This window comes from Dermacentor variabilis, chromosome 4 (genome assembly GCF_050947875.1).
Source record: "Dermacentor variabilis isolate Ectoservices chromosome 4, ASM5094787v1, whole genome shotgun sequence".
NCBI classification, from domain to species: domain Eukaryota; kingdom Metazoa; phylum Arthropoda; class Arachnida; order Ixodida; family Ixodidae; genus Dermacentor; species Dermacentor variabilis.
In genome coordinates, this window is record NC_134571.1 from 60,331,647 (window position 1) to 60,816,646 (window position 485,000).

The 485,000-nt window shown below is 44.2% G+C and overlaps 7 protein-coding genes across 30 annotated transcripts; 3 read left to right on the forward strand and 4 right to left on the reverse strand.

The window, feature by feature from the left end:
* Positions 1–54,673: 54,673 nt before the first annotated feature.
* Positions 54,674–72,159, reverse strand: Vps36 (vacuolar protein sorting 36). 2 transcript variants are annotated; one of them, XM_075689236.1, is made up of 13 exons: positions 71,565–72,158; positions 71,374–71,436; positions 71,240–71,310; positions 71,068–71,182; positions 70,944–71,012; positions 70,734–70,850; positions 69,156–69,233; positions 67,742–67,876; positions 67,111–67,176; positions 66,369–66,433; positions 64,880–64,964; positions 63,882–63,958; positions 54,674–54,849 (listed from the first exon to the last, which is right to left on the reverse strand). In XM_075689236.1, the coding sequence occupies exons 1-13, from the start codon at positions 71,658–71,660 to the stop codon at positions 54,753–54,755; spliced, it is 1,134 nt and encodes a 377-aa protein (XP_075545351.1). In that variant the 5' UTR covers positions 71,661–72,158; the 3' UTR covers positions 54,674–54,752. The 2 variants fall into 2 exon arrangements, with proteins under 2 accessions (XP_075545351.1, XP_075545352.1); XM_075689237.1 differs by lacking the exon at positions 54,674–54,849 and adding an exon at positions 54,909–55,537 and having other exon boundaries at positions 71,565–72,159.
* A 3,247-nt stretch (positions 72,160–75,406) lies between these two features.
* Positions 75,407–145,688, reverse strand: Taf1 (TATA-box binding protein associated factor 1). Of its 8 annotated transcripts, none has more exons than XM_075689241.1 (39): positions 145,670–145,688; positions 144,859–144,970; positions 144,550–144,697; positions 144,095–144,208; positions 143,010–143,084; positions 140,481–140,767; positions 139,783–139,998; positions 138,150–138,329; positions 133,878–134,018; positions 132,772–132,859; positions 132,486–132,581; positions 131,592–131,701; positions 131,344–131,472; positions 127,983–128,174; positions 125,938–126,030; positions 123,836–124,126; positions 118,333–118,506; positions 116,463–116,653; positions 113,212–113,326; positions 108,509–108,650; positions 107,669–107,799; positions 107,201–107,281; positions 106,972–107,121; positions 106,029–106,151; positions 103,259–103,337; positions 102,143–102,363; positions 101,443–101,542; positions 99,216–99,280; positions 98,712–98,848; positions 97,945–98,007; positions 97,767–97,863; positions 94,565–94,627; positions 87,442–87,603; positions 86,085–86,336; positions 84,172–84,349; positions 82,808–83,244; positions 80,927–81,109; positions 76,259–76,522; positions 75,407–75,759 (listed from the first exon to the last, which is right to left on the reverse strand). In XM_075689241.1, exons 2-39 carry the CDS (start codon positions 144,958–144,960, stop codon positions 75,451–75,453), a joined length of 5,979 nt encoding a protein of 1,992 aa, XP_075545356.1. In that variant the 5' UTR covers positions 144,961–144,970; positions 145,670–145,688; the 3' UTR covers positions 75,407–75,450. The 8 variants fall into 8 exon arrangements, with proteins under 8 accessions (XP_075545356.1, XP_075545357.1, XP_075545353.1 ...); XM_075689242.1 differs by lacking the exon at positions 145,670–145,688 and adding an exon at positions 145,537–145,659 and having other exon boundaries at positions 125,938–126,009; XM_075689238.1 differs by lacking the exon at positions 145,670–145,688 and adding an exon at positions 145,537–145,659.
* A 430-nt stretch (positions 145,689–146,118) lies between these two features.
* On the forward strand, positions 146,119–327,515 carry HERC2 (E3 ubiquitin-protein ligase HERC2). 6 transcript variants are annotated; one of them, XM_075689247.1, is made up of 74 exons: positions 146,119–146,328; positions 146,885–146,964; positions 147,067–147,166; positions 150,629–150,790; positions 152,553–152,769; positions 154,092–154,352; positions 164,226–164,411; positions 166,788–166,893; positions 168,439–168,603; positions 168,913–169,095; positions 171,696–171,841; positions 173,222–173,367; positions 174,084–174,212; positions 175,025–175,196; positions 176,544–176,790; positions 183,628–183,825; positions 184,944–185,175; positions 194,321–194,466; positions 195,442–195,611; positions 196,382–196,590; positions 200,878–201,033; positions 203,653–204,030; positions 207,535–207,626; positions 210,180–210,450; positions 211,984–212,224; positions 219,693–219,864; positions 220,986–221,181; positions 221,301–221,434; positions 222,073–222,198; positions 224,714–224,850; positions 229,836–230,028; positions 232,650–232,818; positions 233,515–233,690; positions 237,526–237,715; positions 240,545–240,727; positions 241,057–241,301; positions 242,756–242,906; positions 242,991–243,193; positions 244,261–244,479; positions 247,287–247,431; positions 248,970–249,283; positions 252,721–253,084; positions 256,007–256,185; positions 257,931–258,086; positions 260,097–260,397; positions 266,644–266,752; positions 266,914–267,050; positions 267,817–268,028; positions 269,012–269,209; positions 270,082–270,372; positions 271,022–271,103; positions 273,950–274,090; positions 274,177–274,267; positions 277,085–277,262; positions 283,274–283,527; positions 287,006–287,150; positions 287,691–287,916; positions 293,360–293,546; positions 294,305–294,533; positions 300,925–301,074; positions 301,140–301,322; positions 303,549–303,702; positions 303,795–303,902; positions 306,070–306,357; positions 307,003–307,151; positions 308,059–308,184; positions 311,385–311,659; positions 312,113–312,743; positions 314,987–316,184; positions 316,275–316,409; positions 316,492–316,654; positions 322,854–322,959; positions 324,218–324,430; positions 325,788–327,515. In XM_075689247.1, the coding sequence occupies exons 1-74, from the start codon at positions 146,310–146,312 to the stop codon at positions 326,118–326,120; spliced, it is 15,057 nt and encodes a 5,018-aa protein (XP_075545362.1). In that variant the 5' UTR covers positions 146,119–146,309; the 3' UTR covers positions 326,121–327,515. The 6 variants fall into 6 exon arrangements, with proteins under 6 accessions (XP_075545362.1, XP_075545366.1, XP_075545363.1 ...); XM_075689251.1 differs by having other exon boundaries at positions 260,097–260,379; XM_075689248.1 differs by having other exon boundaries at positions 260,100–260,397.
* On the reverse strand, positions 326,587–346,788 carry Pgk (phosphoglycerate kinase). Of its 2 annotated transcripts, none has more exons than XM_075689257.1 (12): positions 346,524–346,788; positions 346,047–346,097; positions 345,833–345,985; positions 345,464–345,608; positions 344,857–344,960; positions 344,214–344,333; positions 343,686–343,800; positions 343,431–343,610; positions 342,733–342,809; positions 342,017–342,117; positions 340,006–340,104; positions 326,587–335,030 (listed from the first exon to the last, which is right to left on the reverse strand). In XM_075689257.1, the coding sequence occupies exons 1-12, from the start codon at positions 346,583–346,585 to the stop codon at positions 334,855–334,857; spliced, it is 1,383 nt and encodes a 460-aa protein (XP_075545372.1). In that variant the 5' UTR covers positions 346,586–346,788; the 3' UTR covers positions 326,587–334,854. The 2 variants fall into 2 exon arrangements, with proteins under 2 accessions (XP_075545372.1, XP_075545373.1); XM_075689258.1 differs by lacking the exon at positions 326,587–335,030 and adding an exon at positions 338,489–338,739.
* A 137-nt stretch (positions 346,789–346,925) lies between these two features.
* On the forward strand, positions 346,926–374,985 carry LOC142579245 (palmitoyltransferase ZDHHC15B-like). 8 transcript variants are annotated; one of them, XR_012827369.1, is made up of 13 exons: positions 346,926–347,185; positions 347,607–347,633; positions 347,752–347,846; positions 347,954–348,074; positions 351,281–351,350; positions 352,481–352,634; positions 354,398–354,527; positions 355,708–355,834; positions 358,422–358,502; positions 363,054–363,104; positions 365,406–365,518; positions 371,054–371,156; positions 374,396–374,985. XR_012827369.1 is itself a non-coding variant. In XM_075689261.1 (13 exons), the coding sequence occupies exons 1-13, from the start codon at positions 347,050–347,052 to the stop codon at positions 374,424–374,426; spliced, it is 1,167 nt and encodes a 388-aa protein (XP_075545376.1). In that variant the 5' UTR covers positions 346,926–347,049; the 3' UTR covers positions 374,427–374,985. The 8 variants fall into 8 exon arrangements, 7 of the variants coding, with proteins under 7 accessions (XP_075545376.1, XP_075545377.1, XP_075545374.1 ...); XM_075689261.1 differs by lacking the exon at positions 371,054–371,156 and adding an exon at positions 366,506–366,536; XM_075689262.1 differs by lacking the exon at positions 374,396–374,985 and adding an exon at positions 366,506–366,536 and having other exon boundaries at positions 371,054–371,145.
* A 3,697-nt stretch (positions 374,986–378,682) lies between these two features.
* On the forward strand, positions 378,683–417,895 carry LOC142579243 (uncharacterized). 3 transcript variants are annotated; one of them, XM_075689256.1, is made up of 20 exons: positions 378,683–378,917; positions 379,677–379,741; positions 379,850–379,900; positions 382,037–382,081; positions 382,170–382,229; positions 385,410–385,466; positions 385,914–385,964; positions 389,782–390,675; positions 394,289–394,759; positions 396,250–396,357; positions 398,015–398,036; positions 400,032–400,094; positions 400,811–400,985; positions 402,617–402,696; positions 403,965–404,083; positions 405,564–405,646; positions 406,962–407,145; positions 409,941–409,994; positions 410,738–410,834; positions 417,701–417,895. In XM_075689256.1, exons 1-19 carry the CDS (start codon positions 378,838–378,840, stop codon positions 410,830–410,832), a joined length of 2,757 nt encoding a protein of 918 aa, XP_075545371.1. In that variant the 5' UTR covers positions 378,683–378,837; the 3' UTR covers positions 410,833–410,834; positions 417,701–417,895. The 3 variants fall into 3 exon arrangements, with proteins under 3 accessions (XP_075545371.1, XP_075545368.1, XP_075545369.1); XM_075689253.1 differs by having other exon boundaries at positions 410,738–410,824; XM_075689254.1 differs by lacking the exon at positions 385,410–385,466 and having other exon boundaries at positions 410,738–410,824.
* Positions 417,896–435,348: 17,453 nt separating this feature from the next.
* LOC142579247 (proton channel OtopLc-like) lies at positions 435,349–470,703 on the reverse strand. The gene is made up of 7 exons (XM_075689267.1): positions 470,342–470,703; positions 449,339–449,745; positions 445,260–445,386; positions 443,630–443,828; positions 442,471–442,625; positions 441,313–441,529; positions 435,349–437,905 (listed from the first exon to the last, which is right to left on the reverse strand). Exons 2-7 carry the CDS (start codon positions 449,665–449,667, stop codon positions 436,950–436,952), a joined length of 1,983 nt encoding a protein of 660 aa, XP_075545382.1. The 5' UTR covers positions 449,668–449,745; positions 470,342–470,703; the 3' UTR covers positions 435,349–436,949.
* Between the last annotated feature and the right edge of the window lie 14,297 nt (positions 470,704–485,000).

Here is a 485,000-nt window from a genome sequence, read left to right on the forward strand (position 1 = left end):
GGGAAAATTAACAGTGGTTGCCCATAAAAGTCTAAGTTGTGCACCTTTATAGGAGTTAGCACGTTTAGCGTTCAGATGCGACACCAAACACACCCGTGCAGACAAACAGAATTATCCGCACGAGACATAAATTGGTAATGCCCGCAGTATCAGTAAGTTATGGTTTACTATCCATAACCGTGGCTTCCAGACTGTAAACATTTGCGTAGCCAAAATTTTTGCATTTTAAGCTGAACTGCAACACTCACGACTCTTCATTTTTTTACACATAGCAACTGTTGCGAATGGTATACTCAGCAGGGACCTGAATCATGAATTTTCAAACAGCTTCCCAGTCCATAACTAGTCTAAGTCAGCACGCAAAAAAGTCATTATGCTGAAGCCATTGTATATCCAGAAGTGAAGGGGCAATATCCCAGGCAAACATATACCTATTTTTCGACCGAGTTGGTTCACGGTGGTCACCAATACCCAAATCAATGAATACAATGTAAAAAATCGGCAGAAGCCATCTCACGATTACTGTCTACGGTAATGCGTTTAGCATTGAATCAGTATAGCGAAACAGCGTGTTGCCGTCATCTAAACCAGTTATGTGTGAGTACTGCGGCCGGACTCCTTTTTCGCGCTTCCCTAAGACCATTCGGCGCCATCAGGAGCCGCTGCCGCGAAGCCTGCACATGGCCTCCGAAATACATGGCGAGCCGGTGCGTGCGAGCGCTGAGAAACGCGACATGAGGCAACGGGGCGCCTCTCTCGCACTTCTATCTGGGCACGCTGCGCCATCTAGTAGCACTACTGAGAAGCGCGCGCGTGGCCTCCAAGACAAGAAGCGCTGCGCACCGGTGCTTGCGAACGCTGACAATTGTTCCCTCGCTTGCCACACACCAAGTGGCACATACTATGTGACCCAATTTGGCGAGAGGTTCGTTTAAGAGCGGCACATGGCCAGGACATTCATGGCGCAGCTCGCTAAAGCATTCGCGTGAAAGACGTTCATTTAAAAGCGGCACATATACAAGTGCATTTGTGGCGCAGCCTGCTAAACGTCGGGTTGCTCTCCTTGAACAACCCGTGTGTCGTGAGTTCGATTGGTTCCAACATCGGATTATTATAAAGGGGGCATAATACGTGATGAAATGACTTAGCAGCTTTAATCTTTTTATCATAACATATTTTTTTTAAATCTCCTGTGGCAGCATAATTGCGGTGTAATGCATCATTGTATGCCTTATTTGTTCAACGAAACGTCTTCTTATAAGCAGCGAGCATGAATTTAACTGGAGCGTCGGTGCATTTTGTCGCATCGTTTGGGAACGCATATCTCGGAACTGCAGCCGGCCTCAGAATTCTTTCTAACTAGGTATGCCTCGCGAACTCACCGGCTCCGATTCATAGATTGCAATGTGTGCCTAAAGTGATTAGCAATCAAAGGAGACAGGGAATCGCATAAAGTCATACACTTGAAATGATTAGTTAGACATTTATTTTGTGAAATCTGTTCATTTGTCAATTACGAATATTGATTTCTCGTACACGGTACATTCGCATCCTTCAGTAATCCGACTTCGGGAATAGAGTTGTGCTATCTGGCACGAGCGAGTTTTTTTTTTTTTTTTATTCTTCAAATATGTTCTTGAGTGCGCAACGCGCATCTCAGTACACACCCCTGAATGAGTCGCCAGCCATTCGCGGGAAGAGATGCCGCCTCTGACAAGGATTAGGCACGCATCAATTTATTGGCGCATACAGAACGGCCGTGTGATAGAGACACCGCTGCGCGTGCTGTGTTGCATGTTCTTGAGTGCGCAACGCGCATCTCAGTACACACCCCTGAATGAGTCGCCAGCCATTCCCGGGAAGAGATGCCGCCTCTGACAAGGATTAGGCACGCATCAATTTATTGGCGCATACAGAACGGCCGTGTGATAGAGACACCGCTGCGCGTGCTGTGTTGCATGTGACCCTCTTTCTATAACACCCGTGAAACACGTCGTGAAATGTACTTAACCATCGATAATAAGTCGAAGTACACTGCAAATTTTCTTTCGAGGCTTCGACCAATTAAGCGCCAAGGCATATACAAAAAAAAAAGAAACTTCGCTTTTTGGTACTCTTCATAGGCTCTGTAGCCACGTCAAATAATTCGTGATGTGGTTTCCGCTTTCCGCGCAAGACTCTCTTGAAGAACGGCGTCTGATGTTCGCCCGAGACAACATTCGTGCAACATTGGTGTATGAGGCAAGGTCGCCCGTTCTCGCTACAAAAGTTTGTTGAGTTTCTAAATCGGACATCCTGTGAAGTGGTTAGGTTGTTAAGAAAAGCTCAACAAGTTCGTAAACATTACCTGCAGAGAGAGAGAGAGAATGAAGAGGAAAGGCAGGGAGGTTAACCAGATATGAGTCTCCGGTTTGCTACCCTACACTGGGGATGGGGGATAGGGGTTAGAAAGATGACAGAGAGGAAAACGCAAAAAAAACGAACGCGTACACATGGAGACACACACACAAAAGGCGTTCCAGTTAAAGTCGTTCACACAGGCCGGTAGACCGCAAGAAGCGCAAAAGCGCTTGCACGGCCTTCTTCTGTGACGGTAGGTCCTTTCGATGTTGCAGAATTCTTTTTTCGGATAGCGGTTGGTCGTCCAGTTGGTCAAGTTCGTGGCTAAGGCATGCCCTCTGTGGACTGTACTGCGGGCAGGTGCACAAGATATGGCCAATTGATTCTTCATGGCCGCAGTGGTCACAGGTTGGGGTGTCGGTCATCCCTATGCGGAAGGCATAGGCTTTAGTAAAGGCAACGCCCAACCAAAGTCGATATAGAAGCGTGGCGTCTCTACGGCGAAGCTGTGGTGGCGCTCGAAGACTTAATGTTGGATCAAGTGAGTACAGTCGCGGATTTCTTAAATGTGGCTCATTCCACTGCGACGCGGTGCACTGCCGAGCAAGTAGGCGGAGCTTCCGTGCCGCGTCAGTTCTAGAAAGAGGAATTGGGACGTGGCGCTCCTCAGTATGGGCTGAGCGGGCAGCGTGATCCGCCCGTTCATTGCCGATGATCCCGCAGTGACATGGAAGCCACTGAAAGGTTATTTCGTGGCCTGCATCACTTATATGGTGTAATGTCTCTGTAATATGGAATATTAGTTGTTCGTGCGGTCCGCGTCGTAAAGGTGACAGTAGAGACTGCAGTGCCGCCTTCGAATCGCAGAATATTGTCCATTTGTGCGGCGGTTCATCACCAATGTGATGAAGAGCAGTAAAGAGCGCTGCGAGCTCTGCTGCCGCCGATGTTGTCGCGTGGGTCGTCTTAAATTTGATTGTTGTAGCTTTCGCTGGTATGACGATTGCCGCCGCGGAGCTGCTTGGAAGGACAGATCCATCAGTGTAAATATGCGTAGAGTCACGGTAGTTCTCGTACAAATATAGTAGCGTGAGCTGTCTAAGGGCTGGTGATGACAGATCAGCTTTTTTCGAGATACCAGGTATTGCGAGGTTGATTTTTGGCTGAGCGAGGCACCATGGAGGGATCGAAGGTCTCGCAGCCGGAGTGAAACAAGCTGGCAACGATTCATCATATGCAGTTATCGTTTGGCTGAAAGATGTGTGTGGCCTGTCCGCTGGTAGAGAGGCTAAATGGTGACGAGGAGTCCTGGCTAGATGCCTTATATGGGTCCTGAGTACTTCAATTTCAATGTGGGCCTGGACAAGGTGGTCTCTAGCGATTGCTATCGTAGCCACTGTTGAAGCACTCTGAGGCAGGCCTAGACAGATCCACAGCACTTGACCCTGAAGACTTTGTATTGTGCGTAGATTTGTTTTGCCGGTGTTGTTTATTGCTGGCAAGCTGTATCGCAGAAATCCCAGAAAAAGTACCCTGTACAGTTGTAACATGGCACTAGGCGACATTCCCCAGGTCTTGCCAGCGAAAAACTTGAACAGGTGGCAGATGCCTGTCAACCGTTTTTTCACGTAAGATATGTGTGGGCTCCATGACAAGTCCCTGTCGATTATGATACCTAGAAACTTGTACGATCGGACCCGTCGTATTATTTGGCCATTTATCGTTACACTGTAGTTTGCCATGGGTTTGCGCGTAAATGGCACTAGTGCGCATTTCTCGGAGGAAATTTCCAGGCCTCGATTACGGAGGTAGATAGCAGTTTGTGTCGCGGCTTTCTGAATTCTCGCTCGCAGCTGTAGGCGTGTTACTGCAGATGTCCATATGCAGATGTCATCCGCGTACATAATAGCCTGACTGTGGTTGGCACGTGCTCATGGAGAGCAATTAGATTAAATAACACGGGGCTAAGTACACCGCCCTGAGGGACGCCGCGGTAGCTATAATGTAGAGAAGTATGGCCTTCCTCGGTGCTTACAAAGAAGGATCGCATGGATAGATAGCTCCGTATCCATTGAGACATCCGACCACCCACTCCTACCTCTGCGAGAGCAGAGAGGATGGCTTCATGCGTAACGTTGTCATACGCCCCTTTAACATCGAGGAATAAGGATGCGCAGAGACGCTTACGGCGTTTCTCATGTTGAATGTAGGTCACCAGGTGGACGACGTTATCGATCGATGATCGACCGCGTCGGAAGCCCGCCATGGCATCTGGGTAGGTGTTGTGGTACTCCAAGTACCACTCCAGGCGTCCTAGGACCATCCTCTCCATTACTTTGCCCACACAGCTCGCCAAAGCGATCGGGCGATATGATGAGAGCTCCAACGGCGACTTGCCAGGCTTCAGCAGTGGAACAAGGCGACTTGTCTTCCAGGTTGTAGGTAGCGTACCATTTCTCCAAGATTCATTGTACACCTCAAGAAGAACCCCTCTCGCTCGCTCTCCCAGGTGACACAGAGCTCGGTAGGAAATTCCGTCAGGTCCTGGCGCTGATGTGCGGCTACACAAAGCTAATGCTGCCTTAAGTTCGTGGATCGAGAATGGTAGATCCAACCGGTGATCACGTGGTGGCGGACAGCTGCTCGAATGCGATGGAATGTTGGTAGCTGTGAGTTGGCCGGATAATCTGGCGCAGAAATCCTCTGCCACGTCAATCTCCGATCTCTTTTGAGAGAGGGCAAGTGCCTTGAATGGGAATCGTTGTACGGGAAGTGTCCGCAGTCCGCGCACCGTTCTCCATAGTTGCGATAAAGGCTTGCGTGGATCTAGCGACTCACAGAAGGCCGCCCAACGTTGCGATTCGAGCTTGTCTAACCGGCGCTGTATCTTCTTTTGCGTGCGCCTGGCGGTCCGTAGATCGTCCATTGTTTTCGTACGTCGGTATCTTCGTTCAGCACGTCGTCGGATTGCTCGAAGTCGTTCTAGTTCCACATCAAAATCATTAAGTTTCGAGGAGCATGTTAGAGTACGCATAGCGTCTTGCACCACGCTCTTGATTGCCTCTTCCAAGTCGAAAGATGGATTGGCGTCGCAGTGTGCTTCCATAATAGACTGAAATTTAGGCCAGTCCACTCTTTGGATCGTATCCCGTATTTTGGAAGCGGTCAATCCTCTGATCTTGATGTCCGTGGGGATATGGTCGCTTCCGTGCGTCTCTATGTCCGCAAACCACCCTGCACGTCTGACTAGGCTTCGTGAGACGAAAGCCAAGTCAAGACAGCTGCTGTACGTGGAGCCACGTAAGAACGTAGGACTTCCATCATTCAGCAGCCAAAGTTCATTACTGGAGGCGAAAGATACCAGAGCTCTGCCTCTTGCGTTGATGTTCGGACTTCCCCAGAGTGTATGATGGGCGTTGAAATCACCAGTGATGACCCAGGGAGTGGAAGTTGAGGAAAGGATGTCTCGTAGTCTTTTGTAATCAAATCGACTTGACGGAGATAGGTAGGCGCCTACAAAAGTGAAGGCCAGATTCTTTTTCCTTACGTTTAGGCATATATATTGATTACTGTCATTAGGTGGTGCAGGCTGATGAGTGTAGGTGAGGTCCCGGCGAATAAACACCAAAACCTTACTGTTTTCATAAACAGCTGACGACATAAATGATTCATATCCAGAAAGACTGATTTTGTTCGATAAGTTCGGCTCGCAAATGACGATAATGCGAAACATATTGGCGAACACGAAGCGACGGAAATCCGAAAGGCGCGCTCTGAGTCCGCGGGCATTCCACTGAAAAATAGCTGCTTGTCGGACCTCTTCCCTAAAAGACCGTGGCTGTGGAGCCATGATCTACTCAAGGGTTGCAAGCACCGGACTCAGAGCGTCCAGTACTTGAAGCGCACTTCTGGCAGACGGTGTGTGCATGTTGCTTAGCAGCACGCGAATGGCATTCATTAAAGGCCTAATAAGTGCTATCACTTGCTCATCTGTTTTCCGCGACTCCTCGGATACAGCACCTTGCTGTATTGGGGGCGGCTTCTTCTGCGGATCTTCCGGCGGTCGTGTACGCGGAAGTGGCGGCCATTCTTTTGTTGAGAGAGATCTGGCAGTTTGCTCCCTTCCAACATTGGTGTTCTGAGTGCTGGAAACGTCCGCTGATGATGATGCTTGACGAGGGGACTTTTCCTGAAAGCTTGATATGTTTTCCGCCGTGAAGACCTTCGTCGGTGACGTCGTCGTCGTCGTACTTTCACAGCGGCCTCTTTGTGGGTAGAGTTGTCTCTCACCATTTGTTTAAGAATGGTGATCTCTTTCTTGATCTGGGGACAGTCTTTGGAAGAGGCGCAGTGATTACCTTGACAGTTAGGACACTTGAACGTGGTTGCGCTGCAGTTGTCTTCTGAGTGGGGTTCGGCACATCGAGGGCACACGGCCGAATTTCTGCAAACAGCCTTCACATGTCCAATCTTCTGACAATTGAAGCATTGCATTGGTCTTGGAATAAATGGTCGAACCTGGTGGCGAAAGTGGCCGACCTTCACGTAGGGTGGAAGGCAGTCGCCTTTGAAGGTTATCCTCACACAACGTGTGTTGCCGAGGCGACCAACATGCACAATCACGTTGTGTTCGCTTGCTGGTTTTATGAGAAGTGGGAGGTCTGCATTAGATATTTCATTGTCAATGTCATAGATGACTCCTGTTATTGTGGCACCATTCATTGGCACGATGGATCGGACCTTGATGTTTCCCAGCTGCGTTACATGTTGTAGTATGGTCAGTGCACTCGGGTTCATCACATCGATTGCCAGGATGTTTCGCCTAGTATTTATCCTAACATCCTTGATCTCATTTGGCATGGTGTTTTCTAGATACACGGAGAGTGCTTGCCTGTTGAGGACGCGCAGGTTGTCGGTAGCGTTCTGTGGCACAAACAGGATGGAGTGAGCGTCGTAAGCGTCGTGCCACCTGCCCCCGTTGTAATAATAGCAGTATTTTGTTGATTTTCTGGGTGCCTCCGCTCAAGACGAAACAAAACGATAGTACAAAAAGCGAGAATCTTGCGAGAAAAAAATTTTTCCAATATTATTTGTGACTTCACTGCCCTATAATTACGAAAAAAGATCACTCAAGGACATCAATCCACAACCTTTTAAGGTCGTGTATTCTTTCTATACATTCCCTCCATTTTACGTACCGTAAGAAGTTTCTGCTTACCCTGACCCCCCCCACCCCCCCCTCATTCCCGCCACTGTGTACCTCATGCCCGATCACCTCAAGCATGCCTGAACCATCGCGTGCTTCCTATCAATAATCTAATTAATTACCCGCGTACGCCAACTTTAGCAACGTCCCTCTCATTTAACATTTTATATAGCACTAATCCCTTCCACCGTTCATCTTCCTTTCGTTCTAAAGCCAAGTATCTTAAACACTCGACATTACAAAATACATTCCAAAATACAGAATGCGGAGCGGCCGCACCATCCCTATAGCTCCCGCACCGACCACCACCGTTCGCGTGGCACGCACGGAAGAAGATAACGCCGGCAAGGTACCAGGGCGATCAATTTCCAGCAGGAGCAACGGCGTAATGAAATCACGCCGCCCAGTGCTCCTCGCAAGCGCAGCGGCCCGTCCGGGGGCGAGATAGATGGGGCCAGGCGCGCTCACTGTCTGCCTTCTCAAGCTGCACTGCACCCGCGCCTGCGCCACCACAGCTCCGAGGACTGCTCGTTGTCGTGGCGCGGGCAGTCAGCTGTAGCGACGACGGATCGGCCGATGGCGTGAGCTTCGCCTTTCACCTTCTGTTGTCGATCATGCGTCGCCCGTGGCAGAGGCGACGTCGAGCGACGCCCGCGATGAAGAGCGTGCGCCTCGCGACGTGCTCGTCGCGTCGATGCTGCACCACCTGAACGAGATCGATGGAAACTCACGCACCCGCCGCCACCGCCGCCTTTCTGGGGCGCTATGGCCTTCTTGGGCCTGTTCGTATTAGAAGACCGAGCCTACTGCGCGTTCAACAATCACCGACGGTGTTCTCCGATCACAACACGGGCCTATAGCTGTCAATCGAAATGGCGTGCGCTGAAACTTCGCGTCTCGCGGTAAACGCGGCGGTCACAAATCGAGCATCAAACTCTCGACATCGTTGTCTAACGCTCTTTTACGCAATCTATCCAGGCACCTGGAGGCTGTTGTATTTTGTGCATAGCAACGAAGAAGACGCCAAAGCGATTTCCGTTTACCGTCCGGGCTTGGTGCCAAGTCCACGAAGTTCGGAAAACAGACGGCGCCCCCCGTGATGAACAACACGCGCTGTTCGATGCCCCAACGCATGATGACCACAATTAAGAAAAAGGTGTCCGGTGTCATACACAACCGTGGCACGAGGCTGGAGAGGCGATCAGTGATGCGAACACCGCTTGTCGTTTTTCGGTTTCGGCAGCGCTGCCTTAGCAATCTAGTGGTATATTGTTAATTCTAACTTTTTCCAGAGACGTAACACGATTGAAGCATAGAGTTTATTCTCTTCGGTGAAGTCCAGCAGCGATCTATAGCGTGGGCCAGCGGTAGATCCACAGGTAATAGATAGCCAGGTGGGCGGCTTGGATGTAGCCCCAGTTTCAACGGCCATGCAATGGCGCCTTAGGGAATGAAGTCCTGGACAACTCCACGAGAGCATTTTTACAGCGAAGCTGTTAAGGACTGCTTTCCCCACTATTGTGTCCACGTGTAGAAAAAAATCCCGAAGTTAGGGCAATGCCGGGCCAACCTGCGGCGGAGGTTGCGCAGGCGTTAAGCACTCCCCAACCGTGGGCCTATCCCGAAGATAGTACAATACCGGGCCGACCCGCGCCGGAAGGGAAGCAGGCGTTAAACACTCCCCGTACGTGAGCCGATCCCAAAGATTGTGCAATGCCGGGCCGACCCGCGGCGGAGGTGCAGTTCGCCATTAAGGGGCCCGCATACACAGCTTTGCTGGTCATCCTTCTTCACACAGTGGAAGGGCACTGTGCGTTTTTCTAAGCAGCCCTTGTGGCATACAAAGCGTTTAAAATTTTTTTCTGAATCAGTCATCCAGCTTTTGCAACTATTGCATCCGGTTCTTGCGATAGCTAATAGAAGATCACGCTGGCGAGTGCCGCAATTTCGGACACCACGCCGATGTGGCGACAGTCGATCAATTCCTAGACAAATGATTCACTGAAGTATTTATCGACTATATAGAGTAGAAATGTAAGCTGGTTAGCTGATACAGGTTTTTAATTATGACCAATGCTCCAAGGGGCAAAGACAACAAAAGACGAATGGTAGCGTTATACTTTTCGTCTTTTTATGCCATTTCTGCATATTACATGGCTTGTTGGCTACAATCATTAATCACCTGCCGACCGCCTTGTCATCCTGGCACAAAGCGAAGCTACACGCTGGTAGCTTTGCTGGTCACCTACATCTTTACGTTCGGCTTTTATTTGACTTTGACCGGCCGCAGTGGCTAAGTGGCTAGGAAGCTGCGCTACTGAGAACGAGGTCGCTGGTCTGATTCCCGGCGACGACGGCTGCATTGCGATAGAGGCTTCTTACGAAAACGCTTGTACACCCTGCACACGTTAATGTATCCCAGGTGGAAAAAATAATCCGGTGCATTATACTACACAACGTTCCCCATAGCACATTGTTGCATGCAGCTTTGGGAAGTTAGACCCCGCGATTGAAATTTGGCTTTACACAGAGAAAAAAGAGAGAATGAAGAAAGGCAGGATAAATTTCCGATTATTCTCCGATGATCACGGCCTGTCGCGAAATTCTGTCCTTTTCAAGAAAACACAGCAGCGCGCTCTTTGAAAACGTTGGTATGATTTATGCATTGCTTCAACCTTTTCGCAGCAATGAGGCCTGCTACCGACCGGCACACTTTAAGCGAACACTGCACTGGTACTTTGTCCCACGAATCGAACGCAAGCTTGTGTTTGCACTGGATAATCGGTCTATCCTCTGTACGGGTTAAGTGTGCGAAGCGATTTCAAGCCGCCTGAAACTGGAGCGAGTGTGGAAAACAACAAAACAGGCCAGCTGACCCGCGATCTGGGGAAACTCCCCCTCCTCCCCGTATCGTCCTCCTCGGCGAGAAGGGCACACCGTCTGGACCCGGCAGACCCGCAAGGGCGCCAAGAAGAAGAGCGCGAGCGTTCACTGGGTCTGGCCATTCATAATGCAAGTATGCGCCATCACGTATTTAAAAGAGCCGAGGGAGAGGGAGCAGCAAAAGAGGACGATGGGAATGTATGGGAAGGGACGGAATGGGGGAGGAAAGGAAAATAAAGGGAAAGAGGAAGGGGGAGAACCGCGGCGGGAGGTCGGCTTCTCCGCCGTCGTCGTGTCCTACGAGGCTGCCGCTGCTGCTGCAGCAGCAGCAGCAGCAGTCGGCAGCACCTTCGGCGGCGGCGCTCTCGCGCGACCCCCTCCTCGCATATACATAAGTAATCGGCCCCCACTTCAATAATAAAAATACGACGCATTTCTCTACGGGAAGGGAGAAGGCAAGGGATTTCCCCTCTGTGCCTGGGTACAAGCGGCACGCTTTGCCACCCCCCTTCCCTTGGAGGCCGCGTGCCCCGTTCGTTCCTTCAAACGAAGCCCCGTTTAGTTCGTGCTCCTCTGACCGCACACTGACAGCTCTGTGATGCATAATGAAGACTCCGAGAGATTCTCCTCCTCCACTTTCGCCACCGAGAGAAAGAGACGCGGAGATTTGCTCTCCTCCCCCCCCCCCCGCCTGTGGCCCTCCCTCCTCGGCGACCTCTGAGGCGTTTTCCTCGGTCTGCAGTCTCAAAGCGCGACCGCCAAGTGCGGTGGCACCAGCCGCAGTCAAGACTGGCGAGGCAACAGCTTTAAAAGCAGCACTTCAGCGACAATACCTGTCTCGTCTAAGAAGAGCTGGGTGGCAGTCGCATCAGTTTACGTGTTAAGATAGCCTCTGCTCGGTGCAAGTTCTGGATCGAATGGCTCTCCCTCGCGTAATGAAACAGCCGGTCAGTCTCTAAGCCCTGAGTACCGCTTCTCTGAAGTCACAATGGGGACGCAGACCAGCCTGAATATTGGTCCACATCATCACAGCCTCGTGAAGTGTTTGCTGAACTATGTTTGTGGGAACTGTCTCTGCTGCTCCAGTGCCCTTTGTGGATATTGGGTGAACAAGATCTTCGGACGATCATCGGACCGTGGCCGCTTACGTCAACGATTAAGAAAATGTCCTTCTTTCCACCCCCGTGCGCACCCCTGCTGTTCTCGTCGTAACCAGCTGGAGCGGCCGCCTTTCACCGAGTGAAGAACGCTTCAATGTGTGTGCGTGTTTGTGTGTGTGTACGAGGGGGGGGGGGGTGCGGATTTACCATCTCGCCCATTCTCCATGTCCTCCTGGTCCTCTTTGTGTAGTATAGCTAGTGACAAGCAGTTTCAAATAACGTCGAACTGTTTTATTCAGCCTGTTTGGAATGCCAAGCTAGAGCTTGGCTACTGCTTTTCACAATTTGAAGAATGGGCAAGCCACATTCGCAACTGACGATCGATTCCGTTTGCATTGATTGCCTTTTCTTACGCCATGCCTCTGAGAAAGATTTCAATACAGGACCCCATTTGGGGGATCGCGCCGCACAGTGAGCCTATTTGATATTTTCGATTGGCGTTCTAATGCTTGACATATTTGCAAACCGTTCCTTCTTTATTTTTTTCGTTGACTGCGACGACAAGGCACGCGGGGTGAGGTTTAGGGAACCTAACACCGTGTAATGCGTTCTGGATAAGTGGGATGATGCTAAATTGTACCTCGTATTCAGGTTTCCTAAAGCGTCGTCATATTTAGGTCGCCCTCTTAGGAAGGACTCTGCCTTTATGTAGTTTTAACATGTCCCTAATCCTTTCTTTAGCTGCATACAACCCAGAGGCGAATACAAAGAAAGCGCCTCCCTAAAATCCTGTGACCTCATAGTGGAGCGTTGTGCCCACGCAAGATGCTTAACTTATTTTGTGTATCCGTAGCCACAGTACGCCTCTCCTTACTGCCAATGTCACAAGCGTAGAATCACCTATTCCATATGATGTCGCCATTCGATGACGGTTGAGAGGTCCTGTCTACTTTAGAAATGTACTTGCTAAAAGCACAAAGAAACCAACGACTGATGGAGGGAGGAGGGGGGGGAGGGAGGAGCAGGAACTACGGCGAACGAACGGCGTGCTTTCCGACCAAACTGAAGGCTAGTTGAAGCGTTTTTTCATCAGAGGCTGACCTCTCAGGCGGTGCTCCTCAACTTCCGCTGCATATTTGTCCCTCGGGGCAACCTACGCCCACCATGAAACTGTCCGAGAACGCGCGCCTGCAGCAGCTCCATCCTCATCGCGAGGGCGTCGACCGCGTCTCCGAGGCGCACCTCGTCCCTGCGAAGAACGGCGATGGGGCACTTTGAGCGAGCCGCCATTTTGTCCGCTTTAGAGAGCCCCCCAGAGGCCCGTCACGAGAACGGCGCCGTTTGACCGGAGTCGCTCGGCGACTGCGAGGCTCCCACCCGCACGAATGACGCCTCTGTGTGTTCACGTCCGCTGGGGCTGCTTCTCTGCTGCACTTGTGTCGTTTTGCCGCGTGCCAGCGACATACCATTTTCTTTCTCCTCCCGATATAGGTTCTCATAGGGCTACACAGACGTGACGCCAGCACAAGTGGCGTGCCACTCAGGCCTATGAAGCTGAAGAACTATGTAGCATGTTTGTCTTGCGGAGAAGAGGAAAGAGTGAGAGAGGAAAAGGAGGGAGAGAGGAAAAGGAGGGAGGGGTGGTCACCCTAAGGAGGTACGTCACATGACAGAGTCCTTTTGATCGTGCCTTATTCAGCTTTAGCTCATCGAGGAAAATGCTCTGGTAACTCTGCCACAAGTCAAGGAGAAGGGAAAGCGAGGCGCCATTGTGAGCTATCCAGGTCGATACATGCGAGTGAGGTAGCTTGTCAGGCACTTTGGTACCACATTGGCCGTAATGGGAGGAAAAACCTGAATACTAGTGAGATCGGGTGGCAACTCCACCGTCACTGTAGAAAGGTATTGGCGTAGATGTTGTAGGGCTAGTTGTGAAGTTGAGCAGTGTCTGCGCAGAGCTTCATCTCATTTCTAGAGCCTGCATAACCGTGGCTTCGAGCAGTGGAGTGTCGCCTGCGTGATCCCATACGCTAGTTTCGAGTTGCTTATCAAGCACGACTGCAATGCACTTTCATCAACGCGCTTCCTCACAGTTGTTTCTCTCTATGTAAATACGCCGTCACCACGAAATCTTAGCGATTACAACTGCCCCCAACCACGCCCCCATCGCCCATCCACTCCCCCCTCCCTCCTATTCTCACAGTGTTTAAACTGTTGCTCACTGCTACCAGCAAAAAGCCGGCGACATAGCGCAACTTCTTGTAAATTGCGGTTCCTGGGTAGAAAATGGAAAATCTGCGTACACAGTCAAACGGTTATAGCTGCCTTGTTGCATAAATCGCTGCCACGGCGACACATAACTAGCCAAGAAAACGCGGCTTCAGTCATGCTACATATGTACGGTTTAAATTTAGTCGCAATGCGAAGTGACTGAAAGCCTTCTTCGTGAAATAATTTACTTCCTTGCAACGCTTGCCGTGGCGAGGAAGCGCACTAAATCATTCTGAGCAAGCTCGCTCGTTTTGTTTCATCGATGGGTATGCTTGCGAAAAGACATTCAAGTGGCCTCGACTAAACCAGAAATGTACATTTGGAATGACAGGCAACGCAATAGCCACAAGTGCGCCATTCCTGTTTGTTGCGCTAATCGAAACAAGAAGACCAAGAAGGAGGAAGGGGTGACGGGAAGGAGCGAATATTGAAGGACTCAAGTTTCAAGTAACATTTTCGCAATGTCCGTCATGAATTTATAAAGATGATCCGCATTTTTCATGTAAACGTTAATGAACAACTTCTTATTGCCATGCCATGTTAAACTTCCATCAACGACGTCGGCCGAACATATTATTTTTCTTACTGACAAAATAAATAGCCGTCGCAAACTGTTTGAAAAACCACGCGTATACGTAACAGCACTCACAAACTGTCCGAAGAGGGAACGGCCACAGCGCTGCTCCTTAAGCGGGCCTCATGTGTATGTAGTAACCTATACTTTCTTTCAGCAAAGAAGCGCTACAGACGGAAGAATAACAGCAGCGGCGCTACAGCGCAGTGCGTACATCTCTACCGACGCGCATGACGAAGCAAGATACCCGAGCACGCATTAACAAGCAGTCAAATGCACGCATTACCATCGAAACCTCGTCAGTGGCGTCCATTAAGATGCAGGTTCGCGATACACAGCGGCCTCCTCGTTGTCTCGCTGGCAGCGCCATACTGCCCGTTTTTTGATGGTGCAACCGCGAATCGTTGAGCCTTGGCGGCGACAGTGATCACCGAAACGCAGACCGCATTGTCTTTCTTCGTGTAGCGCACGACGATATCGTCCCCTCCCTTCCCCATCCATCGACAGGCACACCATGCAACTCACTACAATTGACAGTGGCCACGTTACGCATTGCGCGGCGGCGCACCTGCTATAGGCACCCTCCTGATCGGACGCACTCTTCTTACGCTACGACACAAGGGGAAGCATAAAATCATTGGCGCTGGTGTTATTTTTTCTGTCATCGCAACCAGAACTGACGACTCAGCAGAGTTTCATTGCGCATTCAAGGAATAATCGTCCAACTCACGCTCGATAGCCAAGAATATAAAGCAAGCTTTCACTTGCTCTATGTTCAATATAGTTGTAATGAACAATGATTCGACCGGTGCCGTTAAAAAGCTCTATTTGCATTCATTGGTTCTCTTCCGTGCTCGCGCGCGTGTATTCCTATTCTAGGCGCACTGAAAATGAGATTGAATGCACTGTTCGTCCTAGAAGTCATGCCAGCGATTAGTTCGGAGGAAAGGAGAACAAGTTAGATTCTGCAAAAACGCACGTGCCGCAGGTAACGTATAAAATCGCTGTCACCACAGTGAAATTCAGCAAACGACCCACTTCTAAATTGTATCTCGACTGCAAAATGTAAAGTGATACGGAGTACGAGTACCAGGCGTAATACAGTTCGTAGTGGACCTCTGTAACACAAACCCTCGAGAGAGTCAAGCACCAGTGCCGCGCCTAATATTGCTGGTTTTTACTACGGCATTCGGCTAGAAGTTTGCGCCATCCACATACAGTAGATTCTTAGCGAGCTGCCTGCAACGGCAAACAAAATGACAGCTTCGCTAACAAGCTCTTCTCGTCGGTATAGCAAATATACGAATATGACCTAGATATGCAGTGACTGTCAAGCCATTTACATTGGGAGGCCGAACAATGGCGTCCGACACATATGTACATTCAATTTCGCCAAACTTTACGCAGAGCAGAATTTGTGATACCACATAGAAGATATGGCTAGCTTAACTTGTCAGCCACGAAATTTTCACGTTCGCCCACCTGGTGCAACTCTGTCTCACTTTGCGAGACGAAGACGCCTGCCAGCACTGACTCAGGGTTTTCACATCCTCCGCATAGGCGTAAGGATGTGACAGCAGGCTCATGTTTTTTCACACTCTTTGCTGGCTTCACTCCTTCTTAGTTTGTTCGTTTGCATGCTTGCATGCGATTGTGCCTCCACTACTGCGTCAATACAGTGAAAAGAAAAGAAAAACACTACAAAATGAATATTCCAGCGAGGATGTAGAGAATACTATTTGCATGTGCAACGCAGATACGATGAGGTGCCAAACTCCTGTTTGTACGAGCGTGCTATGAAGTACCGTAGTGTCGCAACGATCGTGCAATGCGCCGAGGCGACACTGCACAACTCTGAGGGCAGCTCACTCGGCGAAGGGGCACCTCGTGATTAATGTCCCCGCCCCGCACCCCCTATCACGCCTCGAGTATCAGCGTGTACGTACACCGAACTCTGCTCAAACCGACACGCCCATACAGGCTCAAAACCGCTTTGGAATACACTTCTTCCCCTGCAGAACAGTAGATTGATTGTCGGCCCTCGTTCATTTTGAAGTGAGTAAAAAGAAAACAATGCAAACGTATTCGGTCGCCGGCTGTCCGCCTAAGCGCGGAGCACAAATGTTGGTCGCGTCGTTTCGCTACGCTAAGCGCGCCGATAGGGATCAGAACACGACTGGCGCGCTCGCAGAGCGACGGGCTGACGCGGAGGCGGGATCGGGCGCGGGGACGGCGTGTTCTGCGGATCGAGTGAACGCGCAGATGTCGCCGAGGCTGCAGCGTCGAATATGCGCCACGGATCGAAACACGCGGCTCGTGCTGTTCCAGCAGATGTCGAAAGGCAAACGTTTTGTTTAGTTTTTCTTCAATATTAGGTACTCAGAGGAAAGCTTTTCCGGCCGACTGAGCTGCTCGAAAGTCTATTTTTTGTAGTGTGTGTGTGTGTGTGTGTGTGTGTGTGTGTGTGTGTGTGTGTGTGTGTGTGTGTGTGTGTGTGTGTGTGTGTGTGTGTGTGTGTGTGTGTGTGTGTGTGTGTGTGTGTGTGTGTGCGCGCGTGTGTGCGTGCGTGCGTGCGTGCGTGTGCGTGCGTGTGTGTGTGTGTGCGTGCGTGTGTGTGTGTGTGTGTGTGTGTGTGTGTGTGTGTGTGTGTGTGTGTGTGTGTGTGTGTGTGTGTGTGTGTGTGTGTGTGTGTGTGTGTGTTCTTGTACTTTCTTCTTTTTCTTCCTCTCTCTTCTGAGGTCTTTAATTTATTACATCTCCATGTTTTGCCGCGTTCGGCTTTCTTGCATACTACATGTAGTTGAGACAGAGAAAACTTTACAGGAGTACACGCTAGTGGCGAGACCATTTGTAGCATTGTCGCAAACGCTGTCACGTGTATCCCGAAACGCCGTCAAGGATATACATGCATGTTTGTGGAGAGCTGAAAAAGAATCAAGACAAAAATACAGTAAAGCCAACCTGTAACCTTAGAGGAATGTTCGAGCGTGCATTCCCGAAGACCTGCAACTTCCACCCACTGTCTGAATCAGTGTACTCGTTGAATTATGGAAGATGGCATGAAGAGAACCATGTGGCAGGTACGCGACCTGTGCGACCAGTGAATACGCGGGTGAAATCTGATGAGCTGATTCCTGTGTCGCAGCGGAGCAATAAATTCAGGATGCTCGCAACGTGCCGTACAAGATAACATGAAAAAATCAAGCAGCTGAATATAAAAAACAAAGTTTAAATAGGAGAAACGCCAGCCATTGCAACAAGCAGAAAAGGGAAAACTAAGGACGTCCTGTGTGGAAGCACTCCTGGCGCTTCCCTCGCGCTTCCCTCGCGCTTCAATAGAAACAGCGTACTCGACAAAACGTCGACAAAACGCTGAGCCAGCTTCTTCACATGTGAGCTAACACATCCCAAAAGCGAGGCAAAAGCTTGTTTCTCACACTGCGGAAAGTATGTTCACTATTGACCACACAAGTTTCAACCGTGTTCTTAATGTGCTACCTTTTGCGTACATCCTCGATCTCATGGCATCTGCAAACAAACCAAGCACGGCCGATTTTATCGACAACCTGCAAACACTAAGCAGCCGCTTCTCACTACTACATTATGCTAACACTTTATCTTGCACTTAACTTTTTCGCTTTCCTACGAATCGGCACAGAACCTAAGAAATCATCGGAAGAAGAATAGCAAAAGGATGGAACGGCAAACACTACAACATGTTGGGCAACCACAATGACGCAGAAAAAAAATTGAAAAGGAAAAGAAACTAGACGAAGGCATAGCCAACAGACGAACCCCTCCTGCGGTTCGAGGAGGCCGGCGGCGCACACCAACTTGGAGCGCAAGATGAGAGAGGGGCTCAACGCAACCGAAGGCCGATCACGACAGATTGGCTGGGCTCGGCACGTGGCTTCGCTTGGGGGCCCCAGCCTCGGAGATCGCCATTAGTCTGCCCGAGAGGGAGACAGCGAGCAGCGCATCTCGTCTCGGGCAACGAAAAGAAAAAAAAAAGAAAACAAGCCGAGACGAGACAAAAACGGGGCCATCTCAGTGGAAGGCAGAATGGAGTGACTGCGCGGGCAAGGCGGGAAAAGAAAAAGAAAGAGAAATGCTCCAGGAAATAGTACGACGGAAGAGGAAACGCGAGGTAAATCGTGTTATTACCGAGAAGCTCGGGAGGAGAACGGACGGATGGAGAAACTAATGCGTGTATGCGGCGGAGCTTACGCTAACATTCTAAAAACGTGCGGGCGTAGGAAAAGAGAACTAAAATAAGCGCGAGCGCATCGCAAGAGCTCTGGCTGGACACAACTCTGATATAGCAAAACTGCGAGAAATCCGCTTCGAAGCTTTGCTTTGTTGTCGCTCTTGGCGCGTCGTTTTCGTTATCTGACAATCAGCTGCTGGTGGTAACAGATTGCAAGAAACAATGCAGATATGAAGGATGTGTTTGGAATTATTTCAAACGTCTTAGGAGGGGAGTGGGTACCGTTTCACTATGTCAGTTGCCCACAAATAATCAATATAAGGACGTGCGTTTTAATTAACCGATGTAGCATGTCTCTTGATGTCATGTGATTAAGGAAAATGTGCCATAGCGACACATCGATAGGAGGACGAACTGGAGGAACGGAACACAGGCATCACAAACACTTTGTGCAGGGTTGGCGCCCTGACCTGTGCCCCTTAATCAAGGGAGGCCAACACGGGTCACATGTGCCACTGGTGACGCTGAACTTGCCGACGGTACATTAAGCAAATGATGTGACATGGAAAAATTGTATACACACCGGTCGTTCCAACTCAGTCTATTGATCACAGTGACAATATAAGTAAGCAGAAAGATGCCCTGCTAACAGCCATGAGAGGCAAGCTGTGGTATCAAACAGCGCAAGGCTTCTGATACAGCACGGCGCCCGTGTGTGCGCGCGCATGTGTGTTTACGCTGCACGTGCACTTGAGCGGCATGCGCGCGAATTGGCGTCCAAGCTGGCGCCTGCGAACGTGCGTGTTGCTCCTCTCCGAAGCCGTAGCCATCTTGCCCAACGCAACTGGCCTAACATCTCCTGCTCTAATCAGTTGTCTCCTCTGTGGCAAATACACGAGCTGCCATTCTACGTGCACATACAGCTACGCCAGACGTAAGGGGAGAGAGAGAGAGAGAGAGAGAGAGAAAGAGAGAGAGAGAGAGAAACTTTATTTTGGTTCCTTCAAGGATTTAGCGTCTCGAGGTCTCGGTCGTCTTGGGCGCCGGCGACTTGGAGCCTCTTCCAGTAAGGGGAAGTCCCGTAAGCACGAATTCGTTGCGCACGAACCGATGTTCGCGCGATCCTTGCTCTGCAGGACATGGGTGAGCCACGCACTGTTCGCTTCCTTTATTTTATTTTCTGTTCTGGCTTGATTCCTCGCCATAAAGAAAAAAGAACACGTCGACGACAGCCAGCTAGGGATCAATTCGTAAATCAACGAGTGCCTGCTGCATAAATAATGCGAGCCGCAGTACCGACACGCGCACGCATCGGGGCGCTTAACCTCCCTGCCCGCGTCTTTTGTTTGTTGCCTCGTCTTGCAACCATTTGTTTTTAATTCGCTTTACCTAAACCCAGCGTCGCTGTAGAATGTTTTCCATGCTTCACGGAACTGTATGTTTTCTGTCTTATGTACCTTCTTTCGTGTTCCCGTGTCGAATCTATTTCATTTCGTCTTGTCCGACACATGTTGGTTTCACAAGCACAACCGGTCTATTTCGCGGCTGCGCAAAGTGGACATCCGGCTTTTCTGTGGCTAATGCACATAAGACTTCGTATTGTTGACAAGAAAGAGAAAAAAATCGTGCAGCTCCTTTCCACTGCAAAGCCATTTGATATTGATATGATATTGCCTCCAAAGCAGGCGAAGAAGATGGGCTCACGTGCACGTAGCGCGAGAATAGAACACAGTTGCGCTATATCCATGCAAGTCTCGAGCTTCCAGACGGTCTACTTTTGGAGCTCCGACTTCTACAAGCCCGGGCGTCTACGAGAACCTGCGGCAGGTCGCGATCTCACACTGCGGTATCATTGTGGCTGCGCCTTGCTTACTACCTACACTGCCGGTGCTGCCTGGTACATCCTCGAATAGCGTGTACCCGACACTATCAATGACGACATCATCTGCACACTTTACCTGGACTTTACCACTGGACTTTATTTCAATCGCGTTTCGCACTAGAAGGGGGGCCCTGTAGAGGCGTGACAATCGCCTCCAAAGCAGGCGAAAAAGATGGGCTCACGTGCAGGTAGCGCGGTAATAGAACACGCTATTCCCCGCTGTAGATATGTGCCACAGCCACTCAGGACAACAACAACAACAACAACAACAACAACAACAACAACTACTACTACTACTACTACTACTACTACTACTACTTCTACTACTACTACGACGACGACGACGACGACGACGACGACACGCTAGCGCGCTCGACCTGAGCGGCCACGGTGTCGCCCGCACCTGAGATCACACTGCACCGTGGCAGGACGGCCCATATAAACCGTGGCTACGGCGGCTGCCTCTTCGCACCGCCGCGCAGAGTACCATAGTATTCTAGTACCCACATTTTTGTATGTTGTTGCTGCTGTTTTTGTTTCTGTGGCATGTGTGCAGCTCATCACGCCAGGATGTTTGCTTGACGTGCACAAAGGAGCACGAACATGTAGAGTAGCAATAAGATTATTCGCAACTTAGCGGCTCTCCAGTGCCTAAGAGGTGCGTTATTTTATTTCTAGTTTTAACGCTGTAATTCTGACCATGAAAAGCTTCAGATCACTGTTGTCTCCTTCGTTTCCTTACGACATATGTGCACATAGACTCGCATAATTTTGCACCTTTCGGTCCTATAGCACGGCTGTGCAAGTTGGTGGAACCTGTCGGCCCGCTAGTGTACTGCAGACAAGGTGATAGCACTTGCTTGCAGATGCAATGTACACTTAAGCATATTAACTATCGCATTACAATTTATCATCGTTCAGCAAAATTTAGTGTCGCAATTCTGTCTGACAACTCCTAAAGATTCCTCAACAGAAAAAATAAGCATTCGGACGCGTCTAAAAGAATGGTCCTGGTAAGAACTTCAATTCAAATATCACTTTCTTTTCTGTACACTTCCACACATTTTCAACAGGCACACAGACCCTGCGCGACGGCACAACCTCACGCAGTTTAGGATGTCGTGGTTTGTTCTGTTTATTTACTGCGACAGTATGGGAAGTTTGGCGACTGAAGAGATTGCCATCTGAATATCGTAGCTAGAAAAAATAACGCTGTACGAGGGAACAATATAAATGGAAAAGTTAGAAATAATCTAAAGTTTTCGCAACCTCTGCATTGAGAAACACACTACACATACTCTATGCAAACATGCAAATAAGTTGACATAAAGCTGCAAATGTATGGTTTGGTTCACATTATGCATGCAACAGTGTGGCGACACACCTCTTGCGGCACGGTCGTCTTAACCGGCGTACCGCTCATGTTGAACTTATGCGCACCTTTTCCCTCAACTTGCTTTTGCAACGTTCGTAAAAGTCATTGTAAGTGACAAACCTAATGTTGCTCTGTCCTCAGATGCTTATTTCAAAGGCGGAAACATACACTGACAGCCACTGCAGCGCAGACCTTTAGACTTAATAATGTATAATTACATTAATACGAAAAAACAATCATGGCAAATCGATTGCGCTACTGCAGACGCAGGACGAAAGCAAGAATATCAGCCAGTTCTCCACACCTGCGCCCAGCCTTTAGTTTCACTGCTACGACACAAAGGCCGTTTAGTCCTTGTGCTTAATTGCACAGTTTGAAAACATAGAATTACATCATCCAATTCGTTTTTTATTATTCACCTTCATGCAATCACTCTTCTGTTTCTCCGGTGAATTTATTTTCTGATTGCTCGTGGAAAGACGCGTGAGGAATGTGTGCCCCAGCAGAGGTGTGTGCCCTTGACTGGGCTAAGACCACTGTTCGTTCACCCAAAGGAGACGGTAGCCACTCCGGCTAATGTTGATGCTGACGCAAGGAGACCGTTCACCAAGTACACTGCCGTCTGGTTTGGGACCAGCGTCTGCTGAACCATAACAGAGAAAAACAGTAAGTATACACTAGCATCAGTACACTAACTGATAATCAACGCAAGCTACTCTCAAATCCCCGCGAATGGCAGTTGAGTTCGGTTTAAGTGGCAATACAGTAAGCGAAAAGAAAAAATCCCTAAGTCATTCGCGGGACAACACTCTGCGAACAAGGAGCCCATAAAATGTGCAAGGCGCCAAAGCAGGTTCGGGTCAAGAATCTGTGACAGGCGGGGCGGGACGACGTGGCGAAGTGGGAGAAACAAAAGACGGAGAGACAGAAGAAGAAGGAAAATGAAAAGAAGACGAAAGCCATAAGCGGTGAAATCGAAGCTGGAAAGTGTAGAACATCACGGAGCAGCCGGAGCGCAGGCAGCGCGACGGGGGGACGGGGATCGGGAGAGGGAGGGAGCGAGTCATGCAAAATGCAGGCGCCAATCCTGTCCGACGTAATGAAACAATTTCTGTCTACGCTTCACAGACAAGACCCATCTTTTTCTTTCTTTTTCTAGGCAACGACGACACGATCGGGGCCGCGGGGGCAGCTATGCGATGGCGTGAACTTTTCTGCAGTGTGCGCTATAGACCATCACGCTGCTTTTTAGCAACCCTGCCACCGCAAAGCCTCCTCCTCCACCCCTCCCTAAGCAAGTTACTCTCAAAGAACAAACGGGAGATATCGCGGAGCTCAGAAGAAAAAGGGCTCCCAAGAAAAGAATATGTCTATCCTTCCCCCCACCTTTCTTTTTTTTTTCACTGGCATTGGAAGGAGAAACTGCCTTCCACAACTTTGCTCCTTCATCGTGCAGCTGCAGGAGAAAACACGGGAGGGCAAATTCGACAACAGCGCCGAGAAGCGCGGGGGCAGATTGAGAGGACAAGAAACGGTGAAGATGGAACGAGAGCCTCCGGCAGATACAGAGAAGTAGGAGTCGGTGCAATATCCTCCGTCTGGGAGCTTTGCCGGCTTAATTCAGTGAAGAGAATAATAAGGGACCGGGGAAAAAATGGCCGCCGCCTCCTCTTTCTCCTAATCACATCCGGATTGACAGCAGATACTACTCTATTCGTCCTTCGCAGCGAGACGGCGAGGAACACCGAGGCTGCGAAGAAAAGCCTCGGCGGGTGAACGACGTGTACCGTGACCAGCAAGCTCATATACGTGGAGAAAAGGAACAGCGGACAAGAAAGTCTCCCAAGAGGATACCCGGACATCTAACACAAAAGATTGCCTTCGATGTTCTAGTGCAATCCGATGTGTGCTGTTTCCAAGAAGCATGGCCTCCTTTCCTGGCACAAAGAAAGAAGAAAGAAATCACATTGGAATGGGAAGAGAGGGACTGGGGCAAGCGAAGCTCGGACTACAGATAAGCACCTTCCTCACGCAGCGAGTATCGGTCAGAGATTATGAATGAAGGCAAAGGCAAAAGAAGAGACAATTCTCGGACGCAACCGTTGGGAGTCCGCACCCAGAAAGCGAGATGAAAAAATCTTTCGGCGGCTCGCGTCCCTGTATCAGAATTTCACGCCATAATTGGTCTAGCTTACGCCGGCGAAATGAAAACACAAGCCATAGCTCGTACCTTCCCTGAGTGTCCGTACATACAGTCAAATAATCCAAATGAAACGAGAGAGAGAGAGAGAGAGAGAGAGAGAGAGAGAGAGAGACTTTATTGTTAGACCAGGCTTCTTGAGCTCAAAGGTGGGTGGCCTCCTCAGTACAGATAGACGTGGCTCGCTGCCGCCGCCCGAGCCCTGTTCACCTACCGTAGCTGGCTGTCAGGAAAAGGAAAAGAAAAATTTTCAGTCCAATGCGAGTAATACATTGACATCTGCAACTTGATTCAAATATTGTACGTTAGCATACTTAGCAGTTTTACTCCTGTCGTGTCTTTATTTTCTTGCCACTTATCGCCACTACTGCCACCAGTAGCATCAGTGTGTTAATCAGCTTCACCGGGTAGTCTTGACCTTCGTCTTCAGGTAGTAGGACTCGCGAGGCACAGAAATTACAACCGGTTGTCAACGGTGGTCTACGAGCGCGCCACCATGCAGACGTCATGATAAGGCTATAGCTTCCGAGATCAAGTAGCGCAAATGCAACGGATAACCATAAAGACACTGAAAACGCTAGAAGAGGCGCATAACGGCTATTGATATAAAACCGTTCCTTTATAAGTACCACGTGATCATACGTACAAGTCGAGTTGAGCGCCAAAAACTACAAAGAGAAAAGAATGCTTCTGCTGCACATTACATAGTACAACCCACTCGTGTGTACTTTTGCAACAGTCGCCCATTCCTTCTCTCCCTGAGAGCTTCTTCTTTTTCCAGATGAGTGCGGCGAATACTAATAATAAACAACGCAACTGTCAACCGTGTTCGAGCCTACCATTTACGCTAGCGAACACCGACTGAAAGATGACCGCCATACGTGTCACTTAGGCGAGCCGATAGATCCACAAGTTGGTTCACATCGGTACGTATACAAAGAAAGCGTAAACAGCCATTGGGTTATCTGCGCTTTCCGCCTACCACGGTGACGCGTTACCGTTGCCGTGGTGGTGGCCGCCGCTGATTGTTACTTGTGTCGGCCACATTGCTACAGCGCCAACCCGCAAGGGAACACACGGCACTGACGAAGATATCTTCGCAGAAGACGACAGCAGCAGAAGCAGCAAGAACTGATTGTGTGCGTATGTGTGTGAACGCGCGCTCTCGGCGTTACGAAGACAAAGAGAAACAGATTTTTCTCTACTGCGCGCCGGCAGTCGTAGCAGCAGTGGTAGGAAAAGAAGGCGAACTAAACGGACAGAAAAGGTAAGGTCCGGCAAGATATCCAAGATTAAAGTTTCACCACACGTTGAAGAAGGATGCTGCAAAGGAACGGCAACAAGAAGGAAGGGAGCAGCTCGAAAAGAGGAGCTGCGTGGCACCGAGGGAGCGCGTCACAAGTGCGCGCCGGGAAGCAAGCAGCAGTGGCAGAAGCACTGGAGGATCTCCTCCGCTCCCTTCTCCTCCATCACCCTCCCTCCTACTGCCCTCTTTCTTACCATTCCAATCCGCAAAAATCTAAACAACAACGAAAATCACAAAGGAGACACGGACGGTTTTCTTGTCTCGGGGTCTGCAAAAGAAAAGAAGCCCGGAAAGGGGGAACAAGGCAGGCACCGGCGAACTCGCAGCGCCGCCGATACGCGAGAGAGATGCGCGGCGCGGATAACGCGACGGAGGAGAGAGCAGCGTTACATAAAATATTCAGCGTCCGGGTTGCGAGGGAGCGAGCGAGGAGCGCGCTGGTTGGCTGCCGCCGGACACTGGTAGCCAATTAGACGGCCGGCCTCCGATTCCGCTTCCGGTTGCCACGCCTATCTCTCCTGGCCTCCCTCGCCACTCTTCAACACTTCCTCTCTGTCGTCTCCCTCTTCGATCTTTTTTCCTCCCTCTCGATCTCTCCTCTCTCCCAATTCTGGCAGGTTAAAAAATAAGAACACGCAAGCTGCTCGTTTTCTTGTACGCTTCTGTTCGATGCGAGGGCACAGATACGCCGCCGGAGGGAGCCACCCATCACGAAGCTGTTGAGGCTCGGCGCCTGCTGGAATGCGCGAACTCTCGTGCAACGAAGAGACGCAAGCTTAGTAGAGTTCAAGCAGGACAGTGAACTTCATAGTTGTTATTCTCGTAGATGAAAACACCGCTCGCCGTTGTCGCATTGGCAGCTGTTGCGGTCTCCTTTGCGCAGTGAGCAGAGGGCACCGCCGATGTTACCTCATAGTCCGTCACCGTTTATACGCTCATTGTAGAATAACAGTACTGCCAAAAATAAACAAAATTGTTTCTCCTGTTCAGTTACTATAGTGTAGTGTGATCTTCGACGAGCGGAAGGAGAAATTTCGCGTATCTTTTCTTTCCTGTAAAGCTGGCTCTGTTGCAAGCATAGTAGCATTGCAAGAGTGCTTAACTTGGTGAAAGGATGTTCACAGAATCGCATGCACTGGGGGCAGTTCCGCAGTCAGTGAGCACATTATAAGGAACTTCGGGCACTAAGTAGTACATGTAAGCGTGTCATCACAAAAGCCGAGCGGTTATCTTCGAGTGCTGCGTTGCAAACTAGTTCGAAATGCGACAGACGTAGTATTCACCGTTCTTCGAATTTTGCAGAATCTTGCAGCCGGACAGTGTTACACACTGTGCGGGCCAGCACGATCAACTCTTTCAAAGTGAGCCGAGTGAGATTGCTTCTTCACCATGTCATCTGTGACTTTTTCGCGATCTTGAAAGAAAGTATACGATAAAATGGGCGGATACTGTGTTTGTGGTTCTGAATTTGCAGGAGAGAGATGTTCTGTGGCACTTAAAACAAAACTTAATAGAACTTTTAACTGTATTCACATAATTTAGAATGTTTTGTTACAATGAAACAATTTTGTAGAAATTAAGCCATACAAATGTATACCATGACTTTAGTGTGCGAGCGACAACAAAATGAAATGGTGCTTTGTGCAATGAATCCGATAAAGGCTGTCTAAAGATTGATCTTTGTTTTGCAGCAGGTGAATCATTACGAAACGGCTGGTTAATGCTCAGTCCCTTGAATAACGCTCTGCGTGAAATTGCACTCAAAATCGCAAGGTGCTCTTGGAACACCATCTGCGATGACTTCCTGCCAAATCGCAATCGTTTATTCAGTGAAGTGTGTCAGGTTTACTTCAAAGAATACTCGACCTTCCTATAAAACAGCCCTTCTAAAGGTCTTCGATATGCAATGATACTCCCGTCGTTATAAGTAGTTTATCCTTGCTAAGTGCTTGTCAGAAATTTGGTATGGCTAAGGAGGCTGATAACTACGAGCGTTATATAGTTATATCTGGTATACCACAAGCGGACTGCACCGTATAAATAACAGCGGTCATGTTTCAACCTCGTGTACTCACCGCTTATAGTGTAACTTGCGGCAAAACTCATAAGGAACGTCCATTAGCTCCACACCATTACGCTGTCAACGAACGACTCCGCAATATAGAGGCGATATGCAAACCGCGGCGTTGCCAGCTACGCGTTATTTTAGCACCAAAGAAGGCTAGTTACGGAATTGACACTCAGTGCAAACCTTTCTTAACAACTTTTATCGGTAGTAGTTAAGCCCTAGCGTGCAGTTGAGTTAATGTGGAGCCTCGCGAATTCACGAAGCGGGCGAAGTATATTTGACCAGCTACATGGATAAATATTACTGCATGTCCGCAACATGGAGCTACGCGTAACCGGGCATTAGAGACACTCCACCATCGGCTGCGACTTAACGTGGCGTACACAAACAGCTTCCTCTACCGCCTTGCATCTGTTGCGAAATTGCGGCTGTGTTGAAACAATCGGATATGTTAGACTGTAGCGCGTACAGTGATGAAAGGGACAAATACAAGTATAGCAACAATTTGTCAAGGACCTCTGACAGTAAGGTGCTTATTAGGTACCTGGCAAACTCCATCAATGCAGCATCAAGCCCTCGACTTCTTATTTTATTATCTTCAATCACTTGGCTTTCTCTCAAAACCTTATGCTGTTATTCGGACTACTACACCGCATGAAAAGCCAGCAGTGAAGTCAAGACGAATCATGCATTTGAAAAAGTAGGAGCAAAATAGAAATGACGCTATTAAGTGATTTTTTTTTTCTTGTGCCCTACCCCTCTTAGGGCATTTTTCTCCATTCTGCCCTTACGTTGTAGAGTATCATGTAGGCGAATACTTCTACGCCTGCAAACCTGTCTGCTTCTAAATGAGGATCTCTCTCTCTCTCTCTCTCTCTCTCTCTCTCTCTCTCTCTCTCTCTCTCTCTCTCTCTCTCTCTCTCTCTTTCTCTCTCTATGTATAACTGGGTCAAAAATAAATATCACTGAGCCAATAGAAATTCGCTAGAATCGTAGTTTGATTTCCCTGGAGCACAATAAGCAATATGTTGACCCCTTTTTCTATGTACAGTAGCCTGTAGGCGGCTACATACACGCCGACAGGATTCTTTGCCGATTCATTAGATATTTCTCTCTCAAAAGCAGGTGACGCGTTGACTGCAAAACATTTTATTTTATGTAAAATTATTCTCGGATATCCAGGCAAAGCACAATATTTCAAATAGTGTTTTTCACATTAACGAAACTTTCACAAACTTCAGAAACTATTTGTGATGCTGAATTATACAGTGAAATAAGGCGACCATTCACTAGGGTTTCAAATAAGCGTATGAATTGAATGAGGACCTCACCACCCAATCTGAAACAAGATCCTGCAAGTTTTCTTGTTTGTTTGTTTGTTTGTTTGTTTGTTTGTTTGTTTGTTTGTTTGTTTGTTTGTATATAGAACGAACAATAACAAGTAGTTCACGATCTTATTCACGCTCTGTAAAACCTCCTCTACTTCTTGTGCCAACGTAGATGTCCCCTAATTTTACATCAATCTGAGAAAAATTTATAGGAGCCTATGTCTCTGCGGATAACTTATAATAGAAGTTATAATAAGTTAAAAGTATGTAACTGCGACAACAAGTCTCCATTTACAACATGTATAACATGACGCCTGGCACTGAAGTTAGGTCTATACTGCCTTTGAAATTTTTATGACAATCCGAAACTCCGGGGTTAACGTCCCAAAACTGTACAGCGGATTATAAGGGACGCCGTATTGAATGGCTCCGCATTAGTATTTCACCACCTAGGTTTCTTTAACGCGCACCCTTCTCGAGCGGTTCTACATTTATCCCCCATAAAAAACACGGCCGCCGTGGCCAGGAGTCGAAGTCAGAAACTCGTACTCAGCGGAACAACGCCACAGCCACTGAGACACATGCGGAATTAAGGCTTTTTTGATAACGTCAACCTTCGTGCCTAATAAAAAAAGTAACAAAAAACATCAAAACCCACACGGTCATTCCGGTGTTGTTCGGCAAAGAGCCCCGTTTACCTACGATATTGTGAAAACGCGAACTTTGCATAAGTTATAGTGTTTAGAGTGTATAGGGCTGAAAAGGAGAGCGCAGCCGAAGTTGTGAAAGGTGTAGCTTGCTACAGCCTGACTACCCCACGTGCATCGCACGATAGTGCGAAGAAGCCACATATTTCATCATCATCATTATTATTATTATTATTATTATTATTATTATTATTTTATTATTTGCGTCCGAGTGCGGCAGCTTTCCATGCCGTGGGACGGCACCTCCTCGCGCGACCGTCCCGCCGAAGCCTATACACGGGCCGTGGCGGCCGGTCGCAACCCTCTTCCCTCCGTGCGCGCGCTGCAGGAAAGAAGGCGATCGCCCGCCGAGGCAAGCCCACTGCACCGCACCGGCGCGCCAACTTCATTAGCGAGCGCTCGTGCATGTTTTAACGCTTTCGGTAATCCGGTGTGTGCTCAATTAGATTCGAGCCGGCGGAGCAAGCGTGCAGCTACGCAGAGCAGAGCCGCAGCCGCGCGCGAGCATGAGACGGCCGAATTCCGAGGCCAAAGTGGTGCGCGGAGCGCAGACAAGGACACGCGCGCGCGCGCAATAAAGGCGCCACCGGAGAACGGAAGTCGAGCGACCTCCGGTAAATTAGCTTCGCAAGAATTTGATAGGCCGCAGTGGTTTGAGGCGACGATTTTATCGGGCACCGTCGTATCGTACAGGACGGCGGACGTCCTGTAGCACATACGCTATCTCGGTCGTATACGAACAAATTTAGAACTTGATACACTGAGCACAATGCTGACATTCCTTTGGTAGAGGAATGCTATGCAAGCTGTCCATTTTGGAAGCTCTATTTCATCGCGGAAGATCCAAGAGCGGCATCGCCGATTGTCTACATATAAGATTGGTGCGTTTCCTTCGGACAACTGCCTGTGTAAACAAGTGCGCACTTTTGCGTGTCTGTTTTTTTAGATGCGTAAGCATTTCTATGCTCACCCAACGAGGAAACCCGTCAGTCAGTCAGTCAGTCAGTCAGTCCGTCCGTCCGTCCGTCCGTCCGTCCGTCCGTCCGTCCGTCCGTCCGTCCTCCGTCCATCACGTAAGACGAGCACTTTCAAGATAGGGCCTGCAGCAGCGAGCGCACGGACCTTCGTGCTGCCTCTCCCTTCAACGCGAACTATGTGGCGAGAACACAGCGCACACGAAGCTATCAGCACTCGCCACACTGTCCCCATCGCAGATCGTTTTCAAGATAGGGCCCGGGCAGCCGCACCATACGCAGCCGCCGCCTGAGTACGTTTGATCACGCTTGATAATCGTTCGCGTCGACAGGAGGCGGCGTCATCGAGCATGTCTGAGTACGAGGCCTACCAAACGTGAGACTGTTCAATTGCGTCCCGTACTACAGCACGCATCGGGCAATGCTCATCTTCCACGAAGCAGCGGCATCATCGAAACGCACCATCATCCAACTTGAAGGAAAAGAAGAAACGCAACAAGAAGAGTCAAACAAGAGACGGTAATATATAATAAATGTTGTATACATTTGCTTCATTTAAAAAAATATCTGCCATCATTTCATCCCACATCCACGTCTTCTGGGAGTTATTTATAGCATGTGTGAGCATTGCTACTACTCGCCTCTTCATCGCCTCTCAGTTAGCATTTTAGCGTTGCAACTGGGCTTCTCCGTTTCACTATTCTTTCGCGGTGTTTCTGGCAGTTATACTAAACACAGCAGCATACGACGACGAAACAGCGCGCAATTAGTAACAAAAGCTAGCGCATCATCTAGATAGCTCCCATAGGAGATTCTGCGTGCATTTTTTTTTGTGCGCTTATTTTGAGCTTTTGCCAATGCTGCTGTGCTCGCTCTTTCCCGTTATCTTCTCTCTTTCATTTTTCTTCTCTCTGTGCGCAAAGTACCAAACGAGATATTGTGATCTGATCAACCTATTTGAGCCTTTGCCTTTCCCTTTGTTCCTATCGTTCTTTAAAGCTGATGAATGCAATTTAAGTGCAGCGAAACACGGAGATGATCGCGAGAGGAGGAAATGCAAGGATGACAGAAGCCAGGAGCGACGCTGGGTGATGAGAATGTTAAAGGAAAACTCTTCACTGCCCAACGCAGCGTTGATGTCAAACTTTTCTGGCTCCACAACTGACGCGCAATGCTTCTTACATTTAGAACTTGTAGGTTCCGACGCGAAGAGTTCGCACTGTTGTCTCATGCAGCTGCTATAGGAGCAGCGGCCAGCTGGCCTTGAAGCGCGTCGCAGCAAGCACTGCGTTTCGAGAGAAGCGTGAACTCCAGACTTTTCACGAACGATTGCCTCGCGCAGGCACTCGTATGCGTGAGGCTGCCGTAGTAAGATTTTCTAAAACATTGAAACACAGTACATTAGAGGAACATCCACTAAGCGAAAAATAAATAAATAATGACAGAAAGCGTACAGTTGAGTCGCACTTGGCTGCCTCGGCATCGCGTTTGCTACATGTTCTGCATTGAAAAGTATGAGGAGTGAAAAAAGCAAGACACGCAAAACAGAATAGGAACACCTGATTCAATACGTGGTACATGTAGCATTCAGGGTCTCTATGGATAGAGTATTCTAGGCCCATACCTTAGAAGCAGGTGGTAGAAAAAAATCCTCACTTGCAAGCTTACTAAGGAAAACAGGAAGAGCATAAATGTCTGGCACGAGAACTCGCATTCATTGAAGCATTGGCGATGCTTAACTTCAAAAAAAAAAAGAAAATTAAATTGTGGTGTTTTACGTGCCACAATCACGATATCATTATGAGGCACGCCGTAGTAGGGGACTCAGCATTCATTTTGACCACTTAGGGGTCTTTAAAGGGGTCTTCTTTTTTAACCATATTAGGATGTTCTCATCTTCAAATGGTATTAGCAGTACTGTCACCGGTAGAGTGGTTCAATTTGCTTAGAAATTCACCAACAATTTTAAATAACCAATAAACGAGATACCAAAACCGAAACGGGTAGCTGCTTCGTGTGACGTCGTGATGACTCCATGATGTCAAATACTACACAATCATAATGTAAACACGCAGGAGGCGTGCTAAACACGCAGTACACACGTGGCGCAAACGCAAAACAAGCGAAGCTGATGATGTTTCCTGGCGACACGGGGAACTTTTACAGATTTTCCGACCTAGAAGCGGCGATTTCAGCGACGATTTCAGCGACAGTGGTGGTGTAGCCTCTGACGTCACGAGCACAAAATGACTGGTAAAACATCATGAGTCGGGAACGCAACCAATGTTTAAAATTAACTTTCTGGAAAACTAAATGACTTGCAGCCATATTGTTTAGGACAGATAATCAGAGTACCAAAAGAGAACGTGTATTCAAAAATTTATTAGGATCAGTGGACATCGAAAAATCGCCGGAGTTGCCCTTTAACGTGCGCCCTATGCACAGTACACGGGGATACCTAATCTACCTGCCTCGCAAAGTCACTCGTCGTCGTCATCGACGTCCATTCATTCTTGTCGCTAGTCGCCTCTATCCGTGCATGATGTGTTTTGCCAAGGAATGCACTAAGTGCCTGACGCTTACATAAGCACCCGAGCTGTTAGGTAAAGGGGCATCTTCCGGCTCGCGATGACTACAGCGAGCTCTTGCATAAGTTCCAGTGCAACGCTTATTCCACCAAGCATGCAGTAATCAACGGTGAGAGCCCAATGAAATTCGTTGTATGTGTATAACAGCCTTGAATCTAAGCGTATACCTATCCGTTTTACAATGCAGATTTTGAAAAAGAAGATATATTGCCTCAAATTCGGTTAAATACGGTAACTTTTACTATACGTAGAGGGACTCTAAGCGAAAACAAGGAATCAGCATAGACAAGTAGAATATTCCGTCATACCTCGATATGTTACCTTTCTTCTGACAGGAAATGGGCCATCCCCCCTCCTTATTATCGCAAAAGAAAAAGGCCAAACTCCCCTTTTCTTTAATTGCGCACCAATAACGGTATAGTGCCATGTCATGGCCCATGATATCACACGTGACGCCCATGACGTCACAAATTTCTCAATATTTTTGCAAAATTGGCCGTTTTTGTGCATGCATAGTTCCACAATGTTACCAGGATGAGCCAAATCTCCGCTGTATATGAACGACAAACGTCCTGTAGCGGTGCTGTATCGGCTGTGCGGACCAATTTCTAACTTGATACACTGAGCGCAATGATGTTGGGAAAAGGAATGCTCAACAAGCCATCATTTCATGCACAGAAGACCCAGAGCGGCCTCACCGATGGTCAGCCCGAAAGACTGTGCGCTTTCTTCGTACAACTGTTTGTGCGAACGACTACACACTTTAGCGTGTCTTTGAGATACCAATTCAGACACCGCGGTTGAATTGGTTATAGCATCGCACGCGTAATGCGAAGACGTGGGATCGTTCCCCACCTGCGGCAAGTTGTTTTTTCGTCCACTTTCAATTCCATTAATTTATAATTTCTGTATTTCAATAAGTAAGTACAAGTAATTTCCCCCGTGTTGTCCTTGGTGCCTTTGTTTGTTGGCTTCTTATGATATGACTAAAAAAAATCGGGCCCCTCGGTTAGCCCCCTTTCTTCACGTTCACAAGAAAAGTAGGAAGATATCTATAAAGAAAGGGTGAGAAAAGGTGACACAATCTCTCCAATGCTATTCACTGCGTGCTTGGAAGAAGTATTCAAGCTATTAAACTGGGAAGGCTTAGGAGTGAGGATCGATGGCGAATATGTCGGCAACTTTCGATTTGCAGATGACATCGTCCTATTCAGCAACACTGGGGACGAGTTACAAGAAATGATTGAGGACCTTAACAGAGAGAGTGCAAGAGTGGGGTTGAAGATTAATATGCAGAAGACAAAGATAATGATGCATGGCCTGGAAAGGGAACAAGAGTTCAGGATCGCCAGTCAGCCTCTAGAATCTGTGAAGGAGTACGTTTACCTAGGTCGGTTACTCACGGGGTCCCTGCTCACGAGAAGGAAATTTACAGAAGAATAAAAATGGTTTAAAGCGCATACGACAGACTTTGTCAAATCCTGACTGGAAGCTTATTATTATCATTGAAAATAAAGGTGTGCAATCGGCGCATTCTACAGGTTCTAACATATGAGGCAGAAACTTGGAGACTTGGAGACGTGGTGGTGCAGCGGGCAATGTTGATGTACCTATTATACAGCGCTCTCAAACGTATCCCTAATTTGTGGGTAGGGATTCTGCAAGAAAACATCGTTTTAAACAACCTGATAATTAAAGTACCAAATTTGTTTGGTAACATAAATTTGTTTGGTCTAACATGCCCAATGTACGGAACTACGATGTCTATTTTAACGCCATAGCGTTAAGGGCCCCGTGTCGTAGAGAACCCGTTGTCGGCGTCGGCGAAGTTGTTCGTGAGCGAAAATTTCCGTATATATTTAGGTATATGTGTATGCCACACCTTGCTATATGATATGCGGTATAAGCGGGTTATATTGCCACACATTTCTGTCTCTAAAGTTGCTCATACCTTTTCCTACATTCTTGACAAATTTATCCCCAAAATTTTGAGAATGACAGCCCACAAACACGCCATGAAACAAACACCGATAGCGCATGTTTGTCACGTCAAATTTTCACATAATGAAGTATTAAAATAGCGAAACAATAACAAAAACCTAAATTGCTTTTTTTTTCTTTATTTTTGCGCGGCCCTGCACTACCTGTTGGATTCAGCTCCACGCAAGCGGCCGCGTTTCAACGAGAAAGCTCACTTTCATGCATAGCGTCGCGGCCAGCGTTTCTCTGTAAACGTTAAGGTTACATAAGCTGCAGTTGCCGGGAAGCGTGGGAAGCGGCCAGGGATCTTTTAATGCCATCAAGCTCCACTCTTAAAGGTGGAGCTTAAGCATCCTCCAAGTTCTTTTGGTGTAGAGTCACGAATCCGTAGACTTCTTGCTTCAATTCTGAAAAAATATACTTACTAATTTTCGGCAGTGTCATCAAAGCCCATGAGGCGCCAAATCAAAATATTCTGCTTGTACAGTCGATAGAACACAGCTTTCTCTATTAAGTGCAACACATTTCTTTCGTGTAGGTTCAGTGGTTATCTAATTGGAGCATTTCTGAGCTTTGAGTGTATCTAAATAGAAAGATCTGAGTTGGGTCCGAGGTGCAGCTCCTTCTTAAGGTCAGACTGAACAGTTTAGCAATCCACAAATGTCATCTGCCAATATACACTTTATAGTTATTTTAATGTCTCTTTGACGGGACAGTTTCTTCAAGTGCTTCGTTTTGGTACCACCGGTATGTCTGCAACACCCTCTTGGCTCTGAGGGGATCGTAGCGAATTAACGAACAAAAGAAATGCGAAGCCTCCGTTCATGTTGTTGTTGTTGTTGTTGTTGTTGTTGTTGTTGTTGTTTTTTCCTGAGTGGCTGTGGCGCATGCACACAGTGGGGGATTGGTCATGCATAGAGTGGTTAAATTAGGTGCATAAAAACAAGGGAGTTAACAATTTGAACGTGGGAGCTTAGAAAGTAAAATTTTTTGTGTGTTGGAAAAAAGCAATCAGAAGAAAACCGTGCATCAAAATATAATAACAGATATAAATAAATACATACATACATACATAAATAAATAAAAGCTATGGTGGGGAGGGAGGGCGATCAGTTTAACATGGTAATCGATTGGTTTCAATTAGGTAATTTTGGATTGTCAAGCAAAAATTTCTGTGACTGAACCCAATAATGGAGGCTCCAAAAGATAGGATCACCGGCACTGATAAATTTAGGCCAATACTGCGAAGCGGTATTTCCAGTAGTCGTTTTCTTATAAAAGAAAAACTCCTGCAAGACAACAAGAAATGGTCTACTGTCTCCGCTTAGCCACAGATTGAGCATGATGGTAAGGGGACCAGACCAGACCTGCGTAGATAGAAGTTCAACGTAGGTGTACGGCAGCGCAGCCCCGTGATGGGCACTTCAATTTTTCGTGCTTGGCAAAAAACTCTGTGCCGAGCATATCAATGTTGATAATCCACAGAGTTCGTAATTACGGAGCCTGATACTGCCTGCATAATGACACTCCTGCGAAATCTAGCAGCAGTAACATGAGCAGTCAAAGGGCAATAAGGGAGAATCGGGCCACTTATCGAGTCCTTGGCTACAGAATCTGCAATTTTGTTTATAATTAGTCCTTTATGGCCGGGGCACCCAAACCAAAGGCACGCTTCTCAAGTACCCAGGTACCAATGAATGAAACGTCCTCATTACGCGAGAATTACGAGAAGCAGTAAGAGATGAGCACAACGATAATGAATCAGTGATTATCACGGCTCACGTAATTTATGGTCCTAATTTGGGTAATGCCAGCACCACTGCCACAAATTCGGCTAAAAATATCGGTATAACATCTGGCAGCCGAAAAGAAAATGTCCAATCAAGAATTGTGGAAAATATTCCTACACCTGACTTCACATTGTGAAGCATCTGTCGCAGTTACGATGTTTGTTTGAAGGTTCTTCATATGATCTTGTTATATACCGTCTAGAATATGATGTGGAAGTAATTCTGCTTTATTGGGGAAAATATCATCGAATCGAATATCCGTGGTAACAGCTCTGTCGGGAATCGGAAGTATATCGCATATGCGCACGTCCAAAGAGTCAAGTAATTTTTGCACGAACGTAATTCGCGGAGTATGTGATCGCGGTCAGATGACACCAAAAAAACCGCGCAAGCTATGAAATCAGTATTGTTTGAGAATGTCGCAGCGGTGATTCATAAATTCTCAAGAACGCCTGCAATGTCAAAAGCCGGTACCTGTACGAAAGAGTAACGCGGGATTGTAGATAAAGAACTGAATTCGCAATAAATTTAAGAAGACATCAACACAAACGTAATGCTTCTCTTTCTAAGAGGATTAGAGGACGGGACTTGTAGGCTGGAGCTCCAGAGAAGAGCTTGAAACCAAATTCTAGTACAGGGCGAACGTAGATACGATATATAATTAGGAGTGTATCTCTTCTCAATCCTATTCTACCATTGCTCAGCCTACGCAATATGCCAATTGCACGGGTACCTTTTCCAGATACATGATCTATGTGTGGGAGCCAGTTGAGAGAGGCGTTATAAATCATTCCAAGGTATTTCATCATTCATTCATCATCAGTTCATCAAATCATTCCAATACTCTACCTGGGTTATGTCTTGAATGTGGTAAAACAATGCGACATGCATTGTGTCATATATCGGAAAAACTAGAATAGCACATTTGCTAGCATTGCGTAAAAATGATTAACATCTGAAAGGTAACATTTCAGTAGTTGGTACAGCGTGTGGATGTCGTTTGCAGATGTCAAAAAAGCAATATTGTCTCCATAAACATAAGCAGTTACTTCTTGATGACAGGGAAGTGTGATCACTAGAATATTAAAAAGCACCGGGGAAAGGACGGAGCCTTGCGGTACGCCTCCCGTTTGTTTATACCTAGAAGAAGAAAAGTCGCTTTTGTAGCAATAGAATTCTATTTCACAAAAAAAAAAAAGATGAGTGAAGCCACGCTACTATATACCCAGGAACACCACAGGAACCGATTTATCGATACAGTGTGCTCCACGGTATCGTATGCTTTAGCGATATCGAGCGTCACTAAGGAAGCGTATTGCTTATGACGTCGAGCGAGTTGTATTCTGCTTTCTGGGTCGACGTGGGCATGCCAGATGGAGCAGCCGGCCTTGAAACAAATCTGACAGGGACTAAGGATGGAATCATCACTAATAAATTTCATGATACGAAGGTGAAGAAGCCTCTCAATTAATTTTACTACGTTTGATGTAAGCACAATGGGCCTAATGTTCCCCAATATATACCCTCCCCCTTGTTTCTTAAGCACCCTTACTACTTTGGCAAGCTTGCACTGCAATAGAATCCAAGCATTCTTAATTTATTTATATGCCAGGGCTAAAAGAACCTTAGGCGATTCCTGTAACAGTATTTTTAACATTGCATTTGTGACTCCGCCAGGGCCAGGGGCTGTATTCGGCAAGTATTGGACAAATGATTTTGAATGACATAGGAAAATTATCACTGTTGGTTGCTGAGTAAACCGCTACTCACAACGAAACATTGATGCCAGTGGTACAAAATGTTAAATCTAACGGCGAACGAAAGTGACCTGTCGCAAATGTTACTTGTCCTGTGTTTTGACGTGAAAGGTGGCTATCAATAGTCCACACCCATAGTCGCTTATCACAAAAATCTGTTTTTAACCCCAAGGACACATGATGCGAATTAAAAACCCCTGCGAGCAAAATTTATTTTCTACAGGCAGCCACAGCCCTATCAAGTTGACGTGTACTTTGCACACCGGTGGGGAAATGAGCATTTATAATTGAAAATGAATGATACCCTGGGAGACATAAATCTATTGCCAAGATTTCGCAGTCGGAATCCATGATATGAAAAGAAATTCTTGCCTTGTGACATATTTTACTGGAAACAAGCATCAGTAATCATCCACCTCACGAGCGTCGATCTAATTGGAAAGACCAAAAACCTTTCAAATGAATTTCTTTTCTCTGGCGAAAGCCAAGTTTCTTGAAGTATGACACTTAGGTTAAGTTCATTAGATAGGCAAGATAAATCTGTAAAAGTTGAGAATATAGAGCGACAGTCCCGCTGCAGTTCTTTCAACTGACCAATGGTGTTGATCGCACAGCAGCGGTAACTGTCACCTTTAGAATACTTCCATTAATCATAGGAGATTGTTGACTCTTTTTTATTTTGGTTTCATATTTATAGAAATTTGAGATCCAATGCGTTTGGGAGCTCGAGCGTCAAGTTCCATATCTGTGACACTAACGGTGTGTGAATAAGAGGGCTCATCTTCGCCTGGTTGAACTAGCGGAGTAGTGTCTGTCGACTGATCTACAAATGTAGAAGGCGTCTCTGCATCGTTGCTAGGCATTAGAGGTGTGACGTTAGATACTAAGGACTACATCGGTGTCTTAGTGGCCTGCATCTGACTGGAAATATCCGACGAAATGATTTGCGCTAAGCGATCTGATAGGCCGGATATCAATTTATCCATAGCTTTAGCCATTGTTTTTTCCGCAGCAAAGTCAATTGCTTCCACGAGATTAAGATCCATGCTTGGAGTGTAGCGCGCTGTAAAAGCAGAGAATCCGAAGGTCCTGTCTTTATTAACTGCAACTGCATCTCTTCGGGAGCAGCGACGGCGGTCGATGTCGATTTTTTTCAAGAATTTGTATTTCTTGAGCGCGAGCTGAGCAGTTCGAATAGTCTGCTGGGTTTGTTCCCCTACAGAGGCAGCACGTTTGAGATTGTGCAGAGCATTCACTTGAAGGATGACCATCTCCAAAGTGTGGCAACTCCAGCTCGACTTACATCCTCCTGCGCTGTGCATGAATCTCCAACAATTCTGACACTGGATTGGACCCGACGTGAGTGGTTCTACACAGAACACAAGAGGCCACACCTTCATTTCTGACGGACATGGTGTGCCCACAAACGTTGCAATTACTGATTCCATCGGAATCCGGCCGTTATTTACCAGCCGATTACAACAGTAAATAGCAATGACGCCTGCTGCTGAGAGCTTGTGCAGGGTTTCAGTTGGACTTAAGTTGGAGTATACGCCCCGTACGAGACCCTCGGTGCACGCAAGGTGAGGAGGAATAAAAGCTTTCACTGGGATGGAAGCGAATGAAGTGCATTTCAGTAGGTCTTCAACACAGGTCTGGTCGTGTGACTGACACACTATACGTCCCCGTCCGAACACTCACACGTCAGTGATGGTCTGTAAAATAACTAGACATGGTCTTAAGTTCCTTCTGGACAGCTTGTGGGTTCGTGAGCCTGATGGAACCTCCATTGGTAAGCGCCACAGTGAGCGCAACAGAAATAGTGCTGACGCCACTGCGAAAAAATAAATCTCGAGGCAATTCATTAGGTGGCAGGGAAGCTCACCAGGCGGATCGCGCCTGGCCAGGAGTATTGGTCGACATCAGCCCAAGACGGCTGATGCAAGGAATGCTAATAAATAAGGGACTAACGTAAGATTAGTGAGACACCTGAATCCACCAGATACTCGGCCAAAACACTACTTCAGGTCAACTGGTTTGCTAAGTGTACAGAAGGACAGTCACCGGCCTCTTCCGTTGATGCTTACTGAAATGTATCAGTCTCTTCTCCTTCTTCTTCCCTTCTTTGCAGCTCAACGCACCTCGCTCCAACGCACGCTCTATGTCTCAGCTTGTTCCCTTCCCTTGTTTCTCCACAATGGCTGCTTTGATGCCGACTCCTTCACTTTTATGCTGCCTCTTGTTCTACTTGTCTAGTAGTGCAACCTACCCTGTGGCACATATCCGTTATGGGAGTATGGCCAATAATGTTCACATGCCCAGTGACGCAAACCCAGATGTAAACACCCAGTGGCCCAAATTGTATAACCGGCCAAACAGCAGCAGCCAGTAGCCGCAAAGCGGCGGGCGGAAGAGGAAAAAAAACGAAATTCGCTTTAATATCACACTGAGTAAGTTTCCTTTCTATCATAAACAGGCCCGGCTGTTGGGCTGCTGAGAACGAGGTCGCGGGATCGAATCCCGGCCACGGCGGCCACATTTCGATGGGGGGCGAAATGCGAAGACACCCGTGTACGTAGATTTAGATGCACGTAAAAGAACCCCAGGAGGTCAAAATTTCCGGAGTCCTCCACTACGGCGTGCCTTATAACCAGATCATGGTTTTGGCACGTAAAATCCCATAATTTAAATTTTTTAACAGGGCCGTTCTATTCAGGTCCGCGTTTGGTCTCATAGGTGATCAACGCACCAACAAGCTGTAAGTATTCCTGCTAAGAACATCCCTGCAATGACTGCTTCCGTGAAAAAAGAAAAAAAAGAAGGAGAACGAAAAAAAAATTACAAAGAACATTGTGCTCGCTGTAACTCCCCAAAAACACGTTTTTCTTTTGACTTTACGAGAGCAGCCAGGTTTAATTAGCCTTGGAAGGGACTTTGCTCCGACAAGCTCGCACTTTTTACCTCGTTTTTAACTAAACGGGCTCATGTAACGTAGAGCAGCACGACCACAAAAAACTATACATACATTAGAAAGGACGAGCATTATCAAGATTGTTGTGCGACCCGCCTGCGGAAAGGTTTGGTGCCGCACGATCGCTGGACGCCCTTTATTAATCCCCCGTTATCGCGCCACGCCCAAATGAACATGGTCAAGCGAGCCTCACAAACACAACGCAATGGCAACAACAAAAAAACGTTTTCTTGGTTTCGTTTTGTGCTTTCCTTTGTTTTTCTTTTTTCTTGCTCTTGCTGAACACTTTCACTGACGCTTAGAGAACCTGATTACGATGAACATGAAAGGGCGGAAAGCGTACTCAAGGAAAAAAAAAAGAAAAGCTGCCGGAGAATTATGGCCGTCACAAAACTACCCCGCGCTTTGCACGCTCTGGAGACAAGCCTGATATCTTCTGCGGACTTGCGTTGCTTTTTTTCTGAAACGCTCCGCGGTTCCTTTTTAGTTGTGGCTGTTCTTCAGCCGACAGGCTTTATATAGTGACAACTCATATAGCTGTGCTTTGGAAGTATTATGGGACGCCGGCGCGGTCGACATAAACTTGGAGCCTCGCGTGCATCATAATCCTGCGGTTTCATTAAGGACATCTGCATCGCAGCCGATCCAATCTGCGTCACCGACGCAAGGTGTGGAGGGAGGACATGTCCTTTTTGCTTCTGCCCATCGCGCGCTTATCTGAGACGGCGATGGTGTTATTTGTCGCCGAGGTAAACACGCCCTGCGACCGCAGGAAAGCGGCGGTGCTCTGGTAATTACCCACGATTACCGCGTGTTCAAGACAACAATTTTTAAAACGTGAAGAAGAAACGAACGAAAAAGAAAGCTTCATTTGGCTCTTGGTTGCCAGCTGATGTAGCTAATAATCTGCTTTCTTTTCCAAATACAAGACAATCAATCTTATGTAGAGGACGCCGCGCGGAGAGCAAACAATGGAGATTGAAAAAAAAAGTTACAGACACTCTTGTGATTGCTCATAATTAGTATTTTAGATTGTGTCACCACTTTGCGAAATTCATCTCGAAACCAACTTTCGGCTAACCCCGAGAAGACGTCGCTCTTCACTGTTCGGTAGAATGTAATACAGAAGCATCGCTGTACGTAATCACAGATCCATAGTACGAACCCGCCATTGATCTGTGACATGTACGAACACAATGGCAAGCAAAGAACAGCAACGTATTGCTCCAGTATATTTGCCTGAAAAGGGCACAAAAAGAAATAATCTGTCTCAACTACGCAGCATTACGGCCGAAAACCGCGCTCTGAACCCGCAATCTGTTCTTTTTAGAACGGCCGAACCACTTCGTTCTCGTCGACGTGCCCCAGAAGAGACATTCGTCATGGCTTCTTTATACTTTGCCAGAGAGATGCGCCTTCTCTAGCGCTGCGCGGGTCGCACGCCGTTCAGACAAAAGTGACAAAAGCGCCGTTTTCGGGCGCGTTTCTCCCAGCAACGGATTTTGATGACGCTTTCCCTCGACGACAGTATACACGTGCCTCTACGAGAGAGGAGAGCAGGGACGTTTGCCCAGTATATATGCTTACTACCTGTTGGAACTCACAACCAGCGTCTCGCGTCTCTCGACAGTCCCAGGGAAAATAAAGACCATGAGTATAGACCACCGCAAATCAAGACCGTGGATGACGACGCCGACGACGAGGGGGGGGGGGGGGGGGGGGGGAGACTAATCTCAATAAACCCGGACAAGACCACGCTGCTGCAAATCCGAGCCATTTCTTTCTCGTTATACTTGTTTTTTTTATTCGTTCCGCGACTGGCACCCTCTACGAGTCCTCCCCTCGATCCATCCCACTCAATTCGCGGTGCCGCTCAACAAACATCAAAGGCAATATAGCGCTCGACGGGGCGGGACGGACGCCGAAGAGAAGAAGCTACAAGACGACACCACCGCGTCGCGTCGACCGCATGCTTCTCTGCGCCTCCTACCGGCCTCCCTCCTCGAAACGTCTCCCGGCAAAACTGGCGTGTGCCACCCACCACACCGCAACCCCCCGTTGCAGTATCTCTCGTCTCGCCTTCTAAAGAATTCATGCGCGACGAACAAATATGAAGGGCGCGCTCACAGCCTGCGCAGTTCCGCGACGAATGGTCTCTCGTCAGTCGCTCGCCCACCGGCGTGGCCTTGTCGGTCGGTTTGCCTGGAGTCGGCCAGAATGGCGCGCCGCTGCTTTCAATCGCCGGTCGGCGCTCTATGGCGCCTGGGGGAGCGACCCATCTTGATTTGTCGTCGCGGGAGGAACCCCGTGCCCAAAGGCTCCTCGCTCCTGCCTGTGTTTGCCCGCCGGCGAGCGGTTTGCGGCGGGACTGGCTGTCGACGGCGTTGCTCGTCGGGCATTCGTCATCGACGCCGAACGAGCCCGGCGAAACCTGTCACCGGAAGGTGGTCTTTTTTCTGAGACCCGCGCGACAGTCGGTCGTCCTCGCACTGCAGCGCGAAGACGCGAGCTCCGTGTCGTTTCTCGCGACACCGGTCTCGCTGTCAAAGCAGTTCGAGCACCTTGTCGACGCCGTCGCCCGCCGTCTCTATTGCGACGAGTTTGCGCCCGTCGCCGAAGTTGCCACCACGCGCGCCGCGAAGCATAAATCTGGAGGACGTATAAATCGCGAACGACAGCTGCGTTGGCTTGATCGGACCTACAGGCGCTGATCTACGCCTAATACATCAAGCGATGCGGGCATCTTACCCAGAAAGATGCCGCTTTGAGTCGTTTAGCACTTGGTTCTCCAGCTGGGCACATGTGCTTAGCAAGAAGTTGGTACGCGAGGAGCTGCCAGATCCTTTCTTTAACATCCTGTATGTTTCTCGGTTCTCTTTTCTCCCGTTCTACTTTCCTTGCACTAGTGCTGCCCTATGGTCAGGTGGGCGCCGTGGGCTTGAGAGCTGCAGTGCAGGCTTTCTATGGCGCATTACGAGCGGTCACTTACGAGCGAACCGGTTGTTACAGGAAACATCAAGAAAGTGGTCGGATTCGCTTCATCGTGCAAGATAACGTGGCAAAGCTAAACATAAAGCTCAATTGGACGCGCGTTTGGCTGACTTTCTTACCTTTTTTTTTTTTCTAGCTCTCTCTTTTAAATGTTCACGAGCGAGTCACACATGTAAGGACATCTTAGAAGAATGGTCGGATTGTTCTCAACGCGCTACCAAAGCGGCCAAACTGAACTTTAAAAAGTTCGCGACCGAACAAACGGAAACCTTAGAAAAATCATTTGGAGGACGCTTAAAGGGACTGACAACTGGCCAGGATGTGCTGTGAGGCATTGGTGGAAATGAAATGACCATGATTTATAGTGATAGAATCCAGCACGCTGTTCGCGATTTAAGTAGGAATTATAATTTTAAATTGGCAAAGAAAGTCTCAAAAACCAGTAAGTGGCGAGGCCTGGCGGTGAAATCTTGGTACTTCGAATGTAGTCCATGAGATTACTGTACGTAAGTCGGCTGTTATTAGGTACAACATAACTATTGCTTAAAATTGCAGTTGCTATATTATTGGACACTTGCGCTTTATTCTATGCTTCGTTAACCAAAAGCGCATGCATGGCTACGGCAACACGCTTAGCTACGTATCACGTGTGAAGGCGTCGTTTTGTGCTCGATCCGAATGGTTTTATTTAGACCGGTGAAATACCAAAGAAGTTGGACAGGAAAACACGTAGCTAGTATCGCAACAATACTTTACCACTTCGGCAAACATGAATCGTAGGAACATCTATATACCTGATAAGCAAAATAATAATTTATCACAGTTATGGCAGCACTCGTCGTCTGCCTCCCAACTAATGCCGGCGCATAATCGCTATCGCGCTCACCTATCACCATTTTTAACACGCTTCCATAGAACGACTACATCATCACTTCAGATCGAAAAATTCTGATAAAAAATGTTCCACGGTGTTTCCCGCGTTACCACTTCATGATTAGACACTCTTACCGGTAAGCTTTCCATTGAATAAAAAAATAAAAGAGTAGGTACCATGAAAATTGGTTGTCAGTCCCTTTAGACTTCGCCTTTAAGAGTGGAAGGCCACAGCATTCAAAGACCCCTGACTGCTTTTCATGCTTCCCGGCAACTGCAGTTTATGTAACCGTAACGTTTACCGAGAAACGCTGGCGGCGAACGCTATGCACGAAGGCAAGCTTTCTGGTAGAAACGCGGCCTCTTGCGTGGTTCAATCTCCTGTTATTGTTTCGCACTTTTAATATTTCAATCTGAGAAGAGCTAACATATAAGATAGGCGCTGTCGGTGTTATTCTTTTTTTTTTTCGTCATTACATTTGCTTGCAGGCTACGGTTCTCGAAATTCCGAGGACTAACATTGTAAAGAATGAAAGACAAAGTATAAGCAACTTTGGTGGTAGAAGAGTGGTTGGGTATGCGTGATTCGGAATCTGGTTCGAAATTATATTTGCCGATGCGACGTCCGACGCGGGACATCAGATCTTTTGCGACACGGGGCCTCTAACGCTGTTGCGTTAAAATCGGCTTCACTTCACTATGCTTCTCGATGTGGCACAGCTGAACCTCGGGCTCATAAATGGTCTTGAGCGAACGAGGCAAGATGTCAGGGCATTTTCAGAAATTGGTTGGCTTCCTCACACTAATCTTACTAACGTGGCAAAGCCGTACTTCAAGGGGTATTTTCCCAGTATCGGGATTCGTATTTTGTGCCCCCCCCCCCCCCCCAGGAGCATAGGCGGAATATTTTCATTTCCCTGGGGGGGGGGGGGGGAGAGGCTGGGGCACGGTCAGCCTTCCGAACCACATTATATATATATATATATATATATATATATATATATATATATATATATATATATATATATATATATATATATATATATATATATATATATACACATATATATATATATATATATATATATTCACGTAGTGAGTGTGTGTGCTGTGACTCGTGGCGAAATTGCGTCGTCCGGACGGTCGGTGCATTCGTGTGTTATGTGCGCGAGTGTCGCTGTGTGGTTGCTACACCAGGGACATGTCCGGGACATACATCTGTTTGGGGAGATTGCGTGTAGACGAGACAAGTGTGGGTAATTCGCTCGTTTGCAGGTGGCGCCAGTCCCTTGCCTGGAGTTTATTGAGAGCTTTGTGTGGGGGATCGTATTCTGTTCTTTCGAGACGTTGGTCCTGTAGTATTTGCTGACTTGTGGTTAATAACTCGTGGGTCGCTCGTCGGTCTGTTGGGAGCTGAAGAAAGGTGTGGTCTGCCGCTCGGTTAGTGAGACCTCGAGCTGCGCAGTCCGCCTCTTCGTTGCCCCGCAGGCCTTCGTGCCCGGGGCACCAGACGATACCGTGGGTCCATTCTAGTGAGCGGTCCAGGATTCGAATGGCTCGTATAGGGAGTGTTCCATTCATGTATAAGCGACGCGCCGCTTGTGAGTCCGTAAGAATGCGGGCGGACCTTCGCTTGCTCTCGGCGTCGCGAAGTGCGAGAGCGATTGCTGCTGCTTCTGCTGGTGCGCTGCATGTAGCGCGGATGCAGGCAGAGGCTACCAGGTTCCCCTGATTGACGATGGCGATTGTGTATTTGGCCCCACGACGTGGCGACGAGGGATACAGGCTAGCGTCAGTGTAGTACGCATCGGGGTCTCTGAAATAGCGTTTGTGCACAATGCGGGCACGCGCTGCTCTCCTCTCTTGATTGTAGGTGGGGTGCATGTGCCTGGAGATAGGGCCTACTACAATGTTCTCTCTAATGTGGTTAGGCAGGAGTTGTGTTTCTTCTTTGCAGTACTGGGGTGTCAGCGGGTACCCTAGCCGTTGAAGAAGGTACCTTCCCTGTTGCGTCTTGTTGAGGCGCTCCCTCTACGCTAGGAGCGTGGCACTTGCTAACTCCTCAAATGTGTTGTATACCGCTAGCGCTAGTAATTTCTTTGTGCTTGTGCTTGACGGTAGCTGTAAGGCCGTTTTGTACGCCGTTCTTATAAAAGTGTCCATACGCTCGGTCTCGCTTTTGCGCTTGACTTGATACGGGAGTGCGTACGCGACAGTTAAGCAGTACGGCGCGCAAGAGTGGCACAATGAGGACAAAGCTATTTCACTATCAAAGTTAAGAGCGCCAGCTGTTAATTCTTCAAGCGATCGCCACAGACAGACGAGAAGACACATCGAGGTGAAGCAAACTTTAGCCGGTGAAGAACTTTATCGGAGTCTACGACGGTCTTTACGCAAACCTCTGTAGGCATGTGGGATCTTTATGAGAATTCCAGCATCAGGAAAATATTCCTCGAGTAAATCCTTGCGAGTTTTAAGGGTTCGTTTTCAGTTAACCTGTGTTTTACCTGTGCCTACTAACCAATTTCCTAAATTCGCGAAACGTTTGCTTCAAGAGTGAGCATTCTCGTTCATTTTTTTTTTCACTCAAAAACAAGGAAGTCGACTACACTGCCACCTACCCATGTCTCCAGCCGGTGCAGATAACTATATATACGACGTACGCGGTTAGGCTACCCTCCGCGAAACAGGTTCGTTAATCTCGCAGCAAGTAGCAGCAAAGTTCTCTTTGGCGCTGACCAGCCCTATGTGTCGTGAATCGTGAAACGGTGCATGTGGCGGTCCTTATAGCACCCCCCCTCTCCCGCCCTTTCTTTCGTGGTGCGCGGCGTGCGGCACGGACGGCCGTGTATAATTGGCCGCGGAACGAAGGCGTTAAGAGACCGTTAACCGGTCCGTCGATTAAAGATTCACGGCAGCGTCCGACACTGCTGCCGGAACCACTGACCGGCGATGAGCGGTCGACCGCACTTTCCCCTACGCTTGCACAAACAAGCGCGCGGACCATAAATTTGCCCGTTCGCGCCACCAGCCACGTTTCGAGTGCTCGATCCACCGCCGCTGGGAATAAATGATGCATGGCTAGAGTATGCAACGAGCCGGTGTGTAAGGCCAGTGGCGGTCCGATGTAGAATGGGTCGCAGCGCCATCTGCACGTGGCAGCTTGCACAAGTGGGTGGCGGCGGGCTAACACGCGGAGTGGCGCGTTACACGCGCCCTGATTGGATCTGAAAGGCCTGTTACGACATCGTTGCGCCCGATTAACGGCTTCTTGTGGCGCACGCTGGCACTTTTCGGTAGCTTGCCGTGGGCCGAGGCGCCGACGAGGTTGCATGCTTAGCACAACGCCATCAGCGTACACGATTACGACGAGATTGTGCGGGAACCGGCGTGGGTATACGTAAGCGAAGCGAAGTGCGAGTGAGAGGGAAGCTGGCCGAAAAATCGCGCATCGCGGTTACTATAGCAGTCCTGTTTAATTAATTAACATTGCCCGGACACGCGCTTGTCCAGAATATAGGCAAATCTAGCGAAACAGAAAGCCTGACATCTTTCCTAACCGTAGGCAAAGTTGTCTGTGGGGCACGCGAGCTATATTTTCTCCAATGTACGACACCGGTATACGGGGTGCTTCACTTGAGCCAAACCTTTAAAATACGCAAATGCTACGTAGCTGAACAGAAACAAGGTAATGTTGTTTTCCGTCGCTTGGAGATACTCAGATTATTTTTATTTATTTTTTGCATTCCGCCTAAGTAGATAATTAGTCTTAATTAGTTAATCAACTTGTCAAATATTATAGTTAGATGAAAAGTGCAAATGATAGAATTATAGAGTAACATGACAAACTCCCGATACAGCTTTCTGTTGCCCAATAGGTACTACATAAAATTGTCCGAGTGTGAAAGACACCCGCGAATACACGCTAAGTGCCTCGAGCGGCCAGTCGTGCGGTCGTTATAACCTATCGCTTACTATACCTGTAGTCTAATCGAGAGTTCGACGGAAGCCCGTCTGGTCGGGATGAGACAGGACAAAGAAAGACGTACACCGACCAAGTAAAAACTATTAAAAGACGAGACGTTCCGGCTTCCCTACGGAAGACTTGTGAACAAGGCTTCCGTAGAGAAGCCGAAATGTTTTTTTTTTCTTTTAATAAGTTTTACTTGGTCGGTGTACGTCTTTCTTTGTCGTATATCTGTGGTCGTTCTAAGCGAGTCGGACTTACTGCCTAAATCATGAATGTGACTTCCCCGCACCGCTTAGTCGTCTAGTGGTAGAGCTCACTGCGTAATGAAGAATAGAATATACAGGGTGCTTCAAGTAACTTCAGCCACAGTAGAATCTACAGGGTGGGCAAGGGAGGGGGGCGGGGCACTTGCTCCACCTGCCCACCTGATAGATATTCCTATGGTTCAAGTTGCGTGAAACACCCTCTATAAGTAAAACCTCATTCATACGTTATGGAAAAGAATACAAGACGTACTAACCGGGAAGATGTACGATCCGAAATAACTAAAATAAATATCATGAGCCATTCCACTCTGTGAAGTTCATCGACCAGCGAAGCTGTTTAGCACACGATCGACACGGACGTCACACGTAATTCTGAACAAAGGTACGAACTCATTTATTGTCTTGATGGGTGGTCACCGTGACGAAAGGTACGCACAAGCATTTATTGTCTTGATCGGTGGTCATTATTTCACTAGCAATTGCAATCACATTATTTGATAATGTCAAATGCGCGTACGCCGCTGGGTGGTCGGTTGGGCCGGATCGGTGTGGCATCGCAACGGATATGTATGCAACACGGAATGCGTAAACCGCTCCCTTTTCGGTACCGACACATACACATTGAAATCACCGACAACAGGGGTAGTGTCATCGCAGCTAATTCACACAGTGAGTAGCCATGAACCTTACGGGACTATGAGTCGTTGCATGTCTTTGCTTGCTTACGCGGCGGGGAGGGGGGGGGGGGTACAAGCCATTGCTCACGGGGGTATAAGCCACTGATGATGACAATTTTAGACATGCTGTTCTGTATGTTGTATGCGTGATTAGAAATAATGTAAGCACTGTTCACTTCACTTTGCTGAGTGCGTGTAGCCTCTGCTTTACGGGGCCATGAGTCATTTCATTTTTTGCTTGCTTACGGGGGTTTGAGCCATTGATGATGATAGTTTCTGTTCACGGAGAACAAAAATGCACGGAACCTTAGCCATATACATACAGCTTCGCTGTAAAACATCGACAGACTCAACTATTGTTGACATCTACGCAATGGGAAGCATCGCGCGGATCGTTGCGGCACGAGACGCCGACGCACGTCGAGCTGGTGGTGTTTGTTGTTTTCCTATTGCGTGGTGTTTTAAGAGGACGACGGGAAAGCGAAACGAAATCGAGCTGGTGGTCGACGCCGGATGCCGAAGCGAAACGTGATGCCCCCATCGCACCGCCTGCAGCAGGTAACGCCGGTGCATTTGGATTATCGCCTACTAAATGCGTGCAGTAGGCTACTAATGGCACTACCACGGCCGCTAAATGGAAACGCACTTGGTGCGGCCCGTCGCGTCGCGCCGGTTACACTGGGCGAGGGCGTGATGCGAAAGTTTACAGTTTCCGCCGTCGGGGCGCCACTGCTCCGGGACGCTTTGCAGGAGCAAGAGCGCCCGAGCGCCGCACAACCTTTCGGTCTCACGCGTCGCAGCGGGTTTCTTTATGATATACGACTGCCCTGCTGGGTCTGCGCACGTGTGTGATCGTGTACGGTGTGAACAGATGTTTTAGCACAGCCAGTGCCATCCCGCGCAACGGCTGTGTGCCGCTGTGCAGCACCAACGCAAGGAAAGATCCGACAATTCGATATCATGAATTTCCGTGCGATCCTCAACGGCGGGCAGCATGGTTTAAAACGGCCCGGGTGGAAAAGGCACGAGGTGGGTGCCAAGTGATAAATCACTGGTATGCTCACTGCGCTTTACGGACGCGGACTACAAAAAACGAACGAAACTGAAGATTCTGCATCCGACAGCGATTCCGACTGTGTTTCCGAACTACCCGCATTACATGCAAAAAGAAAGTGAACAAAGAAGAAAGAAGAGGCCACGAATTGACTGCTCTGCTGACTGCACGGCTCAAAAGAAAACAGAGCCCAAATGTGAGTGAAATGAACTTGATCAAGAGGCACGCACAGAAGTTGATAGTGAAAGGTACGATCTGTAAAAAAAAAAAAAAAAAAAAAAAAAAGCAAATAAAGAAACATAGACAGGTGAGGAGTTACATATTTGGTCATTCTTTATGCAGGTTGTAATTCTGAAAGCAGCAAAGGCAGCAAATGCTCCCATTAACTCCGAGGCGAAAGCAGCTGTTAAACTTCCAATTCAGGATGGTGAAACTTGTGTCTTGCCAATTGCCATTTCAGCTGCAGCCAGGGAGCTCTCGAGTAAGCTTGAATTCATCACTATGTGGAGTGAGTCAGTAGCTGACATAGAGTTAGCACCAATTGCATGCCTGGCCGGCTACGTTGCGCGTGCATGTGAGGAAAAGGTACAGTTGTTTTACAAGTTGAAAAAATTGAATAGGCATGAATTATGTTGTCCTTCGTTTAAGTGAGTAATTCATATATATACTGAAATATGCCTGTGGTTCATTTCATTACGAATATAATAGATTATGTTCTTTTAGTACCGTTTTTTAAGCTAAATTGTTATGCTTGTCTTCAGGTGGCTTGTAGTTCCTGCAAACTCCTTCTTCAAGCAGCGAGGCTAGCTGAAGCAATTTATGGATTGATCCGCAACGTTGATGATGGATGGCTAAGGTACCCACAATGGAAGCAGTTGGCCTGCGTAAGCTTGTTTGCACCTTCGTCACCAAGGTCATGAAGTACTCAGACATGAGACGAACCAGCAGGCTATGCAACACCTTGATGTCAGCACTACTTCCTCATTTCACACAATGTCCGGCGCTGACTTGTGAAAAAGAGGACCGCAGCTACGCTCAGGACCTCTGCAGAGTATTTTTGAGCAAGCTCATAAGGCCATTGTTGACGAACTGGGCTAGCAACCTGAATTCGACAGTGCAAAAAATTTTGCTTACACATAAACCTCTCTCGAGGAAAGTTCTGCGCTTGTAAAGCTTTCAGATTCCGTGTACTTTAACTTTAATTTAAATGAAAAGAAAAACTGGACTCAACCTACTGACTTCTGGCTGTATTGTTTTCTTTCCGACCATTGATGTAGGCTAGTAGTGCCCATTTGCAAAATATTTCCTGCATATACCCGTGAACCGGCTGAACTATAATGCTGTACATTTCTGCATGCCCAGAAACGTAAAACAGCGTTAATCATCGGCTCTAATTGTGGACCAGACTGATCAGAGTTCTGAATTCTTAAAACGAGCATTTTTATGCTAAGCAGTTAATTATATGGAACAAGTTAATATAGCGGATAACCAGCTTCGTGCGTGTCGAACGCGAATTACTGAATAGGCGAACGCTCGAAGAAGCGCACCTAAGATAGGTGAGAGCAGCATTCCGGGCAAGTTGGTAATCCATTACTTAAATGATATTGCGCGACAAAAAAAGAAAAACGACACGGACGTGAAAGATGACGAAACACCAAGCGGTGCGTCGTCTTCTCTCACGTCCGTGCCTTTTTTTTTTTTTTTTGTCGCGCAATATCATTTAACTAAAATAGGTGACTTCCGACACAAACTGTCGCTGACAACTACAGCGATGCTGACGTAATGCTATCAGTAGCAAATCGCCAGCTTGCATTACCATTCATATTTTGTGAAACACCGCTACACAGCTCTTTATCGGAACAAATCAAGCGCTGACCGCGCGGCCGCGGCGGCAGGAGCACAGCTCTCTCCCCGCAACTGTCCCGGAGCAGTGGCGCTGCGGCGGCGGCGATGGGAACTAGGAGCGTCACGCCCGGTCACGCCTACCTAGGTGTCACGCCTCTCTCAGCCGTAGCGACGGGCCGCACCAAGTGCGTTTCCATTGAGCGGCCGTGGCACTACGCACCACGCGCTGTAAAACAGACAGGTGATGATGCTCATCGCAATACGATTGACGGCGATAGCTGTGAATGCGGAGTGCGACGACCCGGGCAGAGCTTTGCTGGTACCGGAATAAGAAACTGTGCGCGCCGTCGTTGTCACATGAGTAGGGCTACGTATACTGCTCTCGATCGCGTGCGCCTCGCACCTTTTCTTGTTCACGTGGGATCTAGCGGCCGGAAAACGTATACGATCGCAGTCTACAGCAGGGAACGGCGGCGCGTTTCGGTTATCGCCTATTAAAAGCGTTCCTACGGTACGCGCTGTGAAACAAATAGGCGATGCTTATCTAAATAGGATTAGCGGTGATAACTGTAAATGCCGCATGCGACGACCCCGGAGAGGACTTGCTGGTGCCGAAGTGAAAAACCGAGTGCGCGCCCCGGCGTTTTCAAGTGAGACGGACGGGCGAGTATTACGGTGAAGCTGCCGCGGGGGGGGGGCAGCCATATACTGTTCTCGATGGCGTGCGTCTCACGCATTTTCTTGTTTACGCGGGATCCAGCGGCCGGAAACCGTTTCATACGATCGCAGTTTGGCGACGTACTGAACGTTGGTGCCAAAAAATATTTTCCGGGAACGTATGAAGGGGTAAAAATGAGCGTAACTGTTGGGTCATTTTTCGTTATCGATTGCGAACGTTGGCTCCAGGAAAATGTACGTAACGGGAGCGTATCAACGAGGTTCTATAGTATAGCGGGTGGGGGGGGGGGGGGCGGGGGGGTGCAGGGAATGCGTTGTATTCGGTGCAGGTCCGAATATAACACGAGATGTTTTGAAGGGCTGATTTTTCCGTGGGGATAACGTCTTACGCTACATTCGCGCGAATGCGGCATTTTTCCAGCTTTCTATGGGTCCTGGGAAGTATCTCAGAAATTTAGATCGTGAATTGTTGCTTTCACCTGTCGTCTAGGGACGTCTAGCTGCCTTAATTCTTCATTTCATTCATTCTTCATTCTTCATTTATTCTGGCCCACCCAATGATGACGAGTAGTGCCAGCTGTTTGACAGGGCTTCAGTGGTGAGGCCTGGGACAATGTGCGGAACATGTCACCAGTGTTCACAGAACGTCATAAGAGAGCTGTAAGGGCATGAACACATACTTGTTTAGTTCCTTGTTGTACTCTTCCACGTATACAATGTTGTACTTGTTACTTTATTTCAGCCTTCAAGCCACTTAAAGAAATTACCCTAGTCAAGGGTCAGCAATACCAATAAAAAATGCAAAGGGGAACTGCACTGTCAACAGAAATACTTTATCAGCTTTGCACACATCTTTACATTCACCCAAGTACACAAAGAACAGGCAACCACTTAATCCACCTTCTCCAGGAACAAGTTTGGGTAAAACCTGAGGCCTTCAACAGAGTCGTCCCGGCATACCAAGCCCTTCTGCTCAGCACAAATTAACCTGGACACAGAAATCAATAAAACACAGATGCATTCATTTAGTCATTTGCTTTGCTGCTTATTCATGCATTTGTAGTACACTGTGAATGTTGTTCATGTCTAATAAAAATGCATATCGAAACACATATGAAGGCTAACAGGAAGTGCAATTAATAAGAAACTCAAACAGATGTGGCAAAAAATTGCAGTCATTATTAATGTGAAAAATAAATATGCAATGAGGACATGGAAAATATGGCGTCACTGAGCGTGGATGTTGGTGCCCAATGTGTCTAGTAGTTAAAGGTGCAATGGTACTCAAAGTTGGTTTATGACAGCAAATTGGCCTCACCAGAATTTGTAAATGGGTCTGTATTACGGATTTCAAATTGCAGAACTACAGTGCAATTTCGTTTTTCAAACATTTACACACTAAAAGAGTGGCTAAGGCTTCAACAAATTTCTTTTCCCCCCATAGCATGGTACACCCTCATCAAGTACAAAAGCTACAGAAGACAACCATAGGCCAAACACTGCACAATGCAACAGCAGGGCGAGGGTGGCACTGAGACTTGATTTCTCTGTTAACTTCTGCCACTCGCAGCAGGTGAAGAGGGGCTCATCAGAGGCAACGAAGAGAGTGACTGAACAGCTTGCATAAATTTATTTTACCGGTACATCCATGATCAAAAGTATGCAAACAAGGGGCTCTGCAAAAAAAGAAAGGAGAGGTATTTCCTTGATGCCTTAACATGCAACTTGAAACTGCAGACTGCATTTCAGACATGGTATTGCACTAACGTTATAAATTTCAGGTTGTCAGTCTGAGAGGCCAAGAAATTATTTTTTTTTTTCACAAATACGCTTGTCCACCTACTTTTGACCACAGGTGTCCTGGTGTGTGGTTTTTTGGTTTTCTTAAGCTCACTGGGAGGGCTGTGTATCGTACCATTGACCTGCCTTATATGTGCAACGTGTACCCAGAAAGGCAGCTGCTGCACAATGTTCACAGTAGTCCTATACAAGTACAAACACTTTTCTCCAAGAGTCACTCGAAAGAACATTTCACAGCGCTGTCACTACCCAGCAGGTAATATTTGTGGCAAATTGAATAGTAACTGTGATGCAAAGTGCCAGTTCAATACCTTCTCACATATATATATATATATATATATATATATATATATATATATATATATATTGAATGGCAAACCAGCTCCTAGTAATGAAGGAGCAGGAGGTGAAGACAAGGCAATTTGGTGACGAACAGAAAATTGCATAGCAGCGCAGAGGTTGAAGAGAAATGCTCGACATGCTACACAACAGGACGACAGGTGCCCTGTACCATTCTTTGCCTTGATGATGATATGTGCTGTTTAAACGCACAAGGGTCAGGTCTGGCCAAAGAGCGCCATGCAAGTGTGTATGAGTATTTAATGAGACAAGGAAGTGGAAAGTATTGATGGAATACGGCTGACATAGGCCTAAATATAGAGTTGCTGTGCAGTGCGTAAAACAAATTTATTAAAATTATGACAATGGCTTTAAAGTGTTCAGAGAACGTAAAAGAGATGTTTTGAAAGAATGCGACTTTTAAGATATGTGCATGCCATAGGCACTGCTGCCTCATCAGAAACCTTGGATGCAAGGCTTTGGAGGCATGTGCCACACAAATACTACTATCACAGCAATAGCCTCTGTTAAGAGGTCATGCTACAAATTCATTGGGCGTAGAACTTGTAATGAATGAACATCACTTAAATATTGTAAAAGTGATTTGCTGCTGAAAAATGAGTCCACATGAAGGAACACTGCTGGATGAAGAGGAATATTCTGTTTGCAAGCTTGAGGAGTATTTTTTTCTTTCAGCTTCTGATTCACGGCACTCCATCAGGACATGTAGGATGGTCAGTGTCTCTCCACACTTAGCCCAACGGGAAGGTCACCACCAGACAGCAAGTAAAAGTGGGTCCCGTAGGTATGGTCTATCCTAAGTCGACAAAGAATTACTTCAGTTCGCTGTATTTTCACTGTTGGTCGCAAATTGCCCAATGGAGGCTTAATTAAATGAAGTTTATTCAAGGTTTCAGTGTCCCAAAATCGCTGCTAGTATGTCCTAATTTTTTTGTGGAGAAAAGGCTTCAAGTCTGTTACAGGGACAAGTATGAAAGTGTTGCTCACTTTCGCTGTAACAGATGTAGCCATCTGGTCTGCCAGCGCATTACCCTTGATGCCTCTGTGGCTGGGCACCCAGCAAATTACAAGCCAGTTTGACATGTACACAGTGCACAAAAGTGAATAAAGCTCGCTGAGTAGAGAATTTTTGTTTTTGCAGCAAAACATTAAGGACCTTACTACACTCAAAGAGTCGGTGAATATGATGGCACTGGGTAGGTTGGTTTTCCTGATACATTTAACAGCCGACATTACTTCGTATGCCTCAGCAGAAATGATACCTGTTTCCCGATGTAAAACGTCAGATTCTGAGAATGATGGACCAACTGCTGCAAAAGACACGACAACGTGAGACTTTGATGCCTCAATTTAAATTCTGGGCATGAGTACTTTAACTGGAGTTTTTAACTGGAGCGTGCTTTGTCACATGAATACACGACATGCCACATATAAGCTGCCATTGCCACGGCGGTAAGAGCTTTGTGGGCCCTTTAGACGAGGTTCTAAAAGTGGGAGGCCAGTTCCATCACTGAACTTCCTCACACACAGTGAGAAGGGCTCCTTCGCTGTGGGTAGGTTGTAAAACAGTGTGGTGCACACCATATCATTTATAGTAGTGTAACATGGATGTTCAGAGTTTGCATGTACCTTAAGAAAATATGTAAATCTACAGTATGACCTTTGCAAGTGAACATTTGTTCAATTCCGTGTGGAGGCTTTGCACTGGACTTGTCCTGAACGCACTTTTGACCAGGCAGATACCCAAATGGTGAATCGAATCCTGCATCTTCAACGAGCCCAGTACGGCAGAATGGCACACCACAGCACCATAGTCTAAACATGTAAGGTTTTCACGTGTAAGGCTTTTACGTGTAAGGCATACAGGTCCAATAGGCACTTCCTGTGGAAAGGTCCCGAAGAATACCAAAACGCCACGTCGTATCATATGCCTTCTACAGGTCAAGAAACACTGAAAGAAGGAACTGTTTATGTATAAAAGCATCACTGATGTTGGCCTCAATGCGAACAAGGTGGTCTGTCGTCGACCAACCTTCTCGGAAACCACACTGGAAGGGGCCTAGTATTTTGTTATTTTCTAAGAAACTGATTAGGCACTGGTTTATCATTTTTTCGAATAGCTTGCACAGACAACTTGTTAGAGCTATTGGTCTGTAACTGCTGGCTAGAGACGGGTCCTTCCCTTGTTTGAAGGGCCCCTCACCAGGTCTGGCCATTTTGAGCTGACAAGCGCAGAGCATACATAGCATGATAACGATCGTGTCTGCAAAGTATTACATCGCTACGCGCCACGGAAAGATCCTAAATTTTAAACCGAATGCCGTTTTTCCTTCTCCTCGCGGCCACCGCGCTCCAAGCCGGAGGATGACATACTCACGATCGTGTCTGCAAAGTATTACATCGCTACGCGCCACGGAAAGATCCTAAATTTTAAACCGAATGCCGTTTTTCCTTCTCCTCGCGGCCACCGCGCTCCAAGCCGGAGGATGACATACTCACGTCCCTGTGCCTATGTACTCAAGTCCACAGTATGACGTCGCTCGTGGTGACACAGGACTTCGAGAGTTATTTGAGGTACCATCTGTTATTTGTGTGGTCTGTTGCTTGAATTGACGAACTGAAGTTTAGAGAAATGATAAAACACACAAACGGAATGTCTGCATGTTTTTTGCTTTACTTTGCATTGAAGCAAAAGAGTTGTACTTCCGCTTCGTCTGCTTGTTCCTATGGTCGTGCAGTCACGTGTGCAGGTACCAAAACTATGCCATTTTCTACTATGTTCCAGCACATGATCATGCTCTGCGATCTGCTTGTTCTGCCTCAGTATTCGTGTAGCACTGAATTACATCGCTAGTCATGTGTCCTTGTGCACAGCGCACAAAATCGTGTGCGGTGCGAAACGATAACAGCTCATGCGCACCGCCGCCAGCGGAAGTGCGTATCACAAAAAAAAAAAAAAAAAAAAAAAAAAAATTTGAGGAGAACAAAAAAAGTTAAGGCGGGGCCTGTGACATATGTGTCACGCGATCCTCAAGTCCGGGATGGGAGAATGAAGGGAAGGAATTTCGCTTGCGAAAGCTACACGAGGCGAGTGGAGAGAAAGTCCCGCTATGCAATGGAGCCCACCTGCCGAAATCATGGGTTCGCGGCAGTGAAATATTTCTATCTTGGCTATTAATGAGCCGACTTGAAAAATTTTTGTGGCAGAACACTCCCTAGAGGAAACGTAACAGCTTCCAGTGTATAACCAAAATTTGCTATAGGGCCTGGTAAGGGCTCCTTTAAGTGTGGGTATAACAATAGCTTCTTTCCAAGCAGATGGAATGTATCCAGCTGCCCACAGCGTTCAAAAGAGGTAAAGTATTTTTAGAATTTCTGAGTGTATGTGTTTGATCATTTCATAAATTCTGCTATCACTACCTGGTGCCAAGTCTGCACAACTATTGAGAGATGCGTGAAGTTCAGCTAATCTGAACGGGCGACTGTACGCTTCATTTCTTCCACATTTGCGTTCAAGGTGCTGTCACTCTGTGTTTTTTCTGAGCCACAGGAAAGTGTGCGTGTAGTGTGAGGCACTCGAGATTTTTTCAAAGTGCTCACCTAGAAAATCTGCCTGATTTTCCAGGCCATCTCTTTCGGTATTTACTAGGAGTACAGGATGTGACTGTTGGCCTTTTAATTTGTTTACCCAGTTCCAGACCTTTCTCCCATCAGTGTATGAATTAATGCTGGATATATACTTCTCCCAACTATCCCTCTTAGCTCAACGATGTGTTCTTCCGCCCTGCGACTTTGCTTGTTTAAAATTAATGAGGTTTTAAGCAGCTGGGCAGTCACGTAGCAGACCCCAAGCTTTCTTTTGCTTTTTCCTTGCCTTTTCACACTTGTCATCCGACCACGGGGTGCGGCATTTGTTAGACAGTCCATTTGTTTGTTGAATGCATTTTGTGGCAGCGTCTATTATAAAATCTGTCATGTAAGCCATGGCATTGTCTATATTAAGACCAGCAATGCCCTCCCTGTCTAAACGTGTATGTTCTCGGAATAACTCCCAGTTCACCAAGTCAACCTTCCATCGAGGAGGACGTGGGGAGCATTCGTCCTGTGTTGCAAGATTTAGAACTATCGGGAAGTGGTCACTTCCGAAAGAGTTTTTAATAACATTCCACTCGAGGCACAGTAGGAGAGTGTTGGATACTACGCTTGAGTCAACTGAGGAGTAGGTGTTGTGCGCAACACTTAGTACGTCTGCTCCTTCTTACTGAGCAAGCATGCACCAGATGAATAGAGAAAGTTTTCAATTAACCGCCCTATTCCATCGCAACAGGAGTCTCCCTACAATGTGTTATATGGGTTTAGATCTCTAACAACAATACGTGGCTCAGGGAATTCATCAATGTAATTTTGAAATTTGGTTTTATGAAGTTGATAGGTGAGAGGGATGTATATAGAGCTGATAGTAACTAGCCTGTTAAACAAGATCGCTTGAACAGCAACAGCCTCTAGGGGCATATGGAGCTTTTTATTCGCGACAGGCTACACATCTATCGACTATAATAGTCATACCACCAGATGACGCAGCTCCATTATCACGGTCTTTACAAAAAATGGTATATTGTGGAAGAAAATTGGTTTGTGTGTATTTGAAGTGCATTTCTTTAACACACAGCACCCTGGGACTAAGTTTGCGGAGGAGTTGCTTAACGTCATCGAGATTATGGAGGAGATCTTTGACGTTCCAATGAACTATTTGAGTACCCATAACAAAAAGAGTTTTGTAGTGCGTGTTTAAGAAAAGAAAGTTAGTTTATAGAGGCCTTTACCAGCCCTGTGATCAGAGGTTACTCTCTTTTGGAGCAGTCAAAAGACTCTTGCCACTCCTTAGGCGCTAACTGCGTCATTTGGCTGGGAGCCGTGTCCACCACCTCTTGCGGTGTGCTGAACACCCACTCCTGAGCGCTGCATTTTCCATGAAGGCCTCGTTTCAGAGGACGAGACCCTTTCAGAGGAACAGCCCCTGAGGCTGATGGCCACTTCATCCGGGACAGTGGAGCAACAGTAGCTGCAGCCACCAAGGAGGCGGGGATGGCTTCACTGCCGGCTCACACTGTGTGGGCCAGACCGTTGCCGGGCGTCATTGTGGCACTGCCCCCTGATGCGCCACATCAGCAAAACTGACTTTGGGCAGGCGGGACACCCACCTGCACGCCTCCTTGAATACTATATTTTCTTTCACTTTTACGGTCACAATTTCTTTTTCTTTTTTTACAGGATGGGCACGACCATGAGTATGCAATGTGCTCCCCATTACAGTTCGCACAGTGGAGGGAGTTTTCACATGATTTCGAGAGGCATTCATTTGTGCCGCATTTCACACAAGTCTGACAGCCTTGGCGGCTCTGTGAACTGTGGCCAAATCGCTGGCACTTACAGCGTTGCAGGGGATTTGGGACATACGGCCTGACCCAGATCTTCACATATCCTGCTTCAATAGAGTCGGGCAGGATGCTTGAGCCAAATGTAAGTATTAGGTGTTTGGTATCGATTTCTTTTCCATCAAGCCTCATTTTAATTCCATTAACATTGATCACATTCTGATAATTCCAATCCTCTAGAAGTTCAGCTTCAGTCAATTCTATCAGATCAGCATCGGAGACAATACCGCAGGTGGTATTCATGGTACAGCTTGGGGTCACTGTTACTGGAACATCCTCAAAGGACACAAAGTTGGGCAGTTTTTCATGTTGCTTCTCATCACGCAGCTTCAGAAGCAGATCATAGCTTGCCATTTTCTATGCTTTGTAACCAGGCCCAAGAACTTCAGTCAGAGATTTTGAGACGATGAAGGGTGGAATCATTCTCACCGTCTTTCCAGGTTTATCAGAGTGGATTACGTGAAAGGGGGGAAGTTCTGTGTTCGGTTGCCGAAAAATTGAAAGACCTCTTCGGTGCACCCTCGTTTCTGAGGGCGATCATGAAGTGGGCAGAAGTTGCCATGGACATACATAATAAATTCGGCAGCGGCGCCAGCCACCCACCACGAAGCCCAACGAGGGGACCCTGCAGGACCGTGAAAGGCTAGGTCCTGCATACGCCAGCTGTACGACACTACTATAACCAAATATGGTGTACCCAAGGTTGGCTAACCAGAGAAGGTTAACCCTTGCTGCCTAGGAAATTAGAAGTAAAAGCAAATAAAGAGAGGACACAAAAGATTCAAAGAGAGAGAGAAAAACTAGGATTGGAGAGGAGGACAGGAAAAGGCAACTACCAATTTCCCCCGGATGGGTCAGTCTGGGGGTGCTGTTTACATAAAACCGAGGCCAAAGGGATGCGTTGCCTCCACCGAGAGGCCATAAAGATCCAAGCACTCAGCAGTGGCTCAACCCCCAGGATCGCCTCTTCCCTGGACACGGCTAAGCCACACACTGTCAGACGCGGGACGGTCCAATCCTCGTGTACTTGGGTACGTGCTCTCGCAACACACCAAATGCCTGCTGACGCAGACCATTCTTTGCCTTGTTGCATCATAAATGAATGCTTGTGTGGAGCACAACAATGTTCTCAAAAAAGCGAAAAATATTTTATGGAGTAATTGAAGCCTGGAGGACAAAATTTTTGTACTAAAGGAAACTATTGAGACAACACACAAGGAGTTGAGAAGCCTCTATGGCTACTTTCTCAGCATGATTAAAGCAGCACTGAACGATATTGACACAAGATGATTTCAAATTACGCGCGCCAGCCACTTCCTGCGTCCGTCCAGCTGTTTACTGCTTCCTGCGAAAGATAGTGGCAGTGAAACGGGCAACACGGGCTCGCAAGGCACGCACAATCGGAGAAACGTGCTGAGCGCGGGACACGAGGGAAGAAGAAGTGCAGGACTGCGGCGAAAGAGACTGTGGACGTTTAAGCGAAGCTCTCGCTTAGCTGTTTGTCGGGCACAAGTTCGCCCAAAGTAAAGTTATTAAAGTAGCGTCACTCAACTGTGCTTTACAATATACAGTAGAACCTCGTTGATACGTTCCTGCTATGTACATTTTTCCAGCACCAACGTTCGTAATTGAGACCAAAAAGTGACCCAATAGAGTTACACTCATTTTTTACCAGTTCATATGTTCCCGGAACACACGGTTTTTCAGCACTAACATTCAGTACATCACCAAACTTCGATCGTATTATATGTTTGCCAGCTGCTAGATTCTATGTAAACAAGAAAACGCGTAGGTGCGCACGATCAGGAACAGTATATAGCTGCCCGCCGCGGCAGTTTCACCGTAATACTCACCCGTATATCAACACCGGCGCGCACTCAGTTTCGAATTCCGGTACTGACAAATCTTCTCCGGGATCGTCACACGTGGCACTCACAGCTATCACTGCCAATCCTATTACGATAAGTATCTTCGCCTATCTGTATCACAGTGTGTGCTGCCGTTGGAAACGTGGTGCATGCTTTTAACAGGCGATAACTGAAACACGCCGTCGTTCCCTGCAGCAAACAGCTGCAGGGAATGGCGTTTCGCTTCGCATCACATTTCGCTTTGGCGGCATCAGGTGTCGCCCACTTAAAATACCACGCAATAGGAAAACAACAAAATGCATCTCGGGCCGCCGGAGCACCACCAGATCCACGCACGTTGGCGTCTCGTGCCGCAACAATCCGCGTGACGCTTCACATTATGCAGATGCCACCAATAGTTGATCCTGTCAATTTTTTAGTTACTTCGGATTGTACATTTGCTCAGTTAGTACGTTTTTCCTCACTTTTTTTTTTAACGTATGAACAAGGTTCTACTGTAATAGCATGCCATATGGTTCCCTGCTTCAACACTGATGCGACAAGAGTGTAGTGCTCACCTTTCTTTGGCCAATATGACTGAAATGTGAATGAGGGGTGAGAGTTGTTCAGCTGACAATGAACCATGCTCATCAATCTGGAAGAAAACAGTTTCTGAGACTTTAGTTGCTACAGTTCTTGCCTGTTGCAGTTGTGAAACACATAAAATGCAATACACGGTATAAAGGTCTATCAATACCATAACCAAGGGCTTGAATACCAGGGCTGGTTCACAATCAGAAAATATAGACAGTAAGCTCAAAGATGCAGTAACAACCCAACCAACCAATATTTATTCTTTCTTTTCTTTTTCTCATCAATTGTGAAGTAAGTGTGCTGTTGAGGAAAGGGCTAAGAAAACCTTAGAAGCTTACTATTAGTGCGTCATCTTAACAGTTTAGTTACCTCACATGCATTCTGACAGTTCCCACATGTCTAGAGAAGTGGGCAATTGATAAATAATTAGGAATTAATAGTAAACAAGAATACATATAAAGGTTCTCAATGGCATCTCATCCAGCACACTGTAGCCCATTACAAACAACAGTTAGGAGAAACTTCAGACATTGCAAGATGATATGAAAGGGCACTGCCAATAGCTTACAATGATATGATATTACCATACCACAATCAGCCATTGTCAGGAGCAGTTACTTTGAGGTAATAACCAAGCCAGAAACATGCTTCTCAGGCAGTCGGAACCATTTTGAATGTTACAACTGACAATGGTTTAGCCTTTAACCGGATGTTTGCTCATCATGCACACACATTGCGTTACTGTCCCTATCTCCATCATTGTCATCATTTTTCTCCTATTCTTTTCTTCCCTGCTCTCAGCGTTGAGTAGCTATCCAGAGCCTTACACACGAGGCCTACCTCATAGCTTTCTTTATATAAACTCTTCCGGTACTTTAACAGTTTCCTACAAAACTAAGAGCTACTTCATTTTCAAATAGACAGCTCTGATCTAGAACTTTATCGTAGAAAACCAACAGCATTGGAAGGAATGAACACTTGCCAACTGTCGTGCCTCTGCACTTGTTTTTTCGTCATTTTGCGTTGCCAGTTTCAGCACTGTGACTCCACTTCCAAACACATGCAACCTGTGGATAAACAGGTAACATACAACATGTTACAAAAAACAAAGTTCTCACACTTCAATCATCTCATACAAGTTGTGCCAGTGTAGAACCAGCTCAAGTTCCTTGACAAGGCAAAAGCAACAGTAAAATGGCTTCAATGATAAGAACAAGAAGCATTACAGATATACAAATCTGATAATGTTCCAAGCGCATGCTCAACTCATGCAAGGACTACCGAGCGTCAGTAGTCCTTACTGCTTTGCTGCTCCATGGCCAAGACAACCTTGAGCACAACACCTAGATAGGCAGCATGTGCATTTTGTCAGGTGATTTCTTAAGGGGTGCAACTCCTCAACACTGCTGTTGCACGATCTTTTTACCCTCCCCTTCCTGCCAATTAATCTTGAATGTTAAATGAGCTGGTCACAGTAAAACTAAAAAAAAAAGGGGGGGAGGGATAGTGGTTGAAACGTAAAAACTACAAGCTCTTAACTATAACTGCCCATCAATGTGATAAGGGTTACAACTGCTAGCATCACTTTCAGAAGTAGTGGGGTAGTGAAAGTCATCGTGAAATCTGTTTACTTATAGCATTAATTATGGCAGCAGATCACCTAGCTGCCTGTACTAATTTAGAGCAGATTTATTGGCCTTATTACACCAAGCTACACCAAACAGACTTGGTAGCCATGCTCATGTGACAGACACGCATATCCTTGCTTGTACCATCCTGTCACCTGGCTTGCGATAGCGTGAAACTATTCCACTCTGTTTTTATTCCAGATCCACCATCTGCCCTCAGCGATTGGTCAAAATGTTTCAGGCCGGGCCCATATGGGTATATATACCAGTATAGGCTGGCATAAATAGCACATAGACTTGTTTAACAGCCACATTAATGTAACACCAACATTCTCAAATTCAAGAGAAACATTCTGCCAAATACTTTAAAATTTTACTTGTATAGAAGCTACACCCCAATGTTTAGAGAAAGGTGGGTGTATAAAAAGCAGTCTTCTGGTAAGGAAAGCCTAGCTTATCAGCATTGAGCTGTAGATACAGTCTACATTGAATAATTTTGTATATCCTGGTGTTGGTCATCTCACTTCACATGGGTATACGTAGCAGCTTCATTTCATGACCGCGGACAGGTCAAGTTTCACTAAATATTTATGCAATAAAAATTGTGTTTCTATCCATGTAACGGCTGCACCTTAACCTTTTGCAGGAAATCTTGGAAAAGAGGGCGTGGATATTAGAGGAGCCTATACAATGTACACTCAGAAATTGTCACGGCATGCGAAACAGGGACGGTGTGTAAAAAGGCTCTCAAATGCACAATGTATCGCAGATTGAACAGCTCAGAGATCTTTTTTCACTATTAAACTTTACATGCTGTTAGTTTCAAAATGACGTGCTGTTTACCTCAACGGTAGCTGTAGCGACTCCATTACCTTGCATGCATTCAGAAGGTCCTCTGGTGATAAAAGCTGCATGGAAAGTAAAACACCACATTCAAGCACAGCGCTACATCCTGGGTACAGTACCATAGGTGCCTGTTCTCGTAAATAATTCTGCCTATTATCCCTAAAATGTACCGTACCAAAATGCTCATCAATGGGAATGTGGCCACCGTGGCCGAGAACCATATGAACAACCTGGTGCTCATGGCACTCTTCTGCCAAGACAAAGTCAGGGGTACTATTCCTGGTTGCAGCAGCTGTATTTCAACGAAGAAGGAATGCAAAACGCATGTGTATCATCTTTTGGGTACAAGTTAAAGAAATCCAGGTGGTCAAAATGAATCCGAAGCCTTTCACTACAGCCCCCCTCATAATCCATGGCAAAGTTTTGCTTGTGCAGTTGCATCTGTAGTTTCGTCATTGGTCTCGGTCTCGTCTGTGGTTTCATGTGTGAAATTTCAACAAAGGTGGAATGCAAAAACACACATGTACCATGCACGTTAAAGAACCCCCAGGTGGTCAAAATGAATCCAGAACCCTCTACTACAGCACCCCTCATAACCCACAGTGAAGTTTCGAGACATTAAACCACACAGTGTAATTTTTCTTTAATCAAGTCCGAAGTGAGCTCTCACAATTGGTCATTTTTTGTTTAAAAGAATGCTTCCTACAAGCTGCCAAACACCAGGCACAAAAGAACTCACCTCAAGGCCCCTTGCTCTGTTTATCCTACAGTAGACATCCGTTAGGGAAAGAATTCCTCCACTTTCCTATTGAAAAGAATGATCGAGTTAGTTTGCAATATTGTTTCACTCAATTCAATATTGTTTGAACTGAGTCTGACAATGACACAACCTAAATTTGTGCAGTAACCACAATGCCATGTCGGTGCATCTTACCAGCCAATATACAAACTGACACAAGAAAAACCTGACGTTCAGACACAATTCATGCCAATTATGCACAAGCTTTAGAAATGTAGCCAACAGGCCAGATGCCACATAAGATTGACATCAAAGAGCACTGCTCTTTAACAATCACAAGTATGTCTTGCACACTTTCTCTCAGTATGAAAATGACAGACAGTCACAGCTACTGCAAACAAAAATGTTAACATAATGGCTGCTCAGAAATAACGAGCTCCTAACCTGTGCAGGATAATCCCACATTACACAAATCAACAGCAGCAAGATGACAGCAGGGCAATTAAAAGTAACACAGAGAACACAGACTTTATCAATCAATGGCTCCTGAAAAATCTGATCATCAGTATCACTGCACCTGTGAAATGAAATGTTAGATCAACACCCAAGGAACGGCCTTTGAAACACACACCTGGACAGGTCCCTCCAGAACTTCAGCGAGCTGCTTGGCAAGCTCTTGGTAGTAGTTAATTCCAGATCCATAGGCACTTTTTGTGACTGGATCGCTGATTCCAAGAGACAGCAAATGAGACTTGAACATGATCGTCTGTGCAGACACAAGTAGGTAGCAAGAGTTGGTGACAGCCACAAAGGAAGAGACACGAGGAATCGGAAGCTTGGCATTGCCAACAAAACGAACATGTGACCAAGAAGTGTGATGAAAAAAACAGCGGCATGAGGGCTGTGCTAGATGGAATGAATGCATTCTTAAAATCAGGGTTGGTATAATGTGACGTCTCTATTTTCTTGATCCTCTTTTTTTCTTTTGATGTACCACTCACAAACAGCTGACCACAGCACAGACATGGTCCGTGTACTGCTTGGACCCTTGGCAAAGTGGGAAAAGAAGTAGCACTGTAACAGAGTCGTTATATTGTCTCTGCCCAGAACAATACACACACCGGAAGCGCAAGAGGAGAGAAATAGTGCCGTCCAACAACTGAAGGTTGTGCTGCGTGTGCTTGCAAGCATTTCTTTAATCAAACTAAAATTACTGTTACGTATCTTAAACAGTCAATCGCTTTACTTGACTGTGAGATACAGCTGCTCATTGATTTAATGTGATGCGTCTTACTGGCTCTGTGCCCAGGTTGGTTCTACTTTATTTATTTAGAGTTACTTCATATTAAACATTAAACTGTTGGACACCACTGTGTCCTGTGTTCCTTCTTTTGCGATGCCGTCCTGTAATTTACCCACTTTTTTCACTCATTTTATCAACACAAGAAAATGTGTGGGTGACAAGGCAACATACAATGCATCAGGTAGCATAATATGCAAGCTTCCATTCGTGTGCTTTGCTACTGAGAGGACAAAAAACCTGACCAGCAGGCATGCCTTGAAGTGCACACAAGTGCTTGAAATTGGCTGCCTTTTCCTGATAACTGTCAGCAGAAGAGACATGTCGAGTGCATGGAGCATCCTTTGTTGTGCATACTAACAAGCAGAAGTGCATAAACGGCACTATGCTGATGTAAACTTTCTGCGGAGATCTGTATTTGTCTTGAATATTTGTTTGAACGTGTTCAGAGTGTTACAAAAGCTTTGCTCTCCCTGTACGCCTAACCGTCACCACATTTTTCGCACATGTCAACACACATTAGATGCATGTAGACAATGCATGTTAATTAAAAAAATTATGTGTACGGCAAAAAAAAATATCTGATTTTAAGACTTGCTGAACAGAACTACTGTTTGACACAAACAAAAATGTAAATGCGTGAAGATATGGTTGTAGTGGTGAGTAGGGGTTGCTGCTAAAAGAATGAATGAACAACATCTTTATTGGAAAGGCTGGCACTTTGGCCTAAAGTGCTCATACTTACTTCATCATCAGTCAAGCTACTTCCTTTCTCTTTTAACTTCTGTGTGATACTTTTGGACAGTGCCACCATGTCCTTCGCCTGAAACGAAGCACAAAGAACAAAGTGACAGTTCCCTCCTGTACATGTGTGCATACGAGTTCATGCCCCGTTAACCAGAAAAATAGGAAATGCTGCATTCGACTATATTTTTGTGAAAGCCTAAAGGGACACTAAAGGAAACTAATAAGCAGAGCTAGATTTAAAGATTAGCCTTCCGTAACAATGAAATTGTCATTCGTAGCAAGAACAAAGGTTTTGTAAGCGAGAAAATGATGAAAATGAAAAATCAGAGTGACGTCACCTGTTGCAGACTATTGCCTCTCACAGGGCGTCAGCACTGGCTGATTCAGAGAGAGTGGCATACAGGGAGATCACATGAAAATTATGCCGACTTGTCCCTTTGGCGTGGGCAGTTCAAACTCGGGAGCAGCAGCAGGACCTTCGGCAGCAACTTTCTACACAACTTAGTGGTATATTAGCACAGAAAGTGTTGATAGACTTCTAGACAGTCTATCGGTCTAGCTCAACTTAATCCTTTAGTGTCTCTTTAAGCTGCAGTGAACTGCAGATACAATTAAGTTGACCATTATATTATTTGCAATGAAGCAAGACACGACTGGCACACAGAAAATAATGATAGACTTCCACACAAATAATCTATCGATCTAGCTCAACTTTATCCTTTAGTGTCCCTTTACCCTTTAGGTTGAAATGAACTGCAGACACAACTAAGATGACCATTATAATTAATTGAAATGAAGCATGACACAACAATCAACATTTTTTACTTAGTCCAGATGTTATGAATTTCAGAAAACAAGTAGATCACGAAATATTCAAATTAAGGCCCAGTTCCGAAATTTGTTTGTCAAGTACATGTAACAAAATGAAATTATAAGTTGTAAGCCCTAAATTTTACGTCAAAGCCGGGTGATATAAACAGAACAGTACTGCTCTGCCTTGAGGCATGCCATGCACAAACAATTCTAACTTTCTTGCTTCTTTTTATAAACCTCTCAAAACTAAAAAATATTCATCACATCAAGCTGTAGTCTTTGTTTGCACAAGTAATAATGTAAACATCCCAGGAAATTATAAAATGTTGAATGGATTTGACATACGAAATAACCTGCTGGTTTCTACATGCAACAAAGGCTGTACAAACAGAAGTTTCCCATTCACACTTTACCATAGAACTTCGATGCCTTGTTGAAAACACTTTTAGCTATAACAGCTGTGAAATAGGATATACTGAAACTGCAGCTTGCAGCTTTTATTTCAACATTTTATAAGTGAGTTTTCTTCGGTGAGAGAGAGTTGGCATGAATTCCTGTCTTTGTAATCAATTTCGTTCAGTGTCTTTGTGAATAAATGTCACATAATCAGTAACATGTGTACCATTAGTGTTTTCTTGTCTGCAGTATTATGTTTTCATCACATCACTCCATCATAGTTCATGACTACATACATTTGCGAATACACATCTGCGAGTACAGCCGTGACAGTATTACGAAAGCAAACAATGATAAAGACACTTGCCATTTCCATCAACTTGCTAAGGTCTTCGAAGGCTGCAGATATATTCTTGTCTGCTTCATCATGCTTGGCCTGGATCTGACGTTCAATGCCAACAATGCCAGTGCGAATCTTTTTGCCCTGTCAAAGTAAGTTGCTATGTTCCAAGGTGCTCTTGTCCCCACCTGGATCACTGTCACGCCCAGAAATTATGATATATCTGTGCTCACTCACTCGTGAATCCACTGTCGGCATCTTCAGCCAATCTTTTCTTTGGAGCGCTGCTTGCATTTCCTGGTAAAACTGATGTCACGAATTTAAGCGTAGCTCGCATACTACGCGCTATTGTGCGCCTTACCTCTGATGAGCCTCCACTCCGAAAGGAGAACCGCACATAGTCGAATGGACTGCTCTGCACGACGCCAGCATGTTTCTCGTCAGTCGGTGGCGAGACGTGGGCCACTACCTTGGCGCTGTGATGCGGCAGGACATTGGTTACACGACAAACAGGGTTTCCACAGCAGCCGTACCTTTTACTCCAGCTCCCACTCTGTTCTTCGATAAGTACGATGAGGCTCAGATGCAAGCTTATCCGCTGTTTCTGCATAAAAAAGAACAAATGAAAGTAAAGTGACCCTGCTAAGATGATCACGGCGACAGCTACCTCAGGTCCTGTCCAGTAGACTTGATGCGAAGTCAGCACCAACTCGCCTCCAACGAAAGGTGTCTGCAACAATTACACGTTAACGCCAGCCCCATCAATGGTAACTCGCGGCAGCATTTTTTTTTTTTTTCAAGCAATATTCATGACACAGCTGGCAAAGGGCGAGTTTCATCTCGCTGGGTGCACATCACCTTTCTCTCACCGTCGTACAGTGCTACACCCGGCTGTTGCCGAAGGATCACTTCGCCACTTTGTAGATTCTCCCTGGACCACACAAACCTATTCATCACTGCCTTCAAACAGGAATTGTCAGATCCATCAAAGTGTAATGTAAGAAAAATCTATGCACATTTGATCGCTGCACCACCGGCTGCACGGCACACCCACTGTACCCAAGACAACCAGAGACAATCATAACAAAGCGATCTCAACGCCATCCCGACTCAACCGAAGGCCTCAACGAGAAAGTTATAAAGTAGGAGCCAAATTTTGCGCTTATGTTTGCTTGAGTCATCCTGAAATTCTTAGCAGACTACAAGCGAATTCAACAACTAACAATTAGTATTTGTCGATCAGAGATGTTGATGCGCAAGAGGGCTTGACTCCGAGATAGCCACCAACTATACTAGTTTAGCTATGATAAGAAGCTTCCGAGAAGTAGTCGCTGGAACCTGTGCACCGGGTAAAAAATTCGGAAATCGTTGATCCTGCTCAGAGATAGCAAAAAGGCAACCCGTTAAGCATGTGCTTGGTTTGCGGTATACGCATGTAGGAATGTATGGAGGAAGTGAAAGGGCGTGCGCAGCGTCGTTCGTGCCACCTATGTCCGGCGCTACAAAGTAATATCGGGAGAGTGCATGCAGTTCATTCACCGTAATTTATTTACGTTTCTTCAGTAACCAATTACATGCAACCAGTTACTTTATTGATAAGACAAGCCGTGTAATGATATAGCTTAGGCAATAACTACTGTAAGACGCCTCGGGCCCTGAACCACTTTTTATCGAAGTGGAGAAATACATTTGAAGTGAAAATAGGCTATTTCAGAATCATTTTGCTGCAAAAAGTACTTCAATGCGTTCAGCAGAAGCGGAGTTATCGGCAATCAAACACGGCCTCAGCTGTGCTCCCCTTCCTCCTCCAATGCCTTGCACTGCGAAGGCTACGGCGGAGACGTCACCGTGGCGCGCAGTTCAAATTTCCGATTTGGTGCCTATGCCGCGCTAAACGTAAGCCAAGCGCGGCTGTTCTCAGAAAGCCGTAGTGCGCTTAGCCACTGGACTCGTGGTGGCACCTCGCGGCGGCCGCGGTGTAGCCGAGCGCAGCGACCAATAGCAGCCGCGTATTGGAGTGTGCTTTATGACGAAATAAAGCACACAGAAAAGAGCGAGGAGCATGGGTTTTTGAAACGAGAGCGTTTGAGAAAAAGGTGACTCCGTGCTCCGCTTGCGAGCTCCACGGCCCGCGTACGACAGCAGAACTTGGCTGAGATGTTCACAACAGAGAACGTATGCCACGCGCGGACTATGTTATTTCACCAAGCCCGAAGGGTGGTTCAGGGCCCCTTTAACGAAGCACTTCACTGCGCCCGTTTCAAGCAGTTACTATCATTGAAGTACACTGAATTGTCCACCTTTCCATTAATAATCGTGGATTTTCATTATTTATGTTACCCATGGCACACACATCAATGGCCTATTGTCCTCTCACATCAATTTGAGGTTGAGTTGACAAGCTTCTAATGCAGAGTCCCATCCCTTAGTTCTACTGTATTGAAAAAGAAACCACTGATCATTTCCTTCATTAGCGCCACTATTTTACCTCCTTGCACAAAATTTTCCTTCAACTCCCTCTTTGTCAGCTCGCATTCGCGATGTCTATACCAAATTTATTATAATTTGGAGCTGTGCAGTTTGGCCGCAGCCACAGGGCAATTTGCAATGCACGCCATAAATTTATAGAAGCAACAAGCTGGTTACATTGCTAGGAATTCTGACTACCAACAGTTTTAGCACGTTCTATTACTTACAATTGTTCTAAATGTTGCTATATTTTATCATAAACTAAATTTATTTTCTTGCTTTTTCAAACTGTTTTTGTTGTTTATAGACACTAACTTAATTCTTCACTTGTGTGGCCAACTCCTCTTGTGGGTATGTGCGATGTTTTTCAACATGGCACATACCCATAGACTCAGCATACAATGAAAGACAACAGATGCAAGCCCCCCTATCCCACCCACACACTGCGCTATTGCATAACCACGATCTATATCCCTTTCAAGTGCCAATTAATATTGTTGATTTAAAACTTACTTTCACCACATTTCTTACATCTTCAGAATAATAAATAACATACAGCTGCAGAATAGATTAACAATTTTCAATGCTTTAGCGAGTTTTGTCAAGTTCACAAAATGTGGACTCGATGTGAAAACTCACTTACAGGAACATTAGATATGAGAACATCAACTATTTCATGTCTAGCAGGCCTGAAAAGCACCTATATAGCCACTTGAATATTATGCCTGGTGCCACACATTGTGAAAAACAATCAAAGAAGTGAGCCTGCTGCATACAATGACATACTAACACCGAGCAAAAATGCCCTACCATCCACCCAATCATTCTGTTCTTGAGAACGCAAGATTCAGTAAACTTTGCTTTTCCTCTACTAAACGTACTTCCAGTCAAACAAAGCATAAAACTGCAGGTACTAATGTTGATATTTTATATTGCAGTGCACTTAAATTGCTTCATTAAGTGCGCTTGCAGCCTGAAAAAACTGCAAGTGCACTGGACAACGATGTCCCTAACAGCGTCTTCCTAACCTAACTGTGCCTGCCGTGTTTGCTCAGTGGCTATGGTGTTGGGCCGCTGAGCATGAGGTCGCGGGATCGAATCCCAGCCACGGCGGCTGCATTTAGATGGAGGCGAAATGTGAAAACACCCGTGTACTTAGATTTAGGTACACGTTAAAGAACCCCAGGTGGTCGAAATTTCCAGAGCCCTCCACTACGGCGTGCCTCATAATCAGAAAGTGGTTTTGGCACGTAAAACCCCATAATTTAACCTAACTGAGCTGCTCTCTCCCATAACCAGTGGCAACAGGTCTATTAAAAATGAAACAAGGTTTCAGTTTCATATAAGATCCATACTTCTTGTGACACATTCTTCCTTTCTTAGCTCCCTATTGTGGCTGCACTCTTGCCACTTTTCATGAAGCACATGGCTGCGTCGCGTGTGGTCATTTCTGCATAACCTAAAATATATTTTCATCTAAATGACAATGTAGAATTGTATACTGCTACCATGCCACCCAATTATTTCCAGCCCATATTTCTTTGATTAATGATTAACTATACTAAGTGTCATCAAAAACTGCCGCATCATGCCTAACTAGTATAAATATTTCAAGGTGGTACTTTATTTTATTTGCAGTTTCTGGCACAAATAGCTTCCATTCATGATAAACATTGCCTATTTGCAGTTCCTCAAGTGTATTCGACCACGGCTTGCATGCCGTGTGTTGGAGGTCAAGTGATCTGGTGTGGGTGTCAGGGTAAGCAAGCGAGGGTGAGCTGAGAAGGCTTGTGGCTTGATGCACCGTCTCCCCCATGCCCAGTGTTGGTGGTAATGTGATTTGCTGAGTTCCAGAGGTGAGGCACAGTTTAAATGTTGAAAAAAGCAGCAGTATGAATTGGTCATGTTGCGACAAGCACATGCACTTCCCACTGCTGGTGCTGCTCATCCCACCAGGACTGACTGCAAGTGCTCGCGTTCATGAAGTCAACTCTTTATGTGTGTATTTAGGAGCGTGAACGCCAAACTTGTTTATTGACAGGATGAATATTTACAGTAATTTATACTGCCTATAAAGCTACAAGCCTTACTTCGTGTAATGGTTTAATACACTTTACTATCGTTGTCAAAGCTTCGCCTTTCCGGCTAAGGCTTGACTTTTTTCGTACTACCTCAAGAATTTCCGTGAAGCATTTCTTCCAGATTGCACTTAGCAGGACAACATTTTATGATGAGACGATAAAAAATGATGTGTTTATTTTTATATACAGTATGATCAGAACCACAAGTCCTCTTCATCTTTTTCTGGTGCATCTTCAAGGTTCAGCAGATCCCCCCTATCTTCCGCTTCTTCTTCAGATTCTGAAACGGCCAGATCTGTGCTGATGACATTGTCCTGGGCTGCAGACGGCTCACCGGTCTCAATGCTTCGTACAGTGGTATTGCCATTCATTTCGTCATCTTCTCCTCCTACTTCCATGGCTTGCGGTGCATCATTTTCCATTGGCTGGAAGTGGTACTTGCCTTGAAGCAGGAACTCGGATGGGTCATAGTTCTCATCTATCATCTCAGTGTCTTCCATCACCTAGGGACAAAATATGTGCATGAAGGTCAACATGGCATAAAAGCTACATCACAGAGAAAACGCCATGTCTCGAGCAAGTTAGTTCCGATGCTCCATAAAAGTTCATCCTAATTTAGCCAGCCATAGGAAAGGCTTAATTAAATTTAAAATCAGATGTGTATCAATATTTGTTAAAGAGTGCTGATGGTTAACAAATGGCCTCTATCCAGTAATAAACTCATTGGCTAGACAGTACCTGAACCATCAGATACAGGTGCAATGTCTTGGCATCAGAATTTGTTTTCTTGGACAAGAACTTCAAGGTTTAGCAAATGGTTTGTGTTCAGCATTACATTCTACAGCCAGAACATGGCACTCAGACCTTCATATACAGGTTCCATGGTGCCATGTCCTGGCCTCAAAATGATGGGGTGCTTTCAGTGGAGCATGTAGATTAGCAACTGTAAGCCATGGCCAAGTGCAACCTCAATTTAACCCATGCTTAGTGGTGTCTTCTCACCTCTGGTTCCTGCACCATAGAGGCCCGTGTCATGAGCACATGGGGGTGGTCATCATCGGAGTCTCCTGTCATGTCCTCTTCCTCAGGCTCGCTATTTTCGGGTGTGATCTGCAGGTCCTGGTCCAACACACTCTTGTCTGGCCCAGTTGTGGATGACGGACACCTTCCTTCAAGCAGCGAAGTGTCACCTTCTTCATCTCCTTCCACATCTACAAATTCACAGTCCTCTGGGGCTCCACTGTCACTGCGCTTCCGTGACGACAGCTGCCGCATGCACAGGAAACACAAAGGCAGGACACGGTTAGAGGTGGATAATGCAGAGAAAATAGAGAAACATGACTATCTTTTTTGGCCCAGAACTAGGGCTGTGTTTTAGATTGATTGTTTTTGAATATTGCATCCACTGTTATATGATGCAACAGCCAGCAAAGTGCCTCACTGCCAATCAGACACACGTGACTACTACACAGCAGGATTACACAGAGGTACCACCCAAGAAACTTAATCATGTCTGCTTTGAGCAACTTGGCCAATGAGCATACATCATCATCATCATCATCATCATCATCATCATCATCATCATCATCATCAGCCTGGTTACGCCCACTGCAGGGCAAAGGCCTCTCCCATACTTCTCCAACAACCCCGGTCATGTACTAATTGTGGCCATGTCGTCCCTGCAAACTTCTTAATCTCATCCGCCCACCTAACTTTCTGCCGCCCCCTGCTACGCTTCCCTTCCCTTGGGATCCAGTCCGTAACCCTTAATGACCATCGGTTATCTTCCCTCCTCATTACATGTCCTGCCCATGCCCATTTCTTTTTCTTGATTTCAACTAAGATGTCATTAACTCGCGTTTGTTCCCTCACCCAATCTGCTCTTTTCTTATCCCTTAACGTTACACCTATCATTCTTCTTTCCATAGCTCGTTGTGTCGTCCTCAATTTGAGTAGAACCCTTTTAGTAAGCCTCCAGGTTTCTGCCCCATACGTAACTACTGGTAAGACACAGCTGGTTATAAACTTTTCTCTTGAGGGATAATGGCAACCTGCTGTTCATGATTTGGGAATGCCTGCCAAACGCACCCCAGCCCATTCTTATTCTTCGGATTATTTCCGTCTCATGATCCGGATCCGCCGTCACTACCTGCCCTAAGTAGATGTATTCCCTTACGACTTCCAGTGCCTCGCTGCCTATTGTAAATTGCTGTTCTCTCCCGAGACTGTTAAGCATTACTTTAGTTTTCTGCAGATTAATTTTTAGACCCACTCTTCTGCTTTGCCTCTCCAGGTCAGTGAGCATGCATTGCAATTGGTCCCCTGAGTTACTAAGCAAGGCAATATCATCAGCGAATCGCAAGTTACTAAGGTATTCTCCATTAACTTTTATCCCCAATTCTTCCCTATCCAGGTCTCTGAATACCTCCTGTAAACACGCTGTGAATAGCATTGGAGATATCGTATCTCCCTGCCTGACGCCTTTCTTTATTGGGATTTTGTTGCTTGCTTTATGGAGGACTACGGTGGCTGTGGAGCCGCTATAGATATCTTCCAGTATTTTTACATATGGCTCATCTACACCCTGATTCCGTAATGCCTCCATGACTGCTGAGGTTTCGACTGAATCAAACGCTTTCTCGTAATCAATGAAAGCTATATATAAGGGTTGGTTATATTCTGCACATTTCTCTATCACTTGATTGATAGTGTGAATATGGTCTATTGTTGAGTAGCCTTTACGGAATCCTGCCTGGTCCTTTGGTTGACAGAAGTCTAAGGTGTTCCTGATTCTATTTGCAATTACCTTAGTAAATACTTTGTAGGTAACGGACAGTAAGCTGATCGGTCTATAATTTTTCAAGTCTTTGGCGTCCCCTTTCTTATGGATTAGGATTATGTTAGCGTTCTTCCAAGATTCCGGTACGCTCGAGGTCATGAGGCATTGCGTATACAGGGTGGCCAGTTTCTCTAGAACAATCTGTCCACCATCCTTCAACAAATCTGCTGTTACCTGATCCTCCCCAGCTGCCTTCCCCCTTTGCATATCTCCTAAGGCTTTCTTTACTTCTTCCGGCGTTACCTTCGGGATTTCGAATTCCTCTAGACTATTTTCTCTTCCATTATCGTCGAGGGTGCCACTGGTACTGTATAAATCTCTATAGAACTCCTCAGCCACTTGAACTATCGCATCCATATTAGTAATGATATTGCCGGCTTTGTCTCTTAACGCATACATCTGATTCTTGCCAATTCCTAGTTTCTTCTTCACTGTTTTTAGGCTTCCTCCGTTCCTGAGAGCATGTTCAATTCTATCCATATTATACTTCCTTATGTCAGCTGTCTTACGCTTGTTGATTAACTTCGAAAGTTCTGCAAGTTCTATTCTAGCTGTAGGGTTAGATGCTTTCATACATTGGCGTTTCTTGATCAGATCTTTCGTCTCCTGCGATAGTTTGCTGGTATCCTGCCTAACGGAGTTACCACCGACTTCCATTGCACACTCCTTAATGATGCCCACAAGATTGTCGTTTATTGCTTCAACACTAAGGTCCTCTTCCTGAGTTAAAGCTGAATACCTGTTCTGTAGCTTGATCTGGAATTCCTCTATTTTCCCTCTTACCGCTAACTCATTGATCGGCTTCTTATGTACCAGTTTCATCCGTTCCCTCCTCAGGTCTAGGCTAATTCGAGTTCTTACCATCCTGTGGTCACTGCAGCGCATCTTGCCGAGCACGTCCACATCTTGTATGATGCCAGGGTTAGCGCAGAGTATGAAGTCTATTTCATTTCTAGTCTCGCCGTTCGGGCTCCTCCACGTCCACTTTCGACTATCCCGCTTGCGGAAGAAGGTATTCATTATCCTCATATTATTCTGTTCCGCAAACTCTACTAATAACTCCCCCCTGCTATTCCTAGTGCCTATGCCATATTCACCCACTGCCTTGTCTCCAGCCTGCTTCTTGCCTACCTTGGCATTAAAGTCGCCCATTAGTATAGTGTATTTAGTTTTCACTCTGCCCATCGCCGATTCCACGTCTTCATAGAAGCTTTCGACTTCCTGGTCATCATGACTGGATGTAGGGGCGTAGACCTGTACAATCTTCATTTTGTACCTCTTATTAAGTTTCACAACAAGACCTGCCACCCTCTCGTTAATGCTATAGAATTCCTGTATATTACCAGCTATATTCTTATTAACCAGGAATCCGACTCCTAGTTCTCTTCTCTCCGCTAAGCCCCGGTAGCACAGGACGTGCCCGCTATTTAGCACTGTATATGCTTCTTTTGGCCTCCTAACTTCACTGAGCCCTATTATATCCCATTTACTGCCCTCTAATTCCTCCAATAGCACTGCTAGACTCGCCTCACTAGATAACGTTCTAGCGTTAAACGTTGCCAGGTTCATATTCCAATGGCGGCCTGTCCGGAGCCAGTGATTCTTAGCACCCTCTGCTGCGTCGCAGGTCTGACCGCCGCCGTGGTCAGTTGCTTCGCAGCTGCTGGGGACTGAGGGCCGGGGTTTGATTGTTGTGTTCATAGGAGGTTGTGGCCAAGTACTGCACCAGGGTGGCCAATCCTGCTCTGGTGAGGGAGTGCGTTACCGGTTCTGGTCACCGGGATCAGGCCACACTCCAGGCCTGTTTGTGCAATTTTATCAACACGCGGATATTTTTTTTTTTTTTTTAATCCGGTGGAAAATTGCCGGCACCGGGATTCGAACCACGGACCTCTTGCACGCGAGGCGGGTGTTCTACCTCTACGCCACCGCTGCAATATGGACGTGAGTTAACCGTATGCAAAAGCACAACGTATAACGCCCGGAACCCTGTCGACCTACCAGTCAGGATCTCTGCAGCGGGTTTAGCTCATGCTTAACCTCGTTCCCGCTGTGACTTCGTGAACATTAAGCTGTTCCGGAATGTGAAGTAAATGTACCTTTCATCGGCATGGTACTTAGGTCCTCGTTGTACGAAAATGCAATAAAATGCACATTGAATAGAAGTCATGTACAATATATCTTTGCAATGACATTCCGCAACAAGTTTTTGCAAGGCAAGGCGATGCCGAGAGAACCTTGCACGTTAACATGTACGTACATGAGCATACAGTGAAAGCAAAATCATGAAGTGGTTGACCAAATATAATCACGGTGAGAGTGCTTTAACAGCCTACATTTTGAATAGGACACTAGTCAGCTTGTCAGCAGCAGCCATACTGGGCAATATTTAAAAGACTATCCACTTTAACTTCAAGCTAGAGAAAGAATGGTACACAACGGCTCAGGAGTGATCTAACAGCACTGATAAGAACCAGTGCTTCTGACTCCAAGCAACTTTCTTGCTCAAATATGTCACCCCCTACACCTCGCTAGAGCCAGAACAAATCCACCCAGTGATGGCTTGGTAATGATATGCACTTTTGTAATAAAGTTGATGCTGCTACAGTATATCCTACCCACATACCAATCTCCTCCTAAAAAAAGAGAACTTCCATAGAATGCTGCTTTAAGATTTAAATTGAAGATTTAAAGTCATAAATAGGAGATGTCCCTTTCATAAACCAAGTAAAATCTGGGCAAAGTGCTTTAACATTAAATGCAATGACTGAATTTATTCTACGGCATCAAGGACAGGTATCAGACAGCTGTTAACCGGATGGAGGAATTACCCTAGCAAGGCTGGTGTATGCTTGAGGATCTAGGTCATCCCGTGCCATGTCACTTTCAGCAAATGTGCTGTCTTCAGCAGGGTAGGAGTTTCCTGTGGCCACCGAGTCAGTGTCAGCTGCCTCCAGAGCTGCTTCCTGAGCCACTTTGATGGCCTGCTCAAGCTGGCTCAGCTGGCTGTCATGCTACGAAAAAAATGCAGTGTCATAAGATTTTATATTTGAGACAGTATGCTCTAATCATTTATATTCAGTAGCTTTGCTCAAATGTAGGCACACATGCACAAGCATTTCCAGGTCTTCGAAGGACTGTCTACACATTGACTGATGTACCCTTCAGTTGCTTCATCTACATATGGCACATCTACATTCTCTCCTTTCTTTTTTGATGGTTTAGGATAATAGCAGCAAGGAAACAATAATAAAATAATTACTGCATTTGAATCAGCAGCTTCTACAGATCGCATTACTTCAAGTTATGGCACCAAAGTACTCACAACACATTGATTCAATGAGACTGAATACACTGTGTACCTCATAGATGCAAGACTATTCGTCTGCGAATGTGCCACTAGCGACCCTTATTGTGCCATATCGGTTGAAATTTTTAACCAAAAAGTACATTCTTCCCGAATAAAGGTTTATCTCCTTTTCATCAAGCTGCTAAGCCTTGCTCAGAAAGCAAAATCAGGACTTCATTCTTAAATTATAAAATAATCATGCGATAATTATAAAGGTACATAATCTCAATGATAACATGCTGCCTAGATTCACACAAAAAGTGCACCACTTCTGTAAGCACTTTGCACAAACATTTGGGGTGTGGCTATTACACCAATAAACGTGAATTTTTCCTTTTTATCAATGGTAGCTTCACAATGGTTTAGCGTCGTGAAATGGTCAAATTACCATATAAACATGCTTGCGCTGAGAGAAACAAACACTGGCAAGTAAACAATGCGTTGTGTGACTATGTCCTCTGCCCGTTACAGAGAAACTGGGTTTGTTGCCTTGTTCAGATGCTATAGTTATAGGCGTGGCATATACACAAGTAAAATCTCTACACATTTTTTAAGAAGCTGTTAAATGAATCTAGATCGTAATATGCCTATCTATTTTATAAAGTTCAATTTCTTTTTTAGGGCTTAACACCAATGCTGCATGAAAATGAGCAACTAAGGAGATTTTGAAGCGCCTATTAATCATAACAATGACCTGGCCAGACAGCTTGAGTATACAGCTTCATCCAAATGCTTTTTGTAGTATTCGGTAAGTTGAATGTATCGTACAGTACTGGTCTATGCTGAATGATGTAATGCAAGGTGCAGTAAAGGGTTAACGTGTATAGTGTGTGGCCGAACTTTTCAATGCTTGATATCGTGAAAAGAAAAAGAAATAGGATGGGTGACCTGACACTGCATACAACAACCACAGACTAGGACTAAAAAATATATAAATAGAAACCACATGTACAAATACTAGTAAACCAAGTGCTTAAAGGTGTTTGTTCACTTTATCTGCCATTTCTGCTTCGCTATTCTTCAACTTGCAGTCAGCAGTGTGACATAAAATGAGCAAGTCCCAGCCCACTGCCAAACTTGTCTCTTGCTGTACCTCAACACATTTTTGGTATGAGGAAAAGTCCATTTCCAAAGTACCACATAAGGTCTAGAATTTGCTTTCTCTCCTTGCCTTGGTGCTTAGTGTTTAGGCCCACTGCACGATGAAAGAAACTTGTCATGCAATAATTCTGAATAGCCATGAAGTGCATTTTTCGGCTGACAACACAGAAAGAAGGAAGAGCTCTTGTTACATTTGTGCAAATGAGGCACATGTTAAGGCAACTTACTGCTGTAAGCTAACAAGGACAACAAATGCACACACCTCGTCAAGTGCCATACGGCACGCGTCAACAATTTCTTTAGCCTTTTGGGTGAACTGGCTGTCAGCGCCATTGAACTGCATGCTATTTCGGTAAAGCAGTTCAACATCGTTGAAGAACTCCTCTCGGCTGTGGTACTTGTGCGCCTTGATGTTCTTGATGATGGTGTCCAGATCCATGGGGCTCTTGATGACCGTGTAGTAGTCCTTTACAAACTTCTTGTTGACAGGCTTGTGAAAGGGCCACGACTCAGGAATGCTCTTGAGGTGGTCAGTTACGATGCCTTCCAGGATGTAGGACAGGGCCACCTGGTCGTCGTCGTCCAGTAGTGGGTTGATGGCTTTCTCCAGGCGCATGAGTTTATCCTCCTTCTCAGCAAAGCGCTTGATGCACAGTTCCAACATACTCTGTGCCGCCTGTGTCAATGGGCTCTTGGGGCCTGGGTAGAAATGTTGAAATCAATCAAAATAACAATTACAGATTACTTGTAAAAATGCTTTGTTTAAGTGCCATGCATGAGCATGGAGTGGTTGAACGTTTCAGAAGCCTTTTTTTTTTTTTTCTGAACACCTACGTGCAGCGCACCTCTGTTAAGCAAGGTCTTAAGAAACAGGTTACCGAGTTCTTTTCACATTTATCATAATCATGAGCAATACTGGTATGCTAGTTTCGTGCTACCTACTCACTCTGCTGATTTCACCTACACTAAGATTAAAGGAAAAACGTGGATTTGTTGTGAATATGCCTAGCAGTTCTCTAAACTCAAATTATGCTGCACTAGTTTCAAGTATAGACCATAAGCGAGTCTTCCATTGAGAAAGTCATTTCTTTAACATAGCAAGCCATGCTAGAAGAAAGGTGCGACTTTTGAAGATGTGAAATTTCCTGTCAGCCAGATAAGGATGTGCCATCGCACTCAAATAAATAGTAAAGAGGTAATGTGCAATGGCTTTACATGAATATCTATACAGAGATAAAAGCTTTTCTTCTGTAAGGCACCCACAACCAGGTAGAGTGCAATCTACTGTAAAAGGGAACACTCAAATGTGCAGCTCTCATTTTGCTGGCGCCCTAGCCACAAGTTGTGGAAGCAATGTCAATGCACTGCATAGGTGTGTTGGAAGGAGTCAGAGATACCAACTACATGTTATCTGCTGCAAATCTGGGAGATTTTACTCTTGCAAGGGAGGAAACTCCAGACATGCTCTGCACTCTAGTGTACCTCCTCAGTGAACCGCTCTGTACATAAGCAACTTAAGAAATTGATAAAGACAGCAAGAACAGCAATTGCAGGTAAATTCGCGGTAAAAAAGCTAGGTTAGAAATCGCAGCGAAACACAGGCAACAAGGGTGCCAAGAAACTGACCATTGTAGAGCGTGCTGTTCTCAACGATCTGATTGACATCAACGAGGAATTCTTCTCTGCTCTGGTAGCGCTTCTCGTGCACCTTCTCTCGTATCCGTTGCAGGTCCATCGGCACAGTGACAATCTTGTAGTAGTCCGGCACTACCTTTGCACTGACAGGATGCCAGAATGGCTGTGTCTGCACAATGAATGGAGCATACACTTAAGACTGCATATTTATGCATAACAAAGGCATGTCAAGAAAAAATAAAGAAAAAGAGGTGTCTCAATAATGCACTTTTCACCCATGTTAGTTACATTACAGTAAAACGTCATCAATTAGACCCTTGTTAACTTGAAAAATTGTATAATTCAGACTTGTACTCTAGTCTCGGTAGGCATATGCATTACCGTATTTACTTGCATAATGAACGCAGCCCCCACTTTTCCAATCAAGGAGTGTGTTTTTTTTTTCTTTTACTTGCATAAAGATCGCACCCTGAGCTTGCTGCCGTGAAGTAGGAGCCACACGGTGTCTGATGCTGCGTCTGGCGGGTGCAATTGTGTCCAACACCGTGTCGGATGCCAAATCGTACCGCGTCTCCTAATTTTATTGCGATAGCGATTATATGGACACTCCAGGTGCATTTTCGTCGCCGTCGCTGTGCGCTGCATGGTGTAGGTGTGAATGAAAGCGCGTCAGGGAAACCAACGGTCGCAGCTCAATCTCCCGCATACAAGGCAGGAAAGTGGGAGGAGCAGGGAGGGAGGCGCGGCGTGTTACTCCAGTAGCATCTGCACATTGTGCGGCCTCGGCACGCCCTATCTTCAAGGCGATCTGCGTCGGGGGCTGAGTCGATGGCGGCTCATACCTTTGTGCGGGCCGCATTCTTGCTGCTCAGTGTGCATTGAAACGAAAGTTTGCAAGTTTATACGGCTAATAAAACTACTATCCTTACATCGTGTAGCTGTCTACACATTTGCTCTCGCAATTGATGGTTCGTATTTTGGGTGAAACTCTTTAGCGGTGGCCGCGGAAAAAAAAAATTGCTCAAAATGTAATATGTTTAGCGGTCTTTTTTTTTTTTTTCGGGGTAAACCTGCATAATGAATGCACCCTTTAACTTTATGGATATTTTTTGGGGAAAAAAGTGTGTTCATTATGCGAGTAAATATGGTATTTAATGGCATCAAACTTTTGTTAATTCAGACATACTTGGCCGCCCACTGCTTCATTCAGACAACCCCCAGAGTGTGGTTAGTGCAGGGGGCTGCAAATGTGCGATGCAACAGAGTAAGAGCAGTGCCAGCGTCCAACCAAAATGAAGCAGCAGAGTCTGCATCGCCATAGTCATCAGTGAAAACTGTACAGGAATGACAGGCACAGCAGAACGCCTTGCACCTATTCGAGTCTTTGTTCTTGGTATATCACATTATCATCATGCATGACCCCGCACTGGCCGTGTGCCTTTAGAAATGTGTAGATGCTATCCATAATCACATTGATAGCGACTGTGGTTTCATACACAGCATTAGCGGCGAACCGTAGTTTCGGTTTGACTTAGTGCATGCATTGTCCACGTGGCTTCTGAACTGTGAGGTCGCCATCCATGATAGCATCAATCGCAACTACGTCTCATCCACAGCAGTTTCAGAAAACGGTAGTTTCGTTTCGACGCGGTGGGTATCTGTGATTGCGTCAACAGTTTTGTTCGCAGTGGTTGTGGCAAGCAGTACATTATCATTTTTTTGTATACTCCTATTTTTTCCACTTTTCGCTTCCAAGAAATATAATACATCTAACTTTTTGATGAGATGGCATAGTCCATAACTTTGGCCGCACCCTTGCCATACTACACAGGTTTGGTATGGCAAAGTGTAAAAGATAATGAGTTCAAATGAGAAAATGGTAATGACAACAAGTGCGCACGTACATCAGGCAGGTCCCGCATCTCATTCAGTATGGTTTCCAGGAGGATGGAGAGAGTGACCACTGGGTCAGTACGTCGACGGTTGGCCGACTTGTTTGGCTTGCGTAGGTAGTCACAGTGCAGGACAGTGCCTGCACGGCGTCGTTTCTTGAGGGCCATGGCCTCCTTGGGGAACTTGAGCACTAGAGACTTGCGCCGGATCTCATCTGCATGCTTGATAAGTTGCTTGGACAGCACCACACGCGTCTCATCCACCTGCCAAATCATTACAGTGAGGAAGTAAGTCCACTATTATAGGTGAGCGAACATGTGACGCCAACATGTGATGCAAACATGAAATGGCATAAAAATTTGCGAAAGAAGTCCCTCACAAATTAATCATTTCTGACTAGGACTACAAATATGCTTGAGAGAAAATCCAGTAAGGGGAATTTGCGTTTGTACTAGAAATACAAATTCCAATTATATTTTCGCTAAGCAATAACATAGGACAGCCACTTTATCAATGCAAACTTATGTTACTCTGGTACAGCGAAGCACAATGTTACTTAAAGCTGAGCTACTGTGACTGCATAGACACAGTTATAGGTAAAGAATAGCTGCTGTGTTGTTTACCCAATAGCTTCACTTGAAGAGTGGTTCTAAGTTTATCCCCTCCCATCACAACTTTTAGGGACTAAGTGTTCGGCACCAAATTTCACAGTTTCACAAGAATGGCCTTAAAACACCTTTCTTGTGGGAATCAAACATCCTACGACTTCACACCCACTGCTGCAACAAAATGGCAGTCAGTGACATAATTATCACCTCTCAGAATCCAAGCACATTTTAAAGTTCACAGGCTGTGCAACCTGCAAGAATGCATAATTTGTTAGTTTCAAAGCATGCTTAGTTTCTCGTACCTGAAGCATATTTGCCTAACCTCTACTACATGGATACTTCTGCCATTTTAGTGCTTTTCATGAATTTTTTAACACTACAACATGTACCAGTTTGTTCATAAACTACATGACTACATCAACTTATACCTTTTCTTGAAGTTAAAGCATTTCATTATGAGCCGCATTAAATGCATTGTTATGCTTAAGAGTTTATCTCGACTACATTGCCGACTGCAAAGCTACCTTGCAAGCTACCTTGCATACATGTACACATTTCCAAACTTCTTTTTATTTTCTGCCATCTTTTGGGCTGTCATCCCCTTTCTCCACAGAAGGTAGCTAACCACAATCTACTTTGATAAACTTATATGTCCTTATCTTGGTTTACTCGATATTTATCCCTCCATGCCATCTAACGTCACAAAAGTGGTCACAGTGCTGCCAGGGAAGCTGGAGCACTGGCAAATTGGCACACATGCCTTGACGAGGTTATCGTCCTGCAGTCCACAGCCCTCTTCTTCTTCCTCCTGTTCTTCCGTCATGGCCACTTGCACGGGAGGCAATGGGGCCATGGGCTGGTACTGGGGGCAAGCCTTGTTGGTACGCATGTGTCCGATAGCCCCACATGCCCCGCACTTTAGCTGCACAAAACCAGCACAAACATGCACACCAGTCATATGTAGCAAACAGTAAGGTAGTTGTAGTATATGCCCATACCCACATGAGGGCTAGAAGGGTCACTGTATATACGTAGTAGGCTACCAGCACTGTGATGAGGGTGTGTGTGTCATTGTGATGAGTATTTTAGGCCTGCTCATAGCCTGCTCATATTTATCAGAAACATGTTCTCATCGGTATGTAAAAAATTTTAAACAATGGGGAGTGAATGCAAAAGCACCTATTCAGTATCGCTGCCAAGGTATTAATCACCTAATGCTGCAAATGCCCTCAACTTATGCTAACAACGGTCTCTATCTAGCTTCCTTAAACTTATAATTAGCTGACATGAATAACTATTCTTTGCTTGTTATTTTTTTTACTGATTCCTTGACTAAAAGGACATGCATAAAAGGTCACACATTATTACAACAACAACAAAAAACGTTGAGTTAGGCTCTCTGTCAACAGTTCAAGCTAAATGGAATATGTTAGGAGCTTAAGTCCATGAATTAAACTGGTGCTTCATAAAAGTATGGTGAGCTGTGAACCATCGCAAGCACAGCATAGTACAATGCAGACCACCCTTTTATATTCTACAATGTAACAAGCCTTTATATTGATTTGGTTGGCTAATTAATTTGGGCTTTATGTCCCACAGCAATACACAAGCTATGAGGCATGCTACAGTGGATGGTCTTGGATTAATCCTAAGGCTTGGAGTGAAATTCACAGCTACCGAGCCATGAATTCCATTCCAAGCTGTAGCTACTAAGCCACCAAAGTGGGCTTCACATTCATTGCCGCACTCATTGTGTCCCCTTATCAAGTTGCTAAGCTGCTTTGTGATGGAACTAACCTGCCACACCGAATGTCTGAACTTACAGTTCAGAAAGCAGTGCACCAGCTGGTGAGCACATTCTAAACTGCATTGTTGCTACAAATTCCCAAGCATCATTATACACCACCTACGCCAGATGTTTAGATAATGCACTTGTCATTTAGCTAAGTTTTCTTTTTCTGTCACGTGTGAGAGGGCCTGCAAATATACATCTGATGCCTATAAGAAAAAAGCCAGTGAAGAATCTCTACAGAAAATGTACTCCACAATATAGCCTAAAAAAGTAATCTCTGAAGAATACTTTATTTACCACATGATCATACAGTAATTTTTTTGTGGATCTATCTAACGAAATCACCTCTTCTAACACTTCAGAAATGGCCCTTAAACCCTACATTTCTCACATACACGCCTATTTAATTCCAAGTAATCACTATTGTAATAATATCACTCGTGATTGTTCTGACAGCTGACACTGGCAAATTTAATGAGGACCAAGATGAGATACATACAAAAGCTAGTGCTCACTGATGCGTAACAATACCATATCACCCCTTATCACCCCTGGTTATGATTGTATTAAAACATTTGAAGTTTTTCAAAAGTAGCAGTAGCCTTCTTTGTGCAGTAACATAAGAAAGATGTCTCAGCAATCCCTCAGTAAATACATGCTTTCTGCAACATAAAAACATGGTAACAAGAATTATCTCATTCTCCTTGTAGTGCTACACAAGCAGAGGATAAGAATAGTGATTTGGGCAAGCTGGTATAAGTTCATGGCGTGATTTGCAGCAGGAAGCACTGAATTGCGGAGAGAAAATAACGAAAGGTTAGCAAAAGAAGGAGAAATGCGAGTGCCGACTACCAACTGGATTTACTGGTCAAAGAACACACACGAGTGCCAAATGCCAACTCGATTTATTGGTGAAAGAATATACAGATATATACACAAGGTGATAGGGTTATCACACACAGTATCAGAGACACACGTCGCCATCTATATATCAACGAACCAGCAGTAAAACATTTGTAAGAAGTTATGCGTGGCAAGAATTTCAGATAGATTAAAATCGGACTAGACTAGGGTTGACATAGGCCCAAAAGCATGAACTATTTATCATGTAAAACCACTGCTGGTTGACTCATGCACCTGTCACCATATTTCTTAATATAATAGGCCTCAGAATTTTCCCACGTTCTTCGATCGTGATGGTTATCCAGCACAATTTCCTTTTCAAACCGATGCTTATAGCTGCAGCCATAGCTGTGCTACACTATGTTAGATGTTCTTCCCTCCAGGACGACTTGTTCTTTCCTTGATATCAATATTCAGTAATTGCGAGACCATGTCTGCTGGGGATACCAACTGCGAAGTGTGAAGTCTCTTTTTAATTACATCTTTGGTCATTCCAAATTAGTAAAGACAGTGATTGCTTTGTTTGTCATTCGTGCAGGTTTAACAAAGCCTTGTTCATGCATGGCGGCGTACAGCATAAAAATACATATAGAAAACCTTCTCTTGGGGGGATTCCCAAGGTTTGTCATTTCATCAGTTTGCAAAGTTTGTAAAAGTTGTTGAAAATAGTAAAGAAGCGAGACCACAAAAACCAGAAGGGCAGAATAAAAGGACACGAGCAGCAGTTATCTCAGATTTCCACATCTCCCACGATGACTTGAACAAAGTCAGGTCAGTATACGGGATCAAGGTAGTTTTATCAGCTCCACGCAAGGTCAGACACATTTGTAGATGACGGACAAATGCTTTAGTGGGGCACCAAATAAAGAAAGCTGAATGTGTGCAGTTAATCACGAAAAGAGATTAGTGGATTGCTGCGTAGGGGCTGTATATTGAATACTATTCACATGTGGCCACAGTTGTACAGGCCACAATGTACAATCAAAATGCTGGGTCAACACAAAAATTATTTAACAAAAGGAGGAAGATATAATCTAGTGTTGCACTGCAACAGCTGCGTCTATAAGCCTCAGTTTGAAAAAGCAAATGTGCTGGATTGCCATCATGATTGGGGAACGTGGGAAATTTCTGAGGCTTATTACATATAGAAATATAGTGACAGGTGCATGAGTCAACCAGCAGTGGCTTTACATGATAAGGAGTTCATGCGTTAGGGCCTATGTCAACCCTAATCTAGCCGTGCATAAGACTGTTGGTTCATTGGCCTAACTATGTCAACGTGCGTCCCTGATACCGTGTGTGACAACCCTATCACCTTGTGTATATATTTGTAAGTTATTTCACCAATAAATCCAGTTCATAGCTAACCCTTTGTTATTTTCTTTCCGCATTTCGGTGCTTTGCACTGCAAATCATGCCATGAACATGTATAGAAATTTCTGCAAAATGGTGACATTACATTGTCCAAAACGGCACTCAAAAATGTAGCAAGACAAAAGATGAACACACACAGACTAACAAGCTAGCAACATTCTTTTTAGCAACAGGAATGAATCCAAAAGTTCAATAAAAGCAGCCTTTTACATTCAAAGACAAGGAAGAAAACGCAAACAATCCTTCCATAGTGCTTCATAAAGCTTAGGCGCGAGTATTGCAGCCTATCATATAAAAATCAGCTTGCTTCCATTTATCAGGTTGGCTATGCAAGCAAGCGATGTGTTTGTATACTACTTATAGTCTTACTCCAAACAAGACAGATGTTCACTAGGCGGAGGCTTGAAGTGATGAGCAGTATAATGTCACTGGAGCCAACATTTCAACAATGGGACTTATTGGAACGTTGGCTCCAGTGACATTCTTTGTTCGGCTACTGCTTGCTTCATAGAGTTTCATATTAGTATAACTAGAAGGAAATCTGGTGCTGCGATCTTCAACCATCATGGGAATGATGGGAAGTACATGCTTCGGATTGGTGTTCTGTTGACTGGCAAACTAGTCTACAAGTATTTTTTTTGGCTGTTTTGGTTTCGCTTCAAGCACAATTGCGATAACCTGCAGTGGGACAGTGCAACGCAAAGCTCCCAGCCTTTGTTATGTTGCCTGAAGTGACGATAGCGCGCTGGGCCAGCGGCTGGAACAATGTTTGTGTCATGGTCTGGTGTCGAAGCCCTGACGAGAAAGCGACGGCATTGTAAGAGATCGAAAAACATGTTTTGACACTTTGGACCTTGGTTTGTTAAGTGTGTTGGGTTGGCGCTTTAGCGTTACATGCTTTATGAAACTTCAGAGTAGGAAAAAGGAGCCACTACTGATACAAGACATAGACAGTTGTACTTCTAGTGGCTTGACAATCAAATTTTATTGAGGGCTTCATTATGCATGGCTCGTTTATCTGCTCATTGAAATGCATGTTTTAGTACTTTGAGAACACGAACTTACTTGTGGTAGGGAAGGTTGCTGCTTCCTGGCTGTAGTCTAGTGTCACATAATGGGTAAGCGCAAGGCCATGCCATAATGCTCCGGAAGCGGTACGTCAATATAAAATATGATGAAGCATACTCGTAGGAGGCCATTAGGGTCCTAGCTAGCACTGCAGCAGATGTGTTTAAAAGTACTTGAAGACGTTCAGCAATCGTGACAGCCGACGCAGCCTTTTGAAAGAGCGAGAGAGTTTGCAAGTGCCTGTCATCTGCGAGAAAAGTCTCGCGTTTGCAGTGAGCAGGCATCGTAGCAGACGACACTTGTAGCATTCCGCTCAAGGGCGCAACACTTTCTCACAATACAACATTTTTATTTCCATCAATGCTTGATGAGTATTTTTATATAAGTACATGCACGGTTGTTATTGCTGCTGCAAAAATAAATAAATAATTATTCTCTAGCGTTAAATCTGGAACAGTATCGCACAAGAATGCATACCCTAGTGTGCCCTGGTGATAAACTATAGTAAATTGTGCTTCCATCTCAAAGTCATACAAAGTTTATGTAGTGTGTTGTACATTATATAACATACTGCAGAAATAAAATTAGATTTTACGTGATAATATTTGAGTATAGCTTCGTTTACTGCGCCACAAGCAAGCACCACTAGTCTAAAGGTCGAAGTCAATCCGAAGCCTGTACTTCCCATCATTACCATGTAGGTAGAGGCAACGCCCATGAGAGCACCCGTAGACACTAGCACCACATTTCCCTCTAGGGTACTTAGTTAGAAACTCTATGGCTTGCTTATAACCTTACTGCGTGATTGAAGGCCAGTTGTTACGGTAATGTGTATCCAATCTTCAACTTGTCTTTTTTTTTTTTCTTCAAAAAGTGCTGTTTCCACAATTTGAGATGAGTGCTGAAATTGTGGATTGTAAATTAGGTAATTTATGAACCCTTTCCTGACTTTTGCTCATTTTTCGTAATTAGCAAAAAAAAAAAAAAAAAGAAACAGCCAGTTTACCCGACATCAGGAAATAAATACACAAGCCTAAAGTTTTTCTTTACTTTACCACTATGAAGTTAGGTATTTTGTTAAAGGTTTCTTTCCTACACAACACCTTCCACACCTTCTTGAGCAAGTTTGTGGCAGAATTTGCAAAAGGAGGAAACAGGCACACAGTTAAGATCCAGCAGAATGTCACATGCAATAGTGTGTGGCCAATACAGGATTATGTGTTATCAATTTATGTACAGCTAATACAGCTAGTTTTTTCCAATATTTTACAGTATTCTGATAAAGGATATTATGTTATTATTTTATTACTCTCACTGCCTTTATTTTTTCAGCACAGGCAATGTACATATACCTGTGCTGAGTTGTAATACAGTCGACTTCCATCAATTCAACCCTGACAGGACCAATGAAATTGATCAAACTATCCAGCAGGTCAAATTAAACATGATGCCGAAACAATGCCAAAACACACCATTAATTCATTAGGCAGTATTTGCCCTACTCCAACACGTCACTGAATCAAATTTGCACCCACTTTCTACGAGTACAAAGTAGAAAACCAATGTAGGGATGACACTAAAGTTCCCAAACAAGGTGTAAATGTAACGAGCACCTCATTTTCTAGCAAGAAAAATTGTTGCACAATGGCTGCCGGTTTCCTGGAGAAAGCTTCACCAAATCTTTCTTTAACTTCACCATATCTTTCTTTAAAAATCAGCTCCGTTGCAATACATTTGTGTTACATGGTAAAGCACAAGACAATCGCGAAGGCGATTTTAGTTTACTGTCTGATTGCACTGCAAAGGCAAAATTTGGACCAGACCATTTTTTTTTTAAAGAAAGGTGTGCGTTAAAATCAGGCAAATACTGTAATTAGGCATTGTGAGCTATAGTTATTGCCTGAAAATAATCATAGAGCAGGCCGAAAAGAGGTGTTTTCAATGAGAGATGACATTTGCCTGAGGGCTCTTGCTCTTTTCAGGGTGTTCAACACATTCATTGTCTCCTAAGCTCCACCAGTACTGACACTGCCACTAAAGGGATTGCTGTCAGGGTCACTATAGGGGTCAGGAATGTGTGTGCTGATTGGTCAAGTTCGAATTACCCAGCAAAGGGTAATGTTAGGATTGAAATAACGAAAGTTTGGGCCCATAGAAAGGTGTGGGTGCTGGCCGGGACCTTCGGTCAGGATCGAATTAACTGAAAAATCAAGCTAACTGAAGTCAAATTAACAGAAGTCTACTGTTTAAGTTGTGACATGAGTTGCACTTCCCTGTGCCAACAAACACAAGTGTAGTGATTAGTACACTGATTCATACGCCAATTCATTCATTAGTACACAGGTTACATGCAAATTCATTGACTTTACATAAACTGCCCATAGCACTGTTTAATTAAATATGGAATATAACAAAGATAAAAAACTTGTATGTGGTTATACAACAAAAGGAAATGGTTGCTTTATGTCTGCTTTCCAGTCCTTTGGTGTTAACAAATCTTTGTTTTGTGCACATTACGTCCACAGTTGTTTGAAAACAGTTACTCTAACAGCAGATTTGTGCCTCCAGTAACTAACATGCGGGTTAGGCCTAATAAAGAAACATGCTTGTGTCAACATTATGGTTACAATTTCACAAGTAGAGCCGCTTACTTGCTAATGTCAAAGCCACACTAATGACTCACTCTTTTGTGGCACCTCACCTAGCATTGTAAAATTAAAGGTGATTTGATATTGACAAAACTCACTTTATATTGTTTTACGTTGATGTTCTTTTGTGTAACCACTCCCTTCTGTAAAGCCGTACGATCCTGAAGGTACATAAATAAAATAAATAAAAAAAGTGGGCAACTGAAAACAGTTATTGCTCAATGAAGTACTCAAAACAAAATCTGTAGTCCTGATCAAAACAGAATAAGTCTGTGGTTCTAATTTGTGCTTGCAGGCAACTAAATGCATCATTTTAATATGAGTCGAACTACACTACATTGCTAACCAAATAAGTTCACGGAACTCCACCCAATGATTTGAAGTTCTTTTGACTCCTCCATCAAGAATGAGGGCCCTGCAGGAGCTTTTTCTGATCTGGTTTGTGACTCAGGTTGTGACTCTGGCCTTTGGAGGAAGAGGCACTTGCAGGGACCCTCAGTGCAAGCTGGCGACAAAGCTCCCAAGCTGCAGAGAAGCCCGACTGTGTCACAACCGAAGGTACAGCCTTTTCTGTTGGCTCTTCTCAGTCTTAAAGATGGCAGCAGCACCCTTTTCATTGTTGTCATCAGATGCCTCGGAGTGTTCAGCTGCCTTACTGAGCTGGTTGCCCAGGTGGCGGAGATCATTTTTGTGCTGCCTCAATTGTTCAGAAAGGCTTCTTTTTTTTTTTTTAACACTGTGAGGCAGTCGTCACAGGAGATTTTGTACATGACGCTTTCGATTTTCTAAGAGGCCGCTAACAGAAAATATGGCACTTATAATCAATGTTACAGTGCTTGCAGTGGCTAAACACCGTGAAGTGTCTGACCTTCACATCGATGGTGCCATCATCCTTGAGACCAAAATGAGCCTATGGAAGCAGCTGTGTTTTGGGGGGTGGTGGCACATGATGGCCACGGCTGGGACAATTAAACAGTCATTGGGAGCTTCACCACCTGCCTACATGCCTCTGCAAGGCCACATCTAGCAAAGACCACCACCAAAAACAGAGACCATATCAATAAGAAGCTGCTGCAGCTTTTCAACATCACCTCAAGTGAAGGAGTTCGAAGAACTCCGAAACGATAGGTTGAATTTAAGTCTAGTTGGCTGGCATTTGCATATTATTAAGCATAATTTCAAGTAGTCCCCAACCAAAGTGACTATTGCCTAATGTTTACCTTTGAAGGATCACTTTCTTTAATAATTCCCAATATGAACATTGCATAATGGTGCACAGTTAATTTCTATTTGCAGCAAAAACAAAGCAGCCCATTGGCTTGCTACAGTAGAACACTGCTGATACATTTCTAATGGGACCTTGTGATAATGTCATATAAGCCAGCAGAATGCCTCAGCAAAACATGCCACTAAAGACATGAGCAGATAACACATTGTTATAGGTTAGGTAACATGACTAAAATTCGAGCTCAACTGTAAAGGCCCCTTTGATTGTTCAACTCAACAAGACACAATTCTCTTTCCTTTGGTCATGCAACAAGAGAGAGTAGTGGCACTCTCACATGATGACACAGATGTTAATGATGTTTATGAAATGCACAAATTGCATTTTAATGCAGAATACGGTTTGCAAAATGTAGAAAGTGGCAGGAGAATTTGTTTGACAGAATGAAAATCTTGGTCATTATATACTGTTATACTGTTATACATTATACTGTTTCTTTTTTTCATGCTTGTTGTAAGGTTCTCTTCATCCAGCAACCTTGTAAAAGTATGCTGATAATGATCGTTGAGTATGCTCTGCATTAGGCAAGTGTTCCTCTGCTCTGATGGTTGTACTGTGCCAAGCATCAAGCTGTAACAGTGAGTGAGTATGGGGAGACGAGAGAGAGATTAATTTCCCTCACGTGACTATCACGTCTCCTAGCATTTGGCTTCCCCGCTAAACATACACTCGGCAGAGAGAGTCAGTGTTGTAGTTACGCAGCTATGATAAGAGAAGGCGCAAGTATCCCAGTGCTGATGTCACCTGACAGCGTGGATGACTGGAGTACAAAAGGGGTCTGCTTCCTTGTCTTCAGCTGCGGGACATTGGCACACATGGACTGACTGCACACTTGTTGGTGCACTCTGCCGGACTAACCCTCACAGGGCTACCTGTTCACCTTCATAGAGCAGGACCAGCATAGGCCAACATGTCTACTCAGACATGCTTTTGTACGCAGGAGTGCACCCACGAATGTCTCGGTTCCAGTGTCAGGCATGGGTGAACATTCGCTTGACAATTTTGCATGGTGAGTTGAACTTGCTAAGTTCCTTGGCATTCCATCAAGGAACCATTCTCCATATGTGTTTCAATTCCCTGGCATTCTTGTATAGAAGGTGCAAATAATACCCTTTTTGTTTATTGTTCCCACTACTATGTGTTATGATGAACACTTGTGACCCCACAAGTCGAAGTCAGTATTAAGAATGACCAAAAATTATTAACCACAGCTTGCTGACTCTCCCTCGCAAATGTTTATCATATCTAGCAAACGGTACTTATGCAGAGTTCATGTCTGCATGTTGGCACCAAAACAAAGTGCACTGCAAATATGAGCAATGCAGACTGTTATACTAATCACGTGCCTTAATTATGAACTGCTTTTGTAAGTACTAGTAGAAGTGACACCAATGTTGCTAATGGTCATCATGACAGATTGGTGGCATGCCTTGCCGTGCAGGCACTGCTGTCCCACTGCTGCTTTGCCATGCGATTATCCAAAGCTGTATTCCCAACATTTGGGATATGACTTTCAATGTGCATTGTGGCTAAGCCAGCAAAGGTGAAAGCTACGAGAGTGTCACATCTATGTCAATGTTATTGAGTGCATTGACAAGATTCCTGGTGCTTCAGTGAGGTGTCGTGCTGACCATTACTACACGAGGCATCCCTGAAAGTGGCCCACAGTGAATGTGGCCCCTGCAGTTTTCCTGCTTGCCACCCTTCCTAGCTACTTCTGTATTTCTACAGTGATTCATCCCACAGAAACTGGGTGGGCTGATGCTGTATGAGGCAGGAACATTACGCACAGGAGCCTACGAGCGTTATGCTGGGATTATGCCCTAATGATTCAACAATCTGGCAGGAAGTGGGCATGTACCAGAGGAGCTCTACTGCATCAGCACAGCAGCGCAGTTCAAGCAGAAAAGTAAACTCATGCACATCATAATAGCAGTATCTCAGCGCTAATTTTGTGCATCCATTCTGTCCCAGTAAACATAAATAAAAAATTAAACAGACCCCAAAGTACACACCTTTAATTGTGGTTGCTCCTTCTTCGGTTTTTTTCTCATAGGGATATGTTTCTCTTTCTCAGCGTTGCGTTTGAGTCGCCGCAGTTGCTCTTGAATTCTGTTTCAGAAAGGTTTGCAAATTAACTATGCACAAGTCTGCAGCAAAATTTTTCATGATCAATGTCAGGGAAGGACTTACCTTCTTCGCTCCTTCCTAATCTCCTCCTTCTGGTGCTCATCTAGAGTCGATGCAAATTGGCGTCTGCAAGCGGATGTGTGCATTCACATGCAAAGTCAGGCCAACGAGTTACGAAATAAAAGAAAATAACGACAGTACTGCTTCATTCCACAGTACAGTTACGACAGTAGCTGGAACCTCTTATAAGGACATTGTGTGCCCTCATGTACAGTCAAACTTTGTTACAATGATAGGTAATATCACAAAATAATGAAGCTAACAAATGGAAATTCCCCTTCAAATCCTCATGTGGATTTATATTGCAATAGATGCGATAATCAATATAACCAAGTAATTCTGGTTACCCTTTAACATCCTTATAACAAGGTTTTGCCGTATATTGAAGTAAGCATGTGACAACCTTATGATCAACCTGTGCAAACCTGTACCACTACTGAACCTATCAACCAACCTTCTCAGCTGATTCAAGTTACGTTTAATGCCCACTACACCACAGGCCAGTGTTTACGAATGTGGGCAGATTACATCAACTATGCTCAATGCCTTACGTCATTAACTTCCAGGGAAGTGTTCACAACAGCAGTTGCAGTAAAGTTAACCAAGCATGAGACAACCATTTACCAAAAAACCACAGTGAAAAAAAAAAAAAGAAATGTTTGATACTTGTTTTACCAATTGCCCTACACTACACACTATGAAAAAATCATGCATCAACGGCATTGTGAAAAGCCCCGCCCCCACAACAATGCTGCAGCTGAGTGGCTTACATGAAGTTTGGATCCTTGGTCGTACGTATTCTGACGTACGTGTCAATGACAGCTGGCTTTCGCACAGTCTCAATGCGGACATATTCCCGTCCCTTGGAATTTCGGAAAGTACGAAAGATCTTCAAGATTCGTCCATTCTGCAAAGGAAACATTATTTAGTGGGACAAGGAGACAGGAAAACAATGTACCAGACAAAAGTTACACCAAATGTCAGCATGGAGCACAGCAGCATAGTTGCACAATAGACACATATGACAGTGCATAAACTTTTCTCACTGTAGGGCTTGTAAAGCTAAATGGGCAAGATAAAAACATGATTACGCTTTATAAAATGTGAGTTGACAGCTATTATTCTATAATAACAATACATCCTTGCATGCAATTCCCTAAAAAATCTTTCTTCAGGGTCCCATCTACCTGAATGAGAAGGAGGGCCATGGTGTTCAGCTTGAGAAAACTGCAATAAAGCTTTCAGAATTAATGAAAAATGAAAGAGGAGCACACCTCATTAGATCGCAAACTTGCCATAGAGGCATTGTCATCATCCTTTTCTGACTTTTGCTTGCCATCTGTAAGTAGAGAAATATATTCAGAGTAACATCACACTCAAAACAGCAGTACTTCTGTCACACACATTATGCTACAGTAACGGAGAACTGGGTATGTTAAAATATGTTAATGTCGCTACAGCGAAAAATGATGCAGACAAAGAAATGTGAGAAGTTGTCCATCAACTTCTTGTCTGCCTTGTTTTCATGCCGTAACAATATGCTACAGATAACTCAAAATACAAGATGTAGCGAAACAATCTGGAATCATCAGGCATGATATGCAAGGACATAAAATGGGTTGCCTTCTGCGTGGTACACTGATCACAGTGAAGTGTTTTGTGATGGTTCACTGTAATAATGTCCACTAGTCAACAAAAGAAACCTTGTCAAATTGATTAAAAGTATAACAAAATGTGTTTTCCGACACTTGTGACTCAAAATATATTGCCTCCAACAGGACATTGCTGGAACTACCATGCACAGTAGAACGCAAGTGAACAGTTCTCAACTGTTTGTTGGTTTAGATTAAGAGAAAGGGCATGTTTTAAGAAAAAAAGAAAGATTCAAGAGACTTACAGGATGACTGAAAATAGCACAGGCAAAAGTATCTCTCAAGCAGTGCTGGTAGGGTGCATTTCAATTTGTCTTGTGGAACGCTAGTTCTACAAGACAAACACTGGTTAAAGTATTCTACATGCACTAGTGAAGTTGTGTACATCAATCTGAGTCCTGTGGAAGTATAAACAAAGGACAGGCATATAGGACAGAAGTGTGTTAATGCATTCAGCTTGCGTGATTGGTTATTAATAGAAGGAATGGAGTCATCTTACTTGTCCTTGCCATAGAAATTTTTTTCACAACCGCACCATTTCTTTTAGTAAAATAAACATAGGTAAGAACACATGGATCAGTATCTGCAGTGAGGTACTGCACAAGGTCATGATAACACTGACAACTTTGTTCTATTTTTACTGTTTAGTTTTCTTTCACACCAATGATTGTTGCTTTTTGACAGGTTTATGGAACTGCGTTACAAATACAAAGAATTTCAGGGAAAAAGGACAAACATTAAGCACCAAAAGCATTTGCTGATAGTATTAACTGAGAGTAAGCACTGTAAAAGTTATGACCCTACTTTTAACAAATGCACTAGCATACAAAATATGCTGGCAACACCAAAAAAATTGAGTTTTAGTGTTATAATGTAAACTAATTCAGCACGTTTCAGCAAAAGTGAAACAAATTTCTAAAGACCGTGCAGCAGAGAAGAAAATATAACATTTTTCATCCCCCATTATTAGTAGTAAACAGCATGAAGCAAATAAATAAATATAAACCTTAAATTAGCTCGAGGGCATGCACTGAAAGGGCATATTATATTTATTCAAACATAAGGTGAGGTGTTTTTCCCAGAATCCTTAGCCTCGAAGTGACCTCCCCGCCTTATACGCGAGGCTAATAGATTCAGTTACTATTTCAATATGGCGGCAGCAGCGCGTTATTTCCGGCAATCCAGATTCTAGACGGCAATGCAAATTCTAGCAAGTAATAAGCCTTGGCAGGTGAGGCAGTACGGCAATCCAGATTTTAGATGGCAATGCAAATTTTAGCAAGTAATAACTTACAAATTTTAACAGTAAAGATGGAGTGCAGTTATATGCAAATTTCCCCTTGAGGTGCAACTTCATGGCAGCACAAATTTTGCCTTGTGGTGTAGATTCAAGGCAGTGCGGGGTGCGCTATCATAAAGCCACACCATAAGGCGAAATGCACGCTGCCGCAAAGTCGCACCTCAGAGTGAAATTCGCATTTAAGTTGCACTGATTATTCTGATAACTCCAGGAGCTACTGATTATTCGGTATTTCGGGTAATACCCGCTGAGTCTGAATAATCCGTCGGTTATTCTTAATCACTACTCTTATTTTATACTTAAGTTCTTTTTCTCAGGTTTCCCAACTGCACCCTCACCTTACAAAGGAATAAATACGGTGAATAAATAAGCAGAGTTGAAGGTACTAGCATTTCGATGAACACAAAATTCGCAGTGTAGTGACATGAAATGACGTTTCACTGTTATTAGCTTACGTGGTCAAGACCGCCAACTCTGTTGAATGCGCACGCTCAACAGAAATCTTAACGGGTGTTATGTCGATCTCACAGTGGATACATCTACTACAACCTTTGTCCTTTTTCTTCTTGTCGTCGCCAGCACAAGAATCCTCTCCCATGATCAACTTCTGCAACTCTCGCCTTTCTGCCTCCTCCCTTTCGTGTGACAGCTGCGAAGTCAAACGAGATTTATGATCAGAACCAAATGAACACGACCGTTCCAGTGCAGCACAGGCCTAAATAGATTTGCTGACAGAAAAGGCTTACAGCAGTTTCTCTTCAATGCTGCATGCTTAGCACCTTGCTTTCTTTCTGTGTCTAACTGTGTCCTATTAAGTGACAACAATAAGCAACGCACAGAGGTAAGCTTTCTCCATATAACTGTGATAAAACTACCAATTTTATGAGACAATCAGTAGTCCAATTGTCATAAAGATTGTCACCACCTAGCACAATGCCATGTTCAGTGGCAACAGAACATCAAAGATAACTGCCAGTTGTTACTAAACTACTTGAGAGTTCATCAGAAGAGGTTCAAAAGCTACATTAAAAGAGTAAAGTAACCAAGCTGGAAGAGTTAGCATCACAGTAAAATTGCGGCAAGGGCTAGTGGTCAAAGTTCACCTTATTAAATTTAGAAGCAAAGCAAGAGACAAGATGCAATTAACTATGAAGAGACAGCACCAGTCTCTTCATAGTTCACTGTGTCCTGTAGTTCACGGTGCTTTTCATTTTTTTCGAAATTAACTGTTAGCACTGTGGCTACCCACCTGGGAGCTTGTTTTTTTGTTTGAAAGCATGTTCTCAATGTTCTTTCCCATCTCCTCAATGTCCGAGTCATCCTCTGAGCTGGAATCCTCATCTGTGGATAGCACCTCATTGGAAGAGAGGACCCTGTTCTGCAGGTCGAAGATGCGCTGGCACTCCTCCTTGTAGCGTTCCTGGTGCTCTGCTATGCTGAACCGGTTGCCCCGTGCAAACTTACTCATGGCTGCATTTGACATAAACCAGAAGGACGCAGAGTAAAAGAATGCTGGGATATCTGGCATTCGTACATATGCGCATATAAGACACTGCAGTAACAAGCTACTCTGAGGTTGCTTTTTACCTGCCACAAACACAACCACATTGCTCATTAAAAATCCAAAGTGCAAGTTTTTTTTCCATGTTAAAGATAACAACGAAAACCTTAGCAAAATAGACAATTGGGCTAGCTGGTACAGTTTTAAGTGTAGCGCTTTGTCTGTGCATTTCCTTTGTCTTTCGTCATGTCTACATCGCACGACAGTGCATCATGCTCCTAATAATGAAAAGTGCAGTGCCTTCCTTACCATACGTAGCAATAGTTTCTAATTCAAGGTTTTATTTATTTAAACACCTTCAATACATTTTTGGAAGACTTGGACTACAGCTGTACTACAAAAGCAATATTAATACAGCTGAACCTGGTTACAGCAAAGCTGTGTCCAACAAGAAAATGCCTTTGTTATATATCTGATATTCGTTATATGCATACATTCGTTGCATGCTAACAATTGTTGATAAAAATTTTTTGTTTATTTTGTTATATCCATGTCTGTTATACTATGTATATGGAGGTTAAACTGTACAATGAGACCATTAGGTCCTTCCACGGTTTCATTTCTAAGCATAAGTAGCACTCGTTCTGTGACAAAAGAGACAGTGGAAACTTGCATGGTGAAGTGCTCTGTTACAATCAAGTGTGACTAATTTGATAGTAATTTCTGAAATATATCCTATCTTCACAGGATTGACTAATGCCATAATCTAGTTTGCAGAAAGCGCAGCTACATGTGAAATGTCTGAGCTCTAGAGCCACCAGGTACGATTACAGCTTCATAAAATAAAAAAAACATTTGAATCACCTTCCTCTCCAGCCTTTGCCTGTTCCGTTGACAGTGTCCGCACAACGTCAATCACCTCCCATCGAGACAGTTTCTTGATCTGTTGATGCAAACAGAAAGACGAGGGCTAAGGCTTCCAGCAACAAGAGTTGAGTTACAAATTATGCCTCACATCGCCAATGTGTACGCATGGCAAACCAACATCACAAGGAACCTTTGCTACAGTAGAGCAAAGAAATGTCATTAGAAATTTTCAAGTTAGATGCTGTGGAAACACACAAAGAAGTTATTTTGTTATAAGCCAACATAAAGAGTCTAGCATAATCAGCAAGAATTATGATACTTATAATATACTTAGCGCCAAAGTGAAATACTAAACAGGCTTAACTTCTGTGAGATTCATGCAGAAGCTGACAAGGCACAATCACCTACTGGAACCTTTTAAAAGTAGCATAAAATCCCAATTCAAGTGCTACAAAACTTTCCTATTTACAATTCCTTTAATCTACTACAGTAAAACCTCCTTAATTCTACTCTCATTAATTCGGAAAATCAGACAATTCAAACTCATCATCTGTGCCCAACAGATTAGATGTATGCATTATTTAATGGTATCAAACTCTCCTTAATTCAGAGCTCAACAAGTGTGGAGCACCACAAATGTGCGAAGCAACAAAAAAGCGAGAATGGCATTGGCGCCCAACCGAAATGAAACAGCAAAGGTCCATCTAAATAGGTCACGAAGCTTGGAATGAAAAGTGTGCCAAATCCTATCTGCAGAGATATCAGTTGTACATGAATGAAGTGTGACTAGGTGTGGGGGGAGACAAACACTGAAACCAGAATAGCTATGTTAAAAAGATGTTCGAAAATTTTAAATCAGAAGTACTGTCATACGAGTAAATATTCCATTTCAAATATTTTTGCTCTACTAAAACAAGAAATCTTAGTTTTTTTTTATTTCACAATTTATTAGTTTGTTCTTGGTGACCCCCTACCAACCAGTTATTCTGGTGCAAGTCTTGGCAACACTGCAAACCAGCTATAATGTCATGCAGAATGGCATTGCTCACTTGAACACGGCAGTTTCATCCAAGTTTTTTTATTTGCTTGCATATTTCTTCAAAGTGTGGCGTGTGCTTCATTTCAAATTTTGCGTGACCTAGCGCACGGCACTCATTGGCAAAAGGTGTGAGTGCAGGTTTTTTATCGTGCAAGTTCACGCTGCTGCATCCAACATGCTGCGTCTTGTTGTGACGATAGATGCAAAACGCTCCGCAAAGAACCATCGTGCTTTGTTCGTTCACTCTAGGTAACACAGGCACTGAGTGCACCGATGGGCAGCAAAATTAGTAAGTCGAATGTTTCCTAAATGATAATGTCAGGCAATGTTGTCATGTCTGATAACTGTTCGAAATTAACACATGTAGTAGCGCCGAATTGCAAATGATTCTGTGAAAAGGTTTCAGATATGTTGCTACACATTACAACTGTGTGTTGGCCATAGTACTTTTCATCCATTGAAACATGTTTTGTTTGGTCAATTATACATTGGTTGCATCATTCTAGACAAACAAAAGTGAAGTTGGTTTTGAAACCTCTGTGGCACTGTCATTTATTTCCACCGTATTCGCCCATCTTCCTAAGCAACCTAGTGGGACGATTGTCGTAAATAACGGCCTAATTACGTTCACATTAAGACATATGCCACTCATACAGTTTAATGACACGCTGATACTTTAGCTAGGGCAAGTCGGAAGCTCGCCTCAGCCTCAAAAGGACAATAATTGCTGGCATATCTGTCAAAATGCCGGACGTTTAAGAAATTCAAACATTCGTGTCAAGCAGCGTAAGATCTTAACGTAACTGCCATTTCCGGTTGTAACATCACTTCTTATTTTTTTGCTTGCTGTTAGTTGTCCCCCCAATATGTAGATGGCGGCAGTTGCAACGAGCCACCATTTTATTGACATGTGGGTTTTTATGGATGCTTCACTACCAGTTTACATATACCATGGCAGAGTCTTCATTGCCATAGTCATCAGCAGAAATCGCACATGAACAGCAGAAATGCCGGAATGCTTCGTGCCTAATTATGCCTTTAAAGCTTTTATTTTTGTTTACCACCACACATGACACCATGTTGGCTGCTTGGCTTCATAACTGCACAGTCGCCATCCATGATCGCGTCGGACAGCCACCATGGTTTCGTCCACAGCGGTTGCGGCAAACAGTTTTGTTTTGACTTGGTTCGTGCGCTGGCCGTGTGCCTTCTAAGCTGCATAGCCGCCACCCATGATCATGTCAATAGACCGCTCCCTGTTTGTAAACAGCGCGACATCACTGGAAGTGCTCCTCCCATCTGCCGCACCTCCAAAGTCACCGCTGGTTGGCAAAAAACGTTCATGCGACCTGTTCTCTCTGCATAAGAGCGCTGCTTTTTGGAAAGCTTTCGCCGCTTAGGCATGACATCACGACAATCAGTCACGAGATGACGAGAATCGCAGCTACCGCACTGTTGTCGTGCACAATAAAAACAGGACTTGTCGATTTAGTCAGGAAATAAAAGCCTGTTGATGTGGAAAGCATGTGTTTGTTTTCTTAATACCCTCAATAATTCGACATTCTGTTAATTTGGACTTTTTCTTTTGCTCCCGTGATATCTGAATTACCAAAGTTCTACTATACTTTTTAAGGGAAAGCCATCTTCGTTCAGTATAAAACGCTCCCCCCCCAACCTCTCTTTGCATAACTGGCTGCAATCTGTACGTATCAGAAAAGCTGTGCACACCTCATCTTCAGGAACACCAAACTTTCTCAGCAATTGCTTGGCATTGCTGAGTGACAAACGCCGGAGATCTGCATCAGTACCCGTCACTGTCTTCTTCACTGGCTGCTGATTCGCCCCATCCTCCTGCCAAGAAAAAAGAGAGAGAGATGAGGGGTTAACACACTGTTTGCACCAAAATTTCCAGCCAAAATCTGCTCAATATGGCACCAAAAGTCCTACTAAAACAAACTCTAAGTGGGAATTCTGGAATGCATTGAATTAAGTACTCTAAGGGTCACTGTTATAACTTTTCATTAATGGGTTACAGGTAACAGTTGTGCGCATTTTCACATGTGTTCTTTTTAACCACAGCCACTGCATTTCATTTGCCACACTGCTACCCTAACATTCACAATGGCATATCTGGTGCTTGTGCACTGATTTGTGATGCATGGCTGCATCACTAAGCTATTGCATGCCGAAATTATCACCACTCATCCAACTCATGACATATGCTCTGCATGCTGCCACAGGGCTAATACACTTTGAACTCACCATCAGAGTCTAGTATGCACACACCATATGAGAATTTAAGTCCTCCTAGCACTTCATAATGATGACGGTCTTCAAACTATTTAGGACCACTACAGGACGAAGACATTTCCCAGCAATCTCAAATTGCCCTTTTCTGTGCCAGCAGCTGATTTCATCCTATTCCTATGAATTTCATCACATTCTTGTCCTCCGTCACTCTTGATTAATCTTGTCTCCCTACCCTTGGCCTGGTCCAGTTAGTCTAACAGACCACTGGCCATCTGTCCTACCCATAACAAGACTTGCCCAACTCCACATGTGCCGAATATTTCAAAAGATAAGCAGAAATCCTGAACAGTTTCTCTCATAAAATAATTCAGCTGAAGACAGTTTGTCTTAACGGTAAACTATAGGAAATTGTTGTCCCTGCCTTTGACTGCTGGGGCTTGTTTGGAACGCGCACATAGGAGAAGCCCTCTCCACAGCTTGTAGGGTCAGCTACACCAGTCAACTGCAGCAGGCACTTTCCTTTGACGGAAGAGATGAAGGCCCGTGTCGTGTTCCAAGGAGCTGCTTTCACCTGCACAGAATACCAAGCACCATTGATGCAGTACACGAAACGAGCAGGAGGAGATGTGACCACAAAGCAAAAGCCTCACCTCGTCGTCCATTTTCACTTGCATTTCCTCGTCGTTTTCATCTTCAGGTGCGAACAGAGACTTCTCCCCATAACCAGCATCCTTTAGAGATAAAGATCAACAGGTAATTACACACTTGCTTGTATATATGTCTTCTTCATTGGAATGCTTTTTCTTTGAGACCTTCATTGCTTTTTTTTTTCCACAAAAGTCAGTAGTTCAGTAAACTGCAGGGCCTTACCAATGCTCCCTTTGTTAACACTGTGTTGCTGTAAACTTACACGTTCACACTGTCTGTAAATACACTATCCATCAAAACATCTCTTATGTCGAAGAGCTGGGTTAGCCTGTCACCCTTGTGATTCATGCATTTGTGCAAAATAGTGCTGCATGTCATGATTTCATCGCTCCAGTAGCGAGTAATTTATACTAAGTCTTTTAGTGGCGACTGTACTACATGCAGCCAGTGGCACCAATCCGTAGGCTCACCTTGAGCCTCTGCTCTGCAGAGATCATGCTGTAGTAGGCACAGCACTGCTCTGGAGAAACCATAGCACGAATTTCATCCTCAGTGGGAAGCCGGAACTCTGGCTTGAGAACCCACCAGTTGGAGTCCATTCCTAAGCAGAGGATAAACAAGCAAGAAGTAAGCTTTAAATGTGATTAGCCAGTGTGACATTGTGAAGATGTGCAAAAAATTTTGCAGTTTGATTACTAAAGTAGTATATAAGAAACATGCACAAATAAATACAGCAGCTCAGCGTTAAGCTTCTGACACGGACCTTCGTCCAGGTCAAAAGCTGCTAGCAAATTAACATGGCAGTGAGGAAACCCCAGAAGTAGCATTGAGGGCAAATGAAGGCCAACAAGGTGTTGTAGATACTGTGAAATGGTAACTCACAGTACACCAAAACAACTTTTTATATACTATATGATTGCCCCCATGCTCCAGCCATTCGCTTCATAGTAAATAGCTAACCTATTGAGAGGGGAGCTGGTGACCAAGAGCTGTTAATAAAACTGAAAGGAAATCGAATGACAGGCACACAAAACTACAAAAAGAAAAGCTCAAGCAAATATAAGCCATATGATCACAAGAACAGCATGTGAACCAGAAAGGCAGATATAAAATTAGAAAGCAGTGAGTTTAAGACATATGCGGTTGCTGCATAGGTGATACTTTCTTTTTCTTTTTTTTTTTTTTTTGTGCTTGAGTATTAGTGCTCAATGAGTAATAGATGATATTGTCAATAGAAAAAGTAAAAAAACGTCTACTTAGCAGAATGCTCAGTGAGCATTCACACCATAAGTGCCTTGACCGAGACGAACCTGTTCTCTTGAAGTCTGCGCACAACTTGAGCCGCTTACGTATGCTGCTTTCCGAGTGAGAAGGAAAGGCCTTCTTTATATCTTCCATTTTTATGCGCCTTGGACTGTCAGTGCTTTTCCAGAATAACCTATAGATAAATACCTGGAAAAAGAAGAATGTGATAGCAGGGTATACCCAAATTCTACAAAACGTTCTATATTACGCATGGTGTTATAGGCATGATAACATGCGTCTGAAATTTTCCAAGTGAAAGAGGCACCATCTTCTTTATGGCATTAAATCTAAATGTGAAGCTTGCTTTGGGCACTTCTTATACACTTAATACATGTACATATAAGCATCCAGATGATAAGACAGGTTATTTACAGTATAAAAGGTTTGCCAATTTTGCCAGTACACAGCTTGTAGCGTTAGTGAACATGATAATATTTACGATATGCGGTACTAAGTTCTTGATCAAATCATATGTGAAGAAATAAATGGTATGAAAGTACTGCATATGGTTCCACTGTTAGCTGTGTCATCGTACTTACCGTATTTATCTGAATCTAGGCTGATAAATTTTTCAAATAATCGTATACCAAACTGTAGAGTTGGCTCAAATTCGAGGATCTTAAAATATGTGCCAGTTTTTAATTGAAATTGACAAACATGGTGCATAGCTAGTGCCATCTAGAAAAGTTAGTATCACAGCCACTACTAGCAATGCCAGTAGCCAACTGAAGTACACGCGCGACATTGCAATTTCGACCTGTGTTGTATTGGCGTGCTGCGTGGCGTTATAGTGATGGCACCAATCAGGTGATGCCACTATAGTGCCAATTTCAAACGAAAAGCTGTGCTAGCCACTAAGGTATCGTCATTTACTGAACGTGAACATGTAGTGCTCACTCTACGTCATCATCGCTGCTAGCCTCGTCGCTGTCTTCCTTATCACTGTCACCTCCTTGTTGCGGAACAACAACAACAACAACAACAACAACAACAACAACAACAACAACAACAACAACAACAACAACAACATCATCATCATCATCATCATCATCATCATCATCATCATCATCATCATCATCATCATCATCATCATCATCATCACCACCCTATTTTATGTCCACTGCAGGACGAAAGCCTCTCCCTGTGATCTCCAATTACCCCTGTCCTGTGCCAACCGTTTCCAGCTAACACCTGCGAATTTCTTAATTTCATCACCCCACCTAGTCTTCTGCCACCCTCGACTACGCTTCCCTTCTCTTGGCATTCATTCTGTAACCCTAATGGTCCACCGGTTACCTAACCGGCACATTACATAACCTGCCCAGCTACATTTCTTTCTCTTAATGTCAATTAGAATATCGGCTATCCTTGTTTACTCTGATCCACACCGCTCTCTTCCTGTCTTTTAATGTTATGCCTAACATACTTCGTTCCATCACTCTTTGCGCGGTCCTTAACTTCTTTTCGAGCTTCTTTGTCAACCTCCAAGTTACTGCCCCATATGTTAGCACCTGTAGAATGCAGTGGTTGTACAATGATAATGGTAAGCTTCCAATCAGGATCTGACAATGACTGCCGAATGAGCTCCAACCCATTTTAATTCTTCTGTAAATTTCCTTCTCATGATCAGGCTCCCTTTTGAGTAATTGACCTAGGTAAACATACTCCTTCACAGACTCTAGAGGCTGACTAACGATCCTGAACTCTTGTCCCCTTGCCCAACTATTGATCATTATCTTTGTCTTCTGCATATTAATATTCAACCCCACTCATACTCTCTTGGTTAAGGTCCTCAATTATTTGTTGTAACTCATCCCCAGTGTTGCTGAACAGGACAATGTCATCTGCAAATCGAAGGCTGCTGAGATATTGGCTCTTGATCTTTACTCCTAAAAGCCTTACCATGTTAGTAGCTTGCATACATCTTCCAAGCATGCAGTGAATAGCATTGGAGAGATTGTGTCTTCTTGTCTGACCTTTTTCTTTATAGGTATCTTCCTACTTCCTTATGGACAATTAACGTAGCTATGGAATCCCTGTAGACACTTTCCAAGATATTTACGTAAGCATCCTGTATTCCTTGATTCTGTAACGTCTCTATGCCTGCAGGTATCTCAATTGAATCAAATGCCTTTGCGTAATCTGTAAAAGCCATACAGAGAGGCTGATTGCACTCTGCGGATTTCTCGAATTACCTGATTGATGACATGGATGTGATCCATCGTAGGGTATCCCTTCCTGAAACCTGCCTGTTCCCTTGGTTGACTAAAGTCCACTGATGCTCTTATTCTATCAAAGATTATCTAGGTGAATATTTTATATAATATTGGAAGTAAGCTAATGGGCCTATAATTTTTCAATTCTTTAATGTCTCCCTTTTTGTGGATTAGTCTAATTGCATTCTTCCAGTTCTCTGGGACCTTTGAAGTCGACAGACTGTTTGTATAAAGGGCCACTAGTTTTTCAAGCATTATGTCTCCACCATCTTTGATTAAATCTACTGTTATTCCATCTTCTCCTGCCGATTTTCCCCGTTTCATATCTTGCAAGGCCCTTCTAACTTTGCCGCCAGTTATTGAAGGAGTCTCTGTAACCAGTTCATTACTACTTCGAATGGAGGTATCGTCGCTGCTTTGGGCACTATACAGGTCGGTGTAGAATCCTTCTGCTGCTTTTACTATATCTTTGAGATTGCTGATGATATTACCTTGCCTATTTTGCAGTGCATACATCTTGGTTTGTCTGACGCCTATTTTCCTTCTCACTGTTTTCAGGCTGCGTCCATTTTTTTGCTGCTTCCTCAGTCTTTCTCACGTCATAATTTCGAATATGTATCCCTTATTTTCTCCTTGTTGATTAGTTTTGACAGTTCCGTGAATTCTATCTGACCTCTTGAGTTGAACACTTTCGTTCTTTGTCGTTTCTTTATTAAGTCCTTTGTTACTTGGGAGAGCTTACCTACTGGTTGCCTTGGTGCCTTACTGCCCACTTCTATTCCTGCTTCTGAAGCCAGCCTAGTTACAGTTTCATTCAGTGTCTCTATGTTATCTTCATCTCTCTGTTTTAAGGCTGCATATTTGTTTACAAGTGCCAACCTGAATTGGTCTGCTTTTACCCTTACTGCATCCAGGTTGGCCTGTTTCTTCTTGGCCAATTTTACTCCTTTCTCTCTAGAGCATCTCTCCTCTAGCGTTTCTAGAATCGACGCCGTAGTTGCCAATTGCCTGTTCACCCACCTGCTTCTTCCCCACTTTTGCATTAAAGTCACCCATTACTACAGTATATCAAGTTTGCACTTTTCTCATTGCTAATTCAACATCTTCATAAAACTGATCTACTTCCTCATCATCGCGACTGGACATTGGAGCGTAGGTTTGTACTAACTTTAATCTATACATTTCATTGAGTTTGATTACGACTACTGCTACCCTCTCGTTGATGCTGTAGAATTTGTCAATGTTGCCCGCTACGTCCTTATGGATTAGGAATCCTACCGCATATTTCTTCTTATCAGAGAGACCTCTATAGCAGAGGGCATGGCCGTTATTTAGCAATGTGTCAGCCTCACCAGTTCTGCTAATCTCACTAAGGCCGATAATATCTCAAACCATGTCTGATATTTCCTCAAAGAGTCCTGCTAACCTAGCCTCACTCGAGAGGGTACGGGTGTCCTTAAGCTAATTTTGTAAAAATGTTTCCTTAAAAGGAAGCTTTAGCTTGGGGTCCAATCTAATAGATGGGAATGGAGAAATTGTTTTTTTCAGCGACCACTGCACCGAATTTGATGAAGTTCACTGCATTTAAAAGAAGACGTTAAAATTTATAGTGACCACAGGAAGCAAATTTTTCACTAGATCGTCTTTAAGGAAAATTAATTGAAAATTGTAAGATTGATAAAAAACTCAAGTATGAAGTTTTAACTCATCAATAAAAAACAAGATAAGAGCTCTGTAAGTTCCATCTAATATACATCCAAAGTGGACAGAATTGATTTATAATGCATCATTCTGGGAAAATATACTTCGACTTTGTGATTAAGACTTTTTCAAGACCCTCATTATCATCATAACATATTTACAAACTTGTAAACTGATGTACCAAATTGATCTGCTTCAGATGCTTTAACAGATGCAGTTTAAAGAACTACGATATCTGTTTTCGGTGCAGTGTTATGAATTTGTACACACTGTGGTTCTATTTTATTAATCTCACCAATTTTCAGCAATTTTTGAAAAAGCTTGGGGCCCTGAATGGAAATTGTGCTGTCTATGGTTGCTAGAATTTAACATTCTCCCTCAAATGCAGCAAATTTCATTCAGACTGGTCAAGCGGTTGTCTCATAAAAGCATTTCTGCATTTTGAAAGAGTATTTGAACAGGGAAATCAGTTGGCCCCAAGCTAACGCTTCCTCTTTCCTTCATTTTATAATAATTGTTTTTTTTTTTGGGCACTGATCACAGCCCACATTGAACGGCACATTCTAGTACATTGAAACTTGTGGTCCAGCCTGCATGTGTACAGCGGGGAACTTGCAGTAGTCTCTCCCAGTAAAATTACTATTCATGAACTAAATCATTGTTACCTATTAGACTGCGGTTGCTGTGAAAATCTACAGGCGTGCACCCCAGCACAATGCGTTTCACATTTCACCAACAAGGTAGCTTGTCAGAGCAGGAAAAAAACCTATGAGATGTCAAATTGAAAGCACCTGCAGGAAGTCTCGGACAAAGTTGTTTGCCCGCTTAGAGTTTGGACCTGGCACTTCAAAAAGTGGTAGCTCCTGGCCAACTGTGTAGATCGTCTCAACTTCCCTGATGTAGTAACTGAAAGGAGAAAGAGAATGTTCCACATATCCACAATTCACCTCAGAATAATCACTTAATGAGAGGCCATAACTCTATGCTCTAACTGCCACAGTGTGGCTATGAAAGAAATCATTTTGTCACAAAGAAAAAACTAAGATGAAGGAAAACACAGTTTTGCTGCTTATTAAATGATCATTCACTGAATACCTTAAAAGAGAACACACTGATGAAGTTTCTGCACCCTTCATTTTCAGTAGCCTAGTAAAGAGAAAATTATTGTTATTTAAGCTTATTTATGGTACTGAGTATTATTTGAAGCACGGTATTGTATGCACATCATGCCAAACAATTGTGGCAATTATACAAATGTTATGATTTGAAGCAGTAATACATTTTTTTAGTCAACAAAACAAGAGGGTAGGTGGCAATCAGAAAATCACTTGACCATTTTTCTTTTTCTGGTTTTTCATAGCATAGTGCAGAATTGCCAATAAACACGATTTCTCTTTTTCTATTTTATGAAGATAAGAATTCTACCATGTGACTTGGAGATAGAAAGTCATGACAAAAATGATTATCATGCGTCTCCACAAGTGACAGTAAGAAAGGAATGACAAAGCGCATGGTAATACCATATAAATTTGAATGTAGGTCGGCCCAGAATATAGGTCGACCCCTGACTGACTTCGCCAGATGACTCACAATGTGCTAAAGGCTACTATATAAGATGAGGGGCGACTTTAGAAGTTCTTTTTTTCTGGAAAATATCTTGACCTCTATTATGGTTTATAGGGTATTATGATGTGTTTGTACAAGTTACCAGCACCTTACAAGACAGCTGCATTAGAGTCTTTGACAAGAATATGAAAAATGCTCGTAAACTGGATTTTATAAGAAAAAAGACTCCAATAATTCTTTTACACAATTTATTCACACACTGATATGTGCGACAAATCCACTATACACCTAACAACAAAACTGCCATCATATGGGCCACGTTTAACCCAGTACCGAAATAAATCATTTTCACACATAATAAAAAAGAGCTAAACCTCGATATCAAGAAGTATTGAACTTTTTATAACTTCTTGCCCACAGAACACCATGTATCTTGAACCTGAATATAACGAAGTGTGCTTATACAAGATTTCAATATAACAAAATTACACTGCTGCCGCGAAAGAAACAATGGAAACTTCCGCAGAAGTGGATGGTCAAATGGTTGAATTACAAGCGGCTGCTTGTGAACGCACCTCTCAAATTGCATGCTGCATGGCTGAGAGTGATCGCCAAAGCAGAGCAGCACCCTGTTTTGTATAAAGTCAAGTGTGATAACATGCTATCACACCCCCTGTGTTGTACGCCTTAGGCGTAAGCGAAAGCATGCGAGGGTGAGACTAGAAGGTTGGTGGCTTGATGAGCGCCATCTTCCCGTGTAAGCAAGTGGAAAGCAGGGGAGGGGAAGGGTAATGGGGGCAGATTGGCAAGAATTTCCTTTTTCAGCGCGACCATGGCTGTGCATGGCTATCAGTGTGGCAAAGCACATACGCAGCCTGCATACCCTGTCTTAGAGGTAATCTGCTGCGCCTGCAAAGGCTAGGTGAGCTGAGATGGTGTGGCATCCTGCAAGGTCTTCCCCCCCATTTAGTGCTGGAGACTGCATAATCTTGAGTTTTGGAGACGAGCTGAAGTGAGAGACAGACGAAGTATTTGCACTCCACTGCTGGCACTTTTCATGATAGCCTCGTCCAACTGCGGGCGACACTATCAGCCATGGGGGAAAAATGGAAGCAAAAGTGTGGCCGGCTTCACTTTGACCGCCGATGTGAAGATATTGTTGACACAGCATGAAACCGCACCTTTCATTCCCGCTCTCAACTTCAACAAAATGAGTTTCTTTCTCATTAAAATTAGCTTTTTCCGATTGCATGATAATTCGAAAAATTTTGTGACCCCTTCCGTGTAAGAAAAATCCACTGGCGACTGTACTTACTTGCATAAAATATTGACTTTCAAGATAACGAAATTTCAATATAACAAACTGCGGGTTTTGCTGACTTCGTTATGTCGAGGTTCAACTATATGTACGCTCGGCGTCTGATTTTTCGGACTCCCTATGGCCATGAAAACGCCCGAAAAAGAAAAAGCGGGCAGTCCAAGAAAATTAATGCATGCCTTTTATTGCTTCCAAGGGCTCAAATTGCCATAGGTCCATCTGAAATGGCTCTGAAGGCTGGCTGGCACACTTTTTAGGCATATCGGTGTTCGTACTGTGACAGCAGATGGCAGGTGCATGAATATATAATTTAAAAATACATACTGTGTCCCGTGACAGTTGTACCTTTCTACTCTCGGTATGCATCACCGCAATATGTCACATATGCTTAACATAAAAGCATTGCTGTATTGCTGAAGTGACTTTTGGGAACAGGCATTATGCAACAAGCCGTGCTTTCCGCAGAGGATTACAAAGGCAGAGTTAGCGCCATTACAGACAATGGCAAATTCGTTCAATGAAAAACACAGAACCGAACAGCAAGAAGCCTTGTAGCAAACGTCAAAGCAGCTACGCCTAGTGCTGGTGTGGTGGTGGCTACGGCTGCCAGCGGATAATGTGCACGCAAGAGTGCCATTTTAAGGTGGCGAGGTAATCAAAATGGCAGCGATGGTGGCTTCAATTACTGCCGTTTCAGACCTGCGGTCATGGCAAACAGTCTGTAAAATTGGACGGTGAAGGGCTTTTGCGTCTGACATTTCAGACGTTCTTATACATTGATTCTGTGAGGTACGTGGCAGCACTGCGAAGGAAACCAAATTATTGGACATGTCCGAAAAATCGGGCGTACAGAAAATCGGTCGTTGACTGTATTTGGCGTCATCCCACCAAAACAGAAATATAACACACTTCAGGAACCATGTGCAGTATAATGTCGCCGATATGCACCTGGCTCGTAAAGCTTATCGGTTTGTTTGCTCATTGTGGAGAAAACAGCGAAAATTCTGCTTGGATCGTGGCATGCAGATCGTATGCATTTCTTTGACAATGCATGTTGTTTTTAAAACATCACTAAGTCCTCTGGTTTCGAAGAAATAAGATGGCGATGAAGCCTTTGACACAGTCCAATGCTTATACCAAACTACATTCAATACTTACTGCTGCCTGGTACGTATGACAAGGAAGTCTGTGTCTGGTAGGTTGTGCTCATATATAGGTGCTCGGAAAAGGTTGTTCTCAAAGGCCTGCAAGCTCTGGCCAGGTGCCAAGGAGCCCAAGAAGGGTGAGGTGTGCGCGTAAGCCGTCTCACCATACTTGTACTCAGGTGCTCCACTATCCTTGCCTGGCCGCTGCACAGTGGGGCAAACCAAACTGGTCATTCTGGAGTAAAGGCATGGCACTTCAATACAGTTTGGTACCGCACTAGAGAATGGCACAAAACATAAAAATACCACAGCGTCGAGTTGTAACATAATTTCTGCAGCAGAACAACATATAGAAATAGTTTGCATTCGGGAAAGAATGGAGGAAAGCTGAAAATCTAACTAGTGTTCATGATCATGTGCATATCACTTCTCCTGCAACACATAGTTTTTCTTGTGCATTAAACGAACGAACACTTATGCAGGACATAGTGGTCATCAACAGCAAGGATAAGTTTGTGTGTCATGAAGTGGCACAGCAATTGTACCATAGTTACAGTCATACTATTGTTGTATTTACATGATTGAAATGTTATGGTTGTACATGCTATCATGCATATATACTTTTAGGCAGCAGTGTCATGACCCCCTTACTTTTCACACTGCTCGTGCATGCATGGCTCCCCATACGAATTCTGGGGAATGAGCGGACCCACACCACTACTGCCCGAGCCAATAGGCACCACGTATCTCAACATCAGCTATAAAAGCATGCTGTCACTGTGATGGCAATGTAAACTTTGTGCAAAAGCATTGTAAAACAAGTAATGACCCTTTTGATACATTGTAACCATATTATCAAGGGTGTGAGAAACAAACACTCCAAGTAAGATAAGCGTGAGAATGCAGGCTTAGTTCTGGAGTATTTTAAAACATACTAGCAACTGCAACATAAATAAAAAATGGCAACAGAAATTTTTTGCTGCATCTGTATATTTTGCTTATACAGGTAATGTCAAGACAAAAAAAGAAAATGCTACGTGCTAGCAGTCCAATGTTAAAGAAAAAAAAATTCAAGCCAGTGACAGATTTGCTTTTCACTCTTTCCCACTACAGAGGGTGCACTCAACACCTCTATGCTCTTAATATTCCAAAGGCAGGTGGCAATTCGTTATGTTATTTATAATATGCCTGTGGCCACACCTCAAAGGTATTGTTAAACTGAAACAATTGCAGAGAAGCTGCCTGTATATCATGCTGCATGAATTGCAAAAACTAATAGGGGAGGGGGGCAGGACACTTAGTTGTGTTTTCACAATTACTAGTACGTGTGACACTGATGCAAATAATTTTTCAGTTGCCAAGTTTTGGGGGTACAGACATATTCAGTGATTGGTAACACAGTGAAACCACAATAAAATTGTGTAACAAGCACCATGCAAATGTTCAGCTTGGTTTGTTTTCTTTTCTATTTGCATTTCACACTAGCTTAATGCAGCCCTATGAACCTTGCAAGAACAAAATACTACAGCACTGTGCTAAGCTATTTTTCTGTGACAACTGAGTAGTAAACACAGTGAACACAGAAAACCTTTAAGCATACTTTTTCCTGCATTATTGTACACTGACACACAACTTCAATTATTGTTTATACCGTATTTTGTAGATCAGCCACAAAGCAAGATAAGACATAACTTCAAATATAACTCTGGCATGCAGAAATAATTCAAACGCAGGAACTCTGCTGCTCTGAGGCGTCTGGACAAGGTCGCCAACACATCTGGATGACCACTGAAGAGCTTACTGCGTCATTTAGAAGATTACAACGTGTTAACCAGAAGGAAGTAGTGCAGGAAGCTGCCATTGGTAGCAGATGGGTTGCGTACCCTCTTGTAGTAGTTCTTAATCTTCGTGGCCATGCCCACTTGCATGACCAGCGGAGGATGCTCTTCAGAGTACTCTGACAGAATCACCTCCCCATCCCGACCTGTCAAGTCTTCAGCAGTCCGCATGAAGAACATTTCACCACCACCAGAAGCTTGACGCTCTTGTTCTCGCATCTGTTTACAGGGAGAGAAAAGGTGTCAGCAGTGACTCACTGCTCATTGACCAGTTGGTCAAAAACATGCAAGTAAAAGTAATTAGGTTGCATTATCACTGCACTCCTAGCACTTCCTGTACATACAGGGCTTCACTGTACTCATACAGTTGCTTGAAGCCGATCATATTGAAAAGAGCTGCGAACTTCTTTATTATGATAACATGCACTTGAATGGTAATGCAATGCCCTTAACCTGTAAAAGGGATGTGAAACAGGTAATAGTACTAATATTTATTATGTAATTAGAGCATAAATTCTCAATACACACACATTGTTGCACAGTGAAGGAATGATGACTAGACAAACAAATATTGTAAGCTGATTTTACAAATACACAGTCAACCTTATATTTGCCACCAGACTTTGCATTAAGGGAGTTCAGCACGTAATATGCAGTTATACCATACCATGGCAACTTATGCTTGCGGTGCTGATCATCTGCTAGACTGTGATGCTCGTGTTATCTACAGCTGTCCCAATAATGGCCAGATCTGGCAAAAAGTACAGTGATGTTGCTGCTGCATTTAAAGTGCGGCCAATGATTGAAAGACCATCTATTGTGTTTATTCAATACTGCAGTCAAAATCATAATGACATCGTTTTTAACAACATATATGATATAACAATGAGGAACTCTTGTATGTGTTCTACAGTGTTTATATGTGGTCTAACTGCTTGCTACAATGCTCCCATGCCATGTTATCAGCTACTACAACAATTAAACCTGGCTACTGTGTGTGCGTGCGTGCACGAGTGTGTGTGTGCGTATATATATATATATATATATATGTATATATATATACAGTCTACGCTCGTTACAATGGACCAGCACACAACAGATTTTCAGATATAATGGACCATATTTCAGCCTTAGTTTGTTGTACCTGCTTTAGGAATGCAAAAAAGTTAACTTTTAATGGACCGTGCTACAACGGACTATCGGCTACAGCGGACGAAACTAGCAAACATGTTTTTCGAAATCGGGCATGTAAAACATATTTTTGTTTTTTTGTTGTACCTTCTTTAGGAATGCAACAAAGTTAACCTTTAACGGACCGTGCTACAGCGGACGAAACTAGCAAACATGTTTTTCAAAATCGGGCATGTAAAACATATTTTTGCCGTGTCGACACGGGCTGACGACTGATTTGCTAGGGTCAGGCGACAATCGCAGCTCAATATTGTGCACGCAAGGGAGGAAGGTGGGGCAGAAACGTGCCGTCTTCTTCCCTGCGTGAGGCACGGGAGGCGAGAGAGGGGGGGTTCTACTCCAATGGTGGCTGCTTACGGCGCGGACACCATATTTTGAAAGCAATCTGCAATGTGGCCAAAGTGCGCCCAGTGCCGGTAGCTTCGTATGTGCGGTGCTTTCGACGTTTAGTTCACACTGAAGCGAGAGACAGCACGAAGCTCAATTCACTTGTTGCTGCTGCTGCACTTATCTTGCTTAATTTGCTATCGCAATCGATGCTTCACCTTTTGGGCAAAACTGCGACTTTCTTGCTTTGTTTTTTACTTTGGACGGTCATCACTCATTCTTTGCCATAAAGTTGTTAGACATTGCAACAAAAGTTTAGGAAGTGAGCGGTACCGGATATTACGGACTTTGGATAAAACAGACATTTTTTTGTTGGACTATCAGGGTCCGTTAACAAGAGTCAATTGTACATATTTACAATCATATCACAACAAGCCAACAAACAAAGACACCCTTGAATGAAAACATAAAGGAAATTACTTGTGCTTACTAAGTGAATTAAAGAAATGATAAATTAATGGAAATGAAAGGGGATGAGAAAAGAATGTGCCGCAGGTGGGAAATGATCCCGTGTCTTCACATTATGCGTGCAATACCCTTACCAATTTAGCTACCACAGTGCCATTTTCCCATCCACTTCCTTGCGTATTTACGTTTTACCATACTACTAGAACTAACCCTGGGAGTGTTAGCCAGCGCGCCACTCACAAACTTTGGCGGCGTATGTGGAAGATCCTTTCTGCCACAGGCGTCACACTGCTGTCGCTCCTGCTATGAGCTCCCCCCCCCCCCCCCACCCCGCCCCCAACACAGCGTGCAAGGCAGCAGCAACAGCAGCCGTGGAAAAGTTGAAGGAAGAGGCAAAGAAAGCTTCGCTTTAAAAAATTAATTTTGCTGAATTTGAGAGTCGGTGACAAAAGATATGATTTCATGCCGTGTCCACAATATCGTCTGATCGGTGGTACGAAATGAAGCCAGCCACGCTTTTGCATCTCCTCTGCCTTTGTGGCTGTTAGTGTCATCCGCAGTTGGACAACGCAATCATGAAGAGCTCCAGCATCAGGGAGTGAATGCATCTCTGAAACGCGCAGTTATGCAACCTCCAGTACTAAATGCGCAGGAAGACAACGCACATAATGCCTTGCCATCTTGACACACACACTCTTTGCACATGCAGCAGATGACCTCTAAAACAGGGCGGCAAGCTGAATATGCACTCAGCCGCATTGACAGCCATGCACAGCGATGGCCGCGCTAGAAGCGGAGGCGTGCACCAACCTTCCCCGCGCTTCCCTGCTGTGCGCAATTGATCGCGCTACCATAAGCTCGCTCCATACCATCCCCTGCCACTTTCTTGAGTGGGAAGACAGTGCTCATCAAACCAACATCCTTCTCAGCTCACTTTCGCACACTTTCACTCGCTCCCAAAGCAGGACATGATAGGATCTTATTGCACTTGGACTTCATACAAAAAACGATGCTGCTCAGTTTTGGCGGTTGCTCTTTGTAGTGTGGCACGTCAGCCTCACGTGCATCTCTGCCGTTGCCCTTTCACCCCTCCAAACACGAATGGGCTGCCGTCGTAGCCCTGGGCCACGCCACCCTCCGAAACACAAATGGACCACCCTAACTGCACTGACAACGCTGCTGGCGCTGCTCCCAGATTGCTCACTGGGACATGGCTGGGCCTTCATTCTGCGCACTTACACTAACGGATTAAGTCGCTCGTGCTTGTCCTTGTTCGTTGCGTTGAAGTAATTCCTGGCCACGTAGTTTATCAGCCTCGTTTGACTCGTCGACGAAACAAAACAGGGCTGATCTGACCGCTGATCATTGGCAATGCATGACGTTGCCAGTGAAAAGAAAGCGCACTGCTATAGATTTAGAAACTAAGTGCTTCTAGCCGATGAGGCGATCGTCATGAACGTGCTCGCATAGCATAGCAACAGTGACAGCCACAATGGCAGCGCTGACGCGGTAGGGCAGGCTGCCTCAACATTGTCCACATGGGAGGTCCTGCAGATGATTCAGTCCCTCATGGGCTCGTTCTCGCGAGGGACCTTCCGCTTCACTACGTGGAGCACTGCATGTATTGGAGAAGGATGCTGGCAAGCTTCACGTAAAGCAAGCAAGTCTGACAGAGATGCGGTTTTCTCGTGCAAGTCAGTGGGAAGCATAGAAAGATGCTTGTGGCGATCTCACCCCATCCTTCCGTATTTCTGAAGCTGAGATGCTGCCGCGGCAACCTTCCTGCATTTTTTAAAAGGCACCTTTTGGGGCCACTAATGCAATGCTTTGGCGGAGCTTGTATGTCACTTGCTGCCTGTGAGCCCTGTTTGCATTTGTTATAGCTGTGCCATTCTCGAATGCTGACAGCAGTGGATTGTTAACACGCAATCACAGCGCGCAGGAAAATATGTTTGTGGGGATGCGCGACTCTCGCGCGTCCCCTGATACGTTTTTCCCGCATGGCGCGTCTCCTGTAATCCGGCTTCGCCGCGTGGCCTGCGTGATGCCCGCGGCAGTCGATGTGGTTGGGGCGCAGTGCGAGAGATGGCGCGAGTGTTGCGCTGCTAACGCCGCCTCACAGCAGGGTTACATGGGGGCGCAGGGGAGAACAGGCTGTCTCTTTCCCGGCGGGTCGGCGAACAGCGTGGATGACCCGCGCGCCGCCGACCCATGCTTCTGCGAGACCGCCTCGCATGGCCGCCTTGGAACGCGCCACCGTCCGCGTGACCGTACACGCGAATGACCAGGCGTTGGGATCCAGCATGGGGCGAACATATTCGCTCGCTATCCGGTCGCGGTGAGTCGGACTTCTAGATTTGTCGCGCGCCCATCGGCATGTTTTGTGGATAGCAAGTCGGCTAGCAGGCATTGATCTATGAAAGGTGCAATAAATGCCCTTGTGATTGTGTGCACTACTGTGTTGTCATTCCTTTGTCCCAAGAGCACGGAGGAGAATCCCACAAGTTATACAGTTAAATGAGTCTACACAGTCAGAAGCCTGATGGAAGGAGGTGGTGGGGAGGAGAACTGGCCTCCCCACCATTACAGTTTTCTCAGAACAGCTATGCCATCCCCCATTTTGATTTCTTTTTTCGTGCAACCTGGTTATAGCAATTATAATAATAATGAAATTTTTGTGGCACTTGAATATTGTTATATGTAGTTTTGACTGTATTGAGGTTCTAAATACAAGGCGTTCTATGGACAAGACGATATACGAAGCTAAGTACGTCGATATATAGAGAATTTCGTTATCCTAAAATTTGTCATGTCGAGGGTTAACTGTATATAATATATAGTGTAATGACAGTGATATGCTCCAGACCACGATCTGCTGCACTTTATCCTCAAGAGGTAGGACATGCATCGAATTAGCTCCTAAACAACACTTTGGAATGTAGAACACGGTTTAATTCGTGGACCTTGGACCTCAGAGAAGTGCGACGTAATGCTAGCACTTTTATATTGCATTTCCCACTAAACTGGCACTAAATTTTATCCCCTGGGCTTCGCATTCCTTTTTTTCCCAGCGCAGACACACAGTGGCTAGATTTTAATTGTTATAGCCAATAAATAATGCATCATGGGAACATGGTAGCAAGCGGTTTATTATAATACAGAACACACAAAAGTTCACAGTGCCAGGGCTACTCATTGTTACATTTGAGTATTGTTAAAACAGGTAACACTATAAGTGCGTTCAAATGTGCTTCTATATGTCTAATTAAAATGTTTGGATGTTTGTCCCCTGTACCTTTTTCGTGCAACCGCATTATAAGAATGGGGATTTTCTTGGTACCTGATTATTGTTATAGGAGTGTTCGACTCATTAATGCCTATGAGCTCGCATTTTGTTTTGCAGGCACAACTATGCAAATAAACATTTTGGTCATACACCCACTCAACATGCCATTTGTACTCAACAACAATGCCAATATCAGGTTCCTAAACTGCCAATACACTCAAGAAACTGCCCACCATTTGTGCATACAGACAGGCCCAAAGCATTCAGTGTGCCCACCTTGGCTTTCTTCTTGATGTGCTTGAGTAATGGAATGACGCCATGTGGTCCAGGTTGTGCCAAGGCACCATGTGAATAACGCTTCAGTGTTGGTCGGTGGAATGACCGGAGCTTGAGCGGCCCCATGTGAGTGGGAAAGAAGGGAGCACGGAGCTCAATGGCTGGAATTGAGTGCTGGATCAGGTTGCCACCCACGTTTGGCTTCAGGGCAGAATCTTGCGTCAGCTTAGGGTTGTAGAACTCGTCATTGGATATATTGTACGGGTCTTTCTCCATCGTTTGCACAGGAGGCTGTGAAAAACATGGAATGACAAATGTCAGCAAAATCAGATTTTTTTTCTATGTTACAGTGACTGTTGCGCATGTCGCCCTACAACTCGGTGTGATGCAGCAGTTACACCAAAGCAGAATCTAAAGCAAGACTCATTACATACCACATTTACTCTGTTCTAATGTGCACCTTTTATATTGGAAAATTTGATGAAAAGTTATATTTGCATTTATTCGTAACAGAGTACACAACCAAGCCCTTAGACACACCCTTGGCATTGATATTAAGTAAGCGCAGTAATCAGCACTTCCTCATAACTTTTTGCACATGAGCTCACATGAACACACACGTGAACAACTCCACACCACATTCATCTTCCAAATGTAGGCGCAGCATAATAAGGAAAGAAAAGCCAAGGCATGTGGCACTGATGTGGCTACCACAGCATGCTCGCCGGAAATGGCATGCCGACTAAAAGCACCTCATTGATAGAAAATGTTCTGCGAACACTTTCGCTGACTGGTCATTATTCAGGCAGTAGTTACGAACTATGATTCATTAATCACTGCACAAGCTGTAATTTGTCAGTGTAGCTCAGCTGTGATAAACCTAAAATAGCGGATACTTGTCCGCCACTTAGAAGACAGTGTACTGGCAATTTGTGATGCTCACATGTCGTGAATGTTTCTTTTTCCTTTTTTAAACCCTTTAGGTGTTGTGGACAATTCTCAATCAATGACAATTTCTTTCGCAACTACTTCAGACGAAGAATCTCTTTCATCCATGTGTTTGCACGCACTTTCTCCAATCAATTTTGACGTTCTGGTGAGTTCCCTCTTTGGTTGCTAGGGGGCCTACAGACTCTGTTCGTCAAGGTTCATCCAGTAGAGATTTAAAAAATGGCGGCTGCCACTTGTGCATTGCTGCACCCATCACGAAAGGGCAGCTTTCCTTTGATTGAGTCATCAAGCTTCTTAGATGATTTGCTTTTGCATGAAAGCATTGACAGTGACGGCAGTGTTTTCTGTACTATAGATACATACAGTGACTCTAATGTCGTCGGCTACAATGATAGTCCTGATATGGCATGGCAATGAATGAAGCTAGATGAACAGAACCTTCTGCCGGCATGTAAATTTGTGTATTTGAAGACACAAGTTGTGAATTTACTACCCCCCCATTTCATACATATTTCGGATCTGCAAGAAATTTGCTATCCAGATGTGCAATCAAAAACATTTAATTTTTTAAACACATTTTTGCATATTTGGCCGGCACTTAATAAGATAAATTTCAAAAATTTTTTGCTTTTCTGGAGGTGTTGGCATAAATATGTGCATGCCCTCATAAAAAGCTTTATGGAACCAACACATTAGATACGAAGATGGATTAGAAACAGGTAAATTTGATAGGATGTATGGCTTCTTTATAACATTAACATCCACATCACAGTGGCATGCAACATGCAGAAGCTACTCTAGTGACATTCTTAGTCTGCCTCCACAGATAAGGGAAGGACAAATGTAAAGTTCTAGAAGCATAGGCAGCATGGGCTATGAGCAGCAATTTTGCAATCCTGACTTCACTTAATAAGCACGTTCATCTAAACAATGCACTGAAGGTATTTTTCCAGAGTTGTGTTGGTTGGGTAGTGTAATTTCAATAGAATTTTTCTTATGATTCATTTGGTACAGGTTTGGCACTGTTTTCTGCTAAAATGTTATTTTGCTGCAAGAAACTGCAGAAGTTCGTCCCTACAAACAGCATATGTACACTCTCTTGAAATGTTTTCCCATGAAGACGGCAATAAAGACAAAGCAGAGAGGCTTACCGGGCTGGGAGGTTCTGGCTCAGCGATGACACCCGCTTTTCCCAAGAGGATCCGTGACTTGCGCACCATGTCCTTGCGAATGGAATTGAACAGCTGCACCGCCAGTTTTGTTACTACTAGCCACGCTACATGCATTCAATACCAAGAACAAAACATGCTGCAGTAAAAGCAAATGCGTATTCCTGTGAGGACATGCTCCAATACATCTTTAACCCAAGTCATAATTTGAAGCTGCACATATCTGAATGTGGTCTATGTGACAATGACATGTATGAATGCTATGGGCTCATGTGAAGCTTTTCTGATGTGGGCTTGCAAGACAGATATGTACACCCTCCTTTACATAACCTTTTGCACAATAACAATTACCAACTCATTTTGTACCATTCTAACTTATGCAGCTATGACAGTTCTTTTTCGCATGCCCTTGGAACTAAAATTGAAAATCACCTTTCAGTACATCTGCCCAGAAACATGCAGTGCATGCAAACATGCCACAAGCTCAGGAAAAATAACAAGTTCATGCGATCTGTCACAGTACAATGATGAGCATGAAGTCAGAACAGCTGTGAAGATGATCGTAACTCAATTTCCATGAGAAAATAGGCTGGGGCTGATCTTGAAGCCATCTTAAGCACCACTGCCTGCAAGCTGTCACCTGTCTCAAACTCCATATCTATGAATGTCTGATTTAGCAGTTCACACACACGAAATTCCAGTAACAAGTAGCGCCTGGCTACGCTATGTTAAGGGCTGCACAATCAAGTAAGCAGCAAACTAACTGCAATCACACACTTGCTAATTTTTTGTCCTCAAAAAAAGAAGAAAAAAAAGGAAGAAAAAATGACTGCTTAGTTTTCATTATCACCACCTCAAATTGAAAACCTACTTGAATTCTGTTGTTTGTTACCCTGTATGCTTTCTAGCTGATGTTCCTCTAAAGTCTCATTAGCTGAAGTAACAGTATTACTTTAACCTTTGGGCAGTGACCTTAGAGAAAGGATGAACATATCCACAGAACAATAGCCCCACTGAGTAATCTTGACTACTTCTTGAGTAACTTCCATATGAAGGCTGCCTTTTGATTCTGCCACATTTAACTAAGTGCTTAAGTAAATCATACTAATGCAACACCTAATGTGCTGGAAGAGGTTATATATACAGATCAAAGAACATGGAGCACATGCAAGAGATGAATAGCAAAAGGCAAAGCAGATACATACAAAAGCAAGCTAATGAAATCCATCTATGGAAAAATGAGGCCAGAGACCCTTAGTATGTTATCCATTGCAAAACTTTCACCAGAAAGAAGTCTTTTCATTAGGTGATACATATTTCATCAAGAAATATAACAGGCCAAACAAATTATTATGGCAGCTTCCGTTGGTGCTGACATACAAGAATTTTCAATAAGACATGTCATGACCAGTAGTCGCGTCGAACTGCCAGTAGGAGTCTTAGGCACCCATCACATATGTTAGCTACCTTCTTTTTGAATTCCTCCATACTGTACTCAAAAAATATTTTTTTAGTGTATGAATTCAGTAATTAAGTTTCACCTCTATAGGATACAAACAATGCAAAGTGCCTCATTATCTGGAGTTGCCTAAATGTGCAAGTGTTTATTAAACCAGTTGTATGATCTTACAGTATAGTTGAAAGGAAAAGCTTTGGGCTCTGAATTGTATACCTGAATGAACGATGAAGCTTAAAAGACAATAATGGCTTGATGCTATAAAAAGCTGCTCAACATCTTTTTTAGGCAACATTGCCTTTATTCTAGAGCGGCAGTTCTATGCAGATGATGCCTTTTGTCCTTTCTTGCCCCATACAATTTTTGAAGTTAGCATTTTTACAAGCTAGCACCACTACTACAGACGAGCTTTATGCCTACCAACAAATGCTGCACTTTCCTATACTGAAGTTAATGAGACACTTGAAATCTGTGAACAGTTTTGCAAGTGGACAACAAAGCTGCATCCCACCACAAAGGATGCAAGGAAGACATGCACACACAAGCAGCAGGTCCAGCATGCAAAGCTCACATCGGCCGTGACATAAGAGCGGCCGATTGGCACAAAAGCAGAAGCCGTGCCAGGAGGTTTGGGTGCCTGTAGGGGGACAGGCATGCGACCACAGGAGGGGCCAAGACCCCCAGAGCGTGCCGGGTGAAGTGCATAAGGAGTTGACAGGGCAGTCACACCTGACATCACGGGGACAGAGTTAGAGGCCAGTGCCTGGATGAAAACACAGCAGTGGCAGTGACGCACTTTCCCCTAGGGCTTCTCTAATGCTACTGCTTTATTGGCATTGTGAGCTAACATTACAGTGAAAAACAAAAAGAACAGGACAACGAGTGTCATTAAAGTACCATTACAGTACTAGTGGCTATAGCATTTTGCTACCAAGTATTCGGTGGCAGGCTTCATTCTCAGTCACAACAGCTGCAATCTAATGGGGGTGGTATGTGAAAATGCTTGTGTGCTCAGATTCAGGCACAGATTCAATCACCCGATAGAGTCAAAATTAATCTGAAGTTCTCCACTATAGCATCTGTCAAGGAATTGTGACACAATGCAATTTTAAATAGCCTCAGCCAATCAAACAAATTAGAAATATATCGTGTTAGCATGGTTATGTGACTGTGAATATGATACTGAGGCTGACCTTTAGATGCACAAGAAGATAGTTTAGAAATAATAAATCAATAATAAAAAAACTGTATGCTGGCCTAGCCAGTGGTTCCAAGAAAAGGAAAATGTGTGTGCACAAGTGGCAAGTGTGTCCATCAATGATGCATCTGTTCATTTTGCCTACTGCATTTGCTGAACCCTTTTGTACGGCCACCATGGCAACTTTAGCTAAAACAAGTGGAACACCTTTCGTTAACACCTCACTCTGACACTGTGGTAGCGACTGCACTACTTAGCCCTCTGCGTACATGGGTAAACCCAATCATGAAATATTGCACAGCATTTAAAGGGCTGGCTATCTTATAGAGCTCAGGCGCAAGCCCCCCCCCCCCCCCCCCCCCGCCACCGAGCTCAGCATGGCAATGTATTAAAATATAAGTTGCTCCATTATACTCTAAGCATGGTTCCAGAATAGCAGAATCTGCATCTTCAGACTGAAAATAATGAAAAATCAGACAGGCCATTACATTGGGCAAGTACAGTTATCCTCCTAGGCTGCTTTGATAAAGAATTTCAGTGGTTCACCATATCTTCTATCACTTAGTTATTACACTGTCCTTCTTTTCTCAATTATTGTTTTTTGTTGTACAGTCGAACCCGCGTATAACGATACCAGTTTTAACAATATATCGGTTACAACAATGAAAAGCTGCTGCACCGTCAACTTCTGTATGTTTTCTATAGGAAAATAACCCATTTACTACTATGTCCCCATGCTGCATTATCGGTTATGACGATGAAGTCTGGCTGCTGGTTGTCCGTGCCGAGAGGTAATGGAATGCGAAATCCTTGAAAAAGAAAAAGAAAAACTGAAATGCGAGCCGCTGCACAATAGCCCACCACCCCAACTGCTGCTGCACGCTTCTCTCTATGAGAGATGCACACCAGCCTCGTACGCATCTCTCCCATCGCCCTTCCACCCCTCCGAACATGAATGGGCTGCTCCCATAGCTCTGCACTGCACCACCCTCCGAAGCATGAATGGAATGCGCCAACTGCACCGAAAACTATGCCGGCGCTGCTCTCAGATTGCTCGCTGGGCCCTCGCAGTTGGTTCTTTATTCTATGGCCCTCATTCTACACAATTCTGAATAAGTCGCTCATGCTTGTCTTTGTTTGTTGTGTTGAAGTCGTTTCTGATCACATTGTTTCTCAGCCTTATTTGACTCGCCGCCAAAACAGAAGATGGGTGATCTGTTCGTTGATCATTTGCAATGCATGACGTTACCAATCAAAAGAAAGCGCACTGCTATAGATTTGGAAACAAAGTGCTTCTAACCGATGAGGCGACTGTCACGAACGTGCTTGCATCGGATAGCAACAGTGACAGCCACGACGGCAGCACTGATGCCGTAGGGAAGGCTGCCCGAACATAGTCCCTGCGGGAGGTCCTGTAGATGATTCAGTCCCTCATGGGCTTGTTTTCATGAGGGACCTTCTGCTTCACTACATGGAGAACCTGGATGCCTTGGAGAAGGATGTTGACAAGCTTCACATAAAACAAGCAAGGCTGATGGACATAAGGTTTCCTTGTGCAAGCCAGTGGGAAGTGCGTGGCGAGATGCTTGTGGCGATCACGTCCCAGCATTTCCTCTGCATTTCTCAAGGTGAGATGCTGCCGCGGCAACCTTCCCGTATTTTTTTAAAGGCACCTTTTGGGGCTACCAAAGCAATGCCTCGGTGGCGCTCGTATGTCACTTGCCGCTCATGACCCCTCTTTGCAGTTGTTATAGCAGTGCCATTCTTGAATGCCGATAGCCATGGCTTGTTAACAACAAGATCAGAGTGTGCAGAAAGCAGACTTAAACTGTTAAACAAGTTGACACATCAGAAGCCGGATAGAGGGAGGTGGAGGGGAGGAGAACTGGCCTCCCCACTATTATAGTTCTTTCGGAAAAGCTATGCCACCCCCCCCCCCCCATTTTGATTTTTTTTTCACGCAACTCAGTCATAACAATTATCGGTTATAACAATGAAATTTTCGTGGAACTTGAATATTGTTATAAGTGGGTTTGACTGTAATGGTGTTTACTAGTTCACATTCTAATGACCGCACGGCACCCAGATAAGAAGGTCACATGCAATGTGTCACGAAGATAGCTGGCACATCACCTGTGATTTTTTCAGAACTGCTGTTGTAGCAATAAGATATACATTCTTTTTGGCTTAACATGACAATGCTACATGTGATGTGTCACACAGCTGCATAACCTGCACAGAGTTGAGAAATACAGCACTGTCCACTTCCAATAAACTATATGCCCAAACTATATGAAACTTTAACTTCTTCATAAAGCCTGAAGCCTAACAAATTTCTCAAGGAAACAGTACACACTTCTTGCATCCAATGTACCTACCAAATTACACCACCAAGGACAATTTAAAGTTGTCCCAGCAAGCTGCAATTTATGCCCTCTCTTGTGTGAACCATTGCTCTTAAACTTGACATTCTGGTCACTGTCCACAAAACATTCCTGTTTTCAGGAGCAGGTAGTAAGGAAATGAGCACACCTTAAGGCCTGTTGCATCCGTAATATTCAAATGTGCTTTTCTTAAACAGCCCTTGACAATCCAAGGTTGCTTTCTCATGGATTTGTAGGCTCAGCACCTCCCCCTCCTCTTCTCATACAATTGCAGGTGCGCGTGCGCACACACGCACACACACAAAAATAAATTTTTATAGGAACACAGGAACACAGAAACAGGCCTTCACCTTTTTCTCTTTCACTGGTTCAGCATTTGCAAGAGAATTCGGGTCTGGATCATCAGGTACACCCAAGATGATGTTCTCATCATTAGGATCCAAGGTCAAAATCTGTGGCTCCGGCTTCTTCACCATGGCCTGTGGTAAGAATGAGGAAACAGCCAGTAGCTCGTATCATTTGGCACAAATCTTGCAGCATGCAATGTGCCCAAAATGAATCAGCGTGCAGAATGTTTAAAGACTCGCAAAATCCAGACCTGTGCATCCCAGATGACTTCGTCTTCCCAACAGCCATAAACGAGTTCTTCGTTTTCAACAGGAAAGATGGAGTACCACGTGTCGTCTCTGTCATCGCCCGGTTCTGACTCTGCATGCAGTGTGCATGTGGTCTTAGTCAATGATATTTGTGATCTGCCATCTTCTTTCTTTGTTTCCTATTTATTATCCTTCTTCTTATCTTCAACTTCTATTTCTGTGCTCTCCTTTCTAAAAAGTAGGCAGGCATTGTGCCCCCTTCAATGGCTGTTCCCAGCCTGCTCCCTCCCTTATTTCCTTGTCTATTCATTGCATGTATGTTTTCATATTGAATAACTGTACCCTGAACACAGGCTTGAGTGCAAAAAAAAAAAAAAGAAGGTGTTAAATCACCAAGTGCATGAGGTGGCCTAAGATTACAAACAAGTGGTTTTAAATCTGACAATAATTCCCATGTAAGCATCTAGTGTAACTTAGCCTACTCTTTATTGGTTCGTCAGACAAATGCTAGTGTCATCACAGGATTTAGAAATCCCGTGTACAAGACAGTTTATGTAGCCATAGCCGTAGTGTGTGTAGCCATGTAAGTCACAGTCCCCATGGCTTAGCCAGACATGTGCCAGCGGGGTTCTACTGTAATGTAGTGTTATCCAAGCCTCAACCAGACTTCCAACATGTCACCGTGGTTGCCATGCCAACCAAACACACCTTGCATTCCATGTTACCATAGGCTGCCCTTTTAACCTACCCTGTGCCATTCTCTGCGCTTTGCTTTATGTAATATTATATGGTTGCTCACTTGTGGTATCACCAAAGCAGAGTTTCTCAAATGAGCAAACAAACTTTCTGATTGTTTCATCCTCCGAAACAGAAAGGCATGAGAGAAGGGCACTCACTCTGCAGTCCAGACTTCGCCCCTGCCTTGGCTAGCATGCCTTGAGTCATGCCCTTCTGAGAGGCACCCAACAGGGCCGCTCCAGACACACTTTTGGCTGAAACAAGGAGAGTGAATTATGACTGCACCCTCTTTTAAGATGCAGTACAAGTACAGAGAAAACTTCATTGAAATGACCTTTAATAGGGTTTTGAAAGAATATTTCTCCAGTGTGACCTCATTCATTGTTGACCTTTAGCAGCCCTTTAATGTATCAAATGGACATCACTCAATGCCAAGCAACGCACCTTGCTGACTAAATGCTGACGCTGTTCGATTGAGGATTGAAGGAACCCAGCCTGCTGCATTGTTCTTATTGTTCAGCTTGGCCAAAACCTGCATATAAGACAGGGGCATGGTTAGAGAACCAGATGCATGCGAAAAGAGAACGGTCATAACCAGTGTTTTGGAACAGAACGAAAACAAAAACCGAAAAAAAAAATAAAGTATATTTTTGCCCAGAATGAAAACGTAACCAAAACGTTATTCATTATTTTGTTTCGGAGTGAAACCAAAATATTTTTTATCTGTTTTCTATCCAAGGGGAAAGTCGGCAATCCAAGTGATAACCAGACAAGCGCTCCACTAATCTAAGCCTGTCATTCGGAGCCTCAGTGCACTAACAGAATAGCATCGTAGCAAAACCCAGGGCGTGCCCGCCAAAGAGCTTATCATTTCGTTCGTTTTCTATGGCTAGAACACTTTGTTATTAAAGTTTCATCGTTAGTGTTCTCGCATTTCAGCGAGATTTTCTCAATATGCGAGTTATAAATTCTGAGATCATGCTTAGTGCCTTGACTCAAGGCGCTGAGCATGATCTCAGAATTTATAACTCACATATTGAAAAAATAAATACTATGTTTTCGTCATTACTTTCCTTCGAAAATTTTTGCAAGTGAACCAAAACCCTTGTGAGCCGTTAGGGATTTGATGTTCTTTTTCTTTCTAGAATTGGATCAGAATGGAGCGTTTCTCAGCGGAACGAAACTAAAACCAGAACGAAAAACATTTCGTTTCGACACCCTGGACCTAACTGATATTATGGCAGACTACCTTTTTTTTTATGCAGTGTGCCATATGTCTGTTAGAAGGACACTGAAAACCTGCTTGTTCTTGTGTTTACAGAAGCCCCCTGTATTCAGTATAATCTAAACAAAGGTCAACAAACTGGACAGCTTATCAAAAAAACCCTACTCAAGAGAAAGCTCTAGCATGGTGTGAAGTGTGATTTCCCTATACAGATGTATGGGAAATTAATACCTCCACTGAGTAACTGTTGCACATTTTGAATGAAATCTGCGACATTCAAGGAGAAAATCTCAGATTATAGTGAGCGTACACATGCGCTTCCCACCTTGTGTTTGATATCTTCTCCATTCCAGATGACATCGTCCTCCCACTGAAGCTGTGAGACCATGAGGTAGGCATCGTCAGGAAAGTCTTTCACTTCCTTTAGCTGCATTGTGTGTGGATACTGGTCCCTGTCGTCACACTCCTGCCAACACCAAGGTGAGAAAGTTTGCTGTAGTACGCAGTTCGAATTGATGGCAAGACAATGAGCCTACACTCTGGTTGCCACACTTTATTCTCGAGCTCCCCATGCTGCTGAATGGCTTTGTCTGTCCACCACCGTACAAGACACCCCACACCTGCCAGTCCCAGTACTGCAACCTGGTGCTCTGTCCAGCAACTACAGTCCCCCATGCAACACTTGCTCAATCATTTGGCGTTCCCCCTAACTACTCGGAGGTACACTGGCATTGCCACTTCCTCCTCACAATGTTACCACCTGCCACCGGCAGTGAATTCAAATGAATTTACCACCTGCCACCGGCAGTGAATTCAAATGAATTATCCAGTAGCATTATCAAACCAAAACAAAAAGTTATATGTTCGTTTGTGCAGCTCGTAAAAATGAAGAGTGTGGCAGCAATGTTAGACAGGTATATGCATTTTGGCCTACATTAAAGGGTATGTTTATGACTGGTCTATGCATACCATACTTCCCTTCTCCTCACACAATTTGATGCAACTGAATAAATAAAATCTAAGGTGAAATTACTTGCTCACTAAATAAACATACTGGAAATTGCTGCACAAATGTGCTTTGACATGTTGTTTATTAGACTGTTACTCTTCAAATATGTCACAAATAAAACTAATTTTTGTAAGACTGATGTGCGTTACACTGTATAAATGTGTACGTCAGTAAAAGCATTTATTCAACAACATGTAGCCCTTCTTGATATGCACCAGCACGCAGTTTGCATTCTTTCATGGGTTCTTCTTGCAAACTGCTCTTGAAGGCAGCAAGAGTTTCTTTTTACAGACACGTCAACAGGATGACGAGAACAAGTAGTCTTGTTAACTAACTAACAAACAGTAGCAAGGCTGTCCACACTTCGAACAGCTTACCGTATTTGCATGTAAATAATGCAACCATGAATATAATGCTAGAGGGAATTTCAGTCTCTCAGAAAAAAAAAAAAAAAAATATATATATATATATATATATATATATATATATATATGACAATCATAATGCAAAGTAATGCCACAAGGAAACAGGAAACGTTGCCTAAAAGTGGGTGTCCGCAGGGTTTTATTCATCATTAGCTGATGTCACTGCAAACTGACATTGCAAATGAAGTGAAATGAGGAGTCCTGACATCTTTGTCATTGTCGGCGAGAAGAGCGTCATTCTCTGTGGCACCCACCAACATTATTGAATAGCACTTGAGAAATGTTTGAGACACAATCAAACTACCAAAGCGTTTCACGGATTATGCGGTGATGCACTGCACTACTTCGAAGACCACCCGCTTGACACGCCTGCATAACGGCAGCGATCGTCTTGCTTGAGGTTGTGATTAATACACCATAATTACTTCAATGGGGGCACTAATTGCTTTCTAACTCAGGAGAAGAAAGGCCACAAAATGCACAGAGGCAACTCCCAGCTTCCCGCTATTGCACGAGGTGAAGTGGCAGCATGCTTGTAGAGCGCAGTAAGCAGGCAAAAAATAAAAGAAAAAAGAAGTGTGTTGTATTTGTGTGCCAAACCCGAATATAACGCGAGGTGTCTCCGAGGCCAGAAATTTGGGGGGAAAATACTCACGTTATATTCATGCTAATATGGCAATATATGTGTACTATTCTATATAAAACAAAAGCACTACCTTATTTTTTTTTTAATATATATAATGCAATGCAATGAGAAGGATATAACATATACAAGCGTAATGAACAATGTGGCGCCTATCTGTTACCCTTAGAAGAACTCTCGTAGACTCTGTAGTATCACAGTGGTGTCAAAAGTGCATATGTTCAAACCAATGAAAGTTAATCTGAATCATCAATGCCCAATTCTATAAAGCAAAACCATGGTTACTTTTAGCAGACATATAAAAATTTGTTAGTTAGAAATGTCCTGACTATTTGCAATGCAGTTGAAAGCAGTATTCAATTACTTGTGGCAATTATAATGACTTGAGGCCCGAATAACCTGGCTGAGACTTGTCTCCCATATTTTACGACATTCACACACATGCATGTCTCAGGATGCTGATTGGCCAATCAATTTCACAAATGCCGACTGCATTAGATGAAAACAAAGCTACCAGAAAGGGCGAAAGAAGGGAGCACAGACTTTTTGTTTTGTCCTGCCTGGTAGTGCTGTTTTCATGTAATCATGAACCAATTAGCCTGAAAGTAAATCCTCGCTCATTGCATATTTTTTCCTAATCAAGGTACAAAGTGATGAAGGCTTAGCTCTTTCATTACCACTAGAAATGTGCTAATTTTCAGTGCTTCTTTGTTTTAACATTTTATTTCAAGACATAGTAGTCACAGCAAAAATTGTAGCCTGATCACTGATGTTTTGAATGGATGTAAAGGAGTAATAATCAGTCACAGTTTTTGAGAATTCTTATGTGAAATTTCAAAGAAGCACCTCAAGGAACACAAATGAAAGTAATAATTTACTATTTTTTAGAGGTGTGTGAATATCATGATTTCCGAATACAAATTGAATACAAATACTTAGTTTCGAATCAAATATTGAATAATGATATGCACAGGCATTTATTAACAAGTTCAGTTAACTAACTTATGTTGTAAAATTGCAATTGCATTGCCAATGTAAGAAAACTAGACTAGTAGGCCTTTATACTAAAACACTGTGTATTTGGCTCAAGTTAACTTGCAAAATTTGGTAATTCCCACTAGATGTCCTTACCAGGCTGTGCCTTATTATACTGCATCAAATGCCTGTGTACTTGGAGGCATTTGACCCTGTGCCAGTCATTACTCATTGCACTTGCTGTCAAGCAATAAGCTCAGAATTGAGGGTGGCGTTGTAAAAAAAAAAAAGAAAGAGAGAGAGAGAGAGAGGGCACACTCGCTATTCGTAAACCCATGCCCCTTGCTACTGAGAGGCTGGCTTTCCCGCGCCGTTTATACGTTTAGTGGCGAAGTGTGCTTCACAGGCAAAATTTTGCTAGCAGCACGAAATTATCCGAAAATTCAGCTGAAAATTGCCCCTATCATAGGCGGAAAGTGTTAATTTTTCCAAAAGGGGGGGGGGGGCCTGACCAGGTTTCCGAACCCCCCCCACACACACATATATATAACCTAACATTTAATCACAGTTGCACTTTAAACTTTGTGTGACCTCGAAGAATTGTTCACTGAAGTGATGGCCTTATCCGAGTACATATACAAGACCTTCTAGTAGGAGAGAGTTCAATTTCACAGCCTGAGTCCTCTCGCCCCACCAAGAATCTGGCGTCTCTCGGTGGTGTAATCTTTCTTTGCGAAATTGTTTTATATTCCGCTATCACTAATACTGCTTCGCTGTTCCAGAGGTAGTGCAGGATATCTCTCTCTTTTTTTTCTGTAAGTTCGAGTATAAGCGCTGCTGCACGACTGCTGTTGACTATGCAAATACAAAGCATAAGTATGAATTAAAAGCTGTGCATGTCTGCGCCAACAATAATGCAGTAAGCTATTAGCCACAACAGAATTTTAAGTACGAAGGTCGAGGCAAGTCAAAAGAAACCTGAAATGATGTGGGTGACAAACTTCCGGTAGTCAAAGTTCACTCGTCATTTCAGACGGTGCTCTATGTTGCTAGCAGAAAAAATTCAATGGAAATGTTTGACAGTGTACAGAAAAGCTTTAGATTAAATCGATCCAATTCTATTAACAAAGGAACAAAAAAAAAATGAACACAAGGCTGCAAAATATATCTTAATTAATTAAATTCTGGGATTTCACATGCCAAAACCATGATATGATTATGAGGCATGCTGTAGTGGTGGACTATGGATTAATTTTGACCACGTAGGGTTATTTAATGTGCACACAATGCACAATACACAAGCGCTTTTGCATTTTGCTCCTATTGAAATGGGGGACTCGAACCCACGACCTCATGCCTAGCAGTGCAACGCCACAGCCGCTAAGCCACTGTTGCGGGTCATAAATGCCTTGCTGAAGCTGATATGCATAAATTATATGCAAGAAAATGGCCATTGTTTCATTTACATCTTTGAGGTTCATATTGACGAAGCTGTAGCTAAACTTATTAAACTATGAAAGAACTAGTTAAATCAGCTAAACTTACTTCTATGCATTTGAAGCCATAATCAAATGTGTCTCCAGTCTCTGGGATCCCATACATGTCATACCACAGCTGGGCTGGTCCATATCTCCAGTCCGCTACTTGCGGACACACATCAGATGATCGTGATGCTTCGTTCTTGTTGCCTGATAACTGTTCTTCCTCAGGCCGCAACAATCGCAACTGGAAAGCAACATCTATTAATGCCTGAAATATGGGCTGTAGGCCAAAAGTAAAGTAAAGGCATTAAAAATCCCAAGCAGGATCAATTTAATAGTTCAACAAACTGCACTAGAACATGTGTTCAATGCAAATGACTTACAAATAATTAACCACTTATTTCTAAATGCAGTGCAAAGAAGCAAGTGAGGACGAGTAAGACAGAACAAACCTTTGTGCACTAGCTAAAAAAAAATCTGTACACTAGCTGGCCTGTCAAAGATGCTTTTCTAGGTTCACGACTGCATCAAGCAGTAAAACCCCTCGTGCAAAAATCTAAGAAAGGAACACTAAAGACAAAATTAAAATTAGCTTAGACTGATAAAGCAACCTTTCAAAACTCTATTTTTTGCTAATTTTGCTGTAATATACTGAACACACACACAGACCAGAAAAAGAAAATGAAGGCCAAGTTTCCATTTTTTAATTTTGTGCTGGAACCTGGGTGCCAGTGCGTCAATATGACATCACCAGCTTCTGAGTATTTTCCCATATTTGGGCTGTTGCGAAGCAGTAAATGTTCTCGAATCTCTTCAAGTTCCTATCTCTAGCTCCTTTAGAATACAATGTAGTCCATTTTTACCAATAAAAGATTAACTAAGCTCATGCAGATGCCATCAAAATTGATAACTTCCCAGCAACCTGGGGCGGGAACTTCCAAGGCCTTGTCACCACCTGTCTTTTGTTTTCGCAACTTTTCCGGCTTACCAAGCCTTTTCCATGATATGAGCGACTTTTTTCATATTGTAAACCCATGATTTACCAATGCAGCTCACTAGCGTCCATTTAAAAGTAATTTTGCTTATTACCAATATATCAAGCTTGTAATAGATAATACATTTGCTACATCTTTCTTCAGATAATACACCTGCTGCTGTGGAAAGTCAAGGAATCGTGGGGTAAGAGACCAATGATGGAACCACTCTGAAAGTGCAGTGATTGTAACTAAATACAGTGACCATGATTGATGGACTGCCAACACCCACTTTAATGCTAAAGCTTTGTTTTTCCTCAAGACAGTCACGCATGAATGCTGTTGCTTGTAAAGACCACTCAGCATAAGCTGTGCCATGTGCCAGGAAAACATCCATCCCAAGACATATGACAGAATATAGCTTTAGTTATCAGTAGCTAAATCACATTAGAATGAATTAGTTGTTTCCTAAATTCAATTCTATGCAGCTTGAAAGCATCATAATGGCTGGCTTAACCAGCACAAAAGTTCAAATTAATTAGCTTTGAATTATTGAGCTCTCACTGCATTAGCCTCTGGGCACTTTACACTTATTGTTCTCAAATTCTGTCAAGTGCAAAAAAAGACATGAGCAAGCATAACATAACTTGCAAACGCAATAGCATGATAAATGTGCCATAGCCAAATAGATTTCCAATTTCTATTAAGCACTAGTTTTCTAACCTCGTCATCTGGCGCACACATATCTGGAGGTGGAGGTGAGGCTACGTCTAAGTACCACTCAAACTCCTCTGCACGGCCACCTCCTGCATCCTGCATTGCTCCACCTATGTCAGTAAATGGACCTTGCTTCTTCTTCTTTCTTTTACGAACTCCCCGCCAGATCTGTGGCAAGCTTGATGGCTTGCCTGGGCCGAACAGCCGCGAGAAACGCAGCACCTGTAAATAAAAGTCAGTGACCTAATTTCAGCTAACCGCACGCATCAAGTGTGCTGGCTCAAATCGAAAATCTATGTTAACACTGCCATGTGTACATGACGATGACAAGAATACAATGCAGTCACTGATCTAATAATGTCAATGTCACAATGCTACCTATCATGAGCCACTCCCATTTTCATCGTGGCAGCAGCGTCCACTCCTCAAACACTACTTTAAAACAAACAGCACAGTTTCTCAATATGGCTTGTACTTCAATACGCACTGCAGCAGCTCGTGCAAGCTAACCTTTAAGACTACTTTAATGTGTTTTCCACCTCTTTGGCATTAAAACTAAGACGATTTCGCTACAATTACATCCTAGAAGACTACAAGCAAAATAGTGCACAAAGTGTGTCCCAAATAACACAAGCAAAAATTGATGTTCAGATAATACAGACACCACATATTGTAGGCCAGTCACTGGTTACCTAGGAACTCACTTGGCCAGGCCGAAACTCTGGGAAGAGTTCAGTGACATCCAAGTCGGCATACTTGGATGGCAACATGGCTGCCAGTGGGGTGTCAAGGTTCCGTTTTCGTGCTGCCGATGCCTCATCGTCCTCAGCTTGTTCCTTGACGTCCTCAGTTCCCTTGGTACTTTTCTCAGCTAGCTGAGAGCCTGGCAAAGGTGCCGGAGCTGGTGGTGGTGGCATCAACTCCGCATCTTGGGACCCTTCCTTAGTGGCTTCCCCCTCTTCCATTTTTGCCTCGCCCTCATTGTTAGACTCTGTGCATTAAAAGAGAAATGCTTCTTAGTGTCTCTGTCACCAGTAAAGAATTTTTTTTATGGGGGGGGGGGGTTGAGGAAGCTATGGCCAGTTGGTACATTGACGACTTATTCCTACTGCACTTATAATTATGCACTTTATACTTTCCCCACGGTCACAAAAAGCCTGAGAACAGCAGGCATCCTCCTCACAACTTCTCCTGTTTCATGCTCAGAAAAAGAGAGGCTCCTTCTCCTTACCAATAGACGCTTTTCCTAATTTGCAAGTGCACTTCCCTGCACTGCATATATCCTCAACTAATGGCAGCACCGGTTATGGTTCACACGAAGACAAAGTGCTAGCTGCACAAGCTGGGGCCTGTCTCTTGTATGGTCCACCATAAGAACATCATCTCCCCCTCTAGTGATTCTACACTTTGGTTACATGCCACATAACCGAGACAAAAGTCTGTGACTGCCATAAAACCATTTGCAACAAGCTTTGTTTCCAGATAAACTGCTCATTTTTCTATCGTGTTGTCTGCCTATAGGCCACCAGAGTGCACTAAGTGAGTTTCGCTCACTCACACTAGTGAGTCCATGTGTGAACCTTAAGTTATGCTTAAACCTTAAAGATCAAACTTTCCCTTTTGAAATGTTTTACTTAAGAAGTCCTGTCGACAATGTCATTATGGGCACGCATATAAATTGTCTGTCTCAATAAACATTTTTCACAGGAAAATCTCTATTAAAATGTTATCGCTCAGCGCAAGGCGCAACTTTCTCTATCAGAAGTTTATCTAATCTCTATCACTGGTTCTAGCTGTTGACTATGTTGTCGCCGAACCTTGTGCAATCAGGTTGTATGTGCTATGAAAGTGTTGTACTTTGTGGAAGGTACAAGAGCCCGAGCAATTGCACTGGAACCTTTGACGCTTCTGACCTATACATCAGATCTCTATGATCGATGCATGTGCTCATCACTATTGTTCTGCCCGAGTGTAACTTATTTTTGTGGGCACTGGTTCGTCCAATGATGAGTTATTTTTGTGAAATTGTGCCGCAGTACAATTCTTCACCATCCGAACGGGACAGTGTGACGCCAGAAACTTAATAGTATCCTTGCATATTTTGGTCAAATGTGCCAGATTGAGCCTGTGTTTACCTTAGAATTCAACATAATCCTTTATTTGTATCTATAAACAATTACCTAGCCCCGAGCAGTGGCTGCCAAAACCTATGATGTAGCTTATAGCTGATGTGCGAATTTAAAGGCATCACCACTCATCCTCTGTTTTTGCACCATATTTGGCTTATCAAATTTTGCCCTCAATAAAACTGATATACTATTCATGTTTTTTTTTGAAAGCATAATTTACTAGTCTAAGCTTAATTTCTGCTGTCAGTGCCTGTTTCATGTGGCATCAAAGCTTTTTTGGAGTCCCTACATGCTGTTGCCGTTTTGATAACAGCAGATGCGTATCGGCACACCTTCTGCAGCTTTGAACTGAAAGAAACCAGCTTTTATTACAAACGGAACTGGAACATGACAAAGCTGCTGAAATACATGCCAACACCACCCATGCTACTAATCAATATAATAAAAAATTTGTATTTGCCCATTGATGAGTTAGTTAAAGAGTGCCACTTCTTAAATGCAAGTTTGTCACCCTCTTTCCTTCCTCTGTTCTGTCTCTGCAGAAACAGCGCAGTAAGAAAGTGTCACACGCTTGCCAAACTTCCAATACGCTGTGCATGACAAAGAGAAACTGTGTGCAATGAAGTGACACATCGGACTGTTCAGTGCAGAAACATGATTAGAAACAAATGCGGATTTATAAAGCATAAAAGAAAAGACATTTTATGCTGCAGAAAAGTGAACAAGGATGACATGCACACAAGATACACATGGTGGGCCAAAAAGCTAGTTCACAATTCACTTCTTAAAACATGATCTTGTAGTGTGCAGCTAAGTAATTTCATGGTTGCCTTGTTTAACATTCATATGCCTAGCTACTGCACGTCAGGCAAGCCTTCGCTTCCAAAGCAAAACAGGTGTGTATTGGCTTGAATACAACGCAACCATGAATATAGTGCATAGGAGGACTCTTGACAAATTCAACATGACCAACCACAGGCTCACTCATGCAACACCAAATGCATAAAGATGTAGACATTGTGCAGTGCATCAGGCCATAAAGGTCTTTGTCGTGCGCAAATGTTGAGGCAAGTGCAATTCAGTGCAAGACCACAGGATTAATACCTTGACTACGACAACCATACAGCATTTGGTGGAATGCACCCTCGAAACTGTCACTTTCTTCAGCCAGATCAGGGCCTAAAGAAAGACGTTGCAGCAGAAGCATGTTTACACACATGTACTAATGAAATAGATTGAGCAAGAGAACTGCACAGTAACATTTCTTCTTCATCTACCAAAATAACAGCATGTGTTGAAATAATTGTCTTGCAGCATTGTAAGCAAGTGATATCACTACTATGCATAATAAACATGCATAACAATTCAACCAAGAAAGCACAGGTATGAATTAAATGCATAATGATAAGCAAGTACTACTAAACTATGAGACATGTGCTTAGGTTGAGCACAAATGTAGTTATTGATTTCTGACTGTGTTTGTGAGTAATCTATGTACAGTACCCCTTGAGCAAATGAAAGGAACACCTACATTTCCTTCAAGAGGCCACAGTGGCAAAAGGTGTTCAATGACACAAAATTTTCTATGGAGATGCTGCTCATTAATGATTCTTGAATTGTGATGCATACTATATAGTAATTGTTGCTTAAATATGGATTCAGTGTTCTCTCTCACACTGCACACAACTGCATATTTTCCATGAGCTGTAAAAGGCGAATGCACTAGCAGAGCCAAAATTTATAGGAACCAGGCTCCACAGAAATTCCAAGATTTCTATGCAGTCTGGTCCACAGCCTACAAAACAGTAAATTACTGTGTTAGTTGTATGTATGAGAGCAGACAGCAACCCTGAAGTACAGGCTGTCTGCCCGCACTCTATGGACGCCCTACTACAGTGCAGACCATGCACCTCGTAGTATTTTGGTTACAATAGTAAGCTGATTATTTCACAATGACAACTTCTTATTCAGTATACAAAGCAGATTTATGCATATTTTGTGTGGTAAGAAGAAAGACAGTGCATACATTTCCTCAATTGCCAGAGAGTGAATGAGCTTTCGTAGATACCTTCATCAAAAAGAATACAAAAGCAGGGCATTAATGTAACGAGGTAGATGTAATATCTTTCATTCATATTCTATGCAATGGCATTTTTAATATGTAATCCTACAGCTCTACTATCTCTTACTTGCTGCTGGTGCATCAGAAACAGCCTGGGTCTCTTTCTTTTCGTCACCATCATCATCTGCAAGTTCTTCAAAATCGAAGTAGTCTACCGATGAGGGCAATTTTTTCGAATATTCTGCAAAAGATGCAGCAAAAGAAATGTCATGAACAATGAAACAGGCAGCCTTATGTACTATGGCAATTTAAATTTCAGAAAAGTGGCAGCGCAAATGCTTCGTCATAGTGCATCAAACAGACTAGTCAGGCAAGAAACTGCAAAAACAAGCCCATTATGAAAATACCTTTTGCATGTGGCTGTGGTATAGTAATCATATTAGTTCATATAAGGTGGTGTGCACTATGACAAGACTGTAACAGCTCAGTTAAGGAAGCCTGTTTGATTTCTGTCACATCTCTCAGCATTTTTCCACGTTTTGGCTGCTTACAAAGTAGGAAATATAAACGCATTACAGCCACCTTCATCACTATGTGTCAAGCCCTCGTTCTCATCGTCGTTAGCGTCATGTCCTTCTAGAGAACTGTCAGCCTCCGCATCCTCGGTGATCTCTTTCCACATACTACCGATGCCCAGATGGTTGAGCTGGTGAAGGTTTCGCTTTGATTCCTGCAACAGAGCCCTCTCTGAGTTCCAGTCCACAAACAGGCACTGCAGTTCCTAAGCATGTTCAATACCATTTGCAACACATGTATCACGCGCGGCTGTGTTTGCAATAAATTTTGAAAACTGTTGTGCCGACATACGGTAGTCAAGGGCGGCACTCTCACCGGATCAAGAAAGTCATTTTCGAGTCGACCGTGCTCATCGATGTTTCCAAACAAAAATCCTGTCAAGACCATATCTGGCTCACCATCTTCGTCGCTGTCCATGGCTTTCGATCTACAAAGCAATGAAATATTACGAGTTACAGTAAATACGCGGTGTTCTGTTAATAAACTGCGCGCTCGAACCTGCCGAATGTGTAACTGGAGCGCCGATCGGAAAGTGCTTGTTTAATGCCAAAAATTTCAACGTAAGTGGTGTGTCGAGAATGTTCAAGTCTATTACTGTCATATTCCCATTTTGACTGACCGCAACTACCTAGAGAACAAAAAAAAAAAAAAAATGAATTGGTCGGTTTTACCTTGGATCCCGTTACTATCCGCGAGACCGCGGTTTGTTTACATGTGCGCGTGTTTACATAGTTAAAAATGAAGCTTCAGCTTCACTGCAATTATTCTCAGCGGAGAAGTGCCAATGTGAGTGTTTCCACTAAATAATTAACACACACAGATTCTACGCAATGAAGGGAGACCAAATAAACGGTGTTCTCCGCACGATGTTCGTCGCGATTACAACCCAGCCGACAGATTACCTCTGTACTGGAGCTGATCAAGTAACATGTATGCAAAAGGATAGCTCAGAACTAATTTATTTTCAACGTGAGCACGTAAAGTTTATCTTACTGTTCACGGCATTTCTCCGCGAAAACTACGACAATTGTACCCGCAAGCGCGGATGAGACAGAATGCGCCAGCACAGTCTGCACTCCATTATACCGTATACCGTAAATGGTTGAATTATTCTATTTAGGCTTACAAATTTCTCGCCGGTGTCGCTCCCTGGCGGTTTTGATGTCATTGTTAATATGACTTCGTTGGAAGTGGAGCGCTGTACGTTTGCTGGGTTTGCTGTCTATTTTCAAAAAAGCTGAATAGATGCATTAATGCTTCTTTTACGTTTCCGATCAAAACAAACAAAAATACAAATAATAAAAATATATATTTTTGTCTGCTTTTCTTCTTTGCCTTGCATCAAAGAGTTTCTCACTATATGAGAAACCCTATGCCTTGCACCTTACCTACAGCTAACTCTAAACTCGTTTGCCTCGTTAGGTTAGTTTAGAGACTAACCGTTAAGCTAAAGCTTCTATAAATTTATATAAAACAAGGTTTAACAATCTTGAAGAGTTCGTTCGCGTCGTGATTTACCGTCTACTTGCTTGTAATCATTAGTTCATTCAATCCATTATTATCCATTTGTAGCCAGTAGTTTTCTGTTTTGTTTTGCTCGTGAGAAACCGCTGGGAGTTCATGGTGGATGCACTTTCAGAAGTCTTCGTGTTGAAAGCCGTCTCATCCCATATCATTGCTGCTGGTGACTTCTTCAGCGTCGGAATCATCCGAAGCTAAAGCATATAGTATGAAACGCCCGGAGCAGGAGCGATTAGGGCGGCAAAATGGCATCCTTAGCTCCATGTAAGTGACGCTTTCCGCACAGCTGATTGACTCGCCGAAATCGATTAGTTTCTTCACGCTTGCCTTAGCAACGTTTTGTGCCGAAGATAAGGCGGCTCAATATCACATGTTGGATCATCTGGTAGTTATCTTTGCTGTTCTTTTAACCTGGAAGTAAAAAGATAAGGCTATTAATTAGGAGCGTGTGTTCAACTAGCAGGCAAGCAACTACCGGCAACTCTGTGAACGAAAAAATTTGATCCGTTGTGGTAAAGTTCACGCCAAATGTGTAAATGGAAACAATTTCGCGGTCCCGCTTTGATTTCAGTTAAAAAGCGAAAATATTGTTACACGTGAACGAGATATTAACACAACATAGCATCACTACTCTTACGTTGAATTGCTGACGGCGTCGCTAAAATGCAAAGTTGAAAGGTAACTTCCAGCCTTACGGCATCTGACGTATCTCAGCGGTCACGTAGTATTTGCGCAGCATGATTCGTTCATTGTATTTCCAATTTTTGTTTTGACGCAGTGACTTCAATCGTAATGGTTTTTGTCTTCATTCTTCTCATAGTTAACATGCAAAACCAGCCTAAGTTTACAGTCAAGCCTGTACAACGCCTGGACAGCAAATGGCTTGCCAGGGATCTTCAGGTGAAGCTGCATTTCATTCAGCCTTTTTTTTTTTCTGTTCACTTTACAAAATATTGTACAGACTCGTGTATAGCATTTCTCTCTCCTTCGTATTATGTGCAGTGCATCTTCTCCTATGAAGGACTTGCACAGTCCTGGAATGAGCTAGTCAAAGATGGTGAGCTGCAGGCAGTCACCAACGATGCACTGTCACAAGGACGAGGTAAGGACATTCTTTTTTTTTTTTGCCAGCCATATAATGCGCTTCTAGAGTGATCACTCTCTCAAATTTTCTGCATGACATCTATGGCTATAGGTAGATGCACGGAGAAGCTAGAAAATCATGAAAGCTGAAGATTGTGACATATGCAAGTGCACATGGCTTATAAATATTGTAAATTTTATTTGTCAACTATTCTGCTGTCAAGATTTACATATTTTTAACACCAGGTTTTTTTGTTTTGAAGTCTATAGTTTAGGGCGCTCGGGGGGCCTCCCTGCATAGCTGATAACTCTTTTACCACCTGTGTAATTGGTTGATGATGACGACGATGTTTATTGGCGTCCCCTTTGAAACAGGGCGGGGACACATTGTCAACTAGCCTGCCTGATGTAATCTGGCTTTACTACTAATATCGCTATCCAGCTTTTTTGCCTATCTGATCTTGATCTTAGCTTTCATATTTTAAAACCTCCCTCACTACATTGCGCACCACATATGCTTGCAATGACTCCGGCTCTATCAATCTCTTCTCAGCTTTTTTCCACCAATACTCTAATCATATCTTGCTTAGTTATCTTGACTGCTGACCAGTTAATCATTTACCAGTTAAGCTTTAAAGATACCAGCGGGTGCTTTCTGCATGTGAACAGCTACACGGTACAATTGTGATTTCACTTGTGTTCATATGGGAGTTCTGCTTAAATTTCGCAGGCAGTGAAAGAGCTTAAATACAGTTGTTAAATGACATGAAGAGTGAGACCATGATGTAAACTGTGCTTGGTGAGCACGTTCTGTCTGTTCAGGCCATGATTCCACTATGCAAGCGTTATGGCTGTGTCAGCAACATGGCCTCCAAGGCTGCATCCTCTTGGAAGCCACGATAATGAATCCGCTGAGTAGTAGTGCTATCTACGAGTAGCTACAAGCAGATGATGGCAGCCAGGCGAACGACTTCCGGTCACGGTGCTTTCGAGTAAAACCTCGGACAGTTCCTGACAGCTGGATCACGTGTCTGACGTGCCCTTCTGTTGGGTCTGGTCAGACAGGAATCCATGGCTGGTTTGTGGACAGTCTGGGATTGCATAATCAAAGAAGCCCACTGTGATCCTGTGATCCATTTACCTGTTTAGCTATTTGCTTCGTACCCCCACCCGCCCCTCGTCCCTCCTGCAGTATGTCAATTACTCCTCCCATTTTCACCACAAGGTGCCACTCCTTCATTGTGTCCCACACGTGTCCCACTTGGCCTTTGCCATGACTTCCTTGACCGGTTTCCCCGGAAGCACACTCATTTGCACTCGCTCGTCTGCACCTATTTTCTCTCTTATCACCGTTTCCGTCCTGCGCATGTTCGAACAACCAACAAAGGAAAATTGTCATTATTTCTCCTCCTTGCCCTTGGAATTTCTGCATGAAGCTACAATACCCTCTCCTCCTTCCTTGTACTTCGCTTTGTTGTCAGTTTCTGCTTTCGCCGCCTCAGTAGTCCCCTTGCGGCTATCACTGATGTGTCCTTCACTGCTTATTGATGCGGTAGTGTTGGTTTCTTGCCCATTTCCCACTTGCACTAGCCTTCATTGCATTGCTATAATCAAAGTGTCCACCATTCCTTTGCGGAATAGTGGCCTTCAACTCTTGTTCTACTTTGGCTAGCTTATCTTCAACAACGTTCCTCTGCTTCTGCTCATTGCCGAGTTCGCTTTCTAGCTTCATAACCCGCTTCCCTAGCTTATCTTTCTCCTACTCTAGATGGTCCAGCCGTGAGCCCAGCACATACATCCTACAGACAAAATCCTGGCCCTTTGCCTCACTTACCAACTCAAGCCGTGTTTCATCCAAAGGGTAGAGACATATGCATTGCATACAAAGCACGCTAAGGCTCCTCCTTCAAGCCATTATCTGTTACTAAAGCCTTTGTGAAAAATAACAGTACTTGCAAGAAAACAAATAATTCATTCCTTATCTATGCTTAACAAAAGGGAGAAAATCCTAAAAGTGTGGAAAAACAATATTCTAGACTATTTGCTTAACTTAAATCCTCTAAGAACTGAATGTACATAAAAGAAGCCAAAAACTTATCGCTTAGGCGCACTGCTCGTGCTACGCTAAGAATCCACTCTGCTGAGACTGCATGACGGCTTCCTCCGGCTTCACTCAAGAGAGTAAAGACTGCCTCTGGCATGGCCTAACTGATGGTAGCATACTTTCTCTTATTCCTTCTCGTTAATATTTATATTATTGGGACTAAAATTCTGATTAGGACAGTCTGTTATACTTGGATGGCACAGGAAGAGCTAAAGGCCGAGCATAATTGTGGTTCCACATACTTAACTCAGAGTGGTTGAAGAGGCTAGGCATAATGCAGTGGCAGGTAAATAAGTGTGTGGGAACAGGCACAGCTTTTCAAGCTGTGCCTGTTCAGTTGCTGCTGGGTCTTTTGTTCATGTGCATTGCATGAGGCTTCATATTTTTATTGACAGGATCCTACATTGTTCATTGTAAGGTTCATAACAGTGGAACACCACATACAAACAAAATTGAGCTTAAAACGACGACACGGCACCGTGTCGTCGTTTCTTACCTTTCTTTTGTTCGTGTCTTGTGTTGCGCTGTTACGAACCTTACATTGAATTCTAACCAACTGGCCCAACTTGCCGTCTTTATCCTGCATTGTTCTTGGCCATGGAAATTATTACTACATTAGTACTACATTTTCATTGGTATTACAGCAAGGGAACGATCTTGCTCACTGCTGTAACCTGTGTAAATGTGTTTGTGCTTTACTTTCACTCTCTAAAGTTGGGTATACAGACGTATGAGCTCTTACTCGGAAAGATAAGAGTAAATGCACAGCATTTATGGAAACCCATATCAAATCCATTGACTTTCACTTTTCACCTCCTCATTGGATATTTTTGCTTACAACCTTATAAAGGAACACTCAAGATGGGTTTCTAAGTCTAGCTAGACTGGCAGGTGTCACTTATAGAGCAGTAAATGATTTGCTGAGTGCAGAGGGTTGGTATATCTGATAATGGTAGACAGTGTAATCACCTTTTTCATTTCCAAAGCTACTTCTTGTAAAACAGTGACTATTGTTGGCCAAAGTTATTTAATTGTAGATTCATAAAAAAATTCCATTTTTCAGTGAAGAGCTGAAAAGACACAGCACCAAACCTTCAGACTGAACGCCATCAGTAGCGAAATTTCATTTCTGTTTGGAGAGTTTCCCCTTCTTCTTTTTCTGCTTCGTAGTGAGGTGAAGCTTCATGATGAGCTTTGTTTACTATTTTTATTTATTTCCCTCATAAAGCATCATCATTAATGTAAGGATTGAAGAGAAGTTGAAGCAGAAGAAATAGGGACATTAATCTGTGTGAATTCAGCTGTTGGCTCTTGCTCAGAGAGGATATTTCCTGTATTTACTTCCATTTTCTTTTTTTTACTGTTTGCATGCTGTAGAACGAGCTGCATGGTGTACTTGTGGACCACAGACTGGCAGCCTCGGCTGTCCGTGCCCCTCATGCATTCCACCAGTTGAGAGGGAGGCCTCCGATCAGGAGAAAAGCTGTGTGGTCACGTCCAAATCGCTTATCGACGTCTGGGCATGGGGCCCTCAACCTTGTAAGCACTGTATTTTTGCTTTTGCGCTTGAATTCTTCATGCATGTGTATCGAAAAAGGTGATTGTGAATGTTTTTGGGCATAAATTATCTAAGAAAAAAAAAAAGATGCTGAGGCCCTGCTTTTAGTCTGCAGTTCGTCTGATGAGCCAGGTCGCAGACCTGAAAGTGTTAGTTGTCACACTTGGGTATGATCCTGGCCAACAGCTGGGCATCTTGACCACTGTTGAGTCCATGTTTACAGGACATTCATAACAGCGTGGGGCCAGGAGAGTGCATTTACAGTAGGGAATCAGGATGTGATGATATACGCATAGGCTTTCGTGGTGCTAGGGCTTAGTGCAGCCAAGTGCACCAGTGCAAAAGTCGCATCTCTGCATGTGATTATATATTAACTAAGGAAAGGATAAGGCCGGTGGACAGTTCTCTACTACTTCCTCTTTCCATGTGGACTTCTTATCGCATTCGCTTCCTGTGAACCTGTGCCCCATCCCACGCATACAAATGTGTACTCTTCCTCTAACATCAAGGTTGGCTTTCCAACAATATTCTGTCACCTAGTTCTTAGCTGCCACATTTTGAACGGCAAAAGTTTAAAGGAAGAAAATCTCATTATATTAAGAGCTTGAGAAAATGAGCTCAAGCTGGTGATAACTGCAGAGAAAAAAAAATAATTATGCATCACAATAATGTGAACACAATAATTTTCAACTATGAGAGGTTTAATTTGCTTTTCTTATGAACTTGCCTTACATTTTAATGTGCATTAAAGCCTACACACCCATTTTTGCCTTCCAATTTCAGTGTGAGAGTGGTTGCCACTTCCAGGCATTTAATGTGCAGCCAGGAGAAAATCGCAAATTATTTCTGAGATGCACCACCACACTCCGCTATTGGTATACCACAAGTGCCACTAAAGAGTGTAGATATTTTTAGTTCTTTTTTTTACATTTTCAATTATAACATCAACACATTTTACTTTATTATGTCACCGTGTTTAAATGATAATAAACCTATTTCCTGAATATAAATTGTCTTCAGCTGCTTTATCGCCCATCACCAGGAAGCTTTTATAGATCATCACCTTTCTTGTCCTAATCATGGAAGTGCTTCTATTTATTAATAATCTCAACCAAATGTCATGTCTGGGATTGATCACTGTTCAGTAGAACACTCTGTGAGTGGCAAAGAAAGAATGTTTGCCTTCACCTGCCTGTCTCTATCGCTGTATTTAATCTGTGCTGTCTGCACTGCAATAAATTTGGTGTAATGTTTTATATAGCCTGTCAAAATAAAAGTTCTAAACTCATTCTTAGCATAAGCTTTCGATTTTATCCATTTCCCTTTGTTATGCATGAGTGTGACACAAGACAATAACCTTAATTTGCTGGGAGTGTATAGGAGCTGAATGGTATGAAAATTTACCTGGGACCATGAGATGCTAAATAGAATTTGTACCATCATTCAAATGTTTTCTTACCTAGTAGTTTGAGGTTCACTTTGTAACAGAGGTATCCTAACAAGGTTGTAGCAAATATATGCAGTCAGTGAATCGTCATCATCATCAATTGAATATGGTTTGTTTACTGAAGGATGTTGCTTGTAATGGAGATTTGCTTGCTGTATGTTTCTTTTTATTCCTTTTTCTGGCTGCAATAATTGATGTAGTCTACATAAACCATCATCCTGTGGACTTTGACAGCATGGAAATATGTTATAAACAAATGAATAGAAGCCTTCTTCAATTTATGGCTTCTATTGCAGCTCTTGACCAACTGAAAGCATGCCTCAAGACTTTGGTATGTGAGCAGCATCAGCTCAACTGGGAGGCAGCTGCATCCACACTATCCTCAGTGAGACTGAAGCAGCAAATTGCCGTGGCCACTAGGTACTACACTGCACTGGTGCGTCACCGAAAGACCCTGCTGCCTGTTGAATCTTCGGCTTCCCATGTCATTTCTCAGAGCCCTGACATTCGCAGGTTGGTCTCAGATCTTGTTTACTGCTTTCGCTTGCATAGCTTATTCAGCACTGCTGTTCTTGCGTAGTAAAATTTGTTTTCCATTTTGGTACTATCCTTAATGAAGCAGCACAAGACATACCAGGAGAGAAGATTGAGCTAGTTTGTACAATAGTAAAGCCAGAAAAGGAGCATGAAAAACAGAGAGCAAGAAGCGTACAGAAGCACACACAAGCTTTGTCTAAAAACTTCACCTTGTTTACGCACACGTGCATATATGTGCGCCACTGTGTAAATAAGTTACAGGATGAACAGCACAGGCACAGTATCATGTTGTATTGTTCAAGCTGACAAAGTAAGATGGATTATGTTACACTTCAGTGCACTATGTACTGCCGTATTTTTTATTGGTAAGGTAATTAGGTGGTACACTGCAATGTCCTTCTCTCAATGATAAAATTTGTCCTGCTTCAGCAATCAGCTGCTAGATCTCATTTAATTTTTTGTTTATTATCTTTGTACTGTATCCTTTGTAATGCATCTTTAAGGGCCTTTTTACTGCCTTGTGTTCATTGTATACTTCTGTTCCTTTAACCTCTCATTAAGGTGGCAACAACTTTTGTTGCAAAACTGGAAGTCCTAGTGAGAGTAGCAACTGGAAGTTGTTACCATAATTTTTCTGGGAACATTGTAAATTATAAAAGTGTACGAAGCAGTAAATTTTGATAAAAACATAAGGGTAGGCTATTTTGTATGGAAGGACCAACAGTCATGGGAAACTAGGCAGCTTTAATTCAAAAGCTTGCTTTTTCATTAAACTAGGAAGTAAACTATCTTGCACGCTGGCATTACTTGTTATAAAAGTAATTAACTGTCTTACTGAAAAGCAATATTTTTTCGGAGGTCTGCCAGATATGAATATCTCGGCAATGAGGTAAGCAATAATGTCATTTCCTTGCAGTGACGCAGCCTAAGTCTTCCTCAGACGAATGAGATATTTTATAGTCTGAGGTCCTGTTAGCCTTTTAAGGAACTGCTAGTTTTGTTAAATATCCTCAGGTGTAAACTTGGATGTTATTGTGTGACAGATAACTGTTTGTCTATAAAGGTCACCCATCGCTTGCCAAGAGAATGGGAATGCATTTAAGGGTGGCACAAGACAGATGGATTGATTAGATAAGGAAGCTTTGCAGACATAAGATGTGGTTGGCTGACACAGGTCTGAGGTAATCGTAAATTACTGGGAGAACCCTTAGATCCTGCAATGCACTTTAAACAGACTGCCACTGGGGCTGCTATTGCTGCTGCTGATTATGACTCAGTGTTTTACGTCGTTCATGCAGGACCAAGCTTCCATCAGAACAACCAATGCAAGCATTGGCTCGTGTGGGCTCCCGAGCTGCTCTCAGCTTCGCCTTTGCTTTCTTAAAGAGGGCTTGGCGCTCTGGAGAAGACTCTGAGCTCTGTGGGGAGCTGCTGCGGGAGTCGCTAGAAGCCTTGCGAGCCATGCCTGAGGCCACCCTTTTCCACCAGGAGGCAGTCTCCTCTGTTTGGCTTGAAGTGGTTGAGCGTGCCGACAAATTCCTACGCTCTGTAGTGCTTGGGTATGGCATTGAAATTTGAATTTAACCAATCTTCACTCCCCTTTTTGTGCATGTATAGTGCAGTGTTTCTCAGTTTTAAAGGCATTGTAGAGCCATTTGTACCATTCGAAGTAACGGAAGATTCAGGAGCAGTTGACAGTGTTCTAGATGGGATACAGCTGCAAGACGATCAGTGCAGTCACCAAATTTATAAATAATTAAATGTGCATAACGAGCTGCGCATGGGTAATAAAAATGTTAGATTTTGACACCTAGTTAGTGAGTCCATTAATGTACATTTTGCCAAATTTGTACGTATAGATGAATTACAGCACACACTTCACCAAATATGACTGATAAGAGACAGCTGAGAGATCCTTCATTTGTGTTCTGACGTCAGCAAATCTGAGCTTGCTTGCACCACTGGGCATTTATCAGACAGGCATGCTGTTATTGAGTCCCCCTAATAATCTTATTTATATTGTTTTATTCATATTGTTTTATATTTTTATATATTATTTATATTTATATAGGTACAACACAGTGAAGTGAATAACAGTCGACGTGAAAATTGCGGTGGTACAAAACGTCGTTCTGGAGGACGAACCACCGTAACGACTGGTCAGTAAGCGCAGATTGAACTCGCTCAACGAGGGTCCACAAAGTGGTGTCACAGCATTGCTCATTGGCCATGTCCAAAAGTTGGCAGACAGAGAGAACGCAAGCTTAAGCGTCCATGTCATCAACGTTGGATGTGTCTACGGGGTAATGGGACAAGCAGTCAGCATCAGTGTGCTGGCCCCCTGATTTGTAGACCACCGAATAGAAATGCCCCTGCAGCTACAGAGCCCATCTCCCAAGCCTCCCTGAGGGGTCCTTTAAGGACAAAAGCCAATAGAGAGCGTGATGGTCTGCGACAGTACAAAAGGACCGGCTATATAGGTAGGGAGGGAATTTTGCAGCCATCCAGACAAGAGCCAGACACTGTCTCTCGGTAATGGAGTAGTTTCACTCCGAAGGAGGCAATAGGCGACTGGCATATGTAATAACCCGGTCATGACCACGCTGAACTTATGCCAAGACTGCACCGATTCTGTGGCCACTTGCATCAGTGTGCACCTGAGAAGGGGCTGAAACGTCAAAGTGGCCAAGGACAGGTGAGTTGGTGAGTAAAGTCATGAGACAAGAGAAAGCGGCAGCTTGGAAGGAGCCCCGTGAAAAAGGCATACCTTTCTTTAGGAGGTCTGTGAGAGGCTGTGCTGTGGTGGCAAAATCTTTAACAAAGCGGCGGAAGTAAAGACAAAGTCCTACAAAGCTGTGGACATTTCTAGCTGGGTGCAGCACAGGAAAGCCTTTGATGGCATGAATTTTTCCCAGGTCAGGTCGGATTCCAGAAGCGTCAACCAGATGTCCAAGTACAGTTATCTGACGGTGGCCAAAATGGAATTTTTTGGAGTTGAGCTGCAGGCCAGCCTTATGAAAAATACCAAGTATGGCTGAGAGTCGCTCAATATGTGCGCCGAACGTAGGTGAGAACGCTATAACGTCATTTAGGTAGCAAAGAGAAGTCGTCCATTTAAACCCTTGAAGTAGAGAGTCCATCATGCGCTCAAAGGCGGCCGGAGCACTACATAAGCCAAAGGGCATAACCTTAAATTGATGAAGTCTGTCCGGTGTTGTAAAGGCTGTCTTTTCACGATCAAGATCATCCACAGCAATTTGCCAATACCCGGACCGAAGGTCGATGGGTGAAAAGTACTGGGCACCATAGAGACAATCAAGATCATCATCTATTTGGAGTAGTGGATAGACATCCTTCTTTGTGATGCAATTGAGGTGCAGATAGCCAACGCAGAATTGCCATGTGCCATCTTTCTTTTTCAGTAATATGACAGGTGATGCCCAGGGACTTGATAATGGCTCAACGATATCTTTTGTTAGCATCTTCTCCACTTCTGCCTTGATCACTTGGCACCCCAGCGCTGAAACTTGGAAGGGTCGTCGATGCATTGGCTGAGAATCTCCGGTGTGGATACAGTTTTGACAAAAGATGTCTGGCCCAAGGGATGGTCATTTAGGTCAAAAATCTGTCTATAAAAATACAGTAAGTTATGGAGAGCTTCAGCGGCGCCATGCAAGAGGTCCAGGGCATTCATTTTTGCAATGTCCTCGTTAGAACAATTGACAGACTTGCAAGGCTCACAGGAGTCGTCAGTGGCAAAAGTTTCAATGCAGCGATATGGTAAAGCACTGATCATGGCCAGAAATATTCCCATTGGTAGCACTCGTTTTGTGAATGCAAAATTCACCACGGAAAGGCAAGTGCGGTTGTTGGTGGCAGTTAGTGCGGTATGAGGGACAGTGACATTGTGCGTGAGAACTACTGCAGTAACTGGTGCAGCGATGTAATCAGCATCTGGAACTGGCGGTGAAGGTGACAGTTCGATGTACGTCAGGACCTGCGGCGGCACATGAACAAAATCAGTCGGACTCAGACAAATCTTGGGTGGAGCAGGAGGATTGGAGAGGAGAGGCAGGTCAAGGTGGATAGTACTTGCGGAACAATCGATGAGCTTAGAATGATCAGAGAGAAAATCTAGGCTAAGTATCAGGTCATGGGGGCAGTGGGCAAGCACGGGGAAAAGCACGACAGTATGGCGACCAGCAGTGCTTACGCGGGCGGTACATATTCCCCCTATGGCAACCATTCTGCCATCGGTGACGGGTACGACCCGAGTGATGGCAGGTGTGTGAACTTTTCTTTAGGTGACGGCGAAAGTGAACGCTCATAATGGAGATGTGTGCACTGGTATTGATCAGTGCTATTACAGGTGGGCCATCTACTTGAATATCTAGAAGGTTGTGCCTTGTTAATAGCGTCAGTGGAGGATTTTGCGGCAAATCAGACGGTGCAGCACCACATCGAGGTGCCTCATCGTCTAGTTTTCCGCAGGGTGGATCCTTAGTATGGCAGCGAAGTAGAGCTGCAAAGTTGAGGCAGACGTGGCTGATGACGTTGGGGTGAGGGCGAGCGAGCGTAACGGCGGCCAGCACCAGAGGTGTCGAAAGTGCCAAGGAAGCGGCGGGATGAAGTGCTTTGGGGCGAAGTGGAAGGATATCAAACAGTGTTTCGGGGCGTAAGCATCCAACGACGGCAGCTGTGATAAGAACCGTGACCAATTCGGCTGTAGCAGAAACAGATCGGCTTGTCGGTGTGCGCCATTCGGATAAATTCCGATAATGGGGAGGAAAGAGCAGGCTGTGGTAGAGCGTGGTCATAGGAGGAGTCGTACTGGCCTCGGGGCAATTAACAGAGCAAGCTGTGGGAAAGCCCAGGTTATTGACTTCCTGGTGAACCACGGACTGGATTGAGGATATTGCGGTGGCGGAGTTGTCCCAGGGCGCCTGCTGTGGCAAGGCAGAGAACGCAGCTTCAAGTTCGTGACGCACAATGCCAGTCACATTGTCGCATGAGGGTGGCGGGCTGACTTGGTTGATGCAACAGGATGTCACGGCGGTATTTGCCAGGTGGGAAAATCGATTGGCGACACACCGGTTCTTCGCTAGTTCGAAGCGGCGGCATTCCTTTATGATGGTGTCGACAGTAGAAATGTTGTTAAAAACCAGAAGATTAAATGCGTCATCTGCAATGCCTTCGAGGATATGTCCTACTTTGTGGGGCTCTGCCCATGGACGTGTCGATTTTGTGACAGAGGGCAAGGACATCTTGAATATAGGAGGCATATGACTTGGTAGCACTTTGAATGTGCATAGCAGTCTGCTTTTTGGTGACTAGCTGTTGACCAGAGGGATTGCCAAAAACGTCGGACAGCTCCCAGCTTGTAAGTTCCTCTTCATGTGTTTGGAACCAAACGCACGAAGTTCCGTCCAAATCGAGAATGACATTGGCTAACAATTAGGTCAGATCCCACCTGTTCCCCTTGCTGACACATTCGTACATGCTCAGTCATTCTTCTACGTCCATGCCATCGAGACCGGAGAATGTGCCAGGGTCATGCAGATGTGGAAGGGCAAAGTACTGGGTCTGGGTAGCCGACGGTATCAATGCAGGCGTAGACTACGTGTCGTCCCCAGGAGGCATTGTCACAAGCTTGATGTGAAGTCCACTGCGGAGCTTCATTGCGAAGAAGATCGTAACATCGTAACAATATGGCTTACTGGGTACAATAAAGTCATGGGTTATTATCCACCAAGAGTTGTGCTCAGTGGTTCAACTGACAGTGGCCGTCATGCAGCTTTGTTTGCTTACGTGAGCTCCATGGCATAATATACTCACAGTTCACATCTCATGAAGGGTTCTTGCTGGCAGGAAGTAAATAAATTTGAAGATACTGAAGCTTGGCTCGCGTTACCAAAGCGACAGCCCCCACCACAGCCGAAGCAACCGCCGAGGCCACAGCTGAAGCCACAGCCGATGCCACAGCTGGAGCCACAGGCACATCAAAGGACACAGCGCACCGCAGTATAGTCCACAGCGCCGACTCTCGATAAACTGTGTGAACAAGACCAGCAAGCAGTTGTGATGAATCGGTCCCTCATAAATACCCTTCGTCTACTTTTCAGCAAGTTGCATACTCCGTCAGCGTGAAGTGCAGTGCAAGTGCTGGGTACTCTTAATTAAGTGCTTGCAAGTCTTGAGTAAGCCCCATAGCTCACCCGCAGCCTCCTATTCGTGCAATGACCGCTGGCCCTTTGGTCGTCCCAGATGTTATAAATGCAGATCACCAGCTATGGAGCTCCACTTTGGTGTCACGGTGCTTCACTATACACACAGTCATCACTTCCTTCCTCTTCTTTCTATTCCCCCCTTTCCCTCACACCCAGTGTAGGGTAGCAAACCGGACACTTGTCTGGTTGGCCTCCCTGCCTTTCCTCCCTTTGCTATCTCTCTCTCTCTCTGAAGATAAGCAACATAAAGCTTTAATAGTCAATTAACTGTTGCTTGTTAGTACATACAATGTTCACTACCATGACTTCCAAGAGTGTGCACATCATTAAGAACAGTCAGCTCAGAATTTGAGCATTTGCGATCCTGCAATTTGTCTACATTCTCTCTGACTTCACCAACTGTCAGTATTTCTTAGTAGTTTAACACATTAATAATATAACTAGTACACATGAATATTTTGATGGAATTACTGGGAAAAAGTACAATCAGGTAGTGCTGGATGTGACATCTGGTGAAGCTTTCTTCAAACTAAAATGTGCTAGAATGTTCCTTGGTTGTGTGACACATTTTGGGAAAGGTAAGTACAGTTTAAGGAACTTTGCACAACAGTAAAATTGTCTGCACTGACAGTTTAAAGGACACAGCCACAGAATGCAATAAGTGATCCACACGGTTCAGCTGAACCCAGCACGACATTGCTTTTCACACCCTTGTTAAAGTTATGCATCGCACTCAATGGTATCTCAACCAAAAGTATATTGCTAGCAACAAAACGCCAATAGAAAAACAATACTTATAACGAATTTTCTGAGGGCTGCTCTGACCTGGCATTTCACTCAATTGTACCCATATTGCCTAAAGCTTTCCGCTGAGTCCTCTGTTTCCCGCAAAACTGTTAGTGGTGGACAGTGGCGTAGCCAGAAATTTCATTCGGGGGGGGGGGGCACGGTCCGGCTCCGCCTCCTCCTCGTAGAATTTGTCGAGGGATCAAATACATTAATAATAACTGCATTGCCATTGCGAAAGATGCGGCAAACGAATAGTTGAACGCTACGCACTGTCCAGCTAGAGGAGCAAAATGTGTATTTTTTTATAAAATAGTATACTCGTATGTCTCAAAAATTGTTCCCGAAATAACTGATATCAATGCTTCCATGTTTTCTGTCTAGTTAATACGTAAAGAAAATATCACACGAACTTTATAGAACTATTATCAGTTTGAAACCAGCAAAGCAGTGCATGCCACTGATATGAAACATGCAAAGGCTATGAAATGAACAAGTTGAGGACGAATATTTTAATGAAACTTTGTTAACTTCCCTGCTTTTCTCTCATTTGCATCTCTTTATCTCTGTCGTTCAAGAGCTTTGTTTACATTTTTGTACACATGCAAAGACCAGGGAAAAATCTCAATGACACTGTCCTTTGTTAGAATGCATTGCGCAGGAGCAGCTGTCATCGGTCGTGTATTGTGAGTAATTTCACCGAAATTATAGTCGCAACAGAGAGCACATGTCTTACAAAAAGCGGAACTTCAAGGGCTACGAAGAAGTAGTACGGAAAGGCTGAAATTTTTTTATTTAGTTTTTCATGACAAAATTGGAATTGATAGGGCATCGTATATAAAACCATCGTCAGAATGTGCAATGCGCTTTTGTCACTCTAGGAAAGTTGCAGATTTTATAAATTCCACTGATACGTTCAAAAATTCATATTTCCGAGAACAACCCGGGAATGGAATTGCCTACCAGCTGATTTTGTAAAATGGGAAGCAGTCGAACTATTTATAAATGAGCTCAGGCACCAAACCTGATTTTTTTTCTTATTGTGCTGGTTGTATAATGATGCACTTCATTATAGATAATGCCATATTTCTCTCTACTTTTTTTCTTTGTTCAATTATTTTTCTATTTTTTTCACCATGTCATTGTGACGTTATATGTTGCAACTATTTTGCCAAAAAAAATTATGTACACTCCTGCTTAAAGCCTGGCACCCAGGCTATCAGTATGGAATAAATGAAATAAATATAAAAATTAGGAGTTCTGCCAAATGGACGAGGACGAGTCAAATGAAAGTCAGCCAATGCGAATATATCAATAGCGGCGTACTTTCTTTAAAAGTAGTCTCCATAAGCATTTAGACATTTGACCCACTGACTAACGAGTCGCGTGATTCCTGTCTCATAAGATTCCTTTGGTTGCTGCTTCAAAAAGTCTGTAACTGACTCTTTCATGTCATCGTCCGACACAATTCTGGTTCCTTCTAGCTGTTTTTTCAAACGCTCCAAAATGTGGAAATCACAAGGCGACAGGTCTAGGCTGTATGGCGAATGTTGCAGCGTTTCCCACTTTGCCAGTACTATGTTAACGACATCAGCGACGTGGGGACGGGCATTGTGGATCAAGATGACCCCATTCCTCAATTTCCACGTCATTTGTTTTTGATTGCGATACGCAGCCAATCCGACGTTTTGCAATATCTGAAACGATTGAGTCTTTCTAGGTTTAGCAAATTCGATCAGTTATGGCCCCTGACGACTGAAAAAACGTCAACAGCTTTTCGGCAGAAATGACGGCCTTCGCTTTTCTTGGGGGTTATGAATTGAAATGTTTCTTCTGTAAGCTTTGCCGTCGTCTTTCAGGCTCGTAGTAGTGGCACCACGATTCGTTCCCGGTCACAATTGCAGAAAAAAGTCGTCACCCTCATTGTGATACAGGATTAGATGAGTCAATGCAGCGCCGAACCTCTCCGTCTTCTGGCCGTGGTTCAAAATCTTGGGCACCCATTGCGCACACAAGAGCCAATAACCGAGATGCTCATGAATTATGGTGTGACCCGAACCATGACGGATGTTCACACGCCCTGCCAATTCACCGATGCTTATCCTCCATTTTTTTCTAATTAGCCTTTGCAATTGTGTTGGGGTGATTGCGCGGTGGCTTTGGCATGGTCTTGGATTGTCTTCGCAACTTTCACTTCCTTCTTGGAACCGTTTGCTCCAACGCTTCACAGCGGCGAATGAAATGCAATGTTCAACATACACGGCAGCCACACGGCGACTAATTTCTTTTTGCGAAACATCTTCAGCTGTCAAAAACCTCACGACAACATGCTGTGAAACTTTCTCAGTGTCCATTATGCCACGAAACCAAGTTCAACCCAATGTACAAGAGCATTAAAGGACTTTTATCCTCACACCTGCGTGTCACTTTCTTAAACGAGAGATGCCTCTGTGTTATGTGCATGCCTCGCAGATAATGAACCAAACCATTATTGCGCGGGGTGGGTTCACTCATTTTAATTTCACTCGCCCTCGTGCATTAGAAATGCGAAGATACAATGGAATATGCAAATGCAAAGATACAGCTTGATAGAAGGCAAAAAAGTGTCACTGGAAACAAAGCTCAGTGCTCGTATACATAAAACCTCGCAACAAGATATTTCAATATACCTATGAGTCTCCAATAATTATACATATCTAAGAAAAGTCACTATATAAAATGCGTCAAACAAGGCAAATAAACATGTTGTACAACCACAGATTCACAGGTCCCCCCTCCCTCGACTCCCTCTGATGTGTCGCGCGTGACAGGAGGCAGCGGGCTTCCTCCCTGCTTTTCTCCCTTGCGCACACAAGATTGAACCACCATCGTCGGCAAACCCACGCCGCCACCCCCCCCCCCTTTAGCTTTCACTCGCACATGCAGCATGCGGCGCACGGTCACGATGTTATTGCCCTTGGATTTTATACGGAACACGAGGGCGACGGCGACGGCAGGAATGCGCCTGGAGGGTCAATATAACTGCTATCGCAATAATATAATGAGTATCCGCCAACTGAAGCGTCCCATGGCCCATTACTTTCCGCAAAAGAAGAAGCAACAAAATCAAACTTTCACCATGCGACAATTTGCTGCGCCGCAACGATGTATTTTTTTTCTTTTGTAGGGCGGGGCAAGGAAATGAAAAAACGCAAGGAAGGCATGTTGACCATAATCGAATGCCTACTTTGGCGCCTAATGCGGCTACCGAAGGAATATAGAAGGAAACGTGAGACGATTGGTCCACGGATAACCATAGGCATGCTGAGCAGTATCGTATCCTAATTTTCTGGAGAAGTTGCACTCAAGCGAACGCGTTGCAGTCCATCAAGTCCCCGCAGTGATGGCGGCGAGTGGCCATGCATTTGTTTCTTTTTCTCGTCTGCTAGCGAGAAAGTGTCCAAAACTATGCCAGACGAAAATCCATTCGGTCAGAGAAAAACGAACGCGCATCGAAGTGCGCTGCGCGGGGATCGGGGCAACACGAGAAAAATGCATGCGCTCTGGCTGGTTCCGGCAGCCCGCGGGTAGCGAGAACAAAAAGAAAAAAGAAAGAAAAAAAAAATGAAGAGGCTCAATGTGTTCTCAGGAATGAAAGTCAAAGCAGAAAAATAAATAAGAACGTAGTTACCTTTGCTGGCTTTAGAACCTTGACATGGATGCTTTGGTGCAGGTGAAAAAAAATGTTGATATTCTTTTCTGTGACACTGCCACAAATGAACCACCACAACGCTTCGTTTTATCGGACCTCGCTGCGTGCTTTGTAAACTTGTCTGATAGTGTGTTGATTTGGCTTGTCTCGTTGTATGGTCTGATGTAGGACTTTAGAAAAGTCAATGCCCCTTTGGCTTCAAATGTTTATAACAACATTAAGCCCACAATGTTATGGAATTGAAAATCTAAAGCACGACTTTGGAAATGTCAGTGCATCTTTCCCATCAACAGTTTATGAGAACTTCATACCCATAAAGTTCCAGAATTGAAATCCATGCGCTCCGTCGATTCCACGGCCTCCGCGAGATGCCACGACGAGCCTGCTCGCCATGAAAACGTCCTTGAAACTTTGTGCTTGGGAGGGGCTCCTTGTGTTACGATATGTGACTCCCTGTGCATGGGCGTTGCCGCGAAATCCAGTCCGATTTCGCAATGTTCACGCTGAAATGTCTTTTCGAGCATGAAAAGGACATTCTAGACTAAATCCAGCATGATTTCCGGCGCTGGGGGTTATTTGGTTGGCGGCGCACAACAGCACGAAAAAATTTCGGGAGGGGGGGGGGGGGCTGAAGCCCCATAAGCCCCATCCACCACCCCTGGCTACGCCCCGGGTGGTGGATGCTTCTTCAGTCATGTGATCACATGCCAATCTTGTGAACCACGCAGGGACATCAATGTCGGTGTGGGGCAGCACTCACGTGGCTGCAGCCAGGTGCCTGTGCCTGACCAGCAGCTGGCACTGTCACTGCTGCTGGAGCTGTGCATTCAGCAGGGCACACTGGGTCGGCTGCTCAGTGGTGTCCTCTTGCTCTTGCAGCTGTGGGACAGTGGGAAGTACGAGCTGGACAACAGGTGAGTGCTGAGGGCAGTGAACAATTTTAGTGTCACAGACAACTTAATGAGTTGGTATGGTGATATATTTTAGTTCAAAAAGACGAAAAATACTGAAAGTGGGATATGACGGCTAGCACTTTTGTCATGGTGCCCCTCTTGTATTTGTCATTTCATTGCACTAAAACACTTAAACATTTGAAACCTTAGGTGATGGTACTGCAGGCTTCAGGCAGTGTGCATATCCAAGGACCAGTCTAGAACTTTGGCAATCTTTTGGGTTGGCACGCTGTAACCAGGCGGTGAGGCATATAAAAAAGAGAACACTGACACAGAGTAATATTAGTATAAGAATGTAACAATTTGTTTATGTTAACGTATGTGACTCGGTATTGTAAACATTTGAAACCTATTATGCCAAGTGTGTTTAATAAGGCAAGCAAGGAGGGATCATTTCTTGGGTGTGTTGCATGGCACGTAGCATTGTCTCAAGAGAAAAATCCAGCCTCTGAGCTGCTGGCTGCAACCCCTTTTCTAGAACAACCATCTTCGAGTATCTGATTTCCAAAAGTCAACTTGACTAATGAGCTTTGTGATTGGATGCACTTACAGTAAAATGGGTTTTAATACCACATACCTGCTGTAATGATACCGAGGATCACTAGTTAATGAAAAAGCCGTGCCTTCTTCCTATCAAGAGTAACAAAATGGATGCCTGCAGGAGCTTCTGCATGTATCTACTGGTAGTCTCCTGACAAACACACTTGCCATAGGCTGTGCATTAGTGCTGAATGAAGTCTTCACTTAAAGATTGTGTGGCTGCACCAGTGGGCATGAATTCTTGCCACATGGCAGCATGTCTACATTTGCTGTTATCTAAGCACACTACTGTGTACTTTAGCTACCGTATTTACTCGAACCAAGGCTGGACCCGATTCGAAGCCGGCCCCCGAATGTCCGAAGCCAGAAAAAATAAGAAAGCTTGCTTTGAATGTAAGACGAAGAAAAAAGTGAGGACAGCATTCACAAAATGAAAACAGCATTTATTTAATATGAACATGCCGAGCTCATTCCACGTCATGATTGCTGCTAGCCTCGTAAGCCGAGGCCATACGTACGTTTGTGGACGCACGGAAGCTCACGTCTGCGCACCTTGCGCCTGCCGTGTTTCATGAGGTATGTTGGTTTTCATCCACAAATATGTGCGACAGCACGCGCTCACTGAGCTCATTCACAGACGCCTTGAAAGACGCCACTTCATACTTTGTTATTGACAGTGTTTCAAAATGCTTCGATATCTATAAAAATAATTGTTATATATTTAGAGCTGTTATATCAGCACAAAAAGGAAAGATTGAGCACTTTCTTGCATGATATAAATCTGCTTCACTGAGAGTTGAATGTACTGCGCCGTAGCGGTGTAGCCAGGCGCGCCGACGTGAGGCAGTCCAAGTGCGCGATAACATAGACCAGCTGTTAACCGAGATCATGCTGCGTTTTGAATCATACGAGCTGTGCCGCACTGTCTATGCATGCGTGGGCACATGAACGCTAGCTTGCGTGCGTCAACAAGCATACGTGTGGTGCGGGCTGTACGCTTGCGGATGCGCACAAGCTTATGTTTGTGCGCCCACGCATGCATAGACAGTGGGGCACGGAGCATACCCGTCTAAACGCAGCGTGATCTCGGTGAACAGATCCTCTGTTATCGCACGCTTATCTTCCTTATCGCTGTCATCTCCTTGTTGCGGCACATGCAAAAAGCGCCTCCTGTTGCCACCTCCAACGACGGATGACTTTCTCATCGATGCTGAAGTTCCGCCCGGCTTGAGCATTTGACAGTGCCTCTGTGGCTAGCACAACTTTTCGTTTGTGGCATTGCCTGTTTAGTGCCATTATGATAATGCCATGCTGCACGCCAATATGACACAGGTCAAAATGGCGACGTCGCTTGTGTACTTCAGTTTCAGTTGGCGAGTAGCGGCTGCGATATCGACTTTTCTAGATGGTGCTAGCTATGCACCATATTGACTACTTTCAATTGCAAACTGGCGCGTTTTTAAAAATTCTCGAATCTAAGCCAACCCTAGAGTTTGGTATATGATTGTATGAAAAAAACAAAAAAACTAACGGCCTAGGTTCGAATAAATACGGTAATTGCTGTGTTGATTGTACTGGAGAAGTCAGTGGTGTCAACTCTCAGCATTATTTCTTTTTGTATGTGTGTTTTGCTGTCAGCTTCAAATGTAATGAACTTGTTGCTTGATAAGCAGGTTTACAGTCACCTGGATACATTTTTCACATGATGTGCAAATGGGATCAGTATTTCATTAAAAAGCAACACCTAGTTGAGTTTTGGTTATGTTTAGCTTTAATATTTTACATGTTTCCTTTCAGGACTGTTTCCCATGGCACCTGTGTGCCCCTGGTGACACTATTGCAGCGATTTCAAAGCATTAGCTGCTCTAGGCCAAAGCAGATGGAGAAGTGTTCATATGAAAATGTAAGTTGCTCAAGCTCTCTATGTTTGTCACTGGTGCCATCAGCCTACTTGTTCCCCTGTACGATACCTCTGTGAAGTGATTTACAATAAAAACTCTCACATGGCAGGAAGCCTTTCTTCTGAATTTCATCACATCACATTGGCTTCGCATTACACTCAAGTTCCGAGGTATTTAGTGGTTTATTTCATATACCAAGTGGTGGTTTCACTTTTGAAATATTTTGAAGTGATGGCACCTGTTGACAGTCAATCATTAGGACCTAAAATCGTGCCTTTTGACATCTGTACACCTCGCCCCTTCATAGCCATCTGAGGGCAGTGGAACTGACAATGACGGAATGTGTTATGTAGTGCTGACAAAGTTATAAAAAATAAAGACTCATTGTGCACATCATGCAAATCTTTCTTAAATTTTTCTTTGCCACATTAGGTTTACACAAATTTGGTTTTTCTTTCCTAGTTTCAAAAATGCCCTCTTATTAAAAAGGGATGCATATCATATGTGGGTGCTTACATTAAATATCATCTTTATGCGATTCTAAAGCATCCCGGACTTTAGCATGCTCATAATTTTATTACAGGGAAAACAAAGTAACTTGCTTCCAATTTTTGCAAGTGGAATAGGATAAAACCTACAGAATTTACCTCCGCAACTTCTTTTGCGACTCTTTATTCCTGCCAGTGGACCATTACATGTTATCCCTCATGCAGTCGATTGCATCTGATATTCTGCAATTCCCAAACTACTCTGCAACTCTCAAGAACAGAATTGTGGCCCACACCTCAACTAACAACTTTTCGCCAGTTCATCATGTGATCCCTGCAACTCTCCACAATGTAGAAAATGTGTTGTGGCTTTGCTGCCACCATCTTAGCATATAAAGTAATGTTCCTTTCAAGTGGACTTTTGTAATTATGGAGGAAGGAAAGTAATGAATATGATGTGTCATCATGAGCTTTACAATAGAACCAAGGGAAAAATTGTTTCGTCACCATCTTGTGATGACAGTGGCAATGACACTAGCTCTGGTGGTAGGCTGTTTCCAGTGCTGCAAACACACTTTTTGTGTCATATCCAATTTTAATGCTCGGGCAATTTTCAGACACATTTTCTCGGGGAAAATAAGTGCATGTCAAAATATTATAAATATAGTACTTTCACTCACCACTGTTGTATGCTTCATAGGTCCAGTGTGTAACAGTGGTAGCAAATTTGTATGCCAAGTGCTGGCTTATTTAACTTCTTGTGCATGGTCTGATTGTTGAGCGCTGTGAATATTGCTGTTGTGCTCTCTGAAAATACTAGCTGTATTCAGCCACATTTCTCGTGGTAGGATAATTTCTTGGCTTTCTGAGTGCCGCTTTGCTGCTGAGTCTAAAAAAATAAAATTTTGATTGTTGTCACAGCAGCCATTCTAATCACATTGTGGCACATGACACCTTACAGAGTTCACGACATGGCACTAGTTTTTTGGGCATTAATATTTGGCAGGGGTAGCAGCAGAGGCATTTGTTAATTTGTCTCATTACATTGGCGTTTTCCAGGGCGACATTCCTTTGGTGAACCCTACAGAGTGCTTCCTCAGCCTCCTGACATTGCCTGATGACGACTCGCTCTCAGTTGACCTCCAGCAGTGTGCTGTGGTCATTATGTGCCACCTGGACAGGCTTGCTAGTCCCTATTTGCCTCAAGTTGCTCGCCTGAGTCCTGTGAGTTATACTTTCCTTGTTTTGGAATGCTGTAAAACCATTTGTTGAAAGGGAAAAAATAGTTTAACGAACTTGTTCATTGCAAAAGCATAACTGAGGAGCTGCACTGAAGTCCACAAGATTGAATTAAAGTGCAGCATTAATTGAAGCAGTAATCAGAAGAGTCTTGTGGCATCCTTACAAGCATCATTTTGATGTGCTGCTACTGAGAATTCATTATCGCTGTCACTTTGGGGGCATGAGTGCAATGAACAATTTGTGAGCAACTTGGAAGAGATATAACAAGTTCTCAATTGCTCCTAATTTCAGAAATTCAGTGGTGGTCCCAGTCAGGAAGTGCTTGCGATCAGCTGGCTTTCTTGGGATGCTTCCGAGCCAGTGGCACTCGGTGAACTGTCAGAGCTCTCAGTCAGGCAGATCTGCTGCCTGAGCACAGGCCTCATCATTCTGAGTAGCTCGGGAAGAGTGTTCTTCCTGCGTCAAGACGAGTCTGTGAGTTACTTAGAATATTTTACAACTGTTCAAATTTTCTTCTTTTCTCATACTGGACCGGCCTTTATAGAAATTGCTGTAAAGAGTAAGATGCTTCACATCCATCTCTCATGTTGTCTGTTGCAGCTATCACTATCATATTTACCATCAACGTCTTTTCTTGGCAGGAGTCGGCACACGAAGAAACTACTATAATTGTTTTCATTTAGTAATTGATCTCAGGCTCACAATGCTTTACCTGTCGTGCTGTTATTGTGCCGTAATTGCATCATTGTTGTTGTTGTCATCATTGTGCCATATTCATCATCCTCAGTGTTGTGGTTATCGTAGTTGTCCTTATCATTGTCATCAGGCTAGATATTGCTGGTCTGGGTGAAAGCTTTCCTTTGAGTGACCTCTACAACCTCTTACTACAATTTTTTCTTTGTGCCTGCCACTAGAAGCTATATCCCCTTAATTGCATTGTCCTTGCTTCTGTTCTTTGGTGATGCGAAATCTCATAGCTTCCTGCTTTGACATAACTGAATGAGATGGCATAAAGACATAGCACTCGTTTCAAGTAGCATAGCTGATCAGCTTCACAGAATCAGCGTTTGGAACTATTTAGAATAAAAACAGGAACAGCACAACACAGGACGAGTGAGTAAAGAGCACAGGACAGAGTGCTGGCTAGCAACCAAATGCTTTATTTGCACAAGCAGCATATAAAGACATCACTGGATGTGACATAAAGAACAGAAAAAGAAGGATAAGAAGGATAAGCGTCAACCACGGAGATAATCCAGTTCTTTTGTTGAGAGCATGAGGGACACAGAACTGATGCACGCATCGCCACATTTGAATATGCAAAATGCCTCAAAGATTTCTCATGCATTTTGCCCATTCAAAAGTGGCGACGCGTGCATCAGTTCTATGTCCCTCATGCTCTCAACAAAAGAACTGGATTATCTCCGTGGTTGACGCTTATGCTTCTTATCCTTCTTTATCTGTTCTTTATGTCACACTTAATGATGTCTTTATGTGCTGCTTCTGCAAATAAAGCATTTGGTTGCTAGTCAGCGCTCTGTCCTGTGCTCTTGACTCACTCATCCTGTGTTGCACTGTTCCTGTTTTTATTCTAAAGATGAACCAACCAGCCCCATTGAACACACTGCTAACGTTCATTTGGAACTAACGGACAGAAGTCTGTCGGCATTTTTTTGTTTTTTAGCAAATTGCAGAATTGTCATTGCAGCATTACTCGTTAACACAGCAGATTACACACACCATTTGTGCTATGAATTGTTAGCTTTTGACCTTGGCACAAAGTGCTGCACCTAACACTCCTTGTCATCTTGCCAATCATAGGAGAGTCTGTTATGCCCCTCAGTCTGACCTTTGCGGCAAATTTCTTAACATGTATTACTTTGAGTTTGCATAAAAGTTATTTGTGGAAAGTTATACCGTATACACTCACCTAAGAGCCACACTCGTGTAAGAGCTGCACCCCAACTTCACAGCCCAAAATTAAAAGAACAAACACGCCTCGATTCGAGCTAGTCAATGCTGTGTCTTTGGACATTATTGTGAAAAACTTTAAAGTCACAGGCATATCTACTGTATCAGGGAGTGTGCTGCCACACTAAGCCTGAGCAGTGGTAGCAGTGACAACGGTGAAGACTAGATGGGCATCAGATGAATAATGGGCCCGTGTTAACAAGTAAATGCACTATAAAAGCAATAGTATTTACACTTTTTAAACAGAGGGGATCTTGGTGATGGTGCACACCCAGAAAGATTGGACCGAAATGGTCTGTGCCGTGTGAGGTCCGCACCTCCTCATTGCTGATCAAAAACAAAAAATGTATGACTCTTATGTTGAATGTGTATATTATTTGTTAGATCTTTCAAACACCACCTGAAACTTTGTAGACTAATGTTATAATGAAAGTAGATGACAAAAGTGATGTTGCCAGGGTGGTAGTTGATGTGTGCAACATTTTCGTCTTTATGGGTAACTGCTTCACAGGCACAGGGGTCACTTAGGCTAACTGTATTGTGTATCAAAATAAGTGTCTCTAGCATATCAGGACTTACAGGTAGTGAAATAGTGTGTGGCACATATTCTTGTATAGGGAAAATGAGACATCCACCCGTTCGTAGCAATTGCTACAAAGGAAACAATTGTATTGTATTGAAACAATTGTACCATTGTACACATTAGTGCACAATGGTGCACTAATGTGTACCATTGTACACCCTAATAAAACTTTTCAGTGCTTTTTCAGAATCCTATATATAAGTAACAACTTTTAATTGATGCCTTCTGCAGTGCTCTTAAACAAAATAAGGTACATTTTATAGCTTCATAGCATATGCTGATCTTTGAATTTGTTCAAATAAGAAATATCTAAAGCCACTGCTGAAGATTGCAATTTTTGCTTGACTAAGGAAAGAGCTAAACAACTTTTGCTTTAAAAATTTTGTTTTGCCACTGTGTTGTCACAGAAAAGCAATGATGCAGCATATTGATGGTGTACAGCACTAATTATTTGCATGACGGTAGAATAACGGTCGAGTTTGGCACCTTTATTAACAAAGTGTGCCTTGCATGTCTACAGGAACTGCACATGATAGAGGGTTTTGGCAGCCAAGGAGTAGTGTCCATTGCTAGTCACCTACAAGCAGACCATTTCCTGGCTCTCAACCCAGATGGTGATGTCTTCAGCTGCAGCAACGTCGTCTCTCTCCTACAAGATGATGAAACGTGAGTTCCTGCCCATCAATTTCTAGGTGCTTAACAACTGCTAACCTTGAAAACTGTCAAAACCTGGAATTGTCATGAGAATTTGTAGCACCTAGTAAAATGATGGAATTGCCTAGGGGCATGAGGGAGGACACGGAGGGACCATCTTGTGCTTGCGCTTTGAGTAATCAGAAATGAGATAGAAGTCAGTATTCTCGGCACTCTTAACTGGAAACGACACTTGCGAGAATGTCCATCTTAAGGTACTCAAGCGTGGGTGTTGTGAGCACGTGGCAGTAAGCTAGGCAAAGTGGAAGTACTGTACTTCCTAATTACCGCAGTGGCAGACGCCACAGAGCGAAGTGAAAAATCTGCTTTTACTCTAGCCGAGGGGTGGTAACACAATAAGAATTTTTTTTGGCGAAATTATGGAAGGTTGCAGCACAGCTGGAGTAATGTAAACTAACCATACCCATTTGGAATTTCTTTCCACCACCATATATGTGCAGTGGTGAAAGTAATGATAGGACAGACCCTCAGTCTGTCCTATTAATGTATTAATGTCGGAGTTTCGCCCAAAATTCGAAGCATCGGTTGTGGTAGAAAATTAGCAGACAGTTATACGAAGTAAGGATTGTAGTTTTATTGGTCATATAAATTTGGAAATATTCACTTACTAACTAAATTAGCAAGCTTGGTGTCAGTACACACAAGCAAACATGAACACATCACACTCAATGAGCACGGACACTCGCTGCAAAACTCTGGATGCTGGTGTGAGCAAGTGCGGCAGCAGCAGTGCAGTCTGTCTCTTCATCTTCATGCGGTCTATCACTTCAACGCAAGAGTGACGTTGAAGCGCGCACAAAGGTACGAGCAGCGCGCACAAAGGTACGAGCAGCATGCAAATCCCTTTCAAGATACAGCGTGTGCGACTGCGTACAGCTGTGCAAAGTACTTGTGGGCATAGTCGAAGCAACCTCCCCTCCCTCCCACGCTGCCGCTCTGCTTTCCTCCATATATGGCCCGTGAGATTGATCTGCGAACGTCAGAACCCCTTGCACCTGGTCGTGAAATGTGCAGTTGCTGACGGAGTGCAATGCTGCCTTCCCTCCTTCCATCCCCCCACAGACTTTTGCGCGATGGAAGACTGCGTGTTTGCTCTCCACTTTCTCCTTTGCGCTACCAGATTGAGCCACAATTCATGGCTTCCCTCGTGTGCTTTCACTCGCACATACAGCATAAGACGTGGGAAATTGTGGACCTCATACGAAACATCACGGCAACAGTAATGCCTATGGCAAAAACGCACGTGGAGTGTTCATATAATTGCTATCTCAATAAACGTATCATTGCGCTTTGCCATCTTTACCTTCTGACTGCTATATGTTACTCCGCTAGGTCCAAAGGAGCACCATTCATTGTCCGTGTGCTCAGTGGCAAAGGAGTCAAAGGGGTGTCATGTGGTAGCAAGCATTGTGCTGCTTTTACCAACAATGGACAGCTGTACGTCTGGGGAAGAGGATGCCGTCCCTGTCAAGACAATGGTAAATGACTTTTGGTTCGCGGTTTGCATCACCAGTATTCAGATATGGGGCCCTGGTTATTATAAGATCTTCAACACTGTTTCTCTAGTCTTCAGACCTTTCACCCTCTATTGAATTTATTACTATTTTCCTCTTGCTTGATGATTAGTGAAAGTGGAAAGTTGTTTTGATGTTCGATAGAGTCACATAATGAGAGCAGTTGCTTATTAAAATGCAGCTTTGCAGTGTAGCCACAGAGCTATAAATCAGCCAAGTGGCTCAAAGAGGTGTAGCTCAAAGTCAGAAAGTAATGCTGCATAGATTGCACAAAAGACAAAACACTAATAGGACAGACACTGTCACATAAGGGCTTGGGCAGTGCTGCCTTTAATTGCTTCCAGCTAGACCTAACACAGGCCTTAGTTAGGGTAACCCAATGTGTCCTGAACTATGTTCATTTGTATGCGTCAACAAGCGCACCAAGCGCATGTCCAGAATTAGTGGAAGCATTTGTCTTTTTATTGTTTCATAGCTTTTACCTAATTCTTCCCTGGGCTCCACCCACCATCACGTCTACTGATGCGCAAGAAGCTGCAGTCATACTTATAAATTATGAGCAGTGTTTTTGTTGTTTGGTTCCTTTCAAGTTTTTGTAAAATTAGGTGGCAAGTTGATGGCCTGAAGTTTCTTTTTCTGCTGTTAAAAAATTGCTTATTCTTTTATTTATTTTTTTCCAGCAGGGACTAGCAGTGACAGTGAAAGCATACCTATCAAGGTAACTTCCCTGCGAGGACACAGGGTTGTGGATGTGTCCTGTGGATGTGGAGAGTATGGCGGAGGTGAAATACTCATCGTCACTGATGCTGGTATGACTACACTCAAGTAGTGATCTGTATAATTCTTTTAAAAAGTTAAGGCACTGATAATGTTTGAATTTATCTTCCTTTGTCCTATCTACTTTTGCTGTTTGGACTGGTTGCATGGTTGGGAACATCCTAGATGCTACATTTCTGTGGCCTTGTTCAAAAAGATTCAGATTCAGAAGGCAGGATAATAAAGGGCCAAAAAAAGAGTGTGGAATTGATATGATATTGAACCCTGAAGGGTTCGAACTGGCAGATTATTTTTTCTGTTTGTTGTTCTAAATCTGCATTGAATAGGTTGTAGATAAATACAACCACAAATTTTTTGTTTTAGCCTGTGAAATCCTTGCCTTGTACTGAGCAGGTGTCACTGGATGCCAAAATGTGCTACACTAATAAATATTTTAGCACAGAGCTCAGCTGAGTGATTTTCTGTGGTCTGTTTGTATTATTATTATTATTATTATTATGTAACTAGATATTCTGTGTTGCATGTGTAATTGCACAATCACCACTGTTCAATCTCTGCTGAAGTTTGCAGATCAGTGCATTAGGTTAGATCTGTGATAAAGTAGTTGTGCGATCTGGGCTTGACTTATATGCAATTGTTTCATACACCAACACCACATAACATGTGATCATCTGTACTTACTGCTAGTGTTGACAGCTACTAACACTCTAGAAATATTCAAAGTAATCTATTTATCCTATCTGTGGTGGTGTTTTCTTGTCTACAAAAGTATGGTATGATATTGTTTTGATGCTTTCAAGTAAGTGGAACAATTGGTGACCAGAGGGAATATGTTTGTATGCAGGCTTGGTGTTCTCATATGGGCACAGTGATGGCAGCAAACCAGCTGCAAGCCTAGATGAGCCACAAGGCTGCCTGCGACTGGTGGATGGATTACACGGTGTGGACGTGACCCGCATCTTCTGTGGGGCCCATTTCAGTATGGCTCTGTCTCGTTCCTGTATGCTGTATATCTGGTGAGTGAAATCTGTCAATGAACATAAGCAGTATGAGGTCGTAGCTTGTAGTAATGACACTTCATTTTTTCTAAGAGGCCTGGTCACTAAGTGATCAATTGCAGTGTACAGACCACCTTGTTATGGTCACATAGTCGAAATGTCATTGCTCAGTGCATTGTTGGTACTCGCCAAAAAATCGGCAGACTGCGGCGTCTCTCTGATTTCCATAACTAACTGCTGCGAACAGCAATTATGAGCGCCCAACTCCTGGACACATTAGGGAATGCAATGTGGACGTTTGGGGAATCCTTCCCCTAACCTTTTTCATGCCATTCAGGAAGGTCTTGAATCTGACTGCGAAAGCTCGTAGGTCTGCATGAGGAGCACCATACAAGGAGCACTAAACAAGTTCTTGGATTGCAGAGCTGAAATTTCCATGTTTCGTGTCTGTACTGTTTCATACATAACAGGCAATGCTATGAAGGCTAGTCTACTCCCACTGTTTGCATCTGCGACCAAAAAGTAGTGCATCACATATGAAAGAAAGACATGAGGTATGCTCCATGTAATTCAATGTAAAATTAGGTCCTGTACTTTTAAACAAAATAAGTATTTACATGAAAGGCTTTGGAGATCTAAACTGTATATTTACCACCAAACAAGCAGAGTAACATGCTTGTGCGACCAACAATTAAGACATAGTACGTCACCTACAGAAACGCAAACATAAACAAGTAATGTCTGATTTGATGTAAACCTGTTTCTACAAGTTGTACTTGTAATATATGTAGTTACATATCATAAAATACATTGCAGAACAAGAAAGTCTGCATTGCAAAATGTTGCGGAGTGAGACTTCTATGGCTGCACTACTTCTATAGCTTTTGCAGCATTGCCTGCCATATATGAAACGGTGCATAGTTAGATCATGATTCCACTTCATTAGACTTTGAGTGGATGCTATTGCTTTAGATTTCAAGAGAACATAAAAAATATTCAGTGGCGATTGAGCTGTAAATGCGAGAGAAACACATTAGGCATTACGTTGCACCTCTTTGAGGTCCCGGATCCGTGATTTAAACTGCATTCACCACATAGCGAAGTGTTGTTCAGGAGCTCACTTGGAACATAGCGAGGAGCGAAGTGCAACTAACGGTGTACCAGAGCAGGCCGCCATCATTTGCACTGTAGATATGTATGTGTTTGTGTGTGTGTGCGCATGTGTGTGTACGCACACCATGTGACCTACCTCATGACTGGCTTCCCACACTTCACATGCATGCACTTTTTATACTTTGACACTCCTAATGCTGACTCATTAAAAAGTAAAATTGTTTAATGGGCACACTGCATTTTCCTTTACAGGGACAGCAACAAACAGCAGGATTGTGTCACTCGCCTTAAAGTTGTGGGTGGACTGGAAGGACGCACAATCATGGACGTGGCAATCGGAACTTCTCACTGTGCAGCGGTCACGCAGGAAGGCCAAGTGTTCATGTGGAACAGCAGTGAATGGACATCATCCAGCTGTGCTCCCGTGCCCAATATGAAGCCGTTCCCTCTCTGTCTACATGCAGGAAATGTTGCTGGCATAGCTTGCAGTGACACCCAGGTGCGTTGCGCACTAATTTTGATGCCTCTTTCTGCTTGTTTTTAACATGTGCCTATTTATATTGCTTAACATAAAACTTTGGTCAAGGGCAAAATATGCTTTCTATAAAGCATGTTGCATTTGGTGGCTTCCCTGTGGAAAGTGAAGAAAATTCTCACCTCTGCACTTAGTGATGAGGTTTGTATGTACAGGCCCCATTGAATCATTTCTGGGACTTCACTGCTATAATAGATCTTCTGAAGCATGAAAAGTTTACATAAAGCCTTCCTGTGTTTCAACTGTAATGCCATCGTCAATATGCTTTTGGACTGCTGTTCTGCTTATTGGTGGGCAGCCTAGGAAGACTAGTCTACTTCTAATACACTGATGTAGCCAATCAACATCCATTTCATAACTGAGGTTTTTAGCGCACGAAAAGGGACGAAAGACAGTGGCGAAACGAGGACACATTTCACTTTCGTGTTATCTTCAGTTTATTGTCTTCTTCAAATCCTATCTATTTGTATTATGTTGGTGAAAATTTGTCTGTATTTGTTTATATTCTTTTTCAAATTGGTGTGCTATTACAATAGAACCTTGGTAATTTGAACTAAAAGTGGGGACTGGAATTTTATTTGAATACAACTGAGTTTGAACTAAGGAGAGCCTCTTAAAATGTAACAACCGATCAATTGTGCAGTGCAACATGCAAAACCAAAACCATCACTGGGCTCACGCTAAAAAATTCTTATCTTTCCTCCAGCAGCACGATATGACATGTGCCGGAAGAAGCCTAGATTCTGTATAAAGTCCAAGTGCAATAACATAGTGCCTCAAGCATGCCGTTTGCTGTGAGTGTGAGGAAAAACATGCTAGGGTGAGCCAAGAAGGATTGGTGCCTTGATGCGCACCATCTTTCTGCGTGCACCAGTGTTGGAGATGACGTGAGCAAGCGTGTGCTAGGAAAGGGGGTGTAGGTGTGTGACATAGGGTAATGTGATCAGGCGCGTGATAGGGTACTCCTTGCTGCTCCTTTTAAGCCAGATGAGAAAGGAGGGCACATGCCACTTTACTTGCTCTTGTTCAGGATCAGCTCTCAGCACAACTTACCTTATCATTTTTATGGCATGCAACGTTACGGCAGCTACCAGCGCATCAACCATTTGTCTTTGGCTCGGATTTGTCAGAAAAGCAGTTCATGGGAACAAGAAATTTCGTTCAAAATAACCATTGCAATATACAGTCTATGCTCATTACAACAGACCCGGGTACAACAGACTTTCGGATATAACGGACTGTATTTCAACCTTAGTTTGCTCTACCTAGTTTATTAATGCAACAAAGTTCGCTTTTAACAAACCACGCTGCAACGGACTATTGGCTACAGCAGATGAAATTAGCTGCAATTTTTGTCAAAATTAGGTGTATAAAACATACTTTTGACGTGTCGACATGGGCTGGCAACTGACTTGCAAGGGTCAGCCGACAATTGCAGCTCAATATTGCATGCAAAAGGGAGGAAGGAGGCATAGAATCGCGCCGTCTTCTTTTGCGCTCAAGGCACTAGGGGGGGGAGGGGGAAGGGGGAGGTGAGGGAGAGGGTGGTTCTACTCCAGCGGCTGCTGCTTACGATACAGTGTACTTACAGTGCGGGTGCACGGGCGCCATATCTTGAAAGCGATCTGCAATGTGGACAAAGCGCGTTCAGTGCCAGTAGCTTCGTATGTGCAGTGCTTTCGACGTTTAATTCGTGTCGAAGCAAGAGACTGCATGAAGGTAACTTCATTCGCTGCTGCTGTCACACTTGTTCACACCAGCGCTTTGACAGTGAGTGTCTGCGCTCAATGAGTGTGATGTGTTCATGTTTACCTGTGCACGCGTGACACCATGCTTGTTAATTTAGTTGGTAAGCGAATGTTTACAACTTTATACGGCCAACAAAACTACTAACCTTACTTTGCATGGCTGTCTACTAATTTTCTGTCACAATCGATGCTTCACCTCTTAGGTGAAACTGCGACTTTTTAAAAAAAAATTATTTACTTTGGACGCTCGTCACTCACTTTTTGCGATAACGTTGTTACACATTGCGACCAAAGTTTCGGAAGTGAGCCGTTTTGGATATTACAGACTTCGGATAAAACGAACATTTTTTGTTGGATTATCAGGGTCTGTTGTAACAAAAGTCGATTGTACATAGGACTTTACCGGGGCCCACTGAGCAGCTCGAATTATTCATCAATTCGAATGAAGAGATTTCAAATTGCAGGGATTGCACCGTATTAAGCCGTGTTAACGTTTCTAATAGGGGTGTGTGAACACCGAGTAGTAGATTACGAATGAAATATTGAATCAAATCAAGAAAGAAAAGCCAATATTGAACCAAATAGCGAGTATCACAAAATGTATCGCAACATTTAACACTTGCAAATCTTGGGAGAGAAAGCACGTTGCTGCACATGCTTGCAGTGTAGCACGCTACCATAAACATAGGTGTGTCTAGGAATTAAGGTGTACAGTATGGTCTACATCTATGAAAGGTAATTCCAAATTAGTATGCCAGCACTGATTACAGCTGAGTTGTAGTATAAAAATATATAAATATAAAGGTCTGGAAAGTATTTGTTTATCATTAGAATGTCATATAGAATCAAATGCTATTTTCCCTTTAAAGCTAAAGAATTACTGACGTTATGTTGTACTGAATAACAGTGAGGCTCTAAGTTTAATAGCAGACCTGTGTTTTATGGCAAGCGTTTATTGCATAGAAAGTTATGCTTTCCTTTTTTCCTCCAGTATATAAAAGAGCTTTCCATAGTTATGACAGGTAGGTTAACATAAGGCCAATCTGTGGGACAGATGAAAAAGCACAATCCACACATCACGTGACTCACTGCTCCGTGCATAGCCATCGTTGGTGCTGTGTGAGTCGAACGTGGTCGGCAGTGACGGTAAATAGCCTTTCATTGTCAGGTTCAGTGTCATTTGCTGCCGGTAAAAGGTTCTGGAGTTGGAAGGGTCACAGCTAATTTACACCAGGTACCTCCCCTCTTCTTGTCCATCGGCCATCCATGCAAATGTATGCAGCCGGGCAGTCAGCACACCAGTCATGTGACACTTTCGCACCAACCATGTAAGCCTAAAGCTAGTCTTGAGAGGGGTTGTTCAAAGGTACAAAAAAATAAAATAAGGAGACTGATGTGCATCTGTGAACGGTGTGGGGGATCAGAGGCTGCCATAAGTTTGTCACAAACATGGCGACTGTGAGCAACTTTGTTGCCATCCTGTACACTCTCGCTCATTTACGAGGTGTTTTGTTGGCTATAAGACTGCCATACAGCTTCTGTGAATAGATTGGCGCAGATTTGGCACCAAACCATTACTTTAGTCGCCAACACCAGACAAAGCAGTGCCGATTAGGCCTAATTGCTTAGGCATAGTGTCTGATGAAAATACACTACAGGCCAGTGTGGTAACGGCCCCAAGTCATAGCGGAATGCTTGCCGCTAATAGGTGCACATGGGGTATTCATCAGTGATTGGTCGCAAGATCACGCATACGCATTAATTTGACAGCTGTTGAAGTGGCGTTCGTCTCCGCGTATGCCACACGCTCTGTGTACCTTTCGGCAGCTAATTGGCCCGATCATCGCACATGCTTTCACACTTCACGTGCTGCTTTTGCTGCCATTGCCTGTCTGCATCGTGCTATCATTTCAATCGGTCCTGTTGACCCGCACAATAACCTGTACCAACAAAGGTGGCCCTGGCCAACGCAACATTCTACAAATTGTGGCGTTCAGGCACTGTATGTGCGATGCCCGCATCAGGCCGACATAGGGTAGCGCATGCAGTTGGGCAGAGTGTGAAAAACAACCAAGTGAGGCACTTACGCAAGGCTCTCACTTGCGTGGCATTGAGCACGCCAGACTTTATGGTGCACACATCTCAAAACCACTTACAGTGAAATCTCGGTATAACTTACTTCAAGGGACTGTGGTAAATTGTTCGTTATTCTGAAAGATTGTTATATTGAAAGCCCCAAAATTAACCATCCCACACATCAGCACATCTGTTCATAAGTTGTTACCATATGACCTATCTACGAAAACATCGCTATTGGCTCTCAGCATGCGCTGTTGCTATTTTCCATAGATTCCGCTGCCACACACCACCAAAGTACCATATAATAAGAGTGACGTGCACAAAACAGATGCTGAGAAAACTACCTACAAAACGGTTGCTCCCTGTCGTCTCCAAAGCGCAATGTTTCTTGTTTTTTGTTTGTTTTTAACATTTCTTGCCGTGGACACCGCAATCGTCTCGCTCGAGGCAGACAGCTTAACTAAGTCAAATTGCAAGCGCACGTAAATGACACCATCTGGAAAGGGCAAAGTGTGACCGTGTGGCATCCCCGCAAGTACAGAGGTTACATTTCACCGTGTGGGTAGCTAGTACGGCCGCAGGAAGAAGCGTGAAAAAAAGAGGTGTGCGCAGAAAGAAGAGTAAAAGAAGGAAGAGACGCGCCTCTATTGCCAGGCGACACTTTCCTGGGAGAAGCATGCGCTCGCAAAACCTGATGCGTCGTCACCTCCGCACACCTGCATTCTTTCTTCTCGGGCACCGTCTCAGGTTTTCCAAATCTGTGCGCCACGATGTCCACTTTCTGTGCCTTGTCGTCTACTAGCCTACTATTTTGGCTGCATGAAGGATACATGGAAATCTGAGAATCCCCAGGTTTTGGCATATTAGCACATAGTATTGAGGCAGGGATACTGAATAACGATTGTTATTCTGAAAAGTTCAATATTCTGAAGTTCATAGTTCTGAAATATGTTGCTGACCGTTTATTCAGACCTCACGGGGACTGTGTAAATGTCCGAATGAACAGGTGTCCGAAAAAGCAGATTAAGAAAAAAGAAAGAAAGAAATCCTTTATTTCCATGCTCTTATGCAGGCTCGGCAGTAGGCTTGAATAAATTGTGAATGCGCCTTTGCACGCTGTTCTGTTTACGCGTAATCAGATAAGCCTAAATCTCAGAGAGAGTCGTAGGGTCACTGTGCAGCTGAAAGCACAGTCACTGTTTGTACATGGTCCGCATGCGACGGCAGTGGTAGCACATGGTGCATCATCTTCCGACTCAGAGTCATCGTTCGGCGGTGCAGCAGAAACCTGACAAATGATCTCGCCATCGTCGAGTTCTTTGCATGTCAGTACAGCAGTGTCAGCACCTTTGAAACTGTCAAATGAGACGGTGTCCGGAATCGCAATGCAACTGCTGCGCACGTCTCCACAGAACATTTTCGGTGTCAGTAGGGAGCACATCAGAAGGCGACAAATCCTAGGCCTCCCGGCACCCGCTTGCTGGCATGCCCCAGCGCAGTCTGCGCCATTAGACACTTGACACTATGTTTCTGTATGCCGCTTTGGATCACCGCAACCTCGACACAGCACACAAAGCAAACACCACCACGCCGTCACGCCGACACCAGTCGCACAAATGAAAAACGTGGCCTACTCACAGCGTCGTGCACGAAGAAACAAATCAGCTGCTGGATTGTCTTGACATGGCTTACTAAGCTGAGACCGGAACTGCTGTAGCAACTCTATCGAACCAGGCAGAAACGATGATGATGAGCGGGGATTCCCAGTAGCGCCACTTCGTGGGGCAGCAAGGAGGCTCCCTTCAAAACAAAAATGGTGCTCAGCAAGTCGAAACATGCACCGGTCAGAGTCGGTGCATCGAGTTGGCTCAAGGAGTGTCCGAAAAATCAGACGAGAGGTTGCAAGCTATCCGAACTTATAGCAGTTGTTATACGTTATGGTCTGTGGGGAGAATGGCAGTGCCACGAAGCAGACGGAATAATCGAGCATGTCTGTGGAGGGAATGGCAGTGCCACGAATCAGACGGAATAATCGAGCATGTCCGAATTTTTGGAGTCCGAAAAATCAGTCGGCGACTGTACATTGAAACTATAAGAGCAGGGGATTTCTGAAAAGTTCGTTAATCTGAAAAGTTTGTTAATGTGATGTTCGTAGTAACGAGGTTTCGCTGTATACAGAATATTCGAAAGATCATATATAGTAGGTATCCAATTCGGAAATCAAATTATTTAGAATGTTCACTATTCGTTTTGGTGACATTCGAGTATTTGCCCACCCCTAGTTTCTAATTCACTTTTTGAGGTGTAAACATCAACATCATCCTTTCTCTCTCTTTATTTCCCTGTTTTGATGTATATATCTTCTATGATTGCATAGTGTCCTTAAGCGATATTTACTATTATTACCTGTTGTTTGGTCAGGTTGCTGCCTGCCCACCCACAAGCACTGTGTGCTTAGGTGCGGCAGTAAACATGTAGCAGAATATTAGGAGCAATAAAGTATTATTATTATCTTTTGCCAGAACCAGCATTGTAGAAAATAACGTTGAAAAAGTCATGCATGCAACTAAATTTCTTAAAGGCACAGTTCTCACATTCACTGCTTTACAGAAGTAGAGTCACAAGGGAAAGCATGTGACATCTCATGTAAAATTTACCTATGGCACATGATCACCTTGTCGCAATAGTACTTTGATGCTGCAGCATTTGCAAGCACAACAGATCCTATAGTTTTTCTAATGCTGCTGGAAAATGAGCATCATCACAATCTTTTTGCTGTCACGGGCGCATGCCAAGAACAGTGCATTCAGGCAAACAGCATGCAATAAGCTCTGAATTGCCAATAAAAGGAAAGTGAATTTAGTCCCATTGTGTGCTTAATGTTAATAGGCACAGAACCTTTGCGCTCAAGGCGGTAATGTTAATCAGCACCTTGTTTTCCTCTTGTTTCTTTTCTCTGTATTCATTTGAACAGATGTTTGTGTGGACTGCTGTAGACCAGGGTTCTCTTAGGTTGAGAGAGCCTTTTGTAGTGGACGTGTGTGCTTCGACGATAGAACACATCGATGAGCTTCTGACTTGGGCATGCGAGGGGACTGATGTTGCCTGGCCGCCTCCTCCACAAGAAAAAGAGTGCATTGCCACTGCTGCACTGAACCTTCTCAGGCTTCAGGTACGATACTTCTGGGATCACATTTGGAGAAAATTGTGAAGCTTTTGTTAAGTGTGACATTATATTTATTACAGCTGTGGCTTCTTTAAGATTATTATTTATATTTTCTTTCTGTATTTTCTAGAAAGCACATATAATGTCGCAATATGTCCTGTTCTTTAAGTGGCAATCATATGCACTCGATATCCAAGCAACGTGACAAAGACCCTGTCACGTCGCAATGTAAGGCAACCACATGGTCGCAACATTCTGAAAAAAAAAAATTGTTATCTGAATAAATACAATTGTAAACCCATAAAACAACTTCAAATATGCCACAAGACAAATGTTTTAACCAATATTTATTAGATCTGGTTTTAATATGTGGTCATCACTAGTAAAAATGCTGTGGTGACCCCTCGTAGGCAAAAATCTAAACACTTTCGTGGCTCTCAGTGGCATCGCAGGCTTAATAGCATCAAACTAAATAAGTGATCTCAATAATAGCCTGAAAGCATTGCATATACTTTGTGCTCTATGAGAGATTAAACGAAGCGATGGCTGATTTTACCATTTATTCACAGCAAAGAGTAAGTAAAAGGAGTGAATTCAGATTCAGATCATACTGATTGCTACCATGTTGTTGTGCACTCACATAGTAACCAGTGGAAGCCACCGCGCAGACTTCCGGCTGACAAGAGAACTTTTCTCGCTGACCAAAAATCAGCAGCGCAACAAGTAACAGCGAAACCTGTTGCTCGTTGCCATCACTTGTTGTTGCTCAGAAATCGTGTGCAAGTTATTGCACCTTTAGCCTAAGATATAGCTGAGGTCAAGCTCTGATTAGCTTTAAATTCACAGGCAAAATGTCAGTTTGTCAAGTGGAAGTGAAGGCATTCATGCAGGCCATTCCTGGTAACATGATCTGCCTATTTTTCTCTTGCCTGGTTTGCAATTTCTTGTTGGAGGATCAGCTTCATGAAGCTCTCATTATTTCCCACAGAATGTTCCTTGGTCCTTAGTTTTCACACAATTTTTACACAAACACTAGCACACTTTTTAAACAATGTCTGGAAGCTTGAGGTCAAAGTGCTGTGATTATATACCTCAGTGCTTGCGCACCATTATTTGTCCTCCAGATTCAGGCAGCCCTCACAAACAGAGTGGGTGCTGACCGCCTGGGCCTTGTGTCGGAGTCCCGCCTGCTGTCCTCCCTTAAGCAGCGGGTGGTGACCCTGGCCAGTGGGGCCAACATCCTCCCCACTGTCCAGCGGGCAGCTCAGCAGGCCCTGCAGGCTGGATGGAGCTTCCTCCTTCCGACTGCTGATGAGCGGGCACGAGCACTCTCTCTGCTGTTGCTCAGCAGCACCGGTGGGTCACCTCCATTGAGCTCATGTAGTGCCATATTTACACAAAGATATAGCTTGAAGAGGAGCTTTTGATGACCCAGATAATATCACAATTACACTCGAACCTCGTTTAACGAAGTTGAATGGGCAGCCAAAACTACCTTGTTATAGTCGTTCCTTCATTATAGTATCCATTATTACCATTTATTGCAATATATGCCCAATGGGGTGCGCAACTGTAACTGTGGAAATGACAAGGCAGCTTTGCATTCCGCGGAACTGCTACACGGCCATGCATGCGACGAAATTTGAATAAAAGAACAAAAGAATATTCGGCGTGTATAACATGCGACTTAGCTCCTGATGCAACAGCCTTTAGATAGCTTTCTCCTCTTCCATTGTGATGGTCTTTCGCACCTGCTTTCCACTTGGTTCGTCGCGCTTCACTGTGCGATTGAGGAGGCAAGCGAACTTCGCCGCGCCAGCTTGGCTTGGCCGGCTTGTGGCCTCCGAGATTGCACTGATGCCAGTGCGAGTTCTGAGGCCACGCCCAGCTGCTAGCCTGTGCATCTCGTCACAGGGTGGGGGAGAAGTGAAGGCATGGCCTGGGCGTGACCTCTGAGTGTGCCTGGATGTTTCTGAGGCCAGGCTTAACTGTTGCTGCCTGCGCAGTGCACTGTAGAGAAAGAGAGAAGGGAATGCACAAATTTTCATACTGCTGTGAGTAGCCGCGCAGCGTGGTGCGACTTGCGTGCGACCTTCGAAATTGAGCTGGGGAAATCTCGGAGGCCACCCACTGCCGCACCTACCTGCGCAGCATGCAGAAGCGAATGCACTCATCTCTCGCTCCGGTCTCGCTCCGGCGTAGGCTCACGGTGTGGTGTGACTCGCGCAGCCAGGCACATGCAAGAGAGAGAGGTTAGTGGAGGAGTGTGATAGTAAGTTGATGCAGGTGTGCAGGTACACGTGGTGGTGAAAGAGACCTCTGTTACTCTATGACTTATTCGACATGGAGATGCAGGAGTTTTGAACTGCCACAGCGAACGAGGGCTGAACCCCGTGGAAAGTGATGCATTTGGTGTGCAACAGTCGGGTATTTTTTTTGTTTCAAAGATGAAGCTAGTTCGTTATACTCATTGGCAAGACACTTTCACTTTATTAAAATGAGGTTTTAAATACATAGATCTCTATGGGGATTTCAAGGGGAATTTTATTTACTTTGTTACATCTATTATACCCCGTTTCATTATAGCGATATTCGAGTGTAATAATGTTACAATTATAGTAAACACCTGTTAATGCCACTTTGCTTAATTCAGCTTTTTTCCAAATTCGAATGCACTGGAAACTTTGGGTTATACATATAAACCATTGCCACATTACAGCTGTTACATTATAATACATTGCTATGGCAGGAAAACTCATTTAGTTTGTAGGGTCTCTAACACCCGTGCTCTTGGGACAAAGGAATGACAACACAGTAGTGCAAACAATCACAAGGGCATTTATTGCACCTTTCATAGATCAATGCCTGCTAGCCGAGTTGCTATCCACAAAACATGCCGATGGGCGCGCGACAAATCTAGAAGTCTGACTCACCGTGACCGGAAGCGAGCGAATATGTTTGCCCCATGCTGGATCCCAACGCCTGGTCCTTCGCGTGTATGGTCACGCGAATCGTGGCGCGTTCGAAGGCGGCCACGCGAGGCGGTCTCGCAGAAGCATCGGTCGCCGCGCGTGCGGAAATGTCCGCGCCGTTCGCCGACCCGCCGGGGAAGCGCCAGCCCGTTCTGCCCTGCGCCCCGAAGTAACCCTGCCGTGAGGCGGCGTTAGCAACGCAACACCCGCGCCATCTCTCGCACTGCGCCCCAACCACATCGACCGCCGTGGGCATCACGCAGGCCACGCGGCGAAGCCGGATTACAGGAAACGCGCCATGCGAGAAAAACATATCAGGGGACGCGCGAGAGTCGCGCATCCCCACATCCCCCCAACCTTAAATCACTACATATTCCGGCAAGACATGTGACACGGTCTAACATCAAACGGTGCTTCGCGAACAAGGTAGAACATTAAACAGTGTCCGCGCCGAGGAAATGTCCACGCTGTCCATAGCATGCGAGCCGACATTGTCCTTGGGTGCACCGCTGGCGTCCGCCGGTCACAGCGGCAGCTTTGCAGACTCGACGGCACGATGCCAGGCCAGGACTCCGGAGACGACGACGCAGTAGTCGGTACGAACAAGCATCGCTCGCGCCGACGCGCCCTGCTGGGAAGAGCCGCCGTAGCTGTCGGTGACCGCCGGCTCTTTTGTCCACCGTCGAGGGTTGTGAGCTGGATGCAGGAGGCCGCCGAAGTCGCTGCGCCGAACTGGCCACAGCATCACCATCGCCCGGGGTGACTCGATCGTAGTCCGGGGCAGCAGCGCAGACGATGTGCAGGTGACAGCAAGCCAGGGGTGACTCCAATCACGCTGCGTACATTCAACACACTCGGCAAACACTAAAGTAGTGCAAGGGAGAGGAATTATGCATGCGCATCGCCCACGTGGCACGATGTTCAACTCGGCCAGCAAAAGATCGGGCAGCTACTCAAATGCTAAGTTCACGTGAACGAAGCTCGCTTTCTTGAGTCGAACGAGTAATTTCAATTCGTGCGAGGCTAACTAGAATGAGGGAAGCAACTTGCAACACCTCAACGCCACGGTCCACCAGGTTGTGTCCCTTCACGTGCGACAGGCAGCTTCGTAAAGCCTTAGGCCTAAAGCGTCGCTACCCTGACAACAACCGGCATCCAAAAACAACACCCAAAATTAGCGCAAAACAGGCAGCCGCGAGGAGACGTCAACTCTGTGAGGTGGTCCTACTCCGCTCGGTGCACCCAGCATCCGAGTTGACGGCGCCCACCGTCCCAGACGGTGTCGGAGCGCCCGGTGCCAGGCCGCAATACCAGTCAGCCCGTAGTGGCACCCGTGGCCCGCGGCCACCCGGCTCCCAGAGCCGCGACTTCATCCGAGTCAAAGAGATAGAAGAAGCTATTTACATAAGAAATTCGGACCACCTACGAGGCTTCCGTACTCACTCGCTTCAGGCTTGCCACTGCTCCGCGGGCGCTCAGCCTCGCTCTCCCAGGATGCAGACCACGTGGCTCTCGTACTGACGAATTTCATTAAAAGAAAACACTTGCGGAAAGGCTTAGCATGTTGACATGTTCAAACACACTACAGCCACCATCACCTCGCTCAAGAAAGCACGCCGCCGACGCTAGCGATCAAAATTCACGCTAGGCCTACGCTTCGGTTCAAACAAAGGTCTCGAACGAAGCAAACTGTTAAATCTATCGTCCGATGTCCCAAGAGGTCCACTTTGGGCAGCCAGATGTGGGGTCTCTCACACCCGTGCTCTTGGGACAAAGGAACGACAACACTGTAGTGCAAACAATCACAAGGGCATTTATTGCACCTTTCATAGATCAATGCCTGCTAGCCGAGCTGCTATCCACAAAACATTCCGATGGGCGCGCGACAAATCTAGAAGTCTGACTCACCGCGACCGGAAGCGAGCGAATATGTTCGCCCCATGCTGGATCCCAACGCCTGGTCCTTCGCGTGTATGGTCACGCGAATCGTGGCGCGTTCGAAGGCGGCCACGCGAGGCGGTCTCGCAGAAGCATCGGTCGCCGCGCGCGCGGAAATGACCGCGCCGTTCGCCGACCCGCCGGGGAAGCGACCGCCCGTCCTCCCCTGCGCCCCCAAGTAACCCTGCCGTGAGGCGGCGTTAGCAACGCAACACTCGCGCCATCTCTCGCACTGCGCCCCAACCACATCGACCGCCGTGGGCATCACGCAGGCCACGCGGCGAAGCCGGATTACAGGAGACGCGCCATGCGGGAAAAACATATCAGGGGACGCGCGAGAGTCGCGCATCCCCACAAGTTCTAACACGAAAGTATGTTGCATCGTTTAATTCAGTCCCAATCGGGACCCCCTCATGAGTGCTGTGATTACTAAAAGCTTGAACAGACAAAAAAAAAATATGCAGATGCCACGCACTGTGGGAGTCGATGTAAGCGATGCTTTCTGTGCTGTTGGCTTCGATGGGTGATAATTAGCGGTGATGTTGATAGCGAATGTTTAATTTCTTCAGCATTTAGTCCAATATTAGTGTGGTGAGTTGATGTTAAACACTATCTTGCATGCACCACTGCTGTTTGCCTGCATAGCACACAGAACACACAGGGAGACATGTTTGCTTGAGGCGTTGTTGTGTGCCATTGTTCATAATCTCAGAGAGGGTTGAGCATTATTATCGCCTCACATGGAACATCAGATCCTGGCAGAAGATTGAAACATTGAATTATGGGGCTGTACATGCGAAAACCACAATCGATTATGAGGCTCGCCGTTGTGACGGACTTTGGATTAATTTTGACACACTGTTGTTCTTTAACGTGCACTTAAACGTAACTGCATTAGCGCTTTTGCATTTTGCTTCCGTTGACATGCAGCTGCCGCACTTGGGATCGAACCCACGACTTCAAGTAATGCTATAGCCACAAAGCTGCTGCAGTGGGCACAGAACTGTTGATTTGACATGCGACAGCTTCTGCAGAGTGTCACCTAGACCCTATGGTGGTTTAATGTGGTTTTGCAACACCCTGCATCAGTTGTCCACTTGACAAACTTGCGTGATGTTTATTTTTCAGAAATAGGTGAAACGTACCGCACCGTACCTTCAGTTTGCCTGCAATCGCTCTTGGAACTATAGTAGTAGCATTTTCTTGCCTTCTCACGTCATCTGCCCCCCCCACCTTGTATTGGAACTGGGAAGAGTGGCAAGGCTTTTTGTTATTCACTCATTTCACGACTGTGTCAGTTCCACCCATTCTATGCCTCCTCCTCCTCTCTACCATACTATCTAACTCCTCTCTGGACTTGCAATTTAGTAAAAAGGTAAGCGCTGCAGTTTCTGCAATGCTTTTGCGGGGAGTTGTGTGTGGATAATTAGAGCTGTCAAGAGGCTAATGTGGTGATGCCCAAGCAGGTGCAGAGGGCATTGTGCACATGCAACACGATGGAACGGTCCAAAAAGGTTTCTCGCGTTGCCTTTCCCCTATGCCACACTCCTTCCGTGTGTGTACATGCTCTGAACCACTCCTCGATGCAGCATGCAAGGCAGCCACTGCTACAGCAGCAGCCGTGGAGAAGTCAATGGAAGAGGCAAAACAAGCTTCGCTTTAAAATTGAGCAGACAGTGCTCCTGCTTTACCTAAGCATGAGGATGTTTTATTTTTATTTTTTAGAGCTTTCGCAGATTGCAGTGATGAGAGTGAACCAGATGAAATTGCCAATAGCGCCCCACTGGAGCCATCGAGTGCAGCCGAAATTGAGCCTTGGCTCAACACTGCGGCGTTTTATTTGTCGTTTCAGTCCAACAATAAGGTAGCTTTTAAACATGTCAGCACTTCTCGCCACATGCTGGTAGAGCCGTGCTTCAAGAGCAAGACATCACAGACCACTCCAAGCAAAATAAGTAAATAAATAAATAAATAAATAAATAAATAAATAAATAAAAAGAAATAAATAAAATTTATTTATTTTGGCGTTGTTTATTAACTAATTCGACCAAATCTTGAGGTCCTGCAATGGTTGAATTAACGAGAGGCAAATTATAATGCAAACTACAATTCTGGGCAGAGGTTTTAGCATATGGTGATGCACGATTTGATACAGCAGCAGATGTGTGCATTGGACCACTCGTTCCTGTGCATGCATATGCCACTGTAGAAATGTGCAACGCTGCCGTGAGAGCCTATACAATCAACGTCTGATTTTTCGTACTCCTTAGGTTCCAGGCCTTGAGAACTCCAAAAAATCGGTCAGTCTGAAAAGATGAATGCATGCCTTTTACTGCCCCCAAGAACTCAAATCGCCAGACGCGTCTGAAATAGCACTGAAGACCTTCCAGTATACTTATTATGTGTATCGGTGCTCGTACTGGAACAGGAGACTGCAAGTGCACGCACGTATAATTAATGCATACTGTGTTTCGTAACAGTGGCCCCTTACCACCCTTCGTATGCTTCACTGAGTAACAGTTTTGTATTGCGGCGAAGCTGACTTTTGGGAATCGGCATTGTGCCACGCTTGACCTTTGGCTTGCTTTCTACGCTTCGAAGCCATCAGTGAGGATGACGAAAGCGGAGTTCATATCATTGCTTAAAGCGGCAAGTTCTTTCAATGAAAAACATGGCACCAAACAACAGGAACCTTAATTGGCAGCCAACGTCAAATAGTAGGCCTAGCGTTGTAGGAGTAGTAGCTACGGCTTCTAGCTGGTCGGTGTGTGAGAGTGCTGGTTCGAGGTTGCGAGTTAATCAAAATGATGGCCGTGGTGGCTTCATATAATGCCGCTTTGGACTTGTAGTTACGGCAAAAAGTCCGGAAAGTAGGACAGCAAAGGGTTTCAGCATTCGAAATTTCAGATGTTCTCGAGTACTTAGGACGTTCTGAAAGTAAGTTTTGTCATTTTTTTTAAAAGAGAAGGTGGTACACCAGTTGAAACAAACAATCACTATAAGAATTCACGCCCGTTACTAGTTCAACAATGAAAGAAGCGTCTGCGTAGGAGGAATGATGCACTTGCAGAGCACCCGAGTAGAGAGTTGCAGCAGACTGACGTGCCCGAGGTTATCAGAGTATAAAGCATGATGGCAGAAAGATGTGCGCTGACAACACGGTCCCCAATGGAAGTGCGTGTTGCTACTCAGTATGAATGGGCACCTGTTCCCTGCATTGAAAGCCGCACTCTCGGGACATCACTTCCAAAACACTGCTGAGGTGGAGCAGGCTGTGCAACAATTCCTTGCATCACCGGGCACAAAGTTTTACCAGAGTGGTTTCTTCAGACTGATCGCACACCATGACAAATGTCTGAATGTTGGTGGCGACTACCATAAAATACAGCAGAAGCGCCCAGTTTTGCACAAGTACCCAGTATTGACATTTCTAAAACTACAGGATTCTGAAAATTATATGTTAAGCACCCACCCCCTCAAAAGCGCCAGCATCAGACGAAATGTTGTCCCCACTGCGGTCGCTATGAGATCGCTAGGGGCGATGATGGGGATATTCGCTTCATTGAGGTGGAAAGGGAAAGACCGATGCAGGTGAAGATAATGCAGAGTGACAACGAACAGTGCTTGAAAGAGAACCCAGTGGTTGCAGAGCTTTTGTGAGACACATCTTGATAAAGCATGCGCGCTTCACCGGTCTGTTCACACAGGTCTGTTCAATTCGTGCAAGTGTCAGCAATGAATGCATTGACCTTCTATTCTGCACCAACTCGGAAGAGTCATTCGCTGGGTTTGGTAATGATGAGTAGGCGCTAGTGTATGCCATCCTTTACCATTTGAAAATAAACATGCTTTCTCCGATTCTGTAGCCACCCTAGGCCTACCTCGAGGTTTTTCATTGGCTGCCATCTTGGTTTTTACTGCTTTGACCGTACAAGCACCCATATCTAAATTAACCCAATTTTAAGTGAAAGTGGGGTGCTCACTTCCGCTGTATTTTATGGTATGTGGAAAAATAGTGCAAGGTGTATAGTTCACGATGCCATGGTGTACTTTCTTTTTAGCAGTAAAGTTTCCATGTGAAAATAAATGATGGAACTTACTTTCGGAATGTCCCTCGTATATTGGCTCTATGGGGTACGAGGTAACTATGAGGTAATTAAGTATGAGGTAATTATGCGGCCGCCTCCATGAAGGCGGCCGCATAATCGGTTGTGTCAGAAAAACCAGTTGTTGACTGTATGTGGATGCACAACAGGGCTGCTGTGTTTCCCCTATGGTCATCAGGTTGTGCGGGCCTGCATTGCGGTAGTGGACCAGTTCTTTGTATTGTGCCTGGCAAATTATTTACACAAGGCACATAATATCTACAGTTTTGTGTCTACTATTAATTATTATTATTATTATTATTATTATTATTATTATTATTATTATTATTATTATTTATACAATACTGCAGACTCACAGTCCAAGCAGGGTGGTCGATACAAATGCAAAAGAAACAGTAACGAAAAATAAAGCAACAATAATGCAGACTCGGAAAGGTTACTTCATAGTTTGATCACTTGCTTTTATAAGGCAGTTCCATTCACTAATGGTTCTTGGGAAATAAGAAAGCTTAAATAGGTCTGTGTGAGCAAAATATGGGGTTAAGGCGCTTTCATTGTGGTGTCGGGTGGGCCTGCTAGTTTAAGGTGACAAATATGTTGATACATCTAGCCCTAGTTTGTTTTCCAAGAGTTGGGAAAGAAATTCGAATCTAAATTATTGCCTTCGTGCCTGTAATAGGGGAATGCCATTTGCTTGCATTAAATCAGAAGGTGAGTCTAATGCTGAAAAGTTATTAAAAATAAACCTTACGGCCTTTCTGTTGCACTTGGTATGAGGATCCCATATAATACACGCATATTCCAGTTTTGGCCGCACAAGGGCAGTATAGCAGAGCAGCTTAACATTAGTGGGAGCGGTTTTAAAGTTTATGTTTAAGCACACAAAGCTTGCGGAAGGCAGATGAACAAGCATTATCGATATGAAGATTCCAAGACAGGTTTGAAGTGAGTGTTACACCGAGATATTTATAGCAACTTACTTGTAATGAAGAACCTAATATATGTAGGTATATTACAGTAGATTTTTTGGGGGGGAGACTGAAAGGCAGACACATTTGCCTGTGTTAAGGGTCATTCCCCATTTTACACACCATTGAAGTATATTGCCCAGACTAGTGTTGAGATCGTTGTAATCGTTAGTGGAACTAATTTCTTTAAGCAAAACACAATCAGCAAACAATTATTTCTACACCAGGGCAAACAACATCAATACCATTAATACACAATATAAAGATCAAAGGGCCTAACATGCTGCCCTGAGGTACACCGGATGTGACCGGAAGACTGCCAGATTTTTGACCTGCTACATCAACGTATTGTTTGCGATTATTCAAGTAGGCTGAAATCCAAACAAGTATTTGTGAAATGCCTATTGTTTCAAGTTTGAAAATGAGTTTACTATGAGGAACTTTATCGAAGGCCTTAAAAAAAGTACCCTGATGACTGACTACATTGTTTTAATGCTTTCCTTTCATTCCTCTCCAGGTTCTCAAGGGTCTGAAGCAGGCTTAACCCCTGGCAAACGATTCATGACAGACTTGCTCGTAGGGAGTTTGATGGCAGATGGTGGCCTGGAGTCATCGTTGCAGACAGCAATAAAAGTTGAAATTCAGGACATTGAAGATGCAATGGTTAGTATGTATGCGGAACTGGGCCTTCACATTATCAGTAAGGTCTCAATTGCAGTAAATTCTACATGGAGTATTCTGTGTGACTGTCAGTGGACTTTTGATTTTCCCTCTGAAACCATGCACAATAAAGCAAGGAAACATTTCCTGCTTAATAAGTCTCGGGCCAACTCAGCCCAACTGCGTTAAGGTGTTGCTGAACTTCTCAACCCTTGTTTGTATGGGCCTCCCATTTTGTTAGGGCACAGGTCATAAGATTATCAGCATCATGCAGAACTGCATAGGGATATAATTTGTTCTAGGAAAAAAGAATATAACAGAGAGCATGGTGTAGCTGGAGGGGACCCCCTTGTTCAAGCAGCTATGGATGCTGCACATAATTTTTCTTTTAGTACCTTTGAGTTAGGAAGAAGCCAGGAGCAGGAATGAAGGAAAGTAGGCATGTTTTTGTGATGTTAGTAGTGTTTGATCCATATTTAGCATACCCAACGTCCACTGCAATATGCGCAGCATGTTCTAAGTTCACAGTGTGCACAAAATGTTTTTTTTTTGTGTGTGTGTGGGGGGGGAATGTGATTTGCACTGACCAAATTTTAATTAAGCAAGTTTCACTATAATTCATGTGAAGTGTAATATGCCGTGACTAAATTACAGGCTTCACTGTAATGTTGTGCTCATGTGATGCCAGGGTAATTAATTAATGCTGCTCCTTAGCATGGTACTCCAGTCTGTTAATGTAATTGTAATCTAAGTTACAGTGCCTAGAGTCAACAGCATATCTTCCTGCTTTGCTCGAAGTTATTAATAATGTGTGGGGTCTAGCATTCTGCCCATACATGAGAAGTGCATCCAAGAAAAACTACCAGCAGCAAAATTTTATATTTATTGTAGTAAGATGTGACTAAGTGAGCGTTGGTGAGTCTGTGTGATGCACATAAAATTGTGGGATGTCTATAAAGCAGGCACCTTTACCTTCAGGAAAAGGAGACCATGCCAGACAGGCAGCTTTCGAAGGAGATGACCAGCAGCGGAGAGCAGCTCATGTCGGACCAGGCGGTTTTGGAATCGGAGACAAAGAGGAGCCAGGTGGTTTCAGAAGATGCATCAGCTGCAATTCCACTGCTGCACCTTGTCAAACAGCTGCTGAGGTAATATGCCATGCAATGATATACAGCATTATCATAGACTAGTGCACTTTTAAAAGAAATTGTTAGTGTGAGCGATTCCTTAGAAGCATAGATCCACTAGATCTCGCAAGAATGTTTCATGGTGGCTATGCCACTGTTTCACACCACATTTTAACTTTAAGTTATGTGTAAAAGGTTTTCTACCTGATCTCATTTCATTCTGGCCTACTTGTACATGTCTTCAGGACACTCATCGGTAGTGCAAGTTTTACTTGCAGACTTACCTGGCAGGTACTTGCGTTTGTTGCTTTTATATTCATAACAATTATGTTACTCCTCTTAACCTTTATAATGCCTGCACGAAGGGAGACCTGAGGTCTGAGCTGGTATACTGGTGATAATGTGCAGCCACAAGTTACTGCTCCTATTTGCAATATTCTTTATTTAGGAATCTAGGGCACCTGTTTCATGAGGTGTACATTATTTCTACTTTAAAGGTACTACAAGATGTAGCCTTTCTGTTTATGCTAAAATAATGAGGCTAATTGTTTTGTGATATGTAATTATTCAATGTATGATTAGATTGGATTCTTTAGACCACAGGGAAGAGTCTCATTGAGCAGAACTTGCGTTAGCAGATCTCATTGACATTTATATATTCATAGTCTTCAGGAGTCGACAGCAACTCAACAGTACGTAACAGAACAGAATTATGTAATTTGGGATCTTTTCCATTTGTGTTCTTCACTTTAACACGTGGGATATCTGCAATTCTGGTGCTTGTGGAACAGGAACACTGCTGTGCAGACCATGGCAAAGCTGCAGAGCTTTTTTCCTGAGAATGCAAGCTCTGGCTCTCAAATGGCTGGGTGCTCTCTGAAGCTGAACCTTGACCAAAAGGAGCGTTCTCCATCACTGGATCTTCTGCTGAGGTTCCAGAGGTTGTTGCTGGGCCAACTGTACCCTCGTGAGGAACAGGCGGGCTCCTCTGCAAGTCTTGGTATGTACTGTTGTAGGATTGGTAATATAGATATGCTACTAACCAGTTAATCGATTATGTATCCCCCAACATGATTAATCTTCATCAATGTCCACCTTTCATGTTGTCGACCTAATCGATTGCGCCTGTTCGATTAGTCGTTTTCAAGAGTTCGACAGGAGTGGCACGAAAGTGTTGAAATCATACTAGAATGGCAGTGCACGAGCAGTGACTGTGCGGCTGTAGTAGAACGACTGTCCCGAATGAGGCCATGCCAAGTGCTTCCCTCTCTTCCTCCATGCCGCACATGCCACCACACCAACCGAAGCTGCAGACTTCTCCTCGCAATTCAAGGCATACTATAGCAACCTTGTCATTGGTGGTTGTGCCACTCCCAGTCCACTAAACGCATGGCACATCATGCATGCTGATTTGGAGCATGTATTTGACACAGTGATGGAGTTCATGTCGATTCTAGCAAATCTATAATGTCCAAGCACGTATTCTCGCGTGCTGGCTGTGTGGTCATTCAAAGAAGGTGTCGGTTTCACCCAAAAATCCCAGCCAATTGACATTCTTTCGCTCTGTAGAAAAGAGCATGTGATTTAAAATCTTAAACCAGTAATCTTATTTTCCCCAGTGTATATTGCAATTTCTTGCATATTTCAGTTGGACTTCACCTTTCACTTTTGCCATTTTTCTTATTTCTTGTTTAACTGTACTGTACAGGGATTCACTAGTGCCATGTATCTTAATTCTACACTAAGTGCCATTTTATAACATATACAGTAGAACCTCTTTGATATGTTCCTGTACATACATTTTCCCAGTGCCAACATTCGCAATGGAGAACACAAAAAATGGCTCAATAAGAGATACACTCAATTTTTACCGGTTCATACGTTCTCGAAACACACAATTTTACAGCACCAACATTCAGTATGTTGCTAAACTGCGATCGTATGATAAGTATTCCGGCCGCTAGATCCCATGTAAACAAGAAAATGCGCAAGGCAAGTGCGATGGAGAACAGTATATAGCGGCCCACCGCGGCAGCTTCACTGCAATACTCGCCCGCTTGTCTCACGAGAAAACACCAGTGCGCACTCAGTTTTTCGTTTCAGTACCAGCAAATCTCCACGGTCGTTGCACATGGCATTCACAGCTATCACCGCGAATCCTATTGTGATAAGCATTTTCGCCTATCTGGGGCGCTATAACGTAAAGCTATTCCAGACTTTTCTATTCCAGTTATGCAATCAGTGCTCCGCGATTAGTCAAAAACATTTTTGGACCACCCCTATTTCGCCTGTCTGTCATGTGACGTCATGAAAACCGCGACTCTGATTATGCATGTTTCTACCGAACAAAAGAAAAATAATTATTTCTGATTCAACGCCTTTTTGCCATTAGCTCTCATCTATTGGTCAGAAGGTTTCAGGCTGCACCCACCTCACCACTCTATCACTCGACGTCACAAAACTGCGAAAATTAATTGCGTCAAAGTGATGTGTACGTGTTAAAGATGCATTAATATGTCGAACAAAACTGGATTTTTTTTTCTGTATAGCCGGAGACTGCGCCATTCCGAAAGGAATAGAAGATGACGGCCGCTGATCGCTCAGGCACTGGCCACTCACACTTGCCAGAGAGCATGGGTTTATTTGTGTATAAGAAAATTTTTTGGCTGGCCATATAACATTATCGAGCCCTTTTGGCACGTGTACAACATCGCTCTGCCAACTCTTCTTTGCTGAGGATCTGTTTTAGCAGCTTTTTTAACTCTCCGTTACATGCCGCTGTGATTTTAGACAAGCCACTGCAAGCTACCTAAGTAAAGGAAAGTGGACCAATCGCGAACATTGGCCACTGCCTCTTCATCTGGTGATCTATTTTCAGTGCGCTGGATCGGCCATATCTAAACTCTCTCCACTTGAGCGTGCTCCTCACCTTTTGTCAGCCAATTAGATAAGAAAAACCGCTCAATGTAGGCAATGTTATTAGTTTTGAAAGCAAACAAAAGTGACCTCCTATAAATGAGGATAGTGTTTGATTGGGCTGTTCAGGCAACGCTGTGGGTCACCACCTGATGCTTGCGTCGGCGGTTACATAAATTTGACATCAAGAGAGTGGAATAAAAACATATTGGAATTGTTTTATGTTATAGGGCACCTGTTTCACAGCATGTGGTGCCGTCGGAAGCGTAGCACACGCTTTTAATTGGTGATAACCTATATGCGACGCTGTTCCTTGCTGCAGACTGCGATCGTATACGTTTTCTGGCCACTAGATCCCACGTGAACAAGAAAAGGCGCCAGGCATGCATGATCGAGAACAGTATATAGCCACCCGTCTGACTTGAAAATGACGGTGCACACAGTTTGTTATTTCTGTACCAGAAAATCTCCATCCGGGTCCTTGCACGCCGCATTCACAGCTATCGCCTCCAAACCTATTGCGATAGGCATCTTCACTTATCTATTTTCCAGTGTGTGGTGCATAGTGCCATTGGTAGCCTACTGCATGCTTTTAGTAGGCGATCATCCAAACGTGCCACCTTTCCCTGCTGCAGGCAATGCGATGTGGACATCATGGTTCATGGTGACGGCATCCCGCATCACCCACCAGCTCAATTTCGCTTTGGTTTCCCGCCGCCCTCTTAAATTTAATGCAGTAGGAAAACAACAAAACGCGTCTCCGGCCACCCGGGCGCCACTGCGCACGTCGGCCGGCCGCAACGATCTACGCGACGCTTTGCATTACATAGATGTCAAAAATAGTTGAGTCTGTCCATTTTTTTTTACTTCGGATTGTACGTTTTGCCAGTTAGTACGATTCTTTCTCGCATTTTTTTCCAAAGCATATGGACGAGGCTCTACTGTATTGTTTATTTTTTCAAAAGCCACTTTGGTGCAAATTATATATTGTCTTTAACAAGTTAAAGATTATCCTTTATTAAACGTTTGTACACTTGCATTTCAAACTTGGTTCCACCTCTCAAACATTAATATATGGTCCTACAAAAGTTGATAACCATCTTTCAACCTCATTAAATGTGCCCGGCAAAAATTTTGATTAATCAATTAATCGATGAAAAGCCCTGATTTGAAAGCAAATAATTGATTAAGGACTAAAATGATGAATGATTAATTAATCGAACAAAAATATTAATAGACTACCTTGTACTCTTTACATTTATTTGGCCTAAATTGCCAGTATGCTTGGAACTGAGAGCAACCATTTGCATTATGTGGACAGTAGAGTGACTGGTGTCATTTAGATTGCTTTGCAAACTATGTCCACAAGATGTTACAAACACTTTATTTACTGATTTGTTGTACGTGAAGTAATGACTTCTACGTATTTATGCCCACTGTAGTCATTGCATTCTACTGTCAACTCACTGCACATAAAGCATCATCTATGAAAGTTTGCTCGGCTTCTTGCCTGAAGTTTCACTGCTCACCTGGATGTGTAAGGTGGATGATTTTAAGCAAGAGCTGGAGTGAGATTGTGCAAGCACCTCACTTTCCAAACGTTTGCTGTGCTTCCTATATCATCGGATAGGGGGTGTTCACCTAGCTAAGCATATGATCACTGGCTGCAGCGAATCACGAGAGTGCAAGCAAGTGTTCGTAAAGCGAGATGCTTGCACTATCTTGCCCACGAAGTAAATAACACAAGGACATGCTATATTATACGGAAACTTGATTGTTGTGGACAACACAGATGATTCTAAGTGGTGTAATGGGGGATTTGAAACTATCAGAGTACTGATATATCTTGTTGTTCTAGCCAGTGGACCATTACATTCAAGCAGTACTTGGATAAAGAGACAATAAGAAATACAGCACAATGCATTGCTGTGTATTTTCCACCCCCCCCCCCTTTTTTTTTGCTTGGCTTCATTTCTGTGCTTCTTTAAGTGTCATCAAAATAAATGTACAACTTTGGAATTTCATGAGCACACATAGTTCGCACATATGTGAAGAAGAATATGTTCAAGGAAAACTAAAAAGGTTGACACCAGTAGCCCAAGAGGGCAGTCACTGCCCATGCCATGAAACACAGTTTTTTTTACGAAACATCACAGTGCTGCTGAGACAAATATTATATTGCAGCTTTCCATTAAGTCTAATGTATTGTGTGTGAATGTGGCTGTCCTTGGCTATGTTTTAAGTTCATAGTGCTTTGGCCACAGGCATGTTAAGCCAGACTGTCCAAGACGTCACAGTGATCATTGATTATTTAATGTTCATAACACGTTTATTGGCGGCAGCATACTATGTCTCATCATTCCTGTTACAGATACTGAAACCTGTGGAGCTGCATCACTTCTTTGGAAGTATGTGAGCCTTGTTGCCTGCCATGTTGAAGATATCCTCTCTGTTGCTTCAGTTCTTGGCTCACTTTCGCCACACCACTTCGCACTTGCCGCTTCCATCCTTGAGCAAGAACTTACAGGTTTGGGAGTTTGTGTATCATTCTCATTTTACTGCTCTTCTAATGCAGCATGCATTGCTGCATTTCACTTGTGTTACTCGTTATATTGCTGGTATTGCTCACTGAAATGCCGACCTAAGCCTTCACAGGGTCTAAGCTCTGAAAGACATTAGCAGGGCTCTGGAATTATATTTTGCATGTTAAATTTCACAACATTTGTTAATACCGTGTGTGTGTTGACATAGAAATAAAACATAATCTTCATATTGCAAATCATTTAAATGCGAATTATACCACCATGATGGCTTAGTGGCTATGGTGTTGCGCTGCTAAGCACAAGGTCGAGCGATCAGATTCCGGCCGCAGCAGCCGCATTTCGATGGGGGTGAAATGCAAAAACACTTGTGTCTCATGCATTTGTGGCACATTAAAAATCCTTAGGTTTGCCAAAATTTTCAGTCCCTCACTACAACATGCCTCATAATCAAATTTTGATTTTAGCATGTAAAACGCTAGAATTCAATTCAATTCACTGAAATGTGAATTTTTTATCCAGCGCATTTCACTATTTCCATGAGCAAAGGATTACCTTCTTTAGTCAAATCCACTTATGATGGTTCCATTTATGACAAATGCTCATTATTATGGTGTGATTGTCATAATTTTTATGTCACTGATAGCACAATGTGCCGAGTAGAATGAGGGCATGCAAACTAGTACCGTATTTGCATGATTCTAACGTGCTCCTTTTTTTAATAAAAAGTGCATTGAAATTTGCGTGAACATTATAATCGTAACTAATTCTACTCAAAATCAAAAATAAAACCGATTCTCGCTCAAAAAGAAAAGCTTGATGCTAGCCACACTGTCATCAAACAGATGTTTTTTAATGTCGGTTTGTGGTCGTCATTTTCTAGTTTGCTGTAAGTGTGGCCTTTCTAATGCCTTAAATGGAACTGAAGATGACTTTCTGTGGTCGGTAGACAATGAAAAGGAGGTGTCATCGGACTACAGTAGCAACTAGCCGATAAGATTCAGCTGTGTGTGTGTCTGTTTGCCTTTGTATGTTCCATAATGTTGTTCCAACACGGTACACGTCGACTCAGATTCCATTACTTGATGTGTGTAGTAAAATTGGCACCAAGTTATTTTTTTAAATATTTGGGCAGTAATATAGCTGCGCTTTACAATCATGGCTGCGGTAGAATTCTGCAAATACAGTAACTAATTTAAGGAGAGACGCTGCTTTTTCGAGCTGAAAATTGGACAAAACATCTTTTTATGTTCCCTTGCTCTAAGCTGGGGCAAAGCATTTATTTTTCCCTGATTGGACTCCAGTGTCATCCTTGATAAATTTAGCCGTTGTCATAATTACCATGAACATGTCGTGAATTGTTTTTCGTTGTTATCTCAAAAAGTATTGCTGATGTAGTCACAGTTTTGAAGTGATAATATTTCTGGTTCTACTTATCCTATCACAATAATTATTTTTGTCAGAAAGGTATGCAATTGGAGAGTCCAGTAGGCCTATAATATGAAAAAAATATTATTACAGAAATTTTCAGAAAGTAATAATTTGTCCTGGGTGTACTATAGGTTCTTACTTTAAAAAGATTGCCATGCTATTACTTTGGCTCAAATTAGTCTAGAGCATTCAGTCTGTATCATTGCAAGCTGTGATCATTCATAATTTTTACATGTCTATATTTATTACGCCATATATAGTTAAGTAAACAGCTCATTTTCAAGCAACTTATAAAAAAAAAACAGATTTATTTTTAATTTCTTGGAAGTTGTTTACTCTGCAAGAAAATAAATGCACATCTTAAACTAGCACATTGAAATACTTAAACTCGGCAAGTTTCATCAGTATTTACCCAGAAATTAAAAAAGTATATATATTTGAAGCACAGGGTCACTTCTTAGAATGAAAGTACTACTAGCCCCCTTTCACTGGTCCAAAATATATACATATACTATTGTCAATGCATCCAGTCTCCTCCTCCTTCTCTTTTTTTCTTTCAGTTTTCATTTACCCTACATGTATGACCAAGGGCATGACTGAATGGGGCATGCAAGCCTGTCCCTCATAGTAGTGCTGACCTAAAGAGATCTGCTAACCTAAAAGGCTGCGTAGTTTATGTTAGACTAAGCTAACATAAACTATGCCGCCTTTTAGGTTAGCAGATCCTTTTCACCAAGTCAAGGCTTTACTTTTCTTTTTCGAATGTTTTAATTAGTGTTGGTGCTTGAATGCGTAATTGTAAAATGTTTTTTTTTTTGTATAGTATGACCAACCTAAGCATGCTATATTTTATGCCACAAATTTCATCATTTCATCATTGACTGCATAGGAGAAAACAGTAGAGACGAGGTAAAGAAAGTCTCGTTACTTCCCTCTAGGTCACCTGGTATGAACAGTCATCTATTTTTAAGTGTGAAGTTGCTAACCAATTCCTAGAGTCCGTAACATCGGTCGCAGAAACTGTTCCTAGGCCTATTATCATCATAACCGTTAATGGCACTGACTCCAGATGTATCGCACCAGTTCCTAAATTAATGGTGTTAAGAAAACAAGACCACAAACGGTTAGTGTCATTAACCCTGCCTGTATGGCATGGGCATCGCTTTCGCTTGCAGGTGTCCTGCTTCCAGAACTGCTTGTCTCCCTTGTTCTCCTGGAGAGCACTGTGCCCGAGATGATGCATGTTGTGGATGCTGCACCATTGTTGTCACCACTTCTGGAGAGCCTTGACTGCTTCAATCAACTGGCTCCAGGGACCCACCTAGAAGACACGCAGGACCTGTCGTGGCCAGGGGTTGGAGGAGGCACACTGACACCACCGCCACTGAGTCGGCAGGGCCCCACAGAAGATGTGCTCATGTTGCGCAAAGCAGACGTGGAAAACCATAACCGAGATGGGGGCCTCTGGATTGTCATTGGAGGCAGGGTGTATGACCTGCAAGAGTTCAGACTATCTGCTCCCTGTGGTGCTGATATTTTTGCAAAATATGCCGGTGAGTTCTGGTGTTGATGTTGATCTAGCTTGGAAATGTTTTCAGACCCTCGTTCTAAAGTAGTTGAGTACCACCAGGATGCTTCAATGGCAAACTGGATTAAAACTCTGGCTTTATAATAAGCAAGGAAAATTTGAACACCAAGGAACCTAGATATGTCCTCAACAACAAAAGCTTCTGAAGAGGCTAGCTTTCATATCAGCACTGTGGAAAGACTTTAATAAGCTCATCAACGAGCAGCAATTTTCACTGCCACAAGCGCAGGTTGAAAGATAGGTGCATGATGAAATTTTGGGCCAGAAAGAAAATCCATGTGAGTGGTGGTGTAAGCATAGTGCCAACTGTTGGCTTGGCTAACAAAAAGATACCTGCCTATGCCAGATATTAGTGTGTCCAGTGTGCAGTTGCTTTCAGTGTCTAAAGAAATTGTGATATGCAGAAGAATGTCACTGCTCCCCAAACATATTGAGCAGCTGTCCTTCCTTCATGGCAACATTAAATAACTACAGTTATAAGCACTGTTCAAAAAGTGTTGTACTAGAGAAATTTATTGACACGAAGCATAATTTTCATGTGCGTTATTTGCTGTGCTTGCTTGCTATTTTCCTTTATGCCTCTGGTTGATGAAAAACATTTCATTTTTGAAAAACCAATAATATTCATATTCAAAAGATATTCGATTCACACTTGGTTTTCCTTATTTGAATTTGTTTTGAAATTGAAGATTTGAAATTCGCACACCCCTACAAAAAAAGATTTAAAGCGATGCTTTCTTACGAATCTTCCTGCACTTTCCTGACCATGGCTGCTGCGTGCTGCTGCTGTCTAGCTGAATAGATCAAACCTTAAGAAAAAAATTATGTGCCCAATTGTGGGGTGGAACCGCTGTACTCTAGCACAGCAGCCCAATGGCCTAAGCATTAGGCCACAATCGCACATATATTTTCATAGTGCCAATGCCAGCTAGCTTATTAAAGTGATCGCCGCTTGTGTCACATGCATGTGCCTGAGAGCACATGCATCCGCACCAGTTTTCTTTACACCAATGATGCAGGAATCAAATGGGCAAATTTATAGCATTTGGTTAACTGCTTCACATAATAAATTCCGAGATTTACATTGGATCTACATACATTCTTTTACAACCTGAATGTACAGCCTGTATTGCACAATTTGTAGGCCATGCACACCGATATGGAGGTCAGCTCATGCAGGTCATACCATGCAGCAAGAACTGAGGTTAAACAGTGCGAAAAAGACAAGGACACAAGGAAACAAATACCACAGACAAGCGCTGACTACCAACTGGAAGTTTATTTGAAATTCACCGGACATTTATACCTTTTTCAGCATAGGCCTGCACACGCCAGTCGCAAAACATCTGCAAATCAGCAACATTATAATCTTTCATCCAAAAATGTTATTTCTTTTCCAGACAAGGCAAGAGAAGGAGTGCTTACACATTTATCTCTTTCCTTTTTAATGTGATAAGCCTCTACTATTTCCCTTTCCCTCTTACCTTTTCCTTTCCCCATGAATTTTGTCTTTTCAAATATGGTGCTGCAGTGACACTTGTTACAGTGTCCAGCTAAATGACTCCCATAGCCATTCTTTAGGTTACTGCTGTGCTGACGAGCTCTTTCATTGAAGCACTGTCCCGTTTGACCTATATAAGATTTTCCACAGCTGAGCGGTATCTGATAGATAATGTTGCGCCTGCACTCAATGAAATGAGTTTTATGATTTGTGGTGCACAGGTGCCTTTTGTGCTTGTTCATGCGATTACATATCGAGGAGAGCTTACATGCGGCACTGAAAACCAAATTAATATTATGTCTATTGGAAGCTTTCTTTAGATTGTGTGACTTCTGTAAGTATGGCACCACGTGCGCTTGTCTTTTGTCTTTTCTTTTCTTTTTGGGAAATTTCGGAACTTCTTTTCTCTTTCTGCAAAATGGCTTCGCATACTGAAGTGATCACAGAACTGGGAAAGCCTGCCTTCTGTAATCGCACTATCTGATTTAAAAAACTTTTTACTAAGTGCTGCCTTAATGCACGTTGTTACTATGCTTCTCTTAATGAATTTAGAGTGTGCGCTGTCGTAGCGCAACAAGGTTTTCTTAGATCTGGGGTGATATCCCCAGCATACATGCTCATCCAAACAAAAACAGAGGTTAATATCTAGAAACTGAATACGGTTGTTAATTGGCAATTCATACGTGAACTTAAGTCCTCCCGATGAGTTGATGAACAAGTCCAAAATTTCTTCCACCACGTCATGAAAACGCATTCAGGTATCTTTCTTCATAACAATTAAGTAGTCGTCAACATATCTAAACATTCGCATTACAGGCATGTCCACAAACTTAGCAGAAATTACATTGTCAACCGAGGATAAAAAAAAATTAAACTTCAATTAAACTTCCAGTTGGCAGTCAGCACTTGTCTGTGGTATTTGTTTCCTTGTGTCCTTGTCTTTTTCGTGCTGTTTAACCTCAGTTCTAAGTATGAACCAACTAGCCCTCTTCAAGATCTTACTCATGCAGCAAACTTTGGCGGTGAGGAAATTGATTGATCTTATGTCACTGGATTCAAGTCCCTTGAGCCTTAACAATGCAGTACATTTGTCACAGTTTCACTGATAGCTGACTTGTAATAATTTTAGCTACCTATGTAGCGATAGGAAATTTGCATTTGGGTCATTCCACCTCGAATGTCTCAAGCATTGTGCCACTTCATCCTTAATTTCAGTAAGAAAGAGTTTGGCTGTTTAGTGTAGCATGGATACTGTTTCCCCAAAATTGTTATGCTAAAAATGTTTTTTTCATTCTGAGACTGCTATGTGAAATTTGTGTTCGAGGACAAAACTGCGTCTTCCAAAAAAATTTATAAGGAATGCTTTTTCTTTGCTTTTTTACAACAGCAATTTTTATAGAATGTACATGCTATTTTTCTCTACCATCTACATACACTATGTTTTTGTTGTTTCTCAATTACAATGTCTTGTGCATTCATACATTTGTGATATTTATTAAAGCATGTTTCTATCTGCTGCTCTGTGCAAGTATTTTGGGGATTGTAGGGGAGTTGTACATTGCTGTTTAGAATCGTTTTCAGGCAGGATAAGGGTGAGAACTTTACGAGCAGAGAAGCTATAGGTTCCTGATTATATTGCACTTAGTGTTACACTGACGGAAGATATAACGGACAAATATTTGGTTATGAACATAGTGTTCTGGCCCATTTTTATGTCGAAGTTGTGCATTAAGGTTATCCAAGTAAAGATATTTCTGATCGAGCATAAAATAGAGCATTTTATTTACAAATTTATTTATTTTTACCAGCAATTGTTTTTAAACATGTAAAAATTGTTTCTTTAGCTGTGGTCCTGACGTCATCTTACATTGTTCCTGACAACTCAATGCAATTACTAATGCAAAGTTTACAATGCAGAAGCTTGTTTTGTATACAGATGCATGGATTAATTATTCTTATTTTCTTCAGGTCGAGATGCAACACAAGCTTTTGAAGCCGCCCACCACTCAAAAGAAGCTAGAGAAATGCTGAGCTCCTTTTTCGTGGGAAACTTTGTTGATGTAAGTTTACTGTTTATTAGGTAGGTGACTCCTGTTTTCTGTCATTTAGGAGCACGTCCTCAAATTTACAGTGTTGAGCACACAGCAACCTGTTTTATGTCTGTGCAATGACAAATTTAGTACATAGGTAACTGCAGTTTACGATAGGTAGTGAGGCACTGTAAGTGGTAAGGGAATACATCTACTTAGGACAGGTAGTGACTGCGGACCCGGATCATGAGACTGAAATAATCAGAAGAATAAGGATATGCTGGGGTGCGTTTGGCAGGCATTCTCGGATCATGAACAGCAGGTTGCCATTATCCCTCAAGAGAAAAGTTTATAACAGCTGTGTGTTACCAGTACTCACGTACGGGGTAGAAACCTGGAGGCTTACGAAAAGGGTTCTACTTAAATTGAGGACGACGCAACGAGCTATGGAAAGAAGAATGATAGGTGTAACCTTAAGGGATAAGAAAAGAGCAGTTGGGTGAGGGAACAAACGCGAGTTAATGATATCTTAGTTGAAATCAAGAAAAAGAAATGGGCATGGGCAGGACACGTAATGAGGAGGGAAGATAACTGATGGTCATTAAGAGTTACGGAATAGATTCCAAGGGGAGGGAAGCGTAGCAGAGGGCGGCAGAAAGTTAGGTGGGCGGATGAGATTCAGAAGTTTGCAGGGACAACATGGCTACAATTAGTACGTGACCAGGGTTGTTGGAGAGGTATGGGAGAGGCCTTTGCCCTGCAGTGGGTGTAACCAGGCTGATGATGATGATTATGAACTGCAGTCACCGACTGATTTTTGGACATGCTCAATAATTCGTACACTTTTGTGACACCGTCACGTACCTGATAGAGCGAATGTATATGAAATGGAAATTTTGGACATGGAAACACTTTGCCACCCAAATTTCCGGACTTGTTACTGTGACCGTAGGTCTGAAAATGCATTAATCGAAGCCACCACCGCCACCATTTTGATTATCTCGCAGGCTGGAAACGGCGCTCTTGAATGCCAATCCACTGGCAGCCGCACTCACTACCATGGCAAAGCTAGGCCTAGCTGCTTCAACGTTCGCTACGAGTTAAGGTTCCTGCTATGTGCCATGTTTTTCATTGGAAGAATTTGTCACTGTCAGCAATGGCGCCCACTGAACTGCGGGGAAGCATGGCAAGAGTCATGCATATGCATAATAATGCCGGTTCCCAAAAGTCAGCTTCGTTTCAACACAGCGGTGTCACGCCATGAAGCATACGTGATGTATTGCGGTGAAGCATATAGAGAATAAAAAGGGGCCACTTTTACAGGAAGCAGTATGCATTCCTTAATTATATACGCATGCACCTATCATATCCTGTCGCAATACGAGCACCGATACGCCTAACCAGTGTACTGACAAGCTTTCCAAGGTAGTTTTGACATGCGTGTGGCGATTTGAGCGCTTGGTGTCATCAAAAGGCATGCAGTCATTTTTTTCTGACTGCCTGAATTTCAGATGTTTTCATGGCCCCAAGACAACCTGAAAGGTCAGACATTGACTGTAAGAGGTTCGACATCTATTGGTGCTGAATCGGCCTTCTAGGAAAAAACTTACATCTTTGCAGTTGTAAAAATGAAACTGACGATTAAAAGACTATCATGCCTATCTTAGGCATTAAGGTGCGGTATTTTCTTGTTACAAATTTAATTTTACTTGGCATGTTGCACAAGAACATAGTCCCCTTATTTTGTTTACTCCTTATCATACATACTGTCGACTTGAACCGGAAAAATCATGCGTCATAAAAGACACAGAGTGCAGTTTGTCGGCTTTGTCTACAAAGGTGTTTACAAGATACTGATATCGTGTGGTTAGCTGTATATAGGTCAATTGGGCATGTGATGGTTGGCTGGCACATCATTTTATAAGCTTCAGTTGCAAGCCTTCTTTTGATGCTTGTAAGGTTGTTTGTAAGTATTGGGACCAGCTAACTCGTGAAATTATTGAAGCGTATCTGATTTTAGGACGTGGTCCACATTGTGTGAGCACTCCATCAGTGCTTTTGACTGCCAAAAAGATCAACTTCCTTACAAGTTGATATAGTTGCTGTCACGTGCTGTCAATGAAGCATATATTGACAGAAGTTGCTGTTTCCACGAGTAAAAGTTGTTGTAAGTTAGTGCTCGTTCCTTTCCTGTATTTTTTTTACCCACTTGCACTATTCAAAATCTTTACTATGGCATACCAACCAGCCCAAATTGCCACGATGGTGTCAACTTCAAGTTCCAGGTGGGACATGTTGTCTCAGCTAATGGTGTTAGGAAGTATGTTTGCATAGAAACAGTCAGCATTAGTGTAAAGGAAGATTAGGAAAATGGAACTCAAGAAAATGAAAGTCAGTGGGATGTAAGGTTAAAATGTAGACATTATTGAAATAGATTTGTGTGAGGGAGGAATTGCAAAATGGTAATGTATATCAAAATACATCAAATGCTATCACTTAGCAACACAACTGGTGACGCATTGTCAAAGGGTCTTTAGAAAATACAGTTTGACTCCTGCTATACGTTACTGCTCTCACGTACAGCACGACCAGGAGGCACCATTATTAGTGGACCCCAGCAGCCTGTCATCGCCACTTTGTGATTCGGAGCGCACCCTGGCACACCTACTTGGTCTGCATCTGCAGCAACAGGCCTGTGGGCCACCTCCCGAGTCCTTTGAGGCTCAACTGCAGCCTTGGCTAGAGAGTGCACTACTCCGTGGAGGTGGCCTGCTCAAAACGCTGCCACCTCACGATCCATTTGAGGAGGAGAAGGGAGAAGCACGGAGCACTGGATCAAGTGCTGCCACCCCTGGTGAGCCAGGCTGCTGCCATCATCTCCTGTTTAAGAGGGAGAGGCGGGCTAGTTGGTGGCAATATTGGAATGCATCATGTAACTGCGCAAACGACAATGGACGATATTGGAACCTGTCCTGTGTGTTTCTTTCCTCGTCCATTGTCGTTTGCGCGGTTACATGATGCATTCCAACATCTCCTCTGTCATACCCTGTTTTTGCAAAACATTCCAATGTGTTTACCAAAGGGACAAACGCTGGCATTCACATATTGTAATACAGTCGACTTTTGTTAATTCGACTCTGACGAGACTGACGAAATTGATCGAGTTATTCAGTGGGTTGAATTAAACAAAATGCAGAAAAAAAAGACAATGCAAAAACACCACTGATTCATTTGGCAGTATTTGCCTGATTCTAAAACACCACCAAATCAAACGTCTGTCCACTTTCTATGTGTCCAAAGGAGAAAACCAACATAAAAATCACATTAAAGCTCTTGGATAAAGTAGAAATCTGACATGCACTCGATTTACTAGCATGAAATATGGGCAAGGGTCTAAATGTGTGCTACACAATAGTGACTTGTTTTCTAAAGTCAGCTTCGCCGCGAAACACCCATATTATGCGAAAAAGCATACAAAGGCCGCAAAGGTGATTAGGTTTCGTGTCAATTGCCACACGCAGGCAATTTGTGGCCCAATCTTCTTGAAAAAAACAACAACAAAAAAACAAGAAAAGATGCATGTTATAATCGGCTAAATACCGTAATCAGATATTGTGAGCTACGGTTATTGCTTGAAAGCCTTCCCAGGGCAGGGCGTAAATAAGCATTTTTGATTGGAGATGACATGTCTTCACACATTCACTGTCGTCTAAGCTTCGCCGAGACAGGCACTGCCACTAGAAGAGTCATTACTGAGGTCACCCTAGGGGTCAGGTGCATGCGTGCTGACTAGTCAAGTTCGAGTTATTTGGCAAAAACCAATTTTAGTATTGAAATAACAAAACATTGGGCCCATAGAAATGAAAGGGTGCCAGCCGAGACCTTTGGTCGGGATTGAATGAACTGAATAATCAAATTAACCGGAGTCGAATTACCAGAATTACATTGTATTTGAAGTGACTTGATATGCTCTTGAATGCGTTCTTGGGCCTTCATGGCCCATTGCAACATAGCCTTCAGTGCAACATAGCCAAAGCAAGAAGATGCAACAAAAAATTTTGGTCTTGTGTTATTGATGTGGCAGCATGTGCACCAGTGCATCTGACAAAACTTTTTGTCAGACAAAATTCTTGCTGATGCTTTTTACTGGAGTTAAAATTAAGTAAGGCGTTTGTGCAAACTGCCTTTGTTCAAATTTTTTTCCCTCTAGTTTTATGTCAGACCGACATATTTCTGCATGGACTAGCCTTCTCCTCTCAGTAAACTTGCTGGACCGAATGTCTTTAGTGATGGGAATGGGGATCAGTGATACCTGGTATCGGCTCACTGTTATATTTTATGCACTAACATACCCTTTATACTACCTTGTTTGGGTACTTTGATTTAGTGTCCGGCATGACACCGACAGAGCCAAAGGTGCTGTCTGCTGCATCATCTGCCCCGTCACCAATATCCAGCGTTGTGGCCAGTTGGAGTGAAGACAGCCTGGTTGAGGCCATTGCTGAAGGACGGTTGGAGGAACCTCTGGTTTCTGGCTTTCTGCGAGCAGTTGACGCCTTTTGTGAGCAGCAACATCTTGCTTTGCACATGGATTTTGGAGCTGACCACCCAATTGAAGAAGTGGGCAGGTGAGGGCTAATTCTCTGTGAGTTATTAGGTCATAAGAAGGGGAAATCATTGGACAGGTGTTATATCCAGAACTTAATATACAGTCAAACCCCTATTTAACTAACACAAACATAATTAATTATTGGATGTAAAAAAATAAATATAAAATTAGCTGGCCATGCTTTCTTTCAGTGAGTATCTTACTGCTACAGTAAACTCTGAATTGTATAAATGTCAGTTTAACGAATATTTCAGAATAATGAACTTTTAGCAAATCCTCGGCAGTTTTTTTACGCATTCTATGCAAAAATCTTTCAGTTAAATGAATTTCTAAATAGCGAATACAGTAGAACCTGGTTGATACGTTCCCATTACGTATGTTTTCCCGGCGCCAACGTTTGCAATCAAGAACACAAAAGAAAGACCCAGTAGAGTTATACTCATTTGTTACTGGTTCATACGTTCCCAGAAAACAGAATTTTTCGGCACCAATGTTCAGCACTTCAACGAACTGCAATCGTATGGTACATTTCCCGGCTGCTAGAACCCATATAAACAAGAAAATGCACAAGGCGCGCGCGATTGAGAACAGTATATAGCTGCCCGCCACGGCAGCTACGCTGCAATACTCACCCACCCGTCTTACATGAAAACGCCGGCGCACACTCAGTTTCTCATTTTAGTACCAGCAAATCTTCTCCGTGGTCGCCGCACACGGCGTTCACAACTGTCACAGCCAATCCTATTACAATAAGCCTCTTCGCCTGTCTATTTCACAGCACGTGGGGCTGTCGGAAGTGTAGCGCACGCTTTTAATAGGCGATAACCAAAGCACGTTGCCGTTCCCTGCTGCAGACTGCGATCATATACATTTTCTGGCTGCTAGACCCCATGTGAACAAGAAAAGACGCAAGGCGCATGTGATTGAGAACAGTATATAGCCGCCCATCTCATGCGAAAACTATAGCACACGCAGTTCTTTATTCCAGTACCAGCAAATCTCTGCATGGGTCGTCGCATGCTGCATTCACAGCTATCACCATCGATCCTATTGTGATAAGCACGTTCACCTATCTGTTTTACAGTGCGTGGTGCGTAGTGCCATTGGTAGCGTACTGCGTGCCTTTAGCAGGCGAAAATCCAAATGCGTCACTGTTCTCTGCCACAGGCAGTGCGATGGGGGCATCACGTTTCACTACGATTGCATCTGGCATCGCCTGCCAGCTCGAATTCATTTTGGTTTCCCCTTGCCCTCCTAAAACATCACGCAACAGGAAAACAACAAAACGTGTCTCTGGCTGCCAGAGCACCACCAGCTCTACCCACGTCGACGTATCATGCCATACGATCTGTGCGACGCTTTGCATTATGTAGATTTCAACAAGAGTTGAGTCTGTCAAAGTTTTTTAGTTACTTTGGATTGTACGTTTTCCCGGTTAGTACATTTTTTCTCCCGTTTTTTTTTTTTCAATACATATAAATAAGGTTCTACTGTATTTCAATCGAACGAACTTGATCATTGGATCCTGGCAGCACTTCAAAGCAACGCTTTGTCAGAAGACTGTGGGCAGTGTAACAGTGAGCTCGTTACCGGTGTTGAACTATCAGACCTGAAAATTGTTTTCAGTGTTCGTCCCGAAGAAGAACAGTGTGACGAGGAAGCTGCAATGGCAGAGGCAGATTCAAATCTTTTAACTCTATCCGAGGCTGTAGGATGCCTTGGAAAGTTGCAAGACTTCGGCGTCTCAGCAGCAAGCTGTGCCAGAGGAAGCACACAAAAACATAGACTCTCTGGGCAGCTTTATTACTTCGTGTGCTTTAAGAGCAGCAGTGCAAATGAAAATTATATATTTTTTTTTTCAAGGTGAGATAGACAGCAACATAACTGTTATGCACTTTGTATATACAGTAAAACCTCTTTAAACAGTGTTTTGTATCCACATAAACCGTACCAGCTTATTGTGTACGTATCGGTTAACACATAGTGTTTCCACTTTCGGCACGCAAAAACGGCGGAATGTCGTCTCCATCGGGCGGCCGGGCAGAACAACAAGCCTCTGAGATTGGAACAACGTCCTCCCTGTGCGTTTGCGCGGGAAGCCACATCCACATCAACATCATTTGGCGCCGTGCCAGAGAGCGCTGTGGCGTCGTGCAAGTGAGGACTTGCGACATGCCGAAGCTCGGATAAAAAGGGCACCGGGTGCTCAGCATAGAAGAAAAATTAGACATCGTTCGTGCTGTTGAACATGACACGAAGAAGTCGGCGCTGGCACGCAACGGGGATCTGCTGTTGACTATGGTGTGTGGCATTTGGAATGCAAAGAAGTTGGTCGGCAGCGCTGCTGTGGCCCCAAAGAGATGTCGGCTACGAGCAAAGCCCAAGACAGTGCAGATGTTCGGTGCACGGGAGCGCGATATGCGTCTTGTACGAGCATCGATCTCCCGCAGCGAGTGCCGACTGCGTAGACGCTTTTCAGCGGCGGAACTGTGCTGTCGGCCGTCGCCGGTCGAAAATCCGACACACTGAGTGTGCCTGGAGCCGCAAGAGCTAATTAGAAGCTCCGCAGGAGCTTTCTAATAAAAAAAACACATGTGTTCAACTTTAAGGCCTGTTTTCTCGGAATGGATTTTTTCGCTAGTAGTGGTGCTGGGGAAGGCGATGTCTCAAGAACCGCTCTTCAGATTTGTATGCCGTTTTTTTTTTATTCTGTTCCTGAATGACTTTGCCAGGGGGTAACAGGCTTCTTTTTTTGAAATCTGGTGCAGTTAATTTATAATTAGCAATTAATTTTTGATGAATGTGGTAATTACTGGCTACATCAAATTCAAAGTTGTCTTAAAAATGTTTGGAGGGGAAATTAAAGAAAAGGGCTCTTTAGCCCCCTGGGATATCTATCAAGAGATCATCACAGTGAATTTCAGCTTCCTACGATGTCCTGGCATTTCTCCAAGCTCTTCCTCAGGCATATACATGAATCACCTAGTTAGACCTCAATAACTCTGGAACTAATAAACATATCTTCATGAAACTATGCAGTTCCTCATAGTTCGGTGGTGTGAACGTACCCTGAAAGTTTCATCTGGATATCTTAAAAAATAAGAAAGTTCGGTCTCCAGGGTAGCCTCCACCCTTAATGGGCACCCAATGCATGGTACACAGGCATTTTTGCATTTTGCCCCCATTGAAAGGCGGCAGCCGCGGCCAGGACCCAGGGGTGAATCTCCGCATGGCTGCCATTGGCTGTTTTGAAGCAGACGCTCTTTCGATGCTAGCGCCAAGGTCCCCTTCAGTTACAGCCCTAACAGGAGGACGATGCTTTAGCAAAATGGCGGCGCACATGATGGTTTACGTTGTCATGGCAACAGGAACAGCAGCCGCTTACTTTTCTTTTGCCTGTACGTCGCACACAGGCAAAAACGTTGTTTTCTTTTTTTATATCATGCGCGCGCGCTATGCCGCGCATTGGCATTGCTTGCGAGCTGGCGCGTGGTGCACCGTGGGCTATGTGTTGGCACGCATGCAGTCTTGCACATACTTATACAAGCACGTGCCGGGACATAAAAAAATTCCACTTCCAACACAACAGATCTTTGGTCTCACTTTATTGATGTCATTTCCGAGAAAAGATGTTTCTTATAATGTGGTGTGGTACACACTTAAAAGATGAACAAAAGTGAAAGGTGCATGACATATACATGAGTACTAAACACAAAGTTCACAGACAGTTAAATAACACATAAAAAAACACTAGAAAACGCGAAGGCCGTTTCATGTACACATAAATACAGTCAATCCCGGATATATCGAACTCGAAGGGGATTGCGAGATAGTTTGATACTGTATATCGATAATTTGAAATATAAAATATGCATGTCAAAAGCTTCTCTAACAACTCCACACATCTCAAGGCAGTTTCCTGATGTCGTGACTAATGGGAACTTACCGATCTGTGCCTCCAAGGCGCGTAAAAAAACAAAAACACAGTGCGATGACCAGAGCACTTTATTTCGTAAGAAAAAAAATCTGTGACCTTTGCTTGCTTTTTCTTCTGCACCATCAAGTTCATTAAGCTGTCCTGAAGGTTGTTAACAGTGTCCAAATGAGAAAGGCCAGGTCCTTCCATTGTGCCACAACAGCGGCGAATGATGCTGAATGCAGATGCTGCAGTGCATGGTGGTCGGTCCTCTTCGTCGGAACCTTCGCCGCTGCTCGAGTCTGCGTCCTCGTCACCCATGATGTCAGCCACAAACTCCGCATCAGCACGATCCGCTACAGCTTGCATGCCATCGTCAGTGCTGACGAAATCACGTGCTGTAACGCCGCCTGGAATGGTGCCTGGGAATGTCGAGAGCTTGCAAAATTTGCTGTCCAGGCATCCAGCGTCATGGGATGTGCACATGACACGCTCCAGGGCGACTGGACTGCACTGTCTTCAGCTTAACATCGGCTTTGTTGTTGAGGATCGTACTCGGGGTGTTGAGAGGAATTCCGAATGCCGCAGCTACCGACGACTTTTTCTCGCCAGCCTCCAGCCGTCGAATGATGTCCGCCTTTGTTTAAAAATCCAAATTCGTGCGCTTCTTCGCGGCCATGGCTCCGGAACACGTGCCAAAAGTGGAAAGAAAAACACACTGCACCGCACGAGTCTCAAGCCTTCGTGTTGGCCTCGTGAATAAAAAGAACAAAGTGAATCGAAAGACGCACTGTTCCACGTCTCCGCACTGCCACAAGCCCAAGCTGCACTGACCTCGTTCATCTCGCTGCGTCAGCGGTGTCAGCCAACCAAAACACAGGAAACGGGCGCCTGCGGTCAGCATGGTTTCTCCCTCTCGCTTCCCTTTCACACCCAATCGCACTCCAAGTGCTCCTCTCTTTCTCAGAGTGCGGGGTGGCGCGCGTGAGATTGCAGGAGCATTGCGAGAGCTTTGGGATGCGATTGGAGAAGCGCACTTGCCAGGGCGCAGCTCAGCACGGAGTTCGATACATCGATATGCCGGTGCATGGGAGTTCTGTATACGCAAACAATAGTGCTATATTTTTGCATGGGATTCCCAAGGGGATTTTTCAACTGTTAGATATAGGCAATAATTCGATATATCCGGGTTCTACTGTATTTAAAAAAAAAGATTTTCATGTAAGGCCCTAAAGACCAAAGTGTAGACGAGCTTCTGATATATGCACTAAGATATTGCACAAAACTGGACGACGTGTATGACAAAGTCATGACAACTAAACAAGCGAAAATTCACTGGCAGTGGCATAAACAATGGCATGCAAGATACATAAAAAAATACAACAGAAAGCAAAGATTGTTTTATTGACAGTCATACCAAAAAAAAAAAAGACAGGAAATTAATTACTTATATACCTGCACAAAAGTATGTGAAATGCACGACATGTTCATTACTGCTGAACAAAATAAAAAAGCAGACATGGCAGAACAAAAATAACATTGCACTAAAAACGGAAATTCACATGGTCGCATTATTTTGTACTTAGCCACAAATTTAGTAACGGTTGCAAGGGGGAGCAGAAGGTAGTCAGCTTTTGTAGCAGCATATACAAAACATTCGCAGAAAGGCCTATTCTTCAATCAAAGACCAGGTGAAATAAGCCAACAACACTACTTTTCTTTTACCACGATTGCAATGCTTAGAAGTAAAATTACGTCACTTAAGGCACTAAGTCATACCTACTGGGCACTCTTTTGTGTAATTAACATGAACGGCAAAAATCTGCATATAGGACACTTGCAATGCTCATGCTTTCCAGAAAAGAAAAAAAAGTGTATCATGCGTACACATGGATTCCCCATCGGCAATTACTGAGATGATACATAAACACAAACGGTAATTTTTCAGCTGTTAGTGCTTTTGTAGAACGGTGACACACAGAAAAAGCACTGAGGGCGGAATGGAAAGCTGAGCGAGTTAGTGAAGTTGCAGAATGTGACTTGGCACAGGACAACAAGTCATAGACTAGGTGGCAATGAGGAGGAACGTCTATTTGTCAGCTTTCTTTGCTGGTAAGAGGGACGTGTAGCACAGTGAAGGCACAACGACGTCTGGAGACTTATGGAGCACACACATGCAGAGGGCCGTGTTCGCATACATGCGTCTTATGTCCTTGGGTCTATGCACTCACTTGTTGTCTTTAGGCACCTGGAACAACCTTGCAGGGCTTGTTTTTGAGGTATTCGTGCACCACTGCATGATGCATGAGCGGTGCGAGTCGTGAAACGGGTGAAACATCGCGAAGCACAAGCACACAGCTATGGAGGACCACGAAACTGACGGAACTGCCCCCGCCGGTCAACGCACAGCAGCGCATGCTTCTCGAAAACAGCAGATAATGAAACATGAAACTTCATGCACTGGGCTAAGCTGACGCCGGGCCAGCGCGCGCGCTAGAAGACAGTCGAAAGTGAGGCAGTTACATGGGAGGGCAAAGGGAGAGAAGTTGAGAGGAGGGGCGAAAGGGCACAGCATCCTGTATCGGCGCGCGCAGATCTAAGAGGCCATGCAAGAGAAGCGGAGTTGCTTTCCCGCCCTCCCTATAGATGGCGCCAATTACCTCTGCCACGGAAGTGGCGGAGTTTTCAAGGCTGGGCCAGGATTTGATGTCGCGACCTTGTGCTTAGCAGCACAACACCAAAACCACTAAGCAACCACGGCAGGTGAAGGCTCGACCACATGGTAAAAGTGGGATGCACTTATTGCAGCAGGGTGCATATGTGTGCTAGTCGATGACTTATCATGTTGAAGAAACATTTCAAAGATGTTAGTGCTATGCCCCTTAGCTGTGTCCCATCCTCATGCTCTTCCTTCTTCACAACACTCATTGCAGTTTACATTCATGGCTCTGTCCTCTTGGGACTCACATTTGAGAAACAAGCCAATTAAATTATAGTTTAAGTGCCAAGGGGATGAGTGTGAATAGCCTCATGAAGTATTAAGGTTGAGAAAATGTAGTTTTCTTTTCCTCCATGTTTTGATGTGATTGCATGATAAAGATGATTTTCAAAATAATCTCACTGTGTAATTCACACTGGCACAGTTGCGCCTTTGTATTACGATCCTCCATTACTTTAAACTTGCAATTTAATAAATTTTAAATGCCTAATGCAGTATGCTCTAGGAAACAGAGTTTGTACATATGTAGCATTACTTCATAATTCAGCACTCAAAGTGCACATGTTAAATTGCTCTCACGGGCAGGAGAGGTATAGAAATAAAAGTTGGCACAGAGAGAGTCGAAGAAGTCAATATGAGATTGACAAAGCTTTAAGGTTGTAAGGTAGTTATCATAGTTACAATTAATTGCTAAAATGAGCTATTTATAGATCAAATGAAGCACAGCAACTTGGAGCGTCGAGGAGCAGGTGAATTCTTTAATTAAAAAAAGGAAATTTTTCACTTTCATTCTTCCATGGTGGTATTCTTTCCAGTCTTAATGGTTCTCTGCTTTTTGTTTTTGTGCTGCAGGCTGCTGTTGGCAGTGGCAGTCAAGCATCTAGGCTGTGGTGCCACCCTGCTGAACACTGCGGAACAGTTGGCCCTGAAAGGCTCGTCCATCAAGTCCTCTCCAGTGCAGCTTCCAGGAATTCTGCAGGACATTGTGCGGATGGTTCAGCAAACCAAGTGGTCCCTCATCAAGGTGCTGCAAGCCATTACTTGCACACTTCCATTTCAAAAGGGAGCAATGGGAAAGTTTTGACATTTATAATTACAAATAGGTGACTTTTGCCATGAACAAAGGTTTAGTAGGGAGAAACCTACTAAACCTTTGAATCTTTAGAATTGTCTGTACAAGTAGCAGGCAAGTAGCAGATTTTCGCTATGAATTTAGTTATAATTGGCAGTTTCTTCATACTGTTTTTTTATTTGTCTATTTGCCCTAGTTACGCTTGAGTTTTACTTTCTTTGCATGGACCAAGGACTAGCAGCACTGCTAAGAACCCAGATGTGTATGTAGTATTTTTTGTTATGTTGTGAAATAAAACGACATGAGAAAAAAAGCAAGGGGACGCATGGGGAAGGGGTGGTCAAGACACTATCTTTGAATTCTTACACCAGCTCCCTGTGATGCCATTCTTACAGCACGTGACCAAAGGCAGTTAAGTGCTTATTAATTGCATTGTTCTAGAGAATAAGCATAAGTTCTGCCTGGCAACATTAGGCAACCCTTTTTTTAATATGATACCAGAAATACCACTACATTCTAAATGTTGCAAAGTCATTGCCAATGCAATTTAAGCCCTAAATTTATTAAAGGTAAAATTGGTGTTTACATTTTGTGTTAATAAGCCGCAGTCTTTTTCCTTCTTATTTTTTTTTTCTTTTTTTTTCTGAGCAAATTCAGTTGAATATTCAAAAAAAATAATCGGCCAGTACAGCTTCTCTTATGATTTCCTGGTAGTTTCCATTTAACAAGCTTGTCATGTTACCAAAAACCTTAATGTTTTTAGTTTTGAGGTACAGGATTATTGTTTTCTTCTGTCGTGTTTTTGACATGCTGGCATTTAAATAAGACATGGAGGTTGTTGTTAAATAACACGAGTCCTGTATGTTTACTGAATATGTTTGCTTTTCATTGCTGTTAGTTTTATGGTAAGCTTCTTTGCATCAGGAAAGCAAATTGCTCTAGTGAATGTTCCTTTTATATTTGAGCCAAAGTGATTGGATTAGCATGCTACAAATCAGTGTCAAGGGCAGATTGCTTACCACAGGTTGACTGAGTGCTAAATTTGTGTTTCCATATTCTGGTATTTTTCGCAGGCAAGACAAGACTTGAACGGCTCATACAAAGAGGTCTGCTGCCCAATGTTTGAACGGTGCCGTTTCCTCTTTTACGAACTGCGGCCTGCAGTAAGCAGGGAACTTAGAATTATGGAGAACCTAAAACTCATTGGGGCTTCATCACGATGGAAGACAGCTACACATCAAGTCATTCTTCAGCAAAGAACTGACAAAAGTGAGAGCAAAGCCTACCTGGTCTATTTAATGAAGCAAGGAGTGCGTCCATGTCTAATCAGTCTGCATCGACAAATTGTTTGCTAAGTCCTGACCAGACACTTCCTTTTATTCTTCCAGAAGCGCGGTCTGGCAGCTCCTCTGAAGAAAACTCGTCTGTTTCGAAGGACAAGGACTCTTCTGATGAAAGTCAAACTGAGGTTCTAGAGAGCCTTGACATGAAGCTGGAAGCTGCTGGAACAGCACTGAAGAAGGTTCAGCTTTTTGCTATAGTTCCTTGCTTGTGCTGTGGCCTTTGTGCCATTTAATTAACAACTCGGATCAAATTCTTGCATGTAACTTCAGTACTCTTTCCACCATTATAATGTAGAGAGCTTATAGGTTGCGTCTTGAGCATGTGCTCATATACATTAAGCATGTGAGAATACTGAAGAATAGTTGTTGTATTGGCCATATAATCTGTAGTTATCGTGCACAATTAGACCAATGTTGCTTTCGTGCTTCCTTTCATAAAACCAAAGGGTTTTCTCCGGGAAAGCAAAGGCTGTAAGCCACTTGGTATGGTCTTTATGAAAAGTGGTTTCTGCTAGTAATCATACGCAGTTTATTGCCAGACAGTAACTGGTTCTTTAAGTCCAATTAATACAATGATGAAGGCAATCACAGTGCATCACATGACTTGATACCCTGTTACACTATATGCGTGAAGTGTTGTGCGTATGATAGTGGGCATGCTTGAAGTATTGACAACCTTCTATGTTGGCATTCTGTTCTCCCTCAGCTCATTTGTAGATTAATATGTGATGTCTGTTATCAATAGCAAAAGTGCAAGTTTCTCTTTTGCTGTTTGCTTTATGGACCAATTAACCTATTCCTTTCGTTTCTGTTTCAGTGTTTGTCTGAAGGCAACCAACTCAAGCAGAATGTGGTTGACCACAGTCACTTGTTGAGCCAAATGCTTGAGTTTGTTACACAGGATCTTGATGTAGAGCTCATCAGGAAGGCCATGTACTGCCAGGTTAGACCTCATCATTCATTTTATTTTTAACTGTGCAGGGTTTTAAGAAATATGCTTGCTCTTTTTGTAATGAACTGCCAGAAGCACGTATGGTTTAAAGGGACTATTGAGCAGATGCCTTGCGTTTATCTTTTGCATAGTAACACCTGTAACCGTGGAACCACCAAGCACAGTCAAGTGCACGGGGGCTTTATTTGTATGTCCTTTCACTTGATATACTCCATCATTTCTGACTCCTCTTTCTCTTCCCTTAAAGCCATAATCCACTGTTCGCTCATGTCTGCAACAAGCGATGCGCCAGAAGGAGAAAAGTTTGCCACAGTAGTATAGTACATGGCAACACTTAGTTGTCTGTTAAGCACTGAAATCAAGAGTACTTATAATAAAATTCATGGTCTTCCATGCTTCACTGATGATACCAGTCAGCAAGAGTGCTTCACTGTGAAGCTGAGGAGTGTCACTGAGCTTCGGTGATTTGGTGATCATCTAATGTGTGGTGCATGCTCACATGTAATTTAAATGGTTCTTAAGACTAAAGCCCAAAATTGGGCTGTGTGTAGAGTTAGTGTCAGGCTTACTAACACCAAATGCTATCATACTAACATGCCATTTCTATCATCCGTAGATTTGCATTGCGAAGACATAGAAAACTTGGGTATGCCCTCTGTAGGTACACTCTAAAACAAAATTACACTCTTTGGGTCATATTTTGCCACACAACAATAAATGTCATCTGTCTTGTCTGCATTTCCTTTCTTTAACGCTGCGTGCCCGGTACTTCCCAGTAACGAACGTCATGCCCGTTATCAGCATGACATAGCATTCCCAACAGGAAGGTAGCGGGCGCGGCGTTTTCAAGAAAGGAAATGCAAGCAAGGCAGATGATGATTGTTGTGTGGCAGATATACACCCCAGAAAGTGTACCTTTGCCTAAGAGTGTATGCCCTACTACACTGATGTGATTGGCTACACAGAATGACATTGTTGGGCGATTAAATGAGAAAGCCCAATACTTTTTTTTGTGTGTATATATCTGTGTGTGCGACATGCTTTTGACAATTCGGTTGTGTTTCAAGTGCGTAAAAAACTTTATATCATTGTGTTGCTGCACTTCATTGCCCTGCACTTGATGTTGCTATTTGCTAATATTTGTACGGTTCGTGCCTTTTTCTTTTCATTTTTGTGCTTTTACAATTATTACTCCTCTTTGTTGCTAGGTGTATGATCGTGTTATATGCTAATATTTGCACACGTTGCTTGGATATATTTTTGTGTATTTTTGCCCCTCCTGCTTGGGCCCTCTTTCGGGCCTGCAGTATTCTGTAAATAAACAAACAAATAAATAAATAAATAAATAAATAAATAAATAAATAATAAGCTGACATTATTTTTTTGTTTGCTCCAATTTTATAATTTCTTGGCTAAAAGCTTTATTGTTAGTACGTACAATGCTGCATACGAACATTCATGTTTATCTTTGTAAGAGGATGTTAGCAAACAGGGATGAAAACTTTTAAGCCCTGAGGAATTACTGCAGGGCCTTTTAAATTAATAGTACAAAGGGCGTGTAGATTCTGTGCACATGTTATTTGACCCAAATCTGTGGATGGCAACTTAATTATGTGTGTGTGAAGTGCCTTCAGAATGTGCAAAAAGCTGCAGAAGTTTATCTTTACTTTGTTTAAAGGGACACTAAAGCAAAACAATAAATCAGTTTAGATTAATAAAGGATTGTTTCAGAACCCTGCAGGCAGTTATTTCAAAAAAATAGTTTGATTATTAGATGAGAAAATGAAGGTCCAAGTATCAGTATTTGAATTTCGCGCCGAAACCCCAGCGCCGGAACGTCAGCGTGACGTCAGGGATCCCAAAGTATGTTTTCGCATTTGGGCTGTGCTGGCTGAGTAAAGGTTACCGAAACTTGCCATGTTTAATATTTGGTTCCTTTAGAACACAATGTAGTCAATCTGTACAGCTATATATAATTAGTAGGCCCTAGAAGACGCCATAAAAATCCATGACGTCACAGCCACCAAGTGCGGGAACTTAAGTAGGCGTCGCCACCCGTATTTCGTTCTTGTGCTTTTTCTGGCTTGCCAAACTTCTTATCGTTGTAAGAGTGGTGTTTTTGGTGTTGTAGAACGGTAATTTACTGATGCAGAAGAAATAATCTTTAACTTTAGTGTCCCTTTAAGATTGTAAGCAAGCACTTGTAATTGACATGTAGGTCCCAAATGTCAGTTTTATTTGATTTCCAAGCTTCAGCACTCGCACACTACAATTTATAATACATAATGACAAATGTAACTTGTGCACCTTGCAATTAAATTAATCTCTGTTTACTTTCAATATTAAGCAAGCATGGCTTATGTTGCTGTTATTCTTTAGATTTCAAAGGTCTCAATGTGGATCGTAACTGCACTTACATCAGTGCTTGCTGTGAGGTCTTGTTTAATAGCTATGTAATTTTGTGTTCATGGTAGTATATTTAAATGTGACCACTGCTTTATTTCAGATGGAGAGGGCCAAAACAAGGCTACAAGGCTTAGAAAGCATTCTTTCCCTCTTTGAGAAATCATCTTTGCTACCTTCCGTTAAGTATAAGCTCCAGTCTGGCTGGCAGGGATTGCTCCCCATTGGAAAAATGCCATGGTTTGTATTGCATATATCTTTCTTACCTTTTTGCTTTCCGGCAAAATGTATTATACTTATTTCTTCATAGATCTGATCCTTTAACACATTTCTTTAAAAGCAGGGCAGATGGCAAAAATAGTTTGTCAACCTATTAATATCATCATTGTCTGAATGAACTTGCCTCTCACGAATGATCATAGAATTGCTATGTAAAAGTCACTTTTAAGTTCTGTGACGTAGAGCATACCTAAACAGGGAGATGTTTAAGTAGAGCTCACACTGTGAAAGCAAAAGTTCTTCATTTTCAGATAACACTTCTATGAGACAAGAAAAAAAGAATGAATACTTAAAGCTCATTTTGTTGCACTTGAAAAATCGTGAAGTAGTCTCCATCCAGCACTTTGGCCAAAAGGTAGCTTTTCTCAGCTCCCACTGTTACTTGATACTGAGTAATTGAAGTCAGTCAGTGCTAAGGCAACACCCGTTTGCTAGATACATCAAGAACAAACCATTTTTGGTACATGTGTAGATGAAATGTGTGGCAAAACACATTTTCACTCTATGTAGTTTTATTTTGCAGTGCATGAGAAAAAGATAATGCAAAGTGCCAATGTATATGCCTCACATTTTGTGGACTGATATCGTGAAACGAATGTTTTTTCTCATTTCTGGAAAGTAGCCATAATACTGATTGACTTCACTTTGACAATTTCAACATATTCTCTAAGTAATTAATAAAAGTTATTTAGGAGTCTGTTAGATAACTCATCAGTGTTTTTTGCCGTGAAACTACACCTAACTCTTCAAATTAATTATCTGAAATGGTGAAATACAGTCAGATCTCGTTGCTACGGACCCCACATCAACGAATTTCTCAAATTTACAAATATGTTAAATATCCCCGCCAGATTGTTTATATTTTCAGTGTAAAAATATTTCAGAACTACGAATTTCAATACAGCGTATATTTCAGAATAATGCGCATAGTTTATTTTGCCTTTATAACTGAGGAACATAAGTATTACGAATTTGGCTAAAAGTAACAGCGCCACAACTCTCGCGTGAAACAGAAACCACTAGTGCAGTAGCTATCATGATCACTACGTCGAGTGCCAACTGCTTCATGATAAACTTCACCAAGAACTTCACAGCAAAGGTTTGGCGATGTTCATGCGAGATCCAACGATGAATGCAGCTAGTGTCGGCGCCAATAAGAGGTGAAAGCAGTTTTCGTTGCAGGACAAATATGACATATTGCAGGAAATCGACACAGGGAAAAGGCAAATCTACATGTGCAGACAGCGTCGCATTGTCCCATTGACCATCGCAACCATTTTGCAAGACAGATACAAAATTGCCAAGCTTCACCATGTATAGTAACTCACTCCTACGAAGAAACGGCTGCGACTGGGAAACTTTCAAAATGTGGACCAAGCTGTTTCAATGTGGAACAAGCATGGTTCAAAGTTGCCAGGCTGCAAAGCGTTCCTGTGTCTGGCCCAATGCTCCGAGAAAAAGCCAGCCGATTTGCCGATGCACCCGAAATAACTGGGTTCAACGCCAGTGCTGGTTGGCTTTTTCGTTTCTGCCAAAGGAACTTTATGACTTGGCAGGTAGTCTCAGGCGAGGAAACGGTTGCTGATAGAGAAGGCGCGAATTCTTGGTGCAATGATTGTTGTCAAGAGGTGGCTGAATCATACTCTGAAGACGATATTTTCAACATGGATGAGACCGGATGTTTTTATCAGCTCCTGCCAGATTGAATGGTGCACTTCAAAGGGCACCAGTGCAAAGGAGGAAAGAAGTCGCATTTTCATGTGACAGTCCTGCTCTCCTGCAATGCAACAGGCACGAAGAAAAATTAAACTGCTCGTCATCGGCAAGTACGCGAAGCCTCGCTGCATGTCATGCCATTACCATACGACTACCGTGCCAACGAAAGAGCCTGTATGATCAGAGAACTCTTTTATCAAACTCAACAACCAAATGAGGAGGGATGACTGAAGAATTCTCATCATCATCAGCCTGGTTACGCCCACTGCAGGGCAAATGCCTCTCCCATACTTCTCCGACTACCCCGGTCATGTACTAATTGTGGCCATGTTGTCCCTGCAAACTTCTGAATCTCATCCTCCCACCTAACTTTCTGCCACCCCCTGCTACGCTTCCCTTCCCTTGGAATACAGTCCGTAACCCTTAATGACCATCGGTTATCTTACCTCCTCATTACATGTCCTCCCCATGCCCATTTCTTTTTCTTGATTTCAACTAAGATGTCATTAACTCGCGTTTGTTCCCTCACCCAATCTGCTCTTTTCTTATCCCTTAACATTACACCCATCATTTTTCTTTCCATAGCTCGTTGCGTCGTCCTCAATTTAAGTAGAACCCTTTTCGTAAGACTCCAGGTTTCTGCCCCGTACGTGAGTACTGGTAAGACACAGCTGGTCTTTTCTACACTTTTCTCTTGAAGGATAATCGCAACCTGCTGTTTATGATCTGAGAATGCCGGCCAAATGCAACCCGGCATTCTCAGATCATGAACAGCAGGTTGCCATTATCCTTAACGAACAGGAGGTTGCCATTATCAAAAAATTCTACTGGTTGACGACTGCTCTGCTCACATTGTAAATGTTCGCTTGATGCACGTTCGCTTGGAGTTTCTGCCGCCAAACAACGTGTCCTTACTGCAACCCCTAGACCAGGGCATTATAAAGAGTGTGAAAGCAGAATTTCGTGAGCGCCTTGTACAGCGGTTAATTATCAACCTCCGCCTAAAGCGGCTGACTGCAATCAATATTCGTCAAGCAGCAGAAATGCTCACAGGAGCTTGGTGGAACTTGAAGGTGCCCACTGTTAGCTACTGCTGGCGAAAAGCAGGGCTTGTCAAAGCACCTGTGCAGCTTGAAGATGATCTGGAGGTGACTGACAACAACCCAGTAGACCTGTGGACTGAGGTTGCGGAACTGCTGCCTGCCGTCTCTTCCTTTGACGATTACGTGGAGAGTGACAGTGCAGCACTCACGGCGGCGGACCTGACAATCGAAGAGATTGTTAACTGTGTTTGCGACGTCTCCAGTGACGGTGATGACCCGAAGGAAGCCGACTGTGGGTCACTGAACACAGAAGATGAGATCGTATCGAACATTAATTTTTTAGTGCACATGAACAAAGTGCGCACTTTCAGCACTCGGTGAAATGACATACCCGATGAGGTATTGCGCAAAGTGGAAGATGTAGATGCATTCCTAATCGGTCGTGTGTGCTGCATGTGCCAGAAGAAAATCACTGATTTCTTCAAATAAAGCAGCTTTGAAGTGAGTGAAACATTTTTATTTGAGAGTATGCTTGTCTGCACATGCGTCTACTGCCAAGGTACGTCATTTTCATTCCTAGGTTTCTCTACTGGCTTATAACCACAAGTTTTTCATTACAACGACATTTCAAAATAACAAATTATTTTTGGCGATCCTGCGTGATTCGTTATATCGAGATTTGACTGTAGTGCTATGTGCCTCAGATGATGTTTGTAAAATTTGCATAGCCTAAAAAAATAAGTGGGTGTATGATATTCCTGCCTTTTTCTTATACATGGATATGCTATTCTGGTTTTTCACTGCAGCACTGCAGTGTCGCATATTTTTATGAAACAGAAAGAAGTGAGGGGTCATATTTTCAAAGGCTCACTTTAAATATCAATTTCAGTGCATGCTGGCTGGCTAAGCCATTGACAGGATGCCCATTGGTCCAGTGAGAAGATGTGTGCACTGGGAAATAGCAGAAAATGGGATAGTATCAATAAGGTTCTACTGCAATCATGATATATGGATTAAAATGCGACTTGTGAATTTTACATACTGTTTGGCATAGATGTTTAGCCACTATCGACTCTTGAGCATACATTTGGGTGCTCCTTACTCCTTGTCACATTGCTCAAAGGACTACATCTCTCTTTCATGGCTTTTGTGAAATGGCAGCACATTGTCTACAGTGGACTAAAATCCAAATTCACTGCTTTACACTGAAGATATTACACTCGACTTTCATTAATTTGACTCTGATGAGAGGGAAGAAAATGATTTAATTATCGGGTGAGTCGATTAAATAAACTGAAGAAAGAAACGCCAGGACACACACCACCAATTCATTTGGTAATATTTTCCCGATTATATCATGCCCCCAAATCAAATGTGTGCCCACTTTGTGTGCCCAGAGTAAACAACTAACGTAGAAATGATGTTAAAGCGTTTAAACAAAATATAAATCTGACGTCACGCGAACCTATTATTTTAGTAAGAAAAATGTTTGTTGCGCGATGGCAGCCGATTTTCTAATATAAGCTTCGCCTCACGGTTTTTAAAGTCAGCTTTGCCGCATTACACTTAAGTTATGCGGTAAAGCATACAAATGTCGCAAAGATGGTTTTGATTTCGTATCCGATTGCACCACTGAGGTAACTTTCGGCCCAATTTTCCTAAAATAAAATGCGTGCATTAATACTGGTAAATTCTGGTAAATATTGTAATGAAACATTAGGAACTGTGGTTATTGCTTGAAAATCTTCTTACGGGCCAGCCCAAAATAAGAGTCTTTGATGGGAAATGAAGTGTGTTCAACACATTCGCTATCCCCTAACCTCCGCAGAGACAGACGCTGCCACTTAAGGGGTCACTATTGGGTCACTATAGGGATCAGGCACATGAGCGCTGACTGATCAAGTGCGAATTATGTGGTGAAGGCCAATTTTAAGATCAAAATAACGAAAGTATGGGCCTATAGAAATGCATGAGCACCACCTGGGACCTTTGGTTAGGATTGAATTAACCTAAATATCAAATGAGAGCCAAATTAATGGAAGCCGACTCTATATCTCTTTATCATTACTTTTGTATGTGTTGTTCTTGTGAATAACAAAAGTTTCCTATAATGCAAGCTTTTACTTGGAAGTACTAAGACTCATGCAGATTAATCAATTCGCTTCTATGTTTCTATTTCTTTTTAAGGGATAGGCCTGTCCATTGCTTAGCCAACTTGAACCTGATCCCACCACATCAGCGCATTTCTCTCGAGTTGGCATCAGCTCGACTCAACCTCTGGGCTGTTAGTGAACTGAGGTCATTGCTGCTGGAATTCTGCAACACTGAAGATGAGAACCTTCCAACTGTTGCTCATTCATCTCGACACCTTGTCTCGAAGGTAACACCATTCTGCCAATGCCAATCTTGGGTGGAAGCTTCTGGTCACTGCTACACACTGGCTACTAGAAAGATACTGCTGACATGTGCAGTGAAATATATTTATTTTAGCAGTGAAAATTTTTTAGGTCAATTGTGTGAAGCCTGGTTTCATTGAACTACGTTGAGTGCTGTGCAGTTTGGTTGCAATACTAAAGATTGGGATGGATGCTTTTATACTTGCTTATCATATTTTAACGAGGATTCTTGTTTTGACCTCTGTATTAACTTCAGTTTTAGCAGCAATGTGTGTATTTAATGATGTAGAATTTAGTGGGTCAAGTACAATTCAGCCATGAATGGCTGTAGTGTACAGAACCTTCTTATATACTCAGGCCTGTGTACCTGTGGCCTGTGTAAGGGTTTGAAAAAAAGAATAGGCCGAGTTGAAATTGGTTCTCCCATTCTCAGATAAAAACGCAGTGCAACTGAGACAAGAATAAGAAGGAACACAAAGCTACATCAGGAGTGCTACGTCACAGCGCTTGTGTTGTAGCTTAGTGTTTTTTCTTGTCCTTGCCTCACTCGCACTGCGTTTTTATCCAAGGAAAGTCGTCTCTCTTTACAACAGACGCCTCTCCTGTGTCTCGCGCATGAGAGAAGACGGCATGTTTCCACCCTGACTTTCTCCATCGCACACGCTATATTGAACCGCGATCGTCGGCTGACCCTCGCAAGTCAGTTGTCAGCCCGTGTCAACAGGGCAAAAGTCTTGTATTATACGCTGGTTTTTACAAAAATTGCCACCAATTTAATTTGCTGTAGCCGATAGTCTGTTGTAGCGCGGTCCATTAAAAGTGAACTTCGTTGCATTAATAAAATAGGTAGAACAAATTAAGGCAGAAATATGCTCCGTTATATCCGAAAGTCTGTTGTACGCGGATCCATTGTAATGAGCGTAGACTGTATGAACCAACTCTTCCAAATTAGTTTTACTTCTCTCATTCTATCTAATATCATTTTTTATTCAGTGGAGTTCATTTGAACCAGTTCAGTAGAAGAGAATGAGTTCCTAAAGCATTTATTACCTACAGGAAAATCTGGTGCTAGTGCATTTTGATTTCCGCTGCATTGTTTTTTCCCAGCATTGAGTACAAGAATTATTGTGGCTTTTATAGTTGGTTGTTCTGCAGTTTCAACACAGATGTAAATGATCTTTTTAACAGAAAAGCCATAACCCATTGCTAAAATGCTGAAGCTCTTTCTATGTTATGCTCATGCACACAATATCATTCGTCCGCAGACACATTACGTGTAACATATACAGTAGGTGCTGTAGAGCTGTGAGGCTGTGAGTGCCTGTGCACAGACCCTTGTCATCTGTGTTTATGCAAGTGCTCACTAGGGATGGTACTGTCACTAAGGTTTCTTGAGACTGTGGCATGAAGGGCCTGCAGAATCTTAGAACTTGCACCCTTCTGACTGAAATTAAGGCGAAAATTCATTCCTTTCAAATGACAATTAAATGGAAAGCTTGCCAAACAGAGGCTGACACACAAGTTGGTACACAATATGACAAGGTGTCAGTGCAATACCTGCGCTTGCCATCATTTTAATAGTGTTTAATGACTGATGTGAGAGTGGTAGTGTCAATGTGGTTCCTTGTTCATGTTAACAAAGAATCTGTAGGAGTTCCCAAACATAATTTTTGAATTTTTTTACATAGTCAGTGACTGCATTTTATTCTGTCTAACATGTTTCCTGACATAATTCCGTCAAACCCTCTATAACAATGTTATCCCACGTTTACATCGTTTTCATAGAATTGCTCTGTTCTCAGTAAAAGAGTGCTTGTTTCACTTGTATTGTCATTTTTGTTGGGTCTTAATTTGTATGCTGTTAAGTATGAAAAAGTGACGCTTGAGGACTCGAAATCTCTAGGAATAAAGGACGCAGTAGGCGCAGTGCAGTCAGTGCAAACACATGAAGGGCATTTATTGCACTTTATAAAAGAATGCCAGCTCCCCGAACTACACAAAAAATGGAACATGCTGAGAAATTGAGGGGGTTTGATTTGCTACGCAGGAATATCAAGTGAATAAAATTCACCCTCATACAATACTGATGCTTAAGTCAGTCGTGGGTGTGGTCTCGCGAATAGAAGCGCATTCGAGCAATCAGGAAGCTATCCATGGGTCAGTCCCACAGTTCTTATTGACAAGAGTGCAGTCAGTCTGCACACACTGTCCCCAGCCGAAGAGGTGGAGGCTAGGTGGTTGTCCTTGTGCCTGAGTATTCCTGCCTTCAGTGGCACTAGCATCGGAACACTAATGCCATCTCAAGTACTGTGATGTAACTATGACTTACTCCAGGGAACCCAGATACGGGGCCTTCGGATGGCAGGAAACAAGAGCCATAAGGGGAACGTATTAGGCCCTTAGAGGATGCGAGGGAGTCAAGTGTTCCCGCACACATCAGCCATTTTCGGCCAGAATAACTGTATACCACATTAGCTTGACTGTGTGTTTTCTGCCCTTAGTGTCACTTTTAGGGCTGTCTGCTGTATTTGAATTATAAAGTACAATTAAGGCAGAGATACATAGGTTGCTGAGATATGGGTTTCCATGCTTGTGTGCCCGACAGGCGAGCATGGAGAGCGCCTGCTCAGGCTGCAGTGGCACGCTCTCAGCACCCTCTCGGTTCCTGCTGTCGGCTATCGGTCTCCTGTCGGGAGAGCATGAAAGCCGAAGTCTCAGCCTGCTGCTGGGCTCTGGAGTGTTGGCACATCTACAGACCCTGCTTCGTGCATTGGGTGAGCGTCGTCCCTTCTTTTTTTGCTTTTTGTGTTTCATGATGAGATGACTTTGACAATTCATTATCACCATCTTAATCTCTAAAGGTGAATTCCACTAGTCAACATGGAGCAGATTTTGTTTTTTCGACTGTGGAATGTTTTTCAGTTGCTGATGCATAGTGAGTCGGTATCTTCTATTGGTCGTTTCGAATCAACAGGTTCAACAGCAGATCGCTCTCTCATGCTTTATCGTGGAAGCATAGATGGATCTGTAACCTTTAGTGTGTTGTATATGACAAGGTCCACTGGGATTTATTGCTACGCGCATTACAGAGCATTTTGTTTTCTTCTGGCATATTTCAGAAACAGAATCACTTTAGTGCGCTTGCAACAATGTGCCACATACACATGGTACTATATGCAAAATCTGAGCATGATGCAAGCACTCACTTGAAGATTCAGGCTGCTCCCTCAATCCAGCCAGTGTAAATTACCTTAAAGCATTTTCTGTTTAACTGTGCCTTTGGTAGATTTTTTGTAGAGTAAATGTAGGCTTCGCAAAGTTGCCCACCTCATCATATCCTTAGTAATATTATGCAAATATTTAGGTAAATATGGTATGTAGGCTCCCACAGGCTTTGTAAATAATTGCGTCCAGTGAAATGGCATCTTACCGACAAGCAGTATTGTCATCACATGCCACACACTTTGCAGGCCCCAGGCCAACACGTACACCTCACGAGAAGAATGTGAGCCTCTGTGCTGTCTTGGAAGACACTATACGAAAGCCTCAGCCTCCTGTGCCAGCTCCAAGTGGCCTGGAACTAGCTGCCATGATGAAAATTGGCACCAGGGTGGTTCGTGGCGTCGACTGGAAATGGGGAGACCAGGTAAAGTGAGATAGAAGATATGCATGAGATTAGGAGGAGAAAAAAAGTTGACAGTCACTTTAGCGTGTGCTAAAGAGGATGAAGGTGAAAGGCTGCTCAATCATGAGACATTCATTAAATTACTTGACGTTCTCATTTGAATGCATTGTTACTTTATATTACTTGTGTTCTCCTACCAAAGGTTGTGGGTTCGAGTACCTTAATTAACTCTATCTTGTTTTACTGTGTCTTAATTAACTTTGCCATAATTAACACCAAAGGCCATGGGTTTGACTAGCACAAAGTGTTCTGGGTTCCAATGGCTTAATTAAATATATCTTAATTGATTAACTTTGTCCAAATTAACACCAATGGTTGTGGGTTTACTCCCACCAAAGTTTGTGCGTTCGAGTGCCTTAATTAGTTATGTCTTCATTAATTGTTCTTTAATTAGCTTAACACCAAAGCTCGTGGGTTCGACCACCACTAATGGCTGTAGGTTCGATTCCCATAAGCTTTGGTGCAATTGAATTTTGGTGCCTGAGTGCCTAAATTATATCTACCTTAATATTGTGCCTTAATTAACACTGCCCTAATTAACATCAAAGGTCTGGGCTCAAGCTTCCACCAAAAGTTGTGGGTTCGAGTGCCTTAATTAACCCTATCTTAATTACATTTGCCTTCATTAACACCAAAGTCCGTGGGCTTGACTCTCACCAATGTTTGTGGGTTTCGGTGCCACTTTTGGGGACACGCAATTTTGGTGCCCATAACGCCGGACAACGGGTTTTTCGACCCATGAGCCATCTAAGGCGCCGGTTAGATAACCGTTGGACCATTAGAGTTACAGAATGGGTACCAAGAGAAGTGAAACGCAGTCGAGGATGGCAGAAGACTAGGTGGAGCGATGAAATTAAGAAATTTGCGGGCACTAGTTGGAATTGGTTGGCGCAGGACAGGGGTAATTGGAGATCGCAGGGAGAGGCCTTCGTCCTGCAGTGGACATAAAACATACTGATGACAATGATGATGATAATGACAAGCATCTGCATATTTGTGTGTTGTTTTAGATGCCCATATTTTTATTCATCTTGTTATTGCCATTCTGTAATAATCAGGCATAATATAACCGGCTCAGAAATTTTGTAATGATTTACACTGAACTGTGATTTGTAGCACTTGTAGCAAGGTATGTTAAGCAGATAATATGGTTAAATCATAATTGCCTTGTTTGAGTTTTAAACATCCAACCATACATTTTCTGACTGGTCTCCTCGGCTATTATGTTTGTGCAGGAGTGTTCTAAAATATGATTGCATTATAAGATCAGCCGCTTATGTTGTTAAGACTGCGGCTACTAGACTTAGCCTTCGGTTTCAATTTACAGAAGTCCACACGCTTCTTCCACTAACATTTTGCTGAGTGGTTCTGCAAGCACACCAGCTTGTTTGGCTGAATGCGACATTACAGTAAAGGTTATGAAGCTCTGCTCCATCGTTCCACAAAAGCAATGGCATTGAGCCTCCCTTGCCTAACTTGTGAGATGAAAAAAAATGAAGTCTTCTGAAAGATATGAGACGATGATTGAAAGAAAAGAAAGGAAGGACACGTAGCAGAGTACTCATTGTTCCACTTGATGAACGAGCAAAATTTTTAATAAACCATGCATTTATGAAAAGGCTTTGTCATCGACAGAACTTTTTTTATTTATCAATTGTTAGGAATTTTTTTTGCTACAACTATTTGTATGAATTTATATTAGGGGTGTGCAAATATTCAATATCACCGAATTGAATAGCAAACATGTGAAAAATTTGATCCACGAATCAAATGTCTACTATATGATTTTTCTAATATTCAATATATTCAGTATAGCGAGTCATGCAGCGCCATATGTTGTGGGTACCATTAAGCGCCTCATACTTGATGCCACCCTAGCAAATGTTTTACTTCCTCTTCAGCACAAAAGTAGCTCTGAGGGCGCTGCGGACAGGCCACCCCAGCTGGCATGTGTGGGGATCTCACACCCGTGCTCTTGGGACAAAAGAACGACAACACAGTAGTGCAAACAATCACAAGGGCATTTATTGCACCTTTCATAGATCAATGTCTGCTAGCCGAGTTGCTATCCACAAAACATGCCGATGGGCGCGCGACAAATCTAGGAAGTCCGACTCACCGTGACCGGATAACGAGCGAATATGTTCGCCCCATGCTGGATGCCAACGCCTGGTCGTTCGCGCGTACAGTCACGTGAACGGTGGCACGCTCGCACGAGGCCTCACAGGACGGTCTCGCAGAAGCATGGATCGGCCCACGCGCAGGATATCCGTGCCACTTGATGACCTCGAACCAAAGAGGAAGAGCTTTCTCCTTTTCGCGCCCAAGTAACCCCGCCAGTAGGCGGCGTTAGCAGCGCAACACTCGCGCCATCTCTCACACTGCGCTTCAACCACACCGACCGCCGCGGGCCCCAGGCCACGCGGCGAAGCCGCATTGCAGGAGCCGGGAGCTATGCGAGAAAACAACATATCAGGGGATGCGTGAGAGTCGCGCATCCCCACACATGGTAGCGGAGTTTGTCATTGCGAGCGCTCCCCGACGTAGGCATGATGTGGGGATCACACATGCAATGTCGACCGGGGCCACCGTTGACGGTACAATGTTCATCCTTGTCAACCAGACCTATCGAAATGATAATGCGATGCGGACAGGAGGAACGGTAACAAAAGCAATGTATATTTCGTGAAGTGGGAAAGCATGTGTGCAGGTTGGGCGGATTAGCCGCTGATAAGCACACAAATCGTGTAGGATACGGATACGTGTAGGATACTACTTCCACAGCAACCAATCTAACCTGCCAGCATGATTTCGGGACTGATCACTGGTTAGCCACCCATACGAACATATTAGCGGCAAGCATTCTGTGATGGCTTGCGGCCCATTACCATCGACCAGCGGTAGGGTAGCGAGCATCGCAAACTTGTGGTTACCCTCCAGATTTCAAGTTCTTCAACAGGTGGCAAATCATGCCAGACACATGGCACGGACAATGTCTACTGTTTATTGTCGGCTTTGGTTGCCTTCTCTTGAAAGTAGCGGTTGGCTTGCCTCCACCGGTGCTTGGCTTGCACTTCCGTTCTCGATCCTCGGCCTTAGCGGCCACTCTCCACTGGTGCTTTGCTTGCGCTTCTCACTCTCAAAGCTCGGGATTTGCATGACGTCGGTGCTGCCACTCTCGTGCGAGCTCCCGCTGCCGTTTGCGCTGTGTGGAATCCATAGGGTGAAAGGGCGCATGCCAGCAAAACACCTGCTCCTATACCCCTCTCCTCCTCCCTCTCCCAGCGCGCGCTCTGATTAGTCCGCTCCCATCCCGGCGGGGTCCCGCTCCTACCCTTGGCGCGCCCTCTGGCTCGACTTAGGAAAGCGCTGTTAGAAATATTTTTCAGACCTTTATGTACTAGAACTAGAAGTCAGCTGTAATCATTGCTGGCATACTAATGTGGTATTCTCCTTAATATTAAAGATTAGACCATATTGTATATCTTACATCTATGTACCCATAATGCTGATAGCTTGCTGCATTCTTGTTATGAAATGCTAGGAAACGTCAGAGCAATTGCAGCACCGTATTTTCTTTCCCAGTATTTGTAACCATTAAACTTTGTGAAAAATTTTCTGATGTTTGACATTCGATTCGGTATTCGGCTTCTTTTCTTGATTTGATTCGAAATCAAATATTTGGTATTCACACACCCCTAATCTATATGCAAATCATGTGTGGTGCAGTGCACGCTGTAACATTCACAGAAGTTTGCTGATGCACATTTCCTTTTCTTTACCTCCCTTCCCGTAGGATGGGCCTCCTCCTGGAGAAGGCCGTGTGATTGGTGAACTTGGTGAAGATGGCTGGATTCGAGTGCAGTGGGACAATGGCTCCACCAATTCTTATCGCATGGGCAAGGAAGGAAAATATGATCTAAAGTTGGCTGAACTTCCTCCGCAGCCTGAAGTCGAATCAAGTTCAGATTCAGAAGATGAGGATGGTACGTTTTTTGCTGAAAGTGGATGTCTAGCGTTTTGTCCATTTCTTTTTAAAGCAGAGCTTTCCTGCAAATCACTCTGCAATTTGGCATGTCATTACCATGATGGTCATCGTCGTATGTCTGGCCGAGTAAAAGCTGTCGCTACTCTAGCTACAAGAACTTCTCACCTTGTGATGCTGTGTGCGCTTCCACCAATGAGAATGGAGAGTTCAATCACATCACGCGAAGCTTGGTTCCCTGCAACACCACCACATGATTGTTGCCCTCTGCGCATTACGGACAGCAGAACCCACCGCTTGCATTTTCAGTATCGTGGACATCTTGCTGCTGTGCAGACGTGCCATGCTACTTCACCGCGCTGTTTCATTTGTATAGGTGCCCTCGCATCAGCAGCGGCACAGGCTTTTGCCATCACATTGCATTTTCGCTCATAATAAGCGTACCATGCAGTTTCAGATGACGGCATTTCTGGCGCTGTGGCTATCATCACACACTGCCAGAAATAATATCAGCTGTCTACTTTGATGCGTCTGGGGCCGTAGGTGATACCTCGAGAAAGTGATAGGATCATCGAAAGTTATCACTTGAAAATATTGCCCGTTTATAAAACTCGCCTTCGCTCTGCTAAATATGCCACTGCAGCCAATGACTATTGCAGGTAGGCTATCGGATGGGTTCATCGCCAAAATCTGCAGCATGTTTGTCTTGCTGGCACATAAAACCTTTGCTTACACTGATTCCCACAGTGCGTGGGTTCTGCATGATTTTTTTTTCTTAAAGTCTATTCTTGGAAATCTGGTTACTCAGCAAGGATTAACTATAATGTGCACATGTTGCTCTTACTCTCATAGCCAACAGAACAAAAGTTGCAGAACATAGAGTGTACATATGTAACTGATGATTTCTTACAGATTGGTATGTAGGTGTACATTGACCATGTCATAGTGTTCTCCACATTAAATAGACTAAGAGCCGATATTTAAGGTGGCTCATTTCTGTAATGCGACAGGAAGCTTACCATCCACAGGGCACAATACCTCATTGGCATCACGAAAAACACCATAAATTTTTTTAAATCTCTGGTCATGTTTGCATTTATACAGGGTGTCCCAGTTAACTTTAGCCAGAGTTTAAAAATATGCCGATACACTCTAAGTTGATGCAACCAAATGCATGTTGCCGAGAATTGTATGGAGTAAGTCACAAAATTTTTTATTCTGCTTAATTGCATAATTAGTCAAGATTAATTAAGACTTCTGAGGCAATAAAGTTAGGCAAAAAATTCAAATTAGAAAGTTGTAGAGCACTTTGCCATATGTCCGATTAAACAGTTCTTAATTTTCTATCTATTAGGTATTAGTGTTTTCCCCCTTACTGCAAATGCCTGCGAAATACGAGAAAATAGCATGTAACATACCCACTTATGCGTCACGATTGCAGTGTTCCCAAACATTTCTCATGCAAACAAACAGCATCTAGCAGGGTGTGCTGCTGCTTAAAAGGCGACAGGGCAGTGACGCAGGTGTTGGTTTACGCCACCGATGTGCTTCTCTCGCGGCGGTTCGTGATAGCGATAAGTAGGCACAGTGGCACCACACCCGGCTAAATGCTATGGTCATTTGTACATGGAGCATGTGGGAATGCTGAAATCACGGCCTGCAAGCGGACATGTCCCATGGTTTTTTTTTTTTATTTCGCAGGCATCTGCAGTAAGCAGAAAAACACTAACACCTAATAGAAAGTTAGAAACTGTCTAATCGGATGTTTTGCAAAGCACTCTACAACTTTCTAATTGGAATTTTTTTACCTAACTTCTTTGCTTTCGAAGTTGGTAAATTAATTTTGGCTAATTATGCAATTAAGCAGAATATAAAAGATTGTGTGACTTACTCCATACAATAGTCAGCAACATGCATTTGGTTGAGTCGCCTCAGAATGCATCGGCATATTTTTAAACTCTGGCTAAAGTTAGCTGGGACACCCTGTGTATATATGTTGTCTTATGCCGGAAACAGCGCTGTGTTCAGTAGTGTTTGCATGCTGGCATAAGAGATAAGCTAGAATGAGTGCCACTCCTACTTTTTAAGTAATCATCATGGGGCTTATGCCTTTAGAATTGTTGAATAATTTTTACAATAACTGATGTGCACTTTTGTAACAACTATTCGAACTACACTTTATGCTTGGCCTCTTTTCTATCTAAGCCATTTATATTAGAAAATGAAAGAATACTATTGCGCGAGTGTGCAGTTCCTCTGGCACTGCTGAAATTCGTTCTTGGCAGAACAAATTGGTGGCATTTTGTCTCTCGTAAAGAGACCACAAGACACCAGAAAGCTGAACTGTGGTGGCACTTGCTGAATGGCAGCATGTACAAGTGTAAAAGCACTTGTACAGGCCGCCATGCATCAAGGGCTACCGCTGTTGTGGTTACATGCCTATTTAAGAGTATAATCCTTTGTTGAACTGCCTATGTTGTGTTATAATCTATCAGTCTAAAGCTCCATGTTTTAGTTTGCACCAAAGTCCCACAACAAGTTTTGGTTAGTGTTTAGTCCGTTCAATGTAATGATTGAATTTATCTGATGCCCCAATGGACATAAGCGGTGAAAGAATCTGAGCTTATTTAGTTGTTGGTAGTCTCGCAATGCAAATTTTCTATGGCTGGTCAACTCATAGAAATATGCACTTAATGGTTGTTTTAATGTTTTCTTTTCTGGAGCATTTGCTTTAGCCATACATAGAATATTGGGGTTCTTTACTGCCACTTATCAAGTTGCAGCGCTGGCCTATCTTGTTGCCCGAGTCCCATCATTGCCATTCTTCCAGCCACAACCACAGTACCAGCCGCACAGCACCCATCGGTGTTGCTCCAGCAGGGCTGCTACACACTTCTTCGAGCTTTGTGTGTGTCGCTGGGCCTCCACTCCAGCTCTGTTCACCCCAAAGCCATTGCAGTCATGTCTGGGCTCCTCAGATCCATTATTGCCTCAGGTCAGCGCGGCAGTCATGGTAGGTGTCCGGCCACTAGCGAACTTTAGTAATTAAAAATTGGAAGTGTGAGAAGCATTGTGAAATTTACTATGGTTAAGCCATTAATGTCCACAGCTGTAAATCTAGTAGTGTGGTTTCTGGAAAAGTCTGAAGTCTCTGAACTCAAGCTTTTAGAGTGTCATGCAACCCTGTTTGTTAGGTCAAGAATGCAAATTATGCAGTGCCATTTGCATAAAAAGTTGAAGTTGGTCATCCTTTTTGTGCTTCGTGTAACGCACTGTCAAACTGCTGGGTTGTGCTTTGCATGCTAATAAGGGATGGACACAGATCAGTGCCTTCTTTTATAGGTGTGGTTCACTCGTTGTCGTCCTCCTCAGTGGTGGTTTCAAGTGCACCCCAGTGGATGCTTGTGGAACAGCACCATGAGTGGGCCACCCTAGGTTTCTTGCGTGGGGTGTGCGCCACCCCAGCCCTTTGCCAGGCTCTCAGCTCCCCACCGTGGGTCACTCTACTTCTGAATGTGGCTTCTGGACCCTGTAGTAGTCCTCCCAGTGAACTCCCACTTGCCACCCCATCGGTGCTACCTACACAGGTACTGCAGCAGGAGGATTGATTGATTGATGTTTTTCGTTTGTTCGTTTATTCATATGTACTATCGCTGACTGGGAATTTGGACTTGGAGGTGTTCAATATAAAAGTCTTAGTAGTTAGAAGTCCGAAATAATGGATTCTTCATAAAATAAATGTCTTTATTCTGCAAGCGACCAAAAAAGCTTGTCAACGCATTGCTGTACAGACATATGCTTGTGTGTGACCTGGTCAGTGTATACTTCAACAGTGCTGTCACTACAAATAGACAAAAGTATGGTCAATTCATGTGCCAAATCTCAATCATTTGGCAACAGATTTTGACATCATTCCAACAGCCGAGTGATTGCAGGTTTATTTGAAAGACTCAGTGTCTAACACTTCCCCTGCCTTATCGCCGCTCTCACTGGCCCTGATAACGATAACGATAACGATAATATGAAGCTGTCTGATGATTACAACCGACAAAAATCGATAACAGCAGACAACGAAGTCACCCGAGAGCATGTTGCTATTTAACTCGTAACGGAATAAGCACCGGATGTGCACGACAAATTGGACGAACCAAAGATGCAACCTTTACACCTTAACAGTTGACTTGGCTTGGCTTGTCCTGTGATTTGTGCACAGTCATCGACTATTGGATCGACTAGGCTATTTTCAGTTTAATGGATGCACCAGCAACAAACGAAAACATAGCTCCTTCTGCTTGCCTCTGTGGCTGAATTAGCACATGGTATTGCAGGTGAAGTTTGAATTATTGAATGGCACGCTTGAAATTTTGGTCGTCCTTGTATTTTATGTATATGGGGCAATTGCTGGCGCCGTAAAGGTGGCCATATGATCATGCATGTTCGAAAAATCGCTCGGTGACTGTATAAACACTTATACTATTCATGCTTCCCCACACAGCCAAAGCTCATCCTGTCCAGTCTAAAACCGCAGCATTGCATATATAGTACAACGGCTGATGTAATGAGTAGCCTTATTTCATATGGCTCAACCTTCTCAAGATTTGCTGAAATCTTGGAAAAATAGTTTGTACACCTAACAATGAGTTGCAGCAGTGGGCTTCTAAAATGATTAAATTTTGAAAATGTTTGACTGTTTGCTGTGTCTACAGCTTTGAATTTAATAGGAAATGGAGGGTTTAATTAAAATATTTGTGCTTGTCTTTTTTTTTTTTTTTCGTGAGTGCCTAGACATCCAAACAGTGTCGAAGGTTTGAAGCAAGGAATTCAATTTCACTTGGAAGAGCTTTGGTAAAATGACAGAGGGCAATAGACATAAGTGCATTTGCTAGATGAAGAACCACAGTACTACTTGTAATACTTGTGCAGTCCACTTCTTTCTCGCCTGTCTTTTGCTCTTTCTCTATTACTGTCCAAAGTTTCCACACTAATACAGAAGGCCTTTGCATATGTGATTATAACAGTGTTACAATATTTCATGTTCTAGATTCAAGCTCTTCGGGTTCTAAGAACACTGCTTCTCTCTTGGACGTCTGATGACTACAGCAAGTTGAGGTTTTCCTTCGTGCAAGCATTGTTTGCCCTTCTTGGCAAAGTCCTGGTTTCTTGCAGTTACGACCCAACATTACATGCTACAGGTTAGTACATGCTACAGTGGCCGTTAATTGTTTGAATGTTTCTCTAATTTTGCTTGTTTGCATGTGTTTGTCATCATTTTCTAGATCTCTCATGGAAGGGCAAGAAGAGTGCCCGTGCCCGGGTTCTTCTCACAGCCTCTCATACAAGCACAGTTGCCGAAGAGTGCATCTCGCTTCTCCGTGAGCTGCACGCTGTGTCAACCTGGAATGAGCCAATCAACAAGCGCCTGCAGCTGGACTTGAAGAACATTTTTACTGAAAGCACCAGTACACCTGCTGCTGCAGAGGTATGTCCATGTGCTTACAGACGGTGCAAGCTGTGCAGGTAATCTGCATTATTCTGAGGTCAGCAAATGCGACTGACAAAGATTGTGTCAAACAGATGCAATGCATATGCTCAGATAGTGGTTAAAAAGAAGACTTGCATGTTTATCTTAAGCGATGTGATAGTTCGTGGCAGTCTCCTTATTTTTACATGTGCAATTTGTGTCAATAATAAGAGAAATCTAACAAAAAGTGGGGGGGGGGGGGGAGGTGATGAAACTGGAATTTTGTTTTTAGGTGTGGATTCACAGCGATGTGCTTGTTGTTGCCTTGCAGCCACTCATAGAGGCAAAACTTTCTCATGAATGTGCTTCTCTGTGAAGCTTGATCAAGCTTCATGATTGTGAAAACATATATGTGTATATATTGTTTCTTGGATGTTGCTTTGTGGCAACAGCAGTTCCAGGATTTTTTTATTAAGATTTCAACACTCCGTGCAGTTGGTCAGGCAATTTGTGCACGTAATTTTGTTTTCTTTCTTAGGAAAGTGAAATTGGGGTGATGGTTATGTGTAGGAGCAAATTATACATGCAAAAGGGCGGTAGTTGTTTATAGTTATTTGTAATGTTAAGGTTATTGACTTCCGGAGATAAAGGCTGGTGATGTCACGTTGTGCACAGTCGTGAAAAAGCTAAGCAGCCCTCTGCACAATACCATTGCAGGCAAATCCACATGGCACTGGGCAAGGCTTTTACTGGAAATGGCAAGTTTTACAAATGATTAAGCCAGATTTTTTTTTTTAAGCCAGTATGCCAGCAAGGCCAATTTCCAAAACCTGGGGTGCATGTGTGTTCTCTTTGCTGTAAGATATGCAGCATGTCATATGGAATTGCCTGATGACAGTGTAGCTGCAATATGCTAGACTGGGCATTTAGTGCCTCTAATTCACTCCATTAGACAGAGCCTTATTCTGGATGTATTTTGTAATTCAAAATTTGTCACTTTGTACTCTTGACTGTACAGAAATAACATAAGAAGTATTATACCCCACTATATGTTGTGCTTGACCCTTCCACCTTTGTTTCACCAGACTGCAGATGCCCTTCTCCTGGAGAAGTCCAGCTCCCTCGCTGCCCTGACAGTGCTTGGAGGTGTGGACCGTCGAGTGCGCCTTGGAGGCACCATCAACTTTACTGAGCACCCACACGACAAAGGGACTGTAGCTGGCATATCGCTGCGGGGCAAGCTACTTGTGCACTGCCACACGCGGAACAGTCTTGTCAAGCACTCCCTTGACCAGCTGGCTCCTGTGAGTCATTGTTTAGAGCTCCACTTTCAGGCTTCCATGTGTTGTCAGTTGCTGACAGATATCCCTGATGCTAAACATGTAGTCAGCAGACAGGTTGGAAAAGACTTTTGAGGCTGCAAAAAATTATGGAAGGATGTGCTATTTGTGCTGCAAAGAAGAAAAAAGCTTGTAAATTTGCAAAATAATAGACTGTAACATGCTTCTGTCATAAATTTTATCATCCTAAGTTGTGTGGTGAGTTAAGAGCTTAATAATTTAACCTTAATGGTGCCTGCATGAATTGTATGTAAATGTTTGTTCCCAGCAAGCATATATGAGTTCGTGTGATTCAGGAAATATATTTATTACTCTGTGCAGAAGGACAGACGCAATTCCATATCAATATATTAGTCAGCCAGCCTTCTTTTTTATGTCACATGCAAGCAAAATAAGAACTGTGTTTATTTTTATTTTTAAATTTAGTTTATTTGTTCATAATGTAAAACCCAGTGCAAGATTTTTGTTGTATACCCTAAATATTCTTTATTTGTTCATAATGTAAAACCCAGTGCAAGATTTTTGTTGTATACCCTAAATATTCTTCACCTAGTGTGATGGGTGGCTTGAGAACTGTAAGATAGAAAAAAAATATTATTCTATACATGGTTAATGAAAACACTTCGGTGTTTGTTTATATGGGACCAAAATGCATTTGAAGCTGTCTTAACACTTTGGTGCCCATAGGACACAGATTGACCTGCCAAATCTGAAAACATGAAAGTTGCACAGTCATTTACAGCATTCGAGGTTAACCTGTTATACGTACAGCTTCTAAGCTTGCATTGCTTTCTAGTGTTGCAATGCAATGTTCAATATGCTTATTAAATAAGCATTGCTTACCATATATTGAGTGTGCTGTGCATTTAGCTCCACTGAATTTCCTGAAGTACAATATTCTTATTGTTATAATTATTGTTATTGTTACGTGTTATGGACTAACTAAATCAGAAGCTGTATTTATATACAGCATTTCCATAAGGCATGGCATTAAACAGATGTGCTTTCTAATAAGGCATATTTTCGTTACCTTTTACGATAACATGCAACTTGTATACTACACATAGAGAGCTTACTGTCCAGCATTTCCAAAAGCTGCATCTTTCACTAATAAAGCCATAATGTTAGTGCTTAAATTGAAAATATTTGTTATGGGAGAAATATGTGTTAAGCATGACCTGCAGTGCTTAGAGCATTTATGCTGCAACTACTGGGAGCATTTATACGAAGCACAGCAGTTTTGACTGCAGGACATCAATAAACTCGTTTGATTGGAAAACGCATTCAACCGACAAAAAAAAGTGTTAGACACACTGATTTGTTTGGAAAATCTTTGTTATTTTATTTAACTTTATGCCTGTTATTTCACATGACACTGCATGCAATGTATAAAAACGAGTATTTCATGGCTGCATCCATCTACATTAACTTAATGCATCGTTATAGTGTTACACTTCTCTGCACAATATTGAAGAATAGGAGCACAAGCTTGGGGCAAAGACGACACTTCAGTGACTTGCCTGCTGTGGACTTGTCTGTGACATGTCGTCTTCTTGACACATTCCTATTGTGGCCAGTGTTTTTACAAGATCGATCCAAATAGGTCGCGAAGCTTCGGGTGAAAAGCGGTTCAGAACAAATTGTCACTGACATCAGCAAGGGTGGCTATAGGAGCAGCGATTGAAGCTCGACTATGTTTAGAGGGAACAAACATTGGGAAAGAAAAGAGCATTTTTTTAATTAAAGCAAAACACAGTTAGATTCATTCAATGAAAATAAAATTCCAAATCAATTTTATATATGCATGACGAGTAAAGAAAAGACAACTCTAGTTTATCATTATCAATAAATACCTTTTTTCAGCGCCCGTCGTGGGCGTTGACGCCGCTATCACTTCAAATTCAATGCCACTCTTGAAGTGTGCAGAAATGCGCGCTCGTATAAAGTTCACATGTTACAATATGCCGCCTTCACACGTTGTGCTGTTTAGCTTGTCGACATTTGTGTGAATTGGGGACACCGGTAGCTTCGTTGTTTCTTAACATGTTCAGTCAAAAGTAGTGAGTTACAACAGCCAGATAATTGTTTACTTTAGTTGTCTTCGTGCCACTGCATAGGCCAACGGGCTTGGCGTTCGACAATAGGCCTTGACACCTAAAGCTTTCGTCGGCCTGCGAAAGAAAGTATGTTTTGTGCAGGGGGTGCAGTTTCGAAAGCCGTAAGGCTGACCTGTTCCTGCATCACTTTCCACGCTGAGAGCTCGAAACACCCATCAAGGGCATTTTGTTCTTAATGGATATGGTGTCAAATTATTTTTTCTTCCGTCATTAGTGTTCCCTCGTCACACAGATGGCTCTAAGCCCCATGAACCTTCGATAAACTGCCATGGTTTGAACGTATGGGCTTCTATGGAAGCTTCGCTACCAGTTATACATATTTACCTTGGTTCTTCCATCAGTAACTCGTACAACACAGGGCGCTGCAGGGGTCAGGACTTTAGCAAGCCGTCTGCAAAGCTAGTCGCTTATCACAGACATGTGGGCACCGGTATCAATCGGAACACTAACTATATAAATATAAACTACCACAAATAGTAGTTGACATATAATACCACATATATATGTTGAAAAAGCTAATTTCTCAGGTATCGTGTGTCATTTGATGCGATGTCATAAGTGAATTGCACGACACTTGTACTGGAGCATTGGTAGCACAAATCTGACCACAGTTGTGGCTCAGCTGCTTGTACAACAATGCCCTTCTCTTTGCAGGCCGAGGAAAATCTCTTCCAGCTGCAGAAACTACCTCTGAATGACGGCATGCTCACCACTTGGTCCACTCTTCTCAGTCAAGCAGTCACTGTCTTGCCCAAGCTAACCACTGATCTCCTGCACCAGTTTCCCACTACTGGCGAAGGTATATTGATAAGTATTATTAACTTGTGGCTTTTTCCACTTCAGTCTGAGCAAACACAGCATTATATATTCAGCCTAAATCTGTTCTAAGTTTAGTTACCGAACAAACCAAGGTACCCTGTGGTCTGCATTTCGATTCTTGAATGAAAGTGGTTTTCCTCCAGCATAAAATTGACTTCCCTATTGTAGATGACACCATTCTAAATGTGTGCCAGATATACATTTTGTGTTATTGCACCTTTTTGCTGCCTTGAGTGAAGCCAAGAAACACCCTTTTCTTTCTTTTGTTACCACCATTGGGACTGGTAGTTTTGTTACCACCAGCGGTCGCTGCAGCATACATCACATCAATAAAAACATCAGTACAGCTTCATGTATTGCTGTTGGAGTGCTAAATTCTGTTACTGTATTGTAAGCAACGAAAGATGAAAGCCTCATGCAAATTAGCTGTAGCCTTTCCAATTTCAGAGCCTTTGACAGTTTACAATGACGCCGAACTCGATGATGAAAAGGCACCTGCTCCTTACCGTCAGCGCCGACCATGGTCAACCTGCCCAGCTCCGCTGATGGCTTATGTGTGGAGTGGTGATTGAGTCGCATAATGAGCAGTCCGTGCTTTAGTCTGTCGTGTAGACTGGCCTTGTGATAACTTACCTGCCCTAAAGATTTACAGGAAAGACTTCCTGTAATTTGGAGGAAAACTGGAAAGGAACATGTTCTGTGTACTAAAAGATTACCATAAAACACAGGTCCATTATTAAACTGAGCAGCTCATTGGTATTGTGCGCAACATAACATCACTAATTCTTTAGCTTCATAGGGAAAAAAGTGCTTGATTCTATTCAACATTCTACTGATAATAAAATATTTTCCAAACTTTGATACATTAGAGCAGAGCTGTAATCAGTGCTGGCATACTAATTTGGAGTTACCTTTAGTAAGAGTAGACAAAACTGTATGTATATCATGATTTATATGTACCTAGGTTACTGATAGCTTGCTGCATTTTTGTTATGCAGTGCTAAGACACTCCCAAGAATCTGCAGCACCGTGTTTACTTGCCCAACATTTGCGAGCTTTAAACATTGTGATAAATTTTCTGATATTTGATATTCGATTTGATATCCGGCTTTTTTTTTTATTCAATTTGATATTCAATTCTAAATCTACTATTCGGTATTCATACACTCCTGCTTACTAAGCCTATTTTAGCCATTGGAAGTGTTCTAGGTGACTGTGGACATTTTTGAACTGCTGAAACATTGAAGCCTGAACATAAAAAATAGCAAAAATTTTTTTAATATGACTCTGTTACACAGAGCTTCAAAAGTATGAGTAAGTGAAAGTAAAATAGGCAATGCAAAATACATGTTAATACCAACAAGGAAAAACAACAGCTGCAATTACTCGCCACCTGTGCCCTGTGTTATACTGTCCTTCATTTCATTGCTCATGTTGTTTTTTATTGTCAGTATGATGCAACTTGCCTCATTGGCCACTTCGACTTCATGTATATATGTTCGTGTTTCTTCCTCACAGCATCAGGTGTGAATGTGCCCCTGCTTGTTCAGCAGAACCTGTTGTTGGGCATGATCTGTGCCACTCAAGTGCTGACCTCGCAGCAGCTAGTGCTGAGGCAGGTCTTGCTTCAGAATATGCCCACAGAGCAGCAGCCACAGCTGCAGCTGCAGCAGCAACACCAGGCAGCTGTGACAGCAGCAACAGCAGCACCTAGTGCCGAAGATGATGTCACGGCTGAGATGCATTCTCCCATCACCCTTATTGAGCAGGTTATGGCCACAGCAACGCAGCCATCACCTTTGAGGCCTGTCTTTGGGAGGCAGGAGCTTGAGGTTAGTTGATGAATGTCATAGAAGATCAGAAACTGAGAGAGGAAAAGATGCTATCACTGCTACTTTAAACAAGGTGGAACACCAATGGATATGAGCATGACTATGGGGCACTTCATATTCATGGTAATATCTGCTGGTCTTCCATCATCTTTAATGTAGCATTGAGAGCACACTTCTAAGCTTAGATTTCACACAAACCAGCCTCGTAGGAAGCTTTGACAATGTGGAACAGCAACCTTAGCATGAATAGCACAACAGAGAATTTTGTGGGGTTTGCTCAGAGGTTTAGTAAGGAAAAGATGTGATAATAAATCAGAATCAATTGCACAGAATTTTTGTGAGCTCCATGCTGATGATATAGACTTGTTGCTAGAACATTTGGATTCAGATACAGAGGTTGAAAAGTAAATAAGAATCCCAGCTGAAGCATCATCCCTTTAGCCTAACATTCACACGGCAACAACGTGGTTAGATTCGTACATTCAGTCAGGGCTAAATCAAGTAGAGGGTCCTGCATACTGTTTTGGTAGATCTACAGTTTATCATGCAGTTAAGGGGAGTACGAGACACTTCAAAAAACTTTATATTTCAGACAACTTAAATGAAATTTGCACAGTTAATTTATTTTTACGAGCTGATTTCAACACTAAAATTTTTCTTTCTATGATAAATCTCTTTTTATGATATCTAAAACATTATTTTCTTTGTTTGGAGCCTAATTAGCTAATTAACAGCAACTCGCACGGTAACATACAGCACATGAAATCGATTGTGAGTGTTCATGTGTTCATTGTGCGTCGTAAGCTGTAAATCGTTGTTTTAGGTCATTTTGAAGCAAAGTTATCAGTTGTCAAACTTTGTCAAGTTGGCGTTGTCAAAGCTGTTGACGAATCAACGGTGGACGAGTTTGTGAGTGCAGATGATTTTGCCACGACCATGAGAGAGCCAGAAAACGAAGACTACATTGCCGACATCATACCGAGCACAAGTGAAAGTGGGTACAATGAGGAAAGCAACGACGGTTCTTTGCCCATATCTTCCGAAGTGCTTCTGCACGAATGTGGAAGGTTGCGGCCTCAGCTGCTCCAACTCCTCAGACAATGTGGAGAAGTGCATGCGTCGCAGGCAGCGAAATTGCCAAACAAAAGAAAATGCAGGACTATTTGATGCGAAATTAAGCTAGTTTCATCAATAAAGTGATTTTATAAATGGTATGTGCTTCTATGACATCCAATTATTTAGCAGGCTTATATCAAATTATGCTCTATATCGAACTGATAGGCGTTTTTTTGCAAGTTCAATATGGCCGGGTTCGACTGTAGTCCGATATAGCATGAGCGCGCGTGTGCACACGCTACGTCACGTTGGTGTGAACAACAACATCTATAGTTTGAAGCACTGGTGTAGCCAATGTAACTGGGCACAGCCAACTTGGTCCGATGTGCCTGATGCCGAGATGGCTCTTGCTCCATCCGCGGATTCATCGCGCCAACTGCACCGACCCACAATGCATGGCGAGGAGAAAAAGAAATGTTGCACATTAGCCTAAAAGGTGAAGCGTCGATTGCGATAGCAAATTAGTAGATAGCTATACAAAGAGGATAGTAGTTTTATCAGCCGTGTAAGCTTGTAAACATTTGGTTACTAACTAAATTAACAAGCACAGTGTCCCGCGCACACACGTAAACATTAACACATCTCGCTCGATGACTGCGGAAACTAGCAGAAAAACGCTGGAGTGAGGAATCACGGCAGCAGCAGTGAGCGAATTGGCCTTCAGACATCTCTCGCTTCAACGCAAATGAAGCGTAGGAAGCACAGTGCATACGAAGCTACTGGCACTACGCACACTCTGCAATCATTGCAGATCGTTTTGAAGATGAGGCCTGCACGGGTGCGCACTTTGGCCACGTCGCAGATCGCTTTCACACTATGGCGCCAGTACGGCCATGCCGTAAGCAGCAGCCGCCAAAGAACACGTCCCCCCCCCCCACCTTCCCTCACTTCACCCCTGTGCCTCGCACGGAACAGGAGAGAGCGCACTTCCACCCCGTCTTCCTTGTTTGCACATGCGCGATTGAGCCGCGTTTGCCGGCTCACCCTCCCACGCTTTCACTCGCACATACGGTGCGCGGCGACAATTTTATCACCCGTAGACTTATATGGAAGGTCATGGTGACACCGACGGCAGAAATGCACCTGGAGTGTCCATATAATTGCTATAGCAATAAAAGGTGCCCACACCGCTTCACTGACAGTCCCAGACAGCCATTCAGAGTGTTCAAAGCGACGCTCGGGTTGGGGATCGTTCTGCGAATGCTCCGAAGATAGCAGCCGATGGTGTGCACGTTGAATTCTAGAGGGGACGGCATTTTGGCTGGCGCAGCGCAAGTGGTGTAGCGTGACTGGCCACAAGCAACGTGCGCTAAAAATGTTCAACAAGAAACGTGCCTTTGCGCCGCCAACACATGCCGCAGGAACAAGAGCTGCGCTCTAAAATGCACTTGCGAAACGCACCACAACCTGCTGCAACGTTGGTCTCCGTTGTACCTTCACAGTTGCACCAGCTACACGCTGCTGAGCTCTAGTAAATGTATAGGCAGCATCTAAACACGTATCCCAGCGATGCTTTCCTTTAAGTAATAGCCACAAATCTCGAAGGCTATGCTTTTTGGTAATGTGAGCACCAATAAACGTCACAACCACCATGTTTCAGAAATTACCTGGTGCCGCTTCTCAGCAGAACAGCCCGTAGAGAAAGAGCGTAGTCTCCAAGATGTAACATGAAAAAAGAAAGAGAAAAAAAACATGCAGTGCGACATTCACGTTTTTGTCTCGGTCTTGAGAGAGGGAGAAGAACGATCTGCAACAGAGGCATTGGCCACGCCTGGCCAGGCGCAAACGCATCTCCTTCCAGTCAGGCCTAAACAAAGAGCCGCTGATAAAAAGAGCAAAGCTGCACGGCGACACCAGTGTCGCCAACATGCTCTCGCGCCCTAGCACTCACCCCATCCACGATGGCGTGGAGTTCGAATTATCAATGGCAGTGCGGATTTCAGTGTGAATCAGCGGGATGCTTTACATATTGCTTTCAATACATTATTGGACAGACCGCAGTGGCTACTTCGAGTTATCCAAAATTTTGAAATCTGTATCATATCGGTGGTACAAAGTGAAGCCAACCACACTTTCATGTCCACTCCGCTGCTGTGGCTGGTAGTGCATGCAGCAGATCACCTCTAAAACAGAGTGCACAGGCTGTGTGTGCGGTCAGCCATGCTAACAGCCACGGCCGCACTAGAAGAAAAGGACACGTGCCAACCTGCCTCCCCGCTCCCTTCACCTCAGGTGGAATTAGAATGTGTTCACTTGGGTTGGTCAAATGTGCAAGTGTCATTCAAAAATGCCTTTCCTGAGACCTGTCTCTTTCTCTCCAGGCTTCCGCCATTGCCCTTGTCCAATTCCTGATAGCCGAGGGAACCCGAAAAAGGCGGTCTGCTCAACTGCTTGCTGAACTGGAATCTGCCACTGGTGACACAGTGGAGAATGAGCCGGTGGCAGACAGCCCTATGAGCGAGGAAGGGGCTGCTGCAGACCACTTTGGCAATGATGGAGCAACAAGCCTGCAGGCTGCTGGTCGGTCTCACAGAGCAAAGTCTAAAGGATCCTCATCTCGGCGGTCTTCTCTCTCCACATTGCATGGTCCGGCAGCAACTGCTCCAGCAGCATTGCCGATCATGCGCCAGCTTGTGGAAATGGGTTTCCCAAGACACGGGGTGGCCATGGCCCTGAATGCCTTAGGTATGTAGTGCTCCAAAGACTAGTACTTCAGTATTTTTGCCAAGGGCAGGGTTTCTAGATGAACTCTATTGGAACAAGCTTATAAGCCTTATTGAAGAACCTGAAATAAGTGGTGCAGTTTGTCCAAACATAGCCAAGAAACACGTAATATTTAAAATGTAAAGCATCTCTTTCAAGTCTTTCAAGACTGATTTAGTTTAATACTGACTTTGCACATTATGTTACTGTGTGCATTCTGTTAAATGGATGAATTTGTTTTACAAACATTGAGAACATATGGTCAAAAGCCGCATGTCATTGGTTAACTTGTTCTAAGCAATGGTGGTAATAGACATAGAATTCTCTTCCTTTTCTAATGAGCTACAAACCTAAATTAATGCTCCGTCTCAGGCGACTTGGAAATTTGCCATGCAAAGTGACATGTGAACAAGGGAAATGCATTAGATGTAGTTTTATTTATTTATTTATTTATTTATTTATTTATTTATTTATTTGCACAGTTAAACCTCGACATAACAAAGTCAGTAAAATCATCACTTTACTTGTTGTACCGAAATTTTGTTACACTGTAATTCAACCTTTTATACAAAAGTACACCTGCCAACAGATTTCTCTGACACAAAAAGAACCAGAAATACAGTCGAACCTACTTATAATGATACCTGTTTTAACACTCTATCGGTTATAATAATGAGAAGCTGCTGCACCGTCAACCCCGATGCTGCATTATCAGTTATAATGATGAAGTCTGGCTGCTGGGTGTCCGCGCCGAAAGGTCATTTCTGCTTCGAGCTTCATAGTGTCTCCGAAACTCAAGATTACATGTCCTCCAGCACTAATCGTGCACATGAAGCCGGTGTACATGCTCAGCTTAGCTGCGCATGAATGGCTAGGCTAGGGGAGGAGATGCTCCCCCCCTCCCCCAGTCTCTCCCCTTATGCTCGCTCAAAGACAACGCACATCAAGCCACCATCATTCCTGGTTCATCTTCGCACACTTTTACCGGCAACCCCAGCCCACGTCGTCACGCGAGGCGTGTAGGATCTTATTGTATTTGGACTTTATACTGGGCCTGACAGCAAGGGGATCTTACATTTACATTGCTACTCAGGTTCATCAGATGCTGCTCTGCTTTGGGAGCTGCTTTCTGTTGCACAATGTGCGATTTGAGAAGTGCATTCACAAGCAACGGTATATAATTCAACCAGTTGACCATCTGCATCGACAGCAGTTTCCATTTATTGCCTCTGTATTTGTGACAGCAGTGAAATTTTATTACCCTGAAATTGCATATAGACACACTTCGTTATATATGGGGGTTCTAATATATGGTGTCCTATGACAAGAAGGTTTAGAACGCTAAATACTTCATTGTATCAAAAATTTTGTTATATAGAAGTTCATCATATCGAGGTTTAACTGTAATTTTAAAAAAGAGACTTGAGTGCCAGCAAGATCGCAAATCCACAAGTTCTGCAACACGGCAAAGGCAACAATCTACTGCCTTGCAATGAAGCTTTTTGCCCATAATGATAGGTGTTCACAAGTGTGTATCTCAAGTTTTGTATGATATGTATATCATTCATTTCTAAATACACTCATAGAGTGTTATGAAAACTTGAAGTTCAAGTGAGCAAATGGTCAGATTCATGGAAAATTTGATGGCATCCTTCATGGCACCCTTCGATTTTTCCATTGGTTAACTTGAATGAAATAACGGTCACATTAACCTTTTAGCTATAGAAGTGTATTTTGCTCACATCTTTACAACAGCAACATGAATATATATGTCTCTAAGTGCCTCACTATTTTGATAAGCATGCAAGGGTGCATGAGTATTGGAGCTGATAATTATAATGAGCTGAGTATACTACTGGTGCTAGCATATGGTAGTAACTATGTTTAATTCTATGTGGTGAGAGAACATTGACAAAATTTTACTAATAGGACATGGAACAAGCCTTCAGTGCTCGTTTATTAATAAACAGTTAATTTACCAGTTGGAGGGAAGTTAGTGAAAGTAGCTGTGTTGTTTTTATTGTATAGGTTTGTAGTGATATACAGGCATCTCAGTTGACTTTACAAGTTGATGTTTGTTCAAAAATGATCCTGGTAGCAAGGGACAAAGTATACAGTAATGCAAACATGCAAAAAGAGGATTTATCACTCCTTTTATACAAAGCCAGCTAGTGGTAGCCAAAATACATACAAGGCAATTCCTCAGCATGTTCTATTGAGGAACATGCTGAGGAATCGAGGAAGTTCAGCTCACCATGTAAGGATACCAAGCAAATAATGTTCACCTGTGTCTGACACCAATGCCTAAGGCAGTCACAGGTGCTGTAATGCAAATTTAGGTGCATTCACGCAATCGTGTTCACCCTTGCTGATGTCATGCTCCGAAAGAGAACAGGAAAGATTTTCGTGAGATAGTCCAATTAAGAGCACCAACAAATGTGTGGTTGGCCCCGTGTGTGCCGACCACCTGCAACTGAAGAGAAAGAGAAAGTTCCTTTTGTGCCCGTGTTATCTATGCTATCAGATGGTACTCTTACCATAACACGCTACATGCTCTCGTCGCAGCTGCGTAACTATGGCACCGACTTCTACCATTGCGTGTGTCATGCAGGAAAGCCAAATTTCGGAAGATGCAAGAGCTGTTTGAATGGCAGCAGATGGAAGAAACTCGAGCATTCCCAGCAATGTATGGTATATACAGCATACATAAACTATCAAAGAAGAGCTGTTTGGTGATCTTCCTCTTCACTAGACTGTGCGTGCTCTGTACCATCTGTAAACATGACTTTGTGCACATTCACTTGTTGCTCTGTAATGAGTCTTTCAGCATCAAGTTCTGACAAAATGTAACTTGCCAAAAAGACTTTTCAAGATGTGCATTCATGCGTGGCATATTGTTTGCAGCTGGCTCCTTCCATGTGATGCCCAGTCCTGAGGCCATTGTGGCTTGGCTCCTGGAGCATGAGCATGAAGTTCCCTGTGTCTCGGATGATGAGAGCATTACATCTCTCGACAACTGCTCAGAGTCTGACTCGTTCTCGGATGACCTTTATGAAGAAGAAGGGGGTGGTTCCCTGCCAGAGGTTAGAACCCTTTGTAGTATCATGCTATGTTGGTACCTGATTGGGGTTCTCGTCTGTTGAGGAATGACAGTTGTCATGTACATCAGCTCAGGGATTTCCCAGATTTGTTTTACCATGCTCACCATAGTGTCCTTGTGTTTGTGCTAAGCTGTTTTAAAAATTAAATAAGTGTTTGCCTTGCTTTTTGCTGTACATATAATGCTGGTAACTTAACTAGGTAGATTGTTTGAACAATACAGCATTAACATCATTAAGCACACCTTTATTTCGTTGCCCTTCCCCCAAGTCAAAAGAAATGTTGGATGAGGTTATCACTAGCACATTTTATAAATCTTCTTTTTTTGTTGTTGTTGTTATTAAGTGCCAGGCATTACCTCGAAGGGGTCCTGAGCCACCCCTTGAGCTTGGGGAAAAACAAAGCCCGCAGATAGCATATGCTGCTGTGAACATCTCAGCAAAATTTTGCAGTTGTGCGCGGTGCGAGGGGCTCGCAAGCAGAGTGTGAAGTATAACTTTTCTCTCAACTACTCTCTTTTCAACAAAAGCCTGCTTATTGCTCTTTTCTGGACAATTCATTTCATAATATAGCAGATTCCCATACGTGGCTGCTGTTGGCCAATAGCTGACATCGATCAAGAAATGTGTTTGGATCAGTGCTCTTCTTCCTACTGTTACTGCATATTGACGCAGTTTATTAAATAGAGGCTTATTAAAGGGAAAATCTGCTTTAGAATTTCCATAATAATTACATACATCCGGAAGAAGCCAACTATCGTCTGCTCACGCTTGGTTGTGGCCGCCCACATAAGAATTAAACTTTAGCCACCCTGCTTATCGGAGTCGTAGTCATCAGGTCTCGCTAATATCAACTAGTTTTGAACACTCAACCAGCCTCGAGCCACATGAAACTTAAGGTCGGAGCACACAAATGGTCACCAGTGCACACTCACCTCCTAGCCGCTCCTAGCTATATGCCTTGGCAGACTTCCCTTCATAATGAGAATGCTTCAAAATGCGCAAGTTGAATGTGGCTATTATCTGTTGGTCAAACTGGTACAGGACAAAGCCGCTCCACATCACATAGCACAGTCAGACAGGAGCATATGAGCGTGAGTATGTACTCAAGCCCTATCGTGCACAAAGCAAACGCTGTGCATACACACTGGAGTTGCATGTTGCTGCAGTCTGCTACGTAGCATAGATACCGTGGCCGCCGCAGGGTCTGCTGGCTGACCAGTCTGCTGGTGAGTCCGCTGCCTGAGCACACTACAGCTCGCTGAGGACAACCACGTTTGGCGCATCGTAGTCACTAAAATCGGAAATAGTGGCATCTACGTTGAACATCCAAAATAAAATTTTAACTGCACACCACAGGGACGTTCAGTAGGTGCAGCATTGTGGGCACACCTCGCTCTGCCTTAGCTTTCACAGTGCTAGTAATTGGAGAGGGAACGGAAGCACTGTGAACGGCATGTTTGTTTGCCAATAACTCCGCTTCTGCTGAACAGATTGAAGTACTTTTCACAGCAAAGTACTTCTGAAATATTCTAATTTAACTTCAGATGCATTTCTCGGCTTTGATAAAAGGTCGTTCAAGGCCTATCTAATGTAAGTGTTGTTGAAAGCTCTGTGTGTTACAGCACAAGTATATCTTTTCGAAACAGTAAACTTGTTATATGTTTTCTTGATACGGTCCTGTTGACCTTAAACAATAAATTTAACGGTGAACTCTTTTGTTGTTTCAGGCACCACCAAGCACAGGCTACCTCTGCAGAGCAGATTTCACAAACAATGATGACTATGCTGTCTATGTTCGGAACCACATTTCACTTGGCATGTTGGTTCAGTGCTGCCGTACGTATGAGGAGGTCCATGAAGGCGACGTTGGCCGCGTTGTAGAGGTGAGTCTGATGCTTCCTGGCAAAATTACAGGTTTTGTGAATATTTTAAATCTTCAAATTCATATGTATTATTATACTGTATTCTTAATATTCGTATTCAACTTGAACACCATTTATTTAATATTTTTGAATATTTGAAGCTAAGCAAACATTAACTTTCTCATTAGCTTTTTTTCCCCCCTTCTTCTTTAGCAAAGCTCATTGGCATTGTAGGATGTTGAAGTCGAGCACCACTTTTTGTAATTGGCCACTATGTGATAAAGAATGTTTTCTTTGTCTTTTTCATTTGTGTATCTAACCTGTGTCTTTGTTCCTGCAAAAAAGAAGGGAGGCATGCAGACAGGACACAAGAGTAGAGAAGTGGACAACACGCTTCTTTTAAATCACTTCTTTTTTTGCATAATGAATCCTTATCAACTAGCTCAGCTTTCTGTTGTTCTTTGTTCCTGGTTTGCTGTAATTTTATTCACATGTGTCATGGATTATGGCATGACTAGGGTGACATTCCATGGCCAGGTTGGAGACAGCAACATTACGGAAATATAGAGCCAGTGATGAAAAAAATAAGAGAGAGAACCCTCCACCAGTAAGGCAAGGACTTTGCAACTTTCTTATTGTAACAAAAGCAGCTGTATGACAAGTGGGTCTTATCAGAAGAAGCCTGCTTTCACAGCTGAGCACATCTCTCGATTAATATCATCAACACTGAGCGAGCTGGGCACCTCACACTCACTGAAAATGAAAACCATTTAATGCATCTTCGGTGTTGCTGTAGTTCCATGCGGACACACACACACACAAAAAAAAAAGAGAAAATGTACACTTTTTGGTGGGTCGGTGGTGTGCCTTTCTAAGTGATGGACATGAGAACAGGTATCTGCCACATAATGTATCCGACATGCTATGTAGCCATTGACAAAAGGACTGCAGCTTTTCTTCTATGATACATGTTGACCTAAAAGGTGCGATAAGATTAATTGAAACTAGAGTGCAACAGAAGAACACAATAAATTTTAAGCATCAAATACTGATGGTAGGCATGAAATACACTTCAACTGTACATTTAAAGCAAAGAAAATTAAATTCTTGAGGTAAGCAGCATGAAAAATTACCGTATAGAAAGAAGAGATGGACATAGCACTGAGTCCGTCTTTCTTTTTTCTGTCGTGCAATTTTTCTTGATGCTTGCTTCAAGAATAGGATACCAACTCTCCCAACAAACTATTCTCCTCTGCCATCATTCTGAAGAAAATTAAAGTTTGGAATTGAACCTTAGCTTATAACTTGCCTGTTACTGGAACTCTACTGATTATGGTATACATTCACTGGCACCAGCATGCATCCAGACGAGCTGCTCAGAAATTTCAGTTAACGTATCACCTTTCTCCTATAAGCACTAGATGTGAGCAAGAAATGTTGTGAAAGTTCGCCAGCACCGTATCAATATCTGTTCGAATGGTGATGAGTGTTTTCATTTTGAAATGCACACAGCTGTGGGAGCAGCTGATGATTGAGGGCTCAGGATTACTACTTTTCCTTTGTTGGGCAGTGCTCATGCTTTTCTTAATTTTTTTTAGCTTTTGAATAATTGTCTGCTACATTTGTATAATCTTGTCCTTTGCAAGTGGTCTGCCATTCCTCCAAAAGCATTTCATTGCTCAGCCATGGCATTAATTCCTGTGGCAAGCAAGATAGGTAACTATTACATGTTGTTACTGTTGATGATGATATCTGTGGCATAAAAAAATAATCAGCTGGAAACAGACGCAGCTTTAGTTATCATTTCTCTTAAATTTCTCTGGCTCATTCTCAGTAACTGTGATAATTTGTCAGCACCATCCAGAAATATGTCAGGCAAACGACTTTGCAGTAGCAATGACCCCAGTCATTTCTGACTATGAATATTATAAGCAATTTCAAATTTCTCTAGGCGTAGTCCATGTGAGCACACATAATGTTTATAAGATGTGAACAGCAAAATAAATAAATAAAAATTGCAATGATAAAAAGAAGCTGTTACAGGTGGACCATGACGGCCTGCACGACCTGAACGTATTGGCCGATTGGCAGCGCAAAGGTGGCGTCTACTGGGTGCGGTACATTCACGTAGAGCTGCTGGGGGACTCGCAACAAGCAGCGGCAAGCCTGCCTGCATCTTCATCTGCTCTCACGCAAGCTTCGCCGTCACAGTCGGCTCTACGTGCTGGGGATCGAGTGCGAGTGCGGCCCACCGTTAGCCAGCCCAAGTACAAGTGGGGTTCAGTGACGCGCTCCAGCATTGGCACGGTCACCAGTGAGTGCTCTGCTTTGAGTGAGTCTACTGAGACAAAGCCGGGGGGCTGCTGGCAGGTCTCTCTCCATTTCCACCTACTAGTATTACTTCCCATCCTTCCTTCAGAAATATGTCTAGATATGCTTGGTAGGCACAATACTAGGCACAACTACTGTGTATTTCTTCAGTTGTGTTGCTGCAATGCCCCTTTTTTTTTCTCATATGCTTAAATTTGTTAACTCATGCAGTTTTACATCCTAAAGCTGCATAATGTGCTATAAGTGCCACAGTAGAAGGCACTAGACTAATTTTGACCACCTGTTGACCTCCTTTTTACATGCGCATAATCTGTGTGCAAGGGGCATTTTTGCTTTCTGCTCCCATTTAAAGGGCGCCACTGCTGGGAGTCAAGCCTTCGATCTTTTGCTTAACATCAGACTGCTACAGCCACTCAGCCTCAAGGCAGGTGTTCTTGCATGCCTCAAGCTTGTAGGGTCTACAGTGCATCATCATCATCATCAGCCTGTTTTATGTCCACTGCAGGACGAAGGCCTCTTTCTGAGATCTCCAATTACCCCTGTCGTGCGCGGACCGATTCCAACTAGCGCCCGCAGATTTCCTAATTTCGTCGCTCCACCTAGTCTTCTGTCGTCCTCGATTGTTTCCCTTCTCTTGGTACCCATTCTGTAACCCTAATGGTCCAGCAGTTATATAACCGATGCATTGCATGACCTGCCCGACTCCATTTTTTTCTCTTAATGTCAATTAGATTGTCGGCTATACCCGTTTGCTCTCTGATCCAAATCGCTCTCTTTCTGTCTCTTAACGTTATGCCTAGCAATTTTCATTCCATCACTTTTTGTGCGGTCCTTGTTCTCATGCTTCTTTGTCAGTCTCCAAGTCTCTGCTTCATATGTCAGCACTGGGGAAATGCACTGATTGTACACCTTCCTTTTCAATGATAATGGTAAGCTTCCAGTCAGGAGCTGACAATGTCTGTCATGTGCGATCCAACCCATTTTTATTCTTCTATGAATTTCCTCCTCATAGAAGAACAGTGCAAGAACAGTGCATTTAGGAACAAAAAAAAAACAGCACACAGCAGTGAAAACATACTAAAGGGCATTTCTTGGTCCTTTTTATGCAACAATGCCAACTAGCTGAAATACTACATACAGGAAATGGAACATGCTGGTAGAACATGCTGAGGAATTGAAGGTGTCTGACTCGGCATGCAAGGATACTGAGCAAATAATGTTTGCCCATGCTGTAAGCAGACACCAAGGTCATTTGCGGGTGTAGTCTAGCAGACAGCATGTCCGAGCGACCGTGTTTGCTTGTGCCAGTGCTGCTCTCCAAAGCCAAACAGGGAACCTTCTGCAGGTTAGTCCTGTAGAGTGCACCAACGAGCACACAGCCTGTCGCATGCAGTGACATCCCAAAGCTGAAAAGGCTAAAGCAAGTTTTTCTTGTACCCAAGTGAGGGACTTCGCATCAGAACACTCATGCCATCTCTTGTTTCACAGCTCATTAATTGCGGACACCAACTCCCACCATCACGTTTGTGCCATGCAATGAAGCCAAACCGCATGTTGCTTCGTGTCTCTAAAATCCAAAGATCCAAAATCAACACATTTATCTACAGTGCCTGAGTACGTGAAATCTAATCAGCATACACTGTGAATGACACTAAGCTCTGTACATCGTCGTACGCAATACACAAGGAGCTACTCTGTTGTTACCACTGCTTTGCCTAATACTATGTTAATATTCCTTAGCGAACTAAATGACGATACCGTGGAAACAGATGACCCAGGGCATGAGGTGAACGCTGTGTTTACTATGGAGGACAATCATGCAGAAAACATTGTGCAGACTAAAAAAGAAAATATTCAGTGGTGAATTAGTGGTAAATGGAAGAGAAATGCATCTCTTTGAATTCACACCTCCTTGAGATCCCGGATCCATGATTTAAACCTTGTTCACATTGCAAAGTGTTGTTCAGGAGCTCGCTCAACACACGTCCTGACTCTTTGAGGGGCAAAGTGCAACGGACGGTGGTCTGGAGCAAACCACCCTCAGTTGCACCACATACACACTCGCACGCACGCATGCACGCACTCACCTCTACCACGTGACTGGCTTCCCATACCCCACACATACACTCTTTTTTCCACTTTGACATTTCTAATGGTAATGCATTAAAAAACTTCTATGTGAGCAATGTAATGCTTTTAATTTTATTCATAATTTGAAAATTAATATGTTCACTAGTATTACTAAGCTGAGGAATTATGTCTGAATATTGTAGTGATTTTAGTCAACACAGGTTTATAAAAATAGACTATTTATTAAGAAACGAACTTGTGCCCAGGGCTAAAGAAGATACTCTGTCATCTGCGCAGCGAAGGCAAACGAAAAACGTCCTCTGCCGCAAGCCACTGTCCTCCAATGCCGCTTGCGGCCTGTCTTGATGAAACCACACGCGGTTATTTTCCATTGGTGGGGTAGCACCTTGATGGGAGCTCGTGCGCACGCAGGCTGGTAGGCAGGTGCGCTCCTCATGTTGTAATGAATGCTGGTGGTGTTTCGCTTTGTTGCAATGTTTGCGGTGTCCAAAGCGATCTGTATGGTACTTGAATGCAGGCTACGTGGCAATATATATGTCTATGTCTATATCTTTGAATATAGCATACGTCTGATGCAGTTACAAAGTTGCTGCTTTCACCAGAATGTTGCTGCTCTTTGCACAGTCTGTGGTACTTGAACTAACAAAGAAGGCAAAACAACAGGCTGTGTCATTGTAGGAAGTACCGAGTGCCCAAGATATGAATTCTAGGGAGCTTTTGTAAGCCCTCTGAAATCCAAGTTATTAATTTCGTGTATCTTAAAATTTATAAGTGTAGAATCCGTTTAGCTCTGAGAGTGTTACTAAGCCAAGATTGTTTAAATGCATTTTGAGCAATGCTGTAAATAATATTGCCTTTCTTCTCTGGTGACAAATCTTCGCATTACAGTGGAACCCTGGTTATACGTCCCCCGATCTTGCGACGAGCCGGGTTTTATGACGGATTAGCACAGTCCCGGCAAAGTCCCCATACAAGCAATGCGTTAAAAACCTCGGTTATCCGACGCAATTTTACGCATGACCCGTGTTATATGACGACTCTCGCAAAGCATGGGATAGAACTGCAGACGAAAGAAAAGTGCCGCGGGTCTCTTTCCTCGCTCCGTCTCTCGCCATGCAGAGTGCTTGACACCGCTCGACCGGATCACTCTGGCGCAGCTTTCTTTCCTGCCTCGTCTCATTGTTCGTTTCTCTCTCCCCTACCAGTAGCAGACCGTGACGCCCGCTGTGCTGAAATACCGCCTTTTCTTCTCCACAAACACTTTCTCCCTCTCTTCTCGGCGGTGTCGCCTCTCGTCGTGTTTGGGAAGCACTTCTCTCCTTCCAGTTCCCCAGCAGCAGGTTTATCACACCTGTTCTTCGTCGTAATCCTAGCGACCAGCATTCAGCGGAGGTCTTGAGTTGTGTAGAGCTGCGCAACGCACAATGTTCCAAAAGCGGACAGTTCTGTGAGACAGGCGGTAAGCTGAATATTATCGAGGAAGCGGAAAAGCGGCATGGAGCCACAAAAGCCAGCATTGCCCGGAACCTTAAGAGACCTGAATCTTCGCTTAAGACGATCCTGGCAAACAAAGCGGTGATATTGAAGAATGCCAACAAATTCAGGCTCAAGCACAAAGCGGCAAAAGAAGGACAGCATGAGAATTTAAAATAAGTGCTCCTCAAGTGGCTGCATCAAGCACGGAGCTCTGCGATCAATGTTGACGGCGCCATTTTAAAAGAAAAGCCGGACCTTGTGGCATTGCGTCTGGGCATCGGCGACTTTCAGGCATCGAACAGGTGGCTGGATCGCTTTAAAAAATGAAACAGGATTATGTACAGCTGCTCCTGCGGAGAAAGCACATCCGTGGATGTTTCAACAGTGAACGAGTGTATGAAGTCACTGCCGAAGATGATTGCTGCATACAAGCCCTGCGACGTTTTCAACGCTGATGAGACCAGTATTTTTTACCATATACAGCCCGAGCAAACCCTTGCGTTTAACCCTTTGAGGGTCAAATTATTTTGAAGAAAACTTTCCCAGGTGGTCAGATTACTTTATTGTGGATCTTGAATGTACAAGATGTATAAAGTCGGGAATAAATAGTAAAAAAAAAATTAGGAACAGTATTTTGGTGTCGGCATCACTCGGAACTGCAAAATGTTCAATAGTATTTCAGAGTGTCGTACTCCTTGAAACACGAGTCTCCGCACAGCCGCAGAGAGCGAGAATACCTCATGAGCGGCGGTGATAAACGAGCTAAGAGCAGTGCCAATCAAGATAGAAATCAACTTCCGCCGCCCCTGCGATAACGTGCCGACAAAGATAAAAAATCATGTTTCGCGCGCCTCCGTTGCGGCGGAACTGAAACCGCGAAAGCGCGTTGCCACTGAGAGCGAGAACACCTCACGAGCGGCGGTTATAAACAAGCTAAGAGCAGCACCAATCAAGATAGAAATCAACTTCCACCGTATCTGCAAGAGAGTGCTGACAAAGAGAAAATGACGTTTCGCGCGCCTCCGTTGCGATCACGCGGCTAAACCGAAACCGCAAAAGGGGCGTTGCCGCAGTCTGCTCGACGCGCTGAAGCTAGAAGTCAGTTCTGTTTATCTCCCCAGGAAGGTAGCACAAATTCCAAACGCTTCTTATAAGTCCTAAGAGGTGGCAGCACCTCCCAGTGAGCATGCATCGTCATTATGGCGCGAAATTTCGAACACAGGGTCGAAACCGTACCCGTACAGCAAAGACCTTGCGGGACAGAAAACCGCCGCCGTACATGTACGGCGAAAACTGTCAAAGGGTTAAGGGTGACAGCTGTCATGATGGCAAGCATAGTAAAGAGCGTGTGACGGCACTATTCTGTGCTACCGAGGACGGTTCCAAGAGGCTGCCCGTGCTCGTTGTTGGAAAGTTTGCAAAGCCATGCTGCTTTAAGAACTTGAAGACGCTGCCATGCAGCTACAACTTGAACAAAAAGGCATGCATGCCGTCTTCGCTCTTCAGCAATTTATTGCAGGAGTTGAATCACAAAGTGGGTGCTAAGGCGAGGAAAATATTGCTTTTCGTGGACAATGCACTGTGCCACCCACCCGATACGTCCAGTCTGAGGAACATAAAGGTGGTTTTTTTTCCCGCCCAACTGCACAAGCCGGCTGCAGCCGCTAGATGCCGGGATCATTAAGTGCGTCAAGCAAGGGTACAGGAAGCGGTTGGTGCAGTGTCGGCTGGCGGCTACGGAGCACAGCAAGTCGGAAAAAAAGATCACTGTACTTGACGCCATGCATTTTATTGCCAGTTCGTGGAGCGCAGTGTCGCAAAGCACAATCACTAACTCATTCAAACACTGTGGCTTTAAGCTAGAGACTGCCTCCTCTGCTGGGGACGCAACAACCTCGATGCCGCTCGAGGCCGATGCAGGCTTCGCCAACGACGATTTCTAGGGTTTAAACCTCACCACGACCTTCGCCGACTACATGGAGGCCGACGACAACGTTGCGATCTGCGGCGAGGTGTCACTGGATGGCGCCATAGAGGAGGCTTTGCCTAGTGCCGACACCGCTGCGACATCGGACAAGGACAACGATGACGCCACAGATGCCATGCCTGTGCCTACCACATTCGCCGAGGTGCTATGGCACATACACGGCATCCAGAACTTCATCTGTTTACGCTACGCCGCAGAGGACCTCCTTTTAGACGTTGCCCAACTCATGCGAAAGCTCTTGGTTCACGGATCAAACAAGGTCCAAAAGAAACTTACCGACTTTGTTTAAAGTTCGCGCTGGCTGGCGGGAATCGACGCAGTGGGCAGTGGAGTGCCGTAAAGGTTCGTTTGAATAAAGCATGATTGGTACCTGTACTGCAGCATTTATTCTTATTGCATTTACTTTTTTGGTAATTTGAGTTTTCAAGCCCTGCAGAGTACGTTAGTAGTTTACATTTAAGTTTCTTGTAAATCCGTCCCGCGAAATAAGTAGTGTTTTTATAGGCATAATTTATGTTCGGATTTTACGACACCTGCATTTTACTACGCTTTTTTGTGGTCCCGAGAAATTCGTATAATCGGGGTTCCACTGCACTTTGTGACCTTCTCCTTACTGCACCTTCTCCTTTTTTTTTTCTTACTGTAGAGGAAAGTGGAGCATAGTCTTGCTTCGTACTTTTTATGTTTTCGCAGATGTCAGCCGCAATGGCCGTGATGTCACTGTCGACTTCCCACAACAGTCAAATTGGATGGGGCTGGTCTCTGAGATGGAACGTGTATCTATCATTCATGAAAACATTGTGTGAGTGTAGTTTTCTCATTTATGCACCTATTTGACTTGTGGTTTTGTTGTAGGAATTGACTCATATTTGATACTGTAATGAAAGGCCAACCTTAATGGAAGCATTGACTATCTAGTTATTTTTGTTTTGCATTACTTAAATTTTCTCTTTGACTTTGCAGCTGTGATGGTTGTGAGACATGCCCTATAGTTGGAACCCGATTCAAGTGTCGCTTCTGCAGGAACTACAACTTTTGTGAAAGGTGCTTCAAAACAAATCAGGTCCACAAGCATCCCTTCAATGAGATATCCCGAGTTGGTAAGCATTTGTTGATGAAATGTTGAAAACGTTACTGCTAGTATCAATTGTTTGTTAATAATGTGCTGACTCTTATGTGTTGCCTTAATGTAGACACTTCTGTACAAATTAACATGCATGTTAATAGCCATACATCTATCTCTATAAGTGTGATGATCCACAGCAGCGGCCGCATTTCGATAGGGGTGAAATGCAAAAATACCTGTGTACTTAGATTTAGGTGCACATTAAAGAACCCCAGGTGGTCAAAATTTATCTGGAGTCCCCCCCTACAGCATGCCTCATGGTGAGATCATGGTTTTGGCATGTAAAACCCCATAATATAGAAGTGCGATGATGATTGTGCATTTTTAGTTTTATACACAATTAAGCACTCACATTTGCTTCTGGAAGAGCATCCTGCAAATACAAACAGATTGCCCATTGTCACTTTTCAGTGTCTTTCAGTTGTTGGGACAGGATTGCCGACTTCTCAGCAAGTTTTCATATTTAGTATGAAAGTGAAGAATGGGCATAGCTCCTAGAGCTTAAGTTCATGTGAAAAAGAAGAGTATTTTCTGCAAATAATTTTCTTCTTAATATTTCATTGAATTTTTGCAATGATATTTGCTGCAACATGTACCATGTTTTCTAACTACTTGAAGGTGTATATATATATATATATATTTTTTTTCACAGGCCTTTCACATCTGTGAACATGACAGAAAAACTTCAGCTTTTCTGTCATTGTTCATTAGGCTCTGGTAACACTATGGTTTGGTTGCAGGTGCTTTGCCAACATATGGAGGATACCCAGGGGAGTGCTCTTATAAGAAGAGGTCAATAGATGGTGAAAGCCGGTATGGTGGTCCTGTAGCCTTGCTGGACAAGTGGGGTCACTGTGTCAAGGCCTTGACGGTCTCGTCAAGTGAGAGCAATGCCAATTGCCTCATCGATGGCACTCGATCAGCCTGGCAGAGCTGTGGCCCACGGGGGAAGGTGAGAATGTGACAGGTTTAGCCTGAATTTGGGTAACTCGATTCTGCAGTGCGACCAGTTCTTTCTGCGGTTCTCATTAGGAGGCAGCATTGTTGACACAGAGTATGAGCAATGTGATCTGAAGTTTGGCATTGTTCATGGAAGCAAAATTTTCACGCCTTGCGCTTTCGAAACTCACGAGCTTGTGGTTGTATGATAGCTTGAAGTACAAGCTGTACCATTTCTTTTGTGTTTTAACATTTGTAGTTGTTCAGACTAGGACATACATCACATCAACAACACTAAGCAGGATCAATCCTGACCTTCCCTACTGAATGCCCACACTGCGGCCACGAATACGACAACTTCGAACACATGCTCTGGCTGTGCCCTGCCAACGCGAGCACGGAATTTCCCGACCAGTCTTCCTGGGACTCAGCACTCAGAAGCACAGAGCTCATCGCTCAGCTCAAGGCTGTCCAGAAGGCCCTGGCCATCGCCGAAGGACTCTGTCTACCGTCCCCGACCTGGGTGGAGCCGCTAGATTGATTTCCCCTCAGGACCTAAATAACGTTCCAACTCACTCACTCAGTAAATTCTAGGAACCCTAGATGAGATTTACTGCATTATAGGTACACCAGCATAGAAAAATGACTTCTGCAAGAAGGCATCTGCTTTGTCACTTGGTGTAAGCTTTCAGGTGGAAGGCCTGCTATGTTTCCAGTAAAAGAAGCATACACAGTGAAATGTGCAGCAGTACACACTCCTTTTGGCAGATGGTAGCTAACATGATGCCTCCACATGGGTTCATTGTCACATGGAGCAAGTGTGCATTGTTCTGTGCTTTCATTTGGTAAAAAAAAATACTTCTTTCAAGCTCTGTCCTCTACTCAGTGGTAGGTCAGACTGCCAAGTTGTGCAGTGAAATTGCCTTGGTATTCTCCTGAAGGGTTTGTCAAGAATCATCACAATAAAACTTAGACTATGGCATTTTTTTGTTGCAGCACTGGATACGATTGGAGATGCACCCTGGCATCCTGATTGAGCGTTTGTGGATGACAGTTGACCCAGCAGACTCTAGCTACATGCCTTCATTGATAGTTGTGAGCGGCGGACCGTGTCTCACGTGGATGTCCGAACTGCGCACCATCCATGTTGAGTCGACGGACAGCCAGATCACTCTCCTTTCTGAAATGCGAGAGGTTAGTATGAATGCTTATAATTTGAACTGTTATTCATTATGTGCCTGTAGATGTCTGAAAGACCAAGATAGGTGTAATGAGATGTTTGATGAGCTAGTAAAGGACTTTTGCTTCCTCCAGCTGAATAGTCTGTGGTTTTGCTTATAATTTATGGCCCAAAAGTAGACAGCAAACAGATGTACTCGTTAAGTATAACCCCTCTAACATGAATTCTGTTAAGCTAGATCGTCCTAATCCAAATAGCTAAGGAGCTTTGTTTACTCTCCCCTTGGTTCGCGTTACTTCTGTTAACATGAAATTTTTCTAGAAAGATAAGGAAAAAAGCAAAAACTCCTGTGTACTTAAGGTATAGGTGTACGTTGATGTACCCCATGTGGTCAAAATTATAGCAGAGCCCTCCACCACCTCATAGTCCTAGTGTTGCTTTTGTATGTCAAGTAAAACCTATCAATGAACGCCATTGTTAAAAGCTGGACAGATCTTCAGGATCCTTTGAGCCTGTTCATAAGTGGAGTCTACATACATTGCAAGTTTCTGAATAGCCAACAGAGCGTTTGCTGTCTCTCTCTTATTTGTCACCTAGACATGATCATCCCAATGTTTGTGTAGTAGAATAACTGGCTCTTCCTTTCACCTGCACTTTTATAACTATCATGATCACACATGATAATATACCCAGCAAGAGAGCATGGGTAAAGGCACCATAAAAGAAATGTGATTGCTCCTCATGGAAACCTCGTGATGCATTTGTCACAGCCAATGGCCATTGGGTTGCATAGAAAAAATTTTAAATAAAGTTTTCCAAGTATGTCACAGCAGCACAGTTATGGAATCATTGCATATTTTTTGTGTTCGATTTGTTTGCTTTGCAGTACTACCGGTTCATTGAGATTGGAATTCGTGAGTGCCGGAGCTTTGGCATAGATTGCAAAGTGCATGGCCTTTCCATTTTGGGACGCCATCGTGGGGATGATGAAGACTTCTCACCAACGTTTCCTTACCTCGCTTCGGACTGGGAGGACACTGAGGATGCTGTCATGGGCACGCAGCAGCAGTCACAGAGAGCTGCTCGAGCCTCTGAGAACTTCAAGGACTTTCAGACCAAGGTTTTTGTTTGGGGCCTCAATGACAAAGACCAGCTAGGAGGACTGAAAGGTTCAAAGGTGGGCAGCACCTGTTGCTCGCAGGTGGTTCATTTTCATTCACAGTTCCAACTCCTTGCCTCACAGAAGCACATGACTGCCTTTCAACATGTTGGAAGTCATATTACATGTATGGTATAACACAACAAAACAAGCATCATTTGTAAGTGATAGTGTCATGACAATGGGACTAGCTCATGTAAGAAACCTTATGGTGCTATAAATTTATGTGCTTAACCACCCCTTCACTGAATCACTCAAACAGACAAGATGTGTTATTACCTTGCAGCACTTTACTATTATAAATTAGGGAAATGTTCTTAGCCAAGCATATGAGATGGTGAAATACTAAGTGAGAGGAAGTGATCAGTATGTGTGCATGAATCAATGGGTGTTTTCAAGATTATCTGACTATTTATGCCAGGCAAGAGATAAGAACATAAAAAAGCATTTATAGCTGGAGGTGTTTGCATGCCAAAAATTTTGAGTTCATGGTAACTCATCAGGTAATGTGGTTAATATTTTTGTACTTGCATATTACATAATTTCACATCTCAGATAATTATGTGTTTTGAAACTAGGACACTCAGCACAGTGGGCGCTCTACTGTTTCGTCTGTGTATTTTCAGCGACATCATATTTTGACAGTCGTAAAAATTTCTTTCCTCAGGTGAAACTGCCTCAATTTTCAGAAGCCATTTCATGCTTGAAGCCATTGCACATAGCTGGAGGTTCAAAAAGTCTTTTCATTGGTAAGGCTTCATGATATTTATTGTTTAACTGAAGTGAGCCAGTTTAGTTTGTTTCTTTCAATCATAAAGATGAAATTGTTTGTGCATATTTTCTGATTTTTTGCTAACGGCTCTGTCAGACTGTGTGACAAGTTAGCCAACCCTGACTACAAACAACATGTTAACGGCACTCCAAAGCACCAAAACTTTCAAGGATCCATATTTGTGTCATGCACTCTTATAATTGTTGGTCGTTCCATATGACGAAACTGCTGACAGCACATTTACACATCTTTGTAAAAAGTGTTATGCCAATGAAACAGTTCCTTAACTCTTTCGTTACCATGCCTATTCAAATCGATCACTGCTGATCGATTTGCAGATTGCAGATTTCAACATGTTGGAACCATTTCTTAGCCAGCCATCCAGTAGTTAGTACAGGCACTGAACTTTCAGAATCAGTTTAAATTTTTTCGCTCCAGCGATGTTGAGATTTTTGACGGACCTTTCTGCGAGCTAATGTGCGTATGTTGTAGCGAAAAGAGGCGTGGCTGTCACCTTCTGCCGCGCTTGAGAAAAAAGCATCCTGCTCACAGTTACACTGCACTAGCATCAAAATTTTGTAATCAAATGACTCCCAGAAAGTCAAGAATTAAATTATAACACCGGTTTGCCGTCCAACAATGCTGAGCAGTGATAATTAACCGAAAATGACACTAGCTGTTCACTAGTGAGCTTTGCTTTGGAGTCCGAGTTGTTTTATTCTGCCAAAGTGTATTTCTGAAGGTCAGCCGCATGTCCAACATGTGGACCTGTCATTTTCAACCAGTTTCCAAGAGTTTTGGTTCCACTTCTTGAGTAAAAGAATTGCCAGGCTTAGCTTGGTTAAGTCAAGAATGTGTTGCATATTGCGCGGTCAGGTGGTGGCTGCGGCCGCGCACGACCGCGCCAGTTGGGGCCCAGCTTTTCCTCCGTGACGTCACGCGCCGGCGCAGCGTCCCTTGCGGGAGGAGCGGGAGTCAGGTGGCGGCTGCGGCTGCGCGCGACCGCGCGAGTTGGGGCGCAGCTTTTCCTCCGGCTGTCGTGACGTCACGTCACGTGGTTGCGCTAAAGGTCAATGGTGGCTGCCCGGCCGCGCCCAAGGGCTGAACTGAGTGATTGCAATATGCAACACATAAAATTTAGGCAAGGGGCGCTGCCAGTGTCACTGCGTAGTTGTCAAAAGTCGCTCCCATGGCGTCGTCCCGCATGGCTGTGTCGCAACAAAAGCATTGAGCTCAAAACTATGCTGCACCCGCACTTCAATTTAGTGATGAGGACTCTATTTACGATTCCGAAGATGACATCAAAGCATATTCAAGCTCTGACGGCAACAATGTTTTAAGTTAGCATGGTACATTCGCAGCTGTTCACCAGCGAGTTTCCTTTACGGCCTTGAGCAGTCTTCTTCCTTGTGCGCAGTTACCTGCCAATCTTTTTGCATGACATGAGAGCTCTTCTGATTATCTCCAGGGTGCATACTTCGCTTGGTTATTATGTTCTGCCATCGACAGCAAAGAAACTTCCATTCACTCCAAGAAGGCCGCCCACAGCACATCTTGACCCAGCATTACGGATCAGAGCAAGACTGTTTATAACGGCGTGGGATTTCTTTCTACTCTTTTTCTCTGCAGAGGTGATAAAGACAATCTGTAAAAATGCAAACAGATATGCTTGGATGCATTATCTTGTAGTTGCCCAGTTACGCTGAGAGCGATTGGTCCTGGAAGAGGCGCATGACTCTAGACGAGCTGGTGAAGTAGGCTCTTGGAGTTCTCATCAGACCATCCTCAGAAGATGCCAATAAGGCGAAACTGCAAAATGTGTTACAAGGACTGCAAAGTTGAGCAAAAACGAGATGTTTTGTGGGAAAAGTCTGGAGTGTACCTATGCTTCACAAAATCCAGGAACTACTTCACTGCATGGCATGAGCAATGAACTGGTCTTAGTTTCTTTTTTGTATACGAAGAACAGCATTGTATTGAGCATTTATTTTTTCAGGCACTATTCCTGGGTTATTTATCTTAGAAATGTATATTCTGAATTTCCTTTGATATTAATGTTCTTGTAGATATGTCTTTTTATTGTTGTTTTTATCAGCTGGCAGCAAAAATGGTGCTTTCTAGAATGTTTATGTTTTACTTAATATGTTTTTTTTTTTGGGGGGGGGGGCCAACATATGTTTTTGGAAGAAACACTTCATTATGCACAATATGCTATGTTGCAATGTGTGCTGGAACATTATTTGTAGTGGTGAATAATTTTTTTCTGAGACCTATAAAAAACTACCGTTTTCTCGCTGTAACGAAAGTGTTAAGGCTCACTGAGTGAAAGTTCATTTTTCTGCCCAAAAGAGTAATCCTCTGACTGCCTGCCTATTGAGCCATTCTTTCAAACGACACAATAAAATACTAATGTCATTTTGATGTGCTATATCTATTGTCCATTGCCGCCTGTCTATTAATGTTAACACTTCATGCAAAATTTTCAAACTTGGGCTGCTGGCACGAGACCGCGGGATCGAATCCCGGCCACAACGGCCGCCTTTCAATGGGGGCGAAATGCGAAATCACCCATGTGCTTAGGTTTAAGTGCACGTTAAAGAACCTGAGGTAGTCAAAATTTCCGGAGCCCTCCACTATGGCGTGCCTCATAATCAGAAAGGGCTTTTGGCACGTAAAACCCCATAATTTTTTTTTCAAACTGTCAAACAAAAGATCACTGTGTCAGCACCTTGGTGATATGATGTTTTTTTTTAGATAGCATTGCTGATACGTGCGCCTCTTACTATATCATACTCACTGTTCTCTTTCAACACACTATGGCAGTTTCTCATGATGGCAAAGTGTATGCCTGTGGAGAAGGCACCAACGGGCGACTTGGTCTTGGTCATTGCAACAATGTGTCCGTACCTCGGCAGTTGACGGCACTTGGCCAGTATGTGGTTAGGAAAGTGGCTGTCCACTCTGGTGAGCACCAAATGATCTCATGTTTTGGCATATAGTAGTATGCTGCACGATATATGTACTTCATTTCCGACCTCAACTTCTCATAGGTGGAAGACATGCACTTGCATTGACCGTGGATGGAAAGGTGTTCTCTTGGGGTGAAGGGGATGATGGGAAGTTGGGCCATGGCAACAGAATGTGAGTCATTTTGACATAATTACATAATGACAGTTGGCATAATGACAAAATTAGATAGCTAAACAGATAGCTGGTCATGGGCTAACTTGACGGGATCCTGCTCATTTTACATAGTTTACATACACTCATAGCTTGTACAGTGCATTAAAGCCAAAATAGTGGAGCAAAGAAAGAAAATGCTATGTTATGCCAGCAAAAAGTGACATGATTACACAAAAGCCCTACATGAGTATATTGTATGTCAAGCCTATGAGAACAAATAAAATTTTCAGGGCATATCAAGGAGTACAACACAAAGCAGCAGATAGCAGTAACTGCTAACATAAGAGCTATAATGTTGCCAATACAAATAAAAATAACAGCAGCCCAGTTATGATTGCTGTCATCATTGCCGAAATTTATTTCCTGTGGTCACATGAGCATAGAAGAAATACGTAGGTGAAAAAAGAAGCTGCATAAGCACTTTCGTGAGTCCTGGGGCATGATCAGAGAGCGTTGTTCGAAACACATTCTGTTTAATTGCTGCAGCATAACAAAGTTAGTAGTATGCAAACTTTGTGAGAACATGAGGGAGAGAGCAGCCAATCAACAAGCAGTGAATTCCCCAGAAGTTTACGTGCCTTGTTTGTCATCTGCTTGCAGACAGTATACTACAAAACGAAATGTTTCTCCTCTTCTAATGAATAAAATTTTTATATAAAATATTCTTCTTCTCAAGCTTAAACACGTTCTCAAATAGTAATATGTGTAACTACTACAATTTATAACTATTAGTGTCTCTGTGTGGTTGCTAGGTGGTGTCGCGCACAGCAGGAAAAAAAGAAAAGAACGACTGGAACAGGGGTGAGCTTTTCAAGAGGCAGCAACATCATTGCACTGGCTCGCTCGCACCCAATGATAGGGTCTAGATCGCCGCATAAACAACACGCTTTTCGTTTTTGGAAACGAAAGGGACGGTGGAATTCGCTTTCTCCCATCTCTTCAAATGCATTTCAAGCCTCCAACCGTACACCTCGTGTCACCCGCATCTTCCTTTCCCTCACTTCTGCACTTCCGCCACCTGGTCCTCTCTCTGGCAGCTACAATATGCGCAGCCTCGAAGAACCGCACCTTGCCTCACCTCACCTCCAGCCAGGAGTGAGGAAGTTCTCAGTAATGCCGCCACTATTTCCTCACAGCCTGTTGTCAGCAACAACTGGCTAGTTTTTATTTTCTTGCGATAGGGTGCACATAATTCAATACAGAGTGCAAGGCCACTATTTATAAATGGTTAAAATAAAATACAGTACTTAGAACCTCATTCATACGTTTCACATAAAATTGCAAGAAAAAATGTACTAGGCGGGAAAACATACGATCGAAATTCACCCAAAATTTGGCAGACTCAACTGTAGGGGACATCTATGTAATGTGACGTGTTGCGCAAAGTGTTGAAGCACGAGACGTCGCCTCTGTGCATTGAGCTGGTAGGGCCCAAGCATCCCAAGATGCATGTTGTCGCTTTGCTATTGCATAGTGTTTTAAGACAACAATGGGAAAGCAAAACTAAATTGACCTGGTAGGCGATGCCGGAATAGGATCCACCAGAGCGAAACATGATGCTCACCTTGTGTGCCTGCACCAATAAACGGTGGCACATTTGAGCTACCCCTATTAAAAGCATGCATTATGCTTCCAAAGGCACTACACCACACACGCTGTGAAGCAAATAGGTGAAGATGTTTATTGCAATTGGGTTAGCAGCCATAACTGTGAATGTGACATGCGAGGACCTGCGAGGAGATTTTCTGGTGCTGAAAGAGGAAACTGAGGGCACGCTGGCATTTTCACATGACAAGGTGGGCGGGGAAGCTGCCATGGCAAGCACCTATTCTCTCGATTGTGCATACCTCACACCTTTTCTTGTTCACTTGGGATCTAGCGGCCGAGAAACATACAGGTAATATACGGTTGCAGTTTGGTGCTCTACTGAATGTTGGTGCCAAAAGCTCTTGTTTTCCAGGATTGTATTAACCGGTAAAAATTACATGTAACTATTGGTTCGGTTCAGTAGAACTTTATTCATCGAATTTCTAAAGGGTGCGCTAGATGTTCAGGAGCCCATAGGCCCTGGCGATCTGCTCAGCCCACTGGATGGTTTGGATTTGATGGTCCAGGTTTGAGCAGGACAGCGTGTGGCTGTATTGGGTCATTTTTAGGTAATTTTCTTGTGTTGTCAATTGCGGATTTTGGCACCAGTAAATTGTATGAAACAGGATTCTATCAATGAGGTTCTATTGTACATAGATGAGTAAAAACTAAATATATATTTTTTTTATTTCAGTATAGTAGTCTAAAAATTCAAAGTATAGTTGTATGTACTTAATTCTGGGACTTTATACCCATTCTCCATATTTATCTTCGAATGCCATGATAACATACTTGCCTAAATAAATTCTTTATATCCAATAAAAACTGTGTGCTCTGATAATGTTGTGCTTTATAGCGTGGGACTAAGACTCTTGAAGCCAAATTTTTCAAGACTGATTCTCACCTCATTTTTTGCCTTTGATGAATATTGTTAAGCTTGCAATGTCATGGCAGTGAAAGAAAACAGCCATGGAAAGTATTGGTAGACAGGGAGCTCAAGAAAATATGAGGTGAAGTTGTTTGCTACACTGCTGTGGCTCTCACACAGTCTAAATCTTTAGAGTTGCATTATTTGAGGATTCACCTGCATATTTTATGATTGTTGCTGTTGCAGCTTAGAGATAAGCAGAGTCATGTTCAAGGCTATGTGATGACATTGATCACATGTGACATGTCCTGCAATTTCAGGAGCTGTGAAAGGCCCCGTCTCGTTGAGGCTCTGAAGTCCAAGCGTGTGAGGGACATTTCCTGTGGGAGTTCCCACAGTGCGGCTATCACTTCCAGTGGCGAACTCTACACATGGGGACTCGGCGAGTATGGTCGTTTAGGGCATGGTGACAACTTGACCCAGCTGAGACCAAAGCAGGTGAACTGAGCGTTCTTAATGTGCAATTGCGAGGAAACATGTGAAAACCACAAGCACTTTTTTTTTTCTTAGACATACAACTTCAAATCAAGGGATGCAACACACAGATGCATGCATTTCATGCTTTACCAATGCAGTGCATGTCCTAATCCGATGTTGTGTGGCTGTATTCTAAACAAAATTATTATTATTGTTGTTGTTGTTGTTGTTGTTGTTGTTGTTGTTGTTGTTGTTGTTGTTGTTGTTGTTGTTGTTGTTGTTGTTGTTGTTGTTGTTGCTGCTGCTGCTGCTGCTGCTACTTCTTTTTTCTGATGCTGTGATATACAGACATTTGCTAGCGTGATGCCTCAGTCACAACATCTAGACCTTGCTCATGTATGGCAGCATGTCACGTATCACATATCACAGTCGACCTCCGTCAATTCAACCCTGACGGCACCTCACAGGCAATTTTTGGCACAACCTTAAAAAAGGAATGCGCGCTTTAGAACTGGGTAAATACCGTAACCATACATTCTGATTTAGCTGATCACTTGAACATTTGCCTAGGGTGGGCCAAAAATGGTATTTTCGATGGGAGATGATGTTCAGTGTGCTCACTGTCATACAAGCTCCGTCAAGATAGATGCTGCTACTAAATGGGTCGCTATTGAGGTCACCGTAGGGGTCAGGAATACTTGTGCTGATTGGACAAGTTCAAGTTATCCGGCAAAAGCCAATTTAGGATTGAAATAATGAAAATATGGAACTAGGGTTGTACGAATACTTGTATATATACTATTCGATTTTTTGAATATTCAATATAGTATTTGTTGTAGAGATCCGTGCAGTCCACATGCCCCGTGGATCCCACCATGCACGATGCCGCCCAAGCAAGCATTTCACTTTGTTTTCAGTGCACAAGGATTTCCAAGCGCTCCGCAGGCGAGCCAACAATTTGGAACTAGGGTTGTATAAATACTCAAATATGTACTGTTCGGTTTTTTTAATATTCAGTATGTTCGGTGCAGAGATCCGTGCAGTCCACATGCGCCATGGATCCCACTGTGCACGATGCTGTCCAAGCAAGCGTTTGACTTTATTTTCAGCGCACAAGGAGTGCCAAGCGCGCCGCAAGCAGGCCAACTAGGCTGACACAATAGCAGACTTAGTCATAGAAAGCGTTCTCCAGTATCGGCCTGATGCAGGAATCATTCACACAATGCCTGAATGCTGCAATTTGCAAAACGGTGCCCCATTTGTCGGAGCCACCTCTGTTGGTACAAGATTTGTCCAGGTTGACAGGACTGATAAAAATGATAATGTGATGGAATGGCTAGAAAAGCAGCAGTTATTTTGTAAAATGCAAGGAATGTGTGAAGATCAGCCGTCAATCTAACCCACATGCGTGTTCTCAGGACCAATCACTGATGAGCTACCTGCACAAACATATTAGCAGCAAGCACTTTGTGATGAGCAGCCCGTTATTACATCAGACAGCGGTGAATTTTCGCCACGGCCACACTGCCTAGGCCTTTAGGCCTAACAGCGCTTCATCATCGGGTGTTGGCAACTAAAGTAACTGTTTGGTGCCATATCGACAATTATCTATTTGCAGCAGCCTTACAACACTCCGAAAGCCAACAGACCGCCTTGCAAATGAAAGCAAGTGCATGGGATGGCAACAAAGTTGTTCATGGCCGCCATCTTTGTGACACACCATCCAACAGCCTCGTGTTCCCGCCACCATTCGTAGACACACATTGGTAGCTTTCTGTAGCTTCGAGCAGCCTGTCACAAGACTAGCTTTGGATTTACATGGCAATCGTGAAAGTGTCATTACTTTGTTGCATGCATTTGCTCAAATGGCTTATGAACGAAGGAAGGTGAGGGATAGCGAGCGTCGTGCAAACTTGCCATGATCTTCCAAATCATGTCAAACATTACAATGGAAAGGCACCGACAGTGCCTGCTCTTTACCTTTTGTGCCAGATGCGTGTGGAGTGGTGATCATGTCACGTGATGTACGGTCCTTTCGTCTGTCGCGCAGATTGGCCTTACGACAACCCACCTAACTTGGCCAACTGCCGTAAAGTTGGGACGGACATATTTTGGAGAAAAACTGGAAAGCCTCTACGCAATAGATAAAAGATTGCCACAGAGCACACGTTCACTATTAAATTGGGAACCTCATCAGTATTTAGTACAACAGAATGTCACTGATTCATTAGTTTTAGAGGAAAGAAATGCACTTGATTCTATTCAACACAAATTCTGTGGACAAAAAAAAATACATGTGTATGTTTCAGACTTTCATATACAAGAACTGAACTCTAATCAGAGCTGGCATAATAATTTGGTGTTCTCTCTAATAAGAGTAGACCATACTGTGTATCCCAATTTCTGTGTACCTAAGATACTGATAGCTTGCTAAATTTTTGTTATGTAATGCTACAAGACTCCCAAGCATGTGCAGCACCGTATTTTTTTCCCGAAATTTGTACATGTTACACTTTGTGAAAAATATTCTGAGATTCGATACCTGATTCAATATTTGACTTTCTTTATTGATTCCATTCAATATTCAATTCAGAATCTACTATTCTCTATTTGCACACTTCTATTTGGGACTAATGAAATGCATGGACGCTGGCTGGGACCTTCAGCCAGGCTCGAATTAACCCAAAAATCGAATTAACCAGAGTCAAAATTAACCGAAGTCTACTGTGCTTCTAATCCAATATGGTTTTCAAATGAACCAATTGGCTGCCACTTGTATATAGGATAACTTGGACAACATGTAAAGAATTTGTCGTACCATATTTACTTCCATAATGATTGCACTTTTTGTCCAAAAAGATTGACGCAAATTCAAGGGTGCGATTATTACACTGGTTAAATTTCCCACGAAAATACACATTTTCTTTTTTCATCCTGCATTTGCTGCGGGATGGCAAGCAGGCGGCTGCCGCTGTCAGTGCGAGACACCAAAACAAAAATGGCAGCCGGCGGAGCAAGCCGAATGCGCCGAACACAATTATTTTTCTTCTCATGAGTACATTACATGCATTGAAACGGTTTCTTCCGTATCAGTAATGAATATTATCGTTAATATCGGCAAGTTTGCGACAATAACATAGCCATGTCCATTTCGAGGGGAGAGAAACAGAGATGGGCACGTTTAGCTGCCAGTGACATAGAAACACATGGCAGGCTTGCTGCAGAAACTGCGGCACTTGTCTTCACTGCTATCCTAATACGGCACGTTTCCGCTAAGGGTAGGTGAATATCTTAGCTGCATTACAAGCGTCAGTGTATGAATAGCATACACTTCTAACGTATGAGTGTAAACGTGGCCACTATCGTTGTTGCTCGCGATTTGTTGCGTGGCCATGAGTGCAGACGAGAAAAATTGAAAGGCGCCCTTTATGTTGTTGTTGTTGACCAAACCATCAAGAAGCCTACAAATTACATAGCCGAGGCAAATTTGGGTCTAGCTTTTCTTTTTTCATGGAAGTGCGGAAAGTGATGAAAGGAATGAAATAGGGCATCTGCTTATTAATGTTGGGTGGGTGCAGACCGCTCGGTATGTCTTCAAGAGTCGTTCGCATAGCATTCGACGGATGGCAAGTGCGATCATCATTAGCTAGACTAGGCACATAACATATCGCTGCGACAAGTTCAAGGTGCGATCATTAAAAAAAAATATAATTTTGACGACGAAATTCAGGGGTGCGATCATTACGCGAGTGCAATCATTATGCGAGTAAATACGGTATTCCTCTTTTACATGACATCGAAGTTATCTGCTGAATTCTTGAAAGTCTCTTATTGCCATTAGCCAGGTTTGACCGTGGCAAAAGGCTAGCATGTGAGCATGACTTACCAAACATGAGCATTTCAACATATTTCTGCATAAATTCCTCAAACACATTTTTATTTTAAGCCGTTATTCTCAACAAACCGAGACCCTCTGCTTCACATGCACCTGGTCTTCTTCATGCGCAGTTTTGTATTGACACGAAGTGTTAACTACCCTTACCCAAGCATGTGCATTCACTGTATGCATTCCAAGCTAAACAGGTCAATATGCATGGGAGGAGGGACAACACAGTAAGTGGTAGAAAATCAGAAAAGGGGCAGAAACTTTTTTACCAGGAGCTTGGGAATAAGGAGCACTCATAGCTCTAGAACTGACCTGAGTAGCAGACCGCTACCAGATGTGGCTGCTTAAAATTTAAAAGCATAAGTTAATGTTTGTCAAATAGTGAAATTTCAGATTTCATAATTGTATCAAATATGAACAGTCAAGATAAGTTGTGTTTGGCTATCAAATCAAATACAGAATATTTTCCAGTTCCTGAACTAAGGGAAATGTGAAAGTTATGTAAAGTCCATTTGACAAAAAGGCTTACACCTGTAAAACACGAGCACGCAAACTCTTTTACGTAAGCAGTCTTTTACAAAGTTGAAAGACTTCTTAATGAAGAGGTGTTGTGCAGCAGACACACGACACCGATGATCTCTTCTTAGTGTTTTCTTCTGGACACGCTACCGAAAGCAGGGTGCTGGCGTTCGAAACAAAATCGGGCAAATTAAAGTGATCAATCTCGAAATATATAAGTGAGAGCTTATTGTATTACACATTTTTCAGATAAGTTTAACTACACCAGATTAAGAAGTGCCACATTAAGAAACGTTATAGCAAAGATTTATTCTCGTACTTTAAAGAGCGTTTGCAGGACCTGCAAAGTGTACAAGTTTGTCCGGTAACATTGAGCTTCTTTTCTCGCGTTGGCTGCAGCGTTCCCGCCATAGGGTGCACACTTAAGGAGTACAGGTTGTTTTCCCATAGCTCGATAAGCATCCACGTCTCCCTCTCCGACCATGGTAACCGCTCCTTTTTGCGTGCGCCTAGGGCTGTTCCGTCAGCGGCGTTGGCCATCGATGCTCACAATGCTGCGCATAGTTTTTCTCGTCTGCACAACACACATCTGTAAGCATCATCACGTGACATCCGTGACCCGTTCGACCTGCTTACGAGAGTACAGAGGAAAGTGAGCATTACTGGGTTTACTGCACCTTCTGCGAGTCAAAATATTTTCTTACGATGAGCCTAGGTGACAGAAAAATAGGCATTTGCTCATTTTTTTTTAATATACAATAATTGCTGGCACCCACTGATTCCGAGGCCACTCCTTTTCGGATGTAAAAGAGATAGACGAACTTCCTTTCCATGAAAGACCGCTTCTGAAAAAGAGATCGCTCCCTCTCGTGTGTCTGCAGGCGAAACTCCTTTTCGGGAGAAGTATTTTTGTTCAAAAGACTTTCTAGTGCCCATGTGACAGGGGTATTATGTTATTTTATACATATGATGCCATTAACAACTGGGTTTCAGGTCAGCTGAGAAGGTTGTAAATGTGAAATAACTGAAAGGTGATGGCATCTGGTGTGCCATAACAAGGGCAGCAATGAAAGAAAGAATCGCCGCATGCACATTGTGGAGAGTTGTGTTCCTTCAAGGACCAAAGTGTAATACTACTACAGCACTGTGCTCCGGTTTAAAGGAATCCAACAAGAGTGAGATTGACCAAGCTATAAATTGCTTTGCCTAAATCGACACATCAAAATTTGTAATCTGTCTTCTAAGGCAAGGCATGCTTGTTGAGCAACTGGAAACTTTTTTTGCAACAGGAGCAGCATGCGTTCACTTAGTCACTGGGGCGTCTGTACAACAATCGCTCTTCTTTCACAGCAGAATTGTTTAGAAGAGCCTGTGCTCTCATAAGTCTTTTTCCCTGTGAGCTGCAACAGCTGTTATTATTCCTTATAGTATTTGAACAGAAATGAATATTTGATAACTTTGAAGTGTGAATTCTCAAATTTAGTACGAATGGAACATCAGAGACTATACTATAAAAATTTTGAATATTCGCACAGCTCTAGTATATTTATGGCACACTACACTCCTGACTTTTTTTAGCTCCCATTGACTTTACACAGAATGTGTTGCTTCCACTCCTATGTGGCAGGTGTTGGCACTGTCCGGGCAGCGCATTGTGCAAGTGGCATGCGGTAGCCGGGACGCTCAGACACTAGCCCTGGCCGAAGACGGCACAGTCTACTCATGGGGTGATGGGGACTTTGGCAAGCTGGGACGGGGTGGAAGCGAAGGCTGCAGCCTGCCCCATGCTGTAGAACGCCTGCAGGGCTTGGGCGTCTGCCAGCTTGAATGCGGGGCGCAGTTCTCACTTGCGCTGACCCGATCAGGACAAGTGTGGACCTGGTAAGAAAGATGCTATTGTTGGCCTTTGAGGGTACAGCTGCATTTATGGCTCTTTCTTTCTCTTTCTTTGTGTGTGTCTTTATTTTTCTGCCATGCAGTTGCCTGTTTCTGAAGCTGGGCACTTTGCCTTTGCAAAGCATGGTTGTAGGCATATGTGTACATTGAAACTGTGATTTAAGTACATGGGCTACAAGAAAGCCAGTGTTGTTAGTCAAAACTTTTTGGCATCCTGTTATAGAAAGTAAGCTCGGCACAGTGCTGTGTGCTATGGGCTGCCAACTGTATGGCATTCTGCCATGCACAATGGTATGGTATGGTTTATTTCCACAAGACGAAGTACAGTATTGAGGGGCAAAATCAGAAAAAAAGCTGCTCTTATGGCAGCTTCATCAGCCCCATTACAGTGACCAACTGATTTTTAATATGCAGAGAGGATTGTGAAAATGCTTGAACCACTAAGCATTGTGAAGAAACATATTTCAACAGAAAAGTAACTTTATCCCATTTTATAACGTCATTTTCATAGAGAACTCAGTAATTAAGTTTTGCTCAGCTTTGAACTACAGTACTATGGCATGTAACTGAAATTTCATGATACAGTCGAACTCGGATATATCGAACCTGCATATCTTGAATTATTGGCTATATCGAACGCACAGATTGCCCCCTTGAAAATACTATGTAAAAGTATAGGACAATTGCGTAGTATATCGAATTCCATTTTCGTCGGACATTCGATATATTGAACGCCACGCCGCACCGCGCCCCTGGAAGGTGCGCTTTTTCCAAAGACATTCGTGTCCGGTCCTCAGGGGAAAACATTTCTTCAGTCAGTCAGCAGGCGCCTTCTCTGCACATGCGCGGCCGTCTCCTAGCGACGGAGACGCAGAGCCTTTCCCCCTTTCTTGCACCCCACCGGCGCGAGCTCTCTCGCTCCTCCTGTACCGCCGGCGTGTGCATTGGGCAAGGCCATTGGAGCTCAACGAAGAGAGTGTGCGGCATTGAGACGCGGCAACATTTCCAAGCCACGCTTCCTGGGGAAATGAAGAGAGAGTGAGGGGTCGGCACGGTCGCTGCCAGAGAGGGCTAAAAGAACGAAGCATAGCGAAGCGGCAATTGCACCCACAGCGCCTTCGACGGCATATTCCGTCGATTTTTTTCCCCGCTCTCTTCTTTCTTTTTCCTTTGTCATTCCTTCGCAGCCGCGCTGACTGCCACTCGAATGTTGGTTCTTTATTCTATGAACAGGCTTCGCTCGGACTGCTCCATCTGCGCATCGCGCATTTTCTTGTGTGTACCTGTGTTTCAACGTGCCGTGTGTAGCATGTATGATTGTGGTCATCTGGTGAGCTATGGCATCCACGGACATAAAAAAGAGGAAGAATCTGGACTTTGCAAGAAAGTTTAAGGTAATCCGGCATGTTGAGAGCGGAGAAAAGTCCTCCGTGGCAGACGCATTCGGCGTTCCGCGGTGTACTTCAAGTACGTTGTTAAAAAAGGAGCAGGACATCAAGCTTAAAGCAGGTGAGGAAAGTAGCTCGGGAGCGTGTCGTGTGCGCCCTGCTGCTTTTGACAAAGTGGAGAAGGCACTCTATACGTGGTTTCTTGAAATTCAAGCGAAAAATATTCCCGTGGATGGCCCGATAGTAATCGAAAAGGCCAAATGGTTTTCTACGGCTCTTGGCGAAGATAACTTTTGCGGTGGCACTGGATGGCTGCAACGGTTTAAAAACCGCCACAGCATTGTAGGAAAGGCCATTTCAGACGAAAGCGGGGCTGTCAGCAGCCAGGAGATGCAGCAGTGGCTTTCTGAGGAGTGGCCGAAGATCACTGCGAAGTTTTCGCCTGCAGAAATCTTCAATGCAGACGAAACTGGTCTCTTTTGGCAAATGTTGCCGAATAAGACACTCGCTTCTCGTGGAACCTCATGTCACGGCGGCAAAATGAGCAAAGTGCGTGTGTCGGTTTTGCTTACAGCCAACATGGACGGCTCATGCAAGCTATGGCCATTCGTGATCAGGAAGAGCAAGTCACTGCGCTGCTTCAAGAACTGTAAACAGCTTCCCGTCTGCTACAACTGTAATAAGAAGGCCTGGATGACACATCAACTTTTTGTTGAATGGCTGCAGGCTTGGGACGCTGAGTTGGGCAAGTCGGGCCGCTGAGTTTGCCTTCTGGTAGACAACTGTTCGGCCCATCAAACGACTTGCAAGCTGCAGTACATCGAACTGAAGTTTCTCCCGCCAAACACCACAGCGAGACTGCTGCCCCTCGACCAGGGTATCATAAAGGCATTCAAGGTGGGCTATCGGAAGCGACTTATTCAATGGCTCCTCGTAAACCTCCGCATGGGAACCGATCTCAAGATTGACCTGTTCGGCGCGATCCAGATTATTACCGGCGCTTGGGGCGACGTGAAGCAGGCCACAGTAGCCAACTGTTTCGGCAAGGCAGGCCTTGAAGTGGCCGGAGATGAATGTCCGGAAGCTTTAGATGACGATGAATGCTTGGAGGACACTTTTCGCAACTTGTCCAATTTTCGCGACGCCGTCCCGTCCGAAGTTACTATTGATGACTTCATTAACGCTGACAGCAAAGTTCAAGCGGTAGCCGACCTCGCTGATGAGGACATTGTGGCCGGAATAGCTGACGTTCAAGACGGCGATTCCAGAGACGACGAGGGCAACTGTGTTTTCGAAGAAACGCGTCCGTGCACAGCCGCTGAACTGGCGTCAGCGTTCAGCCTGATTCGGCGCTGTTGCAGCGAAATGGAAGGCACTGGGCTCTCGCACCTGGACAGTCTCGAGAAGATTGAGACTAGTGTTTTCAGCTTCATTTCCCAGAGGAAAAAGCAGCCCAAAATTAGTTATTTTTTTTTTCCGTGAAATAAAGCGCTTTCATATTGTGTGCACATGCTATGTGATTCGCGGCGGTTCCAATCGGTAAGCCACAATTTTTTATGATCGCGAGTGCTTTTTTGGCCTATGTCTGTATATCAAATTTTCGCTATATTGAACTATTTTGCGATCCCCGTCGAATGCGATATATCCGGGTTCAACTGTAGTAGTAAGAAGTTTCATGTTCACATAATGTGGCATTTGTTATACATCATGACACACCTGATGCTACGAAATTACGATGTTGGGTTAGCTATCTGAACAAATGGCCAGCATCTGTATATATTTTTCTGTGCTGTCGTCAAAAGATATAAATTATTGTGCACAACTTTGTGTTGCTTGTTTCTTGGAGTGCATTCGAGCCTTAGTTAGTCACAAGGCATTGGCTGTCCCAACTATCCCTTGTGAAACCTTACTTTCTTCTAAATTGTAGGTTCAATACCCTTTTGTGTGCTATGCCAGGTGTTTAGACTATGCATTATGTTTGTGTTAGGCTATGCACATCTTTTTCTTGTTGGATGCAAGGTGGTCTTGATATGATACAAAAATATAATAATTTGTGTACATTGAACTTTCATCAGGGGCAAAGGGGACTACTTCCGCCTTGGCCATGGCACAGACTTCCATGTCCGAAAGCCACAACTGGTAGAAGGTCTTCAGGGGAAAAAGGTCATCCATGTGTCTGTTGGAGCCTTGCACTGTCTTGCCGTGACTGATCAAGGCCAGGTAAGTCAATTTTCGTTTTCTTTCATGAGTAATGTAGGACCTGTGTGAAAGTAGGCGACAGGGGCGATTATTGTTTTGGTCATTCTTTGAAAGTATATTTGCTTACACATTACAAAGGGAGCTCACACAAGGTTTTGCCTTCCCAAGAGCCAGTTCTTTCTCGAAGTTGTAGGCTCACGAGCAGTGGTGCGAGCAACGCACAACCACCATGATGTTTTGTGTTTGTATAAACACTTGTTTCTTTTTGTCAGAATATTTAGCCAGCCCTCACAAGAGAGCACACTCATATTTATGGCTGTCCAGCATTTAGTAAGAGCTAGTGGTGGGAAAGCAGTATCAACAGAATGTGATTACAAGTTCTGTAGTCATTGTCACTTGGTGGTTCTTATAGAACGTGGCCATTACAAAGTCGGATTTTGTGGTTGCTGGTTTACAAGAGAAAAATAGACAATCATAAAGGGGAGCCATACGTTTGCTCAATGTATGCTACTGCAATGTTTATTTTCGCTCACGCTCAAAACATGTTTTGTCATTTTTCAGGTGTATGCCTGGGGTGACAATGACCACGGGCAGCAAGGCAATGGCAATACTACAGTGAACCGCAAACCTGCCTTGGTGCATGGCTTAGATGGAATCAAAATCACACGAGTAGCTTGTGGATCATCACACAGTGTTGCGTGGATGACGTCAGAGTCGGCACGCACCAATGGCCACAACCCAGTTCTCTTTGCAGTGGCTAAAGACCCTCTCGGATCTTCTGCACTAGGTCGGTGTGTTTTCAGTACAGCCTATCATTAAAGTACAGTAAACCCCTATTAACTCGAAGCTGCAAAAACCAGAAAAAAAAATTCGAGATACACACAGTTTCGAGATAAGCAAATGATGAAAATAGAAGCCCTCTGGCTGCATGTAGACTACATGGAGCCTTTCAAAAATACCGCTACCAATATTTTTGGTCACTTTCCCATGCATCAGCACCAAATATGTCGGTGTCTACGGTCAAGAGCATTTCAGCATCACGCTGAAATGCTTTGGGCTGGTATTCTGGCTTCTCTTAGGCGCAGCACACGGGCTGATTACACCTGCTCAGAAGTGCCAGTCATATTGCCCAAGGTCCCAATTAATATGCTGGGACTGCATTAATGCATCACTGACAGGCCTTAATTGAGAGGGAGACAAAAAGAAGACAGACTCCCAGCTCACAACTGCTGTGTGAGGCCACAACAAAATGTCAGCAAGCAGCCGAGCAAGTGTGCACACGCGGTGATAAGCAGAAAAAAATTCAAGGACACCTAAGCACTTCTTATGAGTTGTGAATGCGAAAGCATTAATGTCCTACTGTATGCCACTGAGTGTTCCTTCCTTCGAGTTATGAACTCTGCAGGCAAGTGAGCATGTTAAGATGCTTGGTGCCTTGTAATTTGGCCTTACCAAGGTGTGGTTAGAATGCAGATGAGAGCTTGTGTGGACGAGGAACACGCAGATAACACAGGCTTCTGAGAGTGAGAACGAGGGTGACGTAGCATTGCAGCGATGCCCTCTTCTCCTGCTATACTGCAGCAGCAAGTGTTCCCTTTCGCCCGCTCTGCTCCGTCGAGGCCCGGGACAGCAAATGCGAGCCAGCGTCATCAGCACGCGAGGCGCGCTCTGGACATGGCTTTGCAGCCAGTGGGATGCCGCCGGCTTTTTCGCTAAATGGATTATTTGACGCCTTTGCATCAAAAGGGGGAAATATAAGTGGGGAGCATGGTCTGGCACGGCGTCTGGTTTGGCTAGTGACCTGCTGCCAGATAAAAAATTACCGACGATTACGTTACTTCCTAATGCGAAATTTGAGCGCAGCAAATAAGCTGTTTCACCTTTTCGATAGATTGAGGCAAAGAAATCGAGCAACACATGTATGCGCTATCACAGAATTTTTTTTTTATTTTTCACATGTATTCCTTTAACAAAGACTCCACTAGGTAAGCTTCTGCTTCGGCGGCACGCGCCTCTGGATTCTGACGGCGACGGCGCTGGGCCTCTGCTCTGGCAGCTCGTTTAGCAGCAGCAGCAGCAGCAGCAGACGGAGGACTTCCATCGGTCGTCTCGCTCATGGCTCAGAAAGAACTGGCAGATAATTTCGCAGTGGCGAACGGCAGCGGCAATTTTGGCTCGGGCGGTGCACATATACAGATCCGCCGCCACCGATCTGGCTCTCTGATTGCCACCGCACAGGGCGAACGGCAGCGGCAATTTCGGCTCGGGCGGTGCACATATACAGATCCGCCGCCACCGATCTGGCTCTCTGATTGCCACCGCACAGGGGTTGCATTGGAGGAGGAGCGAAGAAAGGAATTAAGTTCGAGCCGGCGCTTTGACAACCGGAGACTCGCAGGAAGAGGGGGGAGGGGGGCAGCGTGTACACCCAGCGGCAAACGATGGGGGCAGAAGCGCGCGCAGCAAGCGGACAACACGATAAAGGGAGGAGGGAAGAGATAGCAGCGACTGACTGATGCCGCTGACGCCGATAGTGAGTCAACCCCAGCTGCGGAGTTGGTTTCAGGGACAACACCGCCGATGCCGACACAAACAATATGATACCCTCGCTTCCGCAGCGCTAAGAACCAGGTCTAGCCGTGGGAAGGTGGTCACGTATTCGTCGACGTGCCGGGGCCTACGTGAAATAACCGGCGCGTCGGCAACTGAAGAGCACCCTATCCGCCACACAAGAACAGGGGGGGGGGGACCCTTTCCTCCTCTTTCTGCATGGCGGCGACGGTGTTCTATGCAGTCACGTTATCTTGACTCTCTAGCGGCGTCAGCGGCATCCAGCGGTATCAGTCGGTCGCGGCTAGCGCTGGGGGGATGAAAGGGGGGCGGAGCTGGTTACGAGGCCGACGACAACGCCGACGACGACGCGAAACCCAGGAACGGACGCCAAAGAGCTGCGCTCTAAAAGAAAGTGCAAGCGACGCTGCCGAAGCTACCCTGTTGCCTTGTTCCTGGTATTTTCAAAGTCGAAACTTCAAGATATCCGGAGTCCGGCACAAAAACATTTTAAGGGGAGAAAAACACGTGGGTTGAAACCACAGCCAGAAAGAAATTTCTGCTTAACCAATATTTCAAGATAACAGAGTTTCAGTGAATGAGGGATTACTATACTTCTAACCTTGAATTAATTCTCTGTAACTTACCTCCATATTCAGAAATGCAACTTAACTTGAAGTCCGTTCTTGACTTGATTTAAATTACACCTGGCGTGAACGTGCCCAAAGTACTCATTGCATTTCCTTCTGTGCATTCGTGGTAGGCGTCGTTTAGGTCAACTCAAGCATGGGCTTCAAGTTAACCCTTTGAGACGCTGTCTACACAATTGTGCACAGCAGGAGAGTGCGTCAATAGCAAAAGCACCGATGAAAGTAATGGTATTTAAAATGTGTTTCATACATCTTGAAACACTTATTCTTGGAACTGGGCTGCAATTTTGAATAATGTGCAGAATGTTTTAGCAAAATGAGCGGGAAGGTAGATGACTGGGTTTTTTTACTCTGTGTCAGTATGTTGTATGTAGCTGGTTCACTTCTTACATTGTTTTTTACAATGTCATGCACCAGGCATAATTTTTGAAGTAGCTGGATAAGTGCTTTTCAAGCTTTTCAAAACACGAAATAGAACCTGTTCTCATATTTTGTGTTCCAGTAGTGAGTTTTCGCATGGAGTCGAAATTTTGTAAACTTGACAAAACTCGCTAAACAAATGAAACTTCTTGATATTTTCTGCAGCTGTACACTTTCTACGATTCTGGTGATGCAAAAGATGTGGTGAAAGCAACTTTTCAATCAACGGGATAAAGTGGCGTCTGAAAGGGTTAAGATGCATTTCCGCATACAGGGGTTAGACTTTAGCTCGTTGGAACTGCTATGCAGTTTAGAACTAATGTACGGTTGAAGATGCATATACAAAAAAAAAACACATTTTTGTTTTTTGCTCTTGGTTTAGTCAAGGTAAATTTTTCTGCACTTATAAATTGGCAATGATTCATAATTTGCCATTACACGCACATTCTTTTCCCTTTGTAAAGATGTTCATTGCCAATATGAGTGCTGTGCTAAACCACTGCATACATTATTTTTGTACAGTTGTATTTACTCTTATGTTCAGTCCTTTCTGTAGTCTAAATATATATACCTGAGAAACCTACATTTTTTATTTATCAAAGCCAAGATGGTCATAGTTGAATATATGGTGATAGTTTTAAATGTTGTTTTCATGTTGTTTTCATGTTGTTTTCATGTTTGATGTCACCTCCATACTTTGCTATGCAGTTTACAACACTTAAACATTGCTTATCATGTGTACACTCTTTTACCTGCTGATATTTTGCAACACTAATTATTGCGTAGGAGCCTATTTTGTGCTGCCTTTTTTTTTACACGAGAACTAGACGAAAAGATAGTTCTACTTGCTTAATTTGGTTTATTCTATACCCATTTTACTTACGCTTGTATGCGCCATGTGTTGTGTACACATTGTTTTCCACCTGTGTTATGGTTATTCTTATTTATTTATTTATTTATTTATTTATTTATTTATTTATTTGTTTGTTTGTTTGTTTATTTATTTATTACCAATACCCTCAGGGTAATATAGACATTACAGAGAGAGGTGAGTTATGAACAATACAAATACAAAAGTATCTTATTATACAATGTTAACTAAACATTTAATACAGTGAAACCTTGTTAAGCCGTAGTTGGCTGGAGCTCGAAAAAAGTATGGGAGTACTGCTTAACTGAAATAGCGTGAGATCGCCCCCCACTTACCTGTCAAAAACCGAACTACAAGAGAATACGATGAAAGGGCAGAAAACACACAGTAATTATTCATTTCGCTCCACAAAAGTCTGTTATTTTCTTTTGATGACGCAGCGGGCTAGCAGCGACAACTATGGCCTCAAACTCGTTTAAGTTATGAGCCAACTTTTCAGCCAGCCCCCTCTTCTCAGCAAATACCCACATTAGACTGATGTAACATGCCACATCTGCCATTGTCGAGCCTGAATCGCCTGTACTTTCACTTTCCGTGTTGTCCTCATCACTGTTGTTAGGCGACACTTCGGCAATAACAAAGACAACGATGGCGAAAAGTCGAACCCTGAAAAGTCAAACCTCGTAGCTGACATATTTTCGTGGTCGCAGCAGCATTGCCGAGCAACTTCTCCTTCGCATTCCAAAGGCCACACACTGTAGTCAATGGTAGATCCCTCTTGGGTGCCAGCACCGACTTCTTCGTGCCACGTTCGATAGCATGAATGATGTCCAATTTTTCTTCTATGCTGAGAACCCTGTTTTTGTCCTACCTTGCGCGACGCCACAACACGGGTCACAACGCTCTCCGATTCTGGTACAAACTCTGGCATGGCGCCGCAATGATGTTGATGTTGATGTGGCTTCACCCTTCCAAGCGCCCTCTACGTTTCTGCTTGAAGGCTGTTCCAATCTCTGAAGCTTGTTGTTCTGCCTGGCCGCCGTACCGCCGTGATTTCATGATGAAAAGTGGAAACACTATGTGTTAACTGATACGTATGCAATAAGCTGGTATGGTTTATGCGGATACAAAACGTATTATGTTCAATGGCTGCTGAGTCGGGGATTTGACTTTACCTCTTTTAATAGGAAACAACTGTTTAAGTGGGTACGGTTTAATCAGGTTTTACTGTAAATTGGCCATGACCTTGAATAGGTATAATCGATATGGGAAGGTCGTTCCGCTGTTTTGCTATGTATGATAAGAAAAATTGCAAAAAAAATATTAATTCTGCATAGCGGAGTGCCAATGTTGAAATGCAGTGCATCATGATAAATGCATGAATCTGTTAATAAGTTAACTGTTAATTAGTTAACTGTTAATTGGTTAATTTTTATTTAGCACCAATAGGATTGATAAGCAGATCCAAATGCTTCTAGTTAAGGCTGACAAGTTTACATGTCATTGTTCTGTGCTGTCGTCTGCATTTGTCTGTACTAGAACAGTGCAAGGTTGGGTGAGCACAGGTAGCATAATTTCATATTTCACAGTGATGTCAGATATTCACTTACATGTTGCCTTAGTAATGGAGGTGTCCCTCCATTAGCCCACAACAATAGCACAACATACTCCAGTATAACAGACTGCACCATTTTTTCTCACAGTAAGTTCTTTTTGATTGCACGTTCTGTCATCGTTAGGCTCTGCAGATCCCACATCAGAAATGGCTGCAGAACCCGAGAGCTCTCAGGACTCCAATGCACAGTCAAAGCGAAGCAAAATGGCGAGACCATCTCTTACCAAGATTCTTCTTTCACTTGATGGCATAGAGGCCAAGCAGCAGGCATTGCACCAGGTGCTGCAGGCTCTCCAGATTATGCACGCTAGGTGAGAAGCCCTGCTTTCTCCCATATTTTTTCTTGCCTTTGATCAAGGTAGGAGGCTGTCATTAGCATGAAGATATGGCTCCTACCTTACTGTTGAATCTTGAGTGAACTGTTGAACTTGTGAATACATTTTTGCATTGCAGTTCACATGACATATCAAAAGCTATAGGTGCTAGAAATAATCCTTTGCCAAAATAACCACACTCTTCAGGTCATTGGAGAATTCAGCTTAACAAAGTTTGTCTGAAAGTAAGGCTACTGTAACACACCTTGTTTAAATTTTGAAAAATGTTTATGAAGTGTAGTCAACTTAGTGTGCTGCATCTTGTAGGTTTTTTTTTGTTTTCATGTCGCCAGGTACTACGATTGCCGGAACGAATTTTTCAGGCAGCTTCTTTGAGCTCTATAGGTCTATGGCTGCTGAGGTCCTTATGGGAAAAGGCGTGACAACTCTGCTTCATATAGTTGCATGCCAAGGGACTTACAGCAGTGAGCATAACTTTTTAATACTTTAGATGCACCTGTGTGACAGGAGCACTTGTTGACTTCCGTGAACAGGGAGTTTTAAAGATAGGGGACTCAGTTAGGGGATGCTATTAGCCAGGCATACGAAAGAGTCCAAAAGGTTTACAGAGGTGGTTAGGTTTTGGGTACACAAAGTCCCTTGGGAATGCTATTTCTTAAACTCCTTATTGTTGCATTTATTTGAGTTTTCAGAGTCTCTATAACACTGTTATACTGTTAATGTTTCCCCTGCAGGAGCATAGTAGTGAGTGCCCTGTTGCCTCACACGGGTGTGGCTCAGCTGTCTTCAGGCAGACCTGCATCCTGTGAAGCAACCAGCAGTCAGGCAGAGGACCTGCCTCAGGCAGCAGCTGTCCCAACAGAGTCAGCCAAGGCAACAACTGCTGCAGGCTCAGGGGAACCCCTAGCACCCACAGCTGACACGCACGAGAGCCCGCCACCTGGAAAGCTGCCCACTGCACAGGCATGCGATTCCTCAGTCATACCTGCCAACTTTCCCCAATTTTCTGTCAAGTTTATGAATTCGGAGTCACCTTACAATTTTACAAATGCTATGTTAATTTTTACAAATAATAAATTCTGGTTGGGAAAGCCCGTTGGTTTCCTAATTTTCTGTTGGAAGTCTTCAGATGTAGACATGCCAGAGTGGTACTTGCTTCAAGCAGACAAGTTCCTGAAGCAAGTAAAATCATTGGCAACAGTAGTCAGTGAAAAATTCACTGTGATCTAAAAACTATGTGCTGCATGTGCTGAAACTATGCGCTGACTACCGAGCACAGCTGCTCGGGGGTCAGTTGTCGTTCACCACCACGCTGTGAAGCATCTGTCTTACAGAGGGTGCCTTGAGCCCTCCCTTGTTCTTGAACCCGGGCAGGTCGTGACATTGGCAATGAGTACCCACAGATTTTCCCATGCCGCCGTGAGCGGCGAAACACCACTTCCCTGTCGCAGCCGCCATGCCGCTGTACGGAAGGCTCGAACCGTTGGAGGAAGATGGGTCTACCTGGCCAGTTTACGAGGAGCAAGTCGACGTGTTCTTCCGGGCAAATGACACACCCGAGGCCAAACAGCAGGACATTTTCCTGGCCAGCTGCGGGACCCACGTCTTCAGTCTCCTGTTTGACCTTCTCGAGCCAGCCACGCTGCTTGGGACCAGCGGGGACCAGCTGAATTCGCTGCTCTGGGACCATCTCGTCTGCGTCATCAACAACCCTGCCATGCAGACGCGACTCCTGGAGTTTCCCGACCCCTCGCTGGATGATGCCAAAAAGGCAGCGCTGGCAATGGAAGCTGCCGCCAAGCATGCTGGCAAGATAGCATGTGCGACTGTCTCTCCACAGGGCAGTACCTGCGGTCGCTGTGGTGGTGCCCACTTCCCCTCACAGTGCCAATTCTCTCAAGAACAATGCTTCACGTGCAGGAAAACTGGGCACCTGGCACGGGTATGCTGAAGGGGGAGGTCAAACAGCAGCAGCAGCAGCAAGCCCGCAGTCAGGGTAGCCGTCACAAGGGTACGCGGCAGGGGCATGCAGTAGCAGGCCCGAGTTCTTCCGTGGCCAGGTTCCACGTTGTGGCCGAGGACCTGCTGGTTTTCGACATGTGGCACACAGGCCTTGTTCCGTCATCTGTGCCGCCGTACATGCTGGCCGTCGAAGTCTGCGAGCACCCCATTTCCATGAAGCTGGACACAAGGGCCAGCGTGTCAGTCATGGCCGAGAAACTGTTCAATCGTACCTTCCCCAGCATGTCCGTCGAGGCTTCGGGCATGATGCTGCGCAGCTACTCTGGGCAGCTCTCCCATGTCCATGGTCAGGCCCAGGTCAACATTCGCTTTGGCGACAAAGAGACAACCCTTCCCCTTTACTTAACAAAGGGGTCGTTGCTGAATGAATGAATGAAACCACATTTATTCCACATTAAAATGCTCTGAAGATGCTGCGGTGGAAAGGGAGGGGTATTATTGCCAAAGGAAAAGGGTGAGCGTCATTGCTGATGCTGCTGGGCCGAAATTGTATTCATGCACTGGGCGTTTGTCTGCCAGAGTACCAGGAAGCCAGCCTGCATGTGGTGAGAGACATTCCCAGCCTCCTAAGTGAGTTCAAGTCCCTGTTCCAGCCAGGGGTGGGCACATTCGCCGGCCCAACGGCTGGCATCTATGTACCCAAGGGAGCCTGGCCACGTTTTTTTCAAGCCTCGGCCACTGCCGTTCGCCCTAAACGACGAGGTCACCCAGGAGCTGCAACTGCTACAGCGAGAGGGCATCTTGGTGCTTGTCAAGATGTCTAAACGGTCTGCTCCCATCGTACCTGTCCTCAAGTGAGACGGCAGTGTCAGAATGTGCGGGGATTTCAAAGTTACCATCAACCTTGTCGCTACCGTTGAAAAGTACTGTTGCCCCGGATTGAAGATCTCTGGTCAGCGTTGTCCGGTGGACAAAAGTTCACCTCTACCTCAGAGATGCTTACCAGCAGCTGGTGCTTCAGGATGCCTCCCGGAAGTATGTCACAATATCGACAACTTTGGGGCTCTTCCAGTACACATGCTTACCGTTTGGCGTGGCCTCAGCCCCAGCCAAATTTCAGAGGGAGATGGACAACCTCTTCAGGGGCATGAGGCACATGGTGGTGTACTTGGACGACATCCTGGTTACTGGCAGCGATGACAGGGACCACCTGCAGAACACCGGTCTCAAGCTCAAGCTGGAAAAGTGCATTATCCTGGCCCTCAGTGTTGAGTACTTGGGACATGTCATTTCCCAGGTTGGCCTAGCCCCAGCTGCCCGGAAAGTTGAGGCTGTGCTCAAGGCAGCTAAGCTCCAGAACAAGAAGGAGCTTCAGGGCTACCTCATCCTCATCAACTTCTACAGGAGCTTCCTGCCGAACCTGTCAGAGCGTCTACAGCCACTCCATCTTCTGCTTCGAGATGGTCAGCAATGGGTGTGGAAGAAGGAGCAGGACCTGGCCTCCCAGCGCAGCAAAGAGCTAATCACCAAGGCTCCAGTGCTGGTGCACTTGGATCCTGGCCATCCTTATCCTGTACCAGGACAAGGATGGCCAGGAACGCCCTGTGTTGTTTGCTTCTTATCGGCTTCCTGCTGCAGAGCAACGCTACAGCCAGCTGAACAAGGAAGGCCTGGCCCTCATGTTCAGGGTTGAACGCTTCCACCAGTATCCGTGGGGCCGGAAGTTCGAGGCAGGCACAGACCACAAGCCACTGTTGGGGCTTCTGGGGCCTGACAAGGCAGTTCCCATGCAGGCATCACCTCGAGTGGTACCCTGGGCCTTGAGGCTGGCAGCTTACAGTTAGCAGCTGGTTTACCGTCCGGGAAAGGACCTGGGACCTGCTGATGCCCTGAGCCGCCTGCCCCTGCGAGAGGTGCCTGATGCTGTTCCAGAACTTGCTGAAGTGTTCATGCTGGAGCATGCGTACCCGGAGGTACTCTCCAGATCTGCAGTATCCCAAGCAACCAGCCAGGACCCAATCCTGTCGCAGGTGGTCAAGGCAGTGTCCCGTGAAGAGGAATTGCTTCAGCAGGCCTATAGCCACAAGGCCGCCGAGCTGAGCTTGCAGCAGGGCTGCCTACTGTGGGGTTCCAGGATGGGGATCCCACAGAGTCTCCGGTCCAGGGTCCTGCAGTTGCTACACACAGGTCATTCTGGCGAGACCAAGATGGTGGCCCGGTCCCACATTTGGTGGCCTGGCCAGAAGCATCAGCGAGCCTCACATCATGTGCAAATCAACCCTGGCCATTCCCACATAGACCCTGGTCCCGCCTGCATGTGGATTTTGGGGGGCCCGTCAAGGGCCATTACGTCTTGGTGGTGGTGGACGCCTTTTTGAAGTAGGTGGAGGTTCTACCTGTCACAACTTTATCAGCAGGTGCGATCATTGCTGCTCTACTCCAGGTCTTCACTGCCCAGGGGTTGCCGAATGTCATCGTGTGCGATAATGGTCCTCTTTTTGCCAGCACAGAGTACCTGGCCTGGCTGACGAAGAACAGAATCTGCCGGATGATGGTTCCGCCTTACCACCCTGCTTCAGATGGTGCAGCCGAGTGGATGGTGCAAATCATCACGGACCAGCTCAAGAAAAGCCAGACTGGGGATTTCTGGACGCAGATTGCCCAGATACTGTTCCAGTACCGGACCACACCCCACGATGTCACTGGCCTTGCCCCCTGTGAGCTCCTGCTGGCTCAGATGGTCAAGACACCCTTGGACGTCTTGCATCCGGACCTCTGATCCACAGCGCTCCTGAAGCAGCTGAAGCAGAAGCTGGCTGCTGACTGAGAGTGCCGTCCCGGGCTTTTGCCGGAGTCGAGAGCTCCAGTTTTTGCCAGGAACTTCCGTCCTCGCCCACCCTGGTCCACCGGGCAGGTGGTGTCTCCTGCCAGCACCTCATCGCTGCTCAACCGCACGCCAGACGGGGCCACGTGGCAACGACACGCTGAACATGTTAGGCCTCGCCTCGAGACCTGGCTAGCATTCTCGACTTCCACTTCAGAGTTCCAGCCCACAGGAGGACTATCGGCAACACCAGTTGCTTCCAGCGGAGCACCGCCCACCTCAGAGGCGGCAAGCGTTGCCAGTGGTGCAACACCCGTTGGGCCGGGGTCAAGTCCGGCACCACTCGCAAGGCCCACCACTGCAGACTCTCCGGACGGAGCGAGGCTGGCTCAGGCAGCACCTGGCGTTGCCACACTCGGCCTGTTAACATCGGTGCCCAGGCGGAGTACTCGACCGTGGAGGCCACCGAACCATTACTCGCCTGAATAGCAGGCATCGTCGACTTGGCTAGGACGGTGGCAGAGCCTTATGCTCAGAACTTGGATGTTTGTTTTTTTTAGTTACCAAACAAACCGGTGGTAAGGGGGTTTAACAAGCATGTGTCGCCCCTCTGGGCATAATCTTTGTTGGCCTGCCAGGCTCAGTGGGCAATACTAATCACCGCACCAATAAATAATGACGAGCACAGCTGCTCGGGGGGTCAGTCATCGTTCATTACCACCACGCTGCGGAGCGTCTGTCTTACGGAGGGTGCCTCGAGCCCTCCCTCGTTCACGAACCAGGGCGGATCGTGACAGGCCATAATCTCGAGTGATTGCCTTCGGATATACCCGATACATTCACTTTCATGCTCGGCACCAGACGCCTTGGCGCCTACAGGTGACACCGTGCTTTGAAGAAGTGCTTCTGCATGCGAGGAGCGCTGTTGCTCTGCGCCTGGTACTGAGTTGCGTAGTCTCGCAAAAGTGATCATACCTCTGAAAGCAGTTGACTGAGAATACTGCTCCATGGCAGTGCTACCACTGCTGGTCGATGTATGCGGCGGGCTTGTTACTGTCGGTAGTGTGGTTCTGTATTCTCAAGCAATACTTGCCAAAGTACGCTAACGGAATTTTGACAGTAGCATTTCGTTCAGTGATGCATTACCTATCTTCTGTCTCATTTCGCAACAACGAAATTCTCGCGAAAGCGAATTTTTTCACGTTTTCTGCCTATTTCGTTATTGCGAGGTTCAACTGTTATAATGAAATTTCACTAATACCATGAAGGAATACCAAGAGAATGAATAGAAATTTCTGTGGACGCAGATGATCATGAGGCTCACAAACCATCTCTTAAACCCCTCATGAGCCTCTCAGTGCGCTTCTCAAACACCACGTGGCCTAGAGCGAATGCTGAAGCGGAGCAGAATCATGTTCCGTATAAAGTCCAAGTGCAATAATATCCTATCATGCCCCATGTGCTATACGTTTTGGGTGCAAGTTAAAGCGTGCGAGGTTGAGCCATGAAGGATGATTGCTTGATGAGTGCTGTCTTCTCGTGTGAGCAAGGGGAAAGGATGGAAGGGAGCGAGCTCGCGGTATTGCAATTGCGATCAAGCATGCACAAGGGGGATGGGGGATGGTGCATGTCTCCTTTTCTAGTGCCGCAGCTGTGGCTGTGCATGGCTGAGCGCATATGCAGCTCACGGGCCCTGTTTTCGAGATAATCTGCTGCATGTGCAAAGAATGGGCATGCCAAGATGACACAGCCTCAATTGCACTGTCTTCCCATGCGTTTAGTACTGGAGGTTACATAATCTCAAGTTTTGGAGATGCATTGGAGCGAGAGGCAGACGAAGCAGTCACTCCCGTCTGCTGCAAGTGATCAGCCGCGAGCTTGGAATGTGATGCGAAGGCGTGACTGGCTTCACTTAACATGTACCACCGATGTGAAGATATCGTCGACATGGCATGGAACCATATTTTTTGTTACTGACTCTCAAATTCAACAAAAGGAACTTTTTTCTTATTCAAATTTTTTTCTTTCTTTTTTATGATTGCCCGATAATTCAGAAAACATTACAGCCCCTTCTGTGCAAGAAAAATCTATTGTGGACTGTACATATTTGGGAGAAAGATAGAATTTTAATACAATGAAATTTCTATGTAACGAAGCGAATTGCCGATTGGACAGAGTTCATTATATAGAGTTATAATAGTATCCGATAATTTGTTATATCTGTGTTCGATATATTGAGGTGCGACTGCAATACTTTTGCACTGTCAAATGAAGGGACTGAAGGTCACTCTAATGACAGAAAGCAATACCACAGTGTCACACACGACAACAGAGCGGGAATTGTGCTCTGTCATCCTGTGCGACAGTGAAGCATTGCTTTCTGTAATTTTCTGCATCCTTTCATCTTTTTGTTCGTTGCATTTGTTTTTTATTTAATTTTAGTTTTCCTAGTTTTTTGTGGGCTGCACAGGGGCACCGTGAGTGCATATTTAGCATATTTCAGTCAGTTGACAATTTTTGCATTTAAAATTCATGGAGTTTATGAACCAAGCTCCATTTTATGTGCAGGAAGCCCTGTCTGGGTCAGATGACAGCGAAACTCGTGCTGCCGAGATGATTTCATCTGTGCCTTCACTTCCGAGCTCTGGAAGCCTATCGTCACGGATGTCATCTGCTGCTGCGAGTGTGTTTGCAGCAACATTTTCTTCTTCGGAGCAGGTAAGCAAGCATCAATGTTTTTGTAGCTTGTGATACTGAAAAATACTTTGCTTTTGATTCTGCAGATGACACCAGCAGAACCGGAAGCTATCCACTCACTTCTTGATGAATTTACTGCCCGGTTAACAGCCGAAGATGCCCGAGCTCTCGTTGACCTGCTGAAATTGGCTGTTGCTGGGCGGGCTGGTGAAAAGGCAAAGGATGCAATTTCAGATGTCCTTAAGGCAATGGCACAAGCGAATCCACTGGTATGCTAACATATTTAAGCTGCTTACAGAACCATTTCTCTTTCGTGATAGTATAGGGGACTTTCGTTAATTTGACCCTGACAGGACTGACGAAAGTGACCGAATGATCCGGCACTTCGAATTAAACAAGGTGCAGAAAAGATGCCAATACACACCACAGATTCATTTGGCACTGTTTACTCACTTTTAACACATCCCCAAAACAAACACGTGCCCACTTTCTATGCTTCCAAAGCGGAAAACTAATGTAGCCATGACATTAAAGCTTCTAAACAACGTGAAAATCTAATGCACACCTGATTTTGCAGCAAGAAAGATGGGCAAGGGTCTATATGCTGTGCAATGTGGCAGGTTTTCTAAAGTCAGCTTCGCCTCATAGTGTTTAAAAGTCAGCTTTGCCACAGTACACTATTTTGCAGTAATGTGTACAAATGCTGCGAAGGCAGTTTTGGCTTTGTAACCGCACAGTCGATTAGCGGCCCAATTTTCTTGGGGAAAAAAATGAAGAAAAGAAATTACACGCGTCATAATCTGGTGGATACCTTAATCAGACATCGTGATCCACGGTTATTGCTTGAAAATATTCGTAAGGTGTACTGAAAATATCTGTTTTCATCGGGAAATGATGTGTGTTCAACAAGTTCACTGTCCCCTGAGCTGAGCTCTGCTGCCGAGAAAGGCACTGCCACTAAAGGGGTCGCTATAGGGGTCACCACAGGAGTCAGGTGCATGCATGCTGACTGGTAAGTTCTAGTTATCCGGTGAGAGCAAATTTAGGATCGAAATATTGAAAGGTTGGGCCCCGGGAAATGCATGGGCGCCAGCCGAGACCTCCTGTGGAAGCTGAACTAAGCAAAAAATCAAATTAACCAGAGTCTAATTAATGGAAGTCTGCTGTATTTGTAGTTTACATGGCTCGACAGACTTGCATGAAATATAAGTGTCTTTGCATGTGATGCCATGCACAATGATACCTTTCCAGATTACATGCATGATCACTGCTTTGTTGTGTTCAGTGTCTATAATAACCATAGAGTTCCTTTTGTCTTCGCTAGCCCTGATATAAGGATCTGTTCAAATTATGCAGTAACCTTCAATTGATTTATCTCCGGTTAATTTGATTTTTCGGTTAATTCAACTCCATCCGAAGGTCCCAGCCAGCACCTATGAGTTTCTATGGGCCCAAACTTTCATTATTTCGTTCCCAAAATTGGCCTTCGCCGGATAAATTAAACTTGACTGGTCAGCATGCATGTGCTTAACCCCTGTGGTGACCCAACAGTGACCCAAACGCAACCCCCTTTAGTGGCAGCATCTCTGTCTGGGCACAGCTTGGGGGACAGTGAATGCATTGAATGCACATCATCTCCCGTTGAAAACACCTATTGTGGGCCCGGCCTAGGAAGATTTTCAAGTAATAACGATAGCTCACAATGTCTAATTACAGTATTTGCTGATTCCAATGTGTGCTCCCCCCCCCCCCCCCGAGTATATTGGGCCGGAAACTGCGTTTGTAGCGTTTGTACACTGTGCCACATGACATGGCTGCATTGCGGCGAAGCTGACTTAAATAACCGTGTGGAAAGGCGAACTTTAGGAAACCGGTCTTTATTCTGCAACTAGACCCTTAGCCATTTTTCTTACTGCAAAATTGGGTGCACGTTAAATTTATGATTTGTTTAGGAGCTTTTATGTTATTTCTATGTTAGTTCTCTACTTTGGACACAAAGAAAGGGGCCATGCATATGATTGGGGGCATGTTAGAATTGGGCAATTACTGCCAAATGAATCAGTGGTGTGTTTTGACATGTTTTTTGCATCTTGTTTAATTTTACACGCTGGATAATTTTATAAATTTTGTTCTTCTCGTCAGCGTCGATTTAACAGAAGCTGACTGTATTTGTTCATTAACTACTGTTGAGCTGTTGCCAATGTCATTGTGTACCTTTGTGTACCTTTGTGATTGCCAGTAATGAGTCTCATTATCCTCCTGTCTCAGATGCAGCAGCAGATGTACGAGCTTGCGAATTGAAATCAATGAGGTTCACAGATTTCGATTGTCATTGGTTTTAGTGGTCATTGAAAGTGTGTGTGACAGGAGCATAAGTTAATAGTTGGGATGGATTTGTAACCCGTTAAGTGAGTAATTTAAGCATCTTAGAACTCTGCTACTTTATAACTGGAGAGCTAATTGCTCTTTCTTACTTTTTTTTCCTTACTCATCAGGTTGCAGAAATGCTGCTTGAGATCTGTGTTACAGAATTGGAGGATGTGGCATCAGACATTGAGTCCAGGCGCTCAGTGCCTCTTCCTGTTGTACAGGAGTCCAGTCATCCTTACACTGATGACACCACACTGACAGGACATGTTAGGATTCCAGGTGTGAGCTTGCAGACAACGGCTGTTATTCTTGATTGCCAATTTTTATATGGGGCACCTTTATGAAGAAATGTTCACCTTGCCCCATTGCAGGTGCTGAAAGTCTTCAGATTGAATTTGACAGGCAGTGCTCCACGGAAAGACGAAACGACCCACTTTTTATAATGGATGGTTCTGGAAGAACTGTTGCTACCAGATCAGGTGGGCATGACTGCCATCTCAGGCATCACTTGACGTCAAGTAGTGTTTGAGCACTAAATAAATTTGAAGACCAGTCATTTAGGAAGCTTGTCTTGCTGCTGCATTAAACATTTGAGCCATTTTGTGGGCATTACTGAGTTTGTGCAAGCAGTCTCGTGTAGACTGGGCTGTTCCCTAAAATAGTTCTTGCACTTTATTTATGGCCCCTGTGCCTAACCTTTAATGCAGACAGTATATTTCAGTGTGTTTCTTGTGCTGAGCTCACACTGAGATTCCTGTTACAGCTGTAGAGTTGTTGCTTAATGGGGCACTGACTCAAATAATCTAAATCAAGATAACTGATAGGTTCCATTGCTCCAAGTTCTTAGGTATCATCTTTATTGTCAACAGCAAATGCAGCTTAGAACACATTTTAATTTAATTTTGATGTTTGTGTGAGTGATTAATTGAAAAGTGCAACACCTATCGATGTAGTCATCTGCATAACTCTTATTTGTAAACAATGTGACTCCATGAGTTTTGGCAATTGATTTCAGTGATATGTGATGCCGTTGGCTTGTCTCACTGTTTGGAAGACGTTTCAGCACTGTTTGCATTGGGTGTCTTGCATTGATTGCACACTAAGCGTATATATGTGCACGCATGAGGCATACACACATACACACAAGCTTCTTCCTGTTTACGGATTACCAGGTTACCGGCAGTAGGAAAGTTGATGGTGACATCCTTTTTTTTTTCATTTTTTCATTTATTATTCCCTTAAGGGCCCCATGTGGGGTATTACATAAGGGGGAGGCAAAACAATAATACAAACATCGAATGAATAGTCATGTACAAAGCAAAAAAAAGGCAACAACTGAAAAGACAATAAAAAGAACAGGTTTTTGCATAATTAGCTGCAAATATGGGTGGTTAGTAACTCTCGAAATTTCGAAGGGTTTCGCTCTACAACAATGGATTCCGGGAGCGAGTTCCATTGTTCTATTGCAGAGGGAAGGAAGGATTTGTTAAAAGCGTTTGTAGAACCATGAAGGTGTTGGATACATAAAGAATTGAATAGACGATGTGATGAGCGAATGGGTGGAAATAAAAGTGAGGAACGAAGGTCAGGAAAGTTATAGTACAATTTATGGAATAGGCAGAGTTTCGAAATTATGCGTCTTGATGCTAAAAGGGTTAGACCAATGGATAACTTTAAGTTAGTAACGCTGATAGTGTTGTCATAATTCGACAAGATAAAGCGGGAGGCACGATTTTGAGTAGCTTCTAAAGTGTCAGTCAAGTACTTTTGATGTGGATTCCAAATTGTAGACGCGTATTCTAATTTGGTACGGATGAAAATTTCATATGCTAGTTTACGAATCGTGACGATTTGTCCAACAACAATGCATTCAAAATTTTCTTTTTGTCACGTCAGTGCTATTCTCGAAGGGAATTATCATAAAAGTACAGTATGTTAACGATTATGTTGCTACCAACGCTTTACACCAGCAGTTAAGTAGAATTTGCATGTTGCAGCGTTAGTTTTGCATGCTCCTTGATTAGACACTGCATCACCAGATGTCACTACCAGTGTTCTTGCCATACATGTCTCTGTCTACCCAGTAAACTGCAAATGTTAAGAAGTTCGTGGATATGCTAAAACTCTCTAATGCCAGTATCGTACTGTGTAGTGAACTTCTGTACAATGAGGCATCATAATGTGTAGCAATGCACACGTTTCTCATCAAACTAGCACCAATCTAGGAGATGAAACAGGACACACATGGTATGGTAGACAGTGGCCAGCGTGGATCCCCCGTCTTTGGGCTCACGTGATCATTGCTGTTTAAAAGCATGCTTCTTATGTCATGGGGCATGAAGTACTCATTGAAATCAAAACCTTGACTGGTCGTAACATGAGTATACAACTAAAGAATTGTTACATGCTGGAGCAAGCAAGTTTTTTTTACCATGGTTACTGGCCCAATAGCTACTAATTAAATGCAAAAAAAACTGAGCCAGAATATTTTTCTATCAGTACTCATTTAACAGTGTTTTTGCATTTCGAGGAGAATCAAGGCACACATCCGCACTTACTTTCCTGATAACATTCCTCCTTAAATTCATTTTTTTTATAACACCTTGTGTTTCGTGAATAGAATCAACTTAATTAATTTTTTCCCAGGTCGAGAATGGTGCAACTGGTCCCCTGAGGTGCGAATACCAGGCAACGAGCTCCACTGGAAGTTCACCAGTGACAGCTCAGTGAATGGCTGGGGCTGGCGTTTCACTGTACACCCAGTGGTGTCCCCCGGTGGCATGGGAGGTGACAGCCTCTCAGACCGGGCCTTCCTCTCCCGCCCTTCAGTTGAACTGGTCGTCTGCCTGCTTGATCTGCGCAGCTGCGCTGATCGTGCCATCGCCTCTCGACTGGCAGCTGCACTTGCAGCCTGTGCTCAGCTCAGCTACCTTGGCAAGTGCACACCAAACACTGGGCAGCAGGAGAAAAACTGGCACAAGTCTGTCATCAAAGACATCTTATGAACTATGGTATCTGTGAGAAGTAACATTTTCTCACAGGCAAAAGGTGTCTTGGCTCGTTAAATAGTTCAAAGGCATTGCAGAACAACGCTGCGCAGCAGCGTGAAGCCAAGAACACGACTTGAAAAACTAAGACGCAGGACATGCATAAAGCACAGACTAGCAGCTGAGCTTATTTGAGTGCTTGTTTCGGAATGCTCTGGGAATGCTTAGACTAAGGAGAAACTTTTCTTGATAAGCATACAGTACTTTCACCTGTTCAAGATAATAAGCATACTCCCACCTTAGGCAAAGTAATCAATTATAGCATCTTCCCTCCAAATCATTTAATGTTTGCTCCTTAAGCCTATATTTGTTTCAAGAAATTCATCTATTGTACATGTGTCCTCATTGTTTAGTTTAAGTTTGACAGCAACTGAAGGCCTACAGTTTATTTTGTTTGAATATTTACTTGTTTCATTTGCAGAAGTATAGAAAGGCAGTTATTTTTATTTCATTTCTTCTTTCACTGGGTGCATTCTAGTTTGTGTTCAGCCTTGCTTTCCTCATTTTTAACTCTGCTTGTGTGTTTTTACAGCCCCCTCACAAAGGATGTGGATTCTCCACCAGCTCAGGCAGCTCATGACGGCAGGAGTGGGAAGGTCGCTGAATGTGTCTCAACTTCTTGTGCAAACGCCTAGCAATCCAGACCTGTCTCCTGAGCAGCTCCCTGCATTGAACCCAAGTGTATGTGTTGCCCCTGCTCATATAGCTTCTTTAAGTTAGTGCATGGCGTGCATTAGCAGGTAGACGTGTAAGACAGGGCAGAAGCATGGAGAGGGAAATGTTTGAGTTCTCTAGCACATGCAGTTTATAGATAGTACATATAGCTTTTACAAGCCAGCTATTGTGGAATCTACCTTGACATATTTGTGGCAATAGGGCCCTTGTAGCATTAGAATTTTATTTAATGAACTTTCTTTATATGGTGGGCTCTCTCGTACAGCTAAGAAACCTCACCAGCTGTGCTGTGCTATGCTAACCCGCTGTAATTGCTTAGTGGCTATGGTGTTGGGCTGCTATAAGCACGAGGTTGCGGGATCGAATCCTGGCCATAGCGGCCGCATTTTAATGGGGGCGAAATACGAAAACACCCATGTACCTAGATTTAGGTGCACATTAAAGAACCCCAGGTGGTCCAGATTTCTGAAGTCTCCCATTACAGTGTGCTTCATAATCAGATCATGTTTTCAGCATGTAAAACCCCATAAATTTTTTGTGCTGTGCTATGTGTCACTGCCCGCAAAATGGCTTGGACATCTGACCGATGGGTCCTCATGCTACCTGGGATCAGGCTGTTCTACAGTTATGAACATCAAGGACTTCCGCTGAACCTCGTAAGAGTACTGCCGCAGTAATCATTGGCACATTCATTACGGCTTTGTGTAAAGTTTGTAAAGTTCACACACTAACCAAAAACTATGTCTGTAATGTAGTTGTATTTAAGTGGATTATAAGAAGCAATTATTTAAAGCAATATATGAAGAAGCAGTATACTTAGCTATATTGGCGTAGGTTCATTTGTATTGCACATGGTTTCACAAATGTTTCTTGGAGGTACATTTTGCTTGTATGATGCTTTGTCACATCGCAGGGTTCCAGTGACACAGCTCTTGTGTGCCTACTCAAAGCCCTTCCTGAGACATTGCTTCGCCAGTTTGAATATGAAGATCCCATTGTTCGTGGTGGGAAACATCTGATGCATAGCAACTTCTTCAAGGTGTGCATTTGTTGAAACTGGGTGAAAGATCGTTAACCCCTGTATTCTGGAAACATCCCTTCTCTTGACGCTCTGCCTTGACTGGAGAAAGTGGATGGCAGCACCGCCTCTTGACTGAGGCAGTTACTGCGCTTTAATGGCATACCGTGGTGATTCCAAAGTGAAAGTTATGTAACCCAGTGCTCCGAGTCTCTCTATTCAGTTGCACTGGAGTACAGATGTATTCTGAAGCAACTCCTCATCACAAGACCTACTGATGAGCACTAATGAAACTTGGTGTCTTCTTCAGTCAAGAGGTGACGCTGTGCTCCACTCAGTGGACTCAAGAGAAAGCTTGAAGTTGAGACCAGTTTGAGAACACGGTAGTTAATACCCCTGTCAAGCGGGCAAGTTAAGTGCACTTACAGAGAGTGCACTCGGATTTAAGTGCATTTTCCCAAATCTAAACGTCGCTAGCGGAGTGTACTCCGGTTGGAGTGCATTCACGGAACGCACTTTGCTGGCCGAGTGTGTAGCCTCGCCGCCAGCAGTTTCAATGATACAAAATGTAATGCATAGGAAAAGGACACAGAAGTTTGTTCTAACTGTTAAATAGCTTTTAACAAGATAATCAGAACAGAACTCGCTGATATTGTGTTCTAGCAGGATCAAATGCCGCCTCGTCGCATGCCACCGTCTTGTTCTGGATTGGCTAGGCATTCATTTCGGCTAGCCTTGACATGTAATGCTCTTATGATAAAAAATATTTTCTGTTTTTTGTTGAGTAAATACAGATTAAGATTGTTTTTTATTTATAATACAACTAAAGCAATCGCTTTTTAGAAGATTGCTTAAATTTTAATCTACATATTCAAAAAACATAATTTTAGTCTGTCGCCTCTTTTTTTTTTAAGTGCGAGTGCACTCTGCTTTATCATTTAGCACCACATAGCCTAAAGTGTCACTCAAGGTCCCTGAGTGCACTCCCCGTAAGTGCACTTTACTCGCCCGCTTGACACGGGTGTATGACTTGGCTATGGTGTTGAGTGTCTGAGGCCATTGAAAAGAGGGCTTTGTTAAGTTTTCATTTTTCTAAATGTAATTATCTTGTTCAACATTTCTATAAGGTTAGAAATAAGGCACAAATATAACCAGTAGTGATATTTAACATGAACCCTCCTGTTTAAAAAAAAATGTTAAAGACCCTCTTGCTGTTCAAATATATGCTTGCATGCCCCCCAGGCACTACTGTTGTCACTTTTTGTTGCTTATGGTGTTTCATTGAGCTGTGATCATAGCCAAGATCATAGTCATTGCTTAATGATCATACGATCAAGCAATAATTATACTATTTTAGTTGCAGCGTGAACACAGTATGAAATGTGAGCAAGAAATTGTACTTTTTCAAATGGGCATGCTATCTAATAGAACAAATTTCAAGTGAAAGTGAACAAATAACTTCTGTGTTTTATCAGGAAAGAGAATGATAAATAGTCTTATATTGCACATGCTTTTTATGGGAATTATCAACTTATTACTAAAAGTTTTCAAATCAACTCTACAAAGCAGCAACACCACCACTTGTGGGTGCTCCTAAAGGTTCATGTTCCTATATTGAAGGCTTGAGCAGCTTATTAACTTCTTCTAGTGCCAGTATTTTCTGCCTACTAAAAACTCAGTTTCAGCACATACGTCTGCTAAGCACGAAGTCGCGGGATCAAATCCTGGCCCGCGGGATCAAATCCTGGCCATGGCGGCCAGGATTTGATCCCGGGATGGTGATCCAAATTATTCCGGAGTCCCTCACTATGGCATGCCTCATAATCAGATTGGGGTTTTGGCACGTAAAATCCCATAATGTAATTTTTTAATTTTAAGTTTCAGCACATCTTTTATGTCTTCACGTCACTAAAAGTCTGCTGGAAAACAGGTTACAATTTTTTTTTCAGCTGCGAGTTTTGTTGAGTCCTAAAATTTGGACTCCCTGCTTAAGCTGTCTAAACGAACATTTAATATTGTAACAGCATCAGCCTTTTCATGTGCAGCATACTTAAAAAACACCAACCCAGCCACTCCAGCAATTTTCCTGATGTAAAACATTGTCAGAAGCAAGCAAAAAGTGAACCTGCTGTATGACCGCATAATGGCATCGAGAGCAAACATCCATAGATCTAGTTTTGGACTGCTTTCTCTCACACACTATGCACATATATTAATCTTGTAGCAGAGGTTCAATTGGAAGACATGGCCAATCAGTTCTGTGGATGTATTTGACACCTTTAAGGATTATTTTTATTGCTGGTTTTGCCTTTATAGGGGCACTAAAGGCAAATACTAAGTCGGCATAGACTGTTTACATACCCTTCCAGAAATATTGCAATGCTTGTTTCGTGCCCAGAAAAGACTTAGTTTACAAGAAAATTGCATCTGAAGGGTCCGAATACCTTTTTCCAAATTCAAATCTCCCGCCATTCAACCGGGGGAGTGGTGACGTTGCATACGCCATCACCACCCTTTGCTGCCGTCGATGAGTAAAACGGCTCCCGACAGACGGCGGCACCAAGCCAAGTATGAGTGGTGGATTCGCCGCTGCAGCTGCTTTTCGGTCAAGTGGCGTAGACCGTTCGGGCATCCCGCAATATTAAATGGAAGTTGAATTCTCTGCTACTTGCAGTTTGTGCGAGTTTCGTGAGCCAGTAAAACCAGCGCAGCACTAGGTGATAACAAATCCATTGAAAAGTGAAAGCGTGGGGCGGCACAGAGTTGAGCGAAAACGAAACCTTTCGACCACTCAGGTCGTTGTCAACGGTAAATTCAATGAGTTCTTTTTTCTAAATATGAGATAGAACTGGACAAGTAGCATTTTATTTCGTCTTATAATACAATACGGATGTTTTTTGCATCGAGTAGTTGAGTGCTAGCGACAGAATTTAATTGAGGAGTGCTTTCATTATCGGGCAAGTGCTTGAATGTCCCCGGGGAGTCTTTAATCATGTCCTGCATTTATCTCAATTTCTCAATTAGTAAGACTCTGTATGCGATAATATTGACACCTTAGAGATTCTTGAGCACTAATCTATCACTTTAGCTTGACTTAGTATTTGCCTTTAGTGTCCCTTTAAGCTGCTATTGTTGTGTGCCATTGTACACACAGCAGCTGATCAACGAAGAAAGGCAGGCCATCACTTTTAATTAGCAGCATGGGTACTGTTTCATTCTAGGTCCTGGCAGCACTGGCATGTGACCTTGGACTTGACTCCCTCCCTTGCTCTGGTGACAGTCACCGCTGGGCATGGTTTCGACGTTACTGTGCTGCATCTCGAGTTGCAAAGGCTCTTGTGCACCGCACTTCTCTGCCAACTTCCTTCTGCCTTGAGGTGCGCCAGCGCATTCAGGAGCTAGCACATGACCCATCTGATGCAGCATTTGTGAATGACCGAGAAACAGATGATGAAGCAGCCATGTTCAGAGACCATGAAGAGCACACTATCTTTAGGTGTGTACTGCAAGCTTTTCCTGATGTGGAATTATTGCTTGACTTTTGGATCCAGGCTTCACAGCAGTACTTTGAACACTACCATGAGTTGCTGGTGCAGAACTCTGCACCAGAAATAGAGAATTTATCTAGAAACATTTATTAGCTGTTGGCTTAGTGAAATGCAAAGTGGTGTCCTTTGGGGTCGCTGTCATTTCAAAGCTGAGCTAACTGCAGCAAGCTGATGCCTTTGCAGTAAATGGTTAGTTAAAGCTGTGAAACAAGTGCAGCTGTCTGCTGGTGCTGGTACCTGTGAGGAGAGTGGGCCATGGAAAACATTAAGCTAAAAGCTCTGAAATTTCTGCCACAGTCATGCCTGGCTGTTGAGCCTTACTAATCTCCTGTAGCCGCAGGTTTGTTCATGTCGTGAAGCATCTTTCCAGTGCCAGATGTGCACTATTATTTTATTTTCAGGCAGGAGCATGATGAGCAGCTGATCCACTGGGTTAACAGGCGTCCAGAAGACTGGACTCTTTCCTGGGGTTGGAGCGGCACCATTCTAGGCTGGGGCCACAATCACAGGGGCCAGCTAGGTGGTGTAGAAGGTGCCAAGGTCAAATTGCCTATGCCCTGTGAAGCACTGAGTGCGCTGCGGCCTGTTCAAGTTGTCGGAGGCGAACAGACCCTCTTTGCTGTCACTGCTGATGGCAAAGTGTATGCTACAGGCTATGGTGCAGGTGGAAGGCTGGGTATTGGCGGCACTGACTCTGTATCATGCCCAACACTCCTGGAGAGCCTGCAGCATGTGTTCATCAAGAAAGTGGTGGTGAACTCTGGAGGAAAGCACTGCCTTGCTCTGTCAGCTGAAGGGGAGGTTTACTCCTGGGGAGAGGGCGATGATGGTAAGCTTGGCCATGGCAACAAAAGCTCATGTGAGCGACCCAGAGTGATCGAAAGCTTGAGAGGCAAGGAGGTAGTGGATGTTGCCTGTGGAGGCGCTCACAGTGCCTGCATCACTGCCAGTGGTGAACTCTACACATGGGGTAAAGGCCGCTACGGACGACTCGGGCATGGAGACAGTGATGATCAGCTCAGACCAAAGAAGGTATGTTACCTTTCTAATTGAAGAAGTACCCTATGTACAGTAGACTCCCATTAATTCGACTCCGATTAATTCGATCCCGACCAAATGTCCCGGCCAGTGCCCATTCATCTCTATGAGCCAAGTCTTTTGTTATTTCGATCCTAAAGTTGGCCTCCACCTTGACCCGTTAGCGTGCTCACACCTTACCCCGATGGTGACCCCAATAGCAACCCCTTTAGGGGCAGCATGTCTTGGCAGAGCTTATTAGGGGACAGTGAATGCATTGAACATGTCATTTCCCGTGAAAACACTTATTCTTGGCCATAGGAAGATTTTCAACCAATAATTGTAGCTCACAGTGTGTGATTATGCTAGTCACTTGATTTTAATGCACACCGTGTCATCTCCCATGAAAACACTTATTCTTGGCCATAGGAAGATTTTCAAGCAATAATTGTAGCTCACAGTGTGAATTCGCTATTCACTCGATTTTAACGCACGCCTCATTTTACTAAGAGAATTGGGCCAAAAATTGCCAGCACGTTGCAATCAATCAGATACAAAACCTAAGCTGTATTTGCGGCGTGCCTATGCTTGGCTGCAAAGCACGGCTGGATTGCGGCTGTGTTGAAGAGCAGCTGTCGTTGTGCTACATGTATTAGATCTTTGCCCACTTTTTAACACGATAGCGTTAAGGAGCCCGTGTCACAGAAAATCCAGCATCAGTGTCCCACATCCTGCATCAAATTTCCATGCGCCAGGCTTTCCATGTGGAAAAATACATGGAAAAATCGTAAACTACAACTTACATACAACCTACAGACATGATAGCTCTCGGATTGTAATTTGAATATACGAGAAAGCATAATTCTGTTACGCGAAAACTCAAAGCAAACCCATTTCCAGTGTTTCTACAATGCATAGACCGGAGATGGCACCTGCCACTTGCGCATGCTGGCGTGCAAATATCTGTGAGTCCACGGAGCAGCACGCCCGCTTCCTTGAAACACCTTCAGATGGCACTTGCCTCCGCCGCATCGCGGCCCATGCAAGAGGCCGTGTTTCTACAAGAAAGCCTGCCTTCGTGCATAGCATTCACCGCGAGTTTCCTGGTTACATACGCACATACGCTGCAGTTGCCAGAAAGCGTGAGAAGCAGTAGGGATCTTTTAATGCTATCGCGTCCCACTCTTAAAGGTGAAGCTTAAGCATCCTCCAAGTTTTTCTTGCTAAAAAATTGTGTATGCATTACATTTCTAGTTTATTTTGGATCTTTAAAAGGGCCGTGCAATACCTTTTGAACATATTAAGAAAACATTGCCAATCAGCATGCAACATGCTGCTGTGAACATGTGAGCCAAATATTATTGCACTGCATGCAGCAGGGAAATTATGATCTTGTGTCTAAAACAGCGATAAATTGCTTGCTCTCGCTTCTGCAGTGTCGTCATGCAGCATCATTGCAAGCAGCTGGATGCCCCAACAGCTGTTGGCTGATTCTGTGATTTCAAGAACGTTCTCAGTAATGCATAATTGCTAATTCTGAGTTAAATGAAACATATGTATGTCTGTGATCTGAAAAATACTTAAAAATTATTTCATATTTGCCCTGCTGGTCTGCACACAACAGTTGTGCGTAGCTGTGTAGCCATTTCATTGCTGAGACACTCAACTTTAGAGTGGTACTTTTCCCCTTGGCTTCCCCCCATGTAGCTTCCAGCACGGTAGTAGAGACGACAAGAGGGAGGAACCACGTATTGGTGCAATAACTCCACTAATATTTGAAGGATTTGAAAATTTTTTGCGCCATGAGATTCGTGAGACGGCACCCTTTAACAATGAGGTCATTCTTTGATTATCTAAAAAGTGTTTCAGGGCCCATTTAATGTCATTTCTATGTTAGTTTTCTACTTTGTACACACAGAAAGCAGGTGCATGTTTGATTCGAGGGTGAGTTAGAATAGGGCAAATACTTCCAAATGAACCAGCAGTGCATTTTGGTATTTGTTCTGCATCTTGTTTTTAGTTCGGCCCACCAGATAGTTAGGTCAATTTCATCTTTCCTGCGAAGGTCAAATGAATGGAAGTTGTCTGTATTTTCATTTTAGGCTATCATGGTTTACAGAAACCTTTGAGCTTAAACTGCTGGCTCATGCTCATCATTTTGTGCCTTCAGTTCAGTGTTGTGTGAAGGGAGGGTGGAGGTGCATCTAAGCCTTTATTTGTGTTCTGACTGCATTTCTTGGCTCTGGTTGTGATTACAGGTGGAAGCCCTCTCTGGGTGGCGAGTTCGCTGTGTGGCCTGTGGCAGTGGTGACGCTCAGACACTCTGTGTGACAGATGATGACTGTGTGTGGTCCTGGGGAGACGGGGACTATGGCAAACTGGGCCGAGGTGGCTCTGATGGCTGCAAAGTACCGCTTCGTGTGGACCTCTTACAAGGCATGGGTGTGATACGAGTCGAGTGCGGTTCCCAGTTTTCAGTGGCTTTGACAAGTTCAGGCTGTGTATACACTTGGGGAAAAGGAGACTACCATCGCCTCGGACATGGCACCGATGACCATGTTCGCCGGCCTAAGAGGGTGGCTGCCCTGCAAGGCAAGAAGGTCATTTGCATTGCTGTTGGTTCGCTACACTGCGTTGCATGCACTGACACAGGAGAAGTCTACACATGGGGTGACAACGACGAGGGTCAGCTAGGTGATGGCACTGTTAACGCCATCCACAAGCCTCGCTTGGTCGCTGCTTTGCAGGGAAAAAAGATCAACCGGGTATCCTGTGGTTCTGCACACACTGTGGCCTGGTCTACATGCAACCCAAGCACGGCAGGTGCTTGCGGAAGAATTCCACCTGCTGTACCATTGGAATACGACCTTCTTCAGGACATCCCTATACCAACATTGCGCAACCGTTACGCATTGCTCTACCATTTTTCTGAGCTATTCTGCCCCTCACTCTCTATGTTTGACCTTTCGGGATCAAATGAAATACAGCAGGAAGGACTCAATCAGCTGAGAGGCCTGCTGGTGCTCTCAGGAAAAGAAGGTGCCTTTCGAAAGGTGGTTCAAGCCACTATGGTCAGAGATCGGCAACATGGTCCTGTCGTAGAGCTGAATAGAATTCAGGTCAAGCGCTCAAGGTCCAAGAATGGATTAGCTGGACTCCATGGAACAAAGTCCGTCTTTGGGCAGATGGTGTCAAAGATGTCATTACTGACTCAAGAAAACCTTTTGCTGCCTCATCGTGTGTGGAAAGTCAAATTTGTTGGTGAAAGTGTGGATGACTGTGGAGGAGGCTATAGTGAGTCAATTGCCGAGATGTGTGATGAGCTTCAGAATGGCTCCCTCCCTCTGCTGATCTTGACTCCAAATGGCCGTGATGAGGCAGGAACCAACCGTGACTGCTTCTTGCTTAATCCAGCAGCAACATTGCCGATACATCTTAGCATGTTCCGTTTCCTAGGTATGTTGTGCCTCTAGTCTCCCCTCACATTCTTCTGCATTTCATTTTTAATGTTTGAGTGGGCTTGGTAACAATGTGCCGCTTTTTCAGGAATACTCATGGGCATTGCGATTCGTACTGGGAGCCCATTGAGCTTGAACTTGGCTGAACCTGTATGGAAGCAGTTGGTTGGCCTTCCTCTGACACCTGCTGACCTTAATGAAGTGGATCGAGACTATGTGCCAGGTTAGAACAAGTCTCTATTACTTTGTCAGCATTACAATTGTCTGATTCTCTACACTGCCATAACGCTTATTTGCTGACGCAGGTCTCATGTGCATCCGAGACATGGAGCCTGAAGCTTTCCAGAAATTAGACATGCCTTTTGCAACACATAGTGCGACTGGCCAGGAAGTTCGGCTCAGTGCCAAATACCAGAGAGCAACTGTGGAAAACCGTGCTGAATATGTGCGGCTTGCCCTCAACTATAGGCAAGTGCTGTTTTGCTCCACATGATTGATGTTTATTTTCTCCACTATGCTGTTAAAGCATATTTAACTTTTCATTTTCTATGGGCATGCCATCTGCAGACTCTTGTGATGAGAACGTCACCTTAGTGCCCTATGAAATAACTCATGGAAACAATTTAATACAGCTTAACCTTAATATAACAAACTTTGATATAACGAAATTTTCTATATAATGGAGTATTTGACGTTTTATAGCTTCTTAACCGTAGAACACCATGTATTCTAAGCCTCAATATAATGAAGTGTGTTTATACATGATTTCAATATAATTAAACTATACTGCCACCGCGAAGAAATATCGAGACAATAAATGGAATCTTCCGCAGGCGCAGATGGTAAAATGGTTCACTTACATGTGGCTGCTTGCAAACGCATCTCTACAATCGTGAGCTGCGCCACCGAGAGCGACCGCCGGAGCAGAGCAGCGTCATGTCCCATATATAGTCAAAGTCCGATAAGTTCGTATTATGATCTGCGTGCTGTGTCCTTTAGGCGCAAGTGAAACCATGTGAAGGTGAGGCGAGAAGAATGGTGGCTTGATGAGCGCCATCTTCCTGCATGAGCAGGGGAAAAGGAGAGCAAGCTCATGGTAACACGATGAAGTGCGCACGAGGCCAAGGGGCAGAGGGGCAGGTTGGCGCTCGTCTTTTTTTCTAGCACGGCTATGACTGTGCATGGCTGTCAGTGTGCAGCCAGCACACTGAGTTAATCAGCCATGTGTGCAAAGACTGGGCAAGCTGAGATGGCATGGCATCGTAGGTTGTCATCCTGCACATTTAGTGCTGGAGGTTGCATAATGTCGAGCTTTGAAGATGCGTTAAAACAAGAGGCAAACAAAGCATTCGCTCCCTACGCTGTCGGCACTTTTCACGATAGCGATGTCCCACTGCGGGTGGCACTATCAACCGGAGGGGTGGAGTGGACACGAAAGCTTGGCTGGTTTCGCTTTGTACCGCCTATATGCAGATATCATTGACACAGCATGAAACCACATCTTTCGTCACCTACTCTCAAATTCAACAAAATTAGTTGTTGTTTTTTCTCATTCAAGTTCACTTTTTCCGATTGCCCGATAATTTGAATAATCTTGCGGCCCCTTCCATGTAAGAAAGATCCATCGGCGGCTGTACTTATTTGCATAAAAGATTGAATTTCATTACAATTAAGCAAATTGCCAGTTTTGCTGACTTTGTTATATTGAGGTTTGACTGTACTTGCAATAAAATGTCAGAGTAGCATGAGTTGATGGCCTAATTGGTTCAACACATTATTGAAGAAGCAGCACAGCAGCATCCATTTTGCATTCTTGTGTGCATTGTCTGCCCCAAGCTGCTGTTTCAATATATCTGAGAAGTTTGAATCTACTTGTTTGCTGAAAAGAAAAGCCCTTCTTAAGCCACATTGAGAATGACAAGACTGAAATTTGATTGAATTAGTGCACTGTTTTGCTTGTGAAAACAGTTGAGTGATAGACAAGGTGCACAGCTTTCTTTCTTTCTTTCCCTTTTTTTTTTTTCGCGCATGGATAGTAAGTTGCAAGCTCACTGTTCGAGTTGAACATGTTGCTGGGCAAGTTGGTTCAAGTCTAGGGGTAAATATTAGTGTGACGTGGAAATGAATACTTAGTAGGATGGAGAAAGAACAGAGCGAGCACTTATAGTATGAATGTGACATGGAAATAAAGATTTAGGCGGAGGGAGTACGCAAGAACACAGCGAGCTCTAAACTGAGTTTAGCGCTCGCATTGTTGTTTCCTACTCCCTCCTTCTAAGTTTTTATTTCCATGTTGTGCTAATATGTACCCCCTAAGCTCACTATTCCTGTAGGACAGAGTTTCTCCAGCTGTAGTTTACCAGCCCAGAGGGCACCCCAAGAGGGCTCAAGGGGGATAAGAGGATTGCTCTTGTAGCATGGCTTTGATGAGTATCCTCTGTGAAAATAGCAAATCTAACAATGCTATTGCAGTGACCTCTCAGGGCAGAATGGCATCCTGGAGGTTTAGTCAGACAAAACTTTAAGAACGATATGGGCTCTCTGTTAAAGTAGACCTCCTAGTTGTACTGCCTTCAATTTTATGTGCAGTCAGCACTCCCATTCTCAGCATTAAATACAGTGTTTCTTGTACTCAGCGTAACCGTTGATAGTAGACTGAATTGAACATAAAGCACCAAATCTGTAATTCTCCCATCTGAAAGTATAGTATAATTTTACTTGTCAGGCACCTGTCCTGCTTCATACAATTTGTATAAGAAGAAAAAAAAAAATTGGAGCCATTCCACTCTGCGAAAGTAAATGACCAGCGAAGCTGTAGCACATAACACAGGGCTAGACAAGGGTACATGTATTTATTTTCATCATTTGGTAATGGTAGTGACGATAGATTTGTGATTACTGTGATTTGAACTGACTGGTTTGGTTACAGCCTTAGGGAGAATCTTGGCAAAACTTAAATCTATACATAACCATGGTTGAGTAATTGAGTGACTTCAATTGGTGTGGCACTTCAAACCAAACTCTTCTAGCATGAACTGAGTGAACCATTTCTTGTCTGGTTTTTAAAAGTCCACATGGAAGTTTCCAACGACGATCACATGGGTTGTGTCATTACGGCTAACCCATGCGGAGTGCATGGTCATCAACTTCTCAATACCACACTTGGGTGTGCCTGGAGATATATATACAGTGGATATCACAATGTCGTCTTTCGTTTGTGTGGCACAGACATCCCCACAGCCAGTGGCATTGACCTCTTATACTATCAACAACTGTATACTAGCAACAACTGCTGGGTGATCTTTCAATAAATTTTCCAGTTGGCAGTACGGTGCTCGTCCTGTTGTGTGTTTTTGATTGTTGTCTTCATCTTCTTCGTGCTGCTTTAAGTTTTACTCAAGTTGAACATACATTTCGTCCTTTGCATATATGGCAACGCCTTCTGCTCGTGAGTCCATGTGGTGTTTACAAACGATTCCAGTATACCCATCTGCTTGAAATAATGTGCCTTGTTTTATTTATTTCATTTATTATTATTCGTTATTATTATTAGGGGCGGAGTGCTTGAAGCCTGCTTCACCTCTGCTGCAGGTTGGCCTGATATTGCACTATCTCCAGGATTGGCCCAAGCTCACCTTTTTTTATTGTTGATGCACAAATATGAAAAATACATGGAAATCTTCATTGATTTATTCCATTTATTATTATTATTATTTGTTATTAATGTTAGAGACAGAGTACGTGAAGCCTGTTTCACTTCTGCCACGGGTCAGACCAATATTGTGCCATCTCCGGGATTGGCCCACACACATCTTTTTTTATTGTTGACGCACGAACACAAAAAGTGCATGGAACCCTAGCCATACACATTTTCACTGTAAAATAAAAGTGCACAGAAGGGTGCCCCATAGCCCAGTGGCTATGGTGTTGCGCCGCTGAGCTCGAGGTCACAGGTTAAATCCCACCCGTGGTGACACCATTCTGATGGGGGCTGAATGCAAAAACACTCATTAACCAAACAAAGGGTGCATGTTAAAGAACCCCAGGCTGTCTGGTGGTTTTGCACATAAAACCCTAGAAAACATTTTTTTTAAATGTGAAAGTGAGGAGTCAGTCTGGACCATCTTGTAGCTATGGCATGCTCAAGCCAATTTAAATTTAAAGGAGCCCGGAACCACCCCTTGGGTTTGGTTAAAAAACACAGTCGGCCGATGGCATACACTGTTTTGATCATCCCAGCCATTTAGCATTTATTTGCAGTGCATGGAGCTCACAAGCAGAGCGTGAAGTCACCTTTCAAACATTCTCTTTTCAACAGAAGCCTGCTCCTCGCTCTTTTCTGGATGCTTTTTTTGTAATATAGCAGATTCCGATACGCAGCTGCTATTGGCCAATAGCTGACATCAATCAAAAAGGGTGTTTGGATCAGTGCGCTTCTTCCTACTGTTACTGTGTATATTTACTCTCTTACTCTCTAATCTGCTTTTGGATTTCAATAATAATTATGTACTTCTGGAACAAGCCGACTAACTTTGGCCACCCTGCTTATCAATGTTGTAGCCATTAGGTCTCGCTAATTTGGACTAGTTTTGAGCACTCAAATAGCCTCGAACCACGTGAAGCTTAAGGTCATACCACATACACACTTGCCAGCACTTGGCTGCTCCCGGCTGCTCCTCGCTAGATGCCTTGGCAGACTTCGCTTCATAATGAGAGTTCTTTAAAATGTGCAAGTTGGATGTGGCTACTATTCGTTGGTCAAACTGGTGCAAGTCAAAGCTGCTCCGCACCACGTAGCACAGCCAGACAGGAGCACATGAGCGTGAGCGCGCACACTAGCTCTGTCAGGTACAAAGTAAACACTGCATTTGCATGTAGCTGTGGTCTGCTACGTGGTGTGGATACCACAGCCGCTGCAGGGTTCTGCAACGAGTCCACTGACTGAGCGCACTGCGGCTCACTGAGGACAACCGCATTTGGCACATTTGGTGAATCGTAAGTGCCAAAATCGGAAATACAGTAGAACCTCGTTGATACGTTCTGGAAAAAAAGTGTGAGAGAAAACGTGCTAACCAGGAAAACGTAGGATCCGAAGTAACTGAAAAATTACACTTGACTATTGTTGACATCTACGTAATGCGAAGCGTTGCACTGATCGTTGTGGCACGAGACACCGACGCGCATCGTGCTAGTGGGGCACCGGCGGGACGAGACCCGTTTTTTTATCCTATTGCGGGGTGTTTTAAGAGGGCAACAGGAAACCGAAAAGAAATCGAGCTTGTGGGCAATGCCGAATGCCGTCGAAGGGAAACGTAATGCCTACATTGCGCTGCCTGCAGCAGGGAACGGTAGCGCATATGAATTATTGCCTACTAAAAGCAGTAGTATGCTACCAATGGCACTACGGACCACGCACCGTAAAACAGATAGGTGAAGATGTTTATTGCAATAGATGTGGCATCATTAGCTGTGAATGCAGCGTGCGACGACTGGGGCGGAGATTTGCTGGTACTGGAATAAGAAGCTGTGCGCGCCGTCGTTTTCACATGAGACGGGCGGCTATATGCTGTTCTCAGTTGCATGCACCTCGCGCCTTTTCTTGTTCACATGGGATCTAGCGGCCAGAATACGTAAACAATCGCAGTCTGCAGCAGGGAACGGCGGCGCGTTTCGGTTATCGTCTATTAAAACCATGGCCTATTCTTACACCGTGATTAAAATTGTTTCTACGGCACCACGCACTGTGAAACAGATAAGTGAAGATGCTTATCGCAGCAGGATTAGCAGTGGTAGCTGTAAATTCCACGTGCGACGACCCCGGAGAGGACTTGCTGGCACTGAAGTGAGAAACTGAGTGCGCACCGGCGTTTTTAAGTGAGACTGGCTGACGAGTAGTGCGGTGAAGCTGCTGCAGCAGGCAGCTATGTACAGTCCTCAGTCGCGCATGCCTCGTGCATTTTCTTTTTTACACGGGATCTGGCGGCCGGAAAACGTATCATATGATTGCATTTTGGTGACGTGCTAAGTGTCAATGCTGGAAAATAGTGTTTTCTGGGAGTGTATGAACTGGTCAAAAATGAGGGGAACTCTGTTAGGTCAATTACTGTGTTCTCGATTGTGAACGTTGGCGCCGGTAAAATTTACGTAATGGGAACATATCAACAATGTTCTACTGTAGTGGCATCTACGTGCACATCCAAAATCAAATTTGAACTGAATGTCATGGTGATATTCAGTAGGCAGAGCATTGTGGGCATACCCTGCCCCACCGTAGCATTTGCAGTGCAAATCATTGAAAAAGGAGCAGAAGCACCGCGAATGGTATGTTTGATTGCCAATAACCACACTTCTGCTGAACACATTGAAGAACTTTTTGCAGCAAAGTATTTCTGAAGTAGTCTAATGTGACTTCAATTGCATTTCTCAACTTCAATAAAAAGTGGGTAAGGGCTCCTTTAAGTGAGTAGGAGTTTTGAAGAAAAGTCATAGCGGTAAAATTAGTAAATGAAAAAAAAGTATGGTAAAGGTAAAGTACAGCTGTGCAGCTTCTGGGCTGATCATACCCAAAAGGCTTGTAAGCCTGGAAACGTATCCTCAGCACAAGATTTCTAAAGTCGTTGATGTAGGAACGTTGCGTATCTAATATTTGTGGCTTGTTTGTTTGCAGGTTGCACGAGTTTGACGAACAAGTGGCAGCTGTGAGAGAGGGCATGTCAAAGGTCATTCCTGTTCCAATGCTTTCTTTATTTACCGGCCAAGAACTGGAAACCATGGTGAGGCATTTAACTTTCATGCATGTGATTGTTGATCCTAACAAACAATATAAAGCTTTATTTAGCCATACCTTCTTAGAGTAATAGGTCTAAAGGTCGATGCACTGCTTGTATAATTAACCCCTTAAAGACGGTAAAAATAAATGAAAAGAAGAGTTTGCCAGGAAGACTGAGTATCTTTTTCCTGCCTGCAAACAATTCTTACCATATAAAGCAAGCCCGTGTGAAAAATTTCTATGAAGAAGATGCTTACTAAAAAAAATTTCTTTTACACTTTTTAACAGAGTGGGCTTCACTCCAAAGATGCGAGTTTATGCTCCTAACTTCACCCTTCAACAGTTCCTTGCACCATCTAATGTTATTTACAACAAGCACAAAATAAATGCACACAATCTGAAAGAAGCACAGAGCCACACAGGAGCTCATATCGTCTTCAGGCCTGCATGAAAAAAGAATGCACGAGGCGAGCTGGTCTTGGTGGTTTGTACTTCTTTGTAAGTGTGCACTTGATGAGCTGAGTTCGTGTTCTGTCCTTAAAGGGTTAAATGTGGGATAGGGTAAAGTGTGGAAGTGCCCACCTTGTGCAAGAAGTTATACAGCAACTAACATTGAATGCACATCTAACGTAGCCTTGACTTGGCACCACCCAAGCCAAGACTGTTAAGAATGTGTAGCTATATTCAACTGTGCATGTCCATTTTAGAGTGCATAATAGCGTTGCTTCAATTCCTTCCAAAATTTGTACTTTGAGGTTGGGGACTAAAGCAGAAACCCTATGGTGCACATTCCAGCCATTTTAGCAGTGTAGACATTGCATATCTTGATGGATGCATTGATGCCAGGTAACACCATAGTGAAAATAATGTGCGTAAGAAATTCATCCCAAGTGCTTCGTTGTGGTATTTATGGTAGAGTAATTGCTGCTCATTCTAGTGCTGGCCACGAAGCTGCCTGCTCAAATTCTTGCCTCAGCAGCTGTAATATGAAAGGGATGAAGTGAAGCAGCACCCATTTACTAAAGTTTTGGTGCAACTAATATATATATATATATATACATATATATATATATATATATATTTTTTATGTTAGGTAGGCAAAGTTACTTCTAGTCATCCACTGCAGTATTCTTCTTTGACTGCATTTCAAGTTTGAGTCACAGATTACTGTAATTCAATCATCACCTGAGGAAAATACATCTCCTGTATGTTGCTTAGTTTCCTTCTGGTGAACATGACAGGCATCTACCACTTTGTTACAGGTTTGCGGAAGCCCCGACATTCCAATACAACTACTAAAAGCTGTGGCTACATACAAGGGTGTGGAGCCCGACAGTCTGCTGGTGCAGTGGTTCTGGGATGTCATGGAGGAGTTCACTAATGCAGAACGGTCTCTATTTCTGCGCTTTGTATGGGGACGTACTAGACTACCCAGAGCCATCGCAGACTTCCGAGGCAGGGACTTTGTGCTCCAGGTCAGCACCTGTCCCACTGAGGGTCTTGGGTCTCTTCAAACTTAAAGGGCTTGTACAACTGATATTTCAAGGCCTTCATTGAAGAGACGTAGAAAGTTCATTGTCATAGCCACCTAATCATGCAACTGGCAAAAATAGCAGATTTCTTTCTGTCTTCAAGTTCTCCCCTGCATGCCTGTGGTGCTCAATACGTGAAACACTGACAGCTGACAGTGGAATGACATTGTGCAGCTCAATGAGCAAGAAATGTACCCCCAACAAATGTTTTGCTTCTAAGATTTGCAAAACTTGATGGGACATTTCTACTCAGCTACCAGAACTTCAGAGGCCACATAGCTTTTGTATGGTGGCAACTCTGCACGTCACGAAGTTCACTATTTGTGCATTCTTGCCTCATGATGCCCATCGCTCCCACATAATGATCTAGCTATTTGAGCACTAAGGAAAGTGAAATGTTATTGCTGATGATGGAACGTTTTAATATCCAGACAAAAATGCGATACATTTCACTGTAAGCAGGGTGCCTACAGTGCTTTATGACCAACTTGCATGCATATTTTCTTGTTTGGTGGTCCTTTCTTTATTGACGAAAGCCTACATTTTGATTTAACTACCAGTCTTGTTTAACAGTTAAACAACCCGCTCAAACAAAGCCCCTCCCCAAAGGTGTAATATCAGTGTATTTGTTTTATGGCGTTATTCATAGGGAGGCTTTCTGATGCTTTTTCTTGCCATGCAAGCTATACTTGTTTGCACTGGTTCATGTAATCTTTTCTAAAGCCTTTTGTGTGTCATATGTGTAACCACATTAAAAAGAGGTGGGAAAAGACGCAACTGTGTGCACTGAAACCTTGGAGGCAACATCTGTCATTTGCAGATTACATCTTAGGTAGCACCACAATATCATGCTGCAGTAAATGTATAAGTCTTACCAAGAAGTGTAGGTAACATACCTGCACTTTGCTAGCAGAAGTTTGTCAACATGCACCTGAAGTCATGAGTGATGAGCTGGAACACATAGGTCAGTAGCAATATGTGCCAGGGAGGCCTTAATTTGCTACCACAAGTCCCATCAGTTTGACGTAGTAGTTCTGCGGAAACCCGCAAGGTGGAGAGAAGTAATGAATAAAGAGAAAATTCTTTTCTATATTCATTAAAGAGGCTTTTCTTTCGAGGAACCCATACGGGTTTCCTTTGTAGCAATTGCTACGAACGGGTGGATGTCTGATTTTCTCTTTATTCAAGTCCCACCAGTTGCAGTTTTATGCAAGAAGATTTTAGTTTCTTGCTTTGTTATAGTAGTAGTAGTAGCACTTTACCCTGCATTACATAAGCATGATTGTTGTTCTTTTTGCAGGTTCTGGACAAGTACAGTCCTGCAGATCATTTCCTTCCCGAGAGCTACACCTGCTTCTTCCTCTTGAAAATGCCACGTTATTCCTGCCGTGCTGTGCTCCGCGAAAAACTGAAGTATGCAATCCACTTTTGCAAGTCAATCGACACTGATGACTATGCTCGTGTGGCCCTTGGTGCTGAAGATGACGTGGACCTGGCAAGTTGTGGCGCTGCCCAGTTTGTGGATGATATGCCACACTTGGCCATGGAGGAAGGCCTTGCAACGAGCGACAGTGAGGGGGCTGCTGTCGAGTCCCTGGGAGGTGCCTCTGATGAGTGCAGCAGCGAGGTCTGACAGTTATTAGCAATTGCAATCCAGTTGATGTATTTGCAGTGATTTCTCGCTTGCAAATGCATGCTACTGAGTAGCAAGTGAGAAAAGGGAGAGGCTGAAGAAAGTAATCCGAACATTATTTTAAGTACATAATATTGCACCAATAATGCAGTCAGTGTAAACAGCTCTCTTAGTGAAACTGCTGGCTCATTTGTGCTTGAATTTGCACAGAGGTGACATTTTCTGGTGCATTTTGTTTAGTAGCATGTTTAGAATCAGTACTTGCTCACTCCATCCACAGTACATTAGAAACACACATCTGTGGCGAAGGTCAACAAGAAACAAATTTTCACAGCAGGCGGAACAATGGAGCGCTCTGTCATTGGAAGGCAAAACCACTTTGCATCCCATCACCTTTTCTGATGGGCAGTTCAGCATCCCACTGCAGTTAGACACAGCTGTGCGAGAAAAGTTTTTTGAACGGCCATTGCCACAGGTGACTTGTGCTGCCGATTTATTCTGAATAATATGGAGAAAAGGGGAGGTGGGGGTCGAGTACTGTTTGCAAGCATGCTGTTAGAATGTACCACAAAGTGTCACCTCTGCTAAAATATTGAGCACGAATGAGTCAGCAGTTTTACTGGAAGAGCCATTTATACTGGGCTCTCCTATAGCCACAACATACTGTATTTGCTAAGCCATCCCATGTCATGTTCTCTGGAAAGATTGTGGCAAAGCTAAATTTAGCTTCACAGTGATTGATGGTGTTGCACAACAGCAGAGAACGACTGTTTATTATCTCCTGGAATTTGCAAAAAAGTACACGACTGCAATGCTGCCGAGAACGTCTATTGCTGTAGATGCCTTTTCCGACTCGTTCATGCAAGTTCAGAACAAGGTGTGACCTGGTTTTCTCTTTTAGCTCTTTCCATACATGTGGCAGTAATGAATCATGCACAGTTACTGCACATCGCCATCTTTTTTTAAGTTACATTCAGAAGCTCATTTTATAGTGAACATGAATGCTTTAAGCTTTACGTCAGCAATTTCAAGCTGCTACTGTGATGTACATTACATTTCATAGAGTCTCTAAGGTCCGGTGCAAGCAGGCTTTCAGATTTTATTTTGTTGCTGTCCGACACTGATCTCATTTGTGAATACTACATTTTTGTTTATTTCATGGTGATTTCAATGCAGCTGTGTGTGTCATGTGGTGACCAAATGTGCGCAGCAGAGCTGTACCAATTCATTGAATGGCTGCAGTATGTCCATCAGTGTTTACGGTTTGACCCGGCAGAAGACTACTGGGCTTTGTTTGATCTGTGTGCTGTGCTTATTGTAGCATGTTTCACACATTGTGTGTCATGTGCTTTATGTATATGGTTTATGCATAAATAAATTGTTGCTTGACAAGTACTTGTGGAATTTTCAAATAGTAAGTGCAGAAGAAAAAGCATTTGCAGAAATATATTACATACACAGGAAATTATTTCTTTATTAAATGGGCACAACATACAAGGCTGGGGGACACACGTGACAGCTTTTACTAGCACTGTTAATGCACATGAAATTTGGACCCATTGATACTTAAATGCAAAGCATGTTGTTTGTCAATTGGTCTTAATAATTGTTAGAGATGTAGAAGTGTCGCAAGATTGAACAGAATGTTTTTTGATCAATATAACCTCAAATGTCACATAGGGCTGATTAACTTCTCTTGTGTTGATTGTTGCAAGGTATAGGAAAGAAAACAATCAGCTAGTGCTAAAAAGACAACCTCACAAAAGCTTTGGCCAATGCCCGATTTAATGTATTGAACCTGCAGTACTATTAGCTTGTGCATGGACAGCTACCATTTGTGCAAACATGCTCACGTGGTGCATGAACAAGCATATTGCCATACTGGCGACAGCGTATCGGAAAGCTTGACAGGAAACTTGTTCAAATAAGAAATAACCTTTATTTTTATGCACTTCATCCTCGCCTGACACTTTTAGCTGACCTTCAAATGTACATATTACAGTACACTTCCGTTAATTCGACCCTGATGGGACTGACAAAATTGATCAAATGATCCAGCAGCTCCAATTAAACAAGGTGCAGGAAAAAAATTTGCTGATAATGATACTCCCTAATGCGAAATTTAAGTGCAGCTCTATACGTGTTTTCATTTTGCGATATATTGTCTGGTGCGGACAATCTGTCTCGTGCGGCACGTTGCAAATGGAGTTAAGTGTGGTGCGACTGCCTCGCTAATTGGGAGATCGCAATAGGCAGTTTGTGGGTGACAAATGGGTGCAATTCACAGCAGGCCGCCGCAGACACACCTCGGCTCATGCAGCGCTTTGTTTCCATATATGATATCTGGGGGTGGGCCAAGTTAAATTTGGCAGTTGGCAGACTTCTTGGCCACTTAAATTTGCATGCGGGCCAACTTAAATTTGGGGGTATGCTTATGCATACTTGAACAACTCCAGCAGAGTTTCTGCATTCTTTTTGTGTTACCACAAGGAAAGCGCGACGGCTTGCGCAAAATGTAGTGGCTGCACAACACTGGCCAAAAGAACTTTGTTCCAAAAAAGAACAGTGTTGTTAGTAAGGTAAGGCGCCTTTCTTATGGCTCGTATCAAAGCATCCCCAAATGCTGCACTTATTTATTTATTCTGGCTTGCTCATGAGCGTTTTTGCTGTGACAATTTGTATGTTGCATAAAAATGGGGTTGTCCTTGGTATGCTGAATATTCTGCTGGGACTCAATCACCTCGCATTTTGTCAACTGTTATTCAGTTGGAAATGCAGCAATATAGTTTCTGCTTTCAGCTGTGAACAATTATGTGCAAAGATGCAACCTCTCTAACACACTTTTCGTGATTGTTAGGATCCGTTGCCTGTTTTACTGAAAATCGAAATAGCAGCTTGTAGAGGAGCCTTCTTTCCAGCTTACTTTGATGTGTGCCTCAGTCACTTAGGTACAATGAATGCAGGCACTGAAAAAAATTAATGGCAAGTATACCCATGGTGTTGCGTGTGATGAGCACTAGCTAGCCCACACATCATATTTTTTCAGTTCTTGAATATACTTTGAATTGGGCTGCCACGCACACATGAGTGGGTGATAATTATTATTTGGCTTTCTCGTGGATACAGGCAATGTGCAGGAGGTGTTTGCATGATTGCGCATGCTTGCTCGCACTGAAATCGCACAACCGTCCTGTTCAGTTTAGAGACCACAGCACAAAAGCTACTTTCACACTGAGAAGACAAACGCATAGATGGACAATACACTTATGAATAATTAATTACAGGAAGGCACGCCAAATAGTAATACCTGCAGTGCACATGTGCGCACAGGCAGGAAAGAAAAAGCCAAACACAGAAGGATGTGCCGCAAGCAATACTAGAGCAGATGCACAAAGTAAATCATCTTATCATGTGACAGAAAAAACGTCTGAAGTATAGCACTCGCCTCAAAGCTCCTTTTATATCCGTATGCCCCATTCATACAGCTTTAAGAAGAAACCAACCTCCTCATAAAGGTTACCTTCAGCATTCTCGATGCTGTTATTGCCATTTTCCAAAATTTTCTACACCACTGGGGCGTGCAACTGGCCCTAAAATTATGTGCTTACATCGAATGCTGCGGCCCGTCCACGAGAGCCAAGGAAAAAAAGCATGCCGTGCGCAGCGCGTGCAGCCGCTGCGCGAGGAGAATCGAGGAGGAAAGCACTGCGAGGAGGAGAGTGTCGCTACTACCAAATTATCAAGGGGTTTTAGCAGCACCACTTAGGCAAGAGAAGGTCTGAGCGCTTAGCAAGTGACGTCACGGAGAAGAGGCCGGCGGCGTGCTCGGGGATACGGGTTGAATGAAGGGATCGCGCCCTTATGGGAAACGTTAACCAGAGCGCAGTTATTGTTTTCTTTTAGGCATAGTTGAGCACATGGCCCGCAGAGAACAGAGGGTGTTCCAAGATTATTTTATTTATGCAAAACTATTTACGCGCTGCATTATTAAAAAACCCGTCCATAAAAAATGAAATTGTTCAACCTTAGGATTGAGAACGAATTTCAAGTAAATGATGACAGGAAGTATGGCTTATATTGAAAAGTTACAGAGCTGCCTGCCCTCTTCTTCAGAGTAGCTTCTTTGCCTTGATTTATCGTCGGTGTCAAAGAGCTTGCCGTTCATGTGACCACAGAAGTTCAACAAAATGGTAGCACTGCACACATATCTCATGACAACTTCACTAGTGTGCCCTTCTTCACATTCGGGACACATGTATTTATTCCAGTCTAGGTTAGGCTCTAAACGAATAATTTCATTTTCGAGGTATTATTGTGTACAGTCACGCCAGTACAAATATTTACAACACCTCAAATGAGTTTAGCAATGGAGATACAAAACATTCGTGCAACTATTTACGAAGAAACAGCCGCTTTATTCCGCAGAATTCCAGCTTGAGATTCTCTTCTTTGCCTTAGTATTGGCACCCAATATTCTGTCATTGATCTTGCGCAAACATGAACGCATGATTTTTCGGCCCCTATTTTTAATTGCTCCAGCAATTGGACATGAAGCACTAAATTATTAGGCATATCCTGGCATGAACGTAATCCACATTCCGCAGCAATGAAGGCTTGCTGGACACAACCGCAATCGCAGCACACGCACAGACTACATGCACGGTTCATGTCCATAAAAAAAGTGCGCTCGGAAGCATGTCGCAGCATGCCAGGACATTTCTAACCCCTAATCTATCCAAGGAGCGGGAGGGTTTCCGGAACTAATTGAATTGTTATTGCCATCGTCGCCCACTCGGTCGCCCACGTCTCATTTTCAACACAGGTGCGGCCGCTCGTAGCTTTAAATAGCCGTTTGTAGCCATTTCAAGAAGTTTTTAAGAGGTTCTGTGTTTCGTGGGTAGTAGCGCGCTGCACGGAACTTCTATGTGGCCCTCTTTTGCGTGACGTAGCTCAAGGGGAGAGGGTACACCCATAAGGCCTTAATAGAGGGTGTTGGTTTTAAACGGCGCGCCACTCTGGTGCTATCTCGTAGCGGTCTACGCCGCAGAGCACGTCTTGTGCGGCGCTACGCCTTTCTTCTCACACTTTCGCCATACCCTCCTCCTTCGCTTTCCACTTCATGGTTGCACTACACCCTCCTCCTACGCTTTCCTCCTCACTATATATCGCCGTCTTTCATCCCCTGCTGTGCTCGTTCGCTCGGTTACGCTGAGGAAGCCGACGATCAACACAGGCATGGGCGCCTAGGAGCTGCGGTCTAAAAATTGAAACACACTGTTGGTTCATTTGGTAGCATTTTCACCAATTCTAATGGGAAAAGGCCCCCGAATCAAACGCACACCTACTTGATCTGTACAGAGCAGAAAACTAGCGTAGAAGTGACATTACAGCACTTAAAACTATGCAGAAATCTAACGCGAACTCGAGTTTTAGTAATGAAAATTGTTTGGTAAAACAAAGGGGGGGCGGGGGTTTAATGTGTGTTGCACAATGGTGGTCGGTTCTCTAAAGTCAGCTTCTGCGGAATATACTCTTGTTATGCGGTAAAGTATACAAACGCCGCGAAGGCGGTTTTGGTATTGTGTTCTATTGCACCGCGCGGGCAATGCTCGGCCCATTTGCTTGAAGATATTCCTAGGGCAGGCCGAAAATAGGTGTTTTTTACGGGAGGTGGCATGTGTCCAACGCATTCACCGTCCCATAACTATTGCCGAGACAGACGCTGCCATTAAAGAGATGCATGGGGGTCAGGCACGTGCGTACTGACTGGTCAAGTTCTAACTATCCGGTGAAGGCCGATTTCGGGATCGAAGTAATGAATGCTTGCTGTAGAAATGCATCGGCACTGGCTGGGACCTTCGGTCTGGATCGAATTAATCGAAAAATAGAATTAACAGGAGTCGAATTAATAGAACTCTACTTTATACACCATCACCTAATTAATCAAAACTTTATTCATTCCACATAAAATGTGGCTGAATTAATATAACTAACGCCAAGCACTCTACTTACCAATCAAACAAGACAAAATACATTGTGTTTTCACTGATGGTGGTTGCTTTCTCTCCTAAATGACTGCATCGCTTTATGACCTCCTACTATTGTTCCAGCACAACACTATTCTAGCTTCCTTTGTGAGGGAGCAGTACTCGGTGAACACGATGCATCCTCGATTTGAGATGTTACCCTATCAAACAGAAGTGTGCTGAAGGTACCCACAAATTAATGCGAGAAGTTCGTTATATTCAGTATTAAGGTTTGCTCAGGGTTGATTTAAGATTCACTGGTATAGTACTTAGTGCCTGCGTGAAAAAGTATTTCCTGCATGCCCCTCTCCCTCCAGCCTGCAAACATGGCCAGTAATAACTATTGCTTCAAGTTTTGTTTCAGATCACTGAATGCTTTCAGCTGCAGCAGGCATGGTTGTAGTACATAAAGATCAGCTAAGCATGCTTGCAGAGTATCCCTTTTTTTTTTACGTGCTTCCTACAGATACCAAAATATGTTGCTTTTCTTTTTCATTTTAGTGGAGCTTAGTGTGTTTACATGTGTGGATCTGTAGTTATATTTTCCCTTGTGAATGTATTTGCAGCTTGGTGCGTATATGTGTATTACATGTGTGCTGTGAGGCCTGTGTTGTGCACTGTATGGAACCAAAGTAAAAGGTGAAAATAGCCCTGCGATGTATTTTGACTAGGCATAGTACAAATAGTCGTTCTATAATTAAATTTGCTAATACAATAATATGGACAAAACTGGCTTAAAATATTGAACTGAGCTTTGGTTCCATACAGTTGCACTTAATGCCCAAATTATGCTCATCGACAAGCAGTTAAATCTATCACCCATATATGCAGTGTGAATATTCTCTAATGAAATTTGACAGTTTATAAAGCACCTTTCTTGCAGGGGTTTGTGTTGCGACACAATGAAGTATTTGCATTAATACATACATCCCAATTGCACACATTGCCAAAGCTAAAGGCACAGTTATGCAGGCATGGTTATCATCTTCAAAGCCGATCTTGGATTAAGGTTACTGCTTTAGGTAACCTACAAGACCCTCATTTTCTTACATAGTGTGCTATCAACATGGTGCTCTTCATGACCCACTCGCATGCAAGTGTTAGACCTGTCAATTCAGCTGCTATGGCAATTGCAAACGCTGACATCGTGTCACACTATAAAGTATATGGAAGTTCAGTTCAGTGTCTCATCTTAGCAAGCTAACTCAGTAATTAAATGTCTCTGCTCATGTTCATGGTAGACAACATACCTGTACTCCATTTCATAAGTAGTAGCAGACAATGTACTATGGAAGCGATGTAGTAGTCGCATAAATCTGTCACTCCAAGAGCTTCATGCCGTACAAATTCAGACTTGTGGTGCTATATGGAATAGCCGATTCATACGTTGCAACTACAATTAACTCTTGTTTTAACAAACTCCAATATAATGACATTACAAATATAACGAAGTATTTCATTTTTCTACCTTCTAGTCCAAGAACACTATTTTGAACCTCAAATAATGAACTGCATTTATACACGATTTCAATATAACGAAATTTCAGATGGCATGGCATTGTGCGCTGTCTTTCTGCACATTTAGTGCTGCAGGTTGCGTTATCTCGAGTTTTGGAGATGCACTGAAGTGAGAGGCAGACAAAGAATTCGCTCCCTGCTGCTGGCACTTTTCCTGACAGTCGATAGGCAACTGTACTTATTCGCATAAAACATTGAATTTCAATACAGCTAAATTTTGCTATAATGTAGCAAATTGCCGATTTTACCGACTTCGTTATATCAAGGTGTACGTGCGTAAGCCACATCGAGATGTTACCTAAAATCACAGTAATGTCCATATATTCCTGCGTCCTTAATTAAATAGGTGATGTTATATTTCAGTTGCAAATGCACACAGCTCACAGTGGCAGCTGCTTAAACTATGTAGTCATACAAATGTTGCACTCTACCCATTTTGCAGTGCAGATCTGCAACCACCTCAAAGGCTGTGCAAAAGGCTGATCTAGCATTTCAGACTGCCCACTGAACATGAAACAAACTATAAGTAATGTTTTGAGTACTTGGAAGATGCAGGTGTATGCACACAAATCAAGGCATGGAATGTGCTCAAGGTACAGCAATCTTTTTTGCATTGAAGAGCACTTGCAGAGTGAACAGCTGTTGCTATTGCATTAGGTTTATCAATATAAGAGTTCAATAATTTGCTTGCAGTAATTTGTTCATAAGGTGTCAAACTAAACTTGTATTCTAAATTCAGCCCTTTATGTTTAACCAATAAAATTTAATTTATGAAATATTTCTGACCACTTTCTAAAGTCTCCTAGTGATATTTTGTGGTACACTGTTGTCAGTTCACTTCCCATAAGATTCCAATGCATCTGCTTTACATTTTTTACTGTTCACCATCAATAAACCAAGCTGAAAAATCTTGCAGCAATTTATAAGAAGCATTGGAAATTATCAGAGTAGTTTTGTTATCAAGTGTTACCAAGACATCCTTTGAAGTGCCCTTCAATGTCTTCCTGGGCTTTACTCTTGCTGAAGTACACCAACCGCTTTCAAGGTGACAGTGTGTTGCTTGTTTGGATAGAAACAAATGTTAAAAAAAAATGCAGTGTAAGCTGCCGATTCCTTCCAAAATAATTATCGCTAAGTTGTGTCAAGACGCTGGCAAGCACTGCAAGCATATCAAGGTTGCATCAGTTGTTTCATCGCTGACGACGAGCCCTGTAGATGGCCATTATCACGCCCATGCTGACAAGCAAAACCACTGCTGTCTGAGCTGGGTAGCGCTTAGCCACAGCCACGGGGTTGAAGCAACAGCCGCAACCACCTCCTGCCCCAGAGGCATCGGAAAGGTAGGCAACACCAGGGAGGACCTTGCCTGAAAATCACCAAGAATTACAATTTGCTTGGACAGTTAATGGTTTCCGGTGCCACTAAAGAAGGCTTTACTATGCCATGTGCATTTAAAATACTATCTGAGTATGGCTGATGCACTGTAAACATCTAGGAGCCACAGATTTTTCGCTGAACCGTTGGAACTTTGAATCATGTGAAGTTGAATTAAATGTAGATTGAAATAGAGCTATAAGTTATTATACTTGCAACAGACCCAGTTGAATTCTCACAGATGTACAGGCAGAACAGCTATAAAGATGAACATGTGACCCAGACACTTTCATGGCAAATGGGTCGGTGGCACCATTTTGTAGTCCCTGTTGAAAGGAAGCTTTAGCTCGGGTGCTCCTATCCAAATATACGCAATACAAAAATTTGTATTTCTCGGCGATCACTGCACCAAATTTGACGTTTGTCGCATTTAAAATAAAAGCTTAAAATCTAGTAACTGTTGGTTTCGAATTCTTGATTTAGTTTGTTAATTTTTGTATTAAATGTTGGTAAAAATAGCAAATTTTCAGAAAACGAAACTATGAAGTTTACGACTCTTAACTCAGCAGTGAAAAATTATATCACAATTATGTGAATTGCATCTAATAGTACATCTAAAGTGGACAAAATTGATATGTAACAAATGAATCTCTAAAAATTGTGTAATATGGAAATACAGCTTTTGCAGAACCCTTGTACACAACTTAACACATTCACGTAAGATATAAATTGACATATCGAATTTGTCCCCTCTGAAGGTCTAATGAATGGCGTTTACAGAACTGCGATATATGTTCTTGATGTAGAGCTATTGATTTGTAAACTTAGTGCTTCTATTTTTTTAGAACTTCCGAATTTTTGAAAATTCTTTTAACAAATTTCAGGCCCTAAATTGAAACTCCACTTCCAAACGTCACTATAATTTACCTTTCTCTTTCAAATGCAACAAATTTTGTTAAGATCGGTCCAGGGGTTATCTCAGAAAAGCGTTTCTGCATTTTACGTGTATTTTAACAGGCAGTGTTAGAGTTGGGCCGGAGCTAAAGCTTCCTCCCAAGACCTACACAGAACAGCCTGAATGTAGCATGCAAGTATAATTAGACTATTCATCTCTCACCAGTCAGTTTACTGCTACTTCCTATTGCAGCTCGTAGAAGTGAAAAGTTTGAATTGAAGAAAATTCTTGTTTGGCTTGCTCAGAGACAGAGTTCAGGAGTGCCTACAGGCAATATTGGTTGTGGACTTAAAAATTTTATTTTCTCTTCAAACAAAATTTACTCCAATTAAAATGCACCCACTACACTCATGTGCTCTCTTCTATAAAGTTTACTCTCTCTCTCTCTCTAGATCACAAGCTGAAAGGTTGGTGCAAATAATGAGCTATCTCACATATCTTTATTTGGAGGGCCTTAATGCTTAATTTCAATCTGAACATTGTCAAAAAGTGACTTTTTTGGCAACTTCAGAAGTAATTTTCTGGAAAACTACTTAATTTGATTGTCTAACATCATTTTTAGCCTAAACTAAAGCAACAGGAAAAAATAGCAATAAATATTGTGGTTGAAACTTTAACAATGTCCGAAAAATTTGTGAAAATGTAAAATTGTTGAACTTCTTTACTGAGCCAATTAATCGTGGGAAATTTATAAATGTGTTTACCTATCACATCACATGCAAGAATCACAGTAGCGGAATATCATAAAATGCAACTTCTAATCGTACCTAGTTTCACACTTTATTGAAAAACTTTTACCTCCAACCAACTTTTGCTTCTTTGTGGGAACTTCAAAGAGCGCTTACATTATAGAATTTTTTTTCAGGAGAGAGATACTTTGGCAAAAGCTCATTCACACAATCAACACCTTGCCTAATATTTTCCAGTAGAATCGGAGATCACCAACTTGCCCAATATTTTCCAGTAGAATCGGAGATAGTCACTTTTAGGCCCTGGGATGTTTCGCATGAAATGACCCAGGTGTGTCCATATTCGGATTGAATTGAATTGAATTTGGATGATGCACATTTCATCTAAAATGGCATGCCTTTTGAAGCAACAATCTTGTTTTACACCTTTAATCACGAATGCTTGCATAAAGAGAGCTACTACATGGTCTTCACTGACTAATGTATCTTACCAGAACTTATAAGCTCCCATGGAAAGAGAATGCACATTTGGAACTCACTATTGTTAGACATCCCACTACACTTCATAACATTTGGAAATTTATGGGGGCATATTCAGGTGCAACATCCTCATTCCTAAATTTTTTCGCAAGCTTGAACGAATCTTTTTGTAACGCTTGGAGAATTTGCACTTATTCAACTCAAAAGCCCAATGTATCGATACATTGAGCCTAATACCCCAAAATGCTGACAGAAACGCCCCAAAACTACATTAGTGGTTCTGATACGATGGAGCCAAGTTTCTGTTCCGGATAGTTCAGCAAAGCAATAATTAGTTGTCGTACTGATCTTTCAGTAAAATAATTTTTTACTCTACAGGGCCAGAAATAAAAGTGATCAAGTTCTACTTTTCTGTAGTGTGGAAAAGAAATTTGGGCTTTGTGAGGTGAACTTAAACACTGCACGCGTTGCCATTGTGAAGGTGTCTTGCTTAAAGCTTTTCTCTTTAAGCACTTTAGGAGCATGCACCGAGGGTTAAATTTTGCAAAAAGCAAAAGAACTGCAGGAATAGAATAAGAAATGGTGCACAATTGCTTAGGAAGCTGTGCACAAACATAGGCAAGTAATTCAGAATGTTCGAATAATGTAGAAGCCAAGCTAGACAAGCACATATTTCCGTCTGGCCTCCTTTAGCACAAGAGCGAACAAAAGCAAGCACATGCTGCCACTGCAATGCTACGTTTCTGATATTTCTGCCCAACCTTTTGTGCAGCGAAGCAAGCAAATGAATCAATCAAAACAGCAGAACATAATACAAAAATAACAAAGGCAAGCAACCAGCTTTGTGTCATGCTGTTTTTGATACGAACAAACCAGCTCAAAAGCAGCCCCTATTGCAAACCAATGAGTACAGGGCATGGAGCCCTCAATGCCGATATCATTCCTTATTACAGTCAAACCTTGAAATAACGAACACGGACATGACGTTTTATTAGCTATAATAAAGTAAATATAAAATGTTTTTCGCCAATTGCAGCATGTAGCAAATACCTAAGTATAACAAATTTGGATATAACAAAGGTAGTTGGATGCAGCTTCGTCGTCATGATGCTTGACCGTATTGTCTTCCCAGCATGTTCTGAATGCAGTTAGTGCACAGTAACTTTAGTGATACTATAACAATATCTTTCTCTGTTTCAGTTGATCACATAGCAAGCTTATGAAATGTGAGAAGTAAGTGAATGAAGTGGTACTGCTCTTTCAACTTCCTGTACTCAATGGTCTTGCCAAGTGGTAGCAACCAGCTTAAAATAATAATAAAAGCAGTGCACTTGAGAGCTTTTATTTGACATACAGAAATGGAACACGAACACAATGGATTTTCCGCACGTTCACAAAGCCAATAAACGCCACACCTAAGCAACTTCGGAGGACCTCTGCACTCTTGCGCTCTGTGCAGAGCTTGCTTTGGTCTCTCTGCTACACCACACACAATGGCAATAGGCTGGCAGCTGAGAAAAGCGGGAACTGCAGTTTTTAGGCATCTGACAGGGCTGCAACGCCAGGCAGAACTTTCCCTGCAAAATGGGAAATGAAATTTCGTGAGAAAAAAGAAAGAAAGAGACTTTCTGTTGAAATGGAACTCTTAAGCTGTGCAAAGCATAGCTAATAATGCCTTTTCCATTCAAGCAGCCAGTTTTGAGAAATGTTTATGAACCAATAGTCACAAAGAAATCGCTGGCACATACAGCCTATCAGTACCTTTTGCCCCAGGTGGTAAGCATTCTTTCACACACTAATTTCTGTGGGTGCCGATTAACCTCGGCCGTCACTATTGTAGTTTATTGAAGAACCTGTTACCCGATTTTGTGAGAAACATTTTCGGAGTTCCCGTAGTCATCATAATCATCATCAGCCTGTTTTATGTCCACTGCGGGATGAAAGCCTCTCCCCGCCATCTTCAATTACCCCTGTCCTGCACCAACAGATTCCAACTAGCATTTGTGAATTTCTTAATTTCATACTTCTGCCGTCCTCGACTGTGCCACCCTTCTCCTCTTGGAACCCGTTCTGTAACCCTAACGGTCCACCGGTTATCTAACCTATGCATTACATATCCCGCCAAGCTCCATTTCTTTCTCTTAATGTCAATTAGAATATCGGCTATCCCTGTTTCCTCTCTGATCCACACTGCTCTCTTCCTGTCTCTTAGTGTTATGCCTAACATTCTTCGTTCCATCACTCTTTGCACGGTTGTTAACTTGTTTTTGAGCTTCTTTGTCAGTCTCCTTAAGTTTCTGCCCCATATGTTAACATTGGTAGAATGCATTGATTGTACACCTTTCTTTTCAATGATAATGGTAAACTTCCAGTCAGAATCTGACAATGTGCAGAATCCGCTCCAATCCATTTTTATTCTTCTGTAAATTTCCTTCTCATGATCAGACCCCCGTGAGTAAATGACCTAGGTAAATGTACTCCTTCACAGAATGGTATCAAAATGAAATCATGGAACGGCCCCAGTACGTGTGCACTAAGACTAACTGTGCGAATGCTATTAGTGTCAACTCTAGAGCCTGGAGACAATTTTTCTTTTTGTCAATGAACATTAAACTATAAACTATACCCAAGCCAAAGTGCCAGTTATAATGAAGAGCACGGGTGTTTCCAGCAAATACAAGTAAAAGGAAAGAGTGGATTCTTTATTGCAATCTAATTTTTCTTCCAGACATGTCATATTTGTTGCGTCATTAGACAAGATTTGGGGAAGTCCATAAAGTGCTGCTGAATGTTACTCTTGGTCAACTACAGAAAGTGGAGGCAGATGTAGGTACTAGACTTACCTTCCAGGAGCTCAAGGCTGGCTCCACCACCAGTGCTGACATGACTGACTTTATCCTCAGTGTTCCACTTGGCACAGCAAGTTGCAGTGTCACCACCACCTGTGTTTTGCAGCAAGTGTCAGAGGTGAGTTGGAGACTTAAAGGTGCACAAAAGAGAAACACTGAACAGGTCTAGATTGATAATGTAAAATTAAAAAGTATACTTTTGTTGATTCTACAGTTACAAGTTGATTATAAAAAAAAATGAAAGTCAAAGTTCCATTTTCTTTTTTTAATTTTGCACCTGTGCAAAACATAAGTGTGATGTCAGAAATTTAGTTTTTTTTGTATTCAGCTGTTGTGACTCGGTAAATTTTTTTTTTAATTTTGTACCTGTGCAAAACATAAGTGTGATGTCAGAAATTTAGTTTTTTTTTTTGTATTCAGCTGTTGTGACTCAGTAAAATTTTTTTTAAAGTTTCCAAGTTCAGTTATTAGTTTCTTTAGAGTGCCATGGCCACCTTAGTCCATATTTATCAACTTAAAAAAAAGAAAGCTAGGCCTGAGCAGGCACCATCAAAGTTTCTGATGTCACAGCAACTTGGTGCAGTGACTTCCAAAGTGGGATTGCCTCCCATATTTAATTTTGGCATCATTGCCAGCTTACCGAGCCTCCTCTCATGGTAAGAGTGGGCTTTTGCCAGCAAACTGCTACATGGCAGTTTTGCTGGCAAGTACCCAGATGTCTGTATTTTAGTGCTTTCAATTTGGTGCAAATTAATTTCATGGCACAGATTTAATTAGCAGCCCAAAATGTATGCAACATGTTTCAAACATTTTTATTTTCACGGGTGCGAGCGATTATGAAGTGTTATCTTGGCATATACAATACTGGACTGTATACTGTGCACATTATTTACATGTAGTCTTTTGTATACAGTAGAATCTCGTTAATTCGAACACCAACGGGACCAGACATTTATTCGAATAAAACAGACTTCAAACTAAGGAGAGCCCCTTAGATATAGCGGCCGATCAATTTTGCGGTACAGTGTGCAATACCAAAACCATCACTGGGCTTGCATTGAAAGTCTTATTCTTACTCTATCAGCATACAATGACATGTGCCGGAAGAAGCCTAGGTTCCGTATAAAGTCCAAGTGCAATAAGACCGCACCTCATGCACCGTTTGCTGTAGGTATGAGGGAAAACGCCCAAGGGTGAGCCGAGAAAGATAGTGGCTTGAAGTGCACCTTCCTCTAGCATGCCCAACGTTGGAGATTATGCGATCGAGTGGAGTAATGTGACAATGTGTGCGCTAAAGTGCATGCGCTAAAACATACTGGTTTTAATTGTTTTCATGCCATCACATATGTTTATCTTCATGGTTGATATCGCTCTGCACGTGGTTGGTTGGGTGTATAAGTACGAACAATCCCAGAAGTAAATTTTCGTTGATAGTTAGTGCTTGTCCTCATATTTGTTTTTTCTGCTGTCCTAGTTTTCTTGCGCTATCAAGGTACCTTTCTATGATGACCAACCAACAAGCCCATATCACCGCCCTCGTCTCCTTCCTGCCTCCTTTAAGCTGGAGGAGGGCGTGCCAAACCTAAAGAGCGGTCCATGAGAGTGAGAAATTGTTAAATAGCCGTTGCGTGGTTTTTAAGAGTTCAAATTCGCAGGAGTTTGTCTCTATTCAAGTATATAGGACTTTGTCGGCACCAACAGAACAGCTTGAATCATCCGTCAATTTGAAATAAGAGGTTTAGAATTATCATTATTTCACTATATTTGTTTTTCTGTTGATGTGAATGGAACATCATTCTTCAGGAAATGTTCGTGCAGAAGTGGAAATTGAAATTGGGTAAAATGTCCTGTAAAGTTGGTGACTAAGACAGTGAAAATGCACCAAGGTGACAAAAGCATTAAAATTTTTCGTAAATTGACTATAAAGTACACAACATTCAGATCTCAGTCATAGTCCTTATAGTATACATGACTGCCTAATCCTGTAGAATGACTAGCAGCTCACCAATGATTGTAATGGTTCCCTTCTTGGTAACCTCAACAACAGCATCCATGACACCTTTGGTACCAGAGGCAAAATGATCCCACTCAAACACACCCATGGGGCTGAAAGAATTAAAAAAAAAAATAAAAGGTTTAGAATACCTCCCCATTCGACACTGTATATGAACTGTCACAACACTGCAAAATTGCTGGTAATATTCCTGACATACACAATGTAATATAACTTTACTTCGTTTGTAATGGTCTTTGTAATTGCAGAAGTAATACTAACACATCAACATAATAGACAAGTATCAGTTTTTAATTTTCACTATGTAAAAGGTCAACCAAGAAAATGGGAAGGATATGATGAATCACACTTGGTCCATGCATTCTTGTTTGAATTGAAGTGCTTTGCTACTGCCTGTACTATTACCTTGTCATCAGATGTTCGAAGAAATGAGAAATTGCTTGTTTCCATTTGCACGTCTAAGTATTGCAATCTCATGGATTAAGTCAAAATCCTTTTGTTCTCTATTTCACACACACACACACACACACACACACACACATGCACGCACACAAACACACAGATCAAGTAGAAAACTTCCAGCAAGTTATGAAATATAATGACACGCAAGTGTTTCATTCACCATTTCGTATAGTGCTTTTGAATAGCATTAGGGATGTTTGATCACAGAGATTGCACCAACTAACAAATATAAAGTACAAACATACCCATTCCACACAACTGTCTTGGCCCTCCTCACCGCCTCTTGGAATTTGGCTGTGCTCTCAGGACCCACATCCAGGCCCTGTTAAAAGGAAATTTTCATTTGGGCACATGCACCACACACTGGGTAAAAGTTGTTCTGAATAAAAATAAGGCAAGATAAGGACTAGACATTTACAAATGTGATAAGCTACAAGAACCATAAGCACCACCTTTGTTGTTATTTCACTGTTACTTTTTTTGTATACATTATGCAAAAGGATAGACAGTTGGGCGAGTTGGTACGGTAACATTATTTTGGCTTCTAGCGCGAAGTGAAACACGGACACAGAAAGGAGCAGACAGGACGAGCGCTCGTCCTGTCTGCTCCTTTCTGTGTCCGTGTTTCACTTCGCGCTAGAAGCCAAAATCATGATACATTATGCAACATCAATGTTTTCACAACTTAAGGATGTGTTTTGGTGGAGGTGCTTTCGAATCCACAAATCTGCTTCTTAACTGAAGTTCCAATATGTAGCTCGACTTCTCTCATAAAACACTGATTGTATCCTAGCTACACCACCTGGCATAGCACATACAACATCAAGCTTGGCATGCTTTCAGTTTTCAAAAAGAAACAAATAATGGTGGAAAGAGCATCAACTGTGTACGAGTTTCAGAAAGAAGAAAGCCAAAAGAAAACAACACTGAAACAAACACTAACCATACAGCCATGTGGCACTCCAGTCTTCACAGTGCCCTTTCCAACGGTTGCATGCTCATCAAACTTATCACCTGTGACGAAGTCAACAGGGAGATGAATCTGAACATTGTTCTTCTTTGCTTTCTCTAACAGCTTGTTGACAATGCCTGCTCCATCGCTATCGAACAGAGAGCTTCCAATCTGTAGAGGACAAAGAAGTTGTATAACACAGTAATAGCACAAAAGCAGGCAGGAAATGTTAGCTGAACACAGTACCTCCATGTTTTCTGTAACCTTCAAGAAAGTGAATGCCATTCCTCCACCAATTATCATTTCATTAACCTTGTCCAACAGATTTTCAATGAGCTGAATCTTGTCCTTCACCTTGGCTCTAGAAAGAGACACAAAATAGCCACAACATGCAATATCTTAAGCTGGCAGATGTGCGAGCTGACTTTCTACAAAGATACAGCAGAAGTAAACGTGGAATGAAGAGCTCAATAAGAAAAAAAAAAAGGACAACAAGGAAGCAAGTACTCATTTCATGGGCAGCGATAGGACTTTCCCATTGGGAGGAGGAGGGAGCGGGGCAGAACATAATTTTCTATTTTGGATGAAAGAAAGCACTTCATCAATGAGCTAGAGGGCGTGAGGGGGACGATGGTTGGGGGGCGATTTTGGGGAATTCTATGTTTAAAGCTTGTCACAAGAGACATGACCAACAGACTAGCTCAATAAGCTCTCATTATAAACACCAAAAAATATTGCATCAGAAATTTCAGGTCCAGGCAAGGCCGAACTTACCCTCCCAAGATGGCCAGGAAAGGGCGTGCAGGGTTATCTAATGCTTTACTGAAATAGTCCAGCTCCTTCTTCATCAGGAGACCAGCAGCCCTCTTGTCATGTTTGATTCCAACCATGGAGCTGCGTAATATGACACTAAATGTTATATGTGAAAGCCCTAAAAGCACATCTAGTAATACCAAATCTGGGAAAGCAAAACAGCTTCTAAAAATTAAATTATGGGGTTTTACGTGCCAAAACCACTTTCTGATTATGAGGCACGCCATAGTGGGGGACTCCGGAAATTTGGACCACCTGGGGTCCTTTAACGTGCACCTAAATCTAAGTACACGGGTGTTTTCGCATTTCGCCTCCATTGAAATGCTGTTGCCGTGGCTAGGGTTCGATCCCGCGACCTCGTGCTTAGCAGCCCAACACCATAGCCACTAAGCAACCACAGCATGTTGCAAAACAACTTCTGAGGTTGCATAAAATGAAATTGCACGCATATGTGCAATGTTGATACAGCCAGCACACAAAACAACTTTATTATTGTTTTTTGTTATAATCAACAAATCTCTATAACAAGCTTTAAATATAAACAAGACACCTTAAAAATTTACGCATGCAATATACCGTGCAACATGCTAACTTAAGAAAATACCTGTGAGCTCGATGAGCAGTCCCAAATGCATCGTTGACAAAGACATCACCAAGTTTAGTCAGGGATGCTTGAAAAGCAGCTGTTGCCTCATGAGATGCCTTGATCTACAAAGACAAATTGTAATCACCTACAGGGAACTTGCGATAAATGGCAGCTAGAGTGAGTGAAAACTGTGCAGTGGGACTCAAGGCGAGACAAGTTTTAATTAAACGAAACTGGAATCAACTCCGTGAGAAACAAGTGGAAACATAACTAGTACATCGTCACTAAAATTGAAAAAGAAATAAAGCTTCGCAATACACCACTTCCTGGCCGCAAGCTGTGTTACTGTGGAAGTACACATGTTATTGTAATGACGAGTGATGCAACCTTCTTTTTTTAATGTTGCTTTATTTGCACTGTACATCCACACAACCTATCGGTGATCAACATTGAGTGTTCTGCATAAAGAACAATTACATTATACAAATGGAACTGTAGAAACAACTGTAGCTTTTACAATGCAGTGATAATATACAGATCATAAACTGTCTACCAATTGGCAATAACCATGTAATGTGTAGGTTTTAGTAGCCAAGCAGGTGCTCAACTTCACTCTGACGGGTACCTTTTGTCCATTTGCGTCGACTCCCTTTCCTTCCTCCTCTACGTGAAACCTCAGGTTCTCCAGTAAAAAGACAGAACCATGCGGTGGATTGGCACACGCCTTTTCAGTCTCGGGTCCCACACAGTCTGGCAGGAACTTGATATCTCTGCGTTACACATGAACTAAACAAATGTCACACCGGGCGCACGCTCGCACGCATCGCTCGCGTTAATTACATTTAACTCCACTAGACAGATCAATTGCAAGCAGCGCAAATGGGAAGATCATGCACAGCGGTCGACTACCGTCATTGTTGTGATCGCGTTACCTGCAATTAAAGTTGCAAACGCGCAATATATGCATTACAACCTTCAGTCGTACCACACTCACCTTTTCAGCAATTGCTTCAGTTCCTCGGCAACAGGGGCGAGAGTGAACTTCATGTCAACATGGCCATCCGGACGGCCCAAGTGGCTCATCAACACCACGGATTTTGCGCCTTTATCTAGAACGTACTTGATGGTGTCCAGAGCTGCCACAATTCTGAAAAGTAAAATTACTGATCCAGCTACCGTTGCAGCAGTGTGATTGCGAAAACGCATACCTCTGGTTATTTGTAATTTTTCCATCCTTTAGTGGGACGTTGAAGTCAACTCTGAAAAGATAATCGCTTTGGGTCAGATCGAAAATTTCATACATGCAAGGCGACCGATGGGAGCTCAAGGTTGCGGAAGGTCACTTAAACTACAGAGCCTTCGCAACGGCAGAAATCGAGCAGGAGCTGTCGGTAAACGACCCGTACGTGCACATCTCCAAGCACTGATGCTTGAAATAATCGTTTATAATTCATTCATCTTATGCAAGATATTTGCAACCGATGGCAATTCTGGATCTTAAAATTGTTAAAAAACATGAGATCACACTACTATTCACACAAAAAATGGTGTCTTAAAGCATAGATACGCGCAAACGCGAACCCTTTGACATTTGCCGGTAGCGCGGCTCGGACGTTGGCGAAGTCAGCAGCCTAATTTAAATGCTTAATATGTTAATTCGCCTAGAAACTGGACAGTAAATTCACCTAATGATGACTCTCTTGTCCTTGACGTCCAATTCCTTCACTCCGAGTTTCTTAAAGCTCATATTTAGCGAGGGGCACGAGCCACGGGTGACCTTTGTTCGAAGAAAGGTTGCAGTGGGTGTGAAGGGGCAGCCGAGCACTGCCTCTGCTATGCTTGGTTTCGCTTTTCGCAGGATGATCCTTGGCGGCTGGACCGGCTGATGAGACTCACGTAGCGTGCTAAGCTTCGAGTTCGCGTGAACTGCGTTTTCAAGCTATAAATACTTAACAGGAGCAAACTGCTAGGCTCCATTGATTAAAACTGAAGTAAATGCATATTGTCCGTCCGTCAGTAAACCAGAAACATTAGGTTATCCTATATTTTCTTTACTTCGAGCTTCTCCCCCTTGACGATAGGGGACTTTAAGGCGTGGACATCAACAGCAGAAAATGGCTGCCGCTCTTTGACGTCAGTGCGATTTGTACGCCTCGGCCAGCCTCATAGCGGGCATCGCAGAGCAGTGGGTTCCGTTTAGGATGGGTTAAGATGCCTCCCGGATTATTCAAAATGCAAGGAACGGTGTGTTCCGTCTGTGTTCGTGTTTTCAAATGGTTTCCAGTGTTGTTCATCACGACCATAGTAGCCTGGTCCTACTACGCGTATGTCATCCAACTGTGTTTGTGTAAGCCATTTTCCACCTTCTCATATCTGAGGGCTTGGTAACGCCAGTGTTATAGCTGTTGCTTTATTTCTTGCGCTTGGATCAATCAGAAGAACACCGCTTATGAGTTGATTATGCACAACTGTGCGGTGGACAGCTTGGCACGCTTTTCTTTTACTGATAAGGCGTCTGTTTGCTTTCGCCGTCGTAGTGTGTTCGTAGCGATCGACTCTAGAATCGAATGATTTCAGCATTTCCGCTCTATTTGCAATTGCTTGCGTTTCCTAACTTGCATACCAAGGAAATCTAATATGTGTTGAATCACGTTACGCACATTATAGCCTCCGATATGGGCGTTCTGTCCCTTCCCTAAAATCCGAAAGAAAAAAATTAATATTGTGGTGCGTAGTTATATGCCCTGCTTGTTATTTTTTTATTGCAGTTACCATTGAGAATATAATCCAAAAAAGTAAGTACTTCATCTTTTGTATCACCATACTGCTTTTCACATTTAAATTTACCACAGAAATTTACCTTGCATTTTTACAGCTGTGAAAAATTGTTTACGTGATTCTTCCCATTTGCAGTATTTTACCTGATTGGCTTTCATGCCTGTTTCGCAATGTTCGCCTGGTCGTACTGGCAGACCATATTCACAGAGCCAGGTACCATTCCAAAGCAAGTAAGAATGTGTTTACTTGTGGAAACAGCTTCAGAAGCTACATTAAGCAAAAGTTGCTTTAACGCTGTGGCAAGTTAACATTGAGAGTGTTGTATGTTTTCATCCAGTTCTACCTGTTACCAGCGGATGCTGAGCGCCTGGAAAAGGAACTCAGTGAAGATAATCAAAGGCAAATGCTGGAAAGGCTTGCCAAGAACCTTCCTGTCTCATGTAGGACCATGAATGGGAGTGAGTTATTCAGCCATGTATACGATGTTAAAGACCTCCATGCCATGATCCAGTACAATAGCAAACATTACTCTCATCAACTTTTTCTGAGACTTGTGGGCATTGACAGGGAGTTCTAGAAATAGGGGGCCTAAAGTTTAAGGATGCATCAGCCAAGCATACAAAAGAAAGCAATGAATGCAAAATGCATACAAAAAAGTTAGGGTTTTTTGGTACACAAAGTCACTTGTGTACACTATTTCTAGAACTCCCTAATAAGTTAACCAAAACTTATTGAGGCACGGCTTACCAGTGGCCTTGGCAGCAATGAAATAGCAAGAGCTGGAATAACAATAATTTTATTCTAAACTGAATTCTGCCTTTGGTCACAGCTTGAGTGGTGCTTCACTTATGTACATTATGATTGAGATTAATTGTTCAACATTGAAGGTGTTAACAGTCAAGTATAATTAAGTTTAAAAGCTCACTTGCAGAGGTTGGGTTATTGATCCCATATCCACCCTGTACACCTTTTCTACAGATTTTTTAAAACTGTTCTTGTTACATGAATTATTTGGAAAGAGATCAATAACCAAGAAAGGGAAACTGCTTTTCTCACTATTCAGAAACCTTTACATCTTGCTGTAATATTGCATTGGTCTAAGATTTCATCTGAATGAATTTATTTAGGTGCACTTACTTATTTATTCGGTAACAACATTGGGATGACCAATCAACATGTTTGTTTCCTTGTGTGCTCACTCTATAGCCTGAGTAATACAAGAGACACACAGTGCGCTTTTGATTGCTGTTGAGCTAGATTGGAATCAAATTTATCGGTTATGATTAGCTCCTTTGCCCAAGCTATGGAAGGCAGTGATTCGTGGTCGAGAAATTCAGTCCGGTTCGTTCTTGATCACATTCAAAAGTGAGCATGCAACACCAGTAGAACTTGTTGTAGCAGCCTGCTTAAGAGCTTTGATAGTTCATCATTACTTGTTATGCAGAGGGAAAAAAAAGTGTTAATAACTGTAAACAAACAGCGGGAAATATCCAGCTTTTATTGAGCACATCTCGTTAACATGAGAAGGTAATGGTACTGTAATGGCTCAAAGGGACACTAAACAGGATTATTAAGTTCACCTGTATTTGTTAATTGTGCTTCTGCAACATAATATGGCCACTATTGTCATGAGAGGATGTTTGGTAAGCATGAAGGTAAAAACAAACAGGTAGCAACAATGTTCTAAGGTTCCTACAGCAGCTTGCTGTGACATAATAGATATTAACAGTGTCTAATGAGGTCTAGTTAACTGTTCCTTAGTAAAGTAGGACTGCATTGCACCCTCATGAATGCAAGATTCAATCTAGCATATTTTGAGCATATTTCTCTTAAAGCAGCCCAAATAATTTGAGATGCTTTGAAAACCATGACATCACACTGGTGTACTGGAATGGATGTCATGGCACGACATCTACAAAAGGGAAGATTACCCTATATAATGAACATTTGACCACTGAATGAATAAAGGTAGCCTTTGTAGTGTCACTTCAAGCTGGTAGTGGCTGTACTGAGCATTACTCCCTATATAGAGTGCTCAAACACTAGAGCAAAAAAGCTTACGCTTATGCATACCTTATGCTTGTATGTATAAGGTTAGCCACTTGAGCCATATAGTTTTTAGCATCATACCTTGAACCCATCAGGTGCTTTCAGGTTACCTATTTTCCCTCGCACATTAGTGCTCTGGAGAGGAGAGTGGTTAGTGTTCAGTACTGAATAAGTAGCACTGGCTTTATAAAGTGATGAGTGGAAGTTTACTGTATATTTTAGGAGCATTGGAAAGCATTTATCTTAGAATATTTCCCAAAGTACTGTTTTTTATCACTACAGGTGATATTCATTTGATTTTACTTTCTGTGTTTTCCCCCCCAAGGTGTAAGAAGTGATTCACTGTGATTTAATTAAATGGGTTCTAATGCACCTTTGTTCAACTCTATTGCAAAGTGCAACCAAAATAAGCACACATTTGCAGTTCCTACCTTTGCCTTTTGGGAACCAAATTATTGAAGGCATTCCAAACCGACAACTTTCTGTGGTGTGGCACCTACATCTGTTTTGTTTAGTGTAAGGCCCGTTTTGTATAAGTCTCCTGAAGAAATATTGTTTACAAGTAGGCGTCCACAAGTTATCAAAGTAAATGCAAAAAGTTCATAACATACTCTGCTATACTGAGCAAGCAACATGTCTGGGGACTTGCGCAGCAAGGCTGCAGACAAGTGATAAAGCCAATGGGTATCAAATGTTGCCCCAAGTGCTTTTCTGCATATGCTTGCCCACTTGATGCACATGCCAAACAATTTATCCCGCTCTCTAGTATGGCAGCCAGCTTTAATTTGTGCCATCATTCAGGGAAACTGCTTTCAAATTACTAACAGCATGATAAAGAAGTCACAGTTTCTCCTGAAAAGCGAAGCATCAATTGCGATAGCAAATTAGTAGACAGCTGTACGAAGTAAGGATAGTGGGTTTATTGGCTGTATAAACTTTTAAACATTCGTTTACTAATTAAACTAACAAGTGTGGTGTCACACACAAGCAAACATGAATACATCTCACTTGATGATCGCGCACATTCGCTGTCAAATCGCTGGAGTAAGAAAGTGAGTATATATTAAGTGAGTAAGAATCGCTGAAGCAACAGTGAGTATATTGCTATCAGCACTCGGTGCACTCTATCGCCACTGCAGATTGCTTTCAAGAAGGGGCCTGTGTGGCTGTACCATCCACAGCCACCGCGGGAGTAGAATGTCCCCTCCCCCAGTGCCTTGTGCACGAGGAAAGACGGCATGCTTCCTTCCCGCTTTCTTCCCTTGTGCGCGCAAGATTGAGCCACCATTGTCTGCTCACCCTTGCATGCTTTCAATCGCGCATACAACATACAGCGCATGGCGACAATGTTGTCTCCCTTGGACTTTATATGAAACATCACGGTGACGGCAACGGCAGAAATGTGTCTGGAGTGTCCATATAATCGCTAGCTCAATAAAAAAAAATTGTCTACCATGCAGGGCTGGATAAGCATACTGTCATAGTTTTCTTTTTTCTTTTTGTATTTGCATTCACGAGTAGCTTTACTGGCACATGTGACCTGTTTCAGAGAACGATGTGTCCTCCTTTTCAGGAACTGTTATCAAGTGTCTTTTTTTTTTCTCTTTAATTGTAGTGGTGAGATATTGTGAGAAGTGCCACCTCATCAAGCCTGACAGAGCACATCACTGTTCAGTTTGTGGGAGGTGAGTTTCTGGCTAGAGCAGGAACTTGCATTTCTTGCTAAAACAGCAGCTATGCTGTTTGCACGGGCTCTTATGTTGGTTTCCTTTAGTGGGACCCTGATCTCGTACTTGGCTATGTTGTACTATATTATCAAATGAAGAAGCAATATTGTTTAGTGGCCTGCACAAGATTTTTCATATGCTGAGTTTGCACTGACATCCTATTGTCAGTGTAGGTACTGCAGTCGGTTTTTTGCCTCTCTGCTTAGTAATTTAATGTACATCTGGCTTTAAACCTTTGTTGAATCTGAGGGCTTCGAAAGAAATCCAATTTTCTTATTGCCTGAGTGCATATCCTGGAATACACATATGAAGTGTCACAGGGAAACACAGATTGCACCTTTGAGATGTGGAGTGAATGTGTTGGCCACTTAAAAAAGGAAGTGCCCTTTTATGGCTGTTGCACTTCATACTTATCCATTAATACAATTCTATAAACCAAGTCTTTAGCTCTGTATATCATTGTCAAAGTGCTCTGGGTCTCGTTTAATTAATGTATCTAGTTTAAATCCGAAAAGCCCTTCACCTAATAAAAATTGCATTTTGTTTCCTCTGCAAACAACTGAGGACGCGCCATGCTAAAATTGGTTTTGTAAGTTGCATTTTGCATCCCATGTTCTATAAACTGTTCATAAGTTAATGACAACTGCTGATCCTAAACCATTTGCCAACCAGGTACGTACAGCAGTTACTGGACAAAAAGCTGCAAAATCATTGTGATTAGATCATGATATGAGATATGTCATTTGTTGTCGCCAGTGATGAATGTGCGTAGTGGTTTGATCTATAATAAATGCAAACTGTTCATTTAAAAGTGCTGGTTAAGGGTGAAGAGGAGGGGAGCTATTTTTCTTCGCCAACATACATAAAATCTCGCCTTGAATTGTGCGGCATAGCAGCATTTGTGTAGCATTTACTCAGAAACCTGTGTAAATAGCACTTGGTAAGCTTGTCGTGTCCCTCTTTGTCAAATTGATGTTTTGCGCATTCTTGTGGTTATTATAGTTCTATTGATGGGCCTACATCATTCTTGTATTAACAAAATTGTCATGTGTCCAAGTCATTTAAGACTGGTGCCACTTCCTTGTCAGGTGCATATTGAAAATGGACCATCATTGCCCTTGGGTGAACAACTGTGTGTCTTTCACAAATTACAAGTACTTCATCCTCTTCTTGGCCTACTCCTTAATCTACTGCCTTTACGTGGCTGCTACAACACTGCAGTTCTTCATCAAGTTCTGGACGGTAGGTTATCTTGCCACTCTTGAATTGCTGGTAAACATTCATATCTGTTTTTTATTTTGTACACTATGTACATTATCTTTTACTGCTGTTATTTACTTACTAGTCATGTAAGAAGTCATTATCCACTTGCTTGACATTGTTGATTAGCTGTCACTTAAACTTCAGCTACTTCTATGTTCTTGCCTTTTTGCCTTTTGTCTATCTTTCCTTATTATTTTTTTTGCTTAATTAGAAATGGCTGAACTGCCCACAACATTTTTAGTATTGTGCTACTAGTATGTACTCAGTAAATTTAAATGAAAAGCCTGATTTTTAGACCGCTAGAACTGGTACCAGGACAGTTGTATTTGAACATCCTGTCCTTTGTTCTTTAATGCCCTTAGTCATTTAGCCCCGTATTCAAAAATGCAACTTAAGTTGAAGCCCATGCTTGACTTGATCTAAGTGACGCCTATCATGAACGCGCCGAAGGGAACGCAGTGAGCACCTTTGGGCACGTTAACGCCAGGCGTCATCCAAATCAAGTCAAGCATGGGTTTCGAGTTAAGTTGCATTTCTGAATACGGGGGTTAGTGTTTGTTTTAGTGTGGGGGTTACAGTTCGTTTGATAAAATGAGAGGGTTTATGTGGAGAGCTGTTTTATGTGGAAAAGCAATTTGGTGCAGTGTTTGATTTTGTAAAATCTTCAAAATCAGAAATGTGATAACCTTTATTCATTTTAATAATGTTGACCTCTGATTCAGGCATTATTCAGCAGGGAATTACTTCTTCAAAAAATTAAAGCAACAGCAAATATACAATACATATGAATGCATACAAGATGCGTGACTATAGTGATTGGCTTCCTTTGTAGTGTCTTTCACAAGATACAGTTGGAGAGGTAGTTCACATGCTCTCCTAAAAATTTGCTTTAAAAGTAGTTTGCTATTTTGGAGCAAAAAGTATCGGGTGGCCCTTCTTATCTATCTGGCAGGGAAGAGTAATACATTGTCCTGCAGGAGCTTGCACAAGGTCTTGTATTTTGCTAATGGGCTGTAAGCCAAGAGTTTAATGGTTGCCGGGTGCTTCCTGTTGGCCTAGTTGGTAAAACGTAGCTATTATACAAGAGGGTGCAAATTACTTAATCTGTGTATGTGCCTTAGTTTGCTTAATACCATTTGGGATGTACTTGTTTCACTTGGCTGTGGAGCCATATTTTCTGCTGTGTGCTAGGGAGTCAGACTGTACTATTAAAAAAAATGTATTCTTTTTCTTTTTTTAGTATGGCTCACTTAGGGCTTCTTTCATGTGTGTTTGTCTTGCATTGTTGCAAAAATTGAAATATGCGAGCAAGTAATACAGTGTGATACGTTTTGAGATGTGCTTAGAGATCATACTTGAACCTAAATTCAGTTGTCTTGCTTTTGATGTTATCAATTTTGTATGCTTCTGCCTGCTTTTTTTTTCTTGCTGAAGTATCTACTAGTATCTGGGAAAAAAGCAAAGATGCCATTCATGTAGATTGCTCAGAAAATATCCCCGTCGGCCCTCAAGCCCATCATTTGTTATTGTACCTAACTCTCAGTCAGAATACCATTGCAAGATTTTGACACAAGGCATAGTACTGTAAGCCCTGTTTTTCAGGTTTCAGTTATAAATCTAATCGTACTCTGTAACACGCTGTTCAAAAGGCCAGGTTGAGGAAGCTGTATGACATGTAATATTTTTTAGCCTAAACATTTTCTAAATGTCGTCTCCAAAGGCACCTTCTGCATCTCTTTCAGAATGACCTTGAAGGATGGGGACGTTTCCACATTTTGTTCTTGTTCTTCGTTGCTTTCATGTTTGCCATCAGCTTGGTCTCGCTGTTTGGCTATCACTGCTTCCTCGTCATGGTGAACCGCTCTACGCTCGGTGTGTTGGCCTTTCTTGCTCACACGAAAGTCACCAAACGGTTTGATCACTGCTTTTTTTTTTGTGTACTTGTGGATTTTTTTCTCCTTTGTAGTGCAGTACCCAAAGTGTATGTCACGTTCGCTTACCATTTAGGTTTGATCAAATGGCACAGCACTTTGCTGTGAAGTAGTTGAAGCGTTTCTTCATTGGAAGCATGTGCAAAGGCTTTTGTCATGATCTTGCGTTATCTTAAGATAGCACTCATGGCTAGAAAGAGTGCAGATCACTAAGAAAGAGTGTACCATTGGACAGTTTTGCATAAGCACACGTGTATATATACTGGGTGTCCCAGTTAACTTTAAAGAAGATATTAAAAAAAAACGAGTTCTAGAAAAATCGCACTAACTGCATATTAGCAGTAGCCGTGTGTACTTACAACCAGTATAATTTTAATCACTAAATATTAATTAACTGTTATTTAGTCAACCTTTAAATTATTGCTTGATTGTGTAACAAGTGAATTATAAAGTTGTAAAATGCCTCTAATAGCTTCATATTCAAGCACGTTTTCGTACTAAAGTTTGCCTAATTTTTTTTACAGAGAAAAAACAAAAACCTGCGAAATGTGAAAAACACTACATGATGGGATGCTTGCGCAACTGCTATTTTGCTGCGTTCAAGTGTTCAAGGGGCGAACTAGCACGGCGGCAGCACGACTGCGGCCACGGGGAAGTGACAGTGCATTACGCCAGTTGTTGGCATCTGGGCATCAAGCTCTTGTCGCATAACGGTGCAAACACATGCTACTGTCTAAGCGCTGATGAAGTGATAAAGCCTGGACATTTTATCACTTCGTCAGCGCTTAGACATACTGTGAAAGACTGCGAAAGAGAAGAAAACAGCTTTTTATTCTGTTTCAAGGACGGAAAAGATGAAGCGCGTGAGAACGATAGAAGGCAATGACAGCTGCAGTAATTTTCCCGTTGGATCAAAATGACCTGACAAGTTTCTATGTTGGGTGAACTCATCAAAATGATAGAGTAAATTTTCAGTCATACTGTGGCCATGCTTGTGGGCACTTCTGACAAAAATGAAAAAAAAAAGGGAGTGAAGTGAAACCCAGCAATCCATTAATTTGTCGCAATTGCACTCTTCTTGCCAAGCCACAGCATGCATTTTTGCTTTCTTTTAATTGCAGAGGCATTCCGCCCACCAATATTTCGCACTGGCCCGGACAAGCATGGCTTCAGCCTTGGCCACCAGGCCAATGTGGCCGAGGTATTCGGTGACAACCGGCGTCTCTGGATTCTACCAGTTTTCACAAGGTGCTTTTCTCCCCTCTACCCCACCCCCATTGCTTTTAAGAAAACCTGAGGCATGGTAGCACGCTTACAGTTGCAAAACACACTGAAGAAACAATTCAAGTTAAATTCTCAGTTTATAGCAGAAGATGTTCCTTCTTGCATGCACTTGCACATCTCTTTGCTTCAAGGGTCGTGCCTGTTTTTCTGACAAGTCGCATTGTTGGAAGTTCTTGAGATTAGTGATTCAACCTGGGATGTTCATGTGGATATGAAGTGACTGAAATGTGGCTGTCATTGACACATATAGAGTAACAATAGCTCATGGCTAAGTGCTAAAGACTTTTAAGAATTGAACATCAGTTGCTTGCATGTAATGAAAAAAAGTCTGCTGTTTCTTGTTTTCTCTTAGCAGTGTTCAAGGTAATTTTTATTACTAAAACATTAAGCCAATAACCACTTGTAGCAATTTGAGGTACTGTGGTAACAGTAGAAACCACTATGATGCATTCTAGACATCCCTTTTTTTAGCTTTCTTTGTTTATAGGTTACTGTATTTACTCGCATAATGATCGCACCCCTGAATTTTTTCGTCAAAATTCAATTTTTTTTTTTCCCGTGTAATGATCACACCCTGAACTTGTCGCGGCGATATGTTGTGTGCCAAGTCTAGCTAATGATGGTCGCGCTCAACATCTGTCGAATGCTATGCGAACGACCCTTGAAGACATACCAAGCGGTCTGCATGCATCCAACACTCTTAAGCAGATGCCCCATTTCATTCCTTTCATCACTTTCCGCTTTTCCATGAAAAAGAAGGAAAAAAACCTAGAACCAAACTTGCCTCAGCTTTATTATTTGTAGGTTTTATAATGGTTTTGGTCAACAACATAAAGGGTGCCTTTCGATTCTTCTCGTCTGCACTCGTGGGCATGTAAGAAATCGCGAGCAGCAACGATAGTGGCCACATTTACACTGATACGTTCGAAGTGTACCCTATTCATACGGCGACACCCGTAATGCAGCTAAGATATTCGCCCACCCTTACGGGAACGTGCCGTATTAGGATAGCAGTGAAGACAAATGCTGCAGTTTCTGCAGCATGCCTGCAATGTGTTTCAATGTCACTGGCAGCTAAGTGCGCCCATCTCTGTTTCTGTCCAGTGGACATGGCTACGTTATTGTCGCAAACTTGCCGATATTAACGATAATGTTCATTACTGATACGGAAGAAACTGTTTTGATGTGTGCAATGTACTCACGAAAAGAAAAATAATCGCTTTCGACGCGTTCAGCTTGCTCTGCCGGCCGCCATTTTTGTTCTGGTGTCCCGTACTGACAAGCGGTAGCCGCCTGCTTGTCATCCCGCAATTGCTGCGGGATGAAAAAAGAAAATGTTTCTTTTCGTGGGAAATTTAATCAGCGTAATGATCGCACCCCTGAATTTGCGTCATTTTTTTTGACAAAAAAGTGCGATCATTATGCGAGTAAATACGGTAAGTATTCTGACTACAGTATCGTGGTTGCCCATCTCAGGTGCGTGGCTAGGGGATTTGGAGTTTGGCAAAACACTCAAGTTTCTGATCTTAATGAGGAGGTGCATGACTACACTTTTAAATGGCTTCATATTTTGTTTTGTTTAGATGTGTTATTTACTCACAAGGTGATGAGAGTTACAAAATAGTCAATGTTTATAATGCTTTGTTATCTAGCTAGAATGTACTGGCAATAAACACAGTCCTGCAGGAACAGCAGCATGTAGTATTTGTGATATCAAGGAAAATCAAATGGGAATGTGATGTTGACTGTGCTTATGTGTCCATGCTTCAGGCATTGTGGCAGGGCTTTGTGCTTGTCTTGCTCGTTTTGTGCACATCTGTCCTCTTCCTTATTCTATTCAAGTTCCCCCTTTGTGAGTTCAATTAATATTGTATACCAGGCACTAGCTTTGATAAACATGCAATCACGGCTTCGGACTGTCTTCAATAACACAGAAACGTGCATATCAATATTGTTCAATATCAGCTGCAAAAACCTTTTGTGTGAAGTGCTGTGTTACAATGAGTTCTTTCTGAGCTCCACCAATAACCATAGGAAAAACGTTTAAAAAAGGCAATGAGCAGACAGTAACCAGCTAATATGAAGAGGCAGCATTCTTGTATATGTGTACTAAATATTCAATGCACATATGCACACATTGGGTACATAACTGAATACAAAGGTCACTTGGATATTTATTCAGCTCAGTTATGCTGGTGCAGACTGCTTAATGTGTACATGGAAGTTTTATTATTAATGTGTTAGCAATGTTATTTTCAGACACTTCTGTTTCTACAGTGTTAGAATTCTGTAGTATTCAGTGTGCCCTTGCCAAAAATAGGCAGGTATTGGTTGAACTTCATGAATAGGGATACTTGTGCACTGTCTTTGGCTTCAGCCGTGCTAGCCCAGAAAAGTGTCTGCATGAAACTACACTGTCTGCCCATCTGCAGCTGCACTGTGCTTCCGAAGAGAGAGGGTCTGGGTGGGAGTTGTCTTGTACGACCAGGTCGTCGTTTCACTGCAAGGATACATTTGCCCCTTGTTGCAATCTCTTCTCTGTGCATGACAGCCTGGGTGATGGGGTGACTTATCCAACACGCACCCAACTGGCCAGTTCGTACAACTCCATGGGGAGCACGGAGCAGGCAAGGTTAGCCACATGTTTCTCGTTGCCTGACGTAGTCTTGCCTTGTGTTCCGCCGACCTCTGTGTAGGGGGACGGACTTGTAGCAATGCCTGGTAGATTTTGCTGTAGCATGAGGTTTGGTACGTGAGCATAGTGGCAAACAACCCCAGTGCTCTTTTCTTTTTTTTTTTGACAAGTTGATTTGTACATTTTAGCTGTACATTTTAGTTGAGGAGAAACAAGCTGGGAACAACTCCATGAATGTTCACACTGGCTGAAGTGGGTCAAAGTTGGAATTTGTAAACAAGTGGTTATGTTTCCTAAACGGCTGGCATACACATTTATATCTGCTTATTACTTTTTCTCCCCTAAGTTATAGAAGTGGTATTCATTAAGGCTCTCACAGTTTGTCATCTTGTGAGTAAGTACAACAATGTTAATGCCAGGAAACCTGATATGACAGTGAAAACTTATTTTGAAAGCATTATCATTGTCATGAGCTGTTCACCTGTTATCCCATTGGTGGTTTACAACACCTGTCTTTTAACCACAATTCAGCTATGTTGTGTTCTGCTATAGTGTGCATTGTGACAGCATAACCTTGAATTTTGCAATCTATGTTAAAAAGATAAACTAAATGGTCATTGTAAATTTGATGGTAGTTTGTCCAGCTGACATTGCAGCAGTAGTTAGGTGCTGATTGCACTGGTGGGTGACATGGATGCGCCTATTTCCACATGACTGTACAAGATTTTCAGTCATTCGTTGAGCTTGCAGCCTTGAATAATGCAGCCTTGTAGAATAAGGCTAGCTTAGGTCGTTCTCCTGTCACAGCATTAATAACAGTTTGTGAGAAAGTTAACATAGGTCTCAATATGTAGAACTCCACGCAGTTAAGCATGGAAATCGTTTTATTCCTCCCAGCTCCTTTATTTTTAGGAAGCGATTCTGTTTTGACTCTGACAAACACTCGGCTTGATCCTCCATTAATAAAATTCGGTTTTGCTAGAACATCTCAAAAGCACTTCGTCCCTTATTAAGCCTCGCTTGCTTCATGCTTGACGTTGCACCACATTCAGCATAGCTATTTTTCTTCTGCTTGCCTAAAAGAATTGTGTGCTAAGAAGCTGAACTGTACTTGCCTTGCAAGTGATCTTGCATAGCCCACCATTCCAATTTTATTGCAATATCATGCAAGCATCCACTGTCAAGTAAAATCAGCATGTTATCACAGATAAAAGTGGCCAAATAGTTCAGAGTGGGGACGTACACAAAGAGCCCTGGCCACCATTAGCATGAGTAAGTGTTTGGCTGAAATGGATGCAAGCGTTTGCTTAATTTGTACATTTATTGCCTTCTATCACCTCTGCCAATGAATTAATGGGAAGAGGTAAATACAGCCTTCGTAATGCCACAGTATTGCTGCTGGCACTTTCAAATAACGGTAACTAAGGCATGTTTGTTTTAGCAGTATGGCTTGGCCTACAATGACAATTAAATCAAATTTATTTCACATCCATACATTATGTAGGTGGCACAGACAAAAAGCCAAAATCAATTTGGCTTGACTAGCCAAATCAAATGCTTGCACTAGCCTTTTCTTTGTGTGCAAGTGCTAGTACTTGTTGATTTGATTTTGCTGCTTTGGTCAGAAGTATTGTGCTGACTAGCTTGATGTTTGACACATGCAATATAGAGAGATTGGAAGCATGTACACCATTCTGCCTTTTTTGCCTGTGCTGACGCATTTATGGCAGCTGACGATGCATTTTTTTATGGAATGGTCGTGGCCTTATCGCTTACATGCAAAATTTGCCGTGGCTATGCAAGCAGTTGTTACGGGATTTATTGTAGTTCTGCCAAGTTTTGCTTTGGCAAGCATGCTCTGCTTTGTGCATTGTCTGCATTTAGTCTTATCTAGCTTTGCTGTGTTGCAGGGCCTGCTGATTAGAAATGAAATCTAGAATTCTTGAAAACAGTATGACACTCTAACTTTGCTGCATGTGAAACTTTGGTGTTGAGGTACGCAGAAATTTGCTCAGACTTAATTTAGAAAATGCACTCATCCACAAATATCTGACAATATTTGAAGTATGCAGGCAGAGTTTTTTGTCAGATATGTTGGTTTGATGATGCACTTTGTAGTTAGGCAGTAAATTCTTTAGTGTACTCATAAAATCTTCAAGTGTGGCTCCTCTTATAAAGTTTTGGATAAGTTTTGTTCAACAGTACCTTCAATGTCTTCAAAAGCATCTTAGATGCAATCAAGCCATATGCGAGGCCACAAGCACAAAGTATATTTACTTCTTGTGGAGGCTGTTGATTGAAAGATAGGTTATGGCAGCAGTGCCCCAGTTGGTGTGAGATTTTGAGCTTTGTAAAGCTAGCTGCTTACAAAACTTTTTGCACATAGAAGCCATGAGTAAAGTGAATTTACTACTTATCATCGCAGCCTTCCAGACTGTCCCATTGCACTGGTTGTGTGAGTAACCCTTTAAGTGATTTATGTATGTGCGATTGACTCAGTTTGTCCAAAAATATACGCATTTATACAGTATGTTAAATATATACAGTTAAACTTCAATATAATGAAGTAGGTAAAATCGGCAATTTGCTTCGTTATATTGAAACTTCGTTGTATTCAAATTAGACTTTTTATGCAAATGAGTACAGTCACCAATCAATTTTTCTTACACGGAAAGGGGCCACAGAACTTTTTGAATTGTTGGGCAATCGAAAGAAGCTAATTTGAGTGAGAAAACAATTCATTTTGATGAATTTGGGAGTCGCCGATGAATGATACTGTTTCATGCCACGTCGATGATATCTTCACATCAGCGGTGCGAATTAAGTGAAGCCAGCCACACTTTTGCGTACATTCCACCCCTGTGGCTGATAGCGTCACCTGCACTGGGACGACACTATCATGAAAAGCGCCGGCAGCGGGGAGCGAATGCTTCGTCAGTCTCTTCTGTCTCTCGCTTCTACGGGTCACCGAAACTCGAGATTACGCAACCTCCAATACTAAATGTGGGGGAAGACAGCTAACATGATGCCGCATTGTCCAAGCAAGCCCGCTCTTTGCACAGGTGCCAGATTACTTCTAAAGCAGGGTGTGCGGCTGCGTATGTGCTCAGTGGCGCTTACAGCCATGCGCAGCCACGGCTGAGACACGCGCCAGAAATCGCGAAGTGCCAGCTTGCCTCCTGTTGCGTGTGCTTGATCGCATTGAGCGAGCTCCCCTCCCTCTCTTTCTCCTTGCTCGCACAGGAAGGCGGCACTTCTAAAGCCACCATCTTTCTTGTCTCACCCTCGCAAGCTTTCACTTGCACCTGAAGCACAAAGAGCGCGGGCAGCGATAGGATCTTATCACACTTGGACTTTATGCGGAACATGATGCACCTCCACTTTGGGGGTCGCTCTTGTCGCCCTGTGTGCGATTTGAGAGATGCGTTTGCTAGCAACCGCTTTTAGTTCAATCATTTGACCATCTGCGTCCACAGAAATTTCCATTTATTGTCTCAGCATTCCTTTGCAGTGGAAGCGAAATTTCATTATATTGAAATCGCATACAAACACACTTGGTTATATTGAGGTTCTAAATACATGGTGTCGTATGGACAAGAGGTTCTGAAAAGTTAAGTACTTCGTTATATTGAGAATTTCGTTATATTGAAGTTCACTATATATCGAGGTTTGTCTGTAGTTGCATTAGCACATAAGCTTTCAGTAATGTGTGACAGATACACAGGGTAATATTATACGTAATATAAAAAGCAAGGTGTGAAACAGCTTGGCTATAAGGCTATAAAGCTGTAGATATTTTCCTGAGCTTGTGATTAATTGCGCTTCTAATTGCAGTCATGCAGTTGTGGCAACTTGTGTATGGAAGGTGGTAGTATGGCATGCTCAAACAGTCATAAACGTACTCTTTAAATAAACAAGAGATTCCCAATACAATCAGACGTCACATTGTCCACATAGTACTGTCGCACCGTGGAAAACTCCAGGCTCACTTGTGCCAACAGTGCAAATGAGCATGTAATTTTTCTTGTGGCTTCTCTGTTTCGAAAGCATTTGTGAACAGCTGTGCATAGTGGCTATAGGAAGCAAAGTAATGGAGGTTTATCTGTTAGGAACTTCACTTGAAGTGTAATCGGGGGACGCGCACTGACCTTGCATGAAGCATAATCAGAGAGCATACACTGGGGTCAGTTATGGCTCGTGTGTGAGTTAATTTAATTTGGATTTTGGTGGAAATGACTAACAGCACAAAAGGATGAGAGGGAAAAGTTAAACAAAATGCGACACCCTCAGCTGCTGTGTGTCTGTAACTTTTGTTTAATTTGTTATTCATCTATTTTCACTGTTAGTCATTAACTGTGATTGTTGTCAGCTGTTCTGATCATGGCTGCCAATACGTAGGCAGTGATTATACATTACAATATTAGCCATTAATTAGTGACAGTAAGTAGGCATTAGTTGTATGCTCTACTGGGTGCTTTTGGACAGACTGTGCATGGCTTTGAGAAGTGCTTTTCTTGCCTGCATGCCACCTGCTTCCTCTTCTGTCAGGCGAAAAACTCGATCCACCAGGGAAAGCAAGACTCTCCTGTTGGATGAATGGTTGGTAGCATAAATCGTTGGCTGTGCTATTGCTATCGCTATGTAGGGACACGCATGCTCATGTGTGTGGTTTGTATGCGGGCATAGCATTCTCTGCCTTCCAGCATGTGTGTCTGCCTGCCTGATGTGATGTTGCTTGGAGTGAATTTGGAAGGTCCCTGAAGCACCTTCTCGAAAGTTGTGTTTGCTTGTGTGTAGTCTATCAGCCAGGTAAAATCCCATGAGTCAAGTGTTGTACATTCAAGAGCGATATGGTGCAAGGCACCACAAAGCTCAGCAGCCTGGTGAAGTTGTAATATACTACTACTTGGGATGTTCAAAGACTTGAAGACATTGCAAAATGATTTGTTTTACAGCGAGTGTGAAGCGTTTGCTTTGGGAATGTCACAAAGAAAACATTTCCCGCTCACATGCTTCTAGCAGTGCGCTGTCGGAATGCCTGGCATCTGTTGCCGCATTAGCAAGTGTTCTGCAACACATTTGTGTGGAACAGCATAATTTCAGTGTGCTTCAGGGTCCCTCTGAATGTTCAATGTGGGGAAGGAAGCTGCACTTGCAGTGATGCGCAAGAGAAACAGACTAGTTGGTAGTGCTGTACATCTTCGTAAGTAGAGGTTTACATGTAATTTATATATGTAGTGTTGGGACATGACTGCACTCCTTATAGGATGTTGCTTTACTGCAGCTGGAGGGCTTTGCTCGTCAGTTTAATTTCTTATTACATTTCCTTATTTCTTCAGTAGTGTTTAAATGTGCAGAATTTCACAAGACCATAGGTTTTGCAACAGTGCCATGTGTGTTTGTTGAATTAGCAAAATCCTTATGATGTGTTGGTCAAGGTTAAACACATTTTCTTTTTTATGCTGATATTGCTTTTATAGTTTTGCTGTGATTGGAAGACGTGATGTTCTATTCAAAATTTTTGAACTAGGCTGAGCATTTATCAGTGGCACATTTCTGCAGGACTGTGTTGGAAGCCATAGAGAGTTATACTACAGGATACAGACTGTGAACTTAAAGCCGCCAGTTTTTATGAGTTGTACATAATTACAAACAGCTGTAGCTATTCAAGCAATAAAAATGATTGTGAAGTGTTTGTGTAGCAACTCACTGCTTATTCAATGTAGGAGTGACTCGACTCATTAAATTTGAATGAGTTTCTTATAGATGTTCTATTTGCTGAATACAGCTCTTTGGTTCCTCTTGATTGACACTTTGAGCTTATAGTTAAGAAGAAACTTTGTTAAAGACTAGTCCAGCAGTTTTTGTTGTGGTGGCCTCAGGTGGCGGCTCGAAGTCATTGGACTCGGGCGGCATCTTGAAGTTTTTCTCATTAAAATGTCACCTATCAAACGCTGCGTCCATTGTCTTGGATCGCTGTTGTTGTATCCTGAAATGGAACACCACTATTCAGCCTGTATAGTTTCATACTGCTCTCATCACATCTTTATGTCCCCGTTCCCCCTTCCCCTGTGCAGAGTAGCAGGCTAGAACACCTTAACTCAGGCCGACCTCTCTGCCTTCTTTCAATTAAATTATCTCTCTCTCTCCTGTCATTTGCTTCGGCATATGAGGTAATGACAGGCTTAAATTAGTTTTTACGTCAACATCCCTTTCACTTTAAGTATGTTGCATACTGGAAATGTATTAACATGCTTCTTTTGGCAGAAATTTCTTTCTTCAGTGCAGTTAATTTTGCTCAGTGCTGTTTCTATAATGAGTATCGCACATGCCACTACATCAAATTCACTGATGTGGCAACCATGGAACTGGCAGCCTAATGTTTACATTAATACTGGCAGCTCTGGAGGGCATTGGTAACCTGCTAAAAAATTGTAGCTTTTGTAACTTCAGAAAGAACTTAAAAATATACTGTGATTTGGACTTGTTGGTAAAGCACATCTTGATTTGGCGTTTCGATGAGCAGTGCACTGTGTGCATTCCTTCCTCATCCCTTTTCTGGGCTTGTTAGTCAGCTCTCAAAAGCATTTGCTGGGTCAGCACAGTGATTGTCATCTTTGTATCTAGAAAATGTAAACTCTTATTTACCACTTAGCTCATCATCAAGAGGAACCTCCACTGGTGTTTTGAAAACAAGTGGGTATGTAGCTGAGCTATTGTACAAAATTTGGTTATATAGCCAGACTTGGACATATTGTCACAGAGTGCACCTAGAATTTCAAGCGAGTTAGTATTGCCATTTCTGATGCTTCTGATTTGATTCGATTTTGCTTTTTTGTGTACTTAATGACAGTACCTTGGCAGTGCTTTTATTGCTTTTTTTTATCTCGTACATCAAAGCTTGGGAGACGGCGTCACCTTCCCACAGAAGATTGTGGATGAGGACACAGATGGGCTCTTGAACCAAAGGCAGAGATGGGCTGAAACTGATGAAGAAGCGGGCCATTCCGATGGTTAGTATCCTGGTACCTTCACTCACTTTACCTATTCATCTGCTTGTGCATAGCAGCTTTAGTGATGCAAGTGTTGCAATTAAGGTTAATTGTTTGTTTCGTGTATGCTGAAGTATCTGTGCATCGTAAGAGGAGTTTGGGTTACAAAGGCACAATTTAAATGTGAAGCAGTGTGTGCACAATCTGTGCAGCACAAAAGAAGAAAAGATGTGTGCAAGTAGAAACGAATGGGTTTCGAGAAAAGTGAGAATGACAAGTTACAAATTAAGCAAGAGCAGTTCCAGTAATGCAGAGTGAAATGCTAACCTGTGCAGGAACCATAACTAAACATGAAGCCTTTGTCTCACTCTGCAATTTCTCTTACGACGTGTACGGCACACCATTGTTTTTTTGTATTTGCTTTCATTGCATCGTTAACAGGCACTAAATTCAGACATAATAGAATTGACTTTCATTACTTGGACATGAGGTCAATTTTTAATTATATGTTTTAACTTGACCATGTTCAAATGTACCAAAGGCTTCTCACCCTTTTTGCCTTACTTTTTTTTAGATAATTTAAGCTCATCTTGAAGTCCTGTAGAAGTTAAATTAACGAAATTGAGTGTGTCACTTTAGACCTGTAGGTTAATTAAAACCACAGAAACATGAAAAAGATAGAGTGTGACAGTTGCAAGAAATGTGGAGTGATTGAGCACAAAAGGAATGACGTACGCACATATACATTATTTGCACTCCATGGTAGATGCACTGGAAAAATAGTAAATTGCCTAGTTCAAAGAAGGTGCTAAAGTAAAAGGAAAACACTGTTGACTTGAATTTGCCCTGTTTCGTCATCAGTCTCATTTACTCAGAGGTGGAAAAATTTAGTTCTGATAAATGAAAAAGCCTCAATTTAAGGTAAAAACAGAAATCAACCATCTTTATATTCCTGGTTACAAAGATTATGCTGTAGTTAATATATGCCTGTATACTGTCTCATTTTAGTGATGGTGAGGAATCAAACACTACCAAAAGTGTGAGTGAAGAATCTAACCCTATATTGGGCACACTTGTGCCCAGAAAGACTAGGAATACTTGAACTACAGCTGTAGAGGGATGTGCACAGTGATGTGCACTTGTATTGCACATTGCCATAATATTTAGTATCATCTGTTTGCCTACGCTTACGATATTCAGTGCTAGAGGGAGCCAAGGTGCTGTTTTTACAAACATTTCAAAGCTGTGCTTGGACAAAATGTTGCTATGCGAGTGAGCTATTTGTGTGATGATAGCATCTCCGAGACCCTCAGTTATTTGTAGCATTAATATTGTATAGCTTACTTAGTCGAACCCCCTTATAATCAAGTCTCATCAGACATAAGAACATACCTTCATTTTGATATTCGTTACAGTCGAACCTCAATATGACAACCATGGGGATAATGAAGTAAATATAAAATTTGGTTGGTCATGCTTTCTTCAATGGCGTAATTTCCTGCTGCAATGAAATCGAAAATGTGCGATCTGACATGGTATTGGTTATAGCAAAGGAAATTTTTGTTCGCTTGTGCCTCAACATATATATATATGATAGCAGTTCTGATAGTAATTCTGATAGCAAATGTTAAATACATTCACTGACTAATTTTTCAGATGCCAGATTTCTTGGGCATACATTATTATTAGGACTTATCTCTTGCACTGCCACGTGTCCCCAGCCCCAATGTATATAAAGTAGGGGTCTGCGAATATTTGAAAAGTGTGAATATTATTGGATATTATATTTTTAATATTCATATTCGATATGAAAAATAGATATTCGAAAATGTTTTAATATTTGGTTGGATACGAATACTTGAATAAAATTTAATATATTGCTGGCTGTGTGGGGGCAAACACGGTTTTTTGCATTTGTTTCTATCTAATCTAAGAATATTTGGGAGATCTTGAGATAATTTCATGCTGCTAGTGAAATTTTGCCTGTAAAGCACACTTAGTCACTGAACGTGAAACTTTGCGGGAAAGTCAGTCTCTCAATAGCAAGGGGCATGGGTCTGCGGACAGCGAGGGTGCACGTTTTTCTTTCTTTTTCTTTCTTGAGCTTATTGCTTGGCAGCAAGTGTGATGAGTGGCGGCTGGAACAGGGTCAAATGCCTCCGATTCCATGTACATTTGATGCAGTATAATAAGGCACAGGCTGGCGCAGACAGCTAGTGGGAGTTACTAAATTTTCCAAGTTAACATGAGCCAAATATACAATGTTTTACCATAATGGCTTACTACTATAGTTCTTTTTAGCATTGACCATGCAATTACAATGTTCCAGCATAGCAAGTTAACGCAACTTGCCAATAAATGCATGTGCATATCGTTATCCAATATTCAATTCAACATTTGAAGCTAACTTTCATAATCGATTCGTATTCGAAAATGTTTGATATTTCCACACCACTTATCTAAATGCAATAGCCGAAATTAGGGATGCTGCACAGTGTTTTGGACATAAACCGCGTACATGATGCTGAATTCATGGCAGCTATGAATAAAATTGCCATGTTGACTGCCACGAAACAGCAACTTTAGTTGCCAGCTCCCAATGAGCAGTGCTAGTTAGGCCTAGTGAACTAAGCTGCGAGGCCAGCTGAGTGGCTGGCGACATGTGGCGGGGAATCAGTATGGTCGCACGCCTAGACCTTATTAATAATCGAGTGAGAGATCGGATGGCATCAGCTAGACTGACAGCTGTAGTAGTTGAGTCGGTGGAGCACAAATCCATGTGTGGTCCCCTCCGGGTCCAAAAAGCCTAGAAGCAGCGTGCGCGTTTTGGCTGGTGGCTCGACTTGGATGAATGCAGTCGGCAAGTCATTGTGTTGATCCCGTGTGATAACATTGATCGCACAGTTGCACATTCCTGGCAGTGCAAAGTGCATGTATGTAATTTATTGTTTTTCTCGTGCCTCTTATCGCCATGTCAAGAGTCGATGGGCCATCAAAATTCGCAGGAAACCCTTTGCCAGCCTGTTGGAGGCAACCCGCTTGCATTTCTTTCACATAAACCTAATCACGATTTTTTTTTTCTTTTTGCCGATATGTGAATGCATGCTTATAATGAATATAAGATATAAGAAAAGTGTTTTTGCACCTGATGTAATTTCGTGATAACGAGGTTTGACTGTATACGCATACACGCTATATTGGTAAGGAAATAAATTTTGAATTTTAGATTTACTTCATTAAGCAGACAAATTTCGTTGATTTGACCTTGATGGGACCTATGTAATTGGTTGAATTATCCGGGGGGCTGACTTCAGTACAAGGCAGAAAAAGACACCAAAACACAGTGACAATTTATTTGTTAGTATTTGTCCATATTAGTATATATTAGTATTTATTAGTCCATATTAGTATTTATGATTATTATTATTATTTATTTATTTATTAGTAATTATTATTAGTCCATTATTAGTATTAGTCCATATTAGTATTTAGTTAGTATTTGTCCAAAAATGAAGAGTGCCCTCTGTTTATGGGTTCAAAGTAGAAAAACTGTAAAGAAGACGTTAGAGTTCCTGAACAACGTATAAAAGAATGTGCACCTGACCTTTTAGTGTGCTTCTGATTCTGGCATTAAGAAGATAACACCAGTGAATTTTGCTTTCACAGAAAGGAAATTTATTTACTTAATGTCCATTGTTAGCCCTCTCAAGCAGCACTATATCGCTGTCTGTGTAGAATCACAACATGTTGCCCTGCTTAAGGTCCGTAACACATTTGGTATTCTGCATTTATGAAATGATTCCATAACAATCGCGAACGGGATGATGTCCAGTGCCTAAACTAACCACTTCACTAGTTTGTCCTGCGATGGAATTCTGTGCAACGACATGAGAACATGACGCGGCTTTTTGCGACTAGCTTAACATGTAAAATAACTTATCGTTTGAATGTACTTCTGTAATCAGATGAAAAGTGGCGTGTCTTCGTCGTCATGCAATGCAGGAACTCGTTTCGTCACCATACATGGTTGCCATCTTGTGATAGTGATGACACTGGCTAAGCTAGGTCTGGCTAGGCTGTTCAGAATGTTGCGAGTGAAATTTTGGCTTTGTGTAGTATGGCATCGTGCAAGCAATTTTTGGATGAATTTTTTTGAAAAAACAAAAAAGGTGAATGTTGGAATTGCGTAACTACTGTACTAATTCATTGTGACATACTGTTTTTGACGGGTGATGATGTATGTTCAATACATTCACTGTACCCTAAGCGCCACCAATACAGATGTTGCCACTATTCGAGTCACCTTTAGGGTTGGGCATGTGCAATGACCAACCAAGTTCTGGCTAAGGCAAGTTTCAGGATCAAGATAATTAAAGTTTGGTCCCATATAAGTGTATGGGTGCCGGCCGGGACCTTTGTTCGGGATCGAAATAATCGCAAGATTGAATTAATCGGAGTCAAACTAGTGGAAGTTTACAGTATCTGATAATTCATTATGTGTGTTTGTTATATCAAGGCTCGACTTTTTCTACTGGGTGATGAGCACATAGCATTTTCTTCACTTTAAAAAGCCAGAGTAGAAACTTTGCTTGATTAATATTACTTGAGATACCTCAAGATAAGGCAGTGCCTTTTCACTGTTGAACAGCTGCGTAGCACGAAACAAAGCCTAATTGTTTCACGCTATGAAACTTCTACATTGGAGCATATGAATCATCATAGCTTCAGTTAATCAAAGCTAACATATTGGTTCACAGGTACATAAGAAGGTACACGAGAAGCAGTGCTAGGTGCCATCTATGTGAATTAAATTGTTTTGCTGTCGGACGTTTGTTCACATGCAGCTACATTTTCTCCAGGTAACTGCGGCTCTACAGGGTTGCCTTTTGCATGCTAGCAATAGGCGGCCATATAGCGGCACAATAGCAAAAATCTGTCTGTCAAAGCAGTGCTAAAAGGTTGTGCTAGTAACACCTGCATGCTCAAGCTCCCCTGCATGTATATATAAGTGAGCCAATATGATGCAACAAACTTGTGATACTTTCTGCCTGTTTGGTTCACAAGAAAAGCAGTTCAGGTTACCTACTTTTGAAGATATGCTGTAGTACTAGTAGCACTCCTGTATTCTTTTTAAAAAGAAATGACAAGTCTTGTTGCAGTAGCTGTGTCTATCACCTTTGTCTTCTTTTTTATTGAAGAACCTCGTTGAATTGAAATTTTGACATCTGCTGTACTGTGTGTAGAACGGCTTTTATTGCTGAAACATTTGTTGTGTGTCTAATGAAGCTCAAGCAGCAGCGCAGTGCTGCATTTTTAAAAACTTTTGGTGACTTTTGTAGACTACAGTACAGCTTTGTCTTCACACAGCCTTCCTGATACAGTGCAGAATTAAATGGTACAGATCCTCAGTCAACATGTGCTGTTCACTTGTTGCAGTTCATTTTGATAGCACTGGTTTGGAGATGTTTCACAGTGGTGGAAGTTGATCAATTGCTGTTGCTCACACGATTGAGCAGTGATGGTGGCTCTGACTGGCACTGTCCCTGTCTCTTGTAGCCTCTGGGAATAGCATGAATGCAGAGGTCACAGCACTGCTTGAATGAGCTGCTACCAACTCTGTGTGTGTACCTTTGCGTGCGGTAACACTGCGCCTCGTGATGTACGTCTCTCACGCTCTTTTCACTCTTTCTCTCTTTTGTGTTGCATGTGCAGTACTAACTGACTCCTCCTCTTTCTCAGTTCACTTCTGCTTTGCACCACTGACCCACTTTTGTGCACATGTGCTTGTAGCTAAGATAATGCTGATTTGGGTTAGTGTATACTATATAATTTTGGTTAGTGTATACACTATTTATAATCGAGCAACTTCCACTCAGGCATCTAAAAATGTTTCATCACATTATTCCATAATTTAATTCAAAGCACAGCATGCACTGCAGAGTTGCCTGGCAAGACTGACATCAAGAAGCCTCAGTGGGAGTTCTTTCTCACCAAAAGTGGCTCTAATGATGTGTCCTTTGCTAAAGCATTTTATTCCTTTCTTTTTTTGATCAAACACTTAAAACTATCATCTTAATGACATGTACACATTACTTTTCATCAATCTGTTCAACATGAGTGCTCCTCGCAGACGTTTACATTTCATGATGAGTCCTTCACCAAAACTTCCACAATATCTTAAATCTTCTTCTGTTCAGTTGAACTAAATTTGGCTCTCTGTGGCATTGTCAGTGGTACACAGCAATAGAGGAGCTCATTTGATAGTGCTTTTGTTCTTGAATGTACATCTGTGTGTCTCGCAGTATTATAGACCTATGATTTTGTTATACGAGTAGATTTGATTAAGCTCTGTGTGTATGTGCCTTCCCAGAAAAAGATGCCTTATGAGGTCATTTTCTTCTTAGTTTACCGTGACAAGTTTATGAGTTGCATGGCATCGTAAATGAAAAAGCAGTGAACACCACACCAATATTCAATTAAAAATCAACGTGTTAGTAGCTGCTTAGGCACTGTCAAAGTAGTGGAAGTACCTCTCGTAAAAAAAATGACACAGATCTAAGTGGAAATTCTGAAGGCGGCCATTCATAAATGTTAGCTCAACTAAAATGCAACAATGTGCATCAGGTAGAATACCTGTCTCCACTTTTCTGCATTTAAAATGTGTTAGTAGCAGCAGCCAGCATAGGGGAGCTATGTGCAAAAGGGGGCAAAAAGCAAGTAGGCTTAACGCTGTGCCCTTTGCTGAATATGTGAGGTCATATTATGCCAAACAGCAATCGGCCAGCTTGTGTGCTGAGCAGAAGGGCTGATGTTTCTTATCTCGCTCTGGCACCATTGGGACAGAGACCTGTGCTGGTTATGCATCCTTCGATGGAATTTGGAAAGCTGTTGGCATACTTGCTGCATACATAAGTAGTACAGCCTATCCCAAGAAATTAAGGGCTGCTCAGCCGTTGCCGGCTACAGACAACTGGCTTTACTTTTTTGCAATAGCCTGTACACATAGGTGTACATCCTCAAAAGCACTAACTTTTGTGCCTGCTTGAATGAAACAGCAGGTAGTATCTAGCAATCGCACAGGTACGATATCCCCACACCCTTCCATTAATGCACTCATCCACATACCTTGCCCGTTCTTTCTTCTGCGTGACAAAAATGGGAAAGTTCTTAACACATCTGTGGTGGCACTTGAAACAGATGTTAGGGAAACAGGTGCTTTTGCATGCCTAATATGCTGTCCAGTGTGCTGTATCATTTAGGCACATGCAGGCATCTTGCTTGCTTTGCCAGCTTTGGAGGAATGAATAAGACATTTTTTTTTCTTTTTTGGGGGGGAGTATGCATCACAAAGTGGAGAAAGGTTTGTTGTGACCTTGCCTTGGAAACCAGCAATGAGCTGCTGTGGCTCTCCTTGATATGATGCAGTAGCAATTGCCATTTGAAAATTCAGTGCTTGTCCTGTTTGCTTCATCTGCTTGTGCCTAAGCTTTCCCAGAACGCTTTCTTAAAGGGACACTATAGAGAAACTCTACGTCAGTTTAGACTGATAAAGCATTCATTAAAAACTTATTTTTATTAATTTTGCACAAACATGTTGATTACTAAAAAACAAACTGAAAGTCAAAGTTCCATTTTCTAAATTTTGCACCAAAACCCGCACTGCTAACTTAGTAATGCCCTCGATTTCAAAGCATATTTTCATATTTGGGCCTTTTTGGTGCATCGAAAGTTCTTGAAACTAGCCAGGTTCAATCTTCCGCTCCTTTAGAACACGATATAGTCCATATTGCAGTCCAATTATTAAACTGTGCCCGAGGTGTTACCATCAAAATCCATAACATCACGACTGGCTGGTGCGGAAACTACAAGGTGCTGCCGCCATCTTCCTTTATTTTATGCCCATTTTCTGGCTTACCGAGTCTCTTCTCACAGTTAAAATGGCTCTTTTATATGTTGCAGTAGGACAGTTTACTAATCCTGTTGGAGTAATTTCTCTTCAGTGTTCCAATAAAGTTGCCAACTCCACCAGCATGATGCCTAACATTTGGGCTCTTGTAGTGAACATAATCAGTATCCACAGTTGTAGCATGAGCTTTTGCTTGAAATTATGACTTCTAAATCAAGGCTGTCATTGAGGTAACCTGATGTCTATTGTTTTGCATCACAGCTGCATAATACTTAAATTAGTAGAGACAAAGTTATGCTCAGCTGCTGACTGTTCTAAACTGAAGGTTTCAATTGTGTGGCACCACACAAAACTGCATGCTTTGTTGATGTGGAACACTTCAGTTGAACTCTATGAGTAATGCTTAGGTTAATGAGAAATAGAGCTCTCCCTTCTATTTTTACTTATTTTCTGCATATATGCAAAAATGGCCTTTAAGTAGAATAACGCCTTGGCATTCTCACATTCCCTGGCATTTTGAGGAGTCTTAAGTGCACTGAAAGAAAGAGTGCACACAACACTCTCTGTTTCCAGATTGCAGTGAACTCTGGACGTGTTCTTGAGCAACCAGTTTTAACAATACTCGTTTACTTAGTGCAACATTCATCGCAGTGCCTCACAGCTATGACAGGCATCCTTTGACATTCAATTGATACTACTGCCTATCCCGAGAATGCTATTGAACTACTGGGCAGCTTTTAAAATTTTTTTGTCCTATATGGTTCAACTGATTTGGCTATAAGCGCACTTGTTTAGTGTGAACCAATAGCTAAATCGGTGCATATATGTATCGGTTGTGACATTCAGTTGTGACAATCTAGTAAAACATATGTAAGAGTGATGGTTACAAAGGATGATCATCTGAGAGGATGGCCTCTATTCCTCCATGATCATGCACACCACCATGTTACTGCTGCACAGTTGAATTAATCCTCAGGTCAATTCGCTTTCAGAGGGAATGCCAGCACCAGTGTCCAGAGCTGAAAAGATGCACATTGCAGATGGTGATCATCCGGTCTAAGCAACCTGGAATTTCCAAAGCAACGGCCCTGAGTGGCGCACAACTCAACCTTGCTGCAGGAACAATGCAAGACTAATTCCATTGCTGCCTCCTGACCCCTTGCGTTCCTGCCTCTGTAGATTCACATTGTAGCATCAAAGAGGCTCACTGCCACCATTAATGGCGTCATTGCATGCCAACCCTGTCCAGGGGAAAGGAGGTCGCACACTTTGGCTGCAGTTAGAGAGCTGAGACGCTCTTTAATTATCCCATCCAATAAAAACATAGCATCCTTCGCAAATAACGGCAACTGCTAGTCTCACTGTGTTGAGAGGTCTGCAGTTGAACCCGGCATGCTTCGTTTTAAAATGCATAGTGTTAATATGTGCGTTGCCTATTGAATCGTATTGTTGCAGGCCTGTAATGCTATTGCAGCAAAGGTGGTGGAGGCCACTCTTGCACTGTGTGCTTGTGCAGCCTTTGACATGTCATTGTGATTTTTTTTTTATTTATTGCCTTATAAGAAATAAAATTCAGACCTGATTTGCTTTACTGAAGTAGTGATGAAAAACCTTTGGTTGCATCACTTTATATTTTAGCATGCACTTTCTACATATTTTAAAGAATGCCACTTTTTTTGTAGGTCACTTTAACTACTGAAGTAAATAAAAGACCGTCATTAGTCTTGTATGCAGGTCAATTAGATGCATGGGCTTTCAGCAGCACTCTTGATGGGAGAGTAGCTGTTCTGAAAAACATTTGTTTGGTGATGTCAGGAGCATGAACAGCTTTTTGTTGCAGCAATGCACAGGTTATATGGTTGGTCATGTTATTCACTGCAATCTTAAATGCACCTAAAACTCTGAAGCCACGAAAGGCATAAATTCCAAGCTAGAGTGATTGGTTGTGGTCCTGCTTAGTTATCTTTTTTTTGTGTGTTTATCGCAGAGTAAATCTCAATTGACGACGGCACTTTGCACAAGATGAGGAATTCTGATAAGAGATCGAGATTGTGCTCTTTGCCAACTCTTGTGGAGCTTTGTTACCCCCTTTTTAGTCAGAGGGCAACACAGAGAGCGCTCCACCATCTCACAGGTAGCGTAGCGGAGTGTTGTGATGCAATAGTTTCGGTGAACTCCTCTGCAGGAAATCACCCTTCTGCCCTCAGTGGTTGGCCATTGGCCAATTATTGAAGGAGCTGGTTGATTGTTTTAGTGGTGGTGCCAGCCTCGTCGCACGTTTGTTGTCTTGCTTGCAAAAGTACTGTTCATTATACAAGTGATGAATTGGACGTATTGAAGCACTAAACTATCACTTTAGCTTGAACTAGTGCTTTTAAAGTCACTTTGCAGAGTGTTTGCAGAGTTGGTACGTGTACAGCTAGTATATAAACAAATGCATTAAGTATGGAAGACTGGCACCAATATTTTTTCCTTACCTTGAAAAGCTGTTGAACGTGTTTTGCTTGAAATTTAGTTCATGTGCAGTGTTGCCTGTGGCGTAAAAAGTGCGAGTTGTGTTTGAGATTTTATAGTATTCATGTGCTTTGAAGTTTACGCTCGCATTTGGTTACTTTACAACACCAGTTCCAGCTGTTTTTTTTTACTATTTTTGTTTTTCGTGAATAAGGTTAGGTATGAGTAACAATAATTCAGTCTACCAAATGGGTATCTTCTAAATGCAACAAGAAGCCATGTCCCACCATGTGAAGTGAGCTAGATTCTTGTAATTATTTCATGATCTTTTTATAACTTCCAACTGAAGAGTTCACATTCCTAACAAAGGTCTTCTGCCTTGTCACACTGCAGTATTGCTGGTTGGCATAAATATGTGGGTGCCCATCCTGCAAACATAAATGCATTTGCGATTTGGTCTAGCGAGCATTCTTTAAAGCGAATGTACTTAATTTCTGACTTGTACATGTAAATAAGTAGAAGCAGCACATGCCTCGAAGGGTGCTCTTTAAGGACAACAAATTTCCCCAGACTGTTGCGGCTATGGGCACAACCTTGATGTATGTATGCAGAAAGTTGTAAATATGGTACAGTTGCACCCTTTTCTGTGTCAAGAAGTGAAATATGCACTTGTTATGCAAGGAGTTGTTACACTGTAGTTGTTTGAAGTTACATAAAATTCAGGGTTGCTTATATTGTGCTCTCATATACATTTCTTTAATCTGCCTGCATTGGGTTTGACCTGGTATGGTATGCGGTGCATTGTTCATGTTTGTCCAGACTGCAATGCTCTTAAGTGTACCGCAATATTATGTTAGGTGTATTGGTTTATGTTTTCACATCATTAAGAAATGATTATGGCTTCACTTGGTATTGTGTGTACCCGTAGGTTTAACCAGTAATTTAACTTTTTTTTTTTTTCTTCTGGTCACAAATCTTCTATAGGAAAGCTTGCTATCCTGCTCAAATTGGCCGCAACAAGGCGTGTTGTTGTTAGAAGGCACTTTGGCATTGATCAAGGGAGGCAAGTAACTTGAATGCATATTCCATCAAGCTGTGTAACCTTTCCTACTGTAGTGTTACAGAAGACAGTGCAAGAAGTGGTGCAGTCAAGTGAATACCACTGAGTGCACAATTCTTTAAACCAAGGGCTGCTAGAAGCAATTTAAAGGCAAATTCCAGTACAATTACTATAAACAGTAACGAAATATATGCATGCCATGGCTTACTTTCTGACAGCAAAAGATTTCCTAACACTACACCAGTACAATAGTAACTGAATTAAAATGTGCATTTAGTGTGCTTCTAGCAGTTCTTGATTTAAACAATTATGTGCTTAGTGGTATCCACTTGAATGCACCACTTCGTATGCTGTCTTGTGCAACACCGCAGTAGGAAAGGTTACAAAGTTTGTTTGCATAAGCATGCAAGTTGGCCTTCCCCGTCCAGAGGGGCTTACCTTATCCAACAGCTAAGTGCCCTCTATACAACATTGCACCCTGTCAAGGCCACTTTGGGTAGCGTAGCAAGCTATCCAATAGAAGTTTTGTGCCCAGGAAAGAAAAAAAAAAAAAGAAAGTTATCGGACTCTAGTGTAAGTTATACAAAATCTTGGCACTTCTAAAATTTGAAAATTGCACTGGCACACACCCTCTGTGAAGGATATTTTATGTGAATGAGAGCTTGAGATGTAAGCACCTCATATTTTGTATAACAACAAAGGGCTACGTTTCTGTGCACTTTTCTGTTAAGAGCAATACCGGTACAACCGTAGGAACAGCAAAACAGCATTCACTCTTAAGTATAGTGAGGAACAGTCGCTTAACTGACAGTGCAAACAGGTCAAATGGCAATCAGTGGTCACTATGCTCTTGGGAACATAACTTCCCTTGGCGTCGGAAGTCATAATGATCTGAACGAGTAGACGGCATTTCTCCCGTCCCGCATTGAATTGAGAAACCGAATACTGTGTGCTGTTACCGCGCAGTTGACGTTTTGAATGTTGCAAAGTAATCGGCGTACCTGTACAGAAGCTGTATGAACAAAGTACCCTAGGGCTCCTCAAAACGGAAATAAACCGTAATTTGGACTATCTGTCGATGTGTGGTGTTTAGTGAAGGCCCAAAACGCAGCGTACAAAACGGCATCGAGCCGAAATCGCACGATCGAAGATTCAGATGTCTTCACACCTGCACTTGACGTCCTTCATTACGCAGGTAAGCCTCTGGGTCATTTCTTTTGCACGTCCACTGGCTTGCGAATGCTCGTTTTCCACTGCCGTGACTTGCTCGTTCAGCACCGACATGTCATTTCCGAGAAGGTCGGCAACGAAGTCGCCGAGAAGGCAGCTGGAGTCCTCGGTGTACTTGAAGTGCTGCTCAGACCTGGCGATGATGCTGTCTATTTCCGCTTCTTTGACAGAAAATACACGCTGCAGTTTTTCAAGGACGTGCTGGGTTGAAGACATTTCGAAAGCTCACGCGAAAACCGCGCCACGAAAGGCCAGAACACGCCAACCTTGGACAACAGCATGGACAGCGGTTATTTTTGAATGTTTGTGATTGCGATGACGATACAACTTATGCTGTAGGCTATAGTCGCTAAACGTCTTTATTCTATGGGCCTACTTGAATGCGGTGTCTCTTTCAATCATGAGCATGCAATATGATTGAAGAACGTTGGGTAGAAATCACAATGCGCTGTAATTATAGCTATAATAGATGAGATTGATCCGCTGTGAATAAACATTTACTGGATCATTTGGCTGAATTAGAGTTCTCTCCGCAGGAGGTCGTTAAGGTCGACATGTGGGAAATGGCGGCCGTGTTTAGATGTGTGGCGCCGTTAGCGTAAAATAAGTGTAACAAAATTAGCGCCGCATAAGCATAAAACTAGAGAAAGTCGCTAGCATCGGCGCATTGCGTCACATAAAGGCCAGACCATGAATCCATCTGGAGCTGGAGGTTTTCCTTTCGGCGCGCAGCAGACCACACAAGCGTCTCCTTTCACGTTTGGACAGAGGCGAGTTTTCATGTTTGCTCACAAGCGAAGTATAAGTCGCCTTTGCGCGCATTCACTGCTGCTTAGCAAGCAATCAACTTTATTAAGTGCTTACGCTCTCTTGCGTTTTTAAAATATGTGTGTTGTCTACACGATAACCTCACGGTAACTTGATGGGGGCAGTCTCGAACGTTAGTTTCGGCACGACACTGTTCTATTTGTTTTTCCCTCTCTATCTCCCATATTGACTCCTTGAACGTCAGTGACTCGCATTGTAGGCGAGCGATCAATAGAAACAGAAACGATGAGGCACGAAAGAGAAGAAAACGTAGTGAAGCGGTGGAAGCGTGTGAGGACGAATGAGAAATGGCAGGTGATAGTGATAGGCTCTACCGAAGCTGAGGCAAGAAACTTACTGTAGCGGGGCGGAAGTTAACGTTGAAGCATCATGCCACAAAAGAGTAGAACTGGATAGTGAGCCATATTGGCAACACTCGCTTTACTGTTACACAAGGATGGTTTTATACGTTGCAGAAGGATGCTCCAAAGAGTTCACATGCACACCCTGGATCCAACATATTTTAAGGGCCCCGAGAAATAAAAACGCGTCATTTAATTTTCTCATTAATGCCATTGTGGATTGATGAGGCAGATTTGGAGAAGGTAATCGGTTCCAGAGTTACAGTAGTGTGCTGCAGTTGATGGCGTGATAGCGACATTTTTTATATGTCAAGTAGGATTCAACCAGAGTATGGTTGTGGTCTGTTGTCACGTGTGCAGTGCTCAGTCACCTGCTGGAGGAATTCAGCCAACTTTTGGCAGCCCGACTGCTCCATCTGGTACAGGTAATTCATCTGTCATGTGTATACTTCTGTTTACTTTGCTGCATAAAGTGCATGTTGCAAGTAAAACAATCTCGCTGTTTTTAGAATCTCATTTGCTTTCATTTTCAGGTGCCCAGCAATTCCCATTTGGATCTCCAACAGCTACAGTGGCCCCAACAGGTAACAACAACATATCGTACATTAAACATATTGCATGTTTAGCACATTGGTGCACAACGTGCACGTAATGAAAGCCAGATAAAGACCACAGTGGATAAATTATTTTGTTTCCTCTGTCGGAGTGAACTTTGTGGTCACTAAGAGTTCAGGCTTAGGTTTGGAGAAAAGGAATATTGCAATCAGAACAGTATGCATGCAAACCTGCCTTAAAGTCCTTAGTGCCTTGCACGGGTGTCACACGGCCACTTTCAGTTGTGATTGAGCCTGATCTGGATCGTAATGAGCCTGATCTGGATCGTAATTATTGATGGTTAGCTTCCTCCTGCAGCTTGCACAAGGGAGCTAGCTATGATTGCGAAATTGGATCCCAATCTAAAGTGGACACTCGTATTAGACTATGTTCAATAGTCTTGAAATAAACCATTGTATGTCAACTCGTAGAACTGACAGTATGCTGCCCCTTTGCATAGCTGAACATTCTACGGTCTATCTGCCATCTTCTCATTGAGCATGTTGCATATCTTGCATGTTGGAGTATTGATTTGGGTGTGTCGGTGCTAGGTGTTGTCTCCTGATAATGATGCCATGACATTCTAATGAAGTAATGAATAAATAAAATAAAACATCACAGAAATTCAGATTGCACTAGAGTTACGATACTCTGTTTCATTCTTAGTGGTCAACGCTTCAAAAGCTATATACGCAGTGTGGTCGCTGCAGTGTTGTATTTTTTTATCTGCCGTGCTTTCTACAGAATAAGTGCTTCATATGGTATCATAAATACAGCTTATGGAAGTATGGTAAGATCAACTTGCATATTATTTGTGGACCTTTGCATTTACAGTATAATCACGCTATGTTTTGCTCCCGATCGCAAGTGCTGCAATGTGGTCGCTGGTTGCAGAAACATGTCCCTCCGCTCATTTGATGGTAAATAGGTTCTGATCTGCGACCCCTTCTGTGCAATAAATACATCATATTTTGCGGCGTGAAATCTGAGACGTAATGTTAGGTCAAGTTGTATGTCTCACGGCTATATATTTCTTCCATTTGTGGTGCATTATTTTTTTGTTTGCAAGTGCAAGCAGTGAGGGGAGACCTATTAGCCTTCATAGCCTTTCTTGCTGTGTATGAAGCAGAGTATATGTTAAATAGCACATAGTGCCATATTCTTGAGCAATTACTTTCATAGATACTTTTGCATTTTGGGACCTAACATCTGACACAACATGGTCCTACCGATGAATGCGTACCGAAAGCGATGTTCCTGAAAGTGAGCAGCTGAGAATATTGAACTCTTAAATGTGAGCTGAAAATGAATAATTGCGCATGTTTTAAATCATACTATGATCTATAGCTGCTTTTATACAATGAAATGAAACCTAATTTTTGTATTACTCTGAGGGAATTTTTCTGTAGATATTTATTCCGAGTTTAGTTTTCAACAAATTTAACCTCTTATGATCATAATATGAGTATGTGTCTGCACAAAGAAATACAAGCTGGGCTGTGCTTACAGATGCTTGTTTGTGTAGCAGGAACATCTGTAAGCATTTTCATACCACTTGCTGCTTCTGTGAAATTTGTGACTATCACATCTCTTGGAAGCTTCCTAAAACGGTTTGTATTGGAGAGGTGAACCTTAGAATTTGCATACTAAGATGAACACAGCTGTGCAGTTTTCTTAGGAGAATTCAGCTTCATCAGAAACTCCCTGCTTGGAGCTTCGTTTTTCAAACAGGAGTCAACGATGTGCTGGATGTGTTGTAGCTCTGAGACAACACATGATGTCGGCATCCAGCCTTCCCTCGGCTAGTTTTACAGGTCAGCTTTGAGGTCTTGCTATTGGTATGTCTCAGAATTGTGACGGCAAGTTAGAAGAATATGTTTTAGCCCAAATATATTTGGGTTGCTTGTTACATCATTTTGGAAGCCTATCTGGGAATTAGACCTTTATCATCACCACAATTTTGTGTTTTTGTTGATTTTACACTAGGAAGCAGTACATCTGCTAATTGCGAGCATTTTCATTAATATATTAAATTTACACATATTCTTGCTCTGTCATTTTGCTAAGCATGCAGTGGTGTCGTGGTGCGATAGGTGATTTTTTCTTCTTCATTATTTTCATTGAAGGGATGAACCAGAGTTACTCCTTTGGCAACACGACGGCACAGGCAGGTGAGCACATGATTACCCTGTCCTGTGGCTTCCTCCTGTCTTAACATTGTCATGTCTCTCTAACGTGGACGCCACTTCTCTTGCTCAGCTCCAACACAGCCACAGCCATTTTCATTTGGGGGATCTGCTCAGACTCCGGCAGCAACTGGTGAGTCTGTTTTGCTTCAGTGAGAGTAATGAAAATTGTTGTTCTGCGTATCAGAATTTATTGATTCATTCTTTTATTTCTAAGTGCCCATGAACACTGCATGTGCCTTAGTATTGATTCACCCAAAAAAATTTTAAATAAACAAAAAGTACAACTTTTTACAAAAACTCAAATAAGGCATAAAATATTAGGTAAAGTACAAACATGTGGGTAAAATATGTATATCAATATCTAAAACATTCTGCTGAGTTAAGAATGAAGGCAAATAATATTGACATCAATAATCAACTAAGTTAGGACAGTCTGCAGAGTTATAATAAGTGAAGCTGCTTTACTCAGGTTGTGTGAGTCACATACTTATAAAAACACTAGGGTCCTACAAGCCTGGTCGTGGCATGGAAAATGCAAGTGCTGATGTCAAGTTTTCAGATGAGACTTGGTCAGGTGTTTTGACTTTCAGTTCATGCGTGCTATACAGCTCACTCGTTGATTCAAGTTTCTCTGCACAACTTCAGTAAACCGAAGTGGAATAAAATGTGACCCCAAAGAAGTATGACTTAACCAAACTAAAGTGATACTTCTCTCTGCTGCCACCGCAGGTTGAATAACTCCGTGTGTTTCTCATTTTATACACAGGCAGTGCATGTGCACAATGTATATTTTTGTGCTTTGTGCACACAGGGTGTCTTAACTAAGTTGGGCCGAACTTTAATAAAAAAAAATGAATGTGTGAATTACAAGAACGCAACCAACTTAGTATTGTTAGTTACCCTCTTGAGCAACAAAAATATTTTTTACTATGAGCTTAAGTAATTAATAAGTGGTAATAAATAAGCAACATTTTAAGTATTAATTCAAACACAATTTTCAATGTAGAAGTTGTGGGGATGCGCGACTCTCGCGCGTCCCCTGATATGTTTTTCCCGCATAGCGCGTCTCCTGTAATCCGGCTTCGCGGCGTGCCCTGGCACCCGCAGCGGTCGGAGTGGTTGAGGCGCAGTACGAGAGACGGCGCGAGTGTTGCGCTGCTAACGCCGCCTACAGGCGGGGTGGGGTTACTTGGGCGCCGAAAGACAAGGCGCTTGCGCTCTTGGGTTCGGGACAGCAAGCAGTGCGGACGTGCCGTGCCGCTCGTGCGCCGATCCATGCTTCAGCGAGACCGTCTCGCGTGGCCGCCTTGGAATGCGCCACCGTTCGCGTGACCGTACACGCGAATGACCAGGCGTTGGGATCCAGCATGGGACGAACATATTCGCTTTCTATCCGGTCGCGGTAAGTCGGACTTCTAGATTTGTCGCGCGCCCATCGGCATGTTTTGTGGATAGCAACTCGGCTAGCAGGCATTGATCTATGAAAGGTGCAATAAATGCCCTTGTGATTGTTCACTCTACTGTAGTGTCGTTCCTTTGTCCCAAGAGTACGGGAGGAGAATCCCACAAAGTTGTAGAGCCTATTGAGAAATGTACAAATAAATTTTTTCTGTAGTAATAGCTGCTGGGGTTTTAAATTTTCTGGGCTGTAGAAAAGGAGCACGAGATTTGAAAACGTACCATGGGAATATGTGCTTATGCGCAGCAACATTAGTGCCCTCAAGCGTGCCACGAAATGATCGATGCTGCCCGCAGATTGATGGCACAAACAGGCTTTGAGCAAATGAGATGTATCTAATATAATAGTTTTGGCTTCCACTGTTGCTGAGATATCTTGCTGGTTGAAGCATTGGGATATGTGGTAAATAATGCATGATTATTCTTGGTGCTTTGCCAGTGTTTTTTCTGTTGAAATCGTAAAGAGCGAGGAGGTTTTGGCAGCAGATGACGGAAGTATCGGATGGAGTTGATGGGTGTGGCCATTGCCTATCATTTTTTTTCTTTGCAGCCTATTCATGCCTATACATGCTGCGTCGATACTTCATTGGTAGAATGTGTGAGAGCGCTAATGTGGCTGCGCGTAAGCATGTAGTCAAGTGGTATGTTTTCAAATATTGCACGCTTTCTTTGCAGCCCAGAAAAATTAAAACCACAGCTGCTATCAGCACAGAAACGAATTATTTGGATATTTCTCAATAGGTTCTACAACTTATACATTGAAGATTTTGCATATGAATCAAGTCTTTGAAGGTTGGGTAATTAATTATTGTTAATTAATTACTTGAGCTAATAGTAAAATATACATTTAGTTGATGAAGAGGAGAGTAAACAATACTAAGTTGGTTGCATTCTTGTAACTCACACGCAAGCTTCTTAAAGTTTTGCCTGACTTAGCTGGAACGCCCTGTATATTCTTTAGGCAGACAAAAAGTTATTGGAGAGTAAGTGCATATTTACACTTTCTTCTCTAGGGACTACTAATTTCTCTCACACTGGTGAAAGCATTCTAAAATAAGTTTTGTTACTAAGCGCTCGTCACATCTAAAATAGTTGTACATTGTACTGCCGTGTTGTACAAATTAATTCAAGTATACCATCAACGTCATCAGAGATTTTTTTCTATGTGAGTTGTATCATTATTTTCCTGTTCTCCATGAATGTCTTGTTCAACAGTCTTTGGCCGAAGAAGCCACTTTACATTGGCACTAATTTTCCCGTGATGCAGAAAGTTTACTGAAAGCTTTGTTTGAACTGAGCCATTTTAACATGATGAAAACACTGGGTGATTTTTAAAAATTTAGTTATCTGCACCATATTTTTTGTGCCAATACTAGAAGTGGCCATTTATCAACCTGGCAGGTCTCCTATCATCTTGCTGATCTTGTTAGAGTGAGTGAAAGGGCAATGTGGTGTTCCTTGTTATTATTTATTTGTACAGTTTCCTAGTGTTTTTCTAGACTATCTGTGGCGCAATATAATTATTTGGCAACATACCTTTGTAGCCGAGGTGCACAACTGCCATTTTAGCAGTAAGGCACTTTCACTGCACTTCACTGCCTTCTGGTAACACCATAACATTACGATAGTGAAATAACCATGACAATATATTGAAATCGTATATTGCTGCATTGCTCACAATCATAAAAACCCACTACTGACTGCTCTGTTATATACTTTGTGAAAAAAGAAAAGGAAGAACAAAAAATAAAAGCATATAAAAATGAATTAATGGCATATTTGACAGGCTGCATTGTACACATGTTTGCACTATTTTTGGAACGTGATGTATTTAATTATTTTCTGCCAAAAGCTGCCTCCCAACCCTTCTCTTTTGGAGCACCATCAGCCACTACTACGGCACCAGTGGGTAGGTTGCATTTATACTATTGTATATTTTTCGCGAACTGCGGGTGCTGTATAGCTTTTTTGTGAATTTTGGGTGCATAAAGCATTTGTCAGGTGCATAAAGCATTTTTTGCTTCTCTTTCTTGTGTATGTATGCAAGAAAGAAAGATAGTACAACTGCTATGCTATATGCTTGTTTTCTGCCTTCTATGCTCGTTTGTCTGTCCAAGTGTGTATGTATGCCCATTTGTTTATCTTTGTGTTGTTGAGCAACATGAAATCACTTCAATTAGACGATTGTTTCTGTGTGTACTGCTGGAAGGTTTCACTTTGCCTTTTTGGCATCTTGTAATACAGACTGTATTAGATATGCTTCTGTCCTGTGACCCTCCACAGTTTGAAGTGTGCTTTGCCAAAAGGCTTGAAACAGATTCTTTGACAGTATGCAATTTGTTGTTTTTATTCGCAGGTGTTGCCCACCCTTTCAGCATGGCGAGTGCTACAGTGAGGCCACAGACAGGTAAAGGATTGCTTAATGAAGCACATCAGCTTTGTAGCAATCTCTTTACGCTTGTTTCCTTTAGAATATATTGTGTTGTTTTACTTTGAAGAAGCACCTAAAAAAAAGAAAGCTATGAAGTCAGTCTCAAGGCAAAAACGTGATCTATTACAATGCTTGCTTGTTGCATTGACTTACTTCATTTGACATGTACTGAGATATCTTGAAGAATGATAAAAAGGGGAGGATTTTATGTCAAAGCACGTACCAGTCTTTTAACTTTTGCATATTGTCTGATTTAAAGGGGCCCTGAACCAACCTGTAGGCTTGATGAAAAAACACAATCTACGGATAGTGCACGCTGCTGTGAACATCTCATTTAAATTTCGCAGTCATGCGCGGTGTGTGGAGCTCGCAAGCGGAGCGCAAAGTCACCTTTCTCTCAAACGCTCCCTTTTCAACAGAAACTTGCTCCTCACCCTTTCCTGGACGCTTTGTTTCATAATATAGCAGATTCCCATACATGGCTGCTATTGGCCAATAGCTGACATCAATCAAGAAGGGTGTTTGATCAGTGCACTTCTTCCATGCTGTTACTGTGTATACTTATTGACACAGTTTAATAAGCAGGCTGAAGTTAGCAAAAATCTGCTTTTGAATTTCGGTAGTAACTACATGCTTCCAGAAGAAGCCGACTATTGCCTGCTCACACTTGGCTGCGGCTGCCCGCATAGGAATTAAACTGTGGCCACTTGCCTTATTGGTGTCGTAGCTGTCAGGTCTCGCTATTTTTGAACACTCAACTAGCCTTGAACCATGAGAAACTTAAGGCCAGACTACACACACGCTTGCTCCTGGCCGCTCCTGGTTAGACGCCTTGGCAGACTTCTTTGTAATGAGCTATATATAGTGCTTCAGAGTGCGCAAGTTGGATGTGGTTACTATCTGTCGATCAAGCTGGTGCAGGACAAAGCCGGTCCACACCACCTAGCACAGCCATACAGGAGCATATGAGTGCGAGCGCACTCTGTAGCCCTGTTATGCACAAAGCTGATGCTGCATTTGCATGTAGCTGCGGTCTGCTACGTAGCGTAGATACTGTGGCTGCCGTGGGGTGCTGCGATGAGTCCTCTGGCTGAGCGCACTGCTACTCGCTGAGGACAGCTGCGTTCGGCCTGTCGTAGTCTCAAAAAAAAAAAAAAAAAAAAAAAGTGGTGTCTACAAGAACGTCGAAAATCAAATTTGAACTGTGCGTCATAGTGACGTTCACTAGGCGGACCGTAGTGGGCACACACCTCTCCACTGCAGGCTTCGCAGCACAAATCATTAAAGAAGGAACGAAAGCACCGCAAATGGTATGTTTGATTGCCAATAACTCCGCTTTTGTTGAACGCATTGAAGAACTTTTTGCTGCAAAGTATTTCTGAAATAGTCTAATTAACTTCAAATGCATTTCTTGACTTTGATAGAAAGTGGTTTAGGGTCCCTTTAGGGGTAGCGAATGACTGAAGCACTAGTTCATACAAGAAAAAACTCCTGTGTGGTTTGCCTGACACTTTCCACACTGTCGCGAGCATGCGCACACTCTCAGGCATCCTCACTCACTCACTCACTTACGCACGCACACATGTACGCACACACACACACACACTCTCTCGAATCTTGTTGACATGATTCTGTTTCACACGATTTTCTGGTTCCAATGTTGGCGATCGAGAATGCGAGAATGACACGCTTCTTTACCGATTAATACATTTCTGCAAAATACAATCTTTCGGAACCAACATTCAGTATACTGCCCAACCGTAATTGTACAACACGTTTTCTGACTGCTAGATCCCATGTAAACAAGAAACAAAGCAAGGCACGTGCAATTGAGAGCAGTAGGTACCTGCAAAGGCAGTTTCCCTGCATTACTCGCCAGTTCGTGTCATGTGAAAATGCTGCCATGCACTCAGTTTCCTGCTTTGGTACCAGTCAATCTCTTTGCAGGTCATTGCACGTTGCCATTCACAGCTATCACCACCAACCTATTGCACTATGCATCTTCACCTATCTGTTACAAAGAGCATGTGGCGCAGTGCCATTGGAAGCATACTGCATGCTTTTAATAGGTGGTAACGTAAACTTGCCACCATTCCCAGCTGCAGGCGGCACGAAGTGAACATTATCTTTTGCACTGGTGGCATTGCACAGTGAAAGCTCGTTAAACCATAGTTGGCCGGAGCTCGGAAAAAGTACATACTAAACGGTAGTACTGCTTAACTGAAATAGCATGAGATCACCCATTTACCTGTCAAAAACGGAATTCAGAGAGAGTGCGATGAAAGGGAAAAAAACATGCATTATTTATTCGTTTCACGCGACAAAAGTGTTATTTACATTTGATGCCGTGGCGGCCTAACAGCGACGACCATGGCCTCAAAGTTACTGAAGCTGCGAGCCAGCTTTTCAACCAGCCCCCTCTTCTCAGCAAACACTTGCATGGCAGATTCCTTCTTGGCGTTGCATATTCTCCGTGCACGGGTGCGGTAGCGCTGCAGATGTCGTGGGGCGCTTTTTTCATTGCGGAGTGCTGTTCTCGTTGCAACGATTGATTTCATGAGGCTGCTGTAACGTGCAGCTTCTGCCACTGTCGGGCCTCAATTGCCCGTGCTGTTGCTAGGCGACACTTCGGCAACCGAAGCAACGATGGCGAAAAGTTTAACCTTGTAGCTGACATCTCCTTGCAGTCGCAGCAGCACTGCCTAGGAACTCCTTCGCAGTCCAAATGCCACACAGCATAGTCAACCGCAGATCCCTGTCGCGTGCCAGCGCCGACTTCTTCGTGTCACGTTCACGATGTCTAATTTTTCTTTTATGCTGAGCACCCGGTGTCTTTCTTTTTCCGAGCTTTGGCATGACGCGAGTCCTTGTTTGCATGACGCCACAACGCTCTCTGGCAAGGCGCCGAAATGATGTTGATGTTGATGTGGCTTTACGCGCAAATGCACAGGGTGCTTGGAGGCTGTTGTTCTTACATGGTTTCAATCTCTGAGGCTTGTTGTTCTGCCGGGTGACCCGATGGAGACGACGCACCGCCATGTTTGCGCCACGAAAAGTGGAAGCACTGTGTGTTAACCGATACGTACGCAATAAGCTGGTGTGATTTACACGGTTACAAAATACATTATGTTCAATGGCCGCTGAGTCGGAGATTTGACTTTACTTCTTTTAAAACGAAACTACTGTTTAAAAGTACGGTTTAACGAGGTTTTACTGTATTCCAGTGTTGCCCACCAGTTTGATTTCGTTTCGGTTTCCCATCTCCGTCTTAAAGCAACAATGTGCTCGGACCCCATGAACTCGATGCGTGCTGGCTTCTCGTGCCGCAACAATTCTTGATGAGTGGGAACGTCGAAAGCTCCTGCCAAAATGCTGTGCTTGAAGAAACTGCTGACCCAGGCCAAATTCAAGGAGTACGAACATAAGCTTGCCAAAGCTGCACGAACGACAACGCCAGTCTTAGGGGGGCCCCACCAGATCAGTCTGTGTTACGTGCTACAATGATTCACACACTTCAGGTTATGTAGATGTCTACTACATTTCAGTCTGCTGAATTTTTTAGAGACTTCGAATTGTGTGTTTTCCCGGTCGGGTAAGTTTTTCTTGTGTTTTTTTACAAAACGTATGCGCAAGGTTCTACTGTATATGGACACACACACGCAATGCAGACAGTGTGTTTGGCATAGTTATCAGCCATCACAACTTCTTTGATCGTAATTCACTATGCTGTGTCTTTTGGCCAGCAACGAAATATACAGAGTTGATTGCTGGTTTGCAATATGCTGTACTGCAGGAAGCATGGCATTTGGTACCGCACAATCAACCACTCCTGCTACCACGTCTGCTCCAACGGGATTTGCTGGGTTCACAACCACCCCTGCAACAGCAGCCGCTGTGCCAGCCTTTGGTAGTGGTTTTGGGGCCACAAGTCCAGCATCCACTCCATTTGGAGGCTTTGGGTCAACAACCACTGCCATGCCATCCCCAGCAACTTCCGCCACACCAGGAGGCTTTGCGTTTGGAATGACTACGGCCACTCCTGCGTCGACTGCCTTTGGTAGCATTGGGACACCTACAGCCACACCCGCCTCTGCTCCAGCTGGTTTTGGTGGCTCCAGTACAATTACATCTGCAAATTCTGCGGCACCAGCAGGGTTTGGTGCTGCTTTTGGGTCTACCACCACAGCTCCTGCACCCACACCTAGCTTCGTTGGCTTTGGTTCCACACCAGCCTCAACAGGCACTGGTGCCCCACCAGCCTTTGGTGGCTTTGGCACTGGAGCAACCACTACTACAGCAACCTCTGCAAGCATGCTTGGTGGCTTTGGGACCGTGCCAAGTCAGACATCAGCTGCTGCGCCTTTGCCTGGCTTTGGAGGGGCCCCTGCCACAAGTGCTGCTTCTGGAGCAGCTGTACCTGCTGCTACCACTGCTTCCACCCCGTCGTTGTTTGGTACGTTTGGTGCGCAAACTCAAATGGCACCAGTGCCATCTGTGACAAGTGCAGCCCCTGCAGCAAGTTCTGCTGCTCCGACATTCAGTTTCGGAGCACCTACGCCTGCATCGTCTGCCGCCACTCCCGGTTTTGGCGTGGCACAATCAGCCACCACCACTGCCACGCCTTTTGCTGGTTTTGGAGCAGCTGCAGCACAACCTGCAACAACAGCGACTGGTATGGGGGTCACTGGTAAGGGTGCTTTTATGTAGAATCTTTTGGAATGGATCAGTCAGAACCACTGCAGTGTTTTCTTGTGGCAGCATGGCTTAAATTTTTCCATACCGCAGGAAATTACGAAGATTGTACCAAAATAAGCAGAGGTATGACTCGCAATGTGATTGTTCAAGAAGCCGATAGTAAAGAGCAAACTACACACATTGTCACTAACATTAGAGTTACATTATTGGTTTCCTGTAGGGAACCAGAGCTGCAGACCAATATATGCATACATGCACTCATACAAACAATGCATGAGTGCATGCAATTCCTCACATCATTCACCTGGATCATTTTCACCTTTTGTACTTTAAACACAAAGGATGTTGGATGTGACAGCACTGATTCTTGAATATGTGTATTCATGTCTTTCAGCTGTCACGAGCTGTGATCACATGTGCGTGCCTTATAAGAATTATAGCTTATCAATGAAAGCTTAGCATTATATTTGGCGTTTTGCATAGAAATTGAAAAGGCTCACAGTTGCCACCATGCGCTGGTGTATGTGTTTCTCACATGTTGCATTTTCAGCAGTCATTAGATAAGACACGCAAGTGTAAAATCCAGGCTCGTGATCACAATGATAGGGATCGATGTGTACTTGCAAACATAATAAAGAATAAAAAGAAACAGAAGCGTTGCTGGCAGTGCCACACGGGCGACGCATACAGGGAGCGACTTTCTCGCATAATTTTGATGTCCAAGATGAAGCTCCTTGGCACAACTCTATCTCCCTAAAGGGAGCCATGTACATTAACTTCAACAAACATTGGCAAATGCTGCCATCAAGTGCAAAAAACTGCAACTAGAAGCAATCTACTGGATAGACTCATCATCGGTTGACACTGAGTATTTTTTCCTTGTGATGAATACACTTGTCATCGGCTATGTTGGCACAAATTTCAGTGATTATATTCGTCAGCAGAAGAGAAAAGTCTTTCTTTTTTAAAACAGGAGCATACTGCACAGTTCTTTGATAGATGCATTTCCTGGCCTTTGTATCAAAAGTATGCCAAGGAACCTAGCTTTTGCTTTCATTGGTTATATGCTAGCCAGGAGTGTAGACCTTCAGAAACTTGGATGTTGTATTCTCAAAGTCTTGGTTACTTAAGTCTGCAGAGCACAGTCAGCATTAGATTTATAGCAGGATAACTAATGCTTAAGGGAATGAATGGAATGGAATGCAGTTCAACCATGTTTGGTAATCATCTCATGTAAGATGTTTCAGCATGCAAGTTGTCAACCAAAATTTACTTTAATTAAGCTTGCAAGTAAATTTTATTTCACTGACCTGTGTTTGCTGACAAAGAAGTGAGGCGTTACTGTGATGTGAGAAAAATAGATAACATGATCACTGTCTCAAATGTCACGGGGCCACTGGCTCTCTCCACTTTGTGGCTACACATTTTGTTTGGTGGAACACAGCTGAACCTGAGCATAATGAAGTTAACACTTTAATAGTGCTACATCAGTTCAGTGCTTTCGCACATGGGTGCATACTGGCAAGTTGCGCAAGAGCTCCCACTGAAACAGCAACCAAACTGCTTTGCCCTGAATTTACTAGTTCAGGATATTGATGCCGTCCATGCAAGGTGTGTTCTGCCACTGCATGCTAGAGGATATGTTCAGGAACACTCCTCTGCTCACAGAAGATGAATCTTGTGGGCCCTGACTACTTCCATTGTCAGCATTTTAGTGATCGGGGGTCTGAGGTCAGCCTAGTAAATTAACCCTTTGCAGTCATATGTTGGGCCTCTCCCGACATGCAAAATTATTGATTCTGGTCAAGCCAGAAAGTATATGTGTGTGTGTGTATGTGTCTGCACGTGCATGCGCGCACATTTGCTGCACCATTCAGAAACTTTTACAACCATTGACAATTCCACTGAGGGCAGCAATTTGTTAGAGAAAGACGTGGAGGAATTCGTACATGCTTTTCGTGCGCGGAGTGCTGAGGGTCGCTACATTTTCTTCACATACATTTTACAGGAAGAACTCGCTTTAGTTTAGTGAATCTGAAGATGATTTTAGTTCTTGAGAGAACATATTCTACCTTCAGATCACCAAGAATGGTCCTTGAATGAAAGCACTGAAGAAGAAAGCGACGATGAGGACCCCTGACAAAACTTTTCCTGTCACAATCACATATTACATAATGCTGGCTGGAGTCTGTGCACGGCACAAAAGCCTCAGACATTATGAAAATTTCCTGAAGTAACTTATTTACTGTGCGATTATTCACACCAGAGCTCCTTCAGCACGACTTCCAAAACATGGGAAATAATTGCTTACTGGAACAACTGCAAAGTGCGTAAATACTTGTGTCCGCAAATGGTAAAGACACATGGCGTGCTTATGCTGGATGTTTCTATGAATATGGTAAGTAACATTTAAAGGTAGCCATTTTGTAATAAAAGGGCGGTTCCTTCAGAGATGTGCCACCAGCGTGGCGACCATGGCTAAGGGGTGATACAAGGTAATCATTCACTAATTAATAAAACTCCAATAATTAACTTTTGTTTCTTTAATTTCAGTGTGCTCATCATAATCAGGAAATTGAAGCGAGCTCTCCGTACACGCCATATAGACTGTTATTTGTGGAAAAATGCAGTTACCTGTGGAACTATGGCACGACAAGTTTCAGCTATCAGAGCATACGAAACTGAAACTGGGAGGCTGCCCCTTGAGGCAACATGCACAGAGTAGCAAGGCGCTGACTGCCCGCCGCTGGATGATGTAAGCAGAGTGTTGCCTCGAGATGTGCAGCTGTGTGTGCGCTGCAACCTCCAAGTTCAAGTTTCGCATGCTCCGATAGCCGAAATTTGCTGTACCATAGTTCCACATTTTTCCACATCCAGAAGCTCATATGGATTGTACAGAGAGCTTCCTTCAATTTCACCATTACAATGAGCCTGCTTAAATTAAAGGCATAAAAGTTAGCTATTGCATTTTTGTTAATTGGGGACTGATTACCTTGTATCACCTGTGTCACCCCATGGTCACCACCGCTGATGGCATGTCTCCAAAGGAACAGTGTTTTTATTTCAGAATGACTATTTTTAGCTATTACCTATAGTCTTTGTAGAAACACCCTGTATACGAGTGTGGGACGGCAGTGCTACAGCAGAGTCCTCTCATAAGACGGTACATTTTCAGATCTGCATTTAGGTTTAAGGTAAAAATACACTGCAGCCTCCCTTCAATGTCACATCACTGGTGGTCAACATCCTGAGAATGTGCATGCCCTCCAGCCTGTTCATTAGTTTCCACCAAGATCTGTGTAGCAGCAATGTTGCACTGTCTCTGCCACAAATTTAGAGAATGCTTCGAACTCATTCTCCAAAGCTCAAGAACTGCACTGTGCGAAATGTATCAGTATGGGGCAGCACCACTTGAACTACTGCAGGCAAATAAAATGGAATCCATGTCAGCCATGCCATGTTCAGGCAGTGTTGGCAAAATGCTTAGTACAATGAAACCTAGTTAAACCGTGTTAAACCTTGTTAAACCTTGTTAAACCTTTTGTGTAGCCACACCTCTTAGGCTTTGTTTTGAGGGCCAACTACTTTTCTCTCCCTGTTTACAGCATCTTCTGCCGCAGCCCCACCACTTGTTTCACCTTTCATGGCTACTGCAAGCACAGCAGCAGCATCCCCTGCAGCCCCCATGCCTTCAGTGGCGTCAGCATTTGGTGGCAGTGGCACAACTACCACGCCTGCCACCGCCTCCACACCATCACTGGCTTCAGTGTTTGGTGGGGGCACGGCAGCAGCGCCAGCTGCAACCTCTGCGCCTTCCTCAGCGGCATCAGTGTTTGGCACTGGCACTTCAGCTACCACGCAGGCAGCATCCACAGCTACATCTACACTGCCCACTCCTGCCGGTTTTGGTGCAACAACGGCAGCATCTTCTGCCCCTACAGTCACATCTGCCACAGCCAGTACAGCTGCTCCAGCAGCTACTACAGCGACGCCATTTGGAGCAGCTTTTGCTGCAGGAACGCCAGGGATGGCACCTTTTGGCCAGACAAGCACCACATCTACTGGGCTGTCATTAGGTTTGTGGTTTGTCTGTTCTTCACTGGGTAGGATTATTTTACATAGAGATTAATGACTCGTGTTGAACTATAATTTCCCATGATACGTGCACCTCAGTTATGACTACTGCACAGCATGGACTTCTACCATTGCATCACTCTGTTATCAGTTATCGAAAGCCAAGCTTAAACATAAAGGTGATTTTGAAGCTAAGATTCTGGCACATGTCAGACTTGTAGAGGCTGGGCTGTGAAATCAAACTGTGTTGCTGCAGCGTTACCATTCACTGTTACTATTACAGTACTGGCCACCTGCCAGTGGTGTGCATGCTACTTATTATGTGTAACCTATACCAGGTGCATGTGCAGGGCAGATTAATTCACACACACAAAGCTGGCAAACAGCTGGGACAGTGACAGCGAGTGTAATAAAGCTCTGCTACGCTGATATTCCTTACTTTCACAATACTGCGGAGACTATGGAGCAATGTCTCTCTTGTAAACTAGCAAGAATAGACCTGGAGCACTTCATGTGAAATTGCAAATAGATTGAGAAAGAAGAATTGAATGGCTTGTCATTGCTGCCTTTACTTCAGCAACCTAATCCGCTATATCTGCTAGATTGAGTCGAGAGATGCTGCTTGTGTAAGAGACACTCCAGTTCAACTCCTCTGGGCTAAGACAGTGGATCTAGTTATGATCTTATCTCTCATTAACTTCTTTCAAAATGTATTGAAGCTCTAATTATTATTTTCCAAGAGAAACTTTCATGTGTGCTGCTGGACTAAGCCATTTGTAACCCCAAACTTTTTGTGGCTGAGACAAAATTAAGCACAATAAAAGATGATGAATGGGAAGATACAGAAATGAACAGCTTCAGTAAAAGTTTGCATTCTGTCCTGTCAGTTTATACTTGCCTGTTGTCTGTTATTGCATTTAATTTTGTCTCGGCCGTTGAAAATGCAACAACTGGCTCAATTGTCTTCATTAACTATGTTTGTAGGGTGCAAATTTTGGGGTTTGATATTGTTATGTGGAGGCAGACACAAAAGGAAAACATATTTACAATATATTTACAAGATGATCAAACGCTGAACCATATGTTTGTTAGCGCACGCCAGATCAAAGGTGTCTTCTTCGTTGACGCTCCTCTAGAGGAATCGTACCGTGTCAATATCGCAAAACTAGCAGCCTCGTAACTCCTGCTAAGTGATGCCTTGATGATTGACTTGCTTAATTTCTGCAGTTGCAACATGTAGCTGGAACTAATTCAGTATAAAAACACTCAGTGAAGCTTTAATAATTAAATTGTTAATCAGTGGTTATATAGCACAATTTCAGATATCCACAATTTCAAATAATGAATTACGAAGAAAATAACCTCTATCTTGGCTGTGCTTTGTTAAGCGCTACTCATTCCTCACTGAAGCACCCTGTATTAGGTAAAGTTTGCAAGCGGAGAAATGATAAGTGAACGCAAATTTATGGATGATATTCTGGTTTCATGGTAGGAGGACTGAGCTCCACTTCAGGCTTTAGCCAAGCCACGACTGCTCCTACAAAGACAACGGCTGCTGTTGGTCTTGGTGGTGTGGATCACCCAAGTTCAAGTGTGCCAGGTACAGTCTCTGGCCTTATGCATGGTTTAGCACGTGACTTGGTAGGTATGCCGAATGTGCAATGAACAACTTAATGTATTTGGTAAAGGTCTGTCATAATACTCCGTAACTCGGGCATGTTAAGCGTAATAAGCTGCAGTTATGATGATCTGAAGTCTGTTAGATGTGAAGGCTTTCTGTCGTTATTCATTCTTTTAAGTACTATAGAGTTGTTATTTTTTCACATTGTACAGTGTGGTAAAACAGTTTAAAAGCTTGCTTGCAACAGCTAGTTTCTTTTTATTGACAAAGGCTGTGGTGAGCTCTTGAAAATGAGATATGTGACTTCCTCAAATTTAGTTTTCAGTTCAAGTTTGTGTTGTCTTAGCCTTGCTATCAAGCTGAACTGTGAGGATGTTAAGGGTCCTGTTCATTCAAGCGATGTTTAAAATTTTTTATGAGATTGAGCTTAAGCTGCATGCAATCTCGTTTTGAATGCTGTGCAGTGCATGCAGCTCTTTGTCGATGTAAGCGGAAGCATCCATTTTTATGCTGCCACAATAGTACATCATTGACTGGCTAAAACTGGCCTAAACAAGCACAGTGGATTTTTTTTTTTTTTTTTTTTTTGGGCAGCAAGATTGCAGCAGGGACTGTGGCATTTATGTAGTGGCAGCTTGAGAAAATCCAGGGGGTTCTTTGTCTCCGGTAGCGTTATGCCAAATATGCAACCACTGTGCTATTATTGCAGTGGTGTTGAGGTTATGTGCAAGGAAGCACAAGATCTTGTCATTGAGCCTGAGTCAGGGGCTTCTTGGCCTCATCAAAAAGTGGGAAAATCTACAATTTATTAGTAATCAGAAGTGTTCAGGTAGGGAATTTGGCTGAACTGTGCGTGGTTGTGTTTTTTGCTACACTAGTGTGTGATTACATACACAATGGTCTATTTCAACTGCTCAGAAACCATCAACTCTTTTTGGTCCAAATTTTGTGTTTGAAGTAGACAAAATTGTGTTTTGTGCATCCGGAGATTCAACTGAAGACCGTCCAACTGGCCGAAATTGCCGCTAGGGTCGAAGGACTCCTGGCCGTCGTCTAGGTGGGAAGACTTAAAGCCTTCCCTACATCTGTTGGACAAATAAAATTTTACAATCCAATCCAATTGTGCATTCCCCCTTTCTGTCCAAATTCTGTTCTTGAAGCAAAAAGTTTATATTTTTTGCATATGAAAAAGAAAAAGACAAATAATGATTATGTCACAAGTTCTGTAGATTGTAAGACCAAAGTCATTCAACATGCCTTAGAGGGCAGGTTCTGAAGTTGCTGCTCAAAGGTCTATCTGATGTCCACATGCTGCACTATGTAGATGTTAGCTAAATATTTGGAACAGAACTAGTGCTATATGGAACCAGGTTTACATAAGTTATACAGTTAGAGTTGCTGGAATTGTGATTTCTCATGTTAGTTGTGGTTGTCGCTTTGTTTCTGTGTCAGATATTCCTTGTAAAGTACTTTGATCCCTACAGGAATTATATTAATGGAAAGTATGTTATGTTTTAATGAATTGGATTTGGGAACATGAGGTTATCTTATTGCTTATTCAGAGACTGCATGTATTTACATAGTCACTGTTTTTTAGTTATCTTTTCTTTATTATCGGATTTTTGCCATTTTGCAGGTTCTGTGGCAGCAGGCAAAAGGTGAGTTGCTTGATTTCTATGCACAATCCTTGTAATGTCTGTAGCAACCTGGGGCACTCAGTTGGTAGTGCGTACAATTTAATGTGTGAAAGATGCATAGATGCAGGTGATAGGTGACGACCTGCTGACTACTGACTGCTTATCCAGAGGTCTAGGCAGCTCACCAATTTAGTGACAGGTGCATTTCTCACCTACCATTGTAAGCAATCTATGTGCAGAGTTGAACTTAAAAAAAATATTGATTTCCAGCGCATGAAAAAGAAAAAAGAAACATGGTAGGTTGCTCTGATATTGAAGAATGCCAGTGATATGTGTGTATTTTCTGTTATTTAGAGATGGCAGATAAAGAAGAGTGCTAAGCAGGAATACTACTGTGCAATTCTAAACTCTAGTCTAGTGCATCAAGGTTGACATTTTTGGTTGGTTTGATTTGTTTATGAAGTGAGGGTAGGAAAGCAGGCAAGGACACAAAAACATATTATGGTGCTTGCACAGTTAGTAGGAGTGAGGCAGGAGTTTTAGGATGGTTGGAGGAGGACAGTTCAAATATTTTTATACCACCCAAGCTATGCGGTTAAGAAAGGGTAGAAATTCGGCCTTGTTGGTATGGCATAGTGAAAGTAAAGTGCATGTTTCATGTACTCCCTCTGCCTGTGTACCTTCAGTATATCAGTTAAGGAGACCCGTCAAAAATATGACTGTACATATAGTTTTTATCATAATCTCTGGCTGCTTCGTCGTGGTAAACTGTGGGTGAACAGAAATTTGCCTTTTCGACTGCATGAAGTAAGTAACAAACAATTTTGTTGTTACCACTCTGAAGCTAAAACAACAGGGTATATATGTGCGGATGAAAAAATAATAATAAAAATAAAAATTATATATATATCTTGGACACGTGCATTTATGGGCTGTTTTGTGCCACCATGCTCTTAAGCTTAAGCCTAATCAGTGACTGTTCCACATGAAAAGGTATTTTGCTCTGTCCTGTGCTCTTGAGAGGATTGGGACAGTGAAATTGAGGAATGAGTGCGAGAGGTTCCCACTCCTACCTATCCATTCTGCAAGCTTTTGCCAATATTTTAATCACACATTTTCTCTCTGTGATTGCCTATTTATTTTTGCATATTTATAACTTGCTCCTAAGTCATTTTTAGAACACAATTGCAACATCCAAGCACATGTATCGGAGGATAAAATTAAGGTAATTTAGGAAGCGCAGTATTCGTGGCAAAGAAAGGTGTTGAAAGTAAACATAAACATTTAAAAGCCAGTTAGCACAGCGAGTGACAAGTCCATTTCCTTAACATCGGAAGGACCATAGCTTGAGAGTGTAGAGCCGTGGTAAACGAGATGGACACACGTCTTTTTGGTAACAAAGTCTAGTTTATTCTGTCAAAAGAGAGAATTGAGCGGGCACGCGCAGCGCGCTGGAAGTGGCGAGGGCTTTAGAGAGAGAGAGGAGAAAAGAGGGAAAAAGAGCATAGAGAAGTGCGGTGCGTGGACCTAGTGCGAAAGGACAGCAGTGCGAAATGTACAGTCTTGTCCACTCTTTGGGTGAACACGGCTCACCGTGGCCGCGCTCCAGTGCGTCCGGCACGGCGGCGCATCGAAGCGAAGCGGCGCAGGCGCACACGGACCCGGGGGTGGTGCTTCGCGTCGTCTGCTACAGCGGGGAGTGCGTCGCCTCTTGCTTTGCTGTAAAGTACCCTTCGCTAGACCCAGGTGACTGAGTGCCCGAGGTGGCATTGCGGGAAGGCGCACTTCACTAACTGGAGCATTTTCCAGCTGGTTCCGTCTACAGCTTGTGAACAGCCTGCTTAATCAATATACATAAACAGAAACAAGTTTCTCACCACATAAATCACTTAGCATGTTTTTTATAAGTGATGAGGGTAAAAATACAGTCATTTTTTGCGCTCTTCATCAAGAGTTCATCAAGAGTTCATTATGTAAAGATAACTTAATACATTTCATGTATCATTTCATCTCCAGTGACAAGACAGTGAAGGAAGAGAGCTTACCCCAACCAATTGTGGAGACTGTTGAGGCGTTCAAGTAAGTTTGTACAAAGCCATTTTTGCATCTCGTAATGGACTAGTAGTCTATGCCTTTGTTCATTTGCAAGAGCTCAAACTTTAGCTACTGCTCTATCAGATGCGCCTGTAATGCCTACACTCAATGTGCATAAGCATACCTAGGAAAACATGCAATATATTCAAAGTTTGTACATGTCTATTATACACTATTACGAGCAGCTTAGAAGATAACACGTGGGACTGTCACAGATAGTCTTTTTTTTTTCAGATTCAGATTTATTGTTCAAAAAAAAGAACTTTAATTACATGACAAATATTATTATGACAAATTACATGCCAAAGTGAAAAGGAAGAAGAGTGGTAGTATTGTTTTGCTGACACTTCCTCTGTGAAGATATTTACTCCCAACGAGCCATTGAAGATGAGTCGGTCTCTCGATGCATACTTTGCCTTTCTCTAGTGTAAACCTTATGAAGCCAGAAGAGGCATCTTGAGGTGCCTGAGTAAACAGATCTGAGGTGCATAGGTGCATAGGTGTAGGCATATGAACATGCTTGCTGCAAGCTAAACTGTCTGTCCTCATAAACTGCATAAAATAACTTCAAACATGGTGGTATTACTTCCAGAATAGTTCATTCTTTCTTTTTTTTTTCTGGATGTTTAAGCATGTCATGCCATTTCCCATGGTGTATGTGTCCAAAAGTAATGTGACCTCGTTACATGCATGTTCTGCAGAAAGTATGTGACCGAGCAGAAGGAAGTGCGTGAGGAAATCTTCAGGATACCATCTCAGACCATAGCCAAGGTGCAGGAGGAAACGGTAGCCCTGCGGCAGCTGCTATCCACTGTGGAGAACGGAATCCAGCGGAACTCTGTAGCTGTTGAGCGCCTCAAACGTGAGACCTCAGAGGTTGGTGCCGCGAAAAACTTCATTTTATTGCTGCTTGCTTTTCCCCAGTAGGCTTTGAACTCAAGCTACTTGGTTAATTTCAAAACCAGCATGAAAATTGTAGGTAGTATGTGGATTTTTCTAAACTTTGTCCTTTTGGCTCCAAATGGCTTTGTGACTTTGTAAATTGATTATCTTCCGCTGAATATTGTGTTGTAAATGCAGCAATTTTCAGTGACTATGTATGCATGCAGAAACTCATTGTTTTCATGGGCTTAAAAAGATATGTTTGCATGGAAACTTATTATAAAGCATGTAAGCAGAGCTGTCATCATTCTTTCTTTTACTTTTTTTGTCAGAAAACGAGCAGTGTGAATGTTGCATTTGTCATGTTCGTAGTTCTTGGAAGTTTCGTGGAATGCGCTTCACAAGCCACATTGGTCAAGATGAACTGGAAACTGTGAAGCTGCTGTGCAAGTTGGCTGCAACGATGGTGGCAGCAAAACAAATGCGCTGCATCAGTTACTCCATGACATCGGGCATCTTGCGTTCCAACAGTGAAAGGGCAACTATACTTGCGGCCAAGGCTTCTTTGCCACCGACTACACGCAAAACACTTCTCCGCATTGCTCTTTGCAGTAGTGCATTGGCATACGGGTCTAAGCCCATGTCAGCCATCAAGAGCTTTAGCTGTTGTCACGAAACGGAGTGCACCATCGCATAAGCTACACAACCGAGCCTGCACGACCACTGGTGCTGCACACTACAGAAACTGCCATGGAGAAAAGCCTATGCAGTTTCTTTGAACACATTTTAACACCACAACTAGAGTGATAGTGCTCACCATAGAAGCATACAAACATTATAGTAACTAAACTGTAAGTTTAGGGGGCAGCTTCTGAGTTTACCGATCCACATGCGCCAAAAGTGGAAGTATTGGCATTAATTCGAACATCCAAAACGAAAAGTAAGCTGCATGCCATAGGGGACAGCAATAGGCAGAGTGTTGCAGGCATTACCCCACTCCAACATAATCTTCGGAGTGCAAGCCAATGAAGAAGGGAGCCGGAGTACCACAGAGGGGATGAAAGGTTATCTCTGATTGCCGATAATTCCTCTTCTACAGAATGTATTCAAATACTTTTTGCTGCAAGTTTTTGCTAAAAAGTTCTTCTTAACTGCAGATACATTTCATGACTTTCTAAAGCATTGCATGACTTGTTTAAGTCTATCATAGTCTTATATTTGTGCAAATATGGCATCTACTTGCAGTTTAATTCTGCACCTGGTATAGGCATCGTGTCCCAAGTCTGTTTATTTCATTTATTTCTTTGTCTCCAAATAAATAATTTCAAAGGCTGAACCACTAGCTTCGATAGATTTTAACATATCCTTTAAAAAATAAGTTCTTTCTTCATGTTCCAGATCACCAAAAAGCCATCTTTGTGGGCATGCATTATTGAAAAAAAAGGAAGAAAAGTGACGTTTAAAGGTCAAATCACGGTTCTTTGTAGATGTCACATCTGAAACCAACAACGTCCTCACTCTTCCTTATTCTTTCCATTTGTCTCTTTGTTAGCTGCTCCATGCCTCTTGGTTTGGCTACTACATCAGTTATTTAAAGTAATGTGCTTGCTTGGCTCCCCCTTCAGGACTTGAAGAATGCAGAGATTGCTCACCACACCAAGGAGACACCAATGTCCTTGCAGTATGAAAATACAGCACCTAACTTGTAAGTCTTTACCCCGTCAGCTTGAATGCATGGACACACAATAATAACTGCATGTATGTAGTAATAACTAGAAGCAAGAAACTGTGGTGCACGTAGATGCGGTGTGGTCTCTGGGAAGCTTTGTATGCAAATGAGCTGTGCATCCAGGGCCCGTATTTTGTATCGAGCCATGTAATTTTTTCTTTAACGTTGATTGTGCTGAGTGCCCAATTCTGGCAATGATATTGTGACTATAGCCAGTGTGCGAGCCAATGACTGAAGACGAAAAGATTAATAAAGGGAAAATCAGACATCCACCCATTCATAGCAATTGCTACAAAGGAAACCCGTACGGGTTCCTCGAAAGAAAAGCCTCGTGATTGAAGAAATATTTGTCCTGGTCCGGGACTCGAACCCGGGACCACCACTTTTCCGGGGCAGCCGCTCTACCATCTGAGCTAACCAGGCAGCTAGCAGATGGCAGGGTGAAGTCGAAACTGTCAACAACTCAAAGCAAAGGCAAGAGTTCGATGTAATAGTTCTGCGGACACCTGCAAGGTGGAGAGAAGTAATTAATAAAGGGAAAATCAGACATCCACACATTCGTAGCAATGTTAGCTTTTGTTGCAATTTTCTACGACATATGCATGCGAGCATGCTTTTTCCAGGCTTGCATACTTGAAAGGCAAATACAAAAGCATATTGAATGCGGCTGCAGGTGTGCAACTCTGCTTAAGTGTGATTGCACCACGTATTGACAAGCTGTCCAGATTCTATTAACATCGCAGTTTTGTTTGACCATTCTTTGCCAGGTAGCAGTAAAAGGCACCTGTTTCATGCCACATGTTGTGTTAATTTATACCCCCTCCCCCCTTCACTCGAAGCAGTCTCCCATCACTTCCACTGGTCTACAAGGGGTCCTTGACACATCCATGGCTGAGAACCACTAATGTAAAAAATCAAAGTTGGCCCTGACGTATAGCTTCCTCTTAAAGTATCCTGGACTGTGATTTTGCAGTGGTGCCTTATACCTATGCTAATGCCTTTTGTGTTCATAAGTGGTCAAAGTGACGCTCTGCCCCAGTTGGATCATTTCTTTGACCACTCAAAAATGTGAAAAGTGCTAAAAAACATTTGCGTTGAGAAAGACATTGCTACAAGATTGAGCCCTTGTTTCGCTGGTGGTGATGCCTTTTGCACTACGAACAGACCTTGCAAACTGTCTGGCCAGCTGTGCAAGACAGGTTTCTGTAGGAAATGTTTTGTTAAAAGTGTTCTTCCTGCTGCAGATATTTCCAGAAGCTTGTAGAAAACTTCAACCAGCAGATGAAGTTGTACAAGGATCAAATTGAGGAGTTGGAACAACATTTTGCATCCCTTTCAAGTGTATCGAAATTCACACCAGAAGGTATCCAGCCTTTGGCTTGTCATCAAACATTCTATTTGGGAATTGCGGGGAAAAAGAAAAAGTGGAATTTCTCTCGTGTCAGCCTTTGCACTGCCGAGTTGTGTTATGGTGTGCGGGTCCTCTTAACACTAGCATTTCAATTAACAACCAATGTTTCGACAAGGGTATGAATACAAAACCCTTTGTTGAAACATTGGCTCGAGCAGCATCTTTTGTTTGACTACTGTTGGTCAATCTGAGTTTCCATCTTTTCTCTTGTTTAGCATCTCAATCAGTGTGTCAGCTGCAATTGCATGCAAAACTGCGGCATAATACTTGTATTTTGTTAAAGAGGCTGTTTATTTCTTTGGTAATATAGAGGCTATATGTTCTGGCTTGTACTGAGTTAGCCAGGCTAAAAAAAAAATACTTCTACTGTTGTGAGTGAAGACTTTCCATAGATCAAAAACTGCTTGCATTCGAGAACTGCCCAACAAATTGCATGTTACTTTTGTTTCTCCAGAAACAGTAAAGTATTTCAGTGCACGATCCAATAATGTTGCAAACGCACATGCTTCGTGAAGTACTAGTTGTGAAATGTACAAATACAGTAGAGTCTCGTCAATTCAAACTCCAAGGGGGACCAGAAATTTATGCTAACAAAACGTAGGTTGACGTAAAGAAAGCCCCTTTAAATATATTGCCCGGTAAATTGAGCGGTACAGAGTGCAGAATCGAACTGTCACTGGGTTCGCATTGAAAAAGTCTTATCTTTGCCCCATCAGCATGTGACGACATGTGCCAGAAGAAGCCTAGGTTCTTTAAACACTCCTAGTGCAAGAAGATCACGCCTCATGCACTGGTTGTTGTTGGTGCAAGGGAAAACGTGCGAGGGAGAAGGATGGTGGCTTGATGTGCCCAATGTTGAAAATGATGTGATCGAGGAGAGGGTTCGTGCGATAACACGATCAAGTGCACACTCATTGGGGGCGCCTTCCTGCTCCTCTTAAGCTGAATGGAAAAAGTGGGTGCTCGCCACTCTGCTTGTTCCAGTGCTTCTTTTGTCATCATTTTTACAGCACACATCATTATGGTATATAGTGATGCACTGAAACTTCACCTCTAGCTCAGGTTTGTTTGAAAAGCAGTCCACAGGAGTGAGAAATTGTGTTCAAAATAAACATTGTGCAGTTTTTGGAGTTTGAATTCACGGGATTTTTTCTCTATTTAAATAAATAGGACTTTGCCAGGACCAACATAGCAGTTTGAAATATCTATCAGGGTGAATTAAGACATTTCAAATTGAGGATTTCACTCTAACTAGCTAGCAGTGCATATATAGCATTGAAAAGTAGCACGAGGGATTAAAAATGGTGCTGGGGGGTACGTGAATTGATTTGTGTTTCAGAACCTAGTACTGGACAAGCCTCATTACTAAAGAGAACTAGTTGTAGGCCCTGTTGTTGTTCAGTGTTAACAGTTCTTTCATTTTATTTCTTAGAGTTGACAGTTACAGTGAAAAAGCTGCATGCAGTTTTTGTGTCCTTGGCTGCACACTTACGAAGTATACATGAAAACATACAGGTAAGACATTTCTTCAAGTATCGCAGTATGTGTGTGTCTCAGCTGACTTGCTTGCACATTCTGGCTGAAAACAGCAAATTGTTATAGGGATCCTGAAATGATTGAGATGGCAGCATTTAAATGTGGTTTAACAGTTTGAGCAAGCCCTTACGAACATATGAATCAAGTCTGTGCATTCTTTGCAAGCCCTGTAGATGGTGTCACTTTCACAAATGCCGCAATGCCATGTTTCACTTTTACCTGCCTTTCCTACTATTGATGTCCCAAAAGTGAGTGTTCTCATTGGCCCACTGTTTCAAATTTTAACACTACAGTAGAGCACAGTAGCTTTTACGGAGAAAGGACAGTTATGAAGATCCAATCAGAGCAGACATAGTTGCCTTGTGTGTGTAAGTGTATCTGGTCGTGGCAGCGGCTTATGTTGCTTTAAATGAATAAACAAATGGAAAAGGGCCCAATGAGGGTCAAATGTGACCCCTTCCATTTATTACACCGGCACTAAAGCAGGATGTCGGAAATCTGCTTGGGGCCCCTTGACACTTAGCAGTGTAACCCATTAATGTGTGGACTGCTTTTTAAACACTAAAGAAGAGCGCAGCGCTTAGTACCAGGTTTGAACAAATAGGTCCCATTGGCGCCACTGAAAAAAGATGCGCTGGTGGTGCTGGTGAGCAAGGCTTGCAGAGTGAAACAGGTCTGTACAGGCAGTGACAACATGCTGAATGACCCGACATCTGCCCCGATATACTGCCATTGCTGTCATCATTGGCAGGAGCCTGTGGAGTCACTTTTCATCTGGACAATGAAAAGGAACAGACTCGCTGAAATGAATTAGGTATACTTAGGTACAGTAGGAGAGCTCCCTTTAACATGGCATGCTGCAGTAATATTTTTATGGCAAGGTGTTGTTGGGTGATGCTCTGTGCGTTTAACTCCTTCCCTGGCACTCTGTCATTGTGAATAGTGCCCCAAAATGGTCAATTTTTTTTTACTGTTGAATCCTTTATGAAAAACAATATAGACAATAATTGAAGCATTTATTTATACAAGATCACAGCCACTTATTGCAAAAGTGAAGTTTTACTGCACTATACTAGAAAAAAAAGTTCTTTTGATTCATCAGTGAGAAAGGGAAAATAGCAAGCAAATAGAAAGTATTGTCTGAGTTTGTCCTTGTCTTTTTTTACTAGAAATGTATGGACGTACCCAGCTTTTTAATGGCGCAAAAGAGGTTAAATTGTTATTGAATGCCCAGCAATGCTAATAACAGAGACACCCTTTAAGCGTTTCCTGTTCTCTTGTGGCTTATTTTTAGCGGCGGAAAGATGAACTGAGCTCTGGGAAAATTACTGGGCTTTCCAGCAAGTCACAAGGTGGCACTGTTGGTACCACCACAACAGCGGTTACTCTGGGCCCCGCTCCATTTTCCAGCACCAAAAGTGATGCTGCACTTGCCATGGCATCAGCTTTGGCACGAGTGGGACAGCCAACTTTTGCAGGTAAGGGACAGTGCAGAGCTGGATGCAAACTGCACCACAGCACTGATGTATGTTTTGGATTGTGGGATGCAGCAAACTACTGTGTATGCAAAGTTTGGTAGGGTACGCTTGATTTCATTGGGTGTTCTCTACAACGAAATTATAATGTGTGAATTAAACCTTTTCGGATGGCAGACGAACTTGGCTCGTCAAGCGAAAACTTGCCAAAAAGATGAGCGACGAGACCAGCTCATCCGGCTTCTTTATATTTTTTTTTATGCAGGCCTTAAGAAGACTTGAGCTCCTGTGTCGCTCTGTGCTTCTTCCAGATGGTGTGCTTTGCTTTTTGCTTGTCATAAATAAGCTCAGGTGGCACAAGGAGCTGTTGAAGAGTGAAGTTTGGAGCATAGACTCACTTGTGTGCAGTGAAGCCCACCTTCGTCACACTTTTTTTTTTCTTGGTAACCGTCATCTTTCTGACAGAAATTATTTGCATGGTCTTGTTTTATATTATCATCAGAATCATTTGCACATTATGGTGGGAGCATGCATTAACATGTGTGCAGTGAAGCCCACTTTTGTTACAGTGTAAAATAATGTTTTCCCTGCAAAGTTCCCTGTTCTGACGGAAATTTTTCATGTGGTCTTGCTTTATTGATTATCAGACTCAAAAAAAGAATTCAGTCTTTTCTTGCAAGTCATTTTTTTTTACCGCCCTTAAAAGGTTATAGAATGAAATATAGTAGCACAAAATGATGAGGACGAGATTCGCAATGCATAGTATAAGTGTTACTCCTGTTTTAAGCATTTGGCAGGATAAATTGCACATTCTGTATACTCTCACCACCTATAAATGGCGCACAAGCCGTCTCATCATGTACGCAGCATCCATGATTAACATGCTTTACACTGATCTAGGACACTGTGGCCCAGCCAGTGACTTTGCTGGATGTGTTTGCATTCACATTGTAAAAAAAAAAAAAAAAAGGATGGTTGTTGCCAGATATTCATGGTACTAATGGTGCTGTTGTGTGAAGTCACGGGTTTCATTGTTTACGAGAACTTGCTGGGCAAGTTGGTATTGATTCATTATATTAAATTTTTAAGGCGCCAAAAAACCACACACAGGGCACAAGAGAGAACAACAGGACAAAGCACCCGTCCGGACAGGCCCTCTCTCCCGTTGTTCTCTCTTGTGTCCTGTGTGTGGTTCTTTAGTGCCTTAAAAATTTAGTATAATGCTTCATTGTTGTTTCATGGTCCTTTTACCACGCAGAATGTTTGCAGAACTCGTCAAGTTCAAAGTTTTCTTTATTTCCAAATGCAGTGTGGAGTTTATTTTGAGCATAAAAGAGCCTTTATCACCACTTAATCAGAAGCTCAAGTTATCTAGTGGTCAAGAAATATTGAAGATGCTCTAAATAAAAGTCTCACCATGCAAGTGCAGTAATGTTCAATCGTTGGTCTGTTGCTTTTGTCTTTCCTGCACCAATTACTCTTTAGTCACGAGAAAGAACATCCACTAAGAGCTTAAGAATTTGTTCATAAGCCTTATGTTGCAGCAATTTTTGTGTTAGCATGCTTGTGGGCCAGAGTTTACCTCAAAACATGCTGTATGCGGGGCCGCCACCATTCACAATTCATTGTTGCTGCTGCCAAGAAAAAGGAGTGCTCAGGTGTTTTAAAGGGACACTAAAGGCAAATGTTAAGTGTAGCTAAAGTGATAGCTTAGTGCTTGAGAACCTCTGGGGCGTCAATATTATCGCGAACAGAGCCTTAATAATGAAGAAATTGAGGTAAATGCAGGACATGATTAGAGACTCCCCAGGGACATTCAAATACTTGCCCGAGGACGAAAGCACTCCTCCGTTAAATTCTGTCACTTGTATTCAACCACTTGTTGCGGAAAACATCCCTGTGTTGCATTATAAGGCGAAATAAAATGCTAGTTGTCCTGTTCTATTTCATTTTTAGAAAAAAGAACTCATTGAAATTAGCCATGACAACGACACGGGTGGTTGAAAGGTTTCGTTTTCGCACGACTCCGCGTCACCCATGCTTTCGCATTTCATTAGTTCCGTTATCGAATTGTGCTGCACTAGTTTTGCTGGCTCACGAAACTCTCACAAACTGCAAGTAGCAGAGAATTCACCTTCCGTGTGATGTCGCTGGATGCCCGTACGCTCTATGCCACTTGACCAAAAGGCAGCTGCAGTGGCGAATCCACCTTGGATCAGTACCTCTGTCTATTGGGCGCCGGTTTACTCACTGATGGCAGCAAAAGGTGGTGATGGCATAAGTAACGGGAGACCTGAAATTCAAAATAGGTATTCGGACCCTTCAGATGCAATTTTCTCGTAAACTAAGTCTCTTCTTGGCGCGAAGCAAGTGTTGCAAAGTTTCTGGAATAGTTGAGTAGTTAAGCACTAGTGACAGAGTTTAACTGAGGAGTGCGTTCGTCATCGGGCAAATGCTTGAATGTCCCGGAGGAGTCTCAATTTCTCGATTATTAAGGCCCTGTTCACAATAATACTGACGCCTTAGGGATTCTCGAGCACTAATCTATCACTTTAGTTTGACTTAGTATTTCCCTTTAGTGTCCCTTTAAGTGGTGGTACCCTTCTTTCGTGCTTCAACTACATTTATGCATAGGGTTATGCATAGTCTCGTAGATTTCTCATTTGCATTCTTTGCCAGTTGATCTGTTATCACCCGTTGAGTTTCCACTCTTGTATGGATTTGTATAGGCATATTTAAGTAGCAAGCAGGAATCTTTTAGTGACTGTATCAAAGCACATTGATGTTTCTATTCACAGACAGCGGAATTCTGGGCTCCTTCGGCACTCAGCCACCTCTGGGCACAACAGGAGGCAAGTTTGTCTATTTTGCCATAACATGCACTTTTTGTGCAGTGAGGCCATATCCTGTGTTAAACAGCTTCTGAACTGAGATCTGAAATGTTGCAAAATACTACATGTTTGGCATTTGCAAGTAAGAAACTTGCAAATTGGCACCGACAAACTTGATGATGCTATCATTATATTTTCATAACTTATCGCCTTTTAAAAATAGTAAGTTGCTTAAAAAAGTTAAGATACCATTGCTCTCTATCATTGGCTCTTTGCCAAATTATTTTTTTTTTCATTTTGCTCTTTGAATCATTATTGTTGGTACTGACTTAGTGTGATATATATAACATTTTGCTGAATACATCTTCAAGATGGCCAGTGGGCAGTTACTGTCACTTGCAATGCACTTTAACAATTAAACAATTAAAGCCATTCGTAGCAGTATGAGGATTGGTACAAGTAAGCAATGTGAAAACTGAACAGTCAAGTTCTACTCTTGACAGCTTGAATGGACAAGAAGGTTGGGCCATCTATGCAGCGGCTGTGGATATGGTAGAAATATGGTATTAGGTATCGCCTAAGAGCACTCTTAGTGTACGCTTTGTACCTTAATACTGTTCTTTCTGCCAACGATTGTTTCAAGAGTCTCCAATTTTTCGCCCTGTCATAAGAAATAGTAAGGAAAAAAAAAGAAAAGGCACTCACTGCTCCTTGTTGATGCATTGCCCTGCTCTATACCATGCTTTCTGTTCTCTGAAATGCAGGTTTTGGAAGCTCGACTTTCTTTGGCACCCCTGGTGGCCTTGGAACGTCGTCAATTTTCGGAGCGACCAGCCCGTTTAAACCATTAGGTAAATAGCGGTAAGAGTGTGTTTCATTAGTCGTGCGGCCTTGCACTTTCTCCTCCGTGTGACGCCAGGCTGTCTGTCTGCACCAAGAGCCTCCGCTGCACGAGGTGACATCTCTCTCATTCCTGTGCCGTCCTTGCAGTGCAGCATGTCACTTTGACTATGGGCCATAGCAGCCCAGTGTAATATGCCTGGTTGCTCCTGATAAGCTCACATTTGCAACTCATGACCTTCCTAAGTCAGAAATGCTACAAACTTTAAGTTAGCATGGTAGATATAACTCTTGTAGACTAGCAGAGAAGTTGGTCTTACCATGAGTGAAAGCGTGATGACCCAGTAAGGGCTGAAAAACGAAAGACTGGTGCTGATGCTCTCTTCACTTTCCTGCACAAGATTCCTTAACATCATATATATTTACAGCTTCGCACGGGGAAGCCAAAATGAAGTCAAGCCCGTGCTTGACTTCATTTAAATGACGCCTGTTGTGAACGCACCAAAGGAAACGCAATGAGCGTCTTGGGCGTGTTCGCACCAGGCACCATTTATATCAAGTCAAGCATGGGATTCAAGTTGAGATGCATTTCTGAATAAGGGGGGGAGGAGGGGGTAAGTCTGTTTAAAGGCCCAGCTGCTTTTTCTTAATGTTATAAACATGGTTAGTTGAACAATGATGTCATGAATATCTGAGTTGAATATTCTACCTGTACTTGCAGGAAGGAGCCTACAGTTTCATTCAAAAGACCCCCTACATTTTCTAGTTTTAATTCATATTTCTTCTAATTTTCTTTCTAATTCATAAAATCGTTGCCACTTTTCGTGGATATTTCTACACATTTTTAAACATGATTACCATTGACCAAGTTTCTTTATATGTTGTGATTAAGCAATTCCTCTGGGAGAAGCAGAAAAAGTGACACGTCATCACAACTAAGCCGGTAGGGCCATCTGGTGGTGGCAAACAAAACCAATGTGGCCTCCATGATCAGGTAGCACAGCGGAAGGTTGTGCGACATCTGAGGGTCATTCCGACACAAAAGCTTGGTGCAGTATTAGAGGAACATTTCACGCATCGTTCTGCAGAGACACGGCAGTGCAACTTTGAGTGCAGTAGGAACAAGGAAGAGAGAGGAGGGCTGTGAGGGCATGTTGGTGATGCCCAATAAATATTCTTGGTGCTGAAAGTGCACCTGTAGCTCTGCCTCCACAAGTGGTTTTAAAAAGGATATTGCATGTGAGGAGCCTAGTGACTTATAGTTTAGCAGCACAATGACTATGTAGAAGATTCTGGGGTAGCTTCTTGTACCTAAACAGTCATGAAATCTTGTGGGAACATCGCCAGCTTGAACATCTTTGTACAAGCGCTGTCACTACTTTCTCGCTTGGTGGTTATACTATGAGTGAAGTAAGTGCGGGCTCTCTTGAGCACTGGGGTCATTACTACCTGTGTGGGATTGTGATGCGTGGCACATTCATGCAGCAATATGGGAAAAGCTGTTGGAGCTGCCAGTGGTGTAGCTGCTTCTGACTGGGCACTTGGAGACATGAAACATTAACTTACTAGCACTTACTGAGCTTGCTTTTGTGACCTGGTGTGTGCTTCTGACCTACTTGTGCAGTACTTGTCAAAGAGGCCAACTGTCAGCAAAATTGAGAAAAGTGTAAAGGAATTGAAGTGCAGGAGGATGTTAATGTTAAATATGTTGAGGTCGGACATCAATGAGAGAAAGTATAAGAGAACAGTAACATGCCGCTTGCTGCTCTGAACGTCACTGGCGGTATGTTGTATTTTGTTCTGCCAGCTTTCACCTAATTTCTACCTCACCTCAAAAGAAGTGTAATATTGATACCTGCACACAATTACCATGCAGTGATTCCTTTATGCTTGCCTTCATTTTATCGATTTTTGGTTTCTTCAGCAGCTTACCTCACTTAATCAGCCTTTCATTTCCTTTTTACCTCAGTGCATAACAGCTGAGATATGTAATATTGGTGGCTTCTCTGAAATTGAAATGTGCTATACTCACGGACAACTTTCTGTTGCTATGAAGAGAAAGCTACGTAGGCAAAGCGCGCACAAGTGAGAATGCTTCTGAGAAGAGTCCTGCATTTTCATCTACATTAGTTTAAGTTGGGGAAGAGAAAACAAACACCTTGTTAGCAACAGTCAGATAAGGCAAAACACACCACTGAACGTAAAACTTATTTTGTAGCTCTGCCCTTCCGTGTCTGAGTAAATGTGAAACCATCGCATGTGGAAGCTGCATCGATTTACTGTCTGTTCCGAGCAACCAAAAGCACTGTCAAACACTCGCGGACTACTTGGCGCGGTAACGCATGTGCAGAAACTCCACCTCCAGTAGCTTTCCCTTCATAGCCACAGAAAGTTGTCCACGAGTATGGTACCATATAGACTCGTGTAAGGGCTGCACTCGTGTCAAGGCCACAACCCCAACTTGGAAGCCCAAAATTTTGAAGAAACAAAAAATATTCCATTCGTGAAGCAATTGCGTTCATTGCCCCAACGCAGTGCGCGTGCATCGGCAAATTTTCGGGCACTTCATACTTCCGTGTGCCGCTACTCAGCAGGGAGAGCTGCGCATTTTCCTCTGATGCAATGGTGCATCTGGCGATCCGGTGTGCACAGTAGTCACCCGCTGCGCTGGCACCATTTTGACGAAAAGGTTTGGTCCTGTGTAGGGGCCGCACCTTGTCAAAATTGTTGAAAAGAAATGCAGACCCTACGCGAGTTTATGCGGTACTACAGTGATGCGCACTAAATGCATCATTCATGTAGAAACCTCTATACCCCATTTCATATGTGGCAGGCAAGACTGTAAAGGCTGGAGATCACTGCTCACATTCGCAGCCAAAAAATAGTGTGTTACATTTTAAAAGAACGATATAACGTGCCATCTAATACGGTGTAACATTCAGACTCGTACCTTGATGACACAAAATATGATGCAGTCAATTACAAGAAGGTGTCGTAGATCTGAAAGCTTTTACCACGAAACAAGTGTTGCGATGCGTGTCTGCGACCAGCGACCACAGCGCACCACTTGCAAAGCACTGTGTGTTGCATGTGAAAGTACAAAGGTGCACAAATAATATGTAATTTGATGTAACCTTATGTCAGGAAGTTGTGATGTATGAAGTACCAAGTTATTTCATAAAGAGCGTCGCGTAGCAAAAACAACAGCTCTGCAAAACATGCAAAATGAGACTTAGATGGCTGCGCTACTCGTGTAGCTTCCTCAGTGCTGCCTGCTAAGTATTAAAACGGAGTACAGTGAAACCTCATTAAACCGTAGTTGGCCGAGCTAGGAAAAGGTACCTACTAAACGGTAGTACAGTTGAACCTCGCTACAACGAAACTGACGGGGCGCGCGAAAAATTTCGTTAAAGCGAAATTTCGTTGAGGCGAAAACAGGCCAAAAACACTGTCAGGTTGGACCACATAGTCCCAAAACATCATTTATTTCCAAAGAAGTCGGTCAGCTTCTTCTGCTTCTTTTTTTTTGCCACGAGTGCAGTGGCGCGGCTTTCGCACTCGGTGAACAGTTGCATCGCGACGTCGTCATCGTGAGCACCGAAAAATCTGCGGATCACATCAAAAGCATCCATCACTTTTATTGCAGGTGGTGGCGCTAAGTCCTCCGCGTCGCTGTCATCATCCGATGATGCGTCGTTGTGGCGAACGCCCTCAATTATAGCTTCGTCACTCAGCTCCTCGTGAGCTAGCACTTCACTGTCAACAGCGATGTAGTCGCCGATGTGAACATCGGCCGGCACATCTCCGGAGTCCTGAAGGGCTGCCCATGCCGCATTGGCCTCTGTGGAGGGTGGAGCAATTGTACTGCAGCCTTCCTCGTCCGACGTGGAGTTCGCTGCCAGTTGAGCATCGGAGTGAAAGCCGGCGTGCACAAAACAGTTGTAGATGATACTGCGACTGGTTGCCGTCCACGCTGCTGAGACCATCTGTACAGCCATGTACAAATCCACTTCGATTGCCCGACCGGTGTCGATGTTTAACACCAGCCGCTGAATCAGTCGCTGTCGATAAGCGCTTTTAACGCTATTGATGATACCTTGATCCAGCGGCTGGATTAAAGCCGTGCAATTCGGCGGGAAGAATCTTACTTCCACGCTTTGAAGCTGAACGTCTTCAACGTTATGCGCTGAGCAATTGTCGATGAGCAAACAAACCTTACGTTTCTTTGCCGTCATGTCACGGTCGAAAGCGGTTAGCCACTCTTTGAAAACGGCCCGTGTCATCCAAGACTTCTTATTGGCAACATATTTGACGGGCAGGCTCTTGCCACCTTTGAAGCACCGCGGCTTCGCACTTTTGCCTATCACCAGTGGGCAGCGCTTGTCAGACCCGTCCATGTTGCAGCACAGGAGCACAGTCACACGCTTTTTGCTATGCTTCCCTCCGCTGCATGGCTGGCCCTTCATGTGAAGCGTCTTGGAGGGGAGGAGCTCGAAGAAAAGTCCCGTTTCATCGGCATTGTATATGTCTGATGTGGCATATTTCTCCATTAATTCCGGCACAGTAGCTGATGCCCAAGCAGATGCAGCGTCGGCGTCTGATGAGGCCGACTCCCCACACAGCACTTTAGCGACGATTTCATGCCTGGCCTTAAAACGGGTCAGCCACCCTGAGCTGGCTTTGAAATCATTGATGCCCAGCATACAGGCATAGCCAAGTGCCTTTTGCTGCAACATGTTTCCGCTGACCGGCATCTTCTTTGCGCGCACGTCGAGGAACCACGTGTACAGAGCCTTCTCAAGGTCCTCATGAGCCGCTTGCGTCAGCTTTTTCCGCTTCGCGGATGTCCCCGAAGAAAGAGCTTGCGCTATCGCGTCTTTCGACTTCAAGATCGTTGACAGCGTGCTCTGTGAGATGCCGAAGTCCGCTGCAACATCTCCCTTTTTCCTGCCACTGGATGCCGCGCTGATAATCCGTGCCTTCTCTTCAAGCGAGAGGAACTTCCGCTTTCTAGATGAAGTCGCCATGCTCGCATTCATTACAGCGCACTAGCAGCACAAGCACGAGTGAAAAAAACTAGGGCAAACGCGCTGCTGTTGCCAGGCTGCTGCGTCCTTTGGCAACGGATTGGTTGCGGCTCTGAATTGGATTGGAAGAAAACGGGAGCTTGCCCCCGCGCCTTGTCGCAAGGCAGCCAGCCCGATAGTCATCAACACCAAGCTATGGCGGTGATCATGTGCGTTTCAGTGAGTGGATTAGTTTGGTCCAGCGAATGTTTAGCGAAACAAAGCAGCGCGGGCCTATGGAAGTACATAGATGGGCGGCGATATGCTTGTTTTATTGTAAGATATATTTTTAAATCGAGCTTCGCATAGCAAAAATTTCGTTGAAGCGGAAACGCGCCCCAAAAATGGTTCGTTGTGATGAGAAATTTGTTCCATTACTTTGTATAGCGAGCTGACGGGGAATTGGAAATATTTCGTTGAAGCGAAAATTTCGTTGAAGCGACGTTCGTTGTAGCGGGGTTCGACTGTACTGCTTAACCGAAATAGCATGAGATCGCCCACTTACCTGTCAAAAACGGGACTCGAAGAGAGTGCGATGAAAAGGGAAACGTAGTATTTATTCACTTCCCACAACAAAAGTGTTATTTTCGTTTGATGCCACAGCGGCCTAACAGCAATGACCGCAGCCTCAAACTTACTGAAGCTGCGAGCCAGCTTTTCAGCCAGCCCCCCCTCCTTGGCAAACACTCGCACGGCAGATTCCTCGTTGGCATTGCATATTCTCCGTGCACGGGCGCGGTAGTGCTGCAGATGTCGCGGTGCGCATATTTCATTGCGGTGTGTTGTTATTGTCGCAAAGACTGCATCCGTGAGGCTGACATAATGCGCAGCTTCTGCCGCTGTCGGGCCTGAATCGCCTGTACTGTCGCTTTCCGTGTCGTTCTCATCACTGTCGCTAGGCAACACTTCGGCAACAACAGTGGCAACGATGGTGAAAAGTAAAACCACGTAGCCAACATCTCTTCGCGGTTGCAGCAGCGTTGCCGAGGGACTGCTTCGCATTCCAAATGCCACACACCATAGTCAACAGTAGATCCCTGTCGCGTGCCAGCACCGACTTCTTCGTGTCACGTTTGATAGCATAAACGATGTCTAATTTTTATTCAATGCTGAGCACCCGGCGTCTTTTTTATCCAAGCTTTGGTACGACGCCACAATGCTCTCTGGCACAGCACCGAAATGGTGTTGATGTGGCTTCATGCACAAACGCACGGGGCGCTCGGAGGCCGTTGTTCTTATCCATGGTTCCGATCTCTGAGGCTTGTTGTTCTGCCGGGGCGACCCGATGGAGATGACGCACCGCCGTGTTTGCGCAACAAGAAGGGGGAACACTACGCGTTAACCAATACGTACGCAATAAGCTGGTACAGTTTATGCGGATACCAAACACATTATGTTAAATGGCTGCTAAGTTGGGGATTTGATTTTACTAATTTTAAAACGAAACTGCTGTTCAAGCGGGTACGGTTCAATGAGGTTTTAATGTACAGCTTTCCAGCCTAGTTCCATGTGATAAGTACACCAAAGTACTGGTGATGCAACCATATCCATGACAGTGAATTCATGACTAACGACAGTGAAGCAGCTGATGCGTAAATTTTTCAACTCTGGGAGGTTTTTCTAGTGCATCAATTTTTAAAACATTTAGTCTATTTTTTAATATTTAAAGTATTTTTTTTTTCACTTCATGCAGTGTGCTTGTGCTAACAATTCAGCTTGTGTAGTTGAAATGAATTGTAATAGCTTTCCTTGTAAAGTTCTCAATGCAAACTGTGTTTATCTCACATTTCTGATTGGAGATTGCTTAAATCTATTTTACAGGCACTGATACCTATGGTTCTTCAGCAAATCAGACGTTCCAGCTCCAAAAGCCTCCACCTGGAAATAAACGGGGCAAGAAATAGTATACGCTGATATAAAAGCTATAATTTTTTTACATGCCATTGCTGATGTGCCTTTACACTTGGAGGAGATTTACTCAATAAATATGATGCGAATTCGTGTTTTGTTAACTTATCTACTGTGTGAAAATACTTCGTTCTGTACTGCCACACAAAGAAATACAGTGAAACTTCTCTTGAACAAACTTCATTGGATCTCAATATAAGCTGCTGTCTCATGAAACATAAATGCTTGGAAATGCTATCATACTGGGAATTTTGTAACAATTGTGTCATTTGAGAAGTTCATTCAAATGATAAATATTGAAGTGGTATCCCATCTTTTTTGTGCCTCTCAAGGGCTAAGTGTACATAAGAGGAATAATTCGTTGTAGCTGGAACAAGTTTTCCTTACAGGTTTGACACTTTACCTTGTGACACCAAATAGCTTCAAGTTCACCTGGAGAGTTGAAGACCAAACAATGCTGTTCGTTTTAATTATTGACCCTTTTCATAATCATAAAGTTAGCTTTCCTGCAAGTTAATTTGTTGAATGAATGGTAGCATAGTCCTCTTTGCAAACAGCGTGAACAAGCACAGTTTGCTTGTATTATGACATGGAAAATGCAGACGTTATTGTTGTGATGAAACTACAAACAAGATACAAACCCGAGCATGTGCAGATGATTATATGCATGCATGCGAAAAGTTTTCATTCATGTTCTTGAATGGGTTTTCATTGTTTTTATGATGTTTGTATGTGTGCATATGTAAACCTCTAATTCATGTTCTTGAATGTGCTTTCATCATTTTCTTTTTAAAATTTTTGTGGATTTTCTTTTGGGAGTAGCAGCCAGGATTACCTTGATTTCTGTTGCCGCGTTCCTGGCATTGTTTTGTTGCATTTCCTGCTGTTACATTCCTTTTCTCTCTTAGTTATTTATTCCATTCTGCTTTATTGCTTATGACATATATTGCTTATGCTACTTACATCTGCTACTACGTTTTGTATATTTTTTATAGCCCTCCCCCCCCCCTCACTGTATGCCAGGTAGGTGCAGTAGGTAAAAAAAAATAAATATAATTCTGTAATTAGGCAAATTCGCAGTGCGGAGAAGCGCACTTGCGAACTACGGTATTTGCACGATTCTAATGCACACCTTTATTGGTTAAAAAGTGGTTTGAAATTTGCACACGCGTTACAATCTAATTCTACACAAAATCAAAAACGAAACTGATTGCCATTAAAAAAAAGCTCCATGCTAGGTAGTTAGCCACACTTCCGTCGAACAGACATCGTTGTTTTTTCTGCCTTGGTTTGCGGTCAACATTCTGCAGTTTGCTGTGCGCATGCCATTTTAAATGTGTTAGATGAAATTGAAGATTACTTTCTGGGGTTTCTGGGGTTGGTAGACAGCGATAAGGAGGTGTCATCGAACTCTATTTGCGACTAGCCGCTAAGATTCAGCTGTGTGTTTGTCTGTGTGCCTTTGTATGTCCCATAAAATTGTTTCAACACGGTGCTTGTCGACTCGGGTTTCGTTATTTGATGTGTGCGGTAGAATTGGTACCAAGTAATTTTTTTTAAATATTTGGGTGGTAACATAACTGTACGTTACAAAAAAGGTGCGGTAGAATAGTGCAGGTACGGTATGAAAAAAAGTTTATGAACTATGGCAATATTTAACATTACTTTTGTTACAACCTTCGGGGGACCAACGAAATTGACCATATCGTCTTGCAGGTTGAATGAAAATAACCACAATGAACACTCAAACACACTGTTCCTTTATTTGGCAGCATTAACACAAACCTAATCCGCACCATGTCGTTATGGGTTCAAAGTACAAAACGTACACCTAAATTTAACATGAACCTGGTTTTGTAAGAAATCTAGCATGTAGAAAGAACCGCTTGCCATTCTGTCCCAAGTGCTTTTCCCATCATTCCACATTTAAAATAATGTTTCTTTGATTAGGCTTTAAGATTGTCACGTAGCTTTTATTTTTATTTCTGTCCTCCATGTCGCCATCCTATCTATGAAAAAGAACTTGTTCTGTCACCATCTTGTACTGCACTGGCCTTTTGTGGCTGCACAAGATGCCATATACTAGAGGGGCACTTGCTTGAAACAGGTTTATTCAGACAAGTTCTTGAAGCAGGCCAGATTAACAACAGTAAACTTGCAGGAAATTTACTTTTCAAATGCAGTGTCCATTACCCTACATTTCAAGCATGCAACAGATCTGTCACACACTATCTGTGAGGATGTGTTTGGCCTTTGGATCGGCTGGTGGCGACAACTTCACCGTCCCCGCTACATGACGCATGGAAGTCCCACTGTTCCGAATTGCCATGCCAGCACACTTCGCACGCTTTCACTTACACACTTGCTAGAAAGCAACTATGGATCCACACTCCACTTCTCTGACAGGACGAGTATGTCTATTTTGAGCATCAGGTAATGAGTTTTGATGCTGGGAGTGTTAGCATGATGACTGGATGTTGAGTGAATGAAGGGACATGTCTTGGTTTCCCAGCGTTGCATTGCAACTAACCTCCACTTTCAGCTGCTCTGTTACCAACCTTCTCTTAACGATGATAATTTCCATCAGAAATGGCACAGGCTATGGGGGATAGGCCAAGTACCATTTGGTATTATAACAGAAATGAAGGTATGTGGGGAAACAATAAATCAAAGTAATGTGTAGTACTGTAGACATATGCAGCCTTGAACAAAGAATAAGTACCTCTTCACTTCCTTGTTGCTGACTCCTTCCTTCAATTGTTGCGTTTCGTTGCCCCGGGCTGCCTACATCATGGATTGTGGATAATGGGTAATGGGCATTTGTGTTGACGGCAAGACAATATTTAACAATCTCATGCTGACATTTTTTGTATTTGTTTACTAGAATTTTCATTTCTGGCCTGCATCGCTCGCAAAAAAAAAAAAGAAACTAAACATTGTTAGTGACATGGAAGGAAAGCTACCGGCCTTTTGGTTGGATACGGTTTCACCAATACTTATCTAAGAAACAAGGGCTCGCTGCAAAGTGTGCCATGTGCATAATAAATGACCTTGAACGTCTTCCTTTAATGCAATCTTGTGAAAAGAACGGAGCTATTGTAGGTTGCTCAAACTAACGCACCTTTCTTGAAGATCTTCAGTGAAGCAGGCCTTTGAACATTGACCAGTTACAAATTTCTGCCTTTATTTTTGTCGCTTACGAAGCCCTCAGAAAAGGTACTTGGCTTGTACACATCACCTATGCAAAACATGAAAACTTTTTTTTAAATTGACAGTTATGCAAGTATCCTTACGTGATATGAATGCAAAAGCACGACATGAATTGAAGGTGATGCATGAAGCATCACCTTCAATTGCAACTCTACCTGAATCCACTTTGCTCTAATTTGTACTCGTCCTAATTCATGTTAATCTACATTAATCCATGTCACTCTACCTTAAAGGGCAACTCTGGCGATTTTTCGATGCCCACTGATCATTATAAAATTTTGAATGTGCGTTCTCTTTTGCACTCTGATTATCTGTGCCAAACAATATGGCCGCAAGTCATTTAGTTTTCCTGAAAATGAATTTGATTGCATTCCCGACTCGTGACTTTTTACTGGACACCCTGAATTTGTGATGCTGCCACTGTTGCTGAAATAGCCGCTGTCTAGTTAGGAAAATCTAAAAGCTTCCTGTTTCGTCAGGAGAGATCATCAGCTTCGCCTCTTTGCCGTTAATGCTGCGTGTATTGCTCGTTTAGCAGGCGTTCTGCGTGTTTACATTATGGTAGTGTTGGATCTGACGTAATCAACTCATTGTGACGTCACATGAAGCAGCTACCTGTTTCGATTTCGGTATGTCGTTGATTGGTTATTTAAAATTCTTGATGAATTTCTAAGCAAATTGAACCACCCTACCGGTGACAGGACTGTCAATGCCAATATCTTAATATGGTTAAAAAAATGCAGGAATTGCCCTTCATGCACCTTAATTCACTTTAATACACATTAAACCACGCTGATTATTTTTCCTGGCACTTGTTGCGGACAATGCTGGCTTTTCTGCTTCACAAGACATATTCATTCATTCAAATAACATTATTCAGTGCCCTGCGGTTTGGTGGGGTGGGCCTGGACCCTGCCTAGGTTTCGGCCAAGGGTTGTTGGCCCGTGGCGGCTTCCTCGGCTCACTGGATGGCACACACAGGATGCAATGGTCCAACTTAAACATCAAATTATAAGATAACACAAGTCACAACACCAAAGCTAGCCTAGGATTGGACCTAAAGAAAGCTTTTGGCAGTGTCACCCACGAAACAATGCTAAACAGAATAAATGAGCTAGGCCTAGGCCAGCAAGTATACAGTTATATACGAGACTTCCTTACTAACAGAAAGGCACACATTAAGATAGGAGACCTTAACTCCAAAGAACTACAGATCGGAAGCGTAGGTACGCCCCAAGGTTCAGTAATATCACCGATGCTGTTTAACCAGGCCCTTATCAGATTACCAGCAAAGCTACAGGAAATCGATGGCCACAATCACATCATCTACGTTGACGATATCACCCTCTGGATGAGCGATGGCAACGATGGACAGGTTGAAAATACATTACAATGTGCAATAGAAGCAGTTGAACAATACCTAGCAGGAACTGGACTGACGTGTTCGGCAGAGAAATCTGAGCTCCTCATTTATGTACCATCACAACGTGGCCGAAAACCACGCAACTACGAGGAACGAAAAAATCCGCAAATTCACCTAACTATAGGAGATGGTAATACCCAAGGTTGACAAGATCAGAGTATTGGGCCTCATCATTGAAAGTAACGGCTACAATGGAGAGACCATACGCAAATTAGACAATATAACATCTCAAATCATGTGGCTACTTAAAGGAATAGCCAACAAACATTAAACTAGTCCAAGCATTCGTAATAAGTAGAATAGTATATGTGGCATTGTACCTACGATGGTACACGTCAGAAAAATACAAATTAGACTGCTTAATCAGAAAAATCTACAAGCAAGCAATTGGACTCTCCATCACCACTAGCAACGATAGACTACTGCAGCTAGGTCTCCACAATACACTGGATGAGCTAATCGAGGCACAACGAATAGCACCATACGAACGCTTGTCTAAAACTAAAACAGTTAGGCAAATATTGGATCGCTTAGGTATAAGGTATCTTACCCAACATGGCATCAAAGTAGATATGCCCAGACACATCAGAGACGTGATAACCATCCCTCCAATACCAAAGAATATGCGTACTACCCGCCATCAGGGTAGACGGGAAAGCAGAGCACGCAATATAAAGAAGAAATTTGGTAACAGCCAGGACACCACATTTGTAGACGCAGCTAGATACAGACACAAGCGCACCTACACAGCAGTGGTGATAAATTATAAGGAAAAATGCACGGTGAGCGTTACAGTCAACACGCTACATGCAGAAACCGCAGAGGAAATAGCTATCTTGCTAGCCATAGCACAAACACAAGCAGGCATAATCACCAGTGATTCCCAGACGGCCATACGAAACTTCGCCAACGGTCGAATCTCCCCAGAGGCACTACGACTCCTAAAATGAGCTAATAACCGCGACAAAAGTGTCGATCTCATATGGACACTCGCTCACACAGTACCAGACGATAGCAATGAGGCGGCGCACCACATGGCTCGAGAGCTTACGGACCGAGCCTCGGTTAGCCCCGCCTCACCGACTACCGACGAGTTGGAGTGGGAAGATCGAATGACCAGATTTCATGAAATTACCTAGCACCATAGATTGCAGAGGCGTACATTCCTGCCGCCGCACCCAAAATTAAGCAAAAGTCAGTCTGTCGAATGGCAGCAGTTACAGAGCAGATCCTATCCGAGTCCAGCTATCATACACCAAATACACCCAGATGACGGACAAGTGCAGACATTGCGACACTAGAGCCACCCTGGAGCATATCCTATGGGAACGTACGGCTGTAGTACAGGATAACGGTGATGCAGCCTCAATCAGCGACAGCCTCCGCGCGCGCTAGGAGTCTGCGTTGCTCAGCTCAGACCAGCAGCACAAGACATATGATGCTTTTGCATTAAAAAAAAAAAGAATGTCAGTGGCAGTGAACATAATGTGACCAAGCACCTGCTCGTAAATGTGCAAATGAACTCATAAACTGAGGCCGAGATTAAGGACGTCAAGCCTGTGTCTGCACAGCCTGAAACTTGCGCCCATCACCACCACTTGGCAAGCTTGCATTATTAATGCGAAGGCATTATATGTCCCACGAGGCAGAAAAGCTCGTGATGTCCGCCACAAGTGGTACCCAGAATCAATGTGACATCATTGGCGTCCTGTATGACATCAGTAGTAATACAGAAGATAGTAAATGGAATAACTATGCTAATTAGTAGTAATTGTGGGTAATTTGCAACAAAGTGAAGTTAGAACAAGTTAGAGTAAGGCGACTTAATCTGAAGTAAAGTGAAAGACAGTGAATTAAAGTGGATTAAGGCGAATTAAGGTTGGTAAAAATTAGAGCAAGAAGGATTAAAGTGGATTAAGATTAGTACAAGTTGGAGCAAGGTGGCTATGGCATCACCCGCTGCGGTGGCTTAGTGGCTATGGCGTTGGGCTGCTAAGCACAAGGTTGCGGGATTTAATCCCGGCCACGGCGGCTGCATTTCGATGGGGGAGAAATGCGAAAACACCTGTGTACTTATATTTAGGTGCACCTTAAAGAACCCCAGGTGGTCCAAATTTCTGGAGTCGCCCCAATATGGCGTGTCTCATAATCAGATCATGGTCTTGGCATTTAAAACCCCATAACTTTTTTTTTTAATTTGCCGTCACATATCATGAACATAACCAATTAGAATTCGTTTTGCTTTTACATTACAATGATATAAGGACACTTAAGTGACTGTCGATTTGCTTTGAACATCAGCTTTTCAGGTTACGACAACTGCAGCAACAAAAGGACGTTTTTGCTTTTATAAGATACCCGGTGAAGCCGCACCACAACCCGATCGTACAAAAAAGTTGGGCGAGGTATTACATGAAAAGAGGCGAGGGGGGCGGGGGCCAGGCATTTCTTTTCGAGATTCTCGAAGCAAGACCAACCTTTTTTGCGCCTATGAATTGCAGCAAATATGCTGATTCACAGTACACCAGCCAGCCGCTCGTCTTATACGCGCGGCGGTTATCAGATCAGCCATTCCCGATTCGACTCTAACCAGCTCTACTGGTGGGGTAGTCATTCCGTCAATGTCAATCTGCAAGACGTTCAAGATCAGCCACGTCACAACATCGACAGGGTCCGAACTTTCCGCCCTCCGTAGCGCAGTACGTGCTATATGTGCAGCAAGTCACCCGGGCTTTATTCTGTGACTGAAAGCCAGCCTTGCAATCGCTCTAATCAGCTCTGCAGTGCGCTGCGGCCCACATGAACAATTGGTAGCAGAGATACGATTACGCTACCATCAAGCAGTGGACAGAGGCCGCGACATTGTATTTCAGGAGCTACTGGTACACTGCAACATTACTGGCAATGAAAGTGCCGCCAAAACTGCTCGTAAGGCCCATGGTGAATGGGAAAGCACCTCGGTACCATTGTCGAGAACCTATGCAGCTCGGCACTTCGGCGGTCTTGCCCATATTACTTTAAGGAAATGGAACGCGCCGGAGTTCACGAACCGGCACCTATATGCCATGGACCCGCATATGAAATTACAACTTTTACCTGGTTATAACCGACGGGAAGAAACGTTGCTGTGCCACCTGCGAGTACGAGTTCCACAAGCGCCTACTCATTCCTAATTGGAATGACGGACAGTCCCAACTGCAGCACATGTGGTGTCGAAGAGACGATCAAACATCTGTGTGACTGCCCCACATACGAAGATGACAGGAGTGCCCTTCGGATAGCTTTGGGGCCCTTACACGACAAGCCATTCACAGAGGAGATCTTGGGCACGTGGTCTCGTGCGTCCGTTATGTGCAAGGCCACAAAGGCACTGGTGCGGTTCTTGAAATGCACCAGCCTGTATGACCGCCTGTGAGACTCTGCAATCTACGCTTGTGGTGTAACAGTGCAAACTGTGAGCTTCTTTCTTCCTTCTCTTTCAATCCCCTTTCTCCCTTCTCCCAGTGCAGGATAGCCTACTGGGCTTAGCCTGGTTAACCTCCCTGCCTTTCGCATATGACTTGTCTCTCGATTCGTGCTCGGCGGTGAAAGGTGATGATGCGGTACTGTCTGCACAGTTAGCAACGTGGTATTTTTCAATCACGGCATACATGACCAGCGCCACGGAAGCGCAAGCACTGCATCGGGCGCCCCGTGCAACTACGAGAGCCAGTTCACCGCTGTTTGGATCCGACTGCTGGTACGATCTGTTGGGAACTCGGCGCTGACGCCCGTGGTTGTACCTGGGTCGCAAGCCCCAAGGGTAGCGTTGGCCTGGCGGCCTGGGGTACAACTGCAAGCATCCGAAGGTCCCGGCAAAGCATGAGTCGACAGGTAACAACGAAACAACTTGTTTATTTTAACATCGCAAAGAGTTGGTGGTCAGGTTTGACCGAAGTAGAGAGACGGGAGAGCACTTCACTCAACGGAAGAAATCGGAGCCCTCCTCTGGCGTCCGGGGGCAGCTGTTTTTATACTCTCGCAGTTGAGGGCAAGAAGGAACCCCTCAAAAGACGAGCACGTGAATGTACAATGGGCTAATGGTGACGCACACTGTCGTAGCGATGCCGTAGCACCATGTCGTGGCGCTGCGCACGATCTCGTAGCACCTGGTCGTGGCGCTGCGCAGCACACTGTCGTGGCGCTGCGCAGCATACTGTCGTGGCGCTGCGCAGCACACTGTCGTGGCGCTGCCGGTCGGACACAAAGACTGTAACGAGAAGATGGTCCCTGCTTTGGCATCGCCTGTTTCGGGCACAATGACTGGAACGAGATCCCTGCTTTGGCATCGCCTGTTTCGGGCCCAATAATTGGAAGGAGATCCCTGCTTTGGCCTCGCCTGTTTCGGGCACAATGACTGGAACGAAATCCCTAGGCGGTCGCATCGCCGCAGACGCGCCTGGAAACACCTGGCGATGAGTGTTGCGGTGACGACGATCGGGCCAAAATGTCCGCCGCCCCGCCGCCGTCGCGCCGGCAAAACCACGTGTCGCAGGCGAAACGCAACAGACCGCCCCGCCGGGGAAAGGAGATCCCGATGGACAGGGGACTGCATCCGCTGTCCGGAGGGATGTCGCTCGATGATGCTCATAACCGAAGTCGGGCGTCCCTTGACGTTTCTTGAGCGCAGCGCACAGAGAAGGCCTCGTTCTCTCGTTCAGGTTCGCACGGGACACTGCAAAGTGACTTCGGGAGAGTTCACATTTTTGTTCTCGTTCCCGGCAAGCGTTAGAACTACGCTGAAAACTCAACCGCTCAGTCAGCAAGCACGGCACAACCCTCACTAAGCCCTGCCAGGCTCTTTCCCCTTTTTATACCACTGCCTAGTTCCTTACAGTAGTCTAGCATCACTCAGAACGCGTCCACAAATTGAAAAATTGCACTAGAAAGCATATCATCACTTTGAAACACTAAACAAAAGCAATATGTTAAAAAAAATCCTGCCTCAGGAAGAAAAACATCAGTAACAAACAATTTTGAGGCTGATTCCTACGTTAGGGGCTTCGACTTAAGCCATCGGCGTTACCGTTGAGACTCCCCTTTTTGTAACGCACCTCAAAGGAATATTGTTGTAAAGCGAGGCTCCAGCGCAGGAGGCGGCCATTTTTGGGAGAGATGGTCTGCAGCCATTGGAGAGGGCAGTGATCTGTCTCAATGATAAACCTCGAGCCGGCTAGATAGCATGACAATTTCTGAACGGCCCACACGAGACATGCACACTCTTTCTCGGTGGCGCTATACGCCTGCTCACGACTGGTCAGCTTACGACTAGCATACAGGACGGGGTGTTCTACTTCTCCATTTTCCCGTTGGCACAGTACAACGCCCATGCCTCGCTCACTAGCATCGCACTGAACAATGAACCCTTTTGTATAGTCTGGCGATCGTAGCACAGGCTGGCTTGTTAGGGCACTCTTTAGGGCGCTAAAAGCTCTTTCCTTTGTCTCGTCCCAGACGACTGTTTGAGGCTCTGTCTTTCTTAGAGCATCCGTCAGGGGAGCCGCGATATCAGAGTACCTAGGGATGTACCTCTGATAGTAGCCGGCGACACCTAAGAACGACCGAATATCGGTCTTTGTGCGCGGTTGCGGAAAGTCTCGCACAGCGGCCACTTTTATTTCAGAGGGGCGGCGACGACCCTGACCAATCACGTGACCGAGGTAGACAACCTCGGCCTGTGCTAACTGGCACTTAGGAGCCTTTACTGTCAAGCCTGCTTCGCGCAGGCGGGTTAGCACTGCCCGCAAGTGTGTCATATGCTCAGACCAGGATGCGGAGAATATCGCTACGTCGTCTAGATACGGTAAAGCGAATTCTTGCTGTCCCCGCAACACTTTATCCATGAGACTTGAAAAACAGTATGGCGCGTTCTTCAAACCAAAACTCAACACTTTAGGACGGAATGTTCCCATTGGTGAAATGAACGCCGCATACCTACTAGCCTCTTCTGTAAGTGGAACCTGCCAATAACCCCTGACAAGATCTAGGGTGGAAATAAACTGAGCGCTACTAACTTTCTCAAGGCGCTCCTCGATGTTAGGGATCGGATAAATTTGATCCTTAGTGATGGAATTAAGCCTGCGGTAGTCGACGCAAGGACGAGGTTCCTTGCCCGGTACCTCAACTAAAATCAAAGGGGAGGTATAATCACTCTCACCTGCCTCAATAACACCGAGCTGTAGCATTTTCTTTACCTCAGCCTCCATAATATCGCTCTGGCGGGGTGACACCCGATACGCCTTGGATCGTACTGGCTCTGTGGAGGTAAGTTCTATATCATGAGTAAGTACAGAAGTCCTACCAGGCCTCTCAGAGAACAGACCTTGAAACTCTTGTAATAGCTGGTGTAGTTCGGTTTTCTGCTCGGGCGACAGCGGTGCTTTACTGATAAGGTCACTAATGACTTGACCGGTGTCTTCCCTGTTCGTCACTGAGCCTAGTCCCGGAAGCTCGACCGGAAGCTCTTCAGGAACGTTTACCATCATGCACACCACTGCTTCCCTTTGTCTATAAGGTTTGAGCAGATTACAGTGGTAAACTTGCTGTGCTTTCCGCTTTCCTGGCAGACTTACCACGTAGTTAACGTCCGACAGTTTCTGAACAATTCGCGCTGGGCCCTCCCACTGCACGTCTAGTTTGTTGTTTAGCGATGTGCGCAATATCATGACCTCATCGCCAACCTCAAAACGACGGGCCCTGGCTGTCCGATCATAATAAACCTTGGCCCTCGGCTGGGCCTTTGTCATTGCTTCACCTGACAACTCCTGTGCCCTTCTTAAGCGTTCGAGGAGCTTAAGCACGTACTCCACCACGACTGGGTCGTCGCCCCTACCTTCCCATGATTCTCGAAGCATGCGAAGCGGAGATCGAAGCGAGCGACCGTACACCAGTTCAGCTGGCGAAAACCCCGTAGCCGCATGCGGCGCGGTCCTTAAAGCAAACATCACCCCAGGCAGACACAGCTCCCAGTCAGTTTGATGTTCAAAACACAAGGCTCTCAACACGCGCTTCATGACGGAGTGGAGCTTCTCAACGGAATTCGACTGTGGGTGGTACACTGAGCTGTGTAGCAGCTTTACCCCACACCTTTCGAGAAAAGTTGTCGTCAAAGCGCTAGTAAACACTGTGCCCTGATCTGATTGAATTTCTGCAGGAAAACCAACTCGCGCAAATATGGACAGTAGTGCATTAACTATCTCAACTGAGCTGAGTTCTTTAAGCGGCACTGCTTCAGGGAACTTTGTCGCTGGGCAGATCACAGTCAAAATGTGTCTGTACCCCGTGGCTGTTACCGGCAGAGGTCCCACTGTATCAATAACGAGCCGTCTAAAAGGCTCCGTTATGATAGGTACCAATTTCAACGGCGCCCTTGATTTGTCCCCTGGTTTGCCCACCCGCTGACAAGTGTCACATGTCCTCACGAAATGGTCTGCGTCCCGAAAACACCCTGGCCAATAGTACTCTTGCAAGAGACGGTCCTTAGTTTTCTTAACTCCTAGGTGTCCGGACCACGAACCCCCATGTGACAAGCGCAACAGATCCTGACGATAGCATTGAGGCACGACCAGCTGATCGAACTCCACTCCTCTGCGGTCTAGATACTTCCGGTACAGGACTCCACCCCTTTCCACAAAACGAGCAGTTTTCCTGGCGATACCTTCTTTGACATTGCAGCGCACGTTTTCCAGGCTGCCATCCTTTTTTTGCTCGGCTATCAAAGCCGACCGGCTGACTTTTAGCAACCTATCAAGTCCGTCTGACGTAGGCGCGATGAGCAAATCAGTAGATAGCTCTTCTAACTTTCCCGTGTCGGGCATTTCCTCTCCAGTATCTGGCGCCTTTAACGTTACAGACTCAAGTCTATTCTGTTCGGGCGTGCTCTGAATATCAGCTTGCTGCGCCTCTGACCCTTTTTCGTTGTTTGATAACGTCGGCCCCGCAACTACCGCCTTTGCAGCGAGCTCCCGAACCTTCGATCTGGTTAAGGCCTGAACACTAGCTTCACCAAACAAAAGCCCCTTCTCGCGCAGGAGGTGATCGGACCTGTTTGAAAATAGGTACGGGTACTGGGGTGGCAGCATAGATGACACTGCCGCCTCCGTCTCAAGCGCTCCGAAAGGTCCTTCAATAAGCACTTTTGCTACCGGCAGACACACGCTATGAGCTTCCACGGCTTGCTTGATCCATGCGCACTCGCCCGTGAACATATGGGGTTCTACGTAAGACGGGTGAACTACATCCATCGTAGCTGCGGAATCGCGAAGCACTCGGCACTCTTTCCCGTTTACGAGGAGGTCTCGCATGTAAGGCTCGAGAAGCTTCATGTTCTCGTCAGTGCTGCCTATTGAAAAAAACACAACTTTTGGTGTTGTTTCCGGACACTGCGCCGAAAAGTGACCCGGCTTCTGGCACGTATAACAAACGCCCGCTCGCCTCATCTCGAACCGCTTTCTGCGTTCGGCTTCGGCTGCCGCCGTCTCCCTAGGTTCGGTCGCACTGCTTCCACTCGCATCCGCACTACGCGTGTTCCCCTTTGCTCTCATGGGTGTGAACTTCGGCCTCTCAAACTTCGAGCCAAATTCACCCTTTTGACCGTCCTTAGCTCCGCGAGCTCGACGCGTCACAAACTCCTCGGCTAGCTCAGCGGCTCTAGCCACCGTACTCACGTCTGGCCTATCCAAGACCCAGTATCGCACGTTCTCCGGTAACCGACTATAAAACTGTTCTAGCCCGAAACACTGCAGAACTTTATCGTGGTCACCAAACGCTTTCTCTTCTTTGAGCCACTCCTGCATGTTCGACATAAGCCTATACGCAAACTCTGTATATGACTCACTTTTGCCTTTCTTATTTTCCCGAAACTTCCGACGGAACGCTTCCGCAGACAGCCGGTACTTTTTTAGCAGACTCGATTTTACTTTGTCGAAATCCTCTGCTTCCTCTCTATCCAAGCGAGCGACTACGTCGGCCGCCTCGCCGGGTAACAAAGTGAGCAAGCGCTGTGGCCACGTTTCCCGAGAGAACCCCTGCTTCTCGCACGTTCGCTCAAAGTTAACCAGGAACAAACCAATGTCCTCTCCAAGCTTAAACGGCCGCATCAGGTCAGTCATTTTGAACAATACGCGTTCTCCTGCACCGTGTGCCTGACTTCCATTACGAGCGCGTTCCATCTCTACCTCGAGACGCTTCATTTCCAAAGCGTGTTCGCGCTCTTCTTTTTCTTTCTGCTCTTTAAGTTCGCGCTCCTGTCTTTTTGACCTCTCCTCAATAGTCTCAAGGCATTCCGACAGCTCGTCATCCTCAGCCTCTAACTCAAGAATAGCCGTTATCAGTTCCGGTTTTCTTAGTTTGTCTGAGACATCCAGACCCAACTCTCTTGCAAGCTCCAACAATTTCGGTTTGCGCAACGACTTCAAATCCATGGCTGCTCTGAATGCTGCTTTCTCTACTGCTTACTATTGTCTTGCCGCAAACTAACCCGGCAGCAACGACAACCACAATTACCAGCTCTGTTTCTGACACTAACAAAAAGCCTGGCAAAGCTCAGAAGAAGAAAGTCCCGCACTCACCAAACCTCGCAGGCAGGAATTCCGCGCAGTCGTTCCGCTGCAGGCAACCAGTCGTCACACAGGGCTCGTTGCACTGCTCCCGGATCGTCGTTGAGCTGCTCAGCATACTGTCAACTGCATCTCTTTGCTGCTGGCCTCCGTTGTCGCGATCTCGCCGCTGGCAGACCGTTGTTTGAAGTCGTAGGCGATCTCACCGCTGGCAACCAGATGTTTGGATCCGACTGCTGGTACGATCTGTTGGGAACTCGGCGCTGACGCCCGTGGTTGTACCTGGGTCGCAAGCCCCAAGGGTAGCGTTGGCCTGGCGGCCTGGGGTACAACTGCAAGCATCCGAAGGTCCCGGCAAAGCATGAGTCGACAGGTAACAACGAAACAACTTGTTTATTTTAACATCGCAAAGAGTTGGTGGTCAGGTTTGACCGAAGTAGAGAGACGGGAGAGCACTTCACTCAACGGAAGAAATCGGAGCCCTCCTCTGGCGTCCGGGGGCAGCTGTTTTTATACTCTCGCAGTTGAGGGCAAGAAGGAACCCCTCAAAAGACGAGCACGTGAATGTACAATGGGCTAATGGTGACGCACACTGTCGTAGCGATGCCGTAGCACCATGTCGTGGCGCTGCGCACGATCTCGTAGCACCTGGTCGTGGCGCTGCGCAGCACACTGTCGTGGCGCTGCGCAGCATACTGTCGTGGCGCTGCGCAGCACACTGTCGTGGCGCTGCCGGTCGGACACAAAGACTGTAACGAGAAGATGGTCCCTGCTTTGGCATCGCCTGTTTCGGGCACAATGACTGGAACGAGATCCCTGCTTTGGCATCGCCTGTTTCGGGCCCAATAATTGGAAGGAGATCCCTGCTTTGGCCTCGCCTGTTTCGGGCACAATGACTGGAACGAAATCCCTAGGCGGTCGCATCGCCGCAGACGCGCCTGGAAACACCTGGCGATGAGTGTTGCGGTGACGACGATCGGGCCAAAATGTCCGCCGCCCCGCCGCCGTCGCGCCGGCAAAACCACGTGTCGCAGGCGAAACGCAACACCGCCTAACCTTATTTGATGAGGTAGGTCATCCACCTTCATGCCAGGCTTGAGCATATAAGGAGCACTGAACGTGTTGTGGACCCTTCTTCACTCACACCTTGCACTCGCCAACGTTCGCGGGTAATCTCGGTGACCTTGCCGAAAGCCGCTAACGCTGTCCGGACATCTTCGTCGTCCACACCATGCAGAAGCCAGTGTAGCTATAAGCCTAACCTGATGGTCTTGTGGGTATATGATGAGACACCGTCAAAGTCACTGCCCACACGTGGTTGATCTGATCAGATCCTAATTAATAATAATAATAATAATATTTGGGGTTTTACGTGCCAAAACCACTTTCTGATTATGAGGCACGCCGTAGTGGAGGACTCCGGAAATTTCGACCACCTGGGGTTCTTTAACGTGCACCTAAATCTAAGCACACGGGTGTTTTCGCATTTCGCCCCCATCGAAATGCGGCCGCCGTGGCCGGGATTCGATCCCGCGACCTCGTGCTCAGCAGCCCAACACCATAGCCACTGAGCAACCACGGCGGGTAGATCCTAATTAAGGCTACGACAATTGTGTCCCGGAACTCTTCGACCCTAAAGAGTCCCACACGTACAGTCGCCCAAATCTTTAACTGGTGTGCGGGAGCGGCGACTTTTCCGTGCGTCAGCGCCGTTTGACGGGGCGAGGCTGGAAACAGTCTGAGGCTAAGCGCATGCGGACAAAGCGCGCTCAGCTGGGCCCATCGTCTACTAGGCTGTTTCCAGCCTCGCCGCGTCATACGGCGCTGACGCCCGGAAAACGCCCGGAAAAGTCGCCGCTCCCGCACACCAGTTAAAGATTTGGGCGACTGTACGTCCCCGTGCAGAAACACGGTGTTGTTAACAACACGTCGTGTATATAGAAGCTGTGGTAGAATAACCGCCGCTCGAAGAGAGCTCATGATTCCAGCGTCAGACGCGCGCGACAGCCAGCGAATTATTACGCCCCGAATGCATGCCTTGGCAAGCTGCATAGAACGCCCTTATGAATTTCTCGTAGGAGGGCGAGCGCGTTGAGACGCTTGGCGAGTTTCGATTTGGCCTTGCTGAGGCGCAGTCAGAACGCAGGCGAAAGCTTTCGCGGGCAAGGTCAAAGCCAAGGTGCGTACAGAAAATGCAAGCAACCAGAGAATTTACCTCTGCTACAACATGGAGAAACTTCTTAAGAGCATGCGTTGGAACGCAAGCTAGCGCGTCACCGGGCAAATTATGAGAGAAAAAAAGCACCGCAACAACAATTATTTCATTTACCAAACACAAGATTGGGGGTAAGAATGAGTTTACAGGGTAGACCGCCATAGTGGGCGTGATATTCTTTGGAGTTGTTTATCTCCTAAAATACGACAGTCTATAGGTTTCAAGGGTAGAGCATAAGCTTCATAAGTAATAATTACAAAGAATGCTACCCATTATATGATAATTTCCCAGTGGGGAGTTTCTTCCGCAATTTTATTTCTCTCTCTCTCTCTCTCTACTTTAATGCTGAGCAAACACAGAATCGCTTCTTTGCGGAAATTTACTAAACTATGCCGTATTCGCGATCGACACAGATCCCGCTAGAGGCAGCCATATGAAGGTTAACACTCTTGACAAAACCATATTGAGGCGCGCGGTGAATGGCATTTCTCGCACAGCCCAGCACCGCTGCAGCCCACCATTGCAGCCGAGCCCAACCAGGCGCCAGATGGGGCCCGAGCCCATTGAAGAAGCGTCGTGTTCTTCATGGGAAAAGTCGACGCTCGATGCTAGACGCAGCCGGAGTTTCTGTTTCGCTAGTACCTTCCGCAAGATATAACTTACCCCAAGATGGCAGCGTCCTAGTGAAAAGTGTATACACTTTAAAACGAAACTAGGAAGTTGCATTGACGCCAGCAACTTGTCAGTGGGGATGCCCGCTTTCGTAGCAATGAGACTACGATGTAACGAAGTTGAAGGGGGAGCCAAACTTCCTTCTTTATATTCGTCATTTCTTTATAACGGATGTCCTCCAGGGCCTGCCGGGCTGTGGAGCGAACCGGGCGAGGAGCGATCAGTGTACCATTGAGTAACGCGAAGCCGATGGAAAACACCGCCGAATTACCGAAATGTTTTCCTCAGTGCAGTTGCTAACACAGTTGCCACTGTACGGAGCGGGCGAGGACGCGCGACACCATATGGGGTTCGGCGTGCTCGAACCTGTGGTGGTCGATCGTTTGGCGGAAGAAACGAAGCTGTGACCACACAGTTTAGTGGGAAGACATCTTCGAAGCCCACATTGAAGTCGTCATAAGTTTTTAGTTCTGAATGTGTCGGTACATGCAATGACAGAAAATGCAAAGTGGCATTTATGCTGTTTGTAAAAGTGCGCTGATAAGAATATTCTAGTATTTATTAGTCTTCCATAAGTCTGCTGTCTGTGATGTCACGGAATGAGGCAGCACTGCTTTAATTTTAATAACTGTGGTCAATTCTATGTTATTAGTATGAAATGAAAGTGGTACTCTCAGTATTTCATATTACTTTTTTCATGCATGGAAAGTTGTACTACTGTGCACATTTCAACACTGAAGCAGTACGATCGAGGACACGTGACATTAGGTGTACTATAGACATGACATAGTGTACTGTGGGCAGCGCATACGCTCACAGCAAGGCTAAGCTCTACTTGTAATGATGGTGTGGCAGTGCATAAAAGCAAAACTTAACAGCTTCACAACATTGTCGGGGACGCCAAAAAATAATGTTCATTCTGATGACAAGGCACAAATGGAAAAGCTCATAAAGCACGATGCGAAATCTTGTGATGATGGGGCACTCTGTGCTTTATACTGATCAAAAGGCACCACGTGAAGTGGCAGCTTTGTGTCGTTTAGGTATGCGCAACTGAACTTTGGCGCTCATCTTTAGTCGTACTTCTAACATTCTTACTACTGGGACCAAAACTACAATTCTTCATCGCCCTGGGTTTGGATGAAAGCACGTATGGTGGAGCTAGCACAATACAAGCTTTCTTAAGGCTTATAATCACGCATTACGAAAGTTTCATCACAGAAACTGACCATCATGTAGACTTAACAATCAACGATAGCCTTCACATTTCACAGCCATTCTTAAAGCTGATGTGGGGCATATAAGCGGCCAAAGAGCCTATTTTTGCATGTTGATTATGTGGGCATCGAAGGTTTAAGCCGCCACATTTTTTTTTTCTCTCACACTTAGAGAGGTGCACACAGTAGAGACAGCGTGTCCGCTAGTCCGGCAAACGGGAGTGGTTTGGGCGGATTGCCGGATGTGCGGGGGCGTAAACGTGAGCGGCCGGAGCGATGCAGCCGCCTGGTGTTGTAAGGTCAACCAGACAAACACAGAGCTAGAATTGCAGTAACCTACTTTATTCTGCTTCGCCGTTGGTGCAAATTTTCGGCAGCGGCGTAATGGTGTTCGCAATAACGCCGCTGTCGAGAGTTTACACTCCAGCTAAGAAGAATATAGTAATTGGATCTGTCTTTGGTTGGTTCAGCTTTGCACCACCAGCTGGCGCCGCCAATCTGGCCGCTCACGTTTATGCCCCTGCTCATCTGGCAAATCGGCGGCGCTTGCCGGAATACCGGATGGACTGAAATTCCCTAGTTTCGCAAGTTCTTTCAGCGTTTGCACGTAACACGTGAATGGAAGTCGGTGATGACAGCAGAGCTTCCGTTGTGGCAGTCACAGTTACAGGTTGCTTTGAATAGCGGCAGTCATCACTGCCTCACTCAAAACACTGTTCCTTTCAAAACCGCATAATGTCACTCAGGGCTTGTCGAGCCAGGTCTGCGGTTGCACGGTGAAAGGAGGGCAGCAGTTACTGTCCGTCAGTATCGCCGCGACCAAAGCAAGTCACTCTCTGCTCAATGTGATGGGCAGCTGCCACGCCTCCAGAAGAAAGACACATGAGTGGAACCTATAAAAGATGACGAGCGGCAGGGCCACCCTAGAAATGATGCCCCACGACACGGCCCCGTACATGGCCAGCTGCTGCTGACTGGATATGTGGTTCTGGTTCGTGAACGTCTCCAGGAGCCAGAGCACCAGGTTGCTGAACATGAGAAACGTGACGACTTGCAAGCCGGACTTGTTGTTCTTCTTAGGCAGGCAACGCATGGCGAGTCGCTGGACGAACAGCGACTGTAGGCTCGCAAACAGCACCATAAAGGCTCCGTCCACGAGGAGGAGCATGTGCTCGGACCCTTCGAAGATTCTCGAGGCGCCGGCGACGACACCGAAAACGCCGTAAGTGTAAAGGGCGAGGAGGCCGATGCCCTGCAGGATTGAGTTGAGCTGCGTCGTCCTGCCGCGCTTGTGGTAAGCGCCGCCGACAGTGCAGAGTCCGATGGCCGTTCCCATAGCCGAAAGACCCTGGACGGCGCAGTGGAGAGTGGTGACTGCGGAAAGCGTCTCGATTTCCATGTTCTCGTTGCTCAGCACGAAAAAAAGGATGAGAACGATGACGCCGGCCACAAGAACGAGCAGGCCCAGGAAGAGGCCCTTGCTGGAACCCTGGCAGTCCACGACACGGTCGGTAGAGGAGGTGACGGCAGCTTCAATGCGGTCGGTAGTGGGAGAGTACCGGCGGCCATAGTAGTTCTTGCCCCTGGTGCAGTAGGAATAGTTGTCCCAGATGTTGTAGACGACCACGGCAGCCACGACGCTGTACTGGACGATGAAGGGCGTCAAGAAGGGCGATGCTTTCTGCCAGATGGCGCCCACCGTCGTGTTGTGCAGGCAGCGTTGCAGCGTAAGCATACGTTCCATGGGCAGGTTGTCCATGGACCGCCACAGGCAGTCCGACGTGACTGCATGGTGAGAGAGACACATCAAAACCTTGCTGAGCGTGGTCCAGTCCAACAAGACAGCTCGCGGAATTAGGCAACTGACTTATTTTGCAAGAAAAATACTGCTGCGTTGAGCTGCGTACGGTCGTTGGACTTCTACTAATTGCCAATTTAAGGCGACTAGCCAGAATTTTAGAGTGCAGCTCTTAAGCCCAGACCACATGTAAGCTTGCGCACGCGCGCAAGCTCGCGTCAGCGCGCCCACGCACGCGTAGACGGCGCGGCGCGGCTCGTACGTGTCGATACGCGGCGCGATCTCGGTTAACAGCTCCTCGCTGTTACCGCCATGTTATCGCGCGCTTGCGCTGCCTTGCATTGGCGCGCCTGGCTACGCAGCTACGGCATGGTACATTCAACTCTCAGTGTAATTTATATCATGCAAGAAAGTGCTTCTTTCATTTCGGTGCTGATCTAATAGCTCTAAAGATATAGCTATAACGTTTATAGATTTCGCAACATTTTGAAACACTGTAACAAAGTACGAAGTGACATCCGCCAAGCCGTCTGTGAGTGAGCCCTGTGACATAGCCTGCAAGTTATCTAGGAGGCTATGTCAGTGAATGGGCGCTGTCGCGCGTCTTTGTAAATGCAAACCGCCATTCCTCGCTAGGCGCGGCAGGCGCAACGTCCGTAGACGTGAGCTTGCGCGCGTTCGCAGGTGTATGTGTGGTCTGGGCTTTAGGCGCCCGTTCGTGCGGAGAGCGTCGGCGTTTTCCCTCGTAACCGAGCGAACGAACACAGCGAATGATGAAAGTGAACGCGGAGCGCAGCGGCAGATGAAAGACGGCGATCGCGAAGAGAGCAGGAAGGAAGCAGGAATATACACAAAGACAGGGAGGAAAGCGGAGGAAGAGGGAATGACGAAAGCGTGAGAAGAAAAGTGCAGTGCCGCTCAAGACGGCTTTGCGGCGACGATGACTACGAGATGGCGCCAGAGTAATGCGCGTCTTCTGTATGGAAACAAAGCGCTGCATGCGCGGAGATCTGTCTGCGGCGGCTGCTGTGAATTGCCTCCACGTGTCACCCAAGCGCCACCTCTCGCGATCTTCCGATTAGCGCGGCAGTCGCGCCATACATCACTCCGTTTGCAACGTGCCGCACGAGACAGACTGTCCGCGCCAGCCGCTATATCGCGGAATGAAAACACGTATACAGCTGCGCTCAGATTTCCTGTTAGGGGGTATCGTAATCGTTGGCGAATTTTTCATTGTTGAACAATCTTTAGTCGCTATCCGTTTCAATTTCTATACGCAGAAAACGCAAATAGAGGGCACGAAATGTATAATTGCAGAGGAAGATCTGAAGGGTTGTAGAATCGAGACCGCTATGTAAACGAATTTCACCATATAATGTATTATAGAAGCTAAATGGTGCGGCGAATATTAAATATAAAAACAAGTGGTTATTCAGCAAAAATGAAAGAACTAATCGCTAAGAACAGGGAAGAGCGCAGTCCTTTTATAACTGTTATTCTCCAAGTTTCGGGTCTATATGTTAACACAGGGATATTATTACAGTGGCTGTTGTATACTTTTCAAGGATATCCATAAGGCGCCGTATATGTATTGCCATGTTGCGACGGGGAAGAACGGCGTAGTAGGATAGCTGTGAGATATAAATTTAGCCCTTTATTGAGCGAACTTGTGCCCAGCAAAACAAGTAACGCTCGAGCACAACAATAACAGTGAGCAAAGTCGGCGATCGTCGAAAATCTAATTCTGCGGATCGGGCGTGTCGGCTATATATATACATAGCTCAACCAGCTCAACTAACCTTCCAGCGTAATTTCTGGTGGTCGTGTAGGTTCTAGAATGTACACCAGTATTCCCGTCGCGTACAGAATTCGATTACACGAGGCTCGGCGACAACGTAGACGACAGATAGAATCATCGAGAACATTCGAGAAACTTCCGATACAAGAAGGCGCATATTGTGCTGAGTAATAACCATTAACAGTTGTTAGCTCGTGAAATTCGGCCACTGGATACAGATGACGAAGTATGCGTGTCAGTATCACGAGTTCATTGTGCCTGCCATATGCGCTCAAGCTCCTATTTTTATTCGCTCGACAGTTTCCTTTTCACCCGCGTTCCCGCGACTGCTTGGCGCTGTTAGATACGGGACCTTTTCCTGAGCCTCTTTCGATTCCACCAGACCCCATTGAAGCGCGCCACACCTAATTAAGGAACGCAGAAGCACATCTACCACCTTCCCGAGGAGCAGCACGTCCAAACAAGTTGGCGTGCCCCACCTCGTGCGCCGCATGTGGAGCAATTCACTGTTTGACTCTTCCCGAAAGTGTAGCGAGAGCCTGGCACGGTTCCAGGTCACGTGGGTCCCGAGCAAAGCTGCTTTGCGGTTCTGAAAGGTCGCTCCAGAACAAACCGCCTGCCCCCGCTGTGCGCTTGCCAGCCGCGAGGCATGACGGCTGTAATGAACCGTGAAGCCCTGGCAGCAACCCCCACCCCATCTACCTTTGTGACGGCAGTTGCAGACCAGGAAGGCAATACCGGAGACAAGTAATACCTCGGACAGGTGGAGACAATGGAGCAACCCTCTGCGCCGGGTGTGACTTGCACTCGCACGGGCGCCTACCATTGGCCGAAAATGACGCCACCTGAGCGGGCTCACCGATTGGCCGAAAATGACGCAACCTGAGCGAGCTCGCCGATTGGCCGAACGTGACGTGACTTCGAGACACCGAAGGGGTTAAAAGCTAGAGACCGGGAGCCGCAAGGGAGCATTCCTTCATTCATCTCTTTCGAGCTTCTTGCCACGGGCCGCAGCGTCCGAGTTGCTGCCGGCCCGTAACGACGTTATGACTGTTAATTTCTTTGTACTCTCACTGTAAATAATGTAAATAAACCTCCAGTTTTCATCTCAAAGTCCTCCTCAACCTCGGCCAACTCCCGCACTCAACGGCAAGGTCCAAAATCCGGGGGACAGCAATTGGGATTGTCCTCCAGATCCAACAGCGCATGCAAGCGTACTCCACCACGCTTCAAGTGACTGACGAAAAAAAAAAAGAATGCCAACTGTTTGCTCTGTACTCGCGGACAACTTCCTATGGCAATGAAGGGAAAGCTACGGGGGCGGAGCTTCTGCAGATGTGCTACCGCGCCAAGTAGTCCGCCAGCTGTGACATGGTTACTAGCACTAACAAGACTAACGAAAAAAAAAAGTGGTACAGGACAGAGCGCTAGCGCTCTGCCCTATCCCACGTTCTTTTTCGTTAGTCTTGTTAGCGCTAGTAACTTCTTTTCTTTTCTATTTTTTATTGTACTATACGTTCGGAGACGCGACTATGACCTCTGGAATTTAGTGCCGGTGGGCAAAAAATGAAGGCGCTCCAATATCGGTGGACGTACAGAACACTTTGTGGTCGCCTTGGTCGTCTATGACGTGCGTGGTGAAGTTGAATCCCTTGGGCGGCCCGATGATCTGCCCATCCTGGACAACGTGGCCCTGTCGGAGCCACTCGCTGGCCGTCTCCCAGAGCAGCAACTTGAGCCAGACGGCGATATTGGTGACCACGAGGTGGACCAGCACCAGGTGGCGCAAGCAGCCCAGTGATCGGGCCACGGTCTGCGCACGCAAAACACACGAAGCGTCAACTACTCAGGGACACATTACTAGTAGCTCTTAGACACTTGTAAATCGCCTTGTTGTGACGAATGAGAACATAACGGAAAGCACGAAATGGTGCTTTGCTGGCATGCATTAGTATTTTGGAACTCTCTCAGCGTTAGTTCGGAGGAAGAGGAGAGGCTGAGCTGTACATAGGGGATCAAATCACAAACGAAGGCCGAAATTTCGTTTTTCGATCGATGTTCTCGCACGAAAATGCGGGCGGCGATGGGATCACGTCAGTGCGTGCGTGATATTTCACTTTCTAAGCGATTTTTGTGGCAGCCAAACCAAGCCCTCAGGTCGAATTGCCATATATTTTCGAATGCCATTTAGTTATTTGGAAACGTACTGAACTATAGCATGTACCATTTACTGTCACAGATTTTGAAGATACAGGGAGCAGCTTCGGGAATCCGAAAGTGGTGGCGCCGCCATTTTGTGTTGATATGACAAGCGTGTCTCCAAAAAGAGATCGACTATCTGGAGAGGCATTTTATATGATTTCCGCAATTTTCTTCTTTGTTTTCTTCTTTTCTGCAGTTCCGCATGCACCACATGTGGGCTATATATCTTTTTACATTATTTTCTCAATAAAGACCAGTTGTGAGAAGGCGGTCGCTTAGGGTCATCTTAAACACTCGTCCGCGTCGTTACCTAACTGGGCTGTAATTTCTAAGCCGCTCGATGAAATATTTTCACGTAGCGGCCGTGGCAGAGTTTTCCACCGCAGCTTCACTGCCACCAGCTATAATGAAAATCTATCTATCTCTGTATTCAGAAAAGTTTCCACGCGCGCTACAGTGGTTCCTAAGAACAGGCGTGATGGTTAGCTCTTGTGAATGAATAGCTTTGTGAATGAGGGTTCTTTCATCGTTAGAAGTGGTAGAGCCGCAGACCTGTGCGTTCATGAAGACGAAGTGCATCTGCAGGAAGGTGAACAGCGCGTGGAGCACAGGCATGGCCAAGTTCACAGGGTCGGTGCACGGCTTGGTCAGCGTGAATATGGTGGCGATCTCGAGGCCGCACGACAGCAGAGTCCCCAGGCCGAACACTGCAAGAGGCCGAGGAGTGAGCCGCGGTAAACTCCATCTGCGCTAACGCCGCTTGCTGTTACGCTTTCGGCGCTAGAAAGTGAACGGAAAACGAGAAGGCGTTGTTCTAACGCAGAAAGTGTTGTAAGGCTGTAAGTATCTCAGCAACTTTCTTTCAAAATCTAACCGAAATACTCCAGCAGTTATTGCGTGAACATTTCAATCTGGTGTGAAATGCTTAAACTTACGAGTTCTACCAAAATGCATTTCCCAGCCGCGCGCGGCCATATCCAGCTTTCGTGAAATGTCGTCACAGCTCCACCAAGGACCTACCACAGGTGTGGTCAGTATTGCGAAGCCTAAAAAAATTAAATTATGGGGTTTTACGTGCCAAAACCACTTTCTGATTATGAGGCACGCCGTAGTGGAGGACTCCGGAAATTTCGACCACCTGGGGTTCTTTAACGTGCACCTAAATCTAAGTACACGGGTGTTTTCGCATTTCGCCCCCATCGAATGCGAAGCCTGTTTTCATAAGTGATGCAAACCGTACCGTTAAAATTCATTTGGGAAATGCGCTCTTCTAATAAGGAACGACTAAAACAAAAGGCGCGTACACCGTGCGACCAACAAACCACGACAAAACGGGACGTCTGACATGACATTGCGAGAGTGCATCTTTAGAACATATCCAGAGGAAGGCAACCTCTACCTGCAATAAAAAAAAATGAATCTCCGTCTTCTGGTCCGACCTCGCCGACTTCATCTATGACGCACACGGACCGGGTGGTCGTCTCCACGGGAATCATTTGCGAAGAAACGAGACGCCAATATTCCTGTAAAAAACTTTCGCACATGCCTTTAGTGCTTAAGACGCTTGTGTTGATAAAGATCATATCAAGCAAATTAGACATTGTTTGCTTCTACGCCCTCTGGAACTTCAGTGCCTCTGGAACTGTTCCTTCGTGCCTTGCTCCTCGTTAGCTCTCCTTTCTGCAAAAAAATATCAGTGGCCATCACTTACCGATGACTCCTATTCGGAGGTAAATGCTGACGTCTGAGCAGGCCGTCATGACACGACCACGACGCAGCGCTGCTTCAGGGTCGGCCCCATGACGTGACGGCTGGCCGGTCAGCGCTGGACACCGGTCCACCATGGTGCTCACGTAGACGCCCAGGAGGCATACCACGGACCCGCCCAGCAGGTACGCGTACAGGTAGCCCTGCGACACGCACCATCATTCTAAAGCTCTCTACCTGCTCATCACGCCATGCGTGTCGTAACATGAGCTACATTCATTTGGCAGCCTTACGGTTCAAGTACAGTGCACTTTGAGACGCACCACTACAAGGCTTTCGAGGGTATTTGCCATCTTATTGCGAAGTTTTCTTCTCCAAGTCACATAACACGGGCATGTCAGCAAACTGACGTAGTCCCAATCCTATCACATGCAAGTGGAGCAATGGGAGGAACTGCTGTCCAGCGACCGCTGCGAAGACCGCTGCCGCACTAGACCAGCTATCGGTCTAGTGCGGCGTGCACGACGGACAGCAGAAGCCAGTGAAGCCCTGGACTGAGGGCAGCCGAACATTGCGATAGAGGACGATAGAGGGTGAAGACCTCCGGGGAAGACACAAGGAGAAAGACTCCCCTGAAGAATGCGCCTCAGCCGCAGAACAACACAATTACTAGACACAATTACTCACTCACTCACTCACTCACTCACTCACTCACTCACTCACTCACTCACTCACTCACTCACTCACTCACTCACTCACTCACTCACTCACTCACTCACTCACTCACTCGCTCGCTCGCTCGCTCACTCACTCACTCACTCACTCACTCACTCACTCACTCACTCACTCACTCACTCACTCACTCACTCCATTTCCGAGTCAACTCAGTTTTTGTCGTGTATCTTGACCCTTTCGTGGGCCGATACCCAAGATAGTGCATGCACTCTCAAAATAAATGCCACTGGAGCCTTGGGTGTGTGCCACTGGGTATGGGTCGCTTTTCAACGAACCTCTTTGACAGCAACTTGAGTCAGTGGGTATCACAAGTACACCACATACGTGGCGACATCTACGTAATGCCGTAGATGTCAACTTGAGTTGAGCCTGCTTGGAAAATTTTTAGATGTATTGCTGACACTCGCTGATTAATCGTCGCTGCTTATTCAATTAGCGGACTTACACTTGAATGCGACCACATTCATTTACATTTTTTTTTTCAAATTATGGGGTTTTACGAGCCAAAGCCACAATCCGATCATGAAGCACCAATCGAAATGCGGTGGCCGTGCCGCGACCTTGTGCTCAACAGCCCTGCACCATAGCCGCTAAGCAACCACGGCGGGTATTCATTTCCGTTTAACGCCTCTTGGGAAGTATTAAGTCGACGCTGTGCTGTTTTCTTTCTTTCTTTCTTTCTTTCTTTTTCTTTGTCACACGCTCATTCTCCAGAAACATATTTAGAAAGGTGTTCTTGGCAATTTCTCTCCAAACGTTAATGGGAATTGAGTATTTTGATTTGCACGATAGAAGAGTTCGACCTTTTTACGCCAGTCCGATATCTCTGCCTTTTGTTATTCTCTTATGCATTTCGCTTATAGTTAACATGCCACAATGAGTTGCCTGGCAGGACTTACGTGAAAGCGCAGAAGAGGCACGGAGTTGTCCATAACTTCCGTCAACACCAGGACTGTCGTGATAACCACAGCTATTTTGCCATACAGTGCACTCACCATGTTGCACGTCATAGATTTTGTGCGCCTCCTGCAAAAGGACATTAAGAAAATACCTTGTATGCTTGTGTGGATCTGTGCTCAGGGTTTTAAGGGAAAAACATGTTAGCACCGCCTTCACTCTAGCATCCTGTAATCTTATCTAGCACCTCATCATGGATAGTCACCGAAGGGAACTATAATCAGCGTCATACAGTACGCTGAATCTGAGGTGCAGGCTGACATGCCTGAGCGGTTTATGCGAGACATCATGCCCAGCCACTGCGCACTCATCTAGCCGTGATCGAATCAGCGTCTATATACCGAGAAAAAGGAAGTGGAAGAGGAGACATGGGGTCGCACTTGCACATCTGTTGCAATACCTTGAGCTCTTGGCCATATTCGTATGAACTCGTATTATGCTAAATGTGGGATAGCCAGTGTATCTGAGCCGCCGGCAATTGACTGTTGACTGTGCCCAAGTAATTAAGGCAACGAAGCATAGGAAACAGGGGAGATGAGAGAGAAAGAGTTTGGGGCAGCGGTTGCACAAGTGTTCGTAGAAGCGATGGAAAGTTAACGTGGAGCCATCCGGACACGTGGGAAGCGGCGAGAGATAATAACCGCTGCAAAAAGGCAGTAAAATAAACGTTGAAAGGAAATGAGGATCCGGATATCTATTCATGGGGGGAGGGGGTAATTTATAGCATTATTCTTCAATCTCTTCACAATAACTTCCAATGTCGACAAACGCATGATGCCAACCTCATGGGGATGGTCGATTAATTTTTTGTTCGATTAACAATTAATCATTCATCATTTTGGTCTTTAATCGATTAATCGCTTTCGACAGAGGGTTTTTCATCGATTAATTTATCAGTCGAAATTCTTGCAGGGCCCTTTCAAAAAGGCTGACACACCAGTTATGTACTTTGGTAGAAACCTATTTTAATGTTTGAGAGGTGGAACAAGTTTGAAAGACAAGTGTATGAACGTTTGACAAAGTACAATATTTAACTTGTTAGGGACCAAATATAATTGGCGCATAGTGCGGAATTAAATAAGATGCATGATAATCCCTGTGCAGGACAGTTAAACAAGAAATATGAAAAATGGCAAAGTGAAAGGTGTAGTCCAACTGAAATATCCAAGAAATTGCAATGTGCACAGCGGAAAAGAAAATTACTGCATCATGATTTTAAATTACATGCTCTTTTCCACAGAGCAAAGGAATGTCAATTGGCTGGGATGCTTAGGTGAAATCGACACCTTCTTTGAATCGCCACGCAACCAGCATGCGAGAATAGAAGCTCGGACGCTACGGATTTGCTGGAATCGACATAAACTCCATCACTGTGTCAAATGCATGCTCCAAATCGGCACGCATGGTGTGCCACGTCTTTAGTGAACTGGGGGTGGTACGACGATCAACGACTGAGTTTGCTATGGTATGCCTTGCATTGCGTGGGCATTTCGAGCCTCTGGCTTCGGGCGGCGTGATGGCGTGTGCGGTGTGGGGGAAGAGAGGGGAAGGGATCGGCTCGGCATCGCTCGGAAAAACAGTGGACAATTGCTCTACCGCAGCCGCACATTCATTGCTCGTGCGCCGCCATTCCAGCACGATTCCAGTTTTCGGGCCACGCCTGTCAAGCTCTCGAAAAGATTTATCGAACAGGCCTAATAAATTAGGTCGATTAAATGAAAACATCGATGAAGATTAGTCTTATTGCGGGACACATTTAATCGATTAATCGATTAATCATTCATATATAATACTAACCCTACAACATCAGTTGCGTGAGCTTGCAAGTAAGTCGTTTGCTCGCTCGTTTACCAACAAGAAATGATTAATTAGGTAAATGAATAAATAGGTAAGCACATGAATAAATAAGTAAACAAACAAAATAAGTTTCACAGTGGGTTAGTAGGAATGCCATAGTCAGGGGTGGGACTCCCGCGCCGATTGCGCCATTTTGACACAAACGCAAATTCCCGCGCCAAACTGCGCCAAACGCAGAAAATTGACCGAAATTGCGCCACGCTGCACCAGGACAGCTTCGGCATGAGTGCTTCGGCAGTGGCCGGGAACGGCGAGCGGATTCGTTTTCCGAAAAATAGCGCAGCCGTTCACATTGCACACACCGCACGACGGCGGCCCCCGCATAGTTTCTCGTAATTTTCGCGCTTGCAACAGTGGACGACGAGCCGACCAGCAAGTGGCCGGCGCGGCGATTCCCGGCTGTCGTAGCTCCTGTCGGAACGGCCAGGGCGGCTGTAATTACAGTTTCAAGATTCAAGTAAAGCAACTAGCCCAGTTATTCATTCTGTTACAGTAATTAGAGAATTTAATGTGTGTACGAGAGTACGGTCGAACGGGTCGAGCGGCGCGATGCTCCCTATATAGCTGAGGCGCAATACAGCGAAAGGTAGTCTGAGGGCACTGCGAGCTAACTATAGATATAGGGAGGGGCGCGCTGCAGCGGGTTCAGCGGGCGGGCGTCTCTGTCCCAAGGGCCAGTATGGCGTAAAACTTTGCCAATCTATCTTTATGCCTGTGTGGGCGAGGCCTGCGCCATTATGACATATCACGAAGGGTAATGGCGGATGTGGAATAAAAGAAATTATAATAGTTTTACGGTATAACAGAAAGTTAAGCATTAAGTGCTTTGCAATCGCCCTGGTCTAGCATGTCGAAATGGCTTTCAAAAAAGTCTCAGTTTCGCCCGAAAGGCGAAGCATCGATTGCGATAGCAAATTAGTAGACAGCTGTACGCAGTAAGGAAAGTAGTTTTATCGGCCGTATAAACTTGTAAACATTCGCTTAATAAATGAACAAGCATGGTGTCACGCATACACAAGCAAAAGTGAGCACATTTCACTCGATCGCCGGGCGCACTCGCTGTCAAAACGCTGGAGTGAGGAATCGCGGCAGCAGCAGCGAGCGAAGTGACCTTCGTGCTACCTCTCGCTTCAAGCGAACTAAGCGAGGAAAACACAGCGCACGCGAAACTATCATCACTCGGCGCATGCACTGTCCCCATCGTAGATCGCTTTCAAGAGAGTTACCGCGCGACCGTGCCATACGCAGCAACCGCCGGAGTAGAACACCCTCCTCCCCATCCTCCGGTGCCTTGCGCGCGACGGAAGACGGCGCGCTTTCTCCCCACGTTCTTGTGCGCGCGAGATTGACCCGCCATCTTTGGCTCACCTTAGCACGATTTCACTCGCACATACAGCATACGGCGCGGCGCAACGATATGCTTTATACAGAACACCACGGCGACGACGACGACATAAATGCGCTGGTGTGTCCATATAGTTGCTATCACAATGTTGAACTACCGTAGTTCATAGCTCTCGCTTCTCCTTACGGTCTGTTGGGGAAGCGCATTTCCAGGCACATCCCCTACATTGTCGAGACATTGAAGAAAAATGTATTTATCAAAAATATCTTGGGCTACTTTTAGAAGTTTCAGACACATTAATGCAAAATGCACGTTTTCTTTTTTTGTGATTGCTACCATAAAACAAAAATATACATGCACTATTACCAAAATTTGCATGTTCTAGACGGTTGCGGTATCGGGGTAATCTGCTTCAAAATTCAGATTAAACGTTGGTTAAGGCAATTGCAGTGTAGCGCTAGTATTGGTTTCGGGTTCGTTGCGGTTTCCAAATGCGCTGCCATATTGCATGTTCCCCTATTCTACCAAAATTCAGACTGGCCTGCTCCAAACTGCAATTTTAGTCTTCTTCAAACTGCTCCAAAATGCAATATTGTCTGCTCCAATAGGCAATTTTACTTGCTCCAAAAACTGCTCCAAAATAACCTTGGACAGGCCCACCTCTGCATAGTGAAGGGCTCCAGATTATTAATTTTGACCACCCGGCGTACTTTATCGTGCACCCAAAGCACGCAGCAAACCAATAAATCAATCAAGATCCAATTAACTAGAACCCATCAGTAAATCCCACAAACTACACTGCACCGCGCGTGTACTTACCTGCACTTGGTGGAGCTCTGCGAGGAGTCGGCCGAGCCCTTGCGGGGCTGGCCGAGCGAGTCGTCGTCGGGGACGGCGAAGGGCGCGCGCAGCTCGGGCAGGCTGCCGTTGCCGTGCTCCTGCAGCAGGCTCGAGTCCGGCTCGGTGGCCTCGTGCATCGGAGGCGGCAGCGGCAGTGGCGGTGGCGGGGGCAGCGGCGCCGAAGGCATCTCGAATGCCGCCGCCGCGTCCGCGTCCTCCTGGTACGCCCTGAGCAGGTCCCCGTTGCGCGCCGGCGGCTGCAGGGGCTCAGCGGACCCGTCGTCCGCCGGGGCCCCGCTCCGAAGCATGGCGCCCGCGCGCTACGGGGGCCTCCCGCCGCCCAGACCCTCCTCCCGGCGCTGCTGCCGCTGGTCTTCGCGAGGTGCCTGCGAATTAAGTCAAACGCCAATGAGATACTCGCACGTCGGATCGCCCACCGGTCAGTCTGTTTTTTCCTGTATGGTTCCAACTTTATCCCAGCTTTAGCTGTGGTACTATCTATATAAACAGAAGCATGAAGTGGGGAAAAAAAAACACAAGCCGGGAGATCCCACGCCCTGTGGAAATAGATGTTAGGCGAAACAGTGTGTGGGGCGCCTACCAAGTTAACGAAACGACCATGACAGCACCAAGACGCAGGCGACTGTTTCATGATCTACAGGACACGCATGTCGTGACATTCATGTCGTGACCCGTCATTCACATTCGTCATACACTCTTGTCATACTATGCCAATTTTGGTACATACTAAGACGTAGGCTGCTGTTCCACGACGTATATGATACGCATATGCCATGGCCTATCATTTAAGTTCGTCATACATTCTTGTTATACTATACCAATTTTGATATCTATGAAGTTTGCGAAACGACCATGAGAGCACAAAGACGTAGGTGGCTGTTTCATGACCTACGTGACACACATGTCATACTATTCGTGTCATGATCGATCGCTTATGTTCGTTATACACTCATGCCATTCTATGCCAATTGTGGTACATACCAAGTTGACGAAACGACCATGAGAGTGCCAAGACGCAGGTGACTAGATAGATACTGTCAAAGTGGAAAACGTTCGCCAAGAAATGCTTCGCCTTTAAAAAATAAGAAAGAGAGAGAAAAAGAAAGAAATTGAGAAAGATAAACTAGAGATATTTTCACGTTTTCTATAGTGGATGACAGCGGGATGCTTGAGGTTCGAACATATTCAGGCACATATTAACTGGTTCCATAGCACTTTGTGAAGTCATACTGCACATATTCGGGCTCATAATTATTTGTAGTGTTCCAGTTTCGGTTTGATCGATCTAATGGAATTCACCTCTCATCTCTTTTCTTTATTTTATTTTATTTTCTGTGAAGTGGTGTAAAATATACATCAGTTTAGTCTGACTGTTACCTTATTCACTCTGTATCACTACCTTCTTCGAGAGACCAAGTGAGCACCAAGCTATACAGGGTGTCCCGGCTAGCTTTAGCCAGAGTTTAAAAATATGCAAACGCCACGTAGCTGGACAGAACAAAGGTAACGTTGTTTGCCGTCGCTTGGAGATACTCAGACTACTTTTCTCATTCCGCATAATTAGTTAATTAGTATTAATTAATTAACTTCTCAATTATTACAATTAGATTAAAAGTGTCAATGATAAAATTGTAGAGCGACATGACAAACTCCCCATACAGCTTTCTGTTCCTCAGTACGTGCTACATGAAAGTGTTTTTTTCTAGCGTGAAAGAAGCCCGCGAATACACGCAAAGCGCCTCGAGCGGCCAGTCGCGCGGCAATTTTGTTGCATTGAAGGGCTTCATTGCCGTTCGGAAAAACACTTTTATCTAGCACGTGTTGGGCAACGGAAAGCTGTATCGGGAGTTTTTCATGTTGCTGTACAATTTTCTCATTGACACTGACACAATTTTCTCATTCTCATTGACATATTTCAGATGTCGATTAATTAATTAAGACTAAAAATCTAATTAGGCGGAATGAAAAAGATATAGTTTGAGTGTCTCTAAGCGACGGCCAACAACGTTACCTTTGTTCTGTCCAGCTACTTGGCGTTTGCGTATCTTAAAACTATGGCTAAAGTTAGCTGGACACCCTGTACAGAACAGACCTATATTTTATCCGGTTTGTTCATCGTAAAAGCAATCAATCGATGACTTTCTAGAGTGTGTATTAGCTACAGACGCTCGATTCCACGTTCCTCCTGTGATGAAGAAGAGGAGCGCATTGAACTCTGATAACATCTGCTTTTTATATCAGTGCAACTCATAGTTACCCAGTTCTATCAAGGTAACCTCGCACGGCCCGTACGTAAATGGTTCGGTTAAACCAGTCAGTTCTCGAAGTCGCCTATCGAAAAAATATATCTCACCGTGGACGGTCCTCAGTTTATCGATATACAGTACTTATCATTTCTTCGAAGTCTACATGACTTACGCAAAGTAGATATAGCGTATCTTGGGCTCTCGCACCCGCTGCCTCTCCGTGTGAAGAGACTGCGTCGTTCTGCATTACGCACTGGAAACATAGATACAAACCATCTCCCTCTCTCCAGCAAGAGAAACGGATCGGCTGCCTAGGAGCGACAGAGCTGAGGGTCAAATCTTGAGTAATGGCGAGACAAAAGGACGGGAGATATGGCAGAGCGACACTTATCGTCACGGCCTGCTTTACCGCGCCATCCAGACGCCTCGTCCACGCGTTCGGTGTCAGATCGCCGCCGTCTCTCATCGTCCTCGATTAGGGCTCGTTGGCGCTCGTCCTACCGCACTACTGCTGGACACAGCCAGTCTTTAAAGCGAATAGCGTTTTCTGACTCTCGCTCGTTTTCGTGGTTGGAGGTTAACCGCGAAAGCAACGGCGCCGATGCACAGGGCGCACATGCGCGTGCTTTCGCGCAACCGAGTAGCGCGTCTTCGTACGATTCAAGTACATATGAATATAGCGACGTCTACAGAAAGAAACAGCGCAAGGAATAACCTACACAACGCTGGCTTCTAAGCGTTTGTTTGCCTTTATATACTGCGGAAACCAAAGCAGTGCGCGTTCCACTCGGCGGCGGTTTCATACTACACGCATAGCGAGAAGTTTGCTTCATTTGCTCTTGCTGGTTGTTTCCTGCGTGTGGCGAGAAGAAGAGAAGGAGGCGGGGAGAGATGAAGAAGGGCGCTCTGAGCGAAGGGCAATCCGTTTCCTGAAATGAGGCATGTCCGACGTATTTTTCTGAACAGTCGGGGCCGGCACAATAATAAATAAATGCTCCTTGACTTGGCTTCAAGACGCTGAAGGAGTTCTAGCTTTTTTAGAAAAAAAAAGAATGAAAAAGGAAGAAAAAAGAACCCTGGCAAGAAAAACCAATGGCAAGATGAGCAGAAAAACTCAAGAGGCTGGAGCTCAGGATGAAGAGGCGTGTAAAGCAGGCTGGCGATGTCAATGGAAAAAGAGAGGAACGAAAAGGAAGATCTATATGCCTTCCAATAAGCGCATGATTGTCCTTGTTGCCCCTTGCGTCGCTCATTCATAACCCCTTGGAGATAAATCGACGGCACTGGGCGTCGTGCTGAGATCGCTTTGCGGAGAACTGGCATAATTTCAGTTTACGCGATGTGCACGATAAAGAAAGAAAACGAAAATCAAGGAGTACAGTGACTCTCTGATGCCCTTCGAAACTAATGCGAAAGGCAGTACGAAACCCTTAATAACTATGCAGAATATATAAGCAATGTCGGTCGTAGCCGTTTGTACTTGAAAGTACCTCAACCTCTCAAGAAGCAAGAAACTTCAGCAATCTTTAAGAAGGGACTCTGAATAGGTATGTTCAGCTGCGACTGCACAATTTTCTACCCTGGATGCATTTCCGAAGAGCGTGAACCCGCCGCCTGACTGCTTAGCCGCAGACCTATGCGAGGACAGCAGCAACCTGAACACTGCAAATTATCATTGTGATCCACTGAGCCTGCTGGTAAGACAACGCGCACCCTACGACCAACACATCTCTTGCAGCTCTAAGAAGCGAGCTTGTCGCGATGAAAGGGAGCGGGCCGGAGCCAAGCTCAGCATCACCGCTCCCACGGTTACTTTAGGTTCAGCCCAAAAGCGGCTGTCACCTTGCATCACGCGCGTCGATGTTCTGAGTTTGCGCAGGCGCCCCCACCGCCGTCGCCGCCTGCAAGGGTGACATCTCCGAGGCGCGTCCGCACTCGTAGAGCTGGTCCCGAACCTCGACACGCATTGATTCGCGCCCTCGCAGCGTTCGCACACGAGGAAGTAAACACGCCACGCAAAGCGACAAGGTCTGTCCAATGAGTGGCCCAAAAGGAGGGCCCAAGGCCACGGCTCGGGACCGCGAGCTGTCAAGGACGCCGGACGACGACAGCAATGGCACCGCGACAGCGCGAGCGGCGTCGTCGCTTCTATAGCTCGTCGGCTGCCGGTCGCGTCAATGGAGTTGGGCTGTTTGCTGTACGCACTTTCAGATCGATAGCTCTACTACTCCGGGTACAAAGCCAGAAAACACCTGATCTGATCTTCAAACTCAGCCAAAGTCAAACTGGGACTTAGCCTCCCACTACCGGCGGCTGCTGCGTACGCCGCGTGGGCCCCCATATCTTGAAAGCGATCTGAAATGTTGACAAAGTGCGAGGTCCCGCGGGCCCCATCTTCAAAGCGATCTGCGATATGTACAAAGTGCGCCGAGTGCTGGTAGCGTCGTATGCGCTGTACTTTCGACGCTTAGTTCGCGTTGAAGCGAGACGCAGCATGAAGGTCAATTCGCTCGCTGCTGCTGCCGCGCCGAGCAGCGTCTGTGTCCTTTCCCGAAGTAAGCAAAATCGTGCTGTCCTTCGACAAACTTGCTTTTACCGCGTTCAACCACGGTAATTTTTCACGTTCCAAGATATATTTTCCAATAGCCAGTTGCTGCGCTCGAGTTATTACAACGACGGTTGTCGATTAACTATAGTGCATTCGGTGTTCATTTGCAGCTGAGGGCTTACACAGCCTTGGATAGGCTTAAACTCTCCTCACTCATTAGAGTAGACGACAACAATTCAGCTAACCCTCCCCGCGCCCCTCCACAAAAATATATAAATAAATAAAAAAGAAGGAGAATAGGGCTTCTCTGGACGATTAATCCACGCGCGTTGGTTGTGGTTTCCACAGCGTCGCTCTTCAAAGAACTGAAGCCGCCCTTCCGAAGTCACCCTTCTACAACTCTCCAACGAAATACAGGACTTCTTACCTCATAGTTTTGTGCATTATTCCAAGCTCGCGGCGATCTTTATGATTAATTGTGAGGGTGCCCTAATTACATAGCACAGAACGTAAGCTTCATAAAATGCATCTCCACCTCCTCCTTTTTCTTTGGGTACTGCAGGAAAGAGATGACATGACATGTATGAAGGTTAGTCATGTCGCTCCCGGTTAGGTTGGTAGCAGCGTAGAAGGAGTGCGCAAAAATAAGAAAAAAGAAAGAGCGGAAATTGACAGAAAGTGGTACGCCTGATGCGACAGCGTTCGCTGCGCATTCAAATGTCGCCGCACAGTCCGTCGTCCTAGAGAAACGCGCAGCAGCACTGTAGTACTTTCTGAGAGAGTAACGCTCGAGAGAACAGACAGCTTCATTTAATTCTCAGAGTCGCAGTTAGAGTTCCAGCTTTCTCTCGCGCACATTCCGCTATAGCGACATTCTAAACCCGCTAGAATCTGTGAAATATTCGGTAAGAAAAAAAAAAGCACTTGTAGTGTTTCTGTATAGGCGCGTCTGAGAAGCTAAACAAAATTTGGCAAAAATTTACGAGAAGCCGGAATTTGTCAGACAGAGAGAGAGAGAAAGTGGAGAATAGGCAGGGACTTTCTTTTTCTGCCAAACGCACCGCGTTTCTGGGCACCCTCTAGCCCTCTGCGCATGCGCCGTCGAAAGCGGGACAGCATGACAGCAGCAGCGCCAACGGCGTGAAGGCGCCTCGAGCGTCCACTGCTATCGCAATAACAAATGTAGGACTATCTCATTTATGAACGAAACTAGGCTATTGCAGAAGCTGCAACTGCGCGAAGTGCCATATGCTCATAGAAAGTCGTCACCAATAAGAAAGAAAAAAAGAAGAAAATGAATAAAAATGCAGTTTCTCCCGAAGGGCGAAGCACTGACAGCGATAGCAATGCTTATCGTTGCGCTTGACCTCCTTGGTCGGTGCTCTAACTATACGCAGGTATACGTCTATACGCGCACGCGACATATGCGGGCGTGTCAAAATTTCTGGCACCTTTGAAAGCTTTGACACACCGTCATGGGCATGTTTTGGCAACGCAAAAGCGCCACTGCGCCGCCCGTAAAGAGCGGCGCCAGCGAAATTGCATCATTTTCATATTGTGAGCATTGAAAATATTTTGCACTTACTTAGAGGCTGAGAAGACTTGAGATAAATGTCATGCGCTGTGAATGTGTAATGTCGAATGACTTCCGCTTACGGCTTGCAATTCTAAAATTCTGGGGGAATAACTTAGCCAAGCACGAGTAAGACTTGGGTTGAGCAAAATTTGCGGTTAATAGTAAGTACAACGTCTACCTTGAGTATACGACATGGACGAATATAGCGCATATACATATACATAAATATCTGCAGAGCATCACGACGACCCCTACGGCGAAAATTCGCCAGGCGTGTCAATTAAATTGATACCGCGATAATGGGTTTGCGAGTATGTGACATTGAAATGTGTGTTGCCCGTGGTAGAAGAGAACGTTTCGAGAACAAGGACCAGAAGGCAAGAAAATATTTATTTAGACCATGAAATGTATTGTAATCAGCTCACTGAACGAGGCTCAAGAACGCAATTACACAGCATGGACTATAATTAAAGGGGGGCGAACACATTTTTCGAATATGAATCGAATACGAATATTAGGTTTCGGATACCGAATGGAATATCGAATAGTCAAGCGCAAACGCAAACACTTACAGCAGGAACATTTATTCCGGTATAATTATGTGCCACGCCTAGAGTAGTGCGAAAAAGGCAACTAACTATATCATATACAAATGATCAGTCTTAAACAGAAGGTTGCTAATTTGTTACAAAAAAAAAAAAAACTGCGCAAGTTATTCTCTCAATCACTTTTACAGCCTGGTTGAAAACAGCCGCTTCAAAATGAATGCCTGCTATACGACTAGATAGCTCTCTAAAAGTGCCAAATAAATGATTGCTTAAAAATATACGAAATCGAGTAAAAAAAGAAAAGAAGAAGAAGAAAAGGGTATTGAAGAACTTGTGTGTCGTAGCCACATGCAAAAGAATTCGTCGCAAGTAAAACAACTCTGGTTGTAGCGTATAATATAAAACTGCTACATTACTAGACTGCCAAAAAAACTAAATGAGAGAATACAAACATTAACCATAGGTTTTCGTGTAGCCTTCCGCTGCAAAAAGCTAAAGCAAGGCTTGCATTACCTATTTTGTTTCTGCATTTCTTCGGAAACTTTTGTCGTTGTTTAACTTGTGATCATTTGCTATACTTTATTTAGAAAACAGAGAACAGTAACACAACTTTACCACTCGGTTGTCGCGAGTTATTCTGTAACGTTTTAATATTTGGAAAAAGCGAGTAGTTCCTCTTTGAATACAAATAATTAGTGTGAGATATTCGACTCGTGTTCGAAGCTTCGATATTCGCCAACCCCAAACTCTTAAGAAGCTAACGAGGTACTTATTGAGCAACTGTCAATATTGCTTTTTGATGGAGACGTGCAGGCTTGCCACACAGGTTACTGAAACATGGAGTGAAATTCAGCTACGAGAAGCTGAGCCATGCAGGACGCTTAACGAGCCGTCAAGCAATACTTATGAACGCCCTCCGAGTGTAGATGCATAAGCAAAGTAGGGAAGCATACTGTGTGAAACAACCCCACCCGAGACAATAGCAAGATCATATACATTTTGTGACGAGCGCGACCTCTATTCTTTGTTTTTTTTTATCGCAATACAGCCATTGGGAACCTGCGTACCCACTCTGAGTGGATTGATAACATATTGAGAAATACTTAAAAATAAGTTAAGTTTCATTAAGTAAGACAAATATCGACTTGTAGAACTCCTTCATCATCAAGTGACCTTTAGCGAAGTTTTTTTTTGCATAATCACGGAAACTAAATAGTTGAAGAACTTTAGCGAAATTCCACCATTGTGAATTGCTACCGTTGCGTGGAAAACTTCAGCTGAACGGACGCACGGCCGTTCTGGAGCGGCCCGTTGATTCCTTCCTGTTTCTGTTAATGAATAAAACGATGATAGATACGATAAATATCCTCTAGTGGATGTTTACTGTTTCGCAAGTATTTAGAACCGGCGGCGGCATCATTATTGTCCTCACTGCATACACATTCCGGAATGTGTTGCAGTTGGCATTTCTGTCTCTTTTGCAGAAAAACGCATCGAAACGTGAGAGAAATAAATTATTTATTCGGCAACAAAAACGTGGCTCCTGTCTACATAGACAACACGATGGCAAAAGGGACAGTTACTTGACCAGCAACAAACTCGACAGTACTTACGAGAAGAAGTGACGATAGAGAACGACTGTGTTTTCGTCTGTTCCACTTTTCTGTAGCTTTTTAATTTTGTGTGTACACAGTGATCGCGTCATCCTTCGGGATGGCGGGCACACGTCCCGTGCATCTTCCCGTCGACGCAGTTGACCCAGCTGCTGCTCGGCCGGCTGATGCCTTCTGTGCTACGGCCGTCACCGACGTGGAACTTCCAGATTCGGCAGATGACTCCACGGTGACTGAGATGGATTCCGACAGTAACAGCTTCACGCCTGTTGAATCGCGCCGCCTGAAAAGGAAGCTGCGCCGGACATCAACAGGTGGTGAGTCGACTACAAAGACTGTTGACAAACTTGGCGCGTTACGCCGGACATCAGCAGCGAGGGAGTTGCCTACAGAGAATGTTGACGCACCTGACGGGTTCTGTGTGGCTTTCGTAGCCACAACGGAGACGGCTAATTTGAATACCATCAACAGACAGCGGCTGTCCCAATTCTTCGACCAGCTGATTCCGGGACAAGTCCAAGAGGTCAGAATCAACGCTTGGAAGAATGTCCTTACGGTAGATGTGAAATCTCGGGCATCCGTGGACAAACTGAAAGAAATTGGAGTGTTAGGCGGTATGCCGGTCCGCCCCTATCTCTCTCACGGAAAACGGACTTCCGCTGGAGTTATTGCAGATGTAGACCCTGAAATAAAGGACAGCGACCTGCGGACACTCATCAATTCTACGGCCAGGATAGTCGACATTCATCGTTTCGGCCGATCACAGTGTGATAAAGTAGTTTTTGAAGCCGACTCTATCCCATCCCACGTCAAGGTGGGCTATGTGCGGCATCCTGTCCGTCTGTATGTTCCCAAGCCTGTTCAATGCCACAAATGCCACAGGATTGGCCATGTGAGTGCTGTTTGCAGAAACGAAATATCCTGCCGTCGGTGTGGCGGATCATACCAGCATGACACTTGCAAGACGGAGACAGTCAAGTGCACCAACTGCTTCGGCGCTCATGAGGCGACGGCTAAACACTGTCCCAGGATGAAGAACGAGAGGCTCATCCTCAAGAAGATGGTAAAAGACAACTCAAGTCATCAAGAAGCGGCCGCGTCTATTCGTCGCCGCAAACGTCGTTCCCGACGCCGACGCCCAGAGTCACACGTCACTAGTCTGTCTCAGCCGCCGTCACAGCAACTCTCAGGTCCGTTGCCTCAGCGTCTTGAGCCGCAGAATAAGACGCCGCCTGCTGCAGCGCCCCATATTACCACGGTGGTTCAGAAAGATGCGGGTACATTATCCACCTCCTCTGATGTGGAATGGCCTGCTCTGTCATCCAAAGTCGTCGAACCAACGCGTCCATCATTCCGTGCCGTTCCAGCGGACAATAAGGACAAGCCGGAAGGCCAGCAGGTGAACGTTCTTCTGAAACAACTCTTACATTCCATGCGCACGCTGCTTTCAGGCCTCAATACGCCAACAGCAAGGGTTGTTGTTCAGCTTTTGGATGCAATTGAACCGCTCTTGGCGGCACTGCAGTAATTCATTATGGCGCTATCCCACAACCCCTCCTCTGTGTCGATGCACATACGTCGCTGTGTAGTGATGCAGTGGAATGCCCGAGGCCTGCGTGGTCGCCTACGTGACTTCCGACAGCGCGTCCAGAAACACCACTTCCCCGCGATTGTTATATGTGAGCCCAACATGCCTTCTGCTTTCCGCCTTTCTGGATATGTATTGCTGTGGTCTCGAGAAGCTGATGAAACCAGCAAGGTATTAGTGTGCATACGCCGAGATATTCCACACTACCGCCATGCCCTCCAGCCCCATAACACGAACCACTACATTTGCCTGACGTTAACGCTTAGAGGACGGGTCTTCTCGATACTCGGCGGTTACATTCCACCCAGAGATCACATTGATTTCTCGTATCTGTCCTCAGCAATCCAGAGTTGCACAGCTCCCCATATTATTGTGGGCGACTTCAATGCTCATCACCCCCAATGGGGAAGTATAGTAATGAATAACCGAGGCAAAGCCTTGTCTGACTTTATGCACTCACAGGATTTCGTCAATATTAACGATGGCTCTCCTACGTTTCTGCGTGGCACGTCCTACAGTAGGTGCTTGGACCTGACGTTTGTTTCCTCACGACTACAGTCTTCTATTAGATGGTTCAGTGATGTGGAAACACATGGGGAGTGATCACATACCAACGTATATCTGCGTAAAGTGGTTCGCACCTACCACTTCGTCTCATGTGCGGTGCACAGACTGGCCCACTTTTAAGACATTCGTGGAGAATTCCTGTGCGAATCTCGAGTCACCAACCCAAATAGAAGACTTGATCACGCCCGCCCTTGGTGAGGCCACGCGGAACATATGTGCACCTACACCGGGGTCTCCTATCGACGTGGAATTCGAGAGGTTGCGCGCAGTCCGACGGCGCGCTGAAAGGAAATATAGAAGGACGAAATCCACGTACGATCTCGCCCTTTGTCGCCGAGCTCAACGACAAATAAAGCACCATCTCGAGAAATTAGGAAGGAAGCGCTGGAGAAAGCTCTGCTCATCACTGGATCCTCGCAAGCCGCTGTCACGTATTTGGCATGTAGTCAGGAGCCTACGTTTTCCCCCACAAGAAAGGTACCCTTTCAGAGCTCTGGCCCTTTTCCAACGCCGCAATGATGTAGAGGTAGCGGACGACTTCTGCAAAATGATTGTGGGCACAACTCAACCAGCCTCAATCCAATTCGAAGTTTGTGCGCCACCTTCCTCAAGTGACTACTACGACTTGCTCTTTACGATGCCCGAATTAGAGGCTGCTCTTGCGTCGTGTCGGCATTCATCTGCTCCTGGCCCTGACGGGATCTCGTACTCGTCTCTATGTCACCTTGGCAGGGCTGGTAGCACTGCGCTGCTCAATTATTACAACGACACATGGGTCTCCGGTATTGTTCCACAGCAGTGGAAGATCAGCCGCCTGGTTGCTCTCTTGAAGCCTGGAAAGACTCCTTATGAGCTTACCTCATACCGCCCAGTTGCATTAGCCAACTGTGTTGGAAAAGTTATGGAACGAATGGTCCTGGCGAGGCTCGAATGGTTTCTGGAAAGAAATAATCTTTATCCGAACATGATGACCGGTTTTCGGCGGGGTCGTTCTTCAATTGACAGCGTCATTGACCTCGTTACGACAGTGGAACATGAAAAACGTCAACGCCGACTCGTCGCCGCTGTTTTCTTAGATATCAAAGGGGCCTACGACAACATCCTTCATGAAGCCATTCTCGATGCCCTAGATGACTTGGATATTGGCCTCCGGCTCTACCTGTGGATTGTGAGCTACCTCAGCGGCCGTTTCGTTTACATGTCCACGCCTGACGGAGAGACTAACCGTCATCAGGTATGCCGTGGAGTTCCTCAGGGAGGAGTTCTCAGCCCAACATTATTTAATGTGGCACTGATTGGCCTGGTGAGCGAACTTCCACCTCAGATCCACATCAGTGCATATGCAGATGACATCTGCATCTGGGCTTCTGGTACAACACGCCCACAACTACGTGCGAAATTACAACGGGCTGTGTCATCTACTTCACGATACATACGGCGTCAGGGTTTGCGCTTAGCTGCCGAAAAATGTGCTGTGGTTGCATTCACGCGCAAATCCGTCTGCCGCTACCCGATCTCCATTAACGGTGTCATAATACCTTATGTCTCTCACCACAGATTCTTGGGCATTATCATCAACCGCGATTTGTCATGGACGAGGCATGTTAATATGTTGAAGCAAAAACTTAATCTGTTTTGCCATGTTCTTCGCTTCGCAACAGGCATCAAATGGGGCCCCACGGAAGGCTCATTACTAAGACTTTATCAGTCTCTTTTCGTAGGCTACATTCGATACAGCCTTCCGATACTCTCAAACTTGAGCATTTCCTGCTTACGGACATTAGAGAGCGTCCAAGCGCAGGCACTCAAAATATGCCTCGGGTTGCCACGGCGTGCCTCCAACAAAGGCACAATTGAGGAAGCCCACGTATGCCCATTATCGATATACCTGTCCCACGAACCACTTCATGTGTATTTACGCTTACTGACACGACACCATTGCCATCCATTGACGTCGGTTCTACATGAGCGGCCGGACAGCAGTTTCACAAGTGCACTCCGCTGCCATCTACCCCACACAACATCAGGCTAGGCCCTTCCATATCACCCCGTCAAACCACCATGGGTGATGGTTCAACCTTCCGTATGCGTACATGTCCCGGGCATACTAAAGAAATCATTGGTTCCCGTCAGTGGACTACAACAACTTGCTCTCGCGTACATCTGGTCAGAATACCAGACATATGTTCATGTTTACACAGACGGCTCCGCGTCACCAAAGGCATCGACAGCAGCTGTGGTGATACCAGCCCAACAGATGACTCGAGGTTTCATACTAGACCATAATTCTACATCAACCGCTGCAGAGCTTGTGGCTATTCGGGAAGCGATTCCCCACATCTGTGGAAAAAGACCTCAAGAGTGGTGCATTTTCACGGACTCAAAACCCGCGCTGGAAATTTTGGGATGCTTCCTGCGTCACACCGCATATCAGGTTCTGGCACTGCAGATCACCGAGCTACTTTCATGCGCTCAAGAAAAACACCACCGCATAGTGTTCCAATGGATCCCGGGACACTGTGGGCTCAACGGTAATGAGATGGCCGATGCTGCAGCAAGACGCGCCCTCAGCAATGGCCTGCGAACTGTAGTGCCTTTCTCCAGACCGGACATCACATGCCTCCTGTAGGAATTAATGAGGAGTGCGACGAGAAGATACTTGGCCCAGCCAGACGCTCGTCACGTCCGCCTTAAAAGGCTGGATCTCGATATGAAATTTCCTATTCTGCGTAGAATTCTACGCCCTCATGCATGCCTGATACACAGACTGCGATTAGGCGTCGCCTTCACGCGCAAATATTTGCACATTATTGGACGGACAGACTCCCCGGACTGTTCAGTGTGTGGTACTGTAGAGACTATAGAACATATGTGCTCGTGGTGTGCCCTGAGTATGCGCGCGAAAGACTGACAATGGCAGATACATTGAGACATTTACAAAATAGACCACTGTCGGAGGACCTCTTGCTAGGCGCATGGCCACAGAGTTGGCAGACGACAGAGACAATGCGTGCATTTTCACGTTTCCTAGGTGGCACGGGTCTGGACTCACGCCTGTGATACCAGTTGTGTAATGTGTGCACTTCGTTCCTCCCATTATCATCCCCCATTGTGACCCTTTTTCTTCCCCTTTTCACCTTCCCTTACGAGGAGTAGCCGGCCAGATGCTCCAATATCCAGCCGACCTCTCTACATTTTCCAATCATTAAAATACTCCTCCTCCTCCTCGACAGTACTTACGCTACACCGTTGTGAGCGACGGTCCTCTCTTGATGAGGTCAATCTCTTCCTTGTGTTGGCAAGCAAGGACCGCAGAAACCTCTGTGAGGAGGTTCACTGAGTACGGCGTGCACATAGGCTTCCTCTGGTTTGCAAAATGGCCCAAGTTAAATGCGGTCGGCTTTCTGCCCCAGTTTTACTGCCTCAGCAACGCCTCCACAGTGTTGCGTAGTGCGTTGTTTACGTAATGTGTGCACTTTGCGGTTAAGACAGCTATTGACACTTGCAGTTTCCTTGTTTTTCTTGCAGCATGGACATTTCGGGGGCGCAAACCTTCTACGGTTACTATATGCCGTGAGGCAAAAAATTGAGTCACCTAAGTACCCTTGCGCGCTTTGAATGCGAAAGCCTTAGGATTTGTCTGAGTTATCACCTTAAAATTCCACCTTGATCAACCTTAGTCGACCTTGTTCTATTTTGTACCAACCTTGATCCACCTTGCTCTAATTTGCACCAACCTTAATCCACCTTGACTTAATTTGTACCAATCTTAAGCCACCTTGCTCTAATTTCTACCAATATTAATCCACCTTAATCCACTCTTTCCACCTTAACCCACGTTAAGCCACCTTAATCCACTTTAATCCACCTTAATCTATTTCTAGGGGCGGGCCACGGCGTCTGTTTGACGCCGTGGCTGTTCACCGTGGGATTTCGCAGTGTGAGCTGCAGCGGGTGCAGCGCCGGGAACGTGACGTCATCACTTGGTCACGTGTTTTCTTTTTTTTTTTTTGCCATCCGATGCTAATGCCGGACGCTCGCCGGATTTTCCGTTTCATGGGGCATATAAGGCTTTCACCTTAAAAACGACGGATACGCGGCCTGCGTCGACTTGCGTCCGCTCGCATCGTCCGTGCTTCTGGCGTCTCTGTACACCTTATATCACTCGAAACAAATTCTTCCGACTTATTTAGGCACCGTCGTTTGGTGACCCAAGAGGAAGTGTTTTCTTTTAGTTGGTTACTTAAGAGGCTCCTAAACAGATGACATCTTCTGTGGTATTAGGAAAAATAACTTCTATGATACCAAGGAAAATGTGTCCGAACAGTTCCGGATACGAGCTTCCTTAGCTTGGAGTATTTTCTGTAGCGTTTTTGTTTGAAGTGGGAAGTGCGTACGACGGACGAAGGAATGTTGCCGTAGACAACTAAGTTCTTTCGTGATATGTTCACCGTTGTAGCAGGACCAGGTCAGTGGGAAACTCAAGGAAAGGGACGCCGTCACATCTTCACGTGGAATCGCAGAAAGGGACGTAACAGCCAACAACTTCTGCGCGGCGCAATCATCAAAACAACAAAGCACGAAATAAGCATTAACCTAAGTGTCCACACAAAAACACCCCATGATGTTTTCGGCACATAGGCAGTAAAAAAGAAATATTCTGGCTTTCCCGTAATCGAGAGTAGATGTAAGCATGAAATGGCAACCGGCAAAGCAGATTGGTTGGAGATTGGTACCTGGCTTTTGAACGTCGCTATCGAAAAAAAAGAAGAAAGAAACTTCAGCGTACTTGAAGTTACAGTTTGAGAGTTATTGTGAACAAACATTAGGAAGTACTCGGAAGCAATATCTTTGGTAACTTGTTCGGGCAGTAGCTAGTGTATGTAATGCGGTCCTGTACAAAGAGTAGGGGGCCAGATAGCGCATTTCTTTTCTTTAAATGGCATCCTCGACAAATCGTACTGGTGCGCCCCGGAGCGCCCTCGCGTGCCGTTTCAGTCTGCCGACTGTCGGTGACAGCGTTTTTTTCTTCGTGTCGGCGCCTCTGTGACACTTTACCGACGCCGCCCTCTCTGCCGACTGTCGGCGTCGGTACAATGTGACAGAGGCGCCGACACGAAGGAAAGAAGGCTGTCGCCGACAGTCGGCAGACCAAAATCCGTGTCGTGTTGGCCTAGTGTGAATGGGCCTTAACCAAATGAATACTCGCGACACTTCGTTGCTCATCTTGCAAAAAGGCAGCAACACGGACCGTACCTCTGACGTGTCTTATGAGGCGCGGTGTAGCTACGTTCATTTGGCGGTGCGCGGGGAGCTTACCAAGTTAACGAAACAACCATGAGAACACCAAGATGTAGGTGGCTGTTTCATGACCTACATGACACGCATATCATGACATTCATGTCGTGACTTATTATTTACATTCTTCATACACTCTTATCATACAATGATGGTAGATACCAAGTTGGCGAAACGACCATGAGAGCACCAAGATGTAGGCAGTTGTTTTAAGACCTATATAACACGCATGTCATGACCTACCATTTGTGTTCGTCATATACTCTTGTTACACTATGCTAATTTTGGTGCATACCAAGGCGTAGGCGGCTGTTTCGTGACCTACATGACATGCATGCCATGACCTGTCATTTATGTTCGTCATACACTCTTGACATACTATGCTAATTTTGGCACATACCAAGAGGTGGGCGGCTATTTCATGACCTACATGACTCATCATAATCATCATCTACTACTACTATCATTTATGTTCGTCATACATTGTTGTCGTACTATGCCAATGTTGGTACATACCGAGTTAATGAAACGACCATGAGAGCACCAAGACGTAGCAGATAGATAGATAGATAGATAGATAGATAGATAGATAGATAGATAGATAGATAGATAGATAGATAGATAGATAGATAGATAGATAGATAGATAGATAGATAGATACTGTCAAAGTGGCAAATCGCCAAGGAATGCTTCGCATTTCATACAGCATATTAGCGTCCCTGTGCATCCTCCCTAAGAGAGCTGAGTGACCGAACGATATCCCCAGTGGACTTTCTCTTCTTCTTTCAATCTTTCCCTCCCCTTTTTCATTTCCCCAGTGTAGGGTAGCCAACCGGGCTCATTCCTGGTTAACCTCCCTACCTTTCATTTATCATTTGCTCTATCTCTATCTCTTCTCTTCTCTCTCTCTCTCTCTCTAAGAGACCAAAATTGCGCAAAAGTCCACAATTTAGTTCCAAAGCTATATGGTAAAGCCACTCCTCGCGCGCGCAAGAGCAAAGTGCACTGACGCTGTTCCATTTCTTTATCATGTTAATCACGTAATGTCATGCCTGAATGTCATTCTTGTAATGCCATGTCATGCGTGCAGATAATTCGTCATGTCATGCATACACGCCATGCATATCATGACATGAACATGACATGTCATGTTCTTTCTACGCGCTACATGATACGTGCTACATAAAGGTATTTTTCCGAGCGTGAAAGAAGCCCACGAATACACGCAAGATTGCTGCGCGACTGGCCGCTCGAGGCACTTTGCGTGTATTCGCGGGCTTCTTTCACGCTCGGAAAAAAACTTTTATGTAGCTCGCAGTAAGCAACTCAAAGCTGTATCGAAAGTTTTTCATGTTGCTCTACAATTTTCTCATTGACACTTTTCATCTAATTGTAATAATTGAGAAGTTAATTAAGTCAGACTAATGATCTAACGGCGCAATGCCAAAAATAATCTCAGTATCTCGATGCGACGACAAACAAGATTGCCTTAGTTTTTGCCCAGCTACGCAGCATCTGCATATTTTCTTGTGGTTTGGCTCAAGTTAAGTGAAACATCCTGTGTATTCTGTGAGTGCACTAATGGTGGCCCAAAGAACAGGCCTATGTGAAGGCACACAATTTTGCCTGAAATCTACAGACAATCTATGGACTATAAAGATTGGCCTTTATAAGAATCCATATTGAGACCTTGCGATGTGCAATGGCTTTGCTTTGAAATAATCCGCACGTTTGATCAGCGTGGTTATCGTGCGGCGTCGAACCATCGCGCCAGCGCCGGAAATGCGTTTCTGCTTCAAGAAACCCTTGCGAATGTCAGCAAGACAGCGGCAGAGTAAGCAAGTCCTCAAAGTGTGTCCGCGTTCTGACGTGCGCGCACGGTTATGCGATCTCGCGTAGAAAAGAAACAAAATGCGACGCACGGTCGTTTCGAGTTTTACGCATGTGCTGAAATGGATGCAACACGCAGTCAACTCGCACATGCGACGACGCTAAATAACGGATACGATTGCGCGGAAGACGTGTCGCCGAGACGCTCTTCATTGACGGCTCCAGACACACGGCGTGGCAGATTTACGCCGCGGAGGAGGAAGGGAAGAGAGAGAGGGAGAGCTTTCGGTTATGCTTTCGCTGCACGCAGCTCTATAGCGCGAGGCGACGCCGCGGGTCACCGGAGAAGAGCCGCGGGTGACGACACACATGATTTCTCGGAGCGATTTGCTCTTTCTTAGCCGCGCCTGCAGCAACGGAGCGTGCAGCTCCTCGGCTGGCACGGTTTCCCCTTGCCAGCGCGATTGCACAAGCGTCTCGGCGGGCTGCTGGAGGATTCGCGAGCGGTCGAACTTCCGACATGTATGGGCGGCAGCGGTTGCCATCCGCGCTATGAGCCTACACGAGGCTATCGCGTGAAACTTGTGACTTGTTTTCCTTTCTGGTGGTAGTAACTGGGTCACATAACGCAGTGGGCACCCTGGGAGCGTGTTTGTACGTGGCTGATGGCTCGCAAGCTGCCTTTTTTTGTTGTTTTTGTTCAAGGCATCGCCGGCCTTTGATGAGTGCTTCCGTGGCTACGGGGTTTTCACTCGCCCCAGAGCTCGTTAACAATAAGGGACTATGGGTGTACCTTCAAACGGAATCGGCGGCGCTGGCTATACGGGTGTGGGGAGGCGGGCACCTCCTACTACGCTCACTCTTAACCGTTTTGCACAAGGCGCTCAGCGAAACTAACAGAGAGTGCTCGGGGTTCTCGGATGGTTCTCGCTCCAAAATGAGTCAAATACTGCTTGGTTCGCGTGATCTGACGATAAGCGGCGTGTTCAGCACAACGTGGCCGATGACTTCGAGAGGATCAAGTTTCTCAATTCTTCTGGACAACAGATGCGTCATACGACAAGGAAATGTTCAGCTTTAGCGGTCCCGATTACCGTAAGCTATTCAACAACGCGCGCACAACTTCAACTAAAGCTTAACGACAAACATTTCTGGCAAGGTGCTTGATGGCTTAATATATAGTACTTATTATGGGCGAAAAGCTATAATTTCTGGCGACAACACGAACCTCGCGGCACGAATTAAGCGTGGATTGAGCCAAACGACTGTATAGTGTGCGCCGCATAGGTTTAGATAGGCCGTTTTCGCTTTCTGCACTTGCGGACGCGGCCAGTTGAAATGTCGATTTGAGGTGCAAAGCTGAAATGCAGGGAAAAGTGAGCGCAGCTATACTTTCGTATGAACCGAGAAAAAAAAAATGGATTTATGTTGCAGGCGTTTGGCGCGCTAGAAGCACGTCACTCGTCAGCCTTCTCGCGGTTATTTCGGTCGGTGCACTGACCTTTTCCTGCCTGGATCATTAGAGTCCTTCGAAACGAGCTTGGAGGGTTAAACTTGCCTGCGAGCTAGTGTTCGGGAGCTTGTAGCTTCGCGACAGTTCCTTAACTTTGAAGTGCTGAATGCTGGGTGAGTTAGTATTCCATACTGACGAAGAAGATTCCTCGTCCCTTGTTTTTCACGCTGTTCTGCGTCAGTATTTACGGAACATGGCTCGAGAGGCAACTGAATTCCCTGCGCGTGTGATAAAAAATAACGAGCAAGAGAGAGAGAGAGAGAGAGAGAGAGGCGTGAGTCTTAATTCGCACTGTTCGCACAAATGAGAAGGGTGACTGTACGAAAACATTTGACAAGTACATGCCGATTATGTCACAACAAGTATTCGAGGGTAAAGGATACATCACCATGTCACACACGTGTGATCACCATCACCATCACCATGTCACACAAGCGTGATCGAAGTCGTTAGTAAAAAAAAAAAGAGAGGAAAGACAACGCTAAAATTTCGCGTCTAGTGCTTTTGTGGACAGGTGGCAAGTTTCTGCACTGCTCGCTTGACCGAGTTTCCACTTCGCTTTTTGTTATCAAATTTGATAGTCTCTGTCTCATTCCGAGCACATGGTCGTGAGGTCGATTTTCAGCAACGGCGGTTGCGTTTGAACGAAAGTTGAACGCAGAAGCTATATAGTGTGCCCAGATGTCGGTGCTTGTTGAAGAAAACAATATGGCAAAAATGTATTCTTAATTCCTTTGCTGCGGCGCCCCTTACACCGTAACTGTAGCTTGAAGCCGTAACAGTCAGCACGAGACGAAATTATGTTAATTTCTACACTAATGTTGCCGTGGATCGCACCCAGCACTAGTGCTTTCCGGGGCAGTCACTCTGCCAACCGAGCTAATACGGACTCCAGTAGATAATGGGACGAAGGCGCCTTAATCGACAACTAGAAGCACTGGAATAATTAATAATCTGCTATATCGTACTAATGTCAGGTGGATTATAACTTTCCTTTCTATGAACTCAATTATGTATGTCTAAAAGTCTCGCAACACTGCTTGTAATGCTGCACTTCGCTTCCTACCCATATTCGCGTCACTCCTGCGCTGTACAATATGCCTTCAGCGCGGGAAAGCCACACTAGTGCGTCATCTTCCCGCCGACCGCGCTTATGGAAGAAGCTTGGCTGCAAAAGGTTATTTCAACGGTCGTCAACGTGATTGCGATCAAGTTACACGTCGTGGGAGATGCTGTGCAAATTCTACACTCATGTGCCCATCTTTCAAGAAAGAATGTCGCGCTTCGATGCGGATTCCGAGAAGGAGGAACGTGCCTGTGAACAGCGGCGAAGCCATGGTCTTCCCTCGCAGTTCCCGAATAGGTAAGTGCGCGGTGGCGAATGCCCTGTTAAAAGGTTTTAGATGATACTGGCCACCTGGTTAGCGGTAGCATTCACGGAACTACAATGCGTAGCTATAGGCGGAGAGAGTCATTTCGGCGGGAGGCTTGTAAGTGTCGAACCGCAGAACGTCCCGATTTGTACAGCATCCCGACTACACATTTGGGGCTGTATACAAAAAAAAAAAAAGAACATCCGAAGGACGACCTCACCCCACAGTGGCGGCTATAATGCCAGCAGAAGACGTCCTCACCTTCGTTACGCACAGCGCACCCTTCTTCTTCCTCCGCCGAAGGGGGCAGACGAGCGTCAATCCTCAGAGGAGACCACCGGTCGTTGTCGGCGAGTCGCCGTCATCGTGAGACCATCCGCGCGTCTCATCATCACAGCCGGGCTCTCCTCCCACAGAGCGGGTAAACACGAAGAGTCGACAAGTGAAAGGCAGCGACGCCAGCGGCAACAGCGCTGGCAGGCCGCTCTGAAGCTCGCCGATCAGCCGCGTCTCGCGCGAGGGGTGAGTGACGCGGTCCGCAGCATCCGGCGGGCACCCCAGCTCGAGCCTTCGTCCGCTCCGCTTCTCTGGACACGCAGCAGCTCGGCTTGCGTTGCGACCAGCACGTGGCGAGGGTGTGCGCGCGGGAGGGTCGTCCCGCCAGCCCGCTGTAGCCCGCCGTGTGGCGCTTCGGGGCGAGACTGATTTTGAAGAGGGAGGCGAGGGTGCCTTGGCTTGCCCTTTGCTTGCCTCCCGGTTCTAAGAGCCCGAGGCACTTTCTCCTGGGTTTTCTTTCCTTTCGTTTTTCTTGTCACGATGTTATTAAAGAGTATGTCTCGCCCCTCCAAGACGAGCGCCCTGTCTCTCTAAAGGGAGCAGCGCGGGCACAGTTATACAGTCTTGCGGGTGTCCCGTTCAAGTGGTATTTACTGCTACTTCGTTACTTGCCCCGGCTTTTCGAGTGCAAAGAGTCTCGCGTCTTTCGTATCTGTGCCAGTGAGCCTAAGAACACGATATTCATGCGGAAGGCATGTCTTTAGGAGGCCACAATCTGAAAGTGCTTGCTAGACCGAAACAAAAATAAGGGCGACTTTTAATCTTTAATTTACTGAGAAAAGGCGTCTTATTCCTAAGGCGTATTGTCCAATATGAAAAAAAGAAAAGAAAAAGAAAACGCATACAAAAGAGCCAGGAGGATTCAACGCATCATACGGAGCTTGATCTCACTGTTGGTCTAGCTTTTATTTCCGGTTTTCTTCGACGCCCACCGAATACTTTTCGTTCCTGCTGAGACAATGCATAGCACCCTGCTGTTGACCCAAGGTTGCAGTGAAGAATCGTGAGAAAAACAGAGTACGAAACGAGGACATGCACGTCGGCGTCGATATCAACTTTAACGATCTATCCGCCCGCAGAAAAGAACAAAGGTTGGCGACAACGTGACAGAGCGTCCTGCATCTGGCTTGACTGTTGCCTACGATTTGCCTATATTTCTGCAGGATGTCATCACGATGAAAGACGGTAAACGGGGAAGTGGTGTCAAGAGAAATAAAGGTATCTTCGCGCTTCTTAGCCTAGGAGGTATTCCTTTAGAGCCAAGGATATGCACAGGAGCTCTACAAGGCATGGTCCAAAAGAGCCGCTAAATAAGCAGTCAGACGGAGACGGCATATTATACTTACCCAAGTCAATCAAAGCAACGCTACTTCTCCGCTAGTCAAGGTTAGGTTCTGAATAAGGGTTACGGGCCCTTCTGCTAGAATGAAATAGCATATAGAGTGAGTGAATGAAAACTTTATTCTAAGTGTCCGGCTATTTGGGCGGTGCGGGGCCATAAGCACCCCAGCGTAGGTGACGGCCTCGAGTCCTTGGACACGGACGGCTTCCGCGGCATGCCTGACGGCCCACAGTTGATCAGCGAGGTCATATACAGCCGGGAATGTCTTGTATCATCGTATCCTTTTTTAGAGCGTTTTCAGCCTTTCCATAACCTACCTTTCCTTCTGAGGAAGGAGTTCTTGTGGGGCTTATTAAAATTACGCTTTCTTTTTCTAAGAACCTCCGGCTACGCCCCCGGTGGAATGTTAATATATTCAGTCTGAATACTTTTTCCTCCCGGTACGAAAAACCCTCTCTTTGCTCTCTTCCAAGGATCTCTCACTTTGATTACCATTAGGGGCAGCGCAGAGCAGCGTCGATAGCGAGCGACGCACACTCGCTGTCAGCGCGACGGCGGCGTCCTCGGGTCGTCAAGTTGTCGCGGCGTCATCGCGGTTGACGACAACGGAGAGCGCGCGTAAGAAGGAGAGGGCGCACGCGCTCCTCGTGGCAGTTCCCGCGAGCGTCGCCTGCCAGCGACGCGCAATCATAAAAAAGTCACTGGGGCGAGCGACGTCGCTTGTCTGCTGCGGGGACGGTCGGCCGAGGAGGACCTTTCGCGAGACCGGGTAGCGCGTGTTTGTAAAGCGCGGTGCGGCGGCTTCTGCGCGGGCAGCTAGCTCTCGCGGACGGGACCGGATACGGCGGAACCGGCGGCGCGGCCCTCTCGTCCACGCCCTCGCGCGCGACGCTCCCGCTGGGCAAACAACGGCGGCGCGGGACAACGACGCGCACGCTGCAGGTGCCGAGGAAGGCCGCCCGTCGCCTCCGTTCGGACTGCGAAAGGGGCGTGCGGTTTCACATGGACGCTTCCTGTGCCGCCACACCCGCCCTTTATTTACATCGTGAAATGTGCCTTCGCGCATTTGTCACGCGAATGTGCACTATCATCGACGGTGAGGGTTACCAAAAGAAAACGGGCCGATGAAATACTTTCCCAGGGTGGCCGTGTGGATGAGCTAAGATTTTCTTTCTCACTCGTAGCCAGTGCCCCGTGTCGGCTGTCTTTCTTTTTTTTTTTCTATATCGCAGTGCATCGAAGGGATAGCTTTCTCGAAACAAGCCCAAACGAGCTTGACCAGCGTTGACGTTCGGCCATGTTGGCAGGACATGCTTGTGTGTGTCCATTTGCTTGCATCCATCTGTCACTGTTAAAAACAATTATAAGTCCAACTAAGCACCGAGGGTTATCAAGAAGAGGGGAAAGGTGGGGATGTTAATCAGACCTGTAAGTACGGTTTGTTACCCTACAACAGAGAAAGGGGTAGCAGAAAAATAAGAAAGCAGAGAGAGAGAGAGAGAGAGAGAGAGAGAGCACACGCACACACACAAGTCACAGCTCGTCACTTTATCACCGCAGGCTGTCACATCACAGGATCACGTGCAGCACTGCGAGCGCCCATTCGGGCTGCAGCTGCTTGTGCTGGTCTGTTGTCCTTAAAAACGGTAGTCACACCTCTGTCGCCTTCAGCTGCGATGGCTTATGAGTTATATAGGCCTCCCAGAATACTTCTCAATGATAATAGCTTTTTATTAAATCAAGCTAGCACAATTGCGAGCGATCGTCTTGGTACACTGTAGCTAGGAGAGTCACACAGACCGCGTTGAAGGGTCTCCTCGAGACCGCAGCCATACCACGAGGTGTTGTCGGCCATCCCGATGCGAAAAAAAAAAAAAAAGAAAAGAACTTCGTAGAAGTCATTGCTAGCCATAGCCGATAAAGCAGGGTGGCTTTTCAAAAGCGTTCTCGAAGCAAGCGATGAAACGTTTTAAAAAAAGAAAAAAAAAAGCACTTGAAGACCTGATACGTTCGTACTAAAGAAAAAAATAATAATATTTTTGTAGTCTGCATACTTACACTATGGTTCTGGAAAATTGCTGTCTTTGCCAAAAGCGTTGGGGTGAAACGGCCTAACAATATTAAGTCATAAGTCCGTCTTAATGCCGAAGACTGCGTGCTATACCAGGTAATTTCTTCTCCTAGTGATCACGCCTTACTTCAGGATTTCTTCAACAGATTTTGCACCTGGCGTACGGACTATAGCAGATCCGCATTAACTTTCAAAAAACCGTAGTAGTATCATTTACAAACAGCCATTTTCCTTCACAGCATGTGTACGCTTTCAATAACACAATAGTTCCCCGGGCACAGGTGTACAAATACCGTGGAGTTGTCTTCACGCACAACATGCAGTGGTCACACCATATTGATCACATTACATCTATAGCACGAAGAAAATTAGGTTACTTGAGACGAACATTATCTAAATCGCCAAAACACACTAAATTAGTAATGTATAAAACACTCATTCCTCCTATATTACAGTACGCTTCATGCGTCTGGAACCAGTATAAGGTTGCGACATTAACAAAGTTGAATCGGTGCAAAGGAAGGCTGTTCGTTTCATTTGTCGTCGCTACGATCGTGATTTTTCGCCCTCATCCGCAATGAATTCCTTGACTTTATCTCTTCTATGCACAAGGCGGCATATAGATTCCGTGAAGCTATTGCATTCAATTATTCACTCATGTGGTCGACTGTCCGCTGATTACATCTCGTATGCCAGTGCGCTTCCAACTAGACGTTCTAACACCCTCAACCTAAAGCCTTTCTTTGCGGGCACCAACACGTTCAAACACAGTTATTTCCCGAGAGTTGTCGACTGTTGGAACGAATTACCCGGTTCTGTTCGTGAATTGGCACTGCCTGATTTTGTAGAAGCACTAGTGTGATAAGATTGCTGTGCCTTTTTTTATCGATTATGTTCAAATGCCTTTTTTTTTGTTTCTTGCGTATTGTTGTACTCCACTCCTGCAATAGCCCTGAATAGGGCTGCAGTATTTGAAAATAAATAAATAAATAAATAAATAAATAAATAAATAAATAAATAAATAAATAAATAAATAAATAACGGGTTTACCCCAACGCTGTTGGCTAGCTTCTGCAGAAACTAGCCGGATCATCCGCAATAGCTCACGGACTGCACGACGTTGTGCTGCTCACAACGAGGTCGCTCGTTCGAATCCCGGCAGCGGCCCCCGCATTTCGATGGGGGCGGAGTGCAAAAACACTCGTGTACCGTGCGTTGGGTGCGCGCTGTAGGACCCGAAGCGACAAAAAAAAGAAGGTGATCCGAGCCTAAAGAAATTGCTTACAGCCTGCAAATGGAAAGAAGGAGGTTGTATAAGTAGCGTCATTCAATAGCTGGTCGCATTTGCGACAACCTAGTAATTTTAGCACATCCGTTCTACACAGGGAGAGATCCTTATTACAGGTCCTTCAACAGAAAGGTTATGAAGCGGGCGCCCCTTACCCGTAATTATGGTTATATAAAATCTGCGACTAAAGGTGTCTCAAACGACGGTTATTTCTCTGCTCCCGTTCACAACGTTTCACCTTTGCGACATATGTAGTCTTCTTTCTAAGAAATTTCAGTGCTATGGATTTGCACAGTCTACACGAAGGTTCAGTGTCCGTTCCCTCCCGACTGAATACAGTTTCCTGTTCAAAAATGTGAAAGAATTCTTTTTCTTTCTAAGCGGTCTTTCCTCTTTTCTCCCTCTTTGTCAGTGAATGAATCGTGATCTCAGGAAAATTGGAGCAGAGAGACGTCAGATGAAGCGAGGAGGACGGGATCCATACTGCATGCACATTTATTTGTCTCATGTCTCGTCGCACGTCATGTACTTTCACGAAGAAAAAAAAAGAAGGGGAAGGGGCTGCAGGGGAGCATGATTCGTAACCAAACAGCTCTTCCGGGGTGCGCCTGAAACCCGTGCTGCAAACGCTTCCTGTCTCTATACATAACGCCTCGCCAGTCCGTGCCCACCTATCGAGTATGCCGCACCAGCAGGAAGAATATGGAGCGACGTGCGCACACCCAGAAGGCACAATTTCGAAATCAAAACCACAATCCGGGATGCAGTGCGAGTTCGTGCACGCATAACATACTTCCGGGCTCACCGTCGTTTCGTCAGTTCCTGCATGACCACCAATCAAGCGAGCTGCGGCTGAGAGCGAGCGGTCGCACGAGTTCAATGCCACCAACACTGCAGTGCACGGCTGTTTCTTCCGCGCACGCCTCAATGTACTCGGCTTCAGGAATTACGTGCAGTGCAACCAAAGTTGCGGTTTGCGTCAGCGAACTATGCGAACGACAAGCGGAACAAAGGTTCATCCGTTGTCTGCCGCTAATCCACTCGCGAGCATAGACGGCTGAAAGCAAAGATAACGGAAGAATTAGCGACGAACAATAGGCGAGCGTCATGAATACACGCAGCCGCGTCTCGTTTCCGACTAGCTGGCAACCTAGTGTTTCCTACAAAAAATAACAGAGTGAACGCTGGTGCTCCGACCGTACAGCTACCGTGGACATAATATAATTAGTACATGGATTTCTCTATTCTTAGCGCTTGCGGCTTCATACGCTCGTGTCGCGTTATTCATCAATCCTTATATCTCTAAATTCCGAAGGAATCATATTTCTCTAAGCGAGGGAAGGCAATGACTGTCCCTGGTCCATGCACGATCATTGCGACTCGTTGCATGCAGACGGCAACACTTCGCTTAAAATGGGCAATTTTCAAAGTCACAAAGGCGTCTGAAGTCAGGAAGACGAAGTTTAGGCAAATACACGCGCAACACTAATCGTTCCCATGATGGACCGAACTTTCACGTATGCCGAACTCCCGTATTTACTCTAGCGTCCGAGTTCCCTCCGGCATTTCTTTTTTTCGCAAGAAACTACACGACGGGCAGGCTCCCGTAGCTTTGGCTCCAGTGCACGAAGCCGGCAAAGGCGCAGTGTGTACGCAGAGTGCCTCTCCTTCGCGCGCCGTATACCGTGGCGCATAAATCTCCGGCGCACGCGCTCTCCGGCTGTCCGGGTCGAAGGTGCCACCCCAAAAGAGGAAGCGTCGTGGCGCGGTCAGAAAGAAGGACCGAATTAGCATCTGCTGTACGTGCACTCCGCGGGGCACGCGCCCCAAGGACTGCGTCGCGCGTACGCCGGGCCCTGATTCTCACGCGCGTGCCAAATAGGGATGTCCTGTGCCGTGCTGCTCCCCGATGCTTGCCTCTCCTCCACCTCCCCTCTCCGTCGCCGCTTTATCGCTCGCTCAATGGACCACGGAGCAGCGCACGAGACGGTTGAGGTCGCCTGTAGCCGCCCTGCTCTTTGCGAGCTGCCCGAGCGTGACGAGTTGAAAGAGCCACTAATATTTGAATTCGAATCAAATTTCCGTGGCATATATTAAAAAGAAAGAAAGAGAAACATCCGTTGAAGCACAAGCTTCCACTTTAGAAGTGGAAAGGAAAAGTGAATGTTTCAGCTCACGCGGGAGGTTTGCGTCGGCTTTTATTTCTTTTCGATAATCTTATTGCTGATCCGCTCTCCTCCTCCTCCTTCTTCTTCTTCCTGTCCTTCTTCTTTTTATTGTTATTACTATTATAATAAATTTTTCGACCTTGTGAGTCACCGGCTTCTAATTCAGAAACTATACCATTATGGACGTATACTATTAGAATATTATGTGTTGCATGTGCGCAACATGTGTGTCTGTCAATAGCCAGCCCTCTTGTCCTTACTCGGCCACCTCTGGCTTTACCCGAGGCTCAATCCTGGCACGTATACTTCTTTCATTATTTGGGAATGGCGTCCGCACAGTCGTTAACCATTCCTATTTACTCTTGTACGCGGATGACGTCAAAATATTCCGAGCAATCACCTGTACTCGCGACTGATACCTCTTGCAAGCAGACGTTGTCGCTTTTAGTGATTGGTGTCGAGACAGCCACTTTGTATTGAACAAATAAAAACAAAAACAAAAGTGCTGTAAGTTTCACACAAGACACATCCATGTGCGCCACACATAACACTATGTGTGGCTCCTTGTGTCAAAAACCGTTTTGCCTAGTGTAAGTATACAGTCGCAGACCTCGGTATCATTTTTTGATTGTGAGCTCTCTTTTACTCCGAACGTTAGGGTTCTTAGCCAGCGCGCTCTAAGATGTCCAGGAACGCTTTGTCGACTATCTAGAGATTTTAATAGGTTTAGGTCCTTGTTAAAATTGTATACGACTGTTTGCCGTCCGTTGTTTCAATACGCCTCGGTTGTGTTTAACGGCACTTGTAATTCAAATAGCTAAACCGTTGAGAAGGTACAACGAAAGTTGCTCTTATAAAACTTTCTCATTCAACAAAAGAACAAGGAAATTACCTGTCTTTAGGCGCAGAAGTAGTGTTTTCTGCAAGGATGTCCGAATAACGATATTTCCGAATAAAAATAAATACGAATATTCGATAATAACTACCTTCGAATTTTGGATCAAACATAGTACAATTCTAATTTCTAAGGAAATTGAATGGTTCCATGGGGTCTGTTTGGCCACAGCACGTCAACAACTGAATGTCATGTGAGCTAAGAAGCCTGTAAATTAGAAGCAAAGGAACTGTAATAATATTTGGCGCAGCAGCGAAAATAACAGCAGTAAAACAAAGGAACAGCACGTCGGCAAATGCGCGCGCGCACGCACGCACGCACGCACGCACGCACGCACGCACGCACGCACGCACGCACGCACGCACGCACTATAGGTAAGAGATAGCTGCCGTGACCTGCCCGCAAGTCCCGAGCCCGCACCTCAGGTTGCCTCTATAGTGCCACCCTCCCGGCAGCCACCACAGCAGGTACCTGCACCGCACGTGTCCCTGAATGCTATCACTACAAGACCACCACCTCTTCCGTCTTGCAACGCATGGAGACCACCCCGGCCGGTTTGCTACTATATTGCGGCATCCGTAGCCACATTTCAAGGTTTTGCCGACGCCGTCAGCAAGAGGAAAAGGCGTGGGTATGACGGGTATGAAAGGGATGAGTTTTCTGGCCCTGTGCCACAACGTCGGCGTCCTTACTACGATTATTATCCACGACGTTCCCCATCTCCACAGGTCTTCAGCGCTGCCAGTTCATTGCGTTTCCCGTGTCTTCGCTCTCCATCACGGATGCGGCGCTCCTCTTCTCCTGTTCGACCGGCTTCTTCGTCCTCCGATCGCCGCCCGGAAAACTAAATGGTAAAGCTTCAGGAGGGAAAGCTGCACCCTTTAGACAACTTGAAACTCCTCCGGAGTGCCCGTCAAATGTACTTTTGGTGTGTGTTGAAGGTGGTCCGAACCGAAGCCTTGTTTGACACAGGTGCATCGCTTTCCTTTATTAGTATACTGACTTGTGTACTCGACTGCGTGAAGTGAAGCCACCGTATAACGGCCCTCCCCTTCGTTGTGCTAATGCAGTTCTTGTTCAGCCCTCCGGCGTTTGCACTGCGCGTGTTTTCATTGATGGCATCCTTCACCACATTCAGTTTGTCGTGCTTTCTTCGTGTACCTATGCGATGATATTGGGATGGGGCTTCCTGTCCTCCGCCTCAGCTTTCATTTCCTGCCGTTAGCGAACTATTCTTAGAAGCAAGAAGCGAGAAGAATTATATTTTTTAGACTATTTTCTGCTTATTCTATGTAATTAGTATGAAGCGATTGTGTTGTTTTGTTGTGCATTGAAATGTCATATTGCTCTAGTTTTTGCTCATTATGTACGTATTGTATTTCATAAATTGTATGCTTTATCAACCAGTTCAGTTCTAATCGATATTGTTTGCAATTATTTGTGGGATGCGCAAAAGAAATTGGCATCATAGTACATATCCTTACATTGAGGTATGTATTCTCCTGTATTTGAACTGTGCCCTTTACACTGTTCTTTGGCACTCTGATGTATTCAGTTACTTTTAGTTGACTTGTGAATTAACAATCAACAACTTTGTATATACAATTACTGTTGCCCTTTATTATTTCTGCTGTGCTAGGACTTCCTTTATATTTTTTTATCGGACCTTCAACTAGCCTTCGCCTACAGCTCCGACAAGTGAGTGTTACTTGTGTATAATAACCTGGAAGAAATATTCTTTCATATGACGGACACTGAATCTTCGTCCTCTGTCAATGCTTACAGCCTACGTTTTGTCACGTCTACCGACTGGTTCATTCCCGCGAGCAATGAGCATATTCTCGCACTGACTTCCGACACTATTGTTAATGGTGGTGTGTTCCTTGCGCCGAGCGGTCGCCGCATTTCTGGTGGGCTTAGCCTTATTCCTAGCCTGGTGCAGTTTCAAGACGGTAGAGCGTTCGTCGCTGTTTGTAACCCTACTTCTTCGCCAGTTGTGCTGTCCCAGGCTGTGACTTGCTTTACTGACACCGAACCTCTTTCGCTGGTACCGCTTCACACCGAATCACCACTTTTGCCTACCACAACTAATGATCATACTGCTGCCGCTGCTTTAACGGCGGCGATAAATCCCGATCTGACTGCTGCGCAGAAAGAAGACCTTTTGGTACTCCTGCAAAAACACAGCGCCTTATTTGATGTTCATTCCCAGTTTCTGGGGCGCACTTCCGTCGCAGTACATCGCATCGAAACCGAAGGCAGTTCGATTGTACGCCGCCGCCCGTATCGCGTGTCTTCCGCAGAACGGAAAATCATTGCGGAAAGCGTTGATTACATCCTCAAAAGAGACATCATTCGGCCATCGTCCAGTTCTTCGTTGTCTCCTGTTGTGTTGGTTTGCAAGAAAGACGGCTCTGTACGATTTTGCATCGATTATCGAGCCCTTAAGATCACGCGCAAAGACGTATATCCGATGTCAAGATTGAACGATGCTATTGACTCCCTCCAGGGAGCAGAATATTTCTATAGTGTAGACCTCCAAACCGGGTACTGGCAAATATCCATGCACGAAGCGGACAAGGACAAGACAGCCTTTGCAACACCAGACGGACTTTACGAGTTCAACGTCATGCCCTTAGGTTTATGTAATACTCCTGCAACATCTGAACGCATGATCGACACAATTTCACGTGACCTTAAGTGGAAGGCCTATCTGTGCTCTTTAGATGACATCGTTATTTTTTCTAAGACTTTTCGTCAGCACCTTGAGCGTTTCGACGAAGTTTTCACATACATTTCCAACACTGGACTCCAACTCAACACAAAGAAATGCCATTTTGCCAGAAAGAACATCAAAGTGTTGGGCCATCTTATCAGTAAAGATAGCGTTCGACCAGATACCGACAAGGTTGCTGCCATGCTTCGCTTCCCTCGCCCTGAAGATCAAAAATAATTGCGAAGTTTCTTGGGCCCGGCATCCTACTTCCGCCGCTTCATCAGTCATTTTGCTGCCATGGCGGTGCCGCTGCATAAGTTGCTCACGTTGGGCACTGCTTTCCCTTGGACAGACGACTGCGAACTTTCTTACCAAGCTCTCAAGCAAGCATTAACCACCGACCCTGTCTTCTGTCCCTTCGATGAGAACGCACCAACTTGTTTGCACACCGACGCTAGGGGCTATGGGATCGGTGCTATCCTTCTACAGCGTGATACCACCTCACGAGAGAGAGTTGTTGCCTATGCCAGTCGCTCATTAACGGCTGCCGGAAAAAACTACTCGATCACAGAGCAGGAATGTCTCGCAGTAGTTTGGGCGATACAAAAATTTCGACAATATCTTTATGGACGCCACTTCACGGTCATAACCGACCACCGCGCCTTATGCTGGTTGTCGCTAATTAAAAATTTGTCTGAACGCCTTGTTCACTGGGTGGTCCGCCTTTTGTGACGTTTGCTCACAATATCGCTATCCAACGAACTACGGGGTACTCACTTTTATACCTAGTTTACGGCTGTTCACCGACATTCACCATCGACGTCGCTTTCTTCAAGGCCCCAACTAACATCTCGGCCGAACATCTCGTCCGAACACTTCGTTTCGAGACTTGAGGAATGCCGTCAACATGCTCGCTTCAATACAGAAGTCAGTCAGCTAGGTCGCAAGCCACGTAACCACGTCTCTCGTCGCGACGTCTCCTTTCGTCCGGGAGAGGAAGTGCTCCTTTGGACGCCCATTCGTACACCCGGTTAGTGTGAGAAGTTTGAATCCCGATTCCTTGGACTCTACATTATTAATGAATAAACATCCCCTGTGAACTATTGCGTTACTCCCGTAGACGTTTTTTCGGACCATCGTTATCATGGCTCGGAGATAGTTCACGTTTCGCGCCTCAAACGATTCGTTCGGCGTTTCCCTCCTGGCTAAGTCGCGGCCTGGCTGGCCGCCTGTGCGCGCGGGGAAATTAGTGTCAGCATTATTCGTACGCTTCATATTCTCACCTGTACATACTCATCATCACCGTTTTGGGGCCTGGTGGTGGGGCTCTGGCTAGGAAGAATAAAGAAGAGACTGGCTGCCTAAACCTTGTCTCACAATATATATACATATATAAAAGAGAAGAAAGGGGGCTAACCGAGGGCCCCGATTTTTATTAGTCATATCATAAGAAGCCAACAAACACTGACACCAAGGACAACATAGCGGAAATTACTTGTGCTTAATAAATGAAATAAACAAACGATAGATTAAAGAAAGTGGATGAAAAGACAACTTGCCGGAAGTGGATATATATATATATATATATATATATATATATATATATATATATATATATATAAGAGGAACGTTATAGCACACAATTTTACTCACGTTTCGGCCGGAGGACCTGCCTTCGTCGGCATCTATCTATCTATCTATCTATCTATCTATCTATCTATCTATCTATCTATCTATCTATCTATCTATCTATCTATCTATCTATCTATCTATCTATCTATCTATCTATCTATCTATCTATCTATCTATCTATATTCAAAATAAAAGACTGGATTTAACTGATATGAGGACGATTGCAAGCGCTAAGTCGACAAAGAGCCGTCGTAGTTCATTTGCTAATTAACCGAAAAGATTTTAGTTACTGGTTCTACGGCTCATGTTGCAATAGCAGAATTGCTAGCAAAGCACCCTGAGAAGGCTAGAACGACGTATGCAATTAAAAAAAAAACGCCATCCGTTGTTTAGATATTGTTATGACCTGTGACATCAGCGCTCCGTCACAATATCCTTCGACAACAGTTCATGTTTCTTTTCGCTCCAATCGCAGGAGATAAGGCGCACAAATAGGGTCGGAAGCACTGCCCTCTTCTTTTCCACGCTCTAGTGACGCAGAGCACACCACTGCGAGGACCCGCTAAGGCATCCAATCCGATCGTCGCACGTATGCACCGCAAGCGTGCACGGGTGGTCAACCCGTACACGTAAAAAAACTAGCGGGAAACATCACATGGGCAGTGTTTCCGGAGGACTTATTGCGCCAAACTTCGGTATTGAAGCGGAAAATGTAATTTTCGTCGGCGATTACCTTATACAACGATTGGCGCTTTTAAAATCTAGGAAGTTGCTTTCGCCTCCTTCGGTGCCCTACTCCCACTTTGACGTTATGGTCGCTATAGTCATGGTCGCCGTATCAACAACGCTTTAAAAGATCAGCCAATTTTCGCCCGGACTAACAAATACTGAAATTCGCCGCATCTTTTATCTGTAAAATAATGGAACACACTACCTTTTACTATAGATCAGAGGGGCATATTCTCGCGACCTCATGCAAAATTGACAAAAAAGCAGTCTGTCGCATGGCGGCAGTTACAAACTAGGACGTATCCGAATCCTGCGCTCTCGCACATCATGTATCCGGATATATATCAAACGGACAAATGCAACACATGCGAATACAGAGCCACTGTGGAGCATATATTATGGGAATGCCGGGGGATACATAAAAATAACGAGAACGCGGCCTCTAGCAGCAGCCTTCGCACGCACTGGGAAGCCGCGCTGCTCAGCCCCGCCCTCGAGGATCAACTATGGGCCGTCCAGCGGGCCGAGGATGCCGCCAGGACCCACGAACTCCTGGCCGTCACCTAGGCGGGGCCTTTGGCCCTCCTCAACAATTCGCAGGACACGCAATAAAGTTATTTCCTCCTCCTCCTCCACACTACCTTCCCAAATTGTCGCGCTGACAGATTCGTCCGCTTTTCAATCGGCGCTGCTAACTTTTTTGACTGGAGACAGTGTTGAGTAGATTACTTTGTTTTGTGTGCGTACTTATATATGTTCACGTAAAGAACCTCGGGTTCTTTACGTGAACTCAATGCACGGTACACAGGCGTTTTTTGCATTTCACCCTCATCGAAATGCAACCACCACGGTCGCGATTTGATCCCGCTGCCTTGGGCTTAGCAGGGCAACGTCACAGCCACTACGGCACTACGGCTTTTCCTTACCGAGCGCTCCATGAAGATAAATTTTCTCGGTGTCGTCATTTTCTTTTTATTTTTTTTTAAATTTACAACACCGTAAGCCACTTTGCGAGGCTGTAAAGGATGGGAAAGAAAAAATACAGAAGAAAAGCATATTGCTACAGGAAGAACAATTCCAGCTTTCTCTGAAAAGTCTCAGCTGAACTGATGTCGAGAAACACATGCGGATCAAGTTAAGTTCAACAATGGTCTCTGGGAGGAACGAGTACTTAAAGAGGTCACCTCTAGGTGTGTATGGCATAATAGCAAATGGATGGTTAGTGCAGGGCAATATTGTACCTCGGGTAGAATATACAGAGTAGAGTCTGAATGAAATTTATTTTCATGGAGCTCAAGGTGGTTGGCGCCTCTTTAGGTCGTTTCTATTGCGATGATACTGCTCATAATATCGAGTATAGAAACTATAGCTCAGAGGCAACGGGAGCGCTGGGTTAAAAAAGAAAACGAGTGCACTGACAATTTTTAGTGCTAGTGCTTTACGAACGATACAAGTGTCACAGAAATATTTATCCACGAAGAGACCGGAAGCAGTTACGTGGGTTGGGTGATCCCCACTCAGCTAGCCCTCCTAGTTACATCACCACTTTGACTGGGTGATGTAACTAGTTTCCGTGGCACAGACTTCACATCGTCCTCAATTATATTTTTTCTTGTTAGTTCAGCTTAGAAGTTCAGCTGCCATGCACGACTTCATAGAGATGGAAAAACAATTCGGCAGAGACACTTGAGGCTGCTCACGTGTGGGAATGTGAAAGTATTATAGTCCGTTTCGCGAAATGCT

Bases quoted from the DNA above. Each gene is read 5' to 3' on its own strand.
- HERC2 (XM_075689247.1), top strand. The intron at 260,398-266,643 runs GTGAGTCTACTG...ATGTTTTCGCAG, and splicing joins CAGTGAGTGCTCTGCTTTGA to ATGTCAGCCGCAATGGCCGT. The intron at 311,660-312,112 runs GTGTGTACTGCA...TTTTATTTTCAG, and splicing joins GAAGAGCACACTATCTTTAG to GCAGGAGCATGATGAGCAGC.
- LOC142579247 (XM_075689267.1), bottom strand. From the start codon at position 449,667: ATGCTTCGGAGCGGGGCCCCGGCGGACGACGGGTCCGCTGAGCCCCTG. The intron at 445,387-449,338 runs GTAAGTACACGC...GTCCTTTTGCAG, and splicing joins CAGAGCTCCACCAAGTGCAG to GAGGCGCACAAAATCTATGA. The intron at 437,906-441,312 runs GTACGTCCACCG...CTCACCATGCAG, and splicing joins AGGCGACCACAAAGTGTTCT to TCACGTCGGACTGCCTGTGG.
- LOC142579243 (XM_075689253.1), top strand. From the start codon at position 378,838: ATGAATCCATCTGGAGCTGGAGGTTTTCCTTTCGGCGCGCAGCAGACC. The intron at 378,918-379,676 runs GCGAGTTTTCAT...TCACGTGTGCAG, and splicing joins CCTTTCACGTTTGGACAGAG to TGCTCAGTCACCTGCTGGAG. The intron at 379,742-379,849 runs GTAATTCATCTG...TTTCATTTTCAG, and splicing joins GACTGCTCCATCTGGTACAG to GTGCCCAGCAATTCCCATTT.
- Vps36 (XM_075689236.1), bottom strand. From the start codon at position 71,660: ATGAATAGGTTTGTGTGGTCCAGGGAGAATCTACAAAGTGGCGAAGTG. The intron at 71,183-71,239 runs GTACGGCTGCTG...GCCGCATCACAG, and splicing joins AGTGGGAGCTGGAGTAAAAG to CGCCAAGGTAGTGGCCCACG. The intron at 67,877-69,155 runs GTAAGTATGAGC...GTGTCTGCACAG, and splicing joins GTAGCTTGACTGATGATGAA to ACGATCATGTTCAAGTCTCA.
- Pgk (XM_075689257.1), bottom strand. From the start codon at position 346,585: ATGAGCTTTAAGAAACTCGGAGTGAAGGAATTGGACGTCAAGGACAAG. The intron at 344,961-345,463 runs GTACCCGTCAGA...TTGTCTTTGTAG, and splicing joins TCGACGCAAATGGACAAAAG to ATCAAGGCATCTCATGAGGC. The intron at 342,810-343,430 runs GTTAGTGTTTGT...TCCTTTTAACAG, and splicing joins GAGTGCCACATGGCTGTATG to GGCCTGGATGTGGGTCCTGA.
- Taf1 (XM_075689241.1), bottom strand. From the start codon at position 144,960: ATGGACAGCGACGAAGATGGTGAGCCAGATATGGTCTTGACAGGATTT. The intron at 113,327-116,462 runs GTAAGTATTGAA...TTCTCCTTTCAG, and splicing joins GTCATACGTACCAGGCAGCA to TTACTACATCAGGGAAGTTG. The intron at 97,864-97,944 runs GTAAGTCCTTCC...TTTCTGAAACAG, and splicing joins ATTAGGAAGGAGCGAAGAAG to AATTCAAGAGCAACTGCGGC.
- LOC142579245 (XM_075689259.1), top strand. From the start codon at position 347,050: ATGCCTCCCGGATTATTCAAAATGCAAGGAACGGTGTGTTCCGTCTGT. The intron at 351,351-352,480 runs GTGAGTTTCTGG...CTTCCTTGTCAG, and splicing joins CACTGTTCAGTTTGTGGGAG to GTGCATATTGAAAATGGACC. The intron at 355,835-358,421 runs GTGCTTTTCTCC...TGTGCATGACAG, and splicing joins ATTCTACCAGTTTTCACAAG to CCTGGGTGATGGGGTGACTT.